This window comes from Sander lucioperca, chromosome 2 (assembly GCF_008315115.2).
Source record: "Sander lucioperca isolate FBNREF2018 chromosome 2, SLUC_FBN_1.2, whole genome shotgun sequence".
In the NCBI taxonomy this organism is placed as follows: Eukaryota; Metazoa; Chordata; class Actinopteri; order Perciformes; family Percidae; genus Sander; species Sander lucioperca.
In genome coordinates this window covers 8,014,765-8,591,480 of record NC_050174.1, presented here as the reverse complement: position 1 = coordinate 8,591,480, position 576,716 = coordinate 8,014,765, and the positions used below count along the sequence as shown (strand labels likewise).

Genomic DNA, 576,716 nt, shown 5'->3' with positions numbered 1-576,716 from the left:
ACTGTGAAATGTTATTATTTAGTTCCTTGCCAGTGGTCTGTGACGCTATGAAGGACGGCAGGGCATGCAAAGGAGGGGCCTTGGGTTAAACACATGGTGATAAACACTGCAAAGCTCCAGCTATACACAGTCTAACTTATTTCAACTGGTGCACTGTATTTCAACTATGAACCAGATTTACATGTTTTTATTCCTCTGCTTAAAAATGCATTAAATTACATTACACACTCAGTCAGGTCTGATATACATCCGAGGAGTTTCTTTTTAGCTGCAAAATAATGAAATTATCAAGTTTTTGTTTTTTCCAACTTGCTTTCCCATTATCATTTTCCCAGTGACCTCTGTGGTAATTGCTCGAATAATTTCCCATTAGCCACAAGTGTTTGCTTGAGTTCAATGGCCTTGACTAACTGTATCTCAAGGTGGAATTTCAGTTTGAGGACAGACTTTGGATGGATAACGTCTGTGGGAGAGCACACTGACACAATTACTTTAACCATTAAGTTTGGTATAGGCTTACACTAGACCAGTGATTAAATTAATGCTTAGAAGAGGAGGGGCGGATGGCCTAACAGCCAATTACACCAATCCTGAACCGGGGGACCGCATTATCTAATGAGCACTTACTCACACATTAGACAACAAAGGAGGAGGTGAGAGGAAGGCGCGTACTGTTAAGAAACTTTAACCTCCCCACTGTTACAATTTGTGTGAAAATAGGAGATTTTCTGCAACTTTGAATGTCTTTCACATCCTGGCTACCACTCACAAGCATGATTGCTTCCTGTGGTGTATGAAGCAACATCCCCCTACCTTTCTACTTTTTACACACACACACACACACATAGGGGAATGTCTAATTGATAAAATATGGTATTCATTAAACCTAATGGGCCCTCTTTTCAACTGCACACATGATATGGAGAGGCAAAATGGCTTCACCTGTGCCCCGCTCCACACAAGCACACAGCTCAGGGTTCACCATAATGGAAGCAGAGCCCTAGTTAGAGGAGACATTTTAAGTGCACAATTTCAAGGTCTGTAATCAGATACAGTTCATGGAAACACTCAGCGCTCTTCCAAAGAGCACAGGGAACTGCAGTTTTGAAAACTTTTTACTTAAGCAAATCAACAAAACCTCCAAATTCTCTTCATAAATAATTTCTTCATCCATCCATCCATCTTCGTCCGCTTATCCGGGCTCGGGTCGCCCCCCGCGACCCGAGCAGCTCCAGCAGGGGACCCCAAACTTCCCTTTCCCGAGCCACATTAACCAGCTCCGACTGGGGGATCCCGAGGCGTTCCCAGGCCAAGTTGGAGATATAATCCCTCCACCTAGTCCTGGGTCTTCCCCGAGGCCTCCTCCCAGCTGGACGTGCCTGGAACACCTCCCTAGGGAGGCGCCCAGGGGGCATCCTTACCAGATGCCCGAACCACCTCAACTGGCTCCTTTCGACGCGAAGGAGCAGCGGCTCTACTCCGAGCTCCTCACGGATGACTGAGCTTCTCACCCTATCTCTAAGGGAGACACCAGCCACCCTCCTGAGGAAACCCATTCCGGCCGCTTGTACCCTGGATCTCGTTCTTTCGGTCATGACCCAGCCTTCATGACCATAGGTGAGGGTAGGAACGAAAACTGACCGGTAGATCGAGAGCTTTGCCTTTCTGGCTCAGCTGTCTTTTCGTCACAACGGTGCGATAAATTGAATGTAATACCGCACCCGCTGCGCCGATTCTCTGACCAATCTCCCGCTCCATTGTCCCCTCACTCGCGAACAAGACTCCAAGGTACTTGAACTCCTTCACTTGGGGTAAGGACTCATTCCCTACCTGGAGAAGGCACTCCATCGGTTTCCTGCTGAGAACCATGGCCTCCGATTTAGAGGTGCTGATCCTCATCCCAGCCGCTTCACACTCGGCTGCGAACCGATCCAGGGAGTGCTGAAGGTCACAGGCCGATGATGCCATCAGGACCACATCATCTGCAAAAAGCAGCGATGAGATCCCCAGCCCACCGAACTGCAACCCCTCTCCACCACGACTACGCCTCGATATCCTGTCCATAAATACTACAAACAGGATTGGTGACAAAGCGCAGCCCTGGCGGAGGCCAACTCTCACCTGAAATGAGTCCGACTTACTGCCGAGAACCCGGACACAGCTCTCGCTTTGGTCGTACAGAGATTGGATGGCCCTGAGAAGGGACCCCCTCACCCCGTACTCCCGCAGCACCTCCCACAGTATCTCCCGGGGGACCCAGTCATACGCCTTCTCCAGATCCACAAAGCACATGTAGACCGGTTGGGCATACTCCCAGGCTCTCTCCAGGATCCTTGCGAGAGTAAAGATCTGGTCCGTTGTTCCACGACCAGGACGGAATCCGCATTGTTCCTCTTCAACCTGAGGTTCGACTATCGACCGAACCCTCCTTTCCAGCACCTTGGCGTAGACTTTACCAGGGAGGCTGAGAAGTGTGATACCCCTATAATTGGCACACACCCTCTGGTCCCCCTTTTTAAAAAGGGGAACCACCACCCCGGTCTGCCACTCCTTAGGCACCGACCCAGACTTCCACGCAATGTTGAAGAGGCGTGTCAACCAAGACAACCCCTCCACACCCAGAGTTTTAAGCATTTCTGGACGGATCTCATCAATCCCTTGGGCTTTGCCACTGTGGAGTTGTTTAACTACCTCAGCAACTTCCACCAGGGAAATTGACGACAATCCCCCATCATCCTCCAGCTCTGCCTCTACCATAGAGGGCGTATTAGTCGGATTTAGGAGTTCCTCAAAGTGCTCCTTCCACCGCCCTATTACCTCCTCAGCTGAGGTCAACAGCGTCCCATCCTTACTGTACACAGCTTGGATGGTTCCCTGCTTCCCCCTCCTGAGGTGGCGAATGGTTTTCCAGAAGCACCTTGGTGCCGACCGAAAGTCCTTCTCCATGTCTTCTCCGAACTTCTCCCACACCCGCTGCTTTGCCTCTTTCACGGCAGAGGCTGCAGCCCTTCGGGCCCTTCGGTACCTTGCAACTGCCTCCGGAGTCCTCTGGGATAACATATCCCGGAAAGACTCCTTCTTCAGTCGGACGGCTTCCCTGACCACCGGTGTCCACCACGGTGTTCGTGGGTTACCGCCCCTTGAGGCACCTAAGACCCTAAGACCACAGCTCCTCACCGCAGCTTCAGCAATGGAAACTTTGAACATTGTCCACTCGGGTTCAATGCCCCCAGCCTCCACAGGGATGCACGAAAAGCTCCGCCGGAGGTGTGAGTTGAAAGTCTGTCGGACAGGGGCCTCCTCCAGACGTTCCCAATTTACCCGCACTACCCGTTTGGGCTTACCAGGTCTGTCCAGAGTCTTCCCCCACCCCCTGACCCAACTCACCACCAGATGGTGATCGGTTGACAGCTCTGCCCCTCTCTTCACCCGAGTGTCCAAAACATACGGCCTCAGATCAGATGAAACGATTATAAAATCGATCATTGACCTTTGGCCTAGGGTGCTCTGGTACCAAGTACACTTATGAGCATCCCTATGTTCGAACATGGTGTTCGTTATAGACAATCCATGACTAGCACAGAAGTCCAACAACAAACAACCACTCTGGTTTAGATCAGGGAGGCCGTTCCTCCCAATCACGCCTGCCCACGTGCGCGTTGAAGTCCCCCAGCAGAACTATGGAGTCCCCCACTGGAGCCCCATACAGGACTCCACTCAAGGTCTCCAAGAAGGCCGAATACTCCGAACTCTTGTTTGGTGCATATGCACAAACAACAGTCAGAGTTTTCCCCCCCACAACCCGCAGGCGTAGGGAGGCGACCCTCTCATCCACCGGGGTAAACTCCAACGTAGCGGCGCTCAGCCGGGGGCTTGTGAGTATCCCCACACCCGCCTGGCGCCTCACACCCTGGGCAACTCCGGAGAAGAAAAGAGTCCAGCCTCTATCCAGGAGTATGGTTCCAGAACCGAGACTGTGCGTAGAGGTAAGCCCCACCAGATCTAACCGGTAGCGCGCCACCTCCTGCACCAGTTCCGGCTCCTTCCCCCACAGAGAGGTGACATTCCACGTCCCCAGAGCCAGCGTCTGCTGCCCGGGTCTGGTCCGTCGAGGCCCCTGACCTTCACTGCCACCCATGTGGCAGCGCACCCGGCCCCAGCGGTTCCTCCCACAGGTGGTGGGCCCATGGGATGGAGAGATGGATGCCACGTAGCTTTTTCGGGCTGTGCCCGGCCGGGCTCCGTGGCAAACCCGGCCACCAGACGCTCGCTGACGAGCCCTCCATCTGGGCCTGGCTCCAGACAGGGCCCCGGGCTTCCTCCGGGCAGGGTCACTCCATCTCTTCCTCGGTCACTCATAGGGTTTTTTGAACCATTCTTTGTCTGGCCCCTCACCTGAGACCACTTTGCCTTGGGAGACCCTACCAGGAGCACAAAGCTCCAGACAACACAGCCCTCAGGTTCATAGGGACACACAAACCACTCCACCACGATAAGATGATGGTTCCCGGAGAGATTCAAAAATCAGTGTATAGAAGCATGGGCAAATTATTTTCTATCTGTACTGGTACTGTATGTGTCTGTTTATTTATGTATCAGTGTCCGTCAGTGTAAATATAGTACTTTTTATATGCATGTATGTATTCAAATAATTTACATTCTTAATAATGAGTGAATATAAACATCCTCAGTTTTTCTCTTCTGGGTTGAGGCAGAACAGGGTTAGCAGACCACCTCTTCTCTTGTTATAGTTGGCAGGACAGACAGTAAGTGATCATTGAGTTAATGATGTGCAAACCAGATCCTCTCCCTGTTAGTGTGCTAGCCTGACCTGGCTCAGGGCACTGCAGCTGTGGACAGAAACTGTGCCAATACACCAGTGTTAAGGCTGGTGGATAAAATAGAGGGTAGTTGGGGCATAACATATTATCAAATGAATGCAGCATTTTTAATAACTGACAAAAGTGCTCTGTTGTTGTAGTCTTTTGTAATTATACATCTGTGACTATGTAAATTATAACATAGAGGTGTGGCAGTTTACAAGGTTGATTCTAAAACTTAATTTCAAAATGAAATAGGAAAGAAACTGCCCAGTCTCCATTTCCCAGTAAATACAGAATCACCATTGATATGTGAGCAGTAAAGTATGTTTTTATATAGCTTAAAATAACTGGGTGTTTTTATTAATGTTAATGCAAACCAAGTGATAAATGCCCAATTCTACCACACCAATGCTGATACACACACAGCTATAACTTATTTCACACAGCGCCTCATAGATGGGTGATGAATGTAGTAAATTTATTTCTTATCTGTTACAGATCTAGCTGGGGAAGAATAATGAAAAGTGATCATGCAAACTAGTCCAGCCAACCACATCAGTTAACACTGAGGTCGGCAGCCTTTGTACCACTGACAAATGTGTAATGCTTTGTTGGGTTAGTGGCACACAATGCTACTGCATGAGCAAATGGAAAACTGTGCTCACGCATGATCGATTTTAAGATTTGGGGAAGGTCTGTCAAAGAAAGACTGATAAGAATGAAAAAAAAACTCTGTGATCAATCACGTGCAACGGCAATGATAATAACTTCTCTTTGTCATTTGATTCATTCAGAGAATTAGAGATCAGGGTGTGAAACACCAAATTTGCTATGATTGAAGTGTGTGTGTGTGTGTGTGTGTTAGTGCCCAGAGTAATGTGAATGTTGTTATCTATTACGCTACAGCACAATTAATGATTTTCCAACCTTAAGACAGTAATTATACATCAGTGAGCAGACAAACCATGGTAACCACCTTATCTCACACCGACCATACAGTAAATGTATTGTGTATAAATTATATTGGCATATTTTTATTGATCAGCTGAAGACACACTAGTCCCAAAAAGAAAAAAGGCTGGGGAAAAATTCCATACATGGGGCTATGCTGCTACACAGATTACATATTCAAGATGAGGAAAAACAAGAAGTTGCACCTCATAAATTAGGACATCTACTGTGAGGTAAAAGCAGCAAGAATAAACTATTTCCCCCTGCTTGGTAGTGCTCTCATTTTGTGGTGATGTATTCAGCACAGTGATGTGATTGCAAAATCCCATCTCGTTCTTCCAGACCCTATAAAAAGTGAGTATGATGGCGGCAATACTGATGTGTGACTGTATGGCCCTGAGCGCATCACCAGGTGAATGTCCTAGAAAAGCCAGAAAACACAATTTTGCTCTGAACTGACGATTCTGTGGCCTCTTTCTGAGAAAGGCAGAGAAAACCTACTATTTCATTTATGTCTGTGGAATTCCACACATATTTCCTTTTGGTTTAAAAGAAAGAGGGATGAGTCAGTTGGCATCACGAAGCGTAATGCATGATATTGAGATATTTTTGGAGAAAAGAAAGCTTCCTTTTCCAGTGTTTTACACATTGATTTGGAATTGATTGAATTTGTTCTTAAAGGAGACACTAGGTGAAGGGAAAGAGACAGCATGACATACTGGGAGTGAATCCACAACAAAAGCATTGCTCTGTAACCTTGGGATGAGCTGCTGGCACTGTGCATAGCAGGGCCACAGGACAATGACGGGAAGATCATAACAATCAAAGAAATTAAAGCAATAAAATGAGAAGAGAAAGAAGAGAAAGAGAATGAGGGCTAAATGTGAATTCTTGTTAGTGTGCTTATGTGGAGTCAGGGCAGGAAGAGAGTTGAGGGGCTTGAGTGGTACCCCTCATAAAAAAAAAACTCTACACACCTCAATTAGTGGTAACAGGGCTCTAAGAGAACCAGCCTGAAGGCAGTTGAAGTGGTTCAAGCGAGGAGGAACGACAGAAAAATCAAAGACATTTTAAGCAGAAGGAGGCCGTATATGCTTTTATAGCCAGGCCTAGGTTTTTCGTTAGTGGGAGAGCCATGTGATGCTTGGAGTAAAGCTTGATACAGGCATTGAAAGCTTTTTACGATGATATGGAAAGTAGATTCTGTCGTACGAGTGTATTCTAATAGGACCCACATTACAGCCATGGCAACAGAAACACCAAAATATAAAGTCACAAAACAATACGAGAGGAATATAATTGAGATCAGGAGAAGGAAAAAAATAAGTTCCCAAGATGAAGTGTATCATCTGAAGTAAAAGACTAGCTTGTGGTCTACAGTGGGAGAGAGTTCTCCCCCAAAGGAGCTTATTATCCACATATAGACACATCACTTTCGTTCTGAATGACATAGAAGATTGGGGCTAGCTACAGTAGATCTCACACACATACACACTTGAACACACACACACACACACACACACACACACGTACACAAAGAGTTTTAAAGCAGACGTACTATAGAGTTTTCACCGTGTTTGACCACCCTGCTAATCTATGATGATGAAGTGTCGGTTGCTCTTTTCTGTGGAAAACACGTGTCCGAGTATATATTTCAGAGTGTATTTATACGGCTTCATATGCATCTGTGTGCGTGCCTTAATCTATTTGAATCTCACTTGTTTCCTCACTGTAAATAATTACTTGCCAGGAGAAGTTGGTTTGGGGGTGTTTTTCCTTTTCTTTCTTTTTTTGTAGATTTAGTGAAAGGGTTTAAATGGACCTCAAACAGCTTCCATTGGAATGTTGGATCTGGAGTTTATTGCATCTACGGGAATGGCTGTTTGGATGAATGACCTTAAATACAACCTCTGGTGCTAGGGATCAACAGATACTTTCCCATTGTATCACTGGCCAAAGGAGATTTGTGTGCAGGGAAAGATCTGTTCTTGACCCAACAATTCAAGCAGGGTGGTTTTAAGTTGTTGAGGTCAGTAAGATGCCGTGGCTTCGTCAAAGACTCACTGGGTTACTGTTGCATGCAAAAATCTCAATCATTTCAATTTTGGTTTTGTATTTGTTGCAAACTCAGACTCACATAGTGTTATTGGAACATTTTGATCTCAACAAACACATGCCCACTATTAAAGAGATAATGTAAATCAAAATTAAGATTATTATTTGTTCATCATGTATGGAAGTAGCCTTCTTTTGATCAATGGAAGTTAGAGACATTTAGTGATGCAAGCGATTAACTCATGGCAACTGGGATAATGTTAGAGATTTGCCAATTATTGAAAACTGTATATAAAGCTTAACTCAGACAGGACCTTTACCAGATTATGACCAATAGCTGAGTTACTATATGCACATGTGTGCAGTCACTCCCTCCTGATCTGAAATATCCCTGCAGTGGAGCAAGCATGCTTCTTAGGAAATTAAATCTAAGGGGAGGAATATCATTATTTTCATTAAAACAAAAGGCTTATCAAAGCAGCATGCTATAAAGCTAGCTTTCACATCGCCATGTAATCATCTAAAGCGAAGGAAATCTGATTTGTGTTTCAATTCTGATATTTCAAGCTTATTTTCCACACTGTTTTGTACAAGTGAGCAGAATTAGTGTGGCGTAGTGGTGCAATTCTTTCCGGCCACATCTACATTGGTTATTATAGGCACTACGCAGGCATGCATGCTTCTAGTAAAGACATTTTAAATTTTACTCTCTGAATCCAAACGTAGCAGCAGCAGCAGCAGCCGACTGATTTTGCTTTTGTTTGACTCTGTATGACTGTCGTTTTCAAAACGTTTGAGTACAGTGTTTTGGGCAGAAGGAGGTTGATGCTAATCTGCTTTGTTTGGTGCTAGTTGGTTAAGCGATATTTATACTTGTTTACAACTCAAGTCACAGCTTATGACCCAGCATCACAAAGACGAGAAATATTTGCGAGCCACATTCCCATTTTTTCATGTGACTTGTATCTGCCACCACATACAAAATTGTGTCATATACAGTTTGAAATTACTTGCTTACTGTTACAACATGAGATAACTGCAGTTAAAGAGTTGCCTGTGGAATGTGAACATCATTTTGGGCAGCAAGGTGGCTAAATGGTTAGCCAAATAGCAGGAACGTCCTTAGTGTGCAAATCTGACTGCAGTTTGCATGTTCTCCCCGTCTTCACATGGATGTCTTCCAGGTGCTGGAATGACAATCTGTTCACGATATTTTTCCAGCCTTTAGCCCAGTGCATGCTGAATCTGCTCCATGCTACCTGTGAACCTCAATAAGTGGGTGTAGAAAATGGATGAATGAACAATTAATTTCTCTGCACACTACATGATTAACAAGCTCTTTTAGTGTTCACAATTTGAAAATGATTGGTTTGCTTTTTACTGTTCTTAAAAGACCTTCACTGCATCCCATTTTGTTCTTTGGATGTATCTGGTCTGCTCAGTTTAGTTGGGCCATCAATCTCCATCGGGAGACTCCCTCCACTTGTTTCATTGGAAATGCTGCATACTTAATGGGCATTATTTGAACACTGGAGGGTTACATTGCTCTAAGTGGCCGATATAGAAATAAATGAACTGAAAACATCATTATCTGGAGGAAGAGATTAAAATGCTTGTAGGTTGTTTGGCCCAAAATAAAGCAGGAAAAACACTTTATGTGACTTTATTTATTTCTCTGTGCATTTAGTAATGGTGCACATAAACTGATTATTTCTATAATCCGTTCAGGATTAGGGCTCTTTTAAGACTTGACTGTTTGTGATTATACCCCACGCAGTCAGCTCTGCCTGGCTCAGCCTGGAACACGTGTTTAAACACTTCATTGAGAGTTTCCATGGTCGCTCTGGCTTCCAAGATGAACTGCGATCCTGGCTTTTTTTAATGTCCCCCAATAAAAATTCACAGTAGTCCATTTATCTCAAATGCTGGTGTGTCTGATGTGTGCCACAGCGCTGCGGTAAGATCCAGAGAGTTTTTTTTTCTTTCATCAGGAGTTGACACAAAAAAAAAATTCCATTCAATCCTTCCCAGGTGACCTAGAACTTAGTCAAAATGTCTGCTCATGCACACCACACTAAAGACACTTTTATGTTAGGGGCCACACACACAACATTCTCTCCATTTTATTTGTTATTATCTTCTTGTGCCCATGTCCACTGCATCACCATATTCATGTTTATTGATTTGGCAATGTTAACATGATGTCTAGAAAAAAATCAAAGCTATCTAATAAAACCAGTCCAGTGATGTAAGTCTGATCAATATTGTCGAGACAGTGGGATCACATACGGCCTTAAAACTAAACAGCTTTAATGGTGTTTTGGGAGAAATAACATCTAAGGGCACTTTGCCTTCGACATATGGTTATTATTCATGGTATTACACTGTGTCATCACAACTCATTTTGTATCCACTGAATAAACTTTTAGACACAAAACACATTAGAAATAAGAGCATGGAGCATTTTATGTTATGCATCAGATCACAAAGGTTTATATAGGGCATAGGTATTCTCACTCTTACAGTCAAAGGTAACCAAGAGGTTAGCACTTTGTTATGCAATTAAATTGACACCAAATATATGTTTTTTCTTTAGTCACATCAGAGATAAATAATAGGGTAAATGAGCATTGCTGTGCGGGGTGTGAAATAAGGGAAAATCAATAAGACTATTATAATTCAGGGAATGAGCATTATTTAGAGGAAGAAATGAATAAGTCATCTACCCTAAGGGACCAAAGCCAAATGATATCATTGAGAGCCTGTTGACGTCAAGCATCAGCTTCAGCAATATTAAATCGGGGTAAGAACCGCCAGAGTTCATTTGTATAGTGTATTTCTGTTTACATTATGCAAATAAGGGAGTGAACTTGACGGCATGCAATTCAGTATTGCCCTTTCCTACAAATAATTTATTTTGTCATGCTTTTTGCCAGGTTATTATTATTATCATGACACCTACTCACTGTGGAATACATTTTTATCACTAAAATGTTGCCTATAAAAGCACTGAGATAACCTCAGCATGTAGCCTGGTCAAGTTGACCAAAGCCTAGCCATGATGTTTAGTCTCTCATATAATCCACATTACACCACTCTCAGCAGAACACACGGCTCATACAATGACAATAAGCTTGTTCAATTTCACTGAACACGGAGGTCATACTGACTCAATTTAACTACAGTGCTGCGCGGTGGCCATCTGAGGGGGCAGAAACACCGAAGAGTGGTTATTGGATTGTTTGGTATCTGGTTTCAGCGATAGACACGAGTGATAAATTATTGTGTGAAACAGGCCTTGACATTGGTTCCATGATTTTGATTAATAGTCTTTTCATATATTACCACTATGGGATTCAAAAGGTGAGAAAGTGATGTAAAAAAAAAAACAAAAAAAACAGTTACTTCTTTACTGTATGACTTAAAAATATGCTGCTACACAGTGGCCCTGCACAGCAGTTGTCCAATGATATTAATTCTGTAATGACTGCCGTAGGGCAGTAAGGACAGAAAACTGTGAGTATGCTATGTTTGTGTCTGGTGTTCACTTGTAGCATGGGCACTATTTCCACTAGATAATTTACTCCTTTGTTCTTCATTCATACACACTATTATAGAAAGCACCGCCTGGATTTTATCTCATCTCACCACTTTGTAGCACTTAATTTTACAAGTCTGTCATTTCCTACGAATTTTCCTTGAAAGCATAATGTAATTTGGTACTAATTGTGTGTTTAATTGGTACACTTCCAAATTATACATTCTAGTTAATTACTAGTGCAACATAGAGAGTCGTTTAGTCAGTGCACAGCAGGTCAGCTGAATATGAATATATAAAAAGGTGAAATGTGTCTACAGGAAAGCATATACTACTAATAAATCAGTAATAAATGGGCTTAAACCGAGTAATTAATCCTCTGGAAATCAACAGCTGCTCATCAACATAATTAAATTCTAACTGTATCACAACAGCCTCTATTTCCCCTACAATAAGTAACACTGTGCATAGTTTTTTTTTTTTTTTTTTTCAGAGAATGTCTTCAAAAAATTATAGGGAAATAATTTGCTTTGTTGCTACCTGCTGGTCCACTGGTTTCAGTTTTAGAACATGTTCACTCCTATGTTTTACTTTTTTCTGTATATAGTCGAAGAAATCTCAGATACATGCCCTTGTATTCGCTATTTACTGCAGTTTTGCAGTAAAGTGACAGTTCTTTTGACACAATGGTATATAAATAAGAAGGATGAATACGGCTAAAATATTCTTATCTGTCAAGTTGCACGTTTCTGAGCAGAGTCTTTGGGGATTTATCCTCGAAATATCATGTCTCTGATCTTCGCATACTGTACCACACCCTCAGATCCTGGCATGGGTTTGTGGTTTTAGCCTCACATTACCACAGTTTACTCTGCTTTTATCTGGAATAAGTAGCTAAGCCTACCTAAGAGGTTCCCACCTGCCTGCTTAAACCATATCACACTGCACACCATTGCTCTGTCATCATCCACCTACCCACCAAACCCACAACCATCCCAACACATTCTCAATCATTCACTCGAAAGCTTAAACACACACAGGCTTCAAGTGCACAAAATCTAATGCTCACGCACTTCACTCAACAGCTACATTCCAGGTGGGTTGCCTAATTTAATTTTCTGCATCTAGTGCCCTGGGTCTCCTTTGTCCTTGACCCCATTACTGTTGGTCACCACCCCCTGCCAAGGGGCCTGCCTGCCTGGCATATTTATAGGAATGGCAGGACAGGGACAACACCACTAACACCAAGTGCTAAAAATACACAGATCATAAATCTGGGCATCTGCCAGTCATTGTTCTATTTTCAATAATTACCCCAAATCAATACATACAAGCAAAGATAGCCACTCTATTGACAGGCTAATGGAGGAGGCGTGCTGCAGGTTAAACAATAAAATGCAGCTCTAGCTGGAATGAGAGGTTTGAGGTGCTGACACCTCCAAATATATCAACTCTGCATGATTTTAGTCACATGAGTCCTGTCCTTAGATGAAAAGCTGAAAGCGTACACGTGTTCCTCCATAGAGCCTCCTCATGAACAGAAATGCATTTGTAAATATAGAAAATACATCCTGTCAGTGAGTTTGTATTGTTTTCACACTACAAACCAGCTCAGTCTCAGTTGTTCTGGTTTCTGAGCTCTTGTCGATACATCAACAATGAAAAAACACCGACATGACTAATCCTCCTATGCTACAACACAGACTTTTGTTTCTGACCATAAGGTTATAGGCATGACAGGTACTGAAGTGCAAAGCATTAGCTCACACGGTGTATGCAAAATCCCTGTCATATCTGCCCACACACCAAGCCGGGCCTACTGCACCTGTCAGATAACATCTGTTCATCTGTCCTGTGTCTTTCTGTGTGTGCTCTCTCTCTCTCTCTCTCTCTCTCTCTCTCTCTCTCTCTCTCTATCGCTCTCTCTCTCTTGTTACTCTATAAGTATTTCTGGATTTCATTTTCATCCCTAAAACTGAAAAGGTCTATAACTTTTACACCATGTTTTATATCATCATACAAAAACTCGATCCCGGCTATTAAAATATTTGTGATACACCCCGTTTGCTTTTCCCTGTACACACACTCTACTCGACACGAGTAGAGCTTTCAGTCAAATAAATAATGCAGTGTGATGTGATATGATAATTGCTTTGTTTCAACAACACCATCCACCCATCACAGATCTCCTCCACCCCTACACTCAGTCAAGTTCCCTGCGGTCCTCTGACAAGGACCTGCTGGACACCCCCCGCACCAGGTTGCGGACTTTTGGGGACAGTGCTTTCTCTGCCAATGCTCCCACACTCTGGAACAGTCTACCACTCCACGTCCGCTCTGCCCCATCTCTGCCCATGTTCAAAAAGCCCTCCTCCCCATTTTGTTAAGCAACTTTGGGTACCATGAAAGGTGCTATATAAGTCCAAGTTATTATTATTATTATTATTATTATTATTATTATTATTATTATTATTATCCAGACATAAAATGCTGATAATTAAATCCCCAGCAGGACAGGACCCTATCAAAGCAATAGTTGCTTTACAATAATTTCAGCTGAAATTGCTCCCTTAGTTATTCCATGCAGTGTACAGAACTACATTCTTTTTCCTCATCAGGTACATTGCAAATTATACAGCTATAATGGTTGCTCTAAAGCACCATTTTAGAAATATTTCAATACTTTTAACTTTGTGAAGTCTCTGTTTTGTAGTACCAAAAGGATGTTAATACTGTAGCCTTGCCTTTGCCATTGGTTTCATCAGCCTTACCTTCCCAGTGAAGAAAGAGATTTCCAACACTTAAAGAGAAATGGGCAGCAATACATTTAAATGGATTAAGATATTGCACTAGTCCATGGGTCCTCAATCTATCTTGTACAACGCTCAAGGAGAAAAAACACATCCAGCATTCAGTAATAACAAAAAAATGTATTCAGCTTTTATACTACATGTATCCACTGCATTGCAAGGGACATACGTACTAATATCAAAGTATTTCAGTGTTGCATACAATGGGAAAGTCTGATATTATGTGCATACTTACTATTGCTACTGCTGCAGAATGACTTTGCTATAGTATAGCTGTTCCTTTAGTGTTTGTACTGAGGTCACACATAAATAGCACATCTTTGTACCTATGTATCCTGTATGCCTACACTCAAAGCATGGTGACACAGTAAGTGTGACAACACATCAGCTGAGACAACTCATGTACTTTACTTTGGCAGTACTGGCAGGCGTTGAAGGCCATATTTGAATGCTGACCTCATGACTCCTGACATTTAGGATTGGACCTCAGCAACTTAAAAGGCAGGGGTCAGCAAAGGCGCCAGTCATGTAAGGATCTGACTTCAATGAAGACTTGCAGTTGTGAGTGCCTACAAAGCAGAGGAAGGAAGTTTAATATAGTGTCTTTATTATGACTCAAAATATCCAACTGGTGTGGTGTCATACTGATCAATAACACAAAATACTCTTTTAACCTGGTGCAGAACTTCACCTCCAAAACGATAAATAAACTACAGTTATTACATGTACAATTATCACATGAGGAGGCAGAGGAATAGCTCAATTTGAAGCGCAGATCAACAGAGAGCCAGAGAGAAGCAATCACTAACTGCTAAGTAGCTAACAGAGCTAATAGCGTGTAATGTTAAACAACTAGGGAGTAGCAAGAAAGTTGCTAAATGGAGAGTGCTATGAGTGCTTGAGTGAACTAGCGTAAAGCTGTGAATGTAAAGCGGATTATTAGCCACTGTAATGAAGAATATGAAAAGTAACTGTGTCAAGCGACCAAAGCAAGACGCTATCAGCAGCAACACAGAAGCATGTCAGCACGTCAGCCAAGCAGTAGGCAGGATAGGCGAGCCGGTGTACCCAGTTTCATTGATTACATTATTACATTATTACATTACACATTGTTGATGAAAGTGAAAGCCGCTCCGCATATCCATAATATGTTAGGTCCAATAATGTGTTGAATGTAGCCAGCCTGTCAGACTGGCGATCAGATGGCTTATCGGCGATTTTGAGTAACCACAATTGGATGATTTGAAAATATTAGAGATCGCCCAAGCCTAATGTGAACTGGACCAAATAGCCAACCTTTTCTGATAAAATATCATTACATAAAAATGAGAGGTTAATATTTGACAATTTATCACCAGGAATCCAGTGTGTGTGTGTACTGTATGTGTTACTAAAGAGAGAATATGAACGTGTGTGTGTGTGTGTGTGTGTGTGTGTGTGGTAATTTGTATGATCTTTGGAAATATTGCCATAGCCTCAGGCTTTTTCTAAGAATACTGAGCTTAGAGAAAACTCAGTTATTTCCCATACTGTGTGTTCACTCTGCCAGATCAGGATTAATAAATTCACTTCCATGGTGCATTAAAACAACCATATGCGGTAGAACTCTCACAATTCGCTTTGCCTTCTCCCTTAATTAATGTTATTCAGTAACACTTCAGGATAATGGCATTTAATAAGATCCACTAAGAATATAATTCCAAATGCATAATTTGGACAGTATTACCATAATAGTAATAGTAATAATGATTATAGACCTACACTCCCTTCTTTGAGGACTTATCTAATTCCCAGCATTACAAGTGGTGTATAAATTATAAGATGATTATATTAAAGTAACATTTAAACATGAAATATGTATGTTGCATTGCTATAGATTTGAATGTATCATACATTATTTGTTAGTTCATTTGTTAAACATACAGTATGTAGAACAGTTTAACAGGTCTGAGAAGCCTCCCTCATAAGATTATTCTGTATGTAATTCATTCACCAGTTAATTTTAATTACTAATCTTTGTACTTATTTTGAGTCATTGTGTGTAAGAGTTTCACTAGCTTGTCGTCAGGTCAACAGTTTCGGGGAGAGATTTTTTTTCATTTATGCTTTTGACAATTTAAAGTTCAGCTTCCGCTTGTCTGGTCTATGAAATGGAATTTCTACCAGTTAGGTTATGTGGATGAATGTGCTCTATGAACTGTTACCAATCTTCAACTTTTAGGAAACAAATGAGTAAAAGGGTTTAATTCTATGATGACTAAGTGTCTTCAGTTAGCTTATAAAAGTACAGTAGAATGGGTTGTTTGTTTTTGTGTCTAAATATTTATGAATATTACTTAAGCTGCCATAGCAGACCAACATATTCTGTAGTGATACAGGCAATTATGATGTGTTAGTGTCAGATTTCTTTTTATTGTCTTGATGTCTTGTTACTAGGGCTATCAAAATGAATGCGATAATATAACAAGTTAACGCAAATTCCTTTTAACGCTGCTCATTTTTTGATGTGCGATTAACGCACGGGCGTTCTGTGATCTGGGCCTGGGGCCGCTCCGTAGTTTGGGAAATCAGGAAGCGGTGCAGCAGTATTGTTGTGGATGGCTAGCAGAAAAAAAGCTCCTTGAGCAGAAATGGATAAATGGTAAGTTCAGTTCCAAAGCCCTTTCAGATGGTTCTCTCGACAAGACTTAAGTTATTTGCATGTACTGTCGATGTGAATTGAGTTACCACCGGAGTACGTGGAGTCTCAATTACCACTTGCTGGCCAAGAATACGGCTGATGCAGAGAACCCTCCTCCCCCTCGCCAAAGGCAGGCCACGCTGGTTAATATGTCATGTGGTCATATGTGCCCATCTGTTGTTGCTTGATGTGCTTGAGTTTGCCATATTATGCTTTCAGCATATTGTAGGAGTATACAGTGCTTTTGAGGTTATTTTGGAGAATATTCCAGACAGTATTTGTCATTGTTTCGGATTGTTATGGTAAACATTTGCATAAAGCAAGCAAATTTGTCCACTCCCATGTTGTTAACAGCATGAAACACTTGACAAATATCGCTTTTAAAGAACATTTAGAACAGATGAAATATGTGCGATTAATCTGCGATCAATCACATACTATGGACAATCATGTGATTAAAAGCGATTAAATATTTGAATGGATTGACAGCCCTACTTGTTACAGACTGAACCGTCAATATTTATACCTGGATTAATGAAAATACGAAACACTAACTCGATCCGTCTGCTCATCTGATCTCAGACATGTTGCATTCTCATTTGAAATACAAATTGATGCTATCAAGAGCAGGAGTGATAATCCACCCGAAACGCCAATTGTAGAGATGACGACTTCCAAGAAATTGTGAAAGAGTGATGTGAAATATTGTCAGAGGAGGAAAGTCTTGAATTAAGAATCTGATTAAAGTTATGGCGAGCTTCATGAATAATGCAGCCAACGTTTATTTCCCAGGAAGTCAACTGTAAGACATAGTCCTCTGGCCAAGTCTCCCTGCTCTCAGTTCTCTCTACATTTCATCCACACCAGTAATGATGGATGGCATTTTAAAGTAAACTAATTAAACCAGAAAAGGAAAATGAATTGTGACGATATTTCATCGCATCAACATCATAATAGCACAAATGTCAGACTATTGCTTGCCATCAAAAAATTAAAAGCATAAATCAAAGGTTATGGAGGCAAAAAAAGGAGACTGGGATTGAAAGTTATTGTTTTAACAGGATGACAAAATCATTAGAATCTAATTTATGACCCCAGGGCAAAGACTTTTCTATGATCTAGGGTTGGGCATGTCAGTGTAATATCTCATCGCTTTTGCCTCATTCATTCATTCATTCAATGGGCACTGGCAGGAAATACTTTGATTTGAATGGCACACTTACTCTGAGTGGAACGAGCTGCTCAGGAGATGACCAAGGCCCTCCCCCTCCTGGCAAAGCTGGTAAACTGGTGTGCTCAAACTCCACAGCAGCACGCCACAAATATAACTCATCCATTCTGTGAGGGAGGAAGCAGCTAGACATGCAGGATATAATTCTGACTCTGGTATCTGATTTCTGCATTGCAAAGTTGTCCGTGATAATATAAATTCTGTTACTGTAAAATAATGAACAATATTAATAATGCTTTTCCACACCAAAATGAAGTGATATCAGCTTCGTCAGTGGAAAAACAACTCTCTGATCAACACTTTGAATAGATGTGATTAAAAAATCAATACTTACTGACTGCCATGTGCCATGCAAATTGTATTGCAACTATGTGACACTCTGACTCATTGTAACAAGCTGTGTGTGTTGGTTTGTTTCAAAGCAAACAAAAGCCACCAACTTTTCATGCTCTAACCAAGGTTCTGTTGGTTTTGCGGGGAATCCTTTGGGTCACATCTTCCTGTGAAAGAAGCTGTCACTTCAAATGAGGAAATCTTAATTTCTGCATGTGTGAATACTTACTGTAACACATCAGACGTGGTGTGAAACACTGTGTGAAAACCTGCTGTTTTCATTGCTAGTCGTCATAGCATCTGACTGCCTACACACAGTACTGTAGTTCACATCTCACAGGGACCTTTTTGCATTTTTGTTCAGATTTGAAAATTATACTACAATATCAGACATAAAAGCTTGATCCATAAAACATATACAGTCATGTGAACCAATTAGGACACCCATGCTAAAGTTGACTAAAAAGAGGAATAAAAAATCATCTTTATGAAATTGATCTTAATGCCTTAATTAAAAAATTGAGGAAAAATCCAACCTTTAAGGACACCAATTTTCTTTGTGAATGAATAATGTATTGTAAATAAATAAATGTTCTTCCTTAAAATACAGGGGGCATAAGTAAGTACACCCCTATGTTAAATTCCCATAGAGGCAGGCAGATTTTTATTTTTAAAGGCCAGTTATTTCATTGATCCAGGATACTATGCATCCTGATAAAGTTCCCTTGGCCTTTGCAATTAAAATAGCCCCACATCATAACATCTTCACCATACCTAGAGATTGGCATGGTTTTATGTCAGTTAGCCTAATAGCTGGTTTGATTTGCATTTAGAGATGATTTTATTGAAAGTACCCCATGCCAATCTCTAGGTATGGTGAAGGGTAATAGAAATCTGCCTGCCTCTATGGGAATTTAACATAGGGGTGCACTTACTTATGCCCCCTGTATTTTAAAGAAGAACATTTATTTATTTACGATACATTATTCATTCACAAAGAAAATTGTTGTCCTTAAAGACTGGATTTTTCCTCATTTTTTTAATTAAGGCATTAAGATCACTTTCCAAAAGATGATTTTTTTATTCCTCTTTTTAGTCAACTTTAGCATGGGTGTCCTAATTTTTTCACATGACTGTAGACACACAAACATGTGATCCTCAGTCTCAGTCCTCACCTTCCACTATCACCTCTTTCAATCTCTGTCTCATTTCACTTGAAGTTTATATTTTGTAGTGGCGTCACATCTTCCTGTAATCCTCCTCTGGATTGGCTGCAGCCCCTCATCTCTCAGCCCTGAAGATGAACATGTGAGAGGCATCAGTAAAAGATAGTAACCTTCACCTGAGCTAAGGGTTACCTAGCCTTGGATTTTATATAAAGACAGGTGGAGAAACAGAAGCCTTGGTCATCTGAGGCTGATCATTTCTTTTAAACACTCGTTTTTAACACCCTTTTCACCTTGATCACCTGATTTTGCAAGTACAATGAAAGTAACTAAGACATTTTATTTTGATGGGTATTGGTTAAACACAGCTAAGTGGAAAGTTACATTGCGCCTGTTTTGACAGAGACAAGTTTTGTGCTGAGAAAATCTGCCATAAATCTGCTGTAAAGAAATGTTTTAAAACAAATCTTTTATTTCTCTACCCAGCATCTTCTATTTTATTTTTCACTTCCTCTCTCTATAATTATTTCTATATTTGTTTCTGAACGTGTTCTTGAAACATGTCAAAGCTGTCATAAATCATAAATCCTGACCTTGAATTAAGTTCCAACTTTCTAACCAAGTAACACTGTGACATTCCACAGTGTGACTGAGACTCTGAAAATGTATTCAGCTTATCAGTTATTTCGGGCACAAGCAGCCACCCCCCAACTCCCTCTCAATAAATACGGGGTTGACTAAATTGATATGCCTCGGAGGCATTTAAATATTCCCCAAAAAATATCTATTCATAAAGCAGGGCAACATAATTGGTTGATTTATGACCTTTTCACACCACTGGAGCGATTAACTGAAGACATCATTCAGAGCTGTCAATCAAACTGATTGTTCACATGGAAACTAAACACCATGCAACCAATAACGGAGCCAGCTGACTTGAGAATGAGGCCTTCAAAAGCCTTTTCACCAAAGTGGCCTCTTCAGGACTGTCAGTTACGTTGTTACTGTGTTAAGATAAAACTTCTATCAGAAAGCTGCGCTGGCAGAGAGAGAAATAGAATCAAAGGCACAGGTGAATCTGTGCACATTCATGTTGCCATCTCAAGGGTGACATGGTTTCAGTTGAACGCCATCTCATCCCATTGCCCTCCTCTCGCTCACTGTTGGTCACAGACCTTGACTATGTTCATGGCTTAATAGTACATCTGGGGCACATCTTCACATAAAGCTATCATTACCTCAGATTTAATGATCAGGCGCAGTGATTTGTCTTTATTGGTCTTCATAGACACACACACCTGCATCTCCAGAGCCCTTCCTTTGGTAATAACACCAGGAAGAACAACTTGACACTAATTGGCACATCGTGTCAAGTGTGTTCATGCATAAAGCATTTCTTCTTCTGATGCTTAAAAAAGTACCAGCTTTGGAAAAGGATGAGATTGGAGAGGATTGCATCCTGGATGAGATTTCATGACTTTTGCGTCACCACGTTTTACTCCAGCCTACACAGCGACTCAGTCTTCACAGTAACCCAGTAACATGGTGGTGCTGAATAAGGCCTTTCATACTGTAACTATTCTCCAAGAATCCAAGAGTTCATATTTATCAAATTCTCTTTCAAATCCATCTATTTATACAGTATGTACCTCCCATTTGAAGACTAGTGTTTGTATTCTGCTAAGTCAAATTTCACTGATCCTCATAACATCGCTCAAATTTACTTATCAGGAGGCCTCCCCCCCCCCCCCCCCTTTGGTCCTCAGGGCTTGCTGGCTCTCAGTCTAATTACCAGAGATAATGGAGGGTGAAGCTAAATGGCGCTGATGGGGTCCAGCAGAAGGTTATTAGGTGTCCTCATTAGTGCCCGAGTGAAGTGAAAGGAGGTTTAAGGTCTTATTCTGATCCTGATGGATGGTGTTCCTCTCAGTCTGTCTTTACAGGGTGTGATTCAACAGCGGAGACGGCTCAGCAGAGGCATGGATAGGGAGATACATAAAGAAGGGAGTGTGTGTGTGTGTGTGTGGCACATATTGTAATGAGATGTGATTCTACCTGAGTGAGAGGTGCATGTTCATTTGCTGTATTAGTTACAGTTGGAATGTTTAATGCAGTATACATACAGTTCTTAATGCATTGACAGATATGAGTGTATGTGCTTTTGATTACATGGCTAACCCAATGATAGCAGTACATGTCAGTTGTACTTTCAACCCTTTGTAAAGGGGTTAAAGAAGAGAAAAAGAGTACACTGGTCAAAGCAATGTATTCCTGTTTTATTGTATTACTCATAGTTGCTCAGACACGTGTATATACAAATACAGTACAGATAATTTTTTGTCAAATTTTTTGTTGTTTATATACTGTAAAGGAGCAGGTTGGAAATATTCCCCACTGATGGCAAAGTGGGAGCGGGGTTCAAAGGTGAGGAAAGTAGGACAGCAGGTGGTGTGGTGGAGGTTATACAAGCACAAGATTAATGGGATAGGACAGGCGCACAAAATGAACAAGTGGCTCATCGGCAAGAGGAGAGCTGACAAAAAGAGAGGCTTTGCCCTGTACGCACAGAACCTGGATCGATGATAGGCTTTACCCCGCTAACAATCCACTATAGGATTTGGTGGAGGGGGTGCACTAATCCTTGAACTGTGCCCAGGACCAACGTCTACCGTAGGGAGAAGTGATTCAGGGTTGTTAAAAAGGGAGAGAAAGTGAAGGGCCCTGTTGTAGTCTCTTCGACGCCAACAGCCGTTCCGTGTAAAAGCACAATGGCAGAAAGCGTCTTGTACACAGACAGGACTGCCAGGGCAGAGGCTGAAGGGCTAAGGCATGGGAAACACTCTTCGTTGCCAAAGAGGGTTGCCGCTTCCCATTCACTGCGGCAACAGCAAATGAGACACGCACACACACAAACTCAAAGGTCTCACACATTTCTTCACACTGAAAAACAGCCACAGACTGATGTATATACTCCCATAACGCCTCCTCTGGGGAGAGCAGAAAGAGGATGAATAGTCAGAGGAGACAGACTGCAACTACATGGGATGAATTCAGTAGATGGGTACAGAAAGAGTCATTCTTAGGCGAAAAAAAGAGTTGCTTTCGAAGTACAAAATGACTGACCCCCACTGTAACTTCACAACAATGTGTTTATGTACATTTGTCATCTGTCACTACACAGCTTTAATGACATCACTCAAATGGGGATGCAAAAACACACAACATGAAAGTGATCCGAAAATCTAACACGTCAAAGTAAAAGAAAATAAGAGCAAAAGAAAACTTTTTAAAAACTTTTTTGTTTTTTTTGTTTTTTTACATGTCATCAAGTTCATGCGCATGCCACATAATGAAACTGGCGAGATCCTTCCATTACAAAGCAAACAGTCCACTCATGGCAGATCTTAGAGCTGACCAACATGCTTTCAAACACTGAAGGCAAAAAAGTACAAATAAGCCGTCCATTAAGTCCAAAGTGTTTCTTTCCAAGGCAGGATCCTTATGAAGAGATGTGAAGGTTGGTGACTGGTTTGAAACATGTAACAGGTGAGCCACTCGTTTGGCTAATGTTCAGCCTTCTGTACACTGGTGTACAGCTCCCACAGGTTTTCCCTTCATGTTAGCTCAAAGTTTCATTAGGCATTGAGGATTAAAGCACACAATGCATTGTTTGAGGACAGTACACACTCCGCAAAACCCAGAGATAATACCGTATTCATTTTTTTTAGAAAAGACATAAGAACCAAATTAATACTTTAATATCAAACACTATTTACATCAAGAAGTTTTCCTAATAATAATAGTCATAATCATCATCATAACAATAATAATAATTATACAGTTTTAACAATGCTCTCATTTTTTCTTTTGTCCTCCAGAAAGGTACAAAACAGATACTAACCTAACACTACTTGTTTTATGGTTGACTACCTCAGGATACACAGTATCCAGTTTATAAGTTGATCCTCATTTCCCAGGTTAAGGTGTGTACAGAATAAACCATGGTAATAATAGCAATAATGACAAATAGTAGTATTGGTAATTATAAGAGAGTACAATTGAAGCTGGTTTCTGATAAAAGTCTAGTGTTAATCTGCTGACAAGCGTCCATTTTGAATGTTATGCGGTGCTCATTCCCTGTGGTGTTCTCCTGAAAATTAGTACCTCATTAAATGGCCTCGTCTCCTATTACCCCCCCATAGCTGAGCTGCTATTCCACCATAATAAAATTGTTACCGTAGCGCAAAAAAATAATGGCAAATGGCAAAGGCAGTCTTTCTGGGGAAGAAAAAAAAACAACAGAAAAATGGCAGCCACAAAAATGAAAGAAAGCAAAAACAAAACAGTGCATGCCTTTTGAGACAGAATGATACTGAACAATAGGTTTGTCATTGAATCAGGTGTTTTTTTCAGTAGTGTTGCATGGATTTTGTGTTGTTTTGTCTTGTTTTGTTTAGTTAGGCACTCGAGTCACACTACCTTCGGCTACCTCCCATGTCTTTCTATCTCTCCCTGTGTGTGTTTCTCTCCCTTTAATTCTCTTCGTCTCCTTCAATAGCCAAGTCTCTTAAACTGCAAGGTCATTGGTGCTTTAAAACCCCCCACGGTGGAAATCTACACCCCCCTCCCGAGACCCCCCAAGCCTTCCACCATCTATTTTTAATACCAGGAATAACTCCCCTTGCCACAACATGGGGTCCACATGCCTGTCATTTTGAACCTCATTAAAGAGTCACTTAAACCTGTAACACTAGGAGCTGAAGGTGGACATGCAATTGTTCCTGTGCTCCTTTTCTTGCTCCATTTCTCTCTTTCTACCTGTCTTTCCAAACCAGATGGTGCCCTATTTCTCATTCAAAAACCTGGCTTTTAAAGGAAGGAGTTCATTTCTCTACCTGACGATATTTCTTTGAAAGCAAAGCAACAAGTCCCTTCTGTTTGAAAAACGACATAGTAGCTTTCATTATGCTAACTCACCATGTGCATCTGTGGGAGCTAAAGGATGCTGAATTTCATAACAGTGAATTTCTTTTTAATGTAAGTGCTAACATAAACCTGGTCAGACTAAAAAGCTGTACATTGCCTTGAATTAAAACAATAGTTTCTCTATTCACACTAGGTGTTTTTAACAATGCATCAGTAAACACTGCACTAACTGCTGCAATGAACTGACTGTGATAAGCAGCTAACTAATATTTGATAAGCATGAGTCAAAGCTGTGGATTAAGCAACGTAGATGGGTGAAAAAGTATGGTAATGTGAATTTAAGGGTCTTTTTTTAAACACTTTACATTGACATCTGTTTTAGGTCTAATTTACATTAGACGGTACAAAAACCCAAAGTTTACAATGTCTCCGGTTTCAAAGACAATGTTTGGAGAGACCATTGGCAAAGCAAAATAACTTAAAGTAAAGCTGAAAAAATAAAAGTCTCCAATTTAGCTGTGAATCATTTTTTAAACAATCACTTTAACAGTCAATTTCAGAGAAAAAAAAGCTGTGGATGCAAATGTTTATGGGAGTGTTAATATCGACTAATACTCAAATAGAACAGAGAGAACAATTGCAGCCCTGCTCAGTAAACATTACATAAAATGACTGTGACTCTTGCCGTGAAATTGTGTGATCAACTTTCAAAAGATATTGATCCTTGATCTTCATAGCAGTCTACAAAGTGTCTGGTGAGAAAGTTTCAATTTAGCTGGTCTGTGAGTCATGGTGAACCGAATGCGTTTGAAAGGCGTGTTTTATTAAGCAGACTGGCATGCTCTCCACAAAGGAGGACAAGAAAAAGAAGCCTTGTGTATCCATAGGTTTTACACTCACTGGCTCAAGCTCTAAGCAGCTTATCCACCTATACACACACTTTGTTTTCAAGAAAAAAAGTGGGTGCTATCTTTAAACCAGGACAGTCTGAAGATCTGAAGGCTAAGGTGCATGTCATATACGTATTTCTCAGTGCTGTGGTTTCCACTCTGACCTCTGCTTAAAACCATTACTCTTCTTTTCCTCCTTCATCTTTCAGCTTTGCACTTCACTTCCTAGTAAAATGGAGGAAAAAAAATCTGCTTCTTATGACCCTGCAGAACTTGATCAAAAATGTTTTCCGAAAGGCTTCTCGAGAGGTCTCGGGACAACTTTTTATTTTTGTATGTACAGTTCTTTCTAAGACCTAAAATCATCACTTTCTTACTGTGTACTGCTACAACTGTATATAAATGTAAAAACCCTACTGCTATTAACTGTTAGTGTAGTGTCTTGTATGTGACTCTCTAAGCATGTGTCTGTGTATATGTGTATGTGTGTGTGGGTAAACATGAGTGCTTCAATGACATAAATATGATGTAAAGGGATGTCAAAAGTCACCGGAAAATAAGAATCACTAAGTGTCAAAAAACGGGATTTGGCATCTTAGTTGAAGGTTTGAGAGGGGGAATTGTCTCTCCCACTTCCAACATCAACTTTTTTCACTCACAGACGGAGAAAGACCACTTAAATATATTTCTGAAAAAAATAGAGGGTTCCTTGAGAAGCCTGCTCTGATGCCCAATCAAGCAAACACGCTCCACCCAAATCCCGCCCCTCCCCTGCAGCCTCGGGCAGATTCAGGCCACGCTAGGTGTTAATGCCCTCCAGGACAGAGGGAGGCGCTATAAAGTGAAGAGTGCTGATAGGCAGACCAGCAACAAAGCCAGCAGTGGACTTGTTTTCTGCAGGTGTGGCGCAGCATTTGTTTCATCACTTCGGGAAGGCTCAGCCGGTTCATGGCTGGTATCATCTGAAGGATAACAAAAAGAAACAAGGAATTATTATTTGTGGTACACCACTGCTCTTATGCAACAGTGCACCACAGACAAAAGACAACATTATGTAATTAATGCATTTTAATGTGTTTGATGTTTCTGTTGGGGTGTACAAAGCCGTAAGCAATATTTCAAAAATAATAATTGTGGAGACATCATAGCATTACTGAGATGTTTGGGCTCATGTTCAATAAGTTTATAAAGTTGTGATAGTGAAGTCTGAGTTGCCATATGAACTTGGGTTGCTATGTCATGTTTCGAATCTCGTCAGAAACATTTTTAATTTAACTCCCAGGCGAGGTGCCTCGTGTGTGGCAGTGGCGGCAGTCATGTGCCCTCTGCACCATGGGAAAGTAGCTGAACCATGTTCAGCAAAGGACAGATAGACTGAAAAGGACCAGGCAGTTGCGTGTGTGAGTGAGTGTGTGTGTGTGTGTGAGTGTGTGTGTGTGTGTGTGTGTGAAGGGACGTGGCAACAGTAGATGACGCATGCATGTCTTAATTTCCCTCCTTTGGAAAGCGTAATAGGGGAATGAGGCAAAAGACGCATGCAAGGTAAGAGGCAGCCATCAATGATGCAGGCAGGATAGCAAGGCAGGCAAATAGGCAGATAAAGAATCAGGCAGGAGGAGAGGCAGATGGGCATCACAAATATCCTATGATCTGGCCTTGTATGTGTGTCCCATTTAGATGGCACTCTATGATAAACTCTGATCTTCACAGTGAATGTAATAGAGCTCATTTTCAAATTAATAATTTTCTTGAAAATATTTTTTATTATTATTATTATTTTATTTAATAGGTTGTTATATATATATATATGGGTGTGTGTGTGTGTGTGTGTGTGTGTGTATACAGTATATTCCCAGTGGGGTGATCTTTGTGTTTCAGATAGTGTGAGCTGCTGCTGGGAATGAGACATCAGCATGGGGGTGTGGAGTGTTTCCGTTTAGTGACTGGGTAAGACTCATGTATGAAGACATGAAAATGCTGTGCGTTCTGAGCACAGAACATAATCAATGCTGCGCTACAGAGCCAAACAGCAACTCAGTGAGTAGTGAAACAGAATTTTTGCCATGTAAATGTATGTGTATATATACACATATCTTTTTATTTATATATCTTTTGACCCTGGTCAGATTATATAAAGCACTCGAGTAACTAATGTATTGGGATGGAATGATTTTAGAAGAAAATCAAGACGCATGATATGAAGCACAACATGAAGTTGGAAGTGACATTCAGTGTTGAATTAGTGAACAGGTTTGAAAACAGTGTGAAAATGTGAAACATGCACATCTATGAGAACAATACATGTACTGTAAACTGACACATGAATGTGATATATTAGAGATGTAAATAATTATATACACCATGCACTGTATATACAAATATATATCAACATGCAACATTGTCCATCAATATCATATGCAAGCAACGATGCAATGACACAACATCTGGAGAAGAATCAGCGTAGGAGAAGCACCAGGCAGGGGTGTGGAAGGACTGATCAGCTTTCAGACAAACATCATTAAAGGAAACAGGCACAGAAAAGGAGACACATGTACAGATGTATGGAGGTCATACTGAAGAGAATCAAAAAAGCAGGAAGCCATACTAACCTCGTGGTTCTAATGTATTGTCTACTTTGTCGTTTACATCAAAAACGCGGTCATGTACGCCTATAGTTTTCACACAGCTGTCTATAACAGAAAATAGGGAGAATGAGAGATCATTAGAGGTTTATGCCAAATAGGTTAGTGACATTTGAAGCACACACCCCCTCCTCTCAGCCCTGAAATAAAACATCCCAAGCAACAAAGCTCATGGCAACATTCAGATGAAGTATGAAGTGACCTGGATTTCATTTTATGTGATCATCTATCATCCTTTTCATGTTTTCAAAAAAAACATTTTTCTTAGTATGTAAAGCCGTTTTTGTGATAAATGAAAGGGGTATGTTGGACAGTGAGCAAAAATGTAATTGAAGAGGAAGTGAGGTAACCAGAGAAGTAGACATAAACTGTTCTGATTTCCAATCCAAATGTGTACTTCAATAAGCTCTGTTACAAAGCCTTGTGCTGCATGCAAACACTTACTTGATGGTCGGACGAAAACTTTGAGCTTCAGGCATGTTTTCCTCCCATTCTCAGCAATGGTGGAGGCTGAAAAAAGTGCAAAAGACATAGGTAAAGAGGGTGTTAATATAATACTGCATGTAGCGTCACACATGCATTTTACACATATAAAAAGGTCTGCATGAATAGATTTTAAATAATGAATATATTTTCTTCCCTGTAGTTAAACAGTTAAAACTGAGGTTGTTCATTCAGAAGAAAAAAAAATCTTTTAGATTGGTAATGTTGACTCTTAAGTGGATTTTGTAGGGTTAGTCATGGTTTTTGTGAAATTATAGCCAGGAAGTATTTACAGATGTGCTCCGGAAATGTCTGTGGGGAAAGTGGAGTGCTTTGCTCACAGATTAATTGTAGCATTTTAGATTATACAACTGGCAGCAGCTTTATAAGAATCAAGGAATTTGCATCCATTAAAAACACTCGAAAATGGAAGATATCATGTTATGCAAATACTGTATATGTATACATTTATGTATTTTCCTCTCTAAAAACGCTCTTCAAGAGACACAAAGTTCACACACCGAGGATGTATGTGCTGCATGTGTGGATGGTTTGCGGTTGCTGTCAGGAAATGGATCCCTTCCTGTCAAGTCCATGGGGTGTGAATCTCTAAGCGTTAGCTATCATAGTGGTTGTATCACATCCCCTAAAAATATCTCATGTGGAGAGTGTGTGTGTGTGTGTGTGTGTGTGTGTGTGCGTGTGTGCGTGTGTGTGTGTCTGTGTGTGTGTGTGTGTGTGTGTGTGTGTGTGTGTGTGCCCATGCGGTTGACCACTAATGGTGTTGTGGTGAGGCACCAGGTGCTGTCTCCTGTAGACGAGGATAGGGGTCAAACACATGTCAGTTAGAGCATGGTGAGTGCGTAATGCGTGCATCCATCATGGCAGGAGAAAGTACAGTAGTTTAAAAATATATGCAGTTGTCTTGTGTCAGGACCTCTTATCAAATGGAGAATATTTTATTGTGATATACTAATGCTATTTACCTTAAACTAGTTTTCATTTCTACTATCCCCCTCAGCTCCAAGAGAGACCATATTATCCACTAAGATGTCTTTCGGGCATCATTTTATGTCTTCTGTGGATCATTCCACAGCTGATGCAATGAAGCCAAGCATTTCCAAAGGCTACCATTAGGGATCTGTCAACTCCTCTCTAGTGAACCTTTACCTAACCCCTCCCTTCCCTCTCTCCCAGCTGTGTCACCCTCTCTTCTCGTCTGTCAGCATGGCCATATCCATTCATCAGACCTCAACTGACTCGCCTTCTTCATTTTTTACAGCACACACACACCAACGAAAGTGTGCAAACAAGACACACATTTGAATATCTGTCTGTAAGTGTTGCTCGGCATCCTCTTAAGTAACAGTATTTACAATTCTCTCATCTCGTCCTGTCTGCAGAATGTTTTAAATTTAAAATGTCTTGAATGTACACATCGCTGCAATCAATGTCCCAGCATCGTTTTATTTGGAGGAAGTGGAAAAAGCAGTAAGCTGTCTCTGTAGCCAGGGGATATGTTCATTTAGAGAATTATTAACTAGTAACTGGAAAAGGGTCAGAAGAGATGGAAATCTATTGCTTTGTTGCATGCTCTCTACTCCCAATTTACCCTGAGATCAAGATGCCAGCTTTTCATCAAATGCATACTGCATACTCTTTCAATCACTTACATTTTGTAAAGCCTTCTCTACAGCTCATCAAGCTGTCTATCTCTCTATCCCATCGACATCGCTGTTACCATTTTAATGTTGTCGCTTCATCAGCTGTTTCTTAGTCATGTGTCAGTGTGCAGGAGAGGTGACTTGAGATCAGACGCCCTTTTTTACAGCTCAGTTCATATTCAGCAGATGCAGAGGGGAAAGAAAGTGGAGGGAAGAGAGAGAGAGAAGGCCTTATTATTTTGGTGTGGAGGCAGCCGATGACACGCTAATGAACCTTGACCACAGACGCTCACCCACTCAGTCATATACACCAGTACCCACACAATTTATGTCACTCTTCTTATTGTTCCACTTCTCTTTTCCACCACTACTTAATGCACCAATTTTCTCTCTCTCACATACACACACACACACACACACACACACACACCACGTCTCCAGATGTCTTATCTTCATCATTGTTGTGGGCGGAGCGGAGTCACAGCCATCGACACCAACCACTTAGCAAAGGCAGCTGATTATGAGAGTATGGCCGCGGTGAAAACGGCAAAAAGCATGTGGGAGTCTCTGTCATGATGACACTTAGTGAAGCTGTTGTGATGTTTATAGATTATGCCATAACACGCTATCCACCTCCTACACAAGGAGAATCATGGACTTAAGGTGCAAGAGTGAACAGATATCATGACTGCATTCAAATTAGCTTTCACCATTTACATTTTCCATAGTTAGACTGGAATTCATTATTTCTATGTTTCCTTGAGCAGTTTTCAGCAAGTATAAAGCTAAAAACTCTTATGTCTATGATTTTTATCAATACAGTATGTGACAATGATGCTAATGTGATAAAGTCAACTAAACTATCTCATATGAGCTTGGACGTGGCCACTGTGCTGCAAATGACTGAGGTGTGTTGCTGTACATTCTTGATTACAAAGAAAATATTAGGCTTTGGCTCTACATTCCTTTCTTGGTAGCAGCTCTTCATACTTGTGTGTTTGATGAAGGTCCATCCACCCAGGGGCCTGCACCAGTGCCTGTTTATTTTGGATTAACATGCTGCTGAAGGCCAGCTTATTGTTCTTGTAGGCCGTAACATCAACACCTGCTATTCTGGTTGCCATCAGGCCAGCAGTCTCAACCATCAATCCATCCAGCCTGAGCAAGTGGCTGCTTTGAAGGACAGAGGCCCTGAAAAGATGTCCCAGAGCCGGGGGGGGGGGGTTGAGCATGGCGGGAGGGGCGAGGTTGGGTTACTCCTCCAGACTTGTCCCCTGCCTAGTAATGGCTGGTCCCCTCAGAACACTACATTATGCATCAGCATTAAGGCAAATGGAATGAAGCAGAATCCAATTACGGAAGAACAAACAGGTGGGCTCAGTGCAGCTTAGGCACAGTATTGTTTCAATCACAGCCCAAGCCAAGCTTTATTGCAACTGTAATGTTATCTGGAAAACACATTTCCGTTGCCTTTCAATGAAAGATTCAACAGCACATTCCAGACATGACGACATAAAACCATGTGTTTGTAGTGATGGGAAGCTGGATGCAAAGATTACGCTGGCTAAATACAGTAGATACTAGTATGGTAAGATATTGATTTCTTATACATCATTTAGGAGGCGTAATGGCTCAGCTGTAAAAGAAAAATGCAAGGTGAGTCAATCAAACTGCTAGAAGCAGGTGTCATCTGGGGTCTTCTCATAGTCAGGCAATCAAATCAACCAAAATAAATCTTAATATACTGTACTGTGACAACAAACTGTTTTTCAGCAAAGAATCTTATGATATTATCATATACTTGTATGCCATCACGTGAATATGTACCATTAATAGCATCATGTTAGCATGCCTCTAGTTGAGTCAGGTCTCCAGCTGGCTTTAATAATGGTGCTCTAATCCTTTGATCCCTGCTTATTTGTTAGGATGGGGCCGGTTAAACAGAATGCCCTGTAATGTTGTGTCAAGCGCTGAGCATTCCTAGCGAGCTAATTCTGCAAGCTCCCTAAAAACAAGGTCGCTGTTTGATTGTCTTTCACTGACATTACTCATATGGCTTACACAATGCAAACCCATCAGAGTTTAGTTCCAGGAGTCCAGTAGTCTGAGTTTACATAAACTGGTGTCCAAGAGAAAGGACAAAACACATGCAGCGTTACTTTCTAGAACCTTTGTGCCATCTTCTACCCACGTCTCCATCTAGCCAATTAGACAGTTTGTAGCCAGAATACATTACTTCTATTCCGTGTACAGAAATCACTGCTGGGTTTCATCAACGTTTGTCCTTCGGTTACAGGGTGTGCAATCAGTCAAAAGAGGACAATGTTAAACTAAACACGTGGAAGAAAACCTTGAATTAAAGAGACTAGAGGGAGTTTCAGACAAAAGAGAGATAATATTTATATGACCCCTCCAATAGCTAAAATCAACTGCTACACTGTCCAAAATAATCTATTTAAGGCATACAATAGCACACACATACAGTACAGTACAATGTGAAATTAAATGTTGTACAGATGAAATTATTGAATGTCCTCCACAAAATGTCCTTCCTACATTCAACTATTAACAAAGCAGCATATTTTTCAAATAAGACATTTAGAAAGATGGAAAACTTATAATAAAATCATTCAAAACTAGACAAGCAAATAGAAACTATCTGTATGTGTGTGTTTGTATGCCTATACACAAAATGTGCACATGTAAGAAGATGGAAGAGACTATCCACTGAAGAGGCCCATTAACCAGATGCTACTACAGCGAACACACAATAGGAGGGAATGAGGGAGCAGGGAGAAGCAGTGAAAGAGGAGGACTTGGATTCAGGCAGAACATAAACTCCCCCACCCCCCTGATGATAGTTGGCCTTTAGCTCTTTCCTTTCATATTTTAACCTCCGCCAAAAGTGAACCAAAGTCATTCATCATGCCGCTTGCTCCGAGGTGACGAGGTCACAAGCAATGAGGAAAGGAGTGAGAGAATGGAGAGGAGAGGGAGAGAGAGCAGTGAGCTGAGAGGGAAAAGTGTGTTAAAATCATAATGCCCAATTTGCACGAGCTTCCTCACACTATTGTATATCAATGCAAGAGTGTGGGGATACTGTTCAATTATTTCCCTTCACTATTATGTCAATCTACATCAAACATCATCATTTTATGAAAGATCACATAATGATAATCTAACTAATTACTCTATCTTCTTGAAAATGAAAAGCAACTGAAAGTCTGAAAAACCTTGAATTTCATCAGCTCATTCATGCCTTCACATTCAAATGACAATAAACTCAGTGATTTATCAATCTTAAGGGGAGAGTCAGCTTTTTAAAGCAGCCACACAATAATAAATCACTGTACATAATAATGTTTCATTAGGGCACTTAGTTTATCCCATAGAATCATAATAGTATTGCTATGGCCCAAGTATCCACCCACTGAATAAACTGCAAACACTGTGTGTGGATGTGTCTGTACACAAATGTGTTTATTGTAATTGAGGAAGGGGGGAAAGAATGAATAAATGAACAATAACCAATTAAACATAATGACCAATGCACTGGGTTAATAATATATGTGTTAATGGCCAAGGATAAAATGTCCTTGTCTTTGTGAGAGTGAATCATAATCAGCTCCTGAAGACGGCTGTTAGAAGCATGAATCATATTAGGCTGAGAGGAACCTTGTGCCCTCTGAATCACAGCCCTTGCCTGCCCTACTTTTCCTCTGATCTCTTGGCTTTTCACAGTCTTTCTGTTTCTCGGCAGACAAAGTGATGACTACTTTATTGGCGGTCAAACTCAAAGTAACTTGATTAGAGACTTTTCTTTCTCGCCTTGCTTTCTCTGGGCTGTCAACAGCACTTTGTGACTTAGCTCATGGTCTATTAATATCCAAGTTTGGCTAATGGGCTAGCTCGCTGGTTGACTGTTTTCACTTTATTTTTGAAAGGGGACGCTTGAAACTCCAATGATTAACTGTTTATTCTTATGTTATTAGTAACCAGTAGACCAAACTGATTGATTGTTACCATTTTCTAATGTGTGTTTGATGTGCATATTCAGATGGGTGACAAATTTAAGAAATTTTTAAATAAAGTGTCTTAGTACAGTAAGTTGTTGGGCCACCATGAGCTGACAGAATAGCTTCAACGCAGCTTAACTTGATTCTAAAGCTTTGGGAACACTACTAGAACGATGGAAAAACATTATTCCAAATAATATTCCATCATCTGTTGTTTTGATGATTGTTGAGTGCTGTTGAACACAATCAATCCAAAATCTCTCATAATTGTCAATTGTGTTGACATCTTGTAACTGTACTGTACCATATGATTCACATGATTTTCATACCCTTGTGCCCTGTATGGAAGCACCTGCATTTGTTGTGCTCTATTCAGGGATTTACTTTAATATTATAATAATAAATTAATAAAATTAATATTTAAGGGCAAAAATCTGGTGCAAAAGAAACACAGGGAGGGTTAGTTTGGTAGTACTGTCCTTAAATCCAAAGAGAGAGATGGAATAAAAAAAAAGGGAGACAAGAAATGATGTAGTAACCAGGGGAGGCAGAGGTGGTGGAATGTCTATCCATCTATCAGGATTATAATAATGCATTCCAGACAGCGTCTGCCCATGCATGTGTATGCATATTGTACATGAGTGCATGTGTATCCATGCAAGTGTGTGTGTGTGTGTGTGTGTGTGTGTGTGTGTGTGTGTGTGTGTGTGTGTGTGTGTGTGTGTGTAGCTCTATGTCACATTACTCCATGTTGTCGGATCATTTCTGAACCCTGATGACAGGGTTGATTTTTCATGTGAATGAATGAAAGGGATGAGTTATGATGGTGTCCATATGCATGTTCCCCTTACTGTACCACAAATGGAACAGCACTGGCTCTTCATCATTATTAGCAGACCTCCCATAGCTCTAACAAAATACAGACTGCATACACTGTCCCCTGCCTCTATTCAATTTGTCCATTAATGCTATTTTCCTGCTGCTGTTGGCGCCTGCTCTACGATCTCTACTCCTTTCTCTTCTCGGTGCAGCTTGAAGGAGCATGGTGCATCACAGGATTTATGATCAAGCAGACGACAGCTATATTCCATGTCTTGGAGAATCTGTTTGAGCTTTGTGTGTGCATGTAGCAGTCTAGTAAAGTTGAAAAAGACCTTATAAGAACCTGTAAAAAAAACCTTATGAATATCAAGAGGTTTTCTTGCGTGGTATTTATGATCAATCTTAGTCTTATTTTGCATATTGGCCTATGGGCATCCACACAGTGATTGAAGCCTCACCACATGTTTTTCATTTTGTAATCTTCTGTAAACATTGTAGAATCTTTGCTCCCCCTCTGGGTTTTGTTGGTTATATAGCAAGTGTTCATTTGATATCAGCCACAGACTCTCCTGAAGGTCTCTGTGTTACTTTAATATCCTTCTTTCTTGCAGTGTCAAACCCAAAAATATTAAAAAAAAATAAAAGGTGTTATTGATTGTGTTTTCCGTGAGAAGCAGCACCAGCCCATGTAGGTGAACAAGTCAGACGGCAAGAAAACAACATCTGTTCTGCCAACAATCTGCCACTGCGTGATCACACCAAGTGGTTTCCTATTTGCCACACATCTTACACGCCTAACAACACCATAACTCGGCTCACTCATCTCGTGCGGTGAGCTGCCACTGATATTGGATTTCTGCCCTTCTCAGATTAAAATCACTCAAATACGAGATTGTGGCTTGTGTCCTTATTAGACAAAAGTGCTTGCATCAGCATTCTGCAAGATGGGTTTCACTTAAACCATGAATGCACTGTGAACTCTGACCTGAGAAGCGCTCCAACTTGAGAAGCTTATCCCTTCTGTCATTCCCTCCACAGGGTTTCCCGCAGACAATTTTAGTTAGGGTGGTAGGGTGGGGTTTGCCGTCAGACCGAGGGGTCTGTTTAATTATTTATTAAACACTAAATATTAAATTTAAATAATAATATATAATTAATAAATTATATATATATATATATATATATATATATATATATATATATATATATATATATCTATGTGGCTATCTGCAACATGGCAAGTAAATGTTTGTACCAAAATAGTTCTGTTTTTCGGTGAAGGTGCAGCTACTTTCTTCTGTTGCTCTGCTGTCTGCGTGTCGAAGCTTCGCGGGGGGCTGACACACGCACACATACAAACACTGGCGCACACACCAGACGCCAGCCACCACGTCATTTCTGTTTACTGATAGCTATCGTTTACCTCAGGCTAATTAATTAGGTGGTAAGTGGCAGCCAGCCTTCCAAAAGATAGAACAATGAAATGAAATGTTAACTGATCATTAACCATCGACCGACAAGCAGGAAACGGAGTCTCAGTTCACCTGTCCGGGAGGCTCTGACACACTTTCTGCACTCTGTGTCCGCGGACAGCTGTAGGCTTGTACCGGTTAATGTTCTGTGCATTGTCGGACACATGCAGCCACTTTCCTAAAACCGCTTGCGAGACTGACAAGTCCACAGCAGCCCGCCGCGTCTATGTCCTTTTTTTTTTTGACGACGTAGTTAAGGCGGCAGGCGTGTGTTGCTTAGGCGGCCGCCTTAGCTGCAAAGTGCTGTGGGAAACCCTGCTCCATCCTGCTAGCGTTGATTAAGCTGATTTCTGTTGTTGAAGCAGATGACAGCAGAACCCTGTCTCCTCTCTCTAATTTTATCAGAGATGCAACAAATCAACCCTCGACCCGCATCGAACCCTAAGGGCGAAAACACCATTAACAGTCATTTTCTCCTCAGGAATATGATTTGACAGCTTCATTTTTATCTACAAACAAGAAAGCTAATCAATCATGTCACTGAGAGCTGATTTTTCATCTCCCATTCCCTGAGGTCATTTGGCTACAGGAAGTTATTAAAGATGAGGAAAATATAAATATTCTGATACTGTGTATATGAGCACTGTGTATATACAAGGTGTCTGCTGTACTGTGTGTAGTTAAACATTGGTTATTCAAAATGAAATAAAATCAGTAAAATATTGATTGTGAATACCTATTCTATCTTCATTAAGACTGCACCTCTACCAAAGAAGAAATACATTTTATAAATTCCCCTAAATGATGTACTGTTATGTGTCAAGTGCATGAGCCCATTCACAGTAAACTATTGCTAACCTCTGCCTCATGTGCTCATAGGTAGTGGCCGCTGCCTCAGGACACATTGACATTTCTGTTTAGTGCAGGTGTGCACTATGGCCAGCTTCAGTGGGTAATGATGCATAACATTTTCTCTGTTAGCTATGCTACACTACGCATTTACACAATGCAGGCAAATGGGCTACAAGGGCAAGGTCTTACCACTGTGTGTTGTGCTGAACTGCACAGATCATCACACCTTATACAGTAGAAATGTCTTTGCTATGTTTAAGCTAGTTGTAGGCACTTTCTGTGGTGGTAATGTCCACACTGATTAATTTTACAATGTGACTTATTACAGACCTCAGCTCAATAAAAAATAAGTTACTAAATATTTAAAAATGAAAGTAATCAGTTACTAATTACTGTTTGAGATTCATTATTTAGACACTTGGCCTTGGGTACTTAAACATTTCTATGCATGGTATGAGATGATAAAATGAATATTTAATGATCCCTATGGGAAAAAATGGGTAAATTCAGGTTGTGCAGCAGAGCAGGCAAGGCCATAAAGGACATTTGACTCCCCCACTTTGTAGGCCCTTAAGAGTATTGAACTAAAACATTCTCATTTCAATTAATTCAAAAGTGATGTCTTCACTTCTACAAGCCTTACCGCACCAATGACAGGCTTAGTTCAAGTGATGAAGTAGGAGACACCATGAACATTTTGTTGACTTATATCAATGTAGTAGTTCATGTAGAACAACTTTTGATGCCTCAAGTCAAAAATGAAAAACAAATACTTAATAGTGTCCCTAAAGCAGCCTGAGTACTAAAGGTTGTTACATGACCAGAAGTTGTTGCAGTTGATGCCAAACAGACCTGCTACTAGTGTACTGTGGTATTCAGCTCTGCTCTTTAAAAAAATATTAGAGATAAAAGATTAGAGATAATTAAGTCTGAGCCAATGTTTTTATTTTCTCGCAATCTTAACTCCTGACTATCCATAATAGTAGTAGGTTAAGCCAAAATGTAATCCATGAGAAAAGCACAGTAATTAATTAGGTTATACTTTTGAAAAATGTACAGTTGTGATTGAATTTTGCAAGATGTTTACTTATACCTCAGTTAGAATGTTGCATTTATCACTGAATTCTTAACATTAAAGGAAAATAAAAATGATGTAACCCAATGCAACCTGAGAGGTCTTGTTTGCTTCTAGGGCATGAGGGAGACTCCCTCCTGTGGATGATGATGATGGTGGTAGCGATAGAAACAGATGTTGCAGATCAATTGGCAGATGTAGCAACGTAACTACCTCTCTACCTCTCTGAATCTGTCTACTGAAGAGACTGTCCAATCCATCAGCAGCCATCTCCCCTGCTACTTATGGACATTCAGGCCGGACACAATGGCAGTGGGAAATCACATGTCAGACGATTTCATGGTAGATGACTTTAATATCCGCCACAGTAGCCAGAGAGGCTATACGCTAGAATCATTCAATAGCCAATGAAGCCGCGGGCCACTAAACCAATATGGCGTGCTACAGCAGAATGGATGTGTTCCATGGAAGCCCTGGCGGTCCCAGTGTAATTTAATCCAGCCCTTAGGACAAGCATCTCTCAACAGAAATGGAAAAAAAACATGTTAGAAGTAGAAATTTGAAGTGGTGGATTAATTGTATAACCCTTCGCTAACCCTCATTTTCACCCCCAACTTCGGAGACTTCCATTTTTCCCTCGTCTCATTTAGTATGACTGTCAATGCAAATTGGCTATAAAAGCAAAGGGAAATCTGGTTACTTTTTAACAGAGAAATGGCCAAACACCTGGTTGTTGAAAGGCCTCTGGAAAGGATCTCAGGCTATTTGTTTTGTGGACTAGCTTGAGAGAGAAAACACCTAGTCACCACAGAAACAATGGCAAACATTAGGGAGTTTTTTTTTTTTTTACTTCAGTCTTGAACTCAGTAGTGTAACGGAGCAGGGAGAGAGAGAGAGAGCGAAACACATGAAATGAATAAAGTACAGACGTCTTGGCTGGCTGTCAGGTTAACTGCTTCATAAAAAAGGTGCCAATTTAGAAAACAGATCTCAGCATGTAGAGCTCAGCTCAGCTACGCTCCTGACGACTTTCAACGCCGTCTCTGAGAGAAGGACAAAACCCAAAGACGTGGGGGTTGGACAGCCACCTGCATTAACACCACAGACCAAACTTTACAGATAAACAGACACATGTATAGTATAACCAGTAGCGTTCATCAGGAGGGTGTTAATGTCAAAACTGACACCCCCTCGCTGAGAAGGAAATTCTACAATTTTTTTCATAAATTGGCCCAGAAAGTGCCTTTAAACTTTTCCTTCAACAGCTGAAGCAATAATACATAGACTGCATGATATTGCACTAATGCCACTGATATGAGAACATAACCCTGCTTTCTATTTTGTAATATGAGCCTATCCCTATGACAAATGTGTTTGGAGCGAGTGGCGGCGACTGCGCCTACTGACAGTAACTCCTCTGTATAGTCTGTGGTGGGAGGACAAACTCAACTCAATTCCACTCTATTACCTTGCTTTGATAAAACCTAATTTCCCAGGGGCTTCAACTTCAGATTAACTCAGTTATGCTCAGTTTCTATGCCAAGAAGCAGACAACTTAACATCAAATGCAAGCTGAATAAGAGCATAACATAATGCTAAGAGGAGGGAACTCCTTTTTGAAGGATACAGTATAGTGCAGCAGGGGAAGTGAGGTATAACTGTCAAACTGTCTCAATTTAACTCCCGGGTAAATTCCATTGCCATTTTAGGGAAGAGTTCTCTACGAGCGATGAGAGCAGCATGAATAGCTTGGCTGAAAGCACAGCATGAAAGCGTCTACGAGGATCACTGTAATACCATGCGTAAAGCTCTGTGGTGAAGTTGTGAAAACATGGGTTAGGAGTAGTGTGTGTGTCTTTGCTCTGATGTATTAAAAGGCCATCTAGGTTTATAATTCATGTCAACTTATTATTATTATTTGGCTTTTTTCCTGTGAATGCATGTGGGGTTGTAAGTACTGTTACTGCACTCTGTTGTATCTACAGACGGGTGATAAATAAAAGGAAAAGCCCAAATAAATAAGAGAAGGCCCAACACCTTACTAAGACGCATGTTTTTTTTTCTCATTTGTCTCCCATCTGTATATATGCTGTGCAAAAATCAATCATGACAGAGACTCACATATGTAGTAGTATTCTCTGCCCGGTCTGAACTCAAAGCCCAAGGAGAAGGGAGTGAAGAGCTGGAACTTCTCTGAAAACTTGAGTGGTCCGTTCGGGGAGTGCGGCCTGTTGCACTCCCAGCGTTTGAAGCCCTTGGCGGTGTGGTCGCATGTGCTGTAGCCATCGTAGTTAACCATGTAGAGGACATAGCGCTCTGTCCGCTCCTCAGGCACTGTGTCTTCATAGTGAGGACAGTAAACATCCAGGTAGTCGTTTATGCACACGTCGATGTGGTAGTCTCCACGATGGAACCTGGTTGCAAGACAGAAGGGAGGAGAGATAGGAAATGGTTAACGTTTGATATTCATATGAAGTAGAAGTATGATGTTATTTAGAGAAATCTTATAATCTTAATGTATCAACATCGCTTCAATTATCCAAGATAAAAGGCTGTTTGAATTCGGCACATATACACAGAATGCAGGTTTGATCTCGAGGCACTCTTTCAATGTTGTGTGGAAATTTACAAGCACTAGCGCTCTCACCCTCTGGCTTCAATAAATTTGGGTGGGTTGGTTTATCTATAAATCTATCATTGCAACATATATTTATTCACACATACACACATCTGCCTTCCCAATGATAGCAACCTCAAGTATCCAAGTCTGAGATAAAATATGCTTACATGAAAACAGTTTGGGGTCTCTTTAAGAAAAAAAGATACATTTTCTTGGGGATTTGTTTTCACACAAAAAAAACATCTTACAGACAGAACTAAAATAATAACCGGGATACAGGATGGTCCAGACAGTAAATGTCATGATAGGAAAAATACAGAGCCTGGCTGTCTCTGGCTGGCTGTGCGGTGAGGCATCTTTACAACTGCAATGATCTAGAACAGGCCACACAGGGTCAGAGGGCTTCAATACATACAGGCAGATTCATCAAAAGGCCACACACTGTCACAAGCTCACATCTACACACACACACACACACACACACACTTTCTCTCTGCTGCCCACAAAATAGGTCTCTCACCTGTGGAATTTTCACAGCTACCAAAATTAGATAGTAATTCCTGTGTTGTGAGTTTCTGGCTGCGTCTGGGGTGATATGACCCTAACTTTGGGGTCACAGGGGGTCTCACAGAGAAAACATTGAACACCTGTAAACTTGATAGGGATGTCCTCAATTTAGACTTGAAGTGCTCGATGTGAACAACAAAGTTGTAAATACACACACAGCTGGTGTCACTGACTCATTTCACCCAGAAGCCAGGTGGTGTGAGTTTATAATTTAGACACAGTCTTTAGTGCTGTAAGACCACAACCTGACAAGACTTTTGACAAAACTTTTAATTGAAAACTGCACTGCTGTCTATAAGAAGGGCTCCTCAAGCTTTACAATGCACAAGAGGCAAAGCGTATAACAGGCTAAAATAATTTTATCCCGAGGACTCTGGAGCCTCAGGATTAACATACTGAAGCAGTACACATGCAGCATAGTGACCTCTTTCTTTCTTCCTACAGTTTTGTGTGTTAGTGTAGTCCGTACTCTTTCCACTTCTCCACGGAGAAGAGTTCATGTGGCTCAGGTACCATCTGTTTGGTAGCACCATGAAGTTGCTTGACAGTTTATAATCTATCTTTTATTTTGTCATCCTGATTTTCCATACTGTAATTGTACTATGAGTGTCTATTCTGTACACAAGGCAACTACTGCATGTATGTGCTTTATGAAAGAGAGATCCCTCTTTCCTTAGTTTTTCCTTATCCAAAAGGAAATGTATCATATTGGACAATAGACATAAAATTGTCTTGACTTGATTTTTCTGTTGCTCCCATGTACAAAATCTCTAAGATGTCGTTAAGATGTTGTACAGAAAACAACAACTAAGCAAAGGAGCTTCAAAACACAATTATTTCAGTTGGTCTAAAAATACGAGTGGAATCAGATGCTGATGAAAATACTATGCTGCACAATAAAAACATCTGTCCCTTTTGTTATCCTTATTTTCCCTGTCACTCTCTTTCCACCCACTTGTTTGCTTTCTCTATTAATAACTACAGCTACTGCTCGTTATCTCAATGGGATGTTTGAGTTCTGATTCTAAAGAATGGATTTTCTAAGATCAAATCGCTGTATATGCACTGAAAACGCTTATCCTGCTTGGCTGCATTTACTTCCATCTGCAGTACTTTTAGACAAACTACACAGAATTAGAATCATAATGTAAACCAGACAACTTGTTTTGAAGCTCAAATAGCAATTTGAGCAAAATTTGCTTTTGGCACCTTCAGTTGTCACATAATTCATGTTGTTATTTGGAATGATTAATGTAACAATCAAGTGACAAATCGAACCACAGCCATTTCTCATTAATGTGATCATGTGTGTCTGGTGGTTTTGCTCGGTGTATTTATTTATCTGTATGTGGGTGTATGTGAGCATGATCTAGCATGAAATGTTGCTTTTCTGTGTTTACCCGTGTAGGGTAAATACCAATGTGAGGGTGTTTACAACCAAGGCATGGAGTAGCTCATCTGTATCATCTCATTTAAAACATGTCTGTGGAGGTCCAGGAAGAGCCATGCATCTCCCTCACTGCTTTAAAATGTCACTGACTTAATGGTCACATCCTCCCATCTGCTCGCCCACGTGTGTGTGTGTGTGTGTGTGTGTGTGTGTGTGTGTGTGTGTGTGTGTGTGTGTGTGTGTGTGTGTGTGTGTGTGTGTGTGTGTGCGTGTGTGTGAGCGTGTGCGTGTGTGTGTGTGTGTGTGAGCGTGTGTGTGTGTGTGTGTGTGTGTGTGTGTGTGTGTGTGTGTGTGTGTGTGTGTTTGTGTGCGTGTGCGTGTGTGTGTGTGTGTGTGTGTGTGTGTGTGTGTGTGTGTGTGTGTGTGTGTGTGTGTGTGAGCGTGTGCGTGTGTGTGTGTGTGTGTGTGTGTGTGTGTGATGTTTCAGCTGCCCTTCTCTCCCTGCCTGGCCGTGACTGCAAATGAAGCAGAGGATGTTTGGGTGAGTGAGCACATAAAAGGGACAGGACAGGCATTTGTAACATGCAACAAACACACATACACACACACACACACACATATGCAACAAACACACACCCTGCACACACCTTCACATACACACCCACGCACATACATTAGTGTTTGTGTTATCAGTTCAGTGAGCTCCCTGGCACATTGGCAAAGGACCAGCAGTGAGACAGCCAGAAGCTGCTAATGGCACAGAGTGAGAAAGAGAGCGAGGGTGAGAAACAGACAGGGTGGGAGAGAGAAATGGACCTGGTTCCAAAAGAAGGTGAGGGAATACAAAAAAGAGGCAGTAAAGACTGCATAATGCAGATAGTACTGCCAGGCTCCCAGTGAATCCAAGTCTTTGCAGGAGTTATTCAACCATGCATTCAATGCATGCATTCGATCAATTATCAATAAAGGATATTCTACTAAAACTGTGTATGTATGACATGCAGCCAAAGCTGTAAATGTTTCTCCAAGTCTATTCAGTGCAGGATTATTACCGAGATGACTTCCGGAAAACTTCTTGTATATTGGAGAAAGCTGTGTTTATTGTCCTTATAAAAACCCTGTTATCAGGGGCGTAATGTGGGAGTTTTAGATGCGGCTGATGTCTTGTTTATAGCGATCGGCTGCTGCTGTTCTATAAACAGTCCCCGCTTTTCAGCAGAAAGAGGAAACAGTTCTTCACCACGAAATGGACGTGTGCTGTTCAAACATACATCAGCCTCTGTGTAGGACACAGGAGCACCAAGAGGTTGCATCAATGGAATGTAAATCAAGGCTGTGCTCTTTGAGAATCCCAAAGACTGAAATATAGGCAGGAGAGACGGTACAGTAACACTGGGGTCAATAGAACAGAGTAATTGCAAAGTAACTAATCCAGTGGGCAAAAAAGAAAATGTAAATTAAAGCTATCTCAGTGTTTAATGATATTAAATTCACAAGTTAATCCATTTTAAAATGCATATGTTGAACAATTCAATTTACATTTAAATAACGGATTAAAAATATTATTCAATTGGCCTTGAAAATTACATTTCCTTATTCTGTATTTAAATGCTAAATAATGTTGTTTGCTGTTGAACTCTGACACAATGACTCCCCCACATGTTACAGTGTACAAAGGAAGGTGGTGGCAATGTGCAACACATAAAAACTGGCCAATCAGATTTATTACAAAACCTAAGCTTTAATGTTAAAGCATGAGGCAAATTCATTGTGAGATGGCATATGACACATTAGTAAATAAATAAATAATAGTGAATAAATGCTAATTTAATTGATCAATATGCAATGCTTTTTTATTGATCAATTCGATAGGTGTTTTAATTATTATATGTTATAAGTAAACCCTTAAAAAAGTAAATCATTTTGCTGGCACACTCCAGAATCCATACAGTGATTTCTTACATGTTTATTTCCATTAATGTTCCTAAGACGAGAGCTAAAAGCTGGTAAAAATCACATAAGCAATTGTCCAGATGGAGTTGAGTTGAGCTGAGTTGCCCTCGTTCCTCCACCAATGCCACAAACATTCACGCACTCCACCCAACCACCCCAATCACTCCCTATTTTACGACATACTAATGGCAACATCATGAGCGACAATCTTTTCCATTCTTGGGAGTAAAGAGTAGCAGCTGAGAGTGACAGCGGAGGCCTCCTAGCACTAAAATAGGTAATTAACAAGCAAAGTTGGATGGTAGGCTGATTGTCAAATGGTGATAATTGCATGTCTTTGTTATGCCACAGCTGTCCTAGCGAGCTGCGGGTCACAACACAAAGCCAGAGAAAATCAGCTGGACACAGAGGGTGGGTGCATGTGTGTGTGTGTGTGTGTGTGTGTGTGTGTGTGTGTGTTAGCATGTGAGTAAGTGAGTGAGTGTGAGAGTGTGAGAGAGGGAGATAATCTTTATTACTAACTGATTACATTTTCACACAACCTCCTCTGGCCCTCAGGGCTGAAACTGAAGGGCCAAGTATTGTCAGAACACAGATATATACACACACACACACACACACACACACACACACACACACATACATAGAGACACTTGCACACGCAGACACAGTATCAATCGGAGAGAGTGAGTTTTGGAGAGCTGGAACAGTGAAGTGAATGCAGGGTAAGGTGGCACACCACTGCAGTCGCTGATTGGCTCATTTCCATTTCAATTACACAGCCCAGTGACATCGCTGTGTGCGCACACGCGCACACACACACACACACTCACAACTACACTTACGCGCATGGGTTTTTGCGCACACCCACACACACTGTACCCAATGAACTCCCATCAGCCACCTCTTTGAGCTGTGCACCGGTGGCTGCAGACAGAAAGCAAGAAGGACAGGGAGAGATAGCTAGCCTGAGTGAAAGAGAAAGCTAGAGAAAAGGAGAGCAAGAGCTCAGTGGCAGAGGCAGAGAGCAATCCGAGTCATCTAACCAGTTGAATACGTGAGATTTAATGAAAAGAAGAAGTTTTCAGTGTGCTGCTGTAGCTGCTAAATACGGGTATACCCAGGAGAGTGATTACTGTCACAGGATATCAGAGATTTATAAAAATCCTGTATGAAATATTTTTCTTGTTTAGTATTGGAAAATATACGTCAATGCTTGTCTTCTGTCTCCTATGTTGTTTAGACATGAAGAGCAACACAGTATGAAATCATAGCAACACCATGCAAGCCAATATGTACTTCTCAGGTCTAAACCTCAGACACAGCACACACTGTAGTGAGAGAGATTGTCATTGTTGTCACTGCAAAACTGTAATGACAACATTTTGACTTTAATGATGACCAACTGATGAATGCACAGTGACAAAATACTCTAAAGATGGTGAGCTTTTTATGTAAAAGGAAATGCCTGACACAAAAACTGCAGAGACTTTGAAAGGAAGTGTCAAGACTGTAGCGCTTACACACTGCTGACAGCTGCATGCATTACAAAGTCAAAGCCCTCTCTACCTGAGTATAAAATATCATCTTTGTTTGTCTCTACCTCTTTGTCCCTCTGTTCTCTCTGTATTTTCCCGCTCCCACCCCTTCTATTTCCTGATTGTTTCTGCCTGCCTGAGTTTCTTGATCGGCCCAGTCCCGCTCATGACCCCAAATCAGATCTATTTACATTATTTCACCTCTACCTGTTGAAATTCATACATCTGATATATTTTCAATTCAATATCCTCAGGCAATGTTCCGTTGCTTGATAAATCAAATCACAGTAACCTAGAAACTAGAAATGCACTGGGACCTTAAAAGGTAAACCTCTGATATCCTGTTCAGTGTATTTATGCTTACACGGAGATGTGTGCGTGTGTGTGTGTGTGTGTGTGTGTGTGTGTGTGTGTGTGTGTGTGTGTGTGTATATATGTGTGCATGTTCCTCAAGTGAAAGATCATTTGTTGATTTTGCTCCAGAGGGAAAATATGTTTAACCAAGAGGACATGAACTCTGACTGAACCCTGACTAAAGTACACATGTAAAGGCCTATTCAGGACCCTTCAACACATATTACACAAACGCACATCGCAAACACTTCTCGATTTAGTTTGTGCAGTTGTCTAATTACAGATGATTGGTGTCAGAGGATGAAAGACAGAGGGGAGCAGAAAGTAGGAATTGAAAGACAGAGGGAGGCAGAGGGAAAGAAGAGAGAGACTGTTGCAATTGATGCTTGTTCTCGACAGCAGTCAGAAAAAGGACGTGACCTTCTATCCAGAGAGGTATTCACCTTGTTGTTAGTGATGGCAAAGGAGTGTAATGGAAGAGTAAGGAACAGATAACTGCATCCAACATTTCCACTCCACAATCATCTTGACTGTAAATTAAATTCATCACCAGACCACCATTTCAGCAATTCTCTTTTCTTTGGGACCTGGAGATGGGAAACATTTTTCTTTTTGTCTGAGGCGCTGGCAAGAAATGACAATACCACCCTCTGGGATCCTCATATTACATCTCATAATACACGACAAACTATTTCTCTACCAGTCGAACAATCACACAAACCAGGCGACAACAGCTTTGGCTCCAACACTGCTCAAAAAAATTCAATGTCAAAGGGGAGAGGTGGCTTTGAAGGATCATTTCAGTTTATTACTATATACAAAACAAAAAAACAATGGAATATGCTACAACAAAGTCTGATACAGTCAAGAAACACAAGTGTTGAGACTAGTTGTAAACAAGCCAAAGGTTTAGCCAGATTTTCTAAACCGTCTGAATGTTGGTAGCAATCCCTAATTGCACAATAAAACTCTGTGTGTGTGTGTGTGTGTGTGTGTGTGTGTGTGTGTGTGTGTGTGTGCGTGTGTGTGTGTGTGTGTGTGCACGTGCGTGCGTGCGTGTGCACACAAAACATAAGTATGGTAGGTTATAGTTGAACCAGAAGTAGGTCTGTAAGGACATTTGGTCGATCATTTTATGGATCACCCTTGTTTTCCTCCAAAAAAGCTGAGCAAGGGTTTGTTAAAAAAACTGCATTATGAAAAACTGCTTTTGTTTCTTGCCCTGTCGGACTTAGTTCTAGCGAAGTTGCCATGTTCTTTCAGTTTACTTGGTGACTGCAATTAGTACTGCTGGCCAAAATCTAAGATCGTTTTTCAATTTCTTGCTCTACTCTGATTTGGTTGTAGCACCTTTTGAGATGTTTAAAAAATCAAAGAACATAATACTGTGTGAAGAAGAGATACAACCCCTAAAAGACTAGTATTGAGGTAGAGTGACAGCTAAGGAGAGAGCAGTGAAGTCAGAGGAAGAACATGTGAGACTGTCGCTTGTTATACGAGTTGACAGCCACATTCCTTGCTGGATAACTGGCCGATAGGCTTACAACACTGGGAGGGGATGAGAAGAAGACACGGAGACATCAGACCTATAGAGTATCACATATTACTGGTATTGCCTCCAGGACATGGTTGAGGGCTGGGGTGTGTGTGAGTGTGTGAATTTAGGCTTATTTTAATATATTTATACGGGATACACACACACACACACACACACACACACACACACACACGTGTTTGTAGCTGCTGGTCATGGTGCATTTTACTGTGTCCGTCTGCTGTAGCTTTATAGAGGGTGTACTGCAGGCTCAGAGCAGGTGGTCAGCCCAGTATAATATGTTGACTGTCAGCAGTGAGCGACACAGGAACGTAACCATGCATTCCGTCATCTCTCTTTCTTACACGTAGATTCATTCAACCTTCCATCTCGACCTTTTCTCCTACACTTCTCCTCCCTGTTTCTGTCCCTCTTCTAAATCTCTCCATCCCTCGCCCCCTCTGCTCCCTCACTCTTCTCACCGCCACCCTTGACTGTGATCTTACGATTTTCATTTCTGCCATTTATGTCTTTCAGCGCTCATTTTGCCCCAGGGAGACAATGAATTAAGAGCAGTGACAGACAAGTTCTTGTTCTGCTCTTTGTGCTGAGTGAAACAGCGAGATGTAGGGCTCCAGTGACTGTTTGATGTAGTCCGCATTAGCATGCTGCAGCTCAAGTCCAAAACAGAGAAGATGAAAAATAAAACACACAGATACTTCCTCTGAGCTCATCTACTCACTACTCTGCCAAACAACCATTTTTATGGGTGTATAACACTGATGTGTGTAGGCTATATATGTGAGTGAATGGCTGAGTGTGTGTATGTGGGTCTGTATATATCTCTCTGTGTGTAAAAGGATTTCTTTATGTCTCTGCTCGTCACCAAGGGAGTCAGGGAAAAATGACACATCCCCCAACATCCTGTCAGACCCTGGGGCCATTCTCCTGAATCATTGCTGCCCCCAAACCCACTTCAATCCCTTTGTAAATACTGTAAGCTCTGACATGTTTACCAGGACCAGAGTGGGTGTGTGCACGCCCGTAGATGCATGTGAGTTTATGCACGGTCACACATGGGCAGTTAGTGTCAATTAATAGCTATACATCATTTAGTGGGAGACGTGTTTGCCATTAATCATAAGTCATTGTTTTATAGTGACAAGGTATTTGGCAGCTGAGACAGAACAGCAGCAATGAAACGTCTCAGAGCCGTGTAACATGTCCTCCTAATGTGTGTGTGTGTGTGTGTGAGAGAGAGAGAGAGAGAGAGAGAGAGAGAGAGAGAGAGAGAGAGAGAGAGAGAGAGAGAGAGGACATCCTATACAGATAGGGACAGAGCTGAAACCTGCGTCTGTTGTCTCTTCTATTACCTTCGCTCAGCTCTGAATATATCCAGCTAGCTGTGAATATGTTCCAGAAGGTTAAATAAACACAAACACTCCACATGGTTGCTAAAAGTTGCCATGTGTCTGCAGCAATTGCTGCTTACATAAGTATAAGTGACACAACTAAACCCTCTGATAGGTGGTGGCAACATGCACGTGTAAACACAGATACAAGCAAATGTTGCATGTTTGCATTGTAACCATTTCATAATGATGCTAACTGTAAATAGAAGTAACAAGGGTCCCAGCAGCTGAAGCAGTCACTGGATTGGAAAAGAAAATGTTGAAATTAAAATCCTCACTATTTTCTATCACTTTAATTTCTTCTCATACTATTCAGAAGATCATTGTACTCACAATAAAATGCTGAGGTGCACTACATAATGTCCCCTGTGAAGAGACCTTATAAGGAACTAAAAGAGTGTCTTTAAAGAGGATGAAGCTGTGGCTGGATTAAGAAAAAGCTTTTCTAAATTGAAATGTCCACTTTCTCTCATACTTTTGTTAAGATCACTGCACTCAGGAAACATTGCTTATCTGCAAGAAGGCCAACAACTCCGACGTTGATAATAGAGAGCTCTGCACACTTAGATCTAATGCAAGAGTTTAATGAAACCGAGACCTTCATCTGGGCAAACACGCATAACAGTTCAGTAAGTAGGTTTTGAACAATATAATAATGAAATGTCTGTAGATAGACACAGGAGTACATTATGAAAAACTCCAATCAAACAACTAAAATACATCTGCACACCCATGTTTACACCCCTTACAGACTGACACAGTAACAGTCAATCTGAATGGGTTGACAAATCCTCCAACATGGCTTTGAGACTTTGTTTGAACACACTATGCCTTTGTGAACAGACATTTCAATGAATGATTAACGTTTTAGTTCTTAGTGACATTCTATAACCTACTTCCCGATTTGTCTGTGTTCAATAGACCTACGTCACATCTCCTGTATTCTTCTCTCCCCTACCTTCTTTTTACTTCAGCCGCCTCCTGTGGCCCACCTGTATACAGTACAGCACATTACAGAAGAACGTCAGCCCACTTTTCTTCTGGTGTTGCTATGTCACACTCTGTCTCTCAGGACAAATGATTAGCAGATGGATGGAGGAGTGAAATGAGTAGGAAAACTGGCAAAAAGGGCAGAGATGGACAAAAAATAAATAAAGGAAGCATACTATGTGGGAGAGGCAGGAGAGATCCAGTGTGGGAGGAGGTAAAAAGAAGAAAAGTGTGTATGAAGGTTTAAACGCTGTAAAAGATGGTGGGGAACGTTAAAGGAAAGGTTAGTAAACATGTGGGTAGAAGATAACATAGAAGAAAGGGATGAAAAGAGGACCACACAAACATATGTGTCTGTCCTGTTTGTTTCATCTCAGCAAGCCTGTGTTTTTTACCCAATACACTGATCATTAAATCTGGCATCACCGCCATTACCGAACGCATGCACATACTAACCCAAGCTGACACCCCCATATATATCCATACACTAAATGCACACGGGCAAACACGCACTGACCTTCAAGGAAGGTTGCCATGGAGCTGTCCGGATGTTATAATGTCACCACTTTCATAAAACCCCTCACCCCTTTCACAGTTCACAAACCCCTGACTGTATACGGCTGTACTGTATGTGTTACTGTGTGTGTGTGTGCGTGTGTGTGTGTGCGTGTGTGTGTGTGTGTGTGTGTGTGTGTGTGTGTGTGTGTGTGTGTGTGTGTGTGCGTGCATATCGTGTGTGTCAGGTTTTCTGTGATTGCAGCCGGTTTAGGCTGAGTTAGGTATGTAACATTTTAAAGAGGGAGCCATGGGAAGCCAAACGGTAACTGTTGTGTGTTTATCTGTGGGATGTAATTGCTTTACTGACAGATTGCAGCTATATTCGTGCCTGTCCATACATCACTGTTGTCATGTAAAAACCTTGTAGGCCCCCTCCTTCCTTGAGGGATCATTACACTTATCAAGTGAGAAAACTCTACAGCTACTGTTCTATAACCCTTCCGAATGTCTTCAGAAAAAGATCAAAAATGTATTGTCATCAAGCTACCAAAAAAAGGATGTTTTACTTAATCTTTGCTCATAGATCCAGAATCCAATTTGCTGTCCTTTTGAGAAGCGGTTCATATGAGATTTCTTTGTATAAACATTTTAGGTTTTGTCTGCAAGTTCCAATACAGTACAAATGAATTGCAGTTTGATGTGACCATATTTCATAGATTACAGTGAAGATGATTTGTTTTTATAAGCCTGTCACTTCATCTGCAATTGTATATGTACGTGGACTCATCCTGGCATGCTGCCATATTTTGAAATGTATTGATCTACTGTACATTAAATTGTATAGCTGCTTATAAAGAGGTGAGCAAGTGCAGTTTGGAATCTTTTGGATGTAAAAAGTCTCTTTAAATGCGAGGTCTCTCCGTTACTACTCTGCCTTCCTCCCTTGGCTTAACTCTCATATTTCCAGGGTCATTGCTAGATTTCAGTCTTGATTGTTTCAAATTGCATGAGCCCGATTTCATCTAAACCAGACTTTTGGAAATGTTTTGTTAGGCATCAAGCATCCATCCCGCTGAGTTAAAACTATATGACAAAGCTTGTTGGGATTTCTATCACAAATGTTTGCTCTAAGTTGATTTTCTCACAGTTTCCACTAAAATTTATATCTTTCCTGCTCTAGTTCTCCCACGCTTGTGCCCCTTGTAAAAAGTTACAAAGTATTTCATTTAATAGAATTAGCTTGTTCACATAACAAGATGATACGTCAACCATTCATTTTTACACTAATTACTGTCCTAAGGCAATACAAGTGGGCTGTGAAATGAAATGCAGTACAACATTGGCATCTTACATTAGAGGAAATAAGCCCATGAACTAAACGCTACCCAGCTTATTTCAAAATAGTCTGATTCACTCGCTCTATGTTGCTCAACAGACAGAGGAAAGCTTGAACTCTGCCAGCGTTTGTGGTTGATTTTATTACCGCGGACGCTCTTAATGAAAGTGTATTATTTCAGTGTACTGAAGGATTAATTGAATAAATATTTGTGCCAACAGCTTACTTTATTTGTGATGCCATATTTGATTACATCATGTCATGTTTTGCTTACACTATTATCTACATCAGTCTAGACAGAATACACGTCTTAGTCATAGTGTAGTCTACACAATAAGGCCTTAAGAGACAATGTTGCCACATCCATATGATAACAGAAAAACAGCAATATTCCGTGATAGCTATCATCCTGGGAGCTATCCAAATCAAGTTTTAAGTTTTGAAACTAGGGTTTACAAAGGGCTAATACATACCTTCATCTTAACAGTGAAACTCTAACACAGTGATAAAAATCAGCTTGCATGGCCCTTTTCTCTCCAGTCAGATAACAACTTTCAAGTTCAATCATAACTTTTAAAAATAACTGAAATTCACCAAAATCCTCAGTGTTAAGACTGTTATTAAACCGCAGATCTGGCAGCAAGAGACGTGGGAGTGGAGGGAAAGAGGAAGTAATATCTAGAGCATCTACTGATTGTAAAAGGCAGAGTGTTTTAAGAGCAGATGGTTATGGAGAGAAGATGGAATTCCTTCATTACCAACCTCGGCAAAAGGCAGCTGCAGAAATGTTTTCCAACAAGGGACTGCTGTTCCTCGAACAAGCAAGTATGCATACAATGCAACAGTAGTAGTCATGTATAGTTTACTAGTTAGTAGGCTAGTGTATACATGAATGCTTTCAACTTTCAGCTATTTTCATCATCAGTTAATATGTCTTTGTTCTTTGTAACAAATTGATTAATCATTTAGTGGAAAATGTCACATTTTCCCAAAGCCAAAATTGATAAGATTGCTTGTTTTGTTTGGGAAACAGTCAAATAAACAATTCATTTCAATTTGATTTGATTGATTGGATTTTTTTGATGATAAAAAAAACAAATATTTATCTTTGACACACTGGCATCAGTGATTTTTTTGGAATATTTGCTTGATAAAAGTAGAACATATTTTAATGTCACTAATTGCACGTGTGTGTGTGTGTGTGTGTGTGTGTGTGTGTGTGTGTGTGTGTGTGTGTGTGTGAGGGAGTTATATAGAGGCGGTCAGGAGGACAGAGCGGTAGCTCTAACTCCAGGAAGATCAACAGTGTTTTTGTCAGTGGGGGGCTGACAGATGGGCCTCTCTGCTAATTCCTCATGCTTGTTTAAAAAAGCTATATGGTCCTTTAGCTCCTACCCTGTACACACGTGTGTGCATGCATGTGCAGAGTGCAAGTCTGAATAATGCACAGAGTTTGTGTGTGTGTGTGTGTGTGTGTGTGTGTGTGTGTGTGTTTGGTATGAACAAAGCATTTTCCAGGACCTTGAGGGTCAGCCTCCTATGGAGAAGCTGTCAAGGTCCCAGGCAGGGGGCTAAGCGGTGTGTCGGGTACTTGTGCTGTGTGTCTTATGTAGGCAATGTCTGTGTTATATAGGGCAGCAAAGGTCACTGTATAATATAGACATGAGCATTCACACAAACACACACACACACACACACACACACACACACACACATATCTCAATGCATACATACACATGACTTACATCTGCACACATAAATCCTTAGAAGTTAAACTGTGTAGTTCAGGGCCAGTTTTGCAGTTATCCTTGTAATGGAAATGGCTTACATTGCTGAGGTCTTGGTCTGGCTACATTTTTTGTATTTATCGACAGACAGACCTTGTTCAGACCTTGTAATGTACAGACAGCCTGCATATTTCATGTATACAGCACAAAACTCTATTCAGAAAACGATTAAAAACCAAATATGTTTTAAAAAGCATAAAAAAGTTCTTTATTAAAAATTGTTGTTGTGATGATCTAAATGTGTTGCAGTCTCACTGTGTATTCAAAGTCCTATTCAATTCCTGTTTTATCTATTTTTACAGTAGCAGATTCATGTTCCATATTTTTAAACGGCTTAATCAATGCATAACAGCAATCTGAAAATCTACCACCTGTCTATACTTTGTATATCACATTGCACTTTTCTGCTTTTTTGCACTTCTGGTTAGACGCAAACTGCATTTCGTTGTCTTTGTACTTGTACTCTGCACAATGACAATAAAGTTGAATCTAATCTAATCTAATCTTACCAGCGTGAATGACCTCCAAGTGAAAATGTTATGAATTGATACGTTTTCTTTCCTCATTGGTTGTGATGGCACCTGCTTATGAATACTTTGCACGAATGGTGGAACTTTCCTTGCCATTTCTGTTTCCCTCTGAAGAGACTAAAGGTGGTTCTCTTTGGAAAGAGCAGCGAACAGGATCAAACCATGCAAAGTGGGAGCAGTCAGCCCTTTCCTTGCCTTTGATCCCAACTCAGCCCTGTTTAAAAGGCCCAGTTTGACGGAGCAGGAACTCTGTCTGTTTAACGGAGCTTTGTGTCACGTCAAACAAGCTCAAAGATGCTCAGCAGGCCTTTGTTCTGGTGTCCTAGAAAGCGAGCCACAGGCAATTAGTGTTACAAACACAACGTGTGTGTGGGGAAGTGACCTTAACTGTATGTGCATGTGTGTCTGTGCATTTGTTGATATCTTTGGGTGTCTGTTTATGACCATCTCTATTTGCTTCACAACAGGGAAAAAGTATCCTTATACAAACCATTACTTAGGAAAAAGAAAAGATACATAAAGCAAGGCTGAACGTCCAAGTGTTACCTTTGTGTGCACACAACCCAAAACCTCATCTTTCCACTTATCCAAATATATGCACACACCCACACACACACATCCCTTCCCAAATCATCCCTCTGATAATAGAGATTCTGATTGATTCTTGCTGAATCAAAACTAGTTCTGCATTCAAACTAATTGGCCTAGTTAAGTTTCCCCGTGTGTAGAGACACAAAAGGTTTTGGCACAGAAATGAGGTCTGTGGGTCATGTCTTGGTGGGCACAAGCTACATTCTGTTCACACTTCCAACTGTAAGTTTGTGAACTTTTGAACTCGCAGAGCAGAGCAGGATATTAAAACAATAAGCTTCTGGAAAGAAAATGGAATTTTAACACAGACAGGATTTGTTATACTAGCAAATGATTTGGCCCCTTTGTGCTGTTTATGTATGCACTCTAGTTTGTTTGAGCAAACAGAGAAATGCTTCCCAATATACGCACCCAAAAATGCACACACACACAAAGGGGGTTTTATGGAAGCAAGTGGTGACACGCTGTGGACAGGTTTTTAGGAGGTTTACCGACATGTGTGGTCTAAAGTTAGAGCAGTTGGAGAATGCCTTCCATCTTTGTGTCCATCCATCCCTGCACATACACTCCTCCCCAGCTGTCTCCTTCATCTCATCCTCTGACCTGAGCTGGCTGTCAGGGCCTCCTGCTTCAACACAACATACTGCACGCTCACCACATACCACGGCTGGGTACTGCAAGACCCCATAAAATAAAATGACTATCAATCAGTATTATAAAAGCGGGTCCAATTATTTACTTTACGACTAAAGGACCATATGTTGTACTGCATTTGGTACATACAGTGTATTATTACAGTAATCTTTAATAGACTGGGGCTGCATTGATTTTATTTAATTCCAAAGTATTTTTCAACTTTCTCACAAGTTTATTGCAGCAATAGTGTTTATTTTTACATAAAAAAATAATCAGTCTGTCCAATATTATCCCTTCTGCCTGTCCTCCATTTTGTGCCTGTCTCACTCCACCTGCTGCTCTCTCTCCACACTCTGATGCTAGTCTGTCGAAAGCCTAAACCGCCTGGTATTGATGTCCCCATCAGGGCACAGCAGGGGCCCCTTCATCACCGACACACACACACACACACACACACACACACACACACACACACACACACACACACACACACACACACACACACACGCGCGCAGACACACAGATGCTTGGGTGAGATGTCCCAGTTGAGGCACTAGTCGTGTGTGTGTGTGTGTGTGTGTGTGTGTGTGTGTGTGTGTGTGTGTGTGTGTTCTTGTTTAACTACATTTGTGGGGTCCAAAAACCGGGAATACAGTATACTTGTGGGGTCCGGACAGCTTTGTGGGGCCAAAACTTTAAAGGGCTGTTTGAGGGTTAAGACTTGGTTGTAGGATTATGGTTAGAATTAGGTTATGGTTAGGGTTAGGGTAAGGATTAAGGTTAGGCATTTAGTTGTGATGGGTAAGGTTAGGGTAAGGGGCTAGGGAATGCATTATGTCAATGACGGGTCCCCACAAAGATAGTGAGACACACTAAGTCTGTGTGTGTGTGTGTGTGTGTGTGTGTGTGTGTGTGTGTGTGTGTGTGTGTGTGTGTGTGTGTGTGCGTGCGTGCGTGCGTGTGTGTGTGTAGAGATGGTCCATATCAAGTCAGCAGTGTAGGCTTAGTAGGGTTGGCTGAAAACTCCCACAGGTGTTATGGAACAATTTAAACACAAATAATTTCATACACTAATCCCTACTCACGCCCTCACCTGCATGTTTTACAGTTTCTGACATCACACAGCTGTCAACAGACACAGGCATATCTCCTCCTTGTTTTTCCACTGAAAAGCCTTTTTCAAGCAATGAGATAAAAAAAAAAAACATGAATTCCCATAAATACTGCTGACATTTTGTTTCTGTTACAGGAAAAAGAAACATCAGGCAGATGCAAAAGACAGATCAAGATAAGGAAAATAAAAAAGATAACATGATCCAAGACAAACTTTAAGACTTCTGTTGTGAAAAAACGTTACATTTCAACGAGTATCAGGGATGTGAGCACAAGAAATATTATTATGAAAGAATTTCATAAGGTAACAGATAAAAGAAGTAAAGAAAATGCCATTATCAAATAAGTAGAATGGAAATCATATGTTGCTATCTAACTGACCATCTCTGAAGTTCAGCACATCAGCATGCAGTATGAGGCAGACAGTATGCAGGGATTGGTTTAATATCACTTTATTATAATATCACTGCTATTTGACTGAAATATGCTCATGTGAAACACCAACTTGTGGAGACAGAGAGTGAGGCAGAAGGAGGAGGCATCTGTTAAACTACAGAGAGCACTTGCACATCTCATTTAAGCAAATTTGACAGATAGCAATAGATCAAAGCAATACCAGAAACAATCAGTGTTTCACAAAATACTGCAAAAGGCTGCCCTTAAACTCACTGGCTGATGTTACAGATGGCCTTTGAGATATACACACTCACACACACACACACACACGCATAACGTCACAGACCCTTTCATTATTCATCAGCCCTGACTCAATATATTTTCTGATTAATGGTGAAATATTTGAAGTGGTTGCATCATGAATAAACAGCAGAGGAAATGATTGGCTGGAAAGCTTATTTATCGGCAGGATGCGACACGGGTGGGGAAGTGATGGGGGCGGTGAAGGGAGGGAAACCTGGGATTTAGTGAAAGGAATTGTGGGTAATACCGCCACGGTCACAGTTGGTTGGCCTTAAATTAAACCGGCACACAGGAGGGCACTCCAACACATTTGAGCATGCACGCATGTACACAAACACACACAAGACCCAAAATAACATGCATACACTGTACACACAAGACTTTTAAACATGTAAAGATGAGCAGCGGACTGAGTAGATTAACAGAAATTGGGTTTATATACCTACATCCAATTGAGCTGCTCAGATTTTCATCATCAGCGTCTACACTAAACAAATACTCTCACATTGTAAACAAACTGATAGCCAACAACCAATGAGCATCGCTAAAATGCATACACTTAGGGAATGCTGTAATATAGCAGACGTACGTTCTGAAGCTGAGCGTACTCCTGCATAAAACATCAGGCTTTGAGCATTTTAAGTGCTTCTATTGTAATCAGGCCAAAGCCGTAACAGCGCCCATAAAGGCCTGGTGAGAGTGGCTGTAGGTCCATTTAGGCGTCCAGAACAAAGAGCATCACTTGATCAATAGACAACCTCGTTAGGGCAATGTGCTGTGGCGGGCACATTCTAAGGCACAGGGGGATGATGGGAGGTGGGTGTGACAAGGGAGGGGGTGGATGGAAGACGGTCTCTGTGGTGTTCCTCTATGCACATGGGTTTGAGCGGAAAAGGAAGGAAGTGGAAGTGTGCAGAATTAATATACAGACATGAAGCAACATGCATGAAAGACTGTCCAACAATCACTAACCAAGTGCTTTGTGCTTGTGAAAAACTCTAATGAGACCTGTGTGTGTTTGTGTGTACGCACGTGTGTGTGTGTGTGTGTGTGTGTGTGTGTGTGTGATCGAAAGCCACTAAAAGCTCTTTAGGGGCACCGTAGGGAGCTATCCTTCATGACTTATCAACTAGGCAGACAGGCAAAAGTGTGCGCACACATGGACGCGCACACTTACATGCACTTATACACACAAAGTGGATCCTTAATGACCCCTTGTCAGTTTGAAGGAAACAAAGGTTAGAGAGAAAGAAGAGAAGGAAGAAGAGCGGAGGAGAGGAGAGTGGAAAAAAGAAGAATAGAGTTGAGGGGAGAGGAAGAGGGAGAGGGAGAGGGAGAGGAGGGGATCCTCCCTGTGCTGTTTGGCCTTGAGATCGATCGCTTATCACTGTCACCTAATCTGTCCATCTCGCCCTCTCCCCCCTCTTTCTCTCTGTTTCTTTCTCCCTCCCTTTCTCCATCTCGCTCTGGTGCAGAAAGGGGTAGAGAAAATGAAGGGCAGACAGAGATATAGGGAGACAGAATGATGGAGTGTGCACCTCTCATGAATAGAATTAGAGAGGAGAAAGAGGGAGAGGAAGTCAGTGTGGAGATGGAGTAAAAAACAAAGGCAAATAAAGACCAACAGAAAGTGGAGTAGAATGACAGTAAGAAGCAAGTGACAGAGAGAGAGAGAGAGAGAGAGAGAGAGAGAGAGAGAGAGCAGGGATTCTGTGCAGCCTACCAATACATCTACAGTAAATCTTTTCAGAAGCACAGCAGCTCATTTCAGATAGGCTATATGAACAGAACAAAAAGACTAAAACAAAAACACTGAACGCACAGCCGAGTATTTGGTTGGAACTAACGCACAAAGCCATCCATGTCTGATCAATTAAAGTATTGGTAAAAACATGTATCAATCACCGAGCAAAAATAGATGGAATAGAATAAACTTAATAAATAAAATTGTCCCAGGGGGGAAAGTTGTCTTGGGCACAGTGCTACAGATAGATAGATAGATAGATAGATAGATAGATAGATAGATACTTTATTGATACAGTATGTTGCTTCACATAAAAACATCAAAAGAACAACATAAAACATCCTAAAACATAAGAGACATTTGACATTGACAACACGGCACCTTAAAATAAAAAGAAGCTGTATGAATTAAAGTGCTTGTGTATTTATTGCACATTGATTTAGTAGAGCTCAGCAGCTTGATGGAGGCTGGAATAAACGATAGCTTCAAGCCGTTTGATTTGCACGTTGGCACACAGAGTCTTCTTCCTGATGGCAGAGGTTCGTATTCAGAGAAGAGGGCATGTTGAAAGTCTGCAATGATTTTTGTTTCTTGTTTCATGACTGCCTGCTCGTTCAGGCTCTGTATGGACTCGTAGTCTTTCTTCCCTATTTCCATCAAAGCTGTTTTGTGCATGCTGGCAAAACTGCTTTTTAGGTTAGGTTGCCAAAACATGCTGCAATTCCGTACCTAATGATGACGAAATTAACCTCGCAACCACGAATTGGCTTTAAATCATGTTAGAACCTCCAAAAACTATATGTAGAGTTTTCAAACTGCCTTCCTGACAACATTAACTTGGCTGCATTGATGTAAATCTGTATATTTGGTGTATAGGAACAATACAAAAAACACTGTGTTTAACTACTCTTAAAAGAGTCAAGCAGAAATGGCACGTACAGTTTGTACTGTGCATACCTCTACGCACAGGGTACCAAAGGTGTTACACTATGAAACTAGATCAGACCTAAAATAAAAATAAAAAGATATTAATTATATTTGATGTTCTTTTTCTACCACAATACAAAATTTAAGAACATCTAAAATGACACCTGAGCTCTCTGAATGGCAACAGAGCAGCAGGTGAAAACCATCGCTCTGTCCATTTCTCAACTCCTCTCTATTGTGCAATTAGTACACACTGCTTCCTCTTTCCTCTCTCGATCTCACTTTCCTTCCTTCCTTTCCTCCCTGTTATTACCCCTCTCCTATTCCCTGCCTCCTGGCTGTCTTTTGGCAGCACAGGAGGGATGACAGATGACAGGGAAGAAACAAGAGACGGAGACATCAAGAAGAGAAAAAAAGACTGTTGTTTGGTGTTGCACCTTGAACATCTTACAGTACGCTATGAAGATTTTACTCCCATGCTCACACTGAAGTCCTGTTAGCAACAGTAATAAAACAGCTGTGTGCAATTTTAATATATTCCCAAATATTAACCAGCTTTAGAAAACTGATCATCTGTTGTGATATATACTGTATATATATATATGTGTGTGTATATATATACTGTATATATATACTGTATATATATATATATATATATATATATATATATGTGCCAATAACTTGTGCAGGAGAGAGACAGTGAGACAGGAACCAACAGAGATGTGAAGCGGCCCACTGTATTTCCCTAAGGGTTGCTTTGAAACAATAGAGTACAGATGATGGTGTGAGAGAAAGAATAAAGGACAATAAGGATGGTGTGAAACGTCCCTTTTTACCTGCAGTGGGGGCTCTACTTAGGGCTGCAATTAACCTGAACACTTAACCCTCATCAGGGAGAGACAGACAGACAGATTGAGGTAGAGAGAGAAAGACTGAGGCTAAATCCACACTACTAAGTTTTCGTTTAAAAATGAATATCTTCTGCTATGTTTATGCCTCACATCCACACTACTCTAGCATTTCCAAGGCCCTAAAACATTTTGGTTTGAAAACTCGGGGGTTGCGTTCTAGTCGGGAAGGGCAGAAATGTTCCCAATTTTCTCAGACAGCACAGAATTAATGGAAATGTTGTACAGTCTTACTACACATAAGCTTGTTAAAGAAATAAAGAGCTGACCATCAAAGCAAATGAAGATATCTTTTGAATTGAATGGCAGAACTGCACAAACTACATCCACAGCGAGCAAGCACTTTTGTCTTTTCTCTTGAGTGCGTTGACAGGCTGTATTAAAAGCACAGTACGCCAAACTGCCAAGCCCACAGCACGTCTCCACTTCAGAACTGATACTGATACTATTCTACCCTGTGGTTGAATTTGTTGTTACTCTGACGTGGTTTGTTAGACGTCTTCCTTTCACTTTACCTATCTCAGAGAGAGGATTTGTTCCTTTTTTCGTAATATCTTTTTAAATCCTCACATTGATCCAAGCCAAAAATCTGAAAATAATATCCTCTTGCAGGGTGATAAGCAACTGAAATATTTCCCTGACAGCAAGAAAGGAAGCAGAGTTTGAGTCTCTCCTTTTGTTTTCTTGCACTTAATTCTGTTCCATTGCATGAGGCTTTCATGGCATGACCACAGATTAAAAGTATTGCCAAAAATGCATTGCACAGGGGAGCGCACACAGGACATAGACATGCAAAAGGAAGAGAATCAATAAGCAGACTGTGAGTGTTATTTGATGTAAGAAGATTTGACAAAGAGACAACAAAGTAAAGACAGACGCTGTTATACAATGTTTCTGCACCGCTTATGACAAACTTTCTTATTGGCCTTGGAACAACTCGCTGCACATCTGTCCATCCATTTCCTCTGCCGGCGCAAATCGGTCTGAATGTGTATCTCCACTTCGTGCTCCCCCTTGCCACTCTATCACACATTGTCACACTTGTCATTATATCACACTTAGGCCCTCATCAGACATAGCCCGTTTTAGCAGCCCAGGGTGGATTTTTGTAATTGTTTTCAATGAGAGTTAAGCGCATTGCCTGCTGCTTTTGCGTTGCTAAGCGCCTCACTTTTTTTTGCAGAAGCGTCCTGAATGCCTTGAGTTGAAAAAAACTTAAAATCAGAGCAGAAAAAAGCAGATGTCATTTACCTCAAAAGCAAAACTGACTGATCACCTGGCTGACGACAAGTGATTCGATGGTCGCCTAGCAAGAATAACAATAAGACGCAACTAGTCTGATCGGGGCATCTTCAACAAAAAGGCAGTTACAAAAAAGCAACCTGCAAACCCTCTCTGGTTGAGCGCAGCCTTATTCATCCTCCTACTACTCGCATAATGCAACACACACACACACACACACACACACACAGACACAGTGGGACACGTTCATAGCTGTGGTTTCAAAGATATTTGCGTGAGAAGGTCAGCTATATTGGAGAAAACAATACGTTAAGTATTTTTTATCATAATTGTACTAATGCAAATTTAGCAGAAAAGCATAGAGAACGTTTATTTTAGTTTATTGTCCACTACATTTTTATCCTTTTGTTTCAGCACCCACTACACAATGCTGTGATAGGACAGACGTGCCCCTGTTTAATTGCATTGCATGCTCCTGACCTCATCTGGAACATCCCAATCATTAACAAACATGTCTGACATTTTCATCAGCAGTCCTGTATTGCCAGCAGTAGAATGAGCTGCAATATCACTCAGCCAATATCAAGACGGAAAATTTCTGGGTGATGTGATGTAAGATGTCCTCCGACAAAACAACATAGAAAATGCCTGGATTAAGACATTGGCACACATTTTCTAATCTGGGATGGATTCATCATGTAATGAGTAAAGAGTAATCTGAGAGAGCTCATCACTGTGATATATTACCAAAAACCATCTGGCAGAGAGGACCACAGTTAAATGTTGACAGTAATGACAATTTAGTTCACTGGCCTTATTAAATAAAGAGCTCATTTGTGCAGACATATGGCCAATCAACTCATTGCCTGGCACTTTATCACACACACACACACACACACACACACACACACACACACACACACACACACACACACACACACACACACAAAGAAAAGACATTAAATGCATGCATACACTTAAATGCAGATGACGAGTTAAGCAAGATGTGCCTTTGGCTGAACACCTACTGTGACATGTTTTGTCTGAAGCCAAGTCCCATTTGCTCATGCTTTGACGCCAGAGCAGTAGGCGCACTAGAGGACTAGTTAAAAACATGCAGTTTGTGGGTTCACATACTTATATGAATATTGTCACATGGGTCTTAAGGCCCAAGGGAAAAACAAAATGTAACACACAGACACACACATCACTCATGCAAGCATTTTACCAAAGATTTTAAGAATCTGTGGAAGTAAAAGAGAAGAGTTGATGATGGAATCGGAGAGAGGACAGACAGACAGCTGGAACGATCTTCATTGGAATTCACATAAACACTCCAAGTGTTTGTGAGAGTGGGTGTCTGTCTGTCTGTCTGTCTGTCTGTCTGTCTGTCTTCCAAATGCCTGGTTTGTTATTTGTGTGCAGGTGTTGATCTGTGTAAAATGCCCATGACGCAGCTCCTGTTTTCCACACTTGCAACTGGCATGTTCTACTGGCAGCTCTAAATGAGTGAGCACACACACACACACACACACACACACACACACACACACACACACAGTGGATGAGCATTAAGAGCGACATAAGGAAGTGAGAGGGAGGCAGACAAATATCCTTTGTGTTCTTCCAACACAACCAACTGTATCATTCATCTAATCTGTTGCCTTTTCTGCCGTTCTATCCATCCTCTGGTCCTCTTTAGCTTTCACCAGCCTCCAGGAACACAATGTGATAATCTATGAGCTTGTTGTGTCTGTGACAGGAAGGAGCAGAGTAGCACATTGAATGGGAAAACAATACAAGATGAAACTCCAGTAAAGCACTACATACTAATTTAGATCAGGCTGAAAACATCAATAATGTTGTCAAAGATTTCCAAACTGTACCCTCTGTTTAAGCCAACATGACTGCTTTTGCATTTGAATGAAGCCTTATCACAGCAGCTGAGAAAATCTCATATCATAGCATCTCTCAAACAAAAGGAAATGTTGCACTTAACTGGTTCAAGAAATTGGCAAGAAATCCAGCAATGTTTTCCCAGCCTTCTTTGCTCATCTTGTTCTAAATACTGACTCACATTTCTGTATTCTGTTGATTCACAAGAGTAAAACCTGTTCTGTGTTACCATTCTTATGCTTGGCAGCAGCACTGTCAATTGTTTCTATGTTCTGGTTTTGGGCAAGTGAGAGCAAGAACTATGTCTGATTTGACTGTACAGCAGTTGCAATCTATATAGACGGTGGCGCTGAATGAAATACATTTTTATGTGGAACAATAATCAATATGATGTTCAATATTTTATGTCATAGAGACATATTTAAGTGCCATGCTCAACTGCACATTGCCAAAACATGTTATTTGTCCAAAACAAGCTCAAGATATACAGTATCATAGACATATATTGGGACCGTTTTTGCCAGATTAGTAGGACTGCAAAGTTTTTATTCCAGCCCATCTCATTTGAACTTGTGAAGAAGCAAGCATGAGCAATTTACTAATCAATTCAAGACTGCATTGGGCTTTCTATAGAAGATCCACTAAGTTGGTTATATTTCCATGATTTCAACAAAGATGTGGACAACAATAGTTTGTTTTCGGGATTGTGCATTTTGCATATTTTGTGGGATATAACGTAATGTTGTAAATTGACTGAGATTAGCTAGAGTAGCTACAGTATTGGGTCTTTTTACAGTTTATTGATGTCCAAATATAGACAATAGTCAGAATTTCTTCTTGAAATCTTGTCTGTATACATCAGAAAACATCTTGGCAGGTACCACATTATTTTGATTTTCATACCTGATAACATACAGTGTAACTATTACTTATCTTACAATTATTCTTCTTACATCATGTATTATTCTGTTATTTCAGTCACTGTTTCTTAATTCTCTTCTTTTTTTTTTTAGGGGCTTTTCCCTTTATTACACAGAGACAGTGAAGGCATGAAAGGTGGGAGAGAGATGGGGGATGACACGCAGCAAAGTGCAGCAGGTCGGACCCGAACCCGCGCTGCTGCAAAGGACTCAGCCAACATGGGGCGAACGCTCTGACTGGGTGAGCTAGAGGCCGCCCCTTAATTCTCTTCTTTTATAGCTCATCTTCACACCTCACATATCTTTTATCCTTGCCTGTCAGCATGTCATTCCACCCTTCCTTCCTTACACATTCTCCATCTATCTATCAATTTTACTTTCTGCATTACTCGTTTCTTTTCCTCTCTGTTCACACTTTTTTCTCCCCTCTCCTTACCTCCCTTTCTTCTCCCCTTTCCTATGCTCTCAGGTGTTGTTTAGATAGAGGAGGGGATTAGTAAGAGCTCTCTGCCAGGTTTGCCTTTGGCACAGAGGACAAAAGGACTGGGACGTTTTCACTGCTTCACCATCTCTATTCACCTGCCTGTGTGTGTGTGTGTGTGTGTGTGTGTGTGTGTGTGTGTGTGTGTGTGTGTGTGTGTGTGTGTGTGTGTGTGTGTGTGTGTGTGTGTGTGTGTGGAAAACAGCCATGCAATGACACACGCACACACCCACACCCACACCCACACCCACACACACACACACACACACACACTCTCTCTCTCACACTCACCTGTGTAATGACTGTGTCACTATGCCCCAGTTATGAACTGAATCAGCATAATCCCTTCACACTCCATTAATCAAGAAAAGGCAGGGTGTAGTCTCACAAAAAATGCACAAACACACACAGAGAAATACAGTGCTGACACATATCCTCACCCTGTGTGGTCTGCCAATTTTAGATGGTCCCATGGGCTGATGTTACTGGTCTACTGAACCAAGTCAGACACAATAGCATGCAGAGTCTACAGGTATGTCAGGGGAATGTGTAAGCCTATATATTTCTTTAAAGAATATGATTTAAGCTACTAAAGATGACATACCGTGCAGGGCTATTACAATATGATTGCATTGTTTCCACCACAGGGCCTTGCAAAGCTTAGCAGGTGGTTCTCATTGTAATATAGTTAATATCTCTCAGCATTTCTGTGATTTTCTTTTCATCTTGTTTCCTGCTGAGATGATTAGTCAGCTTGCACTTCAGCCTTTAATGAAGTAAATTTGACTTTTGGTTATGTGCTGTAAACATCCGATGAACACAACGACAGCGCTCATGTCTATATGACTGCTGCAGGGAAGACCTATCATGGTCACAGTGACAGTTCCCTCATAGTAGCTGTCATTCAGATCACTCCTCACTGTGACTATTACAGATCAAATACTGCAATTGCTCAAGCATGTTTTGTGTGTGCCAGCTGCTGTCTGAAGGAAACTGTGGACTTTTCAGCAATAAAGAAAAGTAGTCATGATTTTAACTTTGTGATAATGCTTCTTGAATAGTCTGATGGGCTCTGAAATACTTTCATTAGGCAAATATGCATGTGGACACAAACAGAAGACGCATATGGCAGTTATGCCAAGGCATATACAGGGAGAAGTTTTGAGATCAGCTAGTGTCTGAGTTATCACACAAACACACATGGTCTGTGCATACATTGCTAGTAAAAAATGATCATGAACAAAGAATGCCAAATGTTGGCTTTGCATTCAATCTGAACATTCTTTTAGAAATGGGAATGTCCAAATGTTAATAAAGTCTGAAGCCACAGCGTTGTGGTATTTACGAAAAGAGAAAGCTGCTATATTATTTGTTATAATCACTGATTCTTCTTCATTGTTTACAGTACGTTCAGTTTCCATTACACCTCCTACGTGTCTATAAAAAAAAAAAAAAAAGAACATGGTCCTCTTGTGAATGCCAATGATGACTAATCCTTTACCAATCACTACTGGGACAAGGTCTCTGTTAGAAGGTCAAATGAGCAAAGCTAAACATTCATATCATGGTGCAAATTTATACTGGAGTATTTTTTAAGCCAATGATGTCACCCACCCTCTCAACTATCTACTACCTGTGCTTATATCCATCAGTCTGTCAGTCCCAGCTGGGAAGAGCCTCAGGGCTTAATTGGTTGGTGGTCCTGAGCAGACTGTAATCTGGAGCTCCTATCATCGGGGATCCGCTCGTCTGCCTGTGTGATCAGGCAGACAGAGCGCTGAGCATTTGATCAACCTGATAGCGAACCCAGTGGGCAATGAGCCACTGCGGAGAGACACGACAATCAGTGAAATATATACACAACAAGACCAGAGCGCATAAATACGGATTTACACACACACACACACACACACACACACACACACACACACACACACACACAAGAAAGCCACAAGAAATGGTATACATGAAAAAAAGACTGATCTAGTGAGTGGGCAGAAACAATATTGAGTTAGTGAAAGAAAAACAAAGAAAGAGAAAAAGAAAATAAGCAAGGGAGGAGGATGAATATGTGTGTCTGGGTGTGTTTTTTGTGTGTGTCTGTGTGAGAGAACTCTTGTGTATCGGTTTGCTATCAAGTGTGTGTGTGTTGTTTTTCTAGCACCCACCTATCAGTCAGGTCCTGCAGGCAGAGAGCAGAGCAGTGTGGGTAGGAGAGGTGTCAGCTACTCTGCTGTGATCGATGTGCGAGTCCCAAACTGATGAAACTTTACTGTACACTGCAAAGGTCTATGTACGTAGCATCACACACAGACACACACACGCGCGCGTCCACACGCATACAGTATACAAAACAAACAGTGAATAACTGTTCTCATAGGGATGCACAAAATCATGCATACTGTATATGATAACTGCATGTGCACCTTGATCTACGACACTCACAGCTCATCTCTAAGCCTCTGTCTGCATCCTCTAAAGCCGGAGATTTCCTGCCATAGCTGAGGTTTCAGTGAGACATGTTCTCCATTTCACCTAATTGGCCATGAAAAATGGATGACAAACATAAACAGTGACTGTCATTATTTTTGTGTGCGTGCGTGCGTGTGTGTCCTGCGTGACGAGACAGACGGTTTGCGCGTCTGCGTTGGTATTTCTATATTAACTGGCAAGAGTAAACCCAATGTATTCTATTTGTTTTTAAGCCTAATTGCCGGAATAACAGTGTACTTTCAAACAGCGCCCAGATGTGGTGAGAACACCCACACAGAACTGTGAGAGAAAAGGGGAGAGAGAGAGAAACAAACAGGGGAGGAAAGAGAGAGAGAGAGCGGGAGAGAGAGAATTTTAATCACTGAAAATGACTACAGAAAGACAGAAAAATAAAGATACAGCTACCTCATTTCTTCCCTATTGTTAAATCCTCAAAATGTTATTTTCCATTAAATGAGTCATGAGTTACAATTTCACGAGTACCACACACACACATCTTTTACATGCATAAAATACGACCTCTTATGTGGTGATGTCATCTGCGTGAGAAGTGAGCAACAAGGATTGCAGACAGAAGTTTCTTGTTTTTCTTTGTTGAGAATGATTCTTCTGGATAGCTCTCAATCAGTGTTTATAAATAAAAAGATCATCATAAATATGCTAAAGAGTCTGCTTTGAAGCAGTTTCAACAAATATCTTTTAATATAAACCTTAAACTATTTACATTTGTTGTTTTCTGGATTGTCCTCTATTCAAACACACACAGAGACTGTATACTGTATACAGTGGTGTGCAGGGTGTAGGTGTTGCTGTCTGAACACAATCTGTGCATGTCAAAGAAGGATTCAGTTTTCTGTACATTCAGTACACATGCAGACACACACACCGAGTGCAGCTGAAGCAGGTAGGTAAGATGGGAGTACAGTGCAAGTGGCCATTTCTTAAGGTGAGGAATTAAGGAATGGTGCCAGTATTTGTGAATCTTTTTTTGAAAATTAAGGGCATCCTTCTACAAGAAGCTCAACCTTTAAAACACAAGTGATGTGTTTATTTGCTCTTAAAATTGTGGTTAAGTTTAGGCAACTAAAACTATTTGATTAAGGTTAAGTAGAGTTAAAGTAATCTTGAAGATTTTCATACATCTCTGTTAAGTCACTGAGCAACATGACCAACACAGTGATGATCGAGCCTAATGGCCCACTGATGAAAGGATTTCCGTATTACCAACTGGGTGTCTGTGGCGACATTCCCTGGAAAAATCACAAGCAGCGCTCAAGTAGTGACGCGTTTTCATCACCCAGCACTGGTTGGTCCACCAGAAAGGACAGGCGGAGCTAATGCAACAGACTTGCTCTCCCTTGTGCTGTGAAGCTGCGTACCATTTTTTTTTCCGGTCTCTACTTGCGGTGTGAGTAAACGGTAACTATGGCTGAACAAACAAACTAGTTAACCAACGTTAACTGTCGTAGGTGTCAAAGTGCAACACTGTGCATCCAACCATCCGCTACACCCGTGTCCCTTTTTGTGGTAACACAATTGTAACAACTTCACGCCACTTGCGTCTTTGCTTCTGGAAGCACACCATCATACAGCACAGTTCTAAAGATACAGGGTAAGATGCATGTTGCCTTTTTATCAGACATGACTATACTCAAAAAGCAACAAACTTTTGAGGACAGGCCATAACCCCTTATATACATTCTCCCACCTCCTGCCCCAATTGCCTGAAGAGTGTGTGTGTGTGTGTGTGTGTGTGTGTGTGTGTGTGTGTGTGTGTGTGTGTGTGTGTGTGTGTGTGAGAGAGAGAGCATTAAGTGGTGATGCTCAGAACTGAACATTATGCAGGAATGTTTTTGTTCTCATTTTAACCAAAGCCAAATTCCCACCAGTACTTACAAACACTGTGACACACACACACACACACACACACACATACATATGAACACATGGGACACAGGCAGACGCACACATTGAAACAGCACAGGTCCTCCATCTTTCTTTCCCCATTGCAAATAAAACACCAGGCAGGCACAAGGAGGAAAATGCAAAAGGTCCTGCAAATTTCAAAAGCCTCCCAAACAAATCTTGAGTAGGTCCCCAGAGAGAGGGGGCCTGGGATAGGATTAGAATCAGAATCAGTAGTAAGGGACATTGACATTCTACACAAGGTCTGGTGATGGAAAACTTTGGCATGCTTGTTCGGTCGTGCCAGGCTGGAATTGCTGATGAGTTGATGTTTATCTTTTCTGGGGGAGATAGTCATTTCTGAAGTGTTTTACACCAATTCAACTAATTTGAATGGGGTATGGACAAACAGCAGTGCTGCATCCAATCAGACAGGGCACGCTGTCACATCAGCATTGCGAACACACATGCGCGCAAACACATGCCGGCCAAAACCTAGTAAACTGTGTTCCCACTCCGAGTGGGATGCAGAGTGAGAGCAGTAACAGCGGTCCTGCTGCAGGACAGGAATGAGGACTTCAGCAGATCAAGGTCTCTTGAGGGCTAATTAGTCAGAGGAGCTATTGTTAATGTTACACAACCCTCCTCTCTGCTTTATCTCCTTTGATGGCTCCTTTACCCATTATTAAAACATGTACAACAAAGCAGAGCAAATTGGGGTAGACGGTCATTCAGAAACTTTAGCATTTCACACACGGTGAAACGTGCAACCGGACTCGGATATTGTTTTGTGGATGTCATGCAAATGTGCATTGTTTTTCTGAATAAAGATTGTACTACAATTACTCAACATGTTATCAACAAGGATAGTTATGTCTCCCTTCAAAGCAGTGCATATTGATAGTTCTGACAAAGCTTTAATCAGAGGTCTAACACCTGATTGTTTTTTGCTGGCTTCCTTCCTGCACTCTACCGGCATTCTTTCCTGGTGCAACAAAAGTAATTACCAGAGACCTCTACCTCGCCCTAGGGACAGAGAGCAGAGCATATGTTATCAGACACACACACCCACATCCCCACACACACACGCAGTAATACTGTCCAATACGTGTTCACCATCTTTAGCTGCCCGGCCACTAAATGACAGCCTGGCTAATTAGAATCTGATTTACCCATTTAATGAAAAAAGGAATAATTAGATAGCTAGATAGCAGCCAGGAGACATTTATTCTGTACGTGTTAGGAGTCAGAGAGTCACTGTGTGTGTGAGTGTGTGTGTGTGTGTGTGTGTGTGTGTGTGTGTGTGTGTGTGTGTGTGTGTGTGTGTGTGTGTGTGTGTGTGTGTGTCGGTGTGTGTCGGTGTGTATGTGTGTGACCTGGGGGGATTGAGTTTTGAAATGGGTTGCCTGATTGCACCGCCCATCTAACTGCTCGCTAAATGAAATTACTGTTCATTAGATACACATATGTAAACGCTCACACTCATAAGCACTCTCTTACTCTCAGATGCACACACACATGCACACCTATTGGCATAGATTAAAGTAGCAGAGCACTATGTAAACATGTAATTGTTTCCCAGTACAAAGCGCTTACACTCCTGCCTCTGCTGTGTAACAGAGACAAGATGTCTCCTCCTTCATTGTCCATTTCTTATTTCCATATGGCTTTCTCTAAATTGGTGTGTTTTTCCATATCAGATTGTGACTGGACCCATACTAATTTGATAAAGGCATTGGGAATTAATTTTGTCTCTAAAGAGGCTGATGCAGCTTGCTGCTTCTTGAACTCAGCCTCCACGATACATACTGTGAGGTTTTTGTTATTACAAGTGGGGATTGCCTAAATCCATAGCTAGAATTTAATATATCTAAAGGGAATGACATCTTTTTGAGGAAATAAAGGTGAGCATTATTGTCTTAAATTCAGTAGGGGATGATGGATGGGATGAAGGTGGTGTGAATAATATAGTGCAGTAGGCAACATATGATGTGTGTAGTCTTAAAGGATTATACTAAACTCTAGGCCTGGGTTTAAAGCAATGGCAGGGATAGCCAGCTCCTTTTAAAGGGGAGGATACAATTAAAAAACATAAACTTTTTATTTTATCAAATTATAGCTCATAAAATAAGCAATGCACATTAGTTATTGGATAAATTTGGTGTGTTTCCTTGCTTGCAGCAAGCTTCGACATCCAAGATTCAAGAGTCAGCTGCCAAAAAAGTATTACATAGACATAGACATAGACATGAGAATCTGGTTGTTTCTTGCATAGGAAAGATTGCTGTTTAGTGGTAGAATTTCTTTGGATGTCAGTTTCCAACTGAGAAAGTTTTTAAAACAGTCCTTACTTGCAACTGTCCCAACCAGATATTATGCAGCCCATAAGTAAAAAAAAAAAAAAAAGATATGTCTAAAAACGTTAAAAACGTAGTATGCATTGCAAAATCTTTGGCATTGACATAAACTATGCATTATTTGTTTAATTGTCTAAAACATGCAAAATAACCGGTACAACACTAAAATCCATGGACGATTTATGACATTTGAGTAAATAAACAAATAAATGCAAAGTATTTCACTACAGAAACCTGCACACAGATGGACTGAGAGAGACACCTGCTCCTTGTCCTTGAACATGATGCTTAGGTAAATACCCATAATGGGCAGCTTCCAGGTGTGAGTGTATGTATGTGTCTGATCCTTTCTCCCTTTGCAACCCTTCCCCTGGCCTTTGCTGTACATATTAATGTGAACCAGTGAACCTACCAGCACTAATAAGAGATAAGAGTTCAAATTAAATTTCAATGAGAAGGTCAAAACTATTTGGGATGTGAAATGAGTCAAACCATCTTTTACCCTTCTGGCTCCAAACTCTCCATATGGTGTAAACAAACACAAAGAAGGACATTTGTTAATGAGATGGCATTGTTACAGTTCCTCAAGTTGTGAGCATTAGAGGACTCTCTCTCTCTCTTTCAGGGCCACACGCAGCCTGACACAAGAGATTATAACTAATGTGTGAACACGTTGGGGTGAGAAACAAATTTTCACACAGGCAGCCTCAAAGAAAACGTGCATGTACACAGGATTTTGCCATGCTGCACACCACAATGTAGCTTTGGTTCATGTCTGTTGCCAGATTTATTACCTCTTATGTTGGAATTGTGTCGAATTCATTCAATGTGGCAGACTGTGGCTTATGCTTTTTATTTGTTGGTTTTCTATTTTTAACTTGGCTCTGCATTGTGGAAACAGCACTGGACAGCAGGTAAAAAGAACTACACAAGCCCACTGGCCTAAAGTGAAATGCCAAAATAGCTTTGTTCCCATCCAAAACCTTCCAAAGGACCACTTTCTATGCTAGAAGTTTGAGTCAGCTGCTCTAGAGGCAGAAATGCCCGCCCATCCTCTGAGAGTTGATGGAGCATTCACCTTATGCCTCATTGAGCTGACTCACTGTAGCATTGCAGATGATACAGCATATGGGAGGAAATAAATAAACAAAAGCCCCAAGTGTCCTCTCTCCATCTTGGCTCTGTGTCGAATTGCAGCCTGCCCCCCCCTCACTCAGCTCCCCCAAGCGGCTACTGGGTCCGGTGTTGATCCATCATGTTCATCATCATGCTGGATCAACCACCATCCTGGTGCCTGAAGAGTCGCATGCCTCACAGAGAATTCAGTCATACTCGTCTTTCTACCCCTGTCTAACTCTCACTCTCTTCTTTGTCTCTTCCTGTCTCATTCCTTTTTTCCCTTGCACATGCACACCTCTATACACACCCGGCCAAACAATGCATCTGCTCTTTGCCATGCCCTCCAGCTTGCTTGGTTTGCCTGTCGGGAAACTGTCTCACACTTCTAAGACAAGCACACCAACACCTGAAAAATATCCAAATGCACACAATGGAACGGGTAGGCCAGCTGGAAGACAGGTATAAACTTTGGTACATGACAGAACAGGTAGATAGACGGTTATGTCCTAGGGGCCACTGATTAGGTGACTTACTGCTGGCGAGGATTGCAGGCATATGCAGTATGTATTAGCAACAGCATCATGCATCTTCCAATCACAAGCCCTTCCTTGTTCCTCCTTAGGCTTCAAAAGCATCCCATAATTTCAGGAGTTCAAGAAATGATTTATGGGATGTTTTCTACGGGGGGATGTGTGTGTACACACACACTGTGTTGTTTGTGAAAATGCAACTGAGACCTGTCTGTGTGCGTCGACAAACATTCGGGCATGCGAGTGCAAGCTTCAACGCAAAGTCTAAAACTTGCCCAGGGCAACATGCAGGAAAGAGTGATTGGCATGATGTTGTTTACAGTAAACAAGAACAAGGGCTGGCAGGCTGGCTGGCTATTACGCAGGAATGCACCCTGCTCTCATCTTCATTCTTTGTGTCTTTGACTGGTTCTATCCACCTCTGAAACACCAACACAGCAGCATATTGTCACTCTGACAAACTGTAGGAGTGAATTATCTGTGTGGTGCCTACACATAAAAAAGGCTGACCACAACAGTGTGTGTGTGTGTGTGTGTGTGTGTGTGTGTGTGTGTGTGTGTGGCAGCATGTTGAATATACAGTTTGTAATTAGGTGAGGAATGTTAGCAAAGGAACGTGAGACTATCTGTCTATCTACAAAAAATAGCATTTGGAAACGGTTTGTATGTTTGAGATCAAATGACTCACTACTCTAAATTAGATGATGTGAACAAATATCTTGAGACACCACTGGGGATTTCTCTGCATGTGTTTCAGCAAGGTATCTATATTTGTTATATAAAGCAGGCATACTGTGCATGAATATTATTAATAAATATCCTACTGACATATCTTGTCTTTTTCTACAACTGACAGGTGGTACCGCTGTCATTTGTAATCATTATCTTCTCTTTGACAAGTGGCTCTCAATCAAGCTAACTCACAACCACATTAATATATAGGTAGGTGCACGTTCACAGGTGCACACACACTAGTGAGAAGTCTTTCATTCTGCTTCCTCACATCCATCTGCCAAGTTTGTCTCTCTATCTGTCTGTTGGTAGGGATGTTAATTATCTTAAGTCAAGGGTGGCACCACCAAGTCAATTTTGAGATATGATCTAATCTCTCCTCCTTTGATCCCCTTCCTTCTCTTCCTGTCTACTTCTGCTCCACGTCAACTGTGCTCACCATCTTCATCAACACATGACATACTGTTGTCATTGATATAAAGTGTTATTTATAGTGAGCTGAATTTGCCGTGTAATTTATGGCTCACTGTAATTCTTCCGAAAACCATCCTCTGCGCTTAATAACTGCTGTTTACTGTATATTTCTGATCCTATCATCTATTGTTCTTCCAGGAAACAGTCCCACATTTATCGACGCTATTCCCTCATGCTCGATGAGATGAATACTTAAACACACAAGGCGATTACACATAAGCTTACTCATATATACGGATTGTTTTCCTCTGATCTCTGAGCTCGTCGTGTCCCAGATGAGTTCCCTCACTCACAGTTTCTATTACGGAAACTGCTATTGCAACAAAAGCCAAAACTTAACACATCTGCATGTACACATTGCATATAGTGCAAATACAAAAGGCATGCAGCTAAAACAAAACTGCGGACATATGCACATGCAAGCACAGCCATTTATCCTCATTTTCCTTTATGGACACAGTGGTTTTGTCCACATGGCAAATCAATAGGAAGACAAACACTTTTTTTTGGCTGAGAACAGATTTAACATGGTAGTTTTGGAGCAGTGGGGTGGTGCATATAGAAATTTTGTTTCTTCCCTCTTCTTGCCTCCTTCCCCCTTATTGAATACTTCCCTCACTTTTCTACCTTCCTTCCTCTCATCCTCCACCCTCCCTTCCGCCTTTTTCCCACTCCACCTCTTTGCCCCTAGTCGGTGTTATCTGCTACCAGTGGCCTGACGTCGTCTTGGGAGCTTCGAGCTCGATTGGATCGCACAAAGATCATTGGCTGACATTTCTCACTCTCCTTCTACCTTCACCTCCACCCTTTTCTCATCGCCCCTTCGTTCCAAAATGTCTGTTCTGGTTTAGTGTTTGGCCTGCATTCCTTTGCTCTGCCTCAGCTCTCACATCATCCCAAGACAGGTCCAACTCCTCTACCATAACAGGGTGTGTCCTTATGTTCTAGTTTCGGGCCAACCCTTTTCATCACTTTCCCTTTTTTTCCAAATAGTCCCTTTTTTGTATTATCTCGACTTCCAGTCCTCTCCATCTCTTTCCCTAATCCCATTTCCCCTATAGCCCAGCCTTTAAGAAGTGTACTAAATCCCTGTTGTTGTCCCTTTGCTGGTCCATACAGAACAAAACCACAGTACCCTTTTTTCTAATCAAAGTGTATTTCCCCTTTCAGTCTTTTAAAGGAAATCAAACAAAAAGAGAAGAAATGCATAGCTGGTCCCGGTTGCTAGGAGACCCTGTGTCCACGCTTCAAGCAGCTATTCACAAGCTTTTATTTACTCCTCTCCCTCTCCCCCTTTTTCTGCCTCTTTCTGTTTTACTCTGATTCACTGTATTGGTTTTGTTGTCCTATTACTTCATCTCTAAATATCTGGCAAACTAAAAGAAAGAGAGAGGACAGAAGGCCAGATAAAATTAGATAGAACAAAAGCCAGTAAATGGGAGAGATGGCTCGAAGGTTTCTGTTGTATGTTGCAGAATAATGAAGGGAAACTTGAAGAGGAGCAAAAGAAAGTCAGAATATTGATTTTTCTCTCTTCTCCTCCCAATTCTGCTTTGTGTCACACAAGGGGGCCGTTTTGAGATCAAAAGCCCCGGTACAATCTCTCTGTCCTTATTTTGTTACCCTTACTCCATTTTCTTATTCGTCTTACCTGTCTCTTCCTCGTCTTCTCCACTTTCCAATATCAGTATCCCTCTGCCAGATTTCTATCCTCATCTGTCTCCACTCCACTCCCCTTTCAGTCACAAACAGCCCCTCCTCCCTGTATATTTTTCTGTCTGACAGCAGTGCCGGGGGCCTGGGGCAGTTGAGGGGAGGTGTAGTAGTCATTAGCTGAGCACCTCCACTCTGCTAGAGGGTGGGAGGATGAGGGAGGAAAAGAGGAAGAGGAGGAGGATGTAGTGTGGCTGATCCAAGATTATCTCAGTTCTCAGTTCTCAGTTGCATGTTTCCTCCTCTGTTCTGTTCCGTTTTGTTTTGTCCTTCCCCATCATGCTCCTAATGGCTTCCTAATGACAGCTTGCAGGCACAACACACCCAGCCATTTATATCCATCTTGGCAGAGAGACTGGGTGTGTGTGGAGTGTTTAGAGGACAGGGGGGACATTAAAAAGCAGATGCACCTCATCTACAACACACACATGCTGTTAGCCATTAGCCTACGCTGTCGCTGTTTAAACAACAGTAGCCGCTCAGGGGCGGCTCTGCATGAACCTGGAGGTGACACAACGAGTTTTAGCATCTTACCAGGAGTAGCCACATGTTGTGTGAAAACCATTATTAGAAAAGGCTAGTTTGTTTAAATACCTGCAGGTTATTTTACTTGCAATTCACAATCTGGCTCTATTTCTCGTTCTTTCTCCACACACATCTCACATAGAGGTGCAAACAAATCAACAACTTGGCACCAAACTGTCAAGATTTTTCACCACTAGTTGTGAAAGTAAATGTTGACCTGTGACTAATAAAGCAAGAGGTGTGAAACAGCTCCCACTTATACTCTCTCTGTATGCCAGTTGCCATCCAAATCCAGTTTAGTCAAGAAGACTGTTTCTATGGTTATACTTGACGATACAGGCTCTGCATTAGGAATCCTGGCTGCATTAATCCAGCAGCATGCTAAAGATTTAACTCACTGCCTAGGGCTAAGAGAAGACAACACAGCAAACACTTATTATTGACATATGGATTACATAACTTCCAGAGACAAGCCTTGCCACGACAAGTATAGTGTTTCATTGGGAAATGGACTACAGTAGAGGAAGCTCGGGTGGCGGAGGCAGTACTCAACATTTCAGCAACAACAGCAGTGTATGTCAAGTTAGAACCACAGGGATAAATGAAGAGCTAAGAGATTCAGTAGAACGCCTGATTTGAAGTGCCAAACACAATTGATTTTGTTTTACTATCAGCTGACAAGTGTGCATGACTTGAGTGTTGTGTCTACATTTAAACAATGTTTCATTGACGGAAGGCAGGCGTGAACTTACTGTTGAAGTTAATTTAAGGAATAGATCTTTGTGGAAGAAACAAAACACTATTGGGGCTTTGGACCCCTTACATCGACCCGACAGTTGGGGAAAAAGTCTCGCCTCAGGTTTGGGAATGTCTGTGCTTTGTTTACATATTTGTTACAGCACTAGATATGTGAAACAATAGACACCGTTTGTTAATTTTTTAAATAAAATGTTGGCAATCATTTTTTACAGAAAAGTTGCTAATTGCAAACAAGCAAGAAACAGGCATGCATACAAATGCATACACACACACACACACACACACACACACACACACACACACACACAGACACACAGTAAGGGAGCGCTATATTAATATCTTACCTGCATGGTGTATGTGAGACAAGTGAGATCCTATCTGCTTCTGAAAATCATTAAATACATTCCTCCTGGGCTGAAAGGAAAATCCCTCAGCAGATAAAGAGTGTGTACGTCTGTGTGTGTGTGTGTGTGTGTGTGTGTGTGTGTGTGTGTGTGTGTGTGTGTGTGTATATGTGTGTATTGGGGGTGTGGATGTGGGCTCAAATCAACACCTTCTCACAGGGTCTCACTGTGATGTCTCAGCATGTGATGAAAAGGTACGCCACCCCAGGCAGGCAGGCTGTGACCACACACATAACCAGACACACCAGTTATCTGAGAGCAGTATAAAGGGGATTGCTTTCCTAAGATCAGTTCAGTGTTCATTTGTTTAAGACCTCGAATTTTAAGTTTTTATATTCTAATATAATATATAATATTATATTATATTCCGGATACAAAACAGCTCAAATAACTGTCCTTATTTCCATCAAATTGAACTCGCAATTTTCTCCTGAGATTACAAAACATAAAGTTGCCATTGAAAGCACATCCTCAGCTGTTAGCAGAGCCGGTGGCAGCCATATGATCACAGTGTTGACAGCTCTCCATGACCTCATCCATTTAAGTCCATTTTCGGCTCAGAGGAAAAAAAGAAGTGAGTGAAAAGAGGAATTGAAAAAACTGGGAAGACAAATAGGGAGACAGAGAAGAGATAAGGAGAGTCAGTGAGATACAAGGAGAAAAATTCAGAAGAAATGCAGAAGGGAACAAAGGAGAGAGAGAATGAAGAAGAGACAGAGAGGGGAAAAGAGAACACCTGGCAGCCAGTCACAATGCAAATACACTTCAAAGCATTGCTGCAAAAGGTGGTATCAGATAGTGAATGCCGCAGAGAGATGGGGTTCTGGGAGGTGACTTGGAAACGTAACCTGCATCTTTAAAACACATACAAACGCTTTCCTGTACCTGAACAATCCACAAGCACACAGGGGGAGGAACTAAATTCAGAAGTTCTAGGATGAGAGAATGCAGAAGTTGTTAGGGTTCAAGTAAGGTTATCAAATCTGACACGTGGCTCAAGATTGTTATTGTTATTATTTTGTGGACATTTGATTAACAGCACATTAATGCTCTCTTTAAAGTGGTGTGAGCTTCTCACACTGGCTGTCTAATCAGCCTCTTCTCTTTCAGTTCTAATTCACTTAACATGGGCGAGATGAGAAAAACGAGCTGATGGCCGAGATAATTGAGCTGACTCACAACCTGTCTATATACCAGTGTATACACGGGGCCCCCACACACACATTAGCATACACATTTGTTCAAAGATGCACACTCACTTGTGCATATACCTGCAAGCGCGCACACGACGGATGCACACGGCCACAAGACGGCGATAAGGATGGAGTGGATAATGAAACAGCTTCTGACCCTGTCCACTTATGATCTTCTGTCCATTACCCAAATGGACACCACTCTCTCTTATTGATCACAGTCCCTTCTCTTTCACTTCTCCTTTGCTCTTGTCGTTACCTCTCCGCTCATCTGCATTGCTCCGCTGATGGTTTCCGTGGCCGTTGATGGGACAATAAATCAGAGGCCGCACCTAGCGATTATCACCACAGAGACCAACTGAGCACGCACTCCTCGACCCCTGAAAACCCCAAATGTCCTCATTGGGAATGATGCACACGTCTTTAGACATGCACAATGGGTGTCCTATGGGCGGGTGTCCTCTAGCTCAAGTCTGCCTTTTGGGAATAGGTGTGTGTGTGTGTGTGTGTGTGTGTGTGTGTGTGTGTGTGTGTGTGTGTGTGTGTGTGTGTGTGTGTTATGAGTTACGAGAGCAGTAATGGAATCCCTTCCTTGATGTGAGGTGCTCAGCCCATTCCAAGTCTCGTCAACCGTGAAAATGTCAGCCATGATCTAGAGGGTCTGGAGCAGGTTTATGACATCATCAGTGTGCTGCCACAGCAGAGATATGGTGCAGAGAGCCCTGACAGTCTGATCCATCCACAAGGTCTCAAGTCGCGCAAACAGTAACAAAATGTTGGTACACAACCTTTTCCAAAGTGCTTCATTCTCTCCCAAACAGAAACACTTCAGATAGCGGGGCTGCATGGAAAGCGGTTTGAACTAAATCAAAAAGGTACACACTGAAAGCCAAACAGGAAACCTGTGAGTGTGTTGTGGGTACGACAGAGGGACACTGGATATAGGCATTTTAGCCTGGTATTTAGTCTGTGGCAGGGGCTTTGCTACATGTCTGGTGTCTGCCTTTGCCGCTTTTGGTGCCAATCCAAGCAAACTTGCAAGACTGTAATCAGAACAGGACAATCACAGGGGATTAATACTAGCATACACCCTTCACCACATATGAACATTAAGACACTTAAAAATATGCAAGTACAAACACAAGCATGTGCATACACACACTTGGGCATACACACAAAGGAGCCCACAGATGTACACAGTGGGCACTCTAACCCCGAGTCTAGCTCCTGATTTCTAAACATATGGTCGCCTCCATGTTGCATGTTGAAATGCGAGAGGCTGAACTTATGGAAATTATGTTTCACTCACTGTCAGGAGACTAATGTAAATAAATGTTCTCCAACAAGGTCTCTCACTTCAACGTGGAGAAAGCATCGCCTCTCAGTGTATCTTGGACAGACAAATGATGTTGGTTGTTATTCAAGGCCTCTGCCCTGATCGTTGTTGGCATAATTCTTAGTAACAGTGAGTCGGCCTGCCATTAGTGCCAAAGATCATAGTCATACATCTTTTCAACGAGGTAAAGTGAACACCAACGTGTCTGTTTACGTTTGCATGCAGGCATATGTTTTTTTTTTCCACGTGTGTAGATGTGTTACCTTTCACGGGAAAAAAACACTGTGTAGCCTACTTGGAAATAAAATTTATGAAACACCCAGGACCCTTCTAAGGATGCAACATTACACTAAAGACCTCAGGAGAACCACAGGTGGAGAAACGGAGAGACATAATTGAGAAAAAATGAGAGAGAAAGCAGAGAAGGGGGAAAAAAGGGAGGAAAGAGCGAGCACAAATGAGCAGGACAGAGAGTAGGAGTAAAAAGAGCGCTATGTGGATAGTGGTAAATGATAGGGTGCAACTAAATGAGGGTATGTAATTTGGGGTGTTTAGTAATTACACTGGTTTGACAGAGCCATGTCAAACCATCCCTTTGTTGATCTCCCACTGCTCGGCTGCCTGCTTTTCTGCCAGCACCCTCATGTTTTCCACATTTAGCGCTTCTCACTCTCTTTCCCGCTCTCCCTCCCACTTGCTATAGCTTTAAATGCAGTCAAAAGGTTTTACCAGCTGTATGTCCCGTCTGCCCTCTTCTTTTGACAAGCTTGAAATATAGAGGAAAATGTTAATATGTTTTCTAGTCACTGGCCAGGTCTATGAAATTCATTTATATTGTTGAATGCTGTGCCAAGGAATTCATGGCGGGTGTGTGTGATCTTGTGGTGATTTATTTTATCCCAAAAGCATATTATTCTGAAGTCTGTGTGTGTGTGTGTGTGTGTGTGTGTGTGTGTGTGTGTGTGTGTGTGTGTGTGTGTGGGTGTGTGTGTGTGTGGGGGGGGGGGGGGGGGGGGCGCATGTGTGTCTAAAAGAGCGAGAGAGAGAACCAGTGTTTATGTGTTTATATTATACATTACTAAGTCTACGTGTGTCCAGGAACATATCCCTAAATCTCGAGCACCAACTGTGTCATGGAGTGTTTGGTTGGAAATTTTCAAAAATGGAAACGTTACTTTTTGCTCAAACATCAATATCCACATGCTGAGTTGATAAAATCCACATTAGTGAGGCAGGAAACCGGCAATAAAACCCAACACATGGAAACAGTCAGGCTCCTGTGATTTCGTAGTAGTATATGGGCTCTCCAATGAATATAAACTATGATATACCAATGATGAAAGACTAAACAGAGAATAAAGTGGGGTATAGAGGGATAAAGAAATAAAGGAGACATGTTGTGTGAATGTGTGTGTCTGATTATCTTGGATTCAATAACAGTTGATGTCACCAAGCACTAAAGTCATAAAAATACTCCATCTCGATTGAATATTCAATATTCAAGGCTTTCCAACTCAAATTCTTTTCTTTCTCATGAATGGTCAACACATTTAAGTTAGTTTGGCTGTTTCCATATGCTGATACCATAAGGACAAATGAGGTCTCACAGCAAGAACCAGAGTAACTACACACACACACACACACACACACACACACACACACACATACACACACACACACACACACGTAGAAAAGGACTGAAAGGGTGTTGAAATGAACATAAAGCCGGAATTAGTTTAACCACCCTAAAACCCTGGGAGAGCCATTCTTTTAAACCCACCCCCTTATAACATTACATGACCACAGATTTTTAACAACTGCACACACAAGCATATAAACACATATCCACATACCCAGGCACACACATGCACGTTCACACAATCACATAAGCACTATGCCGCTTCTCAGTTCTATGTGACTGCCCCGGGCCCCTTACAGTGTTTGAACCCTGACCTTGTCACATTCGAGTGGGTCCAAGGGGGAAAGGGAGGATTCTAAGGGTTCGATTTTACATGGAGGAGGTTGCGGAAAGCCCGACCCTCAGACAAAAGCCCTGGTTGTGGCGGGTGTCTGTGGGTCAGGGTGGGTCACGGGTCAGCCCCACACCCTAACCCTCTTTCTGTCTCTTGCCTTCTTCTCTTCCATCCATCTCTCTTTTCAATGGGGAGGAAGATCCGAGAGGAACAATGGCCTTCTTCTGCCCCCACTATCATCCCCAAAGTGGAGATGCATACTGAACAGGGGCCATTGCGAGCCAAGGGGTTCCTCTTGCTGCTTAACCTATTTTCTCCTCTTCTATGCTTTCACCTTCTCTTGCCCATTAAACTCTCCACTTTCCATCTCCTCCACCCCTCCTTCTTCCCACAATACCCTCATTCTGCCTCTGCTTGTAACAATCTGAAACCAACTAACCAATGTTGTTTTTCTTATCTGATAGCTTCACCTGCTGTTTATGTCCTATGTGATGAAATAAACATTACACGACCAGATTACACACGATCAGATAGTAAATCTATGTTGCCTCTGCATCATTTCCTGCAACCCACCACCACCGCCGCCTCCCCCACCTTTCATTCATTCTCTTGCCCTCTTTTTTTCCAAGTCTGCCTATCCAGAGGGCCTCACAGGCCTCTCTCCAGCTGGCACTACAAGCTGACCTTTGCCACAACAAAACAGCTAGAACGCTCTCTGTCTCTGCCTACACACACGCAAACACACACTCACGCAAACACACAAAGACACATGGACCTACTACTACAAATGCAGCAGGAATGCCAGTAGGAGCACGAAAGAGGCCATGCTAGAATACAAAATGAGAGGCTTGTTCCTCTTTCAGCTGAGGGTTAAACTAAAGAGTTCCCCCTGTTCTTCCCTCAGCCCTCCATTTTGTGCTTGTCTGACCCATCTAGTCCTTCTAGTTGCACCTTAGCAAGGGGGCTCACTCTGAAAAGTGGCAGCCAATGTGGGTCCAAATGTGATTAATTTGCTGCATTCACCAGAGTTGTTCTCCACACACAATAGAAATGGACTGTCTAGGAGTCCATTAAAAAGCCTTACAAGCCAGAGGGCCCCCATCCCAGGCACTTGGCAACGACCAGGAGGTCACACAATGCAGTCAAAAAGTTTTCAAAGGTGTGTGTATGTGTGAGGGAGAGTGTACACGGCAGGGCATGCATGTGTGCATACTTGGAAGTTTATTTAACCAGATAAATAATATTTTGATAGCCTGGCACTTCTCAATATCTTACAATAATTCAGCATAACAAGAGGTGCTTACACTGTGTGATGGGAGCCCATTAAAAGGAATTCCTGAGGTAATCAATCATGAAAGGTGAGTAACGCGAAGTGAAATCATAGAAAGCTCTTGTTCAGCTACATTTTAATATTTGTGTTGTGCATTTTGTTTGCATGTTATTGGAGCTCCTGCTCAGTCAGAGATGATCTTTAAAGCAGCGCATATAATGCTAAATTCATCCAAGAGAGAAAGCACTAGGAAGTAAATTCACATTAAAATAGAAAGATCAGTTTAAACAACAGGAATTCCCCCGAGGCATGAAGAACACAGAGTAGTAGATATACACTATGCACTATTTTATGCACCGCACATCTTCCCTTGCATTTGTGTTATACTCTGCTCATGAAGCGTCTCTCGTCTTTGTTTTCTTGACTCTCTCCCTCTCTCACCCACTCGGTCTCATTTGCTGAAACAACGCTGAGTGCTGAAACAATGTAATAATTAGTCCTGATTGATGTAGCATATTAAGCAGCAAACAATTAGCATACAGTATATTGCTACTCTGGCCATCTGAATGACTGATGTGACTGACCCGCACTAAGCACAATCTCAATAACACAATAAGAGAGAGTAAGAGAGAGAGAGAGAGAGAGAGAGAGAGAGAGAGAGAGAGAGAGAGAGAGAGAGAGAGAGAGAGAGAGAGAGAGAGAGAGAGAGAGAGAGAGAGAGAGAGAGCGTTGCTTCATAAGGAGGGGCCACAGATTCATGCACATTATGTTGCAAACCTTTTTGTTCTGTTATTTCTGTCACAAACAAATAAATTGAATTTGTGAGATAAAAGGTTGAAGGCTCTCATGAGTCATTTTAAGATTTTTTTGAATTTTGAGTTTTGAAATTAAATAAGCGTGTTTTTTTCCACAGTATGCCAGAGAGATAATATTTGTTTTAGGGTTCAAATGGTGACTGGAGTATAACATCTTTAGATTTCAAGAATTATGTTCTTAATTCATTATGTACTTTTATTGTACATACAAAGAGAGAATAAGGAAACACCAGGATTTAAGAGTTAAGTTGGCCAATATTAGGAGCAACACAGTATATTTCAACTCTGACCAAACATGTTTAATATTACTTATTGTTGTGATCATTATGTACCAAGAATGCTTCATTCACATAGAGGATTATTGTAAAGAGAGAACTATTGTAAAGTTGTCCATCAAAGGGGAATGTTTACACCTAGGCTGTATAAAAATGCAGAAATGATTACAGGTTGTATATGTTCAACTACTGAAAGGCACTCAGCAAAGTGAAACCAGAGTGGAACATCGTGAGACATTTTTGCATTTCTGCCTGTTTGAATGCTTGTGTGTGTGTGTGTGTGTGTGTGTGTGTGTGTGTGTGTGTGTGTGTGTGTGTGTGATTATGCTTGTCAGCGCATTCATGTGGACACATATGTGTGCACAGGAAGCCGACTGTGTCCAACAGGCCGCATAAGCTGCGCTAGCGAAACTGAAGGGGGTGAATTATCCAGCTTTGTTCTTAGCATGGGACATCATCTTATCCCTGTACAAAGCAGAGGCAGAGACAGGGCCTCTGAAACCACTGCAACCAATTTTTTCTTTATCTGTCAGACAAATGAGAGGCAGGGGTTCATATGTAGGAAGGGTTCAAGGCATACATGGCGGGGACTTTTACATTTGCATTTCAACAGTGTAAATTTAAAACAAATTCCACATGTTTATGATCCTAAATGTGCACAAAACCACTTATTATGATTTTCTTTTCGGACTCTTTTTTCCTTACACTATTTCTGCCCGCTGTCCTTATTCATTTCTCTCTGGTGCAATACCAGACCTTGTGCAGCTAGTACAGGGTCTCTAGAGCTTGCAAATCCCTGTGAGGGCTCCCACAGCAGCTACAAGCCCAGCCTAGGGCTCCCTACCTGGGGCTCTGTGCTTTGGATGTTTCCTTGGGGACCCGGAGACATGGGGGAGGGCAGGCTGGCAGAATAAACACAAATTTAATACTACTGGGAAGATTTAAGAGGTGAGAGTAAGGAAGAGATCATGGGAGGTTATGAAAGCAGATGAAGTCAGAGGATAACTGAGTCAGAAAAGTGGAGAATGGCAAGGTTGAGAAAAGGATAAGTTAAGCAGTTGCTAGCAAACCAGTCTTTTCTGTGATCAAAGTATGCCACTCTCCTAGGCATGGGTAGGTATGACTGGGCAGGTTTCCCAGATGCAAATTAAACAACAGATATGAGTGAGTGAATAAGGTGTCTTTCTTTAAAAGAACGGCTTCTGCATTTTACAGAGCCGCCAAGCCTGTTTCTAGTTTCAGCTCCAGCAGAAGACGTTTCATTATCAGATATTTTAACTGAACAAATCAGCTTGTTTGTATCCATTTGTGGGATAAATGGATTGAAACATAGGCGCAGGACTGACACCTCTGAGCTGTTTCCTATTCTGCCATATATCTGGCATTTGAGAGAATGCTGACTATGCCTTGAGTATATATATATATATACTATATATATTGAGTGTGTGTGTGTGTGTGTGTGTGTGTGTGTGTGTGTGTGCCATGGTGTTGAAAGAATGCTAGCATAAGGCCACAGGGGATGGAGGGCGCACCTCATCTCCCGCCAACAGAAAAGGTCAAGCTCCTCAATATTAACTCTGGCTCAGGTCACCACACTGATTACGCTACAATAACCATTTTACACAGTGCATCTATGGACCCCCTACACCCCCACGCGCACTCTCACGTACACACACTTTTTACTCTGCCTGTCCTCACACGTCCATTTGGAATTAAAACCCGCCCCAAGGGAGGGCCCTGTTGGCGCCCCATGCAGACATACATAAACACATTCTCACACAAGCGTCCGCAATCACGATCCTTTATAATGGTCTTAGCATAAACCCAGAGCCCTCGGGGACCCTTGCTCCCCATTCTACGCCACACAGTGGAAATATAAGTTGATATGGTAGAAGTGTGAAAATGCACACGGACACACATGCACACACACAGACTGCAGGAGGCACGAAAGCAATACGCCATTAGGGCTCAAAGAATGTTGTAGGTTTACACGGGGGACTTGACTTAACCTCCAGCCATGGTCCGATCTCAGCATTTCTTCACACGATGCCAGATTGGAGTTAGATTAGGCTAAAACCTAAACCCCTTCACCCCTCTCACTCCTTCCATCCCTTCACCCCCCTCAAGGCCACAACAACAAAAATGACTTTTTCCGTACCATAATCATGAATTATGGCATGCTGCAACATTTTGGGAAAGATGTCGCAAATCTGTTTTGATTTATGATTCTGACCAGTTATGAAATGTGGTCACTGTTTCACTGCATGCGCATGTAAACTATTTGACATGAAGGAAACTGTTGATAGAGGATAGTAAATCATGTCATGGTTTCTTGGCAAACCTGTTGACAGAACAAGCTTCTGCAGGCTTCAAAGAAACCAGTAATGGGCATGTGTGAGTGTTTCAAACACACCCCCACCCTCCCCTCATGTCAATAATTACAGAGATGAAATACACTAATTTTCTTGCAAATTTGTGGTATTCTGATTGCTGCCACATTGAAAAAAAAGACTGGAATTAAATAAATCAATTAAAACTGTGAGGAATGCAAAAAGGAGACAGGGGAACAAATGCAACGAGGGTAAATATATAAATAAAGAGAATGAAAAGAGCAGAAGTCATCATGATTGAATTAATTTTGGCTCAGTGGTGGAACTGTATTAAGTGACACCTAGTGAAACGTGTGGCTAAAGCTGCGGCGCCTCCTTTCTACACTGAATCATCCTAATCCTGTTTTATACTGTACTGCTAAATGTCTGTCTTTGCTGCCTACAATGCCTTATATTAGCCTAGTGTTGTGTTAAATTAAGTGGCTGAGCTTTTTTGTTATAGAAACAGAGAAAGGGAATGCAGTGGTGCGGCTACAAATAGAACATGATTATATTTAATACTATTATACCATCATGGTCAGAAGGCGTCCTGGTGAGCAACAGGGTCAAGTTGATTTTTGAATTTACATCTGTATCTCTGTCTTTCTTCCGTTTTTCTTGTCAAAACAACAAAACCTCACTCTAAAAATTCTTTTTTTTAATTAGTATTTCACATAACATATTTTCAAATTACATAATCTGGAAAACAAACTATCTTTTAAGCACACAAACAGATTTTAACACTAAAAACTCCACCTGTATTTGACCAGTAGCGTCTTCATTATCATCACTGCGGATTCAGAGTTGAGCTAGCAGATAAATCGGTAGGAATTGTGAGTCTGGCTGCTCCTATAGCCACGTTGGCCACCAGCAAGCAACAGCTTAGTGGATAAATCACATTTACCGCTAAGAGATGCCACACACTCGCCTATCCAAAAGCTGACAAATGAGTTCTAGGTAGAAAGGGGAGTCGTGACGGATCTCCTCCCTGGTCTCATATCTGCTCCTACTGTGATCTGGGCCATCCGTGGGTGAGGGATGAGACTCTGGGAGCACAGGAGAAACACTTTGTCATCTCTGATGATGAGAAGGAGGAACTGTCAGGTATAATCAGCAGGGTGACAGGGGTGGAAGCAAAGAGGGGCACAATTTGAGGATGGATGAAAGGAAGCTGGCATCCTTCTTGTTAACACAAATTATTAATCCTGCTCTGTTTGCTGCAGAGTTTAGACTTAAACAAGAGGAAAAGCAATACTTTACCTGTCACTCTCCCCTTTGGGATTGTTTTTAACAAATTGCCCACTGGGTGCAATCACAATGTCTGTTCAGACACAGTTTCTCCACATTACTAGGATTGGTATTTTTTCTTGTGACCGTGACCTCTACATGATCACATTAAGCAAATACACGGTCAGGTCTTAATCACAATCAGTTGCCTAAAGGAGACATTATACAAAACAGTGGACGAAACTCTGTACATAAATAATTGTCTTCTGCATGTTTGACTAACCATCTTCTTTTCCTTTCAAATGATCTGCTGTGCAGGCCATCATTAAGGTCAGCAGGATGGGAGTAGAAAATCCCAGGATGAACTTGTTTGTTTAAGAAAACAATAAAGAAATTCAAAGTGAATGTCCCAACACGCCCCTACTATTCCTCTGTGTTTTATCAAAACTACAGAGCATGTAAAATCGCAGACAACCTTTACTTATTTGATATCATTTTGCCCTATTTGATGGCTAAATGGAGCCTGTGATATTGATTAAGTTAATTAAATAACCCATTTTCCCAATGGGGAATATGGATAAATATTCTCTGCCAATAAACAGTGCACAGACAGCGTAAGCAGAAAACAAAGGGGAAAAAGGATCACTTTAAGCAATCAATTACCTCATTTGATTCCCTGCCTGTAACAGAGACAGTGTGAGCCAAAAAGCCCCAGGGCAGACCACAATATGATTTAGAACGGTTCAAAAAATGAAAACAATACAGTATCACCACGACTGAGCAGCTATTGAAGAACTGAAGAAAGAAAAAGAAAAAACAATGAAAAGAGCATTATAGGCCTTCCTATATCCTATATCTATATTACAATCACATACCAATGTCAATAAATTAAACATATTCAAGACTGCACAGAAACTAGTTTTTACCATATTGAATCTTCATATACAAATTAATTGAGCTTTGCAAGCTTTCACTTCAGTTTTAACTACATATTATTTAAATCCATTCTCAATTATATTGCCTTCCCTCTTTAATATCCCAAGTCTCTTGCTCTCTCACTCTCAAGTGTGCAACCACACACACCCCCTCACCCTGACACACACACACACACACACACACACACACATACACACACACACACACACCTGATGTTCTGATCACAAGGAAAAGAAGGGCTTTATTATAGTAGAAAGAGTGAATAAAATACCTTTATTAGCTTATAAACCACTGCAGTGCTGCAATAACTCTATAACTATAGAGCTCAACACCGACCGCCCACTTTTTTTCGGCTCAGTCTCCGGAAGTGTTTTTCCCCATTCAATTGTTTCATTGACGTTTCGAAAATTGCTTATATATAGAGTTTTAAGTCTGGAACCAAGCCAACCAGCTACGAGATGAATAGTGAGCATAACACATTTGATTCGGCGCAAAAAACATTTTGAAAAAAAAAACGGCAAAGGTACAAGACCGTGTAAAGAAACTATCATAGACTTCAATGGTAGAAGCTCGCGCTAGCCGTTCACGGTTTCGCGGGTACGGTAAACGTTTCTATGGTAACAGCGAGTTGGACCAATTAGAGATGTTGCTATTACGCTTAGGATTGTGGGTAGTGTAGTTTTTCTACATTAAATCGTGGATAAAACATGTTTTTCTTAAAACAAGGTTGATTTCATACAGACTTCAAGCTTCTACAGGAACAGAAACCTTCGTTTCACAACCACGTAGCTCGGGGTCAGTCTACCTCGGATGGTTTAGACATCATGACTAATATTCAAAATCCTTATGGAGAAAATCAATGGAATTTTTACTTCCGGAGTCGGCTGTGGGCGGGACTGTTGAGGTCTATACCTATCTACCCTGAAACAAAAAGACAAACTACACTCATGTGCACACACACACACACACACACACACACATTCTCATGCGCTCTTTTCTCTAACCTGCCTCGATGTGTTTAAGAATGTGTGTGCATTTGCAGAACAGGATCTGTTGACCCTTTCATTAAAAGAAGAGCTCACCATCTAACTAACTAAATTTGCAAAGCAATCCCAGGCTGGGTCTTATTTTGCTGCTGCAAAGCACATTTTTTAATTTCTATTGATTGACGAGAAAAGCAGAACTGCAGAACAAAGTTTTTACCTTTCTGTCAGGCTTCAGGCGGTGTGTAATGTGTGAAAGGAGAGGGAGAGAGAGCTCTTTTTATCTCTTTTCCACTCGCTGACCTCCAGATGGAATCAGGGAGCTGTCGTGAAGCACAGTGCCCAGAGAGGGCAGAGGTTTCTGGGCTACCTTTTCACCGTGTAGACCCTATGTCCACAGTCCCCTCACGGGAATGAAAGACTAGAGACAGATGAAAGCAGCAAAGAGGGGATGACTCCCCTGATCCCCTTCTGTCTTCTCCGTCACCCACCCAAAGGAAAATTTAATAAAGTCCACATACCAAGAGTCAGACAAGAGAGAGATGAGAATACATGAAAGGAAAGATGGAGAGATGGAGAGATGGAGAGAAGAGGAGATGGAGGGGTGGCAGTGATGACTGACCCCTCTCCCACAGTGTCATCTCTGACCTTCAGCATAGCCAGAGAGCATTGAACCCTGGGAGGCAGGATGAAACACAGAGATGCCACACACACACACGGGCAAAACACAAACAACGCTGACACAAAAACAGAGGTTGTGTACAGACTCACTTACAAAACACACATACCGCTGACACAAGCACACTCCCTCACACACAAATATGTGCACATGTATTTAAGTTCAGCATCAATTCCTGTGAAATTGGTCTGCGGATTATCTGCCAATTTCAAAAATAGGATTTGAAATAATATGCCTGTGATTCAGCAGAGAATGAGCCCTATTCATAAAGGTACAAGAAAGCAAGAGTCATGGGATCAGCAACAGACTGAGACCTACACACACACACACACACACACACACACACACAGCTTCTGGTTCGAGTGACTGTGACCTTGAGGAAGGATTTGGCGAGTGTGTGAGGAGGGGGTGCTGGGTGAAACAAAGTGGGCCATGTTGGCATCATGGACCACTCATACAGCTCCACACACACACAGTGTTAGCTTTGGTAACATTAATGTGTCCTCTTTCATAGATGATTACTCCCAGCAGGAGAGGGGGCATCTCTTTAATGACAGTCTTTCACACCCAAACACTACCATCAGACAGGAGGGAGGGAACAGGGGAGATATTTTGGAAAAAAGGAAAGAAATAGTTGAGGATAAAGGACATGAGGAAGTGAAGAAGAATGAAGTAAAAAGGGAGGACAAATGAAGGTACAGTATGAGAAAACAGAAGAGGGATGCGATAAATACTGGCTACAGGGAGAAAGAAGATGACTAGGTAGGTATGACTAAACTAAAAATGAAGTCAGGAAAGATGAAACTCAAAAAGTTAAAGAATGAAGGTGAGGGTGGGAAAAGTTTAGGAGACAGAAAATGAGTAAATAATGTAGATAAAGTTGAACAGTGAAACGGATGTATTCTGTTTTCTGTGTGTGTTCAGGAGGAGGCTATGCATCTGTCAAGTGCCAGCCAACAGATGGTGTCTAATCTATGGAGAGGGCACATCCACTCAGGGCACAGCAGGAGCTAAGGACCCCAAGTGGTGCTCACATAGTCATCAACCACCAATGGACTTGATCTCTAAAAAGAACAACACACACAAACACACACATGACTAATGCATTTAGAGATGTGAAAACACAGATTGATGTACACTCTGTACTTAAACACTCACTTATCAATGTACAGTTTAATTGTATAGACATGCCAATTAAAGGGTCAGTTCACTCTAAATACACAACAACAACAAAAATCACTTTTTTTAATTTACCTTTAGTGATATGTAGCCATGCATAGTTTTGGTTTGATTTGTTTTTAGATTTCCATCTCTAAAATGTTTACCTCCAAATTTAACTATACATGTTACAGTTACTCTGGATAAAATTTTAAAAATGTTTTGCTGTAACTGCTTTTTACCAGAGAAATAGTCAGTAGTCAATTAATGAGCAGGTGAGGGTACAACATCAAGAGCACTCAACGCTGGCTGTCAAATCTGCGACTTCTCGTTTATGGCACCATCTCTCTAACCACAAGGCCACCCTGTCTGCCCTTGTAAAATAATATAGAGACTGCAGTAATGGCATTCATTTTGGTTGAATACAGTATAACGTGAATTAACCTAAACCACTGATCCATGTTAAGACACATATGCACACATCCCCCTCCAACACACACACACACACACACACACACACACACACACACACAGCATAATGTCTACGTGGCTTGCATGGTGTCTGTCTGGCGTAGACCCCAGTGCTGATGCTGCTGTGACAGCTGCCTGAATCAGCAAGATCCAACATTGACTGACTGACTGGGAAGGTACAGCAAAGCAGGAGCTGAGAGCGAAGGTGTGTGTGTTTGCGTACGCATGTAAATGTGTGTCTTTGTCTGCGTTTGTACATGTACACGACTGCTCAGGCTGTGGGTGTGCGCAGGTATAATCTGCAATGTGTGTGCATGAATGTGAAAATGAATGAAAAAAGGGAAGAAAATGAGAGCATGAACCATGTGGGATGAATTAGGCGTTTCTGTTTAAAAACAGGTCTTGAAGGCCCGTTGAAAACCTTGGTGTGAACAAAGAGGAACTGTTAGTCACACCGGCCCCTCTTGGGCTGCCCCGTCTTGTGACAAGCAGTGAATCAGAAGCCATTTACTCGGTAATACACAGAAATAATAGCATGTCCAATCAGCTGCTATTCTAATAGCCCTAAATTACTCAGCAATACCACCCTGTCAATTTTGAACTTACTTTTCCTTGGGCCTAATGTCTAATCGGAACCTATTGTATTCTTTGTCTAGCCAGGACTTTGTAGAAATTGCAATAGTGCATTCAATCAACCGGTAATGTTCTCTAAGTACTGTGCTGTGATGAGCTTCATTGTGTCCAGTAGGTGTGTCTATTTATTTATTTGTGTGTACTGTACACAGATATGGGTGTATCTATCTGGAGGTGTTGCTGTGGTAAATATTTGTGTCTGTTCACCTGACATTACAGCTGATGCTTTAACTACATAATTCATGGTACAAATACACACACTGTAATACTGTACAAAGTAAAGGTGACTCAATGAACAGAAAGGTGAATGAGGTTCTCATCGCTTCATTTCTCACAGATATGAGTCATTCTAACTCTCTGTCTCAGGGTTTTTTTCTTTACCACCTTCCACTAGTACCTTTTTTAAATTCAGTCCATATAACCGGGCACTTTACACTATTAAACCCTCCCTCACCCCGCCCCCACGGCAGCTCCCAGTGTCTGATCTAGAGACACAGGTCATTTGTCATCAGAGAGGAGAGCTCAAGGAAATGGCAAGCCCAGCAAGGGAGCTCCACACTGGGCCTGACAGCTCTCAATGCTGCTCTACAGAATCGCTGAATACAGTCAAGTAGTCAAGTACATGTAGCAGTTGGAGAGGAAGAGAGACAGGGATGGAGAAGTGGTGTCAGTGTGTCTCCGACTGTGTGTCAGTTCTCCCTGACTTCTTTACTTTCAGGGGTCCGTGTGTGTTTGAGCCTATATTTGCTCGCCTGTTTGTTTTATACTCAGGACAGCTCGACTGGGGACAAAGAGAAGGTTAAAGCGGAGAAGTCTGCAGATAGTCAGCTCTGCATATATAGTGTAACCTACACACACACACACACACACACACACACACACAGAAATGCACATGCACTTACACCCCTGCACAATATCCACACAGGTTAAGGGGTTATAATGGTGAGTGTCCTGCTCTGCTGTGCTCTCACTGACCCCCATAAGAACCGATATCACTCTCATTACTTACACACACAACACACACATATATACACGCATTCAGACTCTCATTACAAGCAATCCCAAGAAGGGAGGAGGAGGCAAAGAGGAGAAGAGGGGCACTGTAAATGCATTTTCAGTCTCTTAACGTTCACACCCTTCTGCATTATGTCTTTGCATCGATGAGAGGGAGGTAGTGAGGAAGGAGGAGGCACGTAATGCGAATCAAATAATCAAAAAGGTGGGTGTAGATAGTGGATAGACTAGAGGAGGAGGTTGAGGAAAGACACAGGGACAAAACAGAGTGTACAATAGGCAGAGAAAACAGGTAAAAAAGATGAAGAACAACAGGATGCTTGCTAAAGAATAGCCTACCCCCGCTGTGACACTGTTATAGTGTGCACTTGTATTTTATCCCAGTGTACATGCAGATACTGTATTGATTTGAGCTGTGAGGGGTATGCAATGGCAGAGGGGTATTAAATAAAGAAAGGGGGGGGGGGGAAGAAAGGATGAGAAAATCAATTCCTTCTGCTTTAACGGCAGACTGAAAAAGAAGTAGAGAAAAAGAAAAAGAGGACAGAGAGAGAAGAAAAAAGGGGAAGAAGGGAAGAAATAAAATTAAAAAGAGGAGTGTTGGTTCATTTGAGCCAGGCTGTTATGGTAGATATCCTTCCTCTGCATCCTTGCCTCAGCCCAGACTCATGGCTCCTTTTGTCGCTGGATGCTCTGGTCAGCACATTCTGCCTCTTTGTCTGCAGAACCTTCACCTTTCTTCAGTTGTCAATAACTGTATTGCCACACACACACACACACACACACACACACACACACACACACACACAGGATAATAGCCATGGATACAGACAGGTGCACAAAATGCACAACACAGCTCACAGATACCTGCCTCAAATAGGTTGGAAAACAGTTTTCTGTGTCACCAAATGTCAAAAGTGTGTGTCTATGAATGTACAGGAGGAGTCTGTCCACAAGCTGTGTGTAGTATTCAAAACATTGCGTGCCAAGAATCACCCTGAGAGATCTTTTTGTGGGCCCCCCACGTTACCCAGCCTACCCCAGCCTACATCGACAGCGTAAACCAGACATCGACCACTTATCTACCGGCCGCCACCCTCCTCCTTCTCCCCACGCTCTCCTCACTCCACCCTCCACCCAAACCCCATCAACGACACAGGACCAGGCAAGCGTGAGAGAAGGGCTGGCGATAGACACGAAATGTGGCACGAAATGCAGAAACAGAGCCCCTCAGACACACAAAGAGTCAAGCACACAGGCGTCTCAGCCTTCCAGCCAAGCCTACAGTGTGGTTAACTTCTGGCATGCTATGCAGGACCAGAGGCAGCTGTTCTTAAGAGAGACGCTATGGCTGGATGGAAAAAATCTTCCTGGTGTCAAAGCAACCAAGAGCACTATTCCACTTGCATCTAAAATGTTCAAAATAGCACAGTATGTACCTACTATAATACCCTTTGTGTACGTTAATACAGTATATATAGTGTGATCTTATTTAACACAAATCATGTAATAATTTGAGCATGTTTGCATATTTAATCTTTTTTAAAAGGACAAATATTTTACATGGTGTAAATGAAGCAAGTTTCAGCATGATTTAAAAGTTCAATTTTTAAATCAGTTCTTCATGCAATATTCTCTATCCAGATGGCTAATATAATAACAGTTAAATTACATCTTTATGTCTGTGGGTGGGTTTGGATAACCTTTAAATCTGCAGTACGCGGGTGATCTCCTGCTACTCTGAAACACGTCCCCCTGACCTTCCAATTAGAGCTCACTACCCAACAGCGGCAACACACTAAATCTCCCCCAGGCTGCAGGTTTGGACACCGGTATAAAACAGCCTGCTATAAAATCATTACTAGGCTGTAAATGACTGGAAAAATTCACAATTAAAGACCAACAGAGACACAGAAAAAACAAAGCCAGAAGGAGAGGAATTATGCTGTGTCCAAATATGTGGAAGTAAAACACAACTCCACTGAGAGATCAGTATGTACAAGTGAGGTTTTCTAGATGGGATTCAAGTGCACAAATAGAAAAAAAGGGAATTACCACTGAGATATAAACAACTCATATTCTAATATTGGAAGTGTTTATACATAAATCCATAGAATAAGCCATGACAAGCAAATAATACCATATCAATCATAAATCAATTGCCTTTTCTCAAATTCTCATACATCACAATATGCTCTGTGAGCAAATAAACATATGGCTAATCTGAGCTTCACTGTGACATTTAATTAATTGGCTTTTTACGTGAAAAACTGCACATAAATAACACATGTTCAGACAAATGTATCAAAAAGACAGTAGCTCATCCTCCTGTCAGCCATGTGGGTATTTAAACTGAATGCCATCCGTGGACATAAGCTGTGGCATTTCCTGATGAGACTTTTTTTTTTGATAATAACCTAATTAAGTCTAGAAAATTGTTCATCGCAGTAGTGTAAGCATTGCTGCTGTATGTAAATACATAAAGCAATGTAGAATAATTGCGCAGTTACATGTAAATATGCAAAAGCAAACCATTAGTGAAGCAATTAATGGTAGAATAGGATAGTGACACATTGAACTGCTGTACAATCTAATTAGTGACACCGTAATAAGCCATTATATCATATAAATGGCATTAAATTAATGGCGGTGTGGGGGATTGGGAGGGGGGGGGACTGGGTGTGTGATGAGGAGGGCTTGTTTCAGACGGAGCGTGTAAAAGGTCACAGAGAAATGATTAATCGGATGCAGTCTCATCAGTTTGGCTTCAGAAATCGTCAACTGAAATTAAAAGTGAAACTGTAGTGCTTTGTGAGCTGACTCTGCATGCAGATCTGAGTCCACTGTGGGAGGAGAATTCCCTCAATTAACTTCACAGTGAGACAGAAAGAGGTCTAATCCATACCTGCTAGTGCCAATAGCATTCCAGCACTGGCACGCTGAGCCAAGCTGTAAATAAATAAGAATATAAGCTCAACTAGGCATACTGGCCTATTCACATGTCCTACTGCTGGATGACCAACAACGTATTTCACAGGGGGCTGCCACTATTGTTTTCACGCACCAGAGTAGCAAGGTTGTTTACTTTATATTGTGTTGATTATTAAGTTCCCTTTGATTAAAATTCTTTTTTTCATTTGGGATATCTAAAAACAAATTAGTCGCATATAAAAAGAATAATTGCAATAAAAAGCTTTCCGATCCTTGCAATTTCTCTTTTAATAAGATAAAGGCAAGTCTCTTAAGAATTTAAACACTACAAAAGATAATAAAAAAAAAACATTCACTTCAGATGACTACTGCAAAAACAGCTCAATGCAGCATTTAGCCTGTAGGAAGAAAACAATGAAATAAATCAATGGTAAGCTTGTAAATGCTGCAATTTCTGTTTGAAAAGGAGAATCTCCATTGGAAACAACTGGGTAAGTCCACAATTAACAGGCCCTCTATCACTTATCGATCCACATTTATTACTTTTAAATGTGGGTAATTGGGGAGAGTTTGGTGCAATCTCTGTCTGCATCTTTATAGAATGGCTCCAGTAGGTGTATGGGCCTTAAGTGCACTCGTAAATTGGTTTTATGAGTTTCTGAGACATATCGCTGCTAATGTTTCCACTTGACGGTTTTATGGCCACATTGTAGTGACTCTGGTGAAAGATACTTTCTAATATACTGGAAAAGTGATGTTGACAAAAAATATATATAGCTTGGATGTGGAGCTCTCGTTTTAATGATAACGGCGTATTTGGCACTGCTAATAAAGTGTTTGAGAAAATAAAGTAGAATCTTAGAGAGGGAAGAAGAAATGCCGCTTTCAATTTCAGTGAAAATTACTTGGCCACTATTTATTCATTTATTTGTGACCAGGCACGGTCAATATATTTGCATACATGTAAAAACTTAAGTAATGGAACAAATCATTTACTTTGGTTGTGATTAGAGGGGAAATTGCTGAATCAACCAGCAGAACCAAGAAATGATCATTGTGTGTGAGAGTGAGCATTAGAGCACACTGTGTACAACTCCCTGTATTTTTCTCCAGATGTTCTCTTTCACAGCTCTGTAAAAAGACTACTGGCTTTCAGCCGCCTTTCTATTTTCCGTCATCCCCATTCCTCCTACTCACACCCTCCAATCCCTCCATCAAAGCAGGCCACTTTGCCAAACATGATCCCTGCCTGTTGTGTGTTGGTTTGGTTTCGAGAAGCGGATTAAACAGTTCCCACCAACTCTCTGATGTGGACCTTATCTCAGGTTTCTCTTGACACTGGCAGTGCAGTGGTGTTATTAGAAGCTAAAGGGCTTTGTTATGAAACACAAAAGGTAGAGCTAGGCAGCATTTAGTAAGGCTTTGTTAAGGGTCAGAGAGGTGTTAAATAGACTACACCTGGGGCTGTGTTAACACCTTCACCTGAGACATTCAAACTTCCATGGAAGGGTGTTCGGTTCAATTGAGGGAGCTGGATGGGAGATGTGACGAGGCAGAAAAAAATAATCTCCGACAGAAATATCACACTATAAATACTATATATCTAACTCTATAGAATAATTTAGGAATAAATCCTATGAGGAATTAGGGAAAGATGAAGATATGCAATGGCAGGTTACTTTAAATGAAATATGGAACACACTGCACTTTTTTTTTATTTCCAAGAGTGCAGTACCGTCTTGAAACATTTTCAAAAGGTTGTCTCACTCAATTTCCCAATAGATGGCCTCTCTTTACTATTGGAACAGAGCCAATAACTGCTCTCCTCTGGAGGTTGCTGTTTTATTGATCATTGTATCGCATGGTTGTAATGTGATGTCAATGGCTCTCTTACCTGCCTGAGCAAGCAAGTAATGAAAAAACTAGCTGGAACAGGTCCAAAGGAAATCCAAACCCGTGAGTACAAATCTACTGTGCAGATAACAGAACAGTTGTTATTACTCCTCCCCAATCATTTCAAAGACAAAAATAAAAAAAATTAAATAAAAAAAAATCAAATTCTGTTTAAGTGTCAAAAATATATTTGCCCACAGTGGAGCCTCAGAGTAACTCTGGGGGAGAAACAGACCACATTCTGGAACGGCTCAGCGTCAGGCCTTGTTACTCTGGATCCCCATCTCCTCTCCCTCCCACCTCCTTTCATCCCCCTCTTATCCCCCTCTTATCCCCCTCTCCTCTCCCCACCTCAGACTAGTCTGGCTGGCCTACACACGCGATCCTCACGCTAGCTGGACCTAAGCCCCGTAAAGGCTAACACAAGCACAGTGTAAAAACTCCTATAGGGGCCCACCTCCATCTTTCTAACCCCCTCACTAACCCACCTATCCCCCTCTTCCCTTCTTACGCTGCCTGACTACACTTTCGCTTTGCATTACTTCTGCTATTCTAACTTTTCCACTTCTGAGCACTATCAATTATGCACTAGAATAACAGTGGGGCCAGGCTTGGCAGCAGGACATAAAGGCCGATTATGACTGTGAATAATTCAGCCATCTTCGTGCCATGTTCCTCTTACCAGTGATACAGGCAGGAAGGCTTTGCTGCTAATGTACGACGGCAGACGCAATCTGGCCTGGTCTTAATGTAAGGACAGCTCTCTACATCCCAGAGAAAGGACATGATGGAGAGCTGAAGTGGACATAAAAAGTGTGGCTGTACTGCATTATTAAAGCAGCCGTGGACCTGATGTCACTCAGATTGCCAAATCTGACACTGTCACGGACATGGAGACTGACAGCTGTCAATCTCTTAACAAGAAATCCAGGGCCAATCTTTAAACAGATTAATCATGATTTTTTTAGTTATTCACCTCTTTAACAACTTTTGGAAAGCACAAAAAAAGTTATAAACAAAAACATATATTTAAAAAAAATCCTGAGAGCAGCCAAAGAGATGTGTATGGTCAAACCAGCCATCATGAATGCTTTGGGTTCAGGTCATACGAACCAGACAAGCAGACAAGCTTCCATCATATTCATGCTCCAAACATGTCCACCTTGACTTCATTTTTCATGAATTGCGTGCGAAGGTTTGCAAGTACTACTCTTCCTAGAGATCACAAACAGTAATGAATATTTCATCACTCCACCCACAGCAAGGCACGCACTCTAATCCAATGCAAGAAATATGATGCATCTCTTTTCCCACAGGCTAATAATCTATTTCTACCCTGTACCTCATGAAATAATACCACTGAAACATCTGCAAATTGTCAAGCTTTTCATAAAAAGGTTTAATAAACAGTAGGCAAATTAGCATCTTCTGAAGCTAAGCCAAAATTGTGAAAACTTTTTTTTTTTTTTCTTTTTTTAATCATTAAATTTCACTGGGGAGAAATATAGGCTATACTAATAAATATCTATTTAAAGAAGAAATGTACCTGAAATTAGGGAGCATTTATACAATGTGTCCAAAAAAAACTGGTGCTGTTATGGTAAAATATAAAAATGTATAACAATGTATATTGTATTGGATTGCATTTTATTGTAAGATGTGATTTTGCCAGCTACTTTAAATGAAAAGCATCAGGAAAAGCAAAAACAAAAAAATACTGACACAAGTTTTAGAATTTTTCTTTAAACAATTATTCAACTTTATAACTGCTACTTCTTGTGATGAATTGTCATTTTGAGTTGTTATTTATAAAATATTTTTAACATAATTTGTTTTAAATTGTGAATTAATGTAATAAAAGTTTGTTTTTATTTTCAAATGTGTTCGCAATTTAACATTTTAATTTGTCTTCAATGGCAAAATGCGTAGGAATCACAAATTATATGTTTATATATAATTCATATTAAATGAATTTTTGCACAAATTGTTGTAAAAATGTCAAAAGGCATATTAACCTTGAAACAGCCAGGCCAAACGCTATGTCATTTCTGGAGGGAAAAAAAGTGCCTTCACTCCCTGTTATTTGTGCTTCCGTTTGCCATGCACGCTCTAATCCTGGCTGGAATGTCTCCGGTCGTGGAGTCCTGCGGCCCCGAAAAACAGAACAGCAGGTGAAACTGAACTCTCTGAGGATTTGTCCCGCCTCACAGCTACTCCAGTAGTTCTACTGATATAGTTAAACCAGAGCCTTTGTTACCCAAATGTTATATACTACTATTTATGTTTTCTCTGAAGCAGGAATTTAAAACAATTTATTTTTAAATTCAATCGATTACATTAACTTTCTAGTGAAATTTTGAAACAAACTGGTATTCTTCATTTCTTTTGTCCTAACTGACCCCTGACATCTGCACCTTTTAAAGATTATTACAGATTATAGATTATTTAATTTGCCTATGAAGGTTATCCTTTCTAAGTAGCTTTAGTCACTGTTGCCTAATTAATCCAATTTCATTTCAAACAAATCAAAAACTGATCCAACCATTGCTACCATATTTACCTCTTTGTGTTTGGCTGGTGCCACATTTTTAGTTTTCATCTCACACACACACACACACACACACACACACACACACAGACAAGACAGACATACAGAAAATCAGGGGGAATGAGAAAGAGAGTGTAGGTAGGTGTCAATCAAGTGCTCCAGCCACAACAGTGAATCTAATGCTGACAGTGGGCATGCTGGGTCACCTCAGCAGGACCCCTAGAGCCAAGAATATGGACAGTACAGTTAAAGATCTGGTAATCCCAGAGACAGGAGAGAGGAAGGGAAGGAGGATGGGAAAAAGACAGAGAGGACAATATGGCACAAAGATCAAAAGAATTGGAGGAAACTGACTGGCCTACAGTATATTCCAGAAATACTTGGCGGGTGAGGTCAAATTCACAGATACACTAGCTTCTCAACCAATTCACAAGCCCAGAGCCAAACCAAAATCATCAAACCATTTTATCATCACCTTGCCATTTACGAGGCAAAGTGGCGATTCGCTCTTGAATAAATCTACTGATGTTTTGGCTTTCTAAGCTCAACAGTGAGATTAAGGACATTAAGAACCTTTGTATGCATGACTATGCTGGAAAGAAAAAACACTACTGTGGATGTAGCCATAGGCAGCGCTCATCACCTCTGTTTATCCGGAGGGCTTAGGCCACTTTGGGGACTCCCCTTAAGTCTCACTTATCTCATTAGACCCTTAAAACTGATTAATATGAATGCCAGCAGAGGCCAGCTCAAGACATTCTTAAGAAAGGAGGGAAGGAGGAAAAGAGAAGGATGGGGGGGATTTTAGAGGAGGGGGCTTTTTTTGTCTCTGGACAATGAGCTGATGGCTTTTTAAGCCTCTCAGTGGCTCTGGGTTAATACCCAGGGCTGCAGTCATGGGATAGGCCGCGGTTCAAAGGCTGCTGCACTCCGAGGCTTGCTGCTCGCTGATTTAAAGAAAGAAAATAAACAAGCAGAATAAATACCACATCTCCTGCAACTTGAACCTCACTAAAGAAATAATGAACTGCCCTTCCAAACCAGTGTGTGTGTGTGTGTGTGTGTGTGTGTGTGTGTGTGTGTGTGTGTGTGTGTGTGTGTGTGTGTGTGTGTGTGTGTGTGTGTCTCGGTCTATGTTCTTTAGGGTGTCATATTTGGTTATGTGGGATAATGTTTGGAGTAAGCCAGACCAGTCAAAGCTGGGCTCAGATGAGAGGAGAGGGTGAAGATGGGATTTATCACACATCCCGGGATCAATCATTTTCCCTTCAGGGGAAAAAAAAAATACACACTGTACAGTTTCACACAGGAACACCAACCACCACACATAAACAAAGACAAGCATGCACACGCAAACATACACAATTCAACTTCAAGAAATGGGAAAACTATCAAGGAGCTCAGAGAATTGGGTCAAGAATAGTGCTGTGCTCTGCTATAGTGACGTGTGTGTGTGTGTGTGTGTGTGTGTGTGTGTGTGTGTGTGTGTGTGTGTGTGTGTGTGTGTGTGTCTGCTGCTTCATTAAAGCGGGCATCGATGCAGAGGTCGGCTCAGGATAACCATGCACACTCACACACACACACTTACGCATGCGCACAAGTTGCCAGTAACACACGGACTTGCACACGTGTGGACACACAAACACAGATACCCACAAACACAAAAGACTTGCTCATCTTATCAAACCCAGGTTCATCTGAAGACGTCAGATTCAGTTCTGTGTTATACATTTTTAAAACGTGATTCATTATCTGCTTGATTCCAGAGCTCAGATCAGACAAGCTACCTAATGAAAGATCCTGGAAAATAGATCTGAAAAAGAGCTTTTCATGCCAAAGTAGTAGTAGTTGAAGTTCAGTTTAGCCGATTTCACAATTTTTTAACATACAGTACAATAGATCTATTTGTAACAAAATGAGATATCCACCATTTGAATTACAATTATGCATAATTATACACATTATTCATCACAATGAAAGGAACGCATCATTTTATGACCTTCGCTTGCAAAGTAGATCTACTGCTGAGGACAAAAACAACTCATTCTCTTTGCACCAATTTGTCTCCACAGCAGATATGTAGCATTTTGGAATGAAACCCTTCATTAAGCTGCTACATTACACACGCCCTGGCATTCAGACTGTGATATGCATTTCAGTGGAAAATGCACTTTCAAGGGCACAGTGTGCACTGTGTCACAGTAGTTAATTCTAAGATGCAACTTTAGTGCCACAGCAGCAACCCCCAAGTAAACACAGCCCTGTGTGTGGGAGTCTTCAGTGTTAGAGGAAACAAAGCAGGGGTCTAAACCTGAGCGGACTTAATCCTATCTCTGTAAAAAAAATAGCCCCAGTGTCACTAAAACCAGACCGCAAAGATGACCATCCCCTGGAGAACCACCACCAACCAACCAACCAACCACGGTCACCACCAGGAAGACAGAGAGACAGACAGAGAGCCAGCAGGCCGCATGCATCTTTAAACCCTGGCAAGGACAGACAAGAAGGGGAGGAGGGCTGATGAGTTGAGAGAGGATGGATAAGGCTAGTTGGAAATGAGGGAAACTGCCACCTCTTCTTTTCCACACACTGTGTCACCCCTGGCTACTACATGCCTCTCCCCTTGTGTCTGGCACTTGCATTATACTCCTCCTCTCCTCCCTTTTTCTGTCCAAAAGCGTACTACAACTTCAGCTGTGCACTCTCCCTTTCCCCGAGCCATTCACACTATTCTCCCTCACTCCTCTCCTTTGCCCTCCCTTTTTTTTCTCCCGCCGTTTAAAGCACATGCATTACTTTCAGCCCTGGCTATGTGGAGTGGACACAGAGAGCAGAACAATGGCCGCCTTTCAGTCTCACGGCCCAGCAGCATTGGATGTGTGTGTGTGTGTGTGTGTGTGTGTGTGTGTGTGTGTGTGTGTGTGTGTGTGTGTGTGTGTGTGGTGTGGGGTAGTATTTTCTCTACTGTCAATTCAAACAGGCAAATGCAGCTAGCTTATTATTGGCACGTCTCGCCACAACGGTAGACTGAACAAAGTGAAAGCAACATTGTTTGTTTATTTATATTTATGTCAGTGGAAAACTGTAGCAGCAGTGGGAACTCTATAAAGAGGTGTTCATATTAAAAACAAGGCCAGCGAATCAACTAGGCCTTTCACCTTTTTACTACTTTGCCAACGCAAACAAAGAAACGCCAAACAAAAACATGAGAAGCCGTGTAAGCCATCCATGGATAATCACCACATACAGGTGAGGACGTGATATAACAATTTCTGGCTAAAATCAGCACTTTATGATTTCTAAAAATTCTATTTTGGAATATAAAAAGTATGGAAATAAACCAAGTAGATTGTCTCAATTCCAAAGAGATAGCAGACCATGTACAGTCCCTCTGTGTGTTTCTCAGTCTGTCTGTGAAGACATATTACCTCATGAGTCATTTACTACTGGCTACAACCCGTCAATTAGGTCTTTATTCACAAGCTGGAGATGTGTTCTCTTCTGGGATCTATTCTCCACACTGCTGCCCAGCTAGAAAAACAGCCAGTCACTCCCCCGCAGCCTCCCAAGTTAAATAAGGAAAACGGCAGTGTAAGGTCCGAAGCAAGCCTACCATGAAAGGAATTATCTGTGGAAAATGTGTCTGGCAAAATGTGAACAGTCTCAATCGTTCCCGTCACATTTTCCAGTTGAAAAGTGAACAATGACAGTAAGAGAAAAACATTTTTGAAACCCATCAGTCGTTTTGGCCCTTTACATGCTGGTGTAGTTCCTGTAAATATAATATGACTTTGACAGTAAATGAGTTTAACGAGGTCAAATCACGCAAAGCAGAAAGAGCTGTTTTAAATCAAGCAAATGCATGTAGCTTTCACTCCAACTGTACACTTGAAATGCTTTAGGCTGAGAGAAGAGGGCACAATAGGGTATCAGACCTCTCTCAGTAGCGCCCCTTTCTGGCCAGGGGTGATAGATCAACCAAGCGTTACTACAGTAACAGCTGCTTCTAAGCCTCCATCTTACAGAGGACAGCAGAGGAGCTGAAGAAGGATATGGTAGCGCCATTTTCAGCCACGAATGAGGACTTATAATACATGATAGTGAGATTCCTGGACTGGCGTTTTGACCCTTATTGGACCTGCAGCAGTCCTGTATTCCTGTTAATCACTCCTTTTTGGTCTTAAATTGAAACATGAGCTTTCCTGATATGGGAGCTGAATAAACCCAACAGCAAAATATGTTTTTCTCTTTCTCTGTCTACTCTGTTCATAGCAACCACAAATCTACTCAGGTGTTCACAGTAAAAATACAACTTAGGACTGCCAAACATGGAAACATTGTTTTTATCTTTCTTACGGCAAAATATAAGTCTCGAATTGAGCTTTGCACATGTGGGTGTTGTATAAGTTGGTTAATACTTTATTATTTCCAAGTAGAGCTACAGTGAGCGTTCCCCTGAAAGCCACGGGTTGAATTAGTGCTAAAAGACAGATTGCTCAGCTGATAGCAGTGTTTCAGCACTCCATCTGACCTTGGAGTGATTACTCTGAAAACAAAAACGTGGACATTACAATCTGGTTCCCTAGGCAAGGGAGGGAAACATGTGCAACTGAAGTGAAGCTGCCATTCAATATTATCAATTTCTGTCTAAGAGATCCCGTCCGTTCTTTGGTGGATAAGCACACATTTAACTTGAGATTGGTATTTTTAAAGGCTCTTAGTGCCAATTCAACACTGTTAACCTTGGTCAGGCTATGTGAAATAGTTATCTAATCATGAGCAAATACAGGTTTTCTGAGGTTGTGGTCTGTTTTTAAAAAAATGACCAAAATGACGGTCAAAAAAGGGGAATTCATTGTTCAAAAGTCAGCACAAGGCATATAAAAGCATAAAATGTTTGAATTTTTTTATTTACACAAAACAAACTAATAATCCACCAAAAGTTTAGTAAATAAATAATAAATAATTAAAGAAGTATAAATATAAATAAATCCATAATAATTCAATCTAAAATATATATAAATATACAAAACTATAATACATGTTAGGGGTTTTTGTTGTCTTTTTTTAGCCATTTGTAGGCTGTCTTTACTTCAGTAGGATTAGCATATCCAAGACTGCAGCCTGACCACCAGGCACCCCCGGCGACAGGGCTTCTTCTGTCCGCTGCGTAGCACCTCCACAAGGGTCACGGCCAAGAGTCCTCCCCCTCTTCCACCGCGCGCTGAAGAACAGCTGTTCTGCCAAGCACATTGACTAAGCATTGACTAATGCCTGCTGGGCTCATTTTCTAGTTAATAGAAAGAAAAACATCTAATTTAAATGGAATGTACATTTACAGGTCTGGTGAGAAAATAAAGTGCCATTTAAACCTAATAGAAGTGTTACATCGCAAAACACCATCATTACAGTTTGCTGGTTTTCCGTCAGGTCCTGTGTTTATTTCTCTACATCCTCTTCCTCGCTCTCTTTGTGTCCCCTTCACTCGCTTTCCACGCAGCTCGGTCGGTGCTTGTGCTTGCCAATGCCACAGGCATAAAAGAATGACAGAGCAAGGGGTCATTAACGAGAATTAATCAGCTCTCAGACAGAGAGATGGAGGGAGAGAACGAGAGCCAGAGCAGAGGAGAGAGTAAAACACAGCTCCGAGCGAGTCAGTATAAATAAAAATGATAAGGGGGACAGGAAAGACTAGCATGTGGACAAAAACAACGCACTTTAGCAATCAAAGGCAATATGAACTTGATTTTAAAAATCCCAGGTTTTAAAATAAAAGTTAATATTGTAATATACCTTTTTTCACATCTGTTAGAGACAGATTGGTGTGTAGACTAACTTTCCACCTCCATGCATAGGTGCTTTTGTTAGTGTTCAGTCAGCATTTGCACATGCATACACACACACACACACACACACAAGCACAGATTGACAAGACGCCTATTCATGTCCCACTGGTCTGTGACAGGTAATGAGAAGTCCAAGGACAAAATATGTATTTATTCTGGTATCTGAGTCTAAAGGAGAGGGAACAAGCCCTATATGACCTTATGGCTCATTTGGTACATTGCATGCGCATGTACACACATGCACGCTGAAGCACAAAAACATCCACATGCACAGACAAAGATGAGCCAGACATGACTGCAACAAAGGAAAGTTGTCTTTGATGCCAGCGACACAACTACTGGACGTAGGCCTCCAGTTACAGTACATTGTAAATGCAAAAACAACACAAGGCAGCACGTTAGAAAAATGCTTTCCAGGCTGTTTGTTGAGCTACAAATTATGCAGCAAAATACAAATCACCTTGAGCAATTTGCATGACCACAACCGCATCAAACTGTTAATGTTAATAACACACTCCACTTCAAGGAGTGTTCTAGTTACTAGTTTGTCATTCACAGGCGAACTTTCTCATTCGTTATTCCTCGCCGTATGTTTGTGACCTCTCCCTCAGCTCCTCTCAAAGTGTGGCTGACCTCTGCACGTCTTTCTACACCGTCCACTGTGGAGGGACTCCCGAAATATCTAATTGTATTCATTCATTTTCTGTGCCCGGCAAGGAGAGACAGAGAGAGAGGGGGAGTAAGGGAGGGCGTGAGGGAGAGAGAAAGAGACGGGGAGAGGCAGAGCGGCGAGAGGCAACACGGGAGAAAGGCAAGGAGGAATATGTGGAAGAAGAAAGGGCAGAGGGGGAGAAAGAAAGGGAACGGAAGGGAAGGGCCCTCTCTTCGGCATTACAGCCGAGACATCATTAGAGCCACTGGCTGTCCCCTCATTAGAATAAATAGTCACAAGCAAAGGCAGTCAGTGAGATAGCAGAGGGCAGAATCCACAGAGAAATGTCTTGTATTTTAACTTATTTCAAGCTGTAGGAACTCTCTGAGGACAGATAATCAAAATCACTTTTTCATGGCAAAAAGCTGAGAAGCAAAACAAAACAAAAACTAAAAGATAAAGTGTGGATATGTTAAATAGATAGATTGGTGAAGATAGAAAAGAAAAGATAAAATTAAACAGTTAGCAAGTTTCTGGTTTCATGCTGGAGTTGATACACAACGGTGGACTGTAGCCAACAAGACACAATGGAAATCCCCTCAGCCTCGAACCCCAATCCCCAACAACACAAGCACCCAGCAGAAAGAACCGTGGCACCGCTAACGCAAATTACAATACACTAAACCAATATAAAATTCCACACTAATCTACCAATTGCTTGTAATTCTGAGCGCTGGAAAACCAAATAGAAGAAATTCGAACCTGCAAAAACATTTTTTGTTAACTAAAGGTTACATTTCAGACACAAAAAGTTCTGCACCATTGTTTTGTCTAACGTGAAACAGCAGTAGAAGTAGCTCTTTTGCTTGTTTTTGTCTACGTCTAGTTCACACTTTCTCCAATCATTTTGCAATATAAAATCAAAAAGTATTTTTAGTTTAAAACTTCTAATTAATCGTAGGTGAAGTGAGTAAAACAGTTTTTAGTTGGTATTTCCATGAATAGGTTTTTTTATTTCTCCCTGTGCATTTCAGGTGATTTAAGTACGTAAGCAGAGCACAACGTATCGCACACGCTGATGTGAAACATCCAACTTGAGCACATTCATTTCAAAGCAAAACAGATTTTGTGAAAAAAACAAACTCAAACTACAGCTTTAGTGTGGTGGATTGTCTAGCTTGGGCAATTTTCAAGTCTGTGGAAGGTGCAGTTTTGTACGGTATAAAAATGAATGTCGACAAATGGCTTTTTCTGGATGTAGTTTCTGTAGTAAAACAAGCCCTGAACGACTGTGTTCAGACACCAAAAAGGAAGAATGTAAAGAGAAAGTTACTTGCTAACATTATTTATGACAAATTGCATTATATATTTTAATTCATTGCTATCATATAGTAACAAATAGCTTTGGCTCTAATGAGCTTTTCTATGTGCGGTGATCGTTCACACAGTAAATTCTTAGAGCAGCCAAACTTTCGGTGTGATTGTGAAGCCTCAGAACAAAAGACAGAAGTGAATAAGTTACGTTACAGTGGCCACACCAGCTTTCTACAGTAATGCATGAAGAAAGGGACTCAATATTTATTAACTGAGTCATCAATTACACAAGTTTGCTATCTCTCGCTGTCTCTGTCTCCTCCCTGCTGTTGTGTTACCTTTCTGGCTTCCTGCCTTTAGGCCTGCAGGGGTGCGAGTCAAACAAACTCTATTTAGAGTAAGTAGAACGGAGTGACTGGTGTTAGCAGCATTATAGCCTCTGTGAAAACCTGTTTCCTTTCCTCGGGCAAGTGAGGGCTTCAGAAACAGATGAGGCTCAGGAAGCTATCTATTTTTCATATTTGACTTTGGACGCAAAGAGAGTAAAAGACACAACATGCAGGCAGCCAAGTGGATCACAAAGTGCTTGTTTTCTCCCCTCTCTCTTTCAGTGGTAGTGTGTCAGATCTGAGATTAACAGATTTACTTTAATTCCCCTTTTTTCTAACTACACTTTTTTTTCCTTCACTGAAACTGAGAAAACTTGTCAGCACATCTGGAAGATATCAAGTTAACTGAGCGGCCAGTCAAGTCAAAACCTTTTTGTTGAAAAAAGAAATGTACTGTCTAATGAAAGTATGTCTATCAACAGCAGCAATCTAGATTCAACTCGAAATTGTGTTTGTCTCTATTGAAGAAAGCGCCCCATAAATAAACAGCCGGGGTAAGTCAGAGTAAAGACCTAGACCACAACAGTCACGGTCTACGGTATATCAGACCGAGAATCTACGCACCCTGCGAGACTGGCCCCGGCTTCAGGAGAGGGCTTACAGTCAGCCCTCCATTTGTACCCCTGACCACTAATTGCTTCAAGCAATAAATCATGTTTTCAGAAACTTCAAAATGTATATAAATAGTTGTGCAACAAATTCAGCGTGTGCTATTAATGGCTTTGTGCACACTTGGAGGCTAAGCTGAGGATTTTATTCAACAAATACTAAGTGCCGTTGGCAGTTGAGTAAAAAAGATCTCTGTAAAATCCACCAGCACTGTTTAGACTTAATAAGCCGGCGACAAGGCTGTACAGTCTAACTCCATAAGGGACTTATAGTGGGAAACGCTGTCTCAACAAACATGAACACTGAGCTTGACTGGAGCCTGTCCGAGCAGAGAGCCGCTCAACTCAAGCATTGTAGCACATCTGAAAAACTTTTAATTTAACTTTGCTGAAATTCTCTCATGTGGCCCATCTGAGTCAACAGCACATACAATCCTTACTTCACTTCTAACAGTGTGATGTTGAACACACTTTTTATAAAACATTTAACAATATCTAAATTAAGTGTTTCAGTATTTTTATTTTGAGAGGATGAATTAGGTCAGGATATGACTTGTGATTCTGCACTTACAAAAAATCAGCCATTCATGCTCACCAATATGCAAAAAATGGAGAGAAAAAAAACTATATATATATATATATATATATATATATATATATACACTAAATATGTAAAGTTTCATTTGTAGAAACTTTGTCCATTTTAGAATGAGGAAACTGTATATCGTTACAAAGAGCGAAAGTTTTCCAAAGTTTTAAATGGAAAAGTTCATGGATTCCACACTTCACTTTCCCTTTCAGTTTTATACAATTACGCTACACTGGGTTTCATGATCCAGAATTTATCTGCATTACTTAGGGTTTAATTTGAGCAAATCTATTGTTTCATCTCTAAAAGCTTATAAAAACTCCCTGACCAAATTTCATTGGATTCTTTTTTTTACTTCATAATAGTGTGCTTCAAATGTCAATGATCCATCATTATAATGCTGAACAAAAAACTGTATTGTATTGGCTTCTGAACTTAACCAAAATGAATAAAATTTTGCTCAAGGCAACATTTCTTCACAGAAAAAGTGATTCAAGAACTATTTTAAAGATTAATAGTTATTAGAAAAAAAAACACTGTAATATTCTGGGGCTTCAGCCTGCTGTGTGTCTTGACTATTCAAAGACGAGTTTGTCATTTTGTGTAATTTGTCTGCCATGGTGCCTTTATAATATTCATGAAGCACTCCTTTACTGTATGTAGGGTACTTTTAGGTGTGCTGAGACCACTATATGCCCATAAATCGCACAATGGTAACTGTGCTGAATTTCGTGAATGAGCTTTTAATATTGACATATACATTATGTTGTCGCATTTAGTCTCGCTATAGTTAGTGATGAACAGTAAATACCTCTAGAACCACATAAGCGTTGGCCTACAATTTAAATTTTTCGACTTTGTGGATTTGTGCTGATTGTTAAGTGTTTAGCCTAGTTGAGACTAGTTAGATTCTGGTGTTAATGGGTCCAGTGGGGCCGTGTAAATACCATGTTATAACCAGCCTGAGTTCGCCAAACAGGGAAGATAATGTCCCAGGCGTTATAGCTTTTATCCTAAACCTGTAGTCTACAGCTAGAACAACTGACAATGAAACGCTGAATTTTCGTATCTGGACAATATTGACACCAGACGATGGATGCTATGCCCAGGCCTTATTACCCACGGGTATAATCTATAGTTGCCTCGAGGGACGCGCTGATAATGAGTAGCCACGTATTTAAAATAAGACAAAGTATAGCCTTTTTACACTACTGTGATCCTATCCTCGGCTATAGCCTGTACCTACTGGCATTATGCCCTCACTGCGGAGAATAAACACCGATGTAGTCCAGCAAACTTGCGAACCCCGTGGTTCACGCAGATGCGAGGAGACGAAACATCGCCGACTCTCCGCGGCAAACCTGCCCTGTGTGAGGCCACTTACTTGGCGTTGGTCCGGTTCCAGAAGACGGCGTAGCGGTCGGCCACCACTTTGGAACTGGGTTCTTGGCAAAATACACACATCAACAGCACCAGGCAGACGAAGATGACCATTTCCATTTGCAGCATCACTACAGCGAAACTTCGGCACGTATTCCTCTTCAGTGTCGGTCAGTCAGTCGAGTTGTACGGGCGCTTCAACCGGGACAGGTGACGAGTGTCTCATTCACTTGTGGCCGTGTGTTGCTGGCGCAGTTCGTGAATGCTAAACAAATACAAATTAGCACAACAGAAAACGCGAAAGGAACAGCGAGAACGTGACCATTCAAAGGGGACACTTGAAATGACAATTCAGTTCAGGTTGACGGACATTTAAAGTTACAAAACCGACGCGTCACTGTGTTGTCTCTCTGATGCAGGTCGAGGGTCCAGATGAATCAAAGGCTTTATGGCATGCAGGATTTTAGCTCTGACAAATCCGTGGTGGGCTGACAAAATATTTCTCCTACTAATGCACAAGCAGTGAGATCAGCGCACACAAATGCGCAGCACAACAAGCAGTGTCTTCTGTGGTGTGGTAATGTTCCCCTTATGTAGGGACTACTGATGTAGCCTGTGTCAGGGCAAATGACAACTGCTGAACACTTCTTACTCCAAGCCCAAAGCGCAGGGGATTAGTCAGTCCAAGATGTGATGGAGAGAGAGAGAGAGAGAGAGAGAGAGAGAGAGAGAGAGGCTCAACGTGTCCAATGACGCCGTGTGGCTCACTTCAGATGTCCATGTTTTCCAGGCAACTTTTTAAAGCCATACAGTCCGTCAGTGGCAGATGAATGGTAATGTTAGACTCGGTCCTTCGTCTCCAGCGTAAAAAGAAGACTGTTATCCTTTCTCGGCGATTTACCGGAGGTGTCACTGCCGAGGTGGGGAGGAGTCCTTCTCGGTGTCGGAGACAGGACGGACAGCGTTGTGTCTTCTCACGCGCTTCTCTCCGTGGAGACTCTTGTTTATGTCCGCATCCCAAAGTGTCCTCCTCATATATAAGCCATCGTGCGACGTGCAGGTTTAAAAAAAAATCGTGCGTTCTCCCATGAGGGCGCTGTGTAGTCTTCCTCTTTCTTGTGTTTGGGTTTCAGACGCCGGGACACACAGGAAGGTGAAGGCAAAGGCAGGCAGCTCCAGACGCTGACTGCGAGAGTGGGTTTGGTTACGGCGGAGCGGGGGATTGTCCCATTGGTTTGAAATTATTTGAATGGGCGTCACTCGAACAGAGCCAGGCCCCTCCCCCGCCTAAAACCGAGCTAATTCAATTACGGAGAGGTAGAGCTGGAAGGGGACGGGGGAAGAGGTGCACAGGACAGGGGCCGTTTTAGAAACTTCACTGTCAAATCCGACCGATAAGAGCGCGCGGCGCTATTTAATTACATGCAAACGGACGCAGCAGAGCACAGCAGACCATGGACTCCAGTTACTCTCTCTCAATTCAATTGAACTCAATTCAAATGTGGTTTTTTTTACTAACTGGAAAGAAGTATGAGTTTAGGTAATGTACTTTAACAAAGCCTAGGCTAATTTATAATATGCTTCTAATATTAAATATTCAAAAATTATAATAAATTAACATTGGAAATGTTGCAATTGGGCCGATTCAACGATATCGTCCATTAATCCTCCCACACCCAGTATTTAATCTATAACTGTGTGGAATTCAACTCTAAAAAGGTCACATCTATCCCACAGGTTTATGAAGACAGAGAGGCGGAGGGTGCTGGTGCCTCACAACCTCTGTGTATGGCGTAATGCTGAGAGATGATGGCTATGCAGCGCTGCGGGAAGATGTGACAGGGCAGCCTGTTGCAGGGAGCCGACTGAAGGGGTTCACGGCGCCGCTCCAGCGCCCAGACGCCCCGCAGTGGCGGGCAGGGGGGATAGCTGACTCAGTCGGGGACAAATCCAAGTTCGAGTGCGCCAGGGGAACCGCGTCTGTCGTCGCCTTAAATCAGACAAGTGCTTACAAGGAGGATTTATGAAACTTTAGAAAATGAGCAGCAGGCCTACATTCAGGTGGGAAATCCCTAACGAAAATAACTTTAACATGAATTCATACCGATACAATAGCGTCTGGGGCGAATTTATATTGACCTGGCCTTATGGCATGTTTAAAATATATATATATATATATATATATATATATATATATATCTGACCTGGCCTTATGGCATGTTTAAAAAAAAAATATATATATATATATATATTTAGGACTGTTAGGTGATCTTTTTTTAGGTCTTTTTGTGTGTGTGTGTGTGTGTGTGTGTGTGTGTGTGTGTGTGTGTGTGTGTGTGTGTGTGTGTGTGTGTGTGTGTGTGTGTGTGTGTGTGTGTGTGTGTGTGTGTGTGTGTGTGTGTGTGTGTGTTAAACGTGAGGGATTGATATAACAAATATGTATTTGAAAAGGCATGTGAACTTAATTATACATTTCCTCTTCTGCCCATATGTCATGTAGAGCAACAAGTAAGTAGAAGTAGAATAAAAATGTCTGAGGTTGCAGTAGCAAAGTGCAAGAGCATACAAGCACAAAGTGGGAAATGAAATATAAATCTAAACATAATACATATATAATACATGTATAAAGCAATAAAAAATACAAGCAAAGAAACCTGAAAAGTGAAGACTTCTTTTAGAATGCTCTTCTTTAACTCCTCTTACTTTTGTGTGTCCGTCAGCCAATACATGGCCTAATATTTAAAAGACAAAAAAGACTTTTAATTTTACATCAATATTTTATCCTTTATAAAAATTATATGCAGTTAGTTGAAAATGCCTGTGTGTGTGTGTGTGTGTGTGTGTGTGTGTGTGTGTGTGTGTGTGTGTGCAACAGGTGCTAGTTGCCATCAAGGATACAGGAGGACAGAAAAGCAGAGGGAAGAAAGGAGGGAGGAAAGGTGAAGAGGGCAGCTAACATTTTAAGATAATACTCTTTACTCTCACTCTTATTGTTTAGTATTTTTGAAAATGTTATACATGCTTTTATTTAGACCCGGCTGGACTACTTTAATGCACTTTATGTTGGTGTAAAGCAGGCCTCTCTCTCTCATGCTTGCAGTTGGTCCTGAACGCTGCAGCTCGAACATGCACCTAGTCGCCACTGGTCTCTCGTCTGCAGTCCCTATTAAATCAATTCAAAAAACCACACAGTTTGGCAGCGACGGGGAGGGTAGCCTGCTCCTTCTCCTTCGCCTGGGTATCCTTTGAATGACACAATCCACTCACCATACAGCTCGTCTTTTGACAGGAACACGCAGGCGAGAGCACATCTTCCCCGTACTAGCCTCCCTTCACCGGCTCTCTGTACGTTTTAGAATTGACTTCAAGCTAGGCCTACTATTGTTTACTATTGTACAAAGTACTTAATGGGCTAGCTCCAACCTATCTCTCCGACCCATTGCAACCATACGTCACGTGTTCACTGTGTTCTTTCTATGTTTTTTTTTTCTTTTTTTTTCTTTTTTCTGATTGTAGGCTATAGCACTTTGGTTAACTGTTGTTGTTTTGGATTGGATTGGACCTCTTCTCTTGGACTATTGTAAACTCAGGGCCATTCACTTACAGCTATTACCACATATACACACATGCTGCAACTGTATACACACACACACCACGACTACCAAACAAACTCCGGCTTATTGCTTGTTCTGACTGTTTCTTTTTTTATAGTGAAATCCCTTTGTGTCTTGTATTTTAAGTGTTTTTTGTTCATTCTTTTGTATGTTGTTTGGAATAAACTATTCATTCATTTATTTATTCATTTAAGTAATATCACATACAGCACACGCACACACGCGCACGCACACACACACACACACACACACACACACACACACAGGACACACACAGGACACACACAGGACACTTTCAACTACCAGGGGAGGAGGGGTGGGGAGGTCAGCTCGGCGGTCAGTGAACATGGCTGTTTTCACACCCACTTTACAGCCATGACTGCATTCCTCTCCTGCTGCGTCCCGTCTCTTTCTCTCTCTCTCTCACACACACACTCACATATGAAAACACACTTGATAACAAGCATATATGACTGACTAGAGTGCACAGCGCATACCCCCAGCTGCTTTCATTTTCTCTGGCATAGAAACAGAGCTTCCCCTCCCGTTCTCTTAACCTGCTGTCACTATCATAGTGGGCTGCCTTGATTACTTCTCATGCAGGCCTATTTTCTCCCTCAATCGCATCCGCATGTTCCAGCAGAACGGTGCAAAGATGGCTTGAACTCTATTTCCAAAAAGCTGGGTTTATTTTTTTATTTGATTGATTAGTGAGAAGGAAAACAATACCAACATGGGCTATCAGTGATCGTGTTTTTCTAAAGAAATGAAAATTTGACAGACTCTTTCGTGCACACACACTTATTTCTACTCTCTTTTTCTCTGTGTCTTATATCTCTTTCAGCTCCCTTTGTTATTCTCTCTTTTATAAATTGTATACATTCATCATTAATCTTAAATTGTACCGTAGAGCCTTGTCATTCCCTCTAAAAAATTGGTTTTATTGACCAATTCAATTTTGGTCGTGATTCTTGCAGAGTGATGCAGTGATTCTAGTAATGCCTTTTTGATACAGGATAACTGGTTTTATCAAGAGCTTCAATTTGATATATAGAAGTCATTCTGGCCAAAATGACAAGTGTCTGGCTTCAAGCCCGAGATTTTCCTCCTCTCACACGCTGTACACGCTCACACAGCCAGGGTCACAGCACGGTGAGATGGGAAGGCTAACTGACTGGCTGGCTGGGTGGGTGTTTCATACCTCTTTTTTTTAAACATATTGTTCTTTTGCCAACAACACAATTAGAGACCGCATCATAACACAGGCTCATTAAAAAGATGTGAAATTGCGGCTTGGTATGTTTGGTGTCAACACGGCAGGTCAGTCATGCCAACAGGCAATTACAGACATGAAAAGCAAAAAGGATCTTTTGAACAAGTTCTCTTGAAAATATCTGTCAATTAGAGGTGTGTGTGACAGCGGCAATAACATGTCACAGTTTGGCAAAGCATTAATTAAAACCAATCTAATCACCTTTTCTGAATTAAGATCTATCGTATCCATTAGATGTGAATTTCACTAATCAGTCAGTGAGATGCCCTTACATCAAAAGAAATATAAAACAAAATCACTGAGTGGATACAGACAAAGTGGCACCCTACAGGTATAATGGCTTGCTTTTAATACCATAAACCATAAAAAAGGAAACATTAAATCTGCTCTCCAGACACCTTTAAAATCATCCTCCCTCCTCATCAAATTTCTATAAAGTATCCCTACGGTTTTACAGTACATTACCAATGTATGTATTGCGTGGTATAGCATTTCCCTAATGTTATGTCTGTTTACTGAGACATAGAGCAGCACTGGGATAAAGCAGATCAACCAGTGTACCCGATATCTATGTAATGATCTATTCAGACAGTGTAGCAACAAACTCATTGGTATACAGCTCACACATCCATAAATATGATGCTTTCTCACAAGCCCAGGCAATGGGATAGTTGCCAGTAAGAATTACTGAGAGCACTGTGCATGCATTGTGCCCTGTAACCCCATTCACACTATCATATGCTTCAAACTGCAAACGCAGATTAGGCTGGGTTACGTATGTGGAGAAAATAGGATTTCAACTCTTTAGAGCACAGATGCAAAATTGTCATGGCCATTTGAGAGGATAATAATCACATTTCTCCTTTTGCAAGAGGAGATGGGATCCACAAGGAGGTAAAAATAGTCTTGGTACCTATGTATATTCATAATTTGAATAAAAGAATTTTCGTCACATCTTACACCTGAAATCACACTTTCATCAGTGAGGATCAAAACGCTAGTGTAACATTCCAAACTTTAGTGTTTGCATCCTGTATGTTCATAAACTTGACACAAACCTTTCTCATTACATTGGAGCTCATCGAGAACATTACCTCCCTTTTCCGTTTCGCTCCCTCACTCTCTCTTAATTCTCCACTGCCTGCCTCTTTAGGATGCATATTAGATTAAAGATTTTATTGTCACACTCAATGCACTTAGAGCATTGGCAAACTAAATCACAGGGAGACAGCATGTCATAGAAGAGACACCTTGGGTTGACTAAGTCATGACGAGCCAGCACAAATCGATGAGAGGGACTAATCGGATGTATCTGCTGGGACGGTCCCTGCCCTGAATCCAAATGATGGACACCAGATGGGGACTGATGTTTCCATTAGTACACCATCAGTGCAGTAGACAGAGCGATGTAGGGACAAGGGCTTCCTATTCAATGGGGAATCAGGTTTTCAATAGGGACAGCCAAGGTCCTTCTATTCATAGGGGGAGAGCAGAGCCTAAAGTGGTGATGGCTTACCGGGGAGAAAGAGAGAGAGATGAAGAGAGAAAGTTTGTGTGTGTGCATTTGTTCTTATGTGGTTATACTTATGAGGACCGCATGTCCTCGCAAGGACAGAAAGATGAGGAACATTTTCCAAATCTTCTATCAATCTACAAAATAGATCCAAACCCATAAAAGACAACAGATTCTTATGACCTTTTTCCAACCCACCCTCTCTTGGATTAAGGTTTGGTTACATCTAGGCAACTAAAACTACTGGGATAAAGTTTGGGAAAGACCGTGGTCATGGTTAAAGGAAACCAGGAAAGGAGACAGGATGCAAACTGTGGTCACTAGTGTCAAAGTTAGACAAACAAACAATCAATGTTGCCATTTTTCTAGTGAGTTTGGACAAAGTTTAAATTATTATTACTGTAAAGTAAGGTGTGCAGGGGTGAGGATTACAATTATGGTTTAAAGTTTAAAGGAATAGGAAGAAACTTTTTTTCTTCCTTTTTTGCCAAGAGTTAGATGAGTAGCTACTTACTATGAGTAGTAACTGACGGCGCGTTATGTGTAGCAGTGTGTGCAGTTCTTATTATACCTCCTTGACAACATAAATGCTTGCGTGCACGCACACGCTCTAGACATGTGAAATCAGACGCAGGTCACGAGTATTGACTGTCAGAGTGATGTACAACGGCGTCCCGTGTTGGGATACTGCTGCAATTTTTTAACGTTACATCAAGTAAGCAAAGCTTTGCGGAACTAAAGTTTGATCAATTTGTTTCTGTGAACGTTTGACATGGTGACGCTTCTGTATCGATAGTAGCATGATATTGCCTAGTATCTGCAAGAGGTCTTACAAGTCACTTCAGAGGTATTGTCAAGTCACAAGAACAATGTTTGGATTTAAAAGTATTTATTTCTCGATAGGGGTAACAAAATACATGAGATAAAATGCCAAACATATCAGATATATACAGAAATACGATGTCCTGAAGCGTTTACGCCATCTTGAATGATTTTCTTAGACTCGAGCAACCAACGTCCATACGTCACGCTGCCTTCATTCCGATTGGCAGTCGCTTTGTCGCATCGCTGAGCATTTTCATAAAATAGACTTCTTGTCTATTTTGGCCCCGCCTTGCTCGTGTCGCTGGCAAAATGGCCACTCCAAATGAATGGCAGCCTGCCGCTTTTTCGCTGTCTCTTGTAGCTAATGTGACTGAAGGGTAAGCTTGCTAGCGACTTTAATGTTTGTTAACGTTGTTTTGTTAATGTTACCAGTTAACTAACATTAGCCTGTTTAATGTTAACGGTAACGTTACAGTTAACAGCTAACAAGTCAGGAGCCGACGTTTGCATTTACAGTGAGCGAGCTGACGATAACGTTACCTTCGTACGAATCAAAATCGTGATAATTGTAAAACCGGGATTATTCTTCAGACTATAATCGTACCAAATCGTAACAAAATCTATAATTGTTGCATCCCTAGTCCAAATGTAACATACAAAATACACCATGACAGCACCTCTAAAACTCACTAATTGACACATTACAATTTGTTTGTTTAATTTGTACAAAAACCAAAGCTTAAAAACGACACATTGTGGATTTGGTGAGGATTATGTGATGCACTATTTCTTGACTGGAAGGGCTGGGATTTCCCCGTGTTTTCAGTCTTTGTGCTAAGATAACCAGCTTATTGGATAGTTACATACATTAGAGAGTGGTATCTTCTCATCTAACTCTGCAAGAAAGTGAATACGTGTATTTCCCAAAATGTCTAACTATTTCTGTAATGAATGCCCTCCCTCTATCCCCCAAATTGTACAGAATTTCTTTGCCCTCACTAAAGTTAGAGGTCCTGACAAGTATAGAGAGCAAGAGTGCACGTGTGTAATGTACGTGGGAGCCTCTGTACATACATACCACATATACACATATTACGATCAATCATATATGTCTAAGACAGAGTTTTAAAGTATTGAGTCTTATCTTGCATCACAAAGTAAATATTCCAAAAAGCAATTTTACTCTCTTGGATGAATGGGAATGTCCACACAGGCGTGTTTCTCCAGGGGTTTGGGAAATACCATCAGTTGATAAAGAATTAACAAGAACATTCTTTATTCTTCAGCTGGACGTTATCAGCCAACGCTGGTGTGAAAACAGTTGTTTTATGTCCTGACCTACACCTAGTTTTTCAGCCGCCTTACAGTAATGCTGTCTGTTTTTTTCTTCTCCCATTTCGTCCACAGTTGAATGAAAAAAAGCTTGCTCACACACAGAGACAAAAACCACAAACAGCCCTCTGCCCCAGTACTATAAATGTTTATTTGGCCTGCAACAAAGCGGTTTGTTTCTTACTGTCTATGTTTGAAGCATTATGTTGTGCGATATTTTATCATATTGCGCACTAATGACATCAGCTCCAGCTGTGTGCTGTGTGTGTTCCCAAAAGAAACAAGTATATCACTTTGTGCATGTGCACATGCATGTAGCATTCACACATTGTATGTGTACTGTACCTACGTGTGTGTGTGTGTGTGTGTGTGTGTGTGTGTGTGTGTGTGTGTGTGTGTGTGTGTGTGTGTGTGTGTGCTTACAGTTTAAAGGTTATATTACCTACAACTGTATTGAGTTACATTTTCTTGTTTTTGTTGTTTTAAAACACACTCTTTCCATTTATTACCCTTAAGTGTATTACTTCCAGTGGGCAAATGCAGGGTTAATGATATAGAGTACATTGCATGGTGGCATTTTATCCTTAGATCTAATTCAGAGAAGTCTAACTTATCCTCATTACAGGGACCTGTAGAGGAGCAAATGACAAATCACAGTATGCGATAATAAAGGTGACACTGTGAAAATCCCTTGGCTGGGATCCATCTCATCATTATGAGACGTTATGAATGGATGTAATAAAAGTGAATTAAGACAGGACACCGCTGATATAGATATTATGAGCACATTGTCCCTAATGTGAATGGTGCTTCAGCAGGCTTCTGCAATAAGGCCCTCAATTTGGAGAGGATTTCCTCAACTCTTAGTAATACTTATATACAATCACAACCAAAAGGCTGGGAGGAAAGGGGGTTGGCAACTAGCAAGTCCTCTTTTGTACTCTCTTTGCTCTTTCATTATAGCAATGAATGTAAAAAAAAGAAGCCTTTGATATCCCTGGCTACAGTGTGCAACGCAGCAGTCATTCGTCTGTACGGGGCCTCACGTCTCTCTTTGAAGTCCCAGGAAGATATTGATGTTTCACTGTCCCTTTATGACTCCTCTGTCAAAAGGAAATATAGATTCATAGGCCGAGGACAAAGCTAATAGCCAGAATTGTTCAAAGCAAAGGAGCAGAATAATAGTGCCGTGTGTCAGTTGAAGCCAAAAAACATTAATCTCTTATTAATACCAGTTGATTCTCTTTTCAAACTGTACTTTCTCTGCTTCTGTCTTCCCTTCTCTGTCATTCTCTGGCGGGTGTTGCTCTGTGGAAAAGGCCACCATTAAAGAGCTCAGCTATACATCATTGATGAGGGTACAATAGCATTAGTGTATGCTTAGCCTGCTAATTCTCACTTCCATTATGGAAAGTTTTCTAATCGGGGCATTTGTAATTTCTCACATAAAAGGATAAGCTGAGATCCAAGCTTGCAAGAGGGCTTATGACGCTTATCAAATTAAGATCATTTTCTCCCAACAGGAATACCTGATAATGAGAAATACAATTGCCACAGAGAGTATCTCTGACAGTCTATTGACAAAGAGATTTGCCCTGCGGTATTTATGAGTAGGTATTTGTTATGCACATTGCATATATGGCCATCAATTTTCATATTCAGTGCCTTTTCTTTCTAGAGGTGTTATTACAAACATCAAACTTCAACATTTTAAAGTCATTTTATGTGAATTTATTAGTGAATCTTGGCCCCATTGTGTCAGTCATACATTCATACTGTCTGTGTGAATGTGAGAATGTTGCATATCCTTCTAACGCCACAGTAATCCTCCCTCTCCAGATATCACGTTGTCACTGAGATAGACCATTTTCTTCTCATGTTCTTAATTTGTTTTTTGTAATGGAAGGAATGAAGGACACATAAGAGCTCAGGGTAAACTTGCATCTGATTTCCACACATGCACACGCAAAGTCATTATGATGACTGGCAGCACAGATTCATGTTTGAGTGCTTGTGCACAGCTAAACACATGTAGATTTAAAAGGGCTCACATTCTCACATGCATAATCATAGACACAGAGACATAAAAATACAGCCTCTGTAAATTATGGGATGGAAACCTTCAGGATGTATTTTTCCTCAGAGACACTGTTTAGTGTAATCACATCCGAAAGAAAAGTGAGAAACCACATCATTTGGTGTTGGCACACTGTTTAGAATAATGAAGATAAAGCATTATGAGCAAATATGACTCAATTCAGCTCACATACTTTGTATTAAAATACACAAACACGTTCCTTTGACTTACGGCATTCTGTTTCGGGAGCAATGCCAGACACACCTGTGTTGTGATGTCATCAATTTTCTCCTCAGTTCTTAATGAAATATGATGTCATCATTCAGCTTCCTGTCCGATGATACAATGTACGGAAATGTACTCTAAGGTCACTCCATTTTCCCCAAATGTGACAATAATCACGATGACTCCCAGAAAACCAGAGGGCAATCCAAGGCAGGGCTATGTTCAGAGTGGATCAGCACCTCCGAAACAAATGGATCAGGAAAATAATGTCACTGTCATTTTGATTTAATCATAGCATTGGCCTTGTATTACTGCAGTGTGACACTTTAATTACAATGATTAGTACCAGTGGAACATACGTACAGTATTTGTTGTGCTCAAGCAGAGCATCTCACACATTCACTGAAAACATCTGTTCAAAATGTGAAGCATTAAAACATTGTCCCACTTAGCTCTTTGGTTGTGTGCCCAGGTTTTGAGTTTTAAGGACATTGTCTCTGCAGACGTGTTGCGTTTAATTTGTATTCACTTTCACTGCATTTGGGTGGCAGCAGAAATCCCAATGTATCTTAAAACCTGGGTAAAAAAAATCTAAAGTATCTACATGGTTAGATACTACTAGGGGCAAGCGAGAAAATATGTTTTTGGTAAACCAAGCCTTTAAGGAGTACTTTTGATTTGGCAGTTTCAGAAGAAGATTCACTCCAGAAGGGGAGTAAGGCACATGAAACACCATTCACATTACAAAAACTATCCATCACTGTGTGATAAGTATAAGTATTACACATCCACACACCTGACTCTCACACCTGCTGGCCAGTGGGCCAGTAGACTACAGAGCCGCCCTCTGAACTGACATGTTTGACTAATACCAACTTGTCAGCACTATATATCCCTGCAGCTCAGGATATTGGAGCAATTACCTTCGTACAGCACCCCCTAGGAGCACAGGGGTCGTTGGAGCCCAATTCATCTGTAGAACCCAGTCAAACAGACCTAACAGCACCAACGCTGACTTGTTAGGGAACAAGGAGCCTGTCATAATTAGCAGTGACATTTGCTGACAGAGAGGCCAAGCAGGCCTGGCCTCCACTGAGATGTGTTAGCATAGAGAAAGATCGAGAGAGAGATCTATCAGATAGAGAGAGGTCTTTCACCCGACTCTCAAATGGATGCTGTTGCCTAAGGGGCCATTGTGCCAATCAGCAACTTTCTAACCAAATCATTTGCATCATAAACAGTCTCTCATGATGTGCTCTGAATTAATTTGTTGTTCAGTTAAACACTGGAATGCGAAGAAGTTTAAAGAGTTGGTAACAAAAATAATTAAAAATCAGACATTCATGTTATGATTACAGGATTTTAGATATTTTCGCAAAAGCTCACTAAGGAGTCTCCAAAGATACAGCACATGTCTTACTTCCCAAAGTTTTAATTTAAAAATATATGTTGATTGTCTTTTTCATTTAAATCCTACACCACCAAAAAAACCCAAATGTTTCTCTTTTCCCTAACAGTAGTTAAAAGCGATTATTTAAGTGTTGCTGCAGCTGCTACAACAGTTATGTTGCCTGCTAATTGTCAACCCCCAAGGGAGCAAGGATGATAATGCCCCTCTGTGTTCTGATTTTTTACCTTTCTCCCCTTCCTCATCAAACAGGAGCATCTCCATGGGTGGACCAGTATGAGAGCAGTGTGTAAGAGGAAGCTCAGTGGTGTCTGACTGATAATGCACTGATGAGTGTGCTGGTATTGTTAGCCTTGCGTTTCTCTGCATGGGACCCATTCACACCACCAGGAATACCAGGGAGAAAGGGATAAGAGCAGAAGAAAAGCACAGCAGACTGCTAAAGGACACAGGAGAAAGAGAAGAAATTTAGACTGTATCACAGTTTGCACTTACTGCATGCATATGAAGGATATTATGCGTCCATAAAAACACATCTGGTGTCCATCAGAAACTTTTTCTTAGGTCAGGAGGCCATGGGATATTTAAAATTTCCATCAAAGAATCCAGATGACAAGGTAACATCTTGGACAGGAACATGGGCTCATTAAATTACTTGTATTACTCTTGTCTCTTGTGATCCAGAAGAAAAATGACAGTAATCATTTTCAAGACAATGAAACATGACAATGTCACATTCCTGATGATACATTTCCTCACAAAAAGTTTTCATGTAGTTAACAAGTTCATGCAGGACTGAATAGTAAACATTTTTGTATCCCACCGTGTTTGCCTCAAGGCAGAAATGTAACATGCATTACACTAAAAACATGTTGAGTAAAGGAGCCTCACATCACCCGTTTCTCTGGCATGTGTCATGTCTGAGCAGCACTGAAACAAAACAGATTTCCCGTCACGTCAATCACTCTCACATCTTAAGGAAATGCGGCGATGAAAGGAGACGGATGAATCTTTTTCAAAGATAAATGAGCACAAGCGTGTCTTGATTTGCTCACTGTCTGCCACCCATGAAATATGTTCACTTTCTTACCTGTAGCGATAGCTCATTGGCCTCTCTCTCTCTCACTTCCTTGCCCCAGGTGGGACATGGGACAACCTGCCACTGGTGAGCCAGGAACACAGGCAGCAATGACAGCTTTCCTATGGATTTGTACACTACTGCAGGCCTCAAGGCCCTTTGGTGTTGGGGAGAAAGAGAGAGAGAGAGACAAAGGAATACAGAGAGAAAGAGAGAGAGAGAGAGAGAGAGAGAGAGAGAGAGAGAGAGAGAGAGAGAGAGAGAGAGAGAGAGAGACTGTTCAACTGACTAACCCAGGGAACAAGCCAATTAATTATGCAAATAACACAATTACTTTTTAACATTTGTGGCAGAGGTACGTGCTGTGTAGTAATTGGTAATTTACAGCAGCATATATGACACAGTAATGAGGTCACTATTCACTAGTTTTGTCACATACCCATGTACATCAATTGCTGTTATTACAATAAACCATAAAGAACTTTTTTAACCTTAATATTTTCATTTACAATGTTGCTGCCATGACCTTTTTGTATTGAATCAAGTGTACCACCAGAAAAAAACAGCATCAGTCATTACAGTTTTTTCCAACTGCTTACACACGTTTTCAAAACTATGTCTCCTTTTTTCAAAACTCTAAACACAATTCCTAAAACTGCACACACAAAATGCAAAATGCCTCACATCTCCTTCAAAATGAAGCATATGCATCAAATGTCAAACACTTTTTTCATAATAGTTAATTTTTGGATATACCATGTACACACTGTTGTTCTAAATCTAAAGCTCTTTCGTCTTTCATAGGCTTATATCTACATTTACAATGTTCTAGAGAGAAAGTAATCTGCTGAGAGGGGTTGAAAAGTGCACTGTAAAAAACAATGTAATGTTACAGTAAAACAGAAAATATTTATTGGGCAAAACATCACGTTTTTAAGAGGAGCACAGTGTTGTATACAGTAGCATGAAACAAGAAAACAAAAGTACAAACATATGTAAACCAAAGGTATCATTTTTAGAATAAATAATATGTGTGTGTGTGTGTGTGTGTGTGTGTGTGTGTGTGTGTGTGTGTGTGTGTGTGTGTGTGTGTGTGTGTGTGTGTGTGTGTGTGTGTGTGTGTGTGTGTGTGTGTGTGTGTGTGTGTTTGTGCGTGCAAGTGTGTCGGGGCGGGGGGGGGGGAGGATTGTATGCACTTTGTGCAAAACAAAGTCTGATTTGTAATGCTGAAATAGTCATTAGATAGTTGCATGCAGTATGGACGCCACTGTAAAGCTACTCAAGATGGCCTTCTCTCATGGTCAATCTGTGGTTGATCACATGATGAATAAGTGTGGCCCTGATCTCATCAGAGATGGCTCTCCTTTATCTTCTTTCCTCATTCTCCTCCTCCTAGTTGTGATCCCCTGTCTGTCCCTCCTCCTCTTCTTGCTCTCTGTCTATTGTTGGCATCCATTGTTCAAAACAGGTAATCTGACCTTTGACCTATGTATAGGCCTATACTAAAGCAGTGATTGGTTAGTGTTCAGTTATGACATAATGTGTTGGCAAATGTGAGGAGTGTGTGTGTGCCCTGGTAAATAAGTGTAGCATTTTGATTGGTTGTGTTTAGAAAAGGAAAGCAAGTCACTTCCTGTTAGATTTTTGTGTCTTAGGTAGAGAATTGTGTGTAATGTTTTGAAAAAAGTGTTTTATGCAATTGAAAACTGAGTGAAAGGCTGAGAAATAGCTTATGGTTTTGGAGATTTGCTGTGTAGTTTTGCACATTGAGTGAGAGGTTTCAAAAATGGTGTGACATGAAAAGATTTTGTGCATAAGCAGTTGAAAAAAACTGTAAGTCAATCATTTAAAATAGCTTCTGACAAAAAAATTCTGATAAGTGACCTCTTGTAGCTGTGAGACTGTTGTCTCTGAGAAGCAAAGGCGAAAAGAAGAGGTAAACTGCGATCTTTGTTTGCATCAAAAGTCAACATTGTTTTACAGCACATAAGTTCCACTGCGCCCTCACAGCAGGGGGATACCTGCGTCTTGCACTAATTTAATTGGCTGAGCACGTTTGGCTGTGATGGTGACTAAGAAATGTAAAAAGAAAAAAAACTTGTAAATTTCCCTGTAAATTTTAAATTTAGTTTCACAACAAAGAAATGGACATATTTGGAGCTATTTGGTCAGCGAATGAAAAAAAGAACGTCTTTTACCCTGCCATGCTGCCCTGAGGAAAACTATGTGTAGCGTGCCATAATGGCTTGAATGGTTGCTGTTTCTTACTGTTCAGCTCTGGGCAAGTATCCCCATCCCAAAAAAAAAAAAAAAAAAAAAAAAAAAAGCATTTGTCGCTTAACCAAAAAGATCAGAAAACACTCATATGAATAATGTTTTGTAACATGCATTTTGTAAGGCATTAACAAACTATTTTGATGTCTTGTTGATAGAAAACACTTAGATGGGTCATTTAGGGAAGGCTAAGAGAAACAACCTGTTTTATCATTTAGTTAGAGTTACAAAATTGCTGCCATGACGCATTTTATTAAAACACATGCATTTTCATTATTGCTTAGCACTGACCCCCAGCTCCAATATTACCACTATCTATTACAATCAGTTATTAGTTGTTTTACACATTGTCAGTCCTTCTCTTGCTATTCCCTGGCCCATTAAGACCGATCACCAACTGACAAACCTGAAAAAGATTTATCGCCTGTTCCATTACAGACTTGACACAGGATATATTTCAGATAGGCTCTCTGTGCCTGGGAAACAATAGCACATCAGACACGTCACTTATAATGTTGTTTTTTCTGGTATTAACTGGAATCAGCTGGGGATTTTCCTCATGGTGCTCTGAGGGTCCTGCAATCCTTGTGTGACTGCTCAGTTCACAAGTGCTTGCTGTACGGGAATGTGTGTGTGTGTGTGTGTGTGTGTGTGTGTGTGTGTGCGTGCGTGCGTGCGTGCGTGCGTGCCTGCGTGCGTGTGTGTGTGTGTGTATACTCTTTTTGAGGGTCTAACATGTAGGCATGACAGCACTAGCAAGATAAAGGGGAAAAGAAAATGGTGAGAGATGAGGCAATATGTATGGAAGATATGGACAAAGCTTGATTCTGAGACAAGAGATCCCCTTTGAAAGTCTGATCATAAATTAAACATATGCATCTTGATAACACTGCATGGGAAAAAGAACACCACCCCAATGAGATCTCCGGTGCTTTCTGCAGTCATGCTGAATTAGATGTCTGCCTCCTACAAGGGCAGAATGCGTTAACAGCCCAACAAGGGCTGCATCCGCATCTCAGGGCTATGGATGAATAGGAGAGGACAGATTGAGGAGAGTTTGACAGCAATGGGGGAGTGGAGGGGTAGAGGGGTCATTGTTTTGGCAGGCCAACAAATAATGGCAAAAAGTTAGACAATGAAGGAGGGTCATTAAAGGGAAACACATTAGGTCTTGGGGAAGGATGTGATCTAAGTCTTTTAAAAATGCCATTAAATTCAGATTTATTGTTTAAAAACTTATTTTGCAATGCCACTATGTTGTTCCATGATTAACCAAGGTTTACTGAGGTTTCTGCAACCACAGGAAACAGACAAACAATATGATTCACACAAACTGCTAAACTCCCTACCTTCCACATGCAAAAAACGCAAGGGTTTAGGTTACAGTCAAGAGTTACAGATTTTGTTTCTGTTTTTCTTCTTGTCTTACTACACAAGTATCCGTGCACCTGTTGGGGTATGTGTGCATGTCAGAGGAATATATTGTTTGTGTATACACAGTGCAGCTAGTGCAAAAGCTGCAGGAGCAAACAGATCGGAGCTCTCTGCACAGTGGTGCCGCAGGCAAACCATTAATTAAGCAAAGAGAAAGAAATTGACCCAGCTGGTGGTACAACCTATACACATGAAATACTCAGAACGAAAACCCACACACACACATACACACACACACGCATGTATTTACATACGTTCACAACCCCCCCAAAATGAGCAATGAGCACAAAGCAATGAGCAAACAGCAAGGTGTACGCAGACAAAACGTACATGCATGAGAGTCTGTCTGCAGGCGAGAAACAATTAGTAAGTGAGCAAGGAAACACTTTCACTTAACGATTTCACCTTCATCGTCTGTGTCTAGTTTTTGTGTGTGTGAATTTTTGGCTGCATGTAGCCAACATTATAATAGCTCCTCCCCCCCTCTGTTCCACAGTAGAACCTGCTTTTAAAATATATGTGCGTGGTTGCACAGACAGGCCTGCATGTATGGAGCTAACGATTGGTTGAGGGAGCCACTGGGGCTTTTGTTTATATCTGACGTTACATCTTTGTCCCATTCATCATGTCGAAGACTGATAGCAAAAAGCTTTACTCACATACACATAGGCTGCTGTGCCACATTTTCTACACATACCTATACCTACATCTACCTCTCTGTCTCTCTCTGTTGCACACACACACACACACACACACACACACACACACACACACACACACAGTCGTACTGAGAAAAGAAGTTAAATCAGGTTGTTTAGATTGGCTGTCTCAGAGTAAATCCTCAGTCCTGGACCCTATGGAGTGAGGTCATGGAAGAGCAGTCAATATGGATTAAGGCAAATTGCTGGGTTGTCTATGAGAGGAGAGGAGAGGAGAGGAGAGGAACACATATATGCAGTATTTAGCCAAACACAGACCTGGAGCCAAACACAGACCCGTAATACAATAAATAACAACAGCAGACGAGCAAAACCAAACACACACACATAAACAGTACATATAGCCTACACTTTGTCACTGAGGTAATAATCAAAACATAATAAAAACCTAAAAATGAACACACTGACTTACAGTAATCACTCTTAACCCTTTACCCTAACACCTGCGCACCCTTATGCACAGTGCACACACTTGCACCCACACAGACACTACAAACAAGCCCAGACATACATGCACAATTACAAAAATATGGCCATCATAAACAAATCTCCACACAGTCACTAGCGCTCTCTCTCACACACACAAACACAAAGACAGAAACACACACACATTCCTTCTGTTTCTTATTATCGGGGCATCATGAGACATTTTGCGGGTGACATTTCCAAAGATCTGTCACTCTTAACTCTTTCAACTGCCCCTCTGGAATGTGGCGCATTTAAAAAAAAAAAGAACGGTGCCCCTGCTGTCTTTGCTTCACACGTTCACAAAGCTCCATAATGGTAATTACTCTTCACATCATGATTAGAACATATGCAGCCAGTGAATGGCCAACAGATGTGGCCTGATAATCCTGTGATTTTGGGATGAAGATAATTCTATCCTAGCCTTGAATACACAATCACCCTCCTTTTGAGAATTTCTGCCGCCCGTTTTCACTGTCCCCACTGTTCACTGGCATTTGCAGAAGTGATGTATGGGTTTGGTTACTTCTTTTGTCGAGGAAAAATGCACCCAAGGGTTTATTTGCACTTTTGATTAAGGGATTCAAGTAGCCTCATGCCACTTAGACTTTTAAAATTAGATTATAATACAATTTTCTCACACAAACATCAGTGCAGTTTCAAGATACAGTGAAAATGTAATCTGCCTGACCTTATCTTGCCCACATCTGTCTGCTCATTTTGCCCATTTATCCAAGTATCTTGAAATGCTGATCTAGCTTGTTTGTCTTGGCCAGTGCTGTCGTGTACAGTTAATTCCTTATGTTTCCTGTTATTGCTGTAGTTTTCCCATCTCTCTTACTCTGATTTAACCCGCAGAACATTCCGATTGCATTTACACAGGGCTGGAAAATCTGAAGTTTACCCAGTGTGACCCACATGTTTTTCACATTTAGTCAATGACAAGAAATAAATGACACATTGCCAGACATAAAGCTAGATAGATAAGTATATATACAAATACATGAAGGGATTAATTACATGTTTTGTACACAAGGTTGTCCAGTGCAGGTGGGCAGGTTGCCCCCCTCAGTCACAGAAGAAGGATCAAATAACTCTCACTGAATCCTAACTTGGACAATTAAAGGATCACATGCTATACTGGTCTTCTATCAGCATGTGAGTGACGTTTTGCCACAATCCTCAGGAAGGGACTTGGGCTCCATGGAGTAATATCCATTACCCATCAAGCACCATGGCAGCCCTGGGCTGCCCATCACAAATGAAACCATCTGCCTCCTCCATCTGCACTCATTTTGTTCATAATTCCTGGGCCAAAAACAATCCTTCTCTCCATCTTCTCCCACACGCTCCACAACTCTTTACACACCACCTTTTGCAATTACTCTAAAAGCTTATTTAAAGACATGTTTGCATATTTATGCACAATCGTTTTGTCCTTGTGTCTTATTATGTTGTCACAGCCCTTAAATCCTATCACTTTTCCTCATTCTGGTATATGTGTGTGGTCATTCATAAAGCAAATTCCCTGTATCAGACCCTACTGTATGTGTGACTAAGAGTGTGTGTGTTTGTGTGTGTGTGTGTCTTAATGTCTTGTGTCTTTCAACATCTTAATAAAGATGGCGATTGCATCGCATCCCAATTTATTAATCAGCCATCCCTGCTGCATCACTCAGCATGTCTGCATGTGAACTTGTGTGTCTCCATATATTAAACTTCATAAAGCTTAGTCTCTTATCTGATTAAGTGATTAACATCTGTTTAAGCAGTAAGTAGTCTTAGGTGGGTTACATTCATTAATATGGCCATGTTGAGAATACTATAGGACACCCTCCCCCCCCCCCCCCCCCACACACACACCATTTATTATGTTAATTTTTTTTTTAAGCAATATTTTATTCAAATTCAACAAATAATTATATTGTCATATATCTGTTAGACCCTACTTCAAACACCAGACTTGACACCCCACCAGTGTTTTGGTTTTATATCTCCTTTTTTTTTTATTATTATTATTTTTTGGGCATTTTTAGGCCTTTATTGACAGGACAGTTGAAGAAATGAAAGGGGAGAGAGAGGGGGAAAGACGTGCAGCAAAGGGCCGCAGGTCAGAGTTGAACCCAGGCCCGCTGCGTGGAGGAGTAAACCTCTATATATGGCCGCCTGCGCTACCAACTGAGCTATCTGGGTGCCCGATTTTATATCTCCTTAACTCATCACTAGTGAGGATGAGTGCAGTCCTCCGTAACCAACAATGTCCTAAACCTTGATTAGCTGTATGTTTTAGATGTCCACACCAGTAGTGTTTGTGGTGGCAGTGTGACTTAGATTTACTAGCATAGCGCCCTCCTGATTTACAAGATTAATCTCTTAAATCTCATTAGATTAACTTGGAAGAAAATATATTTTTCCAGTTTCAATTAAGCTGAGTCAGAGGAGGAGGAGGAGGCACGTGGACATGTTGATGATATACTTCAACATCTGGGAGAGGGGTGGGGATGTCATATATTCTAATTACTCAGTTGGAAGATATTGGCTCATAGGACGTTAATAGGAGTGTTTGAGGAATTTCAGGTTTATGGCGGGGAATGTTCATGTACAGATTGTCAAGATATTAAATCCATCATTTGGGGAAGCTGGATGACCCTTCTTGATATCTATGAGGGGACTCTCCTTTGAGTAAATTGTTAAACAAATTCAGGCCTCTCATTCCCTAACTTCTCCTATCCTTCTCTATCTCTTCCTTTCCTTACATACACCCTCCTTTCTTTTCATAGCTCTTCAATTCCTTCTTTACCTCCTACTTTCCTTCCATTCTTTCTCATTTCTTTCTTTACCCCATCATTTCATTGTCTACCTGCTACTTTATTTTCCTTATGTCTTCTTTTCCTTCTCTGTTTCTCCATTTCCTTCCCTAACTCCTGATTTCTTTTCCTTCCCTCCCACCTCACCCCACCAGACTAAGTTCAGGGCAAAAGACTACACCCGTACTGATGATGTCACAGGGCTTGTTTATTTTCTTACTTATTCATACACATACATCATTCCAAATGAAAGTTGCTAACATGACATAACACGGTACAATAAAACATTATTTGAAATGGGCTGAACCTGTAAAAGGATTAAGCTTGGATCAAATTGTGCAAATGACGTATTACAGTATTATGAATAAAAATGATCAGACTGTGTGTCCATGTGTAAATCTCTGTGTTTTCGAGGAAAAGTTTGGCGATATACAGCTGGAGTGAAGAGTGGGGATGCAGGAGTTTTACAGCCTGGGGCATTGACTGGGGGAGTGTTATATTAAAGTTAAAGAGAGAAGGATGCCCCTTCTACTGCCCATGGCCGAGCTTAAGTGCTTGTTATCCTGTTACTGTGCAGATGTGTAAATCTCCCTCCCTCTCTGTTTCTCTCTTCTCTCCCTCAGACAGACTTAGATAAGAAAGTGCAAACAGGACTGAGGAGTGTCCAATAAAATCTCTCTGTGTGTTGAGAGGGGTGTTCTGGGATTCACAAGGCATTTGTGTCTTCTGTTATGTTTATGACAGCAGCTTTAAACACCTCAGACTTCACATTCACACACATATACACACACACAAACACACAAACACGCACACGTCAAATTGCTGTGATTGACTCTTGTGACCTCTTTATGTCAAACTCGACATGTAAAAGTTGCCATCTAATTTGTGAGCATGTGAGGAGACAAAATAAAGAAAAGGAGAAAAAGGGCAAAGATTGTGTAAACTGGTTGTAAAAATGACCCTATATATGTCAAAGTGAGATGTGCTTTCAGCCTCCTTATCTGGGTTTACAAGTTGTCTAAGTTGTCTGTGCCTCTGTGTGGTATTAGGAGGAGGAGGAGGAAGACGATGTGAGAGACTGTAAGAGAGGGAGCAAGGTGAGAAATCAATAAGGCAGAAAATGAGATCATAAAAAATGATAAAGGACAAAGAGTAATGTGTTTCTTGCCATTGGTGCATATTGCTCGTTCACACTAATACCAGCATATTAACTTGTTGATGAATAATGACAGTCAGCAGTTGAGGAGATTTTTGATGTAAGGCAATTGAGGCTATTCATCTGCCAGGTTATTCAAATTTTAGATTGATGAAACTGTGGCAGTGAAACACAGCTAAGAGTGGTTTCATGGAAAATACTAATGTGTAATCGTACCTGAAGTGTTGCCACAAATACATAAGCAGCTATACTGTACCACAAAGTAGTTTTTAGCTGTGGTGGCTGAGCCAGCACATCAATTTAACATTGCGTTAATATTCTCTGAGTTTTAACAACAGCACTACTGGTGCAGCCCTTTAAAAGCTGATAATTAAGCACATAACAAAAGGAATTAGCTAAACTAGTTAAACTTGTGTTTTTATTAGTTTTTATTTTTACAGAATACAGTGGTGTAAACTATAAAAACAAATTGTGTTGCATGCATTGCAATCATGAAAGTCTAAGGCCATCTTGAATTGCATGTGGGGCTTAAAGAACAGCTCAGACTTTGGAGGTTTAGACTTGTGTCCAGATTTATAAAATGAAAATATATATAACGATAAAACTGTGGTCTAGCAGAAACACAATGCAACTGATATACAAAACCACAAGAAGAAAAAGGAGGAACATAACCAGAAGTAGCCAATGTCTGAAATGAGGGAAAAAGACCAGACAGACTAACCTGACTTGTCGATTTGGGGTGAAAAGCTGTCTAAGCTTTCTTAAACCCAACCCGTCCCGCTGTATACAGCTATGCAATTGTTGGTATTATAAAAAACGTGCTGACCATCACAAAAAAAACGTGATAAACGTGTTCATGTACACAAATCAAATTCAATTACGAGATTAAATTAAATTAAAAAAGATTGAAATTACGTGAGACTGTGTTGGATCTTCTGCAGTTGAGGAACTGGCACAGAAGAGACCTCTCTTCACCTTCCCAGTCAGCATCCATACACTCCAGCTGGGACTGTGTGCATGCTTTATAGGAGCTCTCTTTCACACTCTTTCTCTCTCCCCATCTTTATCTTTTGGTTTGTGTGTGTGTGTGAATTTTTGTGTTAATCATGTTTTTAATGTGTTGCATCCATACAGTACATACATATGTATGTGTATGGATGTCTTGTTGGGTATCAGTAAACAGCCACATATAAGAAGGAAAAGAAGATATATATATATATATATATATATATATATATATATATATATATATATATATATATATATATATATATATATATATGAAGTAGAAGAAGAAAAATAAATTAAAAAGAGACAGTGGGAGGCAGAACGGGGTCAGATGGAAAAGAAGTCTTATGTTTAGTTCGAAACCTACCAGACAGAGGAAAGGAAAAGAGGTCAGGCATTTTAGCTCTCTGCTTTTTGCTTCCCCTATAACTTTAATAAAGGGCAAAAAACAGGAACAAGAAGGAGATGGAATAAAAAAAAAAAGAAAAAAGAATGAGAGCCACTGGAAGAACATGATGGAAAAAGAGGAGATTGGGAAAGTCGAAAAACCCTGATGGAATAAAAGAAATCCCAAAAAAAATCAAAGAAGGTTAGGTTTTTGAAGCCAGATAAGATCAGATTTGTGCATAGGAGATGGGTGAAGAGAAATTATGAAGAAATGGAAAGAAATGAGGAAAGAAGAAGGGTGGGAAGTGCAGAAGTCAGTAGGGTGGAGTATAAATACAGAATGGATTATAAAGTCACCCTGTTCTGCGTTCTGCTCACCATCTCTTGTGACAGAACACAGAAAGAGGCTTACTACTGAGTTATGCATTGCAAACAGGGTGTGTGTGTGTATGTGTGTGTGTGTGTGTGTGTGTGTGTGTGTGTGTGTGTGTGTGCGCCAATGGCCATTAATAATATCTTTAAGGGATCCAGTCAGGCACCGCCTTGTCCTCTGTGGCCTGTGTATACCACTGACTTCATAGGCTCCCAGTCTATTTATCCACCCCAACAGAAAGATAACAAATGGACATTAATGCCATATTTTTTCTCTCTCTTTCAAGCTCATATCCACAGACATACCCACACAAACCTGAGAGTGCACATACACTCACGTTGGCTTACTCCACTAAAGCCCAGTGGGTAATGGCAGCCTGGCCAGTGTCCAAAAATTGATTTCACTTATCAAAATAAATGATAAAACACCATAACAGTCGATAACAAGCTATTGAGATGCTATTTCATATCAGCAAGTTGGTGGCTGTCTAAAATGTCTGGATGAATAACTCTCCATCAGACCTTTTAAACGCTCACTGGCCCAACTGAACGACGTCGTAACAAATAGCCGCCTGAGCTGAGATGCCACTCAGGTTTATTTAAAAGATATTGATTTTACGCCATGGCAGAAGAAATATCACAGCCTTACAGTAAATATCATAAGCATGTATTCGGATGTGAACTAAACAACAATAAATATTTTTTAAATTCAACTAAGCTGATGTAATAATCTGGCTGCTGAGTGCTATGAGCCGCGCCAAGCTGTATCCAGATATTCTATTGGTTTAAAAGCATGTTGTTACAGAGTAGCCACATGCTTATGTCAGTCATAATGAAAGTGGGGGTTCCTTGTGAACAGAGAGGGACAGTATGACAAGATGAGAGTTTATATACCAAGCTTGCCAAGCTCGGATAGACGCCCGTTAAATTAGAAGCCTATGGTAACTAATTATTTCAGCCAAACGTGATTAGGGGCAGGTTTAAGTCTAAGCTTAACTTCATTTCCTCTTTTCCTTCAGCATTAAAACATCCATTTAAAGCAAATACAATGCAACTTAACTTCCACTCTGATGTGGTTAAAAGTGGACTGCCAGCCAGCGTTCCTGGCTTTATAGATAAACATTCTTGTTGGTCATTAAATGTTCACCTTCATTATGAAACAGCATTGTCAGCTCTTGTTCTGTAGCACTCTGGAGTGTTTTCTGCCATTGATGATTTTCAGTTGTGCATTCCAGCGTTTGTCATCTGACTGCAAAGACCCGAGAAATCACAAGTCATTTCAGTGAAACTAATCTAATCTGGAATACAAAATCATCCTCGCATGTTCTCATCCTCCTTCATGAAATCTGTTGGAGTAATGCCAGAATAGATTGTAGAGAACTCGAACTTTGGTGTTTTTCTCAGTTTTTTAAAGATGTAAAAAATCATCTACTACTTTTGTATTCTGACGTAAGACTCCTTTCTTTTTCTTTTTATTAAGCATTATTTCACAAAATGACGTGGTCTTTTCTTGCAGGACGAATACATAATAGAGGAGTTCTTAGCCCCTTAGGAAAAACAACAAGTTTGTGCTCTCTGCCTTGAGGTCGACCACAGGGTAATACTGTTCGACACCATAATTTGTTATTTAAGAGAAAACAGCTGGAAATGGGGTAAGTAGCTTGGATTCCTACTAATTCTGTAACTGCACAAAACCTTCTTGTCAAAAAGCAGCAGGTACTAAAGGTTTCTCAAAAACCACAAGCTGACTGAGTGATCAGTGGTAGAGTAACATTAGTGCACTTGCAGGGGAAAATATGCAGCCTACGCATTATACGCATTACAGTATACGGACTAAAAAGAAATTACAAGTCAGGCCGCAAGATTTTTTTCTTATGACACTAACTAGCCCTGCCTTATGTTCAGTAGTAGGATTTAAGTACAAGGATTTTATTGTTAACAGCACCCCACAGCCCAAGAGACAGGGATCAATGTTCCAGAGACACCTCTCCACATTTATGGCCCTTATGACAAGCACTCTGACGCTCTTAGTCAATAGCCCATACTATCAATGCTGAGGTTAGCTAATCAGAGAGAGTGCATTGACAAGGCTATTTTCTCTGGTCAATAAAAATATAATTGATTGGCATAAGCAGCATTACTTCCTGTCCTGTCCTATTTGTCGTGGACACATGTTGTGTGTCAAAGAGAGATAGAGCCATACTGCACACATCTGTGCTCAGACTCTTGGGTTGTCTGGTGTCCCACCCCAGCTGCTTTCTTCACCGTGTTGATTTGTATCAAAATCTGAATGACCTCCACTCTTGTGAGCACAAGTCAATGAATGGATGAATGTCTGTGAAAAAATAACGATTGTAACCTACTGACCTCTTAAAGTTAACCTCAGCAGTAACCTCTGACCCTGATTCAAGATCAAACAGATAGCATATTTGTTTTTTTAGCACTCGTGACATTGACACAGCCAATCTGCCATAACCTTTTAGTTACTGTTCTTTGGAGGCCTCAGGGGTCCTCAAAGTGTGGCTAGGGGACTGGAAAAGGTTAAAGGAACAGTTCACCCCAAAATTTGCTAAATTGCTGTACACTTCTCTTTTCCATACCATATGGTTGATATTAATATGTAGCCCATTTAGTTAAGTGTATGTGGTCAACAAATTTGGACTATTTTGACTATGTGGACTCTAAATGTGAGGAAGGAAAATGTGCTATGCATCAGTCGTGAATTGGGGATTTGATCACCAATCATAATTCTAGTCAAATGGGGTTCATCCAAAAGTCCCATCTTAGCTGCAATAGTTTCATCTCACTCTTTACTTACAACTTTGGAGGTTAAGAAAGCTAAGTGCAGCTCATGCAGCACAATCAAATTGCTCGACTGTTTCAGCAGCACAGAAACACTGCAGTTAATGTCATGGCAGTGTACAGTATGTATTTTGGGGTGTGCAGTGTTCCAACTTAAAATTTTAGTAAGCAACTTCTAAAACAGTGCCATTAGACTGAACTATGGGGGCTATTTGCGCCGTGATTGTTTTTTGGTTAGACTGACTTTAGGAGTAGTCAACAATTGAGTTTTCATTAAGGGGTGAAACAAGTTAAGAAGTTGGAGGCTGAAATCAATGGGATGTGTACGCGGAAGGCCCCATAAAAAAAGTTAGCCAACCATTTGGGACCTAAATTCATCTCTGTCACCGCCATCCTCTCACAGACTCAGACAGGTTAAAAAAAATGATGACACGTCAGTAATAGAACTGTCTCCGAATCAACTGTAGGAAACCCACTTAGGTATCTTGACGGTTTTTCCACCCTCACAATTCCAAACTAACCCTAAGGGATAACACTTGCCAATCAGAAACACTAGATTTGTCACAGTCCTTCAAAAATGTTACTTTACCTCTTTCCTTCCTCTTCCCCTCCTCCCTGAGTGTGGACGACAAAGCATTATAAGTGTAAAATTTGACTTTACACGAGTCTTTTCAAGTGATAGCTGTTAGCTCTCGTCTTCAATGATAGTCTTCTTTAGAACAGAGTGTCACATTGAAATATTGTCATTTTGACGCCCTAGAATGAACTGTTTCATCTCCTTGTCAATCACATCTATTGTCTATTCCCAATACACAGTATTGTATTTGGTATAATGCATATCCTGAAGCATTCTTTTCTTTATACTTCAAAGGAATATAATATATAAATAGATTCCCCCTCATTTTCTCTTGGTAATTACCATGCGCAGCTTTTTAATGATCACTTTCTCTGTTCAGCTTTTTCTGTTTGTGAGCCGTGATGTTTATTCATCTGACTGTCTTTCCATCATGCACACAGGACATGTATTAAATATGTCAATCAGATCATGACTCACACAGTAAAAAAAAAGAGACACACACACACACACACACACACAAAAACACACATACAGACTACACATCACACATCTTAGGGGATTGCTGTAAGCACCAGGCATCATATGCATATCCAATATTTCTGCCTCAACACTGATGTTTGTTCCTCTTCTCTTTTTTTCTACTGCTTCAGTGAAGAAAGAGAACGTGTGTGAGGGGAATTTGACAGTGATAGCGTATCAATGTGGGGGCAGGACAACACTCACCTCCAGTCATCTCATATGCACTGTGTATTCTGGTCAGGACTCAATGCTGGTGGGAAGTGGAAATCAACTTTACATTTCAAGGTGTAAGAGAAAATGTAGCCTAGAAATACCATCACTCCTTCCGATACTATCTCTGACTGTCTGTGTGCATCCCAAGTGTGCGCACTCATCTATATATGTGTTTTTCTGCAGAATACATGTATGCATGTGCGTGCATGTCTGATCATTTGTTTGTGTTTTGTAGTGGTTGCTTGCAGGGTTGTAAGTGCAGGCTCGCTGTCTGTGTGTGTATCCATGTGTGTTCAGGTGTCCAGCATCCCTGCCCAGTCTCCATAGGGAAATCTCCTTTACCCCTCACTGTCTGTTTGGACACGGTGTATCTGTGTTCAGACTGTCGCTCCCAGTCGGGGCTCTGTGCCCCGATGTACTCGTCATGCAGCTTTAGTTTACCTCTCCTCCCCTACTGCTCTCTCTTTCTTTCTTTCTTTTTTTCTTTCTTTCTCTCTCTCTGTCTGTTCCTCTCTGCGTCCCACAGCAGCCAGACACACAAACACTCACAGCACACAGAGGTATACAACCACCAGAGCATTCATGCGCATATTCACATTCAAGTACACGCACATCCATTACTCATTCAGTTGCACTCAGGGATTTAGGACTGACAACATCTCAGACAACTAGTACCTGCCAGAGGTGGGGCAAAGTCCCAAGTCAGTCTCATAATAATAAAGTTTAGGTTTCAAGTACTGAAGGAGTCATAATGCATCTTCACACACAAAAAAATGACATGTTGTAAATGGCACCTCTGCCACACTAGATTTAACTGGAGCCCAATTAATGAAGAGGATAATTGAAATTTTGACAAGTATTGCCTTTTTTTTGTCATTTCTGAACTCTACACGTGTAAATGTCTGTATTCAGAGATGCTGTTAGCTTGGGCTTAATAACACAACTGTCAAATACACTCAAGAATGTATCACCAGTACATTTATACTATATATATATATATATATATATATATATATATATATAGAGAGAGAGAGAGAGAGAGAGAGAGAGAGAGAGAGAGAGACTGCATGCATTAAAGTTTCCTGACAGTTGCTTACATTGTGCTTGTGCTGGCGTAGGTAATAATGTGATCAAATTAAGACATCGACATCTTCCCTTTGGATGTTGGCAAGCTTGGCGAACTATACTCGAGTGTTTTTGACAATTGTGTTATTTTGCCTGGGACTGGGGTGTATTTCTAGGCAGATGTTTCTAGGAGATATCTATCAACGTGGTAATATCCTCTGAGGCATAAATGCATGAACAGATGTCTAGTATAGTGTATCAAGTAGGCATACTGTGCTCTAGCATAATGTTGGAGTCACACACACATCTTGTCACATACATAAAATCCCCTTCTTTTCTTTCTCTTCTTGGTTTGAGGGTGCCAGCAGAGGTCATGTACTTTTTATTGTGCATAGCTTGTTCTTTCTAGCACTCTAATAAGAGTTGTTTTTTAACACATCCTAGTATTTCTTTAGAACATACAACATATTGTGCCTCTTTTCACCACTTCACATGTCCTTCCTGCTGAAAGTGGTGCAAATGGAAAATTGAGGGAATGCTTAAAAAACTGTAGGTTATATAAAAGTCTAGCATGTGAAAAATGATGGTGTAGCACGAGAAAATCCAACTTTTTTGTATCACATTTTATCAGTTTGAGCTTCACAAGGCAATACGTTATTGTTGCTGTGCTAATATGTGACCTAAAAAAAGCAAACTAGTGAAAGTAGTCAATTCATTATACAAAAGTATTTCAATTTAAGCTAACAAAAATGGAATTGAGAAATTCTACATGTCCATGTCCATATTCTCACCATTGGGATTTATTTTGACATGAAGCTGACTTCAAAACGCTGTGGAGGTTTTCATATCTGAAAATGCCATTTGAATGGGATCTCTTCCACATCATTATCAATATTTATTTTCACCAGCAACACAGGTGATGTGGATTTAAACCTATGCAAACTTCAGAACCTAGTTTATCATGAGATCTGTCTAGACATTAGACACCAGGTGTGTCCTTGTGATCCATTTCCTAAATCCAACCTGCCACAACCCATTTCCATGACTAAGAGACAGAAATATGAGCGGGACAGATTGAGAAGTTGCATTCAAGCTCTCTCTCTCTCTCTTTCCTCATTTGTAGCTTTGAAAAACAGCAGTTAACACGGAAATGGAACCAAAGCACCGTTTCATTCCGCCCGTTCCTATCCTTTAGGCAGTGATTGAATTTTCCCGTTGCCTGCACAAAGCCAGTCCCCACAGGAGCATTGGCATAAATGCTGTTGGAAGCCTGCCTGTTAATCCGCTAAGGAGAAGCATGTGATGAGATGTATCATGCCCGTCGCATCAGACACACACAGGCACTTCTGACACGTCTGTCCATTCAGCGGTGGAGGGCCGGGTATGGATAATGCCCATGATAGTGGAGAGAACGCATCAGCTGACCTGTGGGAAATAAAGAGCGCTCTCTGGTTAGTCAGACCTGCATCTAACACCAGTCGCTCTCTGTTGGAGGGGGGGCAGTCAGAAGAGCAGCTTAAATGGCTTCTTCTTTCTTCTCAGTATATTTATCTACTGTATGTGGGAAAGCTTGAGATAGAGAAAGGGCAACAAGGGTGTGTTGTGCTGCAGGGAGAAAGACAGCGTGACTTTGACCCCCAGATAGAGACAGACGGTGGCAGTTAAATACTATAAAGTCATACTCCTGCCTGCTTTCTATGAATGCACTCTGCATTTAGTGTAGCCTAGAGATACTGCTGACAAGCGCACTGTCTCACTCAAGATCAGGACGCTGATCCAACTATAAAGGTTTACCAGACTGTGCGCCAGTGTGCGCCTATGTGTGTATGTATCATGTGTGCCATTCCTCACGTTACACAGCAGGTCTTTCATGTGATTGATGCGATTGGACTTGATACACTCTTTCGACATCAAATAAGTAAGCAAAGAATAAATTCAGCCCTCTCGGAGCAATGGCACAAAGGGACTTAGATAGGTAGTATTTACCGAATGTGTTTCTGCGTGCAAGTGTTCTCACAGTGGGTAACACTGTACTGTGTAAGCACACAGCCTAGTGCTCTGCTATGCTAATGTTGGCTGAGATATACAATAAGAGGCTGTGAAAACACAGCACTCTGCAACCCTGTTCCCTAAAAAATACGCTTAAGTATATTTGCAAAGCAGTTTTGTAGGAAATGTAAATCCACCAGATTAGGTTTTTTTAATCAACATAATGAGGAAAGGTTTATTGAACATATCTGTTAACTGCTGTCAAATCAAAATGTTTATAAGTTAGATGCCTAAACCCATAACAGTCCTGTGCTTTGTATGCCCAAACCTTAACCTCGACCCTATAGTATAAGGATGTCACACTTCTTGGACTGTAAAAAACATTGCAGAATGTGATCCAAGCAGCAATTACATGTCTTTCAAATACATTTGGCAAATCTAATTAGTGATTCATTTTCTGTAGGATATATGGTTTCATTAAAGCCACAGATACACACCGAGAGAATATTAAAGAAAACATAGGAGCTCAAATTTTACACAGACCAAAAACAAAAGTCCCTTTGGCTCTCACACATTTCCTAAATTTACAATGTGTTTTTCATGCTTTCACTTGATCCCAGGATCACTAAGTGTGTCTTAGCTCCTCGCAATCCTGGTGTAGTGACTGTGACGTTGTTCTGCACAAATAAGTCTTTTAAAAATACTGACCACTGACCTCTGAGAGGATTAACATTGCTACATTGCATTACACCGTCACACCCCCACTGTTTACCAAATGTCTCAAGTCTGACATAGTCTCTCATTCCAGCAGTTTAACACTACAGCTGTCACCTGAATAGGGGGATATGTGCACGTAAAGTGTTTTCATGGCATTTGAATCTTTATTTCCATACAAGGTCTCATATCTCGTGCAATGCAAGATGCACTCACCTTTGTGTGAACATAAGCCTGTTCACATAAATTTCACTGAGGGCCATACAGTAGCTTTCAGGTCCTCTTGTATATGTGTTGGAGGAAATATCCCCTGCCAGTGTTATTAGGCACCCTGTGTGTTTGCTCCTAGTAGAATAAACACTATGGCTGCTTTGATAAACCATGAAGCCTTCATTTCACTTTGTATATCTGGGCTTCAGCCAAAACTCATCCGCAAGAAATTTGCTGTGCCGTTCTCAGGAAAATTGGTTTGGTTGTGTTGCTTTTTGAAAGGACTGGGCCTAAACACTGGGTCTGCATGTTAAATGCCAGCGCTCCTTCTTCCAGGGAGGTCTCTTAGCTCTTAATCGGTTTGTTTCGAATTTCAATTAACTTGAAAAAAAAAAAAAAAAAGCTTTATTCTTTTGAATAATATGAACAGAGACAGAGTAGGGTCCCTCAGGGCCACAAGCCAATCTTGCAGTGCACCGCTGGCCCCAGGGTCAAAACACGTGCCGTGTTTGTGATACCTGTGGCTGCACATGTGTATATGTGTACGAGTATATGTTCCCAACATTAAAACAAAAAGGAGACGCACTTAAGTCAGACCTCTATTCAGCTGAGCTCAGACATGGTTTAATGACTCACAGTAAGTTTTGCACTTAGAACTATTCAATGCTTCTATAAATTCATTTGAACGAAAAACAAAAGTGAAATAATGACGTATGAATGCATACGTCTGGTGTCTGGTGAGACATTGCTGTGCGTGTATGAGTGCGTTAACGCGCATACATGTGTGTTTATTAACCTTTTGCCCCTGTCTCTGCCTTATTTCTCTCAGATCCCAGGAGCCTGATGCATGGGCCATTTCACACATGCACACACTGACATCACAGGACATGACCCCCAATATATTCACACATATACACACAAAAACACACACACACACACACACACACACACACACAAGCAACAGCATTGCAAAAGCAAACCCCTTCGGAAGAGAAAAGGTGAATCTTGCTCTAAGATTAAGCAACAATTAAGTTATAATAAACAAAACAAATTTCATTATCTGCGAATTTTCAGCCGTTTGGAGAAAGGACAAAAACTCTTTTGAACAATGACAATCACTGGCCTTTCATAAGTTTTCTATTTATACTGTACTGTATTTCCCGAATACACATTGGTGCACATACTGTACTCACTAGGATATGTATCTCAGTTTTCATTGTGTGTGTGTGTGTGTGTGTGTGTGTGTGTGTGTGTGTGTGTGTGTGTGTGTGTGTGTGTGTGTGTGTGCGTGTGTGCGTGTGTGTGTGTGTGTGTGTGTGTACACAAGCTTCTTTGCAGGTATGAGTGGGTGTGTGTTCCAAAACAGTCTCAGAATGCAAGTTTGCTGGAAGCGGAGTAATCAAGGAGATAAACAATACAAACAGATGGAGCCATCTCTCCCAACAACACACACACACACACACACACACACACACAACCCACACCACACACACACAACCCACACCACACACAGATGTCCATATTTTCAAAGGTTGCTATCAAAGCATCTACTGGCACCGCGCTCCCCCATTAACAAGGCAGATGGTCTTAAACTGTTTTGTTTGTTGGACTGACAAACACCCACAGACAAACTGTAACACATCTGAACACCCACACACATTTGCACCAGGTATTGTAGTTTAGTATCCATATGTCATACTTCCTCTTTAGTGAAAGAGAGCAGTGTCACCTCTCTGGAAGAGACTGTTTCTCTAATTAAAGGGAGAGCCTGTTTCCATCTAACTGCAACAGAAACCCTGATGAAAACTGCTTCAAATCTGCTACACCCAGCCAACTTCTAGGAACACCAAGATTGGGATGTAACAACATTTATCTTTTGTGTTAATCAAAACAATGTGCACATCTACTTCTTTTTTACTGATGATGGCCATAAAGGAAAATGTAAAGGACAAAGTTTGTGACAATGTGTGAATAATATGCTAATATCACCTTTTTTAATGCCAAACACTCACAACAAGGAGCAGCTTAAGCAGTGTTTAGAGACAATGTTGTGTAGACCTTTTGGGACTTTTACAGCATAATTTAAACACAATTATGCAGGGATCTAAGCTAGTCTCGCTTATCTCCACAGCAATGCGGAGTAAGGTCTGGCCCCTCCACACATACACTTCTGGATAGAAGGAAAAAAACGCTCTGGGTTGTTTGCATTTCTTTATACCAATGACAATTGTCTTGGGCGGTGCTAAACTACGGTCGCAGCAATGGTGAATCTGCAAATTGGTCTCAGGAAGGGACTTGTTTTGGTGGAACATTTGAATACATGGTTAAACGTAATTTACTCTTTCCAGTGTATCGCTGTGTGTATTTTCTCCAAAGCAAATCTTCACCAATCTGTCCCAAAATGTCCCAGTTAGATAGTGAATGCCGGAAAAATATATTGTTTGTAAATCTGAGTTCCACTATTGTAGCCATGCCTGATGAACCCCAACAATGTATCAGGTTTCAAGTCTGGTATGGATGTTTTATTAAATTTTGGGCTACTGCCAGGTTATTAAAATGCATTTTTAGGAGAAGAAATTGGTCTCTGTGTCTCTGTGACTGTGCATGGTGACAATGCTGTTAGTAATATTGGGCCAAAATCATCAATGTGTCTTCCTGTGTGTTTCTCAGTGAGAAATAGACAGCAAGCCTAAGAGACGGGCATGTGAGGCATTAACGAAAGCAAGCATGTCTGTTGTAATTGTAAAATATAATGTCAGGTTGAGTTTGTTTCAGCAAGCAATTTAACTCCAATGCCAATATTCAGTGCCGCAGGAGTGTGCCCTTTATTTAGCCAAGTATGGGTGTGGAGGTCAGGGTGGCGGATGACTTAAATAGTAAATAGTGTGAAACTACAGCTTCTTTTCGACCAGTCACAAAGCTAGATTAAATGGGACCAAGATCCTCCTCCTCTTGTGAATATGCTGCACTGATACATTCCAGATAAAAAGGATGCAAGTGCAGTGTGTGTTATAAAATGGCCTTCAAGTATATTTCAATAACAACATTATTATTACAGAGGTGACAGCAGTACAGTGACATTATGAAGTGAATGCGTAATTTTCTCCATTATGACCCTTCTGTAGATATAGGTCTTAAAAGAAAAACTCTCAGTAGGAGTCTGATGGCACGCCAATCTTGATGCTTATTGATATTCTGTGTCATGCACTTAAGAGGTGAAGGAAAACTTTGGAGCTGCAGTTTGTCAAAGAGCACATGCACCTTGGACTATAAGGTCAGGTCAATGTGTGCCAAACTCTCCAGCAGACAAGTTTGTTTGTGTGCTTGGAAGAGTCAAGCACTGCTCGCATTCTGATCGAGAGCTCACCTACTCTATTTCTCTCTCACGCTCAGTGGCTCTCTATACCTCTTTATGCGTTCCTGCAGCAGTCAAGTGGAGTGGACTAAGGGGGGAGGCAGGGTTGGAGCTTTAAGAGTGGCGTAGGGGGAAGAAGGACGGAGGAAAGGGGGAGCTGGCAGAGGGGAGGTTTCAATCAGTGGGCTTGGCATTGGCTCTTCAGCAATGGAATGCCAGGTCACTGCTCTAGTCTTTGTTCTGGCTAGCTGAAGCCCTGCTGAATTCACTGGACTGCTATCAGATGGCAGAGTCAACCCTGGTGGTATGGTAAAGGAGCATAAAAAGGAGAGACAGAGATGGAGGGAAACAGGCAACTATTCAACTGAAGGGCCAACCAGGTCTTGCCAGACCCAGGGCTCAATTCAGACATTTATAACAAGTGATTGAAAACACCACTGATTTACTGGAATCCCCTGCCCAGTCTGACAAGTCAATTCTGTTGTAAACAAGGTGTAAACAAACAGAGCCACAGAAATGCTAAAGCAAAATGTTCATGCTGAAAGTATCTACAAAACATTCACTAGCAACATATTTCATTCGTTTTTTTTCTCCAATATCTGGCATCCAATGCATGATTAACAGTGTTGTAGTTATTGTGTTATCTTAAGTACTTAAAAGTAAAATAAAATAAAAGTTAGTATTGACTGAAAGCATGAAATAGGATGCATTACTTTCTTAATTATCACGCACACAGAGAATGGACCCATACTGCACGACTCAGGTACGTAATATACAGTGGTTTATTAGCAAGCTAATAAAACACAAGCAACAGTGTCCCGTAAACGGCAGGCAAAGGGAAATCTGAGAAAACAGGCAATGGTCAAAATCCAAGAGAAAACAGGAACTCAGGAAAACAGGACACAGGGAAAAACGCTTGAAGGCTGAACACAAGGAAGCAGACGATCTTGCACTGGGGTAACGGGAAGACTGAACTTAAATACACAAGACAGGGGAGACAATGAGACACAGGTGAAACACTTAAGGGCGGGGACAGGTAATCACACAGGCGGGAAAGTAAAAGACAGGTAGTAAAACCAGACAACACATGGGATAACAGAGAGACTACCAAAATAAAACAGGAAATGGAAAACTAATAGAAAACATGGAATGAACTAAAAACAGAAACTTGACACAGAGACAAGACATGAAATTAATATTTAACCATAATACCAAAAACCACAAAATCACGGTCTTTTCCTAACTCGATGTTAAGGATGTCACACTTCCTGGAATAGGAAAATACCTGCTGTCAGTGAAAGTGATGATTAAGTGCTTTTCATCCTAAATGTATCTGGCAGAGTAAATTAGTAATATATAAATGCATTTTATATGAAGACAGGAGCTCCATAAATATGGTCTATGTCACTCGCCAGCTCCGTCCCAGCCGACAAAGAACTCGAATGGTACACAAACACAGCAGGTACCAAGGTTAGTAAATGTCACAGCAGCACAGCAGCATATTGCTGACAAAGATAGAGTAATTCAAAAGCTGTTCCTGTGAGGCTGCATTCCCGCCAAATCAGACATTGCAACAAAAATGCCAGTCCTCCCATTTATTTGAATGTGAGTGGTGTATTTAGGCTGCGGCGATGGGGAACGCAGGAAACACCGGACATCACGCTGTGGTGGCCAGTCATGTAACCTACCACTGTTTAGATGAAATACAATGGAGACACAATTGAGCCATTTAAGTGAAACTCCCACAACGTCGCACAACCCTGCGCTAATTGCTGCAACGCCTGATTTGGTGTGAATGCAGCTTAAGTCTTAGAATAGAAGAATGACATTTGGAATATGAATGTTAACTTGCAAAGTGACAAGTCATAATGCAACTCAACTTTCACAGCATCATTAACAAGTTGAAGCCTTCAGGTGTATTCTTAAAAGAAGAGAGAAGTCAGTAAAGTCTATTAGTTCACTTTGCAAGCCTGCTGACCACACAGCTAGAATTTCTAATACATGTTAAAGAAGACAGCTTCCTGCAGAATACGCTTCTTTTTTCATCCCACCTGTGGCTGACTTAGTGATGGATTCACAGTCTGAGTTTTCAGATTTTAATGAGTCAGTTATGTCAGCGTCGAGCTAAATAACTTAATGGTGTGTGTGTGTGTGTGTGTGTGTGTGTGTGTGTGTGTGTGTGTGTGTGTGTGTGTGTGTGTGTGTGTGTGTGTGTGTGTGTGTGTGTGGAGGAAGGCCACCACTGGTTGTGTGGCAAATAATGAGCACGTCCTGAGCTAGCCACTCTCAGCCTGGTGTGTGGAAAGCAGACAAGACAGCCTCTACAACGAGGATCTGGCTCTGTTAAAGCACAGTAAACTCCATAACCCCTCAACCTAGGCAGACTAACGGCAAGCTAAGATTGAGCAAGAAATCAAGTAAAACCATGAGTCAAGAGACAGAAGGAGGAGATGACATGAGAGACAAAGAGAGGGAGGGAGAGTGATGAAGAGGGGAGAGGAGGTAGGGAGTTTTAAAAGACAAAAGAAAAAGAGATGAGTGAAACCACAGATGGAAAAGAAACAGAAAATATATGACAGAAGACAGACAAATGGCAGAAGAAAAGCAGAGGGGAAATAGGGAGAGTAAGGCAGAAAAGGAGTGAATAAGAGAGCGATAAGGGAGACAGAAGAGACTGGGACACAGTACACACACACACACACACACACACACAAAACAGCCTGGGCGCCAAACCATCTAAATTGAGTGCAAATAAAGAACTGCAGCAGTGTTTGGCAACCTTCCAATTGCAATGCAGGAAGTGTAAAGACAGGATGATTGAGTAGTTTTTAGACTAACAACATTCTGCCTTTAGATGAGCCGAACCCTCATCCTTCATTCCCTGCAAGACAGTCAGTTATTGGAGCTGTTATGAGCGATGATGTTAATTATGTATCTGACTATTTTTACACCAAGAAACAAGGGCAGATTGGATCATTACTGGGGCTCTGGTTGCAGACAGGTAGATGGTGTGATTTAAAGGTAGAGCAGACAGATGGGCAAGTGAGGCTGTGATTACCAGAGGATGAGAGATGATTGCAACAGAGATAGCCACCGTCATTAATCAAACAATGGTCGATATGTTGCACCATGGCAGTGGCCTTGATGCAATATTTTGAGACTAAACACTGCAGATACAAGAGTTAACAATAATCACCAACATTTTTCACATGATAGATTTTAAAAAATTGAGTCCAGGAACTGAAGAACAGGTATGTCTCATTGTAAACTTTAAGAAGACTGTGTGATTATGTTACAGTAATGTTAGTTTTGAATAATTAAAAGTCACCTGCAACCGTAGAATTAGATTTTTTGTTAAAGGGGAATTTCCCCATCTTCTAATTAAACAGAAACAAAAAAGTGAGAAGTGGGAATCCCATTTTATCTTTAATCCTGCTCAAATATAAGGCAGCATACAAACAGCAAGTTACCTGGTACAGTAAAGGGGTTGCTTTTCTGTGACAAACCAGGAGTTTGGCTGTGCAATTTTAGCTAAAAAATACATATGGGGACCACTTTCTAATAATGCATATATTTTATAAGAAAAAGCTTATACAATTGTTAATGCTTCATAGGTCGTAAGTAGGGACAAGTTTTGGGTTGCTAGGTTGAGAAAACTGTATTTGGAAGGTGTATAACCTCCTCACATGTAACTTGCTTCCTTTTCAGAAAGACCCCTTAAAAGGATTTTGCAACCACTTAGTACCTTCTGCAAAAAAAGCATTCTGAGCAAAATCCATTTGTTAACAACTTATAAACATTTACAACTGCAGATTTAATAGATAAAGCCATAACCATTTACTAATGGACTATTGGTTAACAAACCATGAATAATGAACTACACAGAGAAGAGAGACTCTACCTGAAATCTGAGAGTTTAGAGATCAACAAATGCAGAAAAGCCCATCAACCCTAACCAAGCAAACTAAATATAACAAAAAGAAACCAACCCCACATATAGACATGCTTCTTTTCTGTGTTTCAGACCAGTACAAGTGCACATCAGAAAATAAGCCCTGCTAAATTTCCTCTTTTGTTAATGATTTTAAAAATATATAAGATGCATTTAAAGTTAATATCAACGATTTGGATTTTGCACGCACACACACAAGCCCATTGTAAAAAAAGAGTACCAACAACATACTAAACACTGACAAATTCAATGACTGGATTGCGACCGCTGATAGCACCATGGATTGCATAGCATTTGCAACCACTATCTGCCCCGTGTCAAGGTCTGGCTCAGTGGGTAGAGCAGGCACACGTATGCTGAGAGGTTTGTGCCTCGATGCAGAGGTCCGGGGTTTGAGTCCGACCTGTGATGGTTTCCTGCATGTCTTCCCCCTCTCTTTCCCCTTTCTCACCTATCTGTCCATTCAAATAAAGGCAGAAAAGAGCAAAAATCTTAATCTTAAAAAAAAAAAAGTTTTACAGTAGGTAAGCCCTTTTTGATCAATTGTCCAGGCAGATTGTTTTGGTCGTTGATTTGTTGTTTGTAGTTGAGATTAGAGAGATGAGAGATTTCTCTGTGGTGTAACGGATGGACTTGTTTGTGTGTGGTCGTGTTGCCCTGACCCTGCCTGGCAAATAAAGCACATCTTGCTCATGCTGGAAACAAAAACACTCACACAGACTCTCACACACACATACACATAAACACACACACAAGTATGCAAAAGCATGTGTGCACTCTCACATGTACACATACGAGGTGAGACCGCAGACTGTCTGCAAGGTCAAACCGGTGGATCAGCAGCATCCCCTACTCCCCTCATCCTTTTCTCCATCTTCCCCCCATCCCTCTCTCTTTCTCTCTGTCTGAGTGTGTCACCTTTCTGCCCTCATCTTCTCCTCCCTCCCTTCATTTTCTCTCCTCCATCTCCATGTGCCAGTGTTCTAGGTCCCTTCCTCCCATATCACTTTTCTCTTCCCCTCTCTTCCTCTTCTCTTCGTTCTCTCCTGGTGGGTCAACTCCTGACCTCTTGGCCTGACCCTTTGCTCCTACTCTACTGCTCTTCCCAGTAACACCAGCTGCCAATCTAGTTTGCCCATAGCAGTACTGCTGAAAAAGCCCTTTTTTGTAATCCAAACATAACAAAAGCTGAGCCCCGCTACCGAAAACTTGGAATTTTAAACACTGCTATTTATTTGAACACAAAACAATTGTCATATTTATGGTATGTGCTTCTGCTTACATACATTTTCCCAGCACAAGATTTACTTCAGTACTGCTGCAAAGAAAATAATCTCTAAACTGACAAAAAAAAGAAGAATGTCTTCTGACAGAAGAATGTGAAATGAGAAAAGCAAACAAGAGATTTGGATCTTGAAGTTGAATTTAAGTTGTGAAAATTAAGACCTGAAACTTGACTTTGACTTGTTTTTCTTCAGGGACTTACTTGCCTGAAGACTTGACTTGAAAACAAGTTGCAAGTCACATAATTCATGCTGATGATTAAATCAAAAATGTTAATTTTGACCCAATAAATACTGGGGCAATACAAGCTGAATAAAACAGCAGCAGTCAGGCCTTGAGTAGGCTTATTAAACGACAGTGGTGTTTGGAAAGTCAATTAAAAGGATTAATCCCAAAACATTCCCAGACCAGACTGCATGTGTAATCTGACCGTGCCACCTATTCAGATCAAATGCATCTGATAAGGGTGAGGATATGATGAGGCATATGATGATAAGGCCTGGTAACATCAGCATTTATAACAGTAATATTGATCAGTGGATTTGCTCAGCGTAAAATTTGACCTGCAAAAGTGACCAATAGCAAGTCATCTTGACAGTTTTGACATTTGCGAAAAGAGCCAGCAAGTCCAAGTGGGGTCAGATATTGTTATTATCTGTGTTGCACCATCCACTTTTATTTCACCTTCTTTGTCAGAGTATAAACTGCTCCAGAAAGAACTGGTAAAACTCTAATATCTAAAATATTTCGCTAAGGAAAGCATATGAATTTTGCTGTGCCACTTTCTGGTGTGACCAAGCCTATAACATTATGTCTCAAACGACAGTTGGTATCACTCTACTAGACTCTTCCCTACCCGAAAGGTGAGATTCCAAAAGCTATCTCTGTAGCCAGCAGTCAGTCTGCAGTCTGCTGCCTGTGCATCTGATTGGCAATTCATCAAACCATTATGCCTATCCTTGTGGATGGTGGGCCCACATGGTAGCCATGTTTTTTGGGCTGTTTCTGGACCTGTACCACATGTGACGTGACTTGAGACGATAAGACTTGTAATGGATCCTTTGAGATGTGGCTTGAACTTCCCCCAAAGACTTAACAGCAGCTCTGTAAAAAAGCCGTTTGCTTTATATTGCTGAAATATAAACATCTAGGACTACGCCTTTCTATCCCTGTTAACTTCATTTTTTTTTCTCAGCTGCATATATATTTGTCTATCTGAATGTTTTCCATACAGACTTAGAACCCCTCTTATCCTCCCAGTACAGCCATGCCCAGACCTGGCCAACTTATCACCCAGGCCAACCCATCTTCTCTCCATTACACCACAAACAAATTGGTCTGTTACACCTCTGTCTGGGCCCAGATTGCATTTCTCTTCTCATCCCTCACTGCCTAAACAGTCTTTCTTCTTCACTGTGACATTTTCAGCTCCTTTCGCCCACACTTTTACATTGCCCTCCCCGGGCAGACAACTTCTCTCTCTTCATGTGTGCCCTTGCTGCTTAACTGGCTTTACTTGTCAAGATTGAATCACATCTCTCTTTTGACACACACACACACACACACACACACACACACACACACACACACACCTCTAGAGTGTGTATACAATTTCTACCCACACAAAACTAAGACTATTGTTATTCATGCATGGGCAGCCAGTGACACACGACACCCAAGGGTAGAACTACCAATGTACTTTGTAACACACATGCACCATTCAGCCCCTAAGCCAGGTTAGCTGATTCACCCAGTTTCCAGTCTTTGTGCTAAGCTAAGCCAAGCTAACCAGCTGCTGGCAGTGGCTTCATATTCACCATACATATGTGACACTGGTATCAGGACTACTCACAAATTTAGACCTAATTTCCTCTGATGGAAATGCAAGTAAAGTTCTTTAAAATGCTCCTGGTTTTTTGATAAGTTCCTCCAGGGGAATAGGGCTTTTAGAAAGCACTTGTAATATACAGTATACTGTATGTATGCATTTACATACAACTGATGTTCTCATGTTTGTGTAGGCTGCTGGCCACTTGAGCTTTTGGTTTACGCAGCCTATACACAGAAAATATTTTTCCAGTGGTATTCCCTCCGAGTTTTTAACCAGTCTCAGATCACATATGAGGTTTTGTCAGTGAGTTAAAGTCTTAACTGTACCTTTGGTATTTCTTCCAATACTCTCCACTGAGTAAAATGATTTAACAACAGGACACTATAGGCTTTAACTTCAGGCAGAGACAGAGTATGACAGAAATACTCCACCACTTAGAGTAGCAACATATATCAAACCACACACCCACATAAACACTCATGATGTACTCATATACCCACAAACACATACTTACTCCCTCCCATGAGTGTGATGACCATCATATTGAGTCACATAATAGAGATTTGTTCCTGTTAACTCAAATCTGTCAATACAGCCTTTTAATCAAACAGTCTTTCTCACCCTTTTACTTTCCTGCCTACCACACATTCTCCCAAAACAAACATATTGACTGGGATTTCAGGGAAGGATAAGAGCGGACGAACAAGAACAAACTTTAGGTGCGGTGGCAGGTGATGAAAGTCTGACAGACATTTACAGTCAATTATATGTGTGTGCTGTGCTGAGCATTGGATCTGGCCTGGTACTGTGAGGCTGCATTAATGATCTGGCCTGAGCAAGGTATACGCTTCATGTCCCCATATTTCTGTGTGCACCCGCATGTATGTACATCGATGTGTACATGTAAGGATGAATCATAGCATAACAATCATTTTGTGCCCTCCTCGCATCTCAGAGGAGAGACCGAAAGCCTCTGCAAGCACACAAAAGTCCTGTAACAGGGCCAGATCCATAGAAGGTTACAAGGGTTAATACAATATGGGACTGAGAGTTGTAGAATGGTATGGCATGAATGCAAATGTTTCATTTCAAAATGTCAGATCAAAAAACAGCAAACCAATATGAATACGTTCTCAGCTCCTTACCTCTATGAAGACAAAATAAAAGACTGTCTGAATAAAATAGTACCTGGGAAGAAGTGGTTGCTTTGTATCATGAAAGAATACCGATACATTTTCCCAGATTAGCATAGAAATTGGCACAAAAATCAGTCTGGGTCACAAGACGTAAAAAAAACTTTTTTAATAAATGTGGTTCGCAAGAGCAACAAAGGAACAGTGGATCCTGAAGTGATCTCCATTTTTCATCAGTGCACTATTCAAGCTGACCATAAAAAGCTCACAGTGGAAATCTAGAGGCCATGCCAGGATCCTGCCTGCCTTATAACACCACACAAAGAAGAGACACAGTGATGTTTCCGTATGGAGCGTGGCCATGGAGCTGCAAGATAATCAACCCCATGGCGGCCTGTGCAAGCTTGTGACTCCTTCCACAGCCAAAAAAAACCAGGAAGTCGGCACTTATCTGTGAATGCCATCGTCATGAGATACTTGTCAAGTCAGGTTTGTTTAAAAAGTCAAAAATCACATGTTTGTCCCAGAGAGTTCTGCAATCTGTAAAGATCTTCTATCCTTACTCCCTACATTTAAAAAGAACTATAAAACAAACCTTTCTCTCAGATGAGACCAACATCTAATAGGTCTCACATGAACAGAGAGGACAGATATATTTCATTTCTATATATGCAGAAATATATAAAGTAGGAGAGCTACAAGTACTGGACTAAATATAATAATAAATATAAAGAATTGATATGCCTGCAGTACATGCTGCTCACGTGCTTTATTTCACTGAAAATACTGTTCGGCTTTCAAGTAATTTAATCTAGTTGGTGCATATGGTAAGACTAATATTAATTTATTAGAGTGACAAAAATTATTCACCAAACAAGGAATGTGACTTGGTATATAGAAAGATAATCTAGTGGGGAGCCCAGGTCAAGTAAAGGTACTCGTTTTACTTTATTCATGATTTGCTTGTGTTCAGGAAAAGGTTTTGAGGAGAAGTGGAGATGGAGGTACGCTCCTCCCCAGGAGCAGCATACGGTGATGCACAGGGGCGCCGCCAGGAACTTTGGGCCCCATGACAAAAAATTGGCCCCCTCTGTGCAGCTGTTGTCACCACATCTCTAGGACCTAACTGTCCCATCAAAAGCTTTACATAACTCTAATTAAAGGCTTGCAACTGTCTTGCTTCTTGTAGTTCAATACTAGCACTAGCACAATATTTACTGCTGGTGATTTGTACATGCATGCAAGTCTAGTATGCAGTTCACTATTTGATGCAAGATTAAAAGCAACCATAAAAAATGTGCTGAAGGCCATCTTTTACAGTCTCAATGTATTTTTATTGTAAAATTTAACAAAATGGAAAATTCTCAACAAAATTATTATTATTATTATTATTAATTATTATTATAATTATTAATGAAAGACAGAGAAATCACCACAGACTCCCTGCAATGATGCTAACTGGCATGTCATTGAACACAGTGTTGCTCACCTTCTTCACTGGGACAGGGAGGGGCACAGTTAGGGGGAGACTGGGGTGCTGCTGACTCATCTGTTGTTAAGTCTGCTAAAAGGGGCAGGGACAATGATTCAATATGAATATCTTGCTAAACGTTTCCCTGCACTGATTAAATGGTGATTGGATTAGTCTGTAGCTAGCTAGCTTATGTCACTATGGACATTAAGCCAACAGGTTAATACCATAGACTGTATATAAGAATGGACCAACAGATCCCGTTGCTCTGGATGCAGACCAGTGAAGGCCGTTAGAAGCACTTTTCCGGTGAGCGCTGAGCGCTACTGCGCAGCCTCCAACTGAGAGAGACGACGTAAATGTGCTATGAGCAACGTGTCTGAAAGTTGTAAGTCTTCTGGTAGCTGTGCCAAGAGAAATCTCAATCATTCCCAATCTTGCAGAGACGAAGAGCGTAGGTATATGTAAGGAGATAACATAGGCACAGGCTAATTATTGCTAACTAAAATGCTAGTTAACATTAGTAATTACACTTAAACAGCTAATGTGAGACGAAACTGCCTGCGCGCTTCTCCTGTACTATACGGTAATTTCTCTACTATGCGACAGTAAGTCGCGTGGTTATGACACAATCATTAGCCTATTTTTATAAAAACGTCTGCTACGGAGCCATAACGTGAGGTACAAGGTAATGGAGCCTTTTATACATTGTCGTGTTTCTTTAGAAATAAACAATGGACAAATAAAGACTTTAAACGCTTCAGATGTAAAGTTATTCGCTGTCAAAGTGGCGCCAAAATGAATGGCAGTCAATGGAATGCTAACGGGGGGTGATCGCTTTGTAGCATTAAAATGGCGCCATAGGAGGTTCGCGGTCCGAGGAGAGGCTTACCCCCTTGGTTAATACCACTCACAGACTATAAGCTACCCACCTTTCTTGGTGAAAAACAGGGTTACAGTTTGACACCTTTTCCTTTGTCTTTCCTCTCTCTTTTCTCTCTTTCCTTTTTTGAAAACCAGATTTTGATTTAACGTTACTTGGTAGCATCGTGGTCACTGTAGCTAGTTCTGCGCTACGGAAGGACCAAACCATTTCATGCAGATACAGGGGGGTGGTCGGTCAATATGGATGTTTACTTTTTGGTCAATGGGGATATTTCACTTTTACTGCCAAAAACAAGTAAAAACAAAGAGATCATTCATTTTATTATTATATTTGAAATATATATACTGAATGATGATGGTTTAATAATTTTATATTAGTTTTTTATATTAGTTTTTACCTATTTGTTGGGGCCCCTGTCAGTCATGGGCCCTTGGAATTGTCCTAACTTTTCCCCCCTATATGGCGCCCCTGGTGATGCACGCCACACACTTCACTGATAAAGATCCTGAGAAAGGCGACACTGCAGAATTTAACAGTCACACTTTAATTGGAATGCTCTGTGTTATACTCAACATACTGTCAAGTGACTACAACTTAACGTGTAAAAAAAAAAAACTGTTAGGTGTTAAAATATTTAATTTGTGCATAGGGGTTAGGGTCAGGGTAGGGTTACATTATTTATAAAGATACAACAAATAGTAAACACTGACACTTTGACAGACATCAACTTTTTGTTACTGATAACAGTTGAGTATCAGCGATTAATTTAGCAAAGAAAGTGCTGGTGATAAGTTGAAATGGTACATTGTGGTAGATACTTAGATTATTCATACTAGAATAATAGAATAGTTTAGAATAGAAATACTCTTATTAGTTGCTAAAGTTAGATGAGAAGATCAATACCACTTTTGGGTCTTTACAGTAAATATGAAGCTACACCTAGCACCTCTAAAAGTTTACTAATAAACATGTTATATCTTGTAAAACCTGTAAAACTGACATGTGGACTACTGTTTGGCCCTGTGCAGTGACTTCCTGGAGTTTTGTCGTCACTGTGTGGTTGCCAGGCAAGTAGCAACTGTAAAACCATAATTTGTCATTTTTACACTTTTTTGTACGGATTAAACAAACAATATATAGCATTGGTAATTAGTGAACTGTAGAGGTGCTGGTAGGCAGATACAGACCCAGGCTAGCTGTTTCCCCGTTTTCAATGTTAATGCTAAGCTAAGCCATCTGTTAGCTATAGCTTTATATTTACCATAAAGGCAATATGCGTAGTTCCCAGAAAATGTCAAACTATTCCTTTAAAGTATGTAATATGTAATGATGTTGTTTAGATAAAAGGTTATTTTGAGCTTATTATTGTGTAATATGCCCTATGTTTTATCTCTCTATGACCCACATACTGTAGAGCCCCTATACACCAGCATACCCACAGCACGTAATCACATTCTTCCACTCTGACCTCAAAACTGTCTATCCTCATGCAGGGCAAAATACTGCAGATGAAAAGAGAAAAGAAAGGACAAGGGCATCGTTTTAGTTTAGTTTCATCATGACTTTGTTGACCACTTGTAGAACCATTACGGCTGTAAAAGATGTTTCTATTACCTTGCCATAATTCAGATTTGACTAAACTTGCTCATATGTTAAATATACTGGTATTTGTGGCGACTATGTGGTTGGTACATTGGTAACATAATTTGTATTCCTGGCAAGCAATAATGTGGATTGTTTGTACCACTTTAACATTATTGGCGTTTCTTTTGAGCTGAAATGAACACCCACTAGGGATTACAGGGCACCAGCTGTTGGCACCAACTGAAAATTGGCACCCATGGCAGTGTTGAATTACCAAGAGAGTTGGTACTCCATCTATTGTAATTCACAGGGGGGGTGAGCAAACATAATGGGAGACATATGTTGCATTATGAATAGAAATCAATAACCCAACCTGCAAAACAAATAGCACAGCAGGAGGTAACTATTTAGTACAGAGTTTCAATACTCACTCCACCTACCGCCCAATCATCTGGATGGATACCAAACCAGAGCAGACCTTAATAATAAGCAGTGTTTTAAGTTGGGAACAGTCAAACTTCTACACTTAAATCTCTGGGGAGTTGCAATGCAAAGAAATCTTTTAATATCTAGATGAGTCTATCCAGCGCAGTTAATTGCCTCATCATGTTGTGCCACTGGATTGACAGTAATATGTCTTCTTTATGCATGCCAATGAAAAACACAGACATTATTTATCTGCCTTCACATTATCACACTACATACAGTATTCCTAGGCCTTTTGATAATTTATTTCCCCCATTCTGGTGTGATGGAACACTTAAGCATTGTGTTAGTGCTACTCAACATATCTTCACTCCTGATATTTGACTGCTGATTAGAGTCTCTAGGTTGTGTGTTTGTGCAAGTATGCATATTCAAGTACTGCACATGCAATGCAAGCTTTTCGTGTAACCGTGTGTGTTTCCCTGCATACACTACGTCTCTAGTTGATAGAAAAAGATCTTGGATTGGAAACAAAGGGAGCACATAGATAGGTGTTTGCTGAAATGAGACTGTAAAAACATGACCATCCCTATTTAGCATACAGTAAACATAAGTGGTTTCGGTCTACAATATATATATATAAAAAAAACAATTTTAGACACTTATACTGTAGCATTGACCATAATGATTGTTGTTGATGATTGATTGATTGATGACATTGATAACATCTAGCTCTCGTTCCTATGGAATTTAAATGCACTTTGGGCACCAGCTTATACCAAATTAATGTATGTAATGTAAAGACTTAAGGGGGATACTTTGCTGATTTAAATCCAGCTCTGTGTCATGGCAGTGTGTGCAGATGAACCCTGTTCGGCTTCCCTCCGTGGTACTAGCGCACAGAGCTCCCCGCGGAGCAGAGCAGAGCAGTGGATGTCCGCTGAGGTCCGCCAGAGGGAAGCCAAACACCGTTCATCTGCACACACTGCCCACACTAAGATGACACAGAGCTGGATTTAAATCAGCAGAGTATACTTTTAACTGGCTAGTTGAATTAGCACCAACATTTCCTGTATTCTATAAAACCATTTTTTTAATATTACTACTATATTTACCATTTACTTTTTGAGCAATATACATTTAATGTGTTCCATTGTGGTGTTACTGCCTCACTTTACCATGTTGGATACTGCCCACACACAGTGGAAACAGGAAATGATGCATGCACGTACTGGATATGATATGGAGGACAAAAATGTTTGCATGCAGACATTTCACATAATGAAGAACACATTAGATGATAATGTAAAGCGTTGAATCTTCTCAGCCCATTGTATGTTTGGCAATGCTGTAAACAGATAGATGAGTTGCTCTTCATCTGTTGCATTTCTTGGATGTTTGCTCCCCCTGGCCATCAATATCTGTCATTTCAAACTGAACTCTCGGATCAAATCAACACTGAAATCTTATGTATTATAACTTTACCATCATACAGTGATGACAGAGTTTCTTCTTGCATTACGAAACATGTTTATACAACTCAGTGTTTGCTATACTTAGAGCTTAAGTGTAATATTTTCCATGCATGCTTTTGTACACCACAATAGTTTGCCTATTCTGAAAAGACATACATTACATCTGTGTTTATTTGTGGGGTCAGAAACCAAACCTTGCAGGTTTTGGCCGCCTAGAGAGAGAAACCTCCACTTTCACATTTCAACCCCCCATTCTGACAGCGATACCTACTGCTCGCTCTATAAGATGATGGTGATAGTTAAGATGAACATGATGATAGCGAGAGTGATGGCTGCGCTGGTGGTGGTGATGAGCATGATGATGATCATGATCTGCTATTTCTGCCAATGACAGTGTTGAGTTTTCACAGGTAAAGAGAGGCACAGCAGATATGCTGGCTATATCAGGTTGACGGTAGGGGTCCAGGCCAGCAGCAGCAGGATAGGTGAAATCACATTAAGTGGAATGAATGTGATTGGGCCCCAGTCTTCAACACAAAGGCCTCCAACTGTTTCTAGATTACATTGTGAAGGCCAGCAAAGAAGGATCCAGAAATTGCAAGCTATTTACTGGAGGATGTTTGGAGGTAAGTGTGTATACAGACTAGTGTATATTTGAAATGAAGACTTAGTATTAGTATAGAATTTAAGAGAGTTTCTCTAGTGAAATAGACATATGTCAGGCCTCTTCAAAAAGAAACAGGGCAGAAAAGCATCATTTTTAAACTGTAGAAGCGCTTCTTTTTTTCCCACCAGCAAAGAACACTTTGAGCCCCAGTTCTACTACTTAGACTGCCAAACAGCCTCTTAAGTGTCACCCTGTCTTGTAACGACACATGCACTCTGGTGGACGTCTCGATCTCTGTGTCACTTTGGTTCTGACAGCTTCTCTTAAGACTCTTATTCTATGGATGGGACCACTTTTCTGATCCATCAATCCACAAGAAGACGCGAAGAGAGGACAGGAGAGGAAGAGTGTCTTGGATGGAGATGAGAGCAGACTTGTCAGACATATAGATTGTCTTTCTCTGATTAAAATAGCACGTTTTGGAACGGCATGCCATGCTGGTTGTGAAGCGACGTGGGTATGTGAAGGCCCTGGTCGATAGCACTCCACCGCAGTGGAATATAAAAAGTATTGATCTGCTTTTACCTTGGACAGCTTTGAACACAACGCCTGTGATGTTTCTGTAGCCAACCATCAAAGTCAATACACTTTTCTCTACATCACTCTGACTTGTAAAGGGATGGAAAAGAGAGAAAAAGAGATTCCTGTCATATGAGACAGAGAGCTGAGTTTTCCTCTGAGCTTTTTGTTGGAGAGGTCAGGCTGGTTGTTCTGTTTATTACCTTATGGAGCTGATGCAGTGAAAGGGGTGATGAGGGTTTGGGTCAGGTGGAGAAAGGTTAGAGCCAGAGAGAGGCAGTTTGTGGCAGGGAGGGTCAAAGGCTGGAGTTAGAAAGATGAGTGCTAGCCAAGGCCACGACCCCATGTCTTTCACCCATGTACACATGAGGGTCACTTTCCATGTTTGTGAATTAGTTTTTTTTCTCTCTCTCTCTTAAACTCATACAGAAAAAAAAGACAATTTCAAATAAGCAGCTGTAAGCCTTCAGACTGAGGAAAATCAATTGAATCAAGAAGAACTGACAGACGCGTTTAGGGGCGCAGATCTCGTGTAAGAGAATCCTCCTCCACAGAGAGAGAGAAACACACTTGGGACAATCCTCACTGTTAAAGCTTGCTGATCCCTGATCAGAGTAGGGGGAGGTCTGCAGGGAGTTGTACAGAGAGACAGACAACCAAAAAGCACCGGAATAACAGATTGCGGAGCAGCCCCTGAGATCACACAGAGCTGCTCAGCTCAGGAAATAACACAGACACAGAAGGAAATCGAAGTTAAGAGGCTTTTCCTTGTTGAGCCTTGCTGTGGAAATTTGCATTGTTCTCATGCACTGTAACATTGCTCTTAAAGACACTGAAGGCTACGTGGAGATACTTGTATGATGCTGCAATCACTGCGTTTATAGTTGAAGTCTGTCCTTCTCATCTAATATACCTTTGTCAAATTCAGCGAATATCTCCTCACGGTCCGCTAGCTGTCCTCTCTGTGTGTGCGCTGAAAATAAATCTGGTTTTCATACACAGGCCTGGCTCTGTAAAAGGGAAAGAAAGAAAGTGGCTCGGATCGAGCCGAACACTATTCTGTTCCAGTACTCGTGCGCAGGACAGGAGAAAGGCCAATGGTGTATAAAGAGAAAGGCAGTGGAAGTGAGAGGGACGGTAAATCCTGCACATGCTAACGTTCTGAAGGAGTACTTAAGGGAGGGGTGTTGAGTTAAAATATTAACACTCTTTTTCCAGAATCGCTGACTCCACCTTTAATACAAAGTCTCTCAGCCTGATTATCACTCATGGTCAGCACCAGCAGGTCTATTCAAGTGTCTCTGTGTGGAAATGATTTGAATCGAGTGAGTAAATGCATCAGGGTGGCCGAGAATTGGACACATCTGCTGTGATCAGAAGAGAGGTGCGGCGCTGCGGACCTCTAAGTAGCTGGATTAACCACTGGCCACGGGGCTATTGATGTTATTGAGCTGACAGGCTGATGAATGGAGTCCTTCTGCAAAGGTGTATGAGTCTGCTGCTGTAGCTAGTTAACGTGTTCACAGGACAGGCGGTAATAGAGAATATTGAACCTGCAGCAATTCATTTTGAAAGCAAAAGTTTTTTGTTAGGCTGCCTTTGATTATTTGGGGGACAGTCAAAATTTGCATGATTAACAGGAAACGTGCCCTAAGGCCACATATCTCAACTACCCTCGGTTAACATTGATTAATCCAAGTGATAAAGGTTAACCTGCCATCTGTTGTCAGATGTTTGTTTGACAATACGGAAAAAAAATGATCACCATAAATTATGAGTAGGCCTAAATGAGTGAGAAATTAATCAAGATACATTGATTTGTTACATTTAATGTCCACGGTATACTATAGGGACAATACAGTTAAAGTCATTTCTTCGTGCTGAGCATCTGTTTGGTTTTGTACAGCATCACTAAACTGAGAGAGGAAAAGCTTGACAAAATGACAAAAAAATATCCCATTCCGCAGACCTGACTCTCAGTTTTGACTGAGTCAATTATACAGTCAAAGATTCACTCCAATTACTTCCTTAATCTAATGTGCCGGGTTAATTTTCTTCTCTTAGCACAATATGTAGTCATTTGTGGAAGGTTATAGTGAATGAGATATCCAGCAGGCTTTTGTGTTTCTATAGAGAAGCTACAATGGTACAACTAGCCTAGGAAGTCATTTCACATTCACTCAGAGTAATTATTATGGCTGAGTGTTTATACAGTGCCTGACAAAAGTCTTGTCGCTTATCTAAGTTGTAGGAACAACAAATAATAACTTGACTTGTAGTTGATCAATTGGAATCAGAAATGGCTTATATGAAAGGCAAAGGCTTCTGGATTATGCTTATTATACCAAAATAAAGTTTTGTATCATTCATTGAGTTTTATCATTGAATTAGGACAGAAAGGTCAGATTTGGCTTGGACAAAAGTCTTGTCGCATACAAAAATACCGTAATGTACGGTAGAAATTATACTTTATTGTGAATACACAAACATGCTACAATAACATCAGAGCATACGTAAAGTCATGGTGCCTTGGGAAAAAGAAAATGAGCTTGGAGGACTACATCCATACGTCTCGGCAATGACTCAAATAACGTATTGATGAAGTCATCTGGAATAGCAAAGAAAGCAGTCTTGCAGGACTCCCAGAGTTCATCAAGATTCTTTGGTTTCATCTTTCATCTTCCAAGCCTCCTCCTTTATCTTACCCCAGACATGCTCAATAATGTTCATGTCTGGTGACTGGGCTGGCCAATCCTGGAGCACCTTGACCTTCTTCGCTTTCAGGAACTTTGATGTGGAGGCTGAAGTATGACAAGGAGTGCCATCCTGCTGAAGAAGTTGCCCTCTCTTGTGGTTTGGAATGTAATGGGCAGCAATAATTTGTTGATACTTCAGGCTGTTGATGTTGCCATCCACTCTGCAGATCTCTCGCACACCCCCATACTGCATGTAACCCCAAACCATGATTTTTCCTCCACCAAACTTGACTGTTTTCTGGGTGAATCTTGGGTCCATGCGGGTTCCAACAGGTCTTATGCAGTATTTGCAGCAATTGGGATGCAGTTCAATGGATGATTAATCAGAAAAATCAACCTTCTGCCACTTTTCCACTGTCCATCCTTTCACTAAGCTGTGGGCCTTTGCAAATGCAACACACTTTTTTAGTTGTCTTCTGTTTAATGCTGGTTTGTGAGCACTAATTCGGCCATGGAGACCACTGCGTGAGAGAATTCGACAAACTGTTATAGATACAGGGGTTTCTGGTGGCCAGCCCAGAAAAAGGGCTGGCCCTGGACTGTCGAAGCAACAAACGGTCCTCTCGAACAGTTGTCTTATGGGGTCTGCCTGACCTGGACTTGTCATGAACTTCACCAGTTTCTTCAAATCTTTTTCTTATCCTCTCCACTTGACGTTTGGATACATTGAAGATGTCTGCCACCTCAGCAGCAGACTTGGTCTTCAGGCTCTTGATGATCAGCACTTTGGTCTGTGGTTGAATCTTTGGCATGTTGTGAGAGGTCAGGTTGCACTTCACATGAAGGTCTGGTGTGCTGGAGTTCTTTTTATACACACCCAGGAATGTGTTAATTACAGTATTTGTCACAGGTGAAACTCTAATCTGTGATTGGTTGAATCATATAAAGACACGACAAGACTTTTGTCCAAGCCAAATCTGACCTTTCTGTCCTAATTCAATGATAAAACTCAATGAATGATACAAAACTTTATTTTGGTATAATAAGCATAATCCAGAAGCCTTTGCCTTTCATATAAGCCATTTCTGATTCCAATTGATCAACTACAAGTCAAGTTATTATTTGTTGTTCCTACAACTTAGATAAGCGACAAGACTTTTGTCAGGCACTGTATATCAATCATCAGTGTTTTGCTGTATAACATATAAAATTGAATATGTTGAGTGACTGCGATTAATTACTTTTCTTTCCATTTCTGATTCAGGGAGGACAAAGCTGCTGCTCCACACATGCACCTGTAGAGGTGAACAAACAATATAATTTTCCTCAGCTAACACTTTCTGTCTTTCATTTCCTTGTGTGCAAGAGCTTGTCTGCTGTACAGTATGTGGATACCTACACTTGCATGTAAATACAACACTATTTCGATGCAGACACACATGTATGTACGTGAATACACACTGTCTCACTGTCTAATCAAACAGGCAACAGGTGGCTTTTTTTTTCAACTCTTTGCATGTCTGCAGAGGTTCCCGAAGGTGTTGTTTAGCTAATCCAATAATAAAGTCAGGAGGATTTCTCATATTGGTCTTCCCATTCCTCGTCTCTGCCTGACAGGGAGCGGCTAGATTCAGTCAGCTGAGCTCCTCCAGTGAACTGCAAATCATTTCCCATTCAGACAAGCAGTCCTCCTGACCACAGCTGACCGCGGATCCTCCTGGTTCCAGAAAGCATATCTTGATCATCTGCGTGACAGTCTTAACAGACCACACCTGCCTCCTCTTTGATATACAGGCTTGAAGAGAAATGAAAGCCAAACACCCATTCTAGAAACACAGACACTTGAGGACAAGCCAGAGAGATGAAAGACAGAGAAAAGATCCAGAGTTGTAAAAAAAAATGGACCTGGTGAACAACAGCGGGACGAGTTCATCCACTTTTATGGAAATAATCTGTTATTGTCCATCAAGAAAGCACAGAACAAACATTCCAGGGAAACATTAACTTGGCTCCCAAACAAAGCCATCAGGCCAATCAGATACAGGCAATATTTCAAGGACTGTTGCCTCAGCCTTATTTCTTCTTTACCTTGTCCTGACCCAATGTGGCCTAGCTTATCTCTGTTGGCTGAGACAGATTTGGAAGAGGCTGCCTTTTGCTGATTTATGATTTTATTACTCTTATTATACATTTATTACGGTTTGTGGTTCAGATGGGAAATTCAAATATTTTCTACTGCGAATGAAAAGTGACATGTCTTTATAAAAGCATAAATTTGGAGGTTATTAAAGTGTTAGATTTAGCTTAGAAAGTTGTGTTACTGCAAAAAAAATCTTTTGAATTGGTTTGGCTGAGTTTATTAAATAGCAATGTTACAATCTCTGACTAACATTTGTCATTTCACACACCAAAAATATTGGAGATCCATTATGTGAAAGTTGTAGCCAGAGATTAATGTTTACCACATTTCCTGAAACAAAACATAATTAACTCAATTTACTTATTCTTTGATTGTTCATCAACTAAAGTGTTACTTTATCAATTGGAATCAAGCAGGTTATTCATTAGCTGACCTCTCATCTAAAATAAGATTGCTTGCTTAAAAAAAACCCCTGAAATTTAGAAAAAGGAGAATGACGAAGAACAAAGAAAAGTAGAAAAAGCATTCAAAGAGAACAGGAAAACAGTTCCCCAAGTCTGTCCCTTCCTTTTGTTTTCTTTTATATCTCCTTTCACTACAAACAGCATGATCTTTGAAAAAAAACTCTGACAATAGCTGTGAGGAGACAGGTTGTCAGTGTGTTAACCACAGAAATTAATTTCCTGAATAGTAGCTTTGCATGTTGTTTGTGGGGTTACAATGGTGGGACTTGGACAGGCAGACAGGACTCCTGGAAGCTGGTCACGTACGCCTATAGGCACAGGCACTGGTGCACACACACATATACACTTGCAGTCTGGCACTAGTGCTGGTGCCAGTGTATTGTTCAACATGTTTAGTTTTAAGATATGAATCCTGCCTCCTTTTGATGAAGTCATCTCTGGCTATAACTGAACTACATCACAAAAAAGCAACAAAAGAAAGTTTGAGAGGCATGCATGGTCGTCACGTAGCTGACTCTAGCCAAAGTGTTGAGATGTAGACATTTCGCTAATTACACTGAGGACATGGAGCCAAATACAATGAGCTACATGTCTGCGGTTATGACATTCATATTGAGCATGGTGAGCAGGTCATTCCGAGAGTGCTACAGAAAACCTGAAGCTTACTCAAAAAAGCTTTTCTCTGTCTACTTATTTGTGCTCCAACCATGAGGATAGCTCAGAGAATTTGGGCTTTTGACTGGAAAGCCGTTTCCTAAAATCCCTGAGCTGGGAACATGAGGGCAGAGCAAAAGAAAAAAGCCGGCACATTCCCAAGTAACTTTTGTGGACCTGAGCAAGGCAATTAACACCCGGCTGGTCAAGTAGAAATGTTCGGTGAACAACAGTCGGGAAACCTTGGCTCCCAGAGGTGTGAATGTGTGTAACTGAATGTGGGTGAAACAGGGCATTTCTGAAAAGCAGCCTAGCGCGCTCAGTCAAACTACCAAAAGTAAATAGAGGTAAATAAATAAATAAAGCCTGTTGAGAGCCCAGCCACAGCGGAGGAAGCACTGTCATGCTGGTTTGAAAAAGATCCCCGAACACTGTCTGAGCACAGCGGGGAACGTTGCCTTGGCCCACATCCTGTGCAAATTCACCCCATTTCGGTTTATTCAAAACACAATATTCTCATTACGCTCAGTTGGCTCGCTGCACTGTCATTTCATCTCGCTTCCCGCACACCAGCACATTAGCCCCTTTGGTCTAGTAATGTTCAGAACATGACCCATAAAGGACCATTGTAATGTGTCTCTGCCTCATTATTGCCAGGTCAGTGTATGGAGCAACACAGGAGAATAGGGTGCCTCGTATGGCTTGTTAATTCAACACCTCACTCATTCAGAGAAGCATTTGTACAGCTGGCCTTTTGAAGGGAGTTCAAACTATATACTCCTACACATGCAGACACATAGATATGCAGTGACAGCACACACACACACACACACACACACACACAATCCTAGTCCTTGCTCTGACATCACTCCACACCACTGGTTCCTGCCCAACCTTCAGCCCCCACCTTGGGAAATCACCCAGAGCCTGTCCAGCCACCAGGGCGTGAAATACACACCCCTGGAAAGCAACCGAGGTGGGCGGAGGGACTTGGCGGTCGGGGTGGTGAGGGGCCAAGAGGTGGCGAGTAGCAAGTGTGAGATTTGGAGAATTCAGTGAGGAAAATGCAAAGAGGAATGTGTATATGTGTGTGTGACTGTTCTGGAGGGAGGTGTTGATTGGAGGGTTTGGGCAGTAAAAGATGGAATTGAAGAAGGATTAAATGGACACTAGGTTTCAGAAGGAGGAGGGGTGAAAGGAGAGGCTGCTTTGAAAGGAGGTCTGGGGGTGCACTCTTGGCCTTGAGACTGGAGCTCCGTCACGCCTCAGGTCTCTGCGAGCCACTTGGGCCTGGTGCTCCAGAGGGGAGTCTGCCCAACCTTTGTTACAGTGGAGGAGTGGGGAGTGACAAGGCATACCGGCATGTCTGACATGTCAGAGCAGTTGGCTGGGAGACCCTGAAATCTGGTCGGGTCTGACGCTGGCCATCTGTAGCTTTAGAACAGGGCTGGACTGTTTTAATTGATGAAAACTGCTCCAGGGAGGATGTGAGATCGTGCTTCAAGGGGAAAACAAAGAGCGGTCGGTGAATCAGGCGTTGATTAAATGTGCACCGAGTTATTTCAGCGAGCAAACAAGACCAGCGTATCCTTGGAGGAACCCTAATGGTAGCTAAATCAAAGTGAGACTTTTTTCAGCTGAAAGACAAATAGAAATATGCATGATCAGATTTGAGCATTGCTCAAGTCCCCAGTTGGATGTATTCATCCTTATTCCAATCTCAAAAAAGAGCTCCCTTTAATGTCACCCAGCGAAGGGAAGTGATGAAATGGAGCAATTATGTATCCATTTGTGCTATTCAGGTGAAACCAGGTGTAAAATTTCCAATCTGTGCACCTGCTGTATCTTTAATTCATTGTGCTTTCTCACCAGTGTTGCCTGTTAGATGGTAATATCCAAAATATGGACAAACTATTACATGCAATAAATCTATTTTGCATTATCATATTGCTTCCAGGGGGGAGGATTGTTTTCCCTGTGTAGGTTTACCCCAGAAATTGTAATAGAGAAGATATGATAGCCAAACACAAACATATCTTACAGAAGAAACATTACAGATTTGTTGAGTTTTGCTGTAATAAGAGGAAGAACACATTGCAATAAAACAAAATTGTCCTTCATCAAGAAGAAACATGCTTAATTTGATATCCAGACATTTAGGAATATGAGAAAGAAAACAATGGAGCATACTCGTCCTGAATGGGGAGAATTACATTCTTTTGTGAAAACAGATAGCCAAGTCATCTCCTGTCGGGCTGCAGATTAATTTTCATTTTCCAAACAGTTTGTGCATATAAATATTCATGAACCACCTTGAAAAGCGATGGGCGGCTTTATAAGGCGGTCAGCGGAGGAACCAACAAACCCCCCTCCCTTCTCTGCAGCTGTGCTGATGAGGGGGGTTAGTTCATGATGAAAGACTCTCACTATCCACGACCTTTCCAGACTAAAACAAAGATTTGCACAATTAACTACTTTTAAATGTCATCCAACTGCCAAATCTGCATATCAACGCCAAGCCTTGCATAGAAATTAAGATGTTTGTAGAGGAATCATTTTTCTCCCTTTTCCCACCCCAATTCCACCAAATAGGGTTTCTTCCTCATTTTAGCCAGGAAGGAAATGTAAATGTCAACATATCTTGTGTGGAGATCCTTCTGTTGCTAATTAACCTTTGCCGTTCAGAAGCTAGACTGAGCTCTGCCTAAACACCGCAATTAACTCCAGTTTGAAAGACAGAGAGACAACATCTACATGAAGCCATGGAATGGAATCACAGTGACTTCATTATCCTTGCCGAAACACATTCTCCACACACCTCACTTTTTTGAGAGTACTCATTGGTTGATATTTTCCCCAGGCGGCAGGAATGAGCCTATTGGGAGGATGTCAATATTCGGTGGATTAACAAATCTCATTTCTTTTTATCTTCTTGAGGTTGGACAGGAAAGCTGGTTTAGTTGTAGCCCCTGGTGAGAGGCAAACCATTATAGAGGAATTCATACCCATAAATCTTCATACATCAAGCTGACGACTGCCTGGGTCTATCATGTTCAAGTTCAATTTCCAGATGCAGTGACTGGGAGAAAAATGTGTCTGTCTTTGACCATCCAAAACAAGTAACAGTGTAATTCAAACACTCTCTTCTGGAGTTCTCTGTGGGTCTCGTCGGGGCCTAAACTGCACAGGCTCCTCTGGAGTCATGAATAGCAACACTGAGCTCGCCCCTGCTGCTCAAAGGCAGAGTCAGTTACAAAGTCAACCCATTAACATCCTCACTATTCAACGCTACGCTCTTTCCCAACTGCAGAATCAACACAGGTCAATAGGCAGGCAGAATACCACAGGCAGCTAGGCAAAATACCTCCTCAGGGTGAACAGTATATGATGATGGACAGGAAATATTTTTCTTTTATATGTTGATAAATATCGAAGCTCTTGGAGCACTCAAGCCAGATGGAGACAAATGATTGACATAATTTCCAAGAGACAGGAAGAATCTGGGTTTGGTGAGGGCAGGGGTGAAGCAGAGGGATGTGCCAGAGTAAAGTTGATTCAGTGTAGGATGAACAGGATGAAGGGAAGCTTTGGCAGAGTAGACCCTCCACAGTCAGTGAATGGGAGCAAGTCAGAAAGAGAAGGAGACTCTCAAGGAAGGTATCTGAGGCAAAGATGACCAACCAATGTTGCACCAAATACCGGTACTTGAAGACAAGACATGACTTGTCCAAGGAAGGAGTTTATGGTATAAAATGGAGTGATGTTCCCAAACTAGAGATAGGGGCTGCACTGTATCAGATGGCTACTATACTGTAGATACCATCAAATCTCATCATGGGCACCACCATTTACTAGATCAACAGGTTACTGCATGCAGTGTTTGCTCACAAGCGTCCACGTCTTGTTCTGATGCATTACAACCACAAAGGCTCTGACATACTTAGCTCTTGACAGCACACCAACACTTAAGGATGGTGGCTGCCATGTTCCTAAAACACAGCCTTTATCATGACCAAATGCTCTGTATCAATTCTTGTGAGGAAGTTCAAAGGAGGCCCTACCTTTTCAGTCGAGGACATCCGTCAATGTCATCTATGATTAGGTCTTGAAAAATACTAATTTCTTGGGAAGACTAGACTAACGTCCTTGCAGGTCCGACATGACAAATGTCCTGCATGGTCAGCATCAATTCTTATCAGCACCTCATTAAAAATGTAATGACCACATGAATATTTACCAAGTTTAATTAGTGCTCTCTATTGCTATTCTGCAGTGCCCTGCTCACTTTTTCCTTTCTGGAGGGCAGTCTCTCTTTCAAGTGCCGGACGAACGCCTCCTTCCACCTTGATGAATATTGCAGAAGTCTGAGGAATGCGAGCCATCGATGGAATCCACCTCAATCAGATGGAGGATCGATGGCATACACTCACATTTGCAAAGGCTCTAATTGGCAGCAGTACAATTCAACAAGCTGCATAATTTACCCAAAAGAGAAATGGGAGTGGAGTGCAGGGAGATAACCTCATTTGTAGCAGAAATATTAAAAAACCCTGTCATTCTGAAATCATGCCTTCAACAGATGGCAGAGGAGACAAAGGCAAAAGGCAAAGGCCAAGTTATTAATGTCTTTGCTTGTCAGGGCCAATGAAGTATAAGCTATTGAACAAGGGTTTTCTTGCTGAGGAAGTAACATTGAAAAAGTCACTTAAGGTCTTTTGAGTGGGTCAAAAGACCTTAAGTGACTTTTTCAATGTTACTTCCGTCACTTAAGGTCTTTTGACCCACACTGGCAATACCTGAGTCACTTCTCTCTCCCTATGTTATGCTGACATACATTATTAACTAAACAGATAGCCAAAAAAAATCTAACAATGCAAATGCAATTACACCTGAGATTTCAGTGAACGTTAGATCAGAAGTGCAGAGAGGAAGAGGGAATGGTGGCCAGCAACATTTGTTGCATGGATACCCCCTTTTTTCTTTTCCTGCCTGTATCTACACTGTCACTTTCTAATAAAGGCAAAATGCAAATGATTGAAAACGAGAATCTTAAAAGAATTGATCCAATTTTCATATTTTTCTTGTGCAAACACGATATTTTTAGTCACACAAATAACAGCTCCTTCAGAAAATCTTAAGTGATACACAACTTTACTACAGTTTTGTAATCACAATCTGCTCAGTTTTCAAGCAGCTGTAATGTTTTTATCCCTCTCTTGTGAGTGAGTGTCAAACAGTTAAAGGGGGTGGACACAATATTATGAACACCTGTGAAATCTATTGTCATTCTAATAGCCCATTACTGCAACAAATTCTACCTTGGGAGGATTATAAGACCTTCTAAAGAGGTATTGGGAAAAATACATCTTAAACAAAATCACAAATTACAGCCTTAAAACACACCATCGTATTCAAACAACATATTTCTGATGCAAAAGCTCAAAAAGGCAGTAATTATTGTAGGGAGACTATAACTGGTAATAAGAAATTGCACAGGTTGGTGTTTTAATAAGATTAGAGAAAACCCCTTTAGCTGTGGCTCAAGTGAACTGCACCTCATGTTGACACCAATTGTGTTAACACAAAGAATGTATCTGGGAAGAACCAAACTTCGCATCCAGTTTGATGCTATCTCCCGCGTTTGATCGCCAGACATGAAAATAGGCACATGAAAGAGACACTATTGTCAAAGAAAGGGGACATATTGAGTGACAGCTTTTTAGCTCTTTGAGCCCTTTGCGGTCTTGCTGGTCAGCAAGCTCATGTCTCCAAATTTTGTTTCAGATGTGAAGCTCCTGTGGCAATATTTCTGACCTTGACATCAGTGTACTTTAATGGAAATGCAGGTTGATTGTTGTGTCATGGTGGTGAATAGAAAATACATTATCAATGCATGGGTATCTGTGGAAAACATCTATTTCTACCAATACAGAGGCTTCGGTAAGTCATACTTGCAGATTCCAAGGCCTTTTGTTGTGATGGAAATCATGCTGGTATGCTTATTTGCATTTTACCTGAGCATACAGATGCAATTTGGGTTGAATTGAAATGTCACCATGACTACCATTATAGTCATTGTGCTTTTTGTGTTGAAATACAATTGATGTAATAACAAAACTGGAAAAACATGCAATACATGTTAATGTTTGAATATCCTGCCTCCTGCCTCACTTCCACACATACAAAAGGAAAAGAGAAAAAAAGCTTGAAGTAGTGTTTTATTCATCTTCATGTAAATCCAGTCATTTACGGTTGCCTTAACAAATCAGGAATCAAGTGTGTCAACATCTAGCAGAGAAGAAAGTGCATATGGGGATTACAAAAGAACAGAAACCGAACAAAAACAGGCCGAGAGAGAAACTGTCCTTCGGTTAAAGTCTACAAACTCTGAAAAGGGTAAAATGGAGGTGTTTGTAATTGTCTGAAATCTCTATATGCTGTAGAAAGTTTACAGTTCTACTCTAACCCTAAGCTCAGTAAGCTATTGTTCATGTCTGAGTGACAGTGTGTGGAGGCTGAGCCTAGAGCTAGTTCACACCATAGAAAAATACCCTGGTTATTTGCATTTTTAACTGTACACTACTGAGTTTCTATAGAATAGATAAAAAAACAAACAATCAACTCTCTCCAACCAACTTCCACTGGCCCTGGTTATAGGCCAGGCCAGTTTTCTCTCTACATCCTACCCCACTAAGAAAGATAACTCCCTCATTGCATTGCTACATAGTTAATGTTACAAGTATATGCTCAAAACCAATCATAGGCTAAGTAAATCCCACACAGTAGTTATTTATATGTATATATCGGATCAAATAATGGGAATATGGTATCAGATAAACTAAGATAAACATTTCTTCAGTAAATTCTGGGTCGATTTCAGTTCGCTAATTGGATGGCAATTACCTACTAACCACTTAAGGCAACGTTTCCTCTTACCTGTCATCACGGTGGTTGTGGTTAATAGTCTGATAACATGACCCAGGGTTTCTAAGTAAAGGCAACTTCTATTTCAAGCACTTCTTTCTGTACTGACTCAAGGTGATGCTCAGTTAACCCTAAATGTAAGCATGGCATCAAAAAACAGCATTGTTCCCAAGTCATACAGAGGCTCATTTCAACGGCAAATCATCTGTAGATAATATCTCTGTAGCTGGAAAAAAAAAACAAGATGAGGATCTCAATGTAAACATGCAGTTTTTGAGAAATAGTCAATGCTGTTTTCTTGCCATGAATTTTCCAGGGGTCTTTCTTCTGTACCATTGTAATGTGCATATTAAGTCACAGCGAGGAGCTCCGTCCTTCAAATGGAGCCTCGTCAAACATCTCAAAATGTGTCCACAAATGCTTTTAACACTGTACTGAACATCCACGAAAGAAAGAAAAATCATCTAATTGGACAAAATAAACATCACAAATTTCTCAAAATGCCTCAAATGAGGTCTGAAGTTCTGGCAGTTCAGTTGTCTTCCGGTCTGAAGTAGTGGGAGGTTGCTTCCTGATCTCCAAGTCTCTGCTGTAGCTTGTGCGATCTCGCTGCAGCAGTTGAGTTCAGTTTGAAGGAAGTAAACACAGGAAGCAAATGCCGAGAGTTGACATGGGTGCAGTGCTCAGGGACATCGGCTCCGGTTGGGGTGACAAACCTTTTTTTAATCTATACTCGTTAAAATAATTCTTGTCCAACCATCCCTGAATGTCTTTGATTTAATGATCCGTTAATTGGATCTTTTTCCCGTGCATCGTCTCCTTGTGCATCTTTACCTTCACTCCATCCAAAGTGATAACTGACAATTCAAAAATGTATGAGGCTTAATACTCTATGAAGTGAGTAACACTCACTTAAAGTAGATATCAAATAACACTTGTTGGTGCACCGTTTAGCACCAAAACAAAGTAGTCACTCAAGGTTCTGGTCGAAGAAAGTACACTATATTGTTGGATGTAATCTGGCTTATTAACGATGATGATGAGGACAATTCAGTCAATGATTGGTAGAAGTATGATGTCTCACTTAACTTTAAAATACCAGGAGGCCCATCTTTTACTTTTTTAAAATGATAGATTTGTGAAACAGCTGATGAACTAGACCTTTGTCTGTGAGTGTGTAGCTACATGTTCACATGCATGTTTGAACAGTGGATGAGAGGCAAACATGACTGAGTTGCAAATACTGTGTATGTGTGTCTGTACACAAAAAGGGCCTCTATGTAGCTAAGTGTGTGTGAGTGTGTGTGTGTGTGTGTGTGTGTGTGTGTGTGTGTGTGTGTGTGTGAGATCCAGCAGTAGCTACGAAGTGTTCGATGTGTTGGGGCTCCAGCCCATTTGATAAGCTCTCTCCAGGGTTCTCTTGCAATCCTGCATCACCGTGCTGAAAACAATGTGAGGGTACTGGACCACCAGCCTCTCCACTGTCTCCTCGTTCACCTGCAAAACACACACACACACACACACACACACACACACACACACACACACACACACACACACACACACACACTATGATGATCAAATGATCAGATTCACCTCAATGACAAATTTAACAATACTTATTTTAAACATTAGGGGATGTGGGCAAATCAAGGCCCACTTACTCACTTGTTTTCCAGAGCTTTTGATCACATGCTCTTTATCAGCAGAGTGTCATAGAATTGTGGATTTTTAAAGTCCCCATTATTCTTAGCCTTTGCAGGATGAATAGTGGAAAGTTCAAATATCTACACTTGATGACTGAGAAAACTAAATCTGCTGATGAAGACCATGTGATGGGGCAGAAAGCTCCAAAACAACTAAGTATGTGGTTCTTTGAGTAGGGATTTTTTTTTGTCAACTGCTGTGTCCAAGGTCAAGAATTAACTGTCAAGCACAAATCAATGTGTTTCTTTTTCTCATGTTTGCTCTCTTTTGACACGTTTGGCCGGCAGTTTTGAGTCTTAAAACAATAGTCAGGTGCCCATATGTACTTTCAAACAGATTTTCCTGCTGTAATCATTCCTGCTTTTCATACCTCCATTATGAACCACAAGGTTGCTTCATAATGGGGGACAAAAACTCCAGTCCATGTGAGTTAATCAAATGAAAGTGGTATCTTTTGAAGTAACTGTCGCTTTAGTACAGAATTTGATCAATTAGGTCCGTTGTTCAGCCTTATGTTAACACACTGAGCATATCATGAGTCAACCAATCAAGCACAATTTCAGAATAATTCACGAGTCATTCACTCAGTATCAGCAGATTTCCAGGGAGTCCTGAGTAGATGTATTAAGAGGCAATCATCTTAAAACCAAATAAATGTAACAGAAATATTGCTTTAGGTCGAATAAATAGATTTTTAAATTAACCTAATTCAAAAAATCTGTCCATCTCTACATCGCCCTAAGATGCCTTATAATCAAGAAAACACAGATTGAACTGATAGTGCCCTATCAAAATGGTAGTGCACTAGACTAAGGAAAGGCAATTTCTTCAGAGTATACAGTGTATGCACATACACAAACAATTGGACTATGGCAATTGGTTTAGCACCAGAGGACAGCTGAGCTCACAAGGCTAATGAGGCCTTCATGCTCTCAGAGGACTAGGAAGACAAGCAGCTAATAGCCACTCCTGCACTTCTTTGCCAGTCAAACAATCTGTCACACCATCACTGAGAGCCAACAGTGAAAAAAGCCTGAGAATCTGACAAAGAGCAGAGGCAGAGTAACCCTGGAGACCTTGAGGGGTTAACTGCAACCCACCCAGAACCAACCCCCGCCCACCCGCGAGCATGACACTTTCCAGGGGAAATGATGTATAAACACTCACACACATGTTGAGCACACAGTCATCCGTTGTTGCCAAAGCAGTGATAAAGTGTTTCACAGTTTTCCCTGAGCTCATTGCCCGAGAGCCCTATGGTTTCTGTGTTTTCTGGAAGAAAAGTCTTGCCGGGTAAGCGTTGCTCTTGCTCAGCTTATGATCTGCTTTGGTTGTCATTTTCTGTCTAATTCCTTCTTTCTCTTCATTGAACACAATTTCTTTAAGTGGTGGGTATCAGCAATTCCTTGTCAAATAGAGACATTGAGAAAACAAATGGACAGACAGAGTCTGTATAAAACCAGCAGAATCAGAGAGAAATAAGTGTGATTGAGTGGACAGACCACCGATACTTCTCAGGTCACAGAAGGAAGATGGAAACTGCACGGCACAAGTGAATTCAAGAAAACTAAAAAACAACAACAGCCTTCCTTTTGATTGCAAAAAAAAAAAGACACAGCAAGCTGGAGTTCGGGTGCTTTATGCCCAACACACAGAGGCTTCAGGATGCTGTCGATACAGGAAAAATAACATAAAATTAAGATCGCATGGTCAATATATATATATACAGTATATATATTTATATATTTGGTTTTATCTCTTTTTTGTTTTCTTCTGATCAGACGATGCGAGTAAAGTCTGAGAATAAGCCAAAAAACTGTCCTGCCTCAGTTCTCTCTCCAGTCAGTGTTAAGGATAAATACAACAGGGACTGGGAGAAGGCTTTTAAATTTGAAACAGTAGCTGCTGAAAGGTGCATTAAACTGGCGGGTAAGAGTGGAAATGAGAAAATTCCAGCAAGACTTTCCATGCTGTGATCAATGATTCATTAAGGCTGATGCATTAATACAACAGTGTTTCAGGATATTGCCATGCATTACATTTGGATGGAACCTTGACTAATGACAAGAGATTTTGACAAGTTGCCGTAACTTAAAAGGTAAAAAAATGGCCATAGTCGTTTTTTGTTATATGGCTACATCAGGGGTGGCGAACCTGTGGCTCGTGAGCCGTATGCGGCTCTTTGCCTGCTCCTGTGAGGCTCTTACTATGTGGCTGGGGGCTGTGTCATTGGTTGATTGTTGTTTTTAACTTTTCTGAAACATACAGTATTTCAGATAAGTAAAAAAAAAAACACATTTGAATGCATCTGCCAATACATTTGCCAATTATTTTAAAATGGAAAATAATGCAGCAGAGTTTTGAGGACAGATTCTGCAACCTGAGGAAAAACAGCGGCCACAGATCACCTTCCTCGTTAACCCTTTCACTGCTGAATCCGATTGTTTGAAAGCCCCTTTAGTGACAAATGAGTGAGAGAGTTGCTTCGAGTGGCCACAACCGAGTTCAAGCAAGACCTGAAAAGGATTGTGGATAACAAAGACTGTCAGGTTTCTCACTGAGTCAATCTAAGTGAGAAAAAACTATGAAAACTGCTATGATTATGACTGTCATCAGATCTGGAAGACACTGTTGCTGTTGTAGTGTGGACGTGCATGTGTTGTGTGGCTTTTTGCTATGGTGCGTTTTTTTTTGTGGCTCTTTATACCTAACTGGTTGGCCACTCCTGGGCTACATCTTCTGCTTCTTGATGGTTTAGTGAGGCTGAGATGGTTATTTTTCGGGACGTAAATTCTGTTTTTGTTTCACTTTTAATGCACATCGTTTTTTATATTCATCCTTTGTAAAAAGAAAAAAAAAAAAGTTAATTTAAATAATAAACAGTGGTTTATGGATTAATGCTTCCTCTTCCAGGATTTGACCCGAGCTTCTGACCAAAATACTGTCTTGAATCATGAATCGAGAGCTTTTCATTGACTGACTGTTCTGTCGACTCTTAGATCCTTTTCAACAAATTTAGCAACTGGCTCCAAATAGTGATTGTTAGCTTTTATGTAGTCTACTGTATGTCAACTACGTTTTATTTATGGGATAGTTCCTGTGCCGCCAGAGGTTCCGCCGGATGTTCCTCATTTTCGGCCAGATGTTCCTCACCTTCCGCTTTCTTTATGTTGGTATTCTAAACTCCGGTCGATTCGGGAAACATCCTCCGAGCTAGAACCGACAGCCAAATTATATTTATCTTAAAAATAATTCCCATCACACACTCAACAGCCATTTTAATTCAAGCTCACCTCCCTATGTGCACGTTCCACCAAAACAAGTTCTGTCCCGAGTCTATTTTGCAGAGGCACCATACCTGCGTCTAGCGCTTAGCACCGCCCAAGATGATTGTGATTGGTGTAAAGAAATGGCAATAAACCAGAGCAAATTTTTCTCCTATCCCAGAATGCTGTGTGGATTGGTGACTGGCAATGCAAGACTAGCTTTTATGTGATGCTGGATCAACCTCACACCTGGGTTTTATTTCATTATTTTTGGGGGACATTTAATGCCTTAATTAAGTAGCGGTAGTTTCCAGACAAACACCTGTAGTTTGCCTACAAAGATGGCCGCATGTTGCTTTCACAGAGGACCAAAGCAGGAGCAGAAGAGCTGCTTAACCGAGGCCTCCAAATGCTGCTACTACAAAGACAAGTTAAGTTTGTTTTGACATATAGCTGAGCCTCATTAGCAGATAAAATGACAAACCCCTGATTGCCTTCATAACATATTATGCTATATTCTTGAAAAGAGAATGAAATATCCCCCAGCTCGTTAATCAGGGCTTAATTACAATTAAAACAGATCTAAAGAATAGACCTGTCAATGTGATGGGAGGCCATAACATTCATTAATGCTAATTTACTGCAGCTCCACTTGCTGAGCAAACAAGGCTCACACAAAATGACTCCCAATCAAAGAGCTGAATCATATCCTAATTGCTGGTTGTGGCAACGCTAAATGTTTGAGTTTCAACAAGATCACTTTGATCGAAATCATGAAAAGAATAACTATTGCACTGACCTTGTTGATAATACTGTATGTGCAGTAAAAACATTGCAAAACATATGTAGTTTTTACATTTTTTTAAATGTAATTACTGTCACATGCAACAGGCTTCAAATGATTGGAATTCAAATCTTATTATGGCAGAGGCAAAAGCCAATCAAGCTTGAATAAAAATGATTTTACTATTTATCAAATCCAAGCCTGTATGCATTTTAAATGGTTACAACACAGCACAGAAACTCCTTGTCCCTGGATTGATTAATTGGCATCTTAGAATGACATATGCCTGCGCTCATTTTTAAAAATATTTATCGCCGGTGCATAGAAAATCTTGTTGACAGAAAATCAGTTGACAGAGGCATTTATACATCACAACATCCATTAACTCTCCTCCACTGAGTTACTGTAAATCTCTTTAGGGCTAAAAACAACTGCCTTCTTTAAAGGAAAACCCTCTCCTAGCAAGTTCCCAGAGTTCACAGCTACAATCCTTCTTCCAAAACAAGGCTCTGTGCCCTTTGCATGGCTCTGTGGTATGTTGAACGAGACGTGATGACATCACCACACCTGCTTGGTATTTGCGGCTCAGAGCTGATGTTAGACATGAAGGTCAGACCAAATGCTGTGGATAACTGGCTGGCACAGAGGGTAGTCTTCTGGTTGCAGCGGTTGTGCCAGTGACTTCTTGAAAACCGGTGATTCAGCGGTTTCTTGCTAGAGTGTAATTTTGTTTCTGGGCAAAACTGTGCTTGAAGATATTGTGTTGCTAGGCAACATAGGCTTAAAAATGCTACAGGAAAACACTGGGGCCTCTGGTGTCAGGAATGGTGCTTTAGAAATACAGCTCAGGCAGGGAGGTTTTTTTTTACCCCGTGGAGTCCTCATCCAGTGTACTGTACTGTACAACCCCTCCTCCCAACCTGCTGCCAAGTCTGTCGGAGAGCCATATGATAGAGCATACTCACTACTCACTGATGATTCTAATCTTTGAGAAGCATCTGGGAGTGCAGCCACTGCTATCTGGAGCAAGGCCTATACTTATGATATTTTCCCCCATTTTAACATCAAAGATGCAGCCCTGTAGATCTAAGTGTGGAGTAATGCATGGTGACGGGTAATGTGCCGTTGTCAGGGTTTACGAGAGGGCGAGAGGGAGATGAGGGGAAAACAAAAAGATGCATGTCTGATATGCTGCTCAGCAAAAAGCACCTTTTATTCAAACATGCTGTACAGTAAACATGAATAGTTTACAGGGTTGTGTGTATGAGCGGCTGGGGACAACCGCTCCTCAACTTTCACATGTGACGGCTGAAGGTAAGTGACGGCGAGTTCCAGAGCTGACCTCTGCTCTCTGTTGGGAGTGCTCTTATGTGCTCTCTTTCTTAACAGTGAGCTCTTTTTTAAGTCTGATCCTCTGATGCAAATGCACTCTATCACTGCGTAAAATATACATTTACCACAAGCACTGGGCCCTTCCCCTAGTATGCAGCGCCATAAAACACGTCGTAAATATGACTAATGCAGCAGCAGTTCACATTCTCAGTGGGAAAAAGAAGAACAGGGTCGTAAATCGATAATCAGATACACAAACACGAAGATGCATATCATATTAGACCGGCATGGCGAGAACACCCTCTGAGTGCTCCGAGCAATCAAGGGAGGGAAATGGAATAAAGCGAGAGGGAGAGAGTTTAAAAAAATATGGCCTTTCGCTCCTTCTGAATATATCAAACCCACTGAGGGCTGTATTGTATGTAATAACAATGACCGTGAAAAAGAGCAATACAACTTTGACTGTTGATATTGAACAATTTAGAACTGAATTTAAATGAATGCAGAAAACAGAAAATTGCCCTATTTCTTTTTATTTCCTCTGTGTTTTTAGTAAATTGAGCACAGGTCTGCAGGGTTCTTTTTTTCTTTCTTTTTTTCTACTTTCCCTACATTTTCTTTGGCCATGTGGCAGCCATTGCTAGTCCCAGGCCCATAAAGAGAGACAAATACCCCCCATTCCCTGTCTACTCCCATGTAGAGAGTGTATCAGTCAACCAGTAAATACATTTGAGGTAAATGTTTAAAAAGCCTGTTTAGGCAGCAGAAGAATGCAGTGCATCAGGTCTTAGTAAAAGGCAGCTTAAACAAGTCTGGATTTAAACAGGCCAGATTTATAGCCTTCTTTAAACTGCTCAGAGGAAAAGCCCCAGTGGTAAAGTTTCTAAACGAGTGACTGGACAACTGAAAGATAGTTCTCCGTCTCGGATAAGAGGGAGAAGGAAGTAGGGGAAAGAGGAATGAATAGAAAAGAAAGGAAAGAAAGCAGAGGATTTCAGAAGTGTAAGGACAGAAAAGAGATCGCCACAAACTTATTCTGAAGGATTCAATATTTCTAAATGAACTATCGATGCATTGGCTTGGAAGCTTAAGGAACAGACTGCTCTTTACCGAGGAAAGCCTGAGCTCAAACATTTTGATTTTGTCTCAGAAAGCCAAGCGACCCTCACAAAAATCTGCAGTGCATGGCTCTGAATGTACTTTTAGAAACCAGTTCAGGCACTGCTTGCTACAACTGAGGTCTGGTCCCGCTCACACACCCTCATCCCTGCACAATATCACACAGCAGCAGAACTGAAAAGCAGGGTGTCAGTGCATACAGTCACACACACAGAGGAATAGGGGCTCAACTGAACAGGGTCAGAGAAAGAGGTTCTGGAGGCCAGGTTTGTAAACCCCACACTCCATCATGCGTGACAAAGGTAACTTAAGGAATGTGTACAAGGCTCAGCCCAATCCCGCTTTTTACGCCGGCTTTCTTATCTCTGCAGACTGGAGGAAAACATTCCATAACTCAAGAGGCTTTCCACAATTTATTAGTTTGTCTCGGTAAAACACTATCACAGCTACATCTATTTGGTAGAACTAAAATAAAGCTAATTAACCTGGTAAGCCATAGAGTTTCATTTGTAGCAATCACCCTCATAACATTCCTTTTCTTTAGCATTTAATACTTCTAATTAATTGCTGTAAGGGTAAAACATGCCACACCATAGCATGAAATGATGCTTTAATTATCTGGAGTAAAGAAAAACTGTCACCAGAATATGGGTGCAACCACAAATATGGTACAGTAGGTTATATGATATTATCATACGATAGATTTATTCATCTTTTCACTAAATACGTCATACACGTAATATCAACCAATAAAATAAATGATACGCTGCTCTAAGATAGTTATCACATATCCACTAGTTACTAGTTCCTAGTTACCAATTGGCCAAATCAGCCCGAATCAAAATGATGTTCGGTGATCGAGTCCAGGTAGGGTCCCATTCTATTGCAGCAGATCTTAGGGGCGTGGGTCAATATGTCTAACACCTGTGTAGATCCCTGTGGTCTCTCTATTAGCTCTGATCACAGAAGATTTGGTTTTTGAAGCTGAAAAGATGAAAATGAAGATGAAAAGTAAAGTGGTCTGTTCGAGTAGACCACATTTTGGATCTATTTTGGAATGACTGTCCTCAAGTCCCTTGCAGATGAGTTTTCTTCTTGAATAATATTATTTATTATTTATTTCTATTAATATTAATTTAAGCAATTTGGGTTCAGGTGGGTTTTCCACCGGTATGTTTCAGATTGGGTCCAAAGTTTCGGACCAATGCAGACCTCTACTCTCAGCTCTTTTACCACACACAGTGAATCTGGCAAACAGATGACAAATTTGGAGTAAAAATAAATCCAATGGTCCCAGAAATAACCTTTAGCATCACTTGACTTTTAATGTACAGTATTTAAATTGATGGCATTGTTAAAACAAACACAAAGAGAAATAGAAAGAGCACAGGGGAAAGAAAGAGACAAAAGTGTCGAGACAGAGTGACGAACACAGAGAGACAACCAGAGACAGAGATGGTAAGCTCATGTCCCAGTCAAGGTAATATATTGTTGTCACTGGGGGGAGTGCAACAAGATAATAACAGACCTGTTGAATGCCCTGTAAACTCAGACCACTTCTTCCTCTTCAAATGCCAAAAAGCACAATGTAGTAAGGTGGACACACACACACACACACACACACACACACACACACACACTATAATAGGGACACATTTCAGAGCAGCTTACTGGAGGTCAGACACAAGCAGAATTCCTTAAAGATAATCACAACAGAGCTACTGTGCTTTATGTTTTTGCCTTGCATGACTCCCTTGTTCTTCAGCATAAATAAAGAATAAGGACAGCTTGACCCTATCCTTTGAAAGAACACTATGATATAAAATTAATTGTGACTCTTTAGAGCAAGGAGAGCTTGGATTAGATTTGTAAGCTGGTCAGTTAGGGCTGGGCGATATATATATATATATTTTAAACAAACATCGTTTGGTATCGTTTCTATTGCAATGTAAAAAAAAAAAAAAAAAAAAAAACAGTGGCCGAACTGCATTATAGCCATATTTACGTCATTTGGACGAAGCTTTGTTCATTTTGCACTGAAGTTCTTAATAAAATTAGAAAATACTCTACTACTACTTTTCAATTGTCAAGTATTTAATTCATACAGAGTATACAAAAATAGGCTTCGCCATGTGGTTATTTCATATAGACAATTTATTTATTGAATTACCAGAAAACCTTTAATGTAATATATATCGTTATCGAGATATGAAAATTACCATATTTTGGCCATAGTGAGCCCTAGTCAGAGTTACACATAAGGCAGTGAGCAACGTTCAGTGATCTCATCTGTAAGCCTAACGTGTGGCCACCACCTACTGCAGAGTGATTCTTCTGAATGATGGGTTAATTCTGAATAATCAAATGAGAAACCTGCAATTAAAGTCAAGCTCTGCTGTATTTAAAAGCTCAACAAAAGACCGTTAGTACACAGGTTTCAGCCTTTGTTCTATTCGCTGTCAGTACAAGCACAAATCTTGACAGCCTGATGATTTTTTTGCTCTTGGGTTTTTTTTTCCCTCAAATGTTCACTAAGCAGCCACAGGTCATAGGGACACTATTTCTGGCAACCCACTTTTCCTCTGCAAAACTTATTCAAAGCTCTTTACATCCATTGGCTACTCTGTTTCCAATCAATTATAAAGCTGGACATCAATCAGAGGCTTAATCAATACCCCCCAAAATTTACCAAGCTCATCTGGATGTATTAAATTAGTACAGACACACCATTCGGTGAGGGGGGCTTCATTGTCATTAGCATTAAATAGCTAATTCATCACCAATATAGTCAGACACTGCGCCTGCAGGCTGAAAATGGGCTGTGACCTCCTGTGGCCTGTCTCAATGCCTGAGAGAATGAAAAACACATTGAGCCAGACGTTAGTTATTGCCCAAAAACATATCAGGATTGGCAAGTCTGGGCACCCAGATAGCTCAGTTGGTAGAGCGGGTGCCCATATATAGAGGTTTACTCCTCGACGCAGTGGGACCGGGTTCGACTCCGACCTGCGGTCCTTTGCTGCATGTCATTCCCCCTCTCTCTCCCCTTTCACGTCTTCATCTGTCCTGTCAAAAATAAAGGCCGAAAATGGCCAAAAAATAATCTTTAAAAAAAAAAAAAGGATTGGCAAGTCTGAGTCTCCAGGCCACACTGAGTCGTGTCTACTGTCTGTCCATGATTCCATGAAATTATGTTGACCTCCATTGTGATGAGTAAACAGCACTGGATGAGGGAGAAAGAGGAGGAGGAGGAGGAGGAGAAAAAGGGGGGAGAAGGCCGAAAGACAAGACAGAGGGGCAATTTGAATGAATTAATTGAATGAACAAAAGATGTGAGCAGCATCCAAAATTCAAAAGACCTTGGCTGTCCTTGCTTAGAGGAGGGTAAGGGAGGGAGAAACAGAGAGACAAAAAGAGGGAAAGGGGGTAAAAATAAAGTGAGGACAAGATGGAAAGAAACGCTATGTGAGTGTATGTGAGCCAGGTGAGGTCAGGTTTACATGTGTGTGTCTGGTAGATTTTTGTTGAAGGGCAATTCTGTGATTCCCTTCAGATACTCGGTGAACTCTGTTGATGTCTCACTTTATTTCACCCTCTTTCCTTCACTGTCCCTAGCTCGTGCCCTTTAGAAACAAGATGAAGGGATGATCAGGAGGCGGCTTCAGTTAAGACCGCCAATCAATACAACTCTTCTGTGTGGGATGAGACTCCAAGATTACACTGAAAATCACAAATAGCAAATGACTCTTTCAAACTACTTTCTCGACTTTGAACATTCAAGTCTGACCAAAGCCTGGAAAATAGGAACCAGAGAACCTGCCTGTCGTACACATGATGCTGCGCATTCAGTATTTTTCTCCTAATTCCCCTTCGCTTTAGCAGCCTTTAAATGAAGAATCCCTGCCATTCACAATAACATCAAAGAAAGTTTTGCTGAACTCCCAAACTCTCATTTCCTAAATGAGAGTTAAAATGCCTCCTAACTCTTCACTATACTTCATCTTTGTTTTCCTCACTCCAAACCTCCAGGCCCTGAACAATTAGGCCCTTGTTTATGTCTGCAAATTGCTGTGCCGTGCCTATCTGTGTATAGTCCCCAGCAGCTGGATGCACCAGTGGAACGACTATATTGATTGGGATGTCTGTTCTTTTAACAAGGTCTGTCTGGTTGCTCTATCCAGGGGTACAGCAGTGCTCATACCTGTTCCCTAAACGCCACTCCCCCCTCAGTTCAGGTAATGGGAGCACACCTCAAAACTGCTTACACAAAACACTTTTTGGGGGCCATTTGTAAAGGCATTAGCCAGCACTCATTCCATTGTTTCCTTTAATCTAATTTTACTTTTATTTTCTGTCATTCGTTAAATCTTTTTCCCGTTCTTTTTTTCCCCTCAAGCACAGCCCTCATTTTACTTTCTCTTCTCTCCCCTCGTCTCCTCCATTACTATGATAACTCTTACTCTCTCCACCAGCTTTCCCTGAAGGGGCCAGTAGCAGTCAGTGTCATTATTTTCCTAGTCCAGCTTCGTGCTGACAGTGGGAGTTTGCTTCTCTCTCTGTTTCACAACCTGGACTGCCCATTTGTTTTCACTCTAATGAAGTAGTGGAAAAGAAGCAAAAGGGGGGTGGGGGGGTGTAGATGAGAAGAGAGGAGAGAGGGAAAGCGAAAAAGGTGAGGAGAAAGGAGAAGAGGACGGAGACAATAGAAATGGGAAGGAGGTTTACTCCTAGACGCAGCGGGCCCGGGTTCGACTCCGACCAGTGGCCCTTTGCTGCATGTCATCCCCCCCCCCCCCCCCTCTCCCCTTTCATGTCTTCAGTGTCCTGTCAAAAATAGGCAGCAAAATGCCCTAAAAAATAATCTTAAAAAAAAAAAAAAATGGGAAGGAGAGGGAATGGACAGGATGAGATGAGAGGACAAAAGACATACATGTGAACAAGCTGTAAAAATGTTTCAAAAGAAAACATTCCAATGAGGCTGAAAAACTTAAACATCCCCAAAGTAATACATCAACAGAGAATGTAGGCTTTAAATGTTCACAGTGGCCAGGAGGGCCCATTATAGAAAACAGCAACTTAACGCATAGAGGAGACATATGAAAACACTGTCAAGATAAAGAGCACAATTAGTTATACTGCACATTGTGCTTTGGTACAAATCAACACCGCTGGATCCCTGTCCCTGTGTCTGGACACTTGTCTTAACTTTGGGGTTAGCCCAAAAAAAGCTATACATGTTACATCATTAGCATTTGGTGTATTTCTGTGAGTTTGACATGTTTATGTGTGTTTGTATTTCAGCGTCTCTGTGTCTGCCCAGTCCAATGCGCAGAATATTGTTACTACGTCGCCATAATTTTAGTTGAAAATTACCTCTGAATTTCACTACTCGTAAGCTTGGCCTGGATTAATACATAATGTTCCATTGTGTCTGTAAAAGTGTAGAAAGATAAATTCTTCCCACAGAGAGGACCTAACATTTAACAGAAAACTCTGGAGAGCCGGGCTTTTCAGTAACATACACACCAACATATGCGGCAATGCTGAGGATCAGTTTTTCAGAAGATTAAGGCACTTTTTCCTTTAGTCTTTCAGCTGAATACTGCATTCAAACACTGCAAATGAATTGATTTGATTATTTTTGGGCGAGTCTGGATCAATCGCATTCTTTTCCCCTCGTCAGAACAGGGTCGTTTGGCCCTGAGGGCAGAGGGGTGTAATCATTTGAGGCAGGCGGAGCACGCCATTTGCCTAGGCCTGGAGGGGTTCTGATTTCAATGCTCTATTATAAGCTGTGTTAACAGCAAATAACATAAATTCCTCTCGGAGAACACACACTGTTACACACAGATACGTCGCATTTGAGCACGTACTAACACACTGAGAGACACAAAGGAAATCCTTCAGACAGACAGGAATGAAAAAAGTCAGTGGGACAAACGCACACATTCCTTAATGTTACAAATGTATATCAACCAGCTACTGAAAGGAGTCTAAATAAGAAAATATTCTGACAAATAGACTTCACTCAGATCTGTGCTTGTGCTAGGTCCGTGTTTGTACAGAGTTTATAGAAAATCTCAAATTCCAAAATGGCAGCGGACACAAAATTCAGGCTGCCTGGCATTAAAATGTATACAGTACGGAAGCACGTTTGTATAAACTGTGACGAAGGAAATCAATCTTTCACACTGCTCCACATGAGGAGAGCCAGATGGATCTTGTTAACAGTTCTTAAATGAATTCTACACTTTCTAAGTCCTGCGACATTCAGGGAAGCTGTTACATTAAAATTCCCAGCGTTTTGACAATTCCAAACAAATTTACACAGGCCGAGCTGCGCTGCCGAGGCAGAAAGCTGACTGGGTTGTCCGCACTGTGTGTCAAGGTTATCACAAAACTGTATTTGTCTAAGACTGACGGGACCCAGTCTGAAACCTAACTCCACATCACTTAGTGTCGGAGGAAGCTTTGTGGGGGGAGAAGGAAAAAAGTGAGGGAGGGAGAGAGGAAGAAATTGAGAGAAACTCAAACCATGATTTATTTTAAATAGCCAAATGGAGGCTGCAGAGGTTACCTGAACATCTGTAAGGTAGACAGGCTTAGACTAGCCCTGATGCTGATAAGGCTATGTGTTTTTTACTGTGACATTTTTACTAGCCAGTTTTTTCTACCTGTATGGCAGTTATTTGTACTAAATTCCTGCAACATACACATCCTGAACAGAAACGAAGCAAAGTCCTTGTAAGGGAAATATTAACTTTGGAATATTTGCAATATGTCCAAAACACTGTCAACACAGCTCTTACGAGAAATAACTATGTGCCTATAGCACAAGCAAGTAAATATTAAGATGGTTCCTCAAGTGGGTAAATCCTGGGACTGAGCTAAACAAATGGAGGCTGTTAAGGGTCAAGCTAAGACTGTTAGGCCAATTAAAGAAAATACCATCCAAATCTAGATAACACATTCTAAAGTAAAGTGGTTTTGCCTGGAATCTACTCCTGTTCTTGTCCCATGTTTTATAATAGAATGTATTATTTAATACAGTTGTTGAACAACTTAAAGGGTAACTATTTCTATAACTTCTGTTTTTCCTATGTTTTTATGTCTAAGTGACTGATGCGAACAACAGTCTTTGAAATTGGTCCAGTATTAAGCGAGATCGCTGCAGTCGGCAGCGGCGAAACAAGCTACAATCTAAGTTATGGGGCAATTGTCCATCTTGTATTTACCTTCACAAAAGTGCTCGTTTTGCCACTGACAGGCTCAGATTAATATTCTAAGTGTCTGACAACATTATGGTAAGGATTACTAAGGAGGTTAACTTTTCTGTTAAAGAGTAAGATCCTTTTTTAACATAAAAACATCCTCGAAATTGCGTTCGCTAAACCCATTTTAGCATCGTAAAATACACTTCATTCAAAGTCGACAGAAACGAAATAGCGATTTGGGTCATCTTTCCACATTTCCAACCATCGCAACTCTAGTTTTGGTTAAAAATAAACACATAGTTTACCGATATACATGTGAAAATATGTTGGCTCTTTACACACTAAAAGTAATGGAGTCTGGTGGGTTTAGCACTAGCGACTTCAGAGCTGTTTCTGGTTAAACAGAAAGGTCTCCAAGAGGTTGTAAAGGTCTATCTCTGAAGGGATTCTTTCCATAATGTTGTCAAACACTTAGCATATTAATCTGAGCCTGTCAGTTTTTGTGAAGGTAAATACAAGATGGACAATTGCCCTATTAACTTACATTGTAGCTTGTTTCGCCGCTGCTGACTGCAGCGATCTTGCTTAATACTGGACCAATGTCAAAGATTGTTGTTTCAGTCACTTAGACACAAAAACATAGAGAAATAGGGTCCAGGTTGTAAAAAACTGTAGTTACCCTTTAAGAGCACAGAAGAAATATGTAATAAGTACTGCTGACCTTATATGCTGGTCATTCATGCTATCAACACTATGCTGAGAAAAGAAAGATACAAACAGATGCACAGAGAAAGCTACGCCTTGCATCTTATTTTAAACAATGGGGAATTTAATAAAATGAGGCATGAGGAAAAAAATTCAAATGGAATTGTCAACATAAAGAAGAGATGCTGTGGCTGAGAGAAATTTAAAGTTAAGTAATTTGCACAAGTTCATTATGTGGGAACCTAGTGGAATTGAGAGTTATCCCCCAGCTTCTGCATTTTCCCAGAACTGCATTAAGTGCAGAGATGAGATTAGTTTGCCCTGAGATTGAATTGGACATGCCTCCAGATTTTACTGCTGTGATACACAGATAAAGCATGATAACATTGCTAGAGGCCGAAATGTCAAATGCAAACCAGAAGAAAATCACAACCAAATTGAATGCGCTGCCTTTTGAAAAGTACTTTAAAATATTGATTTGGTTAATTTCAGAGACACAGCATGCAACACAGATTACAACCGCTGTGAAACCTATCACATTTTCACCAAGCAGTGGTCGAAGCACTTATATAATATACTTATTATAATTGGTGCAAAGATTACATTGAAACCATTTTTTTTCTTTTTTTTTTTACAAATTGTAGTGTGCCATTTGATCAGATTTTTGAAGTCACTTGACATCCTCAAGCAAAGAGAGGAAATTAAGCAGCAGTGTGGCTAAAGGGTTTAGTTCTACAACAGAAAAGTCACACACCCAAATTGGAAAACAGCCAATAATGGCCCTGTCACAGTGGACTTGATAAAGATATCCAGCCCCTAACTGCGAGTTGTTTTGGAGAGGACTGTACAGTAAATTCTAAATGTAAATTCATGTAATATTCTTTTTAAAAGTCATGGAGAAAACAGAAGCACTGATCTTTAGTTGAGGCGACTGAAGAATCTCGAGAGGCAAGCAGGAAAGCAGGAGGTTTGAGGGAAGGAGGGAAGGAGAGAGATGAGAGTAGGTTTGGAGAAGGCAGAACATGGTCACTACTGCTGCCCCTGGGCTGACTTAAAGGATAACCACAATTCTCTGCCTCTCACCTTTTTACCTCTTTAACTTGCTCTGTAGCTCTCATTTTCTCCGTGACCTCGGTAATAACAACCTATTTCTGATTATTTGTTTCCCTCTGAGCGAATTTCGCTCTCTTCCTTCTCCTCCTGAAACCTGACTTCATCTACTATATCTCCCTTTCACACCTAACATAATGAAAAACAGCTTCAATCAACTCAAAGTTTGTGCTAAGATTATTAGTCAACCTGTTGCACACTCCTTTCAAACAACCCACAAGAAGAGCATGCTTAGGCTTGCTAACAGTATCTCTTCATTCACTTAATGCCGGTTTTAAACTCTGAATACCAACGTTTGCCTTCTAACAGTCCCTTCGTTTAGATACAACAGACTTAAGAACTCTTTTATACATCAGTCTATCCTGCTGCTAAACCAAAATCGATGTGTTGCCAATTAAGATCTGAATCCAAGGATATCATGAAACATGTTTTGTTGTCATGGCTGTTGATGTGTTTTCATCTTTGCACTATATGTGTAATTGTTGTCTAAATCTGTGTGTATTTTTCTTTTTTAGCGGAGCTGCTCGGGAACGCAAAAATAATTTTTGTGTAAACGGACAATAAAGTTATATTGTATCGTATCGTAACAACAAAGGTCTTTTTCCCACACAGGCCTGAACAGTCCTCACCAGCACTCCAGGCTCATTTGTAATGCTAAACACAATTTTAGGACTGGAAAGACTGAAAACAGAGAAATGGGTGAAGAGGGCAAGCATGCAGTGAATTAATTCTGTGATTCAGAGCTGGTAATGTACCTGACCTTGGAAACTGTCAAACTTTTCTCTCTACTCGATTCACACTCCATTACAACTCTAATTACACCAATTACAGCTTTATTTAGCTCTGTCATCCCCAAATTCCCCCTTCAGAGCAGAGGGAGAATAATTATTTATCTTTCTATCCTCCAGGCTAAAATATGAGTATGAATATCACATCTGAAGAAAGAGATGGAAAGATAAATAAGGACAGGGGGATGGGTGAATTTGTTCGTTGGAAGGGCAGGAGCATGAACGCATAAGGTGGAGAGAAACTCAGAAAATGTGTTATTCCAGTAAAGATGTAGGTCATTCCAGAACAGATTTTTATTAGCATGGCTGTAGATATCGATTGTTGGGTCACTGAGTCGGCGAGGCAGGAGGGAACTAAATGAAAATGGAATCTAAGTGATCACCTGCTATGTAATGCAGTTACTCTTTATTACACTTAGATAAATATGATAGATACACATTCACGTCTGTAATAATGTGAACTGAGTACGCCGCTTCATCACTAAGACCTTACACATGAGGTCACTGACAGACCCTCATATGTTTTAATTTCATTACAGCATAAATAGATAAATATGATACACTGATGTTCTTGTCGCAGTTAACGATCTCCGGGCAGGCATTTTTATCAGAAAAATCTATAGGGTCAACCTTGAGGCCACCCCAGGCAGATATCACTGATTTTATAATGTAGAAATAAAAACGATGAGTTCCCAACCTGGTGAAAGGCCTTCACTATAAGTCAAACATCTCTCCTCCCTCCTTTTCTTCTCTGCCAACTTCTACTTGCACTTTTGACTGCACAGCAGAGGCTTTTAAATGTGTTCAGGCCGAAACCCAAATGTAAAATTTAGCCTCAATCTGAAAACGAGAGGCTCATTAAAACATACTGTTACACTCACCATAGGCCCACCACCATTGGGATTATGACCTGTGTTGTGTACCAGGCTACATTACAAGACACCAGGCTGTACAATATCAGTGCAGGCAAAAGTTTCTGGGTTAAGGCAGCTGTTCACTTTCCCGTTCTTGTGTGCCCTCATCCCACTCATGTCAGACTGAATGATCCCACACTAAGTGGTTGCATCTGTGTGGTAGGAGCTCCACTGAACCAATTGGAGAGATGGAGAGGTGGAGTTGTTACCATGGCACTACAACTAAATGTGCTTCCATCAGGTTATGGCGCTTTTCCATTACATGGTACCTGCTCGACTCGCCTCGACTTGCCTTTTTTGGTTTTCCATTACGAAAAAAAGTACCTGGTACCTGCTAACAGGTACTTTTTTTAGTACCACCTCAGTCGAGATTCCAAGCGAGCTGAGCCGATACCAAAAGGTGACGTGAAAGCGACAGACGGGGGTGTCCTGAACAAACCTGCCATTTTTAAATAGTTTAGCCAGCTGTGTTTTTTTTTTTGCTGCCTCCAGCTTCATTTGAAAGAAAATGTGTCTTCTGGCTGTGGCAACAACAACACACCTTCGATGTTCTGTGTGTGTGTCGCGTTCGGTCACGGCAGTTTACTGCGGCGCCGCTATATAAGACGACCAGCCACGCTGAGGCGGTACTAAAATCTGCAATGGAAAACGGACGCACAGTGCGTCGAGTCGAGGCGAGTCGAGCAGGTACCACCTAATGGTAATGGAAAAAAATTAGTGATTGGATGGGTAAGAGATCAGATGAGAGTTTGAGGGTAACTTTGGAAAGATCGTCCCTCAGACCCAGAGGCAAGTAGGTCTGAAAGGGGTCATTATGTCACTTTACTTCTGTTATCACCCAACCGGCTGATCTCATGGACATACTGGGCACAGGCGGCAGTGGCTTAGCTACTCCACACGCTCTCCTCTGGATACTTATCATGGTCGGTTGCCCTACAGCCTGGATCTTCTGAGGGTTCATGTGTGTGTCTTTGATAGCGTCTTTATGTTTATGTGTGTGCACCAGAGTTAAGCAATTGATATATACCATAAGATGACAATTTGTCAACTATCATTTTCATACCATTTATACCAAGGTAACTGTATCTGGGGCCAATATGGGCATTATGCACATATTTAATAGGGCTGCTTTCTGGCAATATTGGATTTAAAAATATGTTGCATATGATTGTATTATTACAATGATATCTATTTTTTAATAGTTTTATTAACAATGCATGTTTTTTTCTGATAACAAAATATTGTATTATTGCCTAGTTCTACACAGGGGTACAATCAGACATGTGCACAGGCATGCATACACACACACACCCACAAGAAAACTTAAAAGTGTGGTTAAAACTGTATTAAAGTAGGGCTGCAACTTATGATAATTATCATTAAACGGACAATTTTTTTTCTTCTTCTGCAAATTACCCCCAACATGTTTTGCAGTACATATCACATAAAAAAAACTATCTCCATCTTTCAGAGTGTGTTACACATATACAGTATAGCGTACTGTCAGGAAACCAGACAGCAGCAGACATTATGGGCTGAGCCTTGTTACCTTGTCACATCTCATGAGGCCCAGGTAGCGGAGGGACTTGCTGCTTTGAGCGATTTGTGTGGCTCCCTGGTCTGTGATATCCTTACACCAGCCGGCATCCACAGTCTCTATGGTACTGCTGTACTGGCCAATGGCTATCAGAGCTGTGGACGTGGGGGAGAAACAAGAAAAGGTGTTAGTCTGACAACCTGTTTCATGCAAATGTGGCAGCATCGGCCTCCCAAAGAGAGACACAGAAATTCGAGATGAAACCAGGGAAAGTCATCTGGCCAGCTGTGACACATATCTCCAATGTTTGTACAACACCTTGAAAATATACACACCTACACACACAGGTTATAACATGCTGAAACACACACATGCATACATACAAATCTCACACACACCCATATTTGTTCAGACTGCTGCAGGATTCATCCATTAGAGCGTTGGCATGAGTCACAGCACTGAAAGGCAATGACACCGTGCCAGGGTAAAGTGTGACTCCATGCCAGTGTATGATTTAATTCAGCAGTGTGTGTGTGTGTGTGTGTGTGTGTGTGTGTGCGTGCGTGCGTGTGTGTGTGTGTGTGTGTGTTTAACTGCTGAAACAGTGTCAGAGTAAAAAGTAACCACTGAAACAAAATATCTGTCAGTGTCTGGGGGCTTTGTTACACCTCGGAGCATGTGTGCATACATACCTACACACACACACACACACACACACACACACACACACACACACTAGGGCTGGGCGATATGACCTAAAAGTAAAATCCCCGATTTTTTCCAAAAAAATCCGATTTAAGATTTAAATCGATTTTTTCTCCCCCTACTTAAAATCAATCTGCAGTTGACAAAGAAATTGTTCAAAACAAGTTCTAACTTTATTTTGTTTTGACTCACACACACGCACACACATGGGGCATGTATACCATTATGATTATTCATGCCAATTTTGTGGAAATATAAATTGGTTTGAGTGTTTTCCCTTTTTTTGGATGGGGGGTGCTATATATTCAACAACAAACGGATGCGTGAGATAAAGCTGTTTTCACACATACAGGTAATTCACTTCTCGTTCCTCGCTAAAAGTTCAAATCATTTTAACGTTATTGCGCAACCTTGCCCCTATTTTCACCTGTTTCTGAGTAACGTACATTAACATCCCATGGTCTCTTGAATGTAGCATACCTGTAGCAAGCTCCTTCGTAGTAACTAGCGGTAGAAACAAACGTCGAAGAGGAGTGCCGTGCTACAGAGCGGCGATTGCTAGTTGTTTAAGCCGCTACAGACCTCCATCACAGCTCGGTCGTATCAGCAGCATTTAGTAGATGTGTTGAGCCGCAAAAGAGTTCCTCAACACCGCCTCTGGTGCCCCGCATGGTGGTCCTTTAGGTCAGCGGTAGCTGGTGGTTCAGTTATCTGAGAATAGGTGACTCTCAGCCGGGGACAGAGCACCGTGAGCTGCCGGTCATTTCGGCGGAGATTACAGATAAGTAAGTAATGAAACTACTAGTTAAGAAAAGAATTAATGTTAGTCCCTGTCGCTGCCATGTTGTTTGTGTATCTCTATGGCAAACGCGTGGGGCGAGGGCTGAGCCCGTTCGGAGCTATGGGAGCCCAGAGGGGAGCGTCGGCGGATGTTAAGGAGAAAATTGATTTTCATTTAAACAAATCGACGTTAACTACACATTCGAGTTAATCGATAAAATCGATTTATCGCCCAGCCCTAACTAACACACACACACACACACACACACACACACACACACACACACACACACACACACACACACACACACACACACACGTGATGTTCTTTTGATACTGCCCTAATTTATTTCAAATTAAAATGTGCAGCAGACAAACAAGATGAGATTAAATCTTTTGTAATCAGTCTCAAATAAAGACACACTCTGTTGCATTAACACAGAAACACACAGAGAGACAACAATCTTTCTCATCAATCTTTGACCCATCAATTGGGCAGATGGAGGAGACCCGTGCTCCAGCAGTCGATTGATAGTGCTGCTCGGTGATCGATTGGCAGGGCTTTGTTCTCCCCTCTCTCACAACCATCACTAATGAGAGTGGGAAGTGAGGAGGAGGAGCGAGGGATGAGAGAAAGATGAAAGAATGAGGGTAAAAACAGAGAAAGCCTGTGACAGCACCTTAAAAAAGTAACTTAGCCCTAATGTTGTTTTTTCATTTGCAGTAATCCATTTTACTTTAAACTTTTTTACAAACAGGCTTGAGAAGTAAACGTCTCCACTTCAACAAGGAGGGAAACATTTGTCATTACAAACTTGTTTTCATATTGAATCTCTTTTTCCCTCCCTTTCTCACTTTTATTACCAGCTCTTGTCAGAATACCTCCACATCTAACAGTATTTAAAAACATGCAATCAGCAGATTGTTAAAGTCACTGCTGTCATGCTGTCTAAGAGTGTGCATGTGTACATGTATATGCTTACACTGTGGCGCAGAAGCTTGCTCCCACTGGAGAAGGGAAATGAATAATCTCATGCTTTTTGAATCAAGTGCCTGTATTTAACCCTCTTTCCTTCTATCCAGCTGGAGCTATGTAATGCTGAATCTCCCACACACACACACACACACACACACACACACACACACACACACACACACACACACACACACACACACACACACAGTACAGTGTACAGTATTTAACATATAGCTTTGGGCACCTGGAGTGCTCCACATGTGGTTCCCTTTGTGCTCCAGCATGCTCTTGGATGCCATGCATAATGGCACATTATGACTGAACAGGCAGTAACATGGCTTTGAAGCTACAGAATGTTTCATGTAAAACGGCACCATGGGGAAGAGGCTCTATCAGGCCAGATGGGTGAACAGCATACGAAGTAGCCATGTTGCTTTTGGACTAGTGGTGACCTGGTAAAGTATTCTAAAAATGGACACGCCTGTGTTTTTGTATGTGTGCTTGAGTGTTTTTGAGACTGGAAATACTTCAAGTAGTCATCCTTTTCCCCTTGTCACGTCCAATCACACGATCCCAAACTCGATTACCTGGGTTCAGACCTCTCGTCTGATGTTAAGACGCACATATTGCTGTTGTTAAAACCTCCTTGCAGGGCGATTGTGAGTTTTCTGAGAAGCAGGGAGATCAAATAAAAGAGGAGAGCTTCGCAGTTAACCGAACTAAACAACAGAACTCCCTCTACTTCCCCTTCACCAACCCCACCAAGTCCCTGTTTCTTCCACTTCAACGTTACTTCTTTCAACCTGACAAAGTGAGAGGATCGAAGCAGACAGATGCCTACCATGGTGAATGTATAAGAAGTGCAAGTGAATACATTGTCCATGCATTTCCTGATTACTGTGCAGCACTCACCAAAGCGCACAACCTCCCTACACTAAATTACTGAATTACAGGCTCCAGACTCTATAGAAGGAGACATGTGGCAGTTTGAGATAGCTGCAGGGAGAAAAAGAAGAGCAAATAACACTAAACATAATTTTGTTATGCTCTCAAGTTGGTCAACTGGAGAGTCAGATAATGCCTTTGTCAGAATGAGCCAAGTGTTAAGCTATTTAGACATGTTTAGTACTCTATCAACAAGCTCATCTGGTTGCCATTACAGTCTAATATCCCTCTGCGTGCTCTGCTTCTCTCCCTCTCCCTTTGATCCTCTATCAGGAGACTGTAAACCCCAACTACTTCTGGTAGCAAATGGAAATTGTTGGCTACTTTTGCAAAGGAGAAGAGCTTTCAGGGAAACCTTTTAACTACAGTCAAACTGTTTTGTTCACCTTGTGAGATAGAGAGTGCAACTGAAGCTCAGTGCCTTTGTTTTCGAAGAGAGCGAATAAAAACGTACAAAAATGTGTGAAGGTGGTTTATTTATTCATGGTATAAAATAGTAAAACGGTATATAAAAAAGACTAGTATATATTTGTATATTTACATATGAATAAATACACACAGATGAACACAATACACTTAGACTCCCTGTATTTTTGCACGTTTAGTTTAATCTAAAGTAATTGTAAGTATAAGCAGAGCTAGGTATCACAGAAATGACAAAAAATAGGCTTATATTTTATTGGAAACACCTGCAGGATGTTTTTCAAACAGAGCTCTTTTAGTATGCATACATAATGTGCACTTAATTTGATTAATACTTAAGCACTATTTTTAATGAAAACTAAAATAAATTATTCAAAATTTCTCAATTCGCTTTTAGGGCATTTGCTATTAAAATACAATGCTATTACCTGAAATTTAAACAAAACATTTTTTTAAATATAAGGTTTTATAAACTTTTGACTGGCGGTGTTTAAGGGGCCATAGGAGCAGGAAATTGTCTTTCCTGACTGATAATGATTTTCTGTCTGAGAAATAGATGAAGCGACATGCAAGAGAAGTTAAGGTGAAAAAAGGGGGAAGAGTCAGAGGAGAAGAGAGGGGAAAATCCCATTCTGGCAGCAGGACCTGTGACTGAGTGGTGACTACACACTCACAGACGGTAATGAGGACACACTCTGCTGCCCTGCCTGAAAATGGCTTTAGGATCTGGCTCTGTGTGTGTGTGTGTGTGTGTGTGTGTGTGTGTGTGTGTGTGTGTGTGTGTGTGTGTGTGTGTGTGTGTGTGTGTGTACACACTCCCTCTTTAGTGTGAAAAGAAGCAGAGAGAGAGACAGAGAGATATCATTCATTTTTAACATGGCACATTTCACCTGTATTTTACTAAATCTGTCATTTGGGGATAAAACTATGTCATCATAGGGGAAACAGGTGGGGATCACATTTAAAACCAACTGCTCCAGTTTATTTAAGCATCTCCTGGGATTTTGGGCCAATTTATCTTCTTGTCAATCAATCATTGAACAATAAATCAATCAACTGATCAATATAAAGAGTGTCATGGACCATTTAGTGCCTTTAGGAACGGTATCCCTATCTCAAAACTAGAGCCTACAACTTGCTCACTGTGGTATACCTTGCTAGCCTGACTTGCATCAATATCCAAGTGGTGTTATCAATGGTCGTAGATCAAAATGCCTTTGGACAGACCTACAACCAGTCAGAGCAACAAAACATATAACCTAGCGCTGAGCGACGGACAAATGTAAACAGACTACAGCGTGCAGAGATGATGGTGTAGCATCAATATGTCTGTGAATGTGCCGTGTTGCTGTTATTGCCATCCAAATTTGGAAATAGTACTTCAACAAAAAGTTCCACATCAGCTGCAGCAATCTTTTTTTCCTCAAAAATGCCTGAAAGGCGCTCCTATAAGCTAAGCTAGTGTTATGCTTGCTGTAGTGTCCTCAGCGTGATGGTGAGCGATCCAAAAATTCGGTCATCATGTATTTTGCGCAAAGGCTCTGCTAGTTGTCAGTCACTATATCAAACCCGCCCTATATGAGATAAACGGTTGTGACTGGCCCAACCAGGATCTGGCCGGCTGGAAATCTGTCTACTCCAGCTAATGCCTTGCAATTCTTTCAGTTAGACTTTCCCGAATATAAGATTTTAAGTGTAAGGCGCTACTCATAGCTTTCAGTTTGGATTCAAGGTGACAAATGTCGAGCAAAGGTGATTAACCGAGTAAAACCCTCAATCTTTGGTGTTCCATTAACTTCTACGTTATCTCTAGACAAAGATTCATAACCTATTACTTTCCCATATCAGGCACAAGCCATTATCAAATGCCATAAATAGAGGATTTATCCAAACATAGGAGCGGCTCTAGGCTAAGGTAACCGCACTCCTAACAGCGGGGTCAGGAGTTGGTCAATCCTGTGATGACCGCAACGTGAGAAGAAACCTTCCTTAATCAGCTTATTCTCCTATCTCTGTACCTGACCCCAGGGGTTAAGCATCTTTTACAGGCTTATTAGATATTCACTTATTACATTCTCCTAAATGATGGTGTGCCATTACTGCTATCTTACTGCTCTGAAGCCATCCCTGTGCCTGTCTGCTGTAACCCTATACACCATATTTTAGCCGCTGATGAAGACAGAATGCTTACGAAAGAAGTGATGGTATATGGTTAAGATTTACTGTGGTGTAGTGTGTGCATAGTGTGTGTATATGAATATGGCAGGACGACACAAAAAAGGCTTATTATGGCTGATGTATTCCAGAGAGCACAACTGTCATGTCTAATGTGAAAGACATTCACTCGGTTCTTTGTTTTGCATTTAAAAACTTGGCCTCAGGTTTGCCCTGCAGTTCGCCCAAAACCAAAAGACTCCCCCTTTTCACTTCTCATCCTTTTAAATTGTATAAGTTACAAGGGATGCAAAAAACATTTTTTAAGCGGTTATTACAATTTGTATTTTTTTCCTCCCACTTTAGCCAAAACTCTGTACAAGTACTAACATGCATTTTTGCAAGAAAGAGTCCAAGTTGCCTTCAATTCTGCTGTATTTTGCAAGATTATTTACATAACATACATTTATTTTTACATAAAAAGCAAGAAGTTACATAAATGCCAATAGGGCTGCAAGACTCGAAGATACACCTTTCATAACTAGGGTTGGGCAATATGTAGAAAAAATATACACCAGTGATATGTCTGCCATCGAGGTTTTACTACACCATTTGTACAGTATGATTGCTATCCCCTTAAAATGTATTAGGGAAATGTATCAGCAGGACTGCTTTGTGGCACTATTCATTTTTTTATACAATTTTGTTTCAAAATGATTATATTAGCCAAAAAAATACATTCTTAATAATAAAATGTTTCTCAATTGTCTTTCACCCATAACAAGTGCATATATACTGTAGTATTTGTGTATTGGTTGTCAACATGAGCAGAAAGAGGAAAATGTTCTCACACGAGTGTGTTATGTTTGTTAACACACACACACACACACACAACTGTAAAATCTGTGTCAGGAGACCTCAATGAGCACCATGTGGATGTCACTTAACTCCTTTGATGGCTGTCTGACCTGGCCAAGCGTTGGACTCAGGGTATGATTGATTAACACACTATGCTCACCTTCAAAGTATTCAACCAAACTGACTGGGGTCACCCAAAGGGCCAAGACTAATGTTGTAAACAACATACCGAATAAAGCACTTGAAACACACACACAAACTGTTTTGGCCTATGGGAGCTGAGAACGGACAAATTAAAAGCTGTGAGAACTAAAAGGGAACTGCAGAAGGAATGCAGACATACCCTCGATTGAGAGGAGAAACTGTGGACATGAACGTGACAAAAACCTAGCTGTATCTTCCAAGCCAGATGAAAATATCCAGACATAAAGAGACAGAAAAAGAAAAGGGAATAGGAAAGAGAAGAAAGAGAAAATGAGAGAGGCAGAGGTTCTACAAGGTGACGTTCTTTGCCCTGACATTATGGGCAAACGCAATCAAAGGCCAGGGGAACTGAAATGAGCCAGGCTCTGTAGAGAGACACAGGAGAGAGGAGGAACAGATTGAGTGTGACACAAGAAGGAGGGAGAGCACTTTATGGTGGGACATGCTCGATCTGGAAAATTAATTAGCCAGAGGGCAGGGAGAAGGCAGTGTGCCTTCTTGAGTGTGTAAGCACTGAGGGCATGGGCATTTTCCCAATCAGCCTCTGATCTGATGTAAACCAGCTGACACATACCATTTGTGGCAGTGTGTGCTTGTATGGTTTTATGTGCTTTTTGTGTGTGTGTGTGTGTGTGTGTGTGTGTGTGTGTGTGTGTGTGTGTGTGTGTGTGTGTGTGTGTGGCAGAGAGAGAAACAGAAGCAATCAGGAGACCCTGAAATGTTACAGTGGTGAGGTAGAGACAGTACAACAAAAAAGTGACTCTGATGTTTTATGGTGGTCTAGCATCTGAAAACAGTACACTTACACACAAAGAGAGAGAGACAGAGACACACACACACACACACACACACACAGTTTTAGTAGTTGATGTGTGATAACCTTGTGGAGGGGATGTGAAGTTAGAGAGGAAGATTGGAAAGGTGAGTGAGTGGCAGTGAGAGGGAGAGATATAGAGGAAGAGTGATAGGCAAGGACAGATAGACAGAGTGAAGGGGTGATAAGGAGAGATGGTGCTATCACAGAGGTGACCTACAACAGGCTTTCCTTCACGGCTGAGAACAAGCACTCGCCACCCATTCACACACATGCATGCACAGGTCAACGGGACACTTAACAGGCCAACATTATTCATCAAGACTCAATTCGGTTGAACACACTACGGTCTAAGGCTAAGAGCAGCACATTTTGTCCAATTAAAATATAATTTAATGAGTAACTTTCGAGAACAGGACACACTCCACAATTCAAACATTTAAGAACTTTAAATACTGCAACCATATGTTATATGGAAGCCTAGTACCCATACGTTTATATTTTGCATCTCATGATTTGCGTCCAATACCATGTGATGACTCCCACTGTGTGTCTACTCTGCCTGGCCTTCTTGTGTTTTCTCCTCCCCTTGCAGGAAGTGGGCAGGCAAGTGAGCCAGCTCACCTGGGCTGATGAGCTGGCAAGCATAAAGCTGGCCAGTTCATTCAGCCTTAAGGCGCTGACACACCAACCCGATTATCGGCTGTCGGACAGTCTGGCGAGATCGGTGACCCGAGTCTGTTTGGTGTGTTCAGTGCCGTCGTCAGTTGGAGGAGTCGTATGCGTTAATTTGGGCCGATTTGACTTGTTGAATCGGTCAGTGGGCAGTCGGACTCAATGAGAAATTACCGGAAATGACGAGCAGGATGAGCATGACGAACGGCTCTCAAAATCTGACGAAATTCTTTTAAACTGACTGATTGGTGTTGTTAAACCCTTTGTCATTATTTTCTCTGAAATATCCCCCAAAACAAAGAGGGACCCTTTTTTCAGTACAGGCACAATATTTTAGTCACAACTAAGTGTGGATAATTCTATTTCTTACTCACTGTCAACAGCAGGGTTTTTGAGATTCAGACTCATTTTGTTTGTGATTTTTTTTCTTATACCTTTCCATCACTCACTCTCATACATATTAGAAGTATTTTTGTGCATAGTTCAGTTTGTGATGTGGAATAATGCCGTCTTGTCCTTCACTAATACAGTTTTGATATTGGAAGTGACTCTGATTGATCAAAATGATCTCCCTGCTAATAAAAAAAGCAGCAGAATTGTGGCCATGTAAAAATGAAATTGCATAGAGGAAGGATTAAAATTGATTTTAATATAATTAAACAAGCAGCCCTGGTGTATAGGTATATACATATAAATACAGCGGAATTCCTATAAAAGGGCCCATTACATGTTGATAATAACATATGCAAGAGCCTATGGTAATTCCTGTGTGTGTTTTTGTGTATTGTTATGTGTATGATCTATGAAATAGTGTGTTTTATAGTGTCATCCTTCTTCAAAGACAACATCAACAAGGAGAAATACACACACACACACACACACACACTCCCGTTGCCATCAGCAGTAAAAATATGATATTAAGCTCTATTTCAAACCAACAGCACCTCTGCTTCTATGCACCTCTCCTTTAAGGATATTAATCCTCCCCACCCTTTTCTCCTCTGTCTGTCTCTTTCTCCATCACTCTCACTCTTTCTCTCTTATAAATGTGTACAACAGGAAAACTGCTCTCCAATTCTGACATCACAGATATAGGGGCATAGAGCTTAACAACTTCAATTTGAAATGAGAAGGTGAGAGAGGAGCGTAGAGGAAGTGGAGGATAGAAGACGAAAATGAAGACAGACGGCATATAGTCACTGAACTACATGTTGCATGCGTTTGACTGGAATTAACGTAGCATAGCAATAGTTATGGCTTTGGTTATGGATTAAGGCTAATCCTTTAGCATAGGGAGCAGGTCTTAAAGGTAATTACACGCTACTATTGGATCCAGAGCCCAGAAATGGGCCTCTCTCACATCACGCTTATTAAGATCCAGAAGAAAACTGTCTGCTCTTACAAACTGCTTAGAAATAGTACAGGTTAACACACCATGGCATTCTCTGCCAATCTTAATACTATTTAAACCCGTCTGGAAGGTAAAAAAGCATTGTTGCTGAGATCTCGGCTGTTGTTTTAGTTATGTGATGGAAAGATGAAAAGCATGGCTTAAGGATACAAATAACTCTTTGTTTGTATCTGTAATCATTGTGTCTAGGAATTACTCAAGTCATTATCAAAAAACTAAATAGTGAGCTGTTCACCCACACAGGGTAATTAGCAGCTCCACTGAGTTCTCACTGAATATTACCAACACTGACAGAGAGGAAGATGAATACACAGGACAGTTTTTCTCGTTTATTTTAGTCATTTGCATTCCCCTCATTTTTTCCTTTTACCCTTTCCTCCTCAAAATCCCCCTCTGACTGTCTAATTCACACAGTCAGCGCTCCAAGTGCCGCTAAGTCTGTTTCTAAGCCTTATCTCGAGCCTTTAACAGTCCACTCTGTCCGCTTTAACCCAGCGGGAATCATTAACCAGACACACACTTCCTCTTCCCCTACCCTGACAAAACCCTCCAAATCGTTAAGATCACAAGACAGTGTGTGTGTGTGTGTGTGTGTGTGTGTGTGTGTGTGTGAATTAGGGGTCTACTTAGCCCCTGCAACAACCCTAAAACAAATGACCCATTACCAATTAGTTGCACAACAATTAGGTTAGTAGACCGTTAATAGCAGGCAGACCCACCCAAGCTTGAGTTAGTTATGGCTGTTCTTCTCTGAACCCTAAAACCAATAGACAATACAACCTCAACACTGCTCACATAAATCTATAATGTGACCAGCACTAAGTACTAAGCACTAAAATGTTGTCAAGTAAGTGTGAAGGAAAATAGCAACAATAGACCAAACATGTCATGTATAGTAATAAGTTCTGTACTCCTTGCATTTCAGTATTGAATTATAGTCCTTGTCTCCACTCTTAAGGATAACCCTAACTTCTATTTGACCACACAAAGCCAATATTAACCTTACCCTAAACCTAAGGCAAAGCCCTTAAAAAGTCAAGCACAGGCAATATTTCCTGGCTTAATGAAATCCCCCTTATCTTTAAATTCTCTATTTTTATTCTCTCTAAAAAAAAAGATGTACATCATTAATGAACACTGTTCAAGTACATAATTACTGTAATACTTCCATCTTGCCAATGCTTGATTTCAAAATTGAAAGGCTGCAGTGGTGTTGGTCCTTTGCTTTCGGTTTGACATAATTATTGGAAAGTCAACCTTGGGAATAGAAAAAAAAAAAGGTGGAGGAAGAAGAGAAAAAAACAGCCATAGTGTTTTCTGAGTGGGCAAAGGGACATTGTGACCAGTATTGAGGTCATGAAGGTAAAAAAAAAGGATGATCTGCATTGAAAACGGGTTTAATTATGATGATATATGAACAAGAACACCACATAGAGAAAAGTCAAAAACATTGAAAAAAGTAAATGATCTTAAAACAATAGTAGGCTATATGAGAGAAGAAAAAAAACAGTTTCATATGTAATGTTTTAAAAGCAGAAAAGACTATTGTCTCCATTAAAGAGAACTTCTGACATTCAGCATGATCTTTCCTTCTCCTATTGTTCTCAGTTTGTCCCTCTCCGGTCTCTTTTAAACAAACTCCTAATGGCTCATGAGTCTGTAACAGCACTTTGTCAGGTCTCACCAAAAGCTCTTTAGCAAAGTTTAAAGCTCCCGTGATGTTTTGTGATCGATAGCTGGCCATAACTCAAATCACACGTCAAGTGCCATTACTGTATGCACGGCACAATCTCAACCAAAGTCTACTGACGCACACACACGTACACACATGTACATTTTCATGAGCTTAGACAGTGTTTTTGATCAATACCTGGCTATAGATCAAACACAATTTTCAGTTTATGGCTAACCTTTCCTAGGGCTCATTTCAGACGCACACAGAGTAACTCATGTCTTACTTGAGACTGTTGCTTTGACTGCGTCTATGAAACTGATAAGTGCTCTTAAATGCAAAATGACAGTTTAAGAACCTTGTTTTTGTGCCGCGGCGTAGTCTGAATGTCTCATAAAAACACAAAGCACTTTTCTCCAGGAGGTAACTTCAGTCAGTGCCAGAGAGAGAAATACACAACAGACCAAATGTGCAGCTAAAGACTTGAAACTGCGTGAGAGTTCTTTTTTAAAGGATAATTTGTCCAAATGTAACAAGGGAAACGGTGTGCTGGGAAATTATTTCCTCCTCATATTTTACAATATATGAAGAATTCAAGAAATAGATGAGTTTGTTTCAGCACAAATATTGCATCTACCTGAATATTACTGATATTGGAATTTTTTTGGACTGTTTTAGGACCCCACTGTTAACTACAGCAAGGGTACTTTCACTTAGCTTTAATACAATCAGTCAAGAATCTTAATAAGGACAACGTTTTAACAATAAAATCATCATGTAGTGAAAAATAACTTTTTGTTCTTCGAAAATCATCTAAAAGTCGGCCTTAGTAACCTGATGGACCTACATTTTTGCCTGTGTGCTTTATTGCTTTGTTCTTCTTTTTTTAAGATTATATTTTGGGGCCTTTCCATTTATTCCATAGTGACAGTGGATAGACAAGAAATAGGGAGAGAAAGAGAGGGGATGACACGCTGCAAAGGGGCCGCAGGTTGGATTCGAACCCGGGCCGCTGCAAAGGACTCAGCCAACACGGGGGGCATGCTTTTACTGGGTGAGCTAGAGGCCGCCCCTTTATTGCTTTCTTTGATAAAATGTGGGCCAGTACACTGTATTATGTGCCTAAAAATCACAGCTACTTAATCCCACAAACTGCTTCACTATCGAGCCTCTCATCTACACTGCACGGCCAACATGAATACAACCTATGCCCTGAATGCAAGTCACCATTTCCCCTGGTTGTTTAAGAGTATTGGGCATTTTATCATCATCTATTCTTCTCCCCTTTCTCTTTCTTTGCTCATCATCTCATCTCTTCTCACAGTCTTCTTTCTCTCATCCGGTCACCCCCTCCTCCTCTCTTACTTCTTCCCCCTTTTCTTCCTGCCTCTCTCTAATGTTTGCTTTACCCTTATCCTCTTTCCCATCCCCCTCTATGTCTTTATCCTCCTCCCGAACCTCTCTAAAGGATGTTCCTGTGTTCAGGGTCACTGTCACCCCCTCAGTAGCTCTGTTGACCTTTAACCTCTTTACGACTGGGGTCAGCGCCTGTCGCCATGGTGTTTAACATCCCTGTGGGAGGCCATCCATGTACATGGGTATAGAGTACAATTCAGACATGCACATACACATTATTTATAATGTCAAAAGCATGTTGACCTTTTACATTCACTTTAATCTTCCACTCAGGTTACGAGCCAAGGCAGACAACAGTCAGAGTATCCGACAAACCTCCCCCACTGTTTGCTTGAACATCTTTTACTCATTCTTTTATTCAGCCTCCCTCCATGAACATTTCATTCTCCTCCCTTACTCCCCGTCTCCCTGTAGTCTAAACAGGTCTCTTTCTCTTTGGATGTTCGCATCTCTGTGACTTTCAACTGCAGGCTTACGCAAACACAATAGAAAGACATCCCACAATGACAATTATCCTGTGTAGCAATGGCTATAACCTGTGCCTGGGAACCAAAGAAGAACGTTTTTGAAAACAGCTCTTCCTGCTGATATGAAGAGCTCAGTCGCAGCATAAAGCAAAGAGACCAGGTTAGTTAGTAAGTTAAGTAAGTTAAAGGGGTGGTTCAGAATTTTGGACATAGGACCTAATTTCCAAGTTAGCCAGTGTGTTATTTATCAGTGGAGACAGTTTTCAACACTTTTCATTCAGTCCTTCCAGTTGCAGAGTTCGCTGGTGCTAGGCTAGCACAAGTCAACAGTATCTGCTAGCCTGCCACTAAAAACAGTCTTACCCACTCCACAGTACACCCGAGGCAAATAAATTATAACGCCAGACTATCGATGTAAATGCCTGTTGATAGAATAATGTTAGAATTAAAACTACCCTTGCATCGTATTGCAATAGTTATACTTTGTTCCCTGTAGTTGGTAGCATAGGCCACAGCAGCGGCGGAGTGATATTACCTAGGCTACCGAGAAAGCTGGTTTACATGACAATCACGCAAGTTTATTTACCTGCTGCTGTGAGCTCAAACTAATTCCACTCTCATGGCTATAACTCACATAACGTTACCGGTACATGAAAGCACACGGGCTAGCAATTTGCATGTAAACTGTCCGAGCTTACATGACGTTTCTGTCAGCAATTACCTAAAGTTAGCGGTTAGCCCAGCCAGGTATCTACCAAGAGTGTAGCTATACCGTTGGCTAACGCTGTCACTCTCCACAATGCATTGAACAGTAACATTTCACTAACGTTGTCAGTCTCAATCTATCAGTAGCAGCTAGGCTAACGTTATGAAAGGTGCTAATTTTATTAGCTAGAGTAGCCTACCAAAAGTTATTACCTGTTCATCAGTAGCTGTTGGTGCATCTGGAAAGACGGAGGGAACCGCATTCGTTGTCAGTGACTTGTGGTCCTTTAGATTGCGGGGTTTTTCAAAGTCGTCTAGTCTAAAATGATCACTACGCATTTGCCAGTTGAGTAGGGTCTCCGCCAGTATCTCGATGTCCAAGCCAGCAGCTACTAGGTTTCCCGACTGGAGTGCGCTTCTCTGTTTACTTTATGGCGCAGTACTACTAACCGGAGCTAAGTAAAATTCCGCCGTTGCTGAGAAACTAGTCCCTCAAAATGTAATGTGATCATTGAGATGCAAGGGTAGTTTTATTTCTAACATTATTTTATCATCAGACATTTACATTGATAGTCTGGCGTTATAATTTATTTGCCTCGGGTGTACTGTGGAGTGTGTAAGACTGCTTTTAATGGCAGGCTAGCAGATACTGTTGACTTGTGCTAGCCTAGCACCAGCGAACTCTGCAACTGGAAGGACTGAATGAAAAGTGTTGAACACTGTCTCCACTGATAAATAACACACTGGCTAACTTGGAAATGAGGTCCTATGTCCAAAATTCTGAACCACCACTTTAACAACCTCAATTTTAAATCAAGTGAACATTTTGTGATTTTCTCTGTTGCCTTTAGAGTTATGTCTAGATTTTCATTTTCTATTATATGCACATGTGAAATCTAATAAAAGAATTGCACAAATGGCAAAGCTGTGCAATTATGTCACAATAACAAACACGCTTAACACACACACATGAACTTCCACTTTTTGACTTTCAAATTTAAAAGAAAATTTAGATTTTTAAACAAGCAATTTGAAAGCAAAAAGGTTGTCAGGTTATAAAGTATAATGACAGATTAATAAAATCATCCCCCAGATGGGTCATCTGTTTTGGTTTTAAACACATTTTTTGTGTGTCTGTGTGACGCCATCTGACAGCAGAAATATGCTTCAATTTTAATCAGTGCAGCTGGCTACAGATTGTGCTTAACACCCACGCTTTTTTACTCCTAACATTTTTTTCATATCATAAGGTGTAAGTATATGATTGTGTACTGGTGTGTGTCTGTAATGCTGTGGTTGAATGGATCCAGTGTGTACACCGACGGCGAACACACAGCTGTATGGCCGGGCTAGACAAGGTATTCCTCTTGAGTGTGTCATTATGTGCACTTCTTACACTATGTGTGTGTGTGTGTGTGTGTGTGTGTGTGTGTGTGTACTTGCGTGTGTGCGTGCATGCGTGCGTGTGCCCCTACTTACTTTTGAGGGGTGTCTGTCTGTGTTTGCACTTGGCTCTGAGAGTGTGTACCAGAGGGAGTGGGTGAGCTTTGGGAGGCCAAACACTCAATGGGCAAATGTTACAAGTACTGCACTCCTCCTCCATAAATTACCAGCTCATTACAGTAATGCAGCCCATTTAGCATAGGAAGAAGGGGAAGGACAAGAGCAAGATGTAAGAAAGTATTGCAGAAAAAAAGTGTTTAGGGGTAGCAGGATTCATATGGCAAATAAAGCATAAATGTCACGAAAGAAACTGGGGTGGGGACAGGGGGAGAAAGAGGGGGAGATAATGCAGGGAAAAAAGGAAAGAGGAAGGAAGTGAGAGAGAAAAACAGGAGTGGAGGAGGAATAAAAAACAGAGGGTTTGCTGTTATGTGTTTAAGGAGCTTTTCAATCTCAACAGAAGTGCTTTTCATTAGGTTCAAATCTATTATCTGTGCTGGTGTAGGAAAAGAAACAATGGGGAAATATTAATATAGATAGTGGCTACAGTAGGAGACAGAGATATGGACCCTGACAGAAAGACGGAGTGAAGGAGAGAGAGGGGGGAGGTAGAGAGAGAGAGAGAGAGAGAGAATGGTATGAGATGTAACAGTTGTAATTGAATAGTGAACTAGAGCGGGCCTGAGTGCAAGCACTGATTAATACAATTCAAATTGATTGTCTACTAGTAGCTGTGAGAACATCTCATTCTGACTTTCATATTTGAATGTTCAGCATGTTCTCTGTGTGCATGAGTGCGTGTGTGTTTAACAGAGAGCAGTTCTGAGGGGTAGGGAGATAGAGAGTGCCCTCTAGTGCTTGCTGCTTCTTTTACCCCACCTTTATATGGAGATATTGGCTTGTTTTGTGTTCCTTTATATTATCCTCAGTGGTTATCTACACCATAGATATTGTTCTATATCTATGATCTACACACTCAGTAAGCATCGTTGGTTAATGCCTCCTTTTAGGAAAAGCCATCTGCTACTTTATATTTTTGTCTAGTATATAATAAATCTTCCACAGGCTTGAAAATTACCCACTCTAGATATCCCATCATAGTAAACATGAAGTCATAATTAGGTTTTGTCTGTTACTACATTGTAAATGAGCTGTTTTTTGCAGTGTTTTGCATGCTCTCTTTACTGTCAATCAGGAAAAAAATGCACGTCTCCAAAAGTTAAAATACTCTCTCAAAAACCCATTTTATAATCTTTTTTGACAGATCAGCTACTTTTTATTTGCCATATCTTTGATGGTTAGAACATTAGTTAATTTAGGACTGCAATAGGCCATTTTAACATCTTATTGCAGGGCAAACACAGGTGTAATTAGTAACATTAATTATGTTAATTATGTTCCATTTAGGTGGGCCAGGGTGCTGATATGAGCTAGCATGCAAGTCCTGCTCACTGGAATGGCTGTGACACACTGAACAGAACGGGACCATAATTATTTTTGATTAATTTCACCTGTGTTTGCCAAAATGGCTGCTGTGAAAAGGGCCTATTGGCATTGCAAACAACAAAAATAATATTAGTTGTTAAGAATCTAATAACATCCTGCACTTAAAATTGCTACAGTATATGAAGACAGTAATAAATTACCATTCACGCTATTTTCCTCCCAACTTTATCTCTCTGTCTATTTCTCAATATAAATTACAAAGATAGCGCTGCAGAAGCAGTACACAATTATATAGATGAGAGTGAAGATGGCTGAGGGGGCAGAGTCGAGTTCCATTTGCACCTCAGGAGAACCAGAGAAGGATTTATAGTTGGGGTGTGAAACAATCATTCACGTTAGCGAGTCAGGCCCTGCGTTCAATTAGCAATAGCCTGTGTCTCACACTAATTCCCTCCGCCTGTGAGCCAGAAAATCCAGTCAGCATGTGAACAGAGAAACCTCAAGCCTTTCTACAACCCCCCCCCCCAACAATTCATTGTTATTCCAACTGCTTGCCAACAGTGGGGACTCATTTAGACATCTACCTGCATCACACTTTTCAGAAAGCATATTAATTCTGTCTAGCAAGTACATCCTGTCCAAATACTTCAGGAAAAGAGAAAGGTTAGTGGAAAGAGAGGAAAGATTAAAGAAACTATAGTAAGAAAAGCCGTGTTAAGAATGAGAAAGACGGAAAGAGAGAAAATGAACCTCTAAAATCTCTGTCACGAAGATTTTTCTGTTGGAGGAAAAGTTTCCTCCTCCTCTTCCTTCTCCGAACCTCCATCTTCCTCTGTCTGTGAGTCCATCTTCTTTTTTTCTCAATCATCAGGCTCTAATCTCTTTTTCTAACAATATGATGCATTCTCTGCTACATTAAAAAGGGTTGTCACAAATGTTTTAAAGTAGTGCTTTGATGTCTCGTTGTCCACATCATATTAAAAAACAATGCACTGATGAAGGTGAGCAAATCATAAAAGGCTTCATCCATGTATTCCTTGTATTTGTTTCATTATATTTACTTAAAAACAGGCACAGATGTGAGGGCACTTTATGGTGTTTGGGCTATTTAATTCAGTGGTAAAGTCTGATGAAGCCTCGGGGATATAGACCATCAGGTGACCAAAAGAGTGCTCTTTAATTTCATGAAAATGAAGAAAGTTTAAAAAATGACAAAATTATTTTACTTTTAATTATCTTAAAAAAAATTCAAGGTGCCCCTGGGACCTAAAGAACTAGGTTAGCTCTTTAAGTCCCTATCCATGTTGAGGTACTGGAGGGAGTGGCCAGGAGGTCTACTACAGTAACAAAAAAAGCCGTCTTCAGTGCTCTAAATGATCAGATACACTATATAGAAAAAAATATATGATCCTTACTAGGGGTGACCCCGAATATTCAAATATTTGATGCCTCGATCCAAGGAGCCTGATTCAACTGCCAATCTCAATCGAATCTTCGCAGAGGCATTATGAAATGAGGATCATGCCATTTTGGCTATATGGGGGTGCTCAATGTCTGATTTTGCATAGAACGACCCAAACAATGATATCAATATCAGCATATAATACTGTAAATAAAAATGTGAAAAGAAAGAAGCTTTTAATACATATTTTTAAAGTGCGTGAATAAACCGCCCCAATGAAAGATTTAAGTTTCACTTTCCATGATCCGTGACCGACGGAGGAGCATCTTGGCGGCAGAGATTTAAATCTTTAACTGAAAATGTCTGGGAAAAGAAAATCCAAAGTGTGTGTGCAATTTGAAATAGTAAGATGATTCAAAGTAAGATGCAAGTTGAGTGCCACTGCACAATACAGGAGCAATGCCACGATCCAGTGCGTAGCCAACGGCATGATCCGTCCGCCCAATGATCACCAAATCCACACCAGACCAGCAAGCCGTGGCGTTATATGCAACAAGGCAACGTTTGTGGCAGAAAAACATTATGACAAGAGGACTGAAAAAAAAAAGAAAAGTATAGAGCGTGCGCAGCAGGACAGCAGACTTTTGCTCTTTGTGTTCCGCTTCTCGTCACCGGGGGCGCGTGTCCTGCTGACTGCTTAATGGTAGGTGTCCATATATGCGTTGTTTTCACGGATGGGATCGCCCTGCTTCCCAGCATTGCCATTAGTGAGTTTGCCACCAGTTTCTCTTTACTGACCACTGAAAAGCAAAGAAAACAGTCAACACCCTCCTACAACTGTGATGGCTGCAGCTGATTGGATGAACGCGTCACGTGGGGCTGGCTGCTCCCAAATTTCAAAACCGACCATAACAGCGGCTTATTCAGAATACGATCTCGTATTTTACGAAAATAGTTCACCAAAGCAGGTTTCTGAAAACATTTTAAGCGAGAAATAGGCTATGCAGTTGCTGAATCTGTCCTCATTTCAGATTGACAAACTTTATGCAAATGAGGAGCGGCCGGCTCCTCATTAAAGTTGGCTGGATTCAACTTTATGCAAATGAGGAGTGGGCGACTCTAAGCCCCGCTTCTCCAAAGTCCCTACGACACTACCAGAATGCAATGCACGACTGCTCACATAGAAATGTATGGGAAGCGGGGAAATGACGCTGACAATGGACACATTCCATGATGGTCGCCCTCTCCTGGTTGGCTGGATTCAACTTTATGCAAATGAGGAGCGGCCGGCTCAACTCAACGCCTCTCAAAAGCTGACGGAAATCTTTTAAACTGACCTTTGTCGATCTCTTTCGGTGAACTATTTTCGTAAAATACAAGACTGCATTCCGAACGAGCCGCCATTATGGTCGGTTTTGAAATCCTGGAGCGGCCAGACCCTCGTGAGGCATTCGTCCAATCAGCTGCAACCATCGCAGTTGTAGGAGGGTGTAGACTGTTTTCTTTGCTGGTCAATGGTCAGTGAAGAGAAACTGGTGGCAAGCCCACTAGCGTGCAATGCTGCGAAGCGGGGCGATCCCATCTATGAAAACAACGCATATATGGACACGTACTGTGAGCGGTGCACACGCTCCAAACCTCTTTCAATTAATCTTCTACACCCCTGCAACACTTATACAATAAGAAGCTACTCTTTTTATGTCTGTGTCCTAATCGGTTGCATGTTTTCATACAAAAGGAGCTTTACACACAACCTTATCACAGCTGAATATTTCATCACTGTAGTCAGCCCCCCCCTCCCGATTCGACAATCAGTCGACGATAGGCAAGACTTGACGATTCTGCTTCAACTATGTCAATTCTTAGTCGGGGACACCCCTAATCCTTACTTCACTTTTTTTTGGCCAGTGTGTTCCCTCTAACGTGAAATCTGACTACATGTTATTTGTTCATCATCTTTTCTTTTGTTTACTGATTATCAATCAATGCCTTTAAATGTGGAAGTGAAGCTCAAATGAACCCAGAAAACATTAACATTAATTCATTCTTTTTCATTTTGTTTTCCTCTCTTATTTCTTATTTTTTCTTTCTCTCTCGCGCACACACACACACACACACACACACACACACACACACACACACACACACACACACACACACACACAAAAGATGCAATTATGCTCTCATTTATAAACCGATGGAAGGGTTAGTGGAGAAAAAAGGACAGAGAGGCAGGGGGTAATTACTGTATTTTATAGCCACTTCCGACAAAGCAATCTGTTGTGCCGGACAACAGGAACCTTTCCAGTGAGCGTGCTTCACTTCAAAATGTAGCACTTCCTGCTTCTCATTTTAAAAATGCAATCATTATTATCATGTACTGAATTTAAAAATAAAACACTGTACAAACAATACCTAATGAATACTCCTTAACAGTAACAGAAGATACAGCTTTTGCAAAACACTGAAATGTACAGTATATAGTCCAAAATAGCCATAAATGTGTTTTTTTCACACATTATCTCCTTTTACCTCTATAAAAAAAACCTGCAGACAAGAATGAACTGCTCCAAGTAAAAAATATGACGGAGGTTAGGTGTCAAGTATGTACAAACTGTGAGAGTGTGCAAGGTATTGATCCAGGCAGCTGATCAAACCCTTCATTCATTATGGAGAAACAGAGAAGAGGCAAAGGTTTCACACACCTGAATGATTTAGAGGCCACCCTTGTGTACAGTATGTGTGAAATATACAGTTTGTGAGTGTGTGTGTGTGTGTGTGTGTGTGTGTGTGTGTGTGTGTGTGTGTGTGTGCCTGTAGCAAGAAGAAACAAAGAAATAAGAAACCATCTACCTACGCAACTCAGTACAGTAAATCACTGAGAAACTTAGACAACCTTCAAAAAATGAGAGTAGACATGTACACACTAACCGTTAAAAAAGAATTAAAAAGAGCTTGTCTCAACTGCTCCTTTCAGTCTTTTACCTCTTTTTATACTAAAATCTGCCGCATAAAGCAGCTTTTGTATATAGCTTAACTGGTAATACAACAAGCAATATGTCGTCAAAAAATGCACCAGTGGATTTGATGGTCTAACCCCCAAACATTTTGTAAATTATAAAACAGATAAATCTTGTATTTAATGAATACAACCTTCCTCTTTGTGTTTAAACCCCCCAAACCTGAACAACTCCCAACCTCCAATTAACTCTTGTGAGTCCTGAAGCTAAGAAAAAAGAAATCAGCTAATGTAATGTGTACTCTGGACCAGTCGACAATGTTGGATGGACTGCTGCTCAATAGAACATAATGGCCAATTATCCTGCATGGAGGCTAATGGCCCACATTAACTGGCTAGAATATGGGGGTGGGAAGTGGATTATTTAGTAAAACAATGTTTTGTACCCATCTGGAGTTGTGTTTGCGCAGTTTGGGTAATTGGTACACTGCAGCCTGCCTAGGTAAGGTTGAATCATTCATCAAACCGGAGTTGCAGACATTTTAAAAACCAAGGCCTGCCCACATTGTACAGCATCATGCCTCAGAGCCCCAACACGCAGGGGAACTTTTTTTGCTGTGCAGTCCCGCAACATGCTGAAATCTTCCACAACCATGTGTCTGTACATTCATACTGTATTTACTTTAGTTATTCTGTTTATGTTTTTGTTCTATCGTGCTAAAGAGTAGAGATGGGAACATTAGAGAATTTGATTTAGTTCTTTGGGACATGTTTTATTCTAAATCAATTTTAAATTTAAAATCAATTAACGATTGAATGCAGTTGCTAGTTTTGTCTGTGGTAGTTTTTTATTGCACTTGTTGTTGTGTTGAATACGTATCATTTTTAGGCAGAGCTGTTGCATTTTTGCATTAGACTGCCAGTAAATTAAAATGACTGCATTGACCTCATCTTTTTTCCTAACTGAAAATGCATATTCACTCAGACTTTTCTTTTCTTTATTCATTAGAGAGTAACGTTGACCAGGACCAGTTACCTTGACTACGGGTTACCTTAACTGCGTTAACCCCTTTTATGTTTCATACGCAATGGACTGACATAAGTGTAAAACCATCCTTTATCACCAGGAGTCTAAGGGCCCTATTTTAACGATCTAAGTGCACGGCGTGAAGCACCCGGCGCAGGTGCGTTTAGGGCGTGTACGAATCCACTTTTGCTAGTTTAACAGCGGAAAAAAGGGTCCGTGCAGTAGGGGCATGGTTCAAAAGGGTTGTAATTAGTGTCTTAATTAATCATAGGTGTGTTTTGGGCGTAACATGCAATAAACCAATCAGAGCGTCGCTCCCATTCCCTTTAAAAGCCAGGCGCATTTGTACCTTGGGGGAATTGCTATTATGATTGCAGATTTGCTAAGTAGGAAGGAGAGATTTTCAGGAGAAGAAACTGATCTGCTTGTGCGTGAAGTGAAAGAGTGTGAGCAGATCTTATCATAATACTACTTCACATTGTAATATTTTTATTTTTTTATCTTTTGCATGTTTGTGTGTTGCTGCGCGTCCCTGTGTGTGTAACAAGCATAGTCTGCACGTTGCTGTGCACGTGCCCTAGGTGCATTTTACTAATGCACTGTTAAAATAATGAAATGCTGAGTTGACTTTAGACCAGGTTTGTGTTGGTCACTTTCCGCTGTCTCAAGATAGCAATACGCCAAGAATGTACCTGAACATACCTCCCTGTAAGACCAGCACATGGGCGCACAGATGGGCGCAAGTGCATTTGCTATTTAAACGGCATGGGAGATGGACGGGAAATTGGCAACTGCGTCGGTCTTAAACTAGCAAAGACACTTGCGTCGGGCTTTGTGCTGCGCCGGGTGCAAGATAGGGCCCAAAAAGTCTCCAAATGCCTTTTCATTTGTGATGGTTGAATTATTATTTCTCCTTCAGGACAGCATAGTTGGTTCTCCTAAATGAATGTAATGTAAAGTAATTAAATACGGTATTAGGACATTACTTCCTGCGCTATCTTCCCTTTAGTGAGGCCTATAGTGCTAACACTTGTAAAATGACCACAGCCTGCCTGCCGTGCTCCTTTGCCAAAGAAAAGATAATCAATCAATTCTTTTCTCCCATTTAAGGTTTTTTTGAGTGAGTTTTTCCTTATCCGAATCAAGGTCTAAGGATAGAAGGTGTCGTATGCTGTACAGATTGTAAAGCCTCGCAAGTTTGTGATTTGTGATATTGGGCTGGACAAATTTAAATTGACTTGATAATAGCATTATATTGGCCTACTCTAATCATTTATTTTAATTTGTAAATTGTTTCAGAATTGTAAAAGTAAAACCCTTTATTTTTATTTTTATTGTTTCTTTGCCCCATGCTTGTTGTTGAAACATTTTGGCAAAAGCAGCACAAAGCCGGAATATAGCTATATTTATTCTTTTCCTTTACGCCTCCTCCCACATATTGTTTATAGATGTACACTTTGCAGATGATACCTGCTCACGTGTAAACACAAACACAAGCGTGCCGACAGCCAATACCACCTACACATACACACCTACTGTCGAACCTGTTCACCCTCAGCATCTCCCTTCACAATCACCTCCAGAGCAATTAATCAAAGCTTTTTCTTTTTCTTCCACGAGTTAAGCCTGTCACACTTACCTCTCACTCTTTCATCATCCCTTGCTTCTTAAAGAGCCACATGGCGGACAATATGAGCCCTGCGGGGGCGGCGATATGACACAACGTCGACAGAAAGTAGCGGCCGTGGTTTAAATCATACTGACATGCAGATTTATCAGTGTTTAACTTGTCCAAAGTGTCTCCTCTAGTTGGTGCAGATCTGACTGTATGAGCTGGTTGGCTTTCCTCTGGGAGGGCCCAAAGTCCCAGCCAGGCTCAGCTCAGTTCTGTTCAGCTTAGTTCAGCACACAGTCACTGCTACAACATACACAGACATGGAGCGAGTTCACTTCACAAAGGGTCATTTCCACTGTCAACATTTTTGAAGGCCAGTTTCATGAGCTTGACCCTAGTTTCATCACAATCATGATCACATTTGTACGAACTGATATAAAATATTTGGTGGACAATCTTTCTTACCCTCAAATAATGCTTTTAGATATCAATGGTGGAAAAGTGAGCATGTACAGAAAATCCAAGATTGAGCTACTGTATCATTCCTCCTCCCAGTTACTCAAAGCAAAATATTCCATTGTCCTTAACGGGGCTGTCCCAAAGCAATCTGGGAAATGTAGAGAATCAACAACTTAAACACAAGTAGACATGTAAGTTTTAAATTAAGTGGATTAAACAAAATGGTAAATTCCAACACTTTATCATAAAATGAACTGCTGGAATGCACCTACAGTATTATTTCAGACTCTTGATACAGAACAGTGTAAGAGACCCAAGAAAGAACAAGTAAAGCAATATGTGACTTTATTAGGTTTAGAGTAAAGAAAAGCTACATTTTGTTCTTTTTACCACATTTACAAATACTTAATTTAATAAATTGTTGACCAAAAACTTTAGTATTATTCAGCTACTACATAACTGTGTATGGGCTGATAGGAGGCTTCCAAACTTGACCATTTAGTAGCTTTCCTGTTTTGTCTTTATCCTCTCAAAGATATTGCATCTATAATGACCTGGTTCATTTCTGTCTTTCTGCATATACAATAATGACAATATAATGCTGTGTCTTAGATTCTTGCTACAAAGAGTTCTGGAACTAACAACAACGGTATCTGGATACCGTTGTTGTTAGTCCCCTGACAATCATGCATAATTCATCAAGAATGCAGAGCACCTCCTGCACACACACACACACACACACACACACACACACACACACACACACACACACACACACACACAAAGTACTGTACATATGAGCTCACATGCACACATGTATAAGTACTACCATGCTGCAGTCTGACTTTGCATGATGGATGTGATAGTAAACTGGGACCATTGTGGAAGGAATGGGGGTAGGAAAGAATAGTAAAATGAAAGTAAGTAAGTATATGGCCCTGATGAGGGACAATAAGCAGGACTGATACCAAGTCATCATGGATACAGTTTAGGGTAAGACTATGGGCCCTATCTTGCACCCAACGCAATTGACTTTGTACACCGACGCATGTATAATTCCTATTTTGCACCCGACGCACAGCGGATTTTTCCCTCCACAGACTCACGTCGGTAAATTAGGGAATGAACTTGCGCTCCCGGGGCGGTTCAGCAAAAAGAGGAGGCGTGTTCCGCCCCCGCAAACGTTTCCTAGTGCTATTTTGCTGTTTCAGAAAACAGTTCCGCCACAGACCAGGAAAAACCTAGTCTAATGTCAGTGGCGCGTTATTCAGATGTTATTTTAAGGGTGCATGCTTGGCCGTAATGTAAAGTGTGCACACCGCGCATACACTCTGCTTCTCTCATCTCACGGACCCAGCAGTTCCCATTTTTGCAAACCATACATAAATACAAGGAAAAACATGACCTTGTTTTACACAACATTTCCATGAATCATGGATGTGTTGATGACAATGAGGAAATATTAGAGGACTTAAGGAGATGTGATGTTGAACTGCATGTGCTGATGCCACTTAACCCACGTGCCCCAGCAGCAGCACGGGAGAGGAGAGACAGAAGAGCTGCTTCGTCTAGAGCAGGGGTGTCAAACTTAACTTCAGTGAGGGCCACACTGGAAGATGAGAATCACATCAAGGACCAGATGTAGAGTTTACTGACATGGTTTTATTTAAGAGAAAAGTCAGAAAAGGCCGTTACACACCAACCAGACGGCCGACCGTCGGCAGAAAAGCCAATGTGACTGATCAGTCTCCCCTAGTTGGTCCAAAAAGTTCCTCAGAACACACCGAAGAGACGAGACGTAATACGTCTCCATAACAGCAGGCGCCGCTAATCTGTATTGTCGCCCAAAAATGAAAACCGGCAGCTGATTGGACGAACACGTCACGTGGGTCTGGTTTCTCTGGAAATTCAAAGCCAGACTGTCATGGCGGCATGTTCAGAATACGATCTCATATTGTACTAAAATAGGTCACCGAAACGTGTTTCTGAAAACATTTTAAGAGAGAAATAGGCCGTGCAGTTGCTGAATCTGTCTTCATTTCAGATCGACATAGGTCAGTTTAACGGATTTTCATCAGATTTTGAGATTAGTGTTAGTTACGCTCATCCCGCTCGTCATTTCCCGACTGCCCTGTCTCCGACTGAGCAAGTCAAATCGTGCACAAACAAAGTGGCACAAACAGTGAAAAAAGCGCGGGGAAAAAGCAGCTAAAAAACGTCAGGAAAAGTGGCAAAAACATTGAAAAAAGCGTCCGCAACAGTGACAAAAACTTCAGAAAGTGACAAAAAGCTATGTGTGCCAACATTTATTGTGAACCTAAATTGATATGAGGGCCACATCAAAATTTGCGAGGGGCCGGATTTGGCCCGTGGGCCTTGAGTTTGACACCTGTGGTCTAGAGTGAGGTAATCTCGGTCTAATGTCAGATTACATTGCAAAAATATCACCATGCATTCATAACCTCGTGATTCAGTGAGAGTGAGCCCAAAACGTCGGAAAGTATGTTTTTGTGACATTTTGACAAAAAGCAAACGTCGGTCTCCTCGGTTGTAAACCGCTCCTGGCATGCGCCCAGCAAATCCACCATTATAATAGCAATCCGCCATGAAACAAGCGCGCCTGCTTTTAAAGGGAATGTGAGATAACGCTCTGATTGGCAGAGATGTATAGTAACGAAGTAGAACTACTTCACTACTGTACTTAAGTACTAAAAGGCTATCTGTACTCTACTGGAGTATTATTTTTTTCACCTACTTTCACTTTTACTTCAGTACATATTTTCGATATTTAATACTTATACTCCAATACATTTTTTATGTGCTGCATCGTTACTCGTTACTGTTGTGAATTCGTCACGCTACGGAGACTGTGTAGGTTACAGTGTGTGTAGTTACGGCTACGTTAGTTCCGTACGCTAATTACGTAAGTTACGTAAGAAATCCCCGAGATCGCTTCGTGTTTCTTTTCATTACGGTCGCCTGTTCAGAAGTCAGAGATGATGTAAGTTTGTACTCTTTCTATTTAGCTATTGTTAAGCTATTCCTGCGTTGTTTCAGTCTGCAATGAGTACTGAATGTTAACTGTTTTATCCTGTGATGTGAAGCTGCTAGTTTATCTGTATTTTGCTAGCTTGCTAACGTTCCACTGTTCATCACATGTTACTAGCTAGGGTGTGATACGTTTTTTTGGGGCTTTAATCGTTACTGTGCTGGAGAGGATGTTCATAATATATTTAATATTTGTTAATTGGAATTGTGAGTGTCCTTTAGGCTAAAAATTTGACATAATATAAACAATATGATATTCAAACTTTTGACTGCTTTCTTTACTAACTAGCGTCACTGTGTCCACGTTCGGACACTTATTGGCTAACGTTCTATCAAAATATCTGTTCAAATACAAATATAAATAATCTATTAATGTTTTCAGTTAATTTAATGGTGTTAAACTAAAGTGTAACTTTTTACCTTTCTAATGGTATATAGTTTTAACTGTTTACTTTAGCTTTTACTTTACAAGAGCCGGCTAAAGTACGCTATCAACGGTGAATTAGCTGTACGCTACCCTTGGCCATAACCGGACACCCCTATATCTCCTCGCTGTAGCTAGCTAAACACTGGCCGTTGCTGGTTTTTCGGGGGTATTAAGTCCCATCAATGCTGTCAAAACTACCTGATAGTACTTCCGTCCTTCACAATAAAATGACATGCTTCAACAACTCTGAACTATGCAATAAAAGCTCGTTAATTTCCAGTACAGTAAAAATAGAAACTTTTTAGTGGAAAAGATCGTCGCCCGAGCGTTCTTACTTCTTTTCCTCATCAAAGTAAATTTCATATACTAATTAGACATCTAAATGTGCACGTACATATAGGAAAATTCATACATAGATTGTTAGATGGGTATAGATCAATTCTGCTAAATTTTTTTGTGATGATCGGAAACGTAAAGTACCGTGAAAAGACCGGAAAGTGCGTCAGGTCGGAAGTGTCCGAATATGGCCAATAGCAGTGAGTGCTGTCCGAACGTGGACACAGTGACGCTACATAACACAATACTTTTAGTACTTGAGTAGTACATTTTAAAATAAACTACTTGCAATACTTAAACATTTTGAATACTTTAGTACTTCTACTTAAGTGTGGTGCTTAAAGAGCACTTCAACTTCTACTCAAGTCACTTTTTTGATAGAGCACTTGTACTTTTACTCAAGTATGGGTCCCTAGTACTTTATACATGTCTGCTGATTGGTTTATTACACGTTACGCCCAAACCACACCTATGAGTAATGTAACTACTTCAGACCAACCCATTTTAGATTTGCGCCGAGATCCGCCCACAAAGCTACTTGCGTTTGGCGTTTGATGCTTGCGTTTCAGATCGTTAAAATAGGGCCCTATGTGGTATATGCCAATTTAGGGGGCCTTGATTGAGAAGATTAATAAAGTGCAAACAATTTTGAATTGTAAATTCTGAAATGTGCGTCACTTGTTCTTAACCTTCCCCTTTCCCCAGGGCTCGCTCAATCCATGTACATTTGAAAATGTGAGAAACACTTAGAGTATTCCCACTGGGCTTGTCGCGATAGTCAATAAATCAATTAATCGCACGATAAAAAAATGAGCTCATTTATTTTTCCGGCCGCAATAATTTCCATTTGAATGCCTGTTTGTTTTCCTTGTCTCTCGCTCTGTCTCTCTCTCTACCAAAGAGACTGGATGACCACTCTCGGTTCCTTAGCGTAACGATGAGTGAACCCTCTTGTCAGTCGCATGGTCTTTGTGTGGGGAGGCGGGACTCCTGGCGGAGAGAGAGAGAGACAGAGACAGAGAAAACGCTAGTTGAGAGTTGGAGCAGGGTTAAAAAAAAAAAGTATATGAGCGATCTCCGCCGTGTTACTCGGCGTCCTGTTTTCTCCCTTTCATTCCAAAGCACACAGTTGACAACCTGCAGGTGGAGGCGTTGGAGACAGGCTCGGACATACACGCTGCTGTGGACTATGTCTCGCAAGTGGTTTCAGGAAAGTGGCTGCATGTGTCAGACAATGCACAGAAAATTAACCGGTGCAAGCCTACAGCTGTCCGCAGATACAGAGTGCAGAAAGTGTGTCAGAGCCTCCCGGACGGTGAACTGAGACTCCGTTACCTGCTTGTGGTTAACGGTTAATGATCGGTTATTTCATTTCATTGTGCTTTCTTTTGGAAGGCTGGCTGCGAAAAACCGCCACTTACTAGCTAATTAATTAGCCTGAGGTAAACGATAGCTATCAGTAAACAGAAGTGACGTGGTGGCTGGCGTTTGGTGTGTGTGTGTGTGTGTGTGTGTGTGTGTGTGTGTGTGTGTGTGTGTGTGTGTGTGCGTGCGCCAGTGTTTGTGTGTGTGTCGGCCCGCACCCGCGAAGCTCCGACCTGCAGACAGCAGAGGAGCAGAAGAAAGTAGCTGCACCTTCGCCGAAATGAAGACTGAAAAACAGATTATGGTGCAAACATTTACTCGCCATGTGGCAGATAGCCACATAGATATAGATAGATATAATTTATTAATTATATATTTATTTATAATTTGATATTATATATATGTATATGTTTAATAAATAATTGTGAAATGTAGTACAGAGTCTGTAGTCTATCGCACAAACACTCGACGAATGCTGCAAACATTTGACAGCCAGTATAAATTACCTCGGAGAACATACGTGTCACAAATGGCTATTCCACAACTGTACAACAGCGTGAAAGACGACATACTAAAGGACATCAAAGACATATTGTGGATATTTAAAATGTCTTACAGTTCCAGTGTTAAATATTCTTTAGAAATAAAACTTTATTGATCTTTGAAAAGGTATACCTGCATTATTATGCCATTATCATTATATTAGATGAAAATGGTCTCAGAACGACAATATTATCGTTTATCGCAATAATTTCTGGGACAATTTATCGTTCAGCAAAATTTGTTATCGTGACAGGCCTAATTCCCACAATTTTGACAAAGTTGAAAAAGTTTTTAAGATACTGCTCGTAACCAAGGGACAAATTAATAGTGTGGTGCCCACCCTTCATTTCAGAAATCAATGTGATTGTGAAACTGCCAGATCAAAGTGGAGACCTGCATCATTCTATCACGTTTAATCAAAATCCATTGAGTGGTGACTGAGATATCGCAAGTGACGGATGGATAAACAAACAACCAGATGGAGACCGATTCTCAGTCCAAGACAGAAAGAGCCATTTGCCCACAGATACAGAGAGAAATGTGCATAGGCACATTGAACCTTATAGCAGCGAGTGAGCAATTCAGAGATGGAAGGCAGCAGTGAAGGGAGGGGGGAGAAGGTAAGCAGTCTTGTTGCGCAAGGCGACAGGGGGTCTGCCTTTAGATGGATGGGTCCCAGCTATTGATAAGGTCAGACCTCATTTGCGCCAGACCTTTTACATTTTGCGAAATGTTGGCCTAGCCATTGGACTGTCAGGAGCAATTCGTCCCTGTGAAAAATGGACTGGCTCATTGAAAACTGTGACTCCATCGTAAAAGCATGAGGCCTTGGCGCTGTGCTGCTACTGTAACTCGTCATATAAAACCCTCCCAGCCCAGCCTCTGCCTATTTCAAATATCCACTATGCTGCTGTCTATCTGGCTAACTCCCTCTCCACATCATAGCAATATTGTCTCGATGTCAGGATTTTCTAGCCCGTTTTCCCCAACATCACAGGTTGTCATTCTGGTTGTTGTATTTTCAAAACCTATTCTCAGGTGCAACCCACCAGTATTTTCTTTCAACTGATCTCCCCTATCTATTGCTGTCTGCCTTTTCTCTGATTATAGCACAGGAAAAACACACCACACAAACAATGGGCCTTTCAAGTAAGAAAAACAATCCAGAGTGCTAATTTAATTTCACAATCAGGCTTTCACAGCGAGCATAAGTCAAGACTATGTGGACTATGTCAAGGTTAAATAAGGCAGAGAACATCTGACGTGTAGCTGTGTGTGATGTGTGGGTATTTATGTGTGTGACACAGTGGCAAGACTGTCTCTAGTGAGATCTGTCTCATAATGTAAGTAGGGGTAGCATATTAACCTCGCAGGGGCAAAAGAACAAGCGGGAAGAAAAAAATGGTGTGCAATCAGAGAAGTGGCGTGTATGGTCATAGAAATGGCATCAGCCTACTCGTCATTTAACCCTTATTGACCCAAAGACACTCATCGTTCCTGTGTCGGCTACCACCATCAATGAAAGGCTGCACTTGCAGAAGGTCCTGTGCTTTGTATAGACATGTAACACAGTGTTGTTACAGTGTGTATTTTACAGTATGCAAACACATATTTCACACATTTTAATAAGATTAACATCACCTCATTATTCTTGCAGGTTTTCCAATTTTATAACTTAAGGCACCTATGAAAATGGGGCTTTACTTATGAGCACATTTTCAATCTATTTCTTTAACAGAGCTTGTGTGGCCTGTATGACAAAGCTGTGCCTAAGTGGTAATTCATTTACTTGTGGAGGGAAACATTCAAGGGCCATTAATTTATGCAGTAGATGCTTATACCAGCGTAAAGCACATTCCCTAGACTGTCCAGCACACAATTCAGATGAGGACGGCATCTAATTTGTTTAAAAACCAGCCGATCCATGTCAGCTTTTAATCTAAAATACAACCACTTTTGATTAAATTGGACTTTGTGCATCACAAACCACCCCATATATCAAAGGGTATAGGAATTCACTTTATTTGACTTTTTTTTTTTCATCCGTTCATCATTAAAGTACATAAAAAATCTGACCCCTCCTACTCCTTTGAACAAGGACATATAACTTGAGTCCGGAGGACTGTAACTCCCTACACTAAGACACCAATCTGGCAAAACTCCAAGGCACAGTAAAAACAGCTTCCATAAAATAAGGCTACCATCAGTGTTTCAAATATGCAATCCAATTGCATCTCATCAGCCCACTGGTCACTTCCATAAAAGAGTGCTGTCTGCACAATTCCCTGAGTTCAGGGTTTATTCAACAGCATTTCTGAAAGGTTTAAGACACAACAGATCAACTGGTTTTCACCAGAGAAGCTGTGCACCGAGCATCCACTCCCTAACAAGGTGAGTAAGCAGTTGTCCTGGCTTTGAGTAGAGGGCATTTTAACTATATCCACCTTAAACAAAACTACAGATGTACTTTCAGCTCCAATATGCCTATTTAAAAAATATGCTGCAGCGACAGCAGCACAGAGCAGCAACGGTACATTGTTACAGATCAAAGCAGCAGCGGCCAACTGAAGGTAATGAGAGGGCTGCATGTTGAAAAACACAAGGCACTGACTGTAATGAGTTCTACAAAACAGATGAAAACGCTAAGGGCACCAGTGTTGTCTGTGATGCTGTATAGAGGTAGGTGTCTTGCCAGGTAGAGGAAAGTAAATCCTCTAACCACATCCACCATAGACTGCAGACATCTAGCATGACTGAGGCTGATACAGACCTCGGGCTAATTCACATAACAGGCCAGATTGGTGTGTCTGCACGGCCTGGCCTCAACATGTTTACATTGGAACTAAGTCAGCATTAGTCATTAGGGGCGCAAGGAAGAACCAAATCGAGCGAAACGACACTGTCATGGATCCATGCAAACATCATATATACACGTATAAATGTATAACTTAAATTATTTGTCAAAATCTCATTTTTGACAAGAGCCAAAACACAAATAAAAAAGCCTCAGTGTTAGACATTCAGAGTATTTGCTGTGAGGTATAACACCCAGTTAAACAAACAGTTAGTTTGTTGAAGCTAACTGAGGCAAAGTTTTATCACCATGCTAAGGTAGTAACTGCAAGCCAAATAAAGTATCTGTTTGGGTAGGAAAAAAGAAAGCGGCCTATCATACAGAGGGTCAGCTAACCCCTCTGGTAGTAACACTGCTTCAGCTCTAACATTTGGCACTTAGTGCACATGTTTCATGAAAACTGTATTAAAAATGAAAACAAAAGTGATGGAAAGAAAAAGAAATCTATTAAATCCAGAAAAAACAGCTGCCATCTAGGTAACCACATACAGTTGTTCTTCCTGGCACGGTGTGAAGTTAATCGTGCATGAAAATGGAGGAGACAGTCACGGACCAAATTCCAGCAATGTAAGCTTTCCATGTCAAATCACATTATAAACAAACTGCATTCTACCAATTTCAATGCAAAATTATAAAGGTTCTATCATCAAGATTATTAAGCAACTTAAGCTGAATTCAAGCCGTACAATTAAGTTGCCATTCAATTCAAAATTCAGTTCAAAATGCTCAGACAGAAGTTCAATAACTATAAAAAAAAAAAAAAAAAAAAAAAAAGAAAAGGGAAAAAAGAAAAGTTGCCTGAATAGCAGTCAGTAATAATTGTGAGATTCCTCTCTGCCTTCTGCACTGTTCCCTGTGGGCATGATCGGCTCCCGGCATATCATAAACCTGCAGTGCACGTATTATATCCTTGATTCTGACTGGCCAGGACGATAATATTGTCTTCTCCTGCATCTCCCTTTCCAGGCTAATAGCCTGCTAGCTCTAGCGTAGGTGGCTGGTTGACCCTGACTGCTGCTATATCAGGCAGAGACCTCTGAGCTGAAATCAATAGCTGGTGCTGAGGATAGAGCTTGTTTGTCACCCTGTCCCTGGTCTGTCAATCACCATCCTCCATCCGCTGCAGCCATGTAACCTGGCTGTTGGGTTGTCCATGACAAAGCCCTTGGAAAGACATAATGTCAGATCATTTTCGATTAGGATGCTGCTAATTGCAAGATCCATTAGCTCAAATGTTTGTTAGGAAAGGCAGGCTGTAAAATGTGGATGGAATTCAGCATGCAAGATGACATTTGAAATATGCATTTTTGCAATGATACATTCATTCATTATAAAATAGCATTTAGCACTGTCTAACATTGGTGATCAACCTATTGTTCAGTAACACAAAACAAACATACTGTACAAAAAGTAAATTGCTGTTTTTAAACAGGAACATTACACAGCAATTTCTGAATTTGGTTTAGGCAGACATTTCCAAACCAGCAGACCATTTTGAGAGAAAACAAAAGGCTGATCCATATGACCTTACTCATAATCTGAAGTAACACTTCACCGGGTCATTCATGCAAAATATCACAAGAAAATCTGACTATGAGTTAAATGTAAGGTTTAAAACATACTATAGTGTAGTATTCACCTGTAAACACTGATCACCTGTAAATTCCATTAATTATGGTATTTTTCATCTGAAATCTAAAATAGTTATTTACTGTAATGATAGTTCTATGAGTACAGGTTTAGCCGTTGAATGGGGTTCTATAGGATTAGCATAATCTTAGTACAGTACGTCAAAAAACTTACATTTTGCATCCACATGCTCAGTGATGCTAATCAACTTTAAAGGGGCTGCCCTTTTTAAAGGGCAAGGATCATCACACTTCTCATCCACAATGTCTGACTCATTACAGGGTTTTCTGTGTGATGATTTTGTAACACATCAACATGGAAGGTCTCTATCGCAGCCAGCATTCTCACCAGAGGGAAATATGCAATTGTAAAAATCATTACCAAAAAATAGATTGATAGAAAGATTCAATGGCCATACTGTATAGTGTGCTTTCACAAAGTAGTCTCTATTTAGTTCTTTCTAAAAAAAACACTGAGACATGAGAAGTGAGTTAATCTATATAATAATCTATATAAAGAAAAGGGAAGTTGACAAGCGTAGCACCTCTCTGTAAAGCGTTATGAGGTATTTTCACAAGAAAGACAGCAGGCTCTCAAGAAACGTTGCCGGTGCTCAGAGGTATTTGGAGGTGGCTGCAGGCACTTTGAAAGAATTGATAAAAGCTTAACAAAAAGAAATTAAAAAAGACACTGCCCAACAGCTTTAACAGCTCATTTGAAAGGGTGTCAAGAACCACCACAAACTCCACTTATCACTGGATGCTGGCACCTCATTCCCTGTAGGAAATGTTTCAGCAGAGTGGTTGAAAACCAATCTCTCCTCGAACCCAACATTAGAACAGATTTCTGGCACATGACAATTGACAGTAGAACGTGAGAGCCTCCTCTTTAATAGAAGCTGAACAAAAGAGAGCACAGATCCAATGGAATCAACTCTTCTCTCCCTCTGGAACCTCTCTGTAGGCAGTAGTGCTTTCGCTTGACTTGGATTAACTCAGACGCACCTGCCAGTCCCTCTCAGGGTCCAAGCCTAAAGGAGCTGTCCCGGGTAAGGCACTGCACCTTTAGCACAGTTCACCTAAGAAAAATCTCCTTGATATTTGGGGATTGATTGAAAGAGCCAGTAGTACCTGAGTCCACTGTGCCTCCCACATTGGAAGGCAAATTGAATTTAATTCATTTATTTAATTTATACTTTTTAGAGAGATTCCCAGTGGGGAAATTCAAGTTTTCGCTCTGTTGTTAGAACACACTACACACAGGCCTGAAATACACACACACACATGCTCAGGTCCTATGCATGCACAAATGGAGAGATGTCAGAGTGAGGGGGCTGCGACTGCTAGATAGGCGCCCCGAGCAGTTGGGGGTTCAGTGCCTTGCTCAAGAGCATCTTGGCAGTGCCCAGGGGGTGAACTGACACCTCTCCAGCAACCAGTCCACACTCCGTATTTCAGTGACCCTCCGGTTCCCAACCCAACTCCCTACGGACTGAGCTACTGTCACCCCAAAATGGTGATGTGAGTGTTAGAATATGCTCTTTTGGGACTTCTGAAGGTCAATGCAGCCATAAAAAAACATTCTGAGGACCTGAGGATGCAGGGAGGAGTTTTGTTATTTTAACAAAACAATGGGTAAGTTCTTCTTGACTAGGTTGGGGACGACAAAGGCACATGGTATTGCCATCATGTAGAAAAATGACAGAGCAGCATGTAATTACATTATCATCCACAAGTAGGTTAGTGGTTGGCCTTTCTGTAGTGTCTATGTATACACAGAAAGTGTATACATTTTGACCTAACCTTAATCACAAAATATGGCCGCTGGACATTTGTGCAGTCTGTGTTGATTAGCCCTAAACAGCCAATGTACAAACTGTACAGACGTTATCTGTAGGCTAGCTAGAAACTAAAGCCCCGACCATGTCTATGTGAGTGTCCAATCAACAGGATTTCCCTCCAATTTATCCCCTTTTTAATTTCATCACTGTATGTTTATGAAACCCAATTCATAAAGTGTCAGAATAACCATACATTTTTCACTCGCATCTAAACGCGCCCACTCATGTATGTCTATTGAATTTTTAGGAGCAGCCTTCAATGAGCCACAAAGGCTTAACACCATTTGTTGAGATGAGTGGTAAAACACACAGGTTCATAGAGGGCAAAGCTTTGGGGAACTCAAACTGGGATGTCAGGTCAGTTGATAATTTTACAAGTGATTGCCTGGCTCTGATTGAAGTGATGTAACCCTAAAATATTTGGCGTTACAGTGGATTTCACTTCATATCACACACACACACACACACACACACACACACACACACACACACACACACACACATTTAAGCATCTTAAATCATAACCCTAACCCCTGCTATTGCAGAAGAGGGCCTGGTATATACATTTTATGAATTTATATATACACATTTATGGATTAGAGCTTTGAAGATGGAAAAACTGTGAGAACTGTAGGGAAGCGCTCATTAAAATGTAACTTTGGATACTCCCAACACTGAATCATCTGAGTCAGTTCAGTGTTTGTGTTTCTATCTCAGAGCACATGTGCAAACACTCAAACGACATGCACGCGCATGCATAGACACAAACACACACAGAGAACTTGCCATGCTGCCTCTACTCAGAGCATATGGTGGATATTTAATATATTTTCCAAATGTCAGCAACGCCTGTTCACAAGTGTCACCGCCAAATCCCTGCTGGGATTAAAAATAAAAAATTAAAGAGCAAGAGTGAGCCAAATGAAACCAAATACAGCGCTCACTTTTGACCTCACCATTTGGAGGAGAGAATTAAGGGAAACAAGTCTGCGATCCTGAGGAAATATTGATATGTGAACAAATGTGAATCAAGTAGAGCCTTAAAGGGTTTTTCTTTATTGCTAGTCACTTCACTGTACACAGACACAGACGCACACACACCCACACACACACACACACACACACACACACACACACACGTCTCCATGCATGCATTTAACATGGACATTCCATTCATTAAGCTTCCAATTTCTCCGGTCACAAGAAACATTTCAATAAAGTCTCTTAATTAACATGCACACCGATTAGAATGTCATGTTTCAGAAAGTGCAGCAATCTGTCTTCCTGTCACTCCCTCCTTCACACACTCACACACAAGCCTCCCAGCCAGTGACTTAATGGCTTTTTTCACCTGCACTTAGCAATGGACTATGGTCTGTGAATAATAAGTGGGAAGAAAGAGTAAAAACAGGAGAAGGGGGAGACTGAGTAGGAGTGAGACCGAAAAAGAGATGTATTTCATGGTTTGACTGTCAATGTAAATGCCATATTCTATTGAGCATTTCATATTTCTGCCCCTGTTTCCCCTAATTCTACTTTATTGGTGCATCTAGTATTTCTGTGGAAACAGCCAGGACTGATATTAATGGATGTTGTCTGCATAGGCCTACTTAATAACTGACTGAATAGCAGGGGGAAGTGGAGGCAGACATTGAAAAGTCCATTACAACCTTTTTGACTTAACAATAGACACAAACACAACCCACTTTCAATGTATTCTCTCAATAAACGATACAGCTGGCTCCACTCCCATTCAATACAACATAATGCCTTTTTTCTGGACACATTTAAGGGTGTGAGGAAAAAAAGGTTGTGTGCATCTGTATATTTGTGAAAGTGTATGTATAAATTCATTGTACTGTATTAGCCAGAAGCCAAGGCCACTCAGATACATCTGATTGTACTCCAAGGAGTGGAGAAATAGGTGTCGATAAAATGTGTCTCATGCCACAATGGAGGCACGTTTGCTGCATTCCAATGGGGCTGCTTTGTCGAGCACCTGCGGCACAGCCCAGTCGTACAGAATGGAGAGGCACTCAAAACAATCGACGGGCCCCTGGGTCTCACAAACATAGTCTTTAGAGAAAATGGAGGAAAATACACATCCACAATTACAGCTAAGAATTGAGGTTTCATTCTCATTAGTGCTAGAAATACACTGTTAATGTCTGCCTCGTGTGTGTTGGTTGAGTGACTGTACTTGCAGGCATGGTGATGTATGTCTCCTAAATACTAGAAAATAAAATAAGTACAGTTGAAAACATATGACTGTGTTTTCAGACGACAGCTAGAATTTCCATCTCACAAACCGGTTGAGAATGTAGATGGAGAAAAAAAAAACTACTATGTCATAGCCTATAACCAAACAATAAACAGAAAAACACAGAGCAAATGTTTATCTGAGCTCCCCAGGGAATGTCTATTGGCGTGAGGCAGAATCCCAACTTATACCTTATAGCTCTATAAGCCTGTGTTTCTGTGTGGGTGTGTGTTTACGTAAAGTCTCCCATGAGGCATAATGTAGACTAATAGGAAGTAATAAAGGTAATGTTGAACTTGTAATAGCTGTCTTCCTGCCAACCCGTGGGCCTGAAAGGCTGCCTTTGTGTGATACAGGGTGCTGTTTAGGCAGATCACTTGAAGGGTTAACTAAACCAAGAGCAAAGAAGACCTTTCTGTATCAAAGCATTGACTTGATTTTTGATTTTGAGTGTGGACAGTTCCGAACGTTTATATATTTTTTCAAACTTGTTCTTATGTTGTTTGAGTGTCATGCATAAAAATCATCGTGGCCTCTCACTTGCAAGGCTACTCTGGTTAAGAGTAGAGCGGCAAAAACATCTTCTGGTGTCACTGGACAATGCATCAGGTGTATTAATACTGCATTACTTATGTTGACTTAAGTTGATTAGCAAATGCGTACTGCAATACACTATTTTTGCTAATGAATGGTGTTTTGTAATTTACTGCTAATTTAACACAAATGTCTGCTCACATATTAAAGACACTTGTAGGATTGGCTTTGACCATACTTAAAAACTTTATTCAGCCACTAATGGTTAAGTATGGGCAAAAGCAGGCAGGTAATGATTTATTATTAGTAGTAAATGGCAACCTCCCCTTGGAGCATCAGTTTCAGAAAAAAAATAGTCAACTCTCTATGACGACAAAAAGTCACAGTAATTCACTTGATGTTAAATACCAGTAATTACTGGCAGTAAATGAATTCGAGGAATGGGCAGACGATAGACAAAGAAACTATAAATGATTAGCATCCAATAAAGCTTTTCTGTTTGTACTGGAGGCTGCATGACAATGAAGCAGAAAAGCAAGGTTGAGTTGCGCTGTGATTTTTTGCTAAGGTTACACGCCTCTACGGGACAATACAGCAGATGAATATTCTATCTGCAGAGGGAGGCAGCCTTGAAGCAGTGAACTCCAGCAGCAGAGATGTTCAAACACTATTTATTGTTTGCTCTCCTGTGCTCACCTTTTCATGCTTTATCTGATTCCACCCTGGTGCCTCTGTGGGCCCAACGCCACAGAGCCTAACTATAAGCTTTGAATGGCCTTGAAAGTAGAATAGAAAAGGGTTGGATCTACATATCCCCTTCGTGCCCTCCACATCGCATTCCTGGTTGAAATAACACTTGTTGATGAAGGTTTTGCAAAAATTCTGGTAACATTATTTTGCTATATATCATCTTTGATGTCAGTGTATTGCAGGATATACTTACTTCAAACCTACTAAATCACAGTCTACGTGTGCTTTAATTAGTTATATCTCACAATTTCAAGAATGCCTTTAACCAGCCTTTTATTGAATATTCCTGAAAAAGTGATAACTGTTGATAGAAATAGTACTTTTAAAAGTATGTTTTCACTTACTCTTTATTCAGCTGGGGTCTACAATCACCTTTACTCTATGTCTACCTTTCTTTCACTCCACACTCTGTGCAGCAAACATTAACAATAAGCATATAAAGCCATGCAACCAAACACACTCAGGGATGACACTCAGACACATCAGCAAAAACACAAACAGGCCTCTCAAGTGTCTCTTTCCAGCGTCTGGGTGTTGGGCATATAATTGAGGGCTTACAATGTGCTCCCCTTCTGCTAAGCCTTGCTATCTATCAGGCCACACACTGCTCTCACTGTCCTCCACTGGTACATATCTGATTACGGCTCCTCTGTAAATGAAGCTTTACAGGATGTACCGATAACAGAATGAGAGAGCATAGGGAGGAGGAGAGGGAAAAGAAAGATTACAATATGTAAAGAGAAGACGAGGTGTGGGCTGAGTCCAGTACCAAACAAGAACACCGAGGTGGGGACAAGAGTGGGAGGAAGGATGAGGCAGAGAGGATAGTTATGTCATGACATGCCGCCTTGGAAGTATCACATAAAAAGGGACATTTCTCCTTTAACACCCATTAAGTATCCATTTACTGAAAATGTAATCATTTGACATTTTTTAAGATTGACTGTAGTGGCATCACTGACTTTAAGAATGGCTCGTAGCATTCATACTTGAACCAATACTGCTTTACAGTAATTTTCACTTCAAAATGGTTTTGGCCATTCACAATATCTGGACAGCTCCTTATTACAGATTCTGTCAAGTACAGTCAGCATATCGAAGGGAACATATCTTACATACATCTTGAAGCAATTATTTCATTCTGATTTCAATTAACTTTGTATGAATCCACATCGTCAATTTTATATCACCTCCAGGAGTTTAATTAATCACGTTTCACCTGTTTTTTAATTCATTAACCTGAACTCATAAGCCAGGGCTACTCAAATGGTAGCCTTAAGTCATTTTAAATAGTCTCTTTGATTTGTTTTGGGCAAGTAATTGAAAGCATTATTAATTTATTTCATACAAATGCAAGTGCCGTGGGATATTTTCCGGTTATTGTTGTTGTTCTCAAAGTTAATAAGCAAAAGATTTAAGAACTTATGTATACACAGGTAGATAGCTTTCCAACAAAACCCAGTCTTGTTTCCAGAAAAGCATTTGCATGTTGATGAAAAACTATATGAAGACAACATACTCAACTTATGACGCTGCTTTTTGGAGCCAAACCTCTTAGAATTATTGATCATTTTACTGAATGTTTATAATGAGCTTCCATCCAAAATAACTCTTTTAACTTCTTTCACTAAAGTACAGCTTCAACATGGGTGCAGCAACATTACTGCCAATTGAACAATCCCATGCAGATCTTACACATTATAATAAACAGACTCATGCTGAATCAAGCACATATGCTGTGTTGCAGTAAATCAGCTGTGCCAAGACAGCAACCCCACACTGCCTTTAATGTTTAAAGAGTGATTTACATATACCTTTTATCATATGATTATACTATATACATACACACACACACAAAGTATAATGGCAGGGTTTCGGCTCTGTTTTATCCGTGCCATTGATCAAATGATGAGGGGGAATAGCCAGCACCCCTTGTGGCATTGTGGCTATTTGCCAGAGTTGCTGTTGAAACACATTTAAGAGTTAAGATAAGCCATTTAAACATGGCCGGTGCATTATGTATTATAGCCACTCCCTGTCAAACGGATGATGTACAGCATTTTTGTCAAACAATGGTGTAACAGCAGGGAAAGACATCATACGGACAGATGTCTGACAGAAAAAAAAGGGAATGAGAGTGAAGAAGTCAAAGAAACTGATTTCAGGATCCAAAGAAAAGTGAGGACTGAGAAAAGAAGATGAAAGAGGATATTAAGAATCCAAATGAAAAGTGACCTTTAAGTACAAATAGATTTTGCATTTAGATATTCTGGTAACTTTTCTGTAAGCAGGAAAATCCTGCAGAGATAAAGACGGGGATGTTCTCTTGGACAGCGGCCACTAGGGTGGACTAAACAATGGCAACGATAGGAGGTAAATGACAGGTCAAAGGTCAGAGCCAGCAGGAGGAAATGACATCAGCAGGAAGTATGAATAAACAGTGGGGTACAATGATCCAATACAAGCACTGACCTTGCAAGGGATTAGCACTGGCATTATCTCCCAAATATACAGATGTAAAAAAATGAGTGGGTGACCTTCCAAAAAGAAAGTTTGTAATTTCCAGTTTTATTGTTAACTGAAACGTAGACAGATAATCTAAATAATAGCATGTTGCCATTAACTTAGCAGAGTGCTATATTTATTATATTTATTTTAAATGTAATTGTTCAAACTGAAAAAAGACTGATTTGATCCAGATTTTTTGCAAATGAAGGCTAAACTGATATTTTAAGCTACATATATTACATATACTGTATACTGTATATATAAAACTGTTGGATGTGGATGTGTGTCCCTTGGATGTGTGGTTAATATAAGCTTAGTAATTTAAGCTAAAATACTTGCAACCTTTGTACAAAGATATTACAAAAATAGTGCAGAAAAAAGTTCAAGTAGTTACAAATGCACAGTTCTTCAGAGATTATAAGAAAAAGGCAACTGCGAGCCAAGCTTTAAAAAATAAAAGCATTCCTTAATTATCATCAGTGAAGAAGAAATCTCAATTGAAGAGCATGCCCTACAGCAAAGACAGCCCGTGGCAGTCTAGTACTTTTACATGCTGCTTCTGCATTGTGTCTAAAACTACAGTATCTTATTAAAACAGCTATACTGAATATTTATCCACTTGGTGGGCTTTGACTACTATGGTTTTATGCTTTGCAGACTCTTTTGTATTACTAACCACCAAGTCACATAAACCAATAAAATATCAGATATCAAAAGAAAGAAAAAATACCAACCTATTGCAATTACCAGTTGGATATTGACATGAAAGTTATACTCATTCCTTTTCACAGCTGAACCGTTAAGGTGGGCTTTCCAACTTCACTGTATCGAGACACTTAGCCTAGGAGACATGGCTCATGGCTTAATGCAGTACTTTTATTTCATTTGCATCTATACTTAATCACCTGTATTCCAGCCAAGCTGGGCAGTAGCAGAATAGTGTGAAAAGAATAGTGTTCATATTTTATTTATTATTACTGTATATTTGTTTTTATTATATATGTTAAAAGTCTGGATAATATATGTTGTTTGTATACCTGGAGTGGTAACAAAAATAATTTCCCCCGGGATTATTAAAGTATTTCTGATTCTGATTCTGATAGCTGTTTTTCTGTCCGTTGGTCTGTAGTAAACCAGCTCTGTTGGAAGCATGGATAAGGTTCATTATCTATTTGTATATTGTGACGATAAATTAGTGTTGTTGAGCTCAGTAGTACATGAATTCTAGTTTGTGGCATCCAGATAATAATATTTAGTTGTCTCATATGGTGAATCATTTAACAATGTTTATGTAAAATAGGATACTTGTCTTGAGAGCTTACAGAAAGCCCTCAGCTGGGGTATTTATACATTATCTTTATTTGAATTAAATTCCCCAGACCTTGCAAAAATGCTGAAAAGTCACAAAAATATTAAATCAAAACAGCAATGTTATAGAAGACGAAATAGGAATACACTAATAAAAGTAGATCAGCAGGAACAAAGGATGGAAAAGAAATAATGTACAGTAAGTGGGCATCTCCCTAAAGGGCTCTGCTAAACATCATCAGAGTGAGCTAACTATAGAACCCACAGCAGGGTGCTTAAACTATTAAACACTCCCAAATCTGGTCAGCAACACACATCAACACCCACGTCACCTACAGGACAGTTCCATTCACACCTGAGAGAGCCGAGGAGGAGGAAGATGAGGAGAGAGGGACAGAGTAAGAGAGCAACAGAGAGGAAGGGAGCAAGGAGGGCGGCAATGCATACGAAAATAAAATGAGATAAAGAGAAGCCTCTAAGTCATTATAGCACTACTGAGCATTTTACACCTGCTGTATCAGTGCTATTCCGAGGCAATGGCACAGTGGATGTGATGCTGCCTCTAGAGAAATACTTGTCATATCTAGATAGACACGCACGCACGCACGCATGCATGCATGCACACACACGATGGAACTAATAAGAAAAATAAGAAAATGCAATGTCTCACTTCTATAAAAAAAAAACGTATAGCTAGCAATAACAGGGAAATCTTCTACAGCTTTGTGTTATTGAGTCCCACAGGCACACTTAAAGCATGCTGTTACTAGAAACTACATGGCTGAAATGACGCGAGAGAGAGAGAGAGAGAGAGAGAGAAAGAAAGAGAGAAAGGAAGAGAGCAAAAGAGAGACAGAAAGAGGAGAAAATAAAGCGAAGATAGATAGAACAAATGGACCATTTACATCAAAGCTTCATAAACACACATTGGGCCTATTGTTGCTACCTCTATCTAGAACTGAAACATTATTGTCATCCAGCAGCTTATAGATACATGATTAGATCCTTTGTACAGACACACACACCTTTGTACATAGACACACATACATCTGTGTATACAGAGACACACATTTACATATCAATCTGTATATAAACACACAAACCCAAGTCATCTCAATCCTTCTTCTCCATGGACTTAAGCCTAAAATAGCAGTGGCTTAAGCATTTTTTTTTTCAAAAGTTACGGCAAAGTATGCATGCTGAAATTCGATAGTGTGAGTGAAGGAAGAAATTACCATGAGCTCAAAAGTGCATCTATAATATGTGTGTACTGACTGTGTGATTGAGTTTGCGTCTGTGTGTGTAAATGCAAATTGGGCTTGCCTGGTTGTAATTCCTGAAGCAAGGGTGTGTGTGTGTGTGTGTGTGTGTGTGTGTGTGTGTGTGTGTGTGTTTTAGTGAGTTAAAGAGAGAGAGAATTAGTGTATGAGTGTGTTTGTGTGTGACCAGTAAGATGGTAGACAGCATAAGCCCCAGCCTTCACAGCTTAAGCCCCCCTCACTTTTCTCCCCCATAAGGCAAACAGTGGATAGACCACAGGGCTTAGCTGGAGAAAGAGGAGGAGAGGACAATATATGGAAACTAATTCAATTTCAGCCTCTTTTGCGCTGCTACTCAATCTGCAAATACCACCACAGGCTGATGTAAGGAAATGGAAATCTCGTCTTATATACTCAACGACACACTATGAAGAATCCGTAGATTGGAACCCTATGGAAGAGTGCTTATACACTTGAACAGCGGTCATCCAGTTAAATGCCTTCCCTCTGTGGAGGTTCAATCCAGCCTCTCAAGCTGTTTCCGCTCCCTCCTTACCTGTCACCCTCTCAATTTTCCTGTATATTATCTAATGAACTTTCCAAACTTGCAAATGGTGGGAAAACGGTCATCCCTCTTGGCTGCTTTACAGTTTCCATGGCTAAAGCCAAAAGCAAACTTTTGCTTCTGAGACGAACATTCTTTACTTTTGTTTTTCGGTTTCACTTGTTGCATTTTTAAACATAGTAGTTTAAAGAAAAGATTAATTCTAACATTGACTTGCATAAAAGGAAATAGATGTGTTTTTTGTACTGCACTGTATGTCTTATGGTTACATACATTTAGTTAAATTCACATACATTTTTATAAACTGTACCATTAGTCAACTGATTGACAATTTCAGTATTTAGTTAGTTTCTCTGCTTTATACCATTGTAAATGGAACATCTTTGGCTTTTGGAATGTGGAATCTAAAGACATTATTCACAGACTAAATAATTATTTGATTAATCAAGAAACAAAAGGTAGATTAATTGATAATAAAATGAACTGTTAGTTGCAGCCCTTAATAACACAGAGCAAATATTAGCCCCCTAATGCTTCAGCATCCAGGTGGTCTTGCAGGAGTACTGAAGTCCAGCTCTGAGCTTGATGTAATGCTGGTTGTTTTCCCCGTGGCTCAGGTACTCTCATTGATTCACAGAGATAATAACCCACTTTACGAGCCTTTGCCCTCACCATGTCCAGTAGCACTCTGCGACATAGAGTTTGTTACTCTCTCCATCCCACCGTCTCTCCTACCCCTCAAGGAGAAAACACACAGCTTATGAATTTTCCTAGTAGGTGCCATTTCTGTGTACTACTGCTCCATTGTTTTTTAGGGTCTTGGCGTGATATGAGAAAGGGTCATGGGAGTTGGCCTATGGGCTTGGTTTCCTCCGGTTTCATTGTTTTACGCTTAATGGAATCGATGTCAGGTAGAGTGCGCCTGGGCAGTTCTCCTGTCAAGTTGTGTTCTGATGGTTACACTCACATTTACACATACACATGTAAAGTGCCAGGTGAATACAAATGTTTTACCTCTCCAGGACCAAAGACGTCAAAGATTTAACTCAACAATATGTTGAACTTTATACACACACATGCATACTTCTCCAGAGTACATGTATATTATATTTTCCCAATTTATAAATACATGTATTAGAAATAGTTGTAATGTTCTATGAATTTCATTTTAACATAATTATAGATGTATATTTTAGTTCCTAAATATTAGTGCCCACATGAAAAGAGCAGTAGCATGATTTTTGGTGGTTCCTTAGCTGGATTCAAACAAACATAATAGGTTTGAGTAAAACTGTCTCTGCCATTTACTAACACCAAATTCACCGCAAAAAAATTACTCAGGTATAAAAACACTATTGTATACTAGCATCCATGAACATTAACATACCCACCGATACTAAACTGCAAACCAAGACAACCACAACCTTGTCCTTACTCAACACAAACACACACAACCTCACTCACTCAGCGGTAATACAGACAGACAAAGATTGTCTATTGACTTGCTCCCCTTTTGCAGCCCACATAAATCTGCTGTACTGCTCCGCGCATTTTAATCGACTGCTTTAAGAGTTACATTATTTACCTACTGAATGCCAGACAGAGAGGAGCAAACAAGCTATTACACTATCTATGTTTACATCACATTATGTTTTACAGCACTTAGACTGTAGGCGGTGAATAACTGCTTAGTAAACAAACAAGATGGAGGGAAAACACACAGATGTTTTAAAGCGAAATAGAGATGAGAAAAAGAAAGAAGACACAAAAAGAGAGAGAAGTTAATGTATGAGAACAGCCGGCGCATCAAAGCTGCAGTCTTTTACATCGTTACCATAACACCATGAGGTTTGATCATGCCGCATGTAAATGATAACCGATCCTCTCATTCTTTATTGCAGTGATTCCAATACTATGTGACATTTTAAAAATGGCACCATGTGATGCAACCAGAAACGGATACCATGCTGAATGGTTTGACATGTACATCAATCTTACAAATAGTGCAGAATAATAAAAAGTGAATACTGGCTTAAGGTTAAAAGCTAGCACAGTAACTCTTGAGCCTTCAATATACCCTAATGGACTCATCATACTGTATATGGGAGCATAAGAATCACATGTCATTTTCATAGTCGGTAAGATAGTTACTGTGCTGTTTCAGATGCTTTTATGCAAAGTAACCTCACCTTGTAAAAAAACACTATGATACTCTGGGGAGTGAGGGTGTATCAAAATTTCCCCAGCGGCAAGGAAAAGCTGTTAAAGTACACAAACGCTCACACAAAGGCATGTAAACAAGCACAGAGTCACACAAATAAGCACACTTCAGTAAAGACGCACACATACAGCCATACTTCATTCTTGAGGTTCCGTTCAAGGCGGCAGGGAAGCCCCATCTATCAACGTTCAGTACACTTAGAGTAAAGCGCCTCAGATGAAAGCGAGAGCTGAAAGATGAATGGAAAGAGGGATGAGAGGGGAAAAAAGAGAGGACAAAGGGGTTTGGTGTTGGAACAGGGTTCATAGCAGGAAGATTTGAGGTGAAAAATGTGCATGTTAATTATGTGGCAGCTATAGCGGGGTGATCAAAAAAGAGAATAAGATGCTAAAAGTTGAATGACAACAATAATCTCACAAGCTGACAGATCGGTAAATACAGATGGACATAATGAAATGCACAATCTGAGTAGCTCAGTCCTTCTTATACAACAACACAATCACAACAGTCTGGAAGATGGGCTGTCATTGTCAAGATTTCTTATTAGGTGCAATATACGTAGATGCAAAGTAGGATGACGTATGTTCAGGAAGTATTTTTCCCACTTTAATTCCCATGAATTATGTCCTTAATGTTCTGCAACATGGAACCACAATAGGAAGTGGGTGATTTAACTTATACTATATGATTACGTTATGGCTATTAGTTTTAATGATTTCAATTTTGTGTCTGCTTTTTCAGTTTGTTTGGTAAAGCAGATAGCTATAAATATTAGCTGTAGCAAATTCAAAATACTTCTTAGCTGCACATTGGGAACTAAACACCATATATGCAGGACAAAATTGACAAGAAACCTGAAAGTAAACTTATTTAAACTGCTGAATATAGTAACAGGTTTTTAAAAAGCATAACTTAGCTTGGCGTCCACTTGCTGTTCGCAGTGCACACAACAGAATTTTGTTTAAAAGTGCTCATATTTTTATTAATGATTCAAGAAAGAAAATTTAATGCCCATCTAAGACTTGAGAGTGCTCAAAATGCCAGTGACCTAACACTGTCTATGCAATAAATGAATAGGACTTTGACTTCAATCAGTCTGGAAGCCTGAAATAATTCCTCACACTTCGCAACTCTATAGCAGCTCTGCTTGAAGTCCTCTAAAAGCAGACCAAAACGGCTTCTTTTTCTCACTCTCACTCATACACAGACTCCCACAGGTGTCTCACTCGATCTTGTATTCGCACAGATGTACACAGGAGGCCATGACTGACAAGGCAAGGGATCGTGGGGAGGCGTGCAGGTGAAAGAGGCAAATTACCATATGTAAAGAACGGAGGTACCAATGTCTCTTTTTTTGTCTCGGGATAAAGCAGGTGGGCTACAAGAGGACAGGATAAGCTCAGGTGGATGTACACATTCACAGTAAAGACACACAAATGGAAGTATGTGAATGCAAGGTGCGAGAGGAGACAAGGAGGTAGCACTGTCTTTCCAGGTGTGCTAAAGATGCAGTATGGACCATCGCCTGTGTATGGGTCACTCAATGAGGATGACAGTAGTGGTGTAGAGATCTGATTAGCACTGGGAGTGAGGCTGAGTAGGGTTTCTCATCAGTATCAGCTTTCAAACCAATGTTAGTGTGATACTTTTATCTCTGATGGGGAGATGAGCAAACTGAGACCATGCCATTTTGTATGCCTATGGGAATAAGGATGTTAGTTGGTCCTCCTTTTTATTTTGTTATACCATGTGTAAATAGTAAAAAATAAATAAAAAATGGCAAGTGTTTTCTCCTGTGACTTTAAGGTGAGTTACAGCATGGTATCTTCCCTGATACTGGAAAAGACAGCAAATATATATTGTTTTTAAATGTTATTTAAATCTAATGAGAATTGGAGAGAATATTTTTCTTTAATCTTGAATTTTAAAGAAAGAGATAAGCAGCATGCCACATGAGAGTTTTACAAATCAACAACATAATGTTAGAACCCAACATCTCCAACTCAGTCTACTACAACTTCTACGCTAACTGTTCAAATATATAATCACTAAATGTGTTGAAAAGTGTCTTTGCAGCTCTGGAAGGCTGGAAGTAGCAGTGATAAGTGGGCACTCTCTAGATTAGGGATTCTTACACAAAGGGTCAGGACTTGAAATTGCTCAAAGACCTGCAGCTGGAGGGTCCCAATATGAAAAGATGAGTTGTATTATCTAAATAGCCTTGGGTCCCAGCGTAACGCTAAATGTATTCCATATGGATTCCCTGTTTTTGGAATCCAACAATTACAGAGTACTCCTGGTGTCTGATGTGAAAAGGGAGTACACTTCCTACACCTTTTCTTGTTACCCTTGACCACACTTTTGTAGAGTCAATAGCTACAGAAATATCAATAATTATTACAGTAGGGGTGTAAAGATTCACCGATACATCACAGATACGACTACACTGATACATGGACCCCTGGATCGATCGAAATGGACCAAGAATCGCCTGATGGCCCAATTCTAACGTTACCAATCGGTTGACTGAAGTTTTGCTGTTACTCTGCAACGCTGCAAAAGTAGGTCTGGCAATGCGAGACTATTTTGCTGTCAATTAAACGATGCTGCTACAGAAGCGTGTGGTCATGTGTGGAACTTAGTCATTCATGTTCTTGTTCGGGGGGGCAGGGAGCAGCCAAACAGCGCCCTTGTTTGGGTCTGCAGAAAAAAGTACGTTGCTAGGTTTTGTTTTTTTGGAGTTAGCGGTGAAAGTGGCTAAGAATACATCGTGCATAAGAAGCTTAAAAGTCTGCTAGCCGCATGATAATGCTTGCAACAGTATTATTGTGCTCTAGGGCTTTGACTTTTGCCCAAAAATCATATTCGAAGTTTGTTTCTTTATGAATATTAATATTCGAATATATTCAAATATTTATTAATAATATTTTGACCATTAAATGCCTTCAGTAAGGCTTATATTGGTATCAAACTTCGTATATGTTCTGTCCACCAGAGGGCATCAGTCAGTAGGCGTGCAATGATGTTGTTAGAAGAAGAACACACTGCCACCACTGTTTGTTTTTTTTAAATTAAAAGTCAGACCCTGGATTAAACACAAACAATATGCTTTCAACAGGAAGGTCAGATATTTCACCGTAGCCTACGTAAGTGGTCTGATGTTCATACTTTTGCGCTGGTGTGTGCGTCGAGCCGCGTGTGTGGGTGGGTGTGTGTGTGTGTGGAGTGTGTGTTGTGAGAGAGTGACGGTGATTACCGGTAGCTTCAGAGCGAGTAGCGACTCTATAGTCTTAGTGAGAGAAACAAAGTGTCTCCTCTGTTCTTTCTGACCACGGTGGGAAATCTGTAGCAGGAAAAGTTAACTATCTCCTTGATTTCATGTTGTTTATGGAGAAAGAGAACCAGGAAATGAGTCGGGGGAAATGCGCTACCAAGCCGCGGCCGAGCAACTTGCGTCGCCGCGACGTGTAGTTACATTTTGAAATGCGTGAAAAAGCCTCGGAATCTGAATTGAAAACAAGGTTTACAAGCAAACACATTTACAAAAAAATAATGCCCATAACAGGTTCGAAATTCGAATATTAAGGGCTGCCTAATATTCGTTCGAATATCAATATTTTTTTTAATATTCGAATTATATTCGAATATCGAGTCAAAGCCCTATTGTTCATATGTGCAATCACGTAACACTGTGTATAATTATTACTGGAGTGCTCACAATGACTGTGTAATGTGGACCTATGTTTGAATTACTGTCTCTAAGATTACAGCAGCAAAGAGGCTGTTTAATTGAACATGGAGCTGATGTGGTAGGTTATTTGGTTATATGTGGCTAACTTAGCATGTTTCCTTAGTATCTGATGACATATCGTGGTCATTTTTGGATTTAATACAGTAAATATATTACACCTTTAAAGTTAGAAATGTGTGCACAAAGAATGTGGAATGAAGGACAGAGGAAATGTGGAGGCAATGCTTTTGGAAGTTTAACAAAATCTTTCAGTAGTGTGTTATTCATCGTCAATCATTTGTTCCAGGTGTGAAAAACTGAAATGCATAAATCTGATGAAATATGTAAATCAAAGAATCCAGGTGTTTAACAAGTCTCAATGCTGCCTTGAATACAACCAAAAAGTTATTTAAGCTAATTAGTTTTCATGTTCTTTAATAAATGAGAGAGCGGTCTAGGAAGTTGTTTTTTTCACAGCACTAACAGGGCTTTCAGTAAGATCATTACGCCAAAAAAGCTCCATCCTCGCTTTTTCCATTTGTTTCCTCCTCCTCACAAAATAATCTCTAAAACCATCTGCGCTGCGAGTAAAATTACATGTTACCCAGCTCTCTCATTCGGTCATCTAAACCTGTCTTTATGTCTCTCTGTCTGTCTGTCCTCAAATCCTCAAAGCTCCAAAAAAAAAAATCACACAGGAAGCTGGGAGGAAAAAACAGAACACTTAAACGTAAGAGGCTTGTGGACATCTCAAATGCACTCAGAGAGGCCATTAATAAAAATAATTAGCACAGGAGATGGGTGGAAAAAACAGGGGCCAGCTTGGCTGATGTAAAATCTCATTTCTGTTATTTAATTTAGCAGAGAATAAAGCAGGAAATCCACCAATCATTTTGTTAGAACACAGACCTCCTACAACAGGCTGTCTATTCTGGAAGGACATACATGTACACGTACACGTACACATACACACACAAACACACACACACACACACACACACATATCCCATCATCAGCCAAAGGGGGCCTGAGGGGTCATTAGTAAATGAAGAAGATCAGATATCACCAATTCATCTTGGTCAAAATGATTAGAGAGACACACCGAGAGAGAAGGATATATAGGGGGGTGGTTGTGTGCATTCCTGGTTTAATGTAGTATTGTGATCTTGGAATCATTAATCAAACACCAGCAGACATACGCCCACATAACATTTCACACACACTCACACGCAGTTGAGGTTGAAGTTCAGGTTCAAAATGTCGAGGTGAGTATTGTCACTGTAACTCACAGAAGTTAGCATGAAACTGCAGCTTGTGTTGGAGAGTAATCATTTAAGTCTACACTATGTGGCAACCACGTGACATAATCACAATTAGTGCCTCACATTAAACCTTTTTTTCCATATCTGTTGTCACTACTTAGTAAAACCACTTCAGGGCAGGCAGCACACAGAGGGAAAAAAGATGAGGAGTAATCAAGCTCCATCAGAAAAGCAGCCAATAGCTGAAGCTGTAAATTGCCCAATACTCCATTTAGACAAAAATAAGGATGTGGCTTGCAGATTAATCTGAATGGTCACCATTAGAAAAAACAGATACCACATTCCACAATTCACTTCTTTGACAGTTGCTCACTGCCTGCATATGCCAAGACCAAATTTCAGGCATCCACAAGAATTCTTCACTTGGCGAGCTAGTTGAGAGCTTGCACATTAGAGACTTCTTCTGGCCAAGCCAGCTGACTTATTGTTGGCTCCTAGTTTGCAGACATTTAAACAATTACCCAACTGAAACAAGCAAAATGGACAGCAAGAGAGAAATCTCTATATTATGATTATGAAATACACATGTTCAAGCCCACATCATACATCGGCCTCCAGTATGGAAAGGGTATGATACAGCATCACACGAGTCAAGTTCATCTGTACATCCCAACATCACATGCAATATCTCAATGGGCTTTACAGGGCAACAGAAAAACAGCTCCCGACCCAGCCTAAGCTCTGTAAGCTCTCAAGAAAACATCCAGGGACTAACGGGTAAAAGGCTTGTTTGTCTCTTATCTCACTAGTCACTTTGTGCAATGTTCAATAGGCTTATCATTCAGACAACAGCAAGTTAAAAAACAAGCAACTAAAGCAATATTATCCGACACAAAATACAGGTATAAAGCCTAACAATCAAAAGCAGGCTACTTACTTTCTTCATTTCAAAAGAAAAGGCCATTGCCAAATGAGTTGCTACAAAGCTAATTAAGACTATCAGCTCCACACAACTCTCTCTGTATTTCTCAGTATGGCTATGTTCAGAAGATTGTGTTGTCCAGCGACTTGCGCGCACAGAAACTCGACTGAAAATGATTACCTCTTCTGAAGAGTCCATCATGTTTTTTTAATCCTCCGTGTCCTCCTTGGCACCTACCAACTGCGTGGTAACTTACCTTAACAATCAAACTCAAGCAAACAGGTTTCATTGTCTTTTTGAGCACAATGGGTATTCTGATTTACAAATAATCAGAAAGTATGTGACAAAAATCACTTCCGATTGTATTATATCAAGTACCTCTTGAAAATAGTAGACACCATGAAGCAGTAGTTGGCTACACAGCTGGTAGCTTTCATTTGTGGAATTCCCAGGGTACACACATACAAAAACACACAAAACGGCTTTGCAACAACTGAACACACACACACACACACACACACACACACACAAGGAATCAAATAATTCATGCAAGCAGGGTTAGTCAGCATTGCAACGCCTGATGCTTCAGTACTGAAGTACTCCAACTGTGCATTGTAGTGTAGCTGATAAAAGAGTTCAACATTCTGCAAAACATATGGCAGAATGGAATCAAGCAGAGGAGGGAGGTGGTGTAAACAAAATAAGGGGAGACGATGCTTGAGGGATAAAAACACTGCCTGTCTGTATGCTGGGAAGGAAAACAGCATATATGTCTCCTGTCAGACAGTAAAAACACATCTAATCCACAAACACAAGCAACGCATAGAAATCCTCATTGCATACGTCATATACTGTGCTCTGAGACAACGCTGCTACTGAAGTCACAATATGTAACATATTAATTCACAAAAAGGCAGCCGTCACCAACCAACTTGTCTGTTTAAAGACTTAAAATGTCTTCTTAAAGTAAAGACAACAATATGAACATCTATGAACTGCACTAAAGAGTGAATATTATTTGTCTCTGTATGAAACTTTTCAATTATATTTTTACTGTTTGCAGGTCTCATAAGGGGTAGTAATGGTTATGACAATAATGTTGGAGGTTGACTACAACAACGACAGAGATTGAAAGTATCCTACCGTGGTCTGTGATTTTACAAGACACAAGATAGAGCTCCTTCAGACTTCTCCCCTCCTTGGCGATGATTTCCACACACCTACAGAGATACACAGAGAAAGAACAAAAGTTTAAAGTGTCACCTGACGCAAATTTACTCCGGTATATTGCGTTTCACTCTAGCTTGAAGACAATTTTTGACGTGCCCCAAAAAACTGAAATGCATGCACACATACAATAAGGTGACCAGATTTCTGAGACAAAATCCAGGGACATTTTCAGCTCAGAAGCGTAAATACTCCCAAACAGGTAATGTTTTTATCTTTGTAAAACTTAAAACATCTGGTGCACTTTGAAAAGAAATTCAGAGGTTAGACTTGATTATTCTTATCTATGGATGGAAATACTTGTGCTGTAGCCTGAACAATTTTGCACTTCAGAATTTTAACCATGCACACACAGGTGGAATAGTTTTTTTCTTAATATTTTTGCATTAATGTCACTAGGAAGCATACCGGTAGAAATATATATTCATATTTGTAAGTGGGATATATATCAGTAAATGGGATTGTCTGGAATCTGGCAATATAATAACCATTATGGTGGGTTACACTGGCTAAGCAATTTACAAAAATGTCTGTGCTGACATAAATAGTTTACATGAGAATACATTATAATTTTGGCCCAAAGTTAGAGACCATGTAGACATTTTGTTGCAATTTCAAAACCGGATTACCCGGGAACCGCTTGTTGTACTGATGCATGTGTTGAGTGAAGAGTTTGTGAGATATTTCACAGAGAGTAATGGGCGTGCAGAGATATATGCAGAATGCAAATATGATAACATTTCATGTAAGTTCAATGTTAATTTTCTCGCAAACCATTTGTCACAGCAACTGGCGCTAATATCATTGGAAAGCTTAGATTCTGGTTGAGGTGGTTGTGCCAGACTCACTCCTTTGGCTTAGTCTCTATCTGTCAGAGGGAGAGCACGAGACGGTTGTGAAGAAGTTGGTAATTTCATGGCGCAGATTAACACTTTTGCATGCACTATATCCATGTCACATTCTCATTAGGGGCTGAGCCCCCCTAAAGGTCTGATCCTAGAATCGCCCCTGCTGCTACTTCATACTTGTACTCCACTATACACCTCAGAGGGAAATGTAATGTTTACAGCACTACATTTATCTGACAGCTTTTGCTTTATTGCTTCACGCTGGGCTTGTTTCTGCAACAGCTCATGGAGTATTGGATAAAATTAAAACTATTGAGGAAATATTTTCCTTTGACATTGGTCCAGTATTAAACGAGATCGCTGCAGTCGGAAACGGCGAAACAATCTACAATGTAAGTTAATAGGACAATTGTCCAGCTTGTATTTACGTTCATAAAAGTGCTCGTTTTGACACTGACAGGCTCAGATTAATATTTTAAGTGTCCGACAACATTATGGAAAGGATTTCTAAGGAGGTCGACCTTTCTGTTACAGAGTAAGATCCTTTTTTTTAAACATAAAAAGTTCGTGAAATTGCGTTCGCTAAACCCACCAGACTCCATGTAAATAAACAGTAATTTTAGCATCGTAAAATATGGGCACATGCACGTTTAGGGTGCGCGTTTGGTCAATGTTTTCTTTCTTTTATTCCAATTTCGGGTCTGTCAGTCACAGTGAAAATCGGGGACATTTCCGGGGACAGCTCCAGCCGAGGACAGGTCACCGAAACCGGGGACGTCTGGTCACCCTAACATACAACGGCTTAAGGCCGTTTTATGGTTCTGCGGAGGCTCCACGCAGAGCTTTCGCCGTAGCCTACGTAAGTGGCCTGATATTTATACTTGTGCGCTGCTGTGTGCGTCGAGCCGGCGTGTGTGTGTGTGTGTGTGTGTGTGTGTGTGTGTGTGTGTGTGTGTGTGTGTGTGGAGTGTGTTAGAGCGAGGGAGAAGTGAGAGAGTGACGGCGATTAGCTTCGGAGCAGGTTTCGACTCTAGAGTCATAGTGAGAGAAATGAAGTGTCTCCCCTGTGTTTTCTGACCACGGTGGGAAATCTATAGCAGGAAAAGTTGACCCTCTCCTTGATTTCATGTCGTTTATGGAGAACCAGGAAATGAGTAGGGGGAAATGCAACGCTACCAAGCCACGGCCGAGCGACGTGTGTCATGTGTGTACATTTTTCGAGAGGCGCACGTCAGGCTACGGTGTAGGGTCCAGCGTAGACGCAAAAGGGTCTGCGGGGGTATGCTGTCGATTCAACGCAGAAGCATAAAACGGCCTTTATTTCTCTAAAACTCCCTCTGTCTCACTCTCTCTCTCTCTCTCACACACACACACACACACACACACACACACACACACACACACACACACACACATTATTACTCCACAGTAAAGGTTCAACAGTACAGCTGCAGGGTCACAACTGCTAACATATTCTACTTCTTTTTAACACATACATCAATAATTGAACACATGATCTGATTAAAGAAGCATGCACTAACACAGCGCAAGAATGCATGTGTGTTTTTGTGCACCCACATATATAGTGAGCTTGCTCACTTCAAAGAGGGATATCTGCATTCAGCCCAGTGCCTGAACCCAAAGGACCTACAGAGTGTGTGCGTGTGTATCTATGTGTGTTCAGAGAGAGTATACACTAGGGAGGGCCAAGGGGAAGATCAGAGAATCTGTATCAAATGATTCTCTTTAAATGCCTCTAATGAGAGGAGTATGTGCAACAACTACATTTTGATCAACGCATTTGACCCATTAACCTTCAGGATAAAATGTTTTGATCTTTATGCTGGTGTTCTATCATGAATATTTATAAGACAAAAAAGACAAGAACACACACACACACACACACACACACACACACACACACCCACACACACACACACACACACACACACACTTTACCGCTCTTGTTTTAATGTGAAAGCAGTAGTGGAAAAAAGTGATATTGAGCTGTCTTCTACCATTGAGCTTCATGTCAAAGTGAAACAGGGAACAATATTGTGTCCTGCACTTTCACGCAATATGACTGACAACTGAGGTTTTTCTAAAATGCATTGCTCATATTCACTCACTATCTACTGGCTTATCTCACCCTAGGCCAAGCGTGATGTGTGAGAATTTGAGCTTCTTCTTTCATGTTTTTTTATGCCACATGCTCACTATCTAGCAAACAGGAGTGGCAATAGCATGCAGGTCAACAGGGAATTCAGTACAGCGAAATTTCCTTTCCAACAAAGCATGATTTGTAAGCTTGCATGTTTTTGATCCAGGATTCATTGAAGATGGCACAATTCATGGATGTCACTTGATGTGTGACATATCACACCGTAGGATCAAGGAGGAAAAGATGCCAGTGAGAGTAAAGTTAAAATGTGTGTCATATTTCTAAAATCCTTGTTTCTGAGTGGAGCCAAAGCTGTTAAAATGTGCACTGGTCTGTCTGCTTTAGTTCACTGGGCTGCATCTTCATATTTCACCTTTTCTATTAAATTTCTATTGCAGTGGACCTGCGAGCCTCTCCATGTTATCAGGTTGTTTTCTCCTCCTACCTTTATTTTTCACTCTCTCCCTGCCTCAAATGCCATCCCGCCCTTCTTCCTTTCTCTCTCTGTGGCACACTCTGAGATGTGGATAAGAAAAACTCCACTCTTGAAAATAGAAAAAGACCTGTTGCAATTGGTCAACCCTGACCCAACTTTGTGCAGTGGTTGGCCTTAGATTAGATTCAGTTAAGCCAGCGGGATCACAATATCATGCCCTGTGTCTTGGGGCTCTGGCATTAGAGCTGCTAATGAATGAATGCACTGGGAAGAGTCAATGACGAAAACAGATAAAACAAAGCGATTCAGGGATGCAGCCACGAAGGCCGAGGCGGAGTGCATCCACTGGGGACTTGTTACACTGTGCCTGGTTCCCCAGGGTCAGAGCAAAAGCAATTAGATCAGACATCAATGAATGAGGGAGGGAGCGAGGAAAGATGGAACGCGAGTACAGCAGGAAACAGAATGAGTAGAAATCTCTATACAGAAGCTAGAGGTTGAAGAGACAGAAGGAGTGCATCATGGGAGACTGAGGTGAAATGAGAGGACTGAGGAGACAGCAGATAAGACAAGGGAGGCCGGAGCAGAGGTGCGAGATGTGATGGCTAAGGCACGCCACATGAAAGGCCTTCAAGAAGCAACAAGCTCCCACCCACCTCCAGTCAAACCCCACAAGGCACAGCTGACATGAATTAGTGATCTGCTTGCTTTCAATAATGTACAGAGGCTGTGACAAAAGCCCCAGTTGGACATGGTGTGCATACTGAACAATTAAATAGAGGCAATGCTCCAGGAGATAACGTTGAGGAGTACATTAGGATGCAGAGTGGAGAGCAAGTCAACAGCGTGGCAAGGTGGAGAAGCTGCTTGTGAGGCTGAAAAAGGGAGGAATGAGCAGTGAAGGGTAGGATAAGGAGAAGAATGAGGAAATACATGTTTTAAGAGACTAAGGGGCAATGCAGCTGATGCAGGTATGAGGGATGGAGTATTAGGAAGAGAGGATAGGAGGAGGAACTAATGAAGTGAAGAAGAAAATGTGGAGGATCGTAATGATGGGGATACAATGTGAGATGAAGAAGTGGAAATAAGGTGCAGAAAGAAAAACAAAGGAGAAAAGGTTGACTGGAAGATGTGTCAGCAGATATTCAGGAAACGGTGAAATAAAGAAGTGTAGCCAAACGAGGGCAAGTGGAGGAGGAGAGGAGACAGACAGACAGTACAAGATGACAAAAATGAAGGGGAAGTTATAAGGGGAAGGTTAATTAGGATCATTTTGAAAAAAAACTGAAAAATGAGCAAGACGAAGGAGTGCAAGAAGATGAGGAGGTCATAGTGAATGAAGTGAGACCAACCACTTCTGGCAAAATATGCTCTTATAAATATTATAGATGCATAAAAAAGTCCAGAGAAAGCATTTTATATATAGTTACGTAGCTAGCTAATATACAGCTCAGGGCCACTTTTTCCAATAAAATGATAATAAAACAGTCTCCATGACAACTAAGGGACTGCATTTTTAAGCGATTAGTGTAACCGGCAGGCAGGAGGGAGAGAGAGGACCATCAGGGGTCAGTATGTGTTTGGCTCACTGTCACTGTGCTGTCGGCGCAAACAGCTAGAGGTGAACAATCAAACTGTCACTGCTCTCTCTCTATCTCATTCTTACAGTTGCATACAAACAAAATCAAGGTTTGGTTCCTGGCATGTCCGGGTTTTGGGGGAATTTCTCTTCCTTAAACAGAAAGTCATACACATATTTTCTATCTAAATTGAATTACTGGAGCCACACAGCTGGACCTTGAGGACTTTGCTTAACCCTAAAACATCTTTTATATTTAATTTTGTTTCCTAGCCAGCCAGCTAATGCTGCCTGCCAAAGAATTTAGCCTTTGTTCGAATCCACACTGAAGGATAAGAGGCTGAATTCTATTTTCAAAAATAGTTGGTCCCAACTGATATAACATAACAACAAAAAATACAACATATAAACAACTTAAAGAGGTGCAGATGCAGCTATATATTTTCATTCCATTTGGAGAAAAAAATTACAGTAATTTGTGTTGCTGATACATTATTGCTCTTTCCTTGAAGTTTTTAAAAACTCAATTATGTTGCTTTGAAATCATGGTAAATACATCAGCGCTAATTTACCTTGTGATTAACTAAAGCATTTCCCAGGTTCTTCTTTTCATGTAAATGAGGCCCGAAGGTATGATGAGCTAAGTAGTGTAGAATGAGGTGGATATGCCACTGACTGACTGAGGAGCCTAGATGTTTTTTTTTAACATCCATTTTTATTTCCCAGAATTTAAATTTACTCTTGGACCATATTTGCCCAACCTCTGCTCCATACAGTGTATACGCCTACTGAAAATGAGTTTAGCTTTTCAAAACTACTGTGGCCCCATTACTACTCCATCCTTAAAAGTTGCCAATAAAATGAACATTACCATCTTATTCAAATGTTATTTATGTGTACTGAATAGCATCATTGTAAAGAGTTTTTCTGAGAAGCTCTTATATAACTAAAGAGAAATGGTAGACCAGCATTATCAGATGGATTTATCACATCTGTACTATACTGAAGGTTAGGAAAATGGACTTTCTAGTCAAGGCCCAGGCAGTGATATACTGTACGTAGTTTCCTCTTCACCTTCATCCCCACAGCAAGGAGCTCTAGTGAGTTATCAACACTCTCCAAAACTAGCAAAGCCTTTTAAAAATCACTTTCTGTCTTCTGTAATATAGGATGTTATGGACTTTATGGACTTCTAACGCCTTGGACAATATTTAAAAAAAAGAAAGCTGAGGTCTATACTGGGCTTAAAGCTTCCCTATAGGACAACTCGCCTTTGACTGCATTTTGTTCGTGTGTGTGTGTGTGGGTGTGTGTGTGTGTGTGTGTTTTGTTGTACAACCAGAGGTTAAACCTTGACAAAGCCTAGTGATCATCCCTTAATCCTAGCTCACAGTTTGATCAAATGTAATCTCTTCTATGAGCTTGTTGCCATGCTCATAAAACTAAAAATGTAATTAATTTTAAATAACAAAATGTGAATGGTTATTTAAGATGTACATTGTGTACTGTATGCTTTTTTTTGTTATTTTCCATTTCTGTTTATTGTGTTGTAGCACTCTTTTGACTGGTATCCTGTTACTTAAAATGATCTAATTAATCAAAACTCCAGCATAATGGTCAGTGCCGTCAGTACCAAATCTGTTGTTAGCATTACAACCATCTACAGAAATCAACAGAGATATTTGTGCATTCATTCTTGTGCAGTCTTTTGACTTCAGCCCCGATGCATCAACAGCCATTTTGAGTCCAACACATGTCCACTGGTTTAAAATAAGTTTTTGCTAAAAAAAAAAAAAAACTGCTGTGGAACAAAGGAGACTTCCAAGCACCTTACTGAACTGTCCATACACAGCAAACTAGAAAGAGTCTACAGTGAGGCTCAACAAGAAGATGTGGGACAAGAAAAGGAGGGACAAAGGGAGTACGAACAACCCAGTGTTTGTGTGTGTGTGTGTGTGTGTGTGTGTGTGTGTGTGTGTGTGTGTGTGTGTGTGTGTGTGTGTGTGTGTCATTACGCAGTGTGTTGTTTGTGCTTGTGTGAATGTGTCTCTCAGAAGTGAAGCTAATCTTCTTTTATACAGCACAGCCAGAGGTATCCAAGCAGACAAGTAGCAAGAGGAAGAATAGTAACAATACTTGAGAGAAACAGATGTCCATATTTATCACAAAGACTGCAGACAGTCTTCCAGCCAAACAACATGTGTAGCGCTTCTTTTTAGCTAGCCGATCACAATGGAGCAGGAACAAAGACGCTGCTGGGAGAATGACTGTAGGTGGGTACTAGCACGATGCTGACCAACACAAGGCTTGGTCTCATCCCGTTCCTCACGCGTCCCACAATTACATGGCTGTCTAGCTACACAAAAGGAGCAGGGAAATAGAAATGGATGATTTTTGAGAGAAGAGGGTGAAAAAGAAAGAAAGTAAGCATGAAATGTGTAAAGAAAAGCGGTTGAAGGTCTAGGGAGAGGTTGAAAACATAAAAGGAGGAGGAGGAGGAGAAGGAGGAGGAGGAGGATGCAGCAGCGGTGACAGACGAGACACTTCAGACTTCCATGGCTGTCTTTAGACTTAATGAAATGGAAGGGCGGAGCAGCAAAGAGGAGGAGAGCAAGGCAAGACGGGGGTTTATACTTCTGAGGAGAACGCTCTTGCAAAATGATTCTTGCTGTAAATTTTTTTTATATCACCCATAAATCCATACACAAGTGTAAGGAAGCATGGTGCTGCTTCCTCAGACGATGTGCAACACTGAGTTTCTGGAATCCACCGGACAAAAAAAACTTTAAGACTTTTTTCATTGGGCTAATATAAATGGATATAAAACTATCCAATACCTCAAAAGACCCCTTCAGTAAGCAAATACTTCATACTGCAGCAAAGCATCAATCTTAAAATGGAGCAATACAGGTTTTATTGAATGAGAGGGAACATGTTCATTGCTTTTGAAATTGCTGACCCCCTGATAATATGTGTGGACTATTGTTCTGTTGCTGATTTGGGATACAATTAAATTGTGCTCTAAACAAAATATCAGTGAAGCGATCGTTCAGTATCAGATTTTATTTTCTCATCTTAAAATTCTTCTAAAATACAGAAAGAAGAACAACTTCAACAGAAGTGAAACTTGCCTGAGATAAACAGATCTATCCCAGTAATCAAGTCTTTTTTGGTTTTGTCAAATTTTTTGATGTGGATGTTGTCTTTTTACATTAAATTTAAAAAAAACACTTGTTGCTTTACATACGCTTCAACATCCACATTTCATTTTTTGTGTCTTTGTATGGCATTTATTTCACAGTTTTGACTGTAAAATATATTCTAAAATGTTAAAAAAGTTAGTAAATACATACTTACACAGACCTCTGAGAACATTCACACATTAGAAAAAGCTCCCATTTACTATTGAAGCTTCTTTAATGAAACCATGACAAATAGTTCAGACATATCCCATACTTGTTTATTGTTGATAAAATCAGAAAATTATAAATCCAGAAGCTAAGACTTTTTATCCCTATCTGTTTTAGCATGCATATTTGTGTGTTTGCCTTGTGTGTTTTTGTGTGTGTAAGTTCCAGTCGTCTGAATCAGGGTCTGCTTCAGCAATTAGGGCCTGGATGATTTCCCAGGCTAGCCTGCCGTACCCACCGCTCAAATGAGAATCACATCCCTTTTGTGTTCCACCCCCGTTAATCATGTTTTCAAACGACTCTGCAAAACGGCGGGGCATTCCAGCAGCTTGTCATCAGCGTGCTCAAAAAAGTGCCGATGGGGTCATAACTGGAGCCATAAATGCCCATCATCCTCGGCTTTCCTGTCCAACCTGTGCTTTTATTGTTGCTTTTTTTTATCTGGGAAAGGAGAGGCGAGCCCTGGATGAGCACACTTTTCAGGTTAACCCAGCAAACAGAAAGCAGAAACACCAAGGCCCAAATATGTGCCGCTGTCTCCTCTCATCTTCAGTGATGGTTGGGTCCTTTAAATGCTTGAAGCATTTTCTCCAGCTGTACGTATTCAGTAATTGCAGAGTAAAACACTTCTAGTACTTCTCGAATGGCAAAAGTTTCAACATAGAGACGGCAGGAGTTCTACTCTGAGCAAATGGCCATTTAGTAGTTCTAGAGGTATACATTAAATACAAGTGTGTGCATAAGACGTCTGGAGAGATTTCGTTATATATATTCACCTGTAAAGTCATGACTGTTTCCATCATCCACCATCTCCAAAAACAAGTGTCCCTAACAAACCAGCTGATTTGTCCATCAAAAACCAGGGGGGGAAGCCAACTAAGCACTTTGTGAGGTTAAGTGGCAGTTATTCTCTTTAAGGTAATCCAAATGGACAGCCTGTTGCCTTGCCAACACTGACGGGTGTCCGTGATGCACATGCACAAACAGCATTTTAAAGCAGCCCCTCAGTTGCCAGAGGAAAACAAACTGGCTTGACATCACTCACACGTGGATCTCTGATAGCTCTTCATTCTGCATCTGCGATTCCTTCCTCTGTTGCGTCTTAGCAGTTTCCCAGAGGACAAGCAAGTGAGATACTGACCTGTAAATGAACAACTCGGTTCTGTAAAGCAATGCCATGCCCCTATCTGCCTCCACGGTCAGCCCACCGCAGCCATAACACAATAAATAACTCAGGAGAAGATGAGCACTGCCCCGTGGCAGATGGTGATAACACTTACTGCCTCAGGTCTGAGTTGACACTGTGTGTGTGTGTGTGTGTGTGTGTGTGTGTGTGTGTGTGTGTGTGTGTGTAAGTTAGTGGAGCTCTGCCCATGTGAGACGAACAGTTTGGCTAGAGATGGTTTCCCATGATAGATGTCACTGTTGGAAATAAAAGCAGTGGACGTATCTGCTTTCTCTCATTTCTGAAACATGCAGAGAACCTCTATTTTGGTTTCTTTAGAATAAAATCTTATCAAGTAACTTGTGTCTATGATTGGCTCATTCAATTCTTATTTTTGTCAAACAAGTGAAACAATCTGTCAGTGCACAAAGATAACCTTTTTCCAATGAAAATCAACTCATGTTGCATTCCTGTGGTGTAAGAATAATCGGAAAAAATTGTTCATGACTGGGAAGATTTCCGTGCACTCCCTCCAATGTCAGAACAACGAAAGTTGACGAGTTGTTCTGACTCAAGTTTGAGTCATATTACGCAGAAACATGGCAGACAGAAGACAGAAGAAATGTTGGGTTGTGGGCAAGAAACCTTTTATCAATTCACGTGTTGCATATCAATTTTTTGCTCACATGTAATTTGTATGGTATTAGGTTGTAACCGCTGCTGTCCGCTGTCTGTGAGTGACCTAGATTAGGTATTTATTAACATTAACTCTGATAACAAGTCAGGTAAACGCTCTGAGCAATTAAACAGCACATCTTACACTTACAGCTCATGAACACCTGAAATCGAAAGAACAACTTCCCAACTCGGGAAATGGCACCATCCGATCCAAAGAGCATGTTAATGTACTTCAATTCAAGACTTCTTTTTTTAAGATAATTTTTTGGCATTTGCCCTTAGTAGAAAGTGACAGTAAAGATACGGAACAAAAATGGTGAACAAGAGATAAATATGACGTGTAACAACAAACATCCTCAGCTGGAACCAAACTAGGACGATGTGGTAATCTGGTATGCATGTTCGCCACAAGCTCACCAGGATGCCCTGATGCAGTATGTATTATACTTTTTGGTTTTATGATTGAGAGACTCTGTGTACTGGAAACGGTTTCAAATATTCTTACTTTACTGACAGGTTTCCTAACCTGTTTTCAGAAAATACGTTGTTTTTTTTTGCTTTTTGTTTTCAAAACAGACCACTATTTCTCTGAAATCCTGTCAAAAAATACACTATAGCATTTCATTGAAAATGTGATTTCTGATTTCAGAGCAGATAATAAAACCAATAACTAGCAGCTAATAACAGAAAATTGTTTCAGGCACGAAAGAAAACAGCCAGCCGGACTGTGATAAATTGAGGTGAACGTTCCCCTCAGGGCTGCATATCGTAACTCTTCTGCTCCGTGTCCACATGCAGAGAGAGGTGAACTATCACGATGTTTACCAATAGGCCTGACAGAGTGGCACACGGTAACACACAGTGTACACCCTCCACCCACTCAGCCATGGCTAATTGCCTTGCACTTTGATTACCGCCATCTATTTTAATGAGAGCTTACCAACGCATTCTCTCCTGCCTGCTTTCTCTATCAAACACACATGCAAACACTGGTACACACATGCAGGAGTGTGTGCATGCCACTTGGATATGCATACACACACAGAAAAGAGAGTAGAACAATACTGTGTACCGGGGTTTGTCTCAGTGGCAGGAAATTGCAGGGTGTTCATTAGGCTAATGCATATGAAGAGGAAGGGAGAAGGGGGATGAAGATAGAACGGGGGAGGACAGGATGAGAGGGTGGGAGGCCACTAAATTATACCACAACAAATTCTGTACAATGGCCCAATAAGTCATACTGCAGCGTGTAATTTCCTTGCTTCTATGATAGAGAGAGAAATGCTTCAATTACACAGACTGGCTTTAATTATGCTGAATTTGCCTCATAAGTCGGCTCCTGTTGAGAACGAATGAGCTGTTGGTGCTACTGCTCGCTGCTCCTGCAGCTCGGCTGGGTGGACTCGGCTTCATTAGGCTCGCTGGTGTACCAGCACACACACCAGGATGACAAAGCCTAATCAATGGACTCACACTGTTCTAAAGACTCTGGGAGAGTAGAGACAGCAGATACCGAACTGGACAGGGTTGCTGATCGATGGGGAAAATGTGTGCTTTCCAGTGTGGCTTCCGTCATCCTTTTATTTCCTCTTAGCACACATTGCAGCTTTCTGTCACTCAGGCTGTACAGAGTCTTCTACTCAAAAGTTACAATACTTTATATTTTTCCTCCTGAGAGTGAAATAAGACATAAGAAGACTACGCAACAACAACAACAACCCTGGACTAAAAGTGATTCTAAAGAAACAACATGAGCATGATGTACATAAAGAGCAAGACCAAAGGGAGGGAGACCAGAAGAGAGAAAAAAACAGAAAAAAGGAGGAGTGTGAAAGGAAAGAGAGCATAAAAAGGGTTGGAGCGCGACAACCGCACTACAACCACAGCTATGTCAGATCACATCGTCACACTCTGTCTCATCACGTTACGAAACGTCCATGAAACTAGTTCAACATGTCTAGTATAACAATCATCAGTACCACACACACACTCACACACATACACATACATACAATTGCTAAGTTGGAAAATGTTGTTCCAGGAAAACAGAGCCCAAATACTGCCAAGATGAGGTCACAGCACTGAGCGGTAAGTAAACTAGAAAAGGTGAATATATGTGCGTGTATCCAAGGTTTCAAATTTCATTTAAAATGTAATAAAAACTATAAAGATTGAATGGCAACAATCACTCTTGACCTCTCATGTCTGAAGACCCCACATTGGCCTGTCCATGACCTCTATCTGCCACTGTCTCCATAGTAACATGAGCAAGAGTAGCAATTAAAAACTTTAATAATCTAAAACAGTGGCACTGCCGAGGAAACTTTTATTACACAAAACACTAGGCTACAAATTTCTGGAACTTTAATACTATTGTTCCTCTCACCTCATTTCTATACCTAACACCTTCTTCTACTGCATATTATCACTGACTTATCCTGTTTGATTTACAGCACATAATGCCTTCCTATTCCCTTGGTGCTGTTATCATATTATTAAAGTATCACACCTTACCAATACAACACACATGGTGCACTACAAATAAAACGTGCACATGAAAAATAAATAATCTGTAGTACAGGGAGAGAGAGGGCTTAAGCATGTAGTGTAAAACTCGCTGCTTATCCAATTGTTCCCTCCATGGGGACAGGAAAGAGAAAACTCCTAATGAGAAACTGGTGGCTAAATAACCATGATAGTAATAACAGTGGGAGCGTCTCACAGTGCAGGCGTTTGACTCCGGTGACACACCGCCATTAGGTATTCATGAAAACAGATGTTGCTTGGCTCGCCAGCTCATTGGTCCAAACACCCCTCGAAAAAACCAGAATCCTAAATTAATTCCCCAATGGAATGCACTGTTTGATACCATGCCAAGAAAAAGTGAGGAGATTTTCATGCTATAGGAGAGGGGGGGCGAGGACGAGGGAAAGGACGGAAGATGAGACGACAGGGGGGGTTAGAAAGAAAGGGAGAGAGAAGTTGCTGTCTTCTCTCATAATGCCTCTTCATCACCAAACCTCATCTCTTTCTACTCATGTCCAAAAGATGGCATCTATAGCATGGGCTGAGGAACCAAAATCCTATTAGCTTGACAGCAAAGTGAATTTGTTGAAGCAGTCTCAACCAGGTGACGCTCCAGTGGCTTATCACTGGCTAAGCAGACAGAGCTTAGGCAAGAGGAGGACAGAGAACGGGTGAGGGGACAGACGGAGGGGGGTCCAGGGGAGTTTAAGTGCCTTTATATACAGTAGTATATATAAGTAGTTCTGTATAAATAGGGCTCATTATCATCTATTTAATCCCCTCACTCTCCCTCCCCCCAAAATCTGGAAACTTAGCATTTAATTATGATCTTCAAAATCTTTTTTTTTTATTATTTGTGTCACAAAACTAATTTCACATTTTTTAATTCTGTTCATGTTTGTTTTTCCCTACTATAATTCTGGTGCATAATCTGTGGCCTATTTGTACTTTCCCCCCATTTTTCTCTTCACAATGTATTACCAGACATTTTCTGAACTGTTAATGTTAAAAAGGTGCAGTGGCCAGCATCCACTTGCATTGCACTGTATCATACAGTAAAACATTTGAGTGTGTGGGGACATACAAATCTGGATAATAATAGCTTCAAACTAATCTGTTACAATATAAAATCTGCATATGTTTCAGTAAAAACCCAAAATGATAAACAGAATCTTTTTTTATTTATTTTTTGTCAATGTTGTGTATGTATTGTTACTGTGTGTGTGTGTGTGTGTGTGTGTGTGTGTGTGTGTGTGTGTGTGTGTGTGTGTGTGTGTGTGTGTGTGTGTGTGTGTGTGTGTGTGTGTGTGTGTTAGGCTTAGGCTGCCAGATGGGCCAACTATTTTCCACTTTGGTGGACAATAAAGTTATATTCTCTTCTATTCTTATGTACTGTATAAGGACATAAAAATATGTATATAAAAACTTAACTCTTACTATAAAGAGTACCAAACAGTGTTGTAGAGGTTAATCACTCTCTTTTGTGTCTTCTTTTGTCTGTGTACATCTTTGTCTTTGTAAAAGAGTGAATCTCAATGAACTGTATGTTCACCTGAAAACACGAGGAAGGTGATGTAGTCCAATAGGATATATATCCAAATATATATGACTTTGTTCTCTTTCTTTTTCAAATCTATTGATATTACAGTCACCATCCTTACAAAGATCTTCTATTTAGTGTGGTGGCAAATTGACCACGGCTGGTGGTTTGGTGAGACAGAGGGAGGAAGACAGAGTAGAAGCAGAACAACAGGCTTTAATAGACAGTGTTGTTGATGGATGTGATTATAGCCTCTTCATGCTGCCCATCCATTCTCTATAGATTCCAGATGATAACAGTCCTTGAACCCTCTCTTTCTTCCTCTACCATCATCCCTCCCTCTTACTGTTTTCTCTTATCCTGTGCTTTTCAGCCTTTCTGTTTCTGTTTATCCTTCTTTTCGCTCTGTGGCCTCTCTCTGCTCTCTAAACCCTGTGCACTTTCCTTCATTCCCTCCTACCCACAACACCACCTTCTTCTCACAATCACTTCCCCTCTACCCTGTGCTCCCCCTTCTCCTCCATACCAATCCCTCTTCTTTCCCTACTATCTTTTCCTCTTTACCACTGCTTCTCATGCTTTCATGGTCATCATCCCAGCGCGCTTCCTTACAGTTTACGACAGTGTTCACATTTCCAAAGGAAAAAAAAAACGCCCGATGGGTGGTACGTGTTTGCCTCAAAACACATTAGCAGTGTCGAGCAAAAAGCTATGGCAAATGACAGGAGACTAACAGTAGGGATCCTGCTGGTCATTCAGCCAGCCAGCAGAAGCACTGGAGTGCGCTCTGCCACAACACTGAGGCTCAAAGTGAAACCAATCCTCCAACGGCATACAATATCTGCCTTAATCTTACTCAAGCTCCGCTCATTACACACTCAGCATGGGCCGGAGACAGGCAGCCCAGGGAGCTATGCGGCTGGGATTTGTACACCAACTGTGTGAGTTTGCATGAGTGTAGACACAATGATGTGGTATCGCTATCACTGCAAGGCAAAGCCACGGTTAAAGGGTGTGTAATATGCCATGACACTGTACGCAGATCAAGTAGATTTATAGTCCGTATCATCCCCTCACATAAGACAGAAAACCATAGAGAATGTTAATTTCCACCGCCATAAACAACCATAATAAGCATCACACTGACATGTGAGCATGTTTGCATGCCTGCGTAACAATCAGCATAGTGTGAGTCTGCGTACGTGACATGCATATGCCTGTGTAGATGTGCTTCACCATATGTGTATGAGTAAGCGTTTGTGCACATGTCTCCTTTTTGCCCCATTACCACAGTAAAAAAACCCGACCATGCTTTGTTCATCGCCTTCATCATGCGAGGTGAGGTCATTCAGAGTAAATTCAGAAAATCCTAATTGTGCGGGGTGATAATGCACCCACATAAAGACTAACATATTTCAAACCACAAAAATACTCTCTGTAATCCAACAACTTTTCAGCACCCTCCAGTATCCAGCATACATTCAAGGACGGACAGAAAAAGGGCTGTACCAAAAGCTGGAGGGCTGATCTGAAAAACAAGCAAAAATCTGAATAAAAAAGACGTTTTCAGACACACTAATGGGCAAGCGAAACTTTCTTGCATACATTATTTTCTCACATGGTTAAACAACCATGTGTGTGTGTATACACACACACACACACACACACACACACACACACACACACACACACGCACACACACACACACACAGAAAGTCTACCCAAAGCAACAGACTGGAGGCTTGGAGTGGTACGGCTCCCAGTCTGCCAGTTCAGTTTTATGTCTCGGGCTTTGATACAAATCCACACAGCATGGAGCTCAATACACCACCTGAGGTGTGTGTGTGTGTGTGTGTGTGTGTGTGTGTGTGTGTGTGTGTGTGTGTGTGTGTGTGTGTGTGTGTGTGTGTGTGTGTGTGTGTGTGTGTGTCCAATCCACCACCTGTTTGTTAGCATAGGAAGCCAAACTCCATTCACTTCCAGAGGGTGCACTTGGATAGTTGTGTGCACAGAAATATTTTCATGTGTGTGTTGCATGCACATGTCCTGCATGCAAGTGTGTACCTGCAGTGTTTGATCCATTCTGTTTTCCACATGAAGCTGTTCCTCATTAATCAATTTATATATGAGCCGAGGCTCCCCTCCACTCCCTCACAATAAAACCTCACTGGACTGCTTTCCTTCTCCAGCTCACATAACCCACCTTCTGGCCAGATCAGGTCAAACACAGTAACAAGAAAACCACAATAAGGATCACTGTCCTAGGCCAAACACATGCTAAGATTATTCAATTTTTCAGCTGAACTCATCTGGGAATGTTCAGTATATTCTTGTAATATAAGTGTACACTTTTAAGATATTGTTTTTACTGAAATGTTAGGATCATGATTTCCATGCCAAATTTTCTTTTACAGCAAAGTATGTGACCTAATTTCTACATTAAAAGAAGTAATAATCATATTTTGCTGCCAATTTTTCTTTTTTTTTTATGTAACTTTTTCCACAATTCTGGGTGATTAGGTTCTCATAACATTGTTGAATCCTGGTGGAATTGAGGTATGATGGTTATGAAGTGTGTAACAAAGACAGGTGGTCAAACAGAAAAGTCAAAAAGAAAATGTGTTTAAAGAAGTATGCACCTCTGACAGCCGTGGGCCAATATGTTTGACCACATGTCCTATAACCTAAACTTTTCTCATTTCTCATATACCGCAGAGAGAACATGACAGATACAGCAAAACAATGTTTCATCTCATCTGACATCCCGACAACAAGGAAATAAACATAAGCTGACAGCCAATCAGATCGCCCATCTGCTGGTCTGCCTCACAGTGGTTGGATCACCCAAAAAGTGTTGAAGGAATAATTTCTGTGAGGGACACACCCCAGATATGGTAAGTGGAGGAGCAGGGGGGTAAGCAAGAGAGAGAGGGAATATGGGGAAGAGTGGAATGGGCAGCCACAATGCAACTCCAGGCTATTTGATTGGTGGGGGCATGTAGGCAGCCAGGCAGGAAGACCAGGAAATGTAATTCAGGGAGGCTGTCTGAATATGACATCTCTGGGAGCTATTCAATCTGCAGCCAAACCCTCAAGTGGCGCCTCGCCTGGTATGGTGGCAGGGAGGTTACAACTGTGAGCTCACTGCCTGTCAACCCCACTACACCCTCAAGATATGACGGCAAGAGAAGAGGGATAGGAGAGGAGAGGAGAGGAGAGGAGAGGAGAGAAGAGGAGAAATACTAGAATCAAGAGAAATATATTTATATACTGACAATGTAACTAAAAAAGATGCAGCCAAGAATAAACAAGATTTAAATGGAGTGGGTGAACGTCTAAAGGGAAGGCGGAAGGAATGCCAAGAGACGGAGGCACAATGGGACTCTGAAGCGCGGGAGAATGAATGGAAGAAAGACTGAGGAGGGAAAGGCGGAGTGAATGAGAAAGTGATCCAGGCGCCGGCTGTGATTCTTCTCTGTGCATGGCTCATAGAGAGTAGTGATAATTGACAACAGTGGCTGACGTTCATCCCCGGACCACTCTATTCATTACAAAACCAAACAATCTAACCCCCCTAACCCCTTACTATAAGCAACAGTACTGCATAGCTGTGAAGTAGATCGAAGACAGAATGCCATGCACAACTTGGAGCAGTGTGGAGGGACTAGATTAGGCAATGTGTTCTGGATCAAAGGTGGTAACAACTTCACATATTATATTAACTGTTATTTGTTTAAACATATGGAATCCAGCAGTTTGAAATCACATTTAACACAGACTAAATATGAAATGGGCTTTAAACAACATTTTTAGACCTGGGACTCAAGTAGAATGCAGTATTTTTTGTTGTTGGCATGTGGCATCCACAGAAGCATACAAAGCAGATTATACACCATGATACACAAACAAATGCATGAATTAGCAAACAAATGAATATATCAAGTCATTGATGAACTTATTATTGTGTGCATATTATTACTGCATGCTGAATTAAAAAAAGTCAAAACATTATTTCCTATCTTCCATGTATTATTCTTGGTTCTAAATGCATTATTATTCATGTCTACACTACACTCAGTGGCCACTTTATTAGGTACACATGTAGAGTCTAATGCAATCCAATACAACTGTGCTGCCATAAAGTGTACTTTTATGATGCCTGTGATGTTCAGATTGTGTTGACAGTCATACAGGTTTTAATTAAATCATGTGTTTTAGCATTGAGGTCATAGTTAGTGATGGTAATAAACTGGACTGCATTATATTGAGATATGTGTATATCACCTAATCATGTCATATTATATTAATATTGAATAGGTATACATTTAGGTGCCAGCCTATCATTCTGTTGACGTCCCCCTCAGCTCCGCCTAGGCACGACCACAATCCCCAAATTTGGGGTTTCTTGCACCAAACAAAGACAGTGACAGAAATTAACCAAACTCAAGGATTCAAAACGTCCATTAATAAACATTAGTTAACGTAATATACTTCAACACTTGTTTTGAATGCCATTTTATGGAATAAATATACACTTTACCATAGCAAATTGGGAGAATATTTTTGAACACATGTACACACATACACCATCACATACATCTTCCCAACGTGGGAATATGTTCTGTCGTATTTCAACAGAGCGCACCTGAACCATAGAGGAATGACATCATGGGAGGAAATGAGTGAGCGTCTGTTGGAGCTAATAGTTCAGATGCTGCCATTGAGCTCCATTCCCTGTCATTCACATCCATTTGGCTTCACTGCTGTATTTCCTGCTGTTTTTTCTGGGTTTAATAGCAGTTCCAGAAGAATCTTATCAGTCAAGTTATGACTTCACTGTCTAGTCCTCGCCAGTCAGCATTCAACATCTGAGATAGTCGATGACAGCTCACTATTGAATACAGCTCCAAAAATCTTTTATCGAGGCCATTCATCCATACTTGCATACAGATAGAGAAATTCAGAGGAACACAAAGACCCACAAACAGAATCACTCACCCCTCCTCCCTCCCTCCCTCCCTCCTACATAGACACACTCATCTACCATTTCATCCCAAAGAGACTGTACACATTCAAACAAACAGAGGATAGGGTTATTGTCCAAATGCAATTATCTTGTACTGTCCATCTCCTTGACTGCTGTGGGACAAAGGGCCCTCTGTTGATGAGGCTAGCAGCGTGTGAATAGGAGGTTAGACATCCTTGGCCTTTTCCATGGCTGTGGACATTCAATCTGCCATACACACATCCCAGTGGATCTGATAACACACAACAAACCCCAGAGAATAGAGGGAGAGAAAAAGCAAGACGCTAATGGCTTCAGTATTGTGTGTAAATCCTCTCTTATCTGCCTGCTCTTTGTGTTAAGAGACTGGTCAAGGGCAGTGAGAAAGAATAAACTCTATTACCGCAATGTTGTCTGCCAGCGTTCACCTCAACCTAAACAGTTTAGAATAAGGCGAAGAACATGCAAAGGAAAGCACACGTTAAGAAATACAACGTAAGAAATCCATAAACAAAGCATGTACAAGCACACATACATGCATACACAAAGCTTGCTATCCAGACTGATGCCAGAGAAGGCTGACGTGGCATTAGACTGGAGCTAATTATTCTCAGACTCTCAGATTCTCCCATTGGAGTTGTCTCACATAAGCATGCACAGGCGCACACACTCATGCACACATTCACACACATTAATTGTTGTGCTGATTCTGTCTTTAGCACTGTCTTGTCTGCGTCTCGTGGCGACAGAACAGTAAGAGGGAGAAAATTAGTGGAAAGGTAAAAGGAGCGAGGATAGGATGAAAAGAAAAGACATGGTGGATTATCCCCTAATCCCCCCCGTCCCATTATAGCGGGGAGGCTCAGCCTCTAATACATAAAGAGAACAGTAGGAACCTGCATCTCTTTCTTCCTCTAACTCTCTCACTATCCTTCCTCTGGTTTTCTTTTTTCCACATCCCCAGCTCTGTCTGTTTCATTCATATTTACTGTAATTGTTTGTTTCATGCTTTTTATTCTGTTTTTGACTCATATTTCATCTACCTTAGCATCTTTTGCATTTATGGTAGTTGATAGTAGAGAGAAGGCACGAAAAGAGGGAACACATGCAACAAATGACCTTGGCTGCATAAAAACTAGGCCACAGCCATTGGCCACAAGGGCCCTGCCAACCCTTACAATCCATTATTTGTTTGTTATTTAATGAATTGAATGTACATTTATTTAGATTTAATATGCTTTCATTTGTATGAACAAAATGTTCAGAAATCTACTTATTTACACAAATGTCTAACCACATGCAACCATGTGAGTCATTCCTGTCAGAAAGACTAACGTTCAGCCTTTTTCTTGAGCTGCTGACTCTTCAACACAAACAATCCTCATCAGAATTTGTTGTGGCACCATTGTCTTCCTTTGAAAAACAAAAAAAAAATTTTTTTAATGGTTACTGATGAATCAACAAAATGAGGAGGTGAGCACTGATGACCAGAGGTAACAGCAACCAACACTTTGTTATTCTAATGAGAGCCTCTCAATGACTCCCCACTCTTCTGTCTTCCTTTCACTTATGCACAGTCACACACACAAACTCTCCAGTTCTCCCTCTGTCCAAACCATAAACATGTACCATATTAGTGTTAACTGTTTATTTGCAAGCATATGCAAACGTAACTTCTTTTCTTAGATTTTAAATGTAAGAATTTAGTGTATTTTGATGCTGTTGTTGTGAATGTTCTCTGTACAAAAATGTGCAAAAATGTAGATAATCCAGGGGCAACCGCAAAGTATGGTACAGTAAATGCTAAACTAATTACAATATTAATTTGCTCCGCAGTCTCCTGCATCACAGCTCAGAACAGACCAACTGTACATTCATCCATCACAGCAATCACTGCCACACTGTATGTATGAATCAATTTTAAATGTCGTGCAGCAGATTACAGTATACAGAGCAGAAAGCAGTTACCACTAATGTGAATATCATCTAACTCACACTATGCAGCAGCTAAGAGCTCAAAGAGAAGACTGTTTACAGAAACTGTATGCATCGAAGAACAACTTCCTCCATTACAGTGACATGGTCCCATGTCTGAGAGGTCTCTCTAAATAAGGACATCTGTACTCCAGTGTCTAAAACACAAAAGCAGGAAAGAGGTCTGCAGCAACAATAATGGCCCTGAGAGCGGAGACTTGGTGGAGTTGGGTGTCACCTTTTCGACAGGTTCCAAGGATGTGGGCTGTCAGAGGCTGGCAGTCTGGCTCTCTTCTTCTTAAGCTGACAACAAAAGCTGGTGCCTGGGCCCTCTTAGGTGCCTCCCCCTGGGGAAAAATACTATCACTGATGGAGTCGCTGCTTCTCACTTGTGCACACTGAAAATGTAAAAAAAAAAAAAAAGAAGAAGAAAAAAGAAAGGATGCCCCTCGCTCATTTAGGCTAGATGGTCCGAACTGCAACAATCTCTCTTACACACACACACACACACACACACACACACACACACACACACACACACACCTGTTACCTGATGTCATTCCCTAAACATGACAACTACATAGACAACCATGGGTAAAATACTAAATAATTGATACACTTGACTTGCATGCATGCTTTCCAGCACACACACACACTTACACACCCTCTGTGTACAGGACATGATGGTAGAAGGTGTTGGATGTTCTTATAAAATAACAGCTGGGAGTGTAGACCCCATCATTGGCAGACACACCCCTTATAAACCCCTGAATACAAGCACACAAAAACACACTGCTGAAAATTGTACTTTCCTGACTGCATACTTCTGTCAATATACCACTTGTCTTTCAGGAAGTGAGTCAGCTGTTTGAGTAGAAGAGAGGAGTGTGATGGAGGTGGTTCACACCTCTGTTTGTGTGGTTTGTGTGTGGTGTGTGTGTGTGTGTGTGTGTGTGTGTGTGTGTGTGTGTGTGTTCGCATACACCAAACACTTAGCTAGGGTGGACAGATGTCCTCCCATGTGAGATGTGTGTGACAGGTATGGTAATGTGTGAATTAATGTCACACGACCACACCTCGCTGTGTGCATCACGTAGTCTCATCTCGAGGACATGATCGCACTGCCAACTACTGCAGCTGTAATTCCCTCCATCTTCTCCTTTCAATCACTCCAGTCATTCCACAATCTGCCCATCAGTAAGTCATCTTCAGGTAGCACTCTCTCGCTGTCTCGCCATTCTTATCAGAACGAGAATCAGACTCTGGGAAACTTTAATTGACAAGTACAAGAAAGGAAAAGGGAACTTCTTTTAATAATGCAAAAATGTTGGTCAATTAAGGACAATAAGATAAGGTACATTAAAAGCCATACTATAAATAGTATTCTTTATTTTGATGCCTATTAGCTTCCACAAAGTGGTCCCTAGTCTTACTATAATCCACACAAGCATTAGCAGACAACACACATTGCCATATTAAATACATCTAACATGGTTTGTATTTGAGATACAGTAAATTATTTCCTTTTCATCCTGCGGTCTCTCCATCTTCAGTTCAGCCTATTTCTTTCTGAATGATAATCAGATACAAATGTATGACATGTAATGAATAAATGGCCTCCATAAGCTCTTTGTTATTCACCTGTGAGTGCTGTGTGAGGGAGAGGATTATTAGATGGGAAAGAGAAGAGAATCCAATAAGCATTCACTGAGGTCCAAACAGGGTGCTCTTGCTCTCCACATCCCTCTTTCTGTCTTTCAATCTTTCTACTTTTAACAAAGTCTTTCCTCACCTCACTGCTGACTGTGGTCTACCTCAAAAGCTCCCAGAAACACATTAATTTGCATTCTTCCACCATGCCATCCATCCATCCATCCATCTGTCTATCCATCTAAAAAGCAGCTCAGCCTCCCCTCATCGCTCCATCTGTCCATCACTGCTCATTACTCTCCCCGATTTCCATTCCTTCCTAGTCATATTTGTGACCATCTATCCATCTTCTTCAATTAACACAACTGAAACTGCAGCATGTAAGAATATATGAATTCTGTAGTGCTGAAATAAAAGTGGCAGCACTTTTTTGACATACATCAACTCGTGAATTCATGATGGTTTAATATTGAAGGTTTTCCTGTGACTCCACAGGCTTTGGCATTAAAAAAAACATTTGACATTGACATTCTGACAACTCCAAAAGAATGCTAGTTTAAGCTTGTATAGTAAATGCACTCATAATCTCAAGTTTCTATAGCGAGGGGAATTAGTCTAAACAGAGGAATAGCTGTTTATTCTCGGCTTTATCTGCAAACTAATCCAGACAAGAAAAAGAGTCTAACATCCACTACCTGTGGCGACTTGATCTGATAAAAGTCCCCGCCAAAAAGATTCCCCTTTGTGCAAAACCAACTCATCATCTCCAGAAGTGAACAATGTATCCTTCCCTGAAAACTAATTTCCCTGTGAAAATGGGGTTTTAAGTCTTTTGAGGCTCCTTTTAGATTCTAATAAACTAATTCCAAGGCCGATGCCGAGAGAGTCTTATTTCAGTTTCACAAGGCTTTGTTCGAATTTGTTTTACGTTATGATGCTGGTGGGAAGGGAGGGGGTGCAGGTAGATGTTTTGTTTTAATGTGTTCGGGTATCTTGTTTTGTTGTTTGCACTCCCCACATTATACAAGTGAAAAGGAAAATGATATACAAACTCAGGCTAGTTCATCCTTTCTTTATATTTCTGTCTCTGCTGACAAATACTTTCTCTAGACAAAAATAAATAGTGTATATTAAAATATATAAAGTCATGCTTTAAAAAAATGACTATCCACAATGGTGGAAAGAAGCCTGTGTTTGTATGCACATGTACCATTGTCTTTTTATAAAATATTTTTCACCACACATTACAGAAAAGAAAATCTCCATAAACCCAGTGATTATTCTCACTATTTTCCAGTCAGCCTGAATAAGCCAGGCAGCCTCATACCAACTGTTATGAATCCCTAACAAACAAACAAACAAACACCAGACGCACGCACGCACGCACACGCACACACACACACACACACACACACACACACACACACAGAGAGAGAGAGAGAGAGAGTGAAAGTCTGAAAAGTTTATCCTTTTCTGTTTGGTTTGAGTTAACAATAACAGCTATAGAGATGGACTTCGTCACATGAAAACAACAAATAAAGAACATCAACGAGTAAAGTAGCCAGCACAACAACAAGCTCCCGGGGGAAAGAAGTGCATGCAAAACTGTGGTAAAGATACAGGGTGCAGAGCAGTATAATAGTAATTGCAGCCACTAATGACTATAATAACATACCTTAACACTGGGCTGCTCAACTCTGGGCTGCCTCCGTTGATTGCAATCATTGTTAATTGCACATGTTTGGGCCAATTAAGAACAGTAGCAATTTCAACTGTTGCTGCTGTGACTACGTCAGTTTCATTGTGGAAAGTTTACAGAATATCTACGCATTCATATTTTTCTTCATAAAACTTTTGGGAGAAATATCATTATGAGAACACACAAAGCTAGTGTTTAGAATACTCAGGAACAATCAATAACTTTAACAAAATCAGCATCACATCAGCTAGTGCTTGAGAGGCCTAAGCTTGTCTGTGTCTGTGTGTTCAGATTAACAGCACTGCCTCTGGCCAAGTACGGCTGTAGCAGTCATTACTTTCCTATTACCTCTCCTGGGGCAGAATATTGTGTCCACATTGAGCGTGGAGTCTACAGCAAAACCAATAAAATTAATTTCCAAAGAGGACTGTTACCTTATGCGGGTAATCATGCACACATATACAGTACATACCCTTTTTACAGTATATGTACATACCTGAGGGAGACACGTAGATACCTTCCCAACACCATAATTACATACGTGTAGGGGTGAGTTGCGTCAGCCAATATGAGTAGAATGTGGATGCACACAGAGGGAAAGCAATAAAGCAAATACAGTATGTATGTTATACATTCAAATACACACACACACACACACACACACACGTTCTACTGTATGTCAGGTAGGCGTGGGGATACTCGATGTTTATGCCACGGACTCTGACTCTAATAACACAAACAAGCATGCCTGCATACATACATAGAGTAACAATGCACCACTGTGCCCTCTCAGGAGGAAATAACTAAGATACACTTTCAGGTTAAGTTGCAGTGGTTTGGAGTTTACAGTAGGTCGACTTCAACTATCCAACATATAGCTGCCTCACTTTGTTCTGATTAGCTGTCTGACTCCCCTACAACCATATCAATTCTGTCATTTCACTGCTAAGATACTGCTAATGTAAACTGAACATTTCCCACTGCTTCACATTAAAAGCATTTAATCACAAACCATTGGAAGGGTTTTATTGTGAAAGTGCTACAATAAGTGCTGTAGCCAAAGTTTGCGTCCGACTACAGACTCCTTGGTCTACACAGCAAGAGATTGACTTCTTTAAAGGCTTTTTTTTTATCAGCAGAAGAATGGTAAGTAAAGAATGGTGGGAAAAAAGCAGAACGCGCCAGGTGCACAACAACAACATAGTTTCGGTAAAATCGCATCCTGTGGAAAACCATTTCAGCATGGCACAGTTGCCCTAACCATAACTGAAATCTAAGACCATTTCTTAAGCTTTTTTAACTAAACAATTGTACATTTTATGCAGGTGGTGGGTAGCAATCATCTGCACAAAAAGACAAAAACAATACCCACACACTGCTATGTTGTTCCCAGTCTCACTCATTTTTCTTTTAAGCCCCAACAGCAGCAGTGGGGACTATGCACTCTCAAAGGCCTTGTCAGAGAACACAGTACGGTTGGACGGGTAAAACAGATGCATGCCTATAAAATAACACCCCTTGCCAATGTCTGGCATGATGGATCCAACTGAGCTAGCTAGACGCTGAGGTAACATGTCATTGGGCGGAAACTAAAACTGTTGACATGCTTCCATTTGGCTTGTACTTCTGTGACATACTACCCCTAAAGTTACACAGGCATATTTGAGTCATGATACAACATGTAACATTTATAGGATCTTAATGCCCCATTAAGTTTCCCCTTTACCAGCCTTTAAGGTAACAGAAACGGTTTTGCATGTACTGTAAATACAACAATGCTGCTACTGTAACTTAAAAGTGATGTTCTAAACAACTAAACTAAACTGTACTGTATACTCTCAGAATCCATCATTCAATAGCTCTACTGTACAACAAATGTATCAACTTCTTTACCAAGTACGGACTGAAGTTACTTCCCATCTTTCAACAAGAACTTGCTCTCATTTAATTCTGCCACTTATTATGTAAATAAAAGTGTCACTTACATAGGCATTACTTACAGAAACAACATTTTCCAATTAAGCAAACACCTCACTAACTGGGGCACGTCTTCAGTGATTGCCATTGTTCCAGAGAAGCACCAATACATCACCATTAAAACCTGGGATGTGGGTGTAGCCTTTATTATCCTCATATCCCAGTTGTTTTTGATAGCAAAATAACAGTTTTACTTATAATGCATTGTGTACAAACAATGCATTAAATTAAAGTAGCTACAGACTACAATTAGACCCGGATTGTAATTAAGACTCTTTGAAGGGCTCTTTCTGTGTCCAACACCCACCCTATTCGTTATTCCTATTCAGAGGAAAAGGCTTGGTCAGTCACTGACCATGTCTGTGTGTGTGTGTGTGTGTGTGTGTGTGTGTGTGTGTGTGTGTGTGTGTGTGTGTGTGTGTGTGTGTATGTTCACTGATTGAGATTCTCAAGGGATTGAATCCTGAATCTCACCTGCTGCACACATGTAGTTTGCACGCACAGACACACACTGCCAGCAGCCATTTCACCATGCTGCTGAATGCCATTAATTCTTGTGCCACATCTCCTTAGGTGAGAAGCTGGTGACAGAAGCAACCTGAAATGTTCTTTCTCTCCCTTTCTTTGCATTGCCGTCTCTCTCTCCTCCTCCCATCCCTCCACCTCCATCCATATTCAGCGGACACTGGCATGTTGAATAAGAAGAGAAGGAGCAGGAGGAGGGGGATTGGGAGTGGAAGGTTGTGACGGGGAGAAGGGCGGGTTGGTGTGGGTTATTATAAATTCAGCACCAGCTCTTCTTGTTGCACGGGAATGACCCATCATTTCACACTGGGCCAAATGGCATGAATTCATAAATATAAATAACAGCAGCAGGATGCTGTACAGAGGCACAGACAGGGACATATTAGAATAAAAATGCCTTCTCTCTCACTATCTTTCTATCCTCTTATTATTACCCACCACACACCTTTTTGCCTTATATATCAACTTCCACATTGTCCCTGCTCCTTCTCCCTCACTTCCCCTTACCTCTATCACTATCTGCTTTTCTTTGTTCTTTTGCAACTTTCACCTATCTACTCTATGATGACTCAGAGTCATACAGTATGTGGGAGGAGTAGGAAAGCACAACGGCAGCATTATTTTACTTAAAGAATATGTATTGGATTTAATGAATTCCTTCCTTTTTCTATACTTGAGCAGTTGTTTTATGAATTTTTGCCAATTCTGTGTAGGTGTGATGGTAAAAAGAGAGTTGTTGAGACCACCCTAGTGACTTTCCAGGCTGAACTGTGAAAAGCAGCAAAAGAGTGGGCAGAGATTGGCCTGGCCCGCTGACAGTTGGATTGATAAGCAGCTTGGCTCTCCCTCTGCAAAACCAACGCATCCATTTGCCTTTTGCACAGTTCTTCAGTCCTTTTTGCTGTAAATTTCCATCTTTTCTAGCCCCTTGATTGCTCAGTTCTGTGCCTTTTTTCCTTTTGGCAGCAGTCACACAAAACGCACACAGAATCAAAAGTGTTGTTATGTGGTTGTACTCACACACAGAGAAAGACACAAAACATTAGAGCAGGGGCAGATACAACTGATTAGTCAAACTGCCACCTCTCCACAACACCAACGCTAATGGTTGCCACGGTAGTTAGAGATAAATATGTCCAATCAGAGACAATCACTGGGCGGGCTGAAGAGGCAGGTGAACTAATGACAAGGATGGAACAGAACGATGAAATTCTCTCACAGAGCCTGACAGTCATTTGGCAGGAGTAAAAACAAGCGTTTCTCTCACGCATCAGGTGGGAGCAACCGACGCCCACGGACTCTCTCTCTTGTTCACTCCTCTATCAGGCTCGCGCCTCACTGTCTCTCGCCGTCTCTCCAATTCCATTTACCACTTCTCTGTAATAGAAATTCAAACTGATAGAGATGGGATCAAATAAATGTAAATACAGGTAAAGTAGAGACAATAATAGCACACCACCACTCTTTCAACTGAAATGTAACTAAGGCTAGAGTAGAATATAGTATGCTAACACAAAAAGATGTTTATTAATTTAGCAGAACTACTTTACAGAAAATAATAAACTGAATTGCTGCCTCTAAAAATGCCTGAACAAAGTTTAAAAGCCAGTACGGATATTTGAGATTAATAAAACAATATATTGTCCAATATTCTTTTTTTAACAGAAACATGTTTGTGATAGAGACATGTCTGAGAAGACAAATGTACTATTTATATTTTAGTAGTTTAACGCTCAAAACTTAAACTTTTTAAGTTTTGTGGTGGGTATGGTTTGTTCAGATTTGATTGCACTGGCCTGGCAATGTGATCAAACAACCCAACAACTGTGATCACATTTGCTTCTAATATTGCTAAATCCATGCACAGATGTATGATACATCTTCTTTTTCTAACTGAGTCCTGTCCACTTTAAGGCAGTAAGAAGAGAGCAAAAAAAGCAACAATAACAAAAATTATATATATATATATATATATATATATATATATATATATATATATATATATATATATATATATATATATAAATCTCTCAAGTGAAATCACTCTCATCATGCTCATATTAGGTAACTAATTGAGGGAAAAAGGTTTTCACAGCCTTTAAAGTCAAATATAAATCACAATGCAACAGTTGAACTCCTTCCTCATTGCACATCTGCCGATAGGCGATACCAATATATCTGTGATAACCCAATATCGGCCAATAATGCCAATGTATCAGTTGGGGTCTAATGGGCATGAGCCACTGTGAAAGGGGGCCCTTCAACACAGCATACTGTATGATCCACTTGAGAGGTTTCCTTCAGCGAGAGGACCAGCACATCACTAAGGCCAACACATGCGCTATAAACCCTCTGTTGAGTGAATGGAAAAACAGAGCACAAGCGGAGAAGAAAATGCACTTAAGGGCACTTAATCACAGATGTGGCTCGTTGGTCTAAATCAGAAATGAATGTGGACACACCGGAACTGTATGGGACCATGGATGTACCAGCACTTTGTGGAGAGCAAAAAGGCATGAAGCCATTAATGATGAACAACGTACAGTAACTCTTCTTCCAGATTCAGAGCGTCAAGCAGTTCTTCAAATAATAATGGTTCAGAAAAAGATCTTACCTGGGAGAACAGGGCTCGGCTACTGTATAAAACTTCAGCTGAGGGCAGTGACAGAGATCTTAACTCTCTGAGCCACATATGACCTTTCTCTTTTATGGTTTTTTTTTTTTTTTTTTTTGCCCTAACCCTTTCTTCCCCTCTATTTTCCCTGAATTCATGTTTTTTTTTCTCTTGTTCCAGACTGTTGCTGCTACAGGCTTTTATGGAAAATGAGCACACTGTTACATATCAAACAAAGGTCAGTGTGTGTGTGTGTGTGTGTGTGTGTGTGTGTGTGTGTGTGTGTGTGTGTGTGTGTGTGTGCGTGCGTACGTGCGTGAAAAATGAAGTCATGTCAAATCACAGAAAAAAGGTCAGCATGACATGTGCTTGAGTGATCAGGTATGATTTCCAGCGTCATACTTGTGCCTTCAGTATGAACCAATACACACAACTGCATCTGCTATTAGAGCTCATACACAGGATCAATATTGCCAATCATCGAAGCACAAGCAAAAACATTCTCTCCAACATCACAAAGCTACCAAAACAAGACTCTGTTGGATAGCATTGTGTTCTACAATTGACTTACTAACTGGTAATATTTTACATCTCATTGCACAGCGGATACATTTTTCCCCATTCATTTCTAAGATAATATACCTGCATTTACTACTGCTAGATACTGTAGATATATATTTATAGTCTCCATCTTTATTTAATACTTTCTGTTGTCTGGTTGTGGGTATGCCGTTTCATGGGTAGTCATCTTGTAGGTGTAACTACCTCTGATGACTCTTTAAAATCACATTACAGCCGAGGAATATGAGGCCATTTTGCCGAATTAAGCACACCCAGTGCTGCTAACACCATTTCCTCGTGATGTTTCCCAGATAGTTACACTCCCATGCACTCCAGTACACACTGCTAAACAAATTTAAGAGCGTTGTCATTAACACAAATCACTTGATTTAAACATTAGTGGAACTTTATAAGAACCTCTGGAGCGTCAAATTCAACATAGACTTACACCTTCGCCTCCATCCCTCAAAGAAATGGAAGAAATGTCCCACCACACAAATAATGCTGTAATTTAGGATGATAAAGAATTATCAGTAGTGTCATTGATAGACAGGAAACCCACACTTACTCAGAACTGCTTGATTTCTGAGCCATAGAGGATTTTATTTCTATTAGTTGATTGACACATTAATTAATCAGTGTAACTCTCGGTTTCTATTCAAATACTTAAGATTCACACATTTTGCACTGCCACACAATGCTGAAGACACATTATTGTTCGAACTTCAATATGACTCCATACCAGAAACAGTTGGTCAGTCCCTCTTTAAAATTGAAGGCAACATGCTGGCAACAAAGAAATAAGGTTACCTTGGAGCTTTAATTTGAACGCCAAGGCTGCTGACACCGGAGTTCATTTTGATGGAGCCAAGATAAACAGTTTTTATTGAAACATCAAAAAAGGTTGAAAAGGAAGTAATCTTGACATGTGTGAGCTGAACTAGCATTTAAGAACACTGGCCAGTGTTAACATACTGAGGTGCTTATTTCCTGAAGAAAAGTGGCAAGTGGCTGAATCGAGGATAAAGGGGCTGAGAGGTTGGTCAAGGTCTTCAACCCCATCGTAAACCCATTCTTCTCATACATACAACATGTACAGACACACAGACTCTCGCAAACTGAGGAAACTAAACTGATATCTCATTGCTACACCTATACTATGAAACCAAATTTTAGTTTTTTATCTACACATGCAGTGGATGAACTAAATTAAAGCAGTTTGACGTGCTGTGCCCTGTGCGCTCATCTCCTACCTATTTGATTGCTGCAGCTTCTCTCCAGCTTGGGTCAAAGTATCATTTGGTTCTTCAGAGGTATTTAATATAGGATATTCCTACACCTGTAGGCTCTTATTAGCCTTTATCACATACCCTGCCTCTATTTGCCCCAATGCGAGGGGAGGGGAAAAAAAGAACTGTGAGAATGATAATTCATAAACCCCCAAGGCTGAAAGAGCAGGTGGCTGATGAATCAGTGTGTGAATGTGGTTTCATCATCCTGCAGATCAAAACAGATGAATGTGCCAATCACAGTGAGGATGGTGTGTTTGATCGTAAGGAGTTGTGATGTAGTTAATTTGATTTTGGCGTAGTTGCAGCATGGGTTATTGCAACGTCTGCGTTCATTGTGTGATGCACATTGGTCCAAAAAAGCATGTTTGCCATACACAGTCATTGGTAAAGGAGTGGCTGGTTTTTTTGATCCAGCTAGTTTGATCCATTCGGTACAATAAAAATTTGAAAGTCTGTAACAACCAGGTGAATAAATTCTTGTATGTGGGAAGCAAACAGGAAGTTAGCCGTCTTGTACAGTGGAAGCCGCATGCTCTTAACCGACTCTGCTGGAGAAGGACTTTAGTGTGTGTGTTCTATGGAAACATGAGGAAGCACATGGAGGCTTTTTTGGCGTATGAGCCCAGTGAGCAACTTTCACAGGAATAAATGGAATTAATACATCTATGCATCGATTGCTAGGAGCAGCCATCTTTACAGTTTTCACGTTCAAAGAAATATGTTGATTTAAGAGTTGTTATTTCTGTAAGTAATTTTAGCCACGATTGTTGCCATTTCTCCGTTGCCATTTCTTATTATATATATAAATGCAACTTGGTAGTTAGCTGGCTATGTAGGAAGATTCTTAATCCCGCCTGTTAAACTCTAATTGTTCAACTGTTTCTAAAACTGGCAGAAACAGCCGTCAATGAGAACAACAGCAGACCTATTTGAAGGACTGAGCAAATCATAGCGGCAACTCAGAGGTCTGCAACTAGACAAAGCGATATTTTAATATTATCATATGTATGAGCATGCAGTGTTGTCATTGCACTGCAATGCAGAGCAGTTCATTGCTTTACAAAACTGGTTCCATTACTTTATGTGATTGTTAATAGATCATGTATTCATACATCTATATTGTGATGTGTTTCAGTATGAAAAAATAATAATATTGTGATATTGATTTCAACCATATCTCCCCACCTTTTATTAAAGTTAAACAAACTATCTCTCATACTGCCCAGCCTTCTTTTAACTTCCGACTCCTTCACTCTCCCGTCCTCTCCATCACTTTATACGCCCTCTTCGTTCTCTTTTACCACTTCCCTCTATAGCAGCATGATGGAGTGGGGGTGTCTATGGGGAAGTATGACAGTTGGATCGTTGGCTGTCACATAGACTGATGTCCATCTCTACCCGCTCAGACAATTCTGACAGCTTAACAATGAATGTCTCAATGTCCAAACACCAGGCGCGCCAACGTGTATACATACACACATACACAATCACAGCGCGGTGATGGAGAGCGATAAGATAGGCAAACAGGCAGTCATGCATGAGTAAACACAAACATAAATACTCTGCTACACAGATAGATTAGTCCTCTGAATCTATTCTGGTGGTAAACATGATGCAAGTGCACATTAGACTGTTACATGAAATGAAAGGTAACCCCGCTTGGAACAAAGCATGCCAGGTTTTCCACTTTTTTGGTTCAAGTATTGTTTTGTTTTTTAAGAATGGCCAAGCAATACACCCCAGCTGCCAAAAGACTTCACTCTCTTGCAGTTGAGTTAGAAATTCAGAGAAAAAGCTATTAAAAAAAGGCCCCCACACTACCTTAGTTTGACTGTGTTGTAAAAACCAGCCTATTCATTGTAGCAAAACCTTCAGTACCCAGTTACGAAAACAGCAGTTTACAAAACAATCTCATCCAATTAGTGGCTGATCTAGAGCTTTCTCTTGTATCGCACAATCTTCCTCAGTATTTGGAGTTTGCCCAGTTGTATGGAATTATAGATTGCAGATATTTCAAATTTCCATTTTCTGAACATTTCATGTAAATTAGGCCAACTCCATTCATTTGGCTATTTGAGTCTTGTACTCTCACTACATGATAAACCATGTTATTTGTGAGATTTTAAGAGTTTTATTTTTTTTAAATGAACCAAAGCACTTATTAAAATAATATACAGGTATGTTGAATATAAAATCTTGAGTGCTCTGTAAATATATGGTGTTGTTTTAATCTTGAAGTCTTGTATTCTTTAACAGGACCTGTCCTGGTGGTTTTTTTTTCCCCTCATTCCCAGTGTTTACAGTTGGACAGGGGTTTGGTAGCCTTCCTACCAGCTCAACGTCTTCAATAATAGATGCCTATAAGACGTTACTGCTGTATCTCCAGCTAGGGGGCTGTGAGCCAGTGGTTGAGATGGCTTGTGGAGGGTTATTCATAGATTGCACGCACGCACGCACGCACGCACGCACACACACACACACACACACACACACACACACACACACACACACACACACACACACACACACACACACACACACACACACACACACACACTCCCCATTTCACCCGTGCAATCCTGCTCTCTTCTCCCAGTTGCCCTATTAAACTGAAGAATATTGGGGAAGTGAAATGAAACTAGTAAATCTCGACTGCTTTTATGATTGACGCAATATGATTTGTATTATAATTTGAGCACAGTGCTCCTTCTCTCTCCTGCTGCCTCCCACCAACGCACTCCCTATCCCCTTCTCACTTCTTTCATTACTTAGATTGGCACTTGTGAAATAGGCCATAGGCTCTTCACAACACTCATTTACTGTATGTCCATATGTATGCACACATATGAATACAAAGGCCCTTGCGTGCAAAGATACACACATCCACACAATCTATAAACTTGCTGGGCAGGTCTACAGGCAAGCTAAAGGCGAAAGAAGGTGGACAGCTCTTAACCGTTTAGAGAGTCTCAGCTTGAGGACCAGGGGAGAAAGCATAAGTGAAATGTGGAGATGAGATGAACAGTTATAGAGGAAAACTGAGATGTGACAATCCAATCAGACCCCTCCCCGGACCGAATGGGCTGAGCTCATAAATTAATGTATGAGAATGCCTGAAGAGATAACCAATGGGCATAAGGACCTCAGAAAGAGGGAGAGAATCATTATATCGACTAAGCAATGGACTAACTGACAGACAGATGAAGTGACTGTCTGAATGGACCCTTTGAAATGCAGGCAGTTTGAAGTTGGAAGTCTCAGAGTTTTTGACCATCAGAGTCTGAACAGACAAAAGGCGGGAGAGGGCAGCTTATTCGACTACAAGCCCTTTAGCCTTCTGTGGCTTCATCAAAAGAAATGATAACCACATCTTCCGACCCCCTCTCTGCTTGGCTGATGCACCCTTGGGCACCTCTCTCCCTCTGTTTGTGAGTGCATCTGTTGAAAATGAAGGCCAAGTCGTAAGTGCTGGCCTCCGCCTTTCTACTTCACACTCAGATCAGGTGCATAAACAACTGCAATATCCCCTCTCTGAAATTACTTTCTTCCTTTGACACTTTGCCAATGAGAACTCCAAACTGGTCTTATCTGTAGAACAGCAGATTGTAGGCTTCCCCCTCAATAGCCTTCTGAACCTTACTTTGAAGATAGCATTAATGTACAGCCAGTTTACACAGACAGTGCTGGGTGACTCTATATGCTATGAGACTTGGGACTTGCTGAAAGAGTCCGTCCTCGTCACGGTCATCACAAGTTAGAATCCAGCTCTCTCGGCCATCCTTGTCCTGCCGTCTTTTTAGTCTCTAACCACTCTACTTTCCCAGTACAGCAAAAAATAATCTTAAAAAAGTAAAATCCAATCTCTCAGGTCCCTCTCTGCAGCGGGAACCGACTCTGGCCGAGCTTCTGACACAGCCATAGAAGGGCCTGCAGCCACACATCTGTCTACAAAGCCAAATGACTCACAGAAGACTGGGCCCAGTTACCTGCTGGGGCCCCATGTCTGTCCCAGTCGCTGACCACAGGCAGACACATGTACATACTTTTACACAAGGACACAGGCAGAGTGACAAATACACACCTGCTACCCTGAACACTGACACACACTCTTGCTGCTTTTCCAGTCTCCTGTGGATGGCATGTGTTCTTTCAACATCCTTTCCTGCCAATATCAGCTCTTTTTAACAGAGTAGGAGCAAATCGTTCAGTCTATGTTCTGTGGTGAGAGGCCAAGGCAAACAGGGCCTGTGGAGGCAATGGAATAAGAGCTGCTGGCACCATGAGCGGAGAAGTAAAGGAGAGGAGAGAAGAGGAGAGGGGAGCAAAAAATGGGAGAGGAGAAGAAGATGAGAGGAGAGGAGATATAAGAAAAAAGAGGAGAGGAAGAAGACGACAGGAGATATAAGAGGATTCTAAGGGAGAGGAGAGGAGAGAGAAGAAAAGGGAGAGGAGAAAGGGGAGAGGAGAGGGTGTGGCACAGGAAGCACATTAACTCTATTTGTATGGTAATGCTATTACCTCCCATCTGATCAGCATGGTCCCCTCCACACTCACTGGCTACCTCCTAGTTTCATTAGCAACATGAATTATGGATCTGCCCTCGCATCAAAATGCTAAGTATTATGCCATTTGTGATGCAGTTTTCAACATTCTTCTCCCTCTTTTTTTTTCCTGTCTCCTATCTTCTTCCACTCCACTATCCCGGTCTTTTCCAGAGCTGCCAAAGACTACGATTACTGCAGAACTATTAGGGGCTGTGCTGAACAAATTTCCATACCATCATATGCCCCTTGAGATACTGATAGTGAAGAATTTGCTGATTTTGTATGAACACATAAACACAGAAACACACACACACACACACACACACACACACACACACACACACACACACAAAACAAAGATTTTTAGCTGCAAGATATGACAGCACCAAAAACTGTCAGGATGAAGCTGGAAAAAGGGATGAATGAACAAAATAAGGAAATTCTATAGGAAATATTAGATATGAAAAATATCTAATATATGAAAAAAGAGTGAGGAAATGTGTTGAGACAAGAAAAGAGATATGGACTATAAGAAAAAAGAGCCATGAGGAAGGAGGGAAGAAAGATTGAGCTTGCCTGTCTCGTGCTACTAGAAGTGAAGCCACATCAATAAGCCCGGTGCGGAGCGGATTTTTTTGAGGATACATCAGTGGAGAGACTGAAACTGGACACGTGTAATAACAGCTCACTAAAAACATTACAGCCCCTCATAAAGAGCCCAAACTCGCTTTAATAGCTGCTGAGATGTTTCCTTTGGCCTAACTCGGGGGGAAAGGGGACACATCAGAACAGACAGGAAGAAAGCGGGCTTGTGTATGCACTAATACAGGTCAACAGATCTGTCTTCAGCTAGATGATCCGTATGACTTTTGAGTAAAACCCCAAACCGAGTTCATCTGTCCATCCAGCCGTTCTTTCGTTAACGGAGTCACAAATAGCCCAGCTGCGGTTGGGTGAATGACATCAACCTCTCATTGGCTGTTTTACGAGTTCCTCTGACCAGCGTGAGAAACCATGGTACTCTAACCTCATGCCCAAAGACCCGGCTAAAAGTGCACATGCACAAAGATACACACATTTCAACAGGGAAGAGATACAGTACACTGAATGTAAATGTGCACACACACACACACACACACACACACACACACACAAACTATGGAACAGCACTGGCCCAGACCGCACGTACTTTCCCATGTTGAAGGTGGAGTAACTGAATTTCACAAGCTGAGCTTCTCCTCTTTGCCGCATTTCTGGGTTAAACACGAGATCTTTTTTGGAAACACACACCAAAGCAGCCTTTTAACTGATGATTCAGATTGTTATGGTTGGAATGTGAACTAAAAGCAAACACACATCACAGAGAACTTTAGCTCTCGCCCCATGTGTCTTATTTCCCCCCTCACAAACTCATAAAACATCACCAGATTACAAAAGCAGGAGAAGGTCAATCAAAAGGCAAAAAATATACAGACACAGGAGCAAACTGTATGAGAGAGACAGACAAAAGGTGTGCAGACTGACTGTGAAGCAAGTCTAAAAAAGATGCGTCCACGTGAGTTGAACATGTCTCAACTTTGGCAAAACAATTTCTGCTCATGCTGTTGTCTGACTCATGAACACAGAGACAACAGAAAACAGGAGAGAATCTAGAGGATAGTAACAGAAAGTTGTAGGGTTTCTGGTAAGTTTTGCAATCTAAACTAAACTGTAGCGCACACAGATTGATCCATGACACACAAGTTCACTATTCCAAGTAACATCTGTCTGTCATCTCTGTTGGTTTGTTTGTGGTTAATACACAGACTTTGAAATCACTCCATATGTCAAATTCGTGCAAATAAAGCAAGGCATAAAAGTGCTTTCAGCTTTAAGAAGAAGAAGAAGACATGCTTTTATTTATCCCGCGAGGGGAAATTCACAATTTTCACTCTGTCAGTACAGTTGCACATACATTAAACACAGGCCTGAATTACACACATGCTCAGGATATATGCTCAGCTATACACATACTAATAGAGAGATGTCAGAGTGAGGGGGCTGCTCCTTGGAGGAGCACCCCGAGCAGTTAGGGATTCAGTGCCTTGCTCAAGGGCACCTTGGTAGTGCCCAGGAGGTGAACTGTGTGAAAGGAGGTGACAGCTACTAAATGCTCCGTATTTTGGTCTGTACTTGAACCGGCGACCCTCCGGTTCCAAACCCAACTCCCTACGGACTGAGCTACTACCACCCAGCTTTGTCTGAATGCAACTTAAAGTGCTCAAATTTTGCTCATTTTATGGTTCCTAATTGTATTTAGAGGTTGTACCAGAATAGGTTTACATGGTTTAATTTAAAAAAAAAACACCATATTTTTGTTGTACTGCACATTGCTGCAGCTCCTCTTTTCACCCTGTGTGTTGAGCTCTCTGTTTTAGCTACAGAGTGAGGGATCACACTTCTGTTCAACCTTTGTTGGGAGTCGCACATGTGCAGTAGCTAGGTAAGGACTACTAGCCATTAAGAAGCAGAGTATGAGGGCGTGCCACGCTAGCAGCTAGACGAGCATTATAACGTGTTACAAAGTGATGCATGTTCTTCACGGAAGTAAATGCTGGACTACAATAGAGCTGTTTGGAGCAGTTTGTGAACAGTGTATTCTGTTGGAGATGGTAAGTGCCTTTGGGGCTTTTTCACTTTGTAAACCTATAACATGCACAAAAAAGATATATAACACTATAAAGGAAAGGGGGAAAAGACAAAAAAGAAAGAAAGGAAAGAAAGACAGTGAGGGACACAGATGAAAACGGAAGGCTAAAGACCAGGATGGTCCTGCACTTAATGTGCAGCAGAGTGACATAATTATCTAATCATGTTTCATCATTTCATTAAGGCCCACTTTACTTTTAATAACTTTAACTTTCAACTTTAAAACTTTAAAATAGTAATAGAAAAACTGGATGTTGCCATTAAAACTCAGAACCTAGCCTCTGTCATCTGACTATGTATCATACATTGTTTCACCATTTCCCTCACTGACGTTATATCTGTGTAAACCAACTTGGAACCAATCCAACTTTCCTCTGGTGCCCCATTTTTTCTATCTACTCTCATGTCATAGAAATTACTGTAGCAATTGTTATAATTTGTAGATACTCTTGTAGGGATGTCCAGATCCGATCACGTGATCGTAAATCGGGCCCGATCACGTGGTTTCAGACTCGATCGGAATCGGACGTTACCTCCCGATCAGGACTCGGATATATATGTATATATATTCTCATTATTTTTTTAACACATCTATAGTTATGCGGTGGCACAGAGTTAGACCCTTTTGACTCCACACAGAAACAGCAACGGGTGCGGCATGACATCACTTTGTTGCAGAGACGCTATTGGTTAAATGCCGGCAAAGTAGAACACAGAAGCAGCTTGAAGCGGAAAGCGCGAGTATGTCTGCGGTCTGGAGGTATTATAAAGTTGATGACAACAACATTGCCATAGCAAACTGTGAGATATGTAACAGAAGTGCTCTGTTTGTTAACAGAGTTGTTGAATGTTAAAATAAGGTGAATTAAATAAAAAATAAGGAACATCCTGGATCTGTTTTTTCGCTCTTCTTTATTCTTTTTTTATATATTATAGAAGTATCGGATCGGGACTCGGTATCGGTAGATACTCAAAATCAAATGACTCGGACTCGAGGGCAAAAAAACCTGATCGGGACATCCCTATACTCTTCTTCTTGTGTTTCATTAACGCTTCAGAACATTGTTGAACTGAACCCTGCTTTGTGTTACTTTGTTCTCTGGGTTATAATGTGTAACAGAGGAAGTTGACAAAGCTGCTCTGAGAATTACCTGCTGAAGTCCAAACAATTATACACACACACACACACACACACACACACACACAGCCTGTAATCGACACCACTAATCTGACCCTACAGCTACAACCAGGGGCGTCGGACTGGGGGGAAAAAGGGGACTGAGTACCCAGGGCCCTCATGTGAGGAGGGCCCAAAAAGATGCTAGAATGAATAGCTGTGGATGCGGGGAGGGGCCCATAGAAAATGCCTTTCTACAGGGCCCAGAATATTGTGCTACGCCCCTGGCTACAACAGCCAACACCAACACTGAGGCAGAGTGGTAGAGAAAAGAGGGCAAACAGATAGAACAAGATTTGAAAAGTTCAGACGGACAATCCTCTATCTTACCTTCAAAAATCCACTCTGCAAACTGCATCACACTACACAACCCTCATCTTTTTAGATTCCATTCGAACCATCAGCACTTAGCCCTTAGATCAAACCAACTCCTGATGCCATTTTAGCCATCATTTTTACAAGGGTCACTTTGTGTGAAGGAGAAGGAAGGAGGGAGTCGAGACAACACAATGAATTGAGGTAGCCCGAGGTGAGCCTGCTAGGCTGTGTATGATGATTACACACTACGTCCTGCGCCTCACAAACATAAACAATCAAAACAAATCATGTTTCTTGCATCTTCAAATTACACAAAACAGTTTGGTTAGCTAAAAGGTACTTAGCTAACACGCCTTTATGTTTATATGATGACTCTCTGCACATACAAATATAAAAGGGGAAAACAAACGGGATTTCATGTGTGTTGCATTGCTTTTTGGGTGATATTTGGGTTTCACTTTGCTTCCTCTGAGGGTACACTGTAGTGAACTTGACCTGCATAATTTATAGGCAGTGCCAACACTTTATGACATGGAATACCATCCAGTTTTGATGGGAATTCCCTGAGGACTGACAGGACTGAAACTGCCTGAATGGAATCCTGCCACAAAGGAGGAGGAAGAGAGTGCATAAGAGAAATCATGAGTGAGAGAAGAACAGGAAGAGACCTTATGCCGAGCCTCTGCATCATCATCCCTCCTCTTCTTTACTCCCAGGGGAGCTGGCTAAAAGACAGACAGGGCTCATCTTTTGATAATCCCATATTTTTTGTGTTTGAAGTTCCTCTCTATGCTCACTGAACAAATCCCCTGTCCCTGCCCCCCTAATCGCATTACCTCCTAAGGTATAGTGCACTATGGGTAACTGGACCTCACCAGTGCCAGCACACTACTCCACCATGACCCAGTACTGGCTGCCAGCAAAACATACATGCACATTGTCCCACGCTAACCTTCCCTCTAAGATACATACAAACAAATACTGGTCCGCACACTCAAAAAAAACAGAGAAAAAGACGCCAACTTGCCTCTTGCCAGAGCAAATGACTAATACTGTGATGGCACAGGGCAGCACAGTTGGTTCAGGCTACACACTGGCTACAGGAGCAGCATCACACGTGACTAAAGCAGTGTATGACCTTACTACTTTTGAGTGAGCCAACAAAGTACAGATCTGGGAACAGAAACATTGATTTGTCCTTCTGTCTGCACACCACAGACATGAAAAAGCAAGATGAGAGGATGAAAGAATAGAAAGAAAAGATAAGAGGTGGAGGGAGAAGAAGAGAGGAAGACATATTAAGCCAAAGCTGGGAGAGAAGTGTGGGTGGCGGCCAAGAGCTACTAAAACTGTTCTTCATGTGGAGCTAATAAACATAAGTAAGGTATTAAATATGAACCCTATCAGATCAGAGAGAAAGGAGCCTGTAAAGGCAAGGAAGACATTAAAGAGGAAGAAAAGGTAAAGAGAAAGTAGGCTGAGTTCCTCTTTCCATAACACCAAAATGTTTCTCAAATATATTTTGGAGCAAAACGTCCCTGTTTGCTATGCATGATGGGAGACAAATGAGATAGCATAGTTTTGAGGAGAATATCCTAAATAAATGGGAGGTATAATGAGCATAGAAAGTTTTCTTACCTGGATTTGATGAAGCAACGTCAGCAGAAACATGAAAAAGACAGAGAGAGAGAAATTGATTGGTTAAATGCTCATACAAACAGGATAATATAAATATTCATTGGTGCACATGCTGGGTGGATGCGTGTTTCCAGCATCCCTGCCTGACTGTCTGTCCATTGTTTGTTCCATGTTGCCTTGTGTAAACATGACCATGAAAACCTCCCTGATTTGAAGTCTATATCAAAGTTGGTGACTCACAACGCCACACAGGGAGAACTATTTTCAGAATATTTATTGTGTAGAACAGTGTAGTAATGCTTGTTTCTGACAAGGAAGTAAATTCTTTCCAGTAGTCACTGCTTCATGTGTTGGTGCATTTTGTGTGCTGTCCATCAAATTGCAAAAGAACATTTAGTATGAAGCTTGATACTGATAACAGAGAAGGCTAACTGAATAATCCAAAAATGTGCATAATAATGAGACTTTTCCAATCAAATAGTGTTCCAGGTAAATTGTGCAGTAGTATGTCAAAATACATCTATGCCATTATAGAAGCTGCTACTTTCTAAAACTCAGTTTGAATTTTTTTACTTTCCAGAATTCTTATGTTTGCTGATTGATTAATCCAAGGAGGGACATTGGGTCACTGTAACAGCAAAGAATTAAGGTTGGGGGAAATAATAGGAATAATTAATAATTAGGACTTGGACAATAAATAATAATTCAATAAAACTGTGTGCCTGTGGTATAACCATTAAATCAACCAAAAGAAGTGAGCCAACTTTGCGCAATGTTATTTTTCTTTCCAAAGTAATTTGAATGTGTCATCACGAGTTCTGTCTTCACAAGAACATATTAATGAGAAACTTGTACAGGTACAGTGAGCTGAAAGGTTGAGAGATAAACAACTAATTAGAAGAGGTTTGGAGTGTCACCCTAATTGATGTTTGGTAAAGACGAAGCCACCACCTCTCTACGTTTTCAAAACATTTTAAAAACCAAAACATGTTGACGGCCAATGTGACTTATGAGACCGGATTAAATCAAAAACTTCTCACAAGCACAGAAAGAGGTTGATGAACACCAGGGAGAAGGTGCAAGATGTCCAAACTATAAACAACAATCACAATGGTGACAGCTACTGTAGGAGGGTACGAGGCGTAGAAAATACGGATGCACCCAAATAACACACTTGTATAGCCGGACGGAGGAGAGCACATGCTCACTGACACTGACACACACACACACCTCTCTGTTGGCTTTCAAAACAAAGGAATTAATCATCATTACACACATGCACACAAACACAGAACACAGGTGGACCAGGGGTTGGTGTGCCTGGCCTGCGGGACTCGTCAAAGAGACACACTGACAACCTCAGTGCAGCTTTTACTGCTGCTGTCATAGCAACCAAGGTCAAGTGGTCTAAAGCTGCTTGTGCGCATGTGCGCGCGCATGCGTGTGTGCATGTGTGCATGTGTGTGTGTGTGTGTGTGTGTGTGCGTGTGCGTGTGTGTGCGTGTGCGTGTGTGTGTGTGTGTGTGTGTGTGTGTGTGTGTGTGTGTGCGTGCGTGCGTGTGCGCGCATGAGAAGGAATTGTAACACGCTCCCAGAAGAACGGGAAGGAAATAATGAGGTATTGCTGTCAGGACGGAGTAGGAGGACAACACAAATCCCTAAGCGGTGCAGCGCGATACTACCTTTCCACACCTGCAAGCAGCCACACACCAAAAATATTTCACCAGACAGGACTGTGTAGAGCAACGATTAAGGCTCCGAAAAATGTTCAACAGACTGAAGTCTTTAACTCGAAGGTAAGTAGCTAAACACAAGCTGATGCTATTCCCATAGATTTCCAAAGCAAAAACATTTCACACCTGTGGAGCAAAGGAAGAAATAATGAATGTAAAACAGGGTATTCCCGAGCCATGATGGTACGCCACCTAGGTCCTGATGCATCTTTAGTAGTGGATGAAGGCCTCACAACCATACCCACACTCATTAAATATATATCATATGCTGTGTGAGATAGCATCACAGCACTTTTCCCCCAGAGATTAAGGTTTTATTTCATTTTATTTCAGAACTGTAATAATTTTTATGTTAGCGGGGATGTTTTTTGTTTCAGGCGAGCTGGCCAGGCTACCTCTGCTATAAAACACTGTGGGAAACTATATAGAGTAGTAATACAGTTTACCCATGTTGTGCATTAATACAGCGTGGTGATGCACGGTTGCATAGAACTCAAACTGGCCTCCAGTGCACCTTCATTCTATCACACATTTTAATCTCTTTCTGTCTGAAACCAGTTGACCTTAGTTGATCTTAAGTTGTACTACAAGGTAGAAAAAGCACAAACCTTGTATTCATATTGAACACCATGCACACCTTTCACTTAAGAATACCCCTTGACAAAGAGAAACTGATTCAGTTACCCTTCATGCACAGACTAAACACAATGTCAATGATGACTTTGTGCAGAGGATTTGAAGAGGGAGCTTTTGAAGTGCAACTCAGTGGTTTGAAGTTCAAAACTCTCTTCCATCTAGTCCAATGTATTCTTGTTTCGGTCACTGAGGCATCAGTATCCTGACTCCAAGCACAGTGCCTGTCAGCACTGTTGTAATCTTCAGTTGAGTGGTGTCACTCCTAACACAATCTGTCACAATCCAAAAACAAGAGCCAAAGGCTGTCATTACAAACACAGCTTGTCTAAAATGTATGCAGGCTGGGATTTTGGGTCCGAATACATGCTGTTTGAATAAATAATAATGACTTCAAAAACACTTTGAAAATCTCACGAAACAGGCATACAAGTCACATAAGCCGCTTTCCGACTGGAGGGATTTTTGCAGTTCCTAGAACATAAAATTCCTAGAACCCTTTTTTTCTCGTGTTCTGACTGGACCAATTTGGGGATTTTTAAGTCCCTCTGGCCGCAGTTCCTGTAACTCTTTCAGCTCCTACTTCAGGGAAGGGTCTTTTCCTTTTTCCCTTTTCAGTATATGAACCTAGGTCAACGAGGGTTGGGTTTCCGGTACAGACAGACCAACAACGGGACAATTTTAACAATTTTCGCCATCTTATTCATCACTAATTTCACTTCTGACAACATTTTAGGCGAGAAATGAACTGTTTAGATTTCGAATATAGGCAGTCTTGCTCAAATTGATGCCGAATTGACAATTTGCTTCAAAGTTCAAGAGTTGAGAAGCTCCATGTAGTGAAGCGACAGCCAGCAGGCACCTGTCGGGGCAGCTAGCTCATCGCTCGGCCAGTTATGCTCAGAGACCCCGAGGTAAGCTGGAGGTCTCTCAGACCGGTCTCGTAAATAAGAGCCTTTTATTTCGCCGTTGACGGTTCGTTTGTTTAAATATCACAACACATCATAAGATTAACGGGAACCTGTGGTTAACTGTCTTTTCGGAGTTAAACTCCACAAGCGTGTCCTGCAGCTGGCCGGCCATCACACACACACACACACACACACACACACACGTCCACAGCGCAGCAGGCAGAGGTGGGGGAGAGAGATACCTGTTTCTCTTTGGGTCATGCTGACAAACAAGACGTTTTTTCAGCTTCTTTCTAGGGTAATTGGTTTTTCTTTGGCAATTTTTTAAACAAAAACATGCTTTTTCAAACCTACCACCGGTATTTGGGGTTAGGAGGGTTAATGGGTTATCTGAGTTGGCAGGCATCTCAACAAAACTATCAACCAAATATTCTACACATAATGATGTAACAATATGACATAATGAAATAAAACTTGCAAATTTTGAAAACAAGTCAGGTCGTCCTTCTTAAGCTGGATTTATGCTTCTGCGGAGGCTCTACGCAGATCTTTCGCCATAGCCTACGTAAGTGGACTGAAGTTTATATACTTGTGCGTTGGTGCCTGCATCGATCTCTTTCAGAGAATAGCAGGTGAAACACAGTGTCTCCCCTGTGCTTTCTGACCACGGTCGGAAAGCTGTAGCAAGAAACGTTAACCCTCTCCTTGATTTCATGTTGTTTACGGAAAAGGAGAACCAGGAAATGAGCAGGGGGGATTTGCTACCAAGCCACGACCAAGCGCACCAAACACAATTCTTGAGGTCTGCGTCGCCGCGACGTGTAGTTACAATTTTTGAGAGGTGGTCCGGCGTAGCTTTTAGGCCTTTAGACGGGACCTTTTTCCAATACCAAAGGACATGTGGGACAGGAGTCATAACAACATAACTATACATGAAAAGTTGGCCAGATACTAGGGCTGCACGATATGAGGAAAATGTCAAATTGCGATTATTTTGACTGATGTTGCGATTGCGATATGATTCACGATATTGGAGGGAATGATCAATTTTTTGGATCGTCATTCTCATTTTCATTGAAACACAAATAAAAATGTACTATAGTCATGTAGTGTGATTTTTGCAGGAATCTGTACCAAACAAAGATGTTTTCCTTTAGTCTGTAGGATGGGATTTATTGACCCTTTGCAAACACGTCACACGACCACGTGACGGCGCCATGACGGACGGCGGAAGCACAGGCTAAACAGTAGTGGACGAGCGGAAAGTTTCATAGTTTCAATCAGTTTGAAATACATAACACTAAATAAACTATTTTTATGGCTTTATATGGCTTCTTCTATTGAGCAACAAGTTGTCGTGCCGTTATCGGTTGAGGTAGGGCATCTGGTAGGTGCTCACAAAGAGCAGTATTTTGAAAAGTTGGAGATAGCATGATTGGATACCGACCCTTAATTCATTCTCCCTCCGTTTTCACGGACCTCATTAAATCACAGAGTCTGCCCGACTTCAGTCCACACATTCTGTACCACTATGTGGTAAACGGTGTATCCCCATATACTGGTGCTGATCTCAAAGCTTTTAAAAGTCTGGATGCTAACCAGTTATTTGTAGCTGGCTGGCTTACAGGTACGCGATGCTACGCTAACGGCGGGGGGAGGTACCTCATAATGGTAAAGATAAGACATCAATCTAGGGTTTATTTTGTATTAACATCTATTCTTTACTTAAGTAAAGATTTATATAACACGTAGCCCATGTTTTTAGAGGACATGGTCGGTCGTGGCTACCCACATACCGTTGTTCACTGGGTGTGCCAATGCAACTTCCTAGCTAATGGATGACTGAACGCATCCCTGCTCTGGGAAGTGCAGTCATTAATTATCTTTCACACGTTAATCCATGCAGTAAATCACGGAGTGTCTATGATCAGTAGTAACCACACATAATTGTAACATCTAGCCATCTTCTTATCTGTGATTATATTCGCTGTGTAGCCTATGTTAAGATTTGACCGGTGGATATTACGACGCGATGGGCAACAGCTAGCGAGCAGTCCAAAGCTAGCTGCAGCTAGCTCATCAGCTAGCCGGGGTAGGAGTTCCGCAGAACCGCAATTAACTCGTTTTTTTTTGGCCTTTTTGAAGCTATTTTCCGTGCCATGTCATCTTTAATTTAACCGATATTTTTTGTATGTGTGTTAAGTTAAATGATCAAGGAAACGGCTTTCTTTTTTGGATATGTAGCTAGGTCAGTGAATAACCGATGTTAGCTAGTTATGTGGGTCATCATCGGGTTGGACCTGTTAGCAGGGCAGTGGTTAGCACGGCAGCTAGCTAGCTGGTTGAGGATCATTTTATTTATCACTCATTTAAAACAGAAAGACAAAACATGCACATGATTGTGTTGGTGAGGATTACTCTGCATGCTTGTGTTGGTGAGGATAACTCTGCAGATTGTGAATGTGAGAACACAAACACGAACGAAAACGTACGAGTTTAGCTTGCCGTCCATCTACAGCATAGCTCTTCCACCGTCTGTCATGGCGTTCATAATTCGCGCGAGTGGAGCGTGACGTCACGTGCAAAGGGTCAATAGGCCCAGGATGCGATTTGGATATTGCACTAGTCCATATTGCAATTTTGATAAAATTGTGATTAATTGTGCAGCCCTACCAGATACATGTTTTGTGTTGGTGTCTGGCAAACTGACTGACTGTTTCAATATTTCCCGACAGTAAATTGCAGTGCTTAAAATCCTACACCAGTATAAAGAAAGGGCCTGAATATAAAGCTCAAAGAACGTTTGCAAAAAATGTGCTTTCCTTGGGACACTGATCATTTCTTAATACACGTGTTGATACCTAACAAAGCTGAGCATCTCCTACTGACACCTCTCTCTGATCTTCTCCCATCTTTTTTCATACCTGTTAATGTTAATTCCCTCAATCCTCCCTCTCAATCTCTCCTTCTTTTCCTCTCCATCTTCCTCTTTCTGTTTCTGCATTACTCATCCAATGTCCCCGTCTCTCTTTCTCTAGTGTTTTAATTGCAGGAACTGGAGACAAATCTGACCTTTTCAGTGTAATCATCCCTTTGGCTCCATTAGATCTACACCCCGGGGCCAATCACCTGCATGCACACGCACAGACACAGACACAGACACACACACACGCACTCAAGCACACCTTAATAAAACACCCCACACACCACCAGAGGTTAATCACAGAGTGAAAGTAGCTACATCCAGGGACGTGACATTCCCTGTAAACACTCCCACCATCTCCTCAGTCCCCTGCAAAGGCCTTTAGTGCTACTAAAGCAGACAAGGAAAAACTGGAGAAATATCCCATCAGTGGTCATACTGTATATACTTTTTTTTTTACCACTTCACAGCGGTTTGGCATTGCACATGGGTCATAAAGAAAATTCAACACATGAAGAGGAATGCTTGTTATGAATTGCAGTGACAGGGTGTTTTGTGACTGACGGTGCACATGTTCAGATGATAAAATCAGTTACATCTGCACTCTTATTGTTTGTGTTGGCAGGTGTGTATGTACTTAAAGCTACACTGTGAAGCAAGGGTAGGAAATGCTGATGCACTGCCATCCTCCAACAAAACCTTGAAGGGCTTTCTTAGAGCCACAATGAAGGCTTGGAAATGAAATATCGGCTGAAGACAAGAAGACAAATGATGTGCGGTCTTGATTTCTAACTCTGTCAAAAGTTCTTTCATTGGGGAAGAAAAGATGCTAGGTCTGTAGAGAGAGGAAGAACAGAGCGATGGAAAGAGTTAAAAGGAGAAAACAACAACCTTTGTCTCCTGACATGCCTGAGGACGACTGGTGTCTTGGACAATATTAGCCTTCCACTCACATTACCTCACACTAACAGTGATTAGATTTACAGCAGACGCACACGCCACTGACAAACCCGTGCACATGCTCACCGGAAAGAAACAGGCATTGACATTCCTACATCAACACACACCGTCTACACCGTCAAGGAAACTCACAGAGACCGACCGACACACATCCCATCAATTAGGAAGAAGCCATCAGTGATCAGTAAAAGCTGACTTCCAGCTATTAGTTGAGACAGCGTGTTACGGATTGTGGCTGCCCCTCTGCCTTAACTCAACCTTTCTTTTTTTCATTCTGTCTTTTTTAAGAGGGGGCCGAATAATTAATTACTGGTATCATTCCAATAAAGCCATTAGCGTTCACTACATTTGATCATTCTCTTACTCTGCCCTTCTCTCTCTCCCTGTTTCTTTCCCTTCGCTTCCCTCTGTCCCTCTCCTTTTCTGTGATAGATGAATGTGTTTGAAAGCCTGTAATGCAGGGTAGCTTTTAGGCAAAAAAAGGAGCAGTAAAGCACTACAAATTGAAAATAAAAACAGGCCTAACAACAGCACGTCACTCGCTGGAGTCCTTCTGCACACTCGATCTCTGGATGCTGCCATAATGAATCCCTATTTTTATAATTTCCTGTCTCTGAAGCAATGTTGGGCCATAACATTAGCAGACATATTTAAAAAAAAAAAACATGCTGAAATAAAAATTAATGAATAGGTGCATCCCAGTTTCATACCATAACACAATACATATGATATAAGAAGAAGAAGAAGAAGAAGAAGAAGAAGAAGAGATTGTCTAATCATAAACAAAATATCCAATGAGCACAGATTTAATGATTTGACTATGACTAGAAAAAAGGTACTTGTGAAAAGTGTCAGCAAAGCTACTGCATCTTTATCAGCCATTTTTAAGCAACATAATTATTAAAAGAAAATACAGTTATGGGTTGTCCTGGTAGCCCAGTGGTTAAGATGCATACCACATAACCACAACATCCCTGATTCAATGCTGGCCAAGAGCCCTTATTGCATGCCGACCCCTTTCTTTCTCTCCTATGTCGGAATCTTAACTGTCGCTATCCAATACAAGGCAAAGTGCCAAAAAACCTAATCATTTAAAATGAAAACACAGTTCTTGTTTTCCCTGAAACATTAATCTAAGTAGATATTTGTTCAGCTATTTTACCAGCAGAAGATGGACACTGATCTGTTTTGCTCCAATAAAGCCAATATAAACTGTTTAATTTTTGTTTTGTTTAAATTTTCCCAAAGTCACAAGATAAAAGAGTCAGCTGCATACAACAAAAACACAGTTCCTCTTTCTGTTGGTTTCCCATAGTTGAACGTATTGATTTTGTTGACTCAAAGTATTAATATCACGGGCAGCTATACAATCTGTTCAGGGCAGAAGCCTGATCAATTAAGTCCTCATTTATTATTCACATCCTGTTAATTTCACTCAGCTATGGAGGGCAAGCTTGTTATGAAGTTACATTATGAAACGTGGGGGGGGGGGAAGAGAGGAACAAAGCTACATCTATATGCTGATTCCTGATTTTCTCCCTGTTCTCACATTCCCTGAGGACGTTGTGTGATAGCGCATGCTCCATAATGGTCCAGTGCGGTGCAGCTTTTAGGGGGTAAATTGATGTCACTGACATCGTTGTAAGTTTGCATAAAACCGTGGGAGGAAGAGCAGAAGGAAAAGTTTTGCTGGCAGGTTTGAGAGTAAATTGACAGCAGCCCGCTCTATCTAGCGCTTTTCAGATCCTCAAACCCATGCTAACCTTTCTGCAATCACAGTCCAGCATGCTGGATAGAGCTTTGAAGCAGCCCACACTACCAGCTCCAGGCTGTAAACACACCACGCCATGTGCTCAAACTCTGGAAAGTAGTAGAACTTTTTGAAACACGAGAGGATGAAAAAAAAAACATATTAATTTCTGAGATAAATGGATATATAAAATTTAAATGAATTCAAACTATGAGAATTAGATGTATTATTTTCCTGTTACTGATGATTAGTTAAACACATACAATTATGAAAATTAACAGCAAATCTGCATGAACAAAATGAGTTTGGATTAGAGCTTTGCCTGTTCTTCATATATGTTGCAGGATGAAAAGCAATAGAGGAAAAGTGCTACCCAGCCAACAAAATTAATGAAGCACCTTGACTCGTTGGAGAAATGCATGTTTCCTAAGTTTAGGGTCAGCCAAAATGCTTACAGCACACTGGGGTGCAACATCCAACTGTGATGCAACATCTGTCAAATTTCAGGTTCTGGTGCAGATGGGTTGTTGACTATAGTCATGGGAACCCGTTTTGCTGCTTAGCAACCATGCATCTTTTAAAAAGCACAATGACTTCATATAAAGAAACAAATTCACAATTCATGGGAAACTGTGGATCATGTGAAAGGAGTTTAGTTCACGCTAAATATCTTAGACCACAGTCCTGTTCTGAAGCTGACTTAATGTTGGATTAAGTGATTTTAATTGTGGCTTAACTGAACAAGTTTTGTGCACATGTTTTCTAAAGGACACAGATCACCACCCAACATTTCACCAGTGACCACACTAGACAGTGAGACAGCAATGACAACAAATGATGCAGTAGGATTTAATCTGAAAACGATCAACTCTGGAGTTGCACAGGAGGAGGCAACAGCTTGAGTTTGTTAACCCTCATCCAAACTGTTGGAACTGGGAGACGACTGTCCAGTTTTCAGCTCAAACCAGATACATCTGTCAAAGTTTGGACACAGGGTGATCTTTTCATTAAGAGAAGATCTGTGGCCTGACATTTACAACACCCGTTAAAATGAAGATGTATTACATATTTCACAAGGTGGCAAAAAAGGCATCCATCTCTCTGCCTTACCATCTCTCTCTCTCGCTCATGAAATGTTGTACAGTTAGTGGCTTATTAATTTAAAGTGTAGCCTACTGCATCAGCCTATCCTAGGTGAATATGCTAATCAACAATTTTGAGGCCTGATGAAGTATTTTACAAGATGCTGTAAAAGTATTTTTGGGAAATTCACTGTCAGGTTCAATTGCTCAAAGTGACTATCAAAGGAGAACCATATCTCAACCTGTATATTAAAAAGGAAGTGGACTTATTTAAGAGGCAGATTTGAGGCCCCAAACTGTTGTTACAAATCAGTGACAGGGTTTTTATCAAATTTAGACCATGCATATTACATAGAAATCTAATTCCCAAGTTACATTTTAAAAACAGTAACTATCAAAATATACAAAAAGGGGTATGCATGTTCTCATAGACCCCTTAAGGTTTTACATTACTAAAGCATAAACCAACCCTTAACTTTATTTGATTGTTAAATTGCGTTTGTCGGTGGATTTTCCAGTTTATCTAGAGGTTTAGCTGTTTTATAAAGCTGATTTGTTGTCTGCTGTTGTTGCAAGATGGCAAAACGTTTAATATTATGACAATCCACACTGTCCATCTGTGATTACATTTTACTATCAGAATGTGAAAAGCCAAATATACCATACAAATGTGTCGTCCTCTAAATATAACAAATGTGCACTGGTTTACACTGAATATTTAATCTAATGTGAAACCATAAGCCTACATTTGAAACATTCAGAGTTCATGTTTATGAATGTTTGAGGGTTAACGTGCACTAAATTTGAAATCAGCACTTAATATTTTCTCCAGCTGTTCAGATTCTAAACAGCACACCCCTATGTTACTGTTAGGGTAATTTCTTTTTCCTTGTTTGTGTTTATGAAAAATAACAGAGCTGATGGGCCATACTGACATGTACCCTGACATTAGTAAGAGGCCAGAGTCAAACAGGATGAAACTCTACTTTTATTTTTCTCCACTTCGGTTTGATTTTTCATGCAAACATACGAAAACTAACCTCTCACTTTCTTCAGTTACTTAACATCACACTCCTGCCATTTAACTCCAAGCAATTTAACATAATTAAAATGGGTTATCAAACACCAGTGTCATTCTTAGTATACAATATGCTCATTTGCTGTGCTAAATCTTAAAACTAATTTATGGTAATGTAGCTGAAAGAGCAGAGAGAGACTGAGCACCTAAAAAACCTCGCTGTCATGTCTCTTTCCACATGCCCTGACATGTAACCCCTATGACATCTTTAAATTTAACAGACGGGCTGCTGATAAACGAGTGAAAACAAAGACAGATATGACACTGGAAAGAGGAGGGAAAGAAGAAAATAGTGTATCTCACTCTGTGTCTCTTTCTATGTAAGACTTATCCCTCTGCCCACCTCATTCTTAATACTCCTTACCCTCCACGCCGTCAGCATTTATTCCTCTATGAAAGGCTCTGATCGAGGAGTGATTTGCATGATTGCATTTTCCATACCTTGCATTAATAGTGCAGGAGGGATGAATAGCTAATGGCCTATCACATTTAAGTAGCCATCTCAACTAGCCATCACATTACAGTTCCTTCAATCTGCTAATGAAACAGGTCTCTCTCTCGCTCTCTCTCTCTCTCTCTCTCTCTCTCTCTCTCTCTCTCTCTCTCTCTCTCTATATATATATATATATATATATATCTCCTTCTCCCTAAATAGACACGTGGTCTAGGCAGGTCAGGAAGATACCTTGACGTCTAAAATAAAACATATTCTGTGTATGCAAAGAAGTGTATTAATGACAAAATGGTGAGCTGCCTCAAACAGTCTCAAAAGTTAAATATGAATACAAGCAGTGCTCCACATCTGTTTAGTACAGGTATACTATGTATTACTATTAGGCTGCTCTACTGCTTGTATTTCTATGTTTAGACTAGGGGGGAATAGTACAACTTCCCAGGTCCACCAAACTACACTGTTGAGTATGAGTCAAATAACAGAAAAAGAATGTAGTTTTTACTTGTAGTTTAATTTATTGATTAGCCGGTCAATAGAAAATGAATCAGCAACGATTCTGATCATCATTTCATCGTTCAAGTCATTTTTCAAGCAAGTTCTCCAATGTTAGAATGTGCTGCTTTTTCTGATCTCAAATTATATTAAATTGCTCAATTTACAATAATTTCACAATGTTGGGGGTTTTTGACAAAACTAGACATTAAAAGAGACCATCTTGGGCTCTAGGGAACTAGCAATTTTTACTATATCTTACATTTCTTAGACCAAACAGTTAATTAAGAAAATAATCGGCACATTAATGAAAATAATAATTACTAGAAGCCCTATAAATTAGTTTTTATACTCTCTAAAAAGAGTAGGCAAACTTTTAATGTCAAAACAAGTCTTAATAATTAAGATTTTGTTTCTCTCACAGAAAAGTTGAGCAGGTTGTTTGAAGTGGTTTGTATTTATATGAATGTAACTGTGTGTGTGTGTGTGTGTGTGTGTGTGTGTGTGTGTGTGTGTGTGTGTGTGTGTGTGTGTGTGTGTGTGTGTGTGTGTGTGTGTGTGTGTGTGTGTGTGTGTGTGTGTGTGTGTGTGTGTGTGTGTGTGTGTGTGCCGTAGAGAGAGTGTAGTTTCCACTGCTTCTGGGCATACTGTATGTGCATATTTGTGTGTGTTTTAGCAAAAGCTTGAAATGTTTTCCCATTTGGCGAACAGAATACAAAACCTCATACCACAAGGTCATCGACACCACACTCTATTTATATTTTTTACTCTCTCTGGGTTATGGCGAGCTCCTCTAAGCCCCCCCCCCCCCCCACCACAACCACCTTTTTACGCCTCCCGCCAGGCCGAATTTCCGTAATCTTCTGAATCAGCTGCCAATAGATTTCCCACCAGAGTTCACGCTCTTATTGAAGATCACGAGGATCAAAAAGGGAGATACCCTCAACACCAATATGGATACATACACATATTACCACACAGTTGTGCCATGCACACTGAAATATGCCCACAAAATTCACACTTACTGTACATATAAATGCACACACCCACATACACACACTAGCTAAGCTCTAGAGACCTCTTTTAATAGTGTTTGGCTTCTAGGGGATCTGACAGGACCTCGGCGCAGTGGAGAGTTTAAATAGCGATTGCTTTGATGAAAGGAAAGATGACATCAGAAAAGGAAGGAAGGATGGAGACCGGGAAGCAGAAAGGGAGGGACGAAAGAAAATATGGATCCAGTAAGAGCCAGGGACGGAAACAGAAAAAAATGTAAGTCACGGGGTGAGAATGTATGAGCTTGAGCAAATAGTTATTAGCGGTCTCTGAAGGGTGGCGGCGTGAGCTGAATAGACTGGGACTTGGAAACCACTGTTACCAGTGGTGATAGGGGACCGCTTCACAGCCCTGCAATCTGACAAAGGCTTAGTAGGTAATGGAAGCAGACCCTCCGACAGCAAAAAAAAAAACATAGGAGTTATAGCACACTATAAGAGCCGAGCATCAGAAAAGTCAAAACCCTCTTCAGGTCCAACAAAGTAAACGTTCAAACATCAGAGATGTTTATCAATCATGATTTGTCAAATGTGGACTAACGTCAACAACTGAAACTACAACCTCAACCAGTGACTGTGGATTATTCACTTAAAGCACAGCATACTGATTTGTGAATGTTTAAAAATGTATCATTCTGCCTAAAGGCCCAGGTACAACCTCTTTAGAAAAGCAAGCAAAGGCCCTGCTTTGTCCGTTGGCAAGACAAAAAAATCTCTCCCAGCTGCCAAGATGTTGTCTTGTCACTGACTTTGTGATTTCCTCTCCATGGCGAGGCACAATTAAAAAGATAAATGTACCCTGAAATCAGTGGGTCAGCTGATGTTGACCTAAACAAGGAACATGCTTGATCATAAAACAAACTGCACAGGCTAAATGTAAAGTTTATGCACAGCAGAGTTGGCCTGGAGCTCATCTCTGCAAAGAAAAACTCTTTTGTGGCAGCCAGGCATTCAAGAAAATAAGAAAATAAATGCATACATAAATACAAATTCGCAAAAGAATGATTGCAGCCACACACACCACACATACAGTACATAGCTTTCTTTTGGGGTTTTATTCATGTGCTCAAAGACAGAGGAGGGGATTGCAGAGTTGCGGCTGAAATAAAATTATAAAGTTTCCAGAAGGAAGGCAGATTTTCCAGAGTTCTTGGGGGTGTCTGGAGAGTGTTTATGCATCGTTCTGCTCCAGCTGAACATTAAATTTGAGGTTCAGATTTTGACGGCCTGATCAGAACAGACAGGCCATATGTCATGGCTTGGACAGGTTAGCGTTGACTGAGAAAAGGGGGAGATGAGTTTCTGTGGGTGTGTGTGTCTGCATTGGTGTCCTTGGCTGGTGAGGTCATGAGCCGGGTATTAACCATACACACACTTGCATACATTCTACATAGACATGTATTAATCAGATCGCATTATGCTCCAGCAAACTCAAACAAACAGCTCTCATAGATTCAAACCTATTTATAGCTACAAATGTACGCAAAGACTTTTCCTAAGTTTAAATAGTGCAACCAGATTTAGTAAACCACTCGTTTCTAGCCAGCAGTTAGATACTAAGAACTTAGGTAGGACTTAACTTAGTAATGAATTTACAAATAGTTGGTGCAACACAATCCAGGTTCCTCAGTTGACAGTTCTGTTCTTAACCAGATAAGTTGCAAGCAAGCAGCTGAAATGTGCAGGCTTTCCAGAGGCTAAACCCACACACGAGCACATGCACATGTATACCAAAACAAAGACTAGGAATAACAATCAGCACAGTATTTGTCCCCAGGAGCTTCTAATACAAACCAGGTGAGCCAACAATAGCAGTTAACAACTCCAATTTACTTTGTTGTTTAAATCCCATCACAGAGCACTGTTTAAAATACCAATTTGAACGAAAATTGAAAATGAAATACGAAAATTTGAAATCGTGAATCAGCCACGCAGCAAAAAACGTTTATCCCTGGAGACTAATACACACACAAATATACTACCAAACAAATTCAAGCAGACATACGGCCCCCTCCATCCATTTAGCATGCTGCGATACCCATAATTCCTTTTCTTTCTTTTTTTTTTTTGGTAGAAAATGACCTTCCTTTATTTCTCCCACACTCAAAACCCTGGGTAATTTTCTTAATCTAGGCCTGATTCTGAACATTTGCATAAAAATGTACACTTTTGATGCTCCCCTAACAGAACATGGCTCTAATACGCAATTACTCTCCTCAATAGTGGCGGCTAATTACAGAGCTGTGAGACAAACAGGTAGCAGAACAGAGAGGGGGGCCTCCGACACAATGGCTGAGGTGCTAGTCCGCCACATGGGACAGAGCGGCTCAATGGAAAGCAGTAAATTCATTTAGCCTGGCTTCATTAAACCCTGTTCCTTAGGCACTGCATCATGCGCTCCCCTTTGCTCTCTACCACCGTCCCTGCTCTCATTTGTGGGGCAGCGGATGTGCTGTGGGTAAGAAGAAGGCGATCACACAAATGAATGCAACGCAGAGGGAATGGGGGAACGCTGTAGGAAGGAAAGAAGGGAAGAGAGGGAGGCAGAGGGAGGCAGAAGGAGGGGAGGGAGACATACAGAGCATAGCAATAAGAAGAAGGGAAGTAAGGGAAGGAAGGATGGAAGGAAGGAAGGAAGGGAAAGGATGCTATCAATTAAGCAGCACGGCAATACAAAAAAAGAACAGAGCACTATTACAGAAAGTGCTTGTGGGATGGAACAAGGACATGAGGACATATGCTCATTTGATGATAAAGAAATAAGGCATAAAAGGATGAGGATAAAAAAGAATAATTTTGAATATGGCTTTTGTTTTATTCATCTGACCCAGTATTCCAAAAGCCAAAAAGAGCAGAGGAAGAGAAAATTACAGCTTTGGTCCTCAAACACAGGCCAAATGCCAGGGCTCCAGCATGGTGAAACACGGGCAGCCGAGCCCCGTGGTCTCTTTACCATTTAGATTATACAGGCAACTTTCTGACCCCACAGTATGGAAAACCATAATAAGCTACAGTCCCCGCTGTGTACCACCTGTAAGCCAAACCTATTCACAAACAACAACAACCTCAACTTGTGCACAGAAATTCTGACCACAAAAGTGTCCACAAGCACAAAACCAACTCTACTTACTCAAAAAGAAAATTACTCATATGAACTTTCCACTTCTGCATAGCTTTGTCAGACTCAATCCAACACCACTGGCTTTCATTTGCAGCATTCCGTGCCCAATTCATAGAGCGCTTGCTGGGAGGACAATTAATGTCGGTTGTAAAACGGACATTGAGAAGAGGTATGCCATCCCATGAAAGGAAAGAATTCACCGTTCTGAATGTAATTTGAAGGCTTGGAGGGTTAGGTGAAAGACGTCTGCTCCCTTCAGTGAGGGAACATGGAGCGCTGATGGCTACGCATTCCCACAGTGGAAGTTTCACCATCGTCCAATGCTTTGGTTCCTGGCCAACAGAACACTTCATGAGAACATTTCTGTGCGATTACATTACCTACTTGCTCAGTTGACACGCTGATTCTAAATGGCTCAAATCCCTTTTACACAGGACCCATACATCCAGCTGCAGGGTGAATACACACAGCCCGCAGTACAGGCCTCTGTCTGGGGAGGAGAACCAGCAAGGCTTCCTGAGTGAGAGTCGCACACAGAGCCTAAAGGCCATTTGCACTTAAGCACCCATTCACAGGCAAGGGTCTACAAATATGCATACAGAGATACCCACTAAGGTTTGGCCACAGACCGAGGTCTCCATGCATGTGCACAAAGATACGCATAGAAATACATGCACTGATGTTTTGGGGTGGTAGATTGAAACTGTAAATATGCAGGCTGACTGACTGACTGAGACTGTATTAAATCTTCAATAAAAAATAAATAATGATTGAGTTGGAGCAAGGCAGAAAGTTATTGTAGAAAAAGTCAAAAAAGAAAGAAAAAAATTCCCTTTTCTTTACTGAAAAACACAGGATAGTCAGAAAACAATGATATAATCTATCTTTTTTTTTTTCTAATGAAACACATGAATCAAACATGAAAGTGACCCTACACACAGATTTCTGCTCAGCAATGTAACCTTCAGAGTGGAATTAATATAGAGAAAAAACATCAATCCACAAGAACTAGGGAATTGGATAAAAGCTTAAAAATGAGATCAACTCTCAAAACAGAGACATAAAATAAGATCAGAGAGAAAATGAAATGAGAGAAGATCACTCTAAGCAGAGACCTTTTGGAAGATGCACAATCTACTGTACATACATTTTGCATCACTGAGCAAAATCAAATGCCATGTTTTTAAATCATGTTCTCTATTGGCTTATTCTCTTATCTCCTGGTCCGGTAATAGGCTGAAGTAAAAATCATTTTCCGAGCCTGACAGAGCAGAGGGTAAACCTAAACGCTGAAAAAATGTAATTACAGGAAAAACGTTTTTTGTCTAAATGAGACCAATCATTTTGCTGTCAAGGGTCAACAATTTGGTTACATGGATTTTAGTTAAATTTCAGTGTCACACTCATGACGCAATTTGTGAGATAATAGCGATCAATTTTTGTTTCTAAAGGAAGCATAAAAAAACCTTCCTGAGCAAAGGAAAAAAGGTCTGGTATTTGACCTCCTCACCAGACATCTGTTCATTTCTGCGGTTATTAGCTACCTTACTAGTCTCTAATGTGGAAATCTGACTTTTTTGTAACATATTACGAGCCACCATGACCTGCACCAAAGACCCGCTGGTGCAGCAAGCCCTTAGTCAATGAAAGAGGGTGATCAGAGTCACTTAAAGCCCCTTTAAATTCAGCAGCTGTTTAGCTGCCACTGACAGTTTATCACAAATCGAGTCTTGTGATTTCCAGAAATGAGAGCAATCCAATCAAATTTAAGACCATGGAGCAGCAGGGTGGAGTAGCGAGCAGGGAGACTCAAGACCCTCTGAACTGTACAGCAACAGCAAATAAATTGGCTCATTAATTACATATTTTAGCTATTTTATGTAACATATTTTTTAGTTAGTTTAGGATTTGACATAGGGACACAGGGAGATGCAAGATGCTGCTGGACTTGGATCTGTGCCCGAATATAACAGCAGCTCTCACGCTGTTGTAGCCTATAAGCTCCAGCTGCTTGCCTTCATTGTGTCTCTGTGCCGCGCCACAAATGTTCCTCCATCTCCGATACTTATCCAGGCACTAGAGTTTGACGCTGCCATTACTCAAAATTAATAACCACGGCAGCATGTTTATCATAGCACACTTTCACACCCAACCTGCCAGAATTAATCACCTCACTGTTTGTGAGCGTGACAGAGAGAGAGTTAGAAAGAAAGTAAGAGAGAGACAGAGAAAGAAACACAGAAAGACAACTGCAGAATAGATGAAGTGTGAAAAAGAGACAGAGCTAAAGAGAATAAGCGCCTGAGATGAAAGACATAACTGAGAGAGAAATGAGGGGGAAACTGCTACATGCAAACGTGTGCATCTGCCGTGCCTAATCACTCTGCCTCCATTACAGCTCGTTGGTTTATCCCTCACCCTTTTCTTACCATCATGTCTGACATTAGGGCAACACTGGCCCTCCTTGTGTATTCACTCTGCTAAGCAGGACTGTAATCTCAGCTGACAACCAATCTTCTCCAACAACGCAAGCCTGAGTAAATAAAAAAAAAGGCCTGGGTTTTTAATTTACAAATCATGCGAGTGCAGGGTCTGGCTCTGAGCTTCCCACTGGAAGGAGAACAAAAAGAAGCATGAAATTCTTAGCAGTGGTAGCTACCTCAAATTGTAGATCCTTGTGCTCTACGTGTGAAAATACAAGAGCAGAGAAAGAGAAGTGACAAAGACAGGGGAAGGCCCCTCAGCACCTCTCCTCAAATCTGGACAGACAGGTGGCGGAGAAACAAGACAAGGACAAATGTCTGTCGATCGCTCGTTCAGGCTCCTCTGACATTTTACATGGCATTTAGAAAACATCCAACAAAACCAAAAGAAAAGGGGGGGGGGGGGCAAGAAGAAACCAAGTTGGCAAGAAGAAACCTATGTATAGTGAGGTTATACAATAGATGTTGACACAAATGACCTCTCATCTGGGGGATTTTCTCACTTCCCCACAGTCTGCTGCTTTTTTCCCACAAACCTTTATGGCTGACCTCAGCAGCTAGAGAAGTCAGTTGGATAATTTGTACCCAGCAGAAACTACAAGATTGTCCTTTCACTTTTTTCCAGTAGTAATACTCAGCTGACGGCAGTCCCTTATGTCAAAAGTGTAAGTAGGTTCAAAGCAGAGAAAGAAAATAAGTTCACAGGCTGTTTTCCAAGGCCCATATTTATCAAACTGTGATCGACAGACAACAGATAAATGGTAACGATTCTTCACTTTTTTCCTGTTAAGAATGAAGACTTATTATATTTCATTGTACCTAAATGCTTTACTTCTCAGAGAGATTTGTGTATAATAGCTCATTTCCATATCCATAATCATCTTCATATCCATACTGTAGTTAAAAATACCTTGTACCTTGAAAATTAGAATGTTCACTTTAAGACTTTTTATAACATTTTGTAATAGGATTTATGAAACAGAAAAGGTTTTATTTTACAGCAGTAAACAATTAGCAACTTACCTGCTATCTTGTCTCGCCAGAGTTAAGAGAAAAACAGAATTCCTCAGAAACTTTTGCATTGCTCAGGGAATTGGCTCTTTATAGTTCAGCCAATTTACTATAATTGCATCCCTATTTAAATGGTTGGAGGCTACTTGTTCTTAATTTCATGTGTTAATTGCTACGGGAGATTTTTTTTTTTCTCCCATGTTGGCTCCTTAAAGTACTCTTTAGTGTAGTCTCTAGAACTTTGACAAATACAGGCTAGTGGTCACCTTCACTGTGGCCAATAAGAGTGGAGCAACCAACTGTCATTTGACACGTCGTTGATCATACTGGTGTATCGTGTACTCATTGGATTTTGGGGTTTAACACTTCTCCAAGCACTGTGGGATCTGCGAGCTGGCTGCAACAGAGGCTATTTGGAATGAGTTTCCATTGCAAACGCCTCCAACTCTACACGCCCTACAGTTTTAGAGAAGGTGTGTTTCTGAGAAAACTCTTCTCCAATTATTTCCTGCTTTATAAGCTCCTGAAAGTCACAGAGGGCCCCCGGTCATCCCTCATCTAGATTTTTCTGTGAGAGGGGACAAAAATGTAGAACAGCCAATTTGGGCTGTGATTTGTGATGCTCGTAAGTGATGGAGATATGCAGAGAATGTTGGCCCGAAGAAGCAACGAAGGAAAAAGGGATGCATATTGAGTCCCCTGTTTAAATTAAGCTCGGAAAGACAGAGATGAAGAGAGAGAGAGCGAGGGGGAAAAAACGCCAGTGTTTTTGGGAAATGCCCAACTTCCAACAACACAGATCTCATAAAAGAAATGACTCACTTCCTCCATGCATCGACTTTCAGTGAAGACTACAGGCCAACTGACAAGAGCTTGAGCACAAATACACACATGCATAGAAAGAGGAGGGACATGCATAAATCTGCACGTCAACACAGGCTGTGTCCAGAAGCAGGGTTAATGTTAGCAGAATAGATGCTGACTCTTTGCTTTGACCAAAACCACTGAGGAGGCTTCACCGCAAACCTTACTGCAACACACTCACACTTGAACAAACAGAAGCATGGAAATCACATAAGATCCATGTTTAATAGTCTTTTTTTCTGGCAGAAGAAGTGCAATATGATTTTTTTTAACTAATTATATAAATGACAAAATCCGGCATGTTTACATGCATGTATTCCATGTTTGTTCATTAACATGCACTGTCCCAATCAAATAAAAAAATAAATGACAAATTATACTATAAAAATCACATCTCCAGTAGGAAAATATATACCACGTGCACAACACAAAAGCTCCCCAGAGTTTCTGTGAGATGAAAAGAAACTGACACCAAGCCCCAAAAAATGAAAGAAAACCATTTAACTTTGACACTGTGTTCTCAACTCGGTTCTATAAAGTAAACACTGCCATTTGCTCTGTCGTTCCACTTTGATCATGACTCGCTCACCATTTTCAAACACAATCCCACATTGGTCTCCTATCATCGCTGGAAGAGGATACAGAGAAATAACAGGACCAACACTGGCCACCTGCAGCACATCCCATCCCATCTCCACAAGAAATGACGCTGAACAAAAAATAGGCGTCCTACTGTCGCAATCTGCCTGTCGGACTGTGACGATGGGAAGTCCAAATTTGGTCATCATTTCTCTCTTTCTTACTCTGTTTTCGACCATTACTGAGGAAGATAAGGGGAGCCAGAGGACACAGTGGGTTTTTTTTATTATCCTTAAAGATGAGAGAGAAAAAGAAAGAAAAAGAAGGGACGAAAAAATGACTGAAGTGTTTTGCCTCCCACAGAGCTCTATCTCTCCAATTGCACCTTATAGGGGGACAAATTGATCCTGGAAATAAGGGGTCATTTCCTCTGCCTGTTTACAGCATACTGTGACCCAGCTGTGCCCTCAGAGAGCTAATGTGAGTGAGGTTTATCATTCTGGTCTTCACTGTGACAACAAGTGTGTGTTTCTGTGTGTGTCTGTGTGTGTGTGTGTGTGTGTGTGTGTGTGTGTGTGTGTGTGTGCGTGCGTGCGTGCGTGCGTGCGTGCGTGCTTGTAGCAGTGACCCTGATATCTCTTTGACTCAAATAGACCTTTTCAGCCTCTCTCTCTCAATTCAATTCAATTTGCTTTATTGGCATGAATGTAACAAAAACAATATTGCCAAAGCATCAAACTATTCAAGTAATAATAATAAAAAGTGTAAATGTTTTCTTATTCATTTTAAATGTAATCAATTATGATTCAGCCTTGCTCATTGATTTGGGTTCTTATCGAATCATGGTCCTAATTATTGGCATATTATTGGAATACAAAAAGAAAAATGTGCAAAAAAGGGCTAAAAAAAAGTTCTCAGTGTGTCACATCCACACTATCTTGCCTCATACTTTTTACTCATTTACTTTCTCTCAACTGTCACACACAAATACTGTAGGGTTATTCCATTATCGGAGTGTAGTCGCGACGACCCATGCTGCGAAGAGCCAGGAGAAGTGAGCCGCGTTGGCACAACTCAACTGGTTTTCCCATTAAAATGTGGTGGAGTGATAAAAGGCTTACCTTGACACGTTGATCACGTGTGGGGTTTTTTTAGCCGCTGACACAATCAGAGCGAGCATTCTCCTCTGTGTTGGTGTAAACAATGGTTGTATTAATAGAGCTGTATTATTCCTACAATACATCCACGGTGTAAACAACACCGTTCAACATGGAACGCACCTCAGCCTTTCACATTCCAACTGTCAATGCTTCATACCTAAGCCAACAACATACCAGCTGCATGCTGCCACACACACACCCAACATCCTAGCTTTATCTCCCTCCCACTCAAGACTGACACACACACACGCACACGCACACACACACACACACACACACACACACTCTTTTAAATTCCAATATTCCCACAGGTGATCCAGACAAATCCAGTCAGACACACACACCTTCAGCCCCTGAACCAATGCATTAAATATCATTATGGAATCAATCAAGCCGTGTGTGTGTGTGTGTGTGTGTGTGTGTGTGTGTGTGTGTGTGTGTGATAAAGGGAAGAAGGTGATAAACTCATGTGGACTGAGGGTTTCACCAAACTCCATGTTTTTTGATTGAAAGGAGGCGGGTAAGGTATTACCATAACCTTCCCACCAGATGTCTGCTGTTAACTCAATAATGCAAGAATAATTTCACACATGCACGGCCCCCGCGCACACGCGCACACACACACACACACACACACACACACACACAGTTGCTATGAACCATGGTAAATTCAATATTGTGTTCACACTCCTAAGCCAGAGTGGGAGTACAGTCGGCAGAGAAGCCAAAGCCTTAGCTGTAAATCAATAGATTAAATAGAAATGTATGAATAAAACACAAGATAATAAATAAAAAAGGAGATGCTTTACTCTTGCCGTTATATTCTGTACAGGTTCTCTTCCATTTGAGAGAGAAAGGGGGAAAGAAAAGAAAGGAGTGGGAGCAGCAAGAAAGATGACCAGGGAGACAGAAACAAAGAAAAAAATAACTTCTTGCTGTCCTTTCAACTTGTGTTAGTAAATTATTACTGCATGTCTATCCTTCCCTGTGCAAGAGTTTGCATGCTTGCATAAGGAGTGTATCTGTTTTAGTACATTGTGTATAGGTTTTTGAATGTGTGCCCCATATAATGTGTCCTTCTGTCAATGTCAGTACAAAAACATCTGTGTAGCCTTGACTTAGGAGGCAAAGGTGTCAAACAAGAATAGAGTTTGATCACTTGTGAAGCTTTTCAATAACTACCTCAAACATGGTTCAGCTTCAAATGTTGTTGGTGAGTGTGTATGTGTGTGTACAGTACAGTTTGTGTGTAGAGATATTAAGGTCCTTAATCGACTAATAGATTAGTTGAGTCCCTCCAAAGATTAAAGGTTTCTTGTGAACAAACAAAAGTTATGTTTGTATTCTCTGCTTCTCCCCTCAAATCACTCGTCCTTGAGGCCTAAATATGTTGAATTCAAGTGGTCAAAAACTCCGCGGGGTGACTTTAAAGAAGTGATGCAGAGGGATCTCAAGATCCAGTGCTCACTAAAAAACAAAGGCAAATTCGTGATTACTGCCGAGAAGTGACTATTAATCACAATAATATAATAATAATAATAATCACATAATCAATAACAGCTCCCCGTGAAACCTCATGAAATATGACGAATCAATGAAAGATGTCTTGCTAACTAAGACCCTAAAGAGCCATTAGTCAAATGACTAATCTTTTGTATTTATTTTCAAGTATAAGCAAAAATATTAGTATTGGATTTATCATACTACTACTCTTGGATTATAAAACTAAAACCTTATACTAACAGTTACTGTTGTAATTTGTTTGTAATTGTCTTTTTTCTAAGGCTCTTATTGCAAACCTTGCTGTCCAAGGAGGGAGGTCTCTCATTGAGTTGCCTCTCTCAAGATTTCTTAAAGTTCTTCCATCCACGATGCTAATTATTTTAGGAGTTTTTCTTATCATGTTAGACAGCCTGGGCTAGGTCAGTGATTGTTACATAGTGGGCCAGCAATGCCCACTGAGCATCATTGCATGTGGTACTGGTCTATACAAATAGACTAGACTTGACTTGACATACCTGTCGTTGATGCTCCAGTTGAGGCAGAGGTTGAGGGAACTGAGGTTGCGACATTTCCTCACCACCTCCATCACCGTCTCATTGTTGAGCTCCGAGATGTGCCGCAGGTCAAGGACACTCAGGTTCCGTAGCTACAAGAGACAACCCACAAAGACATAAAGATGATTTAATCATGTCAAATTCACACAAATAGCTATCTGTGCAGCACAGACAACCTAATAACAGCGCACCCATTTAAAGTGACTAAACCACATGTAGTCATCCCTATTTCTAGTCAAAAATAATGTCACCGCATTTTGTTAGTAGTTTTTTATTATTATAGGAAGAACGGTATACAGATATGCATATGTCTGTTCATGAGGGAACCCGCAGTAGATTTGTTACTATGAGCAGTGCAAAAAAGGAAGCTACAGGAAGATAAATATTTGGTGTAGGCATGTACTGTATGGTATACACGCCTGCTGAATTACATGGACGGTGGGAATGTGGAAAACATCTCTCTACACACTGAGTAAACTTGTATACTGTCACATGTACTGAAAAATAGCATACATGCTGAATAAAACCTAACAAGGCAGAGAAATGATTGCTTGCTGTTACTGTTTATCATTCTGTGTCTGCATGCCTGGTGTGAGGGGTTATGAGCCAATATGAGCATTCGCTTTCCCTTTTCCTTTCATCTCTCCGACCCTCTTTCCGATCTGAATACTTTATAAGAAGGGGTTTAGATTAATCCTCCAGTCAAAATATCTACTTCCTGACACACTCTTAGAAACCACACTGACACACTGTTCAACAAGCGTACCTGATAGCTGAATTTACCAAAGGCTTTTGAAGTCACAGCACAGGTGTATTTTCTTTGATACATACTCAAAACTATTTAAGGCACAGGTGCATGCATGCACACACATACTGTACTGTACACTCTCACACTCACACACCAGGGATGCAGGATAACAGAGGAATGATATTCCGGCCAGCCGCGAGGGAGGCCAGGAGGTAAATGTCAGGGCCAAGGCTAAAGAGAAAACAAGCTTACAGTTGGTGTTAAGATCACGGAGTGCTGTTGTCAGCTCCATAGGCATGACATATACCTACCACAATGAAGACACCTGGGGGGAATGGATAAGGACCGAAGCTCGCTGGGTGAAGTAAGCACACATGTAAACACTCTTCCCTGTCCCCACATACTGAGATTCAAAACACAGAAACGCACACACCGACTGTAAACAAACACTGGTGAGTGTGTGATGCTGCACTGTGCTGAAGGTATTATATTATATTTCAAAACTTTTACATCTGTGTATATGCTCCATTTGTCTCTCTCTCTGTTACTATGTACTGTATGTAGCCTGTGGCTGTTTTGTCACTCCTCAAAATGGATCCACACCTCTTGTGATAAAAGGTCTGCTTAGGCATGAAATAAACATGAAACAGGTCTGTGGTGTCTGTCTATGGTATATGCACACCTATACTGTGAATATATATACTTACTAATGAAATAAACAAACACCTTGTGTGTGCAAAGACGGGTGAAGGATGCAGCAGTGTTTGTCAGGGACAGCTAAACTGACATGATAAAATGGTATTTAATGAAGGGGGGGAAACCCTTAACTGTGTGAATTAACAGAGCAAGCAGATGCTCACACATGTGCACGAAAACACACATAAACCCCACGCATACACACACGCTTACGCAAACTGTCATTTGCTCCTGTGGCCAGTGTTGGATCGAAGTGCTCAATTATTCATGCAGAATTTGGCTGATCTGTGTGTGCTGGTCTGTCTGTCTGTCTGTGTCACACACACACACACACACACACACACACACACACACACACACACACACACACACACACACACACACACACACACAGATTTGCATTCAGTTTTTATGGGTATTGAGCCTGGAGTAAATTTCAGAAGCCCCAACATCAAAAGTAGTACTTGTTCTCCAAATCTTCAAAACTGCTTATGCCTGCTATAGTAGAATTTCTACTACAACCAATTCTAACAGTTTCATTGATGTGGATAACCCAATGAGAAACCAGGCCAACCAGTGTGAGTTTTCATTGGCTGAGAATGTAGCTAGGTTGAAGACAATTTGGAAATGTAGCAGATGTCTGCATGAAAGGGAAGAGGCAGAGTCACGGCTGAGATTGTAACTTTGTTAATCCATCTGTAGAAAAAACACTGTAGAGAAAATAAATTCCACAGTTTAGCAGCCATCTCCTGAAAGAAAAATATCCCCCAAATCCCTGAAATGAAAAGTCACACAAAAACCATGCTCTCAGTAATTAGTCACACCTCCAGAATGTGACAGGCCACAGTGGCAGTGTTTGTTTTCTCTTAGTTGACAGATTATCATAATTTGACTCATAGGTAAAAAGGGTTTAAAGCTTCCAATCTTATTTAATCATTTCCACTTATAATAGAGCTTATTTTCTGCTTGTGTATTTCTGCGATCCAAGTATAAATAGGCACGAAAAGAAAAATAAATGGAAAGAAATGAGGAGGAGGTAGCATGAAAGCTTCAGACAGAGAGGAAGACAAAGCGAGTGATTCACACAGCACAGAGAGAGAAAGGAAGAGAGAAACGGAAACCGAAGGAAAAGAGAGGTGAAAAGTGACGAGAGCAAATGAGAGAGAAAAAGAGCAACCGAATAGAGCGCAGGGGATTTGGTGAGGGGTTCAGCAGGTTTTTCTCCTCGTTGGCGGAGGTCTGTAACCAGGCAGAGTTTGTCTCGTCTCCTCTGAGTTGGCAGCTACACCTGGATAATTATTCATGCTGTTCATAAAAACACTGAAACCTGCAGAATCCAGCTACTCTGAGGCCAGCGTGTCATCCCCGCCCGTGAACACACATGCATGGCACCGAAATTAAGGCTGATTATATGACTATTCCAACGACTATTTGTTATATATGTTCACATGCACAATAGTGGTGGAAAGTATATATGTATATTAAGTCAAGTACTTTACTACGTGGAAATATTTTACTTTTTATGCCACTCAATTTATTTCACAGCTATAATTACTAGTTACTTTTCAGATTGAAATTTTACAGACAAAACATATAATCAGTTCATATGATGCTTTGTTGTAAATTAAACTACCCAACAGTATATGAAGCAGTAATAATTGGCTCCACATAAGACATTGTACAAAGTACTTACATGTTAATTCACCAATAATAATGACCTAATATTTTAATATTAACACACTCTCTCTACTTCTATTTTAAGTACATTTTGTTGCTAATACTCCTGTACTTCGTCTACTCAAGCAAGATTTAGGATGCCGCATTTTGACTTGTAATAAAGTATTATCATTGTGTTTTAATGCTACTTTTAATTAGTAAATGATCTGAAGGCTTCTTCCATCACTAACTAAAACATGCACGACAAACTAAACAAAATAATAGTAAAATAATAGTGCTAATTTAGAAATTTTAAATTAATCATGAAAAATAAAAGTCATAATTGTAAACTTCTTAACCACTAGTAAATCAATGAACCTGTCCTAAAATGCATTTGATAAGGTTTTAAAATCAACCTTCTATTTCTTATTCAAATGTTCAATTCTGCCTGAAAAACCCAAAACATAGAGCAGTAAATGACTTATTCAACTTCACAAAATAACTCAATTGGATGTGAATCTCGGTTTATAGATGACCACTCAAATCAATTCAAATATAGAACACATAACTCCTTATGCAAAGATAAGAGAAAAGCAATTACTTCAGCTTTTACAAGAGCTGGATAAGCAAACAGCACTTGTCTGAGAAGTGGGTGTAGCACGACATTTCTGTTATTATTAATTCAGTCCACATGACCACAGGAGATCTGTGAGCTCCATGCAGCTTGGCTCCCACCTGCTTCAATTACAAGCCTCTCTCAAACAGGAAAAATGAGAGCGTGAGTCAGAGGTCAAACACAAAACGCCACTTTAAATTTAAGAAAAATAACTTTCTATTTCAAAGGTACATTTTCCTTCAGCATAGGCTGGAGTTCAATATTTGGAGAGGTTGATTTGACACTTTATTACATTAGTGTATGTCACAGTCTGGCACACGGTGGGCGAGTGTGTGTCTACCTGTTTATGCTCTGCCAGACTACAGAGCTATAACTACCTGCCTATTACTTAATTTATTTGCACAACGTCAAGCATCATGATGCCAAGCAGGAAGTTGAGGCCTGGTGGACTCCATGCAGAGGATATGATGTCATGGTTTGAACGCTGGCACAAAGCAGCGTGAGTTCATGGCTTCAACCTCAGTGTCCCGGCTGACAAGCAGCTAGATGATATGTAAAAAGCACAGACAGAGCGAGCATTATTTTACTCATAAATAGTGAACATATTGGGTTTGGAAAATATGAGCTGCTATTTCATTGCTGCTGTAGTTAATTTATAACCACTTTGACATTTAGTATGTGAGTTTAGTCAATGAAAATATATGTCCTACTGTGGGAAATGCATATAGATTCACACACACAAAAAAAGAAACATGCATGCAAGAAATAACAGCCGCAACGGTGGAAACTTTCCATTCTCAGACCGGCAAAGATGAGTAGAGACAAGCTTAAATCCTCTAAACAATGCAGGTAGAAGTTTAGACTTTGAAGTAGTATTCAAAGTCCTGAGCAAGAAGTCAAAGTCACAGGATGTTGTTGAGGTGGCATTGTGGCCCTGACACATTTTGCTCAGCTGTCCGCATGTGTTAGAGACTGTGTGAGACGTGATGAGGCGGGGGCGAAAAGGTGAGATGGATGGCAGCAGTGTCACTAGGTGAACACAAGTGCGCACTCATGCATACACACTTTTTTTTTTTTTCATATCGGAGCATCCCAGACAATTCAGTCAGACAGGAGAAAGCTGTGTCGAGACAATCCCTCTGCGGTAAGCCTAAATCACACGCTAACCCCTCCCCCTCCCAGAAAAACATAAACACACATAAATATGTAGAGGCCTGTGCAGACAGAGTGATATGAATATTTGAACAAGGACTGAGGCAAAAACTGGAAAGGCCATGGGTCTGGTATCACAAATACATTGTCTGCATCAGTCATGGACCAGTGAGCTGATCCCTCTGTGTGTGTGTGTGTGTGTGTGTGTGTGTGTGTGTGTGTGTGTGTGTGTGTGTGTGTGTGTGTGTGTGTGTGTGTGTGTGTGTTTGCATGCGTGTGGTTAACTCTCTTTATCTGTCTTGTGCCCATCTACTGTCTATCACTTATTTTCCCTCTCCTACCCCCTTTTTCTCTCTCCCTTTCTCCCTTACAGTCGCTAATCCTGCATGTGTTGGTGTTGATAACAAACTCAGTGGTGAGGAAAGGCTCGACGAGATAGAGAGAGCGTTGGCGCTCTAAGCCGAATGACCGCATAGGCACGCACATACACACTCACATACACAAGCACGAGCCAGTCTGACGGCACTGGATGACAGTCACAGTACAGTGGCACTAGTTGGGCCCATAATGAGACATGATATCCCCCACCCCAGAGGTCAAAAACCTCTCTATCTCTGTCTGTCTCTGGGTTAAAAGTCTTAGAGCCAAATGAAATATTCTTCAATTACTCTTGCAGGAGACACACATCATCCTTAGGCTCTTCTCTGCTCATTATATTCATAAATCCCCCAATCTCCTTCATACAGCAGTGAGAGAAAATTATTATTACAATTTTGACTCATTTTGAGACCCCCACAACCCCATTACCTTTCTTCCTCCAAATCCCCTTTGCTCCTTCGTTTCCCCTTTATCCGCTCCAGCACCCCTGAGACACAATGCACATGGACAAGTACACAGTCACACACACATTTGTACATAGGAAAAGGTATACGCACATGCACACACACACACACACACGCACACACACACACTTCTCTGGTTTGTGTTGGGGGTTATCAGTTTGATACAGGGCACTGTGATTATGTATTTTCTGTGCTCCAGTCAGAGGGAGGAGATAAGGGGCCAGCAGACTACAGCAAAGCCAGACACCACTCATCCTACATGGGGAGGGAGTGGTGGAGTGGAAGGTGTGGAGGTGACAGTGGGTGAAGACCTGTATCTTAACCTTTTGTGTGTAACCACTTTAAAACCTCTTTACCAACCTGTGGTCATGGCAATTTGGAAAAAATAAATAACACTTCTTATGTTTTTCACTTTTTTTTTCCTTTTCTTTAAAGGTTGTGAGCCAAATTTTAAGATGTTGCGAGTACATGCTGCTTCACTGAGCCACCAGGATGGATAGGCCATATGATTCTGGTTATGGAATTAAATAGCTTCCCTGTCATAAACCAGACTGTTTTATTTGCTCATACACACACAGAGAGAATGAGGTATTACCCACGGCCCAATTCTGTCAAATTTAGAGAGCATTTATCAAAGGTCCTAACTTTTTTCTGGAGAAGAACAACAAAAGCACTGAAGCGGCACGGCTGAATTAATCTACAAGACCTAAAATTAAGACCAGAAACATCCAAGTTCTGCACTTCAGAGAGACAACACATAGCTATTACAGTCTCCAAATATACCTCTTTTCATCTCTGACACATACTTCAACAGTCTCTCCATTTGTTATGTCTTTGGCCCCTCTCTCTCTCTCTCTCTCTCTCTCTCTCTCTCTCTCTCTCTCTCTCTCTCTCTCTCTCTCTCTCTCTCTCTCCCTCTCTCTCTCCCGAGGGTGGGAACTTGTACACACAAAAAAGGCATTTTGAGGCCCACAGTGTCTTAGGGCAGCGATAGGCTGATGTATGAGGAGGGGCATTGTGGGTAGGCATGACAAGCAAAGGGAAGCCATCAGTGGGACATCTAAGGCTTGGGGAATGAAGGCTCTCTGGCACCCAGAGCTGCTCTCAAACACTGGCTCCCTGATAGAGCCGACCTTGGACTTAATCACTACCAGAAGAAAAGAGCACCGCTTGACAGGAAGATGGAGAGAGAAGAGGGTGTGAGAGAGAAAGAGAGAGATAGAGAGAGAAAAATAACACACGAGTAAAAGAGAAGGAAAAAGAGATACATAGAGAGAGTGACAATGACCAAGAGCAGAAAGAGACTGGACAGAGAAAGAGATGTAAACAGGTAACACTGTTCAAAGAGATGGATAATGACTCTGTTGGTGTGATCGAGGATGCCTGAGAAGCAGAGGGAGAGCACAGAAAATACAGTACAGTATGTTGTCCCCTTCTAAAATACACAAAGTCCATTTCTTTAAAGACACAAACACACACACACATCTTACACTCAAGCTGGCAGAGTGAAGCCTTCCAACCTTTAAATAACGGCCAGCGCCACTTCCACCTACAGTATTTGGCTTGTCACAGGCATGACTAAAGGATAATCTCATCCACAAGAAAACACATAAAGTTCTCAAATTAGCTGCTGAGAGAGAGCGCCAAATCACTGAAAGCTCTGGGACACACACAAAGCCTCCACCCCAACTTGTTTTGTATCCATTACACAGCCTTGTGACAAGCCTTATCAATAAAACTATTGTTAATGTCAAGATAGCTTTGAGCTAGCTTTGAGCTTCAATCTCAACACCATAAATAAAATCCCTGGCACAGCAACATAAAAGCCCACATCAGAGACATGTTTGAGCTTAAAATCATCTCAGTTTTTGTTTTGACATTTAAAGCCGTGTGTAATGTTTGATTTCCAACAAGTAAGGAAAGTGTTAGAAAGATTGTTTCTGGCTGGCTTTATTCTTTCAGCCAGCCAGCAGAAATCTTGATTTTGCCTTTTAGTCACTAACAAGATGATGATTAGCAAACGGCACCTGGCTACAAATATTGAGTTGTGTTGCACATCACAGAGGAACCACACAGCTCCTGTAGGACTGAAACACTGAAAAGCCATTAGAGGAGCATAAATGCCACAGCTTTACAGTTACTCTACAGACCATCTGCATCGAGCTCGGCACCATGGGTGGCCTATTTCAACCATCAGCTCACTTGATTAAGAAAATACAATTTGAATTGATTTCCTCACACACTAATTTGTGAGGTCGGTATGAAAAAATATTAATCTGAAATGAGTGTGTATGAGAGAAGTTAATAAAAGTAATGGATTTTCTCTAGTTTTTTTCTGGTGATAGGTGAATAGCAAGTGAGGAGGTTGGGAAGATTATCAGAGAGAGAGAGAGAGAGAGAGAAATCGAGGAAGAAAAGAAGTGGGAGGGAGTGTGTGATAATCGAACAAGCAAGGAGCACTGCAGTCCTGAAATCGCATGCAGGTCCACGGAGTCATCAGAAATGCAACGATTCTAAACGCGAGAATATGATTTTCAATCGACACTGGATGGGACCAAGTGGGAATGAATGAGAGGAGGAATCAACTGCTAAACGAGATAATTACTGTCAGAGATTATAAGGGAAGGAGAGAGGAAGTAGAGAGACAGAGGCAGGGAGGGACTCTCAGAAATCATGGCTGAAATGACAGAAACTAACAGATATGATTTGACTCTAAATCTGTACAGACAAAATGAATGTGGTTAAAATATTATCCTTTAAACATTTCTGCCTCATAAAGATTCATAAATCATTATCAACTATCTTCAGAAATAATCAGTTTTAAACAGTTTTCACCCCTTCAGTGTACTTGCATTTGTATTAGCAGCTGAAGCATTTCGGAAGATGCTCCCTCAGTGAAAGATTGGTGTAATGGATAGCCCGACTGATATGGGAATTTTTTAGGGCTGCAACAACGAATCGACAAAATCGATAAAATTTGATTATTAAAAAAGTTGGCAACGAATTTCATTATCGATTCGTTGTATCAATATGCTCAGTCGCGGAGATAAAAAAAATAAATTGAGTTGAGCGCAGAGCGGAGCAGCGCAGAGCGGAGCAGCGCAGAGCAGCGCAGAGCAGCGCAGCGCGAAAGAAAAGAAAAAAGAGCAGAGAGGGGGTAGAGGAAATACGGAGAGAGACCGGAGAGACCCGTAACGTTGTTCTGAAACACATGGCGGAGGCAGAGAAATCAGTACGACCTAAGTCATCCAAGGTGCGGGAGCATTTCACACTAAATAAATCCAAAACGTGTTAATTGCAAAATAAGCACAAGCGACACGGCATGGCACGGGCGCACCACGGTGATGATTCAGCACCTAAAACGTAAACATGTTGGAGTCCTTGATGAGGAGGAAGGGAGTTCAACAGCAGGGTAAAGTCACTACAGAATCCTACTTTTGTTTCGTTTTGAAGTGAGGAACGTAACGTCCCTCTTCTGGTGCTGGTGTGGTGTTTACTCGTTATCCAGCATGACAAGCTAGTGTTAGCTCGTTAATAACAGTAGTAAAGCAGGGGTGGTATAATTCGCAAGACTAAAGACACGTTTTTATTCACTCGCATTTTTTGGCCCATTCATTTTTCAATCTATTGTCATGTATATATTCTGTGCTTTGTCCCATATCAGTTATTGTTGACAAATATATTTGTGTGTGTTGTACTTTTTAATTTCATTTTAAAGTTCTTTTATAGCACTTGGTCATCTTAAGCTGTGTTTAAATGTGGTTACAAATGAACTTAACTCGCACTTACTACAATGATGGTAATAATTTAATGAATGAGCTTCAAGTGTGTGTGTGTGTGTGTGTGTGTGTGTGTGTGTGTTGTCTGTATCTGCTCTTTGCGTTACTTACCTTTACACAACTATTAACTAAAACAACAAGTATGTATGTAAGTATGTATTGAGTTGATGTAAATTAATGCTTTTTTGCTTTTTGATCCGATTCATCGATTAATCGAAAAAATAATCTATAGATTAATCAATTATTAAAATAATCATTAGTTGCAGCCCTAGAATTTTTCCACTGATTTTAAGTGTGTGTCAGCAGTGACTGACACGCAGTTAGACACCCCCACCTGGCCCTGACTGGTGCATCTGAACAGGGAGCTGTGGATTTTTGCAAATCACACTACAGGCTGTAGGTGGTGCCAGAGGAGCCGGATTTTTTTTTTAAATTACCTGCTTCATGTAGTTCTACTCAAACATAGTTTTATAAGTCTTACCTACTGCACCTTTAACACATAACATTAACATTTTTTATCCTTTAAAGAGTAACCTGATAATCTTGTTTGTGCTGAACTCCAGTAGTTTATCTAACTTAGTTTAACTTAAGTAATGTAGAAGCGTACCAGGGTGTGTCAGTACAATGTGACGTAAATGTTGGGTGTGGTTACAGGTGTATCACTTCTGACCAAAGATTCTCTATAACTAAAGATAGTGCATTACCGCTGCCCCAATGGTATGAAACGGTAGACATGTCCTGTCTCCCAATTGGGCGTGGCCTTGTTTGTAGGTGTAGTGAACGTCCTGAGGATGGATGAAAAGTTATAATGGCATAATGTATTCATATTTTCTTTTGCCAACATTGGATATTTACTAAGCTAAAAGCCATATTTAGCAATACAAAAATAAGTTATTGGTGGCGTTCATGCAGTTGGTTGACTTTAGCCTATTCGTGTTGCCAGATCTCCCGAGTTTGTTGCTGAGACAGAAACAGGTCTTGACAAAAGTTAATTTTTTCCTGATTTTTCCATCTGAAAAATGCCATTTGAGTGCAAGAATGTTTGGGAGATATGTGGCTTGTGAAAAATGGGTCCTATATTTACTGATTTACTAATCTGTGTTCACAGTAACTTCTCCCATTGAAATACATCATCATACAATCGTCAATACACTCAGGACCTGCCGCTAGTCTTCTAAAGAGGCGTGGCAGTGGTGATACCCTCATGACAAAGATACAGGCAATTACTCCCCAGAGTTGGGGCATCTTGTTTCTAAACCGTTTCTGTTTATCAGTGAATTTGGATGTGTTAAGGATGTGAATATATAATATTTACTGAAAGGGAAACTTTACACTTATCAGTGCTCTCTCGAAGACAAACTATGTAATGGTTTCCAAACTACCTTGAACACATCTTTGACATTGTTGTATTGTAATTTTGTTGGTGGTCTATAGCTCTATAAGAAGGTATTACAAATACACTCAGTGGCCACTTTATTAAGAACACCTGTACAGTTTACACTACATGTATATATTCAATTATATGTTTATGATTGAGGTCATAGTTAAAGGTGGGGTTGTACTGCACTGCTAACCTCAATGCTAAACAATACAATTTAACACTTATATGACAGTGTCAACAAAAACTTCACATTTATTGTATTGGATTGCATTAGAGGTTAGGTGTTATACAAATGCATAATTGGTATCTACTAGGGCTGCAACAACGAATCGATAAAATCGATAAAATTCGATTATTAAAAAAGTTGGCAACGAATTTCATTATCGACTCGTTGTGTCGCACGACACGCCACTCAGTCGCGGAGATAACAGCAATTGAGTTGAGTGCCGCGCGGAGTGAAAGAAAAAAAAAGAGCAGAGCGGAGTAGAGGAAATACAGAGAGAGACTGGAGAGACCCTTAACATTGTTCTGAAACACATGGCGGAGGCAGAGAAATCAGTACGACCTAAGTCATCCAAGGTGCGGGAGAATTCACACTAAATAAATCGAAAACGTGTTAATTGCAAGATAAGCAAAAGCGACACGGCATGGCACGGGCGCACCACGGTGATGATTCAGCACCTAAAACGTAAACATGGTGGAGTCCTTGATGAGGAGGAAGGGAGTTCAACAGCAGGGTAAAGTCACTACAGAATCCTACTTTTGTTCCGTTTTGAAGTGAGGAACGTAACGTCCCTCCAGTGGTGCTGGTGTGGTGTTTACTCGTTATCCAGCTGACTAGCATGACAAGCTAGCGTTAGCTCGTTAATAACAGTAGTAAAGCAGGACTAAAGACACGTTTTTATTCACTCGCCTTTTTCGGCCCATTCATTTTTCAATCTATTGTCATGTATATTCTGTGCTTTGTCCCATATCAGTTATTGTTGACAAATATATTTGTGTGTGTTGTACTTTTTAATTTCATTTTAAAGTTATTTTATAGCACTTGGTCATCTTAAGCTGTGTTTAAATGTGGTGTACAAATGAACTTAACTCGCACTTACTACAATGATGGTAATAATTTAATGAATGAGCTTCAAGTGAACGTGTGTGTGTGTGTGTGTGTGTGTGTGTGTGTGTGTGTGTGTGTGTGTGTGTGTGTGTGTGTGTGTGTGTGTGTGTGTGCTCTTTGGGTTACTTACCTTTACACAACTATTAACTAAAACAACAAGTATGTAAGTATGTATTTAGTTGATGTAAATTAATGCTTTTTTTTTTTTATCCGATTCATCGATTAATCGAAAAAATAATCAACAGATTAATCGATTATTAAAATAATCGTTAGTTGCAGCCCTAGTATCTACGTGTGTGTGTGTGTGTGTGTGTGTGTGTGTGTGTAGTTGTGTCATATCTGCAGCATTTATGTGTGTATGCATCTGTGTGTTATTTTTGTTGTGTCAAGTTGGTCAAGATGGAAAATATGGTTCCGTATCCATCTCTGGTATCTGTCTTGTTAAAACTCATAGCCGCAATTTTAAAATAAAGCAAGTTATTTTTTAGTTGAAACAAAACTGCAGCTTTAATATATATATTACACATTATATATTAATATTATCAGAATAATTAACTCGCTCATCTGAACTCCTAAAACTTCACCTTGGTTAATACTGTAATAAATAATAATGAGGTGTGCGACTGTGCGTGTGGGCGGATGTGTACGCGTCCACCTCCAGGTATGCTAATGCTGTTATGACTGGCTGGCTTCATTACTGTCTGTCAACAACACACTGGCCAAGGTCAGCGGAGGCTGCAGAGATGATAGGGGGCCAAAACCAAGAGCACAAATTAATCTGCTGTTTAATCTAATAATGCAGCGTGGCATCGAGTGTCTCAGTCCTATTAACACAACTGTAATTGCATTTGAGGAGGAATGGGCGCACGCAGCCCACAAGGGTATGTTCCTACTTGCGTGTACACCCAAGTACATCAAACACATATCGAATTGTACTACACACTCACACATAGGTGCACACATACACATTCTAGATGGATGTTATGCTGGGAAAGGAAATAAATGAGAAGAGAAGCAAGGTGCAGTATTTCCTGGTGAATTCAATCCAAGCAATCACTGTGTGAGTGCATGTGTGTCCATGTTTATAGGGCACGGAACATCTTAAAACCACGGAGCCCTTCTCATTAGCATGGTAATATCCAAACAGCAGGGTGTAGTCAGAACAGCAGCAGAGTATTATTAGGATTCATCTCATTAGGCTTTCATGAGATTTAAAAGTTAACACGAAATAACTTCAAAACTAAGTCTGAGATAAAAACACAGCGAGATCCTGAGTTTATTCTCCAAAAGTTAATTTTACCCCCTGGAGACAATGCATGGCCGGCAGCAATGTGGAGAGCTGGCCCACGGTAACAGGATTAGACAAAAAACCTTAGTCACGCTAAAACTTCTGTTGACATTTACTGGTACAAGTAAATACTTAAAAAAACTGAAACTGAAATTAACCTTTTAACAGTGCTGGAGGATCTATCTTCACTTTTACCTTAAGTAAACACAAGATGGTCAAGAAGGTCCAAGGAACAACATCAGTGTGTGATACTTACCGCAGTGAGATGGATGACTCCCTGAGAGGTCACCGGGCATCCCATGAAGCCAACAAACTGCAGCTCAGGACAATGCTCTGCAACCGCTCGCACGGACCGATCAGTGACCTGGAGAATAGAACAGCAGGGAGAAGAGAGTTTACATTAGTATCCCAGGTAAGAAACCATAGCTAAAATAGTTGCAACTATAATTCATGAAGTGGTTCGGGGCCTTCTGCATAATACAAATTTGATTGAATTCATTCACAGGTTGAATATGTTTCACTCATTCACATTTCCATGATCAATACATGACATTCATGAGGAAAAGACATCTAAAAGTCTGTTTTTCTTTCCCTCGGTTGGATAGTTCGCTGTGGGGAAAGCTGAACTTGCCAGCAATTTGCGAGTTTTGCGTTTGTCGAACAGCAGAGAAAAGGAGGATCACAGAAGGAGAGGAGCGGGAGGAGGATAACGGACAAAACAGCTAAAAGAGCATAATTGCCAAGCAGCGTGGGCGTCGACCTATGATGGATGGGCCATCCCCTATCCTTCACCCAGCTGTCTACTAACAGCTCATAATGGATCAGAGATCAATAGGGAAGCAGAACATTTTCACAAGCTTCCACTGTAGTCATCAATGTGGGCATTGATAGCTACTTCGCCTACCTCATCACACTCAACACTGCAACAATAAGTGGGAGATTGTTTGCCTTCTCTGAAGGCCTCCTCAGTGCATCCTCAAAGTCTTTATCCATCACAAAGACAAAATAAGATCATAAGAAGAAGAGAGACAGAACAGAGAGAATGGACTCTAAGCTGTGATTAACTGGGAAAACAAAGAACAAACATGAAAGAACATTAGAGAACAAAAAATCCCTTTTTTAGGCATCCCTGTCAAAATCTTCAATGTTTTTTTATGAAATTCCCTAAAAGCAAGTCAGGCACTAATTACATTTGAATACATGGAAAAAGCACATCAAATAGTGATGGATGCATTAAAACCTTTTCTTATCAATTTAAACATATTTGAAAATAAAAGTCAAAAGACAAAGTGTACTTGGACTGAAATCTACCTCTGACATGTTTTGAACAGTAAATGAAAGAATGTTAACATGCCTGAACGTTACTGTTGTAATGTTAAATATGAAATACTGAGAGCAGAGAAATCCGGAAGTAACACTTGAATACAAGGAGACAAAAGAGGCATATTGTAAACAATGTCCATGTACCATTAAGGTAACATTAAAACAATAATTAGCTAGCTAAATTAACTATTCTGGCATAATCACTTGTTTTCTCAGACACACTTAGTGTACAAAATGCAACTAAATTAGAAAGCATTTCTGTAGAGCTAAGTGAAACTCAATATCTTAAATGTGCAATTATATATGTGCTAGTTGTGTTGGTGGACTTTGGATTTCCTTATTCGTTCTTCTGTTTCCGATGCAAAAGGGTGATTCTGAACAGTCTAACAATCATTAGGCATAATGCAGGAAGGTTTCCAAACAGCGTATCAACCACTGCTCCTCCTAAGGAGCTGTATTTACTGCACATTGACAAGATAATTCATTAGCCAGTTAAACTGGAGTTGTAGTGTTTAGCTGTACAACAACAGAAATGTTGTACAGTTACAGATCAGAGTAAGACAGATGTCTAAAATTGTAATGGTTGCTAAACCATTGATTTATAGAGTATTACATAATTCAATAACCGTGCCTGGAACAACAGTTTTGCTTTCATGATCAAATTTTTTTTAACTTGTACATTTAGGTTTGTACCTGTAAATTATGTGTTAGAGACCTCATATTATGCTCATTTTCAGGTTCATAATTGTATTTAGAGGTTGTACTAGAATAGGTTTACATGGTTTGATTTTCAAAAAAACACATTTTTGTTGTACTGCACATTGCTGCAACTCCTCTTTTCACCCTGTTTTGAGCTCTCCGTTTTAGCTACCGAGTGAGGCATCTCACTTCTATTCCATCGTTGTTGGGAGTCGCACATGCGCAGTAGCTAGGTAAGGACTACTAGCCAGTCAGAAGCAGAGTAGGGCGGGGCCTGACAAGCATATGATCCAAAACAAACCCACTTCAGCCGGTAACCTATGGCTTTGGCTCAGCCGTACAACCTAGACTGGAGCTAGTTTCAGAGTAAGTTATTTAAATGTTAACAAATTGGTCTTTCATACTTTTCTTTTGTCTGCACTGTCTCCTGAACATGGCGATACAACTATCTGAACTCTTCGGGCCTCCGCTTAACTAGCATGGTTTGAGGGCGTGCCACACTAGCAGCTAGGCGAGCATTATAACGTGTTACAAAGTGACGCACGTTCGTCACGAAGTGAAGGCTGGACTACAATAGAGCTGTTTGGAGCAGTTCGTGAACAGTGTTTTCTGTGGGATATGGTAACTCCCTTTGGGGTGGACTTTGGGCTTTTTCACTTAACCAACCTATAACATGCACAAAAAAAGATATATAACACAATAAAGGAAAGGGGAAAAGCCAAAAAGCATAATATGAGCACTTTAAAAGATGGCCAGATTTTGAACACAGAGCTTTGTAAAGAAAACTGATCACAAAAGAGAGGTTTTGAGATTCTAGCTCAATATTGGCTTTATAGAACCAGGTTAAGAACACTTCAACATGTAATGTTTAAATATGTATAAACCCTAGAAAGGATGTGATGAAGATAGATGGAAGGTAGAAGCTTGCAAGCTGGGAACTGAATGCACAAACTTGAAAGACAGTTTACAGACTTAAAAAGGTGATCCTGCAACCAAAGACTTAAATATGAAAGCTTTCAACAGAGTATACAGGTATACACGTACAAGTTTACAAAACTAAGATTACAGGAGCAACACCGTATTTACGTAACGACTGATATGATATTCCGTATAGTTTTTGGTTACAGGTGATGAGCGCACCAATGTTACGTTGTGCTATGCTTTAGCCTATTCCTTTTAGAGCTACATATTTGGGTTGATATATTTGTTTGGTTTTGATGCAAGAGACAGAGTTGCACTGCTAGTGGATGTCACACTGCCAGGGACACAAAAGCCTCACTTCTGTTCAGCCACAGCCTGGTGTGTTCATAGATCCATTTGACGCCCTACCTAGTAACACTGATCACACCACTACTTGTAAGCCTTGCTCTTTACTGATTACTATACTATTACTATATCTCACTCTAATGTTGCCTCCCCCTCTGTCTTTCTATTACACCCTGTCTCACTGCCTTCCTCCCCCCTTCAAGTGTACCTTAAAGGTTACTGAGTCGGAGAGAAAGATGGAATACCCAGTGAGACAGCGAGAGGAAAGAGAAGTCACGAAAAGAAAGAACAAGGTGTCCATTTATCTTTCACCAAGTATGGCTTATCTGGGTAAAACACCTTCATATAACTCTGGTGAAGCTCAAAGGTATGTTTCTCACCTTATCACAAAGGAGCCAAAGTGCTTGTAAAGTGCAAAATGGTTCATAAAGGAAAGTGACCAGTCACAGTTGAGGCAGTGGAAATAAGTTTTGAGCAGCAATGAACAAGACAGTGGTACCATCTACTGTATGACATTTTGTCTAAAATGTTTTAGGTTACTACTTTTATTCTGCCCAAAAACTGAAATGAATTTCTTTCAATTCAAGTTGTGTTCTCAGTCAGGGGAGGGCATTGATGCTTTGTACCATTTTTTGCCATGCTCAGCTTTATGAATTTGAATCCCTTTGGACTTCCTATAGTCTCACATTGCCAGACCTATCTCCACAGCGCTGCGGAGGAAGGTCTGGCTAGTCTACACAACATTCCTGGATAGGAGAAAAACGTGCTCTGGTTTATTGGCATTTTTTAAACCAATCACAATCGTCTTGGGTGGTGCTAAGTGCTGGACGCAGGTACAGTGCCTTTTCAAAAGAGCCTCGGGAAGGAACTTGTTTTGGTGGAACGTGCACGTAGGGAGGCGAGCTTTGGGTTTAAATGGCTGTCAAGTGTGTGATGAGAATTTTACTCAAAAAAAAGATAAATATGTCGGTTTTAGCTAGGAGGATGTTTCCTGAATCGACCGGAGTTTAGAATGCCAACAAAAAGAAAGCGGAAGGTGAGGAACATCTGGCCGAAAATGAGGAACATCTGGTGGAACCTCCGGCGGCACAGGAACTATCCCGTAAATGAAATGTCATATATAGACTAGACTTCCTGTAACTTTTCTTCTAGCGCCCCCATAAGGTTAAAGTTTTAATACTTTGGTTTATGACCAAATACTTGCAAAGTAGCCTCAACTGTACTTTGTGTTTTGTGCTAATTAGCTAAATGTTTGCATGCTTACATGCTGAAATAAGATGGGAAACATGGTAAACATTATATCAGCTGAACATTAGCGTGCTGGCATTGTCACTGTGAGCATGTTAGCATTTAGCTCAAATGACAGCTGTGCCTAAAAATACCCTCACATAGCTGCTAGTGTGGCTGTAGACTAATAATCTTGTTAATATATGAACGTCTGGATTGCTATGCAGTGAGGTTAAGTTCACAAATGCATTGCACACAGTATAAGTTATTCTTCAGTTCTTTTTAACCACAGTGGGGATGTTAAGGAAACGTCGAGTTTGTGAGGGAGTTGTGTATGGTTGAACATAATCCTCCCTCTTTCCATCTGTATTTTAAGCCAATAACAAAAAGTAATAAAACTTTCACCCAAAACAGAACTGTTCATGGACACAGCTGTGTGTACCAGTTGTAGCAACTAACTGTACTTGCTGGCTTTGTACATCATTTTTTTTCAGAGCAATCAATAACTGGATGCACCTTAAAATTCTGCACCTCAGGTTTGGACCTACCACACAACTCCCTGCAGTTAGAAAAGATTAACTGAAGGTGAGTCAGCGCTCCCACTCTGAGACACTGATGCATATGGAACCTGATCTGCTGGGCCAGGTGGAGATAGGGGGGAGAGTAAAGTGGAGTTGTCTTTTTGAGTATGAAACTTGGAAGAAAAAAAAAAAAACCTCCAGAAGGACCAGTCCAAGCTAAGCAGCTGGCAGGTGAAGTGAGCTGGCCGGAGCTCCTCCCAACACGTCCTTGGCCAAAAAACCATCAAGGAAAACATTTTCAGGTTGACTACCAGCAGAATCAAAAATCTACACACCACTGTGCTACTTAAATCCAAACCGTCTGCGAGGGAAGCAAACGAACATGTGTCCATGCATGCGTGTGCGCGTGCGAAAGCAAAAGAGACAAAAAGGAAAGAGAGCAGGTTACACAGCTACAGTAACTCTCAGCAGGTGAGAGGGGACAGAGGAGAAAAAATAAAATCCCACTAGAGCAGAACAGGCCAGGAGGGCATGTACCATATCAAATTAAGTGTGTGTGTGTGTGTGTGTGTGTGTGTGTGTGTGTGTGTGTGTGTGTGTGTGTGTGTGTGTGTGTGTGTGTGTGTGTGTGTGTGTGTATGTGTCCAACCACATGGGTATGTAACTAAGATTTGTCTCCAACCCACAAACACAAAACCTGGCCCAAATTTCTCTTTGCTACCCCCACCTTTCCCTCAACCTTTCATGCACTTTGATTTAAAAACATGAAAAGAGACATGGCAGGGCTTTGGAGAAGAAGTGGCTAGCCAAGAGAGGCCTTAAAGCCTTTTAGAAGTGATCTGGTTTAATGGTCTCTGGGTGAAGGAGGTAAGGAAAGCAGAAAAAAGCGGGCTGGAATGGTGGAAATGCTGCAGTCATAAAGATAGCCTTTGTGTGTGTGTGTGTGTGTGTGTGTGTGTGTGTGTGTGTGTCTGTCTTAAAGAGCTGGAAGGTAATTGTTGAGAGTGCTGTTGTAGCAAAAAGGGGTAATGCTGTATGTGAGTGTGTGGTTTTTGTCTGGCGGTATTTTCTTACAAAACGCTGGGGCAGCACCCAGGGGCCACTTCTCATCCAATAAGGGCATTTAAGCTTGTCAATATCGTCTATCATACGACTCATTTGACTCCATCAAACGAACAGGCAGAAGAGATGTAGATAGAGAAAGACCAGAGCAGATTGCCATTCATCCCTTTCATCCTTTGTTCAATAGTTTTCTCCCTCCCACCTACTAAAGTTTTACATCCCTCCCTCACTTAAAAACTGGCCGATTCTCTGGCCTGGGTTGGCTCAGTGGTAGAGCAGGCACACATATACTGAGAGGTTTATGCCTCGACGCAGAGGTCCAGGGTTTGAATCCCACCTGTGACGATTTCCTACATGTCTTCCCCCTCTCTCTCTCCCCTTTCTCACCTAGCTGTCCTATCAATTAAAGGCGGAAAAGCCCAAAAAATAATCTTAAAAAAAAAACACTATCCCTCACATCATTAATTGTGTTCCGTCTTTCTTTAATTTCTTCCTTTGCGCGTGATCTACCCACACCCACACACACACACACACACACACACACACGCACGCGCGCGCACACACACACACAACACACATTCAGGTGAAGCTGGTTTCATCAGTGAGAGAGATGGCAGGGATTGTGGAGGGCAGGCACACTGTCATTTGTCTATGTTTGAAACTCTGATACACAATCACATAAACACACACCCACAAAAAAATTAATTCATCCGACACACTCAAACAGACACAGACACAGCAATAACTAAAATAAAATTTGCCCAAAATAACTACTGAACTTTTTTTTTCTTTTTACTTTTTTTTTTTTTTTTGAAGATTATTTTTTGGGCTTTTTCTGCCTTTATTTTGATAGGACAGCTAGGTGAGAAAGGGGAGAGAGTGGAGGAAGACATGCAGGAAATTGTCACAGGTCGGATTCGAACCCTGGACCTCTGCGTCGAGGCATAAACCTCTCAGTATATGTGTGCCTGCTCTACCACTGAGCCAACCCGGCCACACAACTACTGAACTTTTAAACTTTTTTTCTTTCATTGCCAACTGGAGCTAGTCGATCCTCGATAGACCTCCCATCCAGCTGTGGCTGATGGGTGACCAGCCAAAAATCTGAGAGAGAGAGTTTGGAAGTTGCCCAGAATCAATTCAGCCTAAGTTACATTCTACTGTTTGCCAGCAATAACTCAAACAAGAGTAGACAGCATCATTACGTTGCTAAGCTTTAACAACATGAAGAATTTGGTCATCTGCACCAAGGAAAGGATGCAGCCTTTCCTTGGTGCAACTCAAGTGTAGACTGCAAAGGTCTTCTACATAGTCATCTAGATGTTTTTTTAGTTTTTAAAAGTATTGTAGCATTTTTATAGCATCAAATAACTAATAAAAAAGAAAAACACTTGAACATACATCAATGTGATCAGAACTATCTAAAATGACAGAAACCATTTCTGGGGGGATATTATTTGAGGTGTACTTTGATTTTTTAGTTGTCCTATACACTAACATGGAGGGGGTGGGATTTTCAGACGCTAAACACTCCACGGGGTTTTACAACTTTGGAAAGCATTTACGTTACAAAGTAGTCTTCCAGGAATATGTGCTTACACACTTTTGATTGGCCACCATAGCACCATGCCTTGCATTGCGTTACTGCAGAAATTGAGCCAGGTTTAACTTCTTTATTTTTGCAGGACGAGCCTGCGTTTCGTTATCCAGAGCCTTTTGCGTCAGCAACCCAATGGGCAACACAGCTGTTCTATTCAAATGACTGAGGGGGCTGCGTTTTTTCACATAGTGCCGTTATCTGTCTGAACACGGGCTTACAGTACACTAACCTTCATGTTGAATTTGTTTTTGTTTGTAAGACAGATCAACAGACATGATTCATGTGTGTAAAAGATTCTGATACCAGATGCGTTGCTAATTAGTGGCTATTTGTAAGACTAGTGGAACTAACAGTGATGGTGGTTGGACAACTGAGCGGGCATAACATTCAGATGAATCTGCCTATTAAACCAGTTGGGCCAACAGATGTAGTTTAGCCTAAGCAGATTCCAAGTAGATATAAGCCCTAATGAAATACCTGCTTAGGGTGAGGGTAGGACTCAAATGCTTTTACTCATTTTACTCTGTTTATTGATATGAATAAACATTTGTTATGCCCACATAATCTTCATGAACTTTTACAAATTAAACTAAGTGTAACTTTCCGATCTGCTGTGATGAAGAAACCTTAGAAACAAAGAAGATGAAGAAAAACCTCCCGTCACAACAACATCCAAATCCTTGGACCAGTTTTAAACAAAGTATCTTACACTACTATTTCACAGTAACACAGACGATAAGACTCGGGCCACTGAATATCATGTCTTTATGAAAGCTCTCAGTTACTGAATTACTCTGTGCAGTTTTAGAGATTTCCAATATTACCCATAAACAAGGATGCCAACTTCAGGCCTGCGAGGTGCAAATTGAAGTGGGACAATTTTCATCAAAGTTCTGTTCTTTACAAGGTAATCATTTTCTCCATAAATACTCTCTTAGGGGTGATACTGCAGTGGGTTCATCACAGCCTTGGAACGAACACACACACACACACACCAAACTTTGTCTCTTTTTAAAGAGCTCAGATGGGCTGTATTGACGCTAAGGACTGGTGATCTGGCAAAAATCTAAATGAATACTTATCATCCTCTCTAATATCCGATGCCTGGAGACAAAAACAACACGGAAAGTCATAAAGTTTTACTACAGCAAGGGAGAGTCTCTTTACTGTGCTGTCTCTGTGCTGATGAGCAGGAGCCGTGCACTAAGTGCAGGGCGGTTTGCTTGGAGCTACGCATGTTTATTGATCAGAAAAGCCTCACAGAGACGAGCAACAAAAGCTTTAGCAAAGCCGATTAACATTTTAAAAAAGAAAAGAAAAACAAAGATATGCAATGTGCTTTCTCATATACAGACATGAAGACATTCACACAGGCAAACAGAAAGACACATGTTGAGTCCAGACAGATATGAGGTTACTGTTTTCCTTGGCTAAACAGAGGGACTATTGATATTTATGAGACGTGATGAGACAGGAACACAGGATGGATGAAAGACAAAGGAGAGGAAGAGGGGGAGGAGGGAGAGGCGGAATGAGAGATTTGCAATCTTGAAATGTTAACATAATGTAACTTCTAGTCTTTAGTGTATTGCTTGGCTGCCTCTTCCATGCCTGTAAATTCTATCTGAATATGGATGTGACAGACAGGTGGTGAGAAAGATGGAGAGGTGGCATGACAGGCCAAACAAGCCGTAGGGGTGTTTGTGTGTGTGTGTGTGTGTGTGTGTGTGTGTGTGTGTGTGTGTGTGTGTGTGTGTGTGTGTGTGTGTGTGTGTGTGTGTGTGTGTGTTTTGTGTGTATAGGGGAGTGTTTGAATATGAGAGCAATCTGATCTTATTAGGGGCCTGACATGATGAGGAGCTGTGATGAGTTCTGAATCACCACCGTCTAATCAATCAGTCTAATTAACCGAGCTTTATGAACACTGGGCCGAGCTGAGTAAGAATCCGCCGACACACAGATTAATAATGATTACTGAATACACTGCAACACATTCTATTAACAATCCATCTGCATGCCTATCCAGCGGCTTTGCATAAGAAGTCACTTCATTGCCAGTTGCAGGAAATCCTCAGAAACGTATTAGAGGCACTTCTGTCTCCATCAAGTCTTCAAAGTAAATGAAATACTATTCCCAAGAATTCATTTTGATTTAATGAAGCTTAAAGTTCGGAAAGTGACTCGGTGCATTGGTATCATGATATCATTATACTACATTCATGTCTAAAGGTTCGTTTTAGCAATATTTAATATACAGGCATGGCGGACATGACACAACCCTTCAATGGTAGACTGTTTAAATGTTGAACTTCAGAAAACAGTCAGAAGTCATTTTTGTTTGCGCACACAGGCTAAGACAGGACAGGCTGCTCTTAAACACCCACCCATGCCCTCAAAGAAGAGTCCTAGTTTGGAAGTCAAAACAACAGAAGGATAGGCAGTAGGGCGCGCGTGTGTGTGTGTGTGTGTGTGTGTGTGTGTGTTGCCAAGTCCCCACACCAAGCAGACCTTTAACCACCAGCGGGGGGTCTGCATGTGTGTGTGGTGTTACCGTGACCTGCTGCTGGGCAACAACTGTCATCGATGACCCTTACCACTTGACTACCCGTGATGCCACGCTGTGGGCAGTCTGCATTCTGCATTTTGTTTGTCTCTCTCTCTCTCTCTCTGAGGTTTTAGTGTAAGCAACCAACACGTTTGTCACTCTCTCTATTTTTCTCTCACCATCTTTTCGCCTCTCTTAACCTTTGTCTGGCTCGTTATTTTCAGCTGGAAATTGTAGGAAGAAAGCACAGCACAGTCAGAAGGCCAATGTGTAAGACAAAGCAAACAAAAGGCCACACTCTCACACTATTTACACATCAAAACAGCTAACTGAGGGCAAGCCAGAAGCGTACCAAATAAGTGGTATTTAGTGACAACGCTGATTCAACCAACAAATGTTTGGCATTTTTGCTTAAAAAATGCTTAAACATTTAAACATGTACTAAAACAGAGGTTTTTTCTAAGTGGGCTCCAAACAGTTGCAGGGGAGACTCAGTGAATGGAAGTGAAAGAATATTACATTAGTTATTACATTAGTTATGAAAAGAAGATCACATAACAGCCTAAATGTGTGTGGTTAAAGAGATGGTTCAGAGATCTTTTTACTGTTTTTCCCACTTTCCCAGAGTCAGAAATTAAGAATTGGCTTAGAACAGACCTTTTTTTATGTCTTTGGTGTTGTTTAAGTTATGTCAAACAGCGATATTAAGGAATGTCTATGGGATCAAATGACATAATCATGATCCCATAGGCATCCAGGAATTTACCGAAACTAAGCAGGTAAATTAAGAGGGGGTGAGGGGAGCCTTTTTCTAAGCTTTGTCTGAAGAGAGGCCCACAGTCTCAGACTTTGAAAACCCCTGTCCTAAAGCAAAGTAATGAGTTTGAGCTAGGCTAAAGATAAGTATAGTCATCCACTTTCACCACCTTCCCAGGGATTCTTCACATCTCTCCACTGTAAACTGTGACAGAAAGGCCATAAAATCATCTGAAAAGCACCCTGTATATTTTTCAAAAATCAAAGCTGGCTCTGAAAGATGACTATGTTTGAAAAATGAAACTCCCAGGATCAATAGATCCACTTTTTCTCCAGCTGTGGCCATCTCAGACACACTTGGAAAAAAAGAATCCATGAAAAACCCTATACCTATCACATACTGTATCTCAAAAAGAACTAACTGCTACCTACTTAGCACAAATGACTCCATAGCCTGAACAAAGGCAGCGTTGTATGTGTTTTTAACGGAAATCAATAAATGTGCTATTGATGCATATGCACAGTGCACACTTCTCTCTCTCACACACACTTGTCAAGCAATCTTGTCTCGTTGTCATCAGCCTTGATGATGCCAGGGAGGACTGAAGTCTGCATGGGTGATCGCCAAATTGATTGATCGCCTCACCCATCTGTACGCTCTACTCTCAACTGAAAATTACCTGTCATTTATTCAGTGGCTTTAGCCCTCAATTCCCTCAAGAGTTTCACACGCTGCCTTATCGTGATGTGGTTATGTGCATGTGTAATTGTACACACAAGTGTGTAGGCAGGGGATGAGTGTTGACTTCTGAGGACCCCTACATAGCAGTTTCCACGAGATGAAGAAGAGGTTTTGTTCTCGGCTGGTTTCCCTAAGGATCAATAATGCTTTGTTGCGTGTCAGAGAGAAATCAGAGAGGAAGCCAAAAGACATACCTTACCCCTTTAAATGCAAAGTCATTACGCCACATTGTAAAAACCCTCCAACAGTTCTCTCTATAGGCTTCAAATCTCAGTGGGTTCTGTTCCCAAGCAACATATCAATAGTTCTTTGTTGCAGGGAAATCAGAAGCTACTGCGGAGGAAGCCGTTTTACTCTTAAAATGCAAAGCGGTAACTGTTATAAGGCCACACTGTCAAAGCCCTCGAAAACACTTCTCTTTAGTTTTAAAATCCTAGTGTGTTCTTTTCCCAAGCACATATTCACTGAAGGGCTCATCCTCAATGTCAACTTACCATATTAGTTTTACGGCTCTGTGCTTTACGGTATGAGAGGCCTCAGGCTGATGTGCGCTATAGAGCAATGAAAGTGCAGGCTAGTTCTGTTGCTTTGATGGTCCCTGACTATTGGAACAAAACATATCTGAAAACAAAACCCAGCACAATGTACAGTACAGTAAGAGTTTGGCATTTAAAAGAAGTACAAACAGGTTGAAGTCGATAACCGTTTTGCAAAACAACCACAAAAGACACCATTTCATAACAGAAACAAACAACTCCCTATTCTTTTTACACTATTTTAGGGTAGCAAGAGGAAATAGTGCTTCGAAACCCATTCACTCTGCCTATAGCGAGCTATCAATTTTCCAGCATGCCCTTCAGCTTATGTTTCTAAACAGCAAAACACACACACACACTCACACACACACACACACACACACACACACACACACACACACACACACATCTGTCTACCCTCAACTGTTAAAAGCTGGCACTGACATTTAAAGATGTTGAATTTGTGTTTTTCAATTTTTTTTCACATAACAGTGAATACTGCAACTACATAAGGATTTACTTTTCTAATTAGAGATTTACTTAGAAAATAAATATAACGTAGTAAAAGTAATAAAGTAAGTAATCATATGAACCAAACCATATCCTTAACCTCACTCACTGCCACTTTCACCTTTATTTCAGCATCTAGACCTGGGGTCTTCCATGTATTTTAAGCCAAGGACCCCTTAACTGAGAGAGACAGATCAGGGACCCCCTACTACGTATATTGTATAAAATTATGTTGCATATTAAACTGGGCTTAAAATAACGTGTGGGTGCCCTTAAGCCTTTATACATACCTTTTTAGTGCATAGAATACTAAGATATTAAAATAATAATTGTTGGCATGATTTTATAAATCATGTTTTAATGTTAAACATACTTGTGGCACAGTGAATCCTTAGGATTAACTGTATCTGTGGATGGCTACCTTGGTGACTACCTTGCCTATAGGCCAGTAAGCCTATCATCACTGGTAAGCCTAACACGGTTTTCACAAATAGGCTGATTTTTATTTGCTAATAATATGTCTGATTCATGTTAAGACAATTTGTTTTTTGAATAAAACTTTCAAAAAATTAACAATAATTTGGTGGCCCACCTGCAGTAACTCTGAGGGCCCCCTAGAAGTCCTGGACCCCCTGTTGAAGATCTCTGATCTAAACCACCATTACATTGTTAATCATCATCATTTTTGCTTTAGTGACTAACTACTTACTGGAGTTAAGAATGCACCTGTAAACATGGCGAGATTGATCAGAAAACTGGATAAGGTATTTACATGCCATAGTATCGCCATTTCTATCAGAGTACTCCAGCTGGCATGTCAAGAGTTTCTCAAAACAGTACATGGAGTTTTTATGACTTGATGGCTTTCTGGTGGTCTGTCACTTTCACAAAGAGCTAAAAACCACCAACTCTGAACCTCTTCACCCTTCGCCATTCCCATGGTAACTGTGCAGAACAATCTATGAGGGTGGGCCTGAAATTGACTTTTAACACGTTGAGCTTTACTTAGAGATCAGTTTTATGTCTCATGCTAATGATGAAAAATGGGACTTAAAGAGGTCAATTTGACCATGGACCTGGAATGGAATGACAGGCTGCAGCGGTGACGTACCATCGATGCCTGCCGTTACAGCTATGGCCCATATTGGATTGTTCTGTTCAGCAGTCTATGGAGTGAACCGCTGCCTCTTCTTCTTATCGACACAGTACTAAAGGTATGAAGCGGGAGCTGGCAACGGCTGAGAGAATCACAAGACTAGCAAACAACAGCTTCAATGCTCTCTCTCAGGGAAAACATTGGTTTTCAGAACCTTTGAGTTTCTCTGAGGTGACATTGATCTTGTTGGTGGATCTTTGATGTTAATCCTCGCTTAATAAGCTATTCAGCAAATATGACAAAGCCCCAAGTGGGGTGGGTGTGTGTGTGTGTGTGTGCGTGTGCGTGTGCGTGTGCGTGTGCGTGTGCGTGTGCGTGCGTGCGTGCGTGCGTGCGTGCGTGCGTGCGTGCGTGCGTGCGTGCGTGTGTGTGAAAGAATTGGTGAAGAGAAAATATGCAACTATTCAAATAATTGGAAGACCGAGCCCTGAGCCCTTGTGTGTTAGATTTTTAATCTCAATCTTAATCTTTATTCTCCACATGGCCTTGCTGTGGGTTCTCTATCACAAATGTTTAATCAAGACATGACTTGTGTGGGTAACTCTGGGTGCTTCTTGTTTCTCACATTTCAAAGATAAGCAATTCAGGTGCACTGTAGAATTAACAATAAACTAGTGGTCAACGAGGTGTCAGTAAATCCAGGCCATATAAACAAAAACTATTTCAATTTCAAGAAAACGGTTAAAATCAAACGAATGACCTCATACCATCAGTTGAGTTAGCTATCACTGAACCAGATTGTTTTGCTTAGTCCACTGTTTTCTATGCTGTCATTGTGTTTAGTAGTGATAAACGATTAACTGAAACATTTTGGGGGACTGAACCATTCCCACTGAAAATAACATAGTCCCTAACAGTTAATTACTTGATATTCAGTTTAGCATAGCCTATATGTGTCCAAGAAATAAGGTTACTCAAGCAGAAACAAGTTCCTCTTAGGGGGCTTTCACACCTGAAAGACCGGACCAAGGTTCTCTCTCTGTGTCAGAGTTTTTTAAACTGACTGCTGCTCTCCCGTACTGCCGCGGCTCTTTTTGTTTTGTTGCGATGTTGAGAAGCAAGAGACGGGAACTTTCTTTCTGCAGCATTTATTCATAGACAAACAGGAACCTCCACTGTACATTTACTACCACTTAACAAATAAACTGCTGATGTATTCTCTGCTCTGATAGCCGATGGCTGTCTGCTCTGAGCGCATTCACCGTCACACACTCTCTCATGTACACACTAAGCATTGAGATATCACTAAAGGAGCTTCCCCGGTCTTATACCATGATGATAGCCTGCCAGAGCTTCCTGTATTTGGTCCGAAAGTCCGAACCATCCAAAAAATGCTTTCACACTATAAACAAACCGGACCATGGTTCAGTTTGATCCGGACCGAGACTACCTCTTTTGGTCGGACCAAATTTCGGCCGTTTGGTCCGGACCGTGGTCCGGGGAAGGTTTCGCACCTGTAGTTTTGGTTCGGATCAAACTGAAAATTCCTAAGGTCCTGACCAAACAAGGTAGGTGTGACAGCCCCCTTAATCACATAGCTTAGATGAAGGAAGCTCGGCGTCTTGTTTACGAAATATTTAAGAAATCGTGTTACTTTAATGTCTTTCCAGTGTCGAGGTGATCCTGTTAACTGCTTGAAGAAAATGACCTAATCAAGTAGAATCACTAACAACTGTGCAGTACCTGTGAGTGAAAGCTAATTTCCATAATTTGTATTCTGGTAAAATGTTAACAAAGCTTGAGCTGATAATATGTGTGTGGGCGTTTAATGATTCCAGAGATCAGTCACTCAGCACCCATTTCAAATGCCAGGTTTTATCGAAACACAATCCAGCACATTGTTGAGAAAGATCATTTGTTTGAGCCTCCTACATGCCTTTCCACTTTCTGAGTGAGCTATTAGCTTGTCATCTTTCTTTTAATGTTACCATGTACAAAAGTTGCCTTCCTGCAATGTTCACACCTCACTACACTAAACTGGCTTTTTTTTTTTTTTTGGAGGCCATGCCCTCCAAAAAAAGGAAGCATAGATCTCAGACAGAGGCGCAACTTTGTCTGCTAAGTTCTCGCTCACAAAGAAAAGCTTCCAGATTATCAGAGAGAGATCAGGCACACTGAGACAGCTGGAGCAGACAGGAGGGAAAGTGAAAGAGCCCAAAAGGAAACATGTTTCCTTAACAAGTATCTGGTGTGTAGAGAGAAGGTCACTCCTTCAAATTTAAAGTTTTTATCATTAGACATTGGTTCCATTCATTAGATTTTGTCAATCATTTGAATAGTAAGTCATTTTCATAAATCAAACTTCAAAACTTTTCTTGGCTCAATAAATTTGCGATGAAGAAAATCATTACAGCTGATAATGTTTAGTTCTTCAGTGGGAGCATTATTTCAGGGTTGTAGGTTTCAGGCAAACTGTTTCTAAGACTATCGATAGTACAGTAGGCTCTCACTAAAGGCTTCTTTATCCACAGTCCTTATACAGCAAAATTCTATACATCATTCCTTCCACCTTGTCAGTGTCATTGTAGGCCAGAAAGACCCGGGGCTGGCCTGAGGGTAGTGGCTTTCTCTGCCCTCATGGCCTCTGGGCATGCAGCCTCTGCCTGCTAGGGCTTTATGATTAGAGCTGGAGGAGTTTTGTGGGGACAGTTGACATCCTAAATTCAATGGGGGTGCACACACATCCACATCCACAAGAGTATTCAGGGTGTTCTGTTATGCAAATAATGGCCAGGTAGGTGACAGTGCCCAGGGCAAGGAAATTAGAAGGCTGTTACATGTTACCGGTCTGTGCAGAGCTCATTCACAGGACATTATTCATGCTGATGGTATGAGTAGTGGCAGGGACAGATATCTGCTGTCAGAGAGATGGAGGTATGATTCAAATAAAGAGGGAGAACGGACAGACTTTTCCATACATTGTATAAGTAAGGCAGCCTCGAACAAAGTGTCCTCCACAGAAGCTGAATGTAAAGAAACCCTGGTGTCCTGTGGCAATTTATGCTTGTAGAGTTCTGACTGGAAACTGACATTGTTTTATGTGTGCTTAGGGAGCACTCAGAAAAAACTATCTGACACACAATAAGGGCCACAAAAACACATTCAATTTATTGTGTGAAAAACAAATACTTTATCATTTCTATGGCATGTAGTGCAGTCCGATCGCAGCCATTGATTGAGGTCCAGCTGGTCAACACTAGTTTAAGCTGACTTGTCAAACCAGCTACAGTCTGGTGTCTGACATACAGTCACACATCCGTTCCGGATTTTGACTGTTTGCACTAGTTTGTCTCTACTTTTTCCAACTTGTAAAAACTCAGTTTTCTTTTTCCCTGATATGCTCTGATTAATTACCGTGAAGCAAAATAATGGTATGATCGATCAATCAATTAACTGCTGTGCTGAATGAGACAGATCCTGACGCATCTCATCTTGTTATATATGTATGCACTAAATGAAGGAAAAACACCTCACTCATTAAATATGTGGCCTTTGCTGTGTGTTGGAGCACAGCTGCTTGTTTTCCCTGAAGCTTAATACGGGTTATGGGGTTAATACTGTATATACAAATGTAATAATTTCTTGCAACGTTTGCTAAATTATCTATATTGCTATGATATGGCAACATATGGCTATTTAGTATGTTGATTTGAAAGGGTTGCAATCAACACATTCAAAACTGAGCAAATAAGATCTAAAAAATAAAAACAAGAGGTAGAGTGGCAAAAAGATGGAGCAAGAGAAATAAATATAGAGATGAGGAGTTGTCCTATATGCTAAAAAAAATTGCTAACATGAAAACGGTCGGGACAAGGCAGCAGTGTCTTTAAATATGTTGTTTCTGGAAGCTGCATGGCCTAGCACACCCTTTACTTTCCACATAATAAGCTGTAGACAAGTAGACCATTATCTTTGCTATTTCTGTTCAACTTGAAAATTAATGTCCAGGAGTTTAACAGGGACTCGACCCATTAACATGCCTAATAGCTTTAGAAGTCCACTGCGTGTTTGGGAATGTAATTGTGAGACTGGCTGATAGTGACTGACAGTCAGAGAGACAGAGATAGAGACAGAGACAGAGACAGAGAGAGAGAGAAAGAGAGAGAGAGAGAGAGATCAGTGGTAAGCTAATTAGTTCAACACTATCACAGATGGCTAAAGGGTCACTGTTAAACCTTTATTTACTGCCATATTACCCATGTCAATGCTAATTCTACATGAGCTAGGTCATACGCAGCACAGCTTGCATAATAAACGTCCCTTATAACAAGGCCTGGAGAATCGGCAAACCTGAGCCTTCCTGGTGTAAAAAATGGAAAACTGACTTTTGTGTTGTTTTCCGACTTATATTGACCAATCAACAGGTCCACAAGCCATATGCAAAGGCTTTTATAGAACCACTGTTCCCCTGGGTGTCATGGGGTGCAACGGGAGAGAAGAATGGAGTGAAAGCACAAGAGAGCGTGATGGAATGAAATAAAAATAGAAGAAGAAAAATAGAGAAAGAAAAGCAATTGAGAGGGACAATGAGAGCAAAAAAGCTGGAGTGGAGCCTTGGACTGGCTTAGACAGCAACACATCACAAGAAAAAGAGGCATTTTTGGTGCGTTGGCACACAAAGTCAAGTGTTTCTTGCACACTTCTATAGGCACAGACACTTGCGCAGATACCTCATTACAACAGAGAGCTTAGCCCTATCTCTATGTATGAGAGATGAGAGCATTTGCTGCTAGATGTATGCTAATTTTTGTCAAAGAGCTTTCATTGCAAGAAAGAACACATCAAGTATAGGTTAGTCCATCTCACCCAGAAGTATGAGTGACTAGCCACACACGCTCAAACATTAAAGCCAGTAAGCCGAGCAAACCTCTGTTGACCTCGAACTCCTGAAACCAAACAGCACTCGTATCTTGTTCGGAGCCCAGCATGGAAATACCAGTGTGGCTCCCTGGGGGGTTTGTCATAAATCCAAGAAATAAAAGTCAGGACATCTCCACTGGGGACAACACTGTTTAACACACTAACTGGCTTTCAGCTTGTGGGGACTGAAGTAATGAAGAGGCAAACAAAAATGGGAATGTTGTGAAAAGAAACCAAAATAAAAAAAAGCACTAGAGACGTGTTGACACTGGCATTCAAAGTTGTTTTCTGAGATGACGGTAGTCATTTGAAGAATGTATAATTCCAAGTTAAATGAGAAGATAAATACCACTTTCATGTCTGTATCCCAAATATGAAGCTATTGCGAACAGCCGGTTAGCTTATCTTAAACGACTAGTCCGGCTCTGTCCAAAGGTTAAAAACCTTTTAAGCGCACTAAATAACATGTTATATCTCATTTATTTAATGCTTACACAAACAGAAATTTAAAACGGACAATTTGTGGAGACCTTTTCTTGGTGCAGTGACTTGACTTGCTAGCTAAATATTTGAGAGTGATATTAATCCTCTCATGATCAGTGAATTTTCCAAAATGTCAGATTAGTCCAATAAAAGATTTCCCTGCTGTTTCTGCATCTAATCTCACAAGACGTCCAATCTAATACACCACTCGAAGTAACAAAAGAGAAAGTCATACTGACACAATACACAATTAAAATGGTGGTTGCCTTAAAAAGGCATTGCTCTGTTGGCATTTGTTGGTGATCCCAGTGCAATTGCTAAGGATGACGGGTCACTAATTTCAAACATATTTCATAGTTTAGAAAGGCCAAGATCCGTCTCCAACTACATACTGTATGTGTAGTTAGGACTGGATCTGAAAACATCTCCCAGAGACTGATCGTCTGGGCAGTGTAGGATTTCCTTTTAAAATGCTGAGATGCACAAAATCTGTTTTCAACTAGGTTTGTAATCATTCTGTGGTTCTTTAGCCTTATAGTCCACCCTACAGTATCAGTGAGTGTAGCTGGAAAGATGGTCTTTGATTACATGGTGTCTAAATTAATACTATTTAAGTTTCAATTAATTAATCACTACAGCAGTGGGAGAAACAAAGTTTAAACGACACATACTTTGCAATTTGTCTGCCATGAATTTCCCCACGAGGTTTCAGATAGACTCGTCGATACAGGCAATGGCTGTCACACTTAGTGATTTTACTTAATTTTCTTTACCAATTAAAAAAAATATGACGTCTTATTTTGAGTATTTGATGAGGAACTGAAAAATAAAACCTGAACAGTGGTAGTAAAACACTGAAAACAACAAAAACAACACCAGTAAAATAAGGTTTTAAGAGACATTTTCTTTACCTACTGAGTCAGAAGCAGCTTATACACAGGCCGCATCATGTTGAAAGAACAACAGTATACCTCCAGAGTTTGACATCAGCATTTATGTGTCTGTGTGTGAAGGTGTGTGTGTGTGTGTGTGTGTGTGTGTGTGTGTGTGTGTGTGTCTGTGTGAGAGTTTCACTCAAAGTTGTACACAATGGCAACACACAGAGTAACACCTATTTCTGCCTACTTCCCAGGCTACCCCTGTTAGAGACTGCTAATGATAAAAGAAAGCAGAGGGAAGGATAAAAGAGTGGAACATTTACAGGCAGCATTAGAGGGATGCATAAAAATCAGATATTATGGGACAGCCTGCTGCAGAGTCAGCTCAGCGGGGGTTGACACGGATATGTGCTATCTTAGGCAATCTTTGTTATATAGTAGGAGGAAAGGGGCAAAGAGAGTCCTTGGTGCATTAGCAGCACACTAAAAGATATACAGTATCACATGCACACACACACACACACACACACACACACACACACACACACACACACACACACACAGACACACACACTACTACTACTACTACTACTACTACTACTACAGTATCGCATAAACAAATACACATAAACCAAGTCGCCCATTGTCATCAGCAGTAATTGTAATGTATTTCAAAGTAAAAGCACCTCTGTTATTTCTTTCGAGAATCACTAGTGGCATTAGTGCTGAAACAATTAGTTGTTTTATCAATTAGTCAATCTCAGAACATTAATTGACAACAATTTTTATTTTTCCTCAAATGAATGAATAATGAAAAAGAGCTCAAACGATTAGCCAATTTATAGGTTAGTTAACGTGAACCTTAACTGCAACAAGCAAAATAGCCATAAATGTGCTGGTTCAAGCTTCTTAAATGTGAAGATTTGCTGCCTTTCTTTGTCCTTTATGATAGTGAACTGAATATGTTGGGTTTTGGACTGTAGGTCAGACAAAAAAAAAAAGACATCACCTTGGGCTCTGGAAACATGTAATATTTTTGATATTTGACATGTTACAAACCAAACAATTAATAGAGAAAATAACCCTCAGACTAATTGAAGAAGAAAAAAAAACAACAGCCACAGCACTGCAGACCTGTGAAAACTCAAGCTGTGCTGATGCACTGACCATCAACAATTACAACCACTTTCAGTCAAAACAGAAGAGAGCATGGGAGCAGGGAGGGAGGAAGGGGAAGAAAAATGAGAGACTGAATGGGGAAAGGAGAAAGACCAAGAGAGATACAAGCATTCAAGGCCAGAAAGAAGAGAATAGCAAGAAACCAGAAATATCTGCAAATGTATTATTAACAAGCACACACGCGCACGCGCACACACACACACACACACACACACACACACACACACACACACACACACACACACACACACACACACACACACACACACACACACACACACACACACACACACACACACACCAAAGAAGCAGCGTTTGGGGCTCACCAGGCTTGGATTAGAAGCAGGTTATGATTAATGCAATGGGGTTAAGACTTTGATACCCCCACCCGTTTTGCTGTGAACATCCTCAAACAGTCCACACCAGCAGAAGCACACAAAACATACTTAGTGCAAATGTCAACACATTCACATGAAGACGCCCTTTGCGTGCTTAGTGCTTAATGTAGCAGTCCGCATAGACTGAAAACACGCATGTGGTCTGCTTCTCCCGTCTCCCTCATCAACTGTTTTTCTGAAGCAATCCCTTTGTGAGCAAAAGAGCATGGGCATGCTGGGTAACGCCCTCGAGGAAAGACAGGCATCCAGGAATTGAACAAATGAATCCCAGCACCCAGCGATGAGCTAGTAGGCAGCTGGGGTCAGCCTCCTCCAGAGGCCACTGATTTACAATCCCATACCTGCCCAACACCATTAAAGCCATCACAGGCGAGCAACATCTAGAGGCAGTGTGCTCGATGGTGGGAAATTCTGACAGCAGCTACACTCAGTGACAGTTTTAAATTTAGATAAGCATTTTCTCTGAATTAACAATACTCATGTTAAATTTAAGTCAAACTACAAATCAACTGATATGAAACATTCAAAACATCACAGGCATTATCAGATATTAAAAAATGTATTAAAATGTGTTGGAGTAGGTAAACTACAGCCCGACCAATGCTGGATTTTTTTCATGGCATATACCAATATTGATATGAGTTTAAAAAATCTGACATTATATTTGAAAAACACATTTTTGATAAGTACCCCTAAAATGTTATTATTAAATAATTGTGACCAAGATATGCACTGAGCAGGACATTTTACAGTTGGAAAAAAGAATTGTACGCCGACCCCACTATATTTCACCTTGAAGGGAACAGGGGAAGCAGAATCAAGCATGATACTGATACAGATGTTTACATTTAGTCTGCCACTAGTCTATATACACGACATTCCACTTCCGGGATTGCTCCGTTGCTGCCGGAAATTCCGCTGGATGTCACTATTTTTGGCATCCAGTACCTTCCGCTTTGTGTTGGAATTTTAAACTCCGGTGGATTCATGAGGACTATGGTTAACTGCTCCTCATATCTCTGCAGGGTAAATCCAGACGGCTAGTTAGACTATATGTTGAATCTGAGTTTTATGCTGAACGACTAAAACTACCTTTGAACTTACACGTTCCACCAAAACAAGTTCCTTCCCAAGGCTATTTTGTAGAGGCACCGTGGCTCTGCTCGGCGCTTAGCACCGCCCAAGACGATTGTGATTGGTTTAAAGAAATGCCAATAAAGCAGAGCACATTTTTCTCCCACCACGGAATACTGTGTGGACTACCCAGACCCTCCTCTGCAGCGCTGTGGAGGAAGGTCTGGCAAAGCTAGACTAGTCTGCCACTAATGTGCAGAACAAAAGTCTGGCAGTGTCCTGAGAAGTGTTGCTACAAGAAGGGATGAAATCTTTGACCCAAAACATCAAGCGCTACAGACTCTAATTCAATCCCATCACTAATGAGAATAATGAAGAGTAGTCATTAAGGCTTATCTGTACTCCATTCTCTTTTATAGTTGCTTTAGGGAAAAAGTCAACTCAAATCAAATGTAATAAATGTAAAATCCCTTTTAAGCATTTTTCAGATTGTTGAGAGAAACTTGTACTTGGAAATCATAATTAAAAAAACATATTGTATCAACATGAAAGCTACTACTGTACAAACTACCTGCTGTTTGTAAAGTAGTATTTTTTCCTATCAATTTACATTAATCCACCATCCTCACAGCCTTGCTTGAAAACAGATGCTATATTTGTCCTACAACTTTAATTTCACACCCTGTTTCCTCCTTATTAGGGACCTTCTGGGGTTTCTAACCTCCTAATCACCATGGTAACAGGACATACAGTGTTACAGCCTTGGTCCCATACCCGGTGTTGGGCTGATCAGAGGAATAAAAAAAAATTTTTTTAAAAAGAGGGAAACGAGAGGAGAGAGTGAGGAGTGAAGTATGGAGAAAATATGAATTACCAATGTGTCATGAGCAAATGGAAAATTATTATTTTATGGTGATTGTCTGATGTCTGATTCTGAATTGTAATACTAAATTATTAATTCTCTCAATGGGATGAATATTGAATGAATGAAACAGGAACCGGTGTTGAGGTGATTTGAGAGAGGGAATACGGGGGTCACAGGTCACACAAAGTTGGAAACAAGGGCGCAACATCTGTATGCATACCAAAAACATGCAATGAATAAGAGCTCATTGAAATCTTTATCTAAAATAAATATAAAACTAATAGTGTAGACACTTGCAATCAATCTAATGAGAATTAAGATATAAAAACTTTATTCAGACTGCCGAACACAAGAATTATTGGAGTGGAAAAACTCCTCGAGTTTAGTAGACCAAATGAATAACCTTGAAAAGCAGCCCAGGCCATATCACTGGGGTTTTTACTGCTAATTACAGACATAGCTGAGAGCAAAGCATAACTCAAAATGCTTTCCGTGACACACACACACACACACACACACACACACGCAAAAATGCATGCGGGAACTCTGCACACCTTACAAAGTACCCTCAGGAGCTTTCCACCAAAAAAACAAAAACATTCTCGACACACGGTTCTCTGATAATGGATATTCAATTTTCTTTTACAAAAAAAAGTTCAAATGTAAAAGGGAGGGTTTTATGCAGATTAAAAGCCTTTTAGTGTTACTTCTGCTCGAGTTGCTTCAACAATCGCATCTCTGCTGAGCAGATTGCCAGGTAACAGTCTGTGATAAAGAAAAAGTGTCAAGGGAGGGTTGAGGGTTGTGAGGCAGACAACGCACCAGCAAGCCAATTGCTCACTCTTGTTTTCATCTGTCTTTATTGCCAGTCGAGCAAATTGGACTGTTCTATTTTGTTATTGGGAACAGAGAAAGAAACACAGACAGGTCAGAGAAGATAGAGACAGATGAGAGGAAGAGGCAACGACAAAATAGCAAGAAACTGTTTGCAAAGGGCTGAAAGAAAGAGGGTAAGAGGAGGAGAGAGAGAACAAGACAAAGGCAGTAAAGAGAGACCACCACCAGACTAGTGACCAGGGGAATATGTAGGCCATTTCAGGGTTTACCCCTAAAAACCCTGAGATCAAGATCACAGTTAAGAGCAGTAAGAGTGAGGGCACTTCAAAGATCAACATTTCCAACACTGCCCTTGATTTAGTTGAATCATTTTTTTGTGAGGTTTTACATGTACTTGTAACTAACAGACACTGCTAACAGACATGTATTTGCCAATAGAAACAGTGGCTTTCATTCTACTCCAACTGATATTAAGAGGAGAGTATTTACAAAATCCCCAAAAGTGTTTAAAAAATAGTAAAGACTGTCCACGATTAGGGGGTATTTGGTCACAGTCACTTCTGTAAAGTGTCCTTGGGTTTCGTGAAAGGCGTTATATTAATATAAGTTGTTATTATTATTATTATTATTATTATTATTATTATTATTACTATTATTATAAATGATGTAACAATAAGTAGGTAAAACAATGTTCCACTATGATTGTATTTTGCCCATTGCTGGACTGAAAATCATGACTCAATATCTTATTATTAGGGCTGTCAGCATTAACGCGTTAATCGCCATGCGATTAAGGGCCGAGCATAATGCGTTAATTTTTTTTAATCGTATTAATCGCATGCCGCCATTTATTAATTTATTTTCCCTTCACTCGGCTTTGCGTCGTGCCTAACAGGTATGAAGGTAAATATGGTGAAAAAAGGGAGAGCTTGTAGAATACAATGTGAGAACTTGCAGAACAAAAAATCTGAACTTGTATGTTAAAATTTGCACTTGGAAAAATTTAATTTGCACTTGTAAAAATAAAATTTGCACTTGTAAAAAAATATTCACACACATGTGATCTGAATTTGAAGTCATACAAAGAAAAAAAACATGAGAGCTTGTAAAAAAAATCTGAACTTGTAAGTTGAAATTTGCACTTGTAGAAAATGTTCACACACCTGTATTCTGAATGTGAAGTTACAGAAGAAATATTCACAAATGTGTAGATTGATATTTACATGAACACAATGACAGCTGCAAACTTATAATGCAACATTTACTCGTATACTTTTTTTTTTACTCTGGTTCATTTTCCATCCAACCACAACTCAGTGATTACAACCTCTCGAATCTGTCACTGCAACTTCACATATGTGCTCTCTCGCATCACAAAGTGGCGAATCTGCGCACCTCGACTTTCACAACACTCTTGACGATACATTTGGTGCAAAACTAATTTGTACCTGTGGACTTAGGCTGTGGAGCTCTGAGCTAACAGAACAGGAAAAGCAGGGTTTCTATCGCCAGATGAGGGACAACTCTGTCCAGCTTATTTATGTAGCATGGAAACTTGGCGGAATAGCATGCTAGCGTTAGCTAACTAGCAGCCAGCCCGCTTCTAAATAAATACCTTTTAATTGTCTAAACATTTTTAACAGTCAAACTAAAACACTGGCGGTGAGCTCCACGGCCTGCAGCCGCAGACGGACTGTCATCAGTGGGTAACAGGTGCCAAGTTTCGCATCCCTGCCGAGAATTGCATCCACTAGGGAAAATAATGATTTTATAAGGCAAAGTACTGTTTAAAAACTAGGCAACAGTAAATCTCTTTGTCATGTTCATCAATAATGATTAGGATTTTAGAAGGTTTAGAGACATCAATGTTTTATCAGACTCTGTAGTAGCATTTCCTTGCTACCTAGATGCAATTTTCGGCAGCAATGAATTCTGCAGAAATTACTGTTTCCGACTGCAGGTCGAGGTCGGCAGCGAAGCTTTCTGGCAAAAGCAGTGTTGCTACGCTGGTCGATCCCCACTGATGACAGTCCGTCTGCGGCTGCAGGCCGTGGAGCTCACCGCCAGTGTTTTAGTTTGACTGTTAAAAAGTGTTTAGATAATTAAAAGGTATTTATTTAGAAGCGGGCTGGCTGCTAGTTAGCTAACGCTAGCATGCTATTCCACCAAGTTTCCATGCTACATAAATAAGCTGGACAGAGTTGTCCCTCATCTGGCGATAGAAACCCTGATTTTCCCGTTCTGTTAGCTCAGAGCTCCACAGCCTAAGTCCACAGGTACAAATTAGTTTTGCACCAAATGTATTGTCAAGAGTGTTGTGAAAGTCGAGGTGCGCAGATTCGCCACTTTGTGATGCGAGAGAGCACATATGTGAAGTTGCAGTGACAGATTCGAGAGGTTGTAATCACTGAGTTGTGGTTGTGATGGAAAATGAACCAGAGTAAAAAAAAAAAGTATATGAGTAAATGTTGCATTATAAGTTTGCAGCTGTCATTGTGTTCATGTAAATATCAATCTACACATTTGTGAATATTTTTTCTGTAACTTCACATTCAGAATACAGGTGTGTGAACATTTTTTACAAGTGCAAATTTCAACTTACAAGTTCAGATTTTTTTTACAAGCTCTCATGTTTTTTTTCTTTGTATGACTTCAAATTCAGATCACATGTGTGTGAATATTTTTTTACAAGTGCAAATTTTATTTTTACAAGTGCAAATTAAATTTTTACAAGTGCAAATTTTAACATACAAGTTCAGATTTTTTGTTCTGCAAGTTCTCACATTGTATTCTACAAGCTCTCCCTTTTTGCACCATATTTACCTTCATAAACAGGCTACTATTTTGCCGTACTTCCTCGTAACACACCCTGCTGCTGCAGGAATAGCAACGCGGATTTCGGTGCCTCATTCTGGTGCCACTGATATGTCTGCACTTCTCTCTGATGCTCTGAAACAGACGTTACAGGCAACAGAAACATCGCCGCACGTGATGCTAGTTAACACTATACTCGACAGCAGCTAACGTTAGCCTACCACTAGCTAGCAGCTGGATTAAACACATTTACAATGCTGACAGCTAACGCTAAACGGTGTAAAGTTTGTCTGTATTTCACTGTAGAGGATTCCGACACCGGGATGTAACAATCTGCGGCTGCTGTTGTCAGAAAAACACAGACGGTGCGTTCAATGAAACTGGTAATTTACAGTCTCGTGGTGCATTCAAAGTTGTTGTTAAATGCCCTTTTCCCATCTGGTGGTTGTTTTTGTCATTCAACAGCTAATTACTAGTGAAATAAGTTATTGTTATAGTGATTACATTATTATTAAATCATTTAATTTTGACGATATGGCCTTAGCAATAAACAAGCCATTCTTTAATGTCGCCAACTGTTTAGTACCCTTCTTTTTTTAAACTTTCTTAAAAAGTATCGGTTCAGGCACCGTTAAGGCACCGGTACCATTTTAAAAGTACCGCTTTAGCACCGGTATCCAAACCAAACAATACCCAACCCTAATATTGACTCTAGATTCAAATGTGTGACTAGATTAAATATATAATAAACAAATACAAATCTTAAAATCAAGTTCATAAAGTCACTTTCTTTGCATTCATTTGATTCCCAATCAAGATACACTGGTAAGAATTGCTTTCCATTGTTAATATGTACTTAAAAACAGTTCTGAAATGCAAAATAATAGAATTTTAATCTTGTGATAAAACTCAAAATTCAATGATTAATCGCGATTAAGAAAATGTAATCGTTTGACAGCCCTACTTCTTATATGCTTGTTTTTAGATTAGAAATCCATGTCATACACCACTTTACATATTTTATTAACACCCTTTGTGAGCTAAAAGTGACATATTTTTCACACTTGAAAGCTTTAACATTGTTACAATAAAGTCCAAAACGCTACACGAGCACCGTGCATTATTTTATGGCCTTATCACACATCGTACATACAGCATTCATTGGCTTTTTGTGTGTTCTAGTTAATCTCTCTCCAGCTATGGTTTGCCACAAAATACATTCTTTAATATTATCTTTATCAAGCTAGACTGTGAGGCATAGAGCTCCACTATTTTTATTCCACTGCAATTAGTTTCTCCTCGTCCACTGTGAGAGCAACAAACCCACAGAGGAAGATGTGCTATTACCTGACAGGAGAAGAAGTCCACCTACAGTAGCCGGGATGTGCTAATCAAGGAAACAGTTTTTTGGAGCAATGACCGCCAGTCAACACCAGAAAAGAGGACAGTGGCGTATTTGTTGGCTTTATATAGATAATTACAGGAACGATTGTTGCCAGTATTGTTTTTGGACTTAAGCAGGTACACAGGATTATTTCAATGTAATCAAACAATAAAGAACTTTTTGTCCTGCTGAGAGACACATTTCACCTTGTAAAACATATAGGTAAAATGTAGGACATCGTTGAGGTCCCTCTAGCTACAGGTTACCCAAAAAATAAAAAATATATATAGGGATTTCATGAGGGAGCTTTGGCACTCTGGGAAATGGACCATGGTTGAAATGATCCATTATCCAAAGTTGTCCACCATATTTAACACAGAATGTTACACATTTAACTGACCAAGACATTTCTTGCGTACAACGCATTATGTGTGATCAGCACATTGTAATATTTCCTGGTACATTTAAAATGGATAGAAAAGAGGAGAGACAACTAACCAAATAACACAAAGAGAGAGAAACGGGGAAGGAAAAGAAGGTAGAAAGACAAAGGACACAGAAAAGACAGAAAGAAAGACTTGCAAAAGAAAGAGAACGCAAAACAAGGAGAAAATACTGTGTAGGAGTAATCAGTGGCTAAAAGCTTCCCCCCGCTGACTCAAAGTGCTTTTGGGAAAAGGCAGAATAGAAGGAATAAAGGGATGTGAAAAATTAGTGTAGCTACACCGTGGTCCGTGTGACAGCCAAGGCTGAGAAAGCAGAGCGATGCTGATGTGGAGAAGAGCGGAAAGAGGAGAAGAGGGGGGGAAATGAGTGAGTGATTGAAACAGAGTGAGATGGTAAAAGTGAGGGAGAGAGAAAATGAGCTTGAAGAACTCCAAGGGGGCTTTCTGTCCATTTCTGCATCATTCTGTCCTATTAGTACTACTCTTCCGGCTGTCCAAACACCACTGAAGCCTAATAAAGCCTGAACTCACTTACACACACATGAACAAACACACACACACACAGTGATGGCCTGAGATGGCTGAAAAGAGGGTTTTTCCACAGGGCTTTTAAAAATGACCTCCAAACACTGTGGCCTCACTCTGCCAAGAGCCCGGAAACTTTAATGGAGACCATTTGGGGGTTTTCGGTGATTTGGCAAACGGCCTATTTGGCACCAGCTTCTCCATTTTCCACCCATTTTGAGGGGAATGGGCAAATACTGTAAAACTTGAAACAGCTTGGAAAGGCCTTTTTTGGTTGTGTACGTGTGTGTGTTGTGGGAGGTGGGCTGCGTGTAGGTGCAGTCCAGTGTCCAGGCTATTTTAGCATAAATTTAGCATAAAAATGCAGTTGAGTGTGTACTTCTGCTGGGATGCAGGTCGCTAAAATACCACTTTATAAACCATGGGGAAAAAAAGGCTGAAAAAGATGCTCTACACTGTCTTCAATCTATTGTCCTCCAAAGTTTTTACACTACACTCAATTTTGGTTTTCCATTTTTGAAAGAAGGAACAAGGAAAACAGACGACATGCGTAAAAAGAGAAAATCCAAAGGTGAGTTGGGATACTGTGTTGCCTTCCTGAAACCATGCACCTGCAGCTTTACACCAAAACAAACCAGAACAAAGACAAATGTGCAAACAGATAGACACCATTTAAGTCCCTACTTCTGTCGAGAGCAAAGGAGTGTGCCTCGATGGATTTAGTTTTCAACATCAACCAAATTATAGACATGAAAAGGAAGAGAAATGGAGCCGAGATTAAAAGCGTGAGACCAGACGATGTGTTATTCCCTTTATTCCCCGTGCAAAACTCCATCCCCAAATCAATTACTCTGTTGGGGATGAAGAAGAGCTTGAAATGCGAGAAAGAGGAGAGGAACGCATATGGCCACAGCTTTATGAATTATATTAGAAAAGCTAAACACAGTCTCACTGTTTCTGTGCATTTGAGCAATATATTCCAAACAAAAGCACATTTACATTAAAATGAAGACAGTGATGCTTTTAATCTTTTAAAACAATGGCAGAAGTCCTTTTATGTGGCTTGTAACCTTGACTTGATTTATTACACAACCAACAAAGACTGAAAACATGACCTCCTTTATAAAGTTGAGGTTGGTGTTTGTGTGTTTTACCAGAATAATTGTGATGTGATTTCTGAGGGCATGGAAACCTGAGCTGCAGGTTAAGGCTGAATCTGAGTGCAGCTTTGTACCGAACAATCCTTATATTTCAAAAATGCTGAAGTCCATTTATACAAATACAAATAGTTAGTAAAAGGGCAAGGCCAATGTCAGCTTGTCAGAATAGAATATGTATTTATAAATCCGATATTAAGCCATTAATGCTGTAGTTTTTGCACTTTTTTGGGCATTAAAATAATAGTCAAATGTAATGATATCAAACATCAGCACAAAATATCAGCTGTATAACATATTCATTGATTTCGCCTACTTTCGCCCAAGTACCTACTTGTTTTTACATGTATTGCCAATATTGACAAGGTATGTAAGACTGCGAGAGTGCAGAGGATTTTCCGAGCCCTTTGGAGCACCTCTGGTTGATGATGCCACGCCATCACTCAAGGTTTAAAACTGAAATTGAATTAAAATGTTGTGAACATAATGACTTCTTATTTTTTTGCCAGTTGTCTAACCAGGTTATAGGTGCATTACTGCTGCAGTAGTGACGATGTACGGGATACACTTAGTAGTGAACAGCACTCTGAAGCGGGAATAAAGTAAAGCTGATGTAATGCTTACAGCACCACCACAGAATCCACAGTGCAGCGGGTCTGAGGGTCTGTTTCGAGAAAGCAAAGCCTTGCAGATGATCCATGAAAACTCTAGCCTAGAAATCTAGACGCACCCTAGCGGCAGCAAATGTAATTTGCAGCCAGGGTCAGTCTAGCAACTCTCCGTTGGCTTGCGAGCTGGAAAAAACAAATTCTGGTCAGGCCAATCACATCATGTATAGAGTCGGTGGGCGGGCTTAACATAAAGACAGTAGAGTTGCGACGGTTCCGCGTGAATTCCCTGCTACTTGAAAACAAAGAAGATGGCTGCTGCTGCTGGCGAACAGCGGTCTTTTGAATCGGCTTTTGCCGCGATTCTGGAAGACTTGGAGTTAAGCACTGAAATCATTCTTAAAAAAGGAACATGTGTTCGGAGTTTTGCCGACCGGATACGGCAAAAGTTTAATCTATCGACTAGCGTTGCTCTGATTGGCTATGAGTGCAGAGGGAATTTGAAAGACAACCGTTTATCCCGCCCCTCAGATTGAGCCCTGCCAATGGTGAGTTCCCAGACCCAACATCTTGATGTGGGTCTGGCTTGTCAGGCTATGAAAACTCTGCTCCAAATGGAAACTCTGCAGAGGAAACCGTGGAGACCACACAAATCCCACGATCGCAACATGTCATCACAAAAGGTCAGGGAGGTGATCCCGGAAGTGATGTGAAACTATAAATACACAACCCTGCAATCGCAGCATGGACACTGAAAATACAGAGGATGCCACTGAGACCGTAAGAAGTATAATTGAGCCTTAAGGGTGGGTTAAGTGAACTACATATAGGCATTTTTTAGATGTAGGACACATACATAGCGGTGTGTGAACATGCATGGAAGTGAACACAGCTTGTTTCATAAGATAAGTGGAAGCCACCTAAAACGTTGTAATGGTCCGTCCCATATATCCTAAGGCTCACTTATTCGCCTCATGCAGGCCATTACAATCATTGTACTGCGTCTTTGTCAAGGCCTGAGGGAAGCAGACTTGGCCTTGGTCAAATAAAATCTGGTGTAATTGCGGTATTTTTCTTTCCTTTTTTTAAGTTAAGTAAGTGCTACGTTCTACCTTCTGGGGCTTTTTTTAGTTTGACTTGTTAGATTGAATTTATCTCTACCTCCTACAGGCTTTATCTTGTGATACCACAGCCAACAGCACCACAACATATATTTGGATCAGTTAATCAATGTAGAACACAACTTACCTTACTCTAAATGACCATGAGTTGTAATCAACAAGATAAAAAAAAATTGTCAAGGCATTTTTTCAACAAATAACACACACAATTGAACAAAGTATAATATAATAAAGACACATTCAACTAGGTAAGCATAAAAGGGCACAGTTAAACAAATAAATGCAGAGGAGAAGCAGTTGACCAACAAACAGCGACAAGTGAAGTGAAAGGAGCCACCAGCAAGGAGGAAATGTGGAGAAAGAGTATAAATGTAGAAAACTTGGCAGGAGAAATCCTGTTGGGAGATGAATAGTGCAGTGTTTTCTGGCCTCCCCGCTTTGATAAAACCATTCTGAACTAAGCTCCATTAAAATGTACTCAGTGTACTGACACCAGGCTCAGGCCACCCTTCAAATGTTGCTCTGTGTGGAGAAAGACACTGTATATACTCGTAGAATCCCAGATAAGTTTAGAAACAGATAATACAATTCTTTACTGAGAAAAGACCAAACACTGGACGGAAGTGGTCGGATTTCAGATTGCTTTAATCGACTATATAAGATTGTACTTGTAGGATTCAGGATGTGGCAGGGCTCCAGACTAACTTTTTTTCCTAGGAGCACTGTAGCCCCTCACTAAAAGAATGTAGGGGCACAGGCAGAAAATGTACTGTAGGGGTGCACAACTTAAATCGACCAGCAATGCAACTTCGCCCCACTGAATATCTATCTAAGTATCTAACACCCAGTGTAAAAAAAGATTGAGTGAGAAACTCAAAACACACAAGCACAATTTGTTTTGACAAAGTAAATATATTTGATCAGCAACTGCGTATTCAACTTCGAAATTAAAGTAACATGCCGTTTGCTTATGGCCAGGCAAAGCAGCTTATATGTATTTTTATTTCATAGAAGTCATCTCCGCTCTCTGCAGTCACATCTCTACCTCTCTCACCCAAGTGAGGGAGCGGTACCGCAGCATGTGGCAAATGTCGAAGCTAACATTAGCATTGATGTAAAAATGCAAATAAATTAGTGAATGCACAGGCAATTAAGTGATAGCCCTGCAGTTAGGGTTGGGCAATATATCAATATATATATTATATATATATTATTAGACTAGATATCGTCTTAGATTTTGGATATCGTAAAATTGTAGTATGGTAAGCGTTGTCTTTTCACCACTCATAAATAGATTATGGACTGCAACATCCTGATTTTCACAGAAACAGTGCCGTGCAACAGCATGTGCATGTTTCGCCGTGGTTGACTTTTCCGGACGATGAGTGTGACGCTACGAAATCGAGACGCACAAGTGTAGATGACGTTACCCACTTGTCACGTTTAGTCTGTGTCAGCTGATCGTGTATGTTTCACTCCTTTAACTCAGAACATCTGTTCTTAGAAAAGATGTTACAGTTTTTCTCTGACAACATGCATTTTATTGCCAATGAAATGCTTAATTAACTGGTGACTGTGGTGGGAGATACTAACACAAAGTGACCATGCAGATGTTACCAGTAAGCAACCACTGGATTGAGCAGAGAAATGTGGCTGTAATTGGAATAGCCTGGAGAAGGGCAAAGATCGACAAAATAAATCCTTGGGCTACATCAAATTGATGGAGGTTTCATTTGGATGTATTTTTTATTTTTTTAGGCATTTCAGCCGGTAATGGAAAGAACAGCTAGATGTGAAAGGGGAGAGAGAGGGGGAAGACATGCAGGAAATCATCACAGGTCAGACTCGAACCCTGGACCTTCTGCGTCGAGGCATACACCTCCATATATATGTGCGCCTGCTCTACCGACTGAGCTAACCCGGCCACCATTTGGATGTATTTTTAAAACAATTTCCACCAACAAAAAGCTCATCAAAATCATAAAATTGTGACTAGCTTTCTGACTTTTTATGAAGCACTCAGTTGAGGCTAATTTAAGTGGCTCATGTGAACAAAGACGCTGACGTTTCTTGACAAACACAATTGAAGATCCAAAGGGGAAAGTCAATATCCAATGTCAAATAAATGCATAGTGATGAGAGCTCAATCATTGATGAGAGAGAAAAGCTAATGAGACCTGGAGCTGGGTCAGAGAAGAGGAAACTTAATTTATCTCTCTGTCAAGGTCTCCTGCAGGAAACATAATATTCCCCCTCTTGAAAATAAAAGCTCCTTAACAAAAGCACAATGATGTTTTCCTTTTCTCTGGCAGAAATCAGGCCTCTCTGCTTCTGTCAATTAACTTGTCCAAATGGCTATTTATTTAAAACAGCCCTCCATTCAAAGATCCCTGGGAGTCAAAGAAGCCACAATCAATTAAAGTGCTCATATTATGCTTTTTGGCTTTTTCCCTTTCCTTTATTGTGTTTTATATCTTTTTTTGTGCATTTTATAGGTTTACAAAGTGAAAAAGCCTAAAGTCCACCGCAAAGGGACTTACCATCTCCAACAGAAAACACTGTTCACAAACTGCTCCAAACAGCTCTATTGTAGTCCAGCATTTACTTCCGTGACGAACATGCATCACTTTGTAACATACATTATAATGCTCGCCTAGCTGCTAGCGTGGCGCGCCCTCATACTCTGCTTCTTAATGGCTAGTAGTCCTTACCTAGCTACTGCACATGTGCGACTCCCAACAAAGATTGAACAGAAGTGAGAATGCCTCACTTTGTAGCTAAAACAGAGAGCTCAACACTAGGGCTGAACGATTAATTGCTTTTGCGATAATATCGGGCAAAGGCTGCGATTTGGTCACATGACTCGCGAGAGCAAATCAGTCTGCACTCCGCAGAGAAAGCATCAACTAGCATGCTAGCGCTACGCCGTACCTTGAGCTGATTTCTGTCATTCAAACAACTCTGAGTTGTAGTTTAAAACTTTTACAGCCATTTTAATAAAATGAAGGATTTTATTCGGGCTTGAGTCTATACATGCAGTTAATGGATACAGGCACACAGAACTCAAGGCTCGGTTGGCAACGGTTAGCTCTGATTAGCGGTTAGCTCCGGTTAGCTCCGGTTAGCGGTTAGCTCCGTTATAAATATATGGAGTGGAGGAGCTGCCACTGAGAGGGGTAACAACCAGACTCTGATAAATGACGTTCGGGGAGCTTTCACAACAGCGTGGCCGCGGGGTTTCAACAGTTTTATTAGTACAGTTAATCCCACGGCAAGAACACAGCAATTAGCTAACGTAACGATAGCCTCTCTGAACAAGTGCACACGGCAGCATGCAGCTTCACGAGGGGGAGGGGCTGGAGGCAGCTCCTCTCTGTGCACTGTAAAAAAAATACACTTATGTATGTGTGTGTGTGTGTGTGTGTGTGTGTGTGTGTGTGTGTGTGTGTGTGTGTGTGTATATATATATATAGATATATACTATATACTATATTTTTACTTATTTAACTGTCTAGTGTGTAATTGTGTGTTCATACTATAAATTATTATATTATTATTCTTTGTTGAATAATACAGAAGACAAAGAGCTTAAAAAAATAATTGAATATCGAATCGCAATCGCAATATTTGGGAAAAAAATCGCAATTAGATTATTTTCAAAAATCGTTCAGCCCTACTCAACACACAGGAAAAGAGGAGCCGCAGCAATGTGCAGTACAACAAAAAGATGGTGTTTTTTTTTTAATGAAACCACATAAACATATTCTGGTACAACCTCTGAATACAATTATGAACCAGACAATAATTGCTGGTGTAAACGCAACACATGAAATTCAACCAAGTGTAGGCAAAACAGTTGACGAAGCAGCAATATGAAAGTCATGTTGAGAGCTGGAAAATAATATCCCTCCAAGCACTGGCAGAAATAAAGGCAATAAAGAGAAACATAAAGAGATTAAGGCATTACTGCAATGTGTGTGTCTCATTCTTAGGCAAATATTTCCATTAATGGGCTTGAAAAGGCATTTTATGAGCTTAGGGCTGTGTTACAATACTATAAACAGTAAGCCTACGAATTGATAATACAATAATTTCTTCTCAAGAATTCTGGTAGAAATCATCCACTATTCAGAAACTATTATTTTTCATGGTGCCAGTACTTCAGGGGCTAAGTTGGAGACCAACTATTTTATGAAACCAAGCTGGCACTGACAGCCATTCAGCCAGGCAATCCTCTCAGCTCTGTTCTGTTTGGCATTGTGAAAGTTTCATGTAAGGATTTGCCCGTCATTATAGCAGTACCACTCCATTTATTTTGTGTCGAGTGTGTCTGCTTGACTTTTCACCGCTTTCTCATTCTTTTCCTTACCTATAGTAAGTCTCTATGAAGACCGGCTGAAAACCACTTAGGTAAGGTTTCTCCTGTACAGAATTTAATAAAAACAAACAGGGACAGTAAATGTGTTGGCATGCTTAAAACAAAGTGCTTTTTGGGATTGTTGAATGTTGTCTGAAACTTCCTCCTCCTGCACCTTTCGGACATCAGAATCCAGGTGGCTGTGTTCCGACAGTTTTTATGACTTTCTGAAACCGACAATTCGACAACTAAGTCACTTCACAGCGATTGGTTTGAACTTCTCTCTTAAGATCTTTCTTTTTCATTCTTCACACAAATATTTGTCACTTTTTGTGCGTACAATAGAGTGCAACACTATACAGTAAATGCCTCAGAGGAGAGACTTTTCAAAAGTGCGTGCCTTAATACCGTGTCCACGCACATGGGACAGATCTGTTGCTTTGCTTATCTACATAAAGAGACTGTTAACAATGATGTACATAAGGGCTCTAAGGTTGCAAAATGTTTGTTTTGTCTGTAACTTATAGAACAAGGATAACAATGAATTACAGCATGCACATTGTACTAATCTTACAAACATCAGAAAACATCTGCTGAAGAATGCAATAGGAGTATGGATTTTAAAAGTGGTTTAAGACATTATAACGACACAAGGCATATTATGGAAGCCTCATCCCCAAGAAATAACATCAATAGCAGAGCATTTGGCTTAAATGACCTCATCCACCACAAACGTACAAAACATAATTCCGCAATGATTTCTTCAAGCTTGGCAGAATGTAAACCTTATCCAACAATATTAGAACAATCAGGCTGATCTTTGAAATGACATTTTCACGCTCTGCACTGATGTGCCCCTAGTGCTGAAAGCGTGACATAAATGTGTGTTTGATGTAATATTTTAAAGAGCTAAGAAGACTAGAGTTCAAGAGGCCACTTTTTTCTCTCCACACAGCATGAAACATACAGAAGTAGACTGGGGCTTCATCAATACGTTCTGTCCCTTCTGGGAGAGCGCAAGAGCCAGAAAGTTATCTGGCATAACACGACAGTTGGCAGCCAAACAGATGAAGAGAGCTTTCTGAAAATTTCAAAGAATTATTCAATGCGACAATTTATTTGTTTATAAATGCTTGCTCTATAATCATCTGGTGGGGCCAAAAAAGTCCTTGTTATTAAAGAGATTTTCCGCAGCAATCACAGGTTTGGCATGCTAAAGAAGATAAAGAGCATTCACACACGCACTCTACATTAAAAACTTAAGCGGGTAATTTTTTGGTAAAATGCCAAATGTTGACAGAAGCAATACAAAGTGAACTGATAAACGCTTTGGGAAAAAAACTAATACTACTGATGAAAAGGTTCTCTATTGTTGCTCAGATCCTCAGAGAGAGAGAGTAAAGTAAAACAGAAGAACATCACTGACGCACCACAGTTCAGTTGGGCGGATAGGAATCACTAAAATGTATTCAGGTCAAATTTTACAAATTGCCGCCAAAAACAAACCATTTCTATTTGACGTGGGATAAATCGCTTGATGAAAAGATATTTTGGGTCTGTAAATGTGTATGTAAATGTAGGACTAATCATGGGCTTTTAATGCATTTACTTGGTTTAATGGTTTGAAATTTTCACACCAAATGTGTCCATTATTCTCTTTCTTTGGGGCTTCATCTAGCAGTGGAGGTGAACAAAGCCTTTGCACTTTCATAAGGTTTTCTGAGTGCTAAAGTGCATTAACACAATAATAGTATGACTGAACCACCTGGGCTTCCATACACTGAGAGAGGACAGGCTGCCAGAGGAACCGAGAGATTCAGAGAGACGACAGGCAAAAGTGAGAGCACCATATGCAGGTGTTTTTTAACACCTTTAAGGAATGCGTGACTAAATTATACAGGGAATTGTCTAGACATCTGGGTCTCTTCTTGGACTTTTAGACTGGACCGCTCGACAGGTGAGTCTAAACCTCAACAGAGAGCAAGCCATCTTTGTAATAACACACTGTGCAGCAAAAAGCAATGATGAAAGACAAAAATAAAGAAAGTGACAGATAGAGGAAAAGCAAAGGGGAAAGGAATGGAAAGTAAGAAGAGAGGAATGACTTAAAGCTGTAAAGGCAGAGCTCTGCATCATCTTTGTTTTTACATCCGTCTGTCTTCTACTTGTCAATGCAGTCTTTCTATTACCTCTCAAACTCATAATAAACTACTTTCACAAACCCTAAAGGCTCCGTCACATCACTCCAACATAAGTTAAACCACATGTAGGCAGCAAATTTCGGCAAATGTTAACATATAATCTTTTTTAACACTCTAGATGAACTTGAGAGAATTCTAGAAGCAACCATTTCAACCTGTATTAAAAAGTTAACCAATGAATGTGGACGTGAAGCAGCTACAGCCTCCAATCTGTCATTGGAGTCACACATCCTTGTGCTCTGCTGAGGCTGTTCCACTCCGAGCCCCATGTTGAGGGTTTAATTTCATTTTTACTGCGTTGCTGGCCACAGACCTGGGTCCCACAGTATTAATGAACTTAGCCAATATAAACCCAATCATGCCTGAGGAGCAATTACAAATCTAATTGAGCATCTAAACAGAATATTAAATCGGCGTTAAACCAGGCCTCTAATTTAGAAGACACTTAAAAAGTCAAATCCTAGCCCATAAAATAAACACTATATTACCAAAGGGGCTCTTTGGAAAAAAAATGGTCATGATGAGCTGGATAGTTTTCTTATTTCTTTTCTTTTTTTCAGAAGACCACAAACAATCAACTCCAACGGACTGTAAAGAAATTGTGACAACTGAAAAAAATTCAGTTTGACTATCTTATTTTCCCTTGCAGAAATGTTTGATAACGCTGCAAGTTGATGCTGAGGCAAATACTAACGGGGCTTATGACTAGCAAGAACAAAAACAGGCCAGCCGCTAACAAAGGCCAGGTGGGAAGAAAAAAAAACATTGAATGGGGAACGCCTGACATGACTCTCGCTGTACTGATGGAGTCAGTGTTATGGAAAAGGACATTATGTTTGTTTTACTATTATACTTGTCTCTGCCACTGAGGTAAATATAACAATTTGAGAATTTAGGTTAGAGAAACATCATGGTCTAAGTTAAAATAAGTTATTTCATTAATACTAGGGGACCGTTGTCATGGTTGAAATAACTACTTGGTTAGGGAACGATTTTGGTCATTGTTAAGAGAAACCACAAGCTTGCCGGTGGGAAACAGGAAACAAACACAGGTCAGCATTTTGTTGAACCATCCATCCACCTCCCTCCAGTGTTGGGAACGTTACTTTAAAAAAGTAATTAGTTATAGTTACTCACTATTTGTTCCAAAAAGTAACTGAGTTAGTAACTGAATTACTCTATAATAAAAGTAACTCGTTACCAGGGAAAGTAACTATTTGCGTTACTGTTAAAAAAAAAAGTTGCAATATGTCAAAGAATTTGGATTTTTTTTTAGCAGTTTTTTTGTTGTGAGGAAGAAAGATCTAGCTTTTGCTGCTTGGAGGACTTTGCTCCGAGTCCTTCTTTGCTAGTGGATGGCGAGCTACCATCTGTGGTGGAGGTATCGGTGTTTTTGGCCACTAGCTTTGTAGATGCGTGTGTCGTTGTGAGATGCTTCATTAAATTAGAGTTGCTTACAACGGATGTCGACAAAGTCTTCGCTCCTGGACATAATGTACACATTACATGCACGTTCTTGCCTTTGACCACAATGAATTTGAAGTAGTGCTTATATCTCCACCTTGAAAATGCCAACTTTTCATCGGATTGCTCCTGACTCGCCAGCTCTGTTGCTTCATCAAATCTTTGTTTAGCTGTTGTGTGTGTGTGTGTGTGTGTGTGTGTGTGTGTGTGTGTGTGTGTGTGTGTGTGTGTGTGTGTGTGTGTGTGTGTGTGTGTGTGTGTGTGTATGTGTGTGTGTGTGTGTGTGTGTGTAAAAACACTGGCTCTGATTGGCTACCATGAAACATGACTCTGCCTTAGCCAATCATAATCGCTTACCTCATTATTAACCCACCTCCTCACTAGCTGTGAGCCAGGGGTGTGTTCGGATTACACAGTTTATTCAATCAATGCCTAGTAACGCACCGCATTTAACGTCCAGTAACGTTAACGGCGTTGTAACGACGGGAAAATTAATTAGTTAAATTACCCCGTTACTGAAAAAATAACGTTGTTACCTAACACCGTTCTTTTAAACGCCGTTATTCCAAACACTGCCTCCCTCTGAGGACTTTGTGGCTCTATAATAATGTCACACTATTTCCTCTTTTGCTGTTGACAGACAAGAGCCAAAGTTCCTTTAGCCACTAGAGGTCTTTGTCACTTACATAAACATATGTCGGTATTGGGCATTTGCTAAAACACCTGTGTCCTCGATTAGAAATATTGGTCATAACAATAATATTGTACTAAAGGTTTACACAGACTGTATTAAAATGATGTAATGTGTTTTGAAATTTGAGCTTTCTGCAAAGTGCAGGTCAAGTTTGTTGATGCCTCTTAGCTATGTCGCACCCCCGATGAGCAATGTGGACACCAGCTGCCACTGTGTGTACTCACAGTAGGCATGAAGTTCAAGCCAAATGATGCTTGAGCCAAAGGCAATTAGCTTGCATGGCTAGCAGTTTGGCAGCCTTAACATTATTAAGAGCTACACAAAGTTATACAAACAAACTTCCAATCCCGAATCACCTTTCTTTGAACACAATCTGTCAAAACTATAAAAGATGAGGTACATCTTAATTAAAAGTTTGCAGCATTAGAAAAATTCTATTTGAAAGTATGACAAAGCAAAACAAAGAAGTCTGTCCTCTAACGCAGGGCCCACGGTGTCTTATTGTCGATAAACAAAGAAAAGGTGAGAGATGACATGAAGAAAAGAGAAACTCAGATAATTCAAAGAGATTTGTATAACGGTGGCTTATGTCTCAAGGGAGAGTGTTGTGGTTTGCCGAGGACAGTTTGGCCTCTCTCCTTAAGGCAAGAGAAGAAGGGAAAAGGAGAGCAAAGGGGAGCAGAGGAACTGAGGAGAGCAACACACAGCGTCAACCCCTAAAAGAGCCCTGGGGGAAGGTTAGCCCTCTTCTCAGACCCCTCTCTCCTCTCCATCTTCCTTTTCCTCTCCACCTTTCTACATCTTTGAGCAGCAATTAGCCAGCAGCTAGGCTCTACACCTTACTCTCTATGAATATTAACAGAAAGCATTGGTAATGCATCCCACAAGAACGGCACATACACTGCCTGGAATGGCCTTTAACTTGAAGTGTGCAGTGTTTTGTTTTGTTTTTCAAATTGAGGAAAAGTGAATTTGAAAAACGTCATTTTTGTTGCAAACACAAAAAACGTACAAACATGAAGAGACTGGGCAGATGCCTGAACCAGCAGGATTAAGGAGTGACACTAAGTAGGTTGCCTGGCTGTTTAGAGCCAAGCTGGCCTGAGGGTAAGCACTGATTTACCACCCTTGAAAAGAACAAATAAATCAACCATCACACTGAGCCAGACACAGACCTCAAGAGATGCCTCAATACCACTGTTTATTGATCTCCCCATGTGTTTGTGTGTGTACATGTGTGTGTGTGTGTGTGTGTGTGTGTTAGGGAGAGTGCGCGTTATTTATGTCGCCGTTCATTCATTTGTTGGCAAGAGGTACTTTATCTAGCCTGTGTTGGAAAAAGTTAATGTGCTTACTTTTAAATTAAAGACCCACTTAGGTAAGGTTGGAGGGCAAATAAGTGTGGTAGGAGAGGAAGAGAGGAGGGGGAGGAAGAGGGGGAGGAGGGCAGCTTAGTTGAGAAGGCCAGCAACCCTTGCTGATGAGAAGGATATTGAATTTCAATTAGCACACACCTGCATTTACATACAGCCTACATGGCAATGCTTGGGTAAGCAATTTAACACTCCGATTCAAACAGCTGCTCTGCGTCATTTACATAAATTAATAAAGTAAATTAAAATTCCATTGAAGTTTTTTTTTTTTCCCTCTTTCCTGCACGTATTTTTCTCTCCTTTCCTTTAAAAGTGAGTCGAAATATCAGCAAGGGGTCAGGGCAACAAGTTGGCCGATCCAATTTGTGACTCCCAGGAGAAATTAGGTCTCCCGCCTGTTTTGACTAAATATAAACAGCAGGTAGCTGACAGTTCCACTTACTGTGCGACCGCACTACCTCTACCTCTGTCAGTGGCACATTTGATTCATCCGAGCAGCAGCAAGCAATCAAGATCTGCCAGAGTTGGAGTCTAAAACCAAACACTAAAAACACTAAATCATGGCCAATCTCCTACAGCCTCAATGCGCTCACTGTGAGCCTGTGAGGAGTCTCACATAAACCAAAGCACCATCCAGCGAGCACATACCAAAACATTTGATCGGCATCAGGATCAGGCCAGCTCCAAAGTGCTCACATTTGGATCTGAAATTTAAGGTGTCTTATTACTGATGATATGCACTTATTTATATACTAAGTAATGTTTGAGTATATTTCCAGAAAGGAAAAAAAATGAGTCAGGCATTTTGAGGTCAGTAACAAACTGTCAGTCGTGCCAAGCTAACATGTCTTTAGCAATACACAGATGCATCGAGCCAGCTGGAGAAAGTCAAAACTGAAAAACAAACAATTCTCACTCAAAAGTCACTAAAAGCGTAAGTTCTGAAAAGTTTATACTGTAAACAGTTCTTTTGGTCTTTTTCTCAGCAGACAAATATACCTCTCATTTGCTTCAGATTATTCATATAATATTATCCATATATTGACTAATGTGCTTTGTATTACATTTGTCAATAAAGTTCTATTTTGAGCATTTCCACTTATTGTTTGTAACAGAGAGGCTGCGGTCCCCCTGCTGCACCTCTACTCAGTCAGAACACCCTGTAGCTATATCAGACTCAGATGACACAAAGACGAAAGAAAACATAAGCTTTAACTTCCTCTCGTTCATTCCACAGAGGCACGAGGTTCAGGCAAGATAAATGAAAAGAAAGCATTGCTGGACCAGGCAATTTTCTGTATATGCCGGTGTACATTTAATAACTTAATAACATAGAATACCCTTATTTATATAGCCCTTTTCAAAACCAATTTATAGACATAAGAATTTAGAAAATGTATACACCAGATACAGGTAAAGCTTTTATTTTACATTGTTATTATCTCAATATGCCTATTCTTTCTTTTTTTTTCTAACATGTATTGAGACATTTTTTGAATTTACACTTACACTCTAAACTACAGTCAGACATGTTTCACTCTGGTCAGCTCTGGAGAAAAGTCTGGTTTTCATTTAACCTTAAATAGCTTTGACAAATAGCAGCGCAACTGTTATAGATTTTAACTGCCAAAAAAAGAGAAAACATTAACATATGTTAGTGGCATGTGCCAAACTGTCCCAGAAATCAAGACGAGGAGGAGGGAAAACAGCAAGAAGAGAGTGAAGAAACGTTCTGATTAGCAAAAGATTTCCAAATCATTCCTGAAGACATCACCCCCTGGTGGTGTCTCAAGCTACGTAAACTGGGGGTATCTGCAGCTGCAGAGCTACTTCCAGGCCAGACCAGCATGTCTGCCTGAGTGCTTCCTCAGCTCCGTCTGTGTAAGAAGAATACTGTGGGGAGCTTGTTACACACAACTGTTTCAGCTCTGTCTAATTTGTTACTTTGCCATTCTCCGTCCCGCACATCTCTATCTGGTTCCCTCCTTCATCATTCTTCCCTCCTGAGCTCCCTTTTTTCCTCCGTCTATTAGAAGCATTACTGAACTGTGACTGAGTAATTTCAACATGGCCGTAGGATGCAAAACATAGTGCTTAATTAGCTTGTTAAAAAGGGAGGGAATCATAGAAAATCCCTCTCCCCAACACCCCCACAGTGTAACCAGGTGTAGGCCTGCAAGGTGGCACAGAGGTGTTGTGTTGTAATCTCAGGAGGGAAGAGAGGCCAAGTTATGGGTGGACGCGCCCACTGTATCTGCTTGTCATCATTTAGACCCTGGCTCCCATTAACAAACACAGGCAGGCACGCGCAAGCAAATATACGCAACCTACTCAATCACATAACAAGGCAGTCCAATGGGGACAACTCCATTCTTCAGAGGCTAAGTTAACCACCGTCATTAGTCTTGCTTTGCTGCCTAATTGGTCTGGTGGAGGCACAGGGCCCGTTGTCCATCCTGACTGAGTACTAAACCCCTCAACACGGCACACTGCAGAGTATCCTACACTGCTACACAAGAGTGCATTTAAGATTGATCTAAACTGCACAAGTACACAATAGAGTACACAGGTGTGTGTGTGTGTGTGTGTGTGTGTGTGTGTGTGTGTGTGTGTGTGTGTGTGTGTGTGTGCGTCTCTGCAGAGTATCCTACACTGCTACACAAGAGTGCATTTAAGATTGATCTAAACTGCACAAGTATAGAGTAATAGAGTATGCAGGGGTGGGTGTGTGTGTGTGTGTGTGTGTGTGTGTGTGTGTCTCTGCCTACACCCAAAATTACAAAACAACTGCAGGTATAACTTGCATTCAGCTAAATCTATTTCCGTATAGATGAGCATAACATGAAATACACAAGAGTACAATCAACCTCACATAACATACATAGGGCTGGGCGATATGGAGAAAATCAGATATCACGATATTCTTGACCAAATACCTCAATGTCGATATTGCGACGATATTGTAGGATTGACAATTGGTGCTTAAACAAAATATTATTTACACAATGAGATTGTTGATAAATAATCATCAGAAATGTCAATTTAATGACAAAGTGTGTAAAGGCAAATAATGGAACAGCTAGAACAGTCTGTTGAGTTCAGAAAATCACATCACTTTACTCAAATGCAGCCTTCAAAACCAGGAAAAGACCACACTTAATATATTACGATTTTACGATATCCAAAATCTAAGACGATATCTAGTCTCACATCATGATATCGATTTAGTAACACTTTTGTCTAGTTTACATTACCACCAATCAGACTGTGATGCATACTGTTGTCACTTGGCACTACAAAGTGTAGTATAGTATAGTATAAGTGCAAACGGCCGTGCCTTGCACTCCAGCAGCGGGAGTTTGCAAAATTTGCCATAACTCTGATCTATTCCATGTCCTGTTGCCCTAGCAACTATAAACAATCTGAAAAGTAATGTGTGGAAGCATTTTAAGTTCAACACCATAGATAAACAAAAAACAAAAAAAAAAAAAAAAACCTTGTGTCGGTTGCTTACGAATAGATTTAAACAATTCACGTTAGTTCTCATTTGTTCAAACTTGTTATTTTTTTTATATTTTATTTTATTGCCATTAAAATACAACATTTACTGAGTCAATCCTACCAGGAAATAAACTGCAGACCTTGCAACTAAAGATACCCCAAATTAGCTCTAAATCCGAAATGGTATCCAGTGATTATTTCCTGGCATGGGTTCCAATTTCTTCTAGTGGGTGTCAGGTGATTGACAATAAGCATGGCATTAAATAATACCCACACTGACAAGAAAACACTTATCCTGGGCAACAACTTGGGGAAACCAAAACAAATTAAGGCTTCGCATTTACTGTGATGGATTATCTGGCTAAAGCGATTTTTTAAGTCTGTGGAAATTGTTTTCATACTGTACAAGACTGAATGGCAGTAAATGAGTTCTTCTGATAGAAGAAAATAAGTGCTTGATGAATACACCAGTAGTCTCCAGGGTAGAAAAGAGTACACTAGAACACTGGTATAAGTAGCCTATATGGTGAGAGGAGAAAGTCTGGGAAGTAGCACCTTAAAGAAAAAGCTCCATTCCCAGTGCGCCCAATAATAAGACGCCCAAAATACAGGAAAATGTTAAAGAAAAAAAAAAATAATTTGTGCAAACACATTCTTGCTGAATGCTCTGTTCCTTTTCTAATGGCACTTTAATGGCAGCAGCATCATAGCTGAAAGCAACCAATCTGACAAGGAAATTACTGCTCCTGCAAGCAATGAAAGAGTTAGATTCTCCTCAATGAAAGGCCAGAAATTGAATAACAGGAAAAATGCATGATAGAGTCAGAATCCATCTGTAATGTAATGTACTGTGACTGTCATTAATGATAATGCCATAACTTCACATGCCAATACTATGTAGTTTTCAATGTTAAAATCTGAAATTTGACTAATTTTAGTCAATTCATACTGTAGGATAAATTTGCTTTTAATGGTAGCCGACAGTCCCACAGTGCAGCAGAGCAACGTACAGCACAACAGCACCGTGCAACCACAAAGCAGATAGTGGGCACAAGCACACACACAACAGCGGCCCTCATCTCTAAACTGCCACATTGCATTGTTGGCGGCTCTCGCAGCATGTAAGCCAAGTCTCCACGAATCTCAACTCATCCATTATACTGCACTACTATTAGGAGCTACAGTAAAGACCCTTAGAGAGAGACAGAGCTATCAGCTGTAAGTGGAGTCAAGTCTCCGTTTTAAGCACCACATTGATATTGCACAGGTAATTGGAACTCCAATGTCACAACTTTGTCTGAGAGACTTACATAAACAAGTAGAGAGGAGATATTCCATTTATCTTACCTTGTGTCGAAGCAGGACACATCATTATACACAGAGCAGTAAGCGTAGTGGTCTAACTAGACTTGTATATTTGGGAAATGGATGGAGCTGTAGCATGTCCATGCTTTCTCCAGAAAGAATTGCAGCTCTTGTAAGAGCTGGGAGGCAGAGGAAAGAGAGGAAGAAGGGAAACCAAAAACTGAGTCAGTTGGACTGTTTCTCTGGTATTTAACTTTAAAAGGAGTCTTTTAAAGCTGAACAAAACTGTTCGGAGCATTTCTTGAGGGACTTCAGGTTTTCTAATTCTTCCGGAAAAAACATTTTACATTTTCTCACATATCTAACAACCATTCCCATCGGATTCTTCTTTTAACTCCTAATTCACTGGAGCAAAATGGCTACAGTTGGGGAAAGCCACTTGAGTGTCAGTGTTATTGTGCCCCTGAATTTCAAGCTTTCAGTACAGCGCAGTTTGCACAGAAAGCGCTGGTTGACAATGAGTTTCAGACAAAGGTGAAAAGGCAACAAAAGCGTCTGAGTTAGGTTAGGGCGCAACAATAGTGCCAACAAGAATGTTTATGCTGCATGATAAATGCATTGTTATGGGCAGTCTGCACACTAAGAGGGTGAGTTTTCTCTGGACGTCTGAAGGTTTTCACAGTCCAGTAAATGTCCCCCAGAGGGCCACAGCAGGGGGTCCAAAAGTGCCCAGCTGCAGCCAGCTTCTGGTCAATGCAGAAAATCGAATCCAAGTTGTGCCTGAGGACGAGGAGAGGTCATTCCTTTCATGAGTGTGTGTCACCATTTTCGAATGTTTAAGGGGCAAAAAATTCCATATACCAAACGATGGATACGGTGATTATGGCACTGTAAGGGTACACAATTATCCATACAATCATTTTCTATATGCTGTGATTTATGTGCCATTAGAATGACAATTCTAAGCATAATGTATATTGTCCCACGCTTTGCTTTCAGATGGAGACAGGTGCACCAAGGCCCACTAAGGGATGGTTCACTAGAGACTCAGATATCTAATATTAGACATCACACTTCGTAACTGCTGCTGTTGAAAGCATACACTTACTGTATACGGCTCATCCCATATTCCTTTGTATTCCCTTTTTTATGTCTGATTGTATTTGAACACGAGACAAAATGTCTGCCAGTGTTCACCTCTCCAGATGGGTCTCGGTGTGAATTTGATTCATATCCAAACTTTAAAATAATACATTTGCCACAACAAATGCTCTGGGGTTTCAGCACTGAAGCAACTGAAGCATGCAAAACCTGTTGTTGAAGCAACTTTAATGTTTGCCGACCATTGGCACCTAATGCAAGCCCAACAGTACTTGTAGAGGATCCATCTTTGATTTGTACTACTTACATTTCATTATTTTTTTATGATGTTTACAGAGCTTCTTCTAATCAGTTGTGCAAACTACGTCCACCACCACTTTCACTTATTGTTTTCATGATATGGGCGATCTGAAGCCTATTAATACTTTAGGTGATTGTAAGGCAGTGTTTATAGAGAAACATGTTTATACCTCTTTTAATTCACACAAATTCAAGGTTGGACTTACTTCAGAGCTCACAAAAAAACTTCAGTTGTTTGTTATTTTCCTCCAGACCTTCTTCTTTTCCTACTATTGTGGTAAACGTTCATAAAGTGAAGTCATACACAGAATACAGTAAATGCTTATGTTGCAATGTCGCAACTTGCGTACACATTTTGGTCTCAACTTGTGTTACAGAGAGCAAGTGCTTGAATCTACTCATGCTTTTCATTGATATTGTACTCAATTGCTGTGACTCTAAAATTTGCTTTGCATTCACTCTGACAGTAACTATAAAAGGGCTGTACAAATAAGTACATAAACTGGTTTTTGAACCATACACATATGTACGTAAGTAAAATCTTTCCAATATCATACATTCTGTTTGTAATGGGTATTTAGAATTTGAAGGGTCTTTCTTTCACGTTCAGCAGTAGCTACACTTTGCCTTTAGTCCTCGACCCCAATATCAGCAGGCAGAACTATGAGCTATTCACCACAATTCCTGAGCCAGCATTTTCGAGGCAATTTCATCAAAAACTTTTCTTCGACTGTATAAACAGCAAAGCTTTGCTGATCTCTACCTTTTGGAGATGGAGGTCCCTCCTCGGAGACCCCAGCCCCAGTTTTTCTGCCTTCCTCACACACATACATTTACACAACACAAACAAAAGACAGCCGGTGTGTATCCCACTGGTCTGGGATAGGGTCACGGAGGTCACACTTCCTGGGCCAGACTGCTCCCAGACACTACGGTTGAGCTTAGTGTCACTCCACCTCACACCGTGTCAGCTTGAAGTGACAGAGCAGACAAGACAGCCCCTCCTCCTCCTCCTCTGACCTGCTCTCGCTCTTGTTCCTACAGTAATTCCCTATTGGTCCAGCAGGCGTGGGATGCTGAGTGTGAGCTGGGATGAAAGGGGGAGCAGGGGCCAGCAGGATGACAATGGATGGGGCAGGAGGCCAAGGAAATGGGGAGACTCACCCGCTGGCCTGTGTTCCTGTCTTGTCTGTTAAGAGACATTTTAGATCTGTTTCTACCGCCCGCGACCGACCTTAAGTGCCAAAGATCCCTGTCAGTGTTAAAGGTCACTCCCTCTGCGTAACTATATTGACCGACATAAATTTATGAATATAAAAGTAACACAGGTTCACCAAGTTCACAAGAAGAGCAGGAGAAAATAACAAAAAAAAAGTATGCTTTCATGCATATTAAAACATAATTGTATGTTTGCAAATTCCCCTACAAGCTTGCAGAGTAAAAGCCAGACCATAAATAAAGGACTAATCCCTTCCTGTCCTTTGCCTTTGTCTCCGCTGACCCAGAGAGCTGTCAGAAGAGCAGAAAGGCCGTCAAACACGCCCACTGAGAAAGCTGACATGGACCAGTGACCATGACCTGGGCCTCAGGACAATGAACTGGTCAGAGGGAGGTTGGGGGGGGGGGCAGAGATGCCTTGGAAGCCAAGGTGAATCGCACACAAGGGGTAAAAAGAAAAGGGGCCCAGTTTTAGTCTAGAGGACGCCAGAGATGGAAAAAAATGCAAGACAGGAAGCAAAATGAATAGCAGAGGGGTAGATCCTACTTTAACAGGGATGGATGGTGTCTACCTGGCTGTGGTCTTTGCTAATGCAAGTATGCAGACATTTACCGGCTGCTTGAGAGATAAATTCAGAGTCAAACAATGAATAAAAGTGCATCCTTTCCTTTTAATTCCTACTTTCCTGCCTACAAAAATGAATGGAAGAGGCCATCTCTTTAAGGAAGAAGAGGTGGAGATTATGGTAACTTGAAAGCCAGGTGAAAGGAAGGAGGGAACAGGGAGGAAGGGAGGTAATGCTGGATGGAGACAGCAGGAAGACAGAAAGGGCAAAAGACAGAACAGAGACCGGATTAAAGGAGTGTCACGGCCCTGAGAGTTCATCATGCATCTCGACCCAATATCCTCTGCTCTCACCAAAGATAATAGAACGAAAGCAAGTGAAACCACGGGAGGGAAGGGAAAGACATGGACACAACAAGCAGATGTGTCGTCTGGCCTGCGCTTAAATTAATCCTCCTCCCTCACCCTGCTTTCTTCCTTTTATCAGTCAGAACAAAGGGACCTGCTTGTGTTTCGGGTCCAGACAACAGAGGTGGCTGGATGGTGGAATCGAGTCCTTGCTGAGAGAAGAGACTAGGAGGGGTGGGGGCAAATAGGGGATTTGGGGGAGATGGGTGAGAGATGTGGCTGAGTATGGGCCTACGTGCCAGGTCAGCCTGGGTCTTATGGCAGAGGGAAGATGGGAGATGAGAGAGAGAAACGGTGAAGGTTGGGGGTTTTGGGAAGCTGGCTGGGCTCAGAGAGAAGGAAATCAAACACGGGCTCTCACAGAGCTCAGACACACTCAGAGGCTTAGCAGTGTGTTTGAGCTAAAAAAAGAGGGAGGGAGAAAGACAAGGGGAGGCAAAAAGAGAGCGAGGGAGAGAAAGAAAGAAACAAAAAAATGTTGTCAACTGTTCCAAACTTTCATTTTGCATGTTTTGTTTGTTATTGCATACTGATCTTTGACACGATTTTTGAAATTTTCCAACATTTTAACATAATCATTTAGGACAAGCATTAGATAAGTAATGAAAGATAAGTAGAAGCAGTTAATACTGAGGCCACACACAAATGTTTTGGTCTCCAGTTCACTCAATATTATTTGTGGCAAATTCAAAAACAGGAACTGCAGTACCAGTAATTACTAGTAAATTAGTTTGATAATAAAGATTTAATGACAGGTGGTCTAAATCTACATCAGGACACTTCATTGTTGGTGGATACTTTTTACTGTGATTCTCTACCAAATACCTAAGCAATATTTTTTTTTTTTTGACACCTTACTTCAAAAATATAAATTATGTGGCCGGGTTAGCTCAGTTGGTAGAGCAGGCGCACATATCCTCGACACAGCGGCCACGGGTTCGGCTCACTACATGCTACATGTCTTTCCCCTCTCTCTCCCCTTTCGTGTCTTCATCTGTCCTGAGGAAATAAAGGCTTAAAATGCCCAAAAAAAGAATCTAAAAAAAAATATATATAAATTACGTTGCTACAGTAATGAAAGACGGATGGGTGAGTGACGTCATACAAGCGTTGGAAAGTACCAAATGTGGAAAACAATGGCAAACAAGCCAACGAACAGCTCGCCAGACAAACATGTCTTTGATATCAGATATCACTGAGGACTAGCCAAAACAAGGCTGGAAACAATGACGTATTTAAACCAGACTCTAGTCCAACTGTGTGTGTGTGTGTGTGTGTGTGTGTGTGTGTGTGTGTGTGTGTGTGTGTGTGTGTGTGTGTGTGTGTGTGTGTGTGTGTGTGTGTGTGTGTGTTTCTTTCATCTTCTCCTCCTTCCTTCTTCGCCTCAATCTGCCTGTAACGGACATCATGAAGCCTCCCGACACTGCCGTCTGAACAATCGCAACATAGGAACCCTGTTACAGACAGCTAGTGTGGATTGGTCCCTGCATGACAAGCACAGTAAACCCCTTTCTTGGGGACAACTGGAACCATACCCTATCAAAGGATTTGACCTGCAGAAAGGCAGCAGATGAGCAGGGATGGACACACACTGAGCTGGAAAGCCAAAGGAGTCTTGGCAACAGAACATCTAAGACCTGTAAGAGTCCACAACACAAGCCAACATACCTGTGTCTGTGCATGTGTTCAGTTACTAAGCTGTGTTTTTCTCCTGTCTGTAACTAGGTGGTCTCTTATTCCACCTGTTTTATTAAAGCTTATTGGGGCATTCAATGAATTTATTATAGAGATGACAGTTTAGAAAATACTAGAAATGAGAGGATTGAAAGATAGGGAAGATTTTGCAACAAAGGTCCTCGACTGGACTCGAATCAGGGATGTTGTAGTTCATGGTCAGCACTTTAAACCCCCAGGTTAAAGGATGCCGCCTTATTCAAGGACATTTTTTGGCATTTTGTCACCAGTCGAAGCTTGAACACAATTTTTAACACCAAGAAGAACATTTCTAATGTGAATCTTAAAAGCTGTAGTTATGTTAAGTTTTTTTATTATTTAAAAATGTTCATTGCCTATTGTGTCAATAATTCATAACCAGTTAAACAAAACAAACATATAATACTTAATAATTAGTAATAATAATAATAATAATAATAATAATAATAATAATAACCCAGCGACCAAAATGGGCTAATGCAATCTGGGAGTGAGAAATATTCATTGTTATGAATTATTTGGTATCAGTATCTGAAGTTACTGGGCTTTGAATTAAAACACAAATATCCACCTGTCAGTGATGCAGCTTATAACAGTTTATTGATCTATTTATTTATCTAAGGCTGTGCATACAAATTAACACTGCAATTAGCAAATAGGCTAGTTTTCATCTGTGTAGACAAAGGCAATCTAAAAAGTAAAGAAAAATAGACCAACTGGCAAGAGTAAGATAACAGCCGACAGCAGCAGAGAACCGGCTTTTAATGTTGACAAAACTGATTATCAATGCAAAACTAAATTAAAAGTACAGTGTGAGTTGCAAACTCTGATACAGTATGTGCTGAGGCTGCTTCAACAAAAACACTAACTGACAGACAACAGTTCCTCAGTGAGATGATGCAATCATCTCTGTTATATTTCTCATAATCTGGTAGCATATTGACAAGGTTTGTTGGCAACATGTCAACTTAATGATATTGCATACAGAACCTCTTGCAATATAGAGAATTGTAGCAAAATGTTCTTCGCCGGCACATGATCATGTCTACTACTGTATCTGCATGTAAACTATTTGCACTCTGTGTAAAGTACAAGCGTACTGTACAACTATAAAACAAGCAGACAGACTCTGCTGCTTCCCTCTGGAAAATAGTAAGGCCACAGCCAGATATCAACAGGGACTAAGAAGGAGATTTCTTGTGTTGTTAGAGGAAAACTTTGATCAAAGTTATTTCTCCTCATCCATCTCTGACTCTCCTGGCCAGTCATAAATCATCTTCACTGTGCCAACTGTCAGGTTCAGTCCCATAGCCGTGAAGAGCTAATTCACCAGCTCTGAGCCAATCTCTGCTCTGCTGCCTTGCTGCATGAAAGATACAACATTGTTCTTTTTGGCCTCACATAAGTGGTCCGAACCAACATTTGTTAACAATCTAACATGACCTTGATTATTATTATTATCCTAATTAGTTTGCACAAAGAATTCAGAAGGAACATGTAATGTCTGCCGAACAGTCTAACAACACACATCTGTAGGTCAGGAGCCAATAATTGTGGCTACCGTAAGTCAGAATGATTGATTCCAAAGTATTTGCAATTAAAGGGGTCTTGAACATACTTACACGCAAGAAAAAACTATATTTTCATCTCTTTGTAAACTGACATGCAAGACCCCCAAAGAGAGCTCAAGTTGACATGAATGAGACAAAGCTTTTTAGCCTTTAACTCCCTCGTGGACTAGAGTCATAAAATTATTTGCTTGGCTGCACTGAGTTCTGCCAGAGCGTATCTGCAATGCTAATAAACTCCATCGACATGGCAGGTAATAGCATGCTACTGTAACTTTTCTTCCTCAGCTCAGCACAGCTCAATCAGCCTCGCCAGAGGCCTCTCCTCTACGAGTCCCCGCGGCTCAGAATCAGCAACTTTCAATCTCGGTGTGTTAGCACGCAAGAAGACGCAACTGTACGTTTGGGATGGGTGATGAGACAAGCAGACAGCACAGCGTGAGAGTGAGAGAACAGCAGCAGCGGCGGCACACACACACACACACACACACACACACACACATTGTCGCACGTACAAACACACACGTACAGTCTAATATCAGCTCAGTCCCCGACTCCCTTTAAGAGACCTGAGAGCCGAAAAGGGGGAAATAAATACTCTTCTTTATTACTGGGAGAAAGACAGAGAGGAGAGAAGAGGGGAGGAGGAAAAAATAAAATAGAGATGCAGGATGAGACTGCACACACACACACACACACACACACACACACACACACACACAGCTATGACTCTACCTGATCTCGCTGAATCCCATATAGCAGCGAAGAACTCTTTAATTCCGCCAGTCAGCACACCTCCCTCACCCCTGTCCTCTCATATACTGTCAGCTGACAAAGTAGAAAGAGAGCCTCCACACACTATATAATACAATAGTATAATAACATACAAACCATGGTCACATACCAGTATTTCTCACATTGTGAAGCAAATATCTGTCTATTCCTTACCTAATCAAGTGTTTGTTAACAATAAAAGCTCCACAGGGTAACCTTATTAACATTCATAGACTAATCTCCTAATTAAAGATTGCACAGTAGCAAGGTACTGAGCTGTACAAGGTGAGTTACACCAGATGGAATAATGATGTCCCTGAAAGCATGATCAGATCTGCTATCTCATATCTCTAAAATAAAAAAAAATTACGGCCAACTCTGCAATCATAAAACTGTCTTGAGTTGTCCTTGGACATGAATATTCCCATGGGAGTCTTTCCCATCTCTACCATCCATCCCATATGACATGAATGCAGCATAAAATCAGCAAAACTCAGCAAATGAAGTAAAAGATCTAGGATCTGGCAGCATCAAGAATGGACAGCATGATGCCTCTGCACATGTTGATATTTGCCAGTAAAGCTCCTATCTGGCATGTAAAAAGAACCGGCAGGCAACGCCATGTGTAAAAAAAGGAGGCGTGTGGCTATACTGCCTAACCAGGCAAATATAGTTGCAGGAAAGCAACAGTAGAGTTACCAGTGACAAGGATCCCAGCTCATTGTAATCGTCCTCGCCAAACTTGCTTTTACAACATGGGGAAAGATCCTTTTGAAAAGCTATGTCAGTTTGGTGGGGTGGAGATGGGTTACTCGCAATTAGGCAGTGAAAGATCACCATTTCACCAAAGAAAAGACCATTGATCAGTCGACTGCAATGAATAATGGCTGGTTCAATAAATGCGCAATCATTCAAAGAATCCCAAACTCCCACAGCATTAAAATGTCTACTTTTTAAATTGAAAAAAATGTAATATCACCCTAACCCTACCCTCTTCCCTTTGCTATTTTCTGTTCTCCCACCTCTTTATTTTATATTTATATTTATCAAACCAAATTGATTCACCTGACTTAACAATCCCTTTTGTTTCTTTTACACAAGCTGTCAGACTCTCAAATAGCAGTGTGAGAAAGTGACTAAATCATCGTCCCTTGATACAACGCTGTAGGAGGAGGAAGGAAAGTTTCCCTGACCTAAGATTCTCTTGAGTCCAGGCAGGCTCTCTACAGTCAACATGGACGTCCCCTGGCCCATTCCTGTGGTACCCCACATAGTGAAGGGAGACATTTGAAAGTTTACAGTTTATATAGGCTGTGTGTGTGTGTGTGTGTGTGTGTGTGTGTGTGTGTGTGTGTGTGTGTGTGTGTGTGTGTGTGTGTGTAGCCGTAGTAATCCCACGCTACTCTGGCACTGCTCCAGCAGACAGAAACACCACAATGGATTACTCACGGAAGAGAGGGATTTACAGAGGGACAGAAAGAGATCAATGGAGGAAGGTACAGTAAAATGGAGAGGTAGAGCAAAAGAGTTTCCTAAATATCAATGGTATGTATCTGCACAGAAACAGCCAAAGAGGGGTAACCAGTTTAATATTACCATTTCTATCAATACAGTTCATATAAAGAAAAAGTAGAAAAGGACAAGAAACATGGAGCGCTGTAGTTTTAGAAAGACTGTATAGCCACTGGAATCATTTTTTCTTCGCAATGTAAGGGAATACAACCTACAACACAAACACCACCTCACACTAATCATGAATAAAACTAAATCCTAAAAAATATGAAGCTCATAAAATGACATTTTGACTAGAGAAAAAAGGATTAGTATAATTTTGTTATAATAATCCAGTACTTTTGCATAGTTCTTAGAGCTCACGAGTTCTCCTAGGTTTTTCCACCAGCTCCTTTTGTGCACATTAAGGACCCATGAAACACTGTAGCCTTTAATGCCAAAAAAAAGTCGTTCCCCACCAGTGTCCTGGCAACCTCTTGTTGCAGATCCACACTCAGTAATTGCAATAATAAATGCTGTAGGAGTGTTAAAGCTGCCAACATGCAATCCTACTCAGCCATAAGGACACAACGTTTGTGAGTCATGCTACAAGCTAAATTCTTTTAGATTACTTGGTATATCGGCCGATAAGTAACAAGATATCATAGTAGAAATGTGCCAAAGATATATTTGAGCTAACTTATTGTGTCACCATTTCATCTACCAGAGAGCACTGACTTTATTTTTCAACAAGAAAAATCTTAGCACATATCTATCATATATAACTGGATCTGATTCTGGAATATCAAATATCATTATCTCAAAAGTCAAGTATCTGTCGGGCTCTTGATTTATTAAATGTATCTTAATTTTTACAACAAGTGGCCAATGACTAACTGTTAAGTGCTAATGTTTTTCAAAATAAATAGAAAGAACATATCAACCTGTGACCCTGAAACTGCAGTACACATACACATTGAGCTGGGACTTTTGCACGCGCTCAAACCTCTAATGTACACTGTGAAGGTTTGTGCAGAAATGGCACTGTAAACCAATCACAGGTTGAGGCTTTAAACTGGATCAAGTCGTCAGAACAAGGCTGGAGCAAAGACTTGACATCTTCGGGTTTTTGTAGTGTAAGTGTGCTGAAGCCAACAGTTTTAATAATGGAAGCTAAAATACGTCTCTCACACACAAGAAGACACATACAACCAAAACCAAGACTCACAGTCATGTGTTAGCTAGCTTGCTCTCTCTCTCTCTCACACACACACACACACACACACACACACACACACACACACACACACACACACACACACACACACACACACACACACACACACACACACACACAGATACCAGGTTCAGCTGTTCCTCTACCTCCCACCACACTGACCTTCACCTGTCACACAAGCTTCATATTTACAGCCACCACGGCCCATCTGCCCACACTCAGCCCTGGCTGTCAATCAGCAGCGAGCCGCCTCCCCCTCTGCCAATCCATCAACAGACCGAAAGCACTGAACCACAGCACCCGGCACAAACACTGACATCAACAACAAGTGATCCAGCGCCTGATGGCTTTTGCCAAATTGATACATCCTCAAACTTTAGGTATTGATCGGTAGTTTGTACAGACTTTATCCTACACAAGGTTTTTCTGCAAATGTAAAGTTAACTCCAAATTATTTTGAAATTCTTTTAGGTTGTATTAATCTCATCTTATCTTATGTGTATACCCTGATCAGTCCTCCAAGTGCAGAACTGGGCATCATGCAATACCATACAGGAGTAAGGAATGGATATGCAGTTAAAGCTTTAGTGCGTAACTTTTTGATATTAATGAACGTCCGTTACATTCAAGCCATTGCCAAATGAGTTGCTACAAAGCTAATTAAGACTATCAGTTCCACACAACACCATCTGTATTTCTCAGTATGGCTGTGTTCAGAAGATTGTGTCGTCCGGTGACAGAAACTCGAGTGAAGATAATTACCTCTTCTGAAGAGTCCATCATGTTTTTTTAATTCTCCTGTCCTCCTTAGCTGCTAGAAACTGCATCGAGGAGGGGTGGGGGCGGATGCACGAACACGTAAGGCTTGTATCATGTGGACAGTGTTGTTGTCATTACTTAGAATTCCTCATGGGGGCGAAAGAAACACTATACTATACTAGGCACTATAGCTTTAACATTAACTCCTAGTAGAGAACATACATTACAGGTGACAATTTGAGCTGGCTTGCAGATATTATAATTAGGGCTGTCAAAATAACGCGTTAATTTCGATTAATTAATCTGAGAAAAAATAACGCGTTAAAAAAAAATAAAATAACGCAGATTAATCCATTCCATATTGACGTTTGACCCGGTGCCGTTCTAGCCATAGATATATATAAAGGCTAGATGTCTTACGGTGGAGTCTCTAACGTCATCGCCGACAGCCATCTTGTCACAGTCAAGCTTTCTTGCGGGCTTTGTGGTACCTGATGTAAGGTGAGTGATCTGCACGAACACAAATACTCTTATCTCGCTGAAATCTTGACGGATTTACAAACGGTTTGGTTTCTTACAAACGTTATTAACGTGGCTATAATTCTGGATGCTTGAACATGTTGAAATTGCAGCTTTTCTTTTCGAAAAACGACTTAATCGTGCAGCATAGTTGTGTATCACTACTACTTGCGCAAGTTATCAAGGCTGAGACCACAATCGAGCTGTTTTACTGACACCACTAACGATTTTATGATGACTAATCTTTTGTCTAAATTACAGTCTTTGTGGATGTGGTTGTAGTTATTAGCTGGCTAATAACAAGAAGCTGTGAGTGTGGTTGTAGTTATTGCCTAGCTGGCTAATAACAAGAAGCTTTGAGTGAGACCTAGTAGCAGCTAACGTTACAGTTTAGCATAGCTATGACATAATAGTATTACAAGATTGTTGTTGTCTTTTGGACACCTTTTTATAACTAGTTTAGTGTGGTTGTCTTATTCTGAAGTACATACATGCATACATGATGCATACATGCACACATGCATACATACAATTACCCCAAACATATGATAATTTAGGTGTGTATTTTTGTCGTTAATTAACTTACCGTTAATATTGAAAGAAGGAAAAAAGGGTTGGAAATGTTGACAATAATTTATATATCTGGGTACATTTCTCACGTTTTTAAGGTTTCCCAAAACCGGAAAGATGAGGAGGCAGTGGGAACTTGCCCTAAGAAGGGACGGTTTTGTTGTCTCTGACAGGACACTGCTCTGCAGTGAGCACTTCAGGAGTGAGGACTTTGACAGAATGGGGCAGAATGTCTGTCTTAAAGATGGTGTTGTGCCAACCATTTACAACTTTCCAGCTCATCTTTAAAGTGTATGTGTATCATTGACCAACAATAATTCAAGGTGTATAAGATTGATATATCAATGTGAGATTAAATGTCACTTTAGTTTTTGTTACTGCAAGTTATATAATGTGTTGTTTATTACAGCACATTTTAGACACTCAAAACTTCTTTACTTACGTTTATTTTAGCTGGTAGCAACAAGAAGCACAACCACCTCTAGAAGAGCGGAAAACAACCTGCCAATGGACTTGTCTGATGCACCTCAACCTGATGTTGTGAGTATTTGCATGTGGAATATCAAACAAATGAGAGCATCATATGGCTTATTATATTAAATCCTTTATCTTGGTGGTACCCAGAAAGGTCTATGATGGTGTTAGTAGTCTAAGAGCCCAATATTATTTGAGGTGGTACTCTGTGTAAAAAGTTTGAGAACTACTGGCTCTCTCACTTGCTCTGTCACTCATACACTTGAATGAATAAACATGTGTGAACATTGAAACTACACCCAGGGGTAGGCAACCTTTTCAATCAAAAGAGCCAACCCAGAGTTGGGACCAGCAAGCAGAGCTGCTGTCTGTATAAAATCCTCCTCCTCACCTATAAAGCTCTTCATGGTCAGGCCCCTTCATATCTTAAAGAGCTCATAGTACCCTATTACCTCTTTAGAACACTACGTTCTCTGAATGCATGGCTACTTGTGGTTCCTATAGTCTCTTCAGTTACCAAGCTCCTCTCCTGTGGAACCAGCTTCCAGTTGTGGTTTGGGAGGGAGACACCCTCTCCACATTTGAGAGTAGTCTTAAGACGTTCCTCTTTGATAAAGCTTATAGTTAGGGCTGGATCAGGTGAGTCCTGAACCATCCCTTAGTTATGCTGCTATAGGCCTAGACTATCGGGGGATTTCCCATGGTGCACTGTCTCTTCCTCTCTCTCTCTCTCTTTCTGCACTCATTCATGTCCCATTAATGCATGTTACTAACTTCACTTCTTCCCCGGAGTTCTCGTCTCGCAGGTTCTCATGGATCCTAGTGGAGCCTCCTGCCATGGTCCTGCTTGACTGCCATTGCCAATACTGTTGTTGCTGTGCACCTGTCTGTCTGTTTCTCTCTCTCTCTCTCACTGTCTCTCGCTGTCTCTCTCTCTCTCTCACCCCAACTGGTCGAGTCAGACGACCACCCACCTAGAGCCGAATGGTCTGTCCTAGGTTTCTGCCTCTTAAGAGGCAGTTTTTCCTTGCCCTTGTCTCCAAAGTCTTGCTCATGGTGGTACTGTTGAGTCTCTGTAAATAATGTTATAAGGAGTTCGGTCTAGACCTGCTCTATTTGAAAAGAGTCCTGAGATAACTTTTTTTTTTATGAATTGGCGCTATACAAATAAAATTGAATGAATGAATTGAATTTTTTGAATTTTTTATCTCTATCCTCCATGTGTATACCTCCACAGTAGTGTAGTTCTCTCTACAGGGTGGGTATTTCAACATGCAGCATTTCTCTATGTATATTTGTAAAGGGAAATCTTGTACCTATTTTTTATTGCAAATAAATGTCACTTTTATAATAGTTTAAACTTGTTTAAAATAAACATGTAATAATTCAAATTATTTTATTATATTAGTAATATACATATAAAAGTATATATTAGTAATATACATATAAAAGTGTATATATATATATATATATATATATATATATATATATATATAGTAGCCTATATATTGATTTAACATAAATACCTTGTGCTTGTGTATATTCATTGCACCTATATTTTCTGTTTGTTATTTTCATATGGAAATCCATGGTTATAATTATTCATAAGTATGCAGTGTAATAACTACATCTCTGACATTTATAACAAACCAAACCGTTTGAAAATCGGTAGAAAATTGAGCAAGTTATGCTTATTTAAAAAGTACATGCACCATTAAAACACAATGTTACGAGTGAGCGAGCTGACTGTGGCAAGATGGCCGCCAGGTGCGGACGTCGACCTCCATTGGCCAGCAGCGCGGACGAGACATCTAGCCTTTATATATATCTATGGTTCTAGCCACCATTGGACTGTAAAATGAAGGAGGGAGACGAGAATGTGCTGCCTGGATCATTAACTGGAACATTTACTTGTAAAAATCTTCTTCCTGCCAACCCTGGCTACCTAAATCTGGTGCCACTGATATGTCTGCTCTTCTCTCTGATGCTCTGAAGACGATACAGGCAACACAAACACCGCTGTATGTGACGCTAGTTAACACTATACTCAACAGCAGCTAACGTTAGCCTACCGCTAGCTAGTTAACACTATACTCGACAGCAGCTAACGTTAGCCTACTGCTAGCTAGTTAACACTATACTCGACAGCAGCTAACGTTAGCCTACCGCTAGCTAGTAGCTGGATTAAACACGGTTACAATGCTGACAGCTAACGCTGAAAGGTGTAAAGTTTGACCAAAGCCCGTCTAAAACCCTTATTAGAAATTCTTTGGTTTGACTGTGTTTTACTGTAGAGGACTGTGACTCAACAGCGGGATGTAACAATCTGCAGCTGCCGTCGGAAAAACAACACAGACGGTGCGTTCAATGAAACAGGTAAACTACAGCTTCGTGGTGCATTTGAAGTTATTGTAAATGTCCTTGGTGGTTGTTTTTGTCGTTCAACAGCAATTTACTAGTGAAATAAGTTATTGTTATTGTTATACATTATTATTAAATCATTTAATTTTGACCATATGGCCTTAGCAATAAACAAGCCGTTCTTTAATGTCACCAACTGTTGTTTAGTACCCTTTGTTTTCTTTTCTTTTTTTACTTTCTTAAAAAGTATCGGTTCAGGCACCGTTAATTATGTATGCGATTAATTTCGATTAATTAATCACAGAGTCTGTAATTAATTAGATTAATTTTTTTAATCGATTGACAGCCCTAATTATAATACATACTGTAATATATACTCAAATAACTAATGAAAGCTGTCAGCTTCTGGACACTGCATTCCACCCATTTCCTAATGTTTCACATGCAGCCTAGAGTGTCACTTTAAATTTTAAGTGATGAAGGACAGCCACACCTTCAGCAGTTTGCTTTCTAACATACAGTATCAACAGTACGTCTAATGTGATGCCGTGGCTGCCTGCTGTGACAGTTCTTATTAGTTATACTTTTAGTCCGGTGCAGATATAGAAAGGTCAAATTCTTTTTGTGCAGACATACACATGTGAACATACCTATTGCTTCCAGTAATGCCTCATATTTCCATCCCTTCACCGCTGTCTAGAAAAGTGGGGCAAATGCTCCAGGTAGTGCAGCATACTAAGAGCACACACACACACACACACACACACACACACACACACACACACGTAGTGCATGCCTAGGTAGGTGGCCACTGGATCCAGCCCTCTGCATCTCAATGACAACCCCACATCCTCAGGGATTTATCTAAATGCAAATCAGCTGTCTTCACTCAACAACACACATAATTTACTTTGCATGTTTCTAAATACACGATGCAGGGGGGTACAGCCAGTCAGACAGCCATCCGGGCCGCCCTTCGGCTCTGCCTTCCCTTTTATCTGTGCCCTCTAGAACGTGCTCATTTTCACCAAATTCCCTAATTGAGAGCTAATTTAGCATAGCCAAATTCACACTGGAGGTAGATCGGATAGGGACTAAGGAGGGGAGCAAAGGGAGAAGAAGAGAGAGGGAGAGGGGAAGGAAGGAAGGAAGGAAGGAAGGAAGGAAGGAAGGAAGGAAGGAAGGAAGGAAGATTGATTCAAGGATAGGAGAGGGAAAGCGGGATTTGGAGTGGCAGGTGACAATAAAATCTGCTGTCCATGTCATTCTTACTCTCAAAGGAGAGAAGCAGTTGGAAAGACAAGAGGAAAAAGGGAGAGGAGAGAAAAATATAAGGAATGTAGATCTTTAATTTGTTACCAAGTAGACTTAAAAGACAAACATAAAACTTGTGCGCTGGCAAAAAAGCTCCACTGATATTTTAAGCACAAAGTCTTTATCAGGGAATCCAAAACCAGCTTTTTAAAGTTGTCCTAAACAGCCACAGACAAAATGTGTTTACATTGCAGTAGCAACAATGTCAATTGAACTTCTGTTCACCTCAATGACCTGTGCTATCCATCCCATTGACAAAGTTCACCCAGAGCGATGTGCAAGGTGACTATGAAGCTGCTAGGACCTGCAACCTGTGATGTAAACCATGCTGTAAAGTGATCTATGCTTCAAAGGTTATCCTGGGTCTCTGTGATAGGGGAACAACCTCCTTGATGTTGCCTGATACTTTCTCCACTTCTACATAGCTGTTAATTAGCCCAGCTAAGTGCACCATTAATCGATTGCTTGTCTCTATGCTATATCTCATAACGGTGTTGCACTCTGGCAACGCAAGGCGAAGAAATGTGAGGTTCAGGAAGTCACACTTTTCCACTGGTGAAATACTGGTGCTGAAGGGAGAGGAAGCAGAGAGTAATCGCTGCCTATCAAAGACAAGAGTGGGTAGTGTACTGATGGCAACTGAGAGGAGGAAAACTGCTGCAGAGTTTAACATTATTGAAATCAATTATATTACTATGGACAAGTGGAAGAATATTTGGACAAGCAACACAAATTTGTAATTTGTTTGAAAGTTAAAGGTCGCAACTATATCAGTCAAAGAAGCACAGATTTTTTTATTTGGAATTTAAGGCAAGGCAAGGCAGCTTTATTTGTATAGTACATTTCAGCAACAGGGCAATTCAAAGTGCTTTACATAAAATATTAAAGAGCAGTTAAAAACAAATAAAAATATAAAAGCAGACAGAATACGAGATTTTAGGACGCTAGTATGGGACAATGTATAAGCCGTCGCTCTATACACGTAATCCACCCCCAATTCTTGTCATTCCCAGAACGGGCCGGTCCCACCTGTCTAACTTTTTAATTCTCTTTATATGCTTACATAGACTGTCATACAGTTCAAATTTTCAACAATGTTGACAACAAATGTATGTTCTCTTCTCAACTTTGTGCATCAGAAATTCTCACATTACAGATATGATTGATTGAAATGTCCTGAAAGTGGAAGAAAATAGTTCAGTTTGGAAAAAGTATCTCCCGTTGGTGCAACAAAACATGACAAGAAATGAAGAGACAACATACTGTTTGTTGTTCAGGCACTTTTATCAAATGGCAGACACATAGATGTAGAAACAAAGGGAATATATTGCAGCTATTATGCACAAATCAGGTACTGCCTCAACAAGTGGCGGGCATGCTGCTCGCCTGATGGCTACTCAAAATCAGCTTAGCCGTTTAGCTGACTGGTGAACTTCCATCCGAGCTAGTGATGCTGCGTAGACACCTGCACACGCTGACAAGGTTCCAACTAAAGATGACAATGACATGCAACAATTAATATTTGTATATTTCCACCAAGCAAAGTTTGTATTGGTATTTTTGGATAAATTCAGCAGATTGCAGGGCTTTCGAATGGATTAGCATGAGTTCAATGGAAATATTAAAAAAATCCCACCAATTCTTATGTTTTTTTGGGTAAACAATGCCTTGTTTGTTTTTGTTAATGATACATTACGCATTTGTAAAGCAAAGCTTTACAAATATCTTTCAGCTTAAAAATGCTCTTTGAAGTTGCCAACATAAAATTGAGCAAAATCCAATTTATTTTTATTAAATCAATGACTGTTTCAGTCATTGATTTATTAAAGTGCCCATATTATGAAAAAATCACTTTTTCTGGGATTTGGGGTGTTATGTGGTGTCTCTGGTGTTTCCACACACATACAAACTTTGATAAAAATCCACCCATGCTGTTTAGAGTGAGATACAGTTTCTGAATGTGTCCTGCCTTCAGTCTCTGGGTGAGCTGTTCAAAATCGGCACGGCTTGTGACGTCACAAGCCGAAACGAGCAGGCTAACCGCAACCATTAGCTCGTAGCGTTAGCATGCTAACGCTATGGCTAACGCTAGCATGCTAACGCTAGCATGCTACCTCGTTCTCAATAGCAAAGCACTGCTACAACACACACAAGTTCACCATAATCTACAAAAGAACTACTTCCATGTGCGCCCTCATTTAGAAGTCTCCCAGCTAATCCTGCCTTGTAACTGACCAAAGTTGTAGAAACAGCCTTTCTTTTACTGTCTATGGAGCTAGCTAGCTGACATGATCTACATCTGAGCTACTGGGCATGTGCAGTGCAATCAAAGATAGTACAGAAGAAGAAGAAGAAAAGAGGTCTCACTCTGTAGCTAAAACGGAGACCAGCTGAAAAGAGGATCTGCAGCAGTGAAAGAGAGCACTGCAGTACAACACAAATATGGTGTTTTTTGAAAATTAAACCATGTAAACCTATTCTGGTACAACCTTAAAATACAATTATGAACCTGAAAATGAGCATAATATGGCTGCTTTAAAAATAAATACAAAAGTCTACCATTTGTTTCCTTTTCTCCATTTAATAAAATTATAAATTAAATATATTGTTTTTATTTTAGCTAATGGTCATAGTAAGCAAGAAAAATTTAGAAACATGATGGGCATCTATTTTTTTTAATTTCTTCTAAAGTAAATCATTAACTAATCAATCGGAAAACAAAATCAAAAGAACACAACTGATTTAACAATGGAAACCCACCAGAATGTAACCAATCTATCTCACTAAGAAGTAGAACCCTGTAGCTTATGAAACCCACCACCACCTTTGAAATTCTTCAGTAGTATAGAGTGGAGAAAAACAACACCATGCTGTGGTGAACAGGAATCCTTTATTCACTCCCAGTCCAAGTAATTCCCCTGAGAAGGAAACGCAAACAAATCACATCCCTTTTCTTGTGAGTTCTCTGAGAAAGCTAGTCAAGTTATTTCTAGGTTTGAAGATATAGGCCACAATTATGGCTATTAAAGCATCTGAAAATGATCAAAACAAGCAAAATCAAGTGTGAAAGGACATACTGTCATCAAACCTTAACCATGCTGTGTGCTAATTAAAAACAAAAAGAAAAGAAGATGGACAACATTGTCCCACAATACAATTCCCACAGAAACGTTGTCGATCAACGTTGTTTAAGAAAACGGCCTTATGAGTACCTTTGCAGAGTCATATCAGCCCCAAATCCAGATAGAAAAGGTTCATTTTCATTCCAGCTCAAAAACTTACTATATTAGCTGCCATATCGGTAATCAGTTTATTTTTACCCTCTATAAATTGATATTGGTTTTGAAAAATCTCATATCGGATGACATCTAACTACTAACTAACAAGAACCACAATGGAAATAAGTCCTGTGACCTTTCTGTGCTATCCTTATATTCTTTTAATTATGCACATACATAGGTGTTGACACAATGTTAGTGTCTTTTTAAAATTAATTGTCAAATAAATAAAACAAAAACAAAAGTGGAGCAGCGTAATGTGCAGGTGTCAGTCTCTGGAACAGATAATAAAGGCTCCAAGCCTCCAGGAATAGCCTGGCAGGCCTCTTAGAAACCCACTTCTTCGAAGGAAAATGGCTCACACTACTCAGAGCATTTCAGCCAGCATTCCAAGGCTAAGTCGTCCTTGAAAAGATTGACAAGCTGCAGTGAGACAGAGGATAACAGGCACCAGTATGTGGGAGATGAGAAGACAGAGGTAAGCACTGTTGAGCAGGCAAATAGAGACAGAACAGGAGATGGACGGGAATAAAAAAACCAACATCACAAAGACAAGTGACAAACACATGCACTGTACTGAAAAAGAGCAGTGGGAAGGCAGAGAGCGCAAGAGCTGGAGCAGGGGGCAAAAACAGAGAGAGACGGACAGAAAGTGTACAGGTGAGGGAATCCCGATTATAGCGTGGCCTCGTTAACCCCAGAGGCTTGTTAGAGTCTCGTTACAGCAGCATTCTCCAGGCCCATCCTCTGTCACACCTTCATTAAGCCCATCGACCCACTGTGCTTATTAAACACATTCATTACCCCAAGTATTGAACCGCTGCTGCTATCACCGGCCCTGAATGCATCACAGGGTCAGACAGAAGGGTGACGCCTGGTGGAGGGTGAGATAGTAGACGGGGGGGGGGGGGGGGGATTGGTCATGCACACGAATGGAGACACAACATCTATAGACGTTCATACAGACACACACCTGTCTGCCTCCTATCAATCATCACTAATGAAGTCAGTGATTAGAGCTGCTTTGGCCTCTCCATCATAAAGAGACAGACAACGGGAGGAGAGGGTGACAGATGGGGAGAAAGATATGCCTTGTTTGAGAGAGGAGGAGTGTGATGGGATGAGTAGCGGGACCATGAGCGTAAAAAGAGGATACAAAGTTTAAAATAAGGCAGAAAAAGGCAGGTAGACTTTCTCTTTTAGTCGCCTTCTGTTTTACACGTCAGTCTTTTCTCCACAGCACAGAAGTGAATCCCCAAGGGGGGCTTTTCATCACGATACATATAAACTAGTCCACTGAGCTAAAAGGCGAGGGCTCCATCCTGGCTTCGGGCTCCTGCTTTAAATGATGACATCATTTCTGCCCTTCTCAAACAAAAGGAAAACTCATCATCAGAGAGAGGGAAAAAGCGCAAAGAGATTAAGAAGAGTAAAGGCGTGAGCGAGGTGTCGGAAAGGGCCATGAATCATCGTGACATCCCTGGCTGGGTGTCAGAAGCTACTGCTGTCTGGAGCTGGATAAACAGAGGGCCTCTAAAGCAATGCTCTTTAAACACTGGCCAGGTCAGAGCCCGGCACTGGCCCTCAGGAGACTTAAAATGGGTGCCAAATAGTTTTCACCTAACTTGATTGTCAAAAAGTTACTGGCTGTTGTGTTGCCAAAACCCTTCCAACTTACTGCTGGCTAGCAGAGGTGGACCAACTGCCAAAATATCAAATTCAGAGTTGCTGTAATTGTACTTTAAGTGAAAGAACCACTGGTTTAAAAATGTACACTGATTTAAGGAAAACACACAGTAAGCTCTAGGACGGCAATTATCGATTCATTTCTTCATTCATTTCATTTATTAATTTTATCAATTGATCTAGAAAATGTTTGTTTTTTTTAAAACAGTGCAAAGTGTCACATCACAATATCCTACAGCACAAGGCAGTGTCATTAAACGTCATGCTTTGCCCAACCAACAGTCTAAAACTCGAAAATATTCAATTTACCACAATGTAAAACCAAGAAAAGGAACACATTCTTCTCACATTTAAGGACTTCATCGATTGTTGTTTGGGCAGTTTTGCTTGAAAAATCACTTAAACAATTAATTAATGATTCTGTCTGTATCTATCATATCATATTTTCCAAAAAAAACCAAGGTGACAAATCCAATGTTTTTGTTTTATCTGGCAAACAGCCCAAAACCCAAAGATAGTATGATTATTATCATATATGTCAGATACAAGCATCAGATTCTCCCAACAATTGTTTGTCATTTTTGCTTGAAAGAATTCCTACAACAATAAATTGATTATAAAAATAGTTGCCAATTAACTTTTGTAAATCGACTAATGAATTAATCAACTAATCAGTCTACTTATATCACCCTATTTAACTTCACTCAACATAGGTGCTCCTTTTTCATACTTAAAGTGCCCATATTATGAAAAAATCACTTTTTCTGGGATTTGGGGTGTTATGTTGTGTCTCTGGTGCTTCCACACACGTACAAACTTTGAAAAAAATCAATCCATGCTGTTTAGAGTGAGATACAGTTTCTGAATGTGTCCTGCCTTCAGTCTCTGGGTGAGCTGTTCAAAATCGGCACGGCTTGTGACATCACAAGCCGAAACGAGCAGGCTGACCGCAACCATTAGCTCGTTAGCATGCTAACGCTAATGCTAATGCTAGCATGCTACCTCGTTCTCAATAGCAAAGCACTGCTACAACACACACACAAGTTCACCATAATCTACAAAAGAACTACTTACATGTGCGCCCTCATTTAGAAGTCTCCCAGCTAATCCTGCCTTGTAACTGACCAAAGTTGTAGAAACAGCCTTTCTTTTACTGTCTATGGAGCTAGCTAGCTGACATGATCTACATCTGAGCTACTGCACATGTGCAGTGCAATCAAAGATAGTACAGAAGAAGAAGAAGAAAAGAGGTCTCACTCTGTAGCTAAAACAGAGACCAGGTGAAAAGAGGATCTGCAGCAGTGAGAGAGAGCAGTGCAGTACAACAAAAATATGGTGTTTTTTGAAAATTAAACCATGTAAACCTATTCTGGTACAACCTTAAAATACAATTATGAACCTGAAAATGAGCATAATATGGCTGCTTTAAAACAAAGCCATCTAATAAAATCTAACAACAGTGAGTTATTAGCCAGAAGGTTGGATACATTTTGCACAGCCTGCCCACTAGCCAGCCAGTAAACAACATTTTTAAAGCAAAAAAAAAAAAAAAAAAAAATGTGGGTTTTATCTCAGATTAAATCCCTGTCTCAGGCTGCCGTCCCTGCATGTGCTCAGCCAGAGTAAGCAATATAAAGAGAAGGAATAGAAATGGAAGTCACATTCACATTAATATTCTTTGGTGCTTTTCCTAGTACTCTGGTAGCTGCGGGCGAATGCTTGATAATGTCAAGGAGATGAGTGCTGCTACAACATCTACAGTACTAAAAGATTATGTATTACCACTGCAAAGGCCATTCAGAGTTTCTGACTACAGGTGAGAATATGCTTATTTTCATTTCAATAGCATTCAAATTCTTACATAAATTACATGCCAGTCAAAGGACATGAAAAGTGCAAACGGCAACCACCCGCTTTACACGTTTATATTTGTGCAGGAAAATCTTAGAGCCTAAGTATCAACAGGTTATAAAGCATCATTCTTATCCAAGTCAAACTGACTTTAAAAAGACTTCTTGTGAATTTTCCTTTCTACATACTGTTGTAGGCACATAAACCACGAAGAAAAATACTTGGTTAAGGAAAGATTTGTGTTACTCAAATATTTATTTATATCATCAAGTTTTTAAAAATGGGATCTTTTACTTGCAGTCTAAGTATTAAAGAAACACTCGGCTGCATTCAGCTGCCTGTTCGCCCACTGTTGTATCACTGCTTTTATCCAGTCCTACTACACCCTCTGCAGGTGAAAACCAAGCACATCAACCAAGAACACCTGAACTGGGGGTCCAAAGCAGTGAACATTGCAGGTGCTGTGTACATTTAGTATTTGAGAAAAAGAGTGCTGATATGAGTGATGTGACTTGTTTTGTGATCTAGAGCTAGTGTCAACACAAAATATTAAAGTGTAAATATTAAAAGAAAAGAAGACTTAAGGGTTATTGGAAGTGGCCAATCCCAATACCACAAGGTATTTGCTATATATATATTGCTATATATTTCAGAGGTTCCAGGTACACCTCTGGAGCAACTAGGTGGTTGATGTATCAGTGGGAATCGAACCTGGGTCTCCCACACCAAAGGCAGGTGTCATATCCACTGCGCCATCACCACCCCATCTCTCTTGTATTGTGTCTCATGCCTTCTGGGGAGAACCCTTCTGTTTGTTTGTTTGTTTGCTGTTGTCATAAAGGATATCTTTGGGGCAATTGAAAATCGGATGTGCCTTTATGAGGAAAAATTGATGTCTGTATTCCCACTACTAACCCCACCTAGGCTATAAAGCCCTTACTTCCCTGATCCTCTAAGTTTCTATTTTATACTATACATATTTTTTTTTTACCATGGATGATCTAAGAGGATAGCAAACTAATAATTTTATTGTGAGTGAAACTCGTTCTCTATGCATAAGGACATACAGTTTTGAATCTAACTTCTGCTGGTAAACACTACTACTACTACTACTACTACTACTACTACTACTACTACTACTGCTACTACTACTACTACTACTACTACTACTACTACTACTACTACTACTACTACTACTACTACTACCTCAAAGGAAATGTAGGCATCACCAGCAGACGCTTCCCTCACTACTTTAGCTGCTCTCCATTTGTAACCTGCCAAACAACTACATTTGTGTCTGGCAATAACCATTGTCATTTTTGGCATTCTGTCACTGTTCTATTGGCTGTCCCACTTCTCAGTCATAATGTCTGTCATTCACTTGACTTTGTTTTCTTTCCACAAGTTTGACAATAATAAGTTTTATGCTTTTAACATTTCTATGAGCCACTCAGGGAATCCAAGTTTTTAATTTTTTTAAATGTAATTTAACCTGTGTTATTGATACTGTAGAGTCAGGAAAGAAATGCTTAGCATTGATACTGAATCTTTTCCCAGGGTAACTAATGTTGAAAAGAAAACATTGTTGCATGGGGAAATATTGAACTTCACAGGCTCACATTTCTAAAAGTGCTTTCACGTTCTTCCCTTTAAAACTTGTTTTGTTCTTGGGCAGACGGCAGAGGGAACATATCGACGATGTCTGTGTCTGAGTGCAGCCGGCTGTTAGAGTTTAAGTCAGAGCTCATTAATGCATCTGATTACTCTTCAGGCAAAGGCCGATCAGCAACCGCCCCACACACACAAACAGCAGCTTTTTGGGGACACAGATCGATATGGAGGCACTTCAAAAGAGCAATGAAGAGGAGGATATCGGAGAGAAGAATGTGCTGTTAGCTTAGATTACATACTGAGAATGTAAGCAGTGCCAATGGTGACAATAAAAGTTTTAAAGAGTATAATTCACATAGTTTATTACTTAACAAACTAACCTCATGTCCTTATCGTAATGAGTCAGACACAGTTAGGGCTCGCGTAGTCTCGCATTCCCAGACCTATCTCCACAGCGCTCTGAAGTAAGGTCTGGCTACACCACTGTTACATTCTGGCATAGGAGAACAAAGCGCTCTGGGTTGTTTTCATTTTTTTTTTAAACCAATCACAATCGTCTTGGGCAACACTAAGCTCTGGACGCAGTGACGGTGGCTCTGCAAAATAGTCTCAGGAAGGAACTTGTTTTGGTGGAACATTTGCACCCCGCAAAAGAAAACGCAAAAACAAACAGAACAGAAAACTGTTCACACAATACAGTAACGTGAGCTATTTAAATTAGCTGGATATATGGTTAAACGTAATTTGCTCTTACCAGTGTATCGCCGTGTGTACTTCGTCCATAGTAATCCCGCCAATCGGTCCAACAACGTCCCAGTTAGAGAGTAAATGCCGCAAAGATATTCTTTGCAAATATTTACAATCACCAGTTATTGCGTGCTCCGAATTTTCTTGCCATTTTCAGCATGTGGCTTACTAGCTCGAAGTTTATTGTCGTTTCACCTAGCGAAGGGATTTTGAGAATGGCAACACACAGTGAGTGGAGGTGATGTCAGGCTTTATCCTAGAAACGTACTTTCCAGGATAAAGTACATACAGTGAAAAGGTAATATATATACACACACATTTATATATCTTAGCAGACGGAAATGTGTTCAGTTGAAGAAGACCATGTAACACGGTCAAAAGCTTTGTTTTGTCAACTGCCATTTCCAGTGTCCAGTGTCAAAGATAAACCTCCACAGTGGCATTCAGTTTATTGTCATAAAAGTCTGAGAAAACCAGCAAATACTGACACTGGGAAGCTGGAACCCGGTGGTTTCTGACGTGTGTGCGTAACAAATTACTTAACGGTGCCTTGCGGCGTTTTCTTGTAAACGAACAAGGTTATGTTTAAGTTTAGTGTTACTCACAAAAACACAGTGTGTTTATCCTTGAGGTCTAACAAACCATTTTCTTTTCTCATGAAACATTTGCAGAGTCAATGATGGAAATATTTCAACAGCGTGCATGATAAACACAAGATGTAATCCCAATTGTAAAAACATTACTCTGTAGCACTACTAGTGGTCAAAAACTACACAGGGTAAAGCAATTCATCCATTTCCAAAACTGTTGCGGATAAATTATTTTGTTGATTGATTGTCTCAGCTCTAAACATGGTGTGAACCTAGTACCAACATTTCACAAAATGTTCCTTTAGTCACTGCAACAACCACAACTAGAAAAAAAACGTGATGATAAAGAATATTATAACAAAAGTATATTAAGAAATAGACAGTGAGGCATAATAAGAAGAGGTGAGGGGAAAGGAAGGGATGAAAGAAAAAACAATGTGTCTTCAATAAAAAAAAAATAAAAAAAAAAAAGTTTAGTGCAGTTATTTCCATCTTGACCTTACCTACATACGGCTACCTCCCATATCCACAGAGACAAAGACAGACAAAACGAGCGAAAGACATAAAGACAAAGAGAGAAAACTAAAGAGGCTTCTTGATGACAAGGAAGCATGGAAATTCTGGATGCGAACAGAGCTTTTCCACACTCTGACGGACATAATCCAGTACCATTAGCAGTTACACTGACAAAATACATCATTCCTGAAAAGTCTAAACTCCTGTCTATGAAGACTGGAGGGGATTGGGGAGATCTTGAAGAGGAGATGGCCAATGCACTGTTTTTGTGTGTGTGTGTGTGTGTGTGTGTGTGTGTGTGTGTGTGTGTGTGTGTGTGTGTGTGTGTGTGTGTGTGTGTGGCTGGTCAGAGTGGTTCTATTTATCTCTAATTACAGTCAAACACGTGAACAAAGTTTCCAGAGGAGATTTCAGTGCAGCTGGCAGCTATTCAATTTATCTGTTCCCATGTGTGTGTCGCTTCCAGTGTTTAAACTAGGCCTCTGTGTATTTTAGTGTGTGTTGGTTTATGTCAAAAGGTCTATCCCATAATAACTGACAGCTATCATTATCACTTCCTTTGTCTTTGCTCTCCCTCTAATCCATCTAATTAAATCTGCTAATGTCAATATATATTTTAATCTGCGATTATGTTTGATTGGACCAGTGGAGCCTTGCAGTCAGCAAAAACCAAACTACTGACCAGCCAGACAGACAGCCAATCAGAGCGGGAGATAAGGCCTCCTTCACTGACCGATGGCCAAAAAACACTATTCACTCTGACAGTTCGTCTTTTCCAGTGTTTCATGTTGTTCCACAGACGAACACATCCCCAATGCCAAAGTGAGAGAGCTGGAAAACGTGGTGAAAGCAGGGGAGAGAAGCTCTGATTGTACATGCAGAGTGGTAATTACACCTAAATTGAGGGCACATGGTAATCTATGTTAGGTCATCTCCAATTCCACTTACATTTCCACATTTTAGACTAATTAAAACTGTAAATAATCAGAGCCTGTGTGTGTGTGTTTGAGAGAGAGGGGGAGAGAGAGAGTGTGTGTAGGCAGACACAATGTCTTTGAGATGAGCCAGTGGAAGAATCTTCCCGTCAAATTGCAGAAAAATTAAGTGCACACTGTTTGATTTTAACTAGACAGGAGAGCAGATAGTTTTTTGTTTTGTTTTTTTTAAGAGAGAGGAAAAGAAAGTAGAAAAGTGCTTCCCCAGCAAAAATGTCTGCAGATTGCAACGTACGTTTAATTTAAAGGAATATTGGAGCAAAGTTAATGACATGGAAAGATGGGTGACAAGAGGTTTTCGCAGCGTATAGTTCGTCCACCAGTTGGTCTATGAAGCTGACAGAACTCAGAGTTAGACTCTCAGAGCTGTCTCTTCCCCCCTACGGCAAATTGAATTGAGATGAGGAAAAGGGGAATTTGCTATTCTCAGAGCCTTTGCCCTTCGAGGTGGTAGAAGAGAACAGAATATGAATGGGGAAGAGAGAAAAAAAAAACACTTCAGAAGATGAAAACAAGCCTTGAAAGGCAACTGGTGCAATATAACCAACTCTGGCATAAATACTGGATGAATGCCAATAAAAAATGCATGGTAGAAGGAGTCAAAATGAGTGGGGCACTGAGACACCAAAGTCACCTGCTTTTCACAAAATACACTCTTAGCCCAGGGTTATCTGTAGCCCAGGGCTGATTTGGCCCCAGGCTAACAAGCAATGAAAGAGCAAGAGTCAATTTGTCAACTGTAAACAACATTTGGAGACACTAGTCACTGCTGGAGACATCCTCAGCATCGCATTAGCAACTTTCAACTGTCATTTATTTAGAAATATAACTGGCGTGCCCTTCAGTATGTCTTTTGCAACTAAAGGAACAGTGAAAAAATCTTACATCTTACATCTTACGTCATAGCAGAGCACCAAACATATCTCCACTCCACTCAAAGTCTCCAAAACCTTCCTTAATAGTGTAAACAAACTGCAAAAAAAAACAGAGCAACATTATCAGAGTTAGTACTAATAATGTTAGTGCTAGTACTCCTTAAGGCTACGCAAGCTTATTCGGAGATGCTGCCCCCATCCCACAAAAAAGCAATTTAACCAGCTACAGAGCGGGATATGGTCTTAACACAGAGAGAAGACCCGCCAGCATGGAACTGAAACCACAACCACGACAAGAAGGGGGGAAGGAAAGAACGAAAAAATGTATGTGGGTGTACATGTGGCAAAGAAGGGCGAGTGAAAGACCACACAGAAACATCCTACAGCAATTCAATTATTCAATTTTGGAGGAGGAGAAAAAGAGGGCAGATCACAGTGAGTGAAAGATTCATCCTCATCTGTGATTGATTAAGAGAGACAGAGACAGCATTCCTTGTACCACAAAAGCCAGCAGAGGGAGAGGAGAGGAGAGGAGAGGAGGAGAGGAGAGGAGAGGAGAGGAGAGGAGAGGAGAGGAGAGGAGAGGAGAGGAGCTTTCACTATTGTGTCCCATGACTGTGCAAAACTGAAAAGCTCACCTCAATCCTGGATCAATGCGTGTAGAGAACAAAGGTTCAGCCCCCACAATGGTCCCAGAAGGGTTCATTCATTTCTTGCATAAACCGATCAGAATAAGCCTGTTTCCACCGTGTTTTAAACCCTTTGAGTTGGTCTAAAAACAGCTGACCCAAAGTGAAATAACCTTTTAATGTCTTCATATGTGATACCATTTTCATAATTATTACAATAAAGCCAACAGTATAAATGAGCACAAAAACAAGATATGAACAAGCATCTTTTAGCGGTCATGCATATTTTTGGATCTCACATTGCCAACATATTCAGCCAAATTCATTTTGAGACTGTAATTACAACCATTTTCCCTCAAAGCAACAAAATCAGTTTATTTTTCCTGAGAACTAGGAGGAGGGAACCTTAGGTAGTCTCTTTAAGCAGTCACAGAGAATAAATGGCCTCTGTGGAAAAATGAAAGGTAAGTGTTTCTGGGTCGTCTTAATTCCTGCCAAACTGCAACCTGAGAGCCTAGACATAACAATTGCCATATAGGCTCAGCCCATTTCATTTCACCCTAATGACAAGAAGCTAAAATAACTGCAACGATCTCACGCCTGAAAAATGACTGTCTGAAATTGATACTGCTGCGCTGAAATGTTATCAGCAGCAATATTAATCTCTCACCTAGTGGTAATCGCTAATTTCATATACTATTAGGATGATGAATGGGATTTTAACAAACTGAGCTATTGTTAACAACTTAAAGCAGACTAATTCATCAAGGTCATAATTACTCATGGACTGCAAAGAAATATTAGCAGGAAAAAGTGCAAGAGCATTAGCTAAGGAAGATCTAAATAAAAGGGGGCAGAAACAGCCAAAAGACTATTTCTATTCTCTTTCTGTATTATAATTAAATACTAAATGACAAATAAAGTAAAAGACAATACGTGATTGTAATTTTGAGGAGATGTACACAATTCAGCATTTAGTATAAACCAGCTGTGGTCGACAAAAAGAAAGCAGCTGTTTTCAGAAATTGGAAAACAGTGACATCTAGTGGTGGTTTAAAGTGAAAAGGGAGTGAAAAAAGCAGTTCAGCTGACTGAAGTCATGAAATATAAAACAAAACCAGCTGTGATAATGAGATCAGTCATTAAACTGATTAAGGCATTAGTCAGCCAACATATGTATGCGCCCACATATTTGCATTCACATAAACATGTGGGTGGTGTTGATATGAACCACATATATTCAAGCATTAATGAGTTGCAGTAGTTTAAAAAAAATAGCATCCCCTCATTAAAATGTATAAGCTGTGGCCGGGTTAGCTCAGTTGGTAGAGCAGGCACACATATATAGAGGTTTACTCCTCGACGCAGCGGCCGCAGGTTCAACTCCGACCTGCGGCCCTTTGCTACATGTCATTCCCCCTCTCTATCCCCTTTCGTGTCTTCATCTGTCCTGTGAAAATAAAGGCCTAAAAATGCCCCAAAAAATAATCTTAAAAAAAAAAAAATCTCCAAGGTCTGATCTGATCATCATAAGACTGAGAAGCGAAACCGAAATGGACAGTAACAGTGCACTTATTGAGAGAACGCGCATCAGGTACAGTTTCTGGCTGTACTCTGTGCATAAATTCTCCAACATAACAATAACCAACAGTAAGACATGCAAGAGACAGAGCCACTGCTCTGACAATATTCTTATAACCCCAGAATATCAGTAGTGGTTACAATGCTGAGATGAGTACCAATGGAGAGCCTATGTAAGATAAATTCACACTTCACATTGCCAAACAGAGACACAGACACTTTGGCTCCTGTACGTGCAGAAACCGTAAAGCAAACAAGGAGAAAAAGCACAGATCTGAGACCAGATGACTGACCAGTTTGTTCTCTTGCAAGTAGAGTCTCTGCAGTTTAGGGCATCCTCTAGCCAAGGCCACCATGCCTTCATCTGTGATACTGTAGCACTGACCCAAGTGGATGTCCTTCATCTCGCTGCAGTGCTCTCCCATCTGAAGGCAAAAATGACACATTATTTAGTATATGTAAGATTACATACTGGAAATCTTCACCTGAATACATTTTATTAGAGTATCACTTCACTTTTCATGTGTAAGTAAAAACAACAAATGAGGTGGGTGTATCACAGACAAGCAAACATCTAACATCTAAGCTCAGGGAGCTTTGAATGGATACCTTTTTTAGTGCTTCATCCGTCAGTTTGTCCTGGTTGCCAACATGCACCTTCACCAGCAGAGGGCAGTGTAAAGCCAAGGCCGAGAGGGACATGTCACCCAGCTGCTTGCAGCGGTATGCCGTATACTTCTGCAGGCCTGGACAGTGTGAGGCCAGGGAGGACACACCATGGTCGTGGACCCCTCTGCAATCCGAGATGTTAATCTCCGTCACATTCTGCCTCCGAGAGGCTATTTTCACCAGGAGATCATCATTTACCTGGGGAACACACAAGGAGAGATGAAAGAAAATGTACAATGTGAAAAACTGAAAAGACAGACAGTATACTGCTCTACTGATATTAAAGAATCATTTCTGAAGACAATGGAGTCTCAGACAAAAAAAATCCACTACCCTATGTGCTTACTTGTTGTAGGCCACTGAGGTCGATTTGCTTCCAGAATTGGAAGTCCAAGCAGAGGTCCCTCCAGTACTTACACACCAGAGAGGCACACAGACAGCGCTCCTTCACTGTCAAGTGGGAGAGCACCTGCAAAGAGGCAAAAGAAGATGTCACACACAAAGAATAATCCATTCAGCATTCATGTTTCCAGTCTAGTAAAAGCCATTCAACAACCATTCGGATGCTGTGGCTCAGCTGTCAAAGTATTTATTGTACAATGCCAATTTAACTCTTTGATGAACTCTGACCTTAAGAAGAATGGAGGAAGGCAGGTGGTTGATACTTGAGTGATCAGCAGCGTCAGAACTTCGCGCCTGACAGTCGTCAAAATGATGCAGGCAGCAGGGGGATGAGTCTGAACTGTGGGGCAAATCAGCATGAAGACCCAACCCACAGCAGCCGTCAGCAGGTGAGGAGGAAGAGGAGGAGGCAGAGGAAGAAGAAGCGGAGGAGGAGGGAAGTGGACAGAGGGGAAGGTGGCAGTGGCCAGTTTCAGAGTTTGAGGCAGCCTCTCCCCCTCCTCCTCCCACTCCCCCGTTCTCCAGCACTCCGTCAGGGGCAGCGAAGGCGCAGCGCGGCTGCTTACAGGGGGTGCACCTCTGCACCTCTGAGCACTTCCTCTTACACACCTGCACCCAGAGAGACACACACACAGATCAGCAAGGTGGAACCAGATTATCTTCAGGCAAGTCAAGGCAGATTTGAGTGCAAAGCCTTTAAATGCAATTGCAGTGTTGAAGAACATTACACCGCCCACATTATGTTCCACAAACTAAAACAGAGTTTGGAAAAACTGCTTTTTGTTACAGTGCTCCAACTTCATGGAATGAGTTACAAAATCAGCTAAAATCGCAGGTTTTTATTTCACATACTGAATTGAAGTCCTGCCTACATCAAATATATCAACATGTTTGCGCTTGTTTTAAAATGGCATTTTCTGTTTTTATTTCTTATTTATTATTGCTGTCCATCCCTGTCTGTCTGTTATTTGTTGTACTAGTGCAGAGCCCGTTGAAAATGTGCCCATTTGGAACGGGCGATTGCTTGGCCTGTGGTATTGCTGCTTGTAGAATTCATCAAAACCAAATTGTATCCCCAAATTACTTACAGAAGGACCCCACACCACTTAATAGTGTAGGCTACTACTTCTACAGTAGCATCAGAGGAAGACATTACTACTATAATTACCTGACAGAAAACGCTGCAGATTCAGAATGTAATCACAAAATATCACAATGAAAATATGGAGTAATCAGATATTAGCATCATGGACTCATGGCAGTGTGCTACCTACCGGCCCGTTAGGAGAGCTAATCAGCACGAGAAAGAGAAAGAGAGAGAGAGAGAGAGACAGAGAGAGACAGAGAGAGACAGAGAGATGGTGTTGTCTCGGATCGTTAAGGAATTTAACATTTCAGCAGACGTGTTCATTTCCATACAGGTTTAGTGGCTTGACGGTTAACGGTGAAGTAGGGGATTTGATTCACGGGGGTATTTTGGCGTCTTAATTAACCCGACCCAGGGCGAGTCTGATGAAAACTGATGTATCTGCCCGGTTCAACACTGAAGGAATAATCTCCGAGATTACGTTATGTTCTGCCAGCTCACAGCAATTTAACAGCAGGAAAAGAGTCCCCCCCGCCGCGGCGTCTGCTGATGTGCAGGTTACCTTCCCCCTAAACACGGACACACATACTGTATATACAGATACGTCTCGCTTTATAAGATAGATAGCCTGCCTATAAGTAGCATCACGCTCTGTCTGCACTTGTCTGGTTGTGCTTTGCATGTGTGTGCGGGATTCTGAAACGTCCTTAAATTTCGGGAATTGTCCTTTGTTTATTCAAAGTCAAAGACAGTCCAAAGTAGTGCAACTTTGCACATTTTTGTGGGTCTGAGGTGTATGTCACATTATAGCTACCAAAGCTCCGCTGCTCTCTGTCTCTGGTCCTCAGGGTGAGAGGGGGAGTGGCCTGCGGCTAGAGCGGCAAAAGCCAATGTGTGCTTCTTTTAGCGATATATATTTAACGATATCTTTTCCAGTTCTAATCCAAACAACGTCAAACTTGGCACTGCACTTACTCGTGCCCGTAGCAGACCACCTGTCAAGTTTGAAATCCATCGGACTAACGGTTCGAGAGATATTCGCATAACACACAGACAGACAGACAGACGTTCCTACAATTTATAGATAGATGTTAAAGTGTATTTTTATGTGCTGCCTTCTTGGCCAGGGCTCACTTGTAAAAGAGATTTTAATCTCAATGTGATTTTTTTTTTCCCCTGGTAAAATAAAGGTTAAAAAAAAAAAAAAAAAAAAAAAAAAAAGAATTATTAAACATTGAATCAAAACAGCACCCTTTACCTTGGATACTCAATGAGAACAAAATAAAACAAGGAGTAAAAAAAGCTGTGGCTTCGAGTGTGAAGTTTGACTTGTGACTGCTGCAATTATTATTACATATCTTATATCTTGAGAACACAAAAAACCTACTGTGTAATGTTTCGCTTTAAAACAGCTGGACTTTTGTTCAAGCTTTGAGCTGATTGAAATCCGTCTTCTTTTTTTTTATATATACTATTATAAACAGTGGGGCTGCTCTCATTCAGTTATGGTATTGGTCGACAAACATATTTTAGTCGATTTAATGGTCATTGGTCACTGCCGGAAATGTTTGTCAGTGGTGTCGAGCATCATTTTTCGCAAATATTCTTTGGTCTTAAATAAGATTTTAGGAAATCCTTACGCATGACTGCATTCATCTGGGGAGGGACACTTTTCTTTGTTAAAATAAGTAATCAGTCTAAATCCTATGACTTATTAGTAGGGATGTCCAGATCCGATCACGTGATCGGAAATCGGGCCCGATCACGTGGTTTCAGACTCGATCGGAATCGGACGTTACCTCCCGATCAGGACTCGGATATATATGGATATATTTTCTCATTATTTTTTAACACATCTATAGTTATGCGGTGGCACAGAGTTAGACCCTTTTGACTCCACACAGAAACAGCAACGCGTGCGGCATGACATCACTTTGTTGCAGAGACGCTATTGGTTAAATGCCGGCAAAGTAGAACACGGAAGCAGCTTGAAGCGGAAAGCGCGAGTATGTCTGCGGTCTGGAGGTATTATAAAGTTGATGACAACAACATTGCCATAGCAAACTGTGAGATATGTAACAGAAGTGCTCTGTTTGTTAACAGAGTTGTTGAATGTTAAAATAAGGTGAATTAAATAAAAAATAAGGAACATCCTGGATCTGTTTTTTCGCTCTTCTTTATTCTTTTTTTATATATTATAGAAGCATCGGATTGGGACTCGGTATCGGTAGATACTCAAAATCAAATGACTCGGACTCGGACTCAAGGGCAAAAAAACCTGATCAGGACATCCCTACTTATTAGTACAGACACCCCTATCAACCAATAGCAGCAGCACTGGTAAATCATGGTTGTTTAGGCCATCAGTACAGATTTTGGTCAATGCTGTATCTTCACCAGCTACATCGTTTGGTACTGTTGCTGCAGCTCCCTACCATCTCAGTGTAGTCGTTGGTGCAGCCAGGCACAGGTACAGGTATGGGCACGGTCACAGATACCCCAGCGGTTCGGAACAGCGCTGGCGGTGGAATCAGTTTGGCAGGAACAGCTGATAAAAGGCTCCTCCCTTGGCCCTCCCAAATAACCAGCTCCCGTGGTGACAACAGGAACTTAGAGCATTCCTCGGGAGATGTGAGTGTTGCGTATCGCTCGGCGAGCTTCGAGGCAGCTGCTGCTCCGATGCCAACTCCACCCACACCAGGGATACTGATTCCTGTGATGCTGTTGTGACGGCACACACCGCCGTTGACACCGGCCTCCAAATGGTCGCTGTCGTCGTCAAGACCGCTGCTGTTGCTGTGGACAATGAAGCAGAGCATGCAAGGCAGCTGCAGGAAACAGTTCCTCTTCTTCTTCTTCCTATGATGCAACTTGTGTGTCCTCTTCTTCACGCGGTAACCATTTTTCGAGAGAAGATGGCCCATATAGATGATTCAAGGAAACTCTAGAACAAAAAGGAGTCAACTCATTATTCGGGAATATTATAATGACCTTGATGATCACAGTAGTGCAGTACAGGGTATGATTGTTGGTGTCAATACAATACCTTAGTTTGGGTACCAATACAAAAACTACATTTCATTTCAGTACCTTTTTCTTGTTAATTTATCAAAACAAGACAAACATCTCAAACACGGCAGTGTTTACTGTTGTCTTAACACAAGCAACCATACAAGACCTTTGCCGACATAAAATTGTATAACATTGGCAAAATTATGACTTAACTCAGTGAATATCTATAAAAAAAAGAATTTGTAAAACAAGATCTGACAAGGCAATCGATTAACTTCCAGTACATGACAGTTTAACAGTCACATGACAGTTTAACAGTCAAAAACATTTGTTAGAAAGAGATCCCTTCACAACCAGTATATGGACAGGAGAACCAATTACAGCAACCAATGACTCGAAATGTACATAATAACATGTGTATTAAGCCTCTCCTTTAAGTGTCAAGGACAATCAAGATCTATTGAAACAGCTGAGAACATGAAAATAGACTGATGGTAGCCAACACTGTCTTTACACTCCCCATTGTCACACGTTAAAACCCTGATTTTGTTGTCTACGTTAGAGTTACGTTAATATAGCAGCTATGTCACCCAATAGTATAGCAAGAAAACAGCAACGATGTATCGTCCGGTTGGAGCCGAATGAAAATATGTAAACATGGAACAGGTGGTCATTTGTTTAAAACACACACACACACACACACACACACACACACACACACACACACACACACACACACAGTATTAAGGTGACGGTTGTGTTGTGTCCGAAGTCACGACAGGTGTATGTCTAATATTAGCTCCAACATCTCCAACATATTCACACCCTCTTTTGGAGAAAAATACACGGTTCTAGTGCTAACCCAGTGCAGGTTTCTGCAGGCTAGCTTGCTCCATCACTAGATGCTAACTTAGCTGTAGCCCCAACATGAAACATGTCTCACCACTTCACACGGTGCTCCCACACTCCGGACGGTACTCGCATAATACTGCTATGCTGCAGGGTCAAGATGTGTGCTGACAAGTCCCGGACGGAGAGGCGCGGAGGCGAGAAAACCTGCTACTGAACCAGCGTAGTGTTTATCCAAACTGTGGCAGCTCTGTCTCTGCTGCTGCTCTGGAGGACAGCACTTCCGCACCAAGAGAGCAGCGGGAAGGAAGCCGAGGAGGGCGATTCGTAATTCGTCATGCTGGCTGGATGAACCTGCCTGCTGTGGGACCTTGTGGGAGATGGGATTGAAGCCGAAAGAAAGTTTAGGCTCAAGTATCCCTAGCCCTAGTTTGTGATCATTCATTCATAATTGTTTTTTTGTTTTTTTTACTACTTTCTCAAAATGCCATGGCATGCACACATCTCAGGAAATAATCTGCAAACCAAGTGGCCTATTACTATTAACTATGAATATATCTACAGCCACTTTGCTGTGTTCTCTCTCTCTCTCTCTCTCTCTCTCTCTCTCTCTCTCTCTCTCTCTCTCTCTCACACACACACGCACACGCACACGCACACACACACACACACACACACACACACACACACACACACACACACACACACACACAGAGAGAGTTTAGGGGCGTGAATTTGTGGCCACCAGCTCTTCAAGCCTGAACGGCAACTCCCAAAATAGCAATGCGAATTCGGGAAGCCTCAGAAAAAAATGGCTGAACCAGTTTTACCAATAACTCAACAAGTAAATTCAGAACATCGGGCAATTAGGACCCCTTCTGTCGATTTTCGTCTTGAAGACGTCGAAGATTGTTTAATTTACGACCGACATGGAGTCTCTGATCCGTTCAAGAAATTATATCAAGACAGGAAATCGGTCATAATTTTCGTGCGGGTAGGGAAAAACTTTGTTTGGCTTAACCTTGCTGACGACTCATGGGCTACACTGCCTGGAGTAAAATCATTAGAGGCTAAAGTTTATAGGTTGAGCTTCATAAATGCATCACTTTAGGCAACAGGTAAGCATCAGCTTTGCTGGAAAGATGCCCCAACAGCTTCCCATGCTATGATGGCAATGGAGGAATGGAGAGATCATGTCAATAGGTGAAGACAGAGAATAGGTGCAAGATGAGAGTTTTAAAAAGTAATGTTTTCAATAGCCTGTTGACGTATTATATATACTGTATGTCCCTGCAGAATTTCTTGTGCTACAGCTGTAAAGAATATGTGGAGGATTTGAGCAAAATACCTAAAGAAGCACTGGAGGTAAGTCCTGATCCACGACTATGAATGCACTGGAGGCAATTAGGTAGCATAGTTGCAAATTTTACATGCGAATCAGAGTTAATAGTAGTGATACCTTTGTAACATCTAAATTATTGATTCTGAAAACCCACATTTGGATGTGTGTTGTTGCAGGATGCTGACATTAGACTAGTTGTGATAGGCCAGTCTGCTCACCATCATATAGAGGTAATTCATTTATTGATTCTCATGCATAATTTCAGTCTGCCACACATGCTGATTTAGTTTTCAATCTCATCTAGCCTTTCTGCTCATTGACGGGGTATCCTCATGAAATATATGTGGACCCAGAGAGGTGCATTTATCAAAAGCTTGGGATGAAGAGAGAGGAGAAATTTACGGACTCAGGTAATGCAATAACAGTAGAAGGCCATAAACCCAGAATATTTTGAGATGGTAAATAATTGAATCTTTGTGTTTGCTTATGTCTACATAGCCCACCCTAGTCCCCATGTGAAGTCTGGTATCTTTATGGGACAAATGAAGAGTATATGGAGGGCCATGACTAGCCCTGCATTTGACTTCCAGGGTGACCTACATCAGCAAGGTGGAGCCATCATTGCAGGACCAGGTAATCTTTCCTGTCGCTCTCTCTCGATTTCCTTGTAACTCTGCTCAATCTTATTTTCTCTCTCTGCCTCCACTGTTTTAGATCTCTCTCTTTTTTCCTCCCTCACTCTTTCTTCTCTCCGCAGGCTCTCATGTTCATTTTTCCCATTTTGACATGAACCGTCTGGACCACATGCCCATTAACTGGCTCCTGCAGCTCGCCGGAGTTCAACAGACTCTGGACTTCAGCGATAAGCCAAAGATCGTCCATGTGTAACCAGCTGGCCACCTTCCTCCCTCTCCCCACATCACTGTTTGGGCAACATCATTCTCTGTAACAAATATATGTGGACTCTACTGTTTATCATGTCTGTACTGGGAAACTGCCTTGCCAACATCTTGGATAGGTCTGAAATGTACAGTCTATGTTGAGTGTGAAAATTCATTCTTGACGTTGGAAACCGTATAGTTTGACAAAAATCTTAACTCAGTGTCTTCTTCCTAAACCCTTTGTCTCCTTGTGAAGCACACGTAACAATTAACAATTCTTCTCCACCGCTGTTGGTTTTGGGACGCTTAACTCAAGGTCTTCTTACTAGCTTTTTCCAGAGCTTCCAATCACATTTCATGGGCTGATGAAGGTAAAAGCTCTGAACAAAGCAAACTAAGCAATTCTGTTCTGCCAATAAAGAACATGTGGTTAAAAAAAAAAAAAAAAGTTGTAAGTTGTCCTTGAGATAAGATTGTTTTTGTCAAAATACACCCTGTGGTGTGAATGTGTGTCGTTGAGTGTAAGAGGGATATGAATGCATTAGTTTCATTTTATACATGTTCTATCAGTTACGTCTTATGTTGTGCATTTATGTTCTTATACTTGTACAGTATGATTGCATGGTTAATATTTATTAACACTTAATAACAACTGGTGCCCTTAGTAATTGGCCCTATAATAGAGTCTTCTTTTTATATTTCCCTCATAGCCACAGTATTTATTGCAAGTAAAGTTGTATTGCTATTTCTAGGCTGCATTTGTCTTGTGTCATGCTACATACACTCTTTAATGCATGGTCATGTAACTAAATGGGATTCAACCCCTATGGGACTACATTCCCAACGTTATCAATACAGCTGCAGCAGATGAACAGTGCAGGGTGGGAGCTGGACATCTAATCCTGATACGTCACATGCAGGGGATTCAGAAAGCAGAAACCTGCCCCTGCTCATAGACGTCACCACCACAGTGAGGCTGTAGCAGGCAGATCCTCGGTTGACACACAGGCTACACAATACACACACGCAGTTCCAGATCATCAGCAGCGCAGGAGCAAGACCATGCCATAATAACACAGCAACAAAACTGGGCCAAGCCGCCGTACTGCGAAGCGAAGGTCTGTAGCAGTTGCTCAGGAATGTTCACCGTGCCAGCCCTGAAGACAAAATGAAGCGCAAGAGCGAGAGGAGACGAGCCGAGTCGAGGAAAAAGCGCTGTGCAGCTCACTCAGAGGCGGAGTTAAACTCAGATATTTACACTGAGATAACAGGTAAGAGGGTCTGCAGGATAAACCCTGTCAACTTTTAGCCTACTAGGCAAATATGTGGTGTAGACGCACACAGCAGGCTGCGCATGCACAGCATTGCGTTTTAAATGACCTGAATGAATGAGTCTGTTTTTTTTTTTCCTTCTTCCAGCTTTTGACCTAATGGCGACACGTCTGTCCCTTTATCGTCAATGCGCTTGGTTTGCGTCGTTTTAGCATTATGTGCAGAAAATACACAATATCAGCAGTTCAGTTTTGCGCTATTTATTTAAGAGAAAGAAAATGCACCATAACTTTGCTTTGTCTGCACCATATGTTGTTTTATGGACTTTGTATAGAGTATATGGAGTGGTGTATAATTGTCATCAATATCATAGCCAGCCCAGTGTCAGCGTCATCCAACGTACATTTTCAAACCTTTGTGGCGTTTTTCTTGGTTTTTCTTGTAGTAACACAGCCTTGCGCAGCTCTAATCAGAGAGAGGGAGGTTCGTCGAAGTGTAAATCACAAATTTGATTGGCTGGGGGATCGCCCTAGCAACCGTTTGGGCAACGTTCCCGGGGCCTATCATGTGTCTCAAGTAGAGAACTTTAAACTGAAACGGGCGGGGCAGGGCACGACTGACAGACTGTTTCTTCAATCATGTAACGTCCTGCATCTGTCGCAGCCAATAGCGTCCCGCGGTACAGCGTAGGGGAGGAGTCGTGCTGAGGTGATTTTTTTTTTAAAGCAGAGTGCGCAGTTGCACAAACTCTCCTTCCCTCGCTTCGACTGATAAGTTTCTTGTCTTGGAGAGTTATAATCAGGCTCAAAAACATTTTTGATAACGCTTTATTTTTTTTGCTTACTTTTTTAAAAACTCCGTGCGCAATATCAGTGGATGTTTTAACCAGTATGCGCAATTCCTCGTGAAGAAAATCAACCTCGTACGTTTCTCTGCAAAACAGTCATGTTCAAAACTGTGGCCAAGATGACCGCGGACGATGTTTCGTCCAGATGTATTGAGTTTATCAAGGGTAAGTTGCAAGAAATGGCATTAAAGAAGTATGTGTAGAAAGAATTGCTGGTTTGAGGGAAATCAGAGACAACATAAGTTTGTATGCATGGCAATAAAGCAAGTAAACTGCCTCTTTATGTTGTCGCCCTCTATCCCCCCCCCTCTCCCTCCTGCAGATCAACTCTATTTCGCCATACTAAAACAAAAGATCAAGAACACAGCTGAACGACACTGTTTCTGCATAGACGAAGAGCTGGCATATGAGAAGTAAGTTTTCAGTCTCATCACATCTTTGCATAATTGAACATGCAGCTCGTTGCATATTTCTGTGCTTTAGCCCTGACCTTTGCACTTCTCTGAGTGCAATAAAAGACCTTTTTCAATCGACCCCCCACGCCTAACGTTACACCTTTGTTATCATTGCAGTCAAAGAATATCTTCTCCATAGTGCTGATGTGAGAAGGCTTGCACATAACAAATTCAGAGCATAGTGATTCTAGCTTGAATTGTATTAGTCATTAGTATGAAGTTACTCGGACTATTCAGATTTCTTTATACCATAAAACGTTTTGTAACTCAAACGTCATACATGTGTGTGTATATATATATATATATATATATATATATATATATATATATATATATATATATATATATATATATATATATAAAATATGTTGGTGCAATGTTTAAGATAAAAAGGAAATTACCCTTTACTGTTGGAAAAAATCCAAATTACCACAACTGCATCAAAAATTAAAGGCAAATAAAACATACAAAAGCACTTTTTTTCAGTGACGGCTGTTTAAATGGGCTGTGAGATTGGCGTCAGGAGATGACTGACCTTTCAGAACCATTTTTTTGTGCCAGTGGTACAAAACAGACCTTGTCTTTGCAGCTTTTTGTCCTGTTCTGAGTGACCGACTTTAGCATCAAATGCTTCCAAATATAGTCTTTACTCTGTCAGTGTTTTTACTGTTTCAGTCTGAGGTGGCTGATTCTATCCAGTGAAACTTCCCCAGAGACCGTAGCTGGTTGCGTAAATAGCCACTCTGACACACACTCTTCTCCCTCTCTCTCCCTCTCTCTCAGCTTCTATGCGGACTTTGGTCCCCTAAACCTGGCCATGTTTTATCGCTTCTGTTGCAAGCTGACAAAGAAGCTCACGGTAAAGTAAACTGCTGCTCTTAATGTGTACTTCCTGGAAAAGAGAATGGGAGGCAAAACCCAGGTCAATCAATATCTATTTATCCCTGCAGAGGGTAGTCAAAATAAAGTAGTGTTATAGTTTGTTGCACGCCAGTCAGTAATACATGTCAACTTTTTGCAGTTACTGTATATTTATAGCCCTGATGTCCCTGATTTCCTCTTTGTCAAGGCAGTTTGTCTCTACCTGGCTCATGATGTGATTTTCAAGGCTGTCAGGCACAGATTTAGCTGAAGTTTGGACACAGATGACTCAACCTCTCTCCAGCTCTCGTACATACTTGTCTGATGATGCCCAAACTGTTTTAGCTTACAATTGTGTTAATTGGCATTCACCCCACCACCTATGTAGAGAAGTCATTATTTCATTTCCGAGTTAAAGTCCTTATCAATGAGGAATTTTCTTCTTTTTTTTTTTTTGTCCAGCCACTGTAGGTTACTGGAATGTCTACATTTAATATTATAAATTTGTAAGTGAATTAAATACGTTATCACCTGTCAGCTCATATGTTTGCTTTGAATGTCTCTTCACAGTCCATTACGCTCTCAAGAAAGAAGATCATATTTTACACCTGTGGAGATCAGAAGAAACAAGCCAATGCCGCCTACCTAATCGGCTCGTATGCAGTAAGTGGTGAACAAACACGCATGTTCCATATAGCTTGTGAAATTATATTAGCATGTAATACAAGACGCACTTGCTGATTAAGACATTTGTGTTTAAAGGTAATGCATCTAAACATGATGCCAGAGGATGCATACAGTTTGCTGGTGTCAAGGAATTCAACATATATTCCATTCAGGTAAAAATACACTATTACTATCTATGTCACATTTAGCTTGGGCACCTATTTTAAGCAACTAAGAATGACTGCAGCTTGGGCTGGGCATTGTATGGTTTCAGTATCCACATTGTCATTTACAATAGTCGCATAGAATATTTAGCTTTTTGAAGACCATTTTCAAAGACGACTGAAGAGTTATCTGTTTAAAAAATGACTAATCAGTGAATGACTAATCAGTCATTCTCAGAGCAGACTGATCTGTTTAGCTAACATAACATGTTAAAAACCTTCTTTTGTTTTAAAGAGAAGAGAAACATTTGACAAGAATTGTTGGTGAAAGATTGTTGCATCTGCTATTTGGAAATAGTTTGAATATAAAAAGTGTCTCCATATATCTTGTCAAACTGTGTAGCTTTTAAAATATAGCAGAGAATTGTATCAAAAACAAAATCACAATGTTAATTTTTGTTGTTAACTCAACTGCAACACAATAAAAGGTTCAAGGACCCTCGTGCCCTGTTAGTATTACTGATTATAAAATGTTTATAGAAGCTACAGAACAAGACATTCAGAGAGCGGGATATGTGAGATAGCAGTTTATATCCTTGCATTAGACATATTTAATGGGAAATGAAGATCCTCAGTGTGTTATAGATAAAGACTGTCAGTATATTTTATATTTCAGAGATGCTTCGTTTGGAACCTGCATGTACAATCTGAACATCCTAGATTGTCTTCGTGGTGTTCACAAGGTACGTTATTTTAAGATTGATTTATTTTTCTTTCTTGCTTTGTCATGCTGCTTTTTATGAAATTAACTCCCTCTGAACCATCTACCAGGCTCTGCAGTACGGCTGGCTGGACTTCTCCAACTTTGATGTGGAAGAATATGAGCACTATGAGAGGGCAGAAAATGGAGACTTAAACTGGATCATTCCAAAAAAGTTCCTTGCGTTCAGTGGGCCTCATCCAAAAAGCAAAATAGAGAATGGTAAGTGAAAGTCACGTTTCTAACGTACTGTTAAAGCAATGTCCTTAACCTTATTTTAACACTTTATAAACTCATGTTTTTCCTTCTTACCTTAGGGTACCCTTTGCACGCTCCTGAGGCCTACATCCCATACTTCAGGAAACATAACATCACCACTGTCATCAGACTCAACAAGAAGATGTATGATGCCAGGCGCTTCACAGAATCTGGCTTTGAGCACCACGATCTGTTCTTTGTGGACGGGAGTACACCAAACGACGCCATCGTCAGGAAGTTCCTCAACATCTGCGAGAACGCAGAAGGAGCCATTGCTGTCCACTGCAAGGGTACGAGTTCTAACCCTCCTTCACAGTGCAAGAAACACTGTGGATGGCTGATTATAGTTGGTGCAAGACACTTCTACGGTTGTAGCTGTATAGACTGTGCTCAGTGTCCTGTTATTGCACAATTAAAGGCCTTACCACTTTTTATTACTTTTAGCTGGTCTGGGGAGGACTGGCACTCTGATCGGCTGTTACATGATGAAACATTACTGCCTGAGTGCTGCGGAGGCCATTGCCTGGATACGGATCTGCCGACCAGGGTCCATCATTGGGCCTCAGCAGAACTTTGTTGAAGAGTAGGTGTTCACTGAAGCAGCATTTTCAAAATGTCACAGATTTCAAATCTTAAGTATTTCTCCTTTTTTGATATTTTTGTTGTTGGGATTAACATTTTATTTATTTTTTTAAACAACATACAAAACATACAATTTGCAACATGATCATCCCACTTCATCATGACCACCCACCCAAACAAAAATCGGAAAGGATGACACAGTGACTATAATATTCGAGACCATACAACAAAATAATAACAAAATAGACAATAAACCAAATAAACATATGTATAAATGACAACACCATAAGCCTATCATACTAGGCATGGGCCGGTATAGGATTCTGACTGTATGATAACCTTCAGCAAAATTATCACAGTATTGCAATTACAGCTTTAAAATGTATTTTTTTTTTTTTTTTTTTTTTTTTTTTTTTTTTAATCTCTGGGTTAAAAAAAACAAGCACACTGCACACTGGCAGGGAGAGGGATTTCTAAACTGCAGTTTTTCTCCTTGACCACTCATAAAAAAACCAGCTCATACCTTAGGAACGGTATGACGGAAAATGTTAGTGGTTTTGAAACCTTGACTTTTTCAAACCGCGGTATACCTTGAAAACGGTAACCAGCCCATGTCTACATCATACACGTCTCTCCCGAGCTCAAAGCTTTTTAGGAGCCCTCCAGAAAACTCGGGTGCTTTCCTCATTTGCTAATGTAGACATCCAATCTGGAAAATCGTTTTATATGACATTTTTTCGAACGCAGCCACCCTAGCCATGCTTATGATTGGTGTACAGAAATATGACATTACATTTTCCCAACTGAGCCACGCCCACTTCAAACCAGTGAGAATCTGCTGAAAAATCATAATAAAGGTGGTACTGGTTTGGCAAGAAAAGTGAGTTTATTTTGTCGTTTTTGTTGACCTCTTGTTCTACAGTAAGCAGAACAGTCTGTGGGCAGAGGGAGATGTTTTCCGGGAGAAGATGTTAAATGAACAAGAGAATGGCAAGGTGGCTGTAACCAGGATCCTGTCTGGTGTGGATGACATAACCATCAACGGGAGCAACAAGAACAGGGCATCCAAGAAAGAAGAAACAGACCTGGTGAGTCTTGAAATGACGTTCTTGCAACATTTTCAGGTACAGACTTTGCTGCATGATTTTTTTTAAAGTACTTTTGTAAGCAAAAAATGGGACATACTACCATTTGGCCTATTCCTAGCTTTTTCTTTATTTTACAGTATAATGATGACGAGGAGAGAAATGGCCTTACACAGGGTGATAAACTGCGAGCTCTGAAGAGCAAGAGGCAGGCCAGATCGTCCTCCGGTTCCCTTTCGTAAGTACCCAGGCAGCCTGCAAGTCTCATCATGCATCACGCCTACGTATCATATTACTGTAAAGTGAGCGACGCCTCTCTTTGTTAGTGTCTGATCATTACACATATACAGTAGTTTAGTTTTTTTCAAATCATAAGTAACTTATGATTTGGAAAATTATGATTTCATAAAGACCATGAAGTGACCGTGTAGGATGTTTTTTGTTTTGTTACATTTATCATTTCATTTGATGAGCTTTCTCCTTTCCTCAGTGTTTATTCAGAGTGGTTAACTGTCGTTTTGTGGCTGTTTGGGCTGCGACTCCTACCACAGCAGTTTCATCATCATATCGTAATTCATCAATAAATGAAGGAACCAGGCGGCATTGCCGTATTATTTCAATAACTCTGTTTTTGTGTCCCCTTCTGGTTCTTCTGATTAAATGCCAACACACGCAGATCAAGTGTAATATATAAATCATGCCATTTTCATCTATACCAAGTGAGTGGTGACGATGAACAATAAGTTAAGGAAGTAGTAGGTCAAATATTAGAGCGAGTGACAAAGTTGTTTGGAGGACTGGATTGCAGTTATCTGATGTACAATCTTCCAGAAAAAAACTTTTTGGTGCGGCCTGGTTTCCAAAAGGCACAAAGGATGTGGACGTTAAAGATCAAATCGAGGGGTTAGTTCTACTGCAGGATTGGTAATCTGTACAGTGTCTTCAGTCAAAAGCTTTAAAATAAATCTCAAGTAAATATAAAGGCCAACTCAATATAGAGCTTTCTAGTTGCGAGGTTATCATGCCACAGTGCCCTTGAGGCAAATTTTTTTAATTGGCAGCTTTTCGTTGAAACAAATCACTGGTACAAGACTGTGCAGGTATATTTAAAATGTTGAGGACTACAATGTCCATAGCACTCCATACCCTTGCTCCGTACTTAAAAATATGAACTTATCAGTATTGTACAAGCAAATTAACGGAACATAATAACAAAGCGGTGCATTAGACTAATGTTGCAGTAGGGTACAGACCTAGAGAAAGAGAGAGTTATTGTGACATGTTGTTGCAAACTTTTTGTTTCTTTTTCCTTCTATCTATGGCTACGTTCAGACTGCAGGCAAAAGTGGCCCAAATCAGATTTTTTTTTTTTTTTTTTTTTTTTTTTTTTTGGGGGGTGGTCATGTGGCCAGGTCAGACTTCTTCAGAAGTAGTGTGAACACTCAAATCTTGCCCAAATCTGAATTATTTTTTTTTTTTTTTTTTTTTTTTTTTTTTCTTTCTTTTTCTTTCAAATCAGATTTAGACTACTTCCATATGTGGTCCTGAATCAGACCCAGGTCTGATTATTTTTTTTTTATTTTTTTTTTTTCTCTCAATGCGGCCGCAGTGTGAACAACCAAGGCGGATTTGATGCGACATTTACGTCAATCTACATTGACATTTGTCACAATTATGCACCGGCAGGAGTTAGCCCTAGACACAGACAGTAAAATTACAACACAGTCCCACCACCAGAGACCTGGCTTCGTCTCTGCATCCACACAGACCTCTGTAGTGAAATTGCAGCCATAACCCTGCAAAAGGCCAAAATAGCCAATTTGGCTCTCTTTCTCTTCATTCTTCTCCTCCTCAGCACCTGCTCATTAATGTTACAGCTGCCATTAACACAAACCTTTTGAAATAAAAGCGAAAATGCTTACTTCCTCCATAACCTCCCTAACTTTAGTGCAACAGTGTGCTGCGTCTGATGTCATTGTTATTGTTCTTTTGTGCATGCGGGTCAATTCAAAACCGCAAAGTTTACACTGGAATCTGATATAGGCCACATTTTGAAAGGTAATGTGAACAGCCAAACAAAAAATCTAAATTAAGCATTAAGACTTGCAGTGTGAACGTAGCCTTGCGAGGAGCAAGCATTAGAGTACAGCTGGACAACTGTAACGTGTGACTAGCCAGCTCTATGGAAGCATTGTGTTCCAACAAGAGATGCTAAAGTGCTAATGCTAACCCCCTACAGTTATCTGAACAGGAAGAACCCTATCTAAATAAAGTCCACATCATTTGTGCCCATGTAAATCCAGCTGTGGAGGGTTGGGTGTCGGCATGGCTGAGGGTGGTTGACTGGCCTCTGCCAATGTATCCATACGGCTTTGGCTTTTGTTGTCCCATGTCAGGCAGGTGGTAGTGTTCTGCTGCAGCCTCATGGGCATGGTGTGGCCGATGTGTTGCCTGCCGTTGAAAAGATAGCTGAGAGAGGCAGAGACAGAGTGGGGGAGAGGAAAAAACAGAGAGAGGATGTGAGGTTTTGTATGATGGAGGTAAGTGCACGTCACTTCCTTTTTTAGCTGACATCCTCTTCCTGTAGAAATGGTTGCTATGCCAGTGAATGGTATGGCTGATTTTCTTTTTTTTTTTTTTTTTTTTTTTTTTTTTCCTTTCCTTTGTTTGGATGACCATGGTGTGACATGGATATGCACTTAGTGGATGCATTACATTTTACTCGCCTTCCATTATCTGCCTCTCATGGACACACTGAGCTGATCTGCTTTGATATTAAGGCTTATCTGAGATATCCTCCGAGTTACAGTAACACTCAAGTTGATTCCTGCTGTACCTAACGGCACCAATTTTCAACTAATCATGGTTTTACATAAGATCTGGATTAGTTGAAAATGGTTTAGTGCTTGGCTTGCATTGCTGACTTGGCACGTCTCAAGAAAAAATGTTAGTAAGGGCCACTTGGTCCTCGTTCTGATCTGCGGTAGGTACTTCCTTATTGTTTGGTGAAGTAACTAACTTGCCTGCTCAGCCATTTAAGCTGTAGGTGTTTTTGGAAATTGCCAGTAGTATTTTGGTGTGTTGCCTGAGGTGTTTTTACTAGTTTAATTAGCTGCATTAAATGGCATCGATGGGATGGGAAATTCCTCCTGATCCTCATTCTAATTAAAAGGATTCTAAAACTGAGGTAATTGGTAATTCTTCATCCGTTCTCAGGAGGGTGTTGAGGCAGAAGGGAGATTTGCTCACACTTCAGACCATATGCCTTATCGGTGTATGCGTTTACACACAAACATCTAAGTTCCAGCTGAACTGCACATTCTGGCTCAGTTTTTGTTTTCATTATGTAATACTGAAGTGCACGTTGAATTCCAGTGACGATTAGAACGACTATTATATGAAAACGTTCTTTTCTGCCTTTTCATGCATGGCAACGGGCATGAAACCCTTGGACATGCACGCATGGACATGCGTGTCTAACATGTAATTAATGTTGGGCCGGGTTCATTGCAAATTGTTGTTTTTTTCCATTGCTTTTGTGACTGGATCAGTGTACACATACCATCTGAACTTTGTGTAGTCCTTTAGGTTTTTGTCTCTGCCAGCTTTTTTTTTTTTTTTTTTTTTTTTTTTAAATGGTCTTGTTTTTGTGAAACAAAATTTTATAATAGATATTTACATATTTTTTTAATTTTTTTACCATTTTGTTCTTATGAACAAAGTTTTACAGCTCAACCGATATATTGCTATATTTGCTCATTACAGATATAGCTATCAATGTATATTTTGGCAGAAATTGCTGTCAAAGTTTTTTTTTTTAGGCTGCAATTTTTATTTTTATTAACCGTTTGTTTTAAAAGATACGTCTTTTCATTTGGTTATTAATTGCGATTTAGATTTCAGTGGCGTTTATTACTAACAATTTAATGTTCTCTAATCCTATATCTACTGTCTTTCTACTACTACTACTGCTAGCTTCTTCTTTTTTTGAAACCCTCAAATATCGACATCTACTTCATAATTCCCACATTGGTGGAGTTCTAAGTATGAAGCAAACTGCTAACGCATCAGAGTGAAGAACAAAAACTTGCTGACTGGCACTGTTGGATGCAAGGCTCTTTGAAAGGTATTTCATCTAATCCAGTCCCAGTGGAAAAGCAGAACATCAGAGGCTTTGTGTCCTGCCCGGACGTCTCTTGTCTCTCCTTCCTTTTTTTCCCCCCTTTTTCCGTTTGCTCTTGATGTTGGATTTGTCCTCCTTTCAGATGGCTGGTAGCCATGCTGCTCTCCTCCCTGTGTAGCCTTGCCCTGTGGTGGATTGTGTATGGCTTCCCTTCTCCCATCCTGCATTTCTGTATAGACGGGTTAGGATTTCAATGAGTTCTACCGCCCGTCAGCCCCCAAAAAACCTGTCCTGCCCCCCCTTCCGGAGCTCTAACTGAGAATGCTGTAAGTGAGCCCCCAGTTGTTTTTTTTTTATTTTTATTTTTTTATTCCCAACCCAAATCAGAAATTTGTTAAAAAATAATCCTCTTGTTACTTTATTCTTTCTGCAAGCACAGTAAACTTAAAGCTGATGAGCAGAGCCAGTTTAAAAAAAAAAAAAAAAAAAAAAAAAATCTAAAACATCCGAGGCTTCTGTCTTGTCATTGTCACCATTTTCTATACATAGTGATTTTGTCCTACTGTTACCATCATCCTGTTATTTTTAAACATCATGCTTTGCTGGTTATTGTGTTGACTGGAGTGGCAACTCTTAAAATTAAACCCTGCCAGACAGTTAAGCCTTCGTGATGAAAATGATAACTTTGTGAAAATGCAAATCAAGTCCCTCTTAAGTTGTTTAGTGCCATCCCCTGGCTTTTTCTGGTATGACTTGGCTTTACTAATCCTACCTGGCTGCTGAAGCTGCAATAACTATCTGTGCACAAGTCTATAACACTATCAAGATTTTTTTTTTTTTATAATTCCTTCTTGCCCATTTCCATACAGTCTTTTACTCCTCTGTCCTGTCACCTTTCCTCTCATATCTTTAAATAAATTAAGTTTTATCTAATGTTTACTTTCATGTTATTTGTGTTTTCACAGACAAGAAGAGAATAAGATTCACACCAGGTCTTCATCACAGTCCCTAAGGTAAAGGTTGCCATATATATATACACATACATACATACATACATACACACACACACACACACACACACACACACACACACACACACACACACACACACACACACACACACACACACACACACACACACACACTGTATACCTACACTCAGACCAACAACATGGCTCAGACTAATTAATGACACATGTCTCCTCTGCAGCAGGGTCATATTGCAGGCCAGTGTTCAGGGCTGTACGGCCAGCATCAACCCCATGGCTCTGTCTGACCAATCGGACAGCAGGAAGAGGACTAGAACCTCACTGCCAGCAAACGGAGTAGGAGGAAGGTCAGTGGCTGCATTTCACACCCAGCACTCTTAATGATAGACCTGGTGGGTTTTTTTGTTTTTGTTTTTTTGGAGAGAAGCAAGAGAAATAAACCCAACATAGACATCACGTCTTTTTTGTTTCTCTGCTTAAAGGCAAATAAAAAAGTGGAGACTGGTTTAACTTGGCTTAATTATCTGATGTCTATCAGATCAGTGACAGCTCTGATTGAAAAAAAACACACCTTTAACATTCTCTATATATTAAGATTGACTGTAAGTAAATAAAGCAACATGTTTAAATTTAGAATTTACATAATTATAAAATGATTTCCCTATAATAATGAAATAAAATAGTTGTCACACATCTGATTCACTTGCTGTTAAATGTGCTACACCAGAAACAGTGGTTCCAAATGATTATAATAAATAATTATATATTTAAAGAAAATGTCTGTACCAGTTTACAACCATGTGAGAAGATTGATTTCATTATCCAGGACTGTGCTGCAATATCTAATACATTAAATTATGTTTTGATGTTTTGTGTGAAGTTGACACGCAGTTGAAAAGCAACCAAGAGGCTATAGCCACTCGTGGGTCCTTGTGGAGTGAATTAACAGCTTCCCTTCTCTCTGCCAGCCCCCTGTGCCACACCAGACTGGTCAGGTCCCTAGGCAACTTACATGTAGTGGCTGGCGACAGGGAGCCAATGTGTTGGGAGCCATGTGGCGGCCATAGAGACACAGCCAGTGCCACAGCCAACACAGGCACTCTCATCAACTTAAACATGGCACAGGTCCAGCTGCAGGCAAGCTCCCTCAAACCCACTCTGAGCCACAAACAGAAACTCCTTTTTTAATTTTAAGTTTTGACATGTTCTCTATGCTGTCTGATAGAGAGAGTCATATTTAAAGGGTTTATCTACAGTTTGGGCAGCCATAGGATGATAAAGATCATTTCATTGGTGCCTGTGTAAATCCAGCCAAAATTCAGAGGCTCAGCACTCTCCCTTTCTCCTCTTAATGCTCCTAATCACTAAATGAACTTAGGCTGGGATGCATCAACAATGATTAAATGTTTGAAATAAAATCAAATTGTGGCTTATCCACAAATTCTTTTTAATCAGATGTTTTAGCCAGATTCAATTTCAATTTTAACCATTCTGACCTGACACCAGAATGGTGTGTTTGAGGTAGTTGTGAGAAAAATGATAGTTTGACAGCGAGTGGCCAACTGATTAACTTAAATGCTTAGTAGATTTGATTTAGGTTTTTTTCTGTTAATCATAGAAACCTTTGACACAAGTCGAAGTTGGTTTGCCAGCATTAAACCATAAAATAAACCAATATCGTGTCTGTCGAGACATTATGTGTAACAAAATCAAACAGAAGTCAGTTGTGATTATTCTTGCTATTTTCCAGCTTAATACTTTATTTTTTGTACTGTTAATTAGTTAACGCTTGCTAGGGTTACATCCTTATCATCTAACACGTTTAATTTCAATTAGTTAACTAAACTGGTTGTCTGTCATCTTGAATTAAACCATGATGGTGCAACCCAGCCACGTTCTTCTTCAGTGTTGTACTAACATTATATATAGATTTAGCCTGACCTTGTGCAGATCTAACGTTTAATAAATCGGACCCTGCTTTATGTACCGCTGTCAGGTCGCCAAATAAATCTCCACCTGCCTCAGTGTCCCTGCTGCTGCTTTCAATAGCTTTCCTTGCACGTTCTCTAAGAACAGCAGGTTTCCTGCTATGACTGGCTATAGCTTTTCTGGACTCTGCTGCTCACTGTGTCTTCTGCCTCTGGCCTGTTATCCCCACTCTGTAGCCATGTCTGCATCCTTTACTGGTGCTAATCTCTTAATGTTTATATCCCCTTTCTCTTTCCCTCTCCTTTATCTTTCTAATACGCAACAGACGCACCGTCTCCAAAGGACGTAAAGCTCGCAGTTCTTTGCAATCAATTCGATTTTCCAGGCTATGGTATCTATCTCCTCTTCACTTACTGTTACATTTACTGTATTTTAACCCTTGTGTTGTCTTCCCGTCCACCGTGAACATGTCCTTCCGGGTCAAAATTGAAAATAAACTTTTTTTTTTTTTTTGCGACGTTTTTGGCGGGGGGTTTCTATGCTTTTGACGCTTTTTAAAACATTTTTCAGCGCTTTTTTTTTCTTCATGATCAATAAACCTTATTTATGACTTTAAACCTAATTTTTGAGTTAAAAGGTATTTGGACTAATAGTTAAGATGAGAGCATGTTGAGTGAATCAAAGTTTAGTTTTTGGTTTTGAAACATTTTAAAAAATGTTTTCAATTGCTATAAAAATTGTATAAAACACCCAAGATTCTTTGAAATTAATCATTAATTTGACCCGCAAAGAACGTTGTATGGAACCCATCCAACGGTTCTCCATGCATCGTTATTTTTGGTTGAAAGAAACCCACACTTCTGATAAAAAAAAAAAAAAAACTTTCATGTCAAATTTGACCCGAGGATAACACAAGGGTTAAATGTCTGATTTGTGTGCAAAAACATTGATTGCATGAATGACAAAGTTGGCTGATTTTAATTTTAAGTGTAAATGAATGAAATGTCCCTCTATTAACGCTGACCGTTTGTTTTCTTTAGTCACTCCATACCCAAAGCTAGAGCTCCTCTACTTCGGTGAGCCTGAGGATCTTCACATGAAATCCAACTTCTACACAGCTGTACTACTCTTTCAATAGATTTAAGTTTGAGAAAAAGGTTGGAACTTAACTTGATGTGACATGTAAATCATTTATACATTAGTTTATTACAAGTTATTTTACCCGTATGGCACTCTTAAATTTTTATATTTTAACAAAGCATCAGACATACTGATAGTTTTAATCATTGCCTGGTTGTTCCTACTTATTGAAGCATGCAGTAGCAAACTGACATGTGAATCCAAGAGACAAGCCTCCAAAATAAGCACTGTGCAGCAGATACTGTGGTGTATAAGATGGGGGATTCACAGTCAATGTTTGGCATAAACCCTATTCTTGGCATGGCACAAGGCTCTTTGCCTTGGATGTAGTTGAAACATCAAGTCCATCACAAGATCCAGTATTGTGCTCATTTGTACCTCCAGTCCCAATAGCTGGCTTGCCATTTTACTTGTGACGCTTTTCAGCTACTTATTTCAAGACTGTAAATATGTCAACATTTGATATACTCAGTTTGTATTTTTTAAATATTTTGTACTATGTTTGAATCATGCTATGAAATAAGCCAATGGTCCTAAAGGGGCCTTGTCTCTAACTCATGTTCATAATCCACTGAAGACATTTGCTTGAAGCACACTTTAAAATAAAAATGTACCCCAAGTAAATTTGGCTGTTTTTACTACATGCTCACTGTGACAGCATGTATATAAGTTCTTTGAACTAAGCCATTGGTTTTCATGCCAAGACCCAGTAACACGATCCAGTTTAGCCCAGCTAAGTACAGTTGCATTGTTGCCTACAAATGCAGATTTCGTACTTGTTTATTTTAAGTAGTCCCAGTGTTGCGCTCTCACAAAAAATAAAGCTCCGAGATAAATTTGCAAAAGAATTTATTCTCCAGAAGTCAAATGCTGAACAGTGCCTACTGTGCAAGGCAAATTAAGTACAATAAAGCCCCAAACCTTAAGAACAGCAGAAACATGGTGTTTTTTTAGTAAGTGTCAAGTGCAACCAATATTCCCAACAGGAGGTACAAGAAGTGAATTCAGTTATCTTCCTGCTGACAGCGCTGGGAAGTCTTCTGGGTCATCTGGGTTTGGAGCCAGATCCTCCTCCTGGTGGGAGAATATTAGAAACTAGTAATTTATTTGCTCAATATATGTGGTGAGCACATTGACAAAGGCTTTCAAGTGTTTGGTTATTTAAAGTATATACTCCATGGATTGAGCTTGAGTGGAGAAACATACCTTCTCCAATATGGGTTTGGCTCTCTCCGGGCGACTTTCCGGGCCGCCTCGTGCTCCCCTTCCCCGACCCCCACGACTGGGGCGTCCAAGGCTACCGAAATTGATGTCCAGAAGGGAGGTGATGTCATTCACAGACCTACGGAGGAAGTTGCCTTCATCTTCCATGTCTTCCAGGGTCCCCTCCTTCACTATCTGGAGATTGGAAGCAAACGATAAAGTCGGAGACAGTTGAACCTGACATTTACAGCAAAACACAACAGCATCTCCATCCATCACCTAAATTGCGTGGTCGCCTGGTCTAGTCTTTAGATGAAGTGTCCATTACAGTACAGACAACCTCAGTGTTCACCTTCATCCCTTGCCTGGACATACGTTACAGTGGAACGTCACTGGAAGCTGTGGCTTACAATGTTGTTCAATGGTCTACGAGCTCTTTATGGAAATCACAGCTCCACTTTAATCAGGGCTTTAATGTTTTCTTCTCAACAGATTCCGTTAAGTGCTTTACATTCTCACCTCCACGTGCTTTGACTGGTGGATGACCTTTGCTTTAGAGGGAATCTTGTTCTCGGCTTTGCGGATATTAAACTCAGCCTTGGGACGACTCGTCTCCTGCAGGGCCTTCCACTCATCCAGGGTCATCTCCATGGCAACCTGGACCACCATCTCTCCGACCTCTTCTTCCGTTGCTCTATCATAACTGGGGACAAACGGCATCCGTCAGTCCACTTTATTTTGACATTTCTACATCCTTCCAAATGTAATTCTAGCGCGACGCTCGTTTCACTGTGGACATTGTCGTCGCCAGTTCGGTAGACATTACCCAATTTTAATTAGTACAATTGTTAAATAAGTTTAGACTAGTCAAAAGGTCACTCTTTGACCGATACATCTGCACCTTGACCAGGCGATGTTGCACTGATGTAATTTTTTTTTTAAGAAAGATCTTATGAATGTCACCCACCGATTATCTTCCTCCACAGGTCTTTGGTGCTCCTCAGATTTGACTGGAGCATCGGATGTCACCTCCATTAATTCACTTCACGATAGGGACGTGGACAAACAGAAAGACGTCTATCATGCCAAAGTCTGAAAGTTGTCATTTCCACGTTGTCAATGAAAGTTCACTTACTTTGCAGCTTCTTCAACACTGCCCCAGTTCCAGGGTCCTCTTCCGCCTCTCTTTTCCTCAGGAGAGATACCTCTGCAATGAACATTCCAACAGTTGTAAATATAGCGTTAAAAGCGTCAAGAACTGGACTGCCACATGAACAAAAAAGGCTTACGTTCCATTGTGTCGATCGTACTCTCTCTTGCCCCTCAGGTTGAAGTTGTCGGAGTTCCTTTTGTATTCCCCACCACCTCTTGCTCCTCTCCTACCTCTGCCCCTGACGTCAGACTCTGCATTATAGGACGGCCTGGGGACCAATCAGACTAAAACACTCAGTTTGTGTGACAGCTCTTACATTTCAAACACAGCTGGTGCAGTATTTCTCTAGACATGGGGTCTTTGGTCGTGTCTAAAAACAAATGTATATGAAAATAGGTGACATTACTTCAGTGACAAATATGGGAGAATGGTTAGTGATGAAATGTAGGCTAACATAGCGTTCATAAGTTACTGGTCATACCAGACCAAGCAAGACAGCAACAAAACCTGAGTGTACTGAATTAAGCAACGGTGTGTTTCATTACTCATGAACTTCTCATTTTATTTAAGAGGAAGAATGTCTCACTCTTAAAAAAAAGTTGTCTTGTTTGAAATAAGACTGTTAGGGGGACATGGGGAATTCTCTTTCTGCACTGAAAATGTCCCTCATTGTATGAAACTCTAGATAAGTGAGTGAAGTGAGTAAAAGTAATTTACAGTGAACATAATTTGGACAATGTTTTTAAATCAGTGGTGCTGTATAAACAGACTCTGGAAACCAATATGGGGAGTTAAGTTTTAGCCTGAGAACACATACCTAGCGATGGAATACTCCTGTGGGTACTCTTCTTGGTTGGACCTACGGCCCCCAAAGGTCTTCGTGGCCCTCTGGGCCTCCTTTCCGCTCTCAGTCACTGGTCCAGGACGTGCCTGCTGCTGCTGCTGCTGCTTACGGACTGTAAGTGAAGTAGTGAGCTACTCAGTTGTATTGCCTGTTTCGCTTTTGTGTTTTTGCAAATTATATGAAAATCTAAAGTAAAGTATTTGGTCAGGCAAATCAAGCGCAACTGCTCTGATTGGGACCACACATCCATCAAGCCCCACATATTAGTCTGTAATACCACAAGAGTGTTCCAGTTATTCAGTTCTGATAGTACCCTGAAAAAAAAAAAAATTATTTCAAAACGTACTGCTCACACTCTCTCAAACCTCCATCATGCAGTGTATAATAAACAAATGATGCCCAAAGAAGTAAAAATCAAGAGTCCAGTTGAAACTTTCTGTTTCAGTATAAGGGAATAGTTGCAGTTAACATCACCCTTTTTACATTACATTTTTAGGAGTGCAACTGTGTATTTAAATGCAGTTTTGAATGTGTTGTAGGAGATCGAGATTTAGCTTCAGATAACTGGTGGAAACCCACCCTGACAGCATTAACATGTGCTCAGCAGCCTCGCTGACTTTGCACCATCAGCAGCTGACAAAGCCTAAGCAGACTGGCCACTTTTGGATGGACTATCCAATCTAGAAATACTGGCAGTTGCCAGAATGGTTTGGAGTCGGGGTGTGTAACGATAATGCTGCCAAGCGGTTAGCTGACCTGGAGCCGGGTCTTGAGGGACGCGTCTGTCCTTCTGGGATTCCTTATGACCAGCTTTTTTCTGCTTGCCTTTCTTCTCTTCATCTTCCTTTTTCTTTCTTTTCGCCTTCTCCATTTCAGCTTTGCTGATCAAGTCGAACGGGTCAGCGTCGTCATCCAGAAGATCCCCGTACCTGTTCGCCACAGCGCACCCGTAGGCGTCAGGGAGCATTTTAGCCTGTGCGTGATGAGAAAAAGGCAGAGTTCAAAGGCTGATTCCCTCCTCAATTTTAACACATATCTTGCAAATAACCAAAGAGCAAAAATAAAACTCAAGAAACGACCTTTTTCGGGCCCAGCTACGACAAAACAGAGCTGCAGACGGTACTTTACTCCCTCAGTGAACATCTAACAAATGCCCACAGCACTTTGTCGACACTTTTAAATGTTTGCACGTGTGGAGACAAGCGACACCACGCCCTGTGCTCATCAATAGGCTATTCATTAATCAATATTCATTGCATAGACTTGGCTCAAGTCCTCTATTCTCTGCTTAGTCAGGTCCTGGTGCTCAAATTGGCACAGGAACTTAAGTCAAAAGGGAATTTTATTTATTAAATGGCCAAATCAATATAACATTCAATGATAAACATTTCCATTTTAAAAAGGTATAGCTAAATTAATAACAAGTACATTCAAGATAACGTTTTGTAAGATCTTGAAGTATTGTGCTTCCCTTAAAAACTAACCCCAATTATAAAGCATTGTAACATTAGGATATAGCTAAACCATATCACGCACATCTTCTCAGCAGAAGTTTAACATTAAGGCACATTTAACAGTTAGGTAATGTTAACTAACGTTCGGATAAACGCTAGTATTTCGGTTTGACAACAAAACCCAAACTCTAAAGTTATTTCAATGACAATTAAAGCTGATAACTCTAACCTAGGCTTTGTCTTAGCAGACAGTCGACTTCGTAACAGCTACGCTAGGTAGCTAGCTAGTTAGTGTGCTAGCTACTTATGCTACTACCATAACTAATTAGCTACCATTGGCATCTAGCATTAGCCCTGTTTTAGATAACGTGGCTATATAAAGATACACAAGTAGCTAGTCATTAGCGGTCTTCCGATAAATTCATATTCTTATTTTGCCGATTGGGCACCAATTCAAATTTTTCCGAGTTGTCTTTTCCTTTCCTTGACTTGCATTTAATGGGCTAACGTTACCTGCAGTTGACAGCTGTTCCCGTCCTGAGTAGCTAGTGGTGGTAGCTAGTTAACTTAAATTTAAACCACCTGACCAACCAAACCTCAGGTGTACCGTGTAACCTGCTCAGGTCAAATAACGTTTTTCTAAAAAGGCATCAGAATAAAATCCTAACATTGAATATTCCCTTGTATTTACTTTTTTCACTATTAGCATTATAACATTACTCCAGAGAATCCCAATTCCCCCTCCCCCAACATGTTATATTAACAACAAATAGTATAGTGACAGTTAGGCCTATATTTCTCATAAAGGCCTGTTTGTACTCACTTTGCCAACATTATAAAATGTGTCAGCTTTTATTTAAGTAGAGAACTCAGCTGTTTTGGGAATGCAATGATTATTAGCCTAACTTTTCCATGTCATGATGGCACAACCTAAAGAATATTCCATTAAAGTCTTATTTGCATGTCCTGTGTATATGGTAGGCCTACAGCTGTGTAGATCTGTGCAAACTACAAAATTATTCATAAACTGTAGGCTATTTCTATCTAAATACTGTTGCTTCAGACAGAACCTTTTTCACATCATAGATCATTAGATAAATGACTATCCAACTAATATTTACAAAATAACCATATGAATGTAAATTTATTGCAGATCCATGTATTATATAATAACAGATCAATACAGTATCTCTGTCATTAGCAGGATGAATCGGGATATATTTTACATACAGAAACTTAGCCTCATCTATTGGTCAGAGTAGAAAGTACAAGTGTACGGTGTCAACCAGTCTCGGCGTAGGGGGTTGGGGTACTCCATTCAAATGTATCACATGTAATCATGTATGGTTGTAATAATACAAGTCAGGAAATACTACAAAGAGTGTAGGGTATGGGCTCCAAGAGATGAGGTCCTATAGGCAGTTTCAATCACACTTGTTAGATTGAATATACTCTAAGTGCTTGTGTTTTAAAGTCACATTGTACATTGCAATGGGATATATTTGGATTGTCTTTTTAAGAGAACAGTGAATGAGTGAGAGACACAGACAGACAAGCTGACAGCTATGGTACAGGCACATATGCCAAACAGAAAGGCTGTAACATTGCACAACAGTGAATAAGCGGAACAGCTTATGGGGCACATGACTGCACACTATATGTGTCAAACTCATTTGGGTGTGATATCTCAAACAATGCCAGTTATTCAAAAAGTGTTAATTTATGGCATTATAAATTCAAGTCTCGATGTTCTGATTTTCAGCATGTTGTGTGTAGGTAGACTTTCATATGCATACCTGTTTGAGAAAAGCTACATTGGCTGCTTCATGTGGATTTTATATGAAAAAGAGTTGAGAATTGTGTTATTACTAAATTTAACACAAACTAATTTTCAAATAACTATTTATTTTACTCTCACACAGTACTCCCTTTGTTCAAGTATTTCCGCACTCAAATGATTACGTAACTTTGGCGCCTCTGGGCCACCGTTTTCTTTCCCTTTAAATTGACCAAACATGTAAAAACATAAACAGACTCCTCCTCAGCGCGGGAAAGAGCCATCTGCTCCTCCGCAATGTAAAATTAACCGCCCTCGACTCTCATTGGCTCCGTCGGTGCCGAACCTGAGCTCTGCTCGTCTTCATTGGCCAATCTCGATGTCAGCGTGGAAGAGCGCGCGTCAAGTGTTTAAATCTCATTGGACAAAACCGCCTCGACCAATCCTTGCACATAGAGCGCTCTCACTTCTGCCTATTGGCCCACGGGCTCGCTAGCTAGATCTATACGACTGCTGCCATTGGTTATATCTGACACGTGGGATTGGATCCCTGCAGCCGATTGGTCAGTCAACTGCTCAGGCGCGATTTTGCAACGCGGGACAACTCTGTGTGGGCGCACACAGCACAGGTCAGTTCAGACGACCCGTTGCGACAAGAAGGAATCTTATCTTCATCTTCATATCCAACTGTATCTTTTGCGGATATTTTGTAGCGAACCACGGGTCCGAGATTTTACTATTGCTCTTTGGAAATGAAGGACATATTCACTCCAGATTGAAAAGGCGATCTATTGATAACTTGTACTCATTGCTTTTTTTTTTTTTTTTTTAAATAATCAAATAGTTACTTTGACGGTTTTTGCTTGCTTTTGCCGGAGTTTTGACACCCATACGATGACCGATAACAACCACCCGCACGTTATTTTCTGCAACAACTCGCCCAAAAGAGTTTTGGTGTCTGTTATTAAGACAACACCGATCAAACCCAGGAATGCGGAGGCCCTGACGCCGACAAGTCCCGGCTTCAGCGACTTCATGGTCTACCCGTGGAAATGGGGGGAGAACGCCCACAATGTGACCCTGAGCCCGGGATCAGTGAGCGGGGCTTCGTCACCTACCGGGACCCAGACGGCCAGGGAAGCGGACACGGATCCTACACCTGACCAAATCAGGGTACGTCTGGGTTATTTTAACCCTAATGTTACTGAGCACAACGTGTAGGAGTAGGATGACAGATGTTGTTGCACAGAACTGAGTAGTATTTGACTAGTTAGGCTATAGTTATTGTTCTTGTACAGTAAAAGGCTGTTGACAATACTGTTATAAACACATATTATAATTGAAAACATTTGGAATATCCCTATTTGTAATAACAGCAGCTTTGGGAAGAGAAGAGCGCATGCATAATGATATTGACATATTTTAAAGACACAGGCTATTCCAAATTGAGACGTTATATAAGATTAACCCAGCTCAGATGTAAATAACGGTTTAGTCCTATTTCTACCCAAAACGGTAAAATTGTGTTTGAGTCAGCCTTAATATGGCCGGGGTTAGAGTCATTTAAAAAATCGCCCGCGCATTAGGGTGTGACATGATGGATTTTAAACCCCAGTTACTTCCTGATTCTGAAGCAGCTGCTCATAATGTCTAGTCGCGCGCCAAAAATGTAACCGGATGTGAATGAATTATAATGGACACATGTACTTCCCACTGATAGCCCTGCAACAATGTAACACGCGAGGTCAGCTAAGGGAATTATGATTGATATGACGTTGCATTGTATGGAATACAAAACGCTGATACAACTACTGTTTACTTAACATTTTCTTCATAATAAGATCCATATGTATTAAAAGTACTATGAACATGTCAGTTTACCATATGCTCTCTGAACTTGATCCGCATGTTGTAAATGTATTACATTTTAAAAGTATGACAATATTTTGACAATATTTATGTACTCAATCTGCCAAATGGTGCTCTGCATCGGCTCATGGATGTTGTTCAATAGGAAAATAAGTACTTAAGGTGTTACTTTAGCCAATGTAACAATTCTGTGTATTCTTGCTGTCAGGATGGCATCCGCAGAGGGCGTCCACGGGCCGACACTGTTAGGGAGCTCATAAGCGAAGGCGAGACTTCATCCAGCCATATTCGCTGTAACATCTGCAACCGAGTGTTTCCCAGGGAGAAGTCTCTTCAGGCTCATAAGAGGACACACACAGGTGAGACAGAAAGGAATGAATGCAAGGTGCAGTGAATATTAAAAAGCAGTATAAGGGTATTTCACACTATTAGAAGCAGGGAAGGTCATGTGAACACCTGTCTAGCCAGATGTAACACTAACATGCTGGAACAGGAATGGTCACAGCTATGCTTGATCCGCAAAAGCAGAAAACTATTCACCTACCAGTACCTGTTCTGAATTTTCAGGCTTAAGTGTTCACGTTTGAAAGTAGTACTGTATGTATTTATCAGTGGCACTGTGTGGTAACGACTGAACTGTAAAACAATGACAATACTGTTGCTTAAAAAACATCTCCGTTTCCCCCCTAGGAGAGAGGCCCTACCTGTGTGACTACCCAAACTGTGGGAAGGCGTTTGTCCAGAGCGGTCAGCTGAAGACGCACCAGCGGCTGCACACTGGAGAAAAACCCTTTGTCTGCTCAGAGAAAGGTGGGTTTGGAATGTGGATTTTTAGAAAACACTATGCAATTAAGCTGAATGGAGTGTTATTAAAGTAATTCTGCCAAACAACTTAGTCAAGGTTTTTTGACCTTTCACTTTTAGATACTTCTAGGTACTTTCCAATGACATGAAATGTGGCTTAGTTAGTATGACTGGCTGGAGCTTTTAACAGTTCAATTTAAAGCATTAGGAAAGTACCCGATAAACACAAAAGTTACAGTGTAACTAGTCTATATCCTTGACGTTCTACTTCCAGGATTGCTCCGGTGCCGCAGGAAATTCTGCCGGATGCATGTATTTTTTTCCGCTTTCTTTGTGTTGGAATTTTTAAATTCAGTGGATTAATGAGGACTATTGTTGACTGCTCCTCAGATCTCTGCAGGGTAAATTGAGACAGCTAGCTAGACTAGCTGTCCAATCGGAGTTTTCTCTCGCAAGACTACTTTGCAGCGGCTTTATGCAGAGTTTAGCGCCACCCATGCCGATTCTGATTGGTTGTAAAGAAATGCCATTAAACCAGAGCGTGTTTTTCTCCCATCCCCGAATGCTATGTGGAGTACCCAGACCCTCCTTCAGCACGCTTTGGAGGAGGGTCTGGCAAAGCGAGTCTACAGTGTAACTGTCTGGGGAGAGTTCACCTGGAACTCTACATTGAAACAAGATTTTACTCATTTTAAATAGTAAAAAAATAGAAAATCAATATGTGCCGGTCAACATTGATATTGTGGCGGGCCGCCACAAATAAATAAATGTATGGGAAACACTGAATAAGATTTATTCACTATTATTACTTTACTTTGGGAGGGAAAAAAACACTGATATTTATAGATTCATAACAAGAGGTCATACGTTACAAATCTTAGCTATTCTAAAATCACAAGAGAAACATGCCCCTTAATGGCTTACTACATGTATTCATACCTGTTGCTCTCTCTGCAGGATGTGGCAATCGGTTCACACATGCCAACCGTCACTGTCCCAAGCATCCTTTCTCCCGTCTGAAGAGAGAGGAACCAAAGGAGGGCCAGGAGAAGGCTCAGTCTGTGGATAACAAGGCTGTGGCAGAGTGGCTTGTAAAGTAAGCATACATGTTTTGTATCAGGAGCCACACTTTTATAAAGCATGCATATTAAAACTTAAATTGTGCATTTTATGACATTTTCTGCCTACATTGTATGGTAATATACTCTTCTCTGTCCTTGCAGGTACTGGCGAACTCGTGAGCAGCGTTCCCCCACAACTACCAAGGTGAAGCCCCAGGGCAAGGCAAGAGCAGAGGATCAGGAGCAGCAGGATCCCATGGAGTTTCTCCAGTCCGATGAAGAGAACGGGGAAGAGGAAGAGACAGCAGAGGAAGAGAAGGGCAGCCAGGGAGGAGCCGCCAAGCGCCGCCTCCAGGAGCAACGAGAGCGACTCCACGGTGCTCTGGCACTCATTGAGCTGGCCAACAACCTGTCTGCCTGAACACCCACCCGCTTCCTGATCCTGGACTCCCATTCCCTGTCCCTAATATCTCTATTCTCAACCCGCCTTCCTGCAGTATGTGCTGTAGCTAGAAAGCGTTCATAAATGCAGATCAATGACTAGTTTTTTCTATCAAGTTGTGAAATCAGACTTCGAGAGAGAGCTGAATTGGCCTGAGATCAGTGTTATGCACAGCATCCTATCTATTCCCCCTCAGCACCAGGAAGGTACAAGCTAAAGCACCTTATTCAGCTTACATTTTATCCTTTTAGGCTGCTATTATTGTAGATTTGACTATATGAAGAATGTCTCTTTCTTTCTTCTAAAGGCAAAGAAAGAGAACCTATTGTTTTAATTTGTTTTGTTTGCACTTTGATGGTAACGAGTTTTTTTTTGAGTGTAACGGAGTGTGTATGACTGATGTATATGTGGATTAAGCTCAGATGGACAGAATGATACAGGGTGTGGTCAAATATAGGAAATGTTAAATTGCATTCCAACCGTCAGATGGCCTCTCATCATGCTCCTAGGTTTCATCTTTGCACAATTTCACTGCCACAGAAGACAGCGGTGGTGGTAGAAATGGACTGAGAAACGTTCAGATAGTTCAAGTTTAAGTCTCACCAATACAGCACACTCTAAGAAGTGTGCACCGGTAGACTAAACGTGAAGAGAGATTAATCAGTCCGGCATGTGACGTGGTCATTTTTTTCATATGCGAATGCGAGGTGATCATTGCAAGCATAATCCAGAGGTCTGGTTAGGCATAAACTTTTTTTAAGAAATCATTATCATATAATTGTATCCGCATGACATAACCCGAGGCGTGCAGAAAAAGTTCACCCGAGCCGACTATCTTACACATTTAGTTAAGTAATCTACAATATTTAAAAGGGTCATAATACTTTTTAGGACATGCCATATTTCCATTTTACCCGGACATTTTTTTTTCTTCTCATAAGTACAAGAAACACGTTAAACCTGCAGACCTAAAGTCATTTTCCAACCAGACGGGAGATATTTTACAATGGATGATGTCAGTCAACTTTTATATTAAAAGGTGGCAGACCAGTAACGATACGGGCATAGCATCATAGTAGTGGGTGGTGCATATATGTCATCTCATTTCAAAGGTTAAATTATGAGATATTTATTTTGCCATATATATATATATTTTTTTTTTTCTTTTCTGGCTAACATTTTGTTCAACTTTGAAAGCCCTGAAGTCTTTTGCCATGTGAAGGGAAATATTCTGGCACCAGCAAAAATCTGCCAAGTTTTAACAACAAAATCATTTAAAAATATGTCACATATATGTAGACATCCCATTGATTTTTATTTAGCACTTACATCCCTTATTCTTGGATTAAGCTTGCAATGCACTGAAGATTAGATTTGTTGTACCTGTCCAAGAAAATGGCACCTGTTTTTGATAAACTGATTTTGTGGTGCTGGGTGTTTTTTTTTCTTCTTTTTTTAAGCAACACTACATCCGTTGACAATGTATGAAGCCTCTCATAACTGCGCTGTCTATGATTGTTTTGGAACCTGCACCAACAACCTGTCACTCTAGCTGTGATGTTTGAATCGGATTGATTTACAAATTACCCTTGTGGAGTTACAGTGAAACTGGAAGGCAAGTGAATTGTTGCTAATCGAAACACCAAATGATTTATTTGTATCCAATTATAGTAGATTTTTTGGAAACATTTCTAACCCTTAGTCTCTTATGTGGTTTGAGAAGATTATGGCATTTAATATATACACATCGTGTTAGTTCGAATATTGAGTGTGCACAATTTACGTAGAGCTTTGAAGTTGAAATTTCAGTTTTCACCTCTGCTAACATCCTCCCAACAGTTTTTCATGTGTGTGACATGTATAGAGTGATCTTGCTTGCTTGGTAGACATTTTATTACACATGTTAAGATTTCTCTGACTGGCTGTCCACAGTTATATATGTGTTGGTTATCAATAAACATTCACTGAACAGACCCAGAATGTATGTGAACTTGTCTATTTATCCAGTCATGACTTGGTAGTTATATAAAATAGATGGCACCAATAATGTACAGGGTTCGTACAAAGTCTTGAATATTTGGAAAATATGCGTAATTTTAACCGTTATGTACAAGTTTAGGAATGTGCTTGAATGCTTGATTTTCAACATAATCTGGTTTCTCATCTACACAATCAAAACTCATGTAAACCAAAAATCTTTTAATATTTGAAATGAAAAAAAAAAACCCAGATGTGATGATAAAGGCCTCGAGAGTCTGGAGGTTTTTGGTTTAGGTACCTTGAAAGTTCTTAAATTGTACTCTTAAAAAGCTGTACGAACCCTGAATGTATCCATTGAAATCAACTCATTGATTTTAAATAAACAATAAAAATGTGAGTGTAGAAGCAATATTATGCTCCAATATGGAGCAGAACAATGCCACCAAGTGGTGAAGGCTAAAATTGTGTCCATTTAGTTTGCAGAGTACTTCCCTGTTTAATCTTTTGTGATGTGAATCTTCAGCTCTTGTGCTCCTTCTGTATTACTTCTAGATGATTTTTGGTTGAATATGAGATATGAGTACACTAGTCCACCTGACATACTGCAAAGCAAAAGATAAAAAGCAATTAATTGTTTGGCCATGGAAAATAATTGTTGCTACTGCTTAGCGGTTACTCAGAGTGACTAACAATGTGCGTGCCAGAGACGATAAGCTTTAGTTTAAAGATGCCTTTCATTTCAAAAAAACAATAACAGCGTTTTTGACTTTTCGTCGTTGATAACACTAACTTATCTATCTGTAAAACTCTGAGCTTATACATCCATGTTTTGCTCTGGATCAGAATTTGCAATGGCTTGCAAATGGAATTTAATTTCCCAATGCTGCTCGTTTAAGACAAGAAATGTAAACGTATTAAGAAACGTGGCCTCATATCATTTGGTCACATCAAAGTCTTCTGACAATTTCCAGTTGTAGTCAGGCACAGTTTTTAACGACATTTAACACAATATGTTGGTCGAACTGTTAAGCAATTTAAAAACAACAGAGCTGAAATAAAACAGGAAGGGAACAAATGATTCTTACCAAATGCTGAGGCCTAGGAAGTTGGTCCAAGAGAACAGGTAGTCTCCACCCACAAAGACGCCAATATAGGCTACTGCAACATTCTTAAGAAAATGTTTAATAGTTACGTAAGTTAGTGATGATCTTGTTAGCAGAAATTGTACAGGTAAAAAATATCACTCTCAAAAACTGAGCGGAAAGTTAAGCCTTGGGCTGGAGAACAACTAACTTGTTTTTGGTGCACATTTAGATCCATGTGTGAATTAAATACATTTTCAAAATAATCTTAATGTTGCATATGGGCCATTTTGAACATGTTCACTGTTTTATGATTATCACTATGTGTAGTCTGATGTAGAATCAAGATCCACGTACAGGTCAGAACTTTAATCATTTTCTATTATTAAAATAATGAATTTGGAGAATTGGGTAACCTTGGCAGAGATATGCATTGCCTGTGCTTTCTAGTCTAAAAATAGTAATCTTATCAGTGTGTTCTTACCTTTATTGCCCCCACTACTGTCGTAGTAAGTGCTGAGTTATAATAGCTGCACAGGACTATGGAATACATCAGCACAAACCTGAAAAAAAACAGAACTGAGTCTTGGGTAGGCTGAGGCAGTAATGTAAGAGCTATGAAAGGAGGATTTTTTGTTTGTATTTGGAGTGGAGCCAGCCACAAAGGTGTGACAGTATTTAAGCAGTTTGAACTGAATTATAGTAACATACCCCATGAAGCAGGACATGAGGAAACAAAAAATAAAAGTGGTTTCAACCCAGTCCTCGAATGTGACTGCCTGTGGATCAAAACATAAAAGGTGGTCAGGCAGGAACAAAAAGCATACAGTAGAATACAGTAGAATACACTGGATCGCCATATGTACCTTGTGTAAATCTCCAGTAAATGCACTTGCCAACAAAGTGGGGATGACAATGATTAGTGCATTGTAAAATAAGACACCATACTTCCCAAGGCCCTTAAAAAAAAAAAAGAGGATCATATTAGATGTAATGTGACTAAAATCCAACATACACAGATCATTTGTGGAGATGCTTGTGTAAGAAACAGCAAACCTAAATACTGTTAGTTTTACGGCATGTTAAGATTAGAAAGTGTTAATAATTCTTCATACTTTAACTTCTATATTCCAAATAAGTCGACTGCTGTCAGTATCTAAAATCATAATAGCCTAAAAAGGTGCCATATCTGGTTAAGAGGGTTGGTGTTATTCTGGTGTGTTCAAGATCCTGTTTACTTAAAGGGTGGATGAAAATACCCAAAGCCATCACCTTTGCACCTTATAATGCTGACGTTAAAAATATAATGTCCAATTTCTTTCTCCAATGTTTTGATACAATACCATGTATAGTTCAGTAATGATCTTAGACGTGCAACACAAATTAAAGCAATCAATCAATCCTAAATAATTTAGGACTTAAAGTTTAAACCTCCTTTCTACTTTGGCAGGACAGGTGTGCAGTAACACAATCTTGTTTACTTGTCTAACACAGACATTTAGTTCTTGTGAAACTACCAGGACAACACAGTGTGCGGGGAATGATACCTCAGTGCCAAGTTTCTTCTTGGTGTACACGCCGCTGGCAGCAGTAAGGGCATCATTGAGCAGAATGAAAGTATAGCCCTCCAGATCGAAGGCCAGGTCAGAACTAGAGGAGAGGAAAAGATGGAGGGAAAGCACAGGTGTTCAGTTCTTAAGTGATCTATAAACAAACCCAATTAAATGAATGTAACTAAAAAATCCATACCTTGCAGCCACCATGGCACCCAGGACTATGGCTACAACACTGTACACAAGGCATTTTGGGAATGTTTTTCTGGAAAAAAAGGAACACTGAAACATTCAGATCCAAACCAAAAGCTCATATCTTGTTTAATTCGGCCGATAAACTGATTATAAACCTAAGACTACCTCATGATACATGTGCAGTACTTTCAGACCAGTTGTGTCATAATTCTGATAAAGTTAATTGCTTTAAGATATGTGTTACCTTAGAATATATACTTCCAAGATCATTGTCATCAATATGGTGAATTTCCGTAGTACTGTAAACATGGGTAAACTGTAAAAGACAACATGTTTGGAGGAATGAAAATGAATGACCACCATAAAACTGAAAGGAGAAGGTCTACTTAAAAAAAAAAAAATTCACTCTCGAAATGATCATTTGTATATCAATTACTCACCCTGTGTCACCTTGAAATATTAGAGAAAAAAATGTTTTTCTCACATGCCTTCACCCACCTACATCAATTCATCAGGAATTTTCTGTTTTTAGATTCTTCGTTCACCGTTGAGGCATGCAAGAAAAACAAATGCTTCTTCAAGAATTCAATGTAACACGGGGTGAGTAATTGATATAAATGATCATTTGGAGGGTGAAGTATTCATTTAATTAGATAACAGCTAAACTTGTTAAACCTGAGTTTTTTGGTGCTTGCCAGTCCTGTTATATGGTTGCCAACGTACAGCAAAGGAAGAGGGAAAATCTGGCAAGAAAATAAAAGCGTTGGTATTTTGGAAAATTGAAAACAATTAAATAAATATTAATATTTTGTGAAAAATGAGAAATGCTTACTTTTAAGACAATACTTCTGTCAAAATCTTGAAACTGGACTGTTTTGCTCATTTTGGCAGCATAAAGAACAACAAGAGTGATGATCATCTGAAAGGACCAAAGTGACCATGAAATCACACACACACACACACACACACACACACACACACACACACACACACACTTACCTGGCCAATTCCCAGACACATGTAGGAAGGAAACCTGCAAAATCAACACATGAACAGTTGAAGACTAAGTGTGATCCTAATCACACTAACTAATGTAGTGTTATTAATATGCTTCCTTTGTGTGTGAGATTTCTCCATTGACACTATATGAATGACAGTGGTGGAAAGCTACACCCAGTGGTGTAGAAGAAATCCAAAAGAATTATCAAAGACCTATCACCCGAGCCACACATTGTTCTGCATGCTGCAACTCCTGAGCTCTGAGCTCATCACATGTCAATTATCTTTATATAGCCTACTTTTACTTATTGTTTCACAACCGTGTACAACTCTCAGTACCCATCTCTTACTTCTAGTTATGCATACATTACATTTCTTTTTACATTTAGTTTCATTCATTTGCCATACTGTCTAGTTTCTACACACCTACTACTTCATTTTTATTTTGTTTATATTAACTTCCACTATTTTTTGTCTTAGATTCAGATTTTTCTTTCACTTGCTGATTTGGTTTTTAGTAATTTAATGAGCATTGTTGAAGGTTCCTGAGGCCTAAGATTTCCACTGCCAGTGATTACGTCTGTTATTGTGCACATGGCTCATATCTTGAACCATTTACTCAAGTACTGTACTGTACAATTTTGAGGAACTTATCTTGAGTATTTCCATTTCCTGCAACTCCACTACATTTCAGAGGCAAATGCTGTGCTTTTTACTCCACTACATTTATCTGATACATTGTTACTTAGGCTACTTTGCATAATATTTATAACTATATATAACTTTTCACAAGGTACCCAGCAGATAAAGTATTTAGAGTAGTTAAATTCGTTACACCTCAAGCTTCAACATTTAAGTGGCGTAGGCCTACTTAATGCATTTTATTATACTCCAGTAATATAATTTAAACATTATTCTGCATAATGAGTAGCCTACATATACTTTTGGTAGGCCTATTTTAAGTAGACTATGTTTTGATGACAATAGTTTTACTTTCACTTTATTTGAATGCATGACTTTGTGACAGAGAGAGATTTCTACAGTGACATATCGCTTCTTCCACTTCTGATGAATGACTTGATGACAGCATAGCCTACCTGAAGCTGGTCAGCACGATTTTATTTACCACCGTGATAAGAAACGAACTGCCGGCGTAAAACACGGCAGAGTAAAACTTGAGCAGTCCGGAGTGTTCAACGGTTTCTTGACAGGCGTTGGCAGACATCTTCAGCTACTGAATACACTAGCGTACTACTATTAAAAATACACCCATTAGGCGTTTCAAAAACCTTTTGTACTAAAGTGGAGTCATTTCTGGTTTGGTGGGCGGTTCTACCCAAGTGAACCTGGCTGCAGACAACATGGCGGACGTCATCACGTCATTCTTCAAGTTACGCCAACAGCCGGTGTTCTGAGATGTGATAGCGGTTCTACATGCGGGAGGATTATATTTGATAGGGGATATCTGAAATCTTCAATACAGATATTATAATAGAGTATCAACATATGCTCCCCAAATTTTTAACGTACATTTACCCCTGCTTGTAATCAAAAACATAAATAAAGTCCGTTTATTTAGGGTGGCCACTTTGCTAATATCTGCTGATGATAATTAATCTTTTATGGGGCATTCATAGAGTCAACTGCTGAAACAACTTATCTGATAGTGATTTAGCAAAGCAAGCGGGATGATGTACAATGTTGTAACCAGGTTCCTGAGTGAAACTCTGTAAGAGAACTGCATGTATGCCAAATGTGACGCTTGTCTGACATGCCGAGTAAATTACCAGACAAACATTTGCCACAGTATATATGAGCACACTCACGCTGGCCAACCTGATGAATCTGCGTGTTAGGAGTCTCAATATAGCAATCAATGTATAAATATAATATAAATCACTGGTTGTCATTGTACAGTATTGCACAACACTTTCCATCTCTACTTGTTATCAGTGTCTCCACTAGAAGGTGCTATTGCATCAGACTTGTGAAGTCTTCACAGTGTAAAAGAAAAAATCTTTATTTGACAGATAAGATGAGTGGCAGATAACCACAAGCACAACTTTCTTCTTCAGCTTTACATTCTGCAGTCTGATTGTTTATGCAGGTCTATATCATATTCATATGTCATATATCTATATCATATTCTCGCTTGGTCAGAGCTCTCTTTTCTTCTATAATATATAGTCTTTCACTGGACATTAAAATTGTAGATGATAATTTGCTTCTTGTTTTGTTTGATCAGCAAAAATTATCCTTCTTTGATCAGCTTTTCAACACATTGTGCTTCGAGGCGAGATGAGCCACAGCCAAACTTTGCTGACAGTTTAAGTGCTGATAAATCTGTGCCTGGAGACTATAACAAATTAAGCTGTCGGCAGGATTTCATCATTGCACAGCTGTTATATTAATTTTTGCTGTGGCCCCATCTGACAGCATTATGTTTGTTTTCTCAATATCTTCTCTTACTCTGTTGCTGATGCCATGAAGCCTGGTTGACTTTTAAGAGCCTGACTGACTCAAAAGGGAGATTACTGGAATAAGCTGGAGGTGCTTTTCTGCCATTTGGAAGGGATGAGTTATTCACAATCATAACAGCCTGAGGACTTGGGTCTTAGTCTGATTAATAACTCAACGTTGGTGACTGTGAGTGGAGTAGTGAACCAGTGGATTACTGTTCACCTGTAGTTTATTTTGTCATGTCATCAAAACATATTTCACCTGACTTTCACATCGCCACTTTTAGATTTTGATGTCACCTAATTCCGAAATGACTCGATGTACTGTATAACTGTGGTAATAGCTGGACTTACAAAATGGATTTACATAAACCCAATTTGATCGTTAATGAATGAAACCTGGAAGACTGCACAATACAGCAACACCAGATGCTGCCTGAGGTCGAATGCCAGGCTTCAAAAGTGTTTCCCAATGAGTCGCTGTCAGTCCCAAAGCGTTTTATTTTTTAAGTTCCTTTTGCCCGTTTTTGTGCACAAATTGAGTGAAATGAATTCCTCACTTTTCTGAGTTGAATGTTAGACTACATGCTGCAGAATACTAAAAGCAGTATCAGCATTTCAGTTTACATTTAGTTTAATGAAAAGCAAACACTTTTTACACGTTAATACCATAGTATTCAAAAGGTAGTAGAGATTCCACCCACACAACATTGTTAGTAGAAAACCACCCAGTATATTTTTATATTTTATTGAAAGAAGTAATCTAATCTAAAAATCTAAAATGGATTTAAGTACAAAAACGTAAAAGAAAAATTACCCTATTTAAAAAGACATACAAAAAAGTACATTACAAAGCTACTCTGTAACAGTAACTGGAGTAAACGTAAGTATGTGCTTTCACCTCTTTGTCTCTGTTTTTTAAAAGGATCACTCACTTTGGAATTAAACCAAAAAAAATAATCAAATAAATGAGCTCATTGAAGCTTTCTTGAAGGTTTTACAGCCTTCTCTGTATGTAGCAGCTTGTCTTCATGGGATTAGTCATGACAGAAGAGGAAAAAAGGAAGCGGGTCAGAGTTTTGATCATTAGAGGACAAGATCAAACACAGAACGTTTAAGTCAAATTTACTTTCATTTCTTTAATGATCTGGAGTTCCATTTCCAAGGGTTCCAAAGTTACAGTATTTATAGAGCCCTCAGACATAAAAAAAATTCTATCTGTAGCCTAGTCTTTGAGGGCTCTGGAGTCTCTTGCTCTCATTTGTCTTCTAGCGCTTGTAAAAAATAAGTTATGACAAAGAACAAATGTGTAAATGTGAAAATGTACGTATTACCAAATACATTCAATTCAGTATTAACATGATATTCACAAGTGTCCTCTGATGGTGAGTGTTGGCCCAGATAATTGATCATAACTTTAGTGATTGGCAGTTGTCCCCCTCCCTCTGGCTGGTGGTTAGACTGCGTTTCTTGATATAGCCAGAAAACAATCAACACACTTTGACCTTCATCTCTCTGAAATTATTGAATATTATTTGCAAAGAGCAGCAAAACGTCTCTCTCTTCATAGTTTGACTATTGCTAGACAATCATCGCTGGTACATCTGGAGGCACAAATCACAAACAAAAATATAATGTATTAAATCACATTTTACAGAGATTTCTTTTTGTTTTTGTTTACAATGATTGTATTATAAATGCAATGGTGGAAGTCATATTCACATTATTTACCACACTATAAAAAAAAGACTCCATTATAAGTAAAACTCCAGTGTTTAAACTTTTACATAAGTAGAAGTACAAAAGTATTAGCAACAAAATATACTTAAAGTATTACAAGTAAAAGTACTAACAATGCAGAATGTCCCCATTCCATGTTGTTATTGGATCATTATTATTGATGTGTTAACATGTAAGCCATACTTTATTGTTGCACACAGTCAAAGTGGAGCTGATTTTAGCCTACTGTTGTATAGTTTGATCTATAACAATGCATCCAATTTTATAAAAATCATTTGTTTTGTATGTAAAATCTTAACCTAAAAAAGTAGCTGTTTAATAAATGTGGAGTGAAAAGTACAATATTTCCCTCTAAAATCTTGTGGGGTAGAATTAAAGAGTATAAAATGGAAATACTAAAGTACTAGTATCTCTCATCAATAAAAAGAAAAAAACATAAGGACTGACGCAAGCTCTTGAAACACCAACTGTGAAAACACAACACACAGACAAATTTCGTGAAATTGTTCTTTCTACATCTCAGTAAGCTGCTTTCAGCTTGTTCTGTTTGCTCATCCGCTGCAGCACCATCAGTGTTCTCTTCACTTTAGGATGAGCACATATGGGCTTCTTCCTCTCCTTTACATACAGTCTGTGGACCCACAAGCGAAGAAAAATATGTTTCAGTTGTAGATACTAAGTTAGTAAGAAAATTAAGCATTTGATAACTACAAAATCACTGTAAACATTTGTCTCATTGTTGATCTTCACTGCTTACATCAATGCAGGGATGTCACAGGCGCCGCTGCTTTGCTGTATGTCCCATCTTTGAACCTTCAGCAGCAATGCCACAGGGATGTTCATTTTTGTTGTGATGCAGCATTTTGGGATGCCAGCTGCAATATGGGATTAAGATCAATAATAAAGATGTTGGAAACTAAATGTATTTGTTATAGACTGATGAACTGTGTCTGTGTGCTATCAGCACAGTGCAGTCAACTTAAATCTCCAAATCTGTTATTACGATTTAGGTTTTGTACAAGACTTTTCTCAAGAGCACAATATAATATTTCGGACTTGGGTTTGGTTGGGTTTCAGAATAATACATAAAATTCCCAAAAATCTAAAGCTTTAGGTTGTAAAACTAAAAAGCAGCTTGATGAAACAGCTGTAACAACAACAAAATGATTTACATCCTCTGCTTAACACATGCACATGCTCATTTAAACTTTCTAGGTTGATATGAACAGAAATGTGAAATTCAATAACTGTTTACAACATTATTATTTATGTTTGCACCGTACAGAGAGGAATAGTTACCACACACCTGTACTCAGATACAAACTGATTCAATACTAGCTTTTTCTTGGTTTTAACATGAGTATTTGTCATGAAAGTGGGGTCCTTACCTTCAGTAGAGGTGATGGCCAAAGTACACAGACAGGCAATCACAAATGCAACTTTCATATCCATGATGAGCAAATGAGCAGAGGAAATATTTACTTGCTCTTTAAATACTTGCACTGAACACACACACACACACACACACACACACACACACACACACACACACACACACACACACACACACACACCCCTACCCACCCACAAACAGAGGCAAGGCAAGTGTGTGAACACAGTGCTTGAACCATTCAGCACCTTTGTGAATGCAACATATTGGGAAAACAAGGTTATGAAACAATGATGAGTAGATAATTAACCCATGGTAGTTTTAAAGTCTTTATGAAAACAAATGTTACTTTCATTTTGAACCTGACTCTTTGTTCAAACTGCTAGTGCTGGAATCTGGATGAGTGTGTGGTACAGGTATGCTCCACTCAGACAGGCTCCGACAGGTTCAATAACCACTCTTTTCAACGGGATCTTTTTTTGATTGATGCAAACTAAATGAAAGCTCAGCAAATGCCACACCCAGAATCACAAAAAAATAGGACATAGTTTAAACAATTGGGATCAAATGGAAACTCAATTGAGATCAAACGTCAAAAGTCTTAAAACAGCGTCAAACATCACAGTTAAAAGTAAAGGGAGATATATCAAATGGCTTATTTAAAGTCTTGAGCCAATTTAGTATGTGTGATTAGTGCAAGGCTCTGTAAGAATGTTTTAATGTTGAAAAAAAATATGTATATAGGCCTACCATTTGGGCAGCGGTTTGGAGTAATGTTAATTGGGGACAATCTTTCAACATGAGGACCTGAGTTCAAGCACCTGAATCAGCAAACATTTGCCCTGCTCAAGTGTCCATGAGCCAGACTCTTTCTCTGTAGACGGCCCTGACCTATGACCTCCCTGCAGAGAGAAGAGCTAAAAAACTAAATTTCCAGATGAAATTAAATTAAAATTAAAATCTGACCTTTGGCAGCATAGTCTTCAAATACAAAAGAGTGCAGGCATCGACAAATAAATGCTTAATTGACATACATGAATCAATGTTGACAGATATGGATCTGCCGACAAGACGCTATGTTGACTTAGAAGCTCCAACTTTCATGTTCATTTATTCATTCATTGTGTGCTCCGGTGTGGTTTGCAAACCTTTTTCGCATGTTGCGCAATTTACCTGAGCGTGCAAACCCAACAATTTAATTTTTCGTCAGGGGAGGGGAATTCCAACTGCTCCCCAGGGGAATTTTTCTGGTAGCAAGAGTGACAGACTGACTACTTAGGTGTTTAGGAAAGTTGCTGATGAGTTCAAACCAACACATGCAGTGTCTTTGTGATGTTTGGTTTGCATTTCATTTTTGAGCATGCAACAATAAATACCTGATCCCATATAAAGCCTTAAAATCACAAGACTTATTTTGTTTTCCCTCCTGTATGAGCCAGATTGACATAGGTGTAGTACTCTCTGACATGTTTTTTTTTCTTCTGTAAATCAAATCTGGAGGATTTGTTTTGGTCTTTAAAAGAAGCCACTGTGATCTGGTTTGACTACATTGGCTTACGATTATTACATTTACTGACTGCTTGAGAAGAAAGAAGAAGTCTGCCTTCTTGTCACTGAGTTGATTTTTTGACAGAGAGACCACAGTGCATGTTTCCATTAATAAGAGTCTGCAGCCATGCTTGATGGTAGTGCTCAATCAGAAAATGAAGGCATCATTTAAGTTGATACAATTTATCCTGAGGGGGGTCATGATGTGTATCGCAAATGTCGCGACAATTCATCCAATAGTTGTTATAGTTGATATTTAACTCAAAACCAAGAAATTAAAAAAAATGTGGCAGCTGCATAACTGCAGCTTTACTGTATTTTCTCCATTTTGTTTCATTTCAAAATGTCTGATAAGTTTACTACTTATTAAAGGTGATCTCAACTATAAATGAATAGGAAGTCAAGCAGAACTTTACAATAATTTAGCCATACAAAAATATGTCATTCAGGGCCCCAAAGTGGTCGGTACTACTACTTTAAGTTAATGTGGTCTACACATTATCTGTTTGAATTCACTGTTATACTACTACTAAGTGATCATTGTAACGCAAACACAAGATGCATCAGTTTTATGACAACGTTTTTCAGATATGGCCCACAGGTATTGAGTCAGTCAAAACAGGTTAATGTCAAAATGTGGGAGGTCCCGCATTCTGTTTCATCTTGATCTGGAAAACATTTCAGACAAACTGCCATCACATGCAGTTTTGGCAGAAACATCAGCTTTCAATCATCACACACACAAAAGGAATATGACAATTAAAATCCACTTCCTTTCATTTACGCAAACTGGACATGTTGATACACAACAGAGAGAGTAGTGTGCTTGAAGGAGATGAATAAAAGGTACGGCATTGATTAGAACACTGTCACATTATGTTATCTGTGCAACAAGTGATGTGTTTGCTGGACTAGCCTACTCGATAAATGATTTATAACAACCAACTTTTAATCTACCTTAAAACACAAATCTTCTTTAAAAAGTCCAGCCTTTGTTGTCCCCTCTTGACCCTCATCATTCATTTGGGTCGCACCCAAACAATCTGTGTCCTCTTGAAAAATATCACAAAAGAAGTTCAAACCCTGGGGCGAGTTCAAGTGATCAAAACTAATTAAACGACAACAATTATCATTGCTGATTTCTTATAAGTAGTTCTCTATGTTGGGTAATTATTAATTCCTTTTACTCTCTTTCACACACCCACGCGCACACACACACACGCGCGAGCACACAGACGGAAAATAAACAAGCCTTATCAGTGAATCATTTGTTGAAGGTGTAATCATTTTGAGTGATAATAATGAAATGAATATGAATCATGAATAATGAAAACAGACAGCAGGTTTTTTTTTTGGGCAGTGAACATTATGTATTGTCAATATATAATACTATTTCTAGTACACAAGAAGTAACTGCTTAAGCAGCTGTTTTACATTGATGTCTGTCATCTCTGATCTCTGACTTATTTACAGTGTTTTCTATATGCCATAATTCACTTATTTGAAGTAGAGCTCTGAGGAGTTTCCCCTCATAAAGAATAAAATTTTGTTTACAGTATGTGCATTAGTATATACATTTTGAAGGTTGGAACAAACATGAAATATACTTTTCATAACCAGTATTATGATTCCTCTTCCATAGGATCTGGAGGAAAATAGCCAATTACTAAAGTTAAAGATAGTTTTTCTTTTTTGTGACCGTCTTTACAGATACAGAGATATCACAGCAGTAGGGGTTATGAGAGAACAAAGTTTGTCTTGGCATTTTATTGGTTCAAGGTTTACACCTTAAGGCTTGTAGTGGAACAGGGATGATCTTTATTCTGTTGCACCTCCAGGCCCTGAGAAGCAGAAGAACCTCCACACACAACAGTATCAGTACTCAGTCTATCCTCTGGTAGCTACATGTAGCAGGCGCAGCAGCAGCTCAGCTGGCGAGCTCCCTGCAGAGCCGTGGGCTGGATCTGAGGCCTCGGTCTCCCCCAGGCAGTCAGGGTCCACCGCACAGCTCTCTGGGAAGGAAGAGAGGACTTAGTTCAATCTGTGCCCAAAGACTAATTCATACCATCATTAACTTGTCTAAACATGACAAACATCTAACCAGACTGTACCTGAGTTACAGCAGAGTCCTGAAGCAGCGCAGCGTCCTCCCTCAGATCCACAGGGTCTCCCTCCTGCCTGGCAGGCGGTGAGCAGGTAGTTCTCCTCCACGCAGTGAGCCGTTTCCGGGGAGCCGAGCAGACAGCCGAGGCCCTCCCCGCAGCAGATACTGGGGCCGAAGCAGCGGCCCCTGTCTCCGGGGCCACACGGCATGCACTGGAGGAGAATTGAATAGATTTAAGCAATAATCAGATGCTATAAATCCAGTGAATTATTGTTGGAACATACATTTGACATTGTACTCTCTTTTGATACATTTTGTAACGTATATTGCTGACTTTCACTATTCCTTCTCATATTCAAACAATATTGGTAATGGGCATGATATGCTAGCCAAAGCTGATTCTTAAATGCTGGAAAATGGTTGTATGATTTCTGTTGCACATTTATCTCACTTCACTATATGTTTGTTTATATTTATACCTGAGTATTAACTTGCCTCTATATCAGAAATCCTAACAATAAAAATAATATTAAAACACTGGAAAGGCATCATATCATGCAGTTTTTGTTTCCCTCATAAGCTACAATACAAAAGTTTGTCACATGCACACATACTTTTTAAGTTGTATGGACCTGATAAATAAATGGTCTATTTGCTGCTATCTTTAACATACCACAACATTACCGTTTTTCTTTGTTATCCAATCAATTGACTTTTTTCATGGTCCATTCATGGTCCATTCATTTGTTTAAAGTAAAATGGCTGGGTTGCTCTTTAAACACATCTGAATTCAAACCATAAAACCAATGATATCAAATCTGATCTCATAAAATGATTGTAGGCTACATTCAATTTCCCACTCAAAATGTCCCCAATTTGATCGACTTTACATAGATAATAAACTTATAAAATGTTATTAGAATAGGCTCAAATGCAGCTTGGGAAATTTCCAATCTAAGACTTCCAAAGGAATAAAAGAAATCTAAGAAAGTCAAAGATGATATCCCACAAAAAAAGCAGAAACGATCATGGTCCTCACCTGTCTTATCCCAGTCTCCGGCAGCGCTCGTTTCCCTCCTCGGGGGCAGTTCTGGATGTAACAGGCGGATGAGAGGGCGAGGAGTCCCAGGACGCACAGGGGCAACAAGGAGTGAGGCATAGCTGCTGGTTTTGGATGAACGCTGCGCACTGGTATGTTCTCCGCCTGGGTGAACGTGTGACTGATCTTCCGATAGATTCCTCTTATAAGCAGATGGACATGACCTGACAAAGCGATTGACACTCTTATCTGACGTCAGTGTTGTGCTGTTCTGCTCTCCACTTGTACGCGCACCCGAAGGCCACTTGCGTGCGTGTGTGCAAGAGGTCGCAGCAGATATGGCTCTGCATCAGATGTGTGCCATCTAACAAATCTACACAAGCAAACAGCACTGAACAGCAGAATATGCCTTTTCTGTATTCAAGACTGCGCCACACTTATTTGGAATAACTTTTCAGAATAATTTCTGCCTCCGCGGCGGAGGACACACACTGAAAATGGCAGAACACGAGCAACTAATTAGACTTGTGGACAACTATATTTACTGCAATAAGAGTGCTGATTAAGTACATTTTATGACGATCATGCACAATACAGACATTTACTACTTTTTTAATATGAAGGAAACTGCTTCATGCAACAGCATCATGACAACCTCAAGGTCACACAAATTATCCTGCTGATGTAATTTAAAACTATTAATGAGCACAACAAGATTAGCATTTCAAATAAACTAATATCTGAAGTTCATTATTCCGTTCGGTGTCTCCTTGCATGCTTTGGGTTGTACCTCACCTATTAGCTGTTGTGATGCTGATTAACAAATAGATGCTAAATGGCTAAACTGAGCATCAGAGGCAGCAGGTGTGAAGGAGCTCTTTAAGTAGCATCATGGCATTGAAGCTTGAAGCGTTTCAATAAATACAAAACGTGGTCTTTGCATTACTGTACTCCTGAACAGTATAACATTTCTTCTCACAAAGAAACACCTGAAACCTGTAACAAATCTTGAAATAAACATAGGCCTAACATTCCTACATTTCACAAGTAGCCTGTGAAACACGCTGCCTGAAACGTCCAAGAGAGCTCTCCAAATTACCTTTATATACAAGTATTAAAATAAAATGTAAGTTTGAGTGTTATTTACATTTTATTTTACATTTCTGACATGTACAAAGCACTGATTTAGTACTATCATTTAAGTTCATCTACAACTTGTAGCTCAAACAGTGACGCTGATGTCTCCATTTCACATGCACAACAACTGAATCCAGCCTTTGCTCTAACTGAGCGGATACAGGATCATGACCTTGGTTAAGCTTAATGTTGTCAGGGAAACCAACACGTAAATAATGTTGTTTGTGATTGCGAAACCACAATACATGCTGCTTTTCCTTACTTTGGTCCGTTTAACCCTTTGGTGGACACAATATATAAGGTTTAATATTAACACATCAAAATTAGTACACAATCAGTCCAAGGAAGTCCTTATCATTTACATGTTTTGCCTGCATTTACTCTCTTTAGACTATACAAGAGTGTAGGGAATGTAAAGTGGTGCATGGAGTGAAGAAGGAAAGAGGGGAAGGTCGTGTGTGCCCTGTGTGTTTTTCTTCACAATGACCAATGCCACAGTGACAGCCTTGGGTCAAAATCCACATTTATTCGTCTGCCCTCTTACTCCCTGTACTTCTGTCCCTCAACATTTTCTTTGTGCATCCTCAACACATCTACACATTCAGGCTCTGCACAAAGGCTGCAAACCAAGGCTGCAACTACAATTCAATGCTTGCTGAAAAAAAACTAAGACAGGGAAGAGAGGTGGATTTTTTTTCATATTCTTTTACAATATTGCAAGATTTGTTTAAAGGTTTTTAAAGGCTTGTTCTTTCTACAGCTGTAGACATCAAAATAGAGTGGATTTTTTTGACGTCATGGGTCCAAGAAAATTCAAAAAAAATATATAATTCACTATTAGACTAGTACTTGACGCGCGTGAATAAGAAATAACTTGAGGGATGAATAGTTTCGTGGAAATTTGGTAATTATTTAGAGTGTTATCATATAACTCAACAGCAGTATCACACATTTGTGAAGATATACTGTATATTAAAGAGGGGGATGGACGTAGCGTCAAGTCAACCCAAGTAAACAATCTACAATTAAATCTATCCAGGATCTGTAACTTTCAGCTGTAAATGTTTTTTTCTCCACTTTGATTTAAACATAGTTGGAACGCTAAAACGACAAATCTGAAGTACAATCCCTCTTCACCTTCAGAATAATCCTCATTTTATCACAGGCTTTGAAAGGTGTAGGTTTGCCTTTTTACAGCATCTGTCAGTGATGTACGCGTATGACGTCACTGCGAGGGGTCGTGCTTTGGCAGGCGGGACACACGATGTGATTGGATGTTGTTATAGTGACAGTGTCTAGTGGTTGTGATTCCCTCCGCAGGCAGGCATGGCAGAGCAGGTGACCGCAGGTTAGACGGTAGATGGATGGTGCAGATTTGGAGTAAGCGGAGACCGAACAGGAACATGCAGAGCATGTCTTCTCACCTGGCAAGCAAATGTGAGGGACAATTAATCAAACAGTTAATGGATATATACGGGTTTAACATTAGACATAAGAAACACTCTACACATTTTTTAAAACTCCTATACCGTCATACATTTGTGCTTTTCAGTGCATTTCAGGATTTCCATTGTAATGTGTTGTAAATCAAGTCTTTGGTTTACCCTAGGGCTGGGCGATATGGAGAAAATCAGATATCACGATATTCTTGACCAAATACCTCAATGTCGATATTGCGACGATATTGTAGGATTGACAATTGGTGCTTAAACAAAATATTATTTACACAAAGAGATTTTTGATAAATAATCATCAGAAATGTCGATTTAATGACAAAGTGTGTAAAGGCAAATAATAGAACAGCTAGAACAGTCTGTTGAGTTCAGAAAATCACATCACTTCACTCTAATGCAGCCTTCAAAACCAGGAAAAGACCACACTTAATATATTACGATTTTACGATATCCAAAATCTAAGACGATATCTAGTCTCACATCACGATATCGATATAATATTGATATATTGCCTAGCCCTAGTTTACCCTCTTTCTCTTAATCAACTAGATCCTCAGATTTCCTACACACGCCTCTCAATAATAAATCACCCAAGTGTTTATGTGGAATTTCTTATCAGTTCAGAAAAGACACAACATGTCTTTTGGTGGCCCTGAATTTTGTTCTATCCAAGCTCCTGTAAAAAATAATGAAGGGACATTTAAAAGGGTTATTTTTTAAGCCTGATGAAGTGCAGCATCAAACTAACAACTGAGTGAGCTATGACAGATCAGTTCTCCTGACCACAGTTGCCACCTTCTAAGCAAGATACAACATGTGTTTAAAACCCCCTTTTATATTTACAGAGGGTAGTATGCTTTTTTGTGTGTTATATTTTTTCAATCCTACCTGTTGGCATGTTTGGAGTGCCTGCAGTCAGACTGTGCTGTGAGGTGTTCAGTGGTTCAGAGTCAGGAATAACCCGGCTCTGCTGAGACAAGTTTGAGGTGAAGGAGGGTCGGCCCTGCAGGGCGGAGAACAGGGCCTCATCCAGACTGGCTGACAAACGCTGCTCATGAGAGCTGCAGCTGGGGACTGAAGTAGTATGGTGAAGGAGTGAACATCGACACAGCAGACGATGAAATGTTTTAGGATCTCATTCTTACAGAACATGTTAAACTCACCTGAAACTGCATAATGTCTGGGTCTTTTTGAGTGAGGTAGTAGATGCCTCTCAGCTGTCAACCCTTCTGTTGAATCTTTGGAAACGTCACTAAGATCTCGTTTCTTTCCTCTTTCTGATTTACTCTCTGTAGTTACTGGCTGGGAGTTATATGTGTGATTCCCATTATCTGATGAATGTCCTAATCCAGTGACTTCTATTTGTGTGGTCCTGTTTGCGTTTCTGGTGCCAGCATTATATTGAATAGCAGTGTTGTTTTTTGTGCTTTCACTGAGACATGGAGAGTACTGGGACTGTCCATGTACCTCAGAGGCAATAAGTCTTGAGGCCTGTGGATTCTCTCCATCCCCTTGTCTCCCCAACATCCCGTCCCTGCTCATCATCCCTTGCTGCAGGAGGAAGAGGTCAATGCGGCTTTTCAATTGGGGGTTAGGAAGAGGTTGGGAGGTTGAAGTAAATGGAACGCCAGTGAAGGGGTCGTTCGGGGTTCGACCCCAAGTGGCTTCTCTCTTCTGGTGCTCCTCCATTGTGGTGTTGTCCACTGACACACCACTGGGCAGCAGCATGGGCAGCATCATTACCTCCTGAGTTATCGGGTCAAGGAACTCTTCTGGGATGGAAAGTTTGCTGGAGTCGGACAAAAAGCAAACAGATAACTATCAAGAGTGTAAGAAAATGTATATAATTTATTATTATGAGCTCTATTTTATCTACAACCGAAATTTAATTCTTCAAAGACTGCTTCATAAACACATACCTTGGAGGTGTAGCTGCTTGCAGTGGTGATTTTGATTGGCTGACAGAAGGGGCAAAAAACACCGGTCTTGGCAGCCGTCTATCACTGGCCTCATGGACTCTTTTAATCCTCTCCACTTCTTCTGCAGGGCAACAGCGAGCAGGTTGTCCCCACACGGCCAAGGCTTTGAGCCCCAGAGCAGATGCTGCACCGCCAAATGGCACAGTCACACGAAGCTGTGTCACAGCGCCTAATGAGAGCGGACCCCGACTCCACAGCTCCTCTTGCCGACAATTTGCAGCTGGTGGAGGTGGTGTGGAAAGGAACGGGGGCCGGGGACTTATATTTGACCGTGTGAAACAGACTTGGGTTTCCTCCCTTAGTTCGCAGCGACCTACGAGTTTAAACTCTGTAACAGTATTACTGGATTCGGTGTTTGATTGACACTTGAACGCATGGCCTCTTTGTTGAGGCTCATCTAGAGCTTCTTCACCCCACTGTTGGGCGTGAAGTCTCCACTGGGGGCCATTACTCTGGCGAGATTTACCGTCATGCTCTTGATGTTTTTCTCTGCTATGTTTCTGGTCCTTTACCTGCATTTCTTTCTTTTGCTGAACCCTTTTGTGGCTTTGGCCAACATTTTGGGAGGGTAGCGGATCAGAGCTGGTGCTAATCTCCAGTCTCTTGCAGGCCTGTCCACGGTCCATACCCCAGGGCCACAGCTCCACATCCACCCTGCACAGCTCCACCTGGAAGCCAAACTTCAACGTCACCTTGGAGGAATAAAAGAAAAAAAATGGATACCACTAACAATAGAGATGAATAAATTACCTGTGTTGCCGCAGATCATACCCACTTTTAAAAGTTTTGCAAATATTAAGATTCTAAAAAATATATAGGCTGTTGTTAAAATTATTCTAATTCTGCCTTCTGCTTTTAACTTGAATAAAGTGATATTTCCAGGACTGAAATGCCATTCATTTAAATGTTGCTGACAATATGAGAGTGTAGCTATCTCTGTGAAAAACAACAATTAAGAACTTTCCTTGGAAATCGTCTCATCTAACACTCAGCAAGAAAGTAAACCTCTGCCCAAGTACAACAGCGTCTCCTTACCTGTACAGGTGGACGTAGGAAGTACTCCAGCTTGAAGCCCCGCCTCCGGAGAGCAGGGTCGGCTGACACAAGGTTTGTGACATCATAGCCATCTGCGCACAGCTGCAGTACAAAAAAAATAAAATTATATATATATAAAATACATTTTTATGGTGTAATACATGGCAAACCTCATGTGCCAGCCCAATTGAATTGGTTCACTACAAATTTTAGGCATGTTGTTAATACAAAAAAAGCATTACCACTTCTGGAAAACTTAAGTTTCAGGGGCTTGTCTCATTGGAAATGTGGCTGAGAACAGCACATTCAAATGGGTCTAAACAATATAAATGATATGCAACAGAAAACTGCATAAAAAAAACATTTGGAAGGAGAGGTGACAATATATAAGATGATGTAAAAAAAAAACTATAATTGAAGGAGTGAAAGAACATCTTTCATCCCGAGAGTAGAAAATACAGTCATGATTAGATTTCAAAGTACCAATAAAAAGAACATCACAAGGTCAGTTGTGATTCAGTCTCCCACCCACCACTTTGTCCCTCTGCTTCTTTATTTTCACATCTACGTCCTCCAACTCCGTTCTTTGCAAATTCATGTCTGTTTTAGTTGATTCTTCCTGTTGGTCTTAACACATATTGAACCTTGTCTTTATCTTTTTAGGGAAATAAGGAGACTGGAGCTCTCATAAAACACTACATGAGTGTAGAAATTAAGGTTTTAGCCTGTTCTGTGTCCTAAGTAATTGTTGCTAACACTAGTTACATGTCACCTGGAATAGCAGCAATTTTCTACAAAAAAAAAGAAAGCATCGTACATGTTAAATAAAAAAATTAGCCTGAGGAAGTTAGTTACGTGAGAGTTCCATGAAATATATCGCACCTTGTTGCAATGAACTGTTGCATAAAAGTGTGGCAGACAGAGATTCACAACCATATTCTCCAACCTGCGAAAACACAAACTGATTTTAGAGCTATACATGTTCCTTTGCGTCACGCTTAGGTCAAGGCAAAATGAGGCATTCAGTGAAAACAACTCTAACACTGTCACAGACTCACAATGGTACACCACACTGCCCTGCATTATTAGAAGGTAATCACATTTATTTTGTGTGTGCACCTATTCATTCCCAAGACCTTTGACCTCATGACAAAATTCAAAGTTCATTGGACAAACAAATGCTCTGAGAAACTGTACTGGGCTTTACTTTGATTTGACATTTTCTGGACTAAACAATAGTCAAATAATCATAAAAATAATAAGAGCTCAAGAGATTACTAATTTAGTCGACTGAAAAAATTACTTTGGTAATAGATTAATCTTTCCAGTATTTATTGAAGCTACAATGCAGTCAATGGTTGCAGCTTTTCAAAGCTAAGAATGTAATGCTGTTCTTAACAAGAAATGTAGCTAATAATAACGTTAATAGGCAGCTGAATATCTACAAAACAACCAACCTGAATATATCCGAACTTGTGATGGCAATTTTCACTATTATCTGACACTCTACGGACTTAACGATATATCTATTAATGGAGAAAATAACTGAATTAAAGATAAAATATAACGTTGCAGCCCGAAACAAGTTAATATTTTACAAATAACCGAGTCCTCCGACGGCTCATTTCTTATCCAGCTAATGTTACTGAAAACTACGGTTACATTTCACCAAAGAAATTTACTGAATTCATTTTACAAATAAGTATTCTTGGCGCTAATGTTGCACATAAATTACATGGATGTATTATAAGATCAATTACAGGTAACAACATGAACTTGTTCATAGCTAACGTTAGCTGTAACAACAATAACGTTATAGTAAACGTAGCTAGCATCTAGCTAACACTGCTAATGCTGAGCCAGACAGACAATGTTAACATTAGGTTAGTAAACTAAGGCAGATGAAGCTTACTTTGCATGGTCGTTGAACAACTTGCCTGTTTGACTCTTTATTTGCCTCCCCTGATTAACTTTTAGAAGGTAACTTAAAAGCTAGCTAGCTACTAGCCATTAGCTTAGCCGACACAACTAGGGTAGCCGAGATGGGACATTATTCACATTTGTAATTGCGAAATGCGTCAAGGGACGCAACAGGTGTTGAGTAAATCAAGTAAGAATAAACTTCATTTAATTACTTGTCCGCTGACATGTATGTGTTCCTTACCTCGGCACAGCCCTTTTAACACGTAATAACTTTCATTTGACCATTGCCCATCTCTAATTACATCTTAAACATCTACAAATAGCCTACATCTTATCAGAGATGTATCTCCTCCTCCACATTAAAGTCAACAAGATCACCCATCTATACAAGATCCAACCCTGCAGCTTGCAACATTTCAATGAAAATCATGCTGTTCCCAGGGAAGACCCCAGACTTCTTTGGTTTGAGGACTATTTACTCACTATTACTACTGGTGCTAATCTTTTTCTTCTTTCATCTTGTCAATTGTCTCATAGACCCGCCGCAGCACTGAGGAGGAAGATCTGGCAAAGCAGGACTAATCGTCTCATGGCCACTGACAATTATTCCTTAAGGGAGTCCTGAGCCCCAGGTTGGGAACCACTGTGATAAAAGATATGTGCCTATAATAATTATGTATTCCAATATTTGGACTCAAATATTTCCTCTGGTCAATCTTTTCAAAGCTGCTTTTCAAAAAACTCTAGTTTAGTCTTAACCACAGAACAAATTATTTGCTCAATAACAAGAAGTGCTGAATTATTCACATATCTTTATTAGTTCTGCTGAGTTTTAACAAAGGGGTGGTTTTAATCAAGCCAGAACAGTACTAGTAACATAAATGCAAACGATACATTTGAAACATGTATAAAATCGGTAGCATTTTGTTCTCTAAACAATGCAATACTGTAACTACATTTATCACCTACAACAAAAGGAACATCATTTTTGGACAGGGTTGCTATGATTGCACCATTATGGTAGGCCAATAGGCTATCTACACAGTTAAAAAAAAACATAAAGGAAAGCTCAAATGGCACATATTTTCTCTGTCAGTTCACCATAATATAATAACAGTAATAAAGATGATAATACTATGTAATACCTAAGAGATAAGTTAATATTCTTGAGCAACATCTTTGTATGCTGGCATAAACAACACATATAAAAGCCATGATATTCACATCTGAGTCTACTGTACATCATAACTTGTGTGTAGGACACTACATAGTGCAGTTAGCCTGAATGCTCCCTTTAAAGAGGCAGACTTTTCATTTTTCTGAATTTTTTTACTTCCTTCTCCCCTGCTTTGTCTAAATGAACTATACAGAAGAAAGTAGTTTTCTAGGATATACAGCGTCCTTCAGTTTGAATTTTCAGTCTCACTGCCCTTGTATGAAGCTTTGATGTACATCTTACTGTACTTAAAGCCCCCCCAAAAATCCCTTTGCTTTTAATATATCTTCACTTGCTGTATTGCCACTAGTCCCTCTATCCTCAATCTCATAAACTGAAGCTTGTAGACACACACACACACACACACACACACACACACACACACACACACACACACACACACACACACACACACACACACACACACACATTTACAATCTTAACTATTATAAGTATTTCTTTTTAGTATATCATACATTCTATAAATTGTATTTTTTCCTTTGGGGATACTGACTGATTTCTCAGATTTCTTGGCTGTAAATGCCCATAGTAAACCACACAATTATCATAATAACCAAATTCAAATTGTGGGCTTCCTTTCACATTCTCCTTGCAGTCCAGGAGAATAAATCTGAGTTGGGAGCACTGTGAAAACTCTCTAATGACCTCTAGTGTTTGTTTTTTAGTCACCGCAGACAATCTGCAATAAAGGCGAACCAGGTTCTCCCACGTCTTAAAACATATTTTATATTCAGTTGGGGTTGATTATCTGCTAAACATATCTATTTAATTCAATTTGTAGAAAATATAAACTCTGGTGGTCTTAATGATGTGTTCAAATGGGTCATGCATGTTGGACCCTGTGCATAAAATGACTTGAAAACTGAATCAAGAATCAGTCTGTGTGACTTTTGATGTTGATATCTGCTGGGATTTAAATGAAATAGTCCAGCCATGTGTAATAATGTTGTGTAACTGGTTTGCTGATATTATAATTAAAGCACTGAAAATAAAAATCACACTCAAAGAAAATCTGTTCCCAGCATAAGTTATTCTCGTATACATGCTGGAAAGAATGGAGTAAGGCGCTCTCTGGCCAAAAATGCAAGTTAACATCACACACTCTGACCACTATTTCTACTTTTACATTACCAGTGACACAGACATACAATGAATAAATACCGCATAATATTCTTGTTATTAATTTCTGACAATATCCCTGATTGTCTTGGTCCTGTTCTAGCATGGGCATTAAATGACCCCCGAATTAGTGCTGTCATCTAAACATTGTCATTTAACATTTTGCTTATCACTATCCATCAGTGTGGCACACTTCTCATGGACACTGATTACGTAGGTAGGATGTATTGGTGTGCAACTAGTGAGAGGAAGGCTGCTTCGGAGGTTGAGTGAAGTTCAACTTCCTGTTCAGATGATCTGCCTGTTACTGATAATGTTGGATTCTGCAGTCGGCCTTTGTTGCTGTTTAGTGTCTTAAGTTGCTTTGAAAAGTATGTCAGACTGTACTGATATATTCCATTGTAGACTGAAATGTTTTTCAACTGTATGCTGAAGTAGTTGAGGTGTGAGAGGCCTTGTCACCGTGAGAGTATTAAACTGGACAATTTGTGATGGAGTTGTCTCTATATCTCAGTGGACTCTATCCTCTCCAGGCGTGAGGGTCCTGCCCAGGGATTGGCAAGCTGGTGGAGAGAAGGAGGGCCCTTCTGGTCTTCACAAGGTGGGGAGATGGTGAGGGCGATGGGGCCAGAGAGAGAGGGTGGGGGCTGAGGAGGCAGAGGTGAGAGGGCTGGTGGTGGAGGTGAAGAATTGGAAGAGGTGGGCGAGGTGGTTGTAGTAGTGGTAATAGTGGTGGTGGTGGACGTTGTGTTTGGTTTGGCTCCCAACTGGCTCATACGTTTTTCCAAAGCTTGGTTCTTCTGTAACGTTTCCACATAGCTGAGCTGCAGCTGGGCCTGGTATTTCAAAACCCGCTCCTTCTCATCCTGCCAGGTGTGTCGCTCTTGGTCGAAGTTGAGGGCCTGACGTTCCCGTTGCTGCCGCTCCAGGCGCAATGTGGCCTGCAGCTGCTCTAGTTGCCTGCGCAGCTCCCCTGCCTCGTCCCAGTGGCCCTCCTGGCCACGCTGTGGCTGGTGGCCATCCTGACGCAGTTGCACCTCCTGGCAGAGTTGGGCCTCGTGACGTAGCTGGGCCTCTTGGCGCATTTGAGCCTCATGGCAGAGCTGTGCCTCCTGACGGAGCTGCACCTCTTGGCGTAGCTGTGCTTCTTGGCGTAGTTGGGCTTCATGGCGGAAATGAGCCTCCTGCCGAAGCTGGGCCTCCTGGCGGAGTTGGGCCTCTGGTCGGATTTGGGCATCCTGGCGCATTCGGATGTCCTGCTGCATGTGGGCATCTTGTCGCTGCTGCACGTCACGCCATTGAGCTTCTTCGCGTTGCTGCCTCTCCTGTCTCTGAGCTTCTTGCCTTTGGGCTTTGGCTTCATCACTCTGAAGACTCAGCAGGGTGTCAGATGTGGGGGTGAGAGAGTTGGCTGAGGACTCAGTGGGGTTACGTGGACAGTGGACAATTCCCCAGGGTGGCAACAGTCCTGCAGCAGCTAAGTTAGGGCTCACAACAACTTCTGCTCCTCTGCTCACTTCACTCAGAGCCCGCTTTAAACTAAGCACCTCTGCCTCAAATACACCCAGCTTCTCTCTAAGGATGGACACCTGTAGAAAGGAAAATATATCACAGGAAAATATAATTTAGTTAAAAATGTAGTGTTTGGTTGTCAAATGATGTAAAAAGTGATGTAATGTAAAGTAAAATCAAGTCAGGATTTGTAAAGTGCACAATAACACACAAGGACATGAAAGCATAATAAGAATAAATAGTGTGCATAGTTATATACAGTTAAAAATTAGCCATCTGGCTAACACTGGCACATTTACAGAAATGTTGGTTATTTTTGCGTTGTCCTCTATAAATAAAATTAAAATAAATGAATACAGATAATGTGTAAAAAACATTAACACAGCCATTAAAACACATCCAGCTGTGTTCATTGTACATACATGCATATGTATGCACATATGCTTAACATTTCAAAATTTTACGGCTGATAGCAACAATAATGGATGATTGTATTGTCATCTGTTGGACCAGTCAGTTGAATCAGGTCAGACTATAATACGGACAGAAACAGTAGTGGGCCTTGATGAATAGTGGGAGAGCAATCCTTATACTCCAGGCAATTAGCACATTAAAGCTATTGTCTGGCATCATTTTATATTAAAATTTTATATTTAGGGCGCCTGGGTAGCTCACCTGGTAGAGCACACGCCCATATGCAGCGGCTGCGGGTTCGGTTCTGACCTGTGGCCCTTTGCTGCATGTCATCCCTCTTCTCCCTACCCTTTCAAATTTAAGCTTTCCTATCAACAATAAAAGCGTAAAATGCCACACAAAAAAAAGTATTATATTTAAACTTGTTTATGAGCGTAAGTCATGGGTCTGTGAATCATGTGGATACTTTTTTTGATGATGCTTGAGGAATGAGGAATTGTAAGTTGCCCTAGGTAAGAGCTTGTGATAAATACATAAATTGTACTTAAAAAGAGATGAATATTGCTCTTAAACTTCCTCTTTAGTAATGCAATACACATCATATACAGTTCATATTATATGTGTGTGAGCTGCTTATGAGCTCATACAGCACAAAGGAAAAAATTGCTGCAGATGTAATATATAATGTTGCCCAATCTCCAATTTGTCCTAGAATCCTCGCCAGGTTTTCGGAATCTCTCCAAAGGATTTGTAGGATTTAAACACTCAACAATCTAGATTTAGTAGTAAGCATCCCAATCCTGCAATTTCACTTGTCGCAAACTACATTTCATTCACACAACATTTTTATCATAGCCCAAGAATAATGTGAGCCTTCCATCCTACACCTTGTAGTAAATTTCATGCATTTTTGGATGATATATGACCATCGATTTTAAACATAGCTGAGGGAGATTCTGGTCATCATATAGTAAGAATGATGTATTGTCCATAAATATTACTAATATACAATTCTGTGTTGATGACTCAGATCAGATTTCCCAACCAGATACTGTGACAAACTATTGGGCTTTAATATTATTTTATTTTTATTTAATATTATTTGAAAAGGCACCTATTAGCATCAGATTTGGCTGACTGTTGATAAAAGCACATATGTGTAAATGTATGTTGCACACAGCCAAAAAGAAAAAAAATGCAATCCTTGACAGTGCCCTTGGTGTTCCCAATGATGAAATAATGATAAGACTGACTCAAATATTCATGCTGACAAATTTACCTACTTAGATATCTTTACCAAAATGGGGTGTATCTTAGCTTTCTGTATAGAAACAGGGCTTGTTATTAATCTGTGCACATAAAATTGGGACAAAAAAAGATCCTACAGTATTTCTTTGTCTCCACTCTTCTTCTCTTGCTATTTACCATTTGCTTTAAATTATACGCAAACATACCGGAGCTCATGTTTTCAGAGCCTGGGCTGGCACTGGTTTTTGTTCACTTCTAAACTTTTATACACAAATTACCATCATATCTTACATTTTTACAGTGACTGGGATTTATCAGACACACTTAAAGGTGATTTTAAGTGCTCCGTATTAAATTTTTTTTTTTTTTGTGGGCTTTTCTGCCTTTAATTGACAGGACAGCTAGGTGAGAAAGGGGAGAGAGGGGGAAGACATGCAGGAAATCGTCACAGGTCGGATTCGAACCCTGGACCTCTGCGTCAAGACATAAACCTCTAAGTATATGTGCACCTGATCTACCCACTGACCCAACCCGGCCACGTTTGGAGACAGTTTTGATGGATTGTTAACTACTGAAATGATTCATCTGTTTGTTTTTTTTCTCTGTTATTTATAATCCTCAGTGTTAAAGCCCGTTGAGTATTAATTAAGGTGTACTTGAAAACCCACCTCTGACAGAGTCCTCCTCAGCTCTCCCTCACACTTCTCCAGCTCCAGACTCTTGGAGCTATAGGAGTCCTTTAGGCCCAGCATGGTCTCTTCCCGCTCCCTCAGCTGGGCATTGAGCTCCTTCAGCTGGCCTCTCAGGGCCACCATCTCTCCAGCTCGCTGGGTCACTTCAGCCTGACTCTCCCTCAGCTGCTGCTTCAGCAGGGAGATCTCTCCTGCCTTCTGACACACCTGCCACATAAAGAATGCGTGAGTGGGTGAGTGATATATTTTTTTAGTGTTTAAGTACTGTGGTAAATATACTCCCTATCACATTGCATATAAGTGGGTTGCTTGTACACACATACTTACAGACATAGGCAGCTTCTCACTCACACACACACACACACACACACACACACACCCTTATAATCAGTGCTCCACTGCTCAGTCTACCATGATGTAACCCTGATAACATTTTACTGAACTAGTCAAGCGCACCAAGTCATATACTCATATCTCACCTCCCACTTGGTCTCCTCTAGACGAGGCAAGATGTCAGCCTGCTCCTTCCTGTAATCCAGACACTTTCTCTCCAGCTCCTCTCTCTGGGCCAACAGAGCCGCCATCTCCTCCTGTAGTCTCCTCTTGTCCTGGGACAGACGGCTTATCTGGGCCTGCAGGGCAGTCTGGGAGCGCTGAGCACGACGGGTAACCTGAAGACAAAATGTTCATATACAGTGTAAGTTGTAACGCTATACATATATATGTGGAACATATACAGTATGTACAGATCCTGCAATAAATCATTCTGGTACTTAAAGCCATGACCCGTTAAGTGTTGTATCTCAGCGACAGATTTGTTCTAAATTTCTTTCAGATTGTGCTGCATTTTCCCAGCATATACCCGTATCTCGATTCCAAAATGAACCATTACATACCTTGGAGAGATTCCACCTACTATGTAGCAAGAGGCGGCTTCCTCCAAAGAAATATAAAACAAGTGTGTAGATGTGACAAAAACATCAAATGTCTTTTAAAACACTTTTTTCTCACATTAGCTGTTGTGGATCTGCCCCCAGATTTTGACCACATGCTTCATTCTGCACTTCTTCCATTTTGACTCAAGATGTGAGTAAAGAAAAATAAAGTGCAGTGACATCCCGAGGATAGAAATATAGTGAGTTCACCTGCTGCAGGCGCGAGGCGTAGTTCTGTCTCAGCTCATCCATCTGCCGCTCCCAGACACGTTGCTTCTCCTCAAACACCTGAATGATTGCTGCCTCGCTTTGGTCCAGGTTTCTGCGCATATGCTGCACCTGGTAGAGAAGAAGAGGAATCCGGCCACAGAGCAGCCATTTAGATTGTAAAAGTAGAAGAACAAACAAAATGTGGGACAATCAAATAAACAACTTAAGATCAGAACTGATCCTTTCAATGCTGGCAAATATCCTTCTTTTTAATGGAGAGTCCGTTAAGTGCAAAACAACTGAACATCAGACATTTCTGAGTGGCCTCTGACCTCTTGCTCTTTCTCCCACAAGCGGTCCTCAAGGTCCTGGATGATGTCATCAGAGGAGGGGGAGGGGCGTAGAGGTGCTGGGGCATCGCTCAGGTGGCTCAGCCTCTGATAGGACGAGGAGCTCTTTCCTGAAGAGGACCGGCCGCTGTCTGAGGCGCTGAGCCCGTTCTGGAGGAAAGAACCACATCACGATGCATTAAGGATGACAACAGCCAGGTGCATTAAGTGAGTATGGAGGATAGCCTTACCTGGTAGCCAGGCTTTTCCAGTTTTTCAAGGCCTGCAGCTGCCCCAACCATGCCCAACCTGTTGATGTGGCTGGTGGAAGCACTGAGAGGCCCCAGGACTGCTGGAGGCCCACAACCGGACCCTGAGCCTGTGTAAGTGGGCAGGCTGGTCAGGGAGTTCCTCCCTGAGTCAGACATCCCTCCCTGAACCACTTCATTACCATTTCCCCCGCCCTCAGTTCTGCTGACCCTCACTGGGCTGTCCTGGTCCAGGAGCAGGGCCTCTGGGACCTCTCCTGATTCTCCTCCTGCTCCATCCCTGACTCTCCTGCCTCCTCTGCTCTCACTGAACCCTTCACTCCTTGCCTCAGTCTTGCCCTCGCTCCCAGCCCCTCCTGTCTGGCCCACCAAGTTCTGCATGGAGTGGAAGCTCTTGGGAACCACCGGCTTGAAGGCAGAGGGACGAACAAGGCCTGAGTTGTTCTGCATCGCCTATGAGAGAGATGGAGGAAGGAAGATAGTAAGAGAAACAAGAGATTATTAATGCAGCTCACAGACAAAAGTACCCTGTAGTAAAAGTTTCAATGATAAAATTCACCATTATGACATGCAGCATACATATTATGATATATTTGGAACTGCTTGAGATGCATTTGGTTTATTTAATTCTGACAAACAGGTTTATGCCAGATGGAATAAATCATGTTTTTAAAGGGTGGGTTTTAGATCTTAACAATATAACATAATAACATGTCTATGAAGTGCTACTGGTGGCTATAATCATTCCTCCTATCTAGACTGGCCATGAGGCAATTCCTTTCTAACCAGTTCTAGTTAGCTTCAGCATTCTTAGATAGTCAAATAAAGTGGTTAAAGTTATAATCATCTTGTGACCCCTTAAGATTCATATTACAACCCACTTTGAGGGTGCTGACCCCCAGGTTGGGAACCATTGTCCTAAATCCTAAAGTACCTGCTCCAGTTTCCCCGACACTGGCAGGATCTTAGGCGGGTTGTGGTTTGGAGGGTTATGGCTGCCTGGATTGTTCTCACTGTCAGCTCTGGTGGCTGCCATCTCTCTGTGCTGGTGTTGGTGTTGGTGTTGGTTCATGCCAACGCTGTTCTTCTCATTTGCTCCTCGTCCCACAATGTTCCCACAAACATCTAAACCTGCAGCCTGCATTTCCCTCTCTCTATCTCTTTCCAACCTTTCGTTCTCCAGCCTCTCTCTTTCCCTCTCTCGCTCCCTTTCCCTCTCTCGCTCCCTCTCTCTTTCTATCTTCTCCCTCTCGATTCTCTCTCTTTCCCTCTCTCTGGCTCTCTCCCTCTCCCGCTCCCTCTCTCGCTCCAGTCTCTCCCTCTCCACTCGTTCTCGCTCCCTTTCCCGGTTCCTCTCCCTCTCTCGCTCCCTCTCTAACCTTTCTCTGTCCCAGTCTCGGTCCCGGTCCCTGTCTCTCCCCCTTTCACGCTGCCTCTCCCTCTCCCGCTCCCGCTCCCACTCCCTCTCCCGCCTGCCTGCTCCGTTGCCACACTCCAACTGGTTGTTGTTGGATGGGGCTGTCATGGTACATTCAGTGTTGGTGGAGGAGGCTGTTTCGGTGGGCCGGTCAGTCCCGGTACAGGTCCCAGTCGCAATGCTAACACTCCCTCGTTCATCACTAGAAGCCGTCCCGTCAGATATAGTCGCCGGAGCGCGGGGCAATCGCTCTGCGCTGCAGCTGCGGTCGGCAGGGCAACGGCGAGAGAGAGGAGGGGCTCTTGGCAGGGTGGTCCTTGTACCCACAGACTTCATGGCAAACTCCTGCTCTCCTGCCACCCCACTGCCAACACTGCCCATAGTGGGGGTCAAAGGTCAGGGATTAGAGATTAGGAGTCAGGATTGGGGAGGGTCACAGATACATTTGGAAGTAGTGTGGGTCATCACAACCTAATGCAGGTAGTGGGGGCACACACACTAGAGGAACACAGAAAAACGAAAGGTTATACAAAATTATAATTGCATAATGACTAGTTATACAATAATAGCTAATGCAGAATAGATTCCAACCTACATACAGGGGCAGCGTGGTCCTCCCACCATGATAAAAATGAAATGGGTCTGATAGATAAGTCTGACAGTTAGGCGTATAGTGAGGGTATAAATAGTAAAACGCGTTATAATAAGACCTGTCCTCCAGTTTAGTGATAAAATCACAGTGCTATTCTGTTTATGGCATCTGGTATGTATACACTTTGCAGAGATGCTCACAAGTCTCTGAGCTAGAGTCCAAGTCAAGTCTGGAGTCTTTAAACTACAGGCCAAATAGTTTGCATTCAATGCTTCTTTTGTTTGGGCTTTGTGGTATAAAGTTTTATTATTATTACAAGTCCCACATCTCGAGTCCGAGTCCAGTCTGAAGTCTTTTGAGGACGAGTCTCAAGTCAAGTCTGAAGTCATTGTGTGTGCAACTTAAGTGCGACTCGAGTCTATGTCTCAAACTCGAGTCCCCATCTCTACGACTTTGTGGGTAAGAGTGAGTTATTTTTGATTGATTTTGTTTGTGTGTATACTGTAGGTTAAAAGATGCTGGTTGAAGATGTCACTCACACCAATCCATCGCAAAACAGAAATCACACTGGATTTTGTGTCCATTAGCATCATTGAACTGGAGGAGGGTTTTTTTTTGTGTGTGTGGGTGCAAATACAGGAACACCTGTGTAAAACAGTTTAATACAATAGAAAAAAACAGCCCTGCGATAAATATTTTTTTTGTGAAGCTTATAATGTTCAATGTTTTTGTTCAATCTGTGTAAGATAGCTGTTGCTTTACTTCCTTATTGTTTAGGGTCTCAATAGACCCCACTTCTAGTAATAATAATAATAATAATAATAATTGCTAAATCAACATTGTTTTCATTCAAATATATTTTTTTATTCTTCTTACCCTATTAACAACCAATATGTAGAAAATGATTGAAGAAGTAACCCTTCTATTGCCACAAACTGGACTTGCACATTTAATGAAGGTGACAGAATATGGACATGACCGTAAAGCATTTCTGTTACAACAAACTAGAAAATATTCAATGTATATGTTTTTAAGGTAGTTTACAAGGTCTATTTAAGTCTATGGTAACTTTTTAAACTGTAGTCATTGGTTGGATTGCTTTAAAAAATAACTGGAACACCTTACAATAAAGTGCAGTACAATCCAACACAAAAAATAACACAAACTATGGCCTGACAGCTTTGTCAACATCTCCCTAACACAGTCTCAATATCAACATCTCAACATTATAAACTACTCAAAAGACTGATTTATTGCATGGCTGTTATATTAGTTTGCATGAGGCTGCAGTCTACAGGTATTCCTGTGTCCACCGTCTGAGTACACACTAAGTTGCCAGTTTATTAGGTACACCTAACTAAAATTAATGCCATCTAATACAACAGTCCTGCAATAAATCCTACCTTTATGAAGGTTATAATGTAATTTCTTTTGTTGAAACTCTTCTAAAGAGGTGATGATTCAACTGTACAGTCACTTTGTAGGGTTGTAGTTTGTGGTGCTGTTGAATTGTATTGGATTGTATTGCGGTCCTGTATCAAAATCTACTAATAATACATTTACTATTTATTATACTCTCAGTTGATAGTTTGCAAATTTGTGTTTAATCAAATAATCACAAGCTAACTGACAGTTTAAGTATACTGGTTGGTTTCTGGGGCTCTGGGCAGAATGGGTTGGGGGGAATGTGTAGGAGGCTCAAAGGGCTTCTAGCAGGTTTATCTGGAACTGGTTATAGAGAGCGGTGTTTCTAATATCTGGTCTACCCTTATTGATATAAATGGGGTGGACAAAATATTAAAAACCTCTCAGGATAATGGAATACAATTCAACAGCACCAACAACTGCAGCCTCCAAAATGACCATTAGGTTGAGTCAACACTTCTATAACAGTTTCAACAAAGGATTCATTCCATGGCTGTTGTATTTTTAGCTTGGTGTACTTAATAAACTGGCAGCTAAGTGTATATTCAGAGGCTGTAATTTGCAGTGTAGTTAAAATGTATTGCATTATACTGAGAGATGTTTCCAGTATTCTGTCCAGTGTCCCATTTATATCAGCGAGAGTAGACTATATTTTAGAAACACCTCTCTGGGCGTCCTGGTGTTTAGGATGCTGACCAGATAACGGTAGCATCCATCCATTTGAGTCCAGCTGGGGACCTTTGTTACACGTCACAAATGTCCACAAATACTGAGATACAGCTCTCAGTGTAACAGAATGCAATTCAACATCACCACAAACTGCAGCCTCCAATATGACAACTAAAACAAAATTTCACGAAGGTAGGATTTATTGCAGGAATGTTATATTAGACCACATTAGTTTTGGATAGGTGTACCTGATTAGCTGGCAACTGAGTGGGGTATACACACATATGCATGTGGGGGATAAGAAAACTGTATGCTTGCAAAAATAAATATGTTTGTATATTTAGGCTATTGTGTTTATATGCCATCAACAACATTAAGTATTAAAGAGCTTGCTCACATATGAACATTCACATCACCAAAATCATACAGTGGCATATATACCCTCGCTATAGATAGATAGATAGATAGATAGATAGATAGATAGATAGATAGATAGATAGATAGATGCTTACTGTAGATAGATAGAGACGCAGTCATGCCTGTGCACCTCCCTTTCTCAGCCCATTTACTAGCGTTTTACTTCCACTTGGGTGAATAGTAGTAGTAGTAAAATACACTGCCTATCTATCTGCTGCTCTGCCTCAATCCCCTCCCCTCACGACTCCCCCTCTCTCCCTTTTTCTCTGCATCCCTGGGCGGCAAGGGCGGCTTTAGCGGCATCCGCATCAAGCCCTGAATCGACTGCGCTCCCAAACAATTACTGGCTAGGCCCCATGACAAGAAACAAACGCACGACCCTCACTGAATCAAGAAATACATCCAAATTAAAATACACAGCGTCATTGACATTGACTAGAGTAGCTTTGATTTACCGATTGTAGCATCCTGGCGGTCCATCATCAAAGGCTACTCACTATTTTGCAGCTCGGCGGTTTTTAAGATGGCAGCCTCAATAAATAATATTGTCACAAGACAGCAACGTCAGTCCCGGTCGGCCTGGCTCTGAATTATTCTGCGATGTAACCGTGGGTCGGTAATATTAAGGATGCTGTCTTCGACCGCTGTCAGCGTCGGATGCTGATGATGGAGTCGGTCGGTTGATACGCGCATCAGCTGAGAGACACACACCCACCTCTGGTCCCGCCCCTCCGGCTGCATGTTACAAACGCCCCCTTTTGGCATTCTTCCAGTGCTCTCCTTCGGGAAAAGCCTATAGAGTCATAAACAGTCCCCTGGATGGATGGGTGGATGGATGGATGGATGGATGGATGGAGGTGGATGGATGGAAGGATGGATGGATGGATGAGACGTTGAATGGAAACAGTAGTGATAGGATTGATAGAGTAGCTGGATGCATCACCAGGCAAATGATTGTTCTAATTATAAGCCTGCAGCATATTAATAAATAAGTAGCCTTACTAATATTATTATTATTATAATTATTATTATTGTGTTTGTTGTTGTGTATGTTGTTGTTGCTGTTTGAGTATTTCTTGGCATCTCAGTTTGGGGTCAATCATGTGGTGGAGGAAGTATCTTTTACTTAAGTAAAATTACTAATATCACACTGTAAAAAATACTCTATTACAAGTAAAAGTCCTGTATTGAAAATCTTACTTGACAAATTGAAATTGAAAATGTACTTACGGTAAAAGTACATGTCCCCTGTGATTGTTATAGTCTACTATTATATATTATAAAATAAAATTATTTGAATTGGTATGTCATAACTAAAATTCTTTATTTTATGTGATTGCTCAGTCCAATCACTGACTTGCTTGTGCTCACACAGTAACTCATTAATAATAATAATAATAATAATAATAATAATAATAATAATAATAATAATAATACATTTTATTTGTATTGCACTTTACATTTCAGCAATCTCAAAGTGCTACAGAGCATAAATAATGCAATTTACTAAAAAAATATCAATATCAAGGTTAATAAAAATAGTTAAGAGGAAAACCTATAAAATCCATTTAGTAAAAAGCTTTCTTGAAAAGATATGTTTTGAGGTTTCGTTTAAAAACATCCATAGATTGTGGGGCCCTTAGGTTATCAGGGAGGGTGTTCCACAGCCTCAGAGCAGCAGATGAAAAGGCCCTATCACCCATCTTGCAGAGCTTGGTTCTGGGGGCTTGGAGGGTGTTTGTGGATGCAGACCGGAGGGTGCGTGAGGAGGTCTGGCGGGTGAGGAGTTCCTGTAGGTAAAGGGGGGCATGTCCATGAAGGCACTGGTGGGTGAGGAGGGATACCTTATATTCTATTCTGAGTGGGATAGGGAGCCAGTGAAGAGATTTCAGGATGGGGGTGATGTGATCGTGCTTGCGCACCCTCATCAGGATACTGGCAGCGCTGTTCTGGAAGTATTGTAACCTCTGGATGCTCTTGCCAGAGATCCCAATGAGGAGTGCATTACAGTAGTCCAGCCTGGAGGAGACAAAGGCATGGACAAGCTTCTCTGCATCTGCCAGGGTGAGTGTTGGACGCAGTTTGGCAATGTTCTTAAGGTGGTAGAATGATGTCTTACAGAGGTGTTTGATGTGGGTGTCAAAGGTGAGTTGAGGGTCCATTTTAACACCCAAGTTGGTGACAGATGTGGAAAGGGAGATGTTTTGGCCAGAGAAAGTGATACTGTTGATGGTGGAAAGCCGGAGCTGATGTGGTGTGCCAACTAAGATGGCTTCTGTTTTGGAACTATTTAGCTGAAGAAAGTTGAGCTTCATCCACGCCTCTATCTCCTCTAGGCAGGTAGTCAGTGTGGATGTTGGCAGGGGAGCAGAGAAAGTGGGGGTTGTCCTGAGGTAAAGCTGTGTGTCATCAGCATGACAGTGGAATGATATACCACTGCTAATTACTTAGCCAAGGGGGAGCATGTAGATGGAGAAAAGGGTGGGGCCCAGCACAGAGCCCTGAGGGACACCGCAGGTGACATTGTGGATGTGTGATTTGGCTTTGCCCAGGGCGACTTGCTCGGTTCTGCCAGTCAGGTATGAAATAAACTGAATTAGGCAGGTTGTCCTGGTTTTGTGTTAAAAAGGAAAGATCCCTCTGCTCTTAATTTGAAAAGACTTCTTCAGCGGTCTGTAACAGATGTGTCCGTTAGTGATGGCAGCTGAAGCTCCAATACGTGCTTCAAACCATTAACTACAATTCCCTTTGAACCACTGCTCCGAAGGTTGCTTTGGTACAGGAAAGATCAGAATCAGCTGAGTGGTCTGCAGCACCACCGCCACACGCGGACCAGTCAGCTACTGCACTGCAACTGGCCGCGCCTCGTTCCGAGTCTGAATTGTAGCGCGCTCAAAGCATAATAACTTTAATGCACAACATTGCGTTTGGTTCGTAGTAGCCTCTACAGTGACAAGCATTAGTTTGTTTGTATCGATTTATTTTCATTAACCTACTATGGAAGCATCTAGAAAGAGAGGTCGTTCTGACGTGGGAAAACTTTATTCTGATCGCTCCCGATAACGTATATGTAATGCTTTGGATAAAATCGTCAGCTGGCGTCATCCGTTCCCTCTGAACGAATTTTCTCTAAATGTGGAGAGGTTGTGAGCAGAAAAAGAAACAGGCTCAGTCCAAAAAGTGTGGAAAAAATAATGTTCCTTAATAAAAAAAATCTTTGAGTGTTCCCTATCCCACAAACCCCCTGGCCATAGTTAGACAAGCACACCCAACTTGTGCCATGTTTTCCCAGCAAATCTTCTGTTTCCCAAGCACTTTCTCCCCAGTACCCAATAACACAATACACACATTCATCAATCTTTATTTGTCAAAAGAATGATATCCCATTCTTAGTATACATGTGCACTGTGTGTGTGTGTGTGTGTGTGTGTGTGTCTGTGTGTATGTGTATGTGTGTGTGTGTGTGTGTGTGTGTGTGTGTGTGTGTCTGTGTGTCTGTGTGTGTCACTAGGTCACTAGTCTAAAGTCTAAAGCCTCTTGTCAACTATCTTGCTGGAATAATTTAGATGCAGCCTTGGCACTTCACCAGGCGAGGTCGCTGTTACTAAAGCTTCGAGTAATGAACCCATTTTCAAAACGATTGTTCTAAGTGGTTCAGTGCTTCACCAAAGCTTCATTTGCCCATCACTAGTGTCCGTCCTCAGTTGGGTTGTGTTGCACGTTGTGACTGCTTGTCTGCTTTGCATTTCCTCAATGCCTCCTATTCTCTCTTTATGCCCTATGAATTATTTCTCTGACCTGACCTTTTGTTAGACAGCAGTTTCCTTTCTCATCTCCTTTTTTTCCTTTATATGTACTTTGTTTTGTTTTCTCCAGAGTAATACTTGTTGTCTTGAACACATACACCAATGTACTCTGAAGATTTACCAGATTCTTTGTCTTTTACTCAAAATGTTTTTTTATCCAGTGGGCAGCCCTCTTGTTCCTGTTCCTATCATTATTGTTATCACTATTGTTTGGCAGAAACATCTGAGCTGTTCTGAATTATCTTGGTTTAGATGTTTCTCCACCTCTTGGCAATTTTTTCGTATGTGCTAAACCACCATACATTGACAAGAGGACAAAACAATGCTTCAAAACTATAACTACTACACTAGTACACCTCTCCTCCACTGTAAAAAATAAACTCCTCTGGATTTACCTCTCAGTGGCTGGTGATTGTCTTATGTTCACTTTTTATGCTTTTTACTATTGACGTGGCTCAGGTGGTCATAAAAAAGAGGGGGACAACACCATGTTAAATGTTTAAACAATACTTTATTAAACCACATTGAACCAAATAAGAACAAATTAACTATATACAGAATGAGATGTAGAAATCAGTGGAGGCAGTGGTGTAGGGTGTGCATGAGTGAGTGTGTGTTGGTGTTTTAAAATATAAACTCTGCAAAAGGCACACCTAGGATAGCCTCACCAAACATAACCTAACCAAACCTTAGTGTGCCTGTGGAGACAGCAGGGAGAGAGAGGGGAGGGACAGAGGTGATTTAAGTTATTTTGGCTGATTAGACCTCTGCTCAGGTTGAAGGTGGGTTGGAGCTTAGATGGGAATTTATCAGGTCACAAGTCTTTTCTACCAATAAGAATGATAAAGGTCTCATTTTCCCGCCCTAAGAGGGGCAACAAAGCTAACAAGAGGTTTAGGCAGATGTCAGTCAATCAGTCTATACACACCCACACAGTCCTGGAAAGAGGTCTAATCAGCTAGGTTAAATGAAAACACCTGTGTGGTGTTCAGGGCTTTTAAGAAGTCTCAGCACACCAGACTCAGGTGAGCTGAGTTACTCTAATTAGTAACCTGCAAACAGGAGGCACAAGTTAGGACACGCCTCCACAATGTAGACAGCAAAAACACTCAAATGTCACCAAAGGGGCATCGCACTGTTGCGTTGTCTTTCAGCATTTACATAAAAAATATTTGTATTTTTATGGTCGTTATATCCTCTCCTGTTATCTCTTTCTCTACACACATTGAAGTTAACTTTTTTTCTTTGCTCATCCTTGTTCTTTCCGGTTGAAGTGGTGAGGTGCCCCCTGCAGTATGGGATAGGAATATCCAAAGCCCAAAGCACACATGCAGAGTAAATCCAAAACTCCAAAGCATTTCCTTCTGTTCAGTTTCTCAACATCTCAGAGGACATTTATAGTACCTTGTGATCATCTGATATGATGCATTTACTTACTCCCTATCCCAGTTTTCTATAGTTATGTAGTGTAGGGTAGTGTGTGGTTCTACAGTATAGTTGCCCATTCATCTTTAGGTCAATGTAATCTTTATATACTATTGAATTGGCAAATCTCTAAAGAGGAGGCCTCTTTTTATGTTTTACTTGCTTGACTGTCCATGAGGGGGCAGTGGTGTTGTGTATTTCCTGGCAGCCTGTAATGGGACTCACAGCTGCAATACTGCTGTAAGCATGGTGGGGAAAGACCATGGCTTCATCTCTCAGGTCTCTCTTTGGCCACTATGGGGCGCTATTATTTATACCATCCAGCTCAGCTAAGTTGGACTCCGGCTCCTTGTATATTTCTACTGCTATCTGCTGTTGAATAACCTGTGGGATGGAAGAGTTACAAATCAGATAACATAGACTTTTAATACAATGAAATGAATGGTGTGGTATTAGGATCAGCCATTTAATGGCTTGGGTCATTTGATTTTTTGTGGTGCATTAGAACTAATAGTATCACTGTGTTCTGAAAGGTTGTTGTCTCTATTGTTTGAAGAATTCCTGCAATCAGAGTCACAGCTTTTGTTATTAGCTAACCACATTATAGTCTTAAAGCCACTGATAGTACTAATGATGTCACATGCCAAGATTAACTATTATATCTAGTTAATCTTGGCATGTGATGTTCATATGGCTTATCTTCTCTTCCTGTTGAACCCTGTGAGGCACAAGCTGTTTTAATTGATTATATCAGTAATTTTAACACACACACACACACACACACACACACACGCACGCACGCACGCACGCACGCACGCACGCACGCACGCACGCACGCACGCACGCACGCACACACACACACACACACACACACACACACACACACACACACACATTTATTCAGTTAAACACAGTCTGACAGTGATGTCCACTCATGTAAATCAATGAATACATGAAGGGATTACATCTCACTCCCACATCTAAAAAACTAATTCACTCAAAAGATCATTTAGAGCCATAATGTGCTGGAAGAATCCACAATTGTACTGCAGTACCTTTTAAAAGTTCTATCTGTGATCATACTTTCTTGTAATTTGGCAGTATTACATGTATTGCTTGTTCTTGGCTGAACCCAGGCAACATGGTTGCTGCTCTCCAATGACAAGTGAAATATTTAAGGATAGAAACAAATAGAACACAGAAAACTAGCTACATGTGATTTTTGTTTTATACAAACCACGTACACACAAATTACTGTAATGTGCATAGTAAAGTATATAGAAAACTAAAAAATGCTTTAATAAGTGCTCTGTCTGAAGGCCTCAAAGCTTGTGAATGCCCCTTAATTTTGTGGTTTTGTAATTGATTTTTTCATCAGAAATATGTTTGCTCAATTGCTGTGATATTGATAGTGACGTAACGTAATGTAAGAAAATATCTATGATTAGCCCAATTTAAATTATTTTTAAATTATTTAAACCTGTTGCTTTTGCAATTTGTTTCTCTTGTCATCTGCTCATTGTGTTTGTTTTTGTGATGTAATGCATAATTTACGCACTAATTAAATGGACAATGCACTTGTATTTGGACAAACTTAAGTCTTTTACCTCCAACTGTTCATTAACAACACAGACTTTTCATTGAATGCTAATAATATGAAAAGTTACATGAATATGCACATATAATACATCTATCGATAGATTAGACTTCAGTCTTTTCAGTCATCGTGGTCTTTTTAGAAAAAGAGCACTCTGATGTAAAAAAATAATCTGGATACAATGCAGGACTGAGAATACAACTGAAACCTTGAATGTTAAAGGGTTAGTAGTGCTGGCTTTAACAAAGTTGCGTTTTGTAGATACTGGCTAATACTCCAGTCTGTCTCTGGAGTACTGCCATACACGACAAGCAGAAAAGGTGTGGTGGAAAATGTGAGGATGTGAATGCACATGTATATGAGGGAGATTTAGTGTGTACACTGTGGGGACCTAAACTTTGTAGTCCACTCATATTGTGGGGCCTGACCTCCATTCTGGGAACCCTAAAGCTGTTCCCCCCATAGTGTTATGTCATACCGTGGGTTCCAAGTACAGAGAGAGAGTAAGAGAGAGGAAGTTATAGAAAGCACCAGAACAGGGTAGAAGCAGAGAGTTAGATCAGCTCTGTTTCTGTCAAACTCCTCGCAGCTGTCCAACATCACCACAGGCTCTTGATAGGCAGCCCCAACTGAGGGCCAAAAATAACCCTCAGGGACCGGGCACCTACCAATTCATAGTTGGGGGTGGGGGCATTTTCTACCACAAATTTAAAAGAAATTTAAGAATCTGAGAGAACGACAGCGAGTTTCAGTGGTGTTACTTTCAGACGAGGTTGTTGGTTGTATTGACAGGACAAGAAATTTGATTTATTCAGTGGGCTAATGAGACAAATCCCCACCAACCCATTTCCTGTGACTGTTGGTACAGTTCAAGAGGTGGACGGCTATTTTAGTACCACTGGTGTGGAATGTGCAGTTGTCATTGAAGAACACAGAGGGCACAGATTAGTGTACGACTTTCTTAAAGTACTCCATCGCTGCATTTAGCTTCTCTCTACCACTGAAACACTCATCGGTTCACCACTGAATCTCAGGAACCAGTACAGGAATCATGGAGAATGTGGCAATATTTGACTCACCCGGAAAGGGAAGAGGTCTGAAGGCTACCAAGGAGTTTTGGGCTGGAGATGTCATTTTTTCTGAGCCCAGTATTTCAGCTGTTGTGTTTGACAGGTACAGTAATGATACAAATTGGGAAGGGTTGGAGATGTGTTCAGATGTGGTCATTATGGGGATATTGGAGGCAGATGAACAATATATTTTTGCTGAGGAAGACTGGTGATGTTGAGTTGAGAATATTTTGTGATGACATGATGTGATCTGAAAATAATATAGAAAGAATTAACTTTTTAAAGACCGTTTTCAAACTGGTAGAAATTCATATAAAAAGGAGAACATAACACAGCATTTGGCCACCAGTAAGGTGCTTAACTCTTCCTTTGACAACTATAAGGGTATTGTATCTACAGTGTGTACATGCTGTAATACAGGGATCATAACATCTTTCCTCTCTTTTTCTGCAGTCTATCAGAGCGTATTTGCCACAGCTGTTTCCGCAGACAAGACAAGCTACAGAGGTGCGGACAGTGCAAATTTGGTCATTATTGTGACCGAACTTGCCAGCGCGCCGGCTGGGCAGAACACAAGCAAGAGTGTGGGGCAATCAAAGCTTATGGCAAAGTACCGAACGAGAACATCCGGTAAGTGCAAGGAAAAGGAAATAGGGAGTCTTAGAAAGTTGTTACTTGATGCTGATTTTAGATATTTTTTTCTTTTCTTTTTTAAAGCACAGGTAAAGAAACCCACACACTAATTCTTCTAGTTTTTCTCTGTGAGGTTTTTTTCTTAAATTGTTTTCCACAGTGTACTATTGTCTATCATACTGTCGGAAAAGAGGAGGACGGTTAGGTGCAATGTTCATTTTGATAAAAAAAAAAAACATGATTGTAGTGTTTATTACTGAGTTGCATCAGCTTTGTCTTCCTTATTTTACCACAAGAACACATATTGTAAATAGTCAGTGTCCATAAGTCTTTAATAATAATAAGTCTCGATAATGTGTGCCTGATTTTATCATGACCCTCTTATGCACCTGTCATCTAATACTCTTCTTTTTTTGTGGACAGCTTGGTGGCCCGCATCATATGGCGCCTTGACAAAGAGGGGAGCGTGATGTCTGACATGCAGCTGACCACCCTGGAGGAGCTGGAAGACCACATTGATGACATGCAAGAGGATGAGTTGAAGGAATTAAAAGTGGACATCCACAACTTCCTGGACTTCTGGCCCCGTAGCAGCAAGCAGCACACGATTGATAACATCTCACATATTTTTGGAGTGGTGCGTTTATGTTAGTTATCCCTATATTGGCTATCCCTCATTTTCAAAAATGTGGCTGCATCTAAAACCGTATGTTGTGTCCCAAATCAGGGCCTTTTTTTCTTTAAAGGACAGAAAGCTAATAAGCTGAACCTGCCCCTCTTCACCAAATTAGACAGTTTAGCCTCCCAGAGACCAAAACTTGTTAACTCGTACATTTAAATATTTTCATCCACGAGTTGTGACATTAACTCTAATACTTGATGGCAGCTGGAACACAATGTGCCAGGCTTTGTTAACTATTCACAAATTGTATATCTATCTGTGAAATCCTGTGCTTAGCAACATGTCTAGGCTGTAACAATAACAGTTTTATACACACTGCAGCTTAGGCCATGTAACATATTTTACCAGTGGCTAACCTGGTGAATATGAAGTATATGTAATACACCACATAAGCTGACAAAAACTGCCCAAAGTAACCTTTAATCAACCCACCAGCGGTAAAATATAAGATAAACTAGTTTCATAATCAGGCAAAAAACAGGCCCCAGTTCTGGGGTAGCCTACAATGGGACAATCTGGGGTTCCCAACCTTATTTACCAAGCAAAACAATATTTATTGTACAGCATTTCAACCAAAGAGCTTTGTTCCCTTTTAATATTGTTTCATTTGTAGGTTTGAGAGGCCTGAAGTATTTCACAATAAAAAGAAGCAAAGATTAGAAAATAGTCAGAAAGGAGAACGAATTTGTGTTGTAGAAATGTTTATTTCATATCATGTTATCATCTTGAGGCCCCTAAGATTTATCTTGTGATAAAAAGTTTTTTTTTTTTTTATAATTCTCAACATGCACAACATGCACTAACCCCTTCATTATTTTTCTCCTACATTTTAACTGATCCATGTTCACATTAATATTTGGCCTCTTTTTCTCAGATTAACTGTAACGGTTTCACTGTGAGTGACCAGAGGGGCCTTCAGGCGGTGGGAGTTGGTCTTTTTGCTAATTTGTGTCTCGTGAATCATGACTGCTGGCCAAACTGCACCGTGATCCTCAACCACGGCAAGTAAGTGAAAAAAATAAAATAAAAGCCATTTAGTTTCTATTTGTCCTTTCAAAGTTATGTTTGTAATCAGCTGAAATTCACTCTGACTTGATTAAAAATGTAAAATGTTCTTGTGTTGCGTGTTGGCGTGCTGATATGTATTGTGTGTGAATGTGTGTTTGCCAAGTTGCAATCGGTGTAAAACTGCTTCCTGTTTGCCTTTCAGTCAATCGGCTGTGAATACTATGTTTCATTCTCAACGGAGGTGCGTTACCTCAACCTAAGCCTTTTCAAAGTTTTATTTACTAGAGACTATGACATTAAATGCTTAATAAACACATCAGTATGTATAACCGGCATTCTCCCACCTCCATCCACTGTAGAAAATGTAAGTCTTTGTCAGTAGTGCTCTGTAGTATGCACTGTAGGTTTGATGTGGCTTAGTATTCACATCAGTATGAACAACATACTACTTGAATGCTCTAACTTGTATTTAGCTTATTTAGTATAACAAAAGGCTGGTATTATTTTTCTGTCCACACAAAGTTTCACTCATGTCCTGTGGTTGGTCACTTTGTGTGTTTGTCCCTGTGTGATCGCAAATGTGTGTCTGTCCATCATGCTGAAACAGATTGCTGTGTAAGAGTGTATTAAAATCTTCTCTCTTTTATAACAACATTCATTCCTATTAGTTCACCACTAACACCATATAACACCAGTCTGAAACAATATTTCATGTAAATACATTTGTTAAGTTTAATATCCATTATTATTTCATAATTAAGCCTAACATTTACTAAATGTGGATAGGTTTGTCGCACATTTGTTAAATGTGGAAAGGAAACAAATACAACTTGGAAAACTTAAATTAGCTGAACAATAAATTAACGAAAATATCCCAAAAGAAAAGTTCCAGACTTGTATAAAATATTCCGCTGCTTTATAGTTAATGCATTTAAATTTTTAGAAAAGTGGTACATTCACAAAATTTAGGCTTAAGTTTGAAATAATCTTCATTAATAACCGTACAGTCCTTCAACTGGATTAACTGAACTGAAAGCCACAGTATAGAACAGGGTTTTACCATCAACCTAAAACTGTAAATGAAAGACTAAATGAACTAAATTCTGCTTGTATTGAATTATGTTTTTCTTCTTCAGGATTGAGCTGCGTTCTTTAGGTAAGATCGAAGAGGGAGAAGAGCTGACGGTCTCATACGTGGACTTCCTGAATTTGTCAGAGGAGAGACGAAGGCTCCTGAAAACACAATACTTCTTTGACTGCACATGTGAGCACTGCAAGAACCACATCAAAGATGACTTGAAGTTGGGGGGATTGGAAGTGGATGGTGTCAAGGTTTGTGTCGTTGTAAATGTTTGTCTTTGTGTTGAGTTTAATGTAGTTTTTCATGAACCAGAAAACTGATTTTATACTGTACAAGGTAGAAAAGGACAGAACTCTCTCACTACATGTTCTACTGACATGGCTGATAATGACAAACAGGAAACATGAGAAGCAGAACAGCAGCAACTATTTTAAGCAAAGATAACTCCCAACTTCCAAACTGTGTGTAAGGGCATGCATTCACATATTGTTAGGTAAAGAAAAAGAACTGCAATAAACTTAATTTACTTAATAACTTAAATTACTTCAAGGCAGTGACTATATTTCAATGTTGTTTTTTTTATCACATACCAGGAATTCTTATCTTATCTAAAATTTGATCAATGCCTCCCTTTTTCACTTTGTAGCCTACAGAGGAACAAGTGAAAGAAGCAACAGATTATTGCTTTCAAATGCTGGAGAAGATGGACAATGCTCGACTAAATGGCAACTACCATGAGGTATTGTATCAAGTCACCTACAACACTAAATAAATTTTTTTTTTTCTTTTTCTATCTTACCAGCGCTTAATATATATATATATATATATATATAATATTTATCTATTTATGTTGTTGTTTTCTTTTCAGGTGGTGAAAATCTGCAAGGATTGCATAGAGAAGACAGAGCCAGTTTTGGCTGACACTCACATCTACCAGCTGAGGATGTGGAGCACATTAAGTGAGGTGCAAGCATACCTGCAGTTCTTTAATGAGGCTGCAGAATACGCCCGCAAAATGGTGCAGGGATACATGTGAGTTCAGAGATGTTGTTTGTTGTGATACACATAGGCATCATATTATATCCAATGATTATGATAAACACACTGAGTCTCCAGTATGAAAAAATGAAGAAATTAATACACTTACCTGACAGGAAACTGTACCACCCGAACAATGCTGTTCTCGGTATGGCTGCCATGCGAGCAGGAGTGACTCACTGGCAAGCTGGGGAGATCGAGGTTGGCCACGGGATGATCTGCAAGGCCTACGCCATTCTCATGGTCACCCACGGCCCAACACATCCCATCACCAAGGACCTGGAGGTAAACACCTTATAATCTCAGAATCGGCATACACAACTGCATTTGGATGTGTTTAAGCTTTTCTTGGACTCTGCTTAAATGTTATTTTCAGGTAAACTGCTATGTTACCAATTTCCATAGATAATGATGTTAAAGCTGCTATAATCAATATTTTTCATAATAACGAATGAATCTGCAGCTCCCCTCGGCTGCTTTACAGAGCTTTATAGTGACTTTCAGTTCATTGTTTAGCTGTCCGGTCTGCAATTTTACTCTACTGGGTCACTCTCACCGCTCTCATCGCGTAATTTTCAAATACAACAGGCAGCTATTTTCAGCAAAAAGCTCTAAAACCCACTGTACACTACCTGCTCAGAACTAAAAGAGTTAAAGACTAGATGTTGAACACAGTGGAGCAGCTAAAGAGCCAGATATTTCCTTCAGGAGTTGGTGGAGACTCAAAACCGATCTAGAAGGAGAGTAAGTATTGGACTTAAGATTCAACAGGTGGACACAAATACGAGTCCAAATAAATGCTACTGTTGCTCTGTGACTGCTGGATGTGTAAATAAGCAACTGTTTGCTAACAAATTTGCCATGTCAACTGTTGTGTTCATAGCTGTTTGCACTGCTTTCAAGCGGGTCAAAAATCACTGCACTTGGATGTGCCTCCTTTAAAGGACAATTCCGGCACAAAACAAACCTAGGGGTTATTAACTGATGTGTACCCACTCTGTCGCTCTCTGGGACATGTTTTCATGCTAATCGAATGAGTTTGGAGCTTTAACGGGGCTACCGCGGACCGCTGGTAAGCTTGAAATGCTAGTATTCGGGGCATGGGGACACTCAAATTAAATCGCTATTTAATACCACTGAGAAGGCTTGAAATATCACAACACTTTAACGTTAGCATAATTAGGGTCCCTAAATGTGAACCGAAGCACTGACAACGTTGTAGTCTAGTCGAACCCTGTGCAACGTGGAATCTCCATAGACAGTATGGGAATTCCACGTTGCACGGGGTTCGACTAGTCATGACTGGTTTCCAAGATGGCTCCCCGCAAATAAACATGAACGCGACTGTCTTCATAATCTATCTTTTTAATAAACTATCTGTACACTTACAACATTGTCAATGCTTCGGTTCACATTTAGGGATCCTAATTATGCTAACGTTAAAGTGTGGTGATATTTTGAGCCTTCTCAGTGGTATTAAATAGCGATTTAATTTGAGTGTCCCCATGCCCCGAATACTAGCATTTCAAGCTAACCAGCGGTCCGCGGTAGCCCCGTTAAAGCTCCAAACTCATTCGATTAGCATGAAAACATGTCCCAGAGAGTGACAGAGTGGGTACACATCAGTTAATAACCCTTAGGTTCGTTTTGCGCCGGAATTGTCCTTTAAATCACAGGTTCAAATACAAATTTCTTTGGCAAGATTTGAGCTGTCATGAGAAATGGACAAAATACTTATATTTGATGCAGTTTGCAGCTGTGGTATGGCTGTCAATATCTGTGGATTACTGTAAATACTATTCTGGTACAAAGTGAACAAAACTGTGCACTCAAAAACAGGCCAAGCCTGCAGTTTACTATACTATAGCTAACTCATGGGTGAACATTTACAGCGCTGATGTGTCTTTCCTGATATTTCCACAGGCGATGCGTATGCAGACAGAGATGGAGCTGAGGATGTTCAAGCAGAACGAGTATGTTTACCACAGTATGAGAGAGGCAGCTCTGAAGAACAAACCAATGGCCATGATGCATGAGCCCAATTCTATGGAAGAGGGAATCAAGAATCTCTTCCACCGGAGGAAGTAATTAAAAAGATCAAGAAAAACTACATATTGTTTACTGTCAACCTTTTTCTGAGTGTTGGTGTGTGAGTCAACACATTTAGTCACATCATTTTCATTTCACTTTTGTAGTTACACTTTTCATTAAAAATATGTCATGTCGAACTCAATCATTTTGTTTTCATTACTCCAAACCAAGTGGAAGCATGAAAATTCATTATAATGTTGGAGAGAAAATATATATTTTTAAATCTGCAGTGCAAGGCACTTGTACACTTGTTGCTCATTATGCTTAGCAGGTACAACTTGTCCTTTAATGAAACTAAATTGGTTCTTAGTAAATGGATATGGTTTCCATTGTGTGCCAGAACAGGTTAAAGATTACCAGTATGTAATAATTTGACCCTGAATTAGGCAAAGTTTTGAACACCACTACCCACCCAAAGATGTCTCCAGCTTTGTAAATAAGTGTTGCCTGCACACATGTAATGAAATAGTTCATTGAGATAACGGTTTTGTAATTTGAGTTTGAAAGACAATTTAGTCTCTTGCACTCTTTTCCATATGCCAACCTAGTGGACTAGAGACATCCTATTACTCCCATAAGTAGTTTTAAAATGCATTTTGTTCAGGGGAAATATTGGTTCTTTTATAGCCCTGTTTGAAACAAGACAGTATGTTTGCACAAAGTGGGCAGTGTTATGGAGGACAATTTCAGAAGAAAAAACAAGTTTGATATTGAAATGATCATTGGATTCAATTTTTTCCAAAAGAGCTGGGACACAGAGGCACCTAAGCACATCAGAGTGTGTCTGACAGATGAAGAAACTGTCCTGGGTCCAACCTTTTATTAAGTGAACTTGCTATTGCTAGTGTTGACAGAAAACACAACTAAGGCCTCAAAAGCTAATACTTTTGTATATAGCTGCAGCCAGCAGCTGGATTAAGTTAGGTCACACTGATCAGCAGGAGGTGCCCTGACTCCCTACACATGTAGCTCACAACACATTACAATGTTCTGTAGCAAGTCAGACTCCCCATCTGCTGTTCATTGGGTGTCCCTGCACTCTGAGGTCAACTCTTCAGCATGCAGCTACATTTAGCATTCCCTAATTTTGTCATTTTATGATTCTTCTCAAGCTTTCCACTTTCCAAATGTATAGCCCTATTACACTGCCAGACTTCTTTTGCTGTAAGAGAAGCCGTTATACAGTATGAACTTCCGGACAATGTCGGAGGAATAAGGTACCTAGTCTGGAGTTCCCATTTTACACATGTAGCACACAGGAGATTGTCTGTCTCATACATTCTCAATTAGATTTATATTTAGACGAGGGCTGGCACTGGGTAGAGAGTGCAGCTGACAGGAAATGGCGGACCCTCATAATTGGTCATAAACCACTGAGTCTCTTGCCGTTCCTTGAATTGTCTGATGAGTGGTTGGCCCTTACTGACAGATGTTGCCTAATCTCATGTCTATAGACATTTTGTTGCTGTCTTCATGTCAATTCAACCCTTGATGTTTTCCTTACCGTTTTGCACAAGCGGCATAAAACACACTCACTATTTTCACACTGGCTCAATCCAAGATTATGGACCTTGTAGATGGCAAGGTAAAGCAAGGTCAATCTAGGCTACTTTCTCACAGCTCCCCGGGTGCCTAGATAACTTCAGGTCTACAGTGCATGTATGACAGGGGCTATAATGAGGGAAATCACATTCAGCCAGATGTAAGACTGGTGAGTTTTTTTTTATTAATTTTTTTAGCTTTTGTTCATTTCCAACACAGGAGTTGATTTAGCCCCTTAACATGTTGCTCATTATTTATTTGTTAAACCCCCTGCAGTCAGGACTTAAGCCAGGTCCATTCTAAACACATACTCACAAAAGCCAACCAAGTCACATGGATTCTGAACACTGCATTATTTGTATGGCTCTTCCACATAATGTACTAGTAATTTAAGAAATCCATGTTAACTGCTAGTTGCCCGTTTTGATATTTCAGTGACATTTAGTCCAAAGAAACCAAGAAAGCTTTGCCTTTTTTACATTTTATTATCCTAAGTGCAGGCATTACATGCGTTTGCTCGTCCTCTTGTACACAATGCCGCCAACAGTCATAGTCTGGAGAAAAAAGAAAAGAAGAAAGTCATTAGAAACTAGTCAGGCAACACTGAATGACAGAAATTAAGTTTTCTACTCATGTTGACAACTGTGTTCGAATCGACTAGTTCTTTGATTGGATTTGATTGCCTTCAGGGAGACCTTGAGCTTGTTGCCATCACACTGAACAAACGTCTTTAAAAAGCAGCATGATACAAGATACATTTTAATCAGAGACAATTAGGCAATGTTGACTAATGTGCATGATGATATAAACATTAGAGTGTCATTTTATTCCATTAAAAGGATGAAGTTTAATACATTTTATTTTAAATTTAGAGTGCTGGCTTACCTTGACCTTCTCCCCTGTGACGGTCTCCAACTCAGCCTCCTGTCCAATAGTGAAGGTATTTACTAGCACCTTTGAGACGGTGGTGACCGTCACTTTGAAGTTGTCACCAGTCTCCTCAACTCGTAATATCTTTGCCTTTCTGGATAAGTTCATCTGGGAGACCTTAAGACAGCTGGTTGAGAAACCACCAATCACAAGAAGTGCTGCATTTCCCTGGCTGACAAGTTTTCATTCAGTTGTAACAAGTCAGATAACCATTTTGGATTACAAATACTTCTCATGTTCCAACTTTGTCAAGGAATTGCCCTATTAAACAAGCACTTCCAAAATCACAGTGTGAACACTTTTAAAGCTACTGGTTAAAACACTTCATGAAAGAAAGCTGAACTCTTACCAATGGCCTTCATGAAAGGCTCAAAGTTCTCCTGAGACTCCAGCTGGTACTTTCCAGAGAAAGACATGACATCACAGATAGTGAAGGTAGGGGTGAGAAGTGATTAGCTGCCTGTTTTATACTCTCAAACTCCAGCGCTGCAATCATTTACCACGGGTGTCTAAAATTAAGGCAGCGCCAGCTCACTTCAAGAACCACCACTGCAGATGAAGACAGAGATATCAACTGCTCTGCAATCCAGTCCGGTAGGTGGCAGTAATACACCTTAAAGCTGGTTGCCAACTGCTAATAATAAAGCAGAAGAAGAAAGCCAGCGATAAGAGGTACAGGGTGACAACCATAGACATATATATGGTGACAACACTAGTTAGATAACTCTTATTATTCTACTTCGTTTAAGAATGCTTGATTCTGATTGGCTGGGAGGAGGGCATTAACCCGGGAGGTTGCCCGCTGACTGAGCACAGCATCATCAAATAGTAGATCAATACGCCGCTTGTATTTTTTTTCTATCACAGAAATTTCAAACATGAGGTCCATTGTAAAAATAAACCTTGTTTAAAAAAGTTTCTAAAATGTGTCGGAAATCTATCGGAGAGTCAGTTGATACATAGTTTCGCAAGCGAGATACAATGTAGCAACTACGTTATTAAACTAACGTTAGTGATCAGATGCAGCCTTGTGTGGTTGCTATAGAAACTAATTAACGTTAGCTACAGTTGAGCTAACGTTATTCGCCGTAGTTCTAAACATTACAGTGTTTTAAAAACGGACAAATTCATTGTCAATTTTAATATATTTGGAGTAGGGAAGACATTTGAGGACTGGTTAAAGAGCGACGAGGACGACGGAATGACAAAAGAAAAAGACAAGGCCCAGGGTACCCGTTTCCGAGATCTGACAGATGAGGAGCTGCGTACAATTGAAGATGGGGCCCTTGAATCAAACACGAAAAAGGCAACTGCCTTTGCTATCAAGGTTTTCACCGAGTGGAAGAGCCACCAGAAGAATAGACTGACAGTGACAACTGACCCGGACTGTGGTTGCTATAGAAACTAATTAGCTACAGCTGAGCTAACGTTATTCACCGTAGTTCTAAAGGGGACTACTTTTTGAGGGAGATGAAGTTATATATTTAATAAGCATGCAATACGAATAAGAAAAAGCATAATTATTAAAGTATTTGAATTGTTTTATTATGTTGGCAAGCAAGAAGTAGAATAAACGGGATAATCACCTCAAGGCAGGGCAATAAACAGTTTGATATGCCCGACTTGTGGACGGCTTAACCTTCCACAAGCCGGGCATATCAAACTGTTTATTGCCCTGCCTTGAGGTGATTATCTCTTACTTAGCCAATTTAAAGGTATCTCATATCACCGTAACACTGATGATATCTAGTTGTATGTCTCTTTTAAGCCTGATAAGAATGACAAATGCTGTTTTGCGTAAATGTCTGACTGCCATTTAAGACTGAATGGCAAACAACTTTTTACAGCTCATTACAGAGAGGACTGAGGTCCTTTTCGTTGCTTCAGATAACACAGCTTCCAAGGTTGTTTAGTGTTTGGAGTCCTTTCTTCAGCTGTGAAGTCTAAACAGCTTATCTTAACTTACCTTTTCACCTGTCTCAGCAAGTCCAGAATGCTGTTTCAAGGCTGTTGACCAGGTCCAATAGGACAACTCCAATCTTACCCTATTTACATTGCTTCCTATCTATTTAAGGATTCATTTTAAGGTTCTTTTGTTTGTTTTCATTCTCCAAATCAAAGGTACAAAGATCAGGGTGACATATGCTGTACATATTATAAAACCCTTTGTGAAGGGTGATTTTGGGCTAGATAAATAAATGGACTTGATTTGGAAAAAAACTAACTTTATTCAAGCAGACTGTCAGTTTGCTACATCTGAGTTTATAGGTAAAAGCAACTCGCCTTTCGCAGCAGTACATCCATAATAAACCTTTTCCCATCGATAGGACAGTTAGAGATGTTACACGCTAAACATAGACAGGAGGAAAAAGGCATGTGGACACAGTGACTCTAGTCATTTCTGCTGAGTGAAAGTAAGATGGGAAAAAACTAGGTAATACGCAAATATACAAGCAAACCAGAGAAACTGAGCTTGACGGATATCCACAGAAACAACTTATGCCGCTAAATCTCAGTAGATTTGAAGTGTTGGTCCCAGATGCTTCGCTTCTTGGTGCCTCTGACATGTCTTATACATCCAAGGCTTCATATAACCCGTTTAACCTATATAATTACCAGTTATGATTTCAGCATTAATTCAGCAATTATGAGCCTTGTTACAGAATGTCTGCTGTGGGACAAAATGTCCATTGGCCTATGTATTACTGTTAACAATCCTCAACATGTGTTATATAGTCAAACTTATCTGGACATTATCAAAATGTTTTAACTGTCTGTACTCTGAGAACAAAAAGCTGAGTCAAATAACCTGTATGTGTTCACTTACAGGGCCAGTGATTCTTCTGTGAGTGACACAAACCCAAGGGAGCTGGGAGGACGAAAAGCGTGTCATGTCCGATCTAACTGGACATTTGAGTTTCGTCTTTGAGAATTTCAGGTTTGCAGTACATGTGAACGAGGCTATAATGAGGGAAGTCACAGAGCTAGGTGCAGACAAGAGCGCAATTGGTCAGTTTTGTCACTTACAAGACAAGTTGATTTAGCCGCTTAACATTTTGCACACTATGTAATCAGTCTAAACACTTTACCCTGCCAACCAGCTACAGGATTCTGAACGCTGCATTTTTATGGCTGTACCAGATAATGTAATAGTAAGTAAAGCCTCTGAACACACATACGGTGTTTTCAGTTATTCTGTCTGATTAGTCTATTTTCAGGTTGAAGGTGGGCCGGCGCTTTGATGGGAAATTAGGTCACAAATTCTACCAATAAGGATGACAAAGGTGTAATTTGTCCCACCCTAACAGGTGCAACAACACTACACTAACAGTGGACTCAGGAAGATGTCACTCAGTCTAACCACACAGTCCTGGAAAAGGTCCAGCCAGCTACATTAACTATAAACACCTGTGTGGGTGTTCAGGGCCTTTAAAAAATAAAATAAAGAAATATAAATAAAAATCCACGTTTGTAACATTTTAGTCCCCAAAAAAAAGACTTTAAGACAGGTGTGCCTTTTTGACGTTTTATTATCCCAAGTGCAGACATTAAATGCGTTTGCTTGTCCTTTTGTACACGATGCCACCAACAGTCATAGTCTGAAGAAAAAAAAAGAAAAAATGAAGGAGAAAGTCATTAGAAACTATTATGCAACACTGACAGAAATTAGAACAGGTTTTTGTACTCACATTGACAATTGTGAGTGAGTCCACCAGTTCTGTGACTGACTCGATTCCCTTCAGGGAGACCTTCAGCTTGTTGCCATCACGCTGAACCACGGCCTTAAAAGCATGATACAAGATAGGTTTTAAGCTGGGACAGTTAAGCAATTATTGACCAACGTGCAAGAGGATTTAGTAACATAGAGTTGAAGTTTGCATACATTTGTTTGTTTTGAACAATGAATTTAGTGTGCTGGCTTACCTTGACCTTCTCCCCAGTGACGGTCTCCAGCTCTGCCTCCTGTCCAATGGTGAAGGTATTCACGAGGACCTTTGAGCCGGTGGTGACTGTCACTTTGAAGTTGTCACCATTCTCCTCAATCTCAGAGACGCTCTTAATGTCTTTGCCTTTCTGGATGAGTTCATCAGGGAGACCTTGAGACAGAAAGCAGCTGGTTGAAAAACCACCAATCACAAGAAATGTTGCATTTCCCTGGCTGACAAGTTTTCATTCAGTTGTAATAGATCTAATATAGCAGATTAACAGTGTCTGATTTCAAAAATGTCTCATGTTCCAACTTTGTCAAGGAATAGTTCAGTTAAACAAGCACTTTCAAAATCACAGTGTGAACACTTTCAAAGCTACTGGTTAATACACTTCATGAAAGAAAGCTGAACTCTTACCAATGGCCTTCATGAAAGGCTCAAAGTTCTCCTGAGACTCCAGCTGGTACTTTCCAGAGAAAGACATGACAGCAGACAGTGAAGGTAGGGGTGAGAAGTGCTTAGCTGCCTGTTTTATACTCTCAAACTCCAGTGCTGCAATCATTAACCATAGGTGTCTCAAATTAAGGCAACGCCAGCCCACTTCAAGATCCACCACTGCAGTTGAACGAGGTACAGGGTGACTAGACCAAACTTAGATAACCCTTAAAAGTGTTAAAAGTGTGAAGTCAAAATGTCTGTTAGCCTACTTGTGGTTCATGCGTAGAAAATGAATGGAATGAGCTCATTCAAAGTCATCTACAACATTATAATGACAGGACATTTTACACAGTTTTTTCTTGTTGTTTTTTACCGTGCACCTCTTCAACGTTTACAGAATATGTAGTTTAAGAGAAAATGTTTTTTCTCTGAGAGCTGAATGTCATTGGTAAAATCTACTTTTTAAAGTTTGCCTGCAAACATTTTGGGCAAATCAGAGGAAACATTTCCCCTTATTTTGTCTAAAATGGGGAAAACACAGATAGAAATTTCATGGATTCATGACAAAAAAAGAAAATGATCAAAATAACAATTAGATAAGTTGCGCTTCAGTTTAGGTTAACATGAAATGTAGTTTTCAACCAAAACTTCCTGTTATATTTACAGAGCTCCTGTCCTGATATACATATTTTAAATGCATAAATATGATTAAATATTTTATTATATTTTTGTCAGTTTTCTTATAAGGTTTAGCATTGACAAATATATAATATATGACATATTTTTGCAGCAGCTGGTAAAAACCCTGCTGCAGTACATAGTAACTTACAAAATGTGAACTTTACTCTACATTTCATTATAAAGGTACTTTACTCAGGTCACTAGATAAGATTCCTTAAAAAAAGAGAGCTCTCGGAGCAGATATTACAAGATTATTCAATCCAACACAATGTCAATACTTTGTCATCAGTGTTGAATGAGTGTATTTTTCTAACTAATTTGTTTGGCCATCACCTCTAGCACTGAACAAGAGCTGTTTAAAACACAAAGTTAACAAAAAAATGGATCAAAGGTGACTACTGTAAGATAACCGGCTTAACTGTTGCAACAGTGATATTGTGTCACTGGAGTTGCAGTGATAATACACACATCATGTGAGAATCCCTCAGATCTGAGCCAGTCCAATGCATAAGTGAACCAAGCGGCTGCTTAGGACCCCCCTCGGCTACCAGAAGAACCCCAAGAGCGCCTAAATGGCCTATGCGAGAGCTTAAAACAAAGCTGGTCGGCCCATACGCTCGATACGCAAGTTGCATAAGCCCCTGCAAATTACGCAAGGGCCCGCCTACCCTTCGTGTGTCAATGTTTACAACTTTGAAAAGAGGATGAAGTGGAACTATCTGGTCACAAAAAAAGGAAACCAGACTAGTTCAAAACCTAGTATATGGCTGGACCGTGTATGTTCAATATGCTTAGTTGTGGTAAATTGTTGCAGGGATAACCAGCGGTGGTGTTTATAATGTGAATATAGATATAAAAGGTTAATCTGTAGTAATGCTGACCATGTCCCAATATAAACACATTGCAAAAGACTGCCTGGAAAGCAATGAATAAGGAAAATCCTTTTATTTAAAAACTGTAATATTTATCATCACGCTTCAGCCTCTTCCCTGCTCGGTGTCGGGGCTGAGCTCCACATACACAAACACACACAAACATAAACACATGGAGCGAAGTTAGCGGACAGCAGATTAGAGAGGATGCAGTGGAGACAACTACTCGTTACTGTAAGTAAGTGCAATAAAACCTTTGCAAGTAAAAAGCCAATACTTTTTCAATGCACCTGGTCAACAAGTATAGACATGTGGAAAACGATACTTTAATCCGCTCTGTAGCACTCATCCACTGCTGTTATGTTTTACACGAGCACAGTGTGCTAGCTCGGATAATAGCAAATTATGACAAGCTAAAACAAAAGCTGTCTGTATGATTCTAACTAAGATGAACCAGTCCCTCCTTTCTCTTTCAGCGGGACCTGCACATGGCTAATGACTATGCACGTCGATGACGTGATTTCTAAATTAAATAGGCTTGTTCCACACATTCATTTGAATCTGAAGAGAGAGCAAAAGAGCACACACACAGACACACACACACACACACACAGGTTGTTGTGCGAAACGGTTGAAATGGGTGGCAGCAGCAACAACAACAACAACAACATCCACCACCGTGTATTGAGGAAGTTAATCAGCTGATTGAAGGCCTGTGTCACACCAATGCATTTTTAAAGGGCAATGGCCAATGGGGAAACACCAACACAGACGTCGTTACACTCACTCCGATGGTGGAAATTCATCACTCAGTGACAAAGTGATTCTGTGACAGAGGGACAGAATTTCAAGGTCCTAGGGCTGGTCCCTGCGGTCCAGCCAAAAACACACACCATTGGAAGTGAAATGCAGAAACAGTCAGGTAAACTTGTGTTCCCTCCTCTCCAAGTTTGATGTCAGCTAATAACAGTATTGTTAAGTTGATGTGCTAGCTGGCAGTGCATCTCTCTCTAATCTGGCGATCCGTTTGTGTGTGCCTTGCTTGCTTGCAGCCACTTCCAGGGCTGTGTTCTGTGACTGCGTGACTAAAGTGAGTGTGATGTTATTTATATCGTTTGAAAACAGGCAACGGTGAATAAACTGCAGCTCAGAAAAGATAACCACATCACACATGAACGTGCTTGAGGGGTCATGAGCATGCACAAGTTGAAACTCGGCTTTTCAGCAATAAGTTCTCTGGCGACCTATCCAGACAATATATGTGTGTGATGATGGCACTCCTCAAGGCGCACATGATTTTAAAACCAGACGATGATTGTCTAGACCCTCAGTCAAGATTAGTTACAATTCGGGACTAATGCAAGATGGAAATCAACGTACTGACTCCGAGCTGGCGTGCAGCTCTCCTGACTCCGGGCTGACGTGCAGCTCTCCTGACTTCGAGCTGGCGTGCAGCTCGCCTGACTCCGAGCTGGCGTGCAGCTCTCCTGACTCCGAGCGGGCGTGCAGCTCTCCTGACTCCAAGCTAGTTAGCAGCTCTCCTGACCCCAAGCTAGTTAGCAGCTCTCCTGACCCCAAGCTAGTTAGCAGCTCTCCTGACCCCAAGCTAGTTAGCAGCCTCCCTAATCCCCGGCTAGCTAGCAACCCCCCTGATTCCCCGCTAGCTAGCATCTCCCCAGAATCCAGGCTAGCTAGCAGCCTCCCTAATCCCCGACTAGCTAGCAGCCCCCCTGAGTCCCTGCTAGATAGCAACCCCCCTGATTCCCCGCTAGCTAGCATCTCCCCAGAATCCAGGCTAGCTAGCAGCCTTCCTGATTCCCGGCTAGCTAGCAGCCTCTCAACTTCCCACGCTAGCTAGCAACCTCCCTAAATCCAGGCTAGCTAGCAAACACCCTGAATCCAGACTAGCTAGCAACTTTCTTGAGTCCCGGCTAGCTAGTAGCCTTCCTGAGCCCCGGCTAGCTAGTAGCCTTCCTGAGCCCCGGCTAGCTAGCAACTTCCCTGATTCCCGGCTAGCTAGCAGCCTCTCAACTTCCCCGCTAGCTAGCAACCTCCCTGAATCCGGGCTAGCTAGCAACTTCCCTGAGCCCCGGTTAGCTAGCAACCTCCCTAAATCCAGGCTAGCTAGCAAACCCCCTGAATCCAGGCTAGCTAGCAGCCTTCCCGAGCCCCGGCTAGCTAGCGATTCCCCTGAGCCCCAGCTAGCTAGCAACCCCCCCGATTCTCTGCTAGCTAGCATCTCCCCTGAATGCAGGCTAGCTAGCAGCCTTCCTGAGCCCCGGCTAGCTAGCAACTTCCCTGAGCCCCAGCTAGCTAGCAGCTCCCCTGAATCCAGGCTAACAGCCTCTCTGAGCCCCGGCTAGCTAGTAGCCTTCCTGAGCCCCAGCTAGCTAGCAGCCCTCCTGAATCCAGGCTAGCTAGCAGCCTTCCCGAGCCCCGGCTAGCTAGCGATTCCCCTGAGCCCCAGCTAGCTAGCAACCCCCCCGATTCTCTGCTAGCTAGCATCTCCCCTGAATGCAGGCTAGCTAGCAGCCTTCCTGAGCCCCGGCTAGCTAGCAACCTCCCTGAGCCCCAGCTAGCTAGCAACCCCCCTGATTCTCTGCTAGCTAGTATCTCCCCTGAATCCAGGCTAGCTAGCATCTCTCCTGAATCCAGGCTAGCTAGCAGCTCCCCTGAATCCAGGCTTGCTAGCAGCCTTCTTGATCCCCGGCTGGCTAGCAGCCTCTTTGAGCCCCGGCTAGCTAGTAGCCTTCCTGAGCCCAGGCTAGCTAGCAACCCCCCTGAGTCCAGGCTAGCTAACACTCTCCCAGATCACAGGCTAGCTAGCAGCCCCCCTGAATTTAGGCTGGCTAGCAGCCCCTCAGAGCCCCAGCTAACTAGCCACCTCCCCGAATCCTGGCCACCGAGTAACCCCCCTGACTCCAGGCTTGCTAGCAGCCTTCCTAGTGTCCCCGAGCTTCCTAGTGTCCCCGAGCTCCCTAGTGTCCCCAAGCTGCCCAGTGTCCCCAAGCTGCCCAGTGTCCCAGCACTGCCCAGCTTCCCCGAGCTTCCTAGTGTCCCCGAGCTTCCTAGTATCCCCGAGCTCCCTAGGGTCCCCAAGCTGCCCAGTGTCCCTGCACTGCCGAGCTTCCCCGAGCTTCCTAGTGTCCCCGAGCTCCCTAGAGTCCCAGAGCTCCCTAGTGTCCCAGCACTGCCCAGCTTCCCCGAGCTTCCTAGTGTCCCCGAGCTTTTCCTAGAGTTTCCTAGAGTTCCCGAGTTTCCTAGAGTTCCCGAGTTCCCTAGTGTCCCAAGGCTGTCCTTGAGCCTTGATCCCCGGCTGGCTAGCAGCCCCCCTGAATCCTGGCTGGTGTCCAGCTCCTCTGAACTGGCTATAGCCGCCCCTGAGACCGCCCCTGAGACCGCCCTTGAGACCACCCCTAGGACTTTGCCTTTGTTCTGTCCCCCTGAGACTTTGCCTGTGGAGGTCAGGCCGACTCCTGCCCCTCGTGTCCTGTCAGCGGTCAGGCCGACTCCTGCCCCTCGTGCCCTGTTGGCACCCCAGTCAACCTCTGCCCCGGTTGCCTGGCCACCTGACTCCAGCCCAGCTGACCCGCCGCCTGGCTCCGGCCCAGCTGACCCGCCGCCTGGCTCCGGCCCAGCTGACCCGCCGCCTGACTCCGGCCCAGCTGACCCGCCGCCTGACTCCGGCCCAGCTGACCCGTCGCCTGACTCCAGCCCAGCTGACCCGTCGCCAAGCCCCGGCCCAGCGGCCCCTTCACCTGCGCAGGCTCCCAAGGGGCTCCGCCTTGGCCGACCTGCAAGGCCCCCGGAGGGGCGCTGCCCTCGACGTCCTGCCTGGCCGCCTGAGTGCCCTTGACGTCCAGTACGGCCACCTGAGAGATTCTGACTTCGTTGCCGGTGGCCAGACGGTTTCTGCTCCGTCGCCGGTGGCCAGAAGGTTTCTGCCTCCGTCGCAGGCCGCCAGAGGGATTCTGCCTTCGTCGCCAGTGGCCAGAAGGTTTCTGCCTCCGTCGCAGGCCGCCAGAGGGATTCTGCCTTCGTCGCCGGTGGCCAGAGGGATTCTGCCTTCGTCGCCGGTGGCCAGAGGGATTCTGCCTTCGTCGCAGGTGGCCAGAGGGATTCTGCCTTCGTCACAGGCCGCCTGAGGGTTTCTGCCTTCGTTGCCGAGGCCTCTCAGTCCCCTGTTGCCGAGGCCTCTCAGTCCCCTGTTGCCGAGGCCTCTCTGCCCCCTGTCGCCGAGGCCTCTCTGCCCCCTGTCGCCGAGGCCTCTCTGCCCCCTGTCGCCGAGGTCTCCCTGTGCTCTGGTCCCTGTGCCCCAGTGACTCTGTTCCCTGTGCCCCAGTGACTCTCTGTTCCCCGTCCCGGGTGGCCCCGCTCTGTGTTTCCCCCCGAGTGGCCCCGCTCTGTGTTTCCCCCCGAGTGGCCCCGCTCTGTGTTTCCCCCGAGTGGCCCCGCTCTGTGTTTCCCCCGAGTGGCCCCGCTCTGTTTCCCCTCTGTTTCCCCCGAGTGGCCCCGCACTGTTTCCCCCGAGACTCTCTGTTCCCTGTCCCGAGTGGCCCCTCTGTTTTCCCCCCCAGGCCTCACCGGCCCTCTGTTCCCTGTGCCCCTGTGACTTTCCGTTCCCTGTGAGTCAGTGATTTTCTGCTCCCTGGTCCCCAGCGACTTTCTGCCTCCCCCGAACTCTCTTTCGCCCTCCCTGGGTTGTTTTCAGTTTATTTATTTTTTTGGACGTCTGGTATCCGCCCTTGAGGGGGGGGCTCTGTTATGGTTTAGGGATATTTCTGTTACCAGTTTGTTCATTTCTGTTGTCTTTATTGTTTATTTGTTCATGTTCCCTGTGTTTGTATATTCTGTATATTTCTGTTTAGTTATCTCCTGGTTTATTGTATATTTTTTGGTTAATTCCTGTATTCTGTATTCTGTGTTGTCAAGTTTCTGTGTTTAGTTGACTTCTGGTTTTTGTCAGTGGTTCCTGTTTCCTGTTTTATTTTGATAGTCTGTTTTCTGTCCTGTCATGTCTAGTTTTACTTTTTGCCTTTGTTGATTGTCCTGCCCCGCCCTGATGTGTTTCACCTGTCGTGTCACCTGTCCCTCATTTGTTCATTACCTCTTGTATTTAACCCCTTGTATCCCCTTGTGTCAGTTTGTGTGTGTCCGCGTCAGTCAAGTTTTCCGTCTCTCCTTTTTCTCCCCGGTAAGGGTTTTTGCCTGCAGCTCACAGGACTCCCTTGTTTTGTTTTTGTTTGTTGGAAGAAATAAATCTTTGAGCTCAACACTGCTCCTGCCTGCCTGTCTCTCTCTGCGTTTGGGTCCTTTTCCCCTGCTGACTGTAACAATTGACATTGATTATGATTAAATAATGAATTTAAAATGTTGATTACCTGGGCATGCTGAACAATATGGATGTACATCTCTTAGTAAATATTAACCATCAAGTGTTCAACCAAGCCATGGTATCAATAGTATTTTATATTTGAAAATGTATTAAAAAAAAACTGAGGTCCAGTTTGAATGTGCCTGATACAATTGTAGTATTGTTTTTCATAATATACAGGTGCTATGCTTTGTCCGTAGAGAAGATGCTAAATCTTTAGCCAGTACAAGCACAGACTTTGCACAATAGTAGTTATTTGCAATACAATTCACCATATGATTGCCTTGTGCATCATATGTTTTTTGCTGTGCCATATCCTTACTACATTCAGCAATCTTACACATGAAGACAGGTGAATTTCATTCCTTTCCAATGAGAACACAACACTAAAATATGCATCAAACTTTAACCAGATCCAGCAAAAGGCCCTGAGAAGGACCAACCTGGGTTAGGGTTAGGGTCAGGTTAGAAAGAGCAAATACAGAGTGATGATGACAAACATGGAAATACTTCTATAGGAAGTAGAACTACAAGTCCCATGTCGTCTCTACGGCAGAAGAGTTTCTCATGAGACCTTGGTGTCAGGAGCAGCTCATTGGTGAACTCGATGAGAAGAAGTGTGATCGCCCAGATGCAGGAGCCTGAGGATGATGTCACCGAAACAGCGCCCCGTCTCTGGGGCCACATGCACTGTGAAAGTACTATTGCCAAGTTATTTAGAATGTATGTCAAAGCAATTTAGCACTGTTTAGAGCATACTATAAACTAATGTCTCCATTAGCTCTCTCTGTCATGTCTGTCGGTCCTGAAGGATCCCTCCTCGGTTAGCTTATGTCGTAATGAGATTTGAAGTGTTGGTTCCAGATGCTCCAGTTCTTGGTGCTTCGACATGTCTTATCAGTTTCAGAGTGTAAAACAGAAACCCAAAATACACAGAGTTGGAGGATACAGCTCCACCGGTGTTAGATAATTTCAGGTTTCATGTGTGAACAGAGCTATATGAGGGAAGTTACATTGAGCCAGGTCAGCAGCTTTTGTACACTTCCAACACAAGTTGATTTAGCTGCAGTCAGGACTTAAGCCTGGTCAATTCAACGCTTTACCCCAGAAACAGCTAAGCAGTCACATGAATTCTGAACACTGCATTATTTATGGCTCTTCCAGATATGTACTAGTAATTAAGAAATCCATGTTTGTTAAGCTACTGCTAGTCGCCATTGACATTTTAGTCCAAAAAGAACCAAGACAGGTGGGCCTTTTTTACATTTTGTTATCCCAAGTGCAGACATTTACTTGTGTTTGCTCATCCTCTTGACACAATGAGTCATAGTCTGGAAAATAAATAGAAAGTCATTAGAAACTAGTCATGCAAAACTGACAGAAATTGAGTTATTCTACTCACATTGATAATTGTGTTTAATCCACTAGTTCTGTGACGGACTTCATTCCCTTCAGGGAGACCTTCAGCTTGTTGCCACCACGCTGAACCACCGCCTTAAAAGCATGATACAAGATAAGGTTTTAATAGGGACAGTTATGCATTTCTTGACCAATGTGCAAGAGGATTTAACAACATGTGTGCCGATTCATTACATTATAGTTGGCCATATGTTTTGTTGTGAAAATGTGCTGGCTTACCTTGGCCTTCTCCCCTGTGATGGTCTCCAGCTCAGCCTCTTGTCCAATGGTGAAGGTATTTACTAGCACCTTTGAGCCGGTGGTGACTGTCACTTGAAGTTGTCACCATTCTCCTCAATCTCAGAGACGCTCTTGATGTCTTTGCCTTTCTGGATGAGTTCATCAGGGAGACCTTAAAGCAACACTAGATAGCTTTTCCCGCTTCGGTCCCCCTACAGGTTGGAAGTGGAATTGTCCATTACATTACATTAAGCAAGTTTGCCAGATCGGGTAGCAAATCTGTAGTTCGAATGAACTGGACGATGTAATGTAATGGACAATTCCGCTTCCAACCTGTAGGGGGACCGAAGCGGGAAAAGTTCTCTAGTGTCGCTTTAAGACAGAAAAAAAGCGGGTTGAGAAACCACCAATCACAAGAAGTGCTGCATTTCCTTGGCTGACAAGTTTTCATTCAGTTGTAATTTAGCAGATTAACATTGCTAGACAAGTCAGCTAACCATTTTGGATTACAAATACTTCTCATGTTCGACGCACTTCCAACACTTTCAAAGCTACTGGTTAAAACACTTTATGAAAGAAAGCTGAACTCTTACCAATGGCCTTCATGAAAGGCTCAAAGTTCTCCTGAGACTCCAGCTGGTACTACCAGACATGAAGGTGATGATAAAAGACACAATGGCAGATAGTAAAGGTAGGAGTGAGAAGTGGCTAGCTACCTGTTTTATACTCTCAAACTCTGCAATCAAAACTCTCTGCAATCATTTACCACAGGTGTCTCAAATGACGGCAGTGCCAGCTCACTTCAAGATCCACCCCTGCAGATGAAGACAGAAGTCATGTTTCCATCAATGTATTTTTATGTGCATTTTGAAGAATCGCATTAGAAAATGTTGATGGAAACGGGCAAAATTCGAAAAAACGTCCTCAAATTCACAAAAATGTTTTTACGCTCGTTTGAGGTGGTTTTTGCCTTTTATCGAAAAAGAGTTAATGCGCATAATGTGAGCTGGAAACAGCTTTGCTGAATAAGTTGTGACGTAGCAAACATGTAACTCACATGACTGTAGTCCCGGTATCCATCGGATGGGGGAAGGATCGGGATATGGGTCCCATCCAGTGTGCTGTACACTTGTGGCACAAGGTGCGTAGTGAAGTTGCAGTTAGCAGCCACATCGGGTAAATTGACGTATTGGTCCAACAGCTTGAATCCTATGGCCCTGCACTCCGCATATACACAGCGGTGAACGGTTGTCTCGCTGACACCAAATGTCTCTGCCACAACCCTGTGTTCTGAACAGGTGGCCAACTTACCTCTCTCCATTTAGCCAAAGAACTTAGCTTCTAAACTCTTTGATTTAACAACCCACTTTGCAATCTACAACCATGCTTAACGTCAACTTGTGACAAAACTACGCTTTGCGTAGTCTAGTTTATTTATTTAAATGCTTCTAATTCGCATTTTCTTTTTTTTTCTTTTTTGCAACATTTTAAAAGTTTGCTTAAAATTCACTTGACAATTAGATGGAAACATGACTAGAGATGAACAAAGTATAGGGTGACTAGACCAAACTTAAATAACCCTTAAAAGTGTTAAAAGTGTAAAGTCAAAATGCCTGTTAGCCTACTTGGGCTGGTTCATGCATAGAAAATGAATGTAATGATCTAATTTAAAGTCACACTAACATCTAATGACACTGCATGAATCACACTTAAAAAAACTGCTGACTGGTAATTGTCAGGTTCAAGTTTGCTGCTTTCTCCCTTCCTTCCTTCATCTTCATTCCTTCCTCCACTTTCTGTTCCTTTTTTTCATCCTTTTTCTCTCTGTTTTCCTCCTTTCATATTCACAATGCTCTTGTCCTGATACATTTAAAATGCACAAATAAATTATTTATATTTATATTTATAAGGTTTGCCACATTTTTCCAGCAGCTGATAAAACCCCTACCATAACCTCAATACCTGTTGCAACAGTGATGCTACTGTGACCCCTTATGGAGGAAGGGGGAGAATTGACTTAGGACCACAGCCTGTGGTCTAATCAAACAGCCAATCTGTTATTCGCTGCCTAAATTCTTCATACACAGATAAATACAGTATACAAGCTATATCTGCAGACATAAGATTGCCTTGATACTTTGTTTTGTGACACCATCCTTGATAATGTGATTGTTTTTCATGGTTTGGTGTTCACAATATTTAATTATGTTTTTATGTTAAATAATAATCTTAGCAATGTTTGTATTCTACTTGCAGCTAAAAACCTTTAGATTTCAGTCATGGGAAATTTAGGTTAGTGAGACTTGAACACTCAATATCAAAAAAGACTAGTTTAGGATAATTAATTTCAGAAAGTTCAGAAGGGTGGAGTGGCCAGGGTGATCTGCCCTCGGACCAAGACCTTTAAGTAAGAGACAACACCAGACTGGCTTTTTTCCCTCCTTCCGTTCTCTTACATGTACCCTGCGACCCTTTTTCTGTCTGCGTCTCCTTTCCCTGTGGCTGAGACCCTCTGCCACACCTTTTTCTCCGGGCAACCCCATCTTCTGGAATGCAAACCGCCCGCTTAGATGGATCCCCAAGTCCGAACAAAGCGCTGCAGAAGCTTGCAAAGACTTCGAGAAACTGCTCCAATTAAAACAAGATCATCTTCTCCATCTCTGTGTTCTGTGTGCTGTAGCTACCCCTAGGCTAGCCAGAGCACCCTTAAGAAATTTCTGGTTGGTTTATAATGTTTTGTGAGATATAGATATATATATAGTGAGTTATAGATGAGGAAGGGACCTGCCTGCGATTGCTGCTGAGGATGCTAGCATTGCTGTAGATGATATTAGCATTGTTGTTATAAAGAGCTCGAATGGTAAGTGTGTGATATTTTTTTCTCTGATGCCTATTATAAATGTAAAGCATTTGGTGGTTGAGGCACAAATTCTGATTTCTTATAGTCATCTATTGCGATGCTCATTCATATAAAATGAGATCTACTGAACAGAATACTGTTAATTTATTAGTCGAGGTGTTGGAAACTGGCAGCATAACTTTGTGATCTAAGAATCTGAAGCTAAAATGTGCACAAACTTGTCTGTTGCTTGCTGCTTGTGTGCAAGCCCTGTCAGTGGCATAATTGTGTGAAATGAGATGTTCAGAGGTGTGTTTACATAGGCAGGCTTTTGAACTTTACATCTGTATCTCTTGAGCTGAATATCTTACCTTGTGTTCAACACAGAATGACACAACAGTTGCAGAGTGGGTACTGCGTATGTGCGCGTATCCAGGGGTGTTGCAGTAGAATTTGAACAGTGACAACCAGCATTTAATGGGAAACCCTAAATTTCAGAAGACCCTCACTAAGAAGTTGAGAAACCCCATATCATCAGCAAAAGAAATCTCTGGCACCTCCTCTGGTGGTGACCCAAAACTTTGTGACCCAGCGGAGCTGCCCTGAGGGAAATAACCAGCTGAGGAAACAGTTCCTCCAGCCCAGCAGAACCGCTGCTGCAATGTTTGGATGAGTCATCTTCCAGCCACTCCTCTGAGTAGGTCAAAACGTTTTGCCTGTGAACAGGGTTGATGTTCTTTGGGTTGTGTAGGGAAAATTTAGGGATATCAGGGCCTTTGTGGTATAATCTTTAGATAACTGCTGTGTTGTGTGATGCTGCGAAATACCTAATTTACTGTTTGTGTTATCACCTCCTCCACTCATTTTATGCATGTGTTGGAAGTATTCCTAGTAGTTAAATTATTCATTTATAAAGACCAGATTGTAAATTTTGTGTTCCACTGTACACCAAGTTATGGATTAACATTGCAGACCGTTTATTATTACCGTTTAGATTATTAAATGAAGGTATGGTCAGTTATCCGTGTCTTTAATGAGTGGTGCCCAACTTATTTTTTGAACAACAAATTGAGGCATTCTGATTTAATGTTAACCACCCATGTGCGACACAGTCACAGGATTCTGAACACTGCATTCTTTTTATGGCTCCTCAGATAAGAAAATCCATGTTTTTAACGGCTAGTTGAGTTGACCCTTCAATAACAATTTTAGTCCAAAGAAACCAAGACGGCTATGCATTTTTTACATTTTATTATCCCAAGTGCAGACATTTAAATGTGTTTGCTCGTCCTCTTGCACACAGTGCCACGAAGAGTCATAGTCTGGGGAAAAAAAGAAATGCAAAAGGTTGCATTAGAGTAATGCATTACTGAATGAATTGTTGTTTTTTCTACTCACATTGACAATTGTGTTTGAATCCACTAGTTCTGTACGGTGGCCCTGAAGGTCAAAACACGAAAGCATTTCACAAAACATTTCACAAAAAACAGCAAAGCAAAAAACAGACATTTGGTGAGACCCAAACTGGAAAAGGTAGGTATGTATTGGACAATGATTCCTCGTTGCTGATTGGATGCACTGGCTGTCAGTCTGTGACAAACGGTAGTTTTTCTTCTTTTGGATTTAAGGCAGACTGGGTGCCTTGCAACGCATTGCTGCCTCATGATGGGATGATGATAAAGATAAAATCAAGTACAACATTAAATTGCTGTGCAGGAGTTCAAAAGCTGGAAAGTGGGAGAGGCTCGGCTGAAAAGACATGCATTGCATGCATCATTTGAAAATGTTTCACCCTTAGTATTAGTTTAAATAAAGTAATACATGCCCAGCACAGGGTGGTTAGGCCATGGACTGTAGGGACTCTCCATGCGCACCTTCTAGTTTGGTTTATGCGCAACATAGTAACATGCAAATGGGCTGGGTGAAGTGAATGTACTGTAGACCCGCTGGTGTGGTGATTATTAAATACTAATAATCATGCATTTCAGCTTGTACATGTACATGGTCACCAGGGGCGATTCTAGGATCAGACCTTTAGGGGAGCTCAGCCCCTAATGAGAATGTGACACGGATACATTGCTTTGCAAAAGTGTTAACCCCCCCTGCTAAATCAGTAATTTCATTAGACGATAATCTCTGAGCTAGCTACTGAACAACAATGTCAGCTAACGTTTTGACAATATAAAAACTATGATGGAACTAAACCTGACACTTTAAAAGTCACAGTAATAACAACCAATTTGACACAATGTTCTAACATTCAACCAGCCATGAGGAACAACTTTGTCAAGTTTCGGGGCAATCGGAATAATTGTCGCCAAGATACGCAACTTCCTGTTTAGACAGGAATAAAACCTTTTTTAAAAACCCTCTTAAAAAACCCTTTAAGAAAACCCTTAAAGATCCAATACGTAATATATTTACTGTAATAAATCAAAAAATTACCACAATTTGTCATCAGATATTAAGGAAACATGCAAGTTGAAATTCAATCTTTTCTGACAACAATGCTAATGCCAGTATTTTCTCCTTTTGAAATTTCCGTTCCGTGACGGAATGTCTGTTTGTGTTTGTTGTCATCAACAGCCCAGTTTGACAGCCAGGCCGGGTTGCCAGATATACCTGTAAACACGTAAACCCAGCGCGCTAGTACAGCCATGAAAGCAGCAAACAAACTGGATCAACAGAGATAGATTCTACCCGACCTAAAAAAACAGCAACAGTTGCGTGACCAGAGACGTAACAAACCCCGGGTAAATATTGGAGATGTATTTGGAAGATGGAGACAGCTTAGAGCCCAAAAGGACGCAGATTTGGCTAATTTCAATAACAGGTAAGCATTAGCTTCAGGCTAATTTATCACGGCTACAAGGGGTGGGCATTTTATGTCATTTCAACATTCGTGTAGCTACTCACATTGAATTATATAGCTAGAGTACCCGAGTTGGTTACTCACAAAAACAATCGAGACACAGCCAGTAAAGTGATCCCAACTGGTCCTGGCTAACGCCGCCATGCTAACCCTGCTAACCCTGCTAACTGCTAACGTTACCGGAGGACCAGTCAGGCGGGCCACGGCTGTTTACAACATGTAGCCGACAACGGTGAGTTATTTGAAGCCAAGAGAGGGGGGCTGTAAATCGGGAAGCGCCTGTTGCCATAATTCTAAGCCAATAAAGTGTGTTCCGTCGGGTGGAGAGGACGGCAAGGTAGTGTTATTTTTAGCGGTTCCTACCGTAATTCTAAGCTGAGGAAGTGTGTCTGTCTGGCATGTGGAGAGGACAGCGGGGTTGTTGTGTTTTTAGCGGTTCCTACTGTAATTCTAAGCCAAAAAAGTGTGTCTGTCAGTTGGGTACAGAGCTCCACGTAAGCACAGGCTTTTATGACATCCAGCATCTAACATTAGCTACTCCGCTGTGCTGTGAAGTAATGTCTGGCTATGTGTGACAAGCGTCTAGCAACATTGTTGTGGATGCTGCGGTCTTAGCCTGGCAACCTCCGTGAACTTCGGATCTGGGGAGGAGGGGGCGGGGGAGACGACTCTCCAGTATTTTGAATTTGTACTGCAGTAACTATTTTAAACACTAGCTGTCAGTATTACATATTGCACCTTTAAAAAAAACCTTCAAAATAAATCCGAAGCCTCTGAAGTGCCACATCAGAGTGCATTGCTGTTATGCACATACAGACCCTTACACACATCAGACTGATTGGTTATAACTCTGTATTCTGCTTGTTTATGATGGAGATGTCCAGTTACCCAGGCTCATCATAGCCTCTTTTCCAACTTAGGTTTTGTGAGCCACGGATGACGGGTTTTAGAGGGGGTTGGTCTTGTGGATAAGGGGCATGCGTTATTAAAGCTACACTAGAGAACTTTTCCCGCTTCGGGAAGTGGAATTGTCCATTACATTACATTGTCCAGTTCATTCGAACTACAGATCCGCTACCCGATCTAGCAAACTATCTACTCTACATTTCATTATAAAGGTACTTTACTCAGGTCAATATTAAATATAAGATTCAATCAAACACAATGTCAATAATCTGTCATCAGTGTTTAAGAGGGAATTCTTTAATCTGCTACAGTTAACAAAAGATGGATCAAAGGTGACTACCGTACAAGATAAGCACCATAACAGTTGCAACAGTGATCTTTGTGTCACTATTGGCAACGATAACACACACATCGTCATGTGAGAACCCTTTGGATTCACACAGCAGACTGTGACAGGATTACGCAAAGCTGAACATCTGAAAAGATAAGACGGCTGCGGGCTTTGTACGTTTCGTGATAGAGGAATATAGTGTAACATTACAGCCTGATAAGCTTTATGCTGATTTGTTCTTTACTGGATAAAGGAAAGGAATTAGAGGGTTTGAAACTGTCTACACTGCAGCCTTTTCAGAAATTTTACAAGGTCCAGTCAGTAAAATAATAACAAAACAACATTTTACACTCTCTCAAAACTTTATTTCAACATGCAGATATCTGGATGACCACTCAGTATTCATCCTTATTTTCATACATAAAAATATATTGACAAAGGCACTCTACAGAAGTACTCCAGGGGAAAGAGCAAATACAGAGTGATGATGACAAACATAGGAATACAACTATATGAACTACAACTACAAGTCCCATGTCGTCTCTACGGCGGAAGAGTTTCTCATGAGACCTCGGTGTCAGGAGCAGCTCACTGGTGAACTCGATGAGGAGAATTGTGACCGCCCAGATGCAGGAGCCTGAGGATGATGTCACCGGGGTCGCTGCCTTCGAATAGGCTGGTTTGGTCATCTCCTTCCTCCTCGATGAGGCACGATTGGTCGGTGGTGCAGCTCTCTGTAAAAGGATTTTGACAAAAATAAATAAATAAGGAGTTATTAAGAAAGTGGTAGATTGTTATTGCAACCATACACTTTACAAGTTGTTGTTATCAGGTTTTGTGAACCAGGACCATGAACCTTTTCAGAACAAGAGGGCAAATGATCAAAGCACAGTTCACAATAAATCAAGTAGCAGAACTCCAATGCAAAGACACAGTATGTTGCTTATTTAAGTGCACTTGCAGTTATTTGTCCCATTTGTTGTAGCTAAATCAAAGCATTTAATAGAATAGAAAGATACTAGAAAATCACATAAATCAATCCTATATGCATGGGTGGAAATTAACTAAGTACATTTACCCAAGTACTGTACTTAAGTAAAAAAAACTAAAAAACTTCTATTCCACTACATTTCAGAGGGAAATCTTGTACTTTTTACTCCACCTACACATTTTCTTGACAGCTATAGTAACTGTTACTTTACCAATTCAACATTCTTAAATACCTATAATGAGCATACAGAATACAATGCATTGTTTTACAGTCTACTACACTACCCAATAGCATATGAAATAACTAGAATCAGCTCCATTTCAGTCAACTACAACATTAAAATACAGTTTACATAGTAATGCAATGCAGTCACTACAATCCAATGGTATAACAGCAGAACTCCATTTTGCCAACATAGTGGGTACTTTTTACTTTTTATACTTAAATGTTGCTAATAATACTTTTGTACTTTTACTTTTAAATGCAGGACTTTTATTATGACAGAGTGCTACTTTTCATGTAAAGGAGCATCTGAATATTTCTTCCACCACTGTCTGATTGTACTTCAGGACTTCCTGACCTGCATCACAGCAGAGTCCTGAAGCAGCGCAGCGTCCTCCCTCAGATCCACAGGGTCTCCCTCCTGCCTGGCAGGCGGTGAGCAGGTAGTTCTCCTCCACACAGTGAGCTGTTTCCGGGGAGCCGAGCAGGCAGCCGAGGCCTTCCCCGCAGCAGATACTGGGGCCGAAGCAGCGGCCCCTGTCTCCGGGGCCACATGGCATGCACTGGTGGAGGAAACAATTGATTATTATTGTTTTAAGCCATTTAGCACTGTTTAGAGCATATAGAGGATATTTATCATGAACTGATGTGTCCGTTAGCTCTCTAAAGTGATATTTCAGATTAAGCATGAGAGTTTCAGTCCAAACTTAGCTTTATTATATAAGATTCAATGTTGACATGTAACTGACAACTGTTTATTTAATGTCATTTTACTGCCATTTTATAGATGTTTTTCAACATCTATTGCATGTCAATCCATCCTGGAAGAGGGATCCCTCCTCTGTTGCTCTCTGAGGTTTCTTCCTTTTTTGTTCTTCTTAGTTTTTTTTGTTCCTTATCCAAATCAAAGGTGCAAAGATAGAGGGTGTTGTATGCCGTACAGATTATAAAACCATTTGGGAAGTGTGATTTTGGGCAATATAAATAAAATGGATTTGATTTGAACAAAACGTTTTTGAATCTAGCAGACATTTGTCAGTCTGCTGCATCCTAGTTTGTAACTGCACAAAGGAATTGTAATTTAAAATAGTGCTAAAGCAGCTCACCTTTCTCAGCGGTGCATCCATGATGGACCTTTTGCCACCGATAGGACAGTTAGAGATGTAACACGATGAACATACAGACAGGAAAAAAAGTAGGCATGTGGACACAGCGGCTCCAGCCATTTCTGCTGAGAGTGAAAGAAAGATGGGGGGGGGGGGAATAGTTAATACCCAAATATACAAAACGAACCACGGAATCTAAGCTTGACAGATATCCAGCAATCCACTGAAACAAAACTCACTTGTCACTCAATCTCTTGATGAACAGTAGATTTGAAGTGTTGGTTCCAGATGCTCGTCGATGCTTCTGTTCTTGGTGCCTTTGACACGTCTTATATACTTCCAGAGCTTCTTCTGAGAGTGACACAGAAACCCAAACGCCACTTAGAGATCCTTAATGAACCCATTTTAGTTACTATCACCTCCGGAAATTAAGCTGACCACTGGGCAGGCCGGGTCAAAAGGGCCTGACGGTTCTGTGGCCTGGTTAGCTTTTTGCTGTTGAGAATTATTACAGAAGGGCTTGTGGTTCGTGACCATGCATGTTAGAGATGACAGGAAAGTCAGAGAGGTCAGGACGTGAATGAGGTAATGGAAATATTCAAAGCACGAGTGGACACGTAGTACAACTTTTGATCTGCTTTTGTATAAAAAAGGAGATACATTTTAAGGCTTCTTCTTGATTAAGTATATTTCCAGGACAGATGGGGGAATGTGAAAAAAAGCTGGTTTTAAAGGTCATGAGAATAAGTCCCTTTCTGATCCTGGGCCCGCTTGAGCCGCCATGTTGGTTTGGAAGTGCTGAGTTTTTTGTATTCTGGATGTTTGTAAACAGACACGATGATGACGAAAAAGACTCACACACAGACACACACACCTAAAAATATTCCTTTCTATTAATAAAGTCCTTAATTCCTCACAGGAATTGACGCACAGCTGTCCAGGTCTGAGGTTAATTGGTCCTATGAGCTAATTAACACAGCTAATGATCGGCCACAACCCATAAAAGACAATCTCACTGTTTCAATGATATGAGCTCAATTACTGCAGCTCCTCCTGATCTACTAACTGCCACCTCATCTCAATTTAAAATAAATTGATAACATCGTCTTTGTTCGCCAACTTCTGTGCCAAAAGGGAGGAGTGGGACATTGAGATGTGGACCGACATTAGTTTATTTAGATCTCAGACACATAGACAGATCATAAAACATAACTGTAGTTACCATGTGAACATAAATGAGACAAGTTGTTGTCATAAAGTGTCACTCAGACAATGGGCCACTCTTGCCTCCTAGTGGCTGTGTTGACACCTTCTATGGTTGACACATTTAATCTTTTAAGGATTTGATTTTTCATTGTCTTTTACTGTTATTATCTATTATGGTTTTGCAGGAAGTGGACAAACTAACATAAATACTTATTATAAAATCAATTATAATAACACGAAATTACCATTTAGAAAGAAGAAAGAAAGAAACAGTGAACAAAAGTTTTACAGGAGTGGTGTTTGTTGCAGGTTTCCTTTTCTTTGGTGAATTGCATTAGTGTTTATGTTATAGTGCACAGCCCCTATATAATAGACCCTATGCACCTAACAGACTGACTATGAACTTTATCTGCTGGAACCTAAAATACCTTAAATATCTTTAGCTGAAATACTTTTAGTGCTGTTAACAAGCTTCACAACGTTTCATATTCCATCTAAAAACATAAAAGATTTATTCCCTTTTACATATGAAATCAGTCATTCCTAACATGTATTTCTTTGAGCTGTATAGAAAAAAAATAGCTGGTTTAACTTGACTCTTCCATCACAGCATGCCACTTCACAGCTGTTACTGTAAACATTCAAACTGCATTGTTTTCTTGTGTAACATCAAATTTCACCATTCCTCCAAAAGCTGTGCAAATCCCTATTTCATAGAGAAATGGAGATGTCTATCTAGTGTGTTTCCTTATTTTTCTGCAGGAAGGCACTAGGCTTGTTGACTTCCTCTCCCCTCCCTTCCTTCCTTCTCTCCGAAGGTACTCATCTGAAAAATGAGAACAAAGTGATTGTTCCTGTTCTCTTTCTTAAGTCACTTCAAATGCTATCCGTGGACAGGCGGCTCATTGTCAGGAGAGTTGCAGTGCAAGCAGGAGGGAGAGTAACACAGGTACAACAGCAGCAGCTGCAGCAGCACTTCAGCCAACAGCATCACAGAAAACACACTCTGTTACACTCAAGTGGTAAGTTCCACACACACAGACTTTGCTGTAGCCTCACATACACACACACTTACTTAGCACTGACTGGCATTTGAGGAGGGGCTTGGTTTTTAATGGATTGTTTGGAATGCATGGTGTTGCAAAGTATAGCCCGTTGTCTCTGCACAGTGCACCTTAAGCGGGATCATATCCAGGAGAGTGTTTGAAACTAGCTGAAAGAATTTCATCATGCATCTGATAAAGTTAAAAATCATTAGAAGAAGCAGAATAACATTCTTCTTGCATTCTGCATGTGGTTTATGTTTTCTATACTTCACTAATCACAAATGTATTTATTGTTGTTAGAGAGTGTGTTGCACTGATAGTAAGGTTTTTTTAAAGTATGTTTTTGCAGGAAGAAAATGACGAATTTAGAATGTAGATCTTCATCTCATAATCTTCCTCACTTGTTATCATCTTTAAAACATGACTTAGAGATGATTCAATCAAATTATGATGTAAATCTGGATGTTCATGTTAAGAGTCTATTTTGGTAATTGATTAATCGTTTGAGAAATTCTTCAAACAAAAATACCAAAATATTTGGTATTTCAGCCTCTAAATTATGATAATTTGCTGCTTTTCTTTAATTTATGAGATTGTTAATTGAATATCTTTAGGTTTTGGTCAGAGAAAACAAAACAAGATGTCTCATTGGGTTTTAAAGAATTGTAACAGGCACGTTCTGACAACACCAAATGATGAAATGATTATATCAGACAATAATCTGCAGATACATTGACAATTAAAATATTCTTTAGTTGTAGCCCTACATATGGTTATATGTGTATTTTGTGTGTATCATTTTATAGGAAAGTATTTTAACATGTAGCAGACAATAAAGTAGAACTAGTGGTCATGCTACAGTGGATTTATATGGATCAGCAGTGTTGTCATTGATAAGCACTGAGCTATTTACAGGAATGGATAGATATGTACAACATTGCTAGGCACATTTTGGATGTCATGCAGAAGTACGACAGTTCCCCTCTGAGTATCAAGTATCATTTCACCCATTACTACTGTCTACACTAAAGTATGGACATAGTAACTGCAGCGAAGATGTTATTCATAGCTATAACATCTTAACATATTACAGTTTTAAACGTATCGGTTATTTAATCGACCTCAGACTTTAGGCTGCTCACAGAGATAAAGATTAAAATGTAACAGTGGAGGAGGAAAAGAGGAAGTTCTCCCTGGCTATCAGCGCAAAAAAAAAAAATGAACAGAGCAGAGAAAAAAGACATGAGAAGTGAAAAGTGTGCGGGAGGTAGAGGTGAACATTTCACAGATAACTTCCTAATTTCAGGAGAGGAGGAGATCTGTGAGAAAGAAAGAAGTGAAAGGTTTCAGGTTGAACAGTGAAAGGTGTGGGTGTCGACACAATACTGTATATGTCCCGGTTACGTTCTTTCCACAGAAACCTTTAGAGAATCAGTTTCATGTCATAAATAGAAATCAGACACAGAGTCATTAGATATACTTTTGTCCAATTTTTTTATCCAAATTTTTTTATCCAAAATTTTGTGACCAAAAAGGGGTCCCTTGTCAAAGAGACATATCGCCTCTAAACATCTCATGAGGTTTAATTTAAATACTTCTTGTACTCTTCCTAATGCAGAAAGAAGATGGAAGCAGACAGAGTAAATTTCTCACCAGCAAAAAGTCCTGCTCTAAGACAAGCATCTCAGCACAGTTTCTACCTAAGCCCACCTCCACTCTACATTGAGCACCCTAAATTCTCCCCTCCCAGCTACCCCAGCATATCACCCAGCAGGGACACCTACAGTGCATTCAGCCCCCCTGCTTTCTTTCCCATGCTTGGCCCCAGTTATACCCAAAAGGAAGGATCCCAAAAACGCAAAAGAACTCCTTTTAAAATGGACACCCAAGGAGGTGAATCTCCTGACAGAGAAGCAGAGGAGGCAGACAAAAGCAGCAGTAAGAAGACGGTGCACCTCTCCCACATCGGCTTCTCCCTCCCATCTCGCCACATTCCTTCCCCATCTCCTAAGCCCATCCCTGGTATGATCGAGCTCAACAGACTGCAGCTTCATCACAGATCACCAGGTATGAATCTACCTGCACAGGTGAAACAGGAGCCTCTCAGTCCTTCCCCTGTTTGGCCTCCCTCTCCTCTCATCCTGCACCCTCCATACTTCCCACCTCTCCACCACAGCCTCCTCCCATACCCCTTCTTCATGCCTGGCCCTGTCATGCACCTCTCCCCTGGTTCTTTCTACCCAAGAGACAACCTCCGCCCCGGGCACCGTGGCCATGACGGACCTCCTCGCAGTGGGACGACTAGTGCTGAAAAGCTCGGTCTCAACGTCCACGTGGATGACAGCTATTATGTTGACGTGGGTGGAGACCAGAAGAGATGGAAGTGCCGTATGTGTGAGAAGTCCTACACCTCCAAGTACAACCTGGTCACGCACATCCTGGGGCACAACGGCATCAAGCCACATGGATGCCACCTGTGTGGGAAGCTGTTTAAGCAGCTGAGCCACCTGCACACACACCTGCTCACCCACCAGGGCATGAGGCCCCACAAGTGCCAGGTGTGCCACAAGGCCTTCACTCAGACCAGCCACCTGAAGAGACACATGATGCAGCACAGTGACGTAAAGCCATACAGGTAGATTAATAGTAGCAAGTGCTTTTTATTTTCAACTGTCCTTTTTTTTTATCCTAATCTATCACACACTTTATCCACCCTTCCAGCTGCAGTGTGTGTGGCAGGGGTTTTGCTTACCCCAGTGAGCTTCGCGCCCATGAGCTGAAGCACGAGAAAGGACATGAGAACGTATGTGTGGAGTGTGGTCTGGATTTCCCCACACTGGCCCAGCTGAAGAGGCACCTGACCGCCCATCGTGGGCCCACCTTGTACAGGTGAGTTCTAAACTGGATCTACCCTTTGCTGAAATGTCTGATTGTGTTGTTTAAGCAATAGTTGGACATTTTTGGGAAATTCCCTTATTCATTTTCATGTTCAAATGTTAGATGAGAAGATTAATGCCACTCTCATATCTGTACACTAAATATAAAGCTACAGCTAGCAGCTTAGCTTAGCATAAATACGGAAACGGGGGAAACACATAGCCTGACTGTGTCCAATGGTAACAAAATTGGCCACATAACCCCCCTGTATTGCACAGATTAAACAAAAGAAATATAATATGTTAATGTTTAACTAAGGTGCTGGAAAGCAGATTGTGTTACATTTGACTAGCTGTTCACCCTTGTTTTTGTTCTTTGTGCTACGCTAAGCACTGCTTTAACATTACAGTTCTCTATTTGGCTCAATGGTTAACTGTATACATGTTGTTCCTGCAGGTGTGCAGAGTGTCAGAAGACTTTTCAGTACCCGAGCCAGCTTCAGAACCACATGATGAAACACAAAGACATCAGACCGTACATCTGCAGCGAGTGTGGGATGGAGTTCATCCAGTCACACCACCTGAAACAGCATACTCTCACTCACAAAGTAGGTTTAATTAACAAAGAGAAAGCATTATTCCAATGTTTGTTTGTTTTGTGACAGTGGTTGGAAGTAAAAGGGTGGATTTTTGGCATCAACTAGAGTTTTGCTGTCACATCAAGACATTTCCATTATTCCTTGTGCACATTTTGGATAGTGACATGGCTCATAGAGTAGGCTACTTTGGCAGCTGTCTCAAAGCAATTTCTCTGGCCCCTGAAACTATTTTTAACCCCTTAACATCCAGTTTTCCAGTTCTTTTATTTCCCCTTTAGGAGCCTTGGAGTAAGAAAAACCTGATTCTATACTGTTTGACAGTATAAATATACTGTATAAGCAAGTCTTCATTGAAGCAGTATGATGTTCATATTTAAAGCCAAGACTTTTGATGTCTTGGTATAATTTCAAACACATTTTCCACAAAAACATACTTGGTATCTTTGGAAACTTTAGATTGCCACAAAAAAATCAGATGCACCTGACAGATCAGATCAGTGGGATTTTAGAGGTTAAACTAACTAGATAACTTTCTCACACCGCTACATTCTCTTGTTCTTCAGGGGGTGAAAGAGCACAAGTGTCGCATCTGTGGTCGTGAGTTCACCTTATTGGCCAACATGAAGCGCCACGTCCTCATCCACACCAACATACGGGCCTACCAGTGCCACATGTGCTTCAAAAGTTTCGTCCAAAAACAGACTCTCAAGGCTCACATGATCGTCCACTCTGACATCAAGCCCTATAAATGCAAGGTTGGTCAAATCTAACATGTCAGATGGGGCTGTTTGCATTGTGTTTTGGCCTTCAATTCCTCTTCGCTCACTAAGGAAAGGAATAGTTAGCACACATTGTTAGCTTAGCATAGAGACTGGAAACGGGGAAACAGCTAGCCTGGCTTTGTCTAAAGGTAACGCAATGATCACAGCCAAGATCCAAACCTTTACTATTTTGTGGTAGCTGCTATTAAAGGATTTCCCCATTTTTCTGGAGTGTCTGTTTTGACCTTGGTGTTTGGTGCGAGGACTTAGACGATGACCAGATAGCAGAGAGGCTTTTGGCAGTAGGAGCCTCCTTGTCCATAGGAAGGATATCACCGCACAAACTGCCTCTCTAACAATGGCCCCCCAGCCTCCCTGGAGAACAGGGCCCTCAAATAGATTTCATCTCGCTTTCTCTGCTGCTGGAGGGAGCTTCCTGTTTTCTCACGGTCCTCTTGGACAGTTTACAGTCCCTCTCTCCTCCTGAAGGAAAGGACCACCCTATTAAAAAAGAATGCAGAGGAAGGACAGCGCAGGAGCTGCCCTTCCCTGTTCTCCTCCTGGCCCTGTCTCAATGTTGCTTCCTCTCTCTTTCTGTTTTTCTTGCGTGTGTGTCAGAGAGAGAGAGAGAGAGAAAGGGGGGGAGACAAAGAGGAAAAGAGGAAAACAAGGATAGGAGGAGGGAGAAAGGGTGTTTGTGTCTATGTATATCGGAATGCCTGCACATTCATTTATGATTACATGTTGCTCTACAACCTCAGCAGTCTGCAATAATTAGTCATCTAACAAAGGAGATTTGGCAGAGAAGGAAAAATAATAGGTGGATGGTGTTTGCCTATTGTTTTCATATCCCCAAATTTACAACAGCCAATGGCGGAAAGTGATCAAGTACTGTGCTTGCATGCTATTTTGAGCTGCTTGTACTTTACTTATGCACTACTAATGTCTGCTATTTTTACTTCTACTGCATTTTAGAGGGTTATCTAGTTACTTTGCTGGCTGGGAGTTATATAAAAATATACCACTCTTGCATATGTATGGTAAATATATACCTTCAGCTTAGCATAAAGACTGGAAACAGGGGGAAGCAGCTAGCTTGTCTCTGTCCAAAGGTAACATGTGCCAGACTATTTCTTGGCTGGGGACCGTTTCCAGCGAAGACTCCAGGAAGTTATTGTGCCCATCTGAGTTGCAAGGAATTTGATGTCAGCCATGTAAAAAATTACTACATTTCTTATTTGGCTAGTGGCAACTTACCTGGCCATATACTTATCTCCCTTTGTCTTTCAGCTTTGTGGGAAGGAGTTCAACAGGATGCATAACCTAATGGGCCACATGCATCTCCACTCAGACAGCAAACCCTTCAAATGCCTTTACTGCCCGAGCAAGTTCACCCTGAAGGGAAACCTCACCAGACACATGAAGGTCAAACACGGTGTCATGGACAGAGGGCTGGATGAAAGATGTAAGGATGCACATATTGCAAATGGTAAATGCATTGTTTTGCTGAAAAAGTTGCTTGATGTAATTTCTTATTTCTCTAACTTCAGTGTTTCGTCAAAGAGGGCGATTCTGTTTGTCCACTCCCATGGGCCTCCTTACCCGCTTCAGCCAAGAGGAGCCATTTGATCTTTCCCAGAAGCCCCCGGGCCTTCCCAGCCTCCGTCTCTCCCAGTCGGATGGCGAGAGCGTCCCTGGAAGCTCGTGTCAGGAAGAGGATGAGGAGAGTTTGTACAGAAGGAGCCAGTACAGCCCTGAGGTGGACCCACATGAGCCGGCAGGCGAAGACCAGTACATCCCTGAGCTGAAGGAGAGAGGGCAGGGGTCTCCAGCTGATCTAAGGCCTGGGGACAAGCAGAAACAAATGTATCAGCATAGTTTAGATGAACAGACATATGAGAGGGAATCAGGAGCAGAAGGGGGGGACCAGGTGCACCGCTTACAGTCAGAAGAGATGTCTGAGATGGCCTATGAGTCTGATTTAGAGCTAGGTGACCAGGTGTACCAGCATAAAACAGGCCGTAGAAAGTCTTATGATTACTACTCTGATTCAGAACTAGAAGATGATGATGATGAGCCAGAGCAAAGCAAACAGCAGAATGATGGCTTGTGTGATGTAGCAGAAATGAACCAGAGCAGATCAAAGACAGGTGAAAAAGTGCATCATTTGCACACAAGTGAATTCATGGGAGTTACGGCTTCACAGGAGGAAAAACAAGACAAAGAATGAGAAAAAAATAGAAGAAAAATGACAAGAAGATGCAGGTTTTTAGGGAAGGCTGGTGTTCTTCTGACAGGAAAGTGGATGTAAAATGTGTAGGTCTTTAAATGAAACTGATTATGAAGGATGTGGTATAGAGATGAGCACAAAAAACATATGGTGTTTATTAAGAGCAAAAAATAACAATGAAGTAACTGAAATACAAAGCTGTGAAGCATAAAGTACAGAACATATCATACACTGATAAACAGTCACTGAAACAAGGTTAATGTACATTTTATGAGTGAAAACATGTGATTGGGTTTGACTTTTTTGTGTATAAAATGCACACAAAAAACATTTTTACAAATTATTTTGCAATATTGACTCAAATATGCTATTCTGCCTTAACTATGACTCTTAAATGTGTAAATCTATAATATAATAATCAAAAATGTGTAATTGCTCAAACCAGTGTGCATGTTTTGAGTGTTTTTTGTTTGTTGTTTTGTTTGTTTGTGGGACATTGTGTTGTTAACAGACATGCCAAAGCTTGAGTTTCTTAATTCATTGAGTGTCTTTATGAAATAAACTGTGATTCTGATTAATGTTTAGATTATTTTTTATGTATATGTTTTTGTTAGTTCAGTTTTGTAAGGATGGCTGTGTTTTTATTGTATGGCAGTGTAATGGTGGTCATCTGAATGTGATTCTGCTAAATAAATACAAAAATAAAAGCTTGGATGCATGAACCCTTGCAATGAACCTGCTGTTTGTGTTTTTAGGCACCTTATAAACACCCCTATGACTGGTTTTAAGGAATGGTATATCACATCTCAATCCTCTCCGTCTGACACATACTTTACTAAGCCAGAGATGATTACTGTGAATTTCAAAAAGCTTGCCCTTCTCCTCCTGCTTCTCTTTCAAAGCAGAGGAAGAGGAAGAGAAAACACCTCTCCCCTTCTCTCTTTTAGGTTGTGATCAAACACCAGTGACGGACACAGTGGGTGTCCCAGACAAAGGCTTCATATGTCTGTATGACTCAAAATAAAGCATTGTTTCTGTTCATTGCAGAAGGCTCGCTGAAAATAGAAATACTAGTGGAATGATATATGTACATACTGTACATACTGTATATATATATATATATATAGTATATACATCATACAGTGCATCATGCATTGTGATATCTCACATATATCTCATATGTAAAGTAATTTAGCGAAAAGGTAATTTAAAGTATAATTTACTGTGTTTCAATCCACACATTACATTACATTACATTTTACCTCTATACTCTGTCGTGCCAGTTCAGGTAAACACCGAGCCATTTCTTGTCAGATGAAATGCAGAACAGCCGCTTCTCTATTTCTACCATTGACGACCACCGTGTCCTAAAGGACGAAACTGCAAACAGTTTGAGGAAGTTCTCACATCCTCCTCTCCTTTCCTTTCCTCACCTACACATTTCAATCCCAACCACTGGCTCCAGAGAGGAACCACAGAAGGTGGATTTACTTTTTGTTATCACTGTCTCCTATCTAGAATCAGCTCCTATCAGCAGCATCATAATGTTCAATTTCTGAGGAACAACATATATAACTGACCGCACCTCAGAGACTTTATGAAAGGTGGTGTTTCATAAGGTAATTCTATCACTCCTGTGTGTTTTTGATGAACTGAAACTTGAGAGATCATGAGAATGCAAAGATCACCCTGACACGCAGGCAAACAGGTAGATACTGTAGTGATGGGAAAATGTATCCTGTGGTAAGTATCATTTGATAAAGCAATTGATGTTACACATTTACTGTTACACATGCTAAGGTTGGCCTTAGACATACAGTTTATAAATATAAACGATGTATCTACCTTTCTACAGAAGCTAACTCTGATGTTCAGGCTCCAGGTATATGTGGTGGAAGAACTACTCAGAATCTTTATCTGTTTCAAAGTTCCAATTCAAATAGAGTAGATAGATAGATAGATAGATAGATAGATAGATAGATAGATAGATAGATAGATAGATAGATAGATAGATGATAATGAATTGATTCATTAATTCATTAATCATTTGTCATTCTGTTGTGTTTTATTCTATTACGCTAGAGGTGATGAATAAACTCTTTTTTTGAACTTTTTACTTCCTGCACATAATTTCTATGTTCTTCATTTTTAACTTGTGCAAATGAATAAAATCAATATAATGACTAGCTTGTACAGTTGATCCTCAAGCCTAACATACCCCATTAAAATTACATTGAATAAACAAATGTCTTATAATGTATTTTTTGTTGCTCACTTACCTTACTAGATGCTAATTTGCTATATGATGTTATGGCTGTGATATAAAAAGGAAGCAGAGATGCGAGTACCTGAGATACTGAAAACAAATACTTGGCAGACTGACGTCTTTGCATGATTGGACCACGTCCACAAACACATTTTTAATTGAGGAGCGTAGAGTGGGAAAAAGTTTCAGATACAAGGACACAGCAGTGCATCACCAAATCACAACAATAGCATAGAACAGAATAAATTAGTCAGAGTATATTCTTGATATGATAGCTGTATCCCCACTTGTGCATGTAGATATGTTTAGTTCCTGTCAGTTCTCTCTAGTGCCGCTTGGGTAAGCTTCCTGTTTTGCTGGTGAATGAGAAAACGAGATGGTGCTCAAATTCTTCCACGTTTTGTTGAACATAACTGTCCCACCCTAATCTCAACCTGTCACTTCCTTTGACCCACAGCCAAAAAAAGATTACTGTAATTATAGCTTAGCGCTGTCCTTCTGTAGTACAAATAAACAACAAAAACTGGCGGAGTGGTGAGAGGACAACAGGTCAATTGCACTGCTGTGCACAGACAAATATGTTAAAGGGTGCTATCATCCCTCCTGTTTTAGGGTGTGCTATGAGTGGATAAATCTAATGTCCTGACAAGCTTAGGAAGCAGTCATCCATGATGCTGAGTAACCAACACTGGGACTTTATGTGCAGTGCCACGGGGCAAAATGAAGCTGATGCACTTCTACCTCAATTGATTTACTGTAATTGGCCTGTCTCCTCTTCGTATTAGCAGCGCCCTCTATTGTCACAATATCTGTATTGTTCAAGTGTTCTGTTCTCTTTTTTCATATTAAAAGATTTTCAAGAGATTTCTACTGTTATTTAATGTCAAGGCTTTCTTTTATTCACCACAGCCAACCAATTGTAACCAAAATGTATGCGTTTTACTGATGTCAATCAATCTGACAACAATTTTGTTCAAGAACATTGCTTAAGGAAAATAAAAAAGATGTATACATTATATATACAGATGTCATGGTAGATCAAAATGTAAGAAGTTTTAAAATAGGCTATTACTTAAAAATAGTTTTATATATTCAACATAGATACTGTATTTGTATAAAGAGGTATCCCTTCAAGTTGTTTGGGTTAAATATAGACTGTAGTTGTATTTTAGAAAAGGAAATCTTTATTTTTTCACTATATGATTTCTAATTAATGGGTAAATGTGCAGAATTTCACAAATGGATAATAATAAAAAATTTAAAACTAATTTATAGTACATTTTTCATCCATACATCTAAATGGACAGGCTCCAAAACCTGCCAAAAATGTAATTATTTTGTTAAATTACTATAGGCACCCCAAAGAAGAACAAAACGCTGAGAAGATCTATATTTTAGAGAATTTTAGTTTATGATTTTTGGTTTAATTTGAAATTCATTTTTTTTTAAATAACTGTAAATTCTGCTTCTTTTTGCGCTTTTACAACGTTATTCATTAGAAACTTACTTTTAATTAAAAAGAAAGGCAAAAATACTGTCCGTTTAGTTTGTCTCACTTTTGGTACAACCCTCATTTGTAAGTTTGAGGGAAATTTCAGACACCCCCCACCACGGCTAAGAAATGGTATCGTCCAAAGATGGCAGCCTCCGTGTGGAAGCGATGTGTGACTGCAGCTGTCAAAGTTAAATGTTTATCTCCGTCTTTTTCAGGTACACACATCCTACAGCCAGCCACGATAAAACTATAGCTTTATATGATTGCATTTCTTTGTTTAACGTCTATTTTTTTCTCCTTCAATGTCATTTTTTGGATGTTTAAGAGCCAAATGTCCCCAGTTCATGTTGTTAGCTTACTCAATGTAGCTACATTAACCGGCTACTTTAACTGCAAATCTCAGGTGTCAACACGCTTAAAGTAATGTTAACCAGCTTATAAACATGTAGTATTTGTATCTACATGACCTGGTTGACTGTTTGTCTTCGCAGCCAGAAGATGGTTGCTCTCAGCAGCTTACACAGATACCAAAGTGTGGGAGGCGAGAGAGAAAGATCCTCAGAACCTGGGTAAGAGTTCAAACTGCTAATGCTAATATTCACATATTACATTTAATGAGCAGGTCAGCCAGTAATAACTAGCGTCTCCAACGTGCACGGAGGTCAGGATTTTGTGTATTATCCAGGGGAAGCAATTTTGTCACCTAGTCCAACATGTCAGTATTCAAAAATGTGGTCAGCACTGTCGAATATGAATGTGAATATGTCTGTCTATATGTGTCTACAATTGGATTACGAGTTAAGGCTGCATAGGATACGCCGGTTATGTCTTCCAAATTAATAGGTGATATTTTTGAATTGTAAAATACTAGTACAGTGCCCGTTCAAAATGTGCCTGTTTGGAACAGGCCAATTGCTTGGCCTGTGGTATTGCTGCTTGAAGCTTTGTCCAGACCCATTGTACCCCAAAATGATTTGGATCCCAAAGCACTTAATATGCAACGCCACTGTATAGCCTACTACTGACTTAATGTGTACCTCTACTTCAGAGGAAAACATTGTACTACTACATTTATCTGACAGAGAATGTTTCAGATTCAGAATTTACTTACAAAGTTTCACAATTAAAATGTGGGGTAATCATAGACATTTGCCTCATGGATAATGACAGGGCAACATGCGCAAGTTTACATCCGTGCACAGGCCAAACACTCCAGCCCTAGCCTGACCCCAGTCTGACAAAGTCTGCAATTTTTCAGCCCGAGCCCGACAGCAATCACTTTAAGCTCTCTCTGACACAAGCACACACGCTGTCTCTGATACATGCAAAAACACACACACACACACACACACACACACACACACACACACACACACACACACACACGTGCTACTAAGATAGGCACAATGAAAGAAAAGAAGTTAAATGAGCCAGAGTCCTTTTTTAATTCTGTTTTATGTTGTATTTTTAGGTAAAGTTCTAATATAGTGTGGCTAAATGTTTAGTAGTTAAGCTTATTTAAGTGGTTTTAGATATTGGAAACCTCAGGAAGAGCAACTGAGGAGGGATCCCTCTTCCAAGACCAACAGACTAATTGCAAGTTATTTCTAGAGCTGCAAAGATTAATTGATCAATTGATTAGTTGTCAACTATTGAATTAGTTGCCAACTTTTTTGATAATCGATTAATCAGTTTGAGTTATTGAGACACAACAAGACATTTGAAGATAAGCCGTCTTGGGCTTGGGGGAACACTGATTGACATTTTTCACCATTTTCTAACATTTTATAGACATTACATTACAATACATGTTATTTAGCCGATGCTTTTATCCAAAGCGACTTCCAATTAAGTGCTTTCAACCCTGAAGGTGCAAACTCCAGACAACAAGTAGTTAAGTGCAAGCACATTAGCTTTAAAGTGCCCATATTATGAAAAAATCACTTTTTCTGGGATTTGGGGTGTTATGTTGTGTCTCTGGTGCTTCCACACACATACAAACTTTGAAAAAAATCCACCCATGCTGTTTAGAGTGAGATACGGTTTTTGAATGTGTCCTGCCTTCAGTCCCCGGGTGAGCTGTTCAAAATCGGCACGGCTTGTGACGTCACAAGCCGAAACGAGCAGGCTAACCGCAACATTAGCCCGTAGCGTTAGCATGCTAATGCTAACGCTAGCATGCTACCTCGTTCTCAATAGCAAAGCACTGCTACAACACACACAAGTTCACCATAATCTACAAAAGAACTACTTCCATGTGCGCCCTCATTTAGAAGTCTCCCAGCTAATCCTGCCTTGTAACTGACCGAAGTTGTAGAAACAGCCTTTCTTTTACTGTCTATGGAGCTAGCTAGCTGACATGATCTACATCTGAGCTACTGCGCATGTGCAAGTGCAATCAGAGATAGTACAGAAGAAGAAGAAGAAAAGAGGTCTCACTCTGTAGCTAAAACAGAGACCAGGTGAAAAGAGGATCTGCAGCAGTGAGAGAGAGCGGTGCAGTACAACAAAAATATGGTGTTTTTTGAAAATTAAACCATGTAAACCAATTCTGGTACAACCTTAAAATACAATTATGAACCTGAAAATGAGCATAATATGGCTGCTTTAAATAAGCAAAACTACAAAGAGCCATATGAAAGTGCAGCTTCAAGAAATATATATATATATATATATATATATATATATATATATATATATATATATATATATATATATATAATTATTTTTTTTTTTTTTTTTTTTTATCCGAGGTGCAGTCGGAAGAGATATGTTTTTAGCCTTCGACGGAAGATGCGTAGGCTTTCGGCTGTCCTGATGTCAATAGGGAGCTCATTCCACCATTTAGGAGCCAGGACAGCAAACAGTCGGGATTTCGTTGAGTGAGTAGTTGTCCCTCGCTGTGAGGGGGCAGCAAGCATTTGTCTGATGCAGAGCGGTTTGACCATGTCCTGGATGTATGCTGGGGCTGATTCGTTCGTGGCCCTGTATGCATGTACTAGTGTCTTGAAGTGGATGCGAGCAGCAATTGGTAACCAGTGAAGAGAGCGGAGGAGTGGTGTAGTGTGAGAGAACTTGGGGAGGTTGAAGACAAGTCAAGCTGCTGCGTTCTGAATGAGCTGCAGGGGCCAGATGGCACATGCAGGCAGGCCAATCAGGAGGGAGTTGCAGTAGTCTAGATGTGAGATGTCTAGTCTAGAGCCTGAACCAGAACCTGAATCGCCTTCTGCGTTAGAAGGGGACATATCCTTCTGATGTTATGCAGCATGTATCTACACGATCGGGTAGTTGCAGCAAGGTTGGCAGTGAAGGAGAGTTGGTCGTCAAGTGTCACACACAGGTTTCTAGCTCAGTCTGAGCTCCTTTGCTTTATTTTTTCTAGACCGAATAACTAATCGATTAATCTCGAAAATAATCAATAGATTAATCAACAATGAAAATAATTGTTAATTGCAGCCCTAGTTATTTTTTATGTCAAAAGAATGAAGATATACTTTTGTTGCATGAATAGCTGCATGCAGCAATTGAACAAATGTTACTGCGTGTGCACTTGATGAACACAGGGTGGCAGTGTAACACTGCAGTCTAGTGGTTCACTAAGTGGTAACTGTTCAATAGTGTAAGTATAATCATACACATCCATACTTTAAAAGACACTCTGAATAGTTTGTATATGACATGATGAACTGTATGATAGTCTTGTTATTGTTTGTGTTTTTTAACTTACAGCTGTACTGGCTACCACTATGGACAGGACATACGACAGGAATCTCCCAGTTAGCTCTCTGACTGTGTCACGGGTAAGCTCTACATGTAAATCATCTTTATTTGTTTGTTTGTAGTGAACCGGTCACTGATAACTCAACAAATCTGTTTGAATTGAAAGGCAGTAGGGACACAGTTTTCCACAAATATTTACATTTTCTATTTCAGTTTGTTGACAACATTTCATCTCGAGAGGAAGTTGATCAAGCAGAGTACTACCTTTACAAGTAAGAGGGATGCTTTTTACTCACTCTGCATCAGTTTCTGCTTCTTTTTTTCTTTGTCAGATTTCCGCTGCTTCCTTGGTTTTGTGTGGTACCAATGTTATGTGTGCTTTTCTTTAAATTGTCTGTTTGGTTTGTCTGTTTAGGTTTATGTTCAGTCACATGCTTTTCTTTGTTCGGGGCAATTCCAGACCTTTCCTGTTTACTCCTTCCTCTGGAATCTGCACCCATTCTTGTGATTATAAGATTTAGTAAATTTCCTGATCGCACCCCTGTTCATGGCATGTGCATTCTTATAATCGACTGAGAATTAAATAACGACCTTCCCACTTTGGTAAGCTTGTAAATAGTTATTATTATTATTGTTAATAGATTCAATTATTCTTAATGTGTTTGGACACTTTTGTTTCCGTTATTAGTGCTGAGTTTTCGGGATGAAGCTGTCAAATTTGCTATTTGCTCTTCTGGTGGTTCAGCACCCGAATTTGTTTTCATGGCATTCAAATGTGGTCGCATGTCATCTTCTCTTCCTCTCATCTGCTCTATCATTTTATCTTGCACATCAATAAAGCTGAAGTGTAATGGATATATAAAAAAGAAAAACTTAATGTATTTTTTCATCCCTCCAGGTTTCGTCACAGTCCAAACTGTTGGTACTTGAGAGACTGGACCATTCACAGCTGGATCAGGCAGTGTCTAAAATACGGCGCCAGAGAGAAGGCCCTGCACACACTTAAAAACAAGGTACACAACACATTAAAATCCCACCACTTAATTTTAAAACAAATAAACTGAACTCAGAAGACTCTCTGGTCGATGGAAAGGAGGCCCATCTATATAATCAGAAAGGAAATCTGATCAGAGGCTCCTGATCGGGGCCGACAGCTGCAGTTATCTGGCAGTGTAAGCGATCACAGATCCAATCTTAACCACCCAGATGCATTTTCCAACTGATCTGAGCAGCACAAATAACATCAAACATGTTTGACATTTTCAGCCCAGCATGTGTACTGTTCCCGACTAAGTTGCAGTATTTGGGAATCACTGCATTATTCCAAAAGCACAAACGCATACTAGCCAATGACATGTTTACAGTGAGGTAAAATGGTGTGCTCTGTCAGTATGGCTGCCTCTGATGTTGTTGTGATTGGTGTCGTGTTGCTGTGAAATAAGAGGTCTTGATGTCAGTGATGCATTAGGAATCAGCAGTTGTGTTATTGTGTGATATACACCCTCTTTATTAAATCATACAGGGTTAACAGTCGATGTTCACAGATAAATATTTTAAAGAAATTGTGTGTGTGCAGGTCCAGTATGGAATATTCCCAGATGACTTCACCTTCAACCTTTTCATAGATTCTTATGTTAAGGATGGAGACTTTAAAAGTAAGGCTTTTTTAAATCATGTTTTCATTTAATTAAACATTTTGAAAAAATAAGGTTCAGACAGACTGAATTAAAGGGCAGTCTCTGCAGACACACTCTTGTTAACTTGTATTACTTCCAGCAATGTGAACAGACTGCCAGTCTGTAAAATCACTAAAATCAGATTTCAAACATGTATTTCCCTGTTTGTAAAAGACAGAGGTGAAGCGGAAGCCTGATTATATTTCTGTGTAATAACATTAGAAAGTAAACACATAGTATTTGGCAAATAGTGAAGGCACATAGTTAGTATTACAATGTGTTGTGTTGAAGTTGTGGTTATATTAGATAAAATCATGGATTGACTGTTTTAGTGCTTGTATAACTCCAGTATTGCAACTCAAATCCAGTGTTGTTGTTTCATTACTTTTAAGGATGAATCTGGCAGTATTGTATATGTTTTATTGTCAGCCATTAAAACACCAAGGCAAAAGTGTCATGTTGAAATGACTTCATGTTTTTGTTTGTTTGTCATTGTACAGGTGCGTGCTCTGTGGTTGAGGAGGTGATGCTTCAGGAGGCCTTCGACCTTCCCTCCACACAGATCCTGTCTCTGTACGCCGTGGGCAGTTTCCTAGCAACCAGACCACAACTCACTGTGAGTGAAACAGCAACTTATTAGCATGTCAATGTGGCAACAGGACTAACGAATATGCTTCCAAATAAGATGCTTACACTTAGAGCTGGGCAATATATTGATATTATATCGATATCGTGATATGAGACTAGATATTGTCTTAGATTTTGGATATCGTAATATGGCATAAGTGTTGTCTTTTCCTGGTTTTAAAGGCTGCATTACAGTAAAGTGATGTCATTTCCTGAACTTACCAGACTGTTGTAACTGTTCTATTATTTGCCTTTGTCCACTTAGTCATTATATCCACATTATCAAAAATCACATTCTGTAAATATTTTGTGAAAGCACCAATAGTCAACACTACAATATCGTTGCGGTATCGAGGTATTTGGTAAAAAATATCGTGATATTTGATTTTCTCCATATCGCCCAGCTCTACTTACACTTGTTCCTCACTGTGTTCAGGTGTCAGAGGAGCGGGCGTTGGGAGCATCACTGCTCATCTGTGGACTGAAGCAAGACAACACTGTTGGCCTGAGCGCTCAGCTACTTGGCAATGCTCTGCTAGGTGTGTTTCCAGTTTCTTCCCCCACAGTGTTGTATTTTTTTTTAATGTGATTCATCCGTGTTCTTTCATTATGCTGTTTGTTTAATTTATTCTCCTCCTCCTTCCCCATCCAGGCAAGGTGGAGATATTAAAGGGCATACATGCCGTGTTCAAAGGGATGCCTCTCTTCTGGTCCCATGGATATCTGGGCCGAGCGCTGGCTGTCATGGAGAGAGTGGCTGCTGCTTCAGGCGACGTCAAGCTGTCTAAAGACACAGTAAGGACAGAGAAAATCAAATTCAGAGTAAATTCAAGAGTATTTCAGTTTGTGTAGTCATTTTACACAAACAAATCATCCGAAAGAAGAAATTTCCTTGCAGAAAAATTGACGTTGTTAATTACAGTATAAAGCTATATACGTGTTTTATTTGGTTAATCCCTGGCACCATGTTACCTTACATAAAACACACACTAGTGAGGGAAACGGCTTTTAAATTTGGGGAAAAGAGAGCACTAGTATCAGATCACTACTCGGTATCAACAGGTACCCTGAGTTGAAGTAATCAGTATCAGGAGAATAAAAATGCAGGATTGGTGCATCCGTAAAGCTGTACTCGAAATACAGAAAAAAAACTGCGGGCTGAAATACTTATAGACTTATCAACATACACAGAGTGTTGATACCTATAGACTTATCAAATACCTATAGACTTATCAACATACACAGAGTGTTGCTTCATTTCCTGCTCAGGACACCATAACTCCACTATATCTTTACATAGCAAATATTTGTTTACTACTATATTAATGTTCTAAATATTGAGTACAGTCCCTTTAATTATATCATATCACAGGGCACAAATTAGCATAATTTACCAGCCAAATACTAGTAACATATGCAAGTTGCTAGTAGATTTGCTTCACTCACCAGCCAAAAAAAATAGTGGCTGATATCACCTGATATCGCATAACAACAGAAAACACGATGGCTTTGGAGTAGGTGAAAGGCATATTATTTTTTTATGGAAATAGGCTAGCGGTTTCCTCCTGGTTCTAGTCTTTGTTATCGATCTTCTCCACTAACTGTGGGTTTTACAGCAAGCATACATATTTTAAGTGGTAGACTGTTCTGGATTAAACTTTCTTTCAAATAAGACACACACACACACACACACACACACACACACACACACAGAAGTGTAGAGACTGTTGTTATTTTCCAGGTGGGGTGTATGACACAGACAGTCTTCATTTGCTGAGATAAAACACATGCTGTCATATTCTTGTTATTTTTACATATTTACACGAACACACAGTCAGGTGTAGCGCCTCTAATCTGGCCTGTGCTGTCCAGTTCAATAGTCCAGTTCTGTCACAATAATAATGAGATTTTGAAGAGCCTGGAGCACAGAGGATGTCTGTGAGCATCACTGCAACAGGAACTAAACGGTGTGTGTCAGACAGCGGCACAGCAATAATGCAGACAGAGCAGACAACCCCGTAGGACAGAGAGAAAATATTACATCTCAAATAAAGGTGGTGGTGACTGCCGCCCTGAGGTGACAGTTAATCTTACTTCGTCCTAACAACATTAAGAGGTTCAGCCTCTTTCATCATTACATGCCTATTTTGATATCTTTTTTAAAAAAATTTTGGGGGCTTTTCCGCCTTTATTTGACAGGACAGCTAGGTGAGAAAGGGGAGAGAGAGAGGGAAGACATGCAGGAAATCGTCAGAGGTCGGATTCAAACCCTGGACCTCTGCGTCGAGGCATAAACCTCTAAGTACATGTGCGCCTGCTCTACCCACTGATATAACCCGGCCACCTGTTTTGATATCTTTAAATAACAAACTGCATCTTCTCAAAAATTGGAAATATGTGACTTTTATTTTAGTAATTTCTTATGAATCGGATTTCTTTTCAGGCAGTTACGGCTGTTTCAGAACTGCAATTTATGTAGAATTTGCAAACATAATAAATGAAAAATAATAACGTTTCTGCATACTTAGCATGACTTTTCATTATTCTTCAGCTGGACTACATAAATGGCTTGCTGCAGGAACTGTCTTCTACCTCAGACAGCGACTCCTCTGGAGAGGAGTCAGCAGGTGAGGAGGAAAAGAAAGAAGACATCATAGATGAAGATGACCAGGCCGAGCAGGCTAAGCTACCTCAGTATGTCAGCAGATTCAAGGTGGGTGTGTTTTGTGTACGGCAGGTGTGCTTTGCATCAGTTTTCCTTGCCAGGGCGAGCCAGTAAACAGTGTTTCATGTCATGACTGGGGTTGTAACTCTGAGAGGGCAGCATACTATGTTTTTTTCTTTTTTTATTGAATGTTAAACATTCAATTGTATAGTAACACACAATCAACAGTCTTAGCTTAATTACCATGTGTTATGATAAAAAACAATGATCTTAAACATAGTCAAAGTGCTTCGTTATTACCTGTTCATGAGATGAGACTTTGTAGCCTCAAGCAGTGTTTATGCCGGTGAGTTGTGCAGCAGAAAACTGGTTGAGCCATCTCCATGATGATGATAATAATACTAGTATACTAATATAATTGTGTTTTCACTACACTACTAGCTCTGTATTAAAAGTGCCTTTTAGAGTTTTCCTGTAAAAAGTTTCTTTGTACATTCAGTGATTCTCACCATTTTCCAAGCATTTAGCTTGCACACATCTCTTTTCCTGACTTTGTTGGCGCATTAGTGTGTTTATTGACATATTACCGCCATCTGTTGATCAGTGGAATAGTGTGAAAGGCACGGACCTCTCCAGTCACCTCTCCATCGGCTCTGCGTATTTTATGCCGAATTGTCTATTTTACAAATATTAGTTGTGCTTTTTGTGGTTCACGTTGGATGGTGATGGCATTTGCGGATGCGTGGTCGCTCATCAGGATAGGGAAATGAACTTGCCAGTCATCTGATGACCCTGCTAGCCTGGCCGGTCAAGGTTTTCAAATGTAAACATCAAAGTAAACATTAGAAAAAGGTGAATATCCCATCAAGAGGAGAAAGGTTATGTCAAGTCTTTAAAAAAAAAACAACAATATGATGTGATATTTTTGCAAGAAATGCAAACTGTATGTCGATTATGGAATCTGAAAAATTGTGTGGAGGATGGGTAGGATATGCGTTTCATAGTGTGGGGTCTAACAGGAGTAGAGGGGTCATTACACTGATTAGCAAGCACCTGCAATTTAAATTAATTAAACAAATGAAGGATAATTCTGGAAGAGTTATTATTGTTCTGGCTGAAACACAAGGGCAAGAACTAATTCTGGCTAACATATATGCACCTAAACACAGAGCAACAGAGTTCACTAGTTTGGAGGGTTTTACGAAACTCATTTGAATTAATTGATAAGGTCACCGATTGGTCTATTTTTTTTTTTTATCCCCTGCCTCTCCAGGAACTGAGCAGCCAGCTGGAGTCTCAGGGTAAACTGGACCCTGCCTCCTTCCAGGCTTTGGTGACCACTCTGGCCCAGCAGAACCTGGCCGCTGCAGAGAAACCCGACTTGGAGCAGTACAAGAGCCGGGTGCAGGCCTGGGAGTCCGAGAACAGGCAGCTGATCCAGAGAGAGAAAGAGACGAGGGAGAAGGCCGAGCAAGAGAAACAGGAGCGGTTAGCTGCCAGGGCTGCAGCCCAGCAGGCGTAGAGACTCTGAAGATGGAGCTGAATCAGTGATCACTGAACTGTATTTTGCATATGCACATTGAAATTGTGTAATAAGAGTTTAATGTCTCTAAAAATCAACATTGACCACATTACATCTGCTTGTATTTTTTTGTTTACTCGTATTGTGTAATTATGTGATAAGTATTGCTCTGCAAATATAATAATTAGAATGTCAGAAATTGTGTCTCACTCTCATTGTTTTTCTGGGATGATATCATTATTGGAACGTATGGACACATCAATTGTTAAGCCTGATGGTCGGGTGACCTCATGTAAGCAAAAAGAAGGGAAAGCTGGGAAAATATTTTACTATCACATCCTCTCTCTGTGTGTGTGTGTGTGTGTGTGTGTGCGCGCGCGCGCGTGTGTGTGTTTTCAATGGGATTGAAAGGAGTATTGCACAGAAGAATTGCTGATAGCCAATCTAGAGAAAACCAAATTCCAAAGGAATGCATTTATGGCCAGAAACATTTTTGTTCACAAAGAAAAGCATAAAACATGCACTATAGATCCCGATAACTGTAAGAATAAACACAAAGTGCACTTCTGTGTTTGTTAGAAGGTGAAAATATCAACCTGAGTGCAACATCAGCTAATACACGAACAGCACTCATTGGTAAAACAATAGAAAGTCTGAGTTGTTTAGTCTCCACTGAAAGATAAGATAATAGATCTTTGGAGAAGAAAATGCTGTTGTGGTTGTGCACATAATACATTCATTCCACATTATGTTGCAACTATTCAGTATTCAGAACATGGTCTTGGGAAACAGCCTGGTATGCAGTCTGGGATGAGTGAGTAGCACAAAATGCTGAAACAAGAAGTCTTCTTACTGACTGCTTTCCAGAAAACAGCTCGTAAAAAAAAATGTCATTACTCATGTTTAGTCCCTTTTGAATATCCTAGGGAGATGTTCCTTCTATCTGCCTCCTGACATTGAGTCTGTAGGTTCTTTACTTGATCTTGGAAACAGCAGTTGATCAATCTCAATTGATCTTACTCTCTTGGAGCCGGTTGTCTGTATTTTTAGCAGTTTTTACTGTTTACTAAGTGGAAATTTACACATCACAAGATTAAAACGTATGACCTGTTTAGATGAAAGAGTAAAGGTGGTAGGATGGAATATCACATCTAATCTGTCTGTATGTAATTGGTAAATTTTTAAATTGCATTTCACAAAAAACACGTACCTAAATCACAAAACACTAATAAATGGCTGAATATGACCGAATAACGTTAGCTAACTCATTATAAACTGTATGAATAGCATTATTACTAATAATGAAACATATTTCTCTATGCATGTAAAGTCATTCCTACATTCACAAAGAGTTAGCATTTATGTTAAATATCTCGTTTTGGTGTTTTGTGTGATGCTTATCTCCCACTGATAAAGCTGTGACTGTGTAGGCATTTTTAGGCTTTTATTTATATAGGACATATTAAGAAATGAAAGAGGTGGAGTGACCTGCAGAAAAGGGCCACAGGGCGGAGTCGAACCTGTGGCCGCTGCGTCAAGGAGTAAACCTCTATATATGGGCGCCTGCTCTACCAGGCGCCCCATTCATCCTTCTTTGTCGGCTTTTTGTCCTCAAGCTCAAATTAAAATCACTGGCTTGAAAAGTAACACAAGTGTTTCCGTTTCTTGCTTGAAGGTTTTTTTGTGTTTGAGCAACTGGCAGACAGGTGTGCTAACACAGATGATGAAGTCAATCAACTGAGACGCTGTAAGGGGGAAAAAGTCATGAAGTTTAACATCCACATCATCTGATGCCCAGAGCCTTTTAAGTGTTTTAAAAGACCTGTGTGTGCTTTTGTGGAGAGGGAGGGGAGGTTTGTAGGGGAACTGTTTTATGGGTTGTTTGACAAATGTAAATAATACAGAATCTGGAAGAGAAAAGGAAATGCATTAGACATATCAGTGCTGAGCTTGGATACAGAACACCTGCTACTGTAAAAAAATGTTTTATCTCTACCAGGAAATATTATTTGTAGAATAAAGACACTTCAGCTGGTAAAAGAAGTTATAATAAAGCTAGCACATCCTCATCTAATCTTTTAGGTATGGTACATATTCTCCACTCTGAACAATACGTTCTACTTAATGCCTGATTTGCACATTTTAATCCACTTGCAGCAGTTTTTATTTTCCCATGGCTGCAATTATGTTAACTATGTTTTTTCCTCTCAGCTTTTAACTTACGTCAACAGGTTTCTGTGACTATTTTTGATTTGTACGTGTGATTTCTATCAGAGACCACTGTGTCCGTCCTGTTCTGTAGCTAAAACAGATTACAGGATGAGATGATGCTGCTTGTGTTGCTCTTGGCTCCAGAGAAACGTGTTCATTAGTCTTTCATTATTCATCAAGGTCAGCTGCTTCATATTTAACATGTTAAAGAGATAAGTGAAAACAAATAATGTCTAATTTCCCTGTCTGTTTGTTTTGAGGATATGCATGGCTTTTATTTGCCCTGACATTTGTGTATTGCTCACAAATTAAACAGTAATACATTAGGCAGACGTCCTGTGGTAATTAGAAATTGGATTTATTTGCTGTCTGATTCATTTGTCCATTATTTTGTCATTATCAGTTGATATATAACCTTTTCAAGCTATTAATGCATCTGCAAAGTTTTTCAATTGAAAACAAGTTTATTCAATACATTTGCTTCAAAATACCAACTTATGAACTTAAACCTTAAATAGTTTTGTTCACCTTATTTCTAGATTAATTAGAGACTTTGGCATTCTTTAATTGTGTAGTGTGTAGTGTTAAGCAAAACATTTCAAAATCCCTTCTCAGTCAGTGATAGTTGGGATCAAATTGTGACTACATAATTTTTGGTTTGTCAGTACACATTTTTCTGTTTGATATCAACAGGACTTTGGGAGCCATGTTGAATAATTGGTTATTGTTTACAACAAAAACACCTAGCCTCTGTGTGGCACATAAAGTAGCATCACATTGTCTGCAAAACTCAAATTAAAGCTGAACATGCTAATTATCAATACAAATGCACTTGTTCTCGTGTTTAGCTGCAGTACATCTATGTATTTGGGATTTATAGTGTCTGCTGCATGAATTGCTGGTGCATCAGTTGCAAATACTTACGTGATGTGGCATGGCAAAAATCCTGACAAATCCTGGGCACATAAGCCAAAGGTGTTAGTATGCTCGAAACTAACTAACTTTGTATGTCGATGGTAAAATAGCTGTTCCTAATCGCCTCACTTAAAATTAAAGGGGTGAAAAGCCTGCCGTCATAGAGAAGGGCAAGACATACTAATGTAATGTTGATCTCGGTTGTTCACATGAAAAGTGACAGAAGTAATTGTGTGAGATTGAGAGAGAAGAATAAACCCTCCACACACCTGGCCAATTGTTGCAAGAAGTAGGCCTGTCTGGTTCAGAAAAGTTGGATACAGCCCTCTATTCGACGGGAAAAGTATGGTGGGAGGGGTTTTTAAGACGAAGCACACTAATCCCTTTAGTAAAGACGAACAATGGTCATAAGTAGACCGTTACAAATGCCGAGTGAAAAACATGTAATGGGATATTTGCTCAACAATTGACCCCTTTAAAAATGATCATACAAGGAACTTCAGTTACTGTATTGTATGTTATTTGTGATGATTTTTTACATGATGTAGATGTGCACCTAGCAGTTGCTGTTAATGTAAGAAAAACTGTAACTGAAACTTTAGTTGTTTTTCCAGCACAAAATACACTTTTTCCAAAGACATATGGTACAAATACCCTCATTTCACCCCTCTGCCTGAAGAATGGTCTGATATCAACTATCCACATTACAGATGACTCCTGTACAAATTACCCTGCTATTTGTTATTTGATGATCACAGTATGACAGTATCTCCCTCAACCTCTGACCACTCAATGCCACAACATTTTATCTACAAAGCTTTGTGAAAGCTTATTGACCCAACGTTGGTGATGTGGATAGAACATGTCTGAGTGTTGGGATGACGTAACTGTCAGGCAAGACATATTACATCTGTCCCACTGAAGCAGCACTGTAGCTCCGGTCATGACACTGACACTGCCGTGATAAAAATCAATCCTATAAGAAAATACACCCACCCAAAACAAATAGTCCTTATTTCCCCACACATTAAATGATGGGAGCATGGGGATAGCGGATGATAAATTGCCAGCAGGAATTTAATTGTTAAGGTGGAGCAACCAGATTAGACTAATTGCATCAAGAAAACAATGTATCATATGCAATTGTTTAGATATGTCATCAAAGAGAAATTATCTTGTGAGATATGCTTATTAGTTGTATAATATGTGGTTAAGCAGCCAACGAGATTTATGATTAATCAGTTTAATCGGCTTTGCACATTTTCTTCCCCTATGATCATCACACGAATCATGATCCAAGAAAATGCTTACCAGGTTGTTTTAGTCTGAGTTTTTTTTAACCTAGACAAAAGGACTTTCACATTTACAAAATATTCTTTAAAGGGGGTTTCATAACACTATGCAATTTCATTAGGGGCTTTACAAATGTAAATTGTATTTAATAGAAATTAACTTTTCAAGACTATACAAATGAATTAGAAGTAAAATCAGGCAAAAGTACATGAATAAAAAACTACAATACAATTAAAATAGATACAAATTTAAATTATTAGCTGTGAAAAATACAAATTAGTATTTGAAGAATTGTCTTTTTCTGGCCTCACATAGGTGAGCTTTAAAAATGCTGTGTTGTGTACCTTTGTACAGAGCCAGTCCTAGCTGTTTACCTGTTATCAGTCTTTTTGTTAAAGTGTGTTGTGTTATACTTTTTTGTGCATGTAATAGGCTTCCAAAGTGAAAAAGCCCAAAGTCCACCGCAAAGGGCCTTACCATCTCCAACAATAAACACTGTTCACAAACTGCTCTAAACAGCTCTATTGTAGTCCAGCCTTTACATCCGTGACGAACGTGCGTCACATTGTAACATACGTTATAATGCTTGCCTAGCTGCTAGCGTAGCACGCCCTCATACTCTGCTTCTGATTAGCTAGCAGTGCTTACCTAGGTACTGCGCATGTGCGACTCCCAACAAAGATTGAACAGAAGTGAGATGCCTCACTCTGTAGCTAAAACGGAGAGCTCAACACACAGGGTGAAAAGAGGAGCTGCAGCAATGTGCAGTACAACAAAAATATGGTGTTTTTTTTTTTTTAATTAAACCATGTAAACCTATTCTGGTACAACCTCTAAATACAATTTTGAACCTGAAAATGAGCATAATATGAGCATTTTAAGCTAAGCTAACGGCTACTGGCTACATATTTACCATAGACACATGAAAGTGGTAGGCTATCAATCTTCTCATCTAACTGTCAGCAAGAAAGTGGATAAGCGTATTTCCTAAAAGGTTGAACTTTTCCTTTAAGTCCACATAGGAAGTGCAACTAATCTAGTAAACAAAGTCCAATGTTAAAATAATAAAATGCATAACATCAATAGTTACCCCAACAGTAAATTAACAGTTAGCTACTTGATGTTGTATTAGCAATATATTAGCAACAGACAGCTAATACTGTATAATGGCTAGCTTGGTAAGTAGTAAACTGACTGCAGAAAAAACTAAATTAACAAGTCAACAATCACAATTATCACCTATAAAAAGTGTATCTACAGAAAATGCTACAACAAGGGTATTTGGGCAGTAGATAAAAGATGTCAATATTTGCTGGATCACAGATCTGACAAAATGGCCAAAGGTCACATTTGGAACTTTGCCAGTAGTAGTTGCTCTAGCAACAGAATTCCAAGATGTTTGTCAGTAATCTAAATGGAACTGCAGGTTCCCTTGCATTTCAATGAGCTGACCCTGCAGGAGTTGACAAACAGCATCCACTGTGTCCAAAACTAATTCACAAACTCAGTAGTTAGAACATAAATGAGCTGACTGAATTAAATGCAGTGTCAGTCAGGTTTTGCTCATGTGGTTTGGTTTGGCCCTTTGGCAGTAGGTTTGCACCATTTTGCCTAATTTATGCATCATCAGCAATGTAACATCCTGTATGCTTTTTCCATTGTGCTCTAATGGGCAGCTAGGGGTGTCTAGTCATGTAAAGATTAGCAGTAAATGTCCCTAATTTGGCTTTGAGTTTTTGCTCCCTGTTAATGATTGCCACAGTAATGTCTACAACCAATAGCACACTTTTACAGCAGTTATGTAAGACTCACAGTTTTTCTAAAGAATCTGAACTGTTTGGATGGATTAACATGTTTAAAGCAACTTCCCATTATGTTACTGTTTCACTGTTGCTAATATGATGTGAGTCATACCCTCTTCAGGGATAAACCATCCTGCTGGAAGGTCAGAAAAAATGAAGTTTAATGTTAAATGCAAAGTGCATAATAGTGACCTTAACGAACTTTTGTTTTACGGTAGGCTTTGTAGTCCGAAAGCCTCACGAGTAAACTGTCCTCTCTGGATTTGATGACTGTCAATAATTGTGTGAACAGAGATGATGACATTAGCTGGATGTTTTATGCTTAGGTCATTTAAGATCTTTTTACATCAGTTGTATACAATGAATCAATATATCGTCAAGGAGTAAGAGATTAGATATGATTACATTTGATGACTTTAGAATCAACAGTCCAAACTATTTAATGACAAAAAGCAGACATAGTGTTTCTGTTTTCATGTTGGCATTACATGTCAAACTCTGTGCCAGTTCAAACAGTTTACATTTGATTCTCTGCACTACAGCTTTGTTATGATGAGTGAGATTGCATACGGATGTTATCTACAAATCTACCAGACTCCAGAATAAACACTAAAATCTCTCTAAACTTTAAATTGAAAAACAGGCTGCAGGCTGTGTCAAGCACAACACTCCATCCACCTGGGCTAATTCTTAAAGATGTTAGGAATCCTAAACTAGTCAACAGGGATGACTCCACTGATTATAGTAAAGTAACTGTAAACTGCTCTATTGGAAAGTACCAGTTTAATGGTTGATGGTTATATTTTAAATGTAAATGTTAAAAGTTTATAAATTGGTGAATATGTTCATTTGTTTTACTACATGTAAAACAGCTTAAAACTTGAGATAAAAGTTTTTTTATTTTTCAACCACTCAACTTTTAAATGACTAGTTCAACATTTTGGAAAATATGCGTATTCCCTGTATATGCCCAGAGTTAGCTCAATATTGAAACCACTCTGCAACCTCCTATGGCGCCATTTTGATGCTACAAAGCGATCACCCCCCGTTAGCATTCCATTGACTGCCATTCATTTTGACGTCACTTTGACAGCGAATAACTTTACATCTGAAGCGTTTAAAGACTTTATTTGTCCATTGTTTATTTCTAAAGAAACACAACAATGTATAAAAGGCTCCATAACCTTGTACCTCACGTTATGGCTCCGTAGTATACGTTTTTGTAAAAATAGGCTAACGATTGTGTCATAACCACGCGACTTACTGTCGCATAGTAGAGGAATTACCATATAGTACAGGAGAAGCTCGCAGGCAGTTTGGACTTACATTAGCTGTTTAAGTTGAATTACTTATGTTAACTAGCATTTTAGTTAGCAATAATTAGCCTGTGTCCATGTTATCTCCTTACATATACCTATGCTCTCCTTCTCTGCAAGATTGGGAATTATTGAGATTTCTCTTGGCACAGCTACCAGAAGACTTCCAACTTTCAGACACATTGCTCATGTCACATTTACGTCATCTCTCTCAGTTGGAGGCTGCGCAGTAACGCTCAGCGCTCACCGGAAAAGTGCTTCTACCGGCCTTCACTGGTCTCCGTCCAGAGCAACGGGATCTGTTGGTCCATTCTTATATACAGTCTATGAGCTGGAGCCAGGAGCTTAGCTTAGCATAAAAGCTAGACCAACAACTTCCTGTAGTCTATGCCAGTTGCTTGGCAACAGCTCCCTGCCAATATTTTGGTTTCTGTGCAGATGAAAGAAACAAGATACAACTTGTTTGTTAATAAGCTTTAGAGGTGCTGATAGGTGGATTTAAATCCTTTTGAGCCGAGATCGTTGTCTTCCCCCTACATATTTACTGTTACAGACTTGTGGTATCAGTATTCTCATCTGACTCTCTGCAAGAAGGTGAATGTGCATCTCTCAAAAAGTTGAACTATTCCTTTCAGCCAATATGTTTGAGAAATATATATATATATATATATATATATATATATATATATATATATATATATTATAATTGTATGGAGAAACTGTTTTGTCAACTAGCTTGAAGCTAGACAGCTAATCAATCCCAGTGAATATCATGCTTTTATTATTGTCAAGGTTTAAATCATCAGCATGCAAGTTTATTTACAAAAGCTACAAGTGCTTATACAGTCAGTTTTGTCAGTTATGAAATGTGTGGGTGTGTACGGTAAGCAGTGCATCCCACTCCCAGCACACATTGTGCAGAATAAACCAGGAATGAAGACCGGTTTCTTTGACCCATCCTACAAGCTACCGGCTGTGTTCGTACATGTTCACAGATATCATGTTTTACTCTGCAGGTAGCTGTGGATACACTAAACAAAAAGGCATGTGGCAAACTATAATCTCAGGCGATAAATCATAGGCTTGAACTCAATCATTTAACCAAAACACAGGCACATTGTTGCAAGGGAAATCATCCAGAACTACACCTTAATACTGTAGCAAAACAGTGTGCCACATACCTGTAATTGCATTTCTAGTTTCCCTCCCTTGGTGCAATTGTCCCTCTTTTTCTAGCTACAAATTTAAATTCCTAAGAGCTATTACATGAGAAAAATGATGGAGTGTTTTCCACCAATTGGCACTACTTGGAGGATATAAAAGTCTAAAGAGCCAACAAAGACACAATGTAGTAATTGTTTGGCACATGAATTAAAGCCCTGGAAGAAATGCTGTATTTTGGAAGTTGTTTTTTCTTTGCTTTCTTTAAACTACAAAGTCTACCAAAAAAACAAATGCACAAACAGAAAGTCCCACTTGGCTGTGTGATTGTCTATCCCCAGTGCATAACTTTATTTACAGGAAAATTGATTCTTTCAGCTGTGCTGGTGGTCATTGCTCTGAGTCTGCACTGCGGCCAGGTTATCTGACTTCAACAAACAAATCCAGGAAAGGCACATTCATGAGAAGCCTAATCTTTCAAATCTACTTACAGAACATTCTGTGAGGCTTGAAACCAGACACACACGTACAGAAAAAACCAACAGGAGGCTGAAATCATATTTTATACGTACACACAGGGTGGCAAACACTCACAAACACATTGCATAACAGCTAGGTTTCAAAGTGTTGACATGTCAAGGCCAATGATGTTAGATACAGTCTACGTATCAATGGCATGCTTAAGAAAATATTATTTTCTTCAAGGCTACAACGCCCATAATCTCAGCAGGGTTTCCCCCTTTTCTATTTTTAAATAAATGCCAGAAATTGGCAACAAAGAAAACAACAAGTGTGTTTTCCAAGAGCACAGGGTCAGTCTAGTGGGATGACGTCAGGCAGCAGGGCTCAGGGTCTCGGTTCCTCAGAGTTCAACATGTTCTGTGAAAGCAATCACAGTATTTACTAATGCAGATCTGTACTAATAGTATTGAAAATCTTACTATTTTGACAACAAACCCTTGCTGCTTTTTCACACGTATGATGATGTTTTGAAGAATCAATCTAAATGGTGCTTGTCTATTGCAGATAAATATAATAAGTTTCCGCTAAGACTTCCTTTCTAGTCCACCTGTTGTTTCTTAAATTAAGCTCACAGCTCACAGTGGGTTTACACACACATGGGAGACCTCAGCTTCTTTCTTTTCCTTCTTTTGAAGAAATCACATCCAAATAGACTGAACGGAGGAATATCTGATTCCAGGAGTTTTTTTATAAAGAGACCAAGCAACACAGAGTGAATAATTGCATATTTTGTTTTGCAGTTTAAGTCATGAGACCTGCCATCATATCAGGGACTCTGGTGTCATCGCTATTTTTAGCAGGACAGCGTGTTTATCTGCTCTACGATAAATGATGGGCACAATTTATGTTATGCTGCAGTCATTTGCATGTGTTTTACTAAATGTGTTAGATGAATAAATTTTAAAGGCTTGATAAAATGTTCTTTTATCAAAATGATCATAGAAATAGTCTCTTCTTAGCTTTATCATATATTTGCATGACATTTAGTGAACCAGGAATATTTAATTAGTCGTTTGACATTTTGTTGATTTTTATCCATAATTATGGAGCAACTAAAGATAGTGTATTGATCCCAAATCAATCCTATTATGAGATAATTGTCAGGAAATCAATTTAGGATAACCTCTCTAACTGAATTATTTCTTTGGGTGTTACAGCAGGTTGGAGTATTATGCAGGAGTGTCTTTTTATTATACATTTTAATATCATATATATATATATATATATACTGTAATATCATGCCCTACATGATCTTTTTTATGTTTTATTGTTTACCTTGCTTCTGCAAAGGTTATTGTTAATATTACTTTATTTTAGGTTATTCTACATTTTTTTCTATTATGACCATTAATTGCTCTGGGTTTCAGGCCTCATCTATGATTAAAATATAATGTAAAAACAATATCAATTTGCTCTTGTGGTAACTTTGAAATCACAAGACGTGTTGTGCTTTAGGTACGTCCAAGGCCTTTCCTGCACCACTGTACAGCTGCTGAGGCTGTGAAGTGAAATTGAGGGGAGGGACTGAACCCTGCAGGAAGTTTGAAGGCAGAACCTTATTTCAATGAAGTCACTGGTGCCTGTTGCCTGCCTTTATCTCTCTGTCCTGGTGAGTGAAATGTGCTTCTGTCTGAGTCTGTCTAGCTGAGGATGTGATAGTTGTCGTCGCTAACCACAGCAGCCACATGATGCTCTGCAAGGGGAAGAACTTTTTTAGAAGTTGGTTGTAAGATAAGGTGCAAACTGTTTTTTTTTTTTTCCTGAATTGACAATGTCGCCTAGGCTTATTTCAAATGCAAATAATCCTCCTGCTCTGGACTGGAAATACTGGCGTTAGGAAAAGTTATTTCACTCGTGTTGAACGGCATTTGAAGGACATAACAATGAATCATAGTAATGAATCCATGACAGGGAAGACCATGGTCCCGACCATTCCGTCTATTATGTTCATTTTCGGGGTTGTTGGGAATGTCATCGCCATCGTGGTTCTTTGTAAATCTCGCAAAGAACAGAAAGAAACCACGTTTTACACGCTGGTGTGTGGACTGGCCGTCACGGACCTCCTGGGCACACTGCTGGCCAGTCCTGTCACCATCGCCACTTACGTGAAAGGCTCGTGGCCCGGAGAGGACCCACTGTGCCAGTACTTTGGATTCACCTTGCTTTTCTTCTCTCTGGCGGGGCTCAGTATCATCTGTGCCATGTCGGTGGAGAGATACGTCGCTATAAACCATGCTTACTTTTACAATGACTATGTGGACCAAAAACTGGCGGGTTTGACTCTTTTGGCTATCTACATCTCAAACGCGCTTTTCTGCGCCCTGCCGATTAGCGGCTTTGGACAGGTGAAGAAGCAATACCCGCAAACTTGGTGTTTTTTAGAGTGGAGGAGCAACAAGACCAGCGATGCCGCTTACTCCTACATGTATGCGGGTCTCAGCTCTATTCTTATTCTCGCCACTGTTATCTGTAACGTGCTGGTGTGCGTTGCTTTGATCCGGATGCACCGGCGCTTCGTACGCAGGATGTCGCTGGGAACCGATCAGGGGCGCAACGTGGACCCGCAGAGGAGAGGACGCAGCTTTGGACGTCTGGCCGGTGCAGAGATTCAGATGGTCATTCTTCTTATAGGCACTTCGGCAGTGGTGCTTATCTGCTCCATCCCACTTGTTGTAAGTTCTTTTTTCCGCGTTATGTGAGCTATTTCTATCCTTTACGCCGTGATATTTTACGCACAAATGTCGTTTTTTTGTAGGTAAAAGGGAATTTGGTCAAGCATTTTGACCCAAATCCAAGTGAATGATTAGAAAGCAAAGTTAAAACATTAGAGGTTTTATACTCAACAACTTTTTTCTTGCCCCTTTTAAGCCACTAATCTCTGCTCTTGCCTTTATTCCTTCTATCCATTACGCACTTTTTACGCACGGCTCTTTTACGCGGAAATACGTATTTTTGTATATGGAATTTGATACAAACCAAGCGGATTATTAGAGAAAAAAAGTTCAAACATAATGTTATTTGGCTTTTAATTACTTTTCTCTCCCTGATGTTTCTCTTTTGCTGCTCCATGCTTTTATTATTGTGCTTCTCAATCTTCCTCTCAGGAACACACCCACAGCTGGACTCACACGTGTTTTGAAACATTTATCCATCTACTTAGTTTTCTTTCTTCCGTTGCAGGCTCAGGTGTTTTTGAACCAGCTGTATAAGACTCCAGTGGAGCTGAGGTTGGAGAAAAACCCTGATCTACGAGCGATACGCTTCGCCTCTTTCAACCCCATTCTTGACCCCTGGATCTACATCCTGCTCCGCAAGGCTGTTCTTCTCAAGCTCATTGAGAAAATCAAGTGCTTATTTTGCAAGATGGGAGCACGGAGGCAACAGAGACAGGAAAACTTCCACTGTATAGATGCTCATCAACTCTCCTCTGCCATCTCTAACCGGGACTCACACTCCCTGGTTTCTCAAAACCTGCAAGACTTCACCTGCAGCTCCCAGACCTTCCTCTACCTGCCAGAGGGAAGTGAAATGTACAACAAAAGCTGCCATGAAGCAGATAGGGTCTCTGGTTCACGACCTTCATCGGTCAGAAACTCACAAGCTTCCTATTCGTCTGAGCAGGGCAGCGTTGAGGCTCAGAGTAGAGAAGGGACAAATGTATATAGGGATCTTTCAGCTCTGCCATGCCCAAAAGACCCAGCACTTCAGGTGTCGTTAAGCACTGAGACAGTGGAGGAGAAATGTATCTGACTTATCTCTGAGTTAGGAGAAAGTTCTCAGTTCGCTCGGGTAGATTGTCTACTGAATGTCTTCCTCCAAAAGTGAACTTTTAAACCTCGGAAAAATGGGGGGAAGGCACATGAAAATAATAAATGACTCTTCTTGTGAAGTCGGACACATGAAGATAGAAAGAAAAAAAGATAATCTTGAAGTGCTTTGAGCTTTATCGTCCTGTTGCTCTCTGTTTCAGCACCCAGCTACCTCAAGTGATGACCATTTCTGACTGTGTGAGCAGATTTGGTTAATTTTGCCCAAAACAGATGTTCTAACAGAGACAACCCACTTTTTCATGACGCAAGTGTCAGTGATGGAAAAGCTATCCTTCCTTATATCAGTTACTTCATTGTGGAAATCTTTACTGTAAAGTAGATGGGGCTCAGTTGTTTAGAATAAGTGAGTCACAAGCTTGTGGTCAATATGGTAAATGAAAGTAATCACTGGCATGTGTTCTACCATTGTATAGATTGGCTTTAACAAACTCTATTGTACAGTGCTTCTCGAAGGACGTGTTGTGTTAGTTCCATGACAGTGCAGTATTATTATGTGGTAAACACGACTAATTCTTCCTCAGCCCTGGATAAACACACATATGTCATCTCAAATTATAAAACCTTTCTTTTTCCATCATACAATAAGGGTACAAAGATTCCTGTGCCATAGTTATTAACACTCAACAATTGTTCCTGCATTTAAAGAAAATGTGGTATAAATCAGTGAACACATGTTGCTTAATATGGATGGAGTATTAGGATGAAGATAATTCAGCACACCTGTCAGCTTGAGAAAAATTGTGTTCTAGATGATCAATGTTGTGTAATACATTGTTTGTAATAAAACATATTCTTCCCTAGGAGAAGGTTCTATTTGATAAATCACAACTCTAAAGGAATTATCCACCCTCAAGAAGTATGTGTTTGATGAGTACCTATGCTCATGAATCGCTATCTTACAGCATTACCATCCAGAAAAAAAGGACATTACAAAATATTTTGTATTAGTACTAACAGTTATTTTCATTAGCAGTTGCTTCATTAGCTGATTATTCTCACTCAGTGGATTAATTATTTACTCAAAATGTCAGAAAATTGTCAGTTTTCGTGATCCTATTCTGTGACACATTTTTTTCCAATGGCAGCATTACCATTTTTAACAGTCTTAATTCAATTCAAGTCAACTGACACCTTCAGCTGCAGTCTTACCACTATATATAATAGACTGAACTTTTGAACCCCTATTTGTTTGAGCTATTCCACTTAAATGAGCTTTATGTCTTAGTTTCAGCAACTTTAAAGCACACAGTCTGCCTCCTTTTCCCTGTTATTAAATCAGCTCCAGTTTCTATGTCACGGATTATGTTCTTGCCTTTCTTGTTTCTATTGTTGCTGTGAATTTTACTTGTTTGTGTGTAAAAATGCAAATCACACCCCTCAAGATTGTACAGTATAACTATATTTGGTTAAAGATAAAGTATGACATACAAGAGGCCTGTTAAACAAGGTATTTTAATGTATGTTTTAATCCCATCTTTAAATGATGCACTTTATTTTGTGTTCCGTTTATATTGTAATGTAAAAAATTGTATATATGTATATGTATATGTATATATATATGTATATTTTATAATGCAGCTGTAAATTATTGCCCACACTATCGTTACACAGCAAACATGACTTTTGACCTGTCATCATATGTTGTCCATATAAAGCGGAAGTTAATAATTTGAGCACCAAGTTTCTCACACTCTTTTTTTTCCTGCTAAGGTTTAGTGAGACCATCCAACACAGGACCATCTCATGACCTCCATTAGCACAGACAAATGGCCTTGAGAAGAGCAGGCTTCTCCAAAGTTTATAGACAAATAAACACAAGTTTAACACTCTGGAATAAGGTTACGGAAAACTAAGACTTTTCCAAGTGTACAAAAAGCCTCTGGATCTTGGTTATGTGTCAAATAGCTAATGCCAGACACACATAGAAACAGAGAGCCTGAGGGGGAAAAAATCTGGGTCTCAGGAAGAAGACCTGGCCGAGAGAGCTTCTTTACTGAAACAATAAACACAATCTTAGGCCCCAATTCATTGCAATTAAGCTTGGACAAGCAATGCAGTGGCTTAGGCAAACATATCATAGAGACGCCTAAAAAACAGAGTGTCAGAGAATCCTCCAGAATATGGGAACAAAATACATTAATTGAATTAAACTGTGAAAATGTGACTGTACAGTAGCAGAGCCACTGTTATGCGTGGAACAAGTCCTTCACTTGATCCTCTTTGCTCTCACCAGAGTCGGCTCTACCTAATAAAATGTGTAAATGGACAAACAATGAGGGTGGTATTTACCGTCTGTGTGAACAGGTGTACATTCACACATCCTGTACAAATGAGAATAGCCTCACTGACTTCAGCTCTTAGAAACAAGTCTTACACAAGTCTTTTCTTACTATCAACAGTAAATGAGGATTATTTTGTTGGATATGTTAAGACGAAGAGGTGGTGATGGTTGGGTAAGAGGATCATATAAGTTGATGAACATTGTTACAAGAGCGGAGGATATTTGAGAAGCTGCTTTACATCATTATGGTCCTTCAGTTACGCTCTATACACCCTGTCCCCTCATGTACTTATTGACAAACAGCAGAAAACACCTGCTGCTCCTCTACGTCTGCTGTCACCCTCAGTTGAAAAGAACACTAAACAATCCCAGTCTGGAAACACGCCAGAACCAAAGCAGAACTGACAGGAGCTGATTAATGTCTAAAGGTGGTATAAAGGCCATGCCCTTCTTCCCTCAAGTGATGGAGAAAATAGGAAATTATCTGCAGTGTGTTTCTCTCACATCAGTGCCAGCAAAGATCATTCTTTGTCCATGAGGCAATATGATCCTAGTGCCAATGTACTATCAGAACAATGAGGCCCTGTTTGGTGCGTTGTGTTTTTGTGTGAATGCTGATTCAGCAGCATTCAAAGTATTGTTATCCAATTCTTTAATCTTCAACTTTCTTTTGTCACCTCTAACTTCTGCATACGTTCATTAAAATATCAAAATGTTCAGCCCTTAAAGGGGCAAGCATAAATAAATTTGATGGAAAAATTATTGATTGCTATTTTTTAATGAATCTAGACTTAAAATATTATCTTTCTATATTTTGTAAGTTACACTCTGTATCTCCCGAGATACATTGCCCTTATAGGGTAACATTTTGCATTGTATTCTTTTTATTATAGTTCATATGCCAACTTTTAAAACATTTCATAAACAATTAATTAGCTACATTATTTCATGTTATCCATACAACATTAGAAAAAATTGGAAAAAACAGAACTTTATCTCCCAAGATGCATTGCCCATGTAGGATATACATTTAATATTTCATAACTTTTTAAACAGTTCGATTTTTTTTAATTCTACCATCTTCTCTGTGGTGCCCCACACCAAATATATTCTATGGGCAATGGAAGCTGTTTCTTGTACTGTAGAAATGGCTGACAGAAATTCCCTGAAAACATGTGTACACTGGTGAATTCATCAATAATACACATTTGAGAGTAAAATAAAAAGTAATCAATGTTGCACACCTTTATCCTATTCAGTATCTGTAGAGAACAGGCCTCAAAACATAAGTATATCTGTGAGTGACCAGCCCTGTTAAGTACCCTTATATGGGCAATGTATCCCCCAGGATACAGGCATTCAATGCCTGATTATCAAAGTTGAGAGAAGATCATTTTAAAAATATCCACAAGAACATGTAAAACTATCCTTAAAAAAACTATTTTCTAAAACAAAATCACTCTAAAATATCATAATTGTGAAAAATATAACAACACTTACCTCATGGGCAGTGTCTTTGTCCACATATGCTGCCATTTTGGATTTTGATACAAATGTTTGGAATGTTGGCATAAAGTTACATGACCTGATTACATGACCCATCACCCCATCAGTGTTTCTCATCAACTGCAACCACATAATGCCCCCCCCCCCATAGCTCCTCCCCCTACAGGCTGTTAAATGACTGTATCCCCCAAGATACAGAAACTGCACATGATGGATGTTCTTCAACATTTGTTCTGCTATTTATAATTTTTAAAATATTAAGCTTTTTAAAAACATTTTTTTACAATTAAAGTTAATGAGAGCAGGTTTCAAATCATCTTCCACTTCAAAATGCTACTCCTACTTCATACTTTCACCTACAGACACCAATCAAACTTTAAACCATTCACAAAAACTTAAACTATTAGGCTCTATCTCAGCAGTTTGATATCTTTAACAGCTTTTGTGAAAATTAAGTTTAAGTTTAGTGTTCCTTTCAGGAAGTTTATAATGGGTGTGTATTGTGTGACTTACAGTGGATGATGTCATCGCTAGAGCACAACGCCTTAAAGAAATCATCTTAGTCCCTTCTCTATAACTTGCTCTCACACCCACAATCTTTCCTTGTTATACAACATATATACATCAACATGTAGGTATGTTTGTCTAGTTTCAGTCAATGTGCTCATTTAAGCAATAGGACTTATACATTTTGCTCGGTGAGCTTCCAAATGACAACAGTTACAAATCTTCTTCCATTCACTGCCCATGTTAAACATCCTTGACATTTCCACGCAAAGGCACAGCGAACCACTTTTTTGAATCGCTGATATGCCCACATTTTTTAATTTTTCCACATACATTTTATATCAATACATTCCCAAAAGGACTTGTGGCGCTGAAGATGAGGTCATTTCACTTATGCCACCTATAGTTTAGACTGTCTAAGCCTTTCTTTCACAGCAGCTAAGTGTCAGCAGTCTGACATAGGTGAAAGGTCGTTAGCTGATTACAAACATCAGAAATCAAAGCGATCTCCTCTGTGTTTACAAACATGGCCACTGATCAGTAAGCATAATGCAGCATTTTCACCAGACAGTCAAATTGCAACTACAGACAGTAATATGTTGCTCGCTTGCCACTGCTGTGCCACTGTTGTAACACCTACAACTTTCATACAATATGGCTATTATTCAACTTTTAAAGATATATTAATTAAAACAATTATCACTTTTCCACATTTCTTACAACTTCACCTTCCTCTTACACATTTTAACCAGCAATCCAGTTTAGCTTTAGCATTAGCTTTTCAAAAAAAAACTTTAATTATTCCACATCTTTTTTACATTAGTGGTGTTATTCAACTTGTCAATGAAATTCATACCATCTAAAACAATTCCCACTTTTCCAACTATTCTCACTACTTCAGCTTCTTCTTACAGATTTAAGCTATTAATTCAGCTTAGCTTTAACAATTTAGCTATTCAGCATTCACACGCATTTTGTGCAGGAAATGCATTTTCTAGTTTTTATTTCCCTAGGTTCTGATGTCTCTACAGATAGTTTTGAGTGGCACTATTTGTAATGCAGAAAGTACCAAAGAAAACAGGGACACAGTTTCTGTAAAAAAACTAAAACTAAAATAAATAAGAGACATGTTGCTGTTTATTTTTTAAAATGTAATGGTTTTATGCTGACATTTTTTTATGCTAAAATCACAAACGAAATTCCATTCAACTTCATCATACTATAAGGTATACAACTAGGCAGGTGTCTCTGTGAGTAGATCCGGATTCCGGTTGTCCAACGTGCATGCACAAAAGACATTGCACGCATTACACGCAGCCCTCTGACATACCCATGGGTGACCCACGTGCACGGAAGACGTTACACACAGCACGCTGGCATACAGAAGTAAACGTGGAGGCCACTGTGTACTATCGTTCAACATACTAAAGCAACTCAGTCAAGCATGTTGTCCACAGCGGGCTACCGGTGATTAATACGCATACTTGGAAAACAATACCACTGCTGTGTAACAAAAAGGGTGTTTAACTGTGTGAAAAATACCTCTGCTAATTAAATCCATGCTTTAATGTTACTTTATAACAGTCAGGCCACTAAGCTTGTTTTCAGTGATAATTTCGTTAACGATAATAATGACGAGACAGCACCGCTGTCATAAAACGCTGACTGTGGTGATGTCAACATGCAATATAGTTAATGAAAAGATGAGAACTTGTTGGATTAACTATATAGTTTATTTTTACATTTTTAATTTGGTCTAATTTTAATTAACCTTTGTTTAACCAGGTGAGACCAATTGTAGTTGAAAACCTGTTCTGCAAGGGCAGCCTATTCAAGACACAGCAATATACAAAATCAGATTAACGAACATTTTTTTGGAAAAATCCTTGGCTTTATGTGTGGCTGGGTTGGCTCAGTGGGTAGAGCAGGCACACATATATGGAGGTGTATACCTCGACGCAGAAGGTCCAGGGTTTGAGTCCAACCTGAGACAATTTCCTGCATGTCTTCCCTCTCTCCCTTTTCATATCTTGCTGTTCTTTCCATTAAAGGCTGAAATTCTCCCTCCCCCAGAAAAAACAAAAACAAACATGGCTTTATTATGACATCTGTTTGAATCTGCCAACATTATCTGATCTATTTGAGTGCATTTGAGTGCTATCTCTTTTGCAGTGCAGCCTGCCCGTGTGTTCAGTCTGGTTGGGGACGGCAATGCGAACAGCTCCAAGCTAGGAATTAGTCACCCTGCTGACTGTTAAATCCCACACAAATATACAGTATGTACTGTATAGGGGGACTTACTTCAAAGGTTTTTAAGCAGAATTATATACACAGCAAGTTCCCATGAAATCAGCAGCTAATTAGTAACTTTGATCTCCACTGTTATATAATACCCAAGCAACTATAGGAAAAACTTAACCACACGAGATGACCTGTCAGACAACATCCAATCAGACACAGATATATGGATTTTTAAATAAACGTATTGTAGCCTACATGTTTAACCGATTTCTAATGGGGGATTTCCCTTTAAAAAGTGAAATAGTTGTAAGTTTGAGTTCTGAGTAGGGGTGGGTGATACTGGGAATTTTGGTATCGATCCGATACCAAGTAAATACAGGGCTAGTATCGCCGATACCGATACCGAAACTTTTTACTTGTAACGTCACGATCATTGAATAATTTTGTGATTTTGCCTTTAGTTAGTTGATTATGACTATGATAAAACACAGGACAAAGATTTTAGGCAAATCTAAATGTTTTTATTTACTAACTAGAACAATATAAATCAATGTAATGGTATAAAAATATTAAAATAATATAACAAAATATAAATATAACAAAGTCAACAACACAATCAAAAATACCTTCCATTACACACAGATATCTGTGAAAAATAAAGTCAGTTGTGCAAAATAAGTAAACAAAAGCCACAATGTATAAAAATATGAATATTACAATATAAACAACACAACAAAAAATCATCACGGGCTTCTCTCACTGTTCTGACTCTCCGCCTCCGGCAGAGCAGGGAGGCAGGGAGAGAGAGAGAGATAGAGATAGAGATAGAGATAGAGATAGAGATAGAGATAGAGCTAGAGATAGATAGAGAGAGAGAGAGAGAGAGAGAGAGAGAGAGAGAGAGAGAGAGAGAGAGAGAGAGGTGCGCTGTTTGCACACTGCTCACAGACTTGGAGAGACGCTGTGCTCGCATGAACTCGGAGAGAAACTGCAACAAAAGTATCGATCTCATCAAGACAGTATCGATCTGATACCAATACTCATCTTGGTATTGATAGTATCGATATTTAGATCGATTCGCCCAGCCCTAGTTCTGAGTAGAAGTAGATAAATGATTTACCCATCTGATTAAAAGCATTTGCCTGGAAGTGTATTGTGTCTCCAGGAAAGAGTGTTCAATTGATATATGTATGTCATTAAATATGTGTGGGTGTATTCATGAGGGTCGCATCTATCAAAGTGTACAGTCCACAGCAGGTCAAATAATTTTAGGGGGTGTAGAGTTCACTGAATCAGTAAACTCATATCAGTCACATAACTATCAAAAATGTTGAAATGTATTGTGTGTACAAACTAAATATTACTGACTATAGTGACTACATATTACTTTTAACATGTAATCGATGAGTCAGCAGCTGGCACTATGCACCTTCCACGTTCTGGGTTCAAATTCGTGACTCGTGCCTGCGTCGGTTTCTGGCGGGATGTCGGGAGTTGTGTTGTCCTTTCGCCGAGACTTGGCTGGATCCTGAAGTGCCGGTGCCATTCAACTGGGTGACTCTTTGTCTGTGTGCTGATCTGGCGGCCACTTTCTGCTTTATGATAAATCCTGCACAAGTTGAAGGAGCTGATGGGACTACATTTCACTAGAATTGTACCTCGTTCGATTTCATACGACAAATTAAAATTGATTGATTGATTGAAATCCAACCAGTGATCTCAGCTGTATTTTGTCCTATTCATTTTTTTAAGACAAAAAGCAGCAAGAATACTTTACTAATGTTTTTCATCCGTGACAAAATCCAACTACCAGCCCATCTGAAGCTCACTTATGAACACATTATATCTTGTTTTGTACATATCGTGTGTTGTGTAGACTAAGTGTACATGGGGTTATGTGCCAGACTTTGTTTTGGCTCAGCGCAGTAATTCTTGGATGTTTCAGGAAACTGCAACTTGTTTTTAGATTTTGGTTTAAAACAAGATATAACCATTTATATCAGTGACCTTTACTGCCCTACAAAACAAAAAGGCAGTAACTGCATTTTTGGTCAAAAATGAGTTATTATCATTTTCATGACATTCAAGGCATCCTTTGTTATGTGACAAAACATCTTATCTCAAATGTGTGTCGTTTTGGAGAAAAATGGTAGTCGTTTGTACAGTAACTGCAAAAAGCCCTAGTGAAACAAAGCAAGAATACAGTAACTGCAAAATAGGGGTAAAATATCAAATTAAATATGAGGATTGATATGTACAAAGAATAAGCTAATATAAAGTAACAAAAACAGCCACTTGTCCAATAATCTACCTACAACTACTTAGCTGGATGACAGGATAACTTGATAACTAGCTTAGCAATGTGAGACTTTAAGCAGCCGTTTCACCACCAGAACAGCTTCCGGGTGGAAAATATTGACCTAAAATGGTCAAATTAGTGTTGGTTTTGGTATATCCATGTTCAGGAAAACAAATGGTTCCAATTATTTCAAATACAGTGTATCTAACACACCCAGAGCCCAAGTTGTGGCAAAATAGTTTTTGAAGAATCTGTAGTTACTGCCTTTTTCCTTGGTATGGTGCTACGTTTTTGGTAAGTAATACAAAGCAAGAATACAGTAACTGCAAAATAGGGGTAAAATATCAAATTAAATATTATATATTATATATATATATATATTGATATGTACAAAGAATAAGCTAATATAAAGTAACAAAAACAGCCACATGTCCAATAATGTACCTTCAAACTACTTAGCTGGATGACAGGATAACTTTAAAGTCATTTTTCTCAGTTCTGCACTCTGCGTAGTTACTGCCTTTATGTTTTGTAGGGCAGTTTAGAGGTGCTGGTAGGTGGTGCTGGTAGGTGGTTTTGGTTACCTTTGGACAGAGCCAGGCTAGCTGTCCCTGTTTCCAGACTTTATGCTAAGCTAACTGGCTTTTCATCTAACTCACGGCAAGAAAGCAAATAGGTGCTGTGGTGTGTGTGTGGGGGTGGGCAGCCGCCACATGCATAGGTGTAGAGCAGTTTAAAAGTTGTTTGTCAGGTTTGAGCACTAAATGTGATAGTTTAACCACACAGTTTCAGGTCAACAGAGAGATGTTTCAACAGAAAATCACGTGCTCACACATACTGGAAGACAGCAGCGTTTCCCAGCCAGCTGCCAACTCTGCTCCTCGGTCAGCAATTCTTGGAGCACTGAGTGTTTCTTTTTTTTTTTTACAGCTGCCTAATGTAAGTATGTTTCTCCTTCATTTCTCAAATAATCATTATCCCCTGTGTTCACCTATTATACGCTGAGTAGAATTCCCCGTCATCATTTCTCCGCACTTATAATCAGTCATTTTCAAAACAAGTTAATTTGACCACAGAGCTTCTCCAGATACAGTAGTTTGAGCTGCTGCCCTGCCTGGGAATCGGGTTACTGCGCTTCACTCTGAGGTTTTCTAACAAATGGTGCTCTAAAACAATGTTGATGGCGTTAATGCTGCTTTTATTCTGATTTGTTTTTGGATTTCAGCACCTCATAACTCAAACCCAATTGTTCTATGTTCCAGCATTAGTAGTGACTAATGTATGAAACCAATTCATTAATCACATGCTGTATAAGCATGAAAGAAAATAATGGTAATGAATCATAGGGTCTTAAAGGTTAAGGTTTATTATTTTAGGTTTATTCAGAACTGACCAGATGTTTTTACCCAGTGTCGGTGTCATTTGTATATGGTGGTTGGGTTATTTAACCAGAAATATGGTTATTTTGACCCAACAAGTTTTACCTAAAAAACTGTCACATATGTATTGTAAGGGCTACTCAATGCTGTGCATATGGCATTTAAAACTGCAATTGTATATTATTAACAATCAGTAACAAATAGTGACCTATACATAAAAAAGTGTGTAAATAATAATAATAATATAATAAAACAGTAATACAAAACAAAAACTAACTAAAACCCCACTGACCCAAACCCATTGGTACTAGGTGGTTTTCTAATAAAGTAAGGACAGTTAACCCAATATTGCTTTGCTTTGGTGCTACATTGACTCAGGTTGGGTCAATTTTAGTCTATATCCTTGACGTTCCACTTCTGAGATTGCTCTGGTGCTACAGGAAATTCCGCCGGTTGCATGTATTTTCCGTTTCCTTCCGCCTTCTTTGTGTTGGAATTTTAAATTCGGTGGATTAATGAGGACTATGGTTAACTGCTCCTCAGATCTCTGCAGGGTAAATTGAGACAGCTAGCTAGACTAGGGTGACCAGACGTCCCGGTTTGACCGGGACAGTCCCGATTTTGAGTTGCAGGTCCCGGGTCCCGACATAGTCCTGTCGGGATGCTAAAATGTCCCGGTTTACACCAACCACAATGAAATTGTCCCGGTTGTCAGCGATTACATAGCCGATGTGGTCTTATTAGAGCCCGATCATTAACTAAACCCATGTAGAAAGACTAATAAAGTGTCCAGCGTGTGATTTTAACAATGTGTGTGTGTGTGTGTGTGTGTGTGTGTGTGTGTGTGTGTGTGTGTGTGTGTGTGTGTCAGTCAATTGTGGCGGTCTGCGTCTGCATAATCTGTACAGCCAGCGTTACAGTGTATATTTGTAAACATTGTTGCAATGCCTCTTCTTATCTGTCTCGTTTTAACAGTTAGGCTATATCGCTAGCTAGGCTACACTACGACAATGCCGAAGAGAAAGTCAGCATTCACTAAAGATTTGCAAAGGGCTTACCACTTCCTCCACGAAGTCGATGATTATGCAGCATTCTGCACACACTGCAAAACCTCATTTTCTGTAAGCCATGGTGGTAGCGCACATGTGAAAGACCATGTCAAAACAGCAAAACATAAACGGTGGATAGAGGCAGGGGCTAAAGTGTTACCATAACTTTAGTTCAAGTCTGTGGCAGCAGTTCCAAATAATTTTAGTGCCATGCAATGAAAAATACCTTTTCACAAAGTTTTTCACGAGTTCAGTGGGTGCATTTTCCAAAAGAATGCTTTAATTCTGAAAAATAAAGTTGGTCCCACACGAAACTCACTCAGTGTCTTTTAACATTATTTCTTAGATATGTAGGCTACATACCAGGAAAATTCATGAATATTAACTGAGATACCCCATTATGTTGTGAGCAGCAGGCCTACGTGTGCTGTTGGCAAAATTGTGTCTAATCTGTCTGTGTCTATGTCTGAGCTGGGCTGGCGCATGTTCACGTTAAAAAAGCGTGTGCGTGCACAAGCACTATGTTCACGCGCAAAGTGTCCCAGTTTTAGTTCCGGGAAATCTGGTCACCCTAAGCTAGACTATCTGTCCAATCTGAGTTTTCTCTCGCACAACTATTTTGCAGCAGCTGTTTAGCGCCGCCCATGACGATTCTGATTGGTTTAAAGAAATGCCATTAAACCAGAGCACGTTTTTCTCCCATCCCCGAATGCTATGTGGAGTAGCCACACCCTCCTTCAGCGCGCTTTGGAGGAGGGTCTGGCAAAGCGAGACTAGGTCAATTTTGACTTGGAGTGTGTTTTTTAGGATAGTGTGATTCATTTGCCACTACTTTAGTCATGAGTCCCTGCAAGTGTAATCTTTGCATGTCTAATACTGCTACTGCTTTTGCTGCAAAGAAATATTTTCATGTGGGCTGTTTGAAAACTGTGCCATTGTGCCTCTGAGCCGATGGCATGCATGGGAACCTCTGGTAAAAGATACAGTATACTAGAGAAACATGATTTAGTGGAGAGGTCATTAAGGCTACCAAGATAAAACAGGCCCTAAATCAGCAAATTTATGTTAACCTGAAATGTTTTAAGAAGTCATTGACTTCAAAAGGGCAAGACATTGGTGGAAACAGTGCGTTTCGGGGCATTTTATGAGCACATTAATTAGAATATTAATCATTATCATAACAAATGTGTATTGCATGTGTTTTTGCATTTTCTAATGAGTTTTTAAAGAGCATTGCCTGCACAGCTCAGGTTTCTTGCACTTGTGATTCTTGAAGTTAGTTCCTTGCCCCTCACCAAAAGCGATGAGACGCACTCCTCATTTCCAAGCAGGACCAGGGCCACTAATTGTCGGTGGCGTGGATCAACATGAATGTAAGTACTTTACCAGTGCTTTACTGGGAACAGAAAACAAGTGTGCTTACTTGCACAGACTATATCAGATGTCGTCTCTTAGCGTACTTTCAGCAGTACAAAAAGTACTAAAAACGTCACAACGTGGAGTGCAGTGATTCATCTGTTGCTGTTGTCTCTTTTGATTCCACCACCCCTACAGTACATATATTTGTGTCCAAAATAAACTGCACCTTTTTTGTCACTTGTCCAATTATTCACCCTTTGTAATACACTGGCACCAGCTCCATATCATGTTTTTAAACAAGCTGAAACTGATTTTGCAAGCTAAACAGACTGACTCACATGCCCTGGGCTTGGCTATTTCATCGGAAAAGATACTAATTATCTCCCAGTTTTGAAATGACAGCAAAGTCCACAAATCTGCAATATGCCTATGTTATCTCCTTACATATACCTACGCTCTCCATCTCTGCAAGATTGGGAATGATTGAGATTTCTCTTGGCACAGCTACCAGAAGACTTACAACTTTCAGACAGGTTGCTCACGTCACATCTATGTCTTCGAGCTCAGTTGGAGGCTGCGCAGTAACGATCAGCTATCACCGGAAAAGTGCTACTAATATGCTTCACTGGTCTCCGTCCAGAGCAACAGGATCTGTTGGTCCATTTTATATATGTCAATGGGAAATTCACAGCCAGACTGTCATGGCGGGTTGTTCAGAATACGAGCTCATATTGAACTAAAATAGTTCACCAAAACGTGTTTCTGAAAACATTTTAAGCGAGAAATAGGCCATACAGTTGCTGAATCTGTCTTTATTTCAGATCGACAAAGGTCAGTTTAAAAGATTTTTGTCAGATTTTGAGAGGCTCATCCGCTCGCCATTTCCGGGTGAGTCCCGACTGCCCTGTCTCCGAGTGAGCATGTCGGGTCGGCCAAAATAAAGGCCGACAGCTCCTCCGACGGACGACAGCACGGAACACACCGAACAGACTCGAGTCACTGACCTCGCCAGACTGTCCGACGGCCGATAATCGGGTTGGTGTGTCCGGGCCCTTACTCTGCATGCTTGTGTTGGTGAGGATTACTCTGCAGATTGTGTATGTGAGAACACGAACACGAACAAACACGTACTCGCTTGGCTTAAATAATCGAGGTTTATACCGAATCGTGGGTCAAAAATCGTGGGTTTGGTGTATCGTTACTGGATGCATAAAAACATGTGTGTGACTCTATTCTTGCGCACATATACATTACTTTAACTTGGGTTCTCACTGAGCATCACACTTCTCACTATATCACCTGTTGGCTACAGTAATAATACTATCATCACTAGCTGCGACCTTCTGTGCTGCATAACAACCACACAGACAATTTACTGTGAGAAGGGACAAACCACCTTGTCAAATAAATCAGTGTTTAGGTTTCACCACAATCTGATCCCCTTGTCATAACATCATTGACCACAATCGTGGACTCTGAGGCTCTTGGCTGAGCAACATGACAGTGACTGTGTTCCTCACATATCCTGCTGTGACTGTCTATTTCCTCTTCATTTCCTTTTGTGCATTCTGCGTGAACCATAGGACCCTCCGGTGTGTTTGTTATGAGAGTCTTTGCAGAGTGTCTTCTGTGTCGCGGAGCCACAGCTATGTTATCACAAAGTTCCTTCTGGACGGGATAGAAAATAAACATTTGTGGCTTTGGGAAACCAATTAAGCTTATAATCTAAAGGCTATGAAATGATCTGAAGTCAGCATCACATAGAAAAGACATTTCAGACTCCTGTTGGGAGTTAACATTGCTACTTGATGTTAATATCTCTAAAATAAATGAGGGTCAGACAGTTCATAGAGTTGATAATGAATCAGGGTGTTGTGGATGTTCGTTTTGTTATTATTATTTTTTAAAAGAAAGACTGTGTAGAAGTAACACAACTTGGATGAATGGCAACTATTTGAAATCAAATGAGGACAAAACCAAAAATATAGTTATTGATGCTTATTCAGTTTTAAGTGGGCTGAAACAACAAGCAACCTCTGCATATTCCTTCAAGAAACATCTTTAGACAATTTATTTACTTATTACTTATTTTACTTATTACTTATTTTACTTATTATAATTATTTCTCAGGTCCCTTAGGTCCTCATAATGTGGCCAGAATCAGGCAGACTATGGACATTTTGTTATAGATTTCCAAGTTATAACTTATAGATGCTTCTTGTGCACCAAAGAGGACAAATATAGTTTTAGTGGTATCAGTGGCCTTTAGTTTACAATGATAATGGGTTGAACGATGACATGAGCCTTGGGATTTTCAACCCTTTGAATCCATGATCAAAGACACTACAGATAAATGCAGCGTCTGAAGTCCATTATCTGGCCCCTATGGACGTGTACACCCATGACAGCCTATCTGCTCCTCTGTAGTCTAAAATGCTTCCTTTACTCTCTGTGAATCTTAAAGAAGTTGAAACTGATATACTGCAGGCAGCTTGTTTAGGTTGTCAGGTCAAACATCTTGATGGAGCTCCCTTTTTCCTGCATGCATCACTGATATGCATCTTACAAACATGTCAATCTTCTTACCTAACAGAAAGGTTACAGACCAGGGCAGTGGGTCTCAGCTGTCCTCTCTTTTTATAAGAATATCACATAAACAGATTTGGGACTCATTATTTTTCTTAGTAAAACCGTTTTTGTCATGGTGATCCATTTTAATCTACTCGTTGAAATCCAAATACGTCTACAAAAAACAGTTAAAGGATCGCTATACGTTGTAAACTTAACAGCAACAACTAAAGGGAATTGTAAGTGAATAAATATAACACTAGCAGAGGAATTTGACACATGCAATGACACATGCAATGACCCAAAACCGCACTCTTAACCACATTCTGCAAAAATATTTAAACATTTGAAATCTGATTGTAATCAGAAATTACAACAGAAAACACATTTGGCCACACTGACCACTCACAGGTGCAAACATTAACAGTTAAATTGTTCCAAAACAGAGTAGAGTGCCAATTGTGGATGGATTAGGTCTAATGCAGGGAGACACAGAGAGAGAGAGAGAGAGTGACAGACAGAGACAGAGACAGAGACAGACAGAGAAATGCAGAGGGAAAGGGAAAGGGAGAGGAAGGGTGAGGGAAACAGAAGGAGGAAGATGAGGACAAGGAAGAGGATGATAAATCCAGGGATTCATTGTGGCTGAACACATACACTGTGTCTACTGTACAGCCAAAGGAAACATTGCCAAAAGTTACAAAAACACAAAAGAGACAAAAACCCTTGGCCAGACAGAAAATGAATATAAAATGAAGCCTTTGTTATTGTTTTTATTTTTTCAGTAGACAGCAGTCACAGTTTCCCTATTTTCTACCATTTTGTTCATTAAAAAGCTATACATATCACAGAGTTTGTAAATATATTCAGTATCTTGTTATTGTAGGTGTAGGCTCAAAGCCTATCTTTTACACTGTGCATACTGGACTGTAAGTGTACATAGAAAATGAAGAAACCACTGAGTTTTGAATGTAGAGTTCACGTTTCATGTAAAAAGCTTTACATAATACATAGAGCTTGTTAATATACATACAGCATTTGGTTTTTTTTTGCTGTTTTTCTTGTCTCACATCACAAACTGAATGATGCAACCAGTACTTATCCTCTGTTGAATTAATGTAATGGTGCAAACAATAATTAACTTTTAATCCAAATGCAAATGAAGGTGTCTCCCTCTGCTGGCTGCAATGAAGCTTACACAAAAACACAAACATTCAGAGGCACCGTATTTTCATTTACCTTGCTACATGAACAGTCCAGAAGCAGTCCAGATCAATGTGGTCTGACAAGTAAGATTATGATGTTGTCTCCCTTTGTGCTGATTTAAACAACAATTCCTCTTTGCATTATCTACTACAGTATCACATGCATATAAGTGAAAATAAAATGAGTTGCCTTAGAGTTTATAGCATGTAAAGGTCTTCATACTAAATGTTAATATGCCACCTTACAGAAAGCAAACGGCACAGATATTAACACTAACAATTCGTAACCTTCCTCTCTGATATATAAAAGGGAATATGTGGAAGGTCTATTCAGTAATAGAGAAGCTATACTTGGACAAAAAAGTAAGTATGGTATAATCTGGGGACGCACAAGCAATATTTTTGATAACTCTAGCATAATGAGTGTGTAAAGTGTCACTAGTTTCAATACATTTCAAGTAAAACTTCAGCCACATTATAATCAAACCCTAAAGCTACACCTTTTACAGACAGAAAATGCTGATGGCGAGCACAACTAAAAGGTAAATTTCCAGCTAAATAAAAATACAGTAACTACCTTCCAGTTACAGTAATTGACATTTGATAAAACCAGTGGTGGAAAGTAGATTTACTTAAGTACTGTAATTAAGTACAATTTGAGGTAGGCCTATCTTGTACTCTGCAACTTACTTCTACTCCACTACAATTAAGAGGGAAATGTTGTACTTCTTACTCCACTACATTTATCTGACAATTGTAGTTACTAGTTAGGCTACTTTGAAGATTCAGATTAAAAATACAAAATATAATCAACAAATAAATTATGATGTATTATAGATCAAGATAAGCCTGATATGCTTCATGTGGGAAAATCCATAAGCTACCCAGCAGCATATAACGTAGCCTAATTAAAATTAGTCTTTACTGGCAGCAACATTAAGGTAGGTGATGTACATTATTGCATTAACAATTAGCATATAATACATAAGCAACATACTGTATACCTTTTCTTTAGGCACTTATTTTGATGCCAAAAGTTGTGTACTTTTTATGTTAAGTTTTAAATGGAAGCCTTTTTCTTGTAACAGACTATTTCTATACTTTAGTATTGCTACTTTTACTTAATTAAAAGCTCTGAATAGTATGAAAAAAGCAGCAGTTCATTTACATTGTGTCTCCAATATAGCTCATAAACATGGCCTCGAGGAGGCAGTGTTATTCACCAAATGTTATCAAATACACAATCGTACTCAAACACTAAAAGCCCACGTAAACAAAAAACGTAACGTTAATTCACCGTACTCACCACTGTTTAGGTGCTTAAGTCGCTCACTGTTCTGGCATTGTTGTCCTGGTTGAGTCTTGAGAAGGGAGCAGAGCCAAGCAGCTAGCAGCACAGTGCGTGACAATGTTGCAACTTGCTGGGTGACCAGGCAAAAAAAGTATAAGTCCCAGCAGGCAGTAGACATTTATAAAGTCACAAAAATGACTTTGAAGTTTAGACTTGTCTCGTGCTCGTGAGAGTACAAAGTCCTGATGTCACAAATGGGTCTAGCTAATAACGTTACACACTGTTTAAGCTACCAGTTAGCTTGCTTAACAATGTGATGCTGCTATCCTAAAACAGCACAGCCTAGCTAGCTGGTAAAGAAACCCGAGCATCAAAAACCCAGATGTTTTTCTGGTGGTGGAGATCCCTAGAGCAAAAAAAGGTGAGTGAGTGGTGGTTGGAAAGATTACTTCAATGGAATGTCAATGTTGTGTCAGCTGGTCTTACTCGCAGTGGCCTAAAGTCGCTCAATTCACCTTTTATCTTATACAAAAGAAGGGTTCATTGACAAAAACCGATATCTCCGTTTTTATTTATTTCCTTAAATCATGTTTTTTTGGGAATATATATCAAACTGGTGTTGGGTTGTTTTGATAAGTTATCTCTTTTCAAAATGTTCATTAATTATGTTGTATACTGTGTAGGCTACTCAAGTTAACATCAATCAAACTGGTATCTGTTTTTGCAAATTAACTCTTTATATAATTCACAAATAGTAGTATGACTTATTAAATAGACGAACATAAAGCAATGTTACATTAATTATTGGCTTGTTTGGATGTCGTCATCATCATCATCCACATGGGTTCTGCTTATAGCTGCAGGCCCAGGCCAGCTGTGTTTAAATGTTTTTCTTTTTAATCTGTTCATTCCTCAACTATACCTATAAAGAAGTATCTTCAGTAATAACGTTCCACTTTAAAGGAGATAGCTGTAAGCAGTTTAATTGTATAAAAAAGAGTTACTGCAATACCTCTTCTTCCTCTGGTCAGGTGACAACATGCAGATAATCATTTTGAATGAGCTCAGAGCATCTACTGCTGTTGTAGGTCAGGATAACCAGCAGAGAGGGCTTCCCCTGCCGCCTGCCAAACAGCAGTCTGTGAGCTCTACTCAGGCCTGTCCTGCCAGATGGTCAGTCATGCGCAGTCTTGGGTCAGTTTAATCAAGTTTCACCGGAACACACGGGAATCGGTTACAGTTACTAGGTAGTAAATAAATTAAAGATGCCCACAAAAAAGAAAAAAACAAGACAGGGCACAGAGGATGAAACCAAATATGTAGGTGACGAGGACTCAGAGGATCAGGAACCAAAGCCCAAGAAGAAAAGTAAGCAGGTGAGTAAGTCAGAGGATGCTGGAAGGTTGAAGAAGAAGAAGTTTAAAGACAGCGATGAAGAAGGATACAATTCTGATACATCTGGGCCGGATGTGAGGAGCACCAAGAAAAAAGGGAGAGATAAAGAAAAGGTCAAGAAGAAGAAGAAGAAAGCCAAAAGCGGGGATGAGTTGAGCAATGACTCACAGAATACTGATAATGAGAATAACAACAATGAGTCCAAGAGTAAAAGGAGAGGAGAAAAACTACCTGATGTGATCGAGACCACTAAGAAAGGATCCAAGAAGTCCTCAGTCAAAAACAAGATGGGAGCAAAGGATAAAAAATCCAAGAAGAACTCGGAGAAAGAGGACGAACATTCAGCTGGGGAGGAAGAGGAAGGGAAAAAGAAAAAGAAAGAAAAGAAGAAGAAAGGTTCAATAAAGAGAGATAGTGATGAAGACACCAAGAAGACAAAAGGAAAGAAGAAGAAGATTGAAAATTATGTTGAAATCTATGAGAATGAGCTTCGCAACTATGAGCCAGAAAAAGTGGAGAACTACGAGGATGAGTATCATAAAAAGAAAGGTGATTGCAAAGTTTTTTATCTCAACCTGTAAAATGTACAAAAGGTAAGCTGTGGAATTAAAATACTCCCTTAGTGAGTATGTCATTAATTCAAGGACAATTTCATGTAATTTCTGTTTGGGGAAAGACGCCTGACACCCAGAGTAGAGGTGAATTGCAATTATGGGATTATGCTTTGGTTTGATGTTTATTGTGATGTTTGAGGGAAGTACCATACATGTGTCGTCAGTATGTTATCTTCAACCTACAGCTATATGGCACCTGTCCCTCACTTATCTGTACACAGGGTGGTTTCACATCCTAATGAGGGGCTTCATAGCTCTCTAAAGCTCCTTTTTGGCTCTCACTGTTGAATTTAAAAATCCCAATGTAAAGCCATACTGAATGTTTAACTGAGCTCCACACACACACACACACACACACACACACACACACACACACACACACACACACACACACACACACACACATATACACATACACATACACACACACACACACACACACACACACAGACATTCTAGCAGTAACACAGAAAAACGCTCTGACTACATGCACTCCATACACTAACCCAAAATTAACCTTTAAAGGTCCCATATTGGAGAAAGTGAGGTTTTCTGTCTCTCCCATGAGGAATTCTAAGTAATGACAACAAAACTGTCGGCGCATCCACATGATACAAGCCTTCCGTCATCGCGTAACACCCCTCCTCCACGCTGTTGCTTGTAACCAAGAAGAAGATTAAAAAAGCATGATGGACTCTTCAGAAGAGGTAATTATCTTCGCTTGATTTTCGCGAAAGTCGCCGGATGACACCATTTTCTAAACATAGCCATACTGAGAAATACAGAGAGAGTTTTGTGGAGCTAAAAGTCTTAATGAGCTTTGTAGCAACTCATTTGGCAATGGCTTGAATGTAAAGTACATTCATTAATATAAAAAAGTTACGCACTAAAGCTTTAAGGAGACAGGTGCTAAAACAGTGTTTCAGACAGAGGTATTCAGACAGACAGTATGAGAAAAAATGTGTTTTATGTTGTAAGCATGTAAACATGCATCCATGCATCCATTCTTGTAGAAACCCAAAATACAAGTATGAACCTGAAAATATGCATAATGTGGGACCTTTAAATATCAGCCCTTTTCCAAATATTTCATCACAGTGGAATCAAGGCAATTCAAACTACACCTATTCTACTAATTTTGTTTATCAGACTATAAACATACTGTATTTTCTCCTTTTGCTAAATCCCTCAATGTTTAGTTACAGTATGTGTTTAATGGAAGAGAGAATGCATTAGTTTTTCCTAAAGAAACTTAAAGTACATTATTATCAACATATCTTATTTAAGGGTTTGAGGGTATATATTCAGAGAGTCATAGTGTTTGCCATTATGCAAGAAAAAAAGTATGTGAGTTGCCTTTGTTTTTGTTAATTTGATTTAGAAATTATAGTAGAATTTAATGGTTTAATGGTCATGTCACTCTCATAGTGGAGTAACATGACTTTACAACAAAATCCTTTTTCTGAGGAGTTTTAAAAAGAGGATAGAAATATTACAACATGCACAAACATGCAGACACAGATTATAGCTGTAAACTGTATATCCCCCTACTGTAG

The 576,716-nt window shown here is 40.6% G+C and overlaps 18 protein-coding genes, 2 long non-coding RNA genes and 2 pseudogenes across 51 annotated transcripts in view; 8 read left to right on the top strand and 14 right to left on the bottom strand.

Annotated features, from left to right (window-relative positions):
- Positions 1–21,842: 21,842 nt before the first annotated feature.
- On the bottom strand, positions 21,843–114,787 carry efna5b (ephrin-A5b). 2 transcript variants are annotated; one of them, XM_031305517.2, is made up of 5 exons: positions 113,593–114,787; positions 40,551–40,843; positions 28,490–28,555; positions 28,013–28,093; positions 21,843–26,365 (listed from the first exon to the last, which is right to left on the bottom strand). In XM_031305517.2, the coding sequence occupies exons 1-5, from the start codon at positions 113,715–113,717 to the stop codon at positions 26,238–26,240; spliced, it is 693 nt and encodes a 230-aa protein (XP_031161377.1). In that variant the 5' UTR covers positions 113,718–114,787; the 3' UTR covers positions 21,843–26,237. The 2 variants fall into 2 exon arrangements, with proteins under 2 accessions (XP_031161377.1, XP_031161378.1); XM_031305518.2 differs by lacking the exon at positions 28,013–28,093.
- Positions 114,788–176,381: 61,594 nt separating this feature from the next.
- fbxl17 (F-box and leucine-rich repeat protein 17) lies at positions 176,382–416,915 on the bottom strand. Of its 4 annotated transcripts, XM_031305467.2 has the most exons (12): positions 416,657–416,915; positions 415,137–415,645; positions 411,843–412,223; positions 411,559–411,681; positions 411,153–411,410; positions 410,837–410,968; positions 332,602–332,709; positions 319,038–319,168; positions 252,642–252,718; positions 197,594–197,736; positions 178,453–178,602; positions 176,382–178,412 (listed from the first exon to the last, which is right to left on the bottom strand). In XM_031305467.2, the coding sequence occupies exons 2-11, from the start codon at positions 415,623–415,625 to the stop codon at positions 178,465–178,467; spliced, it is 1,980 nt and encodes a 659-aa protein (XP_031161327.1). In that variant the 5' UTR covers positions 415,626–415,645; positions 416,657–416,915; the 3' UTR covers positions 176,382–178,412; positions 178,453–178,464. The 4 variants fall into 4 exon arrangements, with proteins under 4 accessions (XP_031161327.1, XP_031161326.1, XP_031161328.1 ...); XM_031305466.2 differs by having other exon boundaries at positions 176,382–178,602; XM_031305468.2 differs by lacking the exons at positions 176,382–178,412; positions 178,453–178,602; positions 197,594–197,736 and adding an exon at positions 231,570–231,874.
- Positions 193,855–196,279, bottom strand: LOC118493118. Its single transcript, XR_004895084.1, has 2 exons — positions 194,636–196,279; positions 193,855–194,592 (listed from the first exon to the last, which is right to left on the bottom strand). It is a non-coding gene; the product is annotated as an uncharacterized LOC118493118 (long non-coding RNA).
- On the bottom strand, positions 283,880–297,669 carry LOC116054130. Its single transcript, XR_004106004.2, has 3 exons — positions 297,534–297,669; positions 295,679–295,683; positions 283,880–283,890 (listed from the first exon to the last, which is right to left on the bottom strand). It is a non-coding gene; the product is annotated as an uncharacterized LOC116054130 (long non-coding RNA).
- Positions 416,916–417,282: 367 nt separating the features above from the next.
- On the top strand, positions 417,283–419,536 carry prxl2c (peroxiredoxin like 2C). 2 transcript variants are annotated; one of them, XM_031305487.2, is made up of 6 exons: positions 417,283–417,556; positions 417,859–417,927; positions 418,081–418,134; positions 418,209–418,314; positions 418,403–418,537; positions 418,662–419,536. In XM_031305487.2, the coding sequence occupies exons 1-6, from the start codon at positions 417,374–417,376 to the stop codon at positions 418,790–418,792; spliced, it is 678 nt and encodes a 225-aa protein (XP_031161347.2). In that variant the 5' UTR covers positions 417,283–417,373; the 3' UTR covers positions 418,793–419,536. The 2 variants fall into 2 exon arrangements, with proteins under 2 accessions (XP_031161347.2, XP_035847680.1); XM_035991787.1 differs by having other exon boundaries at positions 417,318–417,761.
- Positions 419,537–419,725: 189 nt separating this feature from the next.
- cdc14b (cell division cycle 14B) lies at positions 419,726–434,544 on the top strand. Of its 12 annotated transcripts, none has more exons than XM_031305469.2 (16): positions 419,727–420,056; positions 421,227–421,317; positions 422,143–422,218; positions 422,791–422,883; positions 422,983–423,059; positions 423,727–423,793; positions 423,882–424,032; positions 424,128–424,358; positions 424,513–424,651; positions 425,573–425,738; positions 425,876–425,973; positions 430,824–430,871; positions 431,069–431,194; positions 431,816–431,984; positions 433,102–433,167; positions 433,817–434,544. In XM_031305469.2, exons 1-15 carry the CDS (start codon positions 419,954–419,956, stop codon positions 433,123–433,125), a joined length of 1,659 nt encoding a protein of 552 aa, XP_031161329.1. In that variant the 5' UTR covers positions 419,727–419,953; the 3' UTR covers positions 433,126–433,167; positions 433,817–434,544. The 12 variants fall into 12 exon arrangements, 10 of the variants coding, with proteins under 10 accessions (XP_031161338.1, XP_031161329.1, XP_031161331.1 ...); XM_031305471.2 differs by having other exon boundaries at positions 419,954–420,056; positions 431,072–431,194; XM_031305472.2 differs by lacking the exon at positions 419,727–420,056 and adding an exon at positions 420,776–421,069.
- A 204-nt stretch (positions 434,545–434,748) lies between these two features.
- LOC116054126 (intracellular hyaluronan-binding protein 4-like) lies at positions 434,749–439,206 on the bottom strand. Of its 4 annotated transcripts, none has more exons than XM_031305480.2 (9): positions 439,084–439,206; positions 437,873–438,089; positions 437,090–437,228; positions 436,409–436,540; positions 436,255–436,326; positions 436,087–436,161; positions 435,639–435,822; positions 435,123–435,314; positions 434,749–434,990 (listed from the first exon to the last, which is right to left on the bottom strand). In XM_031305480.2, exons 2-9 carry the CDS (start codon positions 438,081–438,083, stop codon positions 434,925–434,927), a joined length of 1,071 nt encoding a protein of 356 aa, XP_031161340.1. In that variant the 5' UTR covers positions 438,084–438,089; positions 439,084–439,206; the 3' UTR covers positions 434,749–434,924. The 4 variants fall into 4 exon arrangements, with proteins under 4 accessions (XP_031161340.1, XP_031161339.1, XP_031161341.1 ...); XM_031305479.2 differs by lacking the exon at positions 439,084–439,206 and adding an exon at positions 438,196–438,412; XM_031305481.2 differs by lacking the exon at positions 439,084–439,206 and adding an exon at positions 438,196–438,412 and having other exon boundaries at positions 435,639–435,813.
- Positions 439,207–440,334: 1,128 nt separating this feature from the next.
- Positions 440,335–445,278, top strand: znf367 (zinc finger protein 367). Its single transcript, XM_031305486.2, has 5 exons — positions 440,335–441,520; positions 442,425–442,575; positions 442,907–443,026; positions 443,978–444,116; positions 444,244–445,278. Exons 1-5 carry the CDS (start codon positions 441,242–441,244, stop codon positions 444,500–444,502), a joined length of 948 nt encoding a protein of 315 aa, XP_031161346.1. The 5' UTR covers positions 440,335–441,241; the 3' UTR covers positions 444,503–445,278.
- Positions 445,279–446,146: 868 nt separating this feature from the next.
- On the bottom strand, positions 446,147–451,684 carry slc35d2 (solute carrier family 35 member D2). The gene is made up of 12 exons (XM_031305484.2): positions 451,430–451,684; positions 450,333–450,366; positions 450,166–450,252; positions 450,009–450,076; positions 449,578–449,649; positions 449,335–449,403; positions 449,133–449,235; positions 448,452–448,544; positions 448,297–448,364; positions 448,070–448,148; positions 447,589–447,671; positions 446,147–447,105 (listed from the first exon to the last, which is right to left on the bottom strand). The coding sequence occupies exons 1-12, from the start codon at positions 451,555–451,557 to the stop codon at positions 447,000–447,002; spliced, it is 990 nt and encodes a 329-aa protein (XP_031161344.1). The 5' UTR covers positions 451,558–451,684; the 3' UTR covers positions 446,147–446,999.
- Positions 451,685–453,910: 2,226 nt separating this feature from the next.
- On the bottom strand, positions 453,911–456,100 carry ccl27a (chemokine (C-C motif) ligand 27a). Its single transcript, XM_031306033.2, has 3 exons — positions 455,920–456,100; positions 455,289–455,406; positions 453,911–455,162 (listed from the first exon to the last, which is right to left on the bottom strand). The coding sequence occupies exons 1-3, from the start codon at positions 455,981–455,983 to the stop codon at positions 455,051–455,053; spliced, it is 294 nt and encodes a 97-aa protein (XP_031161893.1). The 5' UTR covers positions 455,984–456,100; the 3' UTR covers positions 453,911–455,050.
- Positions 456,101–458,824: 2,724 nt separating this feature from the next.
- On the bottom strand, positions 458,825–460,962 carry LOC116053972 (arginine vasopressin). The gene is made up of 3 exons (XM_031305212.2): positions 460,613–460,962; positions 459,581–459,785; positions 458,825–459,481 (listed from the first exon to the last, which is right to left on the bottom strand). Exons 1-3 carry the CDS (start codon positions 460,730–460,732, stop codon positions 459,357–459,359), a joined length of 450 nt encoding a protein of 149 aa, XP_031161072.1. The 5' UTR covers positions 460,733–460,962; the 3' UTR covers positions 458,825–459,356.
- Positions 460,963–462,114: 1,152 nt separating this feature from the next.
- ubox5 (U-box domain containing 5) lies at positions 462,115–468,275 on the bottom strand. Of its 3 annotated transcripts, XM_031305204.2 has the most exons (8): positions 468,130–468,198; positions 467,675–467,743; positions 467,100–467,163; positions 466,218–466,319; positions 465,123–465,874; positions 464,367–464,992; positions 464,092–464,277; positions 462,115–463,173 (listed from the first exon to the last, which is right to left on the bottom strand). In XM_031305204.2, the coding sequence occupies exons 3-8, from the start codon at positions 467,151–467,153 to the stop codon at positions 462,953–462,955; spliced, it is 1,941 nt and encodes a 646-aa protein (XP_031161064.1). In that variant the 5' UTR covers positions 467,154–467,163; positions 467,675–467,743; positions 468,130–468,198; the 3' UTR covers positions 462,115–462,952. The 3 variants fall into 3 exon arrangements, with proteins under 3 accessions (XP_031161064.1, XP_031161063.1, XP_031161062.1); XM_031305203.2 differs by lacking the exon at positions 467,675–467,743 and having other exon boundaries at positions 468,155–468,275; XM_031305202.2 differs by lacking the exon at positions 467,675–467,743 and having other exon boundaries at positions 468,130–468,267.
- A 657-nt stretch (positions 468,276–468,932) lies between these two features.
- On the bottom strand, positions 468,933–481,335 carry lzts3b (leucine zipper, putative tumor suppressor family member 3b). Of its 4 annotated transcripts, none has more exons than XM_031305201.2 (8): positions 481,081–481,335; positions 477,040–477,895; positions 476,088–476,558; positions 475,840–476,007; positions 475,508–475,636; positions 474,842–475,033; positions 474,339–474,569; positions 468,933–472,085 (listed from the first exon to the last, which is right to left on the bottom strand). In XM_031305201.2, the coding sequence occupies exons 2-8, from the start codon at positions 477,856–477,858 to the stop codon at positions 471,000–471,002; spliced, it is 3,096 nt and encodes a 1,031-aa protein (XP_031161061.2). In that variant the 5' UTR covers positions 477,859–477,895; positions 481,081–481,335; the 3' UTR covers positions 468,933–470,999. The 4 variants fall into 4 exon arrangements, with proteins under 4 accessions (XP_031161061.2, XP_035847581.1, XP_035847586.1 ...); XM_035991688.1 differs by having other exon boundaries at positions 477,040–478,020; positions 481,081–481,333; XM_035991693.1 differs by having other exon boundaries at positions 477,040–478,020; positions 481,123–481,328.
- A 7,024-nt stretch (positions 481,336–488,359) lies between these two features.
- On the top strand, positions 488,360–495,190 carry smyd1b (SET and MYND domain containing 1b). Of its 2 annotated transcripts, XM_031305205.2 has the most exons (10): positions 488,360–488,626; positions 488,977–489,153; positions 489,580–489,793; positions 490,713–490,843; positions 491,049–491,087; positions 491,983–492,178; positions 492,574–492,666; positions 492,796–492,959; positions 493,082–493,250; positions 494,889–495,190. In XM_031305205.2, exons 1-10 carry the CDS (start codon positions 488,505–488,507, stop codon positions 495,051–495,053), a joined length of 1,470 nt encoding a protein of 489 aa, XP_031161065.1. In that variant the 5' UTR covers positions 488,360–488,504; the 3' UTR covers positions 495,054–495,190. The 2 variants fall into 2 exon arrangements, with proteins under 2 accessions (XP_031161065.1, XP_031161066.1); XM_031305206.2 differs by lacking the exon at positions 491,049–491,087 and having other exon boundaries at positions 488,361–488,626.
- A 1,873-nt stretch (positions 495,191–497,063) lies between these two features.
- LOC116053971 (fatty acid-binding protein, liver-type) lies at positions 497,064–502,091 on the bottom strand. 2 transcript variants are annotated; one of them, XM_035991715.1, is made up of 4 exons: positions 501,875–502,072; positions 501,453–501,625; positions 501,218–501,310; positions 497,064–497,152 (listed from the first exon to the last, which is right to left on the bottom strand). In XM_035991715.1, exons 1-4 carry the CDS (start codon positions 502,017–502,019, stop codon positions 497,102–497,104), a joined length of 462 nt encoding a protein of 153 aa, XP_035847608.1. In that variant the 5' UTR covers positions 502,020–502,072; the 3' UTR covers positions 497,064–497,101. The 2 variants fall into 2 exon arrangements, with proteins under 2 accessions (XP_035847608.1, XP_031161071.2); XM_031305211.2 differs by lacking the exon at positions 497,064–497,152 and adding an exon at positions 501,041–501,127 and having other exon boundaries at positions 501,875–502,091.
- On the bottom strand, positions 497,169–498,146 carry LOC116053973 (annotated as a pseudogene).
- Positions 502,092–509,354: 7,263 nt separating the features above from the next.
- On the bottom strand, positions 509,355–520,070 carry oxt (oxytocin). Of its 3 annotated transcripts, XM_031305210.1 has the most exons (5): positions 519,967–520,070; positions 519,728–519,849; positions 518,980–519,184; positions 518,046–518,142; positions 509,355–509,463 (listed from the first exon to the last, which is right to left on the bottom strand). In XM_031305210.1, exons 2-5 carry the CDS (start codon positions 519,845–519,847, stop codon positions 509,415–509,417), a joined length of 471 nt encoding a protein of 156 aa, XP_031161070.1. In that variant the 5' UTR covers positions 519,848–519,849; positions 519,967–520,070; the 3' UTR covers positions 509,355–509,414. The 3 variants fall into 3 exon arrangements, with proteins under 3 accessions (XP_031161070.1, XP_031161069.1, XP_031161067.1); XM_031305209.2 differs by lacking the exon at positions 509,355–509,463 and having other exon boundaries at positions 517,508–518,142; positions 519,728–519,852; positions 519,967–520,033; XM_031305207.2 differs by lacking the exon at positions 509,355–509,463 and having other exon boundaries at positions 517,509–518,142.
- Positions 510,239–513,003, bottom strand: LOC116053991 (annotated as a pseudogene).
- Positions 520,071–521,784: 1,714 nt separating the features above from the next.
- On the top strand, positions 521,785–529,167 carry znf366 (zinc finger protein 366). 3 transcript variants are annotated; one of them, XM_031305338.2, is made up of 7 exons: positions 521,786–521,955; positions 523,598–524,614; positions 524,701–524,868; positions 525,313–525,463; positions 526,018–526,209; positions 527,506–527,680; positions 527,766–528,445. In XM_031305338.2, the coding sequence occupies exons 2-7, from the start codon at positions 523,605–523,607 to the stop codon at positions 528,443–528,445; spliced, it is 2,376 nt and encodes a 791-aa protein (XP_031161198.1). In that variant the 5' UTR covers positions 521,786–521,955; positions 523,598–523,604. The 3 variants fall into 3 exon arrangements, with proteins under 3 accessions (XP_031161199.1, XP_031161198.1, XP_035847561.1); XM_031305339.2 differs by lacking the exon at positions 526,018–526,209 and having other exon boundaries at positions 521,785–521,955; positions 527,766–529,167; XM_035991668.1 differs by lacking the exon at positions 521,786–521,955 and having other exon boundaries at positions 523,605–524,614; positions 527,766–529,167.
- Positions 529,168–532,286: 3,119 nt separating this feature from the next.
- Positions 532,287–542,615, top strand: mrps27 (mitochondrial ribosomal protein S27). Its single transcript, XM_031305341.2, has 11 exons — positions 532,287–532,421; positions 532,698–532,775; positions 535,936–536,006; positions 536,140–536,198; positions 536,825–536,939; positions 537,503–537,581; positions 538,103–538,218; positions 538,666–538,768; positions 538,882–539,024; positions 540,781–540,942; positions 542,168–542,615. The coding sequence occupies exons 1-11, from the start codon at positions 532,349–532,351 to the stop codon at positions 542,414–542,416; spliced, it is 1,248 nt and encodes a 415-aa protein (XP_031161201.1). The 5' UTR covers positions 532,287–532,348; the 3' UTR covers positions 542,417–542,615.
- Positions 542,616–553,214: 10,599 nt separating this feature from the next.
- On the top strand, positions 553,215–556,819 carry ptger4a (prostaglandin E receptor 4 (subtype EP4) a). The gene is made up of 2 exons (XM_031305340.2): positions 553,215–554,308; positions 554,817–556,819. The coding sequence occupies exons 1-2, from the start codon at positions 553,430–553,432 to the stop codon at positions 555,384–555,386; spliced, it is 1,449 nt and encodes a 482-aa protein (XP_031161200.1). The 5' UTR covers positions 553,215–553,429; the 3' UTR covers positions 555,387–556,819.
- Positions 556,820–574,183: 17,364 nt separating this feature from the next.
- loxhd1b (lipoxygenase homology domains 1b) overlaps positions 574,184–576,716 on the top strand; it is a 27,880-nt gene continuing 25,347 nt past the window's right edge. Inside the window, exon 1 of one of the 2 annotated variants that reach the window (XM_035991658.1) lies at positions 574,184–575,095. In XM_035991658.1, coding sequence (XP_035847551.1) covers positions 574,417–575,095 — 679 coding nt within the window. In that variant the 5' untranslated portion in view covers positions 574,184–574,416. The remainder of the gene's footprint in view (positions 575,096–576,716) is intronic. The other variant, XM_031305921.2, reaches the window with a different exon arrangement.

Excerpts from the sequence above, each read along its gene's own strand:
- ccl27a (XM_031306033.2), bottom strand. The coding sequence starts at position 455,983 with ATGGATATGAAAGTTGCATTTGTGATTGCCTGTCTGTGTACTTTGGCC. Across the intron at positions 455,407-455,919 it reads GGCCATCACCTCTACTGAAG|CTGGCATCCCAAAATGCTGC; the intron begins GTAAGGACCCCA and ends CCCATATTGCAG. Across the intron at positions 455,163-455,288 it reads TGTGACATCCCTGCATTGAT|ACTGTATGTAAAGGAGAGGA; the intron begins GTAAGCAGTGAA and ends GTGGGTCCACAG.
- znf366 (XM_035991668.1), top strand. The coding sequence starts at position 523,605 with ATGGAAGCAGACAGAGTAAATTTCTCACCAGCAAAAAGTCCTGCTCTA. Across the intron at positions 524,869-525,312 it reads CGTGGGCCCACCTTGTACAG|GTGTGCAGAGTGTCAGAAGA; the intron begins GTGAGTTCTAAA and ends TTGTTCCTGCAG. Across the intron at positions 527,681-527,765 it reads CAGAGGGCTGGATGAAAGAT|TGTTTCGTCAAAGAGGGCGA; the intron begins GTAAGGATGCAC and ends CTCTAACTTCAG.
- slc35d2 (XM_031305484.2), bottom strand. The coding sequence starts at position 451,557 with ATGTCTGCCAACGCCTGTCAAGAAACCGTTGAACACTCCGGACTGCTC. Across the intron at positions 449,650-450,008 it reads GCAAGCACCAAAAAACTCAG|TTTACCCATGTTTACAGTAC; the intron begins GTTTAACAAGTT and ends TGTCTTTTACAG. Across the intron at positions 449,404-449,577 it reads TTGGAAGTATATATTCTAAG|AAAAACATTCCCAAAATGCC; the intron begins GTAACACATATC and ends CTTTTTTTCCAG.
- smyd1b (XM_031305205.2), top strand. The coding sequence starts at position 488,505 with ATGGAGAATGTGGCAATATTTGACTCACCCGGAAAGGGAAGAGGTCTG. Across the intron at positions 490,844-491,048 it reads GTGATCCTCAACCACGGCAA|TCAATCGGCTGTGAATACTA; the intron begins GTAAGTGAAAAA and ends TTTGCCTTTCAG. Across the intron at positions 491,088-491,982 it reads ATGTTTCATTCTCAACGGAG|GATTGAGCTGCGTTCTTTAG; the intron begins GTGCGTTACCTC and ends TTTCTTCTTCAG.
- fbxl17 (XM_031305466.2), bottom strand. The coding sequence starts at position 415,625 with ATGGGCCATCTTCTCTCGAAAAATGGTTACCGCGTGAAGAAGAGGACA. Across the intron at positions 412,224-415,136 it reads CCAACGACTACACTGAGATG|GTGTGTAAGAGGAAGTGCTC; the intron begins GTAGGGAGCTGC and ends CTCTGGGTGCAG. Across the intron at positions 252,719-319,037 it reads AACTGGAGCATCAACGACAG|GTGTGTGGAAATCATCGCCA; the intron begins GTATGTCAAGTC and ends GTATCTCTGTAG.
- prxl2c (XM_031305487.2), top strand. The coding sequence starts at position 417,374 with ATGGCTGAACCAGTTTTACCAATAACTCAACAAGTAAATTCAGAACAT. Across the intron at positions 418,315-418,402 it reads GGAGAAATTTACGGACTCAG|CCCACCCTAGTCCCCATGTG; the intron begins GTAATGCAATAA and ends ATGTCTACATAG. Across the intron at positions 418,538-418,661 it reads AGCCATCATTGCAGGACCAG|GCTCTCATGTTCATTTTTCC; the intron begins GTAATCTTTCCT and ends TTCTCTCCGCAG.
- mrps27 (XM_031305341.2), top strand. The coding sequence starts at position 532,349 with ATGGCAGCCTCCGTGTGGAAGCGATGTGTGACTGCAGCTGTCAAAGTT. Across the intron at positions 536,199-536,824 it reads GCAGAGTACTACCTTTACAA|GTTTCGTCACAGTCCAAACT; the intron begins GTAAGAGGGATG and ends TCATCCCTCCAG. Across the intron at positions 540,943-542,167 it reads AGTATGTCAGCAGATTCAAG|GAACTGAGCAGCCAGCTGGA; the intron begins GTGGGTGTGTTT and ends CTGCCTCTCCAG.
- cdc14b (XM_031305469.2), top strand. The coding sequence starts at position 419,954 with ATGAAGCGCAAGAGCGAGAGGAGACGAGCCGAGTCGAGGAAAAAGCGC. Across the intron at positions 423,060-423,726 it reads TCAACATATATTCCATTCAG|AGATGCTTCGTTTGGAACCT; the intron begins GTAAAAATACAC and ends TTTATATTTCAG. Across the intron at positions 431,985-433,101 it reads TGGCACAGGTCCAGCTGCAG|ACGCACCGTCTCCAAAGGAC; the intron begins GCAAGCTCCCTC and ends AATACGCAACAG.
- efna5b (XM_031305517.2), bottom strand. The coding sequence starts at position 113,717 with ATGCTGCAAATGGAAATGGTCATCTTCGTCTGCCTGGTGCTGTTGATG. Across the intron at positions 28,556-40,550 it reads CAGAGAATACTACTACATAT|CCTCCACCATTGCTGAGAAT; the intron begins GTGAGTCTCTGT and ends CACTTTTTTCAG. Across the intron at positions 28,094-28,489 it reads AGTTTTCGTCCGACCATCAA|ACAGCTGTGTGAAAACTATA; the intron begins GTAAGTGTTTGC and ends TTTCTGTTATAG.
- ubox5 (XM_031305203.2), bottom strand. The coding sequence starts at position 467,153 with ATGGTTGTGAATCTCTGTCTGCCACACTTTTATGCAACAGTTCATTGC. Across the intron at positions 466,320-467,099 it reads CAACAGTTCATTGCAACAAG|CTGTGCGCAGATGGCTATGA; the intron begins GTGCGATATATT and ends TTTGTACTGCAG. Across the intron at positions 464,993-465,122 it reads CAAGCAGCTACACCTCCAAG|CAAACTTTCCATCCCAGAAG; the intron begins GTATGTGTTTAT and ends GTCCGACTCCAG.
- ptger4a (XM_031305340.2), top strand. The coding sequence starts at position 553,430 with ATGCAAATAATCCTCCTGCTCTGGACTGGAAATACTGGCGTTAGGAAA. Across the intron at positions 554,309-554,816 it reads TCTGCTCCATCCCACTTGTT|GCTCAGGTGTTTTTGAACCA; the intron begins GTAAGTTCTTTT and ends CTTCCGTTGCAG.
- LOC116054126 (XM_031305480.2), bottom strand. The coding sequence starts at position 438,083 with ATGCTCCCTGACGCCTACGGGTGCGCTGTGGCGAACAGGTACGGGGAT. Across the intron at positions 436,162-436,254 it reads AGTGTTGAAGAAGCTGCAAA|TGAATTAATGGAGGTGACAT; the intron begins GTAAGTGAACTT and ends CCTATCGTGAAG. Across the intron at positions 435,315-435,638 it reads ACCAGTCAAAGCACGTGGAG|ATAGTGAAGGAGGGGACCCT; the intron begins GTGAGAATGTAA and ends TCCAATCTCCAG.
- LOC116053972 (XM_031305212.2), bottom strand. The coding sequence starts at position 460,732 with ATGCCTCACTCCTTGTTGCCCCTGTGCGTCCTGGGACTCCTCGCCCTC. Across the intron at positions 459,786-460,612 it reads CGGAGACTGGGATAAGACAG|TGCATGCCGTGTGGCCCCGG; the intron begins GTGAGGACCATG and ends ATTCTCCTCCAG. Across the intron at positions 459,482-459,580 it reads AGGACTCTGCTGTAACTCAG|AGAGCTGTGCGGTGGACCCT; the intron begins GTACAGTCTGGT and ends CTTCCTTCCCAG.
- LOC116053971 (XM_031305211.2), bottom strand. The coding sequence starts at position 502,019 with ATGATTGCAGCACTGGAGTTTGAGAGTATAAAACAGGCAGCTAAGCAC. Across the intron at positions 501,626-501,874 it reads GCCTTTCATGAAGGCCATTG|GTCTCCCTGATGAACTCATC; the intron begins GTAAGAGTTCAG and ends TTCTGTCTCAAG. Across the intron at positions 501,311-501,452 it reads TCACTGGGGAGAAGGTCAAG|GCCGTGGTTCAGCGTGATGG; the intron begins GTAAGCCAGCAC and ends CATGCTTTTAAG.
- znf367 (XM_031305486.2), top strand. The coding sequence starts at position 441,242 with ATGACCGATAACAACCACCCGCACGTTATTTTCTGCAACAACTCGCCC. Across the intron at positions 443,027-443,977 it reads CTTTGTCTGCTCAGAGAAAG|GATGTGGCAATCGGTTCACA; the intron begins GTGGGTTTGGAA and ends CTCTCTCTGCAG. Across the intron at positions 444,117-444,243 it reads GTGGCAGAGTGGCTTGTAAA|GTACTGGCGAACTCGTGAGC; the intron begins GTAAGCATACAT and ends CTGTCCTTGCAG.
- lzts3b (XM_035991688.1), bottom strand. The coding sequence starts at position 477,903 with ATGGGCAGTGTTGGCAGTGGGGTGGCAGGAGAGCAGGAGTTTGCCATG. Across the intron at positions 476,559-477,039 it reads TGTCGGGGAAACTGGAGCAG|GCGATGCAGAACAACTCAGG; the intron begins GTACTTTAGGAT and ends TCTCTCTCATAG. Across the intron at positions 475,637-475,839 it reads TGTGGGAGAAAGAGCAAGAG|GTGCAGCATATGCGCAGAAA; the intron begins GTCAGAGGCCAC and ends CTTCTCTACCAG.
- oxt (XM_031305210.1), bottom strand. The coding sequence starts at position 519,847 with ATGGCTGGAGCCGCTGTGTCCACATGCCTACTTTTTTTCCTGTCTGTA. Across the intron at positions 519,185-519,727 it reads TGGATGCACCGCTGAGAAAG|TGCATGCCATGTGGCCCCGG; the intron begins GTGAGCTGCTTT and ends TTCCTCCACCAG. Across the intron at positions 518,143-518,979 it reads AGGACTCTGCTGTGATGCAG|AGAGCTGCACCACCGACCAA; the intron begins GTCAGGAAGTCC and ends ATCCTTTTACAG.